The 576,716-nt window shown below is 38.3% G+C and overlaps 1 protein-coding gene and 2 long non-coding RNA genes across 4 annotated transcripts; 2 read left to right on the forward strand and 1 right to left on the reverse strand.

The window, feature by feature from the left end:
- Positions 1–35,986: 35,986 nt before the first annotated feature.
- On the forward strand, positions 35,987–275,460 carry LOC134760308 (uncharacterized). 2 transcript variants are annotated; one of them, XR_010137625.1, is made up of 5 exons: positions 35,987–36,154; positions 73,889–74,081; positions 79,486–79,580; positions 251,326–251,443; positions 275,157–275,359. It is a non-coding gene; the product is annotated as an uncharacterized LOC134760308 (long non-coding RNA). The 2 variants fall into 2 exon arrangements; XR_010137626.1 differs by lacking the exon at positions 35,987–36,154 and adding an exon at positions 43,905–46,379 and having other exon boundaries at positions 275,157–275,460.
- Positions 172,763–192,913, reverse strand: LOC100940308 (Gilles de la Tourette syndrome chromosome region, candidate 1). The gene is given in 4 exon segments (XM_063716952.1): positions 172,763–172,892; positions 184,780–184,822; positions 184,825–184,957; positions 192,809–192,913. Coding segments are annotated over 4 exon segments (411 nt in total).
- A 17,517-nt stretch (positions 275,461–292,977) lies between the features above and the next one.
- Positions 292,978–322,394, forward strand: LOC129051628 (uncharacterized). Its single transcript, XR_008516018.2, has 5 exons — positions 292,978–293,201; positions 306,629–306,788; positions 310,095–310,285; positions 320,443–320,901; positions 322,113–322,394. It is a non-coding gene; the product is annotated as an uncharacterized LOC129051628 (long non-coding RNA).
- Positions 322,395–576,716: the final 254,322 nt, after the last annotated feature.

The raw sequence follows: 576,716 nt of genomic DNA on the forward strand, positions 1-576,716 counted from the left end.
AGTCTCAGGCATTTGTCTCACCTTTAGCTGGCTTTGGTATGACTCACTGCAATTTTCTCATCAAAAAGCTAATTTTAGGAGCAAAATGTCAAGAAAAGATGAAAAAGGAGAGCCTAGTTTTACAGAGCCTGGGATTTTAAAAAAATCAGGGCTGCACTCATAAGCTACTTGTCAAATCAGTCACCCACCGAGGCCTCTATGATGCGATGGTCGGGATCCAAGGGAATAGAAAGTAAGATAGAAAGAGAAACATGTTTGTCCCATTCTCTAGTCTCAAATGTAGGAGGACGTTCTGTTCCAGATGGTCCTAAATTTTAACCTGACTTGATGATTTTTGAACAAATTCCAGTTGCGTGAGCAGATTTGACAAAATGAACAGCGAGTTGGTGGCCCCTTGGGCAGCTGCAGTTGTCTCCTTAAAAACAACAACAACGACAACAACAAAAACCAAAAAACAAAGCCATTATTCTAAGTGAAGTAACTCAGGAATGGAAAACCAAGTATGATATGTTCTCACTTATAAGAAGCGGCTAAGCTATAAGGATGCAAAGGCATAAGAACGATATAATGGATTTTGGGGACTTGTGGGGAAAGGATAGGACGGGGTGAGGGATAAAAGACTACATTTTGGGTACAGTGTACACTGCTTGGGTGACAGGTACACCAAAATCTCAGAGATCACCACTGAAAAACTTATTCACATAACCAAAAACCACCGATACCCCCCAAAACTATTGAAATTAAAATAGAAATTAGGCCGGGCGTGGTGGCACATGCTTGTAATCCCAGCACTTTGGGAGGCCGAGGCGGGCAGATCACTTGAGGTCAGGAGTTCGAGACCAGCCTGGTCAACATGGTGAAACCCCATGTCTACTAAAAATACAGAAATTAGCCAGGTGTGGTGGCACATGCCTGTAATCCCAGCTACTCGGGAGGTTGAGGCAGGAGAACCTCTTGAACCCAAGAGGCAGAGGTTGCAGTGAGCTGAGATCGTGCCACTGCACTCCAGCCTGGGTGACAGAGCGACATCTGTCTCCAAAAAATTCTTTGTAAGGGAAACCTATGAAAGGAGGGAAAAAATAGATTTTTCTAGGCTATTTCCTTTTTTTTTTTTTTTTTTTTAGAGGTAGGGTCTCACGTTGTCACCCAGGCTGGAGTGAAATGCAGTGGCACCATCAGAACTCACTGCAGACTCGACCTCCCAGGCTGAACCAGGCTCTCACCTCAGCCTTTTGAGTAGCTAGGACCACAGCCATGTGCCACCATGCACAGTTAATTTTAAAACAAATTTTTTTTGTAGAGGTGGGGTCTTACTGTGTTGCCCAGGCTGATCTCAAACTCCTGGACTCAAGTGACCTTCCTGCCCTGGACTCGCAAAAGTGCTGGGATTATAGTCGCAGCCACCGTGCCCAAGCATTTTTCCACTTTTTACTACAAGAAAAGGAGTGCCTGTTTAGTTCCCTGAGTGATTATAATGAAACTGTCAGCCAGTTCTGTGTCCATTCAACGTTCGGGTCTCCAGTGTGGGGCGGCCTCCCCACGGCTCTTTGCCTGTGCTCTGGCATCAGCAGCATTCTTTCTGGTAACATATTCTCTGGGTCCACACCAACTCCCTTCTGCTGCAATTCTGGAAAAGCCTATTTACGGAATCCATATGAAAATTACAGAACAGTTATCCCATCACCTTTCATGGTCTTGAAAAGTCAGACTTCTAATCTAGGAGCCACAGGGCCTGTCCTTTGAGTGCTTGTGTCTTTCTGGTCTTTCACCACGTTTGCTCTCCTGCCTGACTCTGTGTTGCGTCTGCCCTTGACTGTGAGCAAGGATAGGAGCTGTCCTCGACTGTTATGTATTTTTGCCACATTATTTCACGAAATGATTTTTACTTACCACTAATCTATTCTGTGGAGATGCCAGAGAATGGCAATTTTTAAAAAATCCAAACATTTAATTTTAAAAGCATTTGAGACATTTAAAATTCATTTCTTTAGCAAAGTCTTTCCCTTTGCAAAGGTGATCCCAAACCCAGGATGTGGTCAGCAGAGCTCTTACTGATTCCTTTTCCTGGAAAAGGCTCTTCTTCTCTAGGAAGTCCTGTTCATGTGTGCCTATGCGGGTGGCTGTGTTGATTTTGGGGTCGGGTGGTGTGTGGGGAGGAGACTGCCTGTGTACTTTGCCTTTCCGAGTTTCTCCAGAGCGTGTGAGACAATAATCAGACAAGGGGATTCACCATAGCTTTCGGTCCTTTAAAATTATCTATATAACAGAATACATTTATAGTCTATGAATTCATTGTTCCTTTGAGGAAAAGGGAAGCAGCCAGTCCCATGGCTTATTATTTTAGAGAATGTTTTACTGCCATGCAACAAAGCTAAAAGGAAAAGAAATTTGTCTTTTGTGAAGAGATGAAACTTATACCTTAAACACAAACACCCAACTTTGCCAGCTTTATATTCTTGATGCTCATATATTTTCTCATAGAGTTGGGGATGTTTCACTTTGAAATGGAAACTTATATAATCCCCCCTCCCAAGAATTGTTTCCCTGAACCTCATACCATGATGCATTATTTACGATATGGGTAAGAAATGAATGCCATTCATCCTGTTCAAAGAGTTCAACATGTTTTAGCATAGTGTCAACGACAGAGATACTTTTGGTGGGAGAAAATCTGAAAGCATACTGAGCTACTTTGCCAATTATTTCCCCAAACTCATTTGTTTTCCATGAATTCAAGGATATTTTGAATTAGAAATAAAATAAAACAACATACGAGTAATATACCAAATGGATTAAAAAACCAAACAAAAAGTGAGAAAGTATTTGACACCAATTTAATAGACCAAATGTGGGTTGCCTCAATATGGAAAAACTCATATAAATTGGCTAAAACTTTCCCTTAGTCTTATTGCTCTTTCTTCAATGATAAATTGCATAACTGGATCAAGCTGTGGATTCCCTCACCCCCAAATATTAGATGTTTTTGCAGATGAGCAAACTAAGACCTGGATGCCTTTTCTCACCATCACCAGATTAGTTAGTGGCCGTTTAGGGAGACCTCAGACATGTGGCTGCATAGTGTCATTGTCATCAGAGAGTTGCAACTCTCCCTGCACCCTAACGGTCCTCTCCTGCTCATGACTGAAATGCTGTTGTCCTCATCGTTCATGCCAAGCATGACTTTGTCTGGCCCCTTCTTTTCCCATGCAACTATTGGGATGCCCAACAGCATTTTAAGAGGATTTGTGTGAGGTGAGACCTCACCTCACAGTGGGTGACACCAAGAAGGCTAGAAAATATTAGAGTGCCAGCTGTGGGTAGTGGCTAGATGTAAGAAGAAGGAGAACAATTTTTAAGACTTGAGAATATAAAAATGAATTGCCGCCATTCATAACTTTGATTATAGATGGGCCTTGCACTATTGATTTCACTGACAAGTCATGTTTAAATTGTCAAAATCTCTCATGAAGGAAAAAGCGAGAGGTAATAATTATTTTTTTTGGTCTCAGAAAAGTTTAAAAATGTGACCATTTAAGGCAGATTGATTTCAATTGTTTTTCAATCCACTCTTAATTTAAAATGAAGACTCCTTCCAAGGGTGGTGTGAGAAATCCACTAAATAAATTGTAGGATCAGAGCAGCTTTCTTTTAGCGTATTATTCCTAGTTAACAAATTAGGAGATCTTGGCCATATTAACACTCAGACATTATTCTAATCAAAATGTTCAGATAGTTCTTAGACAGTACTAGGAACCTACAAATAAATAAAGAATTCTCAGCTTGTTGCCTTGGAAAATTTTATTTTAATGAACAGACACAGCTCAGAATGTCTGTTATTAGCATACAAACACTCCTAGGTTCTTTTCTTTTGAAATATGCCTTCATTTACAAAAGTTTAATGTTTTAATATGAAAATCCACATTAAATCTTCATCAGCATTAATAAATCACTAGATCTTTTAATACCAGGCAAGGCACTGAAGAAATGCAGCATATAATACTTACAAGATTTTTCTTCTTTTTGTGTGCTTTTGAAAAATTCCTATGAAAAGTATATTCAAAATAAAATGTTATACATCTGTATGACGCTTTTTAGTAACCCAAATGTTCGCATTATATTACATCACTTGGTCCTTATAACACCACCATATGTCTTGGAAGGAAAGAGGTTATATTGCTTTACAGGTGAGGACTTGGTCAAGGGTACATGAGTAGAAAGTGGAAATTCAAGGTTTTGCATGAAGGTTTTTATAGAGCCTCGTTCTGTATTCTTCCCATAACATTATGGTGATGTTTTTACACTTTTATCCATAAACTGTCTTTATTTGTTTGCAAAGTATTCATGGTGTTGGAGTGCTTGTCCCTCTTGGGGATATATGTTGTGGCTTCCTCTTGGATCTCAGACCGTGTAAGTACAAACAATACCAACCGTGCGCTGTTCTCCTGTCCCCGTCCCAGTGTTCAAGGTAGCAATCAATCACTGTGAGTTAGTAGTAATGCTGATTTTATCTGGAACATTTTTACAGTACTGTGAGCCTATGAAAAAAGTAAAATAGTAAAAAAAAAAAAAAAAAAAAAAATTAGAGACTGGTAAAGTTTCATTTTATCTGCAAGGCTGTCATAAAAAGTGTACTTTGGCTTCCGGTACTCCCTTCTCCCAGGAATGAGCAATTTACATGCATTCAGTTTTTGTGGAGGTGACCATTTTCCTTTGAAAACGACCCAGTCTATTTATTTTAGCACTTGGTTTGGGGACGGGTGTTAAATTCTGTTGCTGGCATCGCGCCAAGACAGTAGGACAGCAGAGGCCGCTGGGCTGAAGCCTGCAGGGGTGCCTCCTCTGCCGGATCTGGCCAAGCCTCCTGCCAGTCGAGGCCCTTTACCTTCCAGTCACACCAAGAACTAAAACAGGATCAGCCAAAGGTACAATGTTTTCCCAAAGCGTTAAAAATCGATGCTTGGCTTGAAATACAGTCTGGCCTTTGATATTCTGCCGTGGTGATCAGTGTTGGAGCTCAGGAAGCTGAAGTTGTACGCAGCCTGTCCGTGCAGAGCTGAGGCTGTGACGAGAGAAGCCAGCAGCGAACGGGACTGCAGGGCCACCGGAGCAGCGGGGTGGGGGTCGGGGGAGCCCTGCCGCGCCCGGCGTTTGCAGAGTCAGCTTCTGTTTGGCCTCCCTAGAGGCCATGGGGAAAGCCACTGGTTTTAGGATTGGGGAAGGAAGGCACCAGGCGCTGCGGGAGGGCGAGGGGGAGGTGGAGGCTGCCAGAGTAATGAGCGGCCAGAGCTCGTGAAGCGGGGGTGCAGCGCGGGTGCAGCGCGGGTGCAGCAGGGGTGCAGGGCGGGTGCAGCACGGGTGCAGGGCTGATGCAGGGTGGGTACAGGGCGGGTGCAGCGGGGGTGCAGCGCGGGTGCAGCGGGGGTGCAGGGCTGATGCAGGGTGGGTGCAGTGCGGGTGCAGGGCGGGTGCAGCGTGGGTGCAGGGCGGGTGCAGCGGGGGTGCAGCGCGGGTGCAGGGCTGATGCAGGGTGGGTGCAGCGGCCTGGCCACCTCCCTGCTCCCAGGGCGTCAGAGGCATTGCCTGAGTCCCTCTGGCACCAATCAGGTGTGATTTTGTTCAATAGGGGCTGCAATCGCCCCAACCTGTCCCTCCTGCCCCCGGCTCTTCCTGGAGCCCTGACCAGGGAGATCAGCAAAGTCTCCTTTTGATTTACTGCCTCTTCCCTCCGTTCTGGCATCCAGGAGGGGCGGAGTGAGCAGTGGGTGAGCTCTCAGGAGTAGGGCCTGGAGATGCAAGGAGGGCAGATGGGCCGGCGGGGGCAGCTTTCACATGAATAGATTTTCTTCGCAGCGGAGTGAGTGGCACGAATGGCAAATTGATTCTTAAAATATTTTGGGGGACTGGTATTATACCAACGTGTAGGACTGACCACAAACATCGGGTTAGTTACCAGATACTAGACATATTTAGAGGAAATTGTAACATTCCTACTTCCTGATATTACTTTTATTAGGGATGTCTTCCATAAAAAACAAACAAATAAGCATTGATTTTTCTGATTACAAAAGCAATACATGCTTATTACTGAGTACTGGAAAAACACAGATGAATATAACCAAGCAAACAAAAGTCACTCAGTAGTCCATGAAAGACAGGTAACCACTGTTAATATGTTAGAAGTATTCTCTTCTATTATTTTTGGAACACATATTTATACTTAATATAATATTTGAGATATAGCACATATTGAGATTTTAGATCTTGATTTTCATTAAACAATTTTATTAAAATATGATTTACAGGCTGGGAGCAGTAGCTCATGCCTGTAATCCAAGCACTTTGGGAGGACGAGGCAGGTGGAGCACCTGAGGTTAGGAGTTGGATACTAGCCTGGCCTAAATGGCAAAACCCCATCTCTACTAAAAATACAAAAATTAGCCGGGCACGGTGGCACACACTTGTAATCCCAGCTGCTTGGGAGGCTGAGGCAGGAGAATCAGTTGAACCCCGGAGGCAGAGGTTGCAGTGAGCTGAGATTGTGCCACTGCACTCCAGCCTGGGCAACAGAGCAAGACTCTGCCTCAAAAAAAATTTTTATATACATATATATGTACATATATATATAATTTACACACCATAATATCCACAATCATAAATGTACAATTCAATTATTTTTAGTAAGTGTTTGTTTAAACTTGTGCTGGCCATCACCACAATCCAGTTTGGGACAAGTTCCCTCCTCCAAGTGTAACCTCCTGCCCATTGCAACCACACTCAGCCCTAGATAACCACTGATGTGTTTTTAGTGTCTACAAATTTGCCTTTTTTGGACATTTTAGATAAATGTAGCTTTTGTGTCTGGCTTCATTTATTTAGCTTATGTTTTTGAGAATCATCCATGTTGTAGGTAGTTTATTTTATTTATTTTTTATTTTTTGAGACAGGGTCTCACTCTGTCGCCCAGGCTGGAGTGCAGTAGTAAGATCAGGACTCACCGCAGCCTCTACCTCCTGGGCTCGAGTGATCCTCCCACCTCAGCCTCCCAAGTAGTTGCAATTACAGGCATGCCACCATGCCTGGCTAATTTTTAAATTTTTTGTAGGGATGGGTTCCCTCTATGTTGCCCAGGCTGGTCTTGAACTCCTGGGCTCAAGCGATCCTCCCTCCTTGACCTCTCAAAGTGTTGGGATTACAGACATGAGTCACCATTCTTGGCCTCATTTTCATTGCAGAATAGTATTCCACTGTTTGGATATGACACATTTTGCTTACCCTTTCACCTGTTTTTGGTTATTATGAATACCGTTGCTATGAACATTCATGCACATGTGTTTGTATGGACACATATTTTCATTTCTATTGGGTAAAATTCTAGGAATTGAATTGCTGGGTTGTATAGTAAATTTGTTTAACTTTTTAAGAAATTGCCAGATTGTTTTCCAAAGTGACTACCCCATTTTACATTTCCATCAGCAATGTACGAAGGCTCAAGTTTCTCTATATCCTTGTCAACACTTGTTTTTTTCTATTTTTTGATAATGGCCATTCCAGCATGTGTAGTGGTTCTCAGTGGGGTTTGAATTTGCATTTCTTTAAAGAGTAAGAATATGAAGCATCTTTGTATGTGCTCATTAACCATTCAGATGTCTTGTGAAATGCCTGTTCAAATCTTTTGTCCATATAAAAATTGAATTGTTTTCTTATTATTGAATTATAATTATTTATTCTGAATGCAATTCTTATATGAGAACTATGATTGGCAATTTTTTTCCAAGTTTGTGGCTTGTTTTTTCATTTTCTTAGCACTATCTTTTGAAGTGCAAAAGTTTTTAATTTCAATGAAGCACAATTTTTTTTTTTCTGTGATGGATCATGCATTTGGTGTTATATCAGAAATTTTTGCCCAACCCAGGGTCACTATAATTTTTTATTATGTTTTATTGTAGACATTTTATAGAGTTAGATTTTATAGTAAGATGTATAAGCGATTTTGAATTATTTTTTGCATATGGTATGTTTTTGGGTCACTGTTCTTTTTTTTTTTTTTTTTTTGCATATGGCTATACAATTATCCCAGCACCATTTGTTGAAATGCCTTGGTACCTTTGTCAAAACTCAGTTGGGGGGCTGGGCATGGTGGCTCACACCTGTAATCCCAGCACTTTGGAAGGCCGAGGTGGGCAGATCACTTGAGGTCAGGAGTTCGAGACCAGCCTGGCCAATATGGTGAAACCCTGTCTCTACTAAAAACATAAAAATTAGCCGGGTGTGGTGGCACGTGCCTGTAGTCTCAGCTACTCGGAAGGCTGAGGCAGGAGAATTGCCTGAACCCAGGAAGTAGAGGTTGCAGTGAGCCGAGATGGCCCCATTGGACTCCAGCCTGGCCATTGCAGCATGACTCCATCTGAAAAAAAAAAAAATCAGCTGGGCATTAATATAAAGGCTTATTTCTAGACTCTACTGATCTATGTTCCTAGCCTTATGCCAGTACCACCCTCTGTTGTTTCTGTGAATTTAACATCATTTTGAAATGGGGTAGTACAAATCTTACAGCTTTGTTCTAACCTTTCAAAATTATTCTGGTTGTTTTAAGTCCTTTACATTAAGAAAATATACAGGATCAGCCTGTCAATTTCTACAACATAACCTGCTATAGTTTTGATAGGGATTTCATTGAATTTACTTATTTTATTGGAACCTTTTCTCATGTTTTTATAATTCCGATACTTTTAACTAGGACAGTTTTGGGACATGTATGGTGGGAAGAAGGGAGTTGGGATAAACTTTCAGTTTCCCTTTTCATCTCAGCATTCACTCAATATTTGCTCTATGATACATATGCAGAGAAGATGGGTCTTTGCAATTGAGAAACTTGCGGCTATAAATTTGTTAGTTGTTAAAATGTTACTGAGTTCTCCCTAGGAGATCCACAGGGTAACCCAGACAAGAACGAGAGGCCAAGGAAATCCTGGAGGGTGGCGATTATGCTGATGGGGCAGTTCATACCAGGAGTGACGACTCCTTATGCCACCAGCAGTGCAGGTTGGCAGGATGACCCTCAGCATGACATGGACACACGCTGCATTACTCGGCGGGCTGGGCAGGCAGCAGTTGACGTCAGGAAGGCTTCTGCCAGACGTAGGGAGGAAGAACGTCCCTGCCGTGTCCTGACAAGAAACGTGGGAGGCCACGCACAGCCAAGTGCCCATGGGGTGCTGCACACGGAGCCCAGGAATCGACACTGGCTGCTTCCGGATCACATGGTTCACAGTGGGGTTTGCAGCCCTCATTTCTGATGTTACCAGGTTAGAGGCAGTGACCTTGGGAGAGTTTACACTCAATTTAATTTTTATTGTTTCATGAAATGGAAACTGTTTTCTGCCAGTCAATGAAGCAGCGGGCCTTCTGCTGTATAATGGATGTGGATAAGCGATTGCTGTTTGTTGTCACCGTTTAACTGCAGGGCAGTCTTATTAGTGGCGATTTTGGAACTCCAGGACTTTTAGCAGCCTCAGGGCTAATTCTTAATCCAAGTCAGCATCAATGTTGTTACATGTAACAGGTTACATATAACAGGTTATGGCCACTTCAAAAGGAAGGGAAAGCTCAAAGTCTCTAAAGTTTAAAATGCACTAAAAAGCAAATGAGCTGAGAGAACTAGAGATCTGAACTAGGGGTCTGAGCCATCAGAAGTTTCGGTGGAAACATGTCTGAACAATCAGCTGAGCAATCAGATGTTCCAGGAAATAATGGCAACCCTTACCTATCAGGTAAAAGAAACATCATCTTAGAACTCAGCTGCATCACAACGGAGAAACACAATGCTTATGGCAATAATCACTAGCAGTTTAGAGATGGAAAAATGATCGAACATATTCCTTACATGTTATGAAAAAAAATCCTAAATATTCCCAATTCCCATTTACCTGTTCAAATTGAGCAGAAGTCCTGTTGAAGTTTACATGAAAGAATGGGATATAAAAGAAATTGTAGCTTGGTTTTCGAAGGCCATAGACACTTCCTCACTATACTAGTGTGGTATAATAGGAAAGTGGTTTTGCATTCTTGATCAAAGGCCAACTAAATGCAGAGACGTTGGCCTCAGAAGGGATGAGGATGAGGGTCAAAGGTTTTTGAATAGAGGAAGAAGAAAATGCACAAAATTGCTTCCTCAAAGGTGACATGTATCTTTGAAAAAATACTCTGGGTAAAGAAGTCTGGTGTGGCCCAGTGTGGTGGCTCATACCTATAATCCCAGCACTTTGGGATGCTGAGGTGGGAGGATTGCTTGAGGCCAGGAGTTTGAGAGCAGCCTGAGTAACACAGAAATATCCCATCTCTACAACAACAACAACAACAACAACAAAATTAGCTGGGTGTGATGGTGCACATCTGTAGTCCCAGCTACTCAAGAGGCTGAAGTGGGAGGGTTGCTTGAATCCAGGAGTTGGAGGCTACAGTGAGCTGTGGTCGCATTACTGCACTCCTGCTTGGCTGACAGTGTAAGACCCAGTCTCAACAATAACAAAAGAAGTCCGTGTGTGTGTGTGTGTATGAGTGTCTACAGTGTGTATGTGTGGTGTGTGTGTGTGTATGTGTGGTGTGTGTGTGTACGTGTGTATGGTGTGTGTGTGGTGTGTGTGTATGTGTGTATGTGGTGTGTGTGGGTATGTGTGGTGTGTGTGTATGTGTGTGTGTGTGGTGTGTATGTGGTGCGTGTGTGTATGTGGTGTGTGTGTATGTGTGTGTGGTGTGTGTGTGTGGTGTGTGTATGTGGTGTGTGTGGTGTGTGTATGTGGTGTGTGTGGTGTGTGTTTATGTGTGTATGTGCAGTGTGTGTGTATATGTGTGGTATGTATGTGGTGTGTGTGGTGTGTGTGGTGTGTATGTGGTGTGTGTATGTGTGTGTGTGTGTGGTGTGTGTGTGTGTGGTGTGTGTATGTGGTGTGTGTGGTGTGTGTTTATGTGTGTATGTGTGTGTGTGGTGTGTATGTGTGTGTGGTGTGTGTGTATGTGGTGTGTGTTTATGTGTGTATGTGTGGTGTGTGTGTATGTGTGTATGTGTGGAGTGTGTGTGTGGTGTGTGTGTATGTGTGTATGTGGTGTGTGTGTGGTGTGTGGCTGTGTGTGTGTGTGTGTACGTGGGGTGTGTGTGTGTGTGAGAGACGGAGAGAGTAAATGAGGAAGGGTCTCCACTTATTCTTTATGCCTTTATTCATAAGCTGAAGTTAGGCTCGGACTAATGATGATTATTATAATAGATCCCGCCATTTTTATACTGCTTTATGATTTAAAACACATATGGGTTGAGCATCCCTAATTCAAAACTCTGAAATCCGAAATGCTTCAAAATTGGAAACGTCTTGGGCCCTGACAGGATGCCACAAGTGGAAAATGCCACGATCGCTTCCTTTACTTTCCAGTGATTCAAAGGACACAAACTTTGTTTTATGAACAAAATTATTTTAAAATATTGTATAAAATTATCTTCAGCCTATGTATACAAAATGTATATGTATTTTATTTTTATACTTGGGTCCCATCCCCAAGATGTCTCATTGTGTATATACAGATATTCCAAAATCCAAAACAGTTCTCATCCCAAGCATTTCAGATAAGGGATATTCAGCCTATGGTAATGTGTGAGATCTGTGTAACTAGCTTGGGTGGCCAGGTTTGTCACTTAATTATAGGACTGACTGGAGGCCTGGAACAAGGTCCCCTATATCAGGGGTCCCCAACCCCCGGGCCACAGACCAGTACCAGTCCATGGGCCGTCGTTAGGAACAGGCTACACAGCAGGAGGCGAGCGACGGGTGGGTGAGCATTACCACCTGAGCTCCATCTCCTGTCAGATCAGCGATGGCATTAGACTCTCACAGCAGTGCAAACCCTACTGTGAACCGCACATGCGAGGGATCTAGGCTGGGTGCTCCTTATGAGAGTCTAATTAATGCTTGATGATCTGAGGTGGAACAGTTTCATTCCTAAGTCATCCCCCTCAACCCCTGTCTATGGAAAAATTGTCTTCCATAAAACTGTTCCCTGGTACCAAAAAGGTTGGGGACCACTGCCCTATATGAAATCACATTCCTTTCTGGCCCCGACCAACTCCCTCCTGCATTCCCAGTCCTTCTAACTTTGTTCTACATTTTGTTTCTTCCCTAGCACTTACCACCTTCTAGTATGCTATATGATTTATTGATGTATTATGTAGGCTGTCTGTCTCTCCCTCATAAGGATGTAAGATCCACAAGAGCAGGGGTCTTGCTTTGTTTTATTCACTGATGTATCTCAAGCACTCTGACCAGTGCTCGGCACAGGACACTCAACAGGCAATTGATTGAATGAGTAAAAACCCAACAGAAAAGAAAAGAAGGATTCTTAGCCCAGTATGGAAGTAAAGGGTTATAACTTCTTAAGATGGATGCAAGGCAGTAAAGGGAGGTGGGAGTTGTGCCAGGAGTCCACAGACGTCTGGAAAAACTGGATCTTTCCTTCATGGATCAAGAGAGAAGCATCTCTTTGAACAGTGGGTCTTAATAGTTCAACTGCTACAACATAGACTGGGACAATCCATGTGCAACTCCATAATTTGGTGAGCAGGCCTGAGCTGGGTTTTTTTTTTTGTTTTTGTTTTTTGTATGTTTTTGTTTTAAAAGAATATATAGGCGTTGGCTGGGCACAGTGGCTCACACCTGTAATCCCAGCACTTTGGGAAGCCAAGGCGGGTGGATCACAAGGTCAGGAGATCGAGACCACCCTGGCTAACATGGTGAAACCCCGTCTCTACTAAAAATACAAATAAAAATAGCCAGGCATGGTGGCAGGTGCCTATAGTCTCAGCTACTTGGGAGGCTGAGGCAGGAGAATGGTATGAATCCGGGAGGCAGAGCTTGCAGTGAGCTGAGATCGTGCCACTGCACTCCAGCCTGAGCGACAGAGCAAGACTCCATCTCAAAAAAAAAAAAAAAAAAAAAAAAAGAAAGACTATACAGCCGTTAAGGGACCGGAGGGGGAATCCAAAAAGGAGTAATCCATCTATCCTTTTACAATATATTGCCAAAACCCAATCCCAATGCTAGCTTTAAGCACAGCATTTATTCTTATTTCCAAACTACTAAATTATAACAAAGTTCATTTTGCCAGGTCTATATTTAAAATCTATAGGTTTTAAATAATTTAAGAAAAGGTAAAAAAAAGAGTGGCAAGTGTAAAGTAGATCTACATATCAAAAAGGCATGATTCTGGAAAGCCCTAATGCTATAAGTGGGCTTGTTAATAATAGATATGTGTTTTGCTTGGAAACTAAGGATCAGAGGAGGCTGGTAATTTATTCAAAGACACACAGTTACTAGTTGGTAAAACACTGAACTTCTAGTTCAAAGGTTTTTTCCAAAGAAGTGGTTTGAATCAGAGGTGCAGTCATTATTCAAATGTCATTGACTATACAAATAAAAGGGATCTTGAAGATCAACTGATGTTGTTTCCTTATTTTACAAATTAGGACACCTGATCACTGATATGGTTTGGCCATGTCCCCACCCAAATCTCACCTTGAATTCTTTTTTTTTTTTTTTTTTTAACCTTTTTCTCTTTTCTGTTTGTTCCCATAATCCTCATGTGTTGTGGGAGGGAACCAGTGGGAGGTGATTGAATCATGAGGGTAGTTACCCCCTTACTGTTCTCATGATAGTGAGTGAGTTCTCACAAGATCTGATGGTTTTATAAGGGGCTTCTCCCCCCTTTGCTTGGCACTTCTCTCTCCTGCTGGTATGTGAACAAGGACGTATTTACTTCCCATTCCGCCATGATTGTAAGTTTCCTGAGGCCTTCCCAGCCATATGGAACTGTGAGCCAATTAAACCTCTTTCCTTTATAAATTACCAAGTCTTGGGTATTTCTTCGTAGCAGCATGAGAACCAAGTAATACAGTCTCTGTATTAGTCTGGGTTCTCCAGAGAAAAAAAAGAATGCTTACGTTTTACTTCATTTTGATGGAAATAGTCATCCTTAACTTTTATATATCTAATTCCTCTAGCAGAGTATACTTAATATAATTTTTATATGAAGAAAATATACTGCAGCGTATGTAAAATTCCTGAAATCAAAACAGTTAAAGCCAGTTAAGGAAGGGCCTTCTAATCTAGCGGGCCTTAACCATGGCTGCACATTGCAATCACCAGAGAGCTGTGAACACTACTGATGCCTGGGTCTCACCTTCAGAGGGTCTGATTTAATTGGTCTGGCATGTGGCCAGGGCATAGTGAGTTTTAAATGCTCCCCAGGTGATTGTAATGTACAGCCAAGATTGAAAACCACTGTTCTAAATAGAAGGCCCAAAACAAAGATTAAGGATCGTCAATGTTAAAATGCAAAATATAATTAGGAGCAGCCCCTTGGAGAATGACTCCTTTTCTTAATTCAAGACTTTTGCTGTACACATGACTTCCATTAGTATGAGTTTTGTTAGAAATCAACCAACCAACCCAACCACAGCGAAACACCCCTATATGCAGGGAGATTCTTTCCAAAGGTATAGATGTCGGGTTGTGAGAGAGTGAGAATTTCCCCGAGGTCTGAAACTACACCTGTGTGTTTTTTTCTGCTTCTCTGGGCTGTGTCAGACACAAGCTGGAAAGATGTGTGACCATACTCCCTTTTCACTGCATGAATTGAGGGGAAAATGCACTGGGCCTCGGTGGAGAAGGAAGGAGAAGGCAGGGGGTGGCTCATCTGCTAAGGCCAAGTATTAACTGGGTGTAGATAAGAAATTAGTAGATGATGAAAGAAGAATTGGAATAGGGATGGGAGAGGGTGGCTCTTGGATCAACCCAGTGGTATAAGACATCAATGATGCTGATCTCAGATTGCAAGCCAAGCTCTTGTGGAGGTCTATGTTCAAGTGGACTGTGTGAGCCTCCAGCTTTACTACTTCTCCTTGGAAGTGGCCCGAGTTAGTTACCAGACAGGCAGGCTCCACATTAAATGGAATCCTTAGGCATGATTTGTATCCAGTTCTGACAATGGGGGTAAATAGGACAAAGGAAGGTTTCCAGGTCCTTTAAATGCGGCAACCCTCTGAGAGGTTCAGGCCTATTTTCCTTAGGTGAAGGACAAATACAACTAATTATACATCTGGTAACAAAACTTTTAGAGACTGAGTTATGCCCTCAGAGTGTTGTACATTTATGACCGTTTTCTTGAGGATGTGGAGAGGGGGAGGGTGAATGTGCTCTTCCTAATACCATGTGCATGAAAGGGCCACTGATAACTGGCATCTGCTCCCATACACATTGTTCAAGGGACTGCCTCCCTGCAAGCTCTCAAACTGGGCAGAGACATTTCATCATTCCCTGGTGATCCTAAGAAGAATGGCTCTTTGTTCTTTAATGGAGTCAGAATAAAGTAAAACGATGGAGATTCAAAGCTAAGATTTTGTAAGTATACATTAGCATGCATACTAATGATAAAGATATCTTTATTTAAAATCCATTTTGCAGGCTGAGATGTTTTCCCCAATTTCCCATAAGAATTTTTATTGAAATTTGGTCTGAATGATAAAGCAGGAAGGATTTTATTTTCTCTCCAGCTGATTCTGATGGAGGTAAAACAAAATGCCTATGCGTTTATACCTGACATAGACTGAGAATTCCCCTGAGAGTCATAGATGGTTTGCTAAACTTCGGTCCTCAGGAAATCCTAGAATGCCACTTACTCCGAAAGTTTGCTATTGATGACCACTATAATATCATAAAAGTTGGTGATAGTGAATGACTTGTCAGTTTGTCAAGAGGTCCTGCCAATGGAAGGGAAGCTGCTTCCCTTATTTAAGTTCCCACTGTAAGATACAGATGGAGTCTGGCACGGCTCCAGGTGTAATTACAAGATTTGATTCAGTTAGGGGCCTGAATGGAGGAGAAGGTCAAGCTTGCCTGCGGTCTGGAGTCAAAGTAGTGAATTCCCAGAAAGCTCAGATTCAATTATGTAGGGGAGGCCTCTGCCAGCTCCCGTTCTGTTATTGCATTTTTAAGGCTCCTGTCCACAGCAGAATGCCTGCTGGCAGTTACCGTTGATAAACTAAGTAGGAGTTTCCTGCTCCAGAGGGAGTGAAGGCACTGGCAGCCACCACTGGCAGCTGGAACTCCCACGCTACTCCACGACGCGGGAGGTTGCCTGGCAGTCAGTTTTGATGACCAGGCCTAGGAGCCACTCTCAAATCTAATTCTCCCTACTTTTGAACCGATTCAGAAGACTCGGAGACCTTGGTAAGTTTGATCTTACGATGGCAGGAGTCCTTGGGAAAATATCTTTGGCATGTAAAACACTGGCAAATAGAACAGGGAATGGTCATTTAAATGCTGGTCACATTGCACTGATACTGATTTGAAAATAAAAAGAGGATTACAGCTCTCAGGATTAGTATAGGATTAATCTAGTTCTTTCTTCAACACCAAAGACACAAATGTCCTGAAGGAAAAATTGATGCTCACTTAGAAAAATAAAGCTAATAATTCCATAGAATTATAATTCTCATAAGGAGATCATCTTTTGTGTCCCAGATGATTTAGAAGAAATGCATTCCCTGATCAGCTTATGTTCATGATTAATGTAAACGTTTTTTAAATTGCCACTAATGGCAACAAGGCAGCACTAATTTAAAGAGCACTGAATTCTGGTTGATGAGCAATATCAGAGTTAGGGAAGTAAGTTTCATGTTTACAACTCAGAGTTACCAATGAAATACTAGCTTGGAAGTGTTCCTGGTTATTAACCTTTGAAGAAAGGAAGCTCATCAACATTTTATTAAACCTATTTTCTGTAATGTGGCCATCTTATTTACTAATCATCATTCAGCTTATGCATTTTACTGCAGGCAAATGTTTAGGCGCATTTTGTGTCTATTCTCTTCTCCATCTTAACAAGCAATCATCATTGATATTTGAGATGTTAAAGTCTACAGAGAGAAAAAAACATTGTAGTCTAAAATCCCTATTAGTTTTGGAATTAGCCTCTAGATTAAAAAAAAAGATGGTATCAATTTAGAGGCTTTTTTTTTTTTTTTTGAGATGGAGTCTTACTCTGTCACCCAGGTTGGAGTGCAGTGGCATGATCTCAGCTCACTGCAACCTCGGCCTCCTAGGCTCAAGCGATCCTCCCGCCTCAGCCTCCCAAGTAGCTAGGACCACAGGTGTGTGCAACCACATCTGGCTACTTTTTCATATTTTTGGTAGAGATAGGGTTTCACTATGTTGCCTGGACTGGTCTTGAACTCCTAAGCTCAGGCGATCCACCTGCCTCGGCCTCCTGAAGTGCTGGGATTACAGGCATGAGCCACCACACCCAGCCTAGGCACCATTCTTCATTAAGATTCTAACTGCAGAAGTTCAGGAACCTGAATCTTGAAACATGTGGTCAGTAATTATGGGGGTAATAAGGAGAGGGAACACGCATGTTGGGGCAAACTGAAGAAAGCACCCCTGAGCAGAATCATATGGGACCACTGGTATCATAAACCAATGTGTAACATTTTGAACTTTGGAACCAGACAGACTTGGGTTCAAATTTTACTGCCACTGTATGTGTAGTGGCTGTGTGACCCTTAGTAAATTACTCAATCTCACTAATCCTCAGTTTCCCAATCCCTAAAATGGGGACAATGAAAGTGTCAACATTATAGGATTACTTTGAGGATTAAAGGATAATGTTCCTGGCAAACAGTATGTTCTCAATAAATGTGTGCAATTCTTGGGGGCTATTATTGGATATCAAAATGATGGGTCTGAGGAAGTAGGCATCAGGCAGAAGAATATCTATTTTTGACAAGGACTGGTTCTTACAGCCTTTGTTTCCAAGACATTTTAAGAGAGGATTCAGAAGGAACTTGCCCTAGACATATGTGGGCCTAAGTAGAATATGAGTTTTATTGACTCAAGGATAGCAGGGTGTAATTTATGGATTGAGTCAAATTTGATCGCTGGTATATTCATCAGTATATCATAAAAGAAAGTCTTGCACTGGCATGACACTCTTCCACCATTCTTTTTCTCTCCTGCATTGTTGGTGCTGACTCTCCCTTGGGTTCCAGCTATTGTAATTTAGGTTTTCTCTAGGAAGATTAAGGTTGTGCCGAGAGTTGGTGGGGGGAATGGGATGAGCATTCCTGGCAGAGAGAACAGTAAGAGCGAAAACACAGAGACATGATTTACGGAAGGTGAAAACCGCTAAGTGGTTGAATGAGATGGATAATGTGTGTCTCAGCTGATGAAGGGTGACTGAAGAAATGAATTGTATATGTTGTATACAATGCATTCTTTCTCCCCAGAATCCTTCTTGTTAGGTCCTTATTTTCAATTTTCTCAACATCAAGAATAATTTATTTGTGATGCTCAATTAACTTGCAATTGAATCCAATCAATTCATTGATTCAATTAATATTTATTGAGGTTTTACTAGGTAGATTGTATTATAAATACCTATGTATTGCAAAAATGAGTAAGATGGTAGATAATGTTATTTAATAAAGATGATAAACCATATATATAAATGATAGTGACAGACCCAATCATATTTTTACCTTCAAACAGGGATTTTAACTAGTGGGTATAAGTAGGATGGTTGCATTCCATTCAAAGAAGCAAGACTCACCAGGCAGTGATGAGTATTTAGAAAAATATTCAACATTATGACATGAATTTATACTCAGAAGCTAAACATTGTTATTACGTTTATCAAAAGGGAACATGGGTTAAAAATTGAGAAACTAACATAGTTATGGTGTGTGAAAGTTTGAAAACATTTTTGTTTTCAGTTTCATTGAATTTCCACAACACACATGGTACTTCCATTTCATAAATGAATAAGTCAAAGCCCAAATAGGTTAAGCAAGTTTTTCAAAACACAGATAATAAACGATAGGGATAGCACTTACCCCAGAGCTTCTGATGCCAAAGTGTGTGTTCCTTTTACAAAACCCATCACACAACTTCCTAAGTGGTACACATTCATATTCATGTTTGAATTGAGAGGATGTCACAAAGATCAGGGCATCTGACAGGATTCTTTACACTGTTCATAAGTATGGTCTGAGGTAATGGAAACTGAAGAGGTGATGGGAGAATTACAAGCAGAGAGCAGGACATGAAGAAATGTACAATCAGAACTATCCGGTGAGTGATGGGAGAATGTTTTAACTTGGCTGGTGTTTGTGGAGACGTAGTGAGAGGTAAGAGCAGATGGGAGCTTGTGGTCCAAGTTAATCTAGGGAAGCAGGGGCAATTTTTGAAAAGAGAATCAACAATCATCATGACATTTTAATAAGGCAAATATGGCAGTGTTGCATGGGATAGATTCCATAAGGGGGGCATTTTTGGATGACAAAATATCCCTGGAAAGTCTTAGCTAATGGTAATAGAAAAGGAGAAACATTGTGAGTATTATCCAAATGCCTACCGGGCCTGGCCTTTCCCGTGGATTGCTGAGAGGCCTCTCAAACAGGATGTTTCCACCAACCTCTCTCTTTCCCCTTGTCTTTCATAGTTTTGTTCCTCTACCTGTCTTCTCAATCTTAATAAGTTGTCGCATCATCGAAGTCACTCAAGCCAGGACACTGTTATGTTCAATTTCTGTTTTCCTGGCAGTGAGTCAGCAAACCCTGTTGTTTTCGTGTGTTAAATACATCTCATATCTATCCACCAATCTCCATCTTCTCTTTAACCACATTAGTCCAAACCTCCATCTTGCCTAAATTTTCCTACTGCTTCTGTTCCCCATCCAGCTATGATAGATATATCTGTATTATATATGTAATATATATTGGGATAGACATATATATGACAGACATATCTATATTATATATGTAATATATTCTAATATATATAAATAAATATATAAATAAAAGAACATGTTGCTCACCTGCCTAAAACAGTTTCATTATTTCCCATTCTCCTGGAAGTAAACTTCAGACTCCTCACTGTGGCCTTCAGGACCAGGAGGATGCAACCCTGAGCATCTCTTCAGCTTCCTTTCCTTTGCCTTCCTCTCTCCCAGCATTCCAGCCACTGCCTACATTCTGGGATGCACACGGTGGGCATTTCCTACTCAGAACCCTCAGAACTCTTCCTTCTCTTTGGAAACTGACAGCCTCATCCTCTTGCCCTCTTTGGAGGAGACTTCCCTGATGTGTGAGTCAGGTCTGTTTCCTTTCTGTTACTGCATCATCACTCCCAGCTCTGTTTTTTTATAGTACTTGTTTTATATTATAATATTTTTTGTTAACTAATTTACAGTTTCGTCTCAACTACCAAATTATATATCTATGACAGCAAGAACACATCTGTTTTGTTCGTTCCCTTGCACTTAGACCCAGGGCTTGGAACAGTGCGCGTTCTACAGTGTATTCAAGTATATGTCGAATGACTGAATGAATGATTTGGCAACTGATTGAATGTGGGAAGAAGGGATTCTAAGGTTAGAATTCTACGGCTAGAATTTTTAGGAGCCTTTAGGGCTCCTAAAAATGCAGCCTTCCCAGTGTTGTGCTGGTAAATTGGGTATCGCCACAGCACTCCCTCACCCCGAAAAGTCTTAATTTATAGTAATTGGGCATATTCAAGGTATAAATGACTCCACCATGGCCAATTTCAAGCTATCAATGAGATTGATGTTGCGGAACTTGACATTAGGAAGGGATGTCCACATCCGGATCTCCAGCACAGCATTTAATTTTCTCGACTTTCATGGTCTCTTGTGGACTAACAGTTATGCTGCTGGTGGTTTTAGAGGAAAATGTTTAAAAACATCCTATGAACATTTCACATATTTGTAATACACGTTTCATTACGATTTTCATAGAAATGCCATTGCATTCTTAATAATACTTTTACTCTTAAAAGCTGTGCATGAACTCTATGGATTCCATTGGTCTGTCTTATCTGACTTCCAATTTATAGGAAGTTATCTCAACCAGCATATTTTTATATTATTTGCATGGTATTATTCAGATTTGTTAAATTTGCGTGTTGAGTTGTTAGTTTTGTGTTGTATCATACTCATAATACACAAAAATGGATTAAAGGCTTAAAAGTGTTTTACTGAGGAATAAAAATAGTGAGGAAAATAGCAATGCATATATTAAAGTCAAAATAATTTCATAAATGCAAATAGTAAGTGGGTTTCTAGGTAAATATAAAATGTGAATTTATGTATGCTCATAAATGTTGACTTTTTGAGTGTGAAGATTTCGAACAAGCAGTCGAAAGGTCATGTGTGACTGCCCTAACAGTAGATTTTTTAAGATATAGAATCCATTTATCCCTGTTTATTGAGGCATGATGTCTGGGCTAGAATTCTTTCAAAGTGTGCCACCAATCCATACAAACTTTGAAGCGTTTTAAAAACAAAACCCCATAACCTTTTTTTGGTAAGCCAATTGCAGATATTTAGAATAACAAAAAATTAAATATTCTCAATTTTTAAAATGGACTTCTTTCTCCCTCAGTAGTGGTAGAGAAATGACCAGTGCTACGGAGAGATTATGGAAAGGTGAATTCCTTAAAGAAAAATGGGTGCAATTTACAAACTTGATTGACAAGATGCTTGTAAAACCGGCTATAAAAATTGATTGGTTTTCATCCAGGGAACGTGGCAATCAAGCCATTGACAAAATTCCATGATCAAACATTAGAATCAGTGTTGGAGGTTGCATAGTACCAGTGGCTGACACTGGAAAATCAAGGACTGTCCTGCACATGTGCTCACAGATATACGCTTTATGTCTGACATGAAGTGCCAAGTATAGATGAGGGGAGGGAGCTGGATAATTTTTGTTTGTTTTTTCTTTTACTGAAAATATATACAATAAAAATTTTGTTGTTTAGTTAATCATTACTTTGTGAGCTATGATGGAGCCTGGAAGAGGAGCAGTGGCACTAGTTTTTTTTTTTTTTAACTTTTATTTTTGGTTCTTGGGGACACGTAGAGGTTTGTTACATAGGTAAATTTGTGGCGTGGGGGTTGTACAGATTACTTCATCACCCAGGTATTAAGCCTAGTATCCATCAGTTATTTTTCCTGCTTCTCTCCCTCTTCCCACCCTTCACCCTCAGGTAGGCCCCAGTGTGTGTTTTTCCCTCTTTGTGTTCATGAGTTCTCATTTAGCTCTCACTTACAAGTGAGAACATGTGTTATTTGATTTTCTGTTTCTGCGTTAGCTTGCTAAAGATAATGGCCTCCAGCTCCATCCATGTTCCCTCAAAAGACATGATCTCATTCTTTCTTATGGCTTCATAGTATTCCATGGTGTATATGTGCCATATTTTCTTGTTCCAATCTGTCATTGATAGGTATTTAGATTGATTGCATGTCTTTGCTATTGTTAATAGTGCTGGAATGAATATATGCGTGGATGTATCTTTATGGCAGAATTATTTCTATTCCTTTGGGTATATACTCAGTAATGGGATTGCTGGGTTGAATGGTAGTTCTGTTTTTAGCTCTTTGAGGAATCACCACACTGCTTTCCACAATGATTGAACTAATTTACACTCTCACCAACAGTGTATAAGTGTTCCCCTTTCTCTGCAAACTTGCCAGCATCGGTTATTTTTTTTTGACTTTTTAATAGTAGCCATTCTGAGGCTGGGCATGGTGGCCCACGGCTGGAATCCCAGCACTTTGGAAGACTGAGGCAGGTGGATCGCCTGAGGTCAGGAGTTCGAGACCAGCCTGGCCAACATGCTGAAACCCTGTCTCTACTAAAAATACAAAAAATTAGCCAGGTGTGGTGGTGGGCACCTGTAATCTCAGCTACTCAGGAGGCTGAGATAGGAAAATCACTTGAACCCAGGAGGCAGAGGCTGCAGTGAGCTGAGATTGCACCACTGCACTCTAGCCTGGGCAATAAGAGTGAAACTCTGTCTCAAAACTAACAAAAAAAAAAATAATAGCCATTCTGACTAGTGTGAGATGGTATCTCATTGTGGTTTTGATGAGCATTTCTCTAATGATCAGTGACATTGAGCTGTTTTTCATATGCTTGTTGGCCACATATATGTTGATATAGTTTGGCTGTGTACCCACCCAAATCTCATCTGGAATTGTAGCTCCCATAATCCCCACATATTGTGGGAGGGGCCCAGTGTGAGATAATTGAATCATGGAGGCAGGTTTTTCCCATGCTGTTCTCGTGATAGTGCATAAGTCTCACAAGAACTGATGGTTTTATAAAAGGGCAGTTCCCTGGCACATGCTCTCTTGTTGCCTGCCATGTAAGATGTGCCTTTGCTCTACCTTCACCTTCCTCCATGATTGTGAGACCTCCTAAGCCATATCAAGATGTGAGTCTATTAAATCACTTTTTCTTTATAAATTGCCCAGTCTCAGGTATTTCTTCCAGGCAGTTTGAAAATGGACTAATATAGTAAATTTGTGCTGAGAGTGGGATACTGCTATTAAAATACCTGAAAATGTGGAAGTGATTTTGGAGCTGGGTAACAGGCAAATGTTGGAACAGTTTGGAGCTCTCAGAAGAAGACAGGAAGATGTGGGAAAGTTTGGAGCTTCCTAGAGACTTGTTGAGTGGTTTTGACCAAACAGTCCAGGCTGAAGTGGTCTCAGATGGAGATGAGGAACTTATTGGGAACTGGAGCGAAGGTGATTCTAGCTACGCTTTAGCAAAGAGACTGGTGGCATTTTGCCTCTGTCCTAGAGAACTGTAGAACTTTGAACTTGAGAGAGATGATTTAGGGTATCTGGTGGGAGAAATTTCTAAGCGGTAAAAAGTTCAAGATGAAGCAGAGCAAAAAAGTTTGAAAAATGTGCAGCCTGCTGATGCAATAGAAAAGAAAAACCCATTTTCTGGGGAGAAGTTCAAGCTGCAGCAGAAGTTTGCATAAGTAATGAGGAGTGGAATGTTATTCACCAAGACAATGGAGAAAATGTCTCCAGGGCATGCCAGAAACCTTCATGGCAGCCCCTCCCATCACAGTGGGCCTAGGAGGGAAAAATGGTTTCCTGGGCCAGGTCCAGGGCCCCCCTGCTATATGCAGCCTTGGGACTTTGTGTTCTGCATCCCATCTGCTTCATCTGTGGCTAAATGGGGTCAATGTAGAGCTTGTACTGTGGATTCAGAGGATACAAGCCCCAGGCCTTGGCAGCTTCCACGTGGTGTTGGTCCTGTGGGTGTGCAGAAGACAAGAATTAAAATGTGGGAACATCTGCCTAGATTTCAGAGGATGTACGGAAATGCCTGGATGTCTAGGCAGAGGTGTGCTGCGGGGCGGAGACCTTGTGGAGAACCTCTGCTAGTGCACTGTGGAAGGGAAATGTGGGGTGGGAGCCCCTACACAGAGTCCCAACTGGGGCACTGCCTAGTGGAGCTGTGAGACGAGGGCCACTGTTCCCCAGACCCCAGAATGGTTGATCCACTGACAGCTTGCACCATGTGCCTGGAAAAGCCACAGAAGACTCAATGACAGCCATGAAAACAGCCAGGAGTGGGCCTGTACCCTGAAAAGCCCCAGTAGCAGAGCTGCCCAAGACCATGGGGACCCACCTCTAGCATCAGTATCCCCTGGATGTGAGACATGGAGTCAAACGAGATAATTCTGGAGCTTGAAGATTTGACTGCCCTGCTGGGTTTTGGACTTGCATGGGGCCTCTAGCCCCTTCATTTTAGCCAATTTCTCCCATTTGGAGCAGGTGTATTTACCCAATGCCTGTATCCTCATTGTATATAGGAAGTAACTAACTTGCTTTTGATTTTACAGGCTCATAGTGGAAGGGACTTGCCTTGTCTCAGATAAGACTTTGGACTGTGGACTTTTGAATTAATGCTGAAATGAGTTAAGACCTTGGGGGACTGTTGGGAAGGCATGATTGGTTTTGAAATGTGAGGACATGAAATTTGGGAGGGGCCAGGGGATGAATGATATGGTTTGGTTGTGTCCCCACCCAAATATCATCTTGAATTGTAGCTCCCACAATCCCTACATGTTATGGGAGGGACCCAGAGGAAGATAATTGAATCATGTAGGGAAAAGAAAGAGAGATCAGACTGTCACTGTGCCTATGTAGAAAGGGAAGACATAAGAGACTCCATTTTGAAAAAGACCTGTACTTTAAACAATTGCTTTGCTGAGATGTTGTTAATTTGTAGCTTTTCCCCAGCCACTTTCCCCCAGCCACTTTGACCCAACCTGGAGCTCACAAAAACATGTGTTGTATAAAATCAAGGTTTAAGGGATCTAGGGCTGTGCAGGACGTGCCTTGTTAACAAAATGTTTACAAGCAGTATACTTGGTAAAAGTCATTGCCATTCTCTAGTCTCAATAAACCAGGGGCACAATGCACTGTGGAAAGCCACAGGGACCTCTGCCCTTGGAAGCAGGGTATTGTCCAAGGTTTCTCCCCATGTGATAGTCTGAAATATGGCCTCGTGGGATGAGAAAGACCTGACCGTCCCCCAGCCCGACACCCGTAAAGGTTCTGTGCTGAGGTGGATTAGTCAAAGAGGAGAGCCTCTTGCCATTGAGATGGAGGAAGGCCACTGTCTCCTGCTTGCCCCTGGGAACTGAATGTCTCGGTGTAAAACCCGATTGTACATTTGTTCTACTCTGAGATAGGAGAAAAGCTGCCCTGTGGTGGGAGGCGAGACATGTTTGCAGTAATGCTGCCTTGTTATTCTTTACTCCGCTGAGATGTTTGGGTGGAGAGAAACATAAATCTGGCCTACGTGCACGTCCAGGCATAGTACCTTCCCTTGAACTTAATTATGATATAGATTCTTTTGCTCACATGTTTTTTGTTGACCTTCTCGTTATTATCACCCTGCTCTCCTACTACATTCCTTTTTGCTGAAATAATGAAAATGATAATCAATAAAAACTGAGGGAACTCAGAGGCCGGTGCTGGTGCAGGTCCTTGGTGTGCTGAGTGCCGGTCCCCTGGGCCCACTGTTGTTTCTCTATACTTTGTCTCCGTGTCTTATTTCTTTTCTCAGTCTCTCGTCCCACCCAGCTAGAAATACCCACAGGTGTGGAGGGGCAGGCCACCCCTTCAAATCATAGGGGTGGATTTTTCCCATGCTATTCTTGTGGTAGTGAATAAGTCTCCTGAGAACTGATGATTTTATAAAAGGGCAACTCCCCTGCACACCCTCTCTTTTGCCTGCCACCATGTAAGATGTACTTTTGCTCTTCCTTCACCTTCCACCATGATTGTGAGGCCTCCCCAGCCATGTGGAACTGTGAGTCCATGTGAGTTACAGGTGCCTGTTTTTGTTTGTAAATTACCTAGTCTTGAATATTTCTTCATAGTAGTATGAAAATAGACTAATACATATATTTTCTTTTGAAAAGTGTCTGTTCATGTCCTTTTCCCACTTTTTAATGGGGTTGTTTGTTTTTTCTCATAAATTTAAGTTTCTTATAGATGCTGTTAGACCTTTGTCAGATGCTTAGTTTATAAAATATTTTTCCCATTCTGTAGATTGTCTGTTTACTCTGTTGATAGTTTCTTGTGCTGTGCAGGAGCTCTTTTGTTTAATTAGATCCCATTTGTCAATTTTTGCTTTTTTTGCAATTGCTCTTGGTGTCTTCATCATGAAATCTTTGCCCGTTCCTCTGTCTAGAATGGTATTGCCTCAGTTGCTGTCCAAGGTTTTTATAGTTTTGGGTTTTACATTTAAGCCTTTAATCTATCTTGAGTTGATTTTTGTAAATGGTGTAGGGAAGGGGTCCAGTTTCAATCTTCTGCATATCACTAGCCAATTATCTCAAAACAATTTATTGAATAGGCAGTCCTTTCCCCATAGCTTGTTTTTGTTAGCTTTGTCAAAGATCAGATGGTCATAGGTGTATGGCCTTATTTCTTGGTTCTCTATTCTGTTCCACTGGTCTGTGTGTCTGTTTTGTACCGGTACAATGCTGTTTGGGTTACTGTAGCCCTGTAGTATAGTTTGAAATTTGGTAACATTATGTCTCTAGCTTTGTTCTTTTTGCTTAGGATTGTTTTGGCTATTCTGGCTTTTAAAAAAATTCACTTTTTTTTTTTTTGAGAGGGAGTCTTGCTCTGTTGCCCAGGCTGGAGTGCAGTGGTGCAATCTCAGCTCACTGCAATCTCCCACTCCTGGGTTCAAGTAATTCCCCTGCCTCAGCCTCCCCAGTAGCTGGGACTACAGGCACATGCCACCACACATGGCTAATATTTTGTATTTTTAGTAGAGACAGGGTTCCACCATGTGGGCCAGGCTGGTCTTGAACTCCTGACCTCGGGTGATCCACCTGCCTTGGCCTTCCAAAGTGCTGGGGTTACAGGTGTGAGCCACTGCACCCATCCTCCACATGAATTTTAAAATAGTTTTTTCTAGTGCTGTGAAAAATGTTGTTGGTAGTTTGATAGGAATAGAATTGAATCTGTAAATTGCTTTGGGTAGTATGGCCATGTTAACACTGTTGATTCTTCCTATCTATGAACATGGAATGTTTTTTCATTTGTTTGTGTCATCTCTGATTTCTTTGAGCAGTGTCTTGTAGTTCTCATTGTAGAGATCTTTTACCACTCTGATAAGCTGTATTTCCTAGGTATTTTATTCTTCTTTTGGCAATTGTGAATGAGATTGTATTTCTGACTTGGCTCTCAGCTTGGCTGTTGCTGGTGTGTAGCAATGTTAGTGATTTTTGTACATTGATTTTGTATTCTGAAATTTTGCTGAAGTTGTTTATCAGCTGAAGGAGCTTTTGGGCTGAGACTATGGGGTTTTCTAGATATAGGATCATGTCATCTACAAACAGGGATAGTTTGACTTCCTGTGTTCTTATTTGGATGACCTTTATTTCTTTCTCTTGCCTGATTGTTCTGGCCAGGACTTCCAACACTATGTTGAAGAAGAGTGGTGAGAGACAGCATCCTTTTCTCGCACTGGTTTTTAAGGGGAATGCTTCCAGCTTTTGCCCATTCAGTGTAATGTTGGCTGTGGATTTGTAATAGATAGCTCTTATTATTTTGAGGTATGTTCCTTCAATACCTAGTTCATTGAGAGTTTTTAACATGAAGGTTTGTTGAATTTTATCAGAAGCCTTTTTTTTTTGCATCTATTGGGATAATCATGTGGTTTTTGTCTTTAGTTCTGTTCAGGTGATGAATCAGAGTTACTGATTTGCATATGTTGAACCAACCTCGCATCCTGGGGATTAGCCTTTTGATGTGCTGCTGGATTCAGTTTGCAAGTTTTTTTTTTTGTTGTTGAGGATTTTTGCATCAATGTTCATCAAGGATATTGGCCCAAAGTTTTTCTTTTTTTGTTGTGTCTCTGCCAGGTTTTGGTATCAGGATGATGCTGGCCTCATAGAATGAGTTGGGGAGGAATCCCTCCTCCTCAATTTTTTGGAATAGTTTATGTAGGAATGCTATTAGTTCTTCTTTGTACATCTGGTAGAATTTGGCTGTGAATTCATCTGGTCCTGGGCTGTTTTTGGTTGGTAGGCTATTTATTACTGATTTGATTTTGGAGCTTATTATTGATCTGTTCAGGGAATCAGTTTTTTCCTGGTTCAATGTTGGAAGGGTGTATGTGTCCAGGAATTTATCCATCTCTTTTAGGTTTTCTAGTTTGTATGCATAGAGGTGTCCATAGTAGATTCTTCTGGTTATTTTTATTTCTGCGGGGTCAGTGGTATCATCCCCTTTGTTATTTCTAATTGTGTTTGTTTGGATCATCTCTCTTTTCTTCTTTATTAGTCTAGCTAGTGGCCTATCTTATTAATTTTTTTCAAAACACAAACTCCTGGATTTGTTGATCTTTTGAATGGTTTTTCGTGTCTCAATTTTCTTCAGTTCAGCTCTGATTTTGGTTATTTCTTGTCTTCTGCTCACTTTGTAGTTGATTTGCTCTTGCTTTTCTAGTTGTTTCAGTTGTGATGTTAGGTTGTTAATTTGAGATCTTTCTAACTTTTTGATGTGGATGTTTTGCGCTATGAGTTTCCATCTTAACTCTGCCTTAGCTGTGTCCCAGAGATTCTCATATGTTATATCTTTGCTCTCATTAGTTTCCAAGAACTCTTGATTTCTCCTTAATTTCATTATTTATTCAAAAGTCATTCAGGAGGATGTTGTTTAATTTCCATGTAATTGATGGTTTTGAGCAATTTTTTTAGTCCTGACTTCTATTTTTATATTGCTGTGGTCTGAGAATGTGTTTGATATGATTTTGGTTCTTTTGCATTTGCTGAAGATTGTTTTATATTTGATTATGTGGTCAATATGCTGTGTGGTGATGAGAAGAATGTATATTCTGTTGTTTTTGGGTGGAAAGTTCTGTAGAGTTCTGTCAGATCAATTTGGTCCAATGTTGAGTTCAGGCTATAAATACCTTTGTTAACTTTCTGTCTTGATGTTCTAATACTGTCAATGGAGTTCTGAGGTTTCCCACTATTACTATGTGTGAGTCTATGTCTCTTTAAAGGTCTCTAAAAACTTGTTTTATGAACCTGGGTGTTCCTATGTTGGTTGCATATATATTCGTGATAGTTGGGATCTGCTTTTTTTGTGGTTTCCATTTGCTTGGTAGATTTTTTCTCCATCTCTTTATTTTGAGCCTATGGGTGTCATTATGTGTGAGATGGGTTTCTTGAAGACAGCATACCATTGGGTCTTGCTTTTATATTCAGCTTGCCACTCTGTGCCTTTTAAGGGGGGACATTTAGCCCATTTACATTGAAGGTTTGTATTGATATGAGTGTTTTTGATCCTGTCATTGTATTTTTAGCTGGTTATTATGTTGCTTTATAGTGTGACTGGTCTGTGTATTTAAGTGTGTTCTTGTATTTGTTGGTAACGGTCTTTCCTTTCTATATTTAGTTCTCCTTTAAAGATCTTTTGTAAGACAGATCTGGTGGTAACAAACTCCCTCAAAATTTGCTTATCTGAAAAGGATTTCTTCTTCACTTAGGAAGCTTAGTGTGGCTGGCTATTCTTGGTTAATTTTTTTTTCTTTAAGAATGTTGAATATAGGCCCCAGTTTCTTCTGGCTTGTAGGGTTTCAGCTGAGGGGTGGACTGTTAGCCTGATGGTGTTCCCTCCGTAGGTAATCTGTGCTTTCTCTCTAGCTGCCTCCACCATTTTTTTATTTCAACCTTGGAAAGTCTGATGATTATGTGTTTTAAGGATGATCATCTTGTGTAGAATCTTGCAGGGGTTCTCTGTATTTCCTGAATTTGACTGTTGGCCTCTCTAGCAAGACTGGGGAAGTTTTCATAGATGATATCCTGAAATATGTTTTCCAAGTTGTTTGCTTTCTCCCCTTCCTTTTCAGGGACACCAGTGGTTAGTAGATTTGCCTTCTTTATATAATTCCATATTTTTCAGAGGTTTTGTTCATTCCTTTTCATTCTAATTTCTTTATTTTCATTTGACTGTCTTATTTCAGAGATGCAGTCTTTAATTTCTGAGATTCCTTCCTCAGCTTGGTCTATTCCACTCTTGATATTTGCAATTGCATTGTGAAATTCTTGTATCATGTTTTCAGCTCTGTCAGATCCATTAGGATCTGGCTATGCCATTTTTCAGCTTCTGTATCATTTTATTGTCATACTTAGTTTCCTTGGATTGGGTTTTGCTATTCTCCTGAATCTTGATGATCTTTGTTCCTATCCATATTCTGAATTATATTTCTGTCTTTTCAGCCAACTGAGCCTGGTTAAGAACTCTTGTTGGGGCTGGGCACGGTGGCTTATGCCTGTAATCCTAGCACTTTGGGAGGCCAAGGTGGGTGGATCACAAAGTCAAAAGATTGAGACCATCCTGGCCAACATGGTGAAACCCCGTCTCTACTAAAAATACAAAAATTAGCTGTGTGTAGTGGTGCGTGCCTGTAGTCCCAGCTACTTGGGAGGCTGAGGCAGGTGAATGGCTTGAACCTGGGAGGCAGAGGTTGTAGTGAGCCAAGATCACGCCACTGCACTCCAGCCTGGTGACACAGCAAGACTCCATCTTAAAAAAAGAAAAGAAAAGAAAAAAAAGAACGCTGTTGGAGAACTACTGCATTATCTGAGTTCTTGCATTGGTTCTTTCTCATCTCTGCATGTGGGTGTTCCTTTAACTGCAGTGTATATTGAGTACAGTCAATAGACTTCTTTTCTGGATGTTTTCACAGGGATAAGGCTTTGTGCAGCATCTTTATTTGTAGCTGACTGCTTGTCTTGGGTTTCACAGCAGGGTATGTTAGTGAGGTATTTTGGGGGTTGAAGCTTTGGAGTGTGATTCAGTAGGTGGTGCTTAGGCATATTGGTCAGTTGGTAGGCTGTTGCTCAGTTGTGTGGCTTCCCTATATTTCCTTACTGTTGCAGCCACGCTCCCTCTCAATGCTCTGAAATTTTGGGCTTTTCTCTCACTTGAGTGCTGGCTGTAGATTGCAGCTTGGCACTCCTGAGCTACCCACCACAACTCTGGGGTGATCTCAGGGTTTATGTTCACTCCCCAACTTGGAGGCAGCAGAGGAAGGGACATTAGTAGTGGTTGTGTCCAAGGGTCTTTTACTTGTCTCCTGGGGACTCCACCCCAGAGAAATGCAGGTCATCAATCACTCAGTGCAATCAGTCCAGGATGGAGAGTCTGTGCTGTGGGCCCAAGCCAGGGGTTCCCTGCATGGGGACTAGTATTTTTAAGATGGCTGAAATAGGTTCAATGAACAAGGGCTTTTATATAAAAATAAAGTGATTTCACCAATAGTCAGTCTTCATTCAAAGAGAAAGGTTCATAGTCAACAACATGACTCTGGTTGTTAAAGGAAATAGTGAAAATTGTGGAGAAGATAAAATCTTAGACATAAGGTGTTTTTTATTTACAGTATTTTGAGTGAGGGAGTGGGCTATGAAACTGCATTAAAAAACACCAAAATACGTTGCTAATAGAAAAGCTGTTTGCATAAATTTACATGGAGGTAAAATCACTTCTTCATGTTGTTGATAAAACCGGTAAAGATGATTTTGTGATATGTGGTGGTTTGGGAATATATTACTATTTGGTCTAGCCTGAACCTGTCACCTACAACTGAATGATTACAGTTTTTACCATTGAGGTTGTAATATTAGGAATCATTAGAGACCAAACTCGGGCACACTGGGAGCTTAACTCTTTCCCATACTTGATGATATTCTTCACTACTCAGAAAATGAAATCAATGAGGTGTTATTGGGAATATTTATAAATCACATCCTAATGCTGCCACAGATAATGAAAGAATACTTTGCAAAGTCAAGTCAATCCAAGAGAGGATGAGGAATTTATTTTCCACGATTTCCTAAATTTACATAACTCAAACTTCCAGCTTTTGAATCTGAGAGGCCTTCCATTTAGCATCTCTCCAATCCTGTAAGTGATTTTTCATAGCAATTTCTGTACAACTTCTGCATCCATGATCATGATTAAGCTGAATGTATAGAACTAGCAGAGAGTCACCAGTCACTGACTCCCAAGAGGACCATGAATTTGTATCAGAAGGTTCTATTTACCAAAAGTAGAGTAACTAGCTGTCCTGTGAATCGGGCAGTCTACTGGACTGGATTTCATGCTTTTCAATGGCAGGAAAGAGAGATTATTTCACAATTAATGTTAGTCTTAAACATTGTTATAACTTTTCTTAAGATTGTACTAAACATGGCAGTCCCCATATGCACCAAAAACCCATTAACAGTGTGCAGATGTCTGAAGTGTGAGAAACACTGTTCACAGCTGTTATTTCCAAATGGTGAGTATGAGAGCAGGAAAACTATGGTTTATGTTACACTTTAAGCATTTCTGTTTTGTATTTGATTTGTAATGTGCACAGTATTGACTACAGTGATAAGTCTATATGCTTATGTGAATATGCATAGAATGCAAGTACATGCTTAAAAGATTTTTTATGGTAGGGACCCATAATCAAAAAGTTTGAACACTTATAGGGTTTGGAGGTGTGTCCCCACCCAAATTTCATATTGAAATGATATCCCCAAGGCTGGAGGTGGGGCCTGGTGGGAAATGATTGGATGTTTGGGGTGGATTTCACATAAATGGTTTAGCACCATCCCCTTTGTGCTGTCCTCGTGACAGGTGAATTCTCATGAGATCTGCTTGTTTAAAAGTGTGTGGCACCTCACACTCTCTGTTGCTCTTGCTCCTGCTCCCGCCATATGAGAAGTCTGCTCCCCTTTCACCTTCTGCCATGACTATAAGCATCCTGAAGCCTCCCCAGAATCTGAGCAGACGTCGACACCATGTTCAGTCGTGTCCTCTACAGCCTGCAGAACTGTGAGCCAATTAAACCTCTTTTCTTTATAAATGACCACTCTCAGGTATTTCTTTATGGCAATGCAACAATGGCCTAATACAAGACTGCTGATAAACTAATCTGAAATAATTTGTGTACAATCCTATGTCAGCACAGTTTGCTTCTTTTAAATCATTGAAAAGTGGTGCACAAACCTCATCAGTTTTTCAGCCCATCTAACTTTGAGTTTTACCTGGATAGAGACACCTTTAGATAAAACTCATGCGCTGTTGGTCATAGGCATCCACAGGTGACCAGTGCAGCTGTTCCACACCCCAGCAGTGGCCTCACGGGCCTTTCAGGGGCTTCTCTGTAAGCCATGCTGGAGAAACACTCTCCTCATTCTCAGGAGGATCCTGGGTGTTTGCTGAGTGTAGTGATCTACCTAGGAGCAATCGAGGATGTCTGACCCAGAGTCATTGTACTGCCTTTCAAGACTCCTGATCAGGTTGGCACCTCTGCTGAGAAGGCTCCACTCCCAAGGGAGTAGGGACAGGGAGGGGCGGGCAGTCTTGCCTAGAATCTAGGATCCAGTTCTCGTTCTCCAGTCACCATGAGCCCCTGCCTGGGGAGCCAAGTGCTCATCTTCTCAGTGTGAACATCCTTGCACCCTGTTTGCTGTGTCTGACAAATTAGAACCTAGACAGAGGGACTTTATTGTTAACTGCACATATGCAATTCACATTGTAGATGAAACTGCTGGAAATGTTTATTTTTTAATATAGTTTTGTGTTTAAATAGAGACAGGGTCTCAGCATGTTGCCCAGGGTTTTTTCCAGCTCCTAGCCTCAAGTCATCCTCCCATCTCAGCCTCCCAAAATACAGTTTTTCAAATTTATTTTTGAAAGAGTAATATAACGATATGGCCAAAAATGAACAAGAAGTGCCAGAGTATATTCTATACAGTGCAACTCAGTCTCCTCCCAGCTGTACTTCCCAGAGGTCATTCCACACTTTTCCGGAGTGAAGCTGTTGATAAATAAACACATATATGTTCTTTATAAACCCAAGATGAGAGTGTATGATCATCTTCATTCTGCACATCTTTCCAATAAACAATGTCTCAGCAATCTTTCTGAATTAGTATATATATAATCCTACTCTCACTGTAAATATTGGTACACTGTAAATGTTGGTGTACTATTATGCCTTTCTTTTTCTTTTTTTTTTTTTTTTTTTTGAGAGAGAGGGTCTCGCTGTGTCGCCCAGGCTAGAGTGCAGTGGCGCAATCTCAGCTCACTGCAATCTCTGCCTCCCAGGTTCAGGCAATTCTCCTGCCTGAGCCTCCCAAGTAGCTGGGATTACAGGCTCATACCATCATGCCTGGCTAATTTTTGTATTTTTAGTAGAGACAGTGTTTTGCCATGTTGGCCAGGCTGGTCTCGAACTCCTGATCTCAAGTGATCCACCTGCCTTGGCCTCCCAAAGTGCTGGGATTATAGACGTGAGCCACCATGTCCAGCTCATGATTTCTTTATTCAGCCTCCACTCATGGACATTTAGGTTGTTCCCAGATTTTTTTTTTTTGCTATTAAAAATGAGAATACTATGAATATCCTTGTACCAATGGGAATAGATGTGTAGGGAAAATGCCTAGATATGGCTGGGCGTGTGTGTAAGGTGCATTATGATAGATATTGCTGAACTGTTCTGTGTGAAAGTTGTAGAATTTTCTTGCCAACAGCATATTAGAGGGGTCATTTGCTTTAATACACAGAGTTTATAAAATATTTTTAGTTCTACCTATTTGATAGTTGTTAGATTAATTAGGTATAATAGTTGCATTTTATTATTAGTGAGGTTGACTATATTGACATGTGCTTAGACACAATCTCCTTCCTGTCTTGAAAATTGTTCACGTGTGTCGTGCTTAGACACAATCTCCTTCCTCTCTTGAAAATTGCTCATGTGTGTCGTATTAGGTTGTTAGCATTAACTTTCTTACTGGTTTGTATAAATACTTTTTACATAGTAAGGACTGTAGCCTTTCCATATGTGTTGCAGATACTTTTCCCAGTTTGTTACTTGTATTTTGACATTTAGGTAATGCTGTTTTGCAGAGTAAAGGCTTGTCATTTAATGTAGTCAAATTGCACAATTTTATCTTTATAATTACTAGGTTTTGTTTCTCACCTGAAAGGCTTCCTGGTGTATTGCTTAAATATTCATTGACAAAGATTTAGTTAATCTTTCTGTCTAAAGATGTGAATTTCAAGGATTTATTAAAATGTGAAAGATGTGAATTTCAAGGATTTATTAAAATGACTGCTTTTGTTTTACTCCGGATAAAACCGAGTCAGTTTGAACCCTACAGAGGAGCCCAGAATGATTTCTCTTTGTCTCAGAGGGCTGCCTTCCTCTCTCTGTCTCAGAGGTTTGCCTCCACCTCCCCCGAACCTTGGCCCAGAAGTTTGCCTTCTCTCTCTTCCTTTCCCCTTCGTAGTGGCCTCTAAACCCAAGAATCTGTCCTGGAACCCAAATGGAAATTCTGTGCAGAAGCTCGTCTAAGTCTTAGCAGCAACGTTGTACTCGTTTTCTTCTTTAAAATTAATGAATACACAGCCAGAGGTTTATTATGCCACATACACTGTGTTCACCACTCTTCATGATTAAAAATCTCACTTCTGGGGTCAGGACAACTTTCTAAATTCATCACCGGGAACTGCATTGCAACATTGCTGATTCTGGCCCTATGATTAATTCTACAGCTTTTGAAGAAACTCAAACTGGACAGACAGTTACTGAATTTTTGTAATGTCCGAGGCTTCCAGGAGGAGTGACACATATCTCTGCTGGATGAGCTCACAGTTCCAATGAGAAGATACAAGCTGAAAGATTGCAGCAGAACTGGTAAGTGAAAGCACGGAGAGGCTGTGGGACATGGAGGAGGGGCAGTAAGATTGAGAAAGAGGTAACAGATGGGGTGACTTTGGACCTGAAACCTGGGCAGGCATAGGAAGTTTCACTCTCTATTCCATTCTTGGCAGGGGATGTTTCTTTGTACCAGGTAGCTTTGCGCTTGTTTTGTTCCATAAAAGTAAATCTCTGTTCACTAAGGAATTATGATAGTGAATGGTGACTCTCCAGAATTATAGGGCTAATTCCAAAAGAATCTTAGTTTTATTCCCCCACATTGTAACATTAACACTCGGGAATTTTGTTTATCGCAATGTTTAATAATTTGGCCAGCAGAGGGCACTGCATACTGACAATCTCTCCACATCAGTCGCTCAAATCCTCAAGGATTCCAGAAGTGTTACGGCTTAACTCAGGGGTGTTTGCAAGTGCTTTGCTCTTCTGTTTCAGACATAAACATATGTCAGAAATTAAAAGACGGTTGTGAAGCAGGAAATTAGATTAACAGTAGCATATAATTTCCCTCTATTTGTTAATAAAGAGAAAAATATTGGTATGTACACTCATGTCTACAGAGTTTTAAATGTAGCTGTATTAATTAATGTATTAATAATATGATAACACTACTTCTTGCATAAATCAACATAACTTCTAAATTCCCTTTGAAAATATTTTTGGTTTTATATTGTGGTTTAATTCTCAATCATAAACTAAAAATTAAAAAAACCTGATGCCTAATGTTATACTTTCTTTCAAACCTTAAGATAGATATTATTGTTTGAATAGTATCAAAATATTGTGGTTCTGCACAAATGCTTTTTATAACTTCTTACGATGATATTTTAATTTATATTTCCACCTATGGATATGAGGATTCGAAAACATTTTTGACGCACAATTTTCTTCTCTTCATCTCCCCATTATAAAAATTTAAAGGTGTGTTTTAAAACCCGTTTTCTCTTGGTTAAACTTGACAATGTGGAGACCCCTATGTTAGCATGGCTGGTCCTGTGAGTTCATGCACAGCCTTTGTGTTTTTCATTTAAGGAACAAACTAAACTGGTACCATCCAATGCTACTGACTTGATTTGCCATAGCCCATCTCTATGATGTAAATATGGATTCCCTGGCATTTGCAGAGTTAAGACAGTCTCCTGGGATCAAAGCCTGCATCACATAAATATAGGAGAAAAGCTACTAAACATTTCTTACAGTACGAAAATACTCAAGAAAGTTTTTATATTAAAAATCCCTTATCCCAAAAACTGTAGTCTGTGTTCTGATGATGTATTACTAATTTATCAGATATATTTAATGACAGTTTGTAACATGTTCCTACTAAGTGAAGGAACGGTGCTCTGACAAGCATTGGGCAGAATTGAAGAGGTATGACATTCTCTGATCACTTAATCTATGTTCAATTTGACTAGCAATTTTATTTAGGTTTATTGCTTGCTATATAATACACTTAGTTGTATAAGTAAGATACAGTTTAATAGTATTTAAATATTACTTTGGAAGCTTTTAAAGGAAATAATTCTAATTCTGAATAATACCAAATAGCTCTGCAGCATGTTGGGATTTAAATATACATTAAGTCACTACTGTAGATTAAGTCATGATTTGTCTTTTAAAATTGGAAAGCGAATTAACTTTTGCCCATTGGTTCTCTTTGCAGTAAGTGACCGCCTGGGTACCTGTGGGCATCTGCATTCCACATTGTGTCTGCAGTGCCCTCTTGTGGCCATGCATTTTATGCAGATAGAGTCTTCCTCTACTACTATCTTTTGGGGCTTCTTCCATTTCGCTTTGCATTCGTGAGGCTACTGGAATAGGACTTACTTGAGCCCGGTTCATTATCTACAAGTAGGATATTGGTACCAGACAGCACTAGGGAGACTAATACAATCTTGGAGGGGGTACATTATAGCTTGATGTTCTAAAGATTAGCTTTAAGTCATTATATTTTTAGTCATTTATTTAAAGTGATTATTGCTCATAAAATATTGTTATTATCAAAGAGCCTTTCTCCATTTGTCCCAGATCAACAATGACTGGTAAGAGGTTCAGTACAGAATAGTCATCATATATCGTCCTAACCACCTGTGGCTTGATCTGTTTTACACTGGGGCATGACTGGCATTCACTCCAGTCTTCCATGGCCTAAATAAGATTAGTACTCTGAACACAGTATGAACTTCATGATTCCACCTCAGTTCCACCCAAGGCAAGGGGAATACCTCCGCCATTTCACAGACGTTTATATGGTGTCTTTTAGGGAAGAGGCAAAACACAGATTGTTATGGTTAAGACCTGAGTTCTGTAGTCAAACCTAGGCCAGCCCATAGCAAACTTTGTGAATCCAGGCAAAGAATTCAACTTTACTGAATTTCATCTGAAATTGCATCAGTATGCAATTTCATCTGCATACTGGGGAGAGTAACAGGTTGCTGTGAAGATTAAGTGCCAACAGGCCTGTGAAACATTGAACCGTCATTATTAGTTATTGGTGCTAAAATGCAATTGGTGCTAAAATGGGCCTTTCCTATACATTTTTTTTATTTTAAATTAATAGACTTTAGTTTTTAGAACCATTTTAGTTTACAGAAACATTGAACAAATAGTACAGAGATTTGTCATCCATTCTTCCTTGTACGGTTTCTTCTATTAACATCTTCCACTAATATGAGACATTTGTTATAATTCACGAACAAATATTAATACGTGGTTATTAACTAAAGTCCATCGTTTACTCTGGGTGTTGTATACTCTATGGGTTTTGTGACTAATGACATATATCCACTACTGTAATATTATACAGAATATTTTCATTGCCCTAAAAATCCTCTGTGTTCTGCCTGTTCATCCCTGCCTCTCTGCTGCTCCTGGCAGCCCCTGGTCCTTTTAATCTCTGGATAGTTTTGCCTTTTCCTGAATATTGTACAGTTGGAATCATGCAGGATAAAGGCCTTTCTGGCTGCCTCCCTTCATTTAGAAATTTGCATTTAAGTTTCCTCCATGTCTTTTCATGGCTTGATAGCTAATTTCTGTTATTTTTGAATAATATTTCATTGTCTGGCTGTACCACAGTCTGTCCACTCACCTTTTTTCCTATAGTATTTTAAGTGCTTCCTTTCCTGTGTCGCCCACTACTGTGAGCCGATGGAGGAAGAATGCTGCAGTATATCCAGTACTGTAGCCTTAGAATCTGGGACAATACTTGCTAAATAATAGCTCTTCAATAAGTATTTGTCTAAGTAAGAGAAGTTAAAAGAAAGAACTTTTGAATTGACCACAGTAGCATTTATTTTGGTAGTGGTGCTAAGGGACAGGGCTTCCAAAGGGCTGTCGAAAGTGATTCCAGTTATTAGTCTGATTTCTTCTTGGAACCTGAAGGGCTTGGTGGTCCTGGGAGTGCACTCCCTGCTGCGGAGTGTACGGTGCAGCAACACACTTCCCATGGAGCTGCACTGGGCCACGGACACGCGTCAGTGGGCATGCCAGCTGGACGTGTATTTCCAGCCGTTCTAGCAACTTCTGCTGTCAGGAGGGACCCCTGTGTTCCCCGGAAGATGGCTCAGTGGTGACTGTCACATCTCTGTCTAGACAAGAGTTAGTGTGGTCGGGGGATGTGGAGAAGAACTGGCATAGGATGTGATCAGTCGTAGTTCCCTGGGGATCCTTATAAATCCATCTGTAAACCATTGAGTGTTTATGGATAAAATCATGGCAGTAAAGTATTTATTATTTAACGACTGCTGCAGGGGAAGTTTTAGAATTTTCATTGGCAAGGTAAGGGAGTATAATTTGTGTTGTAGGTGGTGGTGAAGGCTACTCCTAAAATCAACATTATAAGCTTAAAAAAAAAGAGAAAGGAATAATAGTGTTTGGTATAAAAGTGGCCTGAAAGAAAACCATCTGAAAGGTTTTTGTTAACAGAGGAAAAATGTTTCTTCCATGGACTCATGTGTTCAGAGAAATTGTTTGTTCAATTCAAGGAGAGAAAAAGATTCAATATACAATTATTCTTACTTAATTTTTTTTTTTTTGAGACATGGTCTCACTTTGTTGCCCAGGCTGGAGTGCAGTGTCATGATCATAGCTCACTGCGGCCTTGAACTCCAGGGCTCAACTGATCCTCCTCCCTCAGCCTCCTGAGTAGCTGGGACCAAGGCATGTGCTACCATGCATGGCTAATTTTTTTATTTTTATTTTTTTGTTTTTAGAGATGGGGTTTTGCTTTGTTGCCCAAGCTGCTCTTGAATTCATGGGCTCAAGAGATCCTCCCACTTTGGCCTCCCAAAGTGCTGGGATTACAGGCGTGAGCCACCTCATCAGGCCAATTTGTTGTAAATTGAAAAACAGAGGATCAAAGATCCATTCTGTGGCAGGGCATCGTAAGGAGAGGCCTGCCCTTGAAACACCTGTCCCAGCAGCTCAGAGTTCATGTGGGAAGGGCTCAAGGCAATTTTCCATCAATCAGTTATGAACTGAGTTGTTTTAAGCACCTCCTCCTATTCGCCCTGTTGGTGAAAGAGGGTTTCCCACCCTAGGGTTATAGAGATGGCCAAACCCATGGCACCTGACACTGGACAGGTGTCCAGCAGGGGATGGGGGAGGCAGGCTTTGTAGTAACAAGAGGAGGAGGATGTGATTGGCTTGTTTGGATAACTCCATGGGCTTGCAGGAAACTGAAGCCCACTACTCAGGGATATGTGTGGTATCATGATAAGGAGTGTCCTTTAGCTGGGGGATCTTTCCCACAGGAGCCCAGTTAGGAGGGGAACTTGAGGTAAGGCCATTGAAGGCCCTCCTGGTTTCCCAGATATCAAGACAGCATACAAAACTGCATTTTAATTTTAGGCCTTACACCCATGCGTGTAGGTTAGGGATGTCAAAGGGAGAGTAGCATGTGGAGGCTAATTAATTAAAAATAATTAAATGAGCCAGGTGCGGTGGCTCACGCCTGTAATCCCAGCACTTTGGGAGGCTGAGGCGGGCGGATCACGAGGTCAGGAGATCGAGACCATTCTGACTAACACGGTGAAACCCTGTCTCTACTAAAAATACAAAAAATTAGCTGGGCATGGTGGTGTGTGCCTGTAGTCCCAGCTACTTGGGAGGCTGAGGTAGGAGAATGGTGTGAACCCGGGAGGCGGAGCTTGCAGTGAGCCGAGATCGCACCACTGCACTCCAGCCTGGGCAACAGAGCCAGACTCTCAAAAAAAAAATAATAATAATAATTAAATGGCTAGCCAAAGTAAGCAGCTTACCTTTTTGCCTCCTTATAAGACACAGCCCACATTTAAGGAACAGTTCCACTCTGCTCTCTGAGTCACTTTCTTTGAGCTTCATCACGGAGTATTCATAAGAGGCACACAGCTCACCCACCGGGGCAAATGAAGGGAAAAGTTCCAAAGAGGTGCTTCCTGCCCCATAGCAGGTAATTCCTGAGCAGTGAAGGTTTCACGTCCCAGACATGAAATTTTAAGTTTGGTTTTTTTTTTTTTTTTTTTTTTTTTTGAAATTATCAAATTTTTTAATACGGAAATAGATGGGTTTTTATGGCATTCTTTATAGTTTGGTTTTATACAAGGGTCCCAGGTACCTTCATACACCCACATATTTTTTAGCAAGCTTGTGCATGTGGGCCACAAAGCACAGAATGATTTCTTTCTGCAGACTAGATACGTAGTTTTCATTTATTTTTAATAATTTATTTTATCCTCTGGTGGGATTTTGAATATACCAGTGGATATTCTCCAAAGGCACATACACACAGTGGACATATTTGCATGATAATTGCTCAGGTAGACATGTGTGATGCTTGTACTCATTGAATATGGTGTGACTAATTTATTCTATCATGTCAAAGATCACTGTTGATATGAAGTTCTATTTACTGTCTCTGAGTGTGTTTTATACTCATGGGGTATCTGATTTTTATTTTTATTCCTGGGCATTGCTCTATTTTCTTCCAAGGGCCCACCAAATGAGATAGAGGTGAGATGTCTAGGTCTGAATTCTCAGATTTTGCTACAGAAAATTATGTATTTTCTAGATTTTCTTTCCAGAGACCCTTAAGACCAAAACTCTGGTTTCTAATTGCACTACTTGTTCTTAATGTTTGGGCACTCATTTACTACCATAAGGGTTTACTTGTTCACTGAGAATAAATAGCCAAGCCCCTGATTTGTCTCCTTCTTGCAAAGGTGGGTTAGTGAGTGGAGAGGTCCAGTACAGAACTCTAGGAGTGAAGGAGCTGGCTCACTCTTAAAATTGCAAGTGCTTTTTCCTATTTCCACTCAGTGGCTATGAGATCTGCAGCTCTCAGCCCCTGCCTGCCTGGCACCATTGTGACTCCGCCTAGCATTCCCATCCAGTGTGGGCAAGGCAAGATTTAGGCCAGTTGTTAAAATCCTGATGAGAGCTAATGCATGCCGAACAGGGATTTACATTCTAGCTTGAGAGTCATTAAAAATGAATGCTATGCTGAGCTATTTTATCTTGGCTTTTGGATTTGGAAAAGCCTCTAATAAAAGCCTTTAAGAAAGACTATGAATAACTTGAAAGTCCCTTCATATTCATAATAGATATTTTGCAGCAAAGAATTTCCAATGTCCAGTTATAATCAGTGACCAATAGTCAGCCACCAGCGTGGGAATTATTACTCTCTGTGACTTCTCAGGCATCTGCTTAACCTGGGTAGGCAGAAAATGAGAATGTTTTATGTCAGTAAATTAAATCTGTTGCAGACAGATCAGCCATTTATGGTAGATGACGAGCCTTAGTCATTGCTTACTGTCAATAATAATATTGTAAGTATGTAGTGGGGATGGTGGGGGCTGTGATGTGTGTCAGTATCTCTATAATAGACTTCTCTCCAAGATGCAACTATCCAGAGATATGTTTGGCAGATAATAGGTTCAGTTTTATGAGCTTTATTGTTATCTTGGTGATGTGCTGATACCTAAAATCTCAGCATAGGCATAGCTGTAGCAACTGGAATTGCCTGGGGTTATAGATTGCTGAATGTAATTATTCAAGCACAGTTGTGTTGACAGGTGACTTCAGAAATATAGAGATTCTAATCATGGCTCTGCAAAGTTTGGTGGAGATTGCTCCTTGAATAAATAAAATATAAAATTTATACTAATATCATGTAAATGAGCTTCTAAGAAAGAGCCCTATTAATGAGAAGAAAGCACGTTGCATTAGAGGTCAGATGTACTACTTTTAAAATATCTGAGACAGAAGAAGAAGAATTTAGCAAGCATTCATGGAGATTATTTTTCGGATGTCACTTTAGGTTACTGGCGAGCGCTGAAATAATTGAAATCCATTTCTGACTTCACAGATTTAGTAAAATTACTTAAACAACACACATGTAGACAAAAAAAGCCTCTGATTGAATATAAGCCCTATGTAAACAAAGAATGTTAGTTTAGGAGACTAGAAATTCATGTAAAAATATTCTTTTTAATCTTTGGGCTCATTAAAGGGAGCTAAATTGTGGCAAATTAACTGAATCTGGTATTTGGGGTATCCAGGCCATCTAAATCTCTCTCTCTACTCAACTGGGGCTTCCGCCTGCTGAGGAGGGGGAGTAGGGACTCAAAATATATCCAATATATTAAAATATTCATTATAATTTATATAACTTGAAATTTAGTGCTCTTCCAACAGAGTTGCTAGATTTCGCAAGTAAAATTACAGGATGCCCATTAAAATTGAATTTCAGATCAACAAAGAATATTTCTTTTCACTTTTAATAGAGTTTATCTTTTAGAGCAGTTTTGGGTTCCCTGCAAAACTGAGCAGAAAATGCAGAAGAGTTCCTATATGACTCCTGACCACCCTCCTCCCTCATATCTGCATCCCCCACCAGCAGAGTGGTACATGTGTTATAATTCATGAAACTATATTGACACATCATTATCACCCAAAGTCCACAGGCTACATTACGATTCACTCTTGGTGTTGTACTTTTGGTGTTGTATGGGTTTTGAGAAATGTATAATGATATGTGTCCACCATTATAGTATCATACAGAGTATTTTCACAGTCATAATGATCCATGAATCTCTGCTTATTCATCCCCCTCTCCCTTAAACTCCTGGCAACCACTGATCTTCTTACTGCCTCCATAGTTTTTCCTTTCCCAGAATGTTGTAAAGTTGGAATTTTACAGTATGCAGTCTTTTTAGATTGGTTACTTTCACTTAGTAATGTGCATTTAAGTTTCTTTCATATCTTTCTATGTCTTCATAGCCCATTTCTTTTTAGCCCTGAATCCTATTAATATTCCATTGTCTAGATGTACCACAGTTGACTTACTCATTCACCTGGTGAAAGACATCTTGCTTGCTTCCAAGTTTTGGAATGAAGAATAGAGCTGCTATAAACATCTGTGTGCAGATTTTGGTGTGGACGTAAGCTTTAAATTCATTTGGGCAAATGCCTAGGCGTTTGAAAGCTGGATTGTATGGTAAGAGTGTGTTCGGCTTTGTAGGAATAATTTTTTTCAGTTTAAGTATGTCCCTAGTATTGCATGACAACCCTCCCTGCCAAAGATGGAGTGGCTTCCTGCAGTGCAGTGCGTGCAGAGGTCACAACATTTCTAGTCACGGTTGTGACCAATAGGGTAAACTTTTACATTTCTATCTGCCCCTCCAGTTGGGGTAACTCACCCCTACCCACTGGCTGGATACCTTGGCAGCCAATGGGGCTAGAAGGAGCCAGAGACCCCAATCGAGGACGGCTGGGCCAAGACATATTCTTGATCCTCGTTGTGCCAGTCACCCTTAAAATCCCTGCTGGACTTGGTGCTGTGGGCTTAGAGGTGCCCTAAATTCCAGAACTGCCTCTGGGCTTCTTGCCTTCTCTCTCATTCTCCTTCTGTACCATGTTGATTTCTGGTGCCCAGGCCTTGTTCCTGCTGCTCCTGACTTTGTTCCCCTGGACTGCTGGGTTCGGATGATACCAAATATTCCTCAAGGTGGGCTGAAGCCTTCAGGATTGAGGCCCACGGTCTGGAAGGCATGAGCCCTTCTCCGTGGAGCTGTTTGAGGTTAGAAGGAAAAGCAGCCTCTCCTGTGTCAGGGCGATGGCAGTGCCGGGTGTTGCACAGGCTGGGTTCGGCATGACCACTTCCGCTTCCCTGCCAAGATCGCTGTCGCTCAGCCACTTCTTGAGGCTAGGCTCCAAAGCGGTGGCGTCAAAACTGGCTGCTCAGTGGAGGCCCCTAGGGAGCTGTGAACGCCCCCGTGGGCAGGCCTCACCAGGCTCAGTAAGTCAGGAGGCTCAAGGTCGCAGCAGGCAGGGGTATTCTGAGTCTCTGAGGGCGGAACCCCTGGTCTCCGGGGAGCTGCCTCTGGGCCCCAGCTGGGGGCACCATGGAAGGCATTTCCGCCCCGGGCACTTTGCCCAGCCGGCTGTCCCCCAAGCCGCAGCCTTCTCACTTCGGGGAGTCGAGGCCCTAGGCTGACCTCAGGTGCTAGGGTGCGTTCCTGGCCGCCGTGGGACCCATTATCTGACGCGGAGCAGCCGTGGGCGCCGTGCGTGCCGGTTCCCTGCGTGCCCGGCCCCAGAATGGACCAGGCTGGAGTGCGACGGTGATTTGAGGCAGTCACTGATTATTTCTATGCCTCCGTGGACTCTTCTTTTGGAAAATCTAAGTTCCCTAAAACTCTAACAGTTAATCTGATAAAATGGGACATAAAATACATATTTTTCCTTCCATGTGATGTGAAGAAGTTGAGCTTCAAAAAAACGGTCACAAAAACAAAGAGAGTGCCTGGCGGCCTGGACTCCGGATCCTGTGAAATAAACCCGGCCGGAGCTGCTCTTGTCTGAGGACAGGAGTCCTTGAATCACCTTATTCCTGCGAATAAAGGTGTCCCTCCCGCTGGTCAAGCTCTTGAACTGGGTGAATAAACCCAATTTTTGTAAAATCATAATGTTAATTAACTAATGGTGGAAACAAAAATTTAATCATAAGGTTTGTGAATAGGCATGGATTCCAAGCAAAGAGACTGAGATGCTTTAAAATAGATGTTTTTCACCAACCTGTCTACAAAAGAGGCTGTTTTGCCGGAGATCCTGGCACTCATTGTTGCCTGAGATTTTTCTGGGACTGTGGATAGAGCGGTCACATGCAAGCTGTGACTCTCATTGTTGTGTGCTTCCAGGGAAGACAAGCTACCTTTTGAATTAAAAGGTAAATAAGCCATTAGGTTAATGTTTATTCTTGCAATTTATGAGCAGTTTTTTTTTTCAATTCGCATATTTGTGCTCCAGTTACCTTAATTTTGTGCTTCAATTTCAGATGCAATTCTTCTATTCTTAATATATTCAGGTCTCATTTCAACCAAAATATAAGGCTTTTTAAAGCTAGAGAAATATGTGAGTGATTATGTTTGCTGATAATTAAACACCTCAGGATCACGTATAATCAAGTAAACTTTATTCATTGAGACATAAATAGATAAAATACAGAAAAACCAAGAAAATGGTTTCATGGATCTGGTTTCAATTCTGTACAACCACCATTTTGGGAGTCCTACTATGTTTCAGGCACAGGAGCTTGTTATTGGATCAACAAGAGAAATATAATGTCCTATCTATAAGGTGATGACAGAGGAAATGGATATGTTATAGATAATTTTATTAAATGGTCAAAGGCAATTTTAGATTTAGATAATATTTGGCTATAATTTTGTTATAAAATGTGCACTTAAATTTTAAGGCTTTTAAATGGTAATGATATAAATGTTGCATTGAAATTTCAGTGCTAATAATGATCACGTGATGTACTGATATGTAAGTCCAGGGAAGAAATAGCCATATAACAGAAGAAACCTCAGATGGTTCTAATCCCTGAATATAGGTTAATGTTTCATGACTTACTAATTTTATTAGTAAAACAGAAAGAATATTGTATAGCGACTTGTACTTATATGAACACAGATATATTCCAATTATTATGTAGTATTTCTTCATGGTCTAAAAAGGGAGTTATCTAAAAAAGACATTTAATATGACCATGACTTGGCATTGGAGAGTTAAAGTGGGTTTACTCTGATTTGCTTTAATAAGTGCTTTATTTTTACATTTTTATTATTAAAGATAATCTCAGAATTTTCCGGTCTTCCAAACAAGGGGAGAAATAAATTTTCAGAATTTTGAGCTAGAGAATATTTGCACTCATATTTCACCTTTGCTGTAGAATTCTAACCAGTATTTGCTGTTGCAAATAAATCTTCTAAAAAAAGAATGGCTAAAAAAATTGCTACTAGATGTGCACCAAATGTTTTTCTAACAGGCAGTTAAACTGAATTATATAAATCAAATGTAATAATGGTTTTTAAGTCACCGTTTTCTCCAGGTCCATTTCATTTTATGATTCTGTCATCAGGTTTCTTTGGTGACAGGCAGGCTTCCTCTGTCTTTTTTCTGCATTCTTGTCATTTTATGTCAGCTTTATTCTTTAATTTGAACTTGAATCATGTCATCTATTCTTTCTTTTTTCTCCTTTAGTTTTGCTTTAGTTATTTCAATTCTATACCTTACATGTTCTTTCTAAGTATTTCATACACAAATAGCTTTTATCTCAAGTACTGAGAACTCTTCTAACCTATATAGGTTTTCTTTACTTTAGGATATGATCCAAAAATATTGAGTTGAATGGACTTACTGGATTAAAAAGGCTGTGATTAAGTATGTTAATTTACATTTTGATTTGTGAAAATCAAAGATGATTAGCAGTATAAAGAACACATTTGAAATAATTTGGGCTCTTTTAGCCAGAATTAGAATAAGATTTGTGAGGAAGAAATTGAATCTGCTTTGGTTATTTAACACTTTTCTTGCCAGTGTATTTTATGTGGATACAGCCCTTAGGAACATCAGAAACATACAGTATTATCATGCTGGAGAGAGATTGTGGGAAATGCTTCTTTTGCTGTATATGTATTTGTTTAGAATTTTGATCCAAGTTCTGGAATGTTTGTTATATCTGTACATATGTTCAACTCTGTCTTGGATTTGTTACAGTGTCCAGAGAGCATATCTAAGACTTTTCCTCTGTTTTTCTGGGGAAGTAAAACATACTTTGATGATTCTGGAAACTTTATCCATATTTTGCTACACATATGTACATACACATATTTGCACAATGTAAACTCTATATTATGAAAATAACACTTACTCATTAAAAATCAAGAATACAGAAGTCCTGCTCCTTTGGGCTTTCTTTCTTAATAATTGGGTGTCTGTTCTTCCCAATTTTTTTCTATGTCTATAGCAGTGGTTCTTATACTTTAGTAAGCATCAGACTCTACTGGAGGGAGTATTAAAACAGATTGCTGGGTCCCATCCAACAGATTCTAATTTAGTGTGTCAAGGGATAACTGTATTACTAGTTTTAGTTCCTTGATTGATTACTCTTGAACTCTAAGTAATATTTTACCTTTTAATCTCTTGTTTCATTATATATAGACAATATCTCTTGATTACCTACAGTGTAATATGATGTGATATGAGTATATTAATAACATTATTCTTTCACCTCTTCCTACTTACTTTCCAAATCTTGTTTACTTGTTTGCCAACATAATCTTTGATTCCATTCTTTAACCATAATTGTCTTCTTTTCTTTGTCAAGAGTTTGATAATAACTTGGAAATGAAATAGTTTTCTTGATGTGACTGGATACTTATTGTTCTCTAGAGCACCATGTAATGCACAATGATTTTCTTTGTTTTTTTTTTTTTTTTTTTTTTTTTAACTCTGTCTTACATGGAGTTTCTATTACCTTTATTTTTTTACTTTACCCTATACCTTTACCATAGCCTCATTTTAAAATAACTCAATATAATACAACCTATTCTGTTGATATCCCCTTGCCCAACACTTATCTCTGTATCCTTTACTTTATTTTGTTATTTTATTTTATTTATCTTTCTCTGCTTTTAACTGATTGCTCTCTAGGATAGCTACACAGCTGTTATCCTGAGACTGTCCTTCTTAGCTCTTCTCAGTTGGATCATCTCTTTACTACATTCCCTAATTTCTTCTTTCTTAGTCCTTCCTCTTGCTGAATTAGTCTTTATTAACTTCCTAAGAGGGAAATCAATATGCTGAGTCATGCATATTTGAAAATGTCTTCAATCAGCCGTTATAAATGATTAAGTGGTTGGCTTATGTAGAATTTTCCATTGAGAAGATTTTCCCATGAGAAATTTGAAGACATTACTACATTGTCATCTACCTTCCAGTGTTAGTGATTCTCTTTCCTTAGCAGATTTTCTCCCATATTCTCTGGAAGCCTTAATATCTTTTCTTTATTCTCAGTGTTCTAAAAATTATCTAATTATTCTCTTTTTTTCTCTTCTCTGTTGTCTCTGTTGGGAATCTCTTAGTTTGATGGAAAACAAACTTGATTTTGTCCAATTTTATTTGATGACTATCATCTCTTCTTTATATACTGCTTTTCTGTAAGATATTCTTCATTGAATATCTTATCTTCCAAGTGACTGGCAATCATATTTTAATTCCTAAGAGTATTTTCTGATTCTCTAATTTTTTCATTTTGATAGCAAATATTATTATTTGTGGATAGACTATCTCCTTAGAGGTCTTTGAATATATCACTTAAAATTTTTTCTTTTCCTTTATTGTTTCTTTTTCCTACCCCACCCCCAACATCCGGTGTTAATTTATTTACTTTCTTAAATCTTGGGTTTTATATTGTCTTTTTAATCTTGGTCCTTATGTTGCAGGATTTCCTGAAATATCTGGTGACACTTGGTTGCACATTCATACTTAAGAATGAGGCACTAAAAACTTATGACTGAGAGCCCAGACTTCATGGATTAGTTTTTTTTTTTTTTTAATTTAACAAGGATGTATTCACAGGAATACACGCAAGTAAAGAAAAATAACAGAAAAACTAAAATGAAATGAAGCGTATACAAACCCCTTCCATTCTGTGACTTTTAACTTGTACTCTCTGCTTATATATGCAGGGTACAGGAGGCCCCCAACATGGGCCAATGAGGTGAAAGAACCCTGCATTCCATCCTCCATGGCTTAGTTCTTGATACTTTCTAAAACACCAAATTACAGATGGCTTTGCTTAGTGCTATGTCTCTTGAAATGACTCTTCTGTTTCTTCCCAATATTGTGCCCAATTTCTTTAAAAAGATCATCTTCCTTTTTTGGAGGTGGTGGCCCGGAGGTGACTTATATTGCAAAAATAGGCTGCCAGGTGTTTTGCACATAAAAGTGAGGGATGGGATGAAAAAAAATCAACATTTATAGGCTTTTTTTGTAGGGGCAGAGTGGAGTTTTGCTCTGTCGCCCAGGCTGGAGTGCAGTGGCGTGATCTTGGCTCACCGTAACCTCTGCCTCCTGGGTTCAAGTGATTCTCCTGTCTCAGCTTCCTGAATACCTGGGATTATGGGCATGCGCCACCAAGCTGGGCTAATTTTTGTATTTTTAGTAGAGACGGAGTTTCACCATGTTGGCCAGGCTGGTCTTGAACTCCTGACCTCAGGTGATCTGCTCACCTCGGCCTCCCAAAGTGCTGGGATTACAGGCAGGAACCACTGCGCCTGGCCTATAGGCTGTTTTTCTTCCCATGTCTCAGTAATACTCTCCTTGTTTGCTGGTACTTTTGAGCCTTTAATTTCTCCAAATCAGCAACTAGCTTGACTGAGACCTCCGTTCCATGTCTTTTAAGTTGTGATTTTCCTGCTGCACTTCATCTTGCATATACAATCTTATAATTGCTTTCAAAATTTCCATTCCATTAAAAATAAAATTTTTGTGGAACCTTATTCCTTTACTATTATGCTAATGAGGTCTGAGAAATGGGGGCAATAAAAACATGTTCTCAGTCTTGTGTCGAAAGTATAAAATGTCACATGTAAAGTTTATATCCAAGGTATATTACATCTTATTTTGGTGAAATTACAATTTAGAAAGGATTATGATTGGGCTGAATTTTAAAAGTAATGGGAGACTTTTGTGCATGAATCAGTGTACAGAATCAGCTGTCAATGGATCCCTGACAAAATCCTTATTTAATTTTTTGTCATTTATGGGAGACTTTTTTTTTTCCCCATGGGAGCTGTTCTAGACCAGCACTGTCCAATAGCACCTTCAGTACTTGGAAATGTTCTATTATTTGCACTATACACTATGGTATCCCTGCACCACATGTGGCTTTTGAGCACTTGAAATGTGGCTAGTGCTACTGAGGGAATGGATTTTATATTTTGTTCAATTTTAACTAAATTAATGTGAATAACCACACGTGGCTGGTAGCACCTTGCTGGACAGGCAGTTCTAGATCAATGGACTGTCATTTATCATCAGGATTTATCTATGTGGATTCTTTTCTATAGCATGAGACATCTCTTTTTTTTTTAAAAAAGTATATATATTTTTTGTAATCCCACCAAGTATTAGTTCTTTACAGGCAGGAACAGGGTATTTCCTGCTCATTCTTGCATTTTCAGTGCCTAAAACAGTGCCTGGCACGTAGTAGATGATCAAAAGCATTTGTTGGCCAAGTGAATAGAGAATAGAGAAAGCAAACAAGATTTTGAGTGTGTAGATATGAGCTTTATCAGGCCATTTCTAGGTAGAGATTTCAGGCAAGGATTGAGCTGTAAAGAATAGATGCTTCACTTTCCACTTCAAAATGTCATGTAACAAGCACTTTTATGTTATCATAAAAACACTTCTTGTGTTGCATGTGAACGATTTATTCTACTTGGATGCACATTTGCCATTTTATTTGTGCTGTTTTTTACTTAGCTAAACCCTCTGTGTTCTTTCTGATTCAGCTTAGGTGACAACAATGTCCAGGAAGAATTCTTCAGCTCTTCACTCCCACTTCACCCCACCCAGCCCCATGCTTCTCTGGACCTCATTTAGAAGCATCTTCTCTGTTGTGTTAGCTACTCTCACCTTGCATGGTGGTTTCACGTTCACATCTTCTCCATGATACTGTGAACTTTTTCGAGGCAACACCATATCTTAATTAGCTCCGGTACTTAGCATAATACCAGAGAGATGTGGACATGTGACCAGCTCTTTTCCTCATATTAATTGCTAGGCTGGACTGTTGGCTATAGTATAAATACTAATGGCCTAGAAGGTAAACACATTTAATAGTCAAAGTGTTTGTGTTTGCTCTTCTCTTATTTTAAATGTAGTTATCAGAGACTGAGAAAAAGAACTTATCTTTCTTGGTATTTAATGTATATTTGATATTATTTAGAAATATAGATAAATACCAATAATTCATAACTAATAAATTGCATTAATCTTCATCTATGTATTTACTAAAGATGATAGAGTTTTTCTCAAGATAGCCTTATTTTGTCTTTGCATTTTCTCTTTTTTGGAGGCAAGAGCAGAATGCTAAGTTGCACTTTCCATCTTGGTAGAAGGCTGTGCTTGATGATTGTGGAGCTGAGATGAAAGGCAGCTGCAGTTCTGAAGGGACTGCTGTGTTTTAGATAGGGTTAGGATAGGTGCCATCTTCTCAAGTGAGGTTTGCATATCTGTGAAGCACATTTCAGCAAAGCAAGCAAATGCTGATAAACCGTCCTCTTAGAGCAGGAAAGAGGCAAACAACTCAGTGTTTTTTTAAAAAATGAGACATGCGGAGAGACACGGTCCTGATAGCAAAAGAGCCCAGGATGTTTCATGTCTTTCTGGGAGAGAGGAGGGGAAGAAAGACACAGAAACCCAGGATCTCATCCTAACAGCTATAAGAGGATTAAATACCATGGCCTGAGGAACTGTTTCAGTGCACAGTATCCTGGAGCTGCCGAGGCCACAGGAAGGGAAACAGCTTAGAACCATTTAGGCAGAGCTTTAGGGGGCAGAAGCACAGGACTGACGGAAGGATGCATGCAGACCTGAGTTGTCTCTAGCTCAGCCCAGAACTCCGTAGATGTCAGTGCTCCTTTTTCTGGGCTGCGGGGTGATCTGGACACCACCCATGGTGGCTGTAGGTAGCCAACCCTGACAGCACATGATGATCCTCCCTGAAAGGCAGTAACCCTCAGGCTTCTTCTCCATGGGACTTGGAAAGAGATGAAAGGGCAATGCCCTGTCTGGTCCCCTTGTTGACACACTGGATTATAGCAGAAATACATAAAATTTTATACCAAGGCTCAGGTGAATTTTAGGATGATATTATAGCATGGGACAGGCGTAGGTAGACCTTTTCTGTAAAGGTGCATGTATTAGCTTGTTAGGGCCATCAGAACAAAATACCACAGGCTGCATGACTTAAACACTCACAGTTCTGCAGACTAGAAGTCCAAGATCAAGGTGCCGGCAGCATTGCATTCCTCCACAGCCTCTCTCCTTGGTTTGCAGACCGATGCCTTCTCGCTGTGTCCTCACGTGGTCTTTCCTCTGTCTGCCCACATGTGTGTTCTAATCTCCTCTTCTTATAGAGATAACAGTCATATTGGATGAGGCTACTCATGGCCTCACTTAACCTAATTATCTCTTTAAAGGCCTATCTTCAAATACAGTCACAGTCTGAGGTACTGGGGGTTAGGACTTCAACATATGAATTTTGGAGGGACACAATTCAGTCCATATTAAGATATATCCTAAATATTTTAAGCTTTTACAGCTTCTTATCTCTGTCATTTAGTGTGAAAGATGCCCAGGCAGTACATAAATGAATGAATGTGGCTGTGTTCCAATAAAACTTTATTTATGGAAACATTTAAATTTCATACAATTTTCACACATCATGAAATCTTTTTTTTCCAGCCATTTAAAAATATGAAAACCTTTCTTAGCTCATAGGCTGCCTAAAATCAGTCCGCAGACTGGATTTATCAACCCCTAGAATAGAAATGTTGCTGTAACCCTGTCCAGTGCAATGTTGTGTGTGGCAGCCAATCCTCACAGTCTCTTTCAACCTGAGTGGATTTATGTGGGTTTATGTGTTCTGACAAGTATTTCACAGTGAACTCAGCCTGCTATGGAGACGGTTTGCTCTTTGCTGGGATACCCTTGGACATAGTGAGTAAAGCCATCCATCTTCATGAGAGTATTGACGATGTCCTCCCTGCCTGGTGCCAAGGATGGAAATATATCACACACATTCTACCGGATTCTGGGTTGAATGGCCCCTAATAGGTTGCCTATTCAAACAGCTCTTTGGGATGAGGAGTCACAGGATTGCTTTCAGTTTTAACATCCCCTGCCATTTCAGACTTGAATTAATTCCAATGACATAGGGCAGTGCCTAGGGGAAGAAATCAATAGTTCCTATAAACCTTTTACAGGCATTTCATTAACCAGCACCTGTTGTGGCTCATCCAGGAGCAGGGACCTCAGGCCTTTCAAAAAGCCCTGCTGTGCCACCCAAGGAGGGCCTGCATTTTCTGTCTCCCTAGTTTGGGGTCTTTCAATTGAGCTTATGGCTGGTTCTCCAGCCCTAACAAAGAAGAGGTGATCCATCTCAGGATGAATCGTTAATTTTGGCCATGCCCCTCATTGAAGAGTGTCCACCTTCCTGGCTATGCTTTGTAGACATTGCCCTCTTTCTGGCCTGGTAACATAAGCTGAAGTTGGGTGGGGAGTGCATTCAGAGGGCCTTGGCATTGTGGCCAGGTCTGGGTTTGTGTAGAGTACCAATGTTTGTCAGCATGGCCATTTATTCCTGCTTGGTGGCACCCATTCAGCACTGGTGAGCCCATCTGTAAGCAGGTGATCTTCAGTCTAAGCCTGAGAAGGTACCTTGTCTATATACATGCTCTGAACTTCATATCAATAGCATTCTGAATCAGTTCTGGAACTTATTCTAACCAAAGAGTTTAATCAGTTTCCCTATCTCTCTTTGAATCCATTATGACCCTCACATCCTCAGAGAAGATTAAGAAGACCCCAAAAACATCTTAAGGTGAATTATCTAGTACAGATCAGCAAAAGCCAGAATAAAATGCCTGCTGAGAGCTTTGCAGCATGATCACAGTTATCACTCCACCAGTTCTTGCAGTATGCGGGAAGCCAGACCTCCATTTTTGTCCCAGAAATGTCTATATCACAGGGCATTCTGGCACAGAGTAGCTTGAGGTCCAAATCTTGAGTGATTTGGCAGGCCTAAACTTGAGTGGTTTGGTCTTATAACACTGAGTGAAACTACAAAGTGGTTTAGCTCTCTGAAATTGGTAGTAACAGTCAGAGACATGTTTAAAGTTATTTCCCCTTGCTAGGGGACCTAGAAGCCATGGATTGGGAAGGGAGAGGCAACATGGCCCTAGGGCAAGGCACTGCCTGGCTTTCCCTGCACAAAGCTGGGTGTAGACTTTGTGGAGGCATGCTCTGCAACAGGAGCTAGAGGCAGAGGTGGAGTGAGAGGATTCGCAGTGGAGTACAAGAGGCGTCCAATACAGTTATCCTGCCCTCTGTACCACTGGGATCCACTCATGTAAGCATGACACATTTCTCCTCAAAGTAGTGGCCAGCTACACTCTCCAGAAATGACTACTACTATGGGTTAGCATAGAAGAAACAGTAGTACTCCCTACTTTAGCTGCTCTTGAGACCATAATTGGGAACGCCACCCATTCTACCTTCTCTCATTATTGGTTAACATTTTAGCTGGTTGGCGCTACAGAGTTAAGGGGATTCAAGCCTTGTCCCAGCGGCTGGGGTTGGGGATGTGTTTTCTTCTTTTCTGTTGTGAGAATTGGTGGCTGCAAAGTCCTATTCACTGTTAAAAGCAGCAAGGGCAGCCCAGCCTTCTTTTTTGTCTCTTAATTCACCAACATAAGGAGATACGGTGACCAGGCGGGAGCTGTAGCTTTTGATTCTATGGAAGGTTACTGTGCCCTCTTATGTAAGTGATCATCATGCTGGGAACCAAGACCTTCAATCAAGCAAACCTTAAGGTTGCAGAGCTGGGAAGCATAAATTACCCGAGTGGGTCTGCAGGATGGGTGGGTAGAAGGATCAAACCTGCTTCACCCACTTGGTTCTCAGGGGTTTAACCACTGGGGACACAGCATCATACATCAGTATATTAGGGTTCTCCAGAAAACAGAACTGATAGGATCTATAGATATACATATATATAATATGCAAGAGGTGATTTATTATGGGATTTGGCTCATGTAAATATGAAGACCCAGAAGTCCTAAGATATGCTGTCTACAAGCTGGAGAACCAGGAAAGCCAGTGGTACAATTCAGTCGGAGTCTAAAGACCTGAGAATTGCGGCAGGGGGCGAGGGGTGGGTTGCTGGAGTAAGTCCTGCAGTTCATAGTCCTGAGAACTGGGAGTTCTAATGTCCAAGGGCAGAAGAAGACAGATGTTTCAAGAAGAGAGAGCAAATTCGCCCTCATTATTTTGTTTTGTCTGGCCCCTCAATGTATTGGATGGTACACACTCACAATGATGAGGGCAGATCTTCTTTACTCAGTTTACTGATTCGCATGTTAATCTCTTCTGGAAACACCCTGGCAGGCATACCCAGAAATAATGTTTTATCAGCTATCAGGTATCTCTTAGCCCAGGCAAGTTGTCACATAAAATTAACCATCACAGTCAGCCTTAGGTTTAGTGCAGATACTGCATCCTCCAGGACAATGCCTGTGTAGTAAACTCCCACTGGCAGACTTGCTAGATCAGAATATCCCGGGAGGACTGTGATACTCCTAACTTATTCTGAAAATTCCAAATTCACCCAAGGAGCAATAAGCTGATGCATTCAACCCACCAATACCTAACCTTGATAGTTGTTAGGGTCATGGGAAAATTGCTGCTTGTAGGAAGATGGTAGCCACTTGTCCCCTTCGTTAAGCACTACAGATCAAGTTCTTTGGTTCTTACTGTGCCTGTGGCCTTGCCTGTCTGAGGAGGGGGATTGTTTGAGCTGTCTAGAAGAGTTGAGCCTAATCTTGTAAAGGGTTGAGTTGGCTCATCCAAAACCCCACACACATTTCCCTGTGGGGCCCACGCTGCCTCTATATGGCATCCTGCCCACCACAACAGCAGAAACCCACATGTGTTGGCTGAGATGTGTCCTTGCCCTCAATGTTGAAGTTGGTGCTTTACAATCCTCCATGCCTATAGATTTCATTGGCCATACCTCAGTCTTTTATTGCCATGACTCACCTTGGCATCTGTGAACAAAACTTGATCCTGAACTTGAGACAAGGACTCTCTGGGCTTACCCTAGCCCTTAAGTGTGTATTACCTTTGTCGCTGTCTTTCCTTTTTCATATATCAGCTGCGTTTCCACTGCAAACTAGGAGGTTCTTCAGGTCATCATGAAACATGAGCTTGCTAAGCAGGAATCTCTATAGCCTATCTCTCAGCCTGGCCTGGGTCTCTGGATACATTGTTTGGTTCCTTTTTCTTCCACTTGATAAATAATTTCTACAACCTCATTATATTTTTAGGAATTTTCTAAACTCCACTGACCTTCTTCTACCCTGTCCTTTTGGGAAAGTAGTGGGAAACTTGGCATGCACTTCCTTGTCACTTTGTACATCACTAAAGAGCTACTCCATGGCAGTCATGTACAGGCCAGTGCATTTGAGACCATACACAGATGCCACCACTAGTCCTTTTGAACACAGTGGGTTCTCTGTACTTCTGTCCTTGGACCTTGACTTTCCTACTGCATCTCCTTGGGGGAGTACAGACAAAGCTGAGTTTCCTCATCCCTCGATGCAGACATTCTATGCCAGGTATACAGTCTAAGTTTGTAATAGTTAATAGAAGCCACTATTTTTTGCTGGCCACTTGTCTGATGTCATCACCTCTGTATCCCAGCACAGCTACTGGACCAGCCACACAATACCCTCACAAGAATGGCCATGGGTCTGGCTCCTCATTTGAGAACTGGCCTGACTTCTATAGACACTTCTTATCAGAGAATTAGGACCTAGATACTTATTGCCTTCTTTCCTCTCCCTGCCCATGTGCCACCTCCTTTGCAAGACTCCAAATCATGAACCCTTCCTTAGAAAAACTCTATTTTTCCACATAGGAAAGTGTCACCCTATGTTAGACTGGCACCTGGCAAATTATTTAAAACTGAAGCCAGAATCAAGAAGGAACAGTATGAGAATAACTTCTAGGTGCTAAAATGTTTTATCTCTAGCTGGGTTGCCTGGACTACATATTCTTAGGTTGCATCTGGCTTATTCATTAATTAAAACCTGATCATGTTAATGAGTGTCAGGAGTTTGGGCAGGAGAAAGACAATTAATTCTGTTTTGTCCTGGTTACATCTGATACCTGAGAGATAACTGATCCATGATTTGGAAATCACAAAAGAAACAATAATATTTAGATTTGGGAACCATCAATATGTATGTGGTAATCAATGCCATAAGGGTGGATGAAAGCACTCAAAACAGAATACAGAAAGAGTATTGGACTGCAAGCAGAACCCTGGAATGCCAACACTAAGATATGTGCAAGAAAGAACAGTCAGAAAGCAGAAAGAAATAGTTTTAGAGTTCAGAAACCTGAGAAAGGACAAATTTCAAGGGATGAAAAATAAGTAAAGCCAGGCATGGCGTGTGCCTGTTATCTCAGCTACTTGGGAGGCTGAGGCAGGAGGATCACTTGATCCCAGGAGTTTTGGGCTGTAGTGCGCTATGCTGGCTGCCCATGCTAAGTCTGGCATCAATATGGTGATTTCCTGCAAGTGGGGACCACCTGGTTGCCTCAGGAGGGGTGAACTGGCCCAGGTCAGAAATGGAGCAGGTCAAAACTCCCACGCTGAAGTGGGATTGCATCTGTGAATAGCCAGTGCACTCCAGCCTGGGCAACATCTCATCTCTTAAAAAAAATAAGTCAAATGTAGCGGGAAAGTTGCATGAGATAACAACTCAAAAGTGTTCATTTGGAGGTGACTGATGTCTGAGAGCAATTTCATGGGAATGGTAGAAATTGAAGCTAGATTTGAGAGAGTGAAGCAGTGGATGGGAGATGGGGAATGTGGGCTGATTTTTAAAATACGTTTCATTGAGAAGGGATGATAAGAGAAAGGGGAGCGGTGAAGGAGGTAATACTCAGGGGAAGAGGGCATGACAATGTGAGGTCACATTGCCATAAATGTGAGGTGTGTCATAAATGTGAGATGTTGGAAAGAGATGGAGGATAATAGAAATAACCCAGTCCAAGAGAAAAAGAAATGAGTGGGATTAAGAGGACTCATAGGTGAACTGGCTTGGACAGGAAGGGGACACTTATTTTCTGAATGGTGAAAGTAAGTATGTAGGTGTCAAGTTCACGTCTAAGCCAAATGCCCTGCTTGGGGTCAGATTCCAGCCCATGCTAAGGTCTGAAGGGAGTGGGTGGATGAGCAGATAGCTGAAAGAACACTCAGGGGGTCATAAGCAGGTGAAATGTAGTTTTATTCAGCAGCTCTCTCATCATCAGCTTACTCACACTAGCTCTTTCATACTGCCCACCTTGTCTTGGCTGTCTGCTCTGGCTCAGCGGCTGGCTCCCACACACACCGCTGCATGGCCGGCTCTCCCCTGCCTTCAGGGTCAGCAGTTTTCTTTCTCTGGGCATGAGCCGAGCTGGGCTGTGCCCTGGCTCCCCCCGTCCGCCTGCAAAATGGACAGCTTTGGCTCTCTCTCTTTCTCTGGGTACCAGCGCAAGCACATGTACAGTGTCAGCAGGGCAATTATACCTTTAACAGACAATAGTGGCTTACAGCCAAGTGGTGGCCTTCCCATGTTATGGCTACATGCCTGTGATAACAAGTGGAGTTGTACACCTGTGCTCTAAACTCCCTGAGTCACACAAAATGTAAACATCCTACCTCAGCCTATCCTTGACCAAAGTGCAGCCATGTTCCTTACAGGAGGCAAATTCATAGAGGTGTAGGGACAGCAGGAAATGGAGGTAGTTCATGTTCAAGGACCTCAGTTTTCTTACTGAAGTAGGAGCAAGGTCAAGGGGAATGATAAGGTGGGCATTGATAGGAGGCATAATCAGGAGGCTTTGGGGCTGAACCTCACCAAGAACACATACGAGGGTCATCAAGTTTTGACATGATCTTTAGGAGCCACATTGTTTACATGGTAGCATTGTCATGCACCAGCATCCAGGAGCCCAGGGTGTGAGAGCGGTGGAGGCAGATTGTAGGAATGCTAGTGTTGGGGCATTAAGAGCAACCATGACAGAAAAACAGGGTTGTGAGAGATTTGTGGGAATTGTTGAGAAGTGGCCCAGGTGCCTTATGGTCTGCACTAAATGAGGAAGTACAGGGGCCAGAAAAGGGCCAATCGTGGGAAAAAATGAAGGGGCAGAAAACGAAGGAATTAGAGTCATAGCAGGCTTAGTGGGAGGAAAGGCAGGACAACTTCTTACATCTCCTCTTAAACCTGCCCCAATCTGGCTTCCATTTCAGCTTCTGCCATGAAGCAGCTCTGGTCAAAATCATCCACCTCTCCTGTTGTTAAATCCTAAAACGCTTGCCTATGCTCAACTTACTCAACCTAGCAGCATCATTCAATACGGCTGCTCACTCCCTCCTTGTAAACACGTTCATGTTACCTCTGTAAAATCAGAGTCCACTCTTTCTTCTCTATGACTACCTGCCTGCCCCATCTTGGTCATCTTTTTGAATCTTCTTTGATACCTCTATGATCACTAGATCTTGGGATGCACCAAGGCTTAATTCTGGACTTTCTATTCCTTGACAACTGCCTTTCCCTACATTATCATTCAGAACAAGGCGTTAGGGATTCTTTGCATACTCATACCCTTACATTTTAATGCAGCACAAATTATTAATACTTCCTTGGGCTATAAATTCATGTATCCAATTGCCTACCTGACATCTCTACTTCAGTGTAGAGAAGGACCTGTCCAGAACAGAACTCCATTTCCAACCTCCATGTGTTCCTAACAGTAGTTGGGAAAAATCTTTTAAATTCTTTATTAAACAGTATAATTAGAGTTAGAGTTAACAATATGTTTGTTTTACTTTAAATCCTCCAGGTTTAGCTTATGTAGGATAAATGCCTTTTTAAAAATTGGTTCCAATTAGGTCTTAAGCACAGCTTGTGTGGGTCTCTTTAACAGCAGCTCCAGGCTCTTTTCCATCTTTCTGCACTCACTCACTCACCTCTTTCTGGAATGAAGGAGGCTAGCTAGAGAGATGAAGGAATGCCTACCCCTGGTAATCTGAATGTTTCCACTCCAACTGTCATGATATTATAGTGTATTATACTATGAGCTCTCTGCTTCTTTTGGCGTGTGTGTGTGTGTTGTGTTACTTCTGATATAAAGCACACCTGTTGCTTTCTTTTCTAATCTGGTATTTTGCATTATTATTACCTAAAATTTAGTCTCTGAATTTGGTGGGGTTATAGTCAGAGACAAGAGACTATAAGGACGATGGGATTATTTCCTGATCAGGTATACTCTTTTTTTTTAAATATTATCCTGTAAGTTCTAGGGTATATGTGCACAACGTGCAGGTTTGTTACATATGTATACATGTGCCACCCATTAACTCGTCATTTACATTAGGTATATCTCCTAATACTATCCCTCCCCCTCCCCCAACCCCACGACAGGCCCCAGTGTGTGATGTCCCCCTTACTGTGTCCAAGTGTTCTCATTGCTCAATTCTCACCTATGAGTGAGAACATGTGGTGTTTGGTTTTCTGTCCTTGCTACAGTTTGCTCAGAATGATGGTTTCCAGCTTCATCCATGTCCCTACAAAGGACATGAACTCATCGTTTTTTATGGCTGCATAGTATTCCATGGTGTATATGTGCCACATTTTCTTAATCCAGTCTGATCAGGTATCCTTAACTGACATTAAATAATTCTATGACTTCTGACTTCAGAAACACAAAACTATTAGATTCGTATGTTTACCAAATTTGCTAAGTGCCTACTAGCTACCAGGTACTAGACATGCTTGATTTTATCAAGAAATAATTAAACATATGAACTTAGATACCAAGAAAATCTAAAGTATATTTAAAAACAATTTGCTTTTTATATTTTGAGGAAATATATTAAAAAAAAAACAACTGTGGCTTCCCAAGTAAATGCCTGTGGAAAAACTAGAAATGATTTATCAGCAAGTAAGCTGGGAAACCCACAGAAAAGGGCAACTCAAAGCTATTCATGTATTTTTTTTTATTTATTATTTTTTTTTTTTATTTTTTTTATTTTTTTTTATTTTTTATTTTTTTTAATTTATGAAGTATTTATTGATGATTCTTGGGTGTTTCTCGGAGAGGGGGATATGGGAGGGTCATAGGATAATAGTGGAGAGAAGGTCAGGAGATAAACACATGAACAAAGGTCTCTGGTTTTCCTAGGCAGAGGACCCTGCGGCCTTCTGCAGTGTTTGTGCCCCTGGGTACTGGAGATTAGGGAGTGGTGATGACTCTTAAAGAGCATGCTGCCTTCAAGCATCTGTTTAACAAAGCACATCTTGCACCACCCTTAATCCATTTAACCCTGAGTTGACACAGCACATGTTTCAGAGAGCACGGGGCTGGGGGAAAGGCCATAGATCAACAGCATCCCAAGGCAGAAGAATTTCTCCTAGTCAGAACAAAATGGAATCTCCTATGCCCACCCCTTTCTACACAGACACAGCAACAATCTGATCTCTCCTTCCTTTCCCCACACTTCCCCCCCTCTTCCTTTCAACAAAACCGCCATCGTCCTCATGGCCCGCTCCCGATGGTCGCTGTCTCTTCGGAGCTGTTGGGTACACCTCCCAGACAGGGCGGCCGGGCAGAGGCGCTCCTCGCTTCCCAGACGGGGCCGCCCGGGCAGAGGCGCTCCTCACTTCCCAGACGGGGCCGCCCGGGCAGAGGCGCTCCTCGCTTCCCAGACGGGGCCGCCCGGGCAGAGGCGCTCCTCGCTTCCCAGACGGGGCCGCCCGGGCAGAGGCGCTCCTCGCTTCCCAGACGGGGCCGCCCGGGCAGAGGCGCTCCTCTCCTCCCAGACGGGGCGGCCGGGCAGAGGCGCTCCTCGCTTCCCAGACGGGGCCGCCCAGGCAGAGGCGCTCCTCGCTTCCCAGACCGGGCGGCCCAGGCAGAGGCGCTCCTCAGTTCCTCCCAGACCGGGTGGCAGCCGGGCAGAGGCGCTCCTCGCTTCCCAGACGGGGCCGCCCAGGCAGAGGCGCTCCTCGCTTCCCAGACCGGGCGGCCCGGGCAGAGGCGCTCCTCACTTCCTCCCAGACCGGGTGGCAGCCGGGCAGAGGCGCTCCTCACCTCCCAGACGGGGCGGCCGGGCAGAGGCGCTCCTCACCTCCCAGACGGGGCGGCCGGGCAGAGGCGCTCCTCACTTCCCAGAGGGGGCGGCCGGGCAGAGGCGCTCCTCACTTCCCAGACCGGGCGGCCGGGCAGAGGCGCTCCTCACTTCCCAGATGGGGCGGCCGGGCAGAGACGCTCCTCACTTCCTCCCAGACGGGGTGGCGGCCGGGCAGAGGCGCTCCTCACCTCCCAGACAGGGCGGCCGGGCAGAGGCGCTCCTCACTTCCCAGACTGGGCGGCCGGGCAGAGGCGCTCCTCACTTCCCAGACTGGGCGGCCGGGCAGAGGCGCTCCTCACTTCCCAGACTGGGCGGCCGGGCAGAGGCGCTCCTCACCTCCTAGACGGGGTGGCCAGGCAGAGGCGCTCCTCACTTCCCAGACGGTGTGGCGGCTGGGCAGAGGCGCTCCTCCCTTCCCAGATGGGGCAGCCAGGCAGAGGCGCTCCTCACTTCCTCCCAGACGGGGTGGCGGCCAGGCAGAGGCGCTCCTCACTTCCCAGAGGGGGCGGCCGGGTAGAGGTGCTCCTCATCTCCCAGACGGGGCGGCCGGGCAGAGGTGCTCCTCACTTCCCAGACGGGGCGGCTGGGCAGAGGCGCTCCTCACCTCCCAGAAGGGGCGGCTGGGCAGAGGCGCTCCTCACTTCCCATATGGGGTGGCAGCCGGGCAGAGGCGCTCCTCACTTCCCAGACAGGGTGGCGGCCAGGCAGAGGCGCTCCTCACCTCCCCGAGTATTTTTTAATGTTTAGTGATTTAGAAAATATTCAAAGTTAGGGTATACTTTTTATTAACTGATTATTTTGTATTGTTTAGTCCTCGTTTGTTTCATGTTTTCATATATTTTCTTGTATTTTTTGGTCATTGTTATCAGATGGTTAAAAAATTGCATTTTTTTCTTTTTTTCTCAGCTGGCCCTGGTTAATTGTTTAATAGAATTTAAAAGGTTACATAAAGAGGAAGTATTGGCTGGGTGCAGTGGCTCACGGCTATAATCTCAGCACTTTGGGAGGCGGAGGCAGGTGGATCACCTGAGGTCAGAAGTTCAAGACCAGCCTGGCCAGCATGGTGAAACTCCATCTCTACTAAAAATACAAAAAAATACAAAAAAAAAAAAAAAAAAAAAGCCAGGCATGGTGGCAGGCACCTGTAATCTCAGCTACTTGGGAGGCTGAAGCAGGAGAATTGCTTGAACCTGAGAGGCAGGGGTTGCAGTGAGCTGAGTTTGCGCCATTGCACTGTAGCCTGGGAAACAAGAGTGAAACTCCATTTCAAAAAAAAAAAAAAAAAAAGGAAGTATTTTCCTCTCTTATCCTGTTTGTGATCTAATATCTATGTCAGAATTTCTGTGTAAGAAAAATAAACATTTTAAAAATGAACAGATAACAGATTGGCTCATTCTTTGAATCATCATGAGAGGACAAAATTCAGAAATAAAAGACTGTGTTGACCTATTTACATATGAATAATTTGGATGAGAATGAATCAAAGGGACATCATTATCAGAACTCTCTTGGGAGTCTGCGCTGTTGATAAAATGTGTGTGAGAAAAGCCAGAATTCTGAGTGGAACTGGCTCTTTATGAAGTTTATATGTACAAGTCTTGAAAAGCTAAATTAACTAGTTTTATACTGAGTCATAAAATAAAGGTGAGGTTATTCACATTAGTAAAGTAAATTTAAACTCAACTTAAATTCTTTAAAAATATTATGAGTACATTGATACTACCAAACTGTTATGCCCTTGGGCAGGGGGCTAAAATTTTGAAGGCATCAGTACTCTCAGTATTCCTATTGTTTGAATGGTTGAAATAGCTTCTTGACATGGTAATTTTAGGTGTGTGAGACTCATTCCAGTATGAAGTGTATGAAAATGTTAGAACTATATTACTTACGATTGCCAAGATAAATTCATGTGTGGGTGATCACCTAAATGTCAGTAAAATATGCTGGCCAAGTGTAATTATTTCTACTTTGGTAGCATTTTGCTATAAAAAGTGGTCAAATAAATCACTGCCTACAGTTCTCATTGACACTTTGGGGGAAAAAAGACAAATCTCTTTATTGCTATTGATACTCTACTTCTTTGGATGAAATATTTCCAACACTACCAAGTACTCTGAGATATAAGTTCTGAGAAAACCTTATTAGTTCATTTAAAGATCAATCCATTTTTCAAATTTATAGAGTACCATACGTTTAACAATAGATTTAGAACAAAATAAATAAGCCTTAACCACCAAACAAATCTTCATATATTGTTACTTAAAATCTGAGAAATAGTTACCTCATCCTTTTATTCTACTTTCTTGTTTGGCCCACTGTCAGTGTACAGATTTAGCTATACTTCTTGAGCTGAGATTAGAATTTAAAATTTAAAATTGAACTTACAGGTATCATAAATATATTCTTATTTTTTAAAGTTAAAACTGTTCCTATGAATCTAAGTTTCCATTGACCCCAATCTCATTTCTCTTTTCTTTTCTTTCTTTCTTGTTTTTTTTTTTTTTTGAGACAGAGTCTCGCTCTGTCACCCAGGCTGGAGTGCAGTGGTGCCATCTCAGTTCACTGCAACCTCTGCCTCCCGGGTCCAAGCAATTTTCCTGCCTCAGCCTCCCGAGTAGCTGGGACTACAGACATGTGCCACCACATCTGGCTAATTTTTGTATTTTTAGTAGAGATGGGGTTTCACAATGTTGTCCAGGCTGGTCTCGAACTCCTGATCTGGTAATCCGCCTGCCTCAGCCTCCCGAAATGCTGGGATTACAGGCGTGAGCCACTGCACCTGGCCTATTTCTCGTTTCAGAGATAACCACATGCAATTTGTTGTATAAGAAATTACCACAAATTTAGCAGCTTCAAACAGCACCTACTTATGATCTCAGTGCTGGAGGTCAGACATTCTGGTGGGCCTGGCTGATTTCCCTGCTCACGGGCTCACAAGGCTGAAATTAAGGTTCTCAGCAGGGTCTGGGGTCCTCCTCCAACCTCAGAATCTTAGCAGAATTCATTTCCTTCATGTGTTTTCCATGTGGCTCCTTTCATCTTCAAGCCAGCGAGGTTCGAATCTTTCACCAGCTTTACATGTTCCCCATCTTCTGCATTTCTTCAAATTCCTCTTCTGCCCTCAGCAGGGAAAAAGCTCCGCTTTTAAAGGCTCGTATGATGACATTCGGCCTACTTGAATAATCCAGGATAATCTCACTATTTTTAAGTTGACATGTTGGTAACCTAAATGAAATCTTTTGTCATATAACTCGTGGTAGTGACACCCAGGATGAAGGCTGGAAGCCAGAAACCTGCCTACCCAACTCTGGCTGTCAGTTTGGTGCTTTTATATTTATTCATATTTTGGAGTCAAATATGCAGCTATTTTTTATGAATTGCTAATGGATACTTAACAAGAATGTTGTCTTCACTGTTTTCTGAATTTTATATATATGTTAGATGTAACTTACTAATTGTTATTTAAATTGTTTGAATGTTGACTTCCCCCATATATAGTTTATTTCTAAATTCAATACCTAATGTTATACTAATATGACATGGATATTATGAATACAGATATATCTGTCAAAATGAAATATAAAAGGAAAACATAAATCTAATAGGACTAAACATATTTTCTACATTTAGTAAAAAATAACGATGACATCTTTTCTTCTATGATGCAGAAGAATATTTTTTCTCTTTCCATCTCCCTTTCTAATAATACTTTTCTGAACTGCTTGCAGCCTTTAGGATATTCCCCTTTTCTTTTATGTGGTGGTAAAACTGAATATAGCCAAATGTAAAATTCACCCTGACTTGCAGCTCTGCTCTTCTCAAGCCCACATTACACTGGTTTCTAGTGTCAGTCCAATGGGATGACATTAACCCAGATATCCTCTCAACAAAAGTGTTTGAGCATAGAATAGTTAAGATTTTACTTACCAGCAACAGCAAGTTTTTAGACTTGTAGGCTTTGTTTTTATCTATTTGCTTTAGACTGACACTATGCATTTCCTACTACTAGTTTGTATGTGTCTCTTGTGTCTCCTGTGCTTTTTTCATTAGAGACGTTGGGGCCAAGCTGCTTGGAGCATAGGTATTCCTAAGTTGTCTTCATTGTGAATACCACCTTTAAACATTTTGAAGTACCTGTTTGTCTTTGTAATTTTTTTGATCTTTTAAGTTTTTGGTGGCCCGGTGCAGTGGCTCACACCTGTAATCCCAGCACTTTGGGAGGCTGAGGTGGGCGGATCATGAGTTCAGGAGTTTGAGACTAGCCTGGACAACATTGTGAAACCCCGTCTCTACTAAAAATGCAAAAATTAGATAGGCGTGGTGGCATGTGCCTGTAGTCCCAGCTACTCAGGAGGCTGACGCAGGAGAATCGCTTGAAAGCGGGAAGTGGAGGTTGCAGTGAGCTGAAATTGTGCCATTGCCATTGCACTCCAGCCTGGGTGACAGAGCGAGACTCTGTCTCAAAAAAAAGAGAAGTTTTTGGCTCTGATTTTCATACCATCTCTTAATAACATCATGATCTTTCTTTCTCTTTTTGTCTCCTTTCCCCTATTTCTTGCCTCTTTTTGGTTTTATTTGGGTTTCATTTCTTTTTTTTTTTTTTTTTTTGAGACAGAGTCTCGCTCTGTGGCCAGCCTGGAGTGCAGTGGCGCGATCTTGGCTCACTGCAACCTCCGTGTCCCGGGTTCAAGTGATTCTTCTGCTTCAGCCTCCCGAGTAGCTGGGACTACAGGCACCACCACCACACCCAGCTAATTTTTGTATTTTTAGTAGAGACAGGGTTTTACTATATTGGCCAAGCTGGTCTTGAACTCCTGATCCCGTGATCCTCCCGCCTCAGCTTCCCAAAGTGCTGGGATTACAGACGTGAGCCACCACGCACAGCCGGGTTTCATTTCTTACCCCTCTTTTTTATGGCCAACCTTTTCAGTTCTGTTTAGATTAAAAAAAATACATATATATATATACTGTTTTTGTTTAGTGATCAATTATTTCTTAAATTGTTGAGTTTAGCTCATTTACAGTTGCTGATATGATAGATATACTTGGTCTTAGTTCTCTTATGTTACATTCATATATTTTCTGGTTTTATACATGTTAAAAAGCATTTTACAATGAGATCTCTGCTTCCTTCTGTTTTTGGTGTGTGCGTGTGTGTGTGTGTGTGTGTGTGCGCACATGTGTGAATTGTATAGCAGTTCTGATATTATAAGATTTATATTTCTGTGGTTTCATTCTAGAGGCCATTACACTTTAAATTCCTCACAAAATGTTTGGCTATAGATTGTTCTGTTCTTTGGCAACATTTTTATTTATTTATTTTTGTTGTTACTCATCTGATAATGAGTTTTACTCTCCCCTTCTCTCTCATTTATTGCATTGTCACATTGGTTCCCTGCCCGTTCCTTTTATTTATTTTGCTTGCTTTTGAATAAGTTGGGCTTTCCTGGACCACCCAAGGAAAGCAAGTTTCCTGTGGGGTATTAGACTAGAGCAGAATTTCATTCCTGATGCTTTTCTTTTCCTCTGCGTCGGAAATTATGACTTATTTGTAGCCATATGTCACCTGGTTTTTGAAACAAAGCTGTGTCCTATGGAGCTTGTTTCAGCAGCTTAGCTTAACCAGTTTCTCACAACTGTGTCGCCAAAAAAGGGATACACCTTTTGCCCTGAACATCTGTCTTGCGTTTTTGGAAGTGTCGTGTTTCTCGTGCTCTCTGAGCTATGCTGCCCTCTGCATTGCTCTGGTTCTAGCTCAGGATTGTTTTTTCCCAGTCCTTACAAGAAGAAATGAAGATGCTTGCTGATTTATGGGCTCTGCTTATATTGGGAATTTGGGCAGGGGAAGGGAAGGCCTCTGGAAGTTTAAAAATTTTGGATATTAGTGCATTGTATGTGTTACATTTTGCAAACACTTTCTTCCAGACTAGGCTTTTCTTTTGTAGTAGAGATTAAAGTTTTTATGTAGGCAGATTTATCCATTTTTTTCCCTTTATTGCTCCTCTGCTTTGCATCTTATTTAAGAAAGGTTCCCACCTCCCTTTAAGGTTATAAACAATTCTGTTTTTTTCCACACTACCTGAATTTTGTTTTTCACATTGAGTCCTTTAGTGCATTGAGGATTGATGTCTGTTATTAATGTGATGCAGAGATCTAACCTTACTTTTTTTAAAGAAAAATTTATAGCCAATTGTTCCAACACAGCATGGGCAAATTGAATAGTATATCCTTTCCCACTGCTTTGAAATGCCACCTTTTAGTATTTTCAGCTCTAAATAACTGGGATTGTTTCTGAATACTTTGTTTTGTTTCACTGATCTATTTATCATCTCTGGAACCTTTACTCACACTGTTTAATTTCCTACAGTGCTGTATAATACCAAGCAAGCATTAATTTCTTCTTTTTCAAGATTTCTTTGCTATTCATGTTGCTTTTCTCTTTTACGTGACTTTTAGGATCAGGTTTTCAAGTTCTGTGAAGTTCTAAAAAATTAAAGTATTAATTGAACTTTCATTGAATATATAAATTAAGGAAAATTACCAGCAATACTGGCATTAAGTTTCCTTATATAAGAATGGATTTCTCTCTCCACTTAGTTTCAGGATGTTTATCTGGATCATGCACTTCTCTTGAAAGATTTATTTATAAGTGCTTTACAGTTTTTTAATAAGGCTTTTGTGAATGCAGTTTATTGTGATATTGTTCATTTGGCTGGTCTGAGTATGGAGGGAAGCTATTGGTTTTTCTCTTCGTTAATCTTATGTGCGACCATTTTATGACCTGCACCTCACTCATGCTATTCTTCACAGCTGCAGTATTTCCCTGCCACTTCGCTATAACTTCCTCATTCTTCAAGGGTTAGTTGAAAACCTAGCTGCCTTCATAAATGTCTTTCCTGAATACTCCTTTCCTTAAAAATTTTCCTTTGCTCTGAAAATAAACTTGCAGTCTATTTACACAGGTAAGGCATTTGTGCTATGTTTCCTGTTCCATCGATGTCTTATTTTCTCCCCAGATTATAAACTGCATAAGGACTATGGCGAAGTTTCAAAATTATTCTTTTAGCACAAATGACTTAATTATGAGATTGTAATTTTCAGTAAACATTTGATTTACTAACCATTCTAGTAACCACTTGATCTAGTTATTCCATAGACTGGAATTATTTTAGCATGTTAATTATCATATTAGTTAGTTCTAATAATTCTAAAAAGATTTATAAGAAACATTGGCTTTTTGACAGAATCTGCTTTTGCGGTGTTCTTTTTTTTTTTTTTTTTTTTTTTTTTTTTTTTTCTGAACCAATTGATGATGACAACTGAGAATCATTCTTCTGCTTAGAAAGTTACTTTTCCAGAAAGAATTTGAAATGAGAGCAAAAATCTGAGAAGGCCGTCTTCTAATCACACATTGCAATCCACAAAGAATGAACAAGACTCATGGACTGGAAGGTGTTCAATTTTGCATGCAGTTTCATTGGGCCTGGGTATACTATACCCTGGAGCGTTTGTCATCACAAGCAGAGGAGGTTTATGAGCCTGGGACCCAGGGGGTCAGATATGGTGTGCTGCTGCATTGCCTATTACTGTTATTTACATTCACACTGGAACTGAATTGGTTTCTTGTTTCTTTTCATTTAATAATGTTTACATTGTGGAAATAAGCCGGCAATAAAATTTCTTGGTCATTTTTAATCTAGCCAGTGAATTCTGCTTTCTCTGGAAATAGAAGTGTTGCTTGGTTGATTTTGCAGCCTTCTTTTCTCCTTCCTCCTGCCACCCCATCCCTCGCCCCAATCTTCCAATTAGGTTCTAGATGCTTATCTGTTTACCTGCGTCACCTGCACAGCCGGCTGCTTCCAGGAGCCTGGATATTTGTATTTGCCTCACTTTATATTACACTTGGGGGATTAATTACCAAGCACAAGCCTATAAAGAATCTGGAAGAATATAAAATGCTTTGGTGCAGGTTTAGTAGAAAGGAAGTTTGAATCAGCTTCCAGTCATTAAAATGGTGGGGTTAGAAATCACACTTTATATGAGACTGTAAGTGGCCTGAAGATCAGGTGTCTTTATTTTCTTGTGCAGGGATCACAAATATCTTGTTCTGGTTCAGTTTACAGGTATAAGGAATGTATAATTAAATCCTTCAAATTAGGATTCATGTGTATGTGTAAATGTATCACCTTAAAACACAATTCATGACCTAATTTTTAGAGTCCGGAACATGAACCTGTAGTCTTAGTACAAGCATGAGCTAATAGCAAACTACTGGGAGGCAGGTGTGTCAAGGACTTGATGAAGAGTCACTGAGGGCACCTGGCACATTCTTCCCGGGGCCATCAAAGATAGAGTAGACTGTCATTCATGCGGAAAGACGAAAAGAAAACAAATATCTCCTGAATGTATCTGCCAACCGTGTGTTAATGATTAGAAAACCCTCCTTTCACTTAGGTAATCTCTACAGATATACCTTCAAATAACCCCACAGTAGCTGTGGGGGTTCGTAGATAATTGAAAATTTTTGTATAACATTTTCATTTTAGAATCTGACTCTTGTTTGAGTTTTATGCCCTGATTTGAAAAGCACACAGAAGTTGGGGCCTGATATTAGCATATTCTTGAGTGCTCATTTTGGGCCTTGTAACTGAGATTTACAAATATTCCTTTTCAGCTAGGCAGCAAGGAGCATATGACGCTGGAAGTGTAGTTTTGAAAGGAAGAAGAATTCCCACACAATACGTGATGAGAGGGCTGAACAATTTCCATCTCAAGCAGGGAATTTTACATTCTAGTCAGGTGAAATGGAAACCAAAACAAATGAGGGCATGGAGCACACAGGTTAATGAATAATTCTCTTCTATCAGAACTCCTGGCACAACCCTGGTATTGAACCGCACAATACTTTGCCACGTAACTTTTCCTCTTAATTGTCATGACTTATTTTTTTTTCAAGGCTGGTTCAACCTCATGCTGCTAGTTCTAGGATACCCCTGCCTGGAGGCTGCTATCGCACTCATCTCAACCATATATATAAATATGGAGATTTATGTGGAGAAACAGTCCTTTCTCACAAATGGTGGACTAGTTAAGGTGGGGTATGGAAGAACAAAGATTTCTTTCTTTAGTTATTTTAACTTTTATTTTAGGTTCAGGGGTACATGTTGGGAAAAAGCTGAGTGTTGGGAGGGAAACTGAGGCAGGGCTTGCATAATGTCCTCTGGAATGTGTCTAGACTTGCTGGCTCCTTGCTCCTAGGTTCCTAGGTTCCTAGATTCCTATTCCCATTATCTTAAGTATCAGAACATGTTCCATATAAATGCTAAACCATCACAGCTGTAAATCATGTGCTTAATGCAACATGTCCTTTTTGACCTCCGCATTCTCACCACCTGTTTCTCTGTTGGATTATCCATAAATAGCGCGGGCTCCCAGAGCTTGCGGCCTTCGCAGCCTCCGTACACTAGCGATGGCCCCCTGGTGTCCCACCTTTTCTCTCTCACTATCTTTTTCTCAGTCCTTTGACTCTGCCAGACTTTGTCACTCCCACAACCTGGTGTTGGGTCTGATCACCACAACAGGTACATGTGAAGGTTTGTTACATAGGTAAACTTGTGTCACGGGAGTTTGTTGTACAGATTATTTAATCACCCAGACATTAAGCCTAGTACCCAATAGTTATCTTTTCTGCTCCTTTCCCTCCTCCACCCTCCACCTTTAAGTAGACTCCAGTGTCTCTTGTTTCCATCTCTGTGTTCATAAGTTCTTATCATTTAGCTCTTGTTTGTAAGTGGGAACATGCGGTATTTGGTTTTCTGTTTTTGCGTTAGTTTGCTAAGGATAATGGCCTCTAGCTCCATCCATGTTCCCACAAAAGACATGATCTTATTCTTTTTTATGGCTGCATAGTATTTCGTGGTGTATATGTACCACATTTTCTTGATCCAGTCTGTCATTGATGGGCATTTAGGGTGATTCCATGTCTTTGCTATTGTGAATAGTGCTGCAGTGAACATACATGTGCATGTGTCTTTATGGTAGAATGATTTATATTCCTCTGGGTATATACCCAGTTTTGGGATTCTCGGGTTCAGTGGTTGTTCTGCTTTTAGGTCTTTGAGGAATCACCATGCTGCTTTCCACAATGATTGAACTAGTTTACACTCCCACCAACGGTGTGTAAGTGTTACCTTTTCTCTGCAATGTCACCAGCATCTGTTATTTTTTGTCTTTTAATAGTAGCCGTTCTGACTGGCGTGAGATGGTATCTCATTATGGTTTTGATTTGCATTTCTGTAATGATCAAAGATATTGAGCTTTTCTTTATATGTTTATGAGCCACATAAATGTCTTTTGAAAAGTGTCTGTCATGTCCTTTTCCCACTTTTTAATGGAGTTGTTTTTCTCTTGTAAATTAGGAACAAATAATTCTTGTCCTAAATTGGAAACCATAAATCTGAGTATCTTCAAGCAGGAGTGAAAACATCATGGCTAAATCCTCATATCACTGATATCTGCGGGAGTTCCCAATCTGGCTGAACCACTGGAGAGAAGACGATTCCCTTGAGAAATAGCCAGCACTGTCTGCCAGTTAGATGGGGAAAGTTACAGGTACAAAATGGCTTTCCTCTTGTTCTTTAAATCAATTCTGAGCTTTGATCTAGGCCCTGCTGTCAGAGACTTTGTTAATAGCCCAAAGGAAAGCCCTATATTTGGCTAGAATAAAAATGAAGCTTCCTGGTGAGGATGGAGAGTTCTGTGTTTCCATTAAGCACCTGGTGATCTGTTCCCTTTCAACTTAGCTCTCTGACTACTATTTCTGGAAACCAGAACCATTTCAGTGGGGTTCTAAGCTGTCAGGATGGCTATACTACTTTCATCTTCCTGAACCACTTCTCTAGGTGGGAGCTGGTAGAAACCTGAGGAGAAAACCCATTCTTTCCCTGTTAGATATAAAATTCATCTACCACCTTGTACTAAATTTGACATGTAAGAGCAATAGGTGATGGTCTGATACTCAGTGAAATAAATGATGGATTACAAAGTGATGGCAGTGTCCTCTCTGCACTAGACTGTGAACACCTAGTTAATACCATGTGTTTTGACCTATGTACTCCCCAATGTCTAACACAGAGCAAGCACTCAATAAATGAGTTTATCAATACAGAAGTCCTCAGAGAAAAAAGTAAATAATTATGTTATGTACAAAGCCAGCATAGTAAGTGTGATTTTAATGGAAAAGACGTAGTACACATTTAGAAGTTTAAGCCTTACATCTCCAGTAATAATAAACTAGAAAAGAAAATGGACATTTTAGCCCTCATAGCATATATAAAAGTTAAGCTCTATTAGAGTTTTTGCAAGATAAGTGTGGTTGTACATGAAGACCACCTAAATGAGAGCAAGCAGGGATTATTTATGCAGTGCTTGCTCCAGCGGGGGAGTCAGCCACCATCACTCGCATTTGACAGAGAGTCAAAGGCAGGCAGGTGAGGGGAAAGCTTTGTAGTGTGCAAAGGAAGGCTCCAGGAATGCCCTGATTGGAGGCTGTTGGCACCAGGAAGCTGGAGGAGGGGGTATCCTATGTGATTGGTTAGGGGTGCATATTTGGCTTTCTCTGATTGTTTCTAAGTTGGATGTGGGGCCAAAAATTAGGGAAGCTGTGGCCGGGCACGGTGGTTCACACCTGTAATCCCAGCACTTTGGGAGGCTGAGGTGGGCGGATCACGAGGTCAGGAGATCGAGACCATCCTGGCTAACACAGTGAAACCCCATTTCTACCAAAAATACAAAAAATTAGCTGGCCATGGTGGTGGGCGCCTGTAGTCCCAGCTACTTGGGAAACTGAGGCAGGAGAATGGTGTGAACCTGGGAGGCGGAGCTTGCAGTGAGCCGAGTTGGTGCCACTGCACTCCAGCCTGGTCAACAGAGCAAGATTCCGTCTTAAAAAAAAAAAAAAATGAGGGAAGCTGTTAGTTATTAATGAAGGCCTGGCCCTGTGCAGCTGTTACAGGGGCTATTGTTTGGCTTCCTGGACTGGTTGCTAGAGATAGCAGTTTGACTTTCTGCAAATCTGACTTGTAAGGAGTAGGTTGACTTTCTGGGCTGGCTCCTGCCAATTGTGGGTCAGAGTTCTGTATTTATATGTGGTGTGGTCATTGTCTGTTTCTATATTCAGTCTCCCATTGTTTTGAGGATAGCAGTACTGATAGTCAAAATATTTAAAGATAGCCCAGCACGGTGGCTTACCCCTATGTATACTTTGGGAGGCCAAGGTGGGCAGATCGCTTGAGCCCAGGAGTTCAAGACCAGCCTGGGCAACACGACAAACCTTGGTCTCTACTAAAAGTGCAAAAAATTAGCCAGGCATGGAGGCACACATCTGTGGTCCTAGCTACTCAGGAGGCTGAGGTGGGAGGATTGCCTGAGCCCAGGAGGTAGAGGGTGCAGGGAGCCAAGATCATGCCACTATACTCCAGTCTGGGCAACAAAGTGAGACCCTGTCTTAAAAAAAAAAAAAAATTTAAACACTCACGGAAAACCCTTTACATTATAGGTGAAAACTTAGCCAAAGGTTTGTTAATACATAAAAAAGATTTTCTTTATGTTGACAATAGTCTGAACATTCTTGAAATGGAGTGGTTCTGACCTTAATTTGTAGGAGCTATTTAGGCCATAATTAGAAATGTTCAACTGAGAGACAATTTTCCAAAGAGACAGTGAAGGAGTCCAATTAATTTAGCTTCGCAATTGGAACAAAAGTTATTCCTGAGGACAACAGGGATGATAAATTATTTTGGAGCAAAATGTGGAGGGATGCAAGAAGTAAGGATAAAAACATCCTGGAAAAGGAAGGCAGGAGAAATGCAGGTGCCAGAGTTTACTGCAAAATGAATGGATGCCTGAAAGGTTAGGTGTGCTATCAGCTCAGACACAGAGTGGAATTAAAAAAGACCAATGGAAAATTACAGCAGCACAAGAAATAATTACAAGGAGAAGCAGTGATGAGATTAAAAAGTGTGTAACAAGAAAATAGCTTGAAGTCTGAGGCAAATCATAAAGCAGATACTTTATCAAGTAAAATGCTAAAATGATAGTATGCTTTGTAAAAATAGAGGTTTTTGATTCTAGTGGTTTGACTAAAAATTGAGTGCTTTTTATTATAAAATAGATGAGTTTTTTTTTTTTTTGGTGAGAGCTTTTAAAGAGCAAGGTGACTACAGGTTCAATAATAAACTGGCATTAAAATAATAAAGGAGGAACACAGAAAGTAAACCTGTGGCTTATGGTACTTTAAATTTTGATCCATAAAAATCAACATTATCAATTTATGCTATCGTCATTTTGTGACTCTTAGTTGCTTTTGTAAAATTTTTGGATTTAAAAAAGTTAGCTTGATAATATATTTTCATACCCAGTTTATTTAAGTACTGACTTTAAAAGAGAATATATTTATTTTTAATAAGACAGGCTATGAATAAATAACAAAATACAATATCATTTTCACTGAAAACTCATTTCTCTCCAGTATATCCAAGAGAGCAGTGCAAGGAAAAGCAAGCTCAGATATTAATTTATTCATTTTAAATTTTATAATTCTTAAAGGAAATTTGGAAAGTGCAAATAGAGAAATATTAATAATTCCATTATTCAATAAAATCTGATTTTAGAAGTTGTGTTTTAAGTTTCCTTCCAGTATTTTTTTATTAAGTATAATTATTTTTTAAATGTAGTTTTAAAATTTTATTTTCTTTACTAAGTAATTGTGACACTTATAATTTAGGAAAAAGACCTCACACAATTCACTTGCATTTCTTGCCTGGAAGGAGAAATTGGCTACCTTCACTTTGCTAAGTATTCTTTTTTTTTTTTCTTTATGTGTTTGCATGTATATTTTTTCTTTTTTTAAAAGCTTTTTATTATGCAAAATTTCAAACCCACACATGGATGGAGAGAATAATCTGATAAACTCCTGTGTTTCATCCTCTACTTCCACCACTAGACCTACTCACTGATTTGAGTTTGAATCTTGTGGTAAACTTCTGTGGGGAATAGGCATTTCTAGAGGAAATTCAATAACACGATAACAATAATAAGAAACAGCAATCATGGTGAGTTATTTTGCTTTAAATCTTGACAGAGGAGCCATTATGGAAGAAGGCATCAACCTGTCTATATTTTTAGGTTCCTTAATGTTGTTAATTCAGTCAGTTTTGGTAGTTTTAGGTGGTGATGCCCAACAGGACTTTTGTGATTAGGTGTTGTATTAGTCAGGGTTCTCCAGAGAAACAGAACCAAGAGGATACAGATATACAGATGTAGATATAGATGATATAGATAGATACAGATTGATGGATGGAGTGATAGGTAGGTAGGTAGGTAGGTAGGTAGGTAGAGAAAGAGGAGATTATGGGAATTGGTTCATGTGGTTATGGGGGCTGAGAAGTCCCATGATCTGCTGTTTGCAAGCTGGAGAACTAGGAAAATGAGTAGAGTAATTCAGTCCTAGTCCCAAGGTCTGAGAACCAGAAACTCCAGTGTCTGAGGGCAGAAGAAGATGGATGTGGCAGCTCAGGGAAAAAGAGAATCCAACCTTCCTCTGCCTTATTGTTCTATTCAGGCCCACGCTGGTTTGGATGCTGCCCACCCATACTGGCAGGGATGGATCTTTTTTACTCAGTCCGCTGATTCTAATGCTAGTCTTGTCCAGAAACTCCCTCACAGATACACCTGGAAATCATGTTTTACCAGCTATCTGGGTACCCCTTAGCTCAGTTAAATGACACATAAAATTGTGGGTGTTTTATCAAAACCCCCTCATCTCATGCATTCCTTTTAAAGTTTTTCTTTTATTCCTAACTTTAATTTTTCTGTTCTTGAGTTCTCAGTTTTGATTCTTTCTTGGTTGGAGTTGATTTTTCAGGATTTTGTGAAAGGAATGATCATTAAATACAGTGCATGTTGTCCTATTGTCTATGGTGTTTAGTATAGAAAAAAAGATACAAATAGGAAAACATTTTTTTTCTCTTTAGGTAACCTCTTTTATTTATTTTTGCCTATGCTGTGGATTTTTAAAATATCCTTGCCATTAAAATTATTGTGGTTCATTTGTTTTGTTTGAATTGGCTTGGCCTGAAGTATGGTGACCCTTTTTGAATATTCTAGTTCTTAGAAGGCTCTGGGTCATAGGACCTTCCCATTTTCTCCCTGTCTATTAACTTATTTCTTCATCACAGAGATCTTATGCCTCCCTTCCCCAACTATAATCATGGCTGCCTTTTCTTGAGCCCTTTCTAGGTGCCAGAAGCAATGCTTTCCACACGTCATGGGATTATTTTGTGTTTGTCATCTGCATTCTAGATCCATTTTTTTTTCTATAGCAGCAGCTTAGCTGTATACTATTTCCAGTATCAACTTTTTTCCTAAATTTTTAATTGTGGTAAAATATTGATAACATAAAACTTAGCATAACCATTTTTTAAAGTGTATAGTTCAGTGGCATGAAGTAAATTTAAATTGTTGTATAACCATCACCACCATCCCCATATCTCCAGAATTCTTTTCATTTTGTAAAACTGAAACTCTATACCCATTCAGCAATAACTCCTCACTTCCCCAAGCCCCTGGCATCCACCATTCTACTCTCTGACTCTATGATTTTGATGACTCTAAGTAGCTCATTTAAGTGGAATTATACTGTATTTGTCTTGTGACTGGACTATTTCACTTAGGGTAATGTCCTCAAAGGTTCATCTATATTGCAGCACATGACAGAATTTTTGTTCTTTTTAAGGCTGCATAATATTCCATTGCATGGTGATATGGTTTGGCTGTGTCCCCACCCAAATCTCATCTTGAATTGTAGTTCCCATAATCTCCACATGTTGGGGTAGGGACCTGGTGGTAGGTAATTGAATCCTGGGGGCGGTTAGCCCCATGCTGCTGTTCTCGTGATAGTGAGTGAGTTCTCATGAGATCTGGTGGTTTTATAACAGGCTTGTCTCTCTTTTGCTAGGCACTTCTTGCTGCTGCCATGTGAAGAAGGACGTGTTTCCTTCCTCTTTTACCATGATTGAAAGTTTCCTGAGGCCTCCCTACCCATGCTGAACTGTGAGTCAATTAAAACTCTTTCCTGTCTAAATTACCCAGTTTTGAGTATGTCTTTATTAGCAGCATGAGAATGAACTGATACACATGTATATTCCCCAATTTGCTTATCCATTCATCCATTGATGGACACTTGAGTAGGTTACACATTTGGACTATTGTGAATAATGTTGTGAGTATTGGGGTACAGATATCTCTTTGAGATCCTGCTTTCTGTTCTTTCATGTATAGAGGGTTGCTAGGTTATATGGTAATCCTTTTTTTAAATTTTGAAGAACCACCATAGTGTTTTCTACAGTGACTATATTGTTTTATAATCCTAGCAGCAGCGCACAAGAGTTCCAATTACTCTATATTCTCACCAAAACTTGTTATTTTCTGGGTTGTTTTTGTTTGTTTGTTTTTTGTTTTGGATCATAGCCATTTTAATGGGTGTGAGGCTTTATCTAATCGTAGTTTTGATTTGCATTTTCCCAATGATTAGTGATATTGAGAATCTTTTCACATGCTTATTGGCCATTTGTATATCTTTGGAGAAATGTCTTTTTAAGTCCTTTTCCCATTTTTCAATCAGATTGCTTTTGGTTGAGTTATAAAAATTCTCTATACTAAATATTAATCCCTTATTAGATATATGATTTCCAAATATTCTCTCCCATTCTGTGGGGTTGCTTTTTTACTCTGTTGATAGTGTCTTTTGAGTCACAAAATTTTAAACTTTCAGGAACTCCATTTTGTCTGTTTTTCTCTTTTGTTGTCTGTAGCTTTGGTATTATGTACAAGAAATCATTGCCAAATCCCAGTGCCAAATATAATGTCCTTTTCTATTTTAGAATCTATTTGCAATTCTTTCTTATTCTACCAATCTAATATCCTGTTGGCTTTTAGTTAATTATGGCCTATTGCTTAATTTTCCCCTCATGACATTTTACTCCTATTTCATAAAGAAGGTGATTTCTTGAGCATTTTTTTATTGTGTTAAAATAAACATAACAAAGCTTACCACTTTACTCAATACTAAGTAAAATAAGCCAGTCACAAAAGAACAAATATGATTCTACTTGTATGAGGTACCTATGAAATGAGAGAGTTCCCTGATTCCCCTCGCAGGATGTGTGACAGGGTGTGGCTTGCCTGCTAGGTCATCCCACAGCTCAAACCCCTACCAGGAGCATCCAGACAGGCAGGTGCAGAGGCCCAGGTGAGGGCTTTTGGGCTTCGGCCCCATGGCAGCATCTAGCGATGGGTGTCTGTGACTCCTGAAGCCCAAATGGGCGTGTGTTACCAAGCTCTTTCAGATTTGCCTTCTCTACCCAGCACTTCCCTGCCCCACTCCCGTATTACCTAGAGTAGTGAAATTCAAGGAGACAGAATGGCTGCCAAGGGTTGGGGATGAGGGAATAGGGAGTTATTGTTTCATGAGTGTAGAGTTTCAGTTGAGAAAGATGAGAAAAGTTCTAGAGATGGATAGTGTTGATGGTTGCACAACAATGTAAATGTATCTGATCTTGAGTCTTTTAAAAAATACCAACCACTTGGCGGGCGCCTGTAATCCCAGCCTCTCGGGAGGCTGAGGGAGGAGAATGGCGTGAACCCGGGAGGTGGAGCTTGCAGTGAACCGAGATCAGGCCACTGCACTCCAGCCTGGGTGACAGAGCGAGACTCCATCTCAAAAAAAAAAAAAAAAAAAAAAAAAAGGCCAATCACTTATAGATGTTTCTTCTCTTTTTGTTCTAAGTTATTTTTACATCTGTGTTCAGAATCTTTGGGATAATACCCCTTTTCTACATTTCTACATTGTTTTTTCTGTGAGCCCCACTAGTATTTCTACCTTTTTACCTTTTCATTTACTTATTCTCACATTATAAGAGATGGATGACCTATACAGACTTGGCCTTTGGGGCTTTGGCCTCATTCAATATCAGCTTGGGTGCTGCTGAATACCCTTCAATCTAGAGCTGGGTGGTAGGTTGAGATGTGTATTTCCTAGCCCAGACCCCAGAATCTAGAAGAAGTTAAATCTGATATAACTTTGATAAATAAGACAGCATGTTCTTCTAACCCCATCTCCCGTTCTCTGACACTGAACATATATATGAAGTATATATAACATATACCGAGTATTTAAAATTTTAGAATAAAAATGTGCATTACTGCGCATCTTCCTGTCTTTCACTCTCTGGTTGAATTTTCTTGCATGGGTTATGCTTTCCAAGATCAAATTTATGATTGCTAGTTCTTCTTCCTCCCTTCCTTTCTCCAATTGTCATCCCAGTGTTGCAGTTTACAGTTAGATTGCTTTATCAGAATAGAAGTATTGATGGGGAGGGAAGAACAGGACACAGACACTAGTTTTTTAAAAAAAGCAAAACCTCCACGTGTGTGTGTGTGTGTGTGTGTATTTTTAAGTTCTGAGGTACATGTGCAAGATGTGCAGGTTTGTTGCATAGGTAAATGTGTGCCATGGTGGAAAACTTCCCAATATTAAAGCAGAGGTTATATACGAAAATGTCTGGAAGAGACAGAGAGGTAACAAATATGAGTGAAATTGCCTTGGTTGAGTTTATGGGGAGCTGAGGTTCCCAAATAGAGGAACAGTTGCTGCTTAGCTCTAACCATACTTGCCAGGTGTTTTGATTTTTAAAGAGAAGGAAGAAATCTAAATTTTTGTGAAACCACCCAATTGTTTGGACACTAAATAAGACTGAAATATAAGTATAAACATACAAATTACTATGTGTACCCAACAAAATCTGGTACCTAGGCAAAAAGGACAGCTGAATTGCATATAGTTTTCAGTCATAGTATGTCTGAAGAAGGGATTATTACCTAGGGAGAGAAAGAGTATTGTCACCTACTTTGGGATGATGAGTTTTTCTTAGTGTCAGTGTAATCATCAATGCCTAAATTTGTGAGGTGTTGAATTCCAGTTCCTGCTATTTCTTGTGCTTTTAACGATAAAAACAACAGAAACATCAAACATGTCTTTTTAAACCCATGAACAATTTCCTCATTTATCTCAGAACAAGTAAATAATATAAAATACTTGATAGTAGGAAATTTAGATTTAGGTTAAGTGAGACATTCTGAAATCTTTCAATATTTTTGTCGCTTCCAATAATGGATTTCATATCTGACTCATTTTCTGGCTCTGGCTTTGTACACTTGTGAATTTTCACCTTAGTTGTGCAACTTTCTGCTTTATTAAGAAATAGTGAAGTCAAAACAAACTAGATACTGTAGCCCACTTTTATTCTATTTCCTTCTTTACATGAACAGAATAGCCAAGTTTAGAGTAAGAGATTATGTCTTGTTCCTATGTTATTTTTAAGGTGTTTCTGCTGTAAATGGAAACAATGCCTCTAAGATCCCATTCCTTGTACCACATGATGCATCCTAGTCCTCTTTACAGGAATGTGTAATAAAAACAGTTTCATTTTTTCTCAGCTCCAAGCCACACATTGCGAGATGTATTCTTCAGCACTGGCTGTTGTAACAAAATACCACACACTGAGTGGCTTAAACAACACATTTATTTTCTCCAGATTTGGAGGTAGAAGTTCAAGATTGAGGTGTTAGCAGGGCTGGTTTCTGGTGAGTGCTTTCTTCCTGGCGTGCAGAGGGCTGCCGACTTGCTATGTTCTCACGTGGCCTTTCCTCTGTGCCCAAGAGGAGAGACAGGGAGAGCTTTGGTGTTCTTTCCTCTTATTAAAAGCACACCAGTCCTATTAGATTACAGTTCCACCCTGATGACCTCATTTCACCATAATTACCTTCCTAAATGCTCTATCTCCAACTATAGTCACATTAGGGGTTAGGATTTCAACACAGGAATTTTGTGAGGGACATATTTCAGTCCATAACAGCCACCTTGTAAACAGCTCCTCTTCAGGAACCTCATTCTTTTCTCCTGTGCATCATAGAGTGAAAGGACCCTAATAATCTAATCATACAAATTGTACGCTGGAATCATATAGATGACTACATAAATAGCAGAGACACAGAAACTAGATACTCTTACGTTTTCTTTCTTTCTTTTCCTTTTTTTTTGAGACGGAGTTTTGCTCTGTCGCCCAGGCTGGAGTGCAGTGTCGCGATCTCCGCTCACGGCAAACTCCGCCTCCCAGGTTCATGCCATTCTCCTGCCTCAGCCTCCAGAGTAGCTGGGACTACAGGCGCCCGGCACCACGCCCGGCTAATTTTTTTTTTTTTTAAGTGGAGACGGGGTTTCACCGTGTTAGCCAGGATTGTCTCGATCTCCTGACCTCGTGATCTGCCCGCCTCGGTCTCCCAAAGTGCTAAGATTACAGGCGTGAGCCACTGCGCCCGGCCTCTTACATTTTCTTCATATTGATAGGGAAAGCTTTTGAGTTTACTTCATGAAAATGAAAATAATTTTAAATGGGTAAAATATTATAATTCTTTAAATATCCATGTGTGTATCGAGAAAATGTGTTTCTAGCAATCTAATTCATATTCTGAAATATAACTGCAGATTTCTTAATGTAAAAGGAATAGTATGATGTGTTTGTTTTTGAGGTTGTTACAATATAGAAAATGGCTTTTCAATTGGCAGAAAAAAAAACCACGCTAAAAAAATAAATTCGTAAAATAGTTAACATTGTACACCTTCCTATTCTAAATGGCAGAATCCTCTTCACTAGACAATAACAGAGCCTGTCACAAAGCCTTAGTACATAGTCCTCAATAACTATAATGCTTTCTTTATATGACCACAAGCAAAACTCCCTGGACAGTAACCTTTGCTCAGGTGAATGCTTTTCTCTAGGTAACTGGTTACCCAGGTTCTGCATTCTCATTTACTAAATCGTTCGTCATTTTTGCCTTTGCATGTGTTGGGCTTTGGGCTAGATACTGAGTTCTCAGACATGTAATCTCTACCAATTACAAGAGAGAAGGTATCTGATTTTATTCTGTGTGTCAGTTAATTTATCTCAAATGTTTAATTAGAGCAGCAGAAAACTAGAAACACTGAAGATTTCCCAGACTTTTTGCAGGGCTTACTCCTCCCTGCACTCAGATATCTTAAGCAACATAACCAGGAAGTCCCACTCAACCATGCAGATCTTCTATTATCTCCACGCTGCCTATGAACAGAGCAAAACGTCTGGAGGAAGGAGGAGGAATGGACTGAGCACAGGTGTCAAACACCTCGTCAATCCTCCTCATTTCTAGTCAGAACTGTTATCTTCACATTACCAATGGGACAGGGAAAGGGGTCTGCTTTCTACTCTCTGAAACAAGAATCATGGCTCAACAATATACCTGAAAATTAAGTTCTATCATGATGATTACTGATTATGCTTCCCTATACTTTCTAATCACCTTTCTTGACATCTTGGAACTTGCTTATAAGCTTATAATGGCTTATCTAGTCAATGATGTTATATGCGTTTTAGTGTACCCCTGAAAGAATGTGTGTAACTTAGTACAAAATACATATTTTTTTCCTTGTCATAGTAAATTCTTTACTGGATCTTATAGCTTATTTATTTTTTAAAAACTCCCTTGTTATACTTAATTTGGTCATATTACTTCTTCTGCTGAAACTTTATTTTAACTCAGGATTATATAGTCAAAGAATTTGAACTTTGTGGAGGTAAAATGGCACAGAGAAAGGGAGACAAGAACGAAAGCTTGGTGACAGGGCTAGCAGTGTGGTCTGAGTGAATTAGTCCCACAGGGCTGCATGTGTGTAAGATTCTGACTGACAGGGTTTCTTCACAGATGCTGCTGGTCCTTTTAAATCGTGACTTATTTTCTAAACAAGTTATTTTTTTTTCATGAAGTTCTGCTGACAAAGTTTCCATCATTTTCCAGTGAGACTAGGTGTTGTTTTTGTGACTTCTATAAAAGCAGGCATGGGGTGTTCTGAAAAAAACAAAACAAAAAACAAAAACCCCTACAATTCCATGAGAAAATGAAGGAGGCAGAAAGCTTCCTGTGTGTACATGTCCCCCCAAAAACAAAAATACAGCAAAGCAAAAAAAAAAAAAAAAAAAACCAAAACAAAAAACAAAATGAAGAAACAAACCCTTTTGCAGGTGCTTGATAAATGAAGGACTATTTCAGTGTTCTAAGTTGCAGTTGAAGTATAAGTATAATTGAGTGGTTGGGTTTGCATGTTTAAAAAGTATAATCCATTGTCTCCCCCTTTTTTGACCATTTAGGATGTTTAATATTTGAAACATAAAAATCACACTTAGGTGATTGAAATAGTGACATGAATTCTGAGTACACCTCTTTCTTTCTCAGCTTGTGGCAAGATAACTATAGGTAACATTTTCAGTGAAATGTAGGCCAAGAATGAAGGGTTTATGTGGTGGTGTAGAGGAGACGGGAGGTTCCTACTGGTTGAATAGTTCTTGTGGGACGAATGCTATGGAAATTCTGAGATGCTCAATGATATTTTTCTCCAAGGGTATAGTGTTTGGAAGCTATTTTCGTCTATTGTTTTTCTCTTTCAATTATATGCTCTGTGCAAAATTTTCATTTTTTAACAAAAGTTCTGTTTGTAGCTAAATGGCATTATGCATAATAGGAGTCAAAAGGTGACTGTATGCAAGCTATTTCTTCACAACTGATATGTCCCTGATATACAAAATGACTAATAATTGGAATCCAGGGGGTACATTTATATAGATATTTATCATGTGGAAGGTGAGGTGAAATGGTATTCTCAAAGGTGGTTGCTGTGGCTTGAATGTCTATGTCTGTCCCCAAATGCATGCACTGGAACCTCCTCATCAATGTCATAATATTAGAAGGTGAAGCCTTTGGGAGGAGATTAGGTCGTGAGGACAGGGTTGTCATGACTAGGATTAGTGCTTTTATAAAAGAGACCCCAGAAAGCTGCCTTGTCCCCTTCCATCATGTGAGGACACAGTAAGAAGGTGTCATCTGTGAAGCAAGAAATGGGCCTTCACTAGACGCTAAATCTGCCATCATCTTGATCTTGTACTTCCCACCCTTCAGAACCATGAGAAATAAAACCTCGTAGTTGACATGCAAACCAGTCTATAGTTTTTTGTTATAGCAGCTTAAATGGATTAATACAGTGTTCAACATGTAAACAATACATGGTTTCCTTCTTTCTTTTCTTTCTTTCCTTTCCTTCCTTCCTTCCTTCTTTCTCTCTTTCTCTTTTGAGACAGAGTCTCTCTCTTTTCACCCAGACTGGAGTGCACTGGCGTGATCTTGGCTCACTGTAACCTCCGCCCCCCAGGTTCAAGTGATTCTCCTGCCTCAGCCTCCCAAGTAGCTGGGATTACAGGTGCATGTCACCACGCCTGGCTAATTGTCATATTTTTAGTACAGACGGGGTCTCACCATGTTGGCCAAGCTGGTCTCGAACTCCTGACCTCAAATCATCCACCCAACTTGGCCTGCCAAAGTGCTGGGATTTCAGGCATGAGCCACCGTGCCCCACCAATTACATGGTTTCTTCAAACAACTTATTCTTTTCCTAGAAGTATAGGCTTCAATAATTTTTCTCTTGTTGTCTGACAACATTTCCGTTGTCCTGAAGCTTTCCTTTAGGATGTCAAATCAAGCTTTCACGCACTCCTATGAAATAATTGGAGGTTTGCTGAACTGGTTCTTTTTTTTTGAGACAGAGTCTAACTCAACCTGTTGTGCAGGCTGGAGTGTAGTGGTGTGATCTCTGCCCAGTATAACCTCTGCCTTCCGGGTTCAAGCAATTTTCTTGCCTCAGCCTCCTGAGTAGCTGGGATTACAGGCATGTGTCACCACGTCCAGCTAATTTTTTTGTATTTTTACTAGAGATGGGTTTCACCATGCTGGCCAGGCTGGTATCAAATTCCTTACCTCAAGTGACCTGCCTGCCTTGGCCTCTCAAAGTGCTGGGATTACAAGTTTGAGCCACCACACCCCAGCTTGAGTTGGTTCTTCTTTGGGTTAGGTATAAGACAGAGAGAGATAAAAAGTATCAAGGGGGTTGAAGTGTAGCAAAAGCCCTTCCTAATTTCAAATAGCCTGAGATATTTCATTGCCACATCAAGTAAGTGTTTAGTATGCTCCTTGTCCTCAATACTAAATCCCTCTGGTTGGAAAATCTAGAAAAATGCTGTCCTTGTGGTTCTGGCTTATGTTTCAGACAAGCTAATAGTTTCACACATTTCAATTTTCATGAAGAATAACAGGGGGTTGCCATGCATGTTTATAAATTGTTATTTGTAAACTAAAAGAAATAACAAATAGTTGTGGGTGAACAAAATAAATGTTCTGGGGCTCCAGGGTGTGGGGCTAGGACTCATTTTGGAAGCAGAGGGTTTCTAGGTAGCAAAATAAATCAGGATTCTTTTTCAAAAATTAAAATTTAATTTTTTTATTTCCATACGTTTTTGGGGAACAGGTGGTGTTTGGTTAACATGAATAAGTTCTTTAGTTGCAATTTCTGAGATTTTGGCTCATCCATCACCAAACAGTACACACTGTACCCAATTTGCAGCCTTTTATACCTCACCCCCCCTCACCCTTTCCCCCCAAGTCCTCAAAGTCTAGTGTATCATTCTTATGCCTTTGCATCCTCATAGTTTAGCTCCCACTTATGAGTGTGAAAATAGAATGTTTGGTTTTCCATTCCTGAGTTACTTCACTCAGAATAATAGTTTCCAATTCCATCCAGGTCTCTGTGAATGCCATTATTTTATTCTTTTTTATGACTGAGTAGTATTCCATGGTGTGTGTGTATATGTGTGTGTGTGTGTGTGTGTGTGATATATACATATATCACAATTTATCCACTCATTGATTGATGGGCACTTGGGCTGGTTGCATATTTTTCCAGTTACAAATTGAGCTGCTATAAACATGTGTGTACAAGTATCTTTTTCATATAATGATTTCTTTTCCCCTGGGTAGAAACCCAGTAAAGGGATTGCAGGATCAAATGGTAGTTCTACTTTTAGTTCTTTAAGGAATCTCCACACTGTTTTCCATAGTGGTTGTACTAGTTTACATTCCCACCATCAGTGTAAAAGTGCTTGGGGGATTATGGCTGCTTCTGATGTGTCATGCAGGTCACCAGGGAAGTGGGGTAAAGACAGTAGTTACAGGCTTCACTCAGCTCCCACATAGCCCAAAAGGCCAGTCTCACTCCCACTGTGCCCTACCCTAATATCACCGTTTGTTTCTAGGCAGCAGGTGAGCAGGACTGAGAATTTTGCCTAGGCTACCAGCCTCCAGTCTGTGAAAGCAAGCAGGGCTTTCAGATTTTGTGCTTCACTTCTGTGCTGTGTCTGAATTCACCACCTCCTCCAAGTTCTGTTCAGGAAACTTCCCATTTGGTTGAGATTGTTGCAAAGTTCAGCTGGAAGTTTCCTCCTCCCTGTGGTCTTTTCTCAGTTCTTCTGGCAGCCTCCCCAAGGACTTCTGTGAGACAAAGTCAGAAATGGTTTCTCTGGGGACTGAGAGAGCCCACCAGGCTCTTCCTGCTTTTTCTTCTACCCCTGTATTGCAGCTGGCTCTCTAAAATTGTCTCAGCTCCAGGCAAGGTCAAATTCTTCTCCCGTGATCTGGACCTTCAGGTTCCCTAGTGAGGGTGTGTGTTCAGGGGTGGGCAATCCCCTTTTACACTTTCACACTTTGGGCACTTGCAGTGTTTGGTCTGTCTCCCGTGGTCTGCAGGAGCAATCTGCTTTCTTCAAAGGGCCTCTGGACTTTCTCAGCTTTCCTGGTATGTTTCTGCAGTAGTTCTTAGAGCAAAAGTTCATGATGTGAGTATCCACACATTGATCTTTATGTCCAAGTGAGAGCTGCGATTTAGTCCTGCCTCCTATCTGCCATTTTCCTAACCTCTGATCTGAAATCAGAATTCTTAGCTTCTCAGTTGGAATACCTTATTCTGTCTGGGCAAGTTTAGGAGTGGCTATTTATACGACTGTACATATGCTTGTAGTAGGCTCCTAAACCTTTCCCATAGTTTTTTAAAACCTTGTAACATGTACAATCATTTACTTCTTTCACTCTGTGATTATGTATTGGGGAAAGGAGGGACGTTTGTCCTTGGGAGTGTTACTTAGACACAACTCTCGGTTTTGCAAAAGCTGGCAGGCTAGCAGCCATTTTTCTGGGATTTGGTGCAACCAACACGCCTCATGACTTTATTGGAGTGCATTTTGTGGAGACCTCTAATGTATGAAGCTGTGGTGGTGGCTGGTAGCAGGAGGGCAGGAATGGATCAGTTTACACTAGGAAATCGTATTCTTTAGAGAGTTCAGTTACCACAGCTCTTCCCAAGACCAGCTAGGAGATTTGTCGATGTGTATTATGGTAGCACTAGTTGAGGTCCAGTGACAGGAAAGGGAATGAAAGATCTTGAAACACAATTTCCTAGAGAAAAGCATGAGTCAAGGTTTGGGACTCAAACTCAAGGGATGGACCTAAGAGTTCAAAGTGTGATGTTGTTCCAATACAACTGATGCTAGAAAGTTCTCTCATTTCAGCCACCTTAGCACAGTGGCTGGACCATTAGCCGAGCATGAGAGTATGAAATAAAATAAACTGCTGTCCCAACATTGAATCTGAGTCTTCTGTTGTGGCTTGTCTTGGGACCTGGACCAAAAAAGGCATGTAGACAAGCGTCATACATGAGATGCTGTACAATCACTCACAGCACACACACTGTGGAAAAGAGAAGCAACAGCAGCAGTGAATTCATTGAGTACCTGTTTGGACACAGGACTGACTCTCATCAGATTAAGTAAGACCTTCTGCTTTTCAGGCATATTGTACGTGGGGGTATGTGCCATGCGCAGGGAGAGGGATCTCATGAGGACAATGAGACTTCCTGTTAGGCAGTGGGGATCGCGTGGCTCATCTGACATTTAAAGAGATACTTTAAACTTCTTTAGTGATATATGGCCTTCTAGTGTCATAGACTGTGATTGTTCAACAAAGAATGTTTTAAGGCAGGATATGCAATGATGTGAAAGCACAATCTTATCGACTCTTCACCATTAAAAAAAAAAATCAATATTTCCCACCACACTTATTTACTGCTAACTGAATAGTGGTACCACAGAAATACAAAGAGAAAGAAATTCTCAGCTTTTCGAGTTGCAAAGTTGACTTCCGTAGTCCATAGCAGAAGTAATTACCTTGAGAGAAAATACTTTCTGAGACCCAGATCCAGGTGGGTTTTGGAGAATGAAATAAAGTTGCAATCTACTGAATGTGGAGATACAATAGGTATAATAAAAATACTTGAAGATCCTTAAATTCCAGGAAATAAACATTAGTAAGCTAAAATTAAGGAATTTGGTCTCTTCTCTTTGCATTTATTTGCATTAATGCGTAAATGCTGAGGAGTCTCTAAAACAGTTGTAATTTCTGCTTTAGAAAGCTGTGGAATGCCCAGATGAAGAACTGAAGACTGATAAGACTGTAGATATTAGAAATCTAGTGGGATGGGATAAAAATGTGAGTATCAGAAAAGCGATATCAGAAGGGCATCAGATAAAAAAATCTGACACTTTGGGAGGCCGAGGCGGGCAGATCACGAGGTCAGGAGATTGAGACCATCCTGACCAACGTGGTGAAACCCTGTCTCTACTAAAAATACAAAAATTAACTGGGCATGGTGGCACGTGTCTGTAATCCCAGCTACTCAGGAGGCTGAGGTAGGAAAATTACTTGAACCCGGAAGGCGGAGGTTGCAGTGAGCCAAGGCACTCCAGCCTGGGCGAAAAGAGCGAAACTCAGTCTCAAAATCAATCAATCAATCTGACAGTTCCCTCTGATCTCATTCTAGCTAGTTCCTTGATTCAGTTTGTTACTACCAGCATCCAAAAAAGAATCTAAGTTCATGTGTGGAGGAAGTGAAAACGTTCACATCCTATAGACTGACAATAGCACACCAGTTATAATTGTGCTGAACTCATGGATACTACATAGATCCTCAGACATTTATGTCAGCAAATTCTAATGTAAACTGATGAATCCCAAGTGATCTTAAAACATTTCCACGTGGAATTAAGAACTCAAATTCAGGGGGACATCCATGGACTATGAAGAAGGGAGAGTGTGCTGACCAGGCAGGTGAGCAGATGAGCAGATGAGCAGAACCAACCTGGATGATCAGAGTTCACAGCCAGGTGTGATGGTTAATACTGAGTGTCAACTTGATTGGATTGAAGGATGCAGAGTATTGATCTGGAGTGTGTCTGTGAGGGTGTTGCCAAAGGAGATTAACATTTGAGTCTGTGTGCTGGGAAATGCAGACCCACCCTTAATCTGGGTGGGCACCATATAATCAGTTGATAGTGCTGCTAGAATATAAAGCAGGCAGAAAAATGTGAAAAGGCTCAACTGGCTTAGCCTCCCAGCCTACATCTTTCTCCTGTGCTGGATGCTTCCTGCCCATGAATGTTGGACTCCAAGTTTTTCAGCTTTGGGACTCGGACTGGCTTCCTTGCTCCTCAGCTTGTAGAGGGCCTATTGTGGGACCTTGTGATCGTGTGAGTTAATACTCCTTAATAAACTCCCCTTTGTATATATATCTATCCTATTAGTTCTGTCCCTCTAGAGAACCCTGACTAATATACCAGGTGAACTTTATTTTTTTATAGATTGGGTTATAAGATGTGATGATTTTCATATTAATGGGGCTTGCTAGCAGTTGTTACTCAAGGAGAATTGCTATTGTGTAGAATTCCTATTGTGTTTCCATTTATTGATATAATATTGTGAATGAATTATCTCTTTCATATTACATACCATAGAAGTTGGGATCAATTTTTACTTTCACCATTTAATTGGAGACCACAAAAATATAAGACAAAAGAACAAAGGGAACTCTAAGATCTTAACTTGGTAACAAGTTACAAGCCATCTTTGTTTCTAGGTGATGCTGGCTACTTGTAGGTGAAACCACAACCAGTTTCAATGTAACATTCATATTTCTGTTGTTTGACATTCACGGAATGATAGTAGTATTGTCAAAAGAACAATCCATCAGAGAAGCTTTGATGTGTTAGCCAAGGCCTCATCCACCAGCTTTGTGCAAAAACAAAAATGGAAGTGTGAGGATCCTCTTAAAGAAGGTGTCTCCATGAAAAAATGCTCATTACCACTGGCCTTCAGAGAAATGCAAATCAAAACCACAATGAGATACCATCTCATACCAGTTAGAATGACAATCATTAAAAAGTCAGGAAACAACAGGTGCTGGAGAGGATGTGAAATAGGAACACTTTTGCACTCTTGGTGGGACTGTAAACTAGTTCAACCATTGTGGAAGACAGTGTGGCGATTCCTCAAGGATCTAGAACTAGAAATACCACTTGACCCAGCCATCCCATTAGTGGGTATATACCCAAAGGATTATAAATCATGCTGCTATAAAGACACATGCACACGTATGTTTATTGCGGCACTATTCACAATAGCAAAGACTTGGAACCAACCCAAATGTCCATCAATGATAGACTGGATTAAGAAAATGTGGGACATATACACCATGGAATACTATGCAGCCATAAAAAAGGATGAGTTCATGTCCTTTGTAGGGACATGGATGAAGCTGGAAACCATCATTCTCAGCAAACTATCGCAAGGACAGAAAACCAAACACCGCATGTTTTCACTCATAGGTGGGAACTGAACAATGAGAACACTTGGACACTGGGTGGGGAACATCACACACTGGGGTCTGTTGTGGGGTGGGGGAAGGGGGGAGGGATAGCATTAGGAGACATACCTAATGTAAATGACGAGTTAGTGGATGCAGCACACCAACATGGCACATGTGTATATATGTAACAAACCTGCACATTGTGCACATGTACCCTAGAACTTAAAGTATAATAGAAAAATCAAAATCAAAATCAAAAACAGAAAAAAAGTATCTCCACTGCTGTATAACTGAAAGTCTCTCACTCTCAGGCTGTGATTTCTTCTTGGTTATTTCATTATATTTTGCAAAAACCTTAATAGTGAGGACTAAATAAAAGTTTATCCGTTTTGGTCCCCCATGGTGAATCTGTCTTTTGTTTGAGATTTTTTTCCTCAATTAGGCCTTTGAACATTAATATATCACAGAGCTTAAACACAGCCACGTTAGGCATTTCCATTTAACACAGAGCTTTTAGTGTGGTTCATGATGAATATTTTGCATTTTTCTTTTTTCTAAAGACCTAGGGAATTGTTATGTAAGTTGTTAGTAATGTGTCTGCAAGAACAAAGCAATATGGCTTAAACAGCTCAAAATCATGCTATGAAAGCTCCACCCTATCTAATTCATACACAATTCAGCAGCATTTTCCTCTGCTTTCCCCTGGGAAAATGTGAAATATGATGCCCTATAGGATTGTAGATTGGTAATGCTAACATTTGTTCTTCCCCAAATTTACTTGCAAGAAGTTAAGAGCGTTGGCTTAAGGGTTAGAGGATGAAAATTCTGGGCCCAATTCTGTTGTTTTTTTGCTGTGACCTCAGACAAGTCATACAACTTATTGGAAGCAACATTTTCTCTTTGAGATGGGCAAATCTCAAAGAATGTTGTCATCTACTTAACATTCTCCCAAGTCGTGAAAATCAAAGATAATATTACATGGCACTGTGTTTGAAAATAGGAATCTATGATCATTAGAGAAATGCAAATCAAAACTGCAATGACATACCATCTCACAACAGTGAGAATGGCTATTATTAAAAAGTTAAAAAATAACAGATACTGGTGAGGTTGCCGAGAAAAAGGAACACTTATACACTGTTGGTGGAAGTGTAAATTAGTTCAACCATTGTAGAAAACAGTATGGCAATTCCTCAAAGACCTAAAGATGAACTACCATTTGATCCAGCAATCCCCTTACTGAGTATCTACCCAAAGGAATATAAATAATTCTATCATAAAGACACATGCACGTGCATGTTCATTGCAGCACTATTCACAATAGCAAAGATATGGAATCACCCTAAATGCCCATCAATGATAGACTGGATCAAAAAAATGTGGTACATATACACCATGGGATACTGTGCAGCCATAAAAAAGAACGAGATCATGTCTTTTTTGGGAACATAGATGGAGCTGGAGGCTTATCCTTAGCAAACTAATGCAGGAAAAGAAAATCAAATACCACATATTCTTACTTATAAGTGGGAGTTAAATGAGAGCACATGGACACATGGAGGGGAACAACACACACTGGGGTCTGTTGAAGGGTGGAGGGAGGGAGGAGGGAGAGGACCAGGAAAAAATGACTAATGGGTACTAGGCTTAATACCTGGGTGAAGAAATAATCTGTATGATAAGCTTCTATCATACAAGTCTAGCTATGTAACAAACCTGCACTTGTACCCCTGAATTTAAAAGTTAAAAAAATAGAGAGTCTATACACAATGAAAAATTAATGAGTCAATCTAGAAAAGAGGGTGAATTGGCCGGGCGCGGTGGCTCACACCTGTAATCCCAGCACTTTGGGAGGCTGAGGCGGGTGGATCATGAGGTCAGGAGATCGAGACCATCCTGGCTAACATGGTGAAACTCCATCTCTACTAAAAATACAAAAAATTAGCTGGGCATGGTGGCGGGCGCCTGTAGTCTCAGCTACTTGGGAGGCTGAGGCAGGAGAGTGGCGTGAACCCAGGAGGCAGAGCTTGCAGTGAGCTGAGATCGCGCCACTGCACTCCAGCCTGGGTGACAAAGCCAGATTCCATCTCAAAAAAAAACAAAAACAAAAAAGAGGGTGAATTGTTCTATGTAACAAACTGAATATGTTCTGAAGTGCCCATAGAGCAATTGCCCACCTCCATCCCCAGGTTCATGCCCGTGGTTTCCACACTTCAGCCTAAATTATCCATCTCCTCCTTTAAGAGGTTGATATTCTAGTAGTGCTATAGGGAGTTATAGGGTAGTTCATAAGATACATCAGATGCAGCCTAATTGTCAGAGTAACCCAAGAGTTGTAAGTAGTTACTAACAATCGGAAGTCCATGATTTTTACATTTGTATCATTTCCTTCCTGTGGTGAATGTTTTGTTATATCTAAGGTCTGATGAGTTTTGAAGATGAGACTGATGAATTCACAGACTTCTCTGTCTGCCCTGATAGTAGAATTCTCTCAAATCTGTACATTGGAGCACCACATTGCTTTGAATTTGAGTATTTAATCTTGTAGCATTCTTTTTAATTGAAGTTTTTTTAACCTCTCAGCAAAATCTTTTAGAAATTTTTTTTCAGTAAACAAATCTTTATCTGACAAAGGAAATAGCTGGAGATGTACCTTCACAAAACCGCCGCCGACGTTCCCCTGACGTGTGCTGCCCCAGTTTTATAAATTAGAAATCTGGTCATCGCAGCTTAGTTTCTAAGCAGTGCCAGCTGTCTTCTCTTTCGAATGCTGCAAAGATGCTTTGAAGCTGCTTCTGTATTGTTGGCAACATTAGCACAGAAAGATTTGAAGACTGTAATAGCTGGAAAAGGTTACACAGCCTCACATAATTAACTATGGCAATATAAAATATTGCCTGCTCTGTTTTGTAACAAAGTAGATATTGCTTTTTTTGGGATTCGAAGGGAAACAAAGTAAAGCCGAATTGCCTTTGCTGTGAAGCTTCCAGGTTAAAAGCTGCAAATCTGTGCTGTAAAGTGTGTCTTCCCTGGCTGTGTATAGTAAATTACCATCCTATCCTGCTGTATGGACAATATGTTTCCAGCTTAATGAGTCAGATGCTTTGTGTTTCCTCCCACTACTTAGTGCAAGGCAAATGGGTGCATAAAAAGAGAACAGAATCCAGTGGACATCATCGTTTTAGTTTATTTACCTTCAAATAATTGTCAGACAAAATAATTATGTGGGTTTTTAAAAATCAAAATCCACAATGTTGTATTTATTTTCTTTGTATAAAGAAAAAATTCAAAATGAATCAGATAGATAGGAGTTGCTTTGAATTACAGCAGTAATTGTTAATCACATGCTACCTCATTCACAAGGTCTTAGCAGGTAAATTTTTAGTGAAAAAAAAGTTCTTTGTTTTGGTTACTATTGCATTATTTAAAATCAAAGGGCAAGTTAGACTTAATCTTACTTTTACTTTGTGTAATTTAAGGTTTATTTGTTTGCTGAAGTTTGATAGGCATTTAGGAAAACATCTGTGAAAAGACTGGATCCGTTCTTTCTATATTCATTACTATACCTTTAAAAATGAATGTGACAAGACACTCTTAAACAACAAAACCATTATGGAACTCCTCTGAGGAGCTGTTAATAATTCAAACATTATTGAAACAATTTTTGCAAGACAAAACCACTGTGGGGCACTTTGGAGGCAGGTATGGGGCAAAATAAAAATGTTCTTATATTGATATGTTAAACCAAGAATCACAAAATCAAATTCATTCTAAGGTAGAAGATAAACACCACTATTGGCTACTACCAGGCTTTGCAAAAGAACAATAAAAAGACTACTTCCCAGGTATTTTAGAGGTAATAGAAATAAACCTCTAAGGAGAAGGATAAAATATTTATTGAGGAGTGCTCTGTACACTCTAGAATTACACGGGGCTGGTGACAGTGATTAAATGTTCCATGGCTACATAGAGAGATGCTGAGGTTTTAATGTACAAGATATTGATGACACGATGAATCCCAACAGTTTGTTTCCTGCAGTTGCTTGCAGCATGGGGAGAAATGAAAATAACAAGTACAATTCTGTAGGCTACATTGCATGCAAAATGGAACAGGTGATGAGCTAAATGAAGGATGAATTTCCTTCTCCCATTCATAAATGTGAGAGTTGCATAATGAGTTAATCTGTCTGAAATGAGGAAGTATAATTATACCATATAATGATTAAAGATGACAATGAAATATTGTGATTTTCAGTTCAACTTTAAGACTGGCCTCTCATTTGGTTTTCATTTAATATTTCAATGTGCAATGGTACCCACTAGGATTTTCCCCACTGGCAGAATTCAAGTGTATAAATTAGAGAGGGCCCTTAATTAAATTAGAGAAAAATATGAAAAAAATTGCGTGTCTTGAAATGACTTGATGGTATTTATGATTTCAAAGTTCTTATGTAGATGGATACCATATAGACTATATTAAGTTTCAGTTATTCCCTTGATTTTCCTTATCAACTTTTACTTTCTTTATGCTTAACATCAAGCTTTAATTTTATTTATTTATTTATTTATTGAGACAGGGTGTCACTCTGTCACCCAGGCTGGAGTACAATGGCACAATCACAGCTCACTGCAGCCACGACTTCCCAGGCTCAGGTGATCCTCCCACCTCAGCCTCCTGAGTAGCTTGGACTACAGGTGTCTGCCAGCACGCCTGGCTAATTTTTGTATCTTTTGTAGAGACAAGGTTTCACCATGTTGCCCAGGCTGGTCTTGAACTGGTGGGCTCAAGCGATCTGCCTGCCTCAGCCTCCAAAAGTGCTAGGATTACAGGCATGATGGCAAGCTTTAATTTTAAATATAGTTACCCCCAAGATAAGAAGCAAATGGTTATGAAGGAAAACAGAAACACAGGATCAGCAGCAGGTGACTAGATGCAGATCAGAAATTGACTATGAGGAAAAAAGAACTGAGACAGCCTAAAAATGACTGAAACAACTTTCCTATCCATGTGGTTCCAGCTCACTCTGTCCAATATGCTCACGTTTTCATCACTTTCCCCACTGACCAGTTTTTGTAAAAGACCAGTCCCTTCACAGGAGTAAAGCGACAGCTGTCCTAGTCCTGTTTTCATTTTTTTTTTTTAGTGTTTGTAGGAAAATTAATGGAGTCAATTGTCGAAGAGAGCATCAAAGTTGACCAGAAAATAAAATAAGACCCTTGTAGAAAGTTCTTGGTCATACTGTTTCCTTTAAAAGCTGTACCTTAGTTGTTGATGAAATGAAAAAGTAAAGTGAAGTTCAAGGGTGAGAGTTTATGGTTAATGAGTTTTGGGTGGAATTTTGTCCCAAGGCATTTGTCTCCTTGCCTTCCTTTATACAAGAATATGATTAAATATTTTTAGAGATCATGGACTATATCTATTTTTATATGCAAATATTTTAAATTCAATTTGTTGTGACTTATAGTATTTGAAGTATAGTGTGGCATACATAGTATGGTATACTATACTGTATACTTGCAAGTATTCATATTATAGATGGCATGACAATATTATGCTGATTTTTAAAGGTGAGAGCAATGTGAATGCTTTCTTGTGATTACCTACTGGGAATGGTAAGCTGCCATGTGAAGAACGATGTATTAGTGATTATCTTTGTCTAGAGCTTAAAGGATTGATGTCATTGAATATATTTAAGATTTTCAAATTAAAAAATAATATCTGTCACAGATAAAAATGTTAGAGAAGGGAAAATATTTATAAACAACATTTTTATTAATAAAACTTCCAGATATCTATAAAATTAGAGATCATGTCATGGTAAGCTCCTATATCCAGTCATTCAGCTTCAATAATTATCAGCATTCCTCACCTGGGGAACTACTTTGAGGCAAATCCCAAACATGATAGCATCTCTTTTATAAATATTTCCGTGTATATCTCCAAAGGAAACCATCTTCTTAGAAAAAAATTAAGCCACTATACCATCATTATGCTTAAAACTTAGCAATGATTTCCTAATATGACAATGATTCCTTAATGTCACCAAGCATCAATGAGTGTTCAGATTATCCCAATTGCCTTTATATGTTTTTTTAGTGTTTGTTTGTTTGAATCAGGAACAAATGAGTTTACACCTAGGGAACCCATTTTTTGTAACAAAAACTCTTGTTAGAAAAGAATTTGCCTTTTGGGGCTTAGAAATCCACTTCTACAAATACATCTGATGGCTCTGCCTTATCTTTATAGATTTGGTTATCTTTCTTGAAAATGTGCACCTCTTCTTAGGTATTTTCCTCTGAAGAATTATTCAGACCAAGGAACCTTTTGGGTGTTGGCTTTCTTTTATGAATCCTACAAAAGAAATGCAACTCTCTACAGTAAAAAGTGACCCATGAGTCTGATGACATTTAATTTGAGCACTTAACGTTTACGTGGTGACCACAACTACTATGAATCTAAAGTGTATTCTTTCATCTATTTTATCTTGTCAAAAATTTCATGACTTTGACCTTTTCTTTCCCTACAATCTCTACATATATAGTAGAATTTTAAAAGTATTTTTGGCAATCAGGATTTTCTTCTGATCGTTGTGTGAAAAAGAAACATTTATGATCTTGAAAAAAGCATATGTTAACTTCCTTTGAATTCTTTAGATCAGCTAAAAGATGAATTTGCCATTTTAAGAATATGATATTGAAAAGATCTGTCTTCAAAGTGAACCCATGCAGGAATACTTTTTTATCTTAGGGAATTTATATTTTTTAAAGGAACCAGCAATCAAATTTGAAAACCAGTATGTACCCAATGGATCAGACTTTTCAAAGAATCATGTCTCAAAAAATAGAGCTTTTGATTTCTTAAAATGATCTCTGAAGTTCCATTTTGAAATACATAAATCAACAAATTGAATTTTAATGGAAAATCAAGCGTGTTTTTCTAAAGGCTCTGGAGTGAAGCTTTGAAAAATATAAAGGCAGGGAATTATCAGCTTGTTAATAACAGCATTGACTTCACTCCAACAATTTTATTTTTAGGTAAGAAAGGATATAATATCAAGGATAAATGAGGAAAGCATCTTGCTTGTTTAAAATCACAGAACTGGTACATCCCACTTTTCCCCCTCTGTGGATGTCCTTACCAGCCTCTGAACCACCTGAGTGACCACCAACCACTAAAATCTTAATTGTGTACTCATCACTTCAAAATAGTTGTAGTTGCTGTTCTATAGTTGTCATTGTATATGTATCTTTTTTACTATAAAATCATGAACTAGAAGATTAGACAACCATGCTGTATTCAATACATTCCATAAAACAATAAAAATATAATTTTATCCCATCCATTTGGCAGTATAATATTCAAAATATGAAAATACATGGATTTCATGCACATTAAATGTTTGAAAAATAATGCTGTGAGATTTATATTTATGATATTATTACCATATATGAGTAGGACCTGAAATTGAGAGGTTAGATGACTCAACCAGTGTTGCACAGTAACAGACAGAGGACTTCTCCAAGTTTGGGTATCACTGCAAATCACACATGCATTCCACTTCAATGTACCGCTTCTCATACTAATGCATATATAAGGGAAAGGACAATCAGAAAATGAAAATCATAAAATTTCAGACCAAGGAGAGCTTTCCTTTGAGTGGGAAAAATTGAAGAAGTAAGTCAATAAGAAGTCAAAATGGAGAGTAGTTGCTGAAGGGTTAAATCTCTTTTTGAGTATGATAAAGGCCTTACATTTATAATGGTCATCTGCATTTGTTTCTCCTGTGTATCTGCTCAATGGGGAAAAAAGATAACCATGTTAGCTGTTTCTTAAGTTTCCTACATAGGATAATTACAAAGAACCATATAGTCATTGAGAAAGTTATTTTTTTAGCTAAGCCAATGCCAGTGTGTCCTAATGAACAAAGGCTATTATTAAATCTTAAATTCAAATGCATGTAGGTAGTTGAGTAATATGTCACATATTATTATGCTTTAATCTTGAATGTGTATGTATTTTATTCACGAATTGGTGGAAATATTTAAGTTGTGTATGGGAAGGAATAAAAAGAGAAACACTATTGTTATATGCACATTTTGCTTCTTGAGTTTTGGGCTTTGCTTCCTCCACTCTATGGCCTGATATCTTTATTTTCTTGTTCACAGGGTAGGTTTGCTTAGGAGTGGTGTGTGTGTGTGTGTGTGTGTGTGTGTGTGTTCTTAAAAGTTCTCTGAATTTGAGGTGCTATGGAGTAATGATTCATTTAATAGAAATTGATTTCATCTGGAATTCTCCTGATAAATGTTATTGAAACAAAATAATTTTATATTCTTACTTTAATAACATGATACTGTTTGGTACAAACTTTTAAAAAATATGATCATGTGTGAAAACTCATGAGAGTTTGAATAATCACCATGAACATCTCAAGTCCTCAGTAGTTTCATATGAAGATTTCACAGTGCTGGCTTGTTAGTATTGTTCATTTCCATGGATAATTTCATCTGGTGTCCTCTGTACTGTGTAGGAGCAGCTTGTGTGTTTGCTTACTGCTCGGCCCAAGGTTTTCCTGTGGGATGGGCTCTCTTAGTGCACAGGAGTGTTTAGTGGCTGCATTGTGTGCTTGGGGTGAGAGAGGGAGATGAAGGCTTTGCCTGCATTCTGCTCTAGGAGTCTTCTGCAAGGATTCTATGCTGAAGAAGGAGGCTGTCTGAACTCAAATGAATTCTCTGAGCACACATCCAACTTATGTGTTTTTATGGGCATGAAGCTTTTCCATTCTTCAGCTATATCCCTTTATTTCATTTCATTAAAAGATTAAAAATGGGCAAAAGATCTGAATAGACATATATTGAAAGACATACCAATTGCCAATGGGTATATGAAAAAATACTCAACGTCACTAGTCATCAGGGAAGTGCAAATCAAAACCACAATGAGATACCATCTCACCTTCGTTAAAATGACTTTCATCAAAACGATAAAAAATAATGGATGCTGATGAGGATGCAGAGGAGGAGGAGCATTGTATACTCCTCGTGGGAATGTGAATTAGTACAACTACTATGGAAAACAGTATGGGGGTTCCTCCAAAAAACAAAAATAGAAATACCATATGATCCGGCATCCCCACTACTGGGTATATACCCAGAAGAAAGGAAATCAGTTTATCAAAGAGACATTTGCACTTCCATGTTTACTGTAGCACTATTCACAATAGCCAAGATTTGGAATCAGTTTAAATGTCTATCAACAGAAGGATAAAGGAAATTGGTATATATACTCAATGGCATATTATCCATCTACAAAAATAATGAAATCCTGTCATTTTCATCAACATAGAACTGGCGGTCATTATGTTAAGCGAAATAAGCCAGACACAGAAAGACAAATACTGCATATTCTCACTCATATGTGGGAGCTAAAAATGTGGATCTCATGGAGGAAGAGGGTTGACTGGTGATTACCAGAAGCTGGGAAGGGTAGGAGTAAGAGGGGATGAAGAGAGATTAGTTCATGGTTATAAAAATACAGTTAGCTAGAAGGAATAAGATGCAGAGTTCAATAGTACAATAGGGTGACTATAGTTGACAATAATGTATCATATAGTTCAAGTAGCCATAAGAGATGAATTGCAATATTCCCAATGTAGAGAACAAAAAAAATGTTTGAAGTGATGGGTATCTCAATTACCCAGATTTGATCTTTACACATTGTATGCATGTATCAAAATATCACTTGTACCCCCGAAAATACGTACAACTCTTGTATGTCAATAAAAAGTTTTAAAAATCAATTGCATTTCTCTATAATAGCAATGAACATATTAAAACCAAAATTTTAAAAAATTACAATAGCTCTAAATGAAATATTTAAGTGTGACTCTAAAAAGCATGCACAGGATTTGTATGCTGAAAACACAAAATGCTGATGAAAGAAAGTAAAGATCTAAGATACAGGGATATACTCTGTTTGTCAGTTAGAAAACTCAACCCAGTAAAGATATCTGTAAAAAGAAAGATTACTCCAGTTAGTCTGCAACTTGAAAAAAACATGTTTCTTTCATTTATGCTGCTGTATATTCACATTTTTGGATATACTTATATAATCTGCCATTATTTAGACATTTTTCTAGTACTATTTCTATATCTTACTGCTTTTTATTATCTACTTATTTCATGTGGTCCTTTAGTATTTCTTATTTTTAATTTCTTCTATTAACGTTTAGTTATTTTTTATTTCAAGCCTTTTCCACTTGTTTCTTTTAAAAGTAATATACTTGTTTTTACATTCTTCCTTTAATTTTCTAAACATTTTAGATCTTTCTTAATTTAAAGGTATTTGAATCATCCATATTTTTTGATTTTCTTCATGTTTTATGCTTAGCTTTCAAAATTTTTCATTCGTTTCTAACCTTTCCGTTTCTCTTTTGATACTTTTATGTTTTAATTAAACTCATTTTAAACAATTTTATTTATCTTTTCTTTAAAAATTACATTTAAAAAACTTTTAAGTTCACACGTGCAGGTTTGCTATACGGGTAAATTGTACGTGTACGGGGGTACACGTGCAGGTTTGCTATACGGGTAAATTGCATGTCACAGGGTTTTTGGTGTACAGATTATTTGTTCGTCCAGCTAATGAGCATAGTACACTATAGGCAGGTTTTTCACTCTTCACCTTCCTGTCACTCTCCACCAAGTAGGCCCCAGTGTCTGTTGTTCATTCCGTTGTGTCCAAATGTTCTCAATGTTTAGCTCCCACTTATGTGAGAGCAGGAGTAAAAATTACATTATTATTATTTTTTTTTGAGACGGAGTCTCGCCCTGTCGCCCAGGCTGGAGTGCAGTGGCGCGATCTCGGCTCACTGCAAGCTCCGCCTCCCGGGTTCACGCCATTCTCCTGCCTCAGCCTCCTGAGTAGCTGGGACTACAGGCGCCCACCACGCCCGGCTAATTTTTTTTTTTTTTTTGTATTTTTAGTAGAGACGGGGTTTGACAGTGTTAGCCAGGATGGTCTCGATCGCCTGACCTCGTGATCCACCCGCCTTGGCCTCCCAAAGTGCTGGGATTACAGACGTGAGCCACCGCGCCCGGCCAAAATTATATTATAGAATAGTGTTTGAGATAATGGCGGTAAAGAAGTGTAGCTGCACCAAAGCTAGTCCTTGTGAGGGTCCACATTGCTAGGTGAGAGGGTTAGGGGTGCTTTTTCCCTTTATTTGATACCAAAACCATTTATCATATTTCCTCTTGTAGGTTTTCTCTCTTTTCTAATATTAATACAGCAAATATTTCATTGGAACATTCAGACTCATATAATATTCTATTTAGGATGATTGTGAAATTTATGAATAGAACTTCTAGCACAGTGTCATTCTTTGAATTGGAGGGTGATTCTATTTCCGTGCGAAATCATGTTAAGAAGCTATATTTTATGACATAAAAAACATTAGATTTTTGGGAAAACTTTATCAACAACATTTGGAATGGCAGGAAGTACAAATAAGCAAGATCTAAATTTAACAGTAGGGTAAATCCATTTCATAAGGACTTTGAATTGAATTTGGAAAATGATCAGGGAATGCTGGATTTCTTGATAAATACCTGAGGTTCAAGGAGCCTAACCCTGTTTTTCCTCATGAACAATAATTCAGTATTTGCTAGTTTAAGTGTTCATGGTGACTTTCTAGCACATAAACACCACGAAGTATAAGAATTGACTCAATATAGAAGAATGGTGCCAGAGGGTTTGTGCAAGTTTTGTAGCAATATTTCTACATTTAGTGGTCTCTCATATGCCTACGTTGGTTTGGTCTGCATTGATTTTAGTGCATCTTAAAGAGTTTCATTTGCAGTGTGGCTTTCCTCTACCTCCTGGAGTTATACAAGGCAAACAAAAGGTGGCTTGGGCTAGAGTCATTCCTGATAGGGATTTTTAGTCATACCTGTATTGGATAGGCCCATTTTAAAGAGTAATATAGGACTTTTACCTTGATTACTAAAATAGTACAACAAAAACTCCCCTCTTGCTCCAAGAAAACCTAGCAAAAAGATATCCCCTTCATTAATTGATTGCTGGCTCTGGTCTTTCAGAGAAATCAGAGAGAGGTAGCAAAGGGTATATCTGTCCTACTAGTCTGTCTAGAATAAAAACAGAAAGCCAGTTTGGGAAGTTTACTTATGGTGATTCAGGCTGCAATGCACCTAGGGCATAAACGTTTAGCTCTTTGTTTGACTTGATAATTCCTTAAAGTTCTCCTTGCAAGTTTGCTCGACTTTGAGGGCTCAATGAAAGAAAAATGACTTCCTAGGTTGAGCTCTCCCAGTGATTGGAATTCTCACAAAATGTTAAACAGTAATATGTCTCTTGCCTTCCTGGGGCTTGTGTCTGCAGAGTATCCCCAGTAATTTCCTTCTTGTGCCTGACCTGGTGATTATTCATGAGAATTCTCACCTGCTTAAAGTTCCACTGATCTCTGCTCCAATACAATGGCTTGGTTCAGGCATGGTCTAGAATCTTTCTTACTTCAAACTGTGCTGTGGATAATCCCTTATTTTATAGTGGGAGATTTTAGCTCCTCAGATGTAAATTGAATGACTCATAGAAATGTTACACGAAAAGCCAGTGATACGGTTTGGGTTTGTGTCCCCACCCGAATCTCATCTTGAATTGTAATCCCCATAATCCCCACATGTGGTAGGGGGGATGTGGTGGGAGGTGATTGGATCACAGGGGCGGTTTCCCCCCTGCTGTTCTCGTGATAGTGAGTGACTTCTAACAAGATCTATTAGCTTTATAAAGGGCTCTTCCCTCTTTGCTTGTTGGTTCTCTTGCCTGCCACCACATAAGATGTGCCTGTGCTTCTTTTTCGCCTTCTGCCATGATTGTTAGTTTCCTGAGGCCTCCCCAGCCATGCAGAACTGTGAGTTGATTAAACCTCTTTTCTTTATAAATTACCCAGCATTGGGTATGTCTTCATAGCAATGTGGGAATGGATGAATACAGCCAGTGATGATACTGACACATCTAATAGTTTTTCCAGAGTGAGACTTTCAAGGATTAAGACTCTTTCCTAGGATATAGCTAGCTCTAGTACCCAAAGGAAAGTAAATCCAGAGAATTGGATTAAATAAAGCCAAAAAGTTGACTTCACATATCCAAAGCTTTAGACTTACGTTCGTCTCCCCCTACTCCACCCTCAATCATTAGGGAACTTAGAAGCTGTAGCAGTGGTTGGTTATTCTACTCTATCAGACATCTGGAACCCTGACCTTTTGATAAGTGCCTATTTCTTTTAGTTTTGAGAAGTTTCCCTGAAGGCTGGTTATAATCTGTATTTCCACTATAAATATTTCTCAATATTTAAATTATTTCAGACTCCTTGGATATCTGGACACATTTGGATGATATTTTAAATACTATTCATTATTGTCCAATTTAATAGGATATCTGAGTGCTAGAATTGGCAGAGGATTAAAAATGCTTCACTTTCAGTCTTTGAGCAAAGTAGAACATTGCTTCCTAAGGCAATTCTAGACCGCAAATACCAGTTGTACATTTCTGTTGCTGAGGAAAAGTTATTTTGGTTTTTTCTTGGCTGTCACATAAATCTAGGAGGAAGATGACCTTAGTTTGCCATCTAGTACCTTCCGCCCTCTCACTGTTAAACCATACAAAAAAATGAGGATCTTTCATATTTAAAGAAGCCTTCTAGAGGTTGAAGCACTAAAAATCCTTATTAGTTTGTTTCTCCTCTGGAATCCTATTAATAAGAAGATTACTAGGACCATAACATTATAAAGACCTTAAAAATGATAAGTTCTTGGAGTATAGGAAATATATATTTATAGCAGATGAGTAAAAATAATATAATTATTGTTTTAAAAAATGTTTCACTAACTTTCCTATTTAATTTCTAGGATCTCATTTAAGAAATTTAAGATATTTGTTATGAAACTTCTTTAAGAAATTAGAAAAATGGTAGGAAAAAATGATCAGTTAATGAAACTAGAACTTACAAAATTATTCTGAGAAATATCAGAGCAGTTCCCATCTGAGGTGCTATTCTCTTGATAATAATTGTCATGTAAACAGAAAATTGCATTACAAAAATGGCTTCTTGTTTTTATTATTGCCTTAAAAAGAGTAAAATCATATATGACAACTTCAAAATTATAATATGATTGCTATAGTACTTGTAGCTGTTTCTCTAATATTCTATCTTGTCAAATTAAAGTATAACAACTTAAAATGACTTAAAAGACTCTAGTGTAGGGTCCAAGCACTAATAGGAGTTCCAACAGGATAACTGGTTATTCTCTGAATGTATAAATACATATGACAAGATGCACTATACCATCGAGTTATGCAATCTGTTTTAGTATGGATTTCTTACATTTTATTTTATGCTTTTGATAAAACCAATTTCAAGAGCATATTACTAAAGCATATTGGTTTCTTCTGAATGGCAGTAAGCACAAAGATTGAATATCTTGTGTGTTTGTGTGGAGGTATATGTATGTGTATGTGGGAATATATGTATATAATTTTTATATTATGTGTATGTATTATAAAATACATAATATAGTTATATATTAGTTTTTATAAAATTTGCATGAATTTCCAAGAAATCTGAGGTGTAGTTAAAAATGAAATTAGTGGATGGCGCTTTTTGGAGTGATACATTTAGAAATGAAATGTAACATGAAATGTAAGTCTTTTAAAAAGAGTTCAGTAAGTAGTAAAAAAGGAATTGAGAATTTACTATGAAAAGTATAAGAGTTTTTGCAGTATTCAACAAACTATCATTGTTTCACTGGTTGAAAATATATGGATGAAAGCCAAAGAACTATGTAATGACATTGGGCTATTAGTTCTTGCAAATCCTATATGCTAACACCGCTTCAACAGAGTGAGCAGAAATGATCATCTGATCTGATTACAATGTCTGTTTATGTAGCATTTAGTTTCTTTTTTGTTTTTTTTAAAGGATTTCATAAATATATTATTCATGCTAAAGGAATAATAACAATACTCTGAATTTTATAGCACTTGAGACAATATTGCAGAGAAATATTACACCCGTTTTTATCTTCACCATAAAGCTTGTTGAAAAGTAGGTCAGGAATTCGTGTTTTATTTTAAAACATAATTTTAATATTTCAACAGCACATGTGCAAACATGACAGTTCATGTCATGTTTTTGCTCCCACAATGACATTGATCATACGTAACCACTGTCAACAATTTCCCTCAATCATTTCATAATATTTCTAAAATCTATATTATAGACCTCAGTGTTCATATATAGAATACATATTTGCACAAATATTTGCCTATTTTTTGATACATATAGGTTGTTTTATTTCTTTACTTCCTTTAGAACAAACCTGGATTGTGCTATGTATTTTGTACTGTAACTTGCACTTTAACGCAGCTTTTAAAGGCCATCTTTGTAAATTGGAACATACACATGTAAATTAATTTTTTAAGGTTTCACTCTTTTGCACAGATGTCTCCAATTTATTTAACTAATTGCACCCCTACTGATAGATGCTTAGATATCTCTATCTGTTTATATGTCATTTTAAAGATGTTCTAGATACATTGTGGTTTATTTATGCCAGTTGTTCCGTCAGCTAGATTCTTTTAATTATTATTATTATTATTATACTTTACGTTCTAGGGTACATGTGCACAACGTGCAGGTTTGTTACATATGTATACATGTGCCATGTTGGTGTGCTGCACTCATTAACTCGTCATTTACATTAGGTATTCCTCCTAATGTTATCTCTCCCCCATCCCCCAACCCCACGACAGTCCCTAGTGTGTGATGTTCCCCGCCGTGTGTCCAAGTGTTCTCATTGTCCAGTTCCCACCTATGAGTGAGAACATGTGGTGTTTGGTTTTGTGTCCTTGCGATAGTTTGCTCAGAATGAAGGTTTCCAGTTTCATCCATGTCCCTACAAAGGACATGAACTCATCCTTTTTTAGGGCTGCATAGTATTCCATGGTGTATATGTGCCACGTTTGCTTAATCCAGTCTATCATTGTTGGACATTTGGGTTGGTTCCAAGTCTTTGCTATTGTGAATATTGCTGCAGTAAACAGACAGTGTGGCAATTCCTCAAGGATCTAGAACTAGAAATACCATTTGACCCAGCGGTCCCATTACTGGGCATATACCCAAAGGATTATAAATCATGTTACTATAGCTAGATTCTTAGATGTGCAATTTTTAAGTCAGAATGGTTTGTACATTCAAAATTTGATAGCTGTTATAAAGCTACCTGGCCCCAAATAGAGTATTATTTTATACTGTCAAAGATGGTATATATGCATTTACACTGCTCCCTGCTACTGTTGATACTTGCTATAATGAATTTTTTAAATTCTATGCAATCTGCATTGTATTGTTTTCTGTTTGGATTTTCTCTGACTACTAGTAAGATTGAGCAGCTTTTTGAATTTTTAATAATCATTTGTATTTTCATTTTTTGATTTACCTATAAATATTCTTTATTATTTCATTGTTTATTTCCTTTGGTAATTCATAGTGGCTCTTTTGCTATTCTGAATTTTTTGTGTTTTATATATATATTATAAATATTTTCTTTTATGCTTTTGCTTGTTACTTAACTTTGCTTATGGTGCCTTTGTTATACCTGTTTTCAAATGTATGCAATCAATAATTTTTTCCCCTTTATGGCTTTACACTTTGTGCACTCATTAAAAATTATTTTTATAACACAAGATATTGAACATATTATCTATTTTCTCATGCCATTTTTATGGGTTAGCTTTTCAAACTATTCGGAATAAATTTTTGTGTTTGACATAAAGTTGTGATCTAACTTATATTTTCCCCAGTGGATAGTGAATGGTCTCAACATGATTTATTGAATTATTACCCTGTTGAGGTAAAATGAAATGCTACTTTCATCATACACTAAATTTATATTAAACCTTGGTCTTTCCTAGATTTCTAGTATGTTGCATTGATCTATTTGCTAAATTCTGCAAATCTGCATGTCATGTTTCAATAATTAAAAACAAGTTCCCACCCTACTTCCTCATCTATCGTGTTTGGCAAGCTTTGTGCATTTTATCTCCTAGATGTATTTTAGAATCAACTTGTCAATCACTCTAAAAATATGCTGTTTGGATTTTGTGTGGGACTGAATCAACACTATTGTTTAATTTTGATCATTATTACATATGTTCTGCCTACTTCTAAGAATTTGAGCCTGGCCAGGAGGAAAATTTAGTTGTTCATTGTGTTAATGTTATTAATCTATTTTCTATTTATTCATTTATTTATTTTATAGATTAAAATATTTAGAATTTAAAATTTTTTGACTTTTTTTTAATATGTTGCGTGAGGTACAGATTTTAAGTTTTTTCCCTTTACAGTGAGTACCTAATTGTTCCAGTTGCATTTATTATATAATCAATCATTTCCCTACTATTTTGAATTGCCAAATTTATCATATACTAACTTCTTGCTATGCTTGCATGTATTTCTATAATTTCTTTTCTCATCCACTAACCTATTTGTTTAAATCTATGTATATCAAATTATCGTTTGTTTTATTATCTACAAGGTTAATTCCTATGTACTCTTCTGTTTAATTTTTCTACTTTCCCACATATTTATTTTTTCAGGTAGTTGTTGTTGTTGTTGTTGTTATTATTATTATTATTATTATTTTGAGATGGAGTCTCACACTGTCTCCCAGGCTGGAGTGCAATGGAGCTATCTTGGCTCACCGCAACCTCCACCTCCCGAGTTCACGCTGTTCTCCTGCCTCAGCCTCCCTAATAGCTGGGACTACGGGAGCACACCACCACACCCTGCTAATTTTTTGTATTTTTAGTAGAGATGGGGTTTCATGATGTTGGCCAGACTGGTCTCCAACTCCTGACCTCGTGATCCACCCATCTCAGCCTCCCAAAGTGCTGGGATTACAGGTGTGAGCCACCGTGCCTGGCCTCAGGTGGTTATTATTAACAGTTCGTAAAATGTGCTTTTGTTGGCTGGGCATGGTGGCTCATGCCTGTAATCCCAGCAATTTGGGGGAGGCCAAGGTGAGCGAATCACGAAGTTAAGAGATTGAGACCATCCTGGCCAACATGATGAAACCCCATCTCTACTAAAGATACAAAAATTAGCAGGGTGTGGTGGTGTGCGCCAGTAGTCCCAGTTACTAGGGAGTCTGAGTCAGGAGAATGGCGTGAACCTGGGAGGCAGAGGTTGCAGTGAGCCAAGATAGCTCCATTGCACTCCAGCCTGGTACAGAGTGAGACTCCACCTCAAAAAAAAAAAAAAAAGTGTTTTTGTCTTCTTGTTTCCATTTGCATTAAGATTCTTGCTGAAATTGCATTACGTATGTATGTAAGTAGTGTTATATTTACTCAGGTTTTTTTTTGTTTTTTTCTTTCTTTTTTTTCTTTTTATTTATTTATTTATTTTTTTATTTATTTATTTTTATTATACTTTAGGTTTTAGGGTACATGTGCGCAATGTGCAGGTTAGTTACATATGTATACATGTGCCATGCTGGTGTGCTGCACACACTAACTCGTCATCTAGCATTAGGTATATCTCCCAGTGCTATCCCTCCCCACTCCCCCCACCCCACAACAGTCCCCAGAGTGTGATGTTCCCCTTCCTGTGTCCATATGTTCTCATTGTTCAATTCCCACCTATGAGTGAGAATATGTGGTGTTTGGTTTTTTGTTCTTGCAATAGTTTACTGAGAATGATGATTTCCAGTTTCATCCATGTCCCTACAAAGGACATGAACTCATCATTTTTTATGGCTGCACAGTATTCCATGGTGTGTATGTGCCACATTTTCTTAATCCAGTCTATCATTGTTGGACATTTTTTCTTAAAGTAATGCTAAGTGTGTGGGATATTACATAATTCACTACAACTTAAACTAGTGCTATCTTTGGTCTTCTCAGAGGACTGATAACATGGTTGAGTATAGGATTTCAGAAAGGACTGGAAAGATTGTACCACTGTTTTGTAGAGTTTCATGTGAAAACTTTTATGAATCTTTTCTTTGTTAACGTCTGTTCCTACCATTGAATGCTTGATCCTCTCTTTGTCTTTGTTATTAGACCATTTTATTAGGATTGGTCCAGGTGTTGATCTATATTTTTTTCTTGCCTCTTCTTTACTATTTTTTTCTCTACACTTGGTAAAATGTTTAAATCTGGAACATCATGCCTTTCTTTCACTGAGGGGAATCTTATTTCTTTGGTAATTGCTTCTTTGATACATGTAGGTTAAGGAGTTATTTTCTATATTAGTTTCATATAAAACTATTATTTGGATATTATATCTGTGCCAAAGCTCAATGCCTCTTATTTTTTAATCAAAAATTTTCACTTTTATGTGTTCTACGTTATATAACAGCCTTCAAGTTTATGTTCTAAATACTTAATTGAGTTTTCCTCAGTGTCCATTTCATTTTTCCACTGACTTCTACTGAATTTTTGTTTCTGAAATTCTGTTTTTTTCCAAGTTCTTTTTAAAAAAAATTTACAAATTGCTTCTCTATTGTGGCAGTCTGGTTTGATATTTAATGCAGTATCTTCTTATATGTAATGAGTTGCTCGAGTAAGATCTCTCTTGCTTTAATAAAATAATTTATTTTCTTTTTCTCTATGAAATGAATGAATTTATTTTCATTAAATCTACTTCAAAACTACTCACATGTTCCTGATTGTTCAAAGTAGTATCATTTTTTCCAAACACTTACTTTTATTGATTCCACATCTTTTTTCATTGTTCACGCTGTCCACATACACACAGATATACCAGCATTGTCAGTAGAGGTAAGTAAATGTCAGTTACCTAAGCAACTCCTCAGGTCCTGCTTGTGTCTCTCAGATGTTGAGAAGATAGGAGATATTCTGTTTCTCAAAAGGCTGATGGGCTGAGGGTCTTTAAAGTGTGCAGAGGGGCAGGTAGACTCTCTGGGCTCTTCAGTTAGTGTAAACTGTTGAACCTGTGGCAAGGGCATAGCTTCCTCTGTCAGTCTCTCTGGTGGAGATCTGAAACTTCATCAGGGCTGTGCACAGAAGGCGATGCCTCCAAGGGGACTCCGTCTCTAGCAGCCAGGCAATCAGGTTTCTCAGGCTGTCCCTTAAGTTGCATGTTTTTCTCTTAATGTTTGAGTAATTGAATCATTTTGATAGAAAATTGGAGGAGTCATGAGCGTGTCAAAACCCTGTTACAAATATTTTAGATAAACTGCATGCATATACTTCTGTTGTTGTGGATGAATGTATGGGTTAGGGGGTGAGGGGTGCATGCAGCCCATGCTGAGGAAGATTTTTACTATTATTTATCTGAAAGAGTTTCAGAAAACAAATATTTCCATTTCTAATTATGGGCAGAACGAACAGTTCAATATTACTCAATACCAAATCTTTGTTCTTGGCATACACTTTCCCACTGACCCCAAGCGGATCAATTGATTCAAATTCCTGGAGGTATGTTTTATTATGTGGCTATGAGGAGGTAATGCAACTCAAAAATTATATATTTCTTCACATATGAAGAAAAGCAAAGTTTCTTTTCCTTTTTTAAAATTGGAAGGATGATAGATGGTAATGCCTGCACTTAAAATTTTTTAAGTAAAATAATATTTCATGATATATGGAAACACCCAGAATTCTTAAGTAAGTATTGTCCAGGTAAGAATGAGACTTAAATAACAATGTAAGAATTTTAGGTTAGTCAGATGGAAAAGCTCCAGATATTTACATATTGATTAAGAAAAATTGAAATGAAGTGTAAATCATTGAATCCTTATAAAAAACAAAAACAATTACATTTATTTCTCTTATTTAGATTACATAGAATAGGGAAAAGTAGCAAATGTATAACAACAGAATCAGGATTCCAAAAGTTTACAAGCAAGAATAATGCAATGGCTGTAACTGAATGAAAATTGATTAGCACAAAAGTAAAATTCTGGCCGGGCGTGGTGGCTCACACATGTAATCCCAGCACTTTGGGAGGCTTAGGCGGGCGGATCACCTGAGGTCAGGAGTTTGCGACCAGCCTGGCCAACATAGTGAAACCCCGTCTCTACTAAAAGTACAAAAATTAGCCGGGCATGGTGGCACGTCCCTGTAATCCCAGCTACTCAGGAGGCTGAGGCAGGAGAATTGCTTGAACACGGGAAGCGGAGGTTGCAGTGAGCTGAGATCATACCACTGCACTTCAGCCTGGACAACAGAGCAAGACTCCATCTCAAAAAAGTAAAAAAAAAAGTTCTAAACAACACCACAAGTAGAAGATGAAGAAGAGATGAATGAGATTGAAGTTCACATTATTGGTTATAGATGTTTTTGGATAGTTTTGCAAGCACAGTTTTGATTTAATGGAAAGGGAGATGCTAAAACTGGATATGTATGATATGGTGGAAGACTTCTCTTTTCTATCACCTCTGAAGACTGGCTCCATGACCTTAGATTGTTAACTTAATTGTTCAGAGCTTCTGTTTCCTCAACAGCCAAATTGGGTCTCATACCACCTATTTGCAATCTTGTCATTATAAAATGAGATAAACTTCCTTTACAGCAAATCTTGAAAAGGTCATTTATATTTAGTCTCTCCATTTTTTAATTCCCACTCTGTCAGGTTTTCAGTGCTGTCCCCACCGTTGCTGTGGTGAATCCCCCCATGACCTCTGCATTGTTACATCCCATGCTAGATTCTCAGATCTTTAGCTAGGGCAGCATTTTTGACAGATGATCAGTCCTTACTCCCTGAAACATGGTCTTCATTTGGCGTCAAACACTGGTTTACATCCCAACTTTTGGGCCATTCTTTCTCAGTCTCCTTTGCTTATTTTCCCTCATTTTCCTCAATTCTAGTTGGTGGAGTTCCCAGGCTTCAGTCTTTGTAATTCTTTTCTGAGATGTTATTCTCAAGCTAATCTCATTAGTCTCATGGCTTTAAATACTGTCTATATTTCGGTGACTCTAAATTGAAATTTCAAACCTGACATCTCCCCTGAACGCCAGATTGCATATTCTACTCCCTTTGAAAAAAATTTTGTCCTTATTTTTATTTTATTTTTTTTGTAGAGACAGGGCCTTGCTATGTTGCCCAGGCTGATCTTGAATTCCTGACCTCAAGTGATCTTCCCATCTCAGCTTTCCAAAGCCCTGGGTGGAGGCCACTGTACCTGGCCTACATGTTATTTTTGATATCTGAAACTAAATTTGTTCAAAATGGAACTCTTGATAAAACCCCAGTAAGCCTGTTCCTTCCTTAATCTCCCTCACCTCAGTAAATGGCAGCCTTCCCAGTTGTTTGAGACGAATCTTTGGATTCATCCTTTACTTTTCTCTTTCCTTCAGGGACTACATTTTGTTCATCAGGAAATTCTCTTGGCTGTACTAAAAAAAATCTTACAAATCTAACTACTGCTCACTATCTCCTGTGCTAATGCTGTGGGTTTAGTCCTCCATCAAACCTTGCCTGGATTATTGAAATAGCCTCCTCACAGGTTTCCTGCTCTGACCTTTTCCTCTCTTCAGTCTGTCGTCTACACAGCAGCCAGTTGATCCTTTTAAAAGTTGTCAGCTTATGTTACTCATTTGCTCCAAGCCCCCTTCCATCTCATTCAGAATAACAATTATACTCCTTCCTGTGACTTACAAGACCTTACATATTGGCTCACCCCCCAACTCTTGCTCCAACCATTGCCTCAAACCATGTCTTCTATTCCTTCTATCCTAACATTCCACTCTGGTAACTTGGCCTTTTTGCTATTCTTCAAACATGCCAGGCCTGCTCCTATGTTTTCCTTTGCTATTCCTTATCCCTGGGGTGCCTCCACCTCTGAAATCGTCTCTAAGCTTAGTTGTTTCTTAGCTGGGATAGTATGGAGGAGATTCGAGTATCATAAGGATAGTTGAACTAGTCGGTATTTAAAGTGCCTTCTGCTGCTGAGGTTTTATCAATGAATGGAAGAAATTCACTATATACTATGTGCCATTTATTAACTTCTCACTGGGTACTGAACAGCTCATTTGTGGCAGGTCAAAATGGACACCTTTCATCTTATATATACATAGTTCTAAATCGTTTTCTTTTTATCGGTGAACAGTTTTTACTAACTTCACTTGGAACCTTACGCCCAGTACACAAAATCAATGCAAGTGGGTTAACTTAAGGCTGATGATAGGCTGATAAGCACCCACGGGCTCACACCATTATATAGAGGAGGTATTCATTCTGACCGGGGAGTACCTATGGGAACCAATTGCTAAATGCTTTGACTGGCACCTGTGAAGTTCTTTGGGTAAAGTAAGACAGGGAGGTTTCTGAAGTTTAACCACACTGATTTCCTTTTTCCATGCCTCCTTCTTGAGGAGGTTGTTGTAGTCAGTTCAGAACCTGAGTGCTTGATGAAACACAGTTGCCCAGTTACTATTCTAAGCTGTATTTTTCAAGTAAAGGTTACTTTTAGAACAACTTAGGGTGGACTGATCTTTCTTTGTATAATTGGGAATGAATTCTTAATTTTTGTCAGGAGAATGATTATATTTATCTAAAAAAGCAGGAATCAAATATTTCCTGTATGGATTTGTAATATTCAATAGAGGGGAATTTGGGAAATCAGACTGACACTCCCTCTGGGGTTTGTGAAATGGCTTTGGGACTCATTTAATTTTAGAGTAGCTGGCTTTAAGGGACCTTAAGCAATCTAGCTACTTGGGACTAGGAAATTGTTTACCTATTATTTTCATCATCAGCATCACACTATTTAAAGAGTACTGTCAGATATGTCTCAAAAGAGGACATTAATGTGGCCACAAACATATGAAAAAAAAGCTCAATATCACTGATCATTGGAGAAATGCAAATCAAAACCACAATAAGCTACCATCTCATGCCATTCAAAATAACGACTATTAAAAAGTCAAGAAACAACAGATGCTGGTGAGGTTGTGGAGAAATAGGATTGCTTTTACACTGTTGGTTAGAGTGTAGATTAGTTCAACCATTGTGGAAGACAATGTGGCAATTCCTCAAAGATTTAGAGGCAGAAATACTTTCTGACCCAGCAATCCCATTACTGTGTACACAAAGGAATATAAGTAATTATATTATAAAGATACATGTACATGTATGTTCATTGCAGCACTATTCACAATAACAAAGACTTGGAATCAACCCAAATGCCCATCAATGATAGACTGGATAAAGAAAATGTGGTACACATATACCATGGAATACTATGCAGCCATGATAAACAATGAGGATCATGTCAGTTGCAGGGACATAAATGGAACTGAGAGCCATTATACTCAGCAAACTAATGCAGGAACAGAAAACCAAACATCACATGTTCTCACTTATAAGTGGGAGCTGATTGATTAGAAGACATGAACACATGGGGGAGAACAACACACACTCAGGCCTGTAGGGAGGATGGGGGGAGGCAGAGCATCAGGAAGAATAGCTAATGGATGCTGGACTTAATACCTAGGTGATGGGTTGATCTGTGCAGCAAAACACCATGGCACACATTTACCTAAGGAACAAACCTGTACATCCTTCACATGTACCCTGGAACTTAAAAGGTGAGGAAGAAAGAAAATACTTTGGAGATTAGTGATGGGTATGTGGCTATTCATTATATTAAATACTCTTCTGTCTACACCCATATGTTTGAATTTTTTTTTTTTTTTTGAGATGGAGTCTCGCTCTGTTGCCAGGCTGGAGTGCAGTGGCGCGATCTCGGCTCACTGCAATCTCTGCCTCCCGGGTTCAAGCCATTCTCCTGCCTCAGCCTCCTGAGTAGCTGGGGTTACAGGCATACGCCACCACACCCAGCTAGTTTTTGTGTGTTTAGTAGAGACGGGGTTTCACCATGTTGGCCAGGATGGTCTTGATCTCCTGACATCATGATCTACCGGCCTTGGCCTCCCAAAGTGCTGGAATTACCGGTGTGAGCCACCACGCCCAGTGGAAATTTTTCATAATAAAAAACGTAAAGATAAATAAAGAGTAGTGTCAGAAAGAATAGCAAAAAATCGAGGCAGAAGAATTCAGAACATGATACTACCTTTGTTCAGGGGTGAGGAGGCGCAGGGGGAAAGCTGTCCAGTTACTGGTTATTTCACAACTTTGTAATTAGTGCATTTTATAAAATTTAGCTTGAAGTAGAAGAGCTGATTCATCGTAAGAATGATCATTGATCAGTGACCTTTCATTCATTTCCTCCAACTGAGCTCCAACAGTAACATTTTTTTAAAAAGGGATTTTCCAATATTTGTGACAGAAAGGTAATGATCAAGCTAAAATCTGGAGAGAATAATCACTTCTGAATGTAATGGAAAGTTCATGTCCCTGAAACTTTCCTTTGGCCTTTATCAAGCAATTGTTACCCCCATCAATATCCTGTCACTGTTAATTAGAAACTGTTTGTGCCACAGCTGATTTGTCACTCTGCAAAACTCCTATGGAGAGATGCAGGCAGTCAATGCCATGGCTCAAAAGAGAACAAAAGTCCGTTTTCAAAGGAGCCAAACACACTAAGTGGTGACCCAAGCTCTGCTCCTTCCATTATTGCTGTTAAGCCGGAAGCTAATTAAAAATCTCTGCTGGCACAAATGTGTGTTTGGTGTTCTAAAATATGTCATCTCTAAAAGACCGACTGATCGAAACTGCCGAAACAAGCTTTTGACTCTATTCTGTCTTCATACGTTCATTGATTCTGACCTTAAAAATTCCAAAGTTCTCTCCTTACTAGACCCAAATACTGTTTAAGAAATTTGCTATTTGCCTGGAAATGTTTCTGATCATACGGACAAAGCCAGGAATGTGATTATTTCGAGTTTCATTAATGACTAAAGAAAAATTGAAATAATCACCATGACTCATTCGGATATCTAATTATCTATTTTTAAATCCCATTTTTCTGGAGTCTCAGCAGAAAACTCTTTAATAGTTTTATCTTTTGAGGACGAACTGGACAGCCGTAAATGAAGTGATGATGACCAGATATTTTACAGTTTGATTTAATTATATATGATGGTGGCAGAGATGGGGAAGTTAATGAAATATATATTAAAATACAAAGTTACTTTAAAAAGTACAACACTGATATAAAAATCACAAATATGTGGCAAGTAAATTATAAGAACTAATTTAATGAATTAATTGCCATTTCCATATTTTTTCTTGCAATGGCGTGGTCAGTTCTGAGGCAAACATACAAGAATTATGTTAGCTCATACAGTGTAAACTTGTATAGTTCACAACTTGTATAGATCACAAGTGAAAACCGATATAGTTTATTGCAGCAGCAATAAAACAATTATAGTAGGTAATTATATTTGGAGATCCCTAGTATTACATAGGACACTCCTGCTCCATATAAAGTTGCTTTAAAAACTTGTTAGTGTAGCTCCCATGGAGGGCTACGTGAGCAATTAGACAACACAGGAATGGGGAAACAGTGTCTGAGGACATTTGGAAGATGGTGAGTGAGTTCTAATTATAGGATGACAAGAAAATGACTCTGCAGGCTAATTTTAAAGATGCATATGACTAATATGTAGGGGCTTGGGAAAAAATCAGGCTCTACCTTTCTATCTTATTTGCAAGAAATAAGAAATAAATGAGGGAGGTAATAAAACCATATTCAAACTGATTAAACTTATATGAGGATTAGAAATGCCTCTTCCTGAAAGAACTAAGCCCCAGTAAGTGCTGTGTTGCAAAAGGGAGCTGGGAGAATTTGTCTGTGTGTACATGGAGGATACACCACTCTGCAGTGGAGTTGTGGAAGTGCTCATTACACTTTCCCACAAGGCTGGGGACCACGAGGCAACAGGCCACAGTGGACTTCTCACATGAATAGTTTCTATCATATTTTCTCTAAGGTTATTTCATGTGAAGAGAAGAGGAACCGGATTAGACAATTAGGATGTAATTGTTTTGATTGATAAAAATTATTGCATATAAACGCCACTGTTTTTATCTTGTGTAGCTAAAGCCAATATCCTGTGTTCTGCTTCATAGTCGAGACCTCAGAAATAGTAATGAGATGACTGAACACACAGCACCATTGTACTAGATGAGATGTAAGTGTATGCCATCCTCATCACCTATGCTTGTCACTGTTTGCAAATTTCCCAGAATGTCTCTTCATCTGTCCTTCCTCTATGGGGAGGTTGCCTTACTATTAGCTTTTTCAGTATCATAATTGGATTTTTGGACAGGTTAACTTTATTAGGTTGTATTTCTGATGTTGAACTTTAGCTTTCAACCTTTCTTCAAGAAATACAGAAGTTACTAGAAAATCTGTGTAAATTTGTAAATTATTGGGTATTTTTATGCATATATGTTTTTATTGGTGACTGTGCTTATTATTTTATTAAGAAAATAAATGCAGTCAGAAGAGAATTTCCACTGTTTCTCATCATCACATTTATCCACCCGTCAGCAGTGGTACCATGCTCTTTGCCTTCCATCCTTTAACCGTGGCTATACTCTCTCTGCTTCTATCTCTGCCACTGCACCCTGGTCTCATTCCCTTCACCCCGGAACAACAGTCCAGCAACTCCCTTTCTCCCTTACATCTCTTTGCTGGCTTCTCCCCTCCTTCAGAGTAAAGGTGATATCTATACAGTGGCATTTTAGGCCCTACATCACAAGCCTGCCCCGATATTCTGTGACCTCATCCCTTAATACTCAACCCCTTCTTTGCTGTGCTCTAGGGACACCACCTCCCTGACCCCAGGCCTGCACCATTTCAGGATGCGTGCATTTGCAGCGCCCCCTGTCGGGACTGGACTGATTGCCTCCTGGATAGCTCCATGGCTTTCTCTGCCATCTTCGCCAGTCTGCTCAAATGTCACTTTTCTCACTGTGGCCTACTTCATTTCCTCCTATTGAAAATTGGCACTTCTTCCTATTACATAAAACTCTGGGTTCTCCTCTTTCCCCTTGCATGTTCAATATTAACTATGTAGATATTATTATCATCTATTATGTTAGGCATTTCCCTTATTTTGTTTCTTGTGTTCCAACCTCCATCCCTCTATCCCCGACACCCAGGTACATACACTCCCTAGAGTATGAGCCTCTGCTGGCAGGGGTCTGTCTGTTCTGTTCGTGGCTATATTACCAGTGCCTGTGACAGCATCCAACACGTGAAAGACACTCAATAAACATTGAGTAAATATCAATAGATGGATCCAGTGAATTACACATTATAAAAAATATCTGCTTTCCCCAAATGTATATTTTGCATATGGTGCACATTTTACGATTGTGTTTCACAGCTATAGATAACTCATTTCCTCTCCATTTGTTCCTCTTCTTTTAAATTTTAAGGTCGGGGTACATGTGCAGGATGCACAGGTTTGTTACACAGGTAAATAGGTGTCATGGAGGTTTGTTGTACAGATGATTTGATTTGTTGTACAGATTATTTCATCACCCGGGTATCAAGCCTAGTATCCGTTAGTTATTTTTCTTGATCTTCTCCGTCCTCCCACCTTCCACCTCCGCTACGCCCCAGTGTGTGTTGTTCCTCTCTGTGGTCCATGTGTTCTCATCATTTAACTCCCACTTAGAAGTGAGAACATGCAGTATTAGGCTTTCTGTTCCTGTGTTAGTTTGCTAAGGATATCCTCATTTGTCCTTAAAAGGCAGAATTCTAAACTCTTTAGGTAGAACAAAGGGAAAGACCTTCATATTTACTATATATTTGTTTTATATATTTATTATTTAGTATATATTTACAATTTACAAACATTGCATTTTCTTGAAACATTTCTCTTAATTTTTTAATTGTGCTAAGGAGGCTTAATATGAGATCTGCTCTCTCAGCTGGTTTTTGAGTGCACAATGCTGTATTGTTAACTACAGGCACAATGTTGCACAGGTCTCTGGAACTTATCGAAATATTTCTTAAGCATTTTAGACTTTTTAAATTCAAAATATAAATTCCTGAAAAAGCAACCACCATAAAAACACAACACAAATAAAAGAGACAAAGCAGCAGTTGAAGAGAGCTTAGTTAGTAATTCTGAGCCATTAATGAGCTGAATTAATGCTACTTTGTACCAAATTACTCCCTGCTAGCATCTTGGTGCTGAGGGAGGCACATCAACTTTCTCAAGCTGCTGTGGCTACTTTTTTCTACAATACAGTAGGAACGCTTCCAGAGAATAGCAGAGAGTAGAACTATTTATCTCAGCTACTCAGGTAAACTCAACCCAACCAGCTTTCCATGTGGCTCACTTCTTTCACCAGTGTGCTGGAGTTAATATAACCAAGATGCTGCTGCTACCCAAACACTCAAAAAAATGGCAACAGCAATAAAACCAAATACAGCGATGGGCTCTTTCCTTCTCACCTGTATAGTAGGTTTAGAAAATGTTTCTTTGATTTTAAGACATGAACAACTTCAGGTAATAATAAGAGCAAACATTTCTGTGGTTGCTATCACATGTCAAGTATTGACCTAAGGCTTTAAAAATTTGATTCCCCCAACAACCCAGTGTGTGTTTGCAGAGGGCTGCTATTATTCCCATTTTACAGAAGAAGCAAACAGGCACAGAGGGGTTAAGAGATTTTCTCTTATTCCTTCATCTATTAAGTGGAGGAGGTGAGATTTGAACTGGGGCATTCTGGCCCTGGCCCCCATGCTCTCATCCTTTACAGTACATTGCCTTTGAAGGGAAATTGCCTTCCTCTTTTTTCTCTGGCAGTGCCCTCTGCCTTTGTGCTATTCACACCTTCTGGTGAAGTATCCCTTTGAGCTTATCTCTCACAAATTGGGCCTGATGGTCTTGATCATTCTTTCTTCCTCCCCCATGTCTACATTTTTTACGCTTATCTTTTTATTTATGAATCTGGTTCTCAGCCATTACAAAAGAAAACACCAGCTAATGTGTTAGGAAGTAATACTTATTCTCTTAACCCCGCGGAAGTAGGTATTTAACAGGAGCTTTCTCAGATGATGCCTTAATTCCAAGGAGAGGCTTTGATGATTAAATATTAAATCATGAGAGTAGGACATCTGTGTCTATGTGATTTCAATGTACATTTAAGCTGATATTTAGAACACCCTGCCCTAAATAACAAGAATCAGCTCGCACAGTCCAATTAATTTTCTTAGTCACTTTTATTGTTTTGTGTCATCTTTGTTGTGGATATATAGTTTCAGTGGGGGTATCTTTTCAGATTACTCAATAATATGATTCTGATGATTGTGAATTTTGAAATCTTGGAGAAAACTTGTCAATGTTACTATTACATGACAATGTATAACAAGATTCAATATGCTTGAAAAAATGTTTGCTTTTCTTTTTTACTGAATTGAGAAATTTAGGAACTAAATTTAACCTTTTAGTTTGGTACCCTAAAATATACTGTACATATTGAAAGAAAAACAGGCTGGGCACGGTGGCTCACACCTGTAATCCTAGCACTTTGGGAGACCGGTGTGGGCAGATCATGAGGTCAAGAGATCTAGACCATCCTGGCCAACATGGTGAAACCCTGTCTTTACTAAAAGAACAAAAATTAGCTTGGCATGGTGGCACTTGCCTGTAATCCCAGCTACTTGGGAGGCTGAGGCAGTAGAATGGCTTGAACCTGGGAGGCAGAGGTTGCAGTGAGCCGAGATCATGCCACTGCACTTCAGCCTGGTGACAGAGCAAGACACTGTCTCAAAATAAGATAAAATTAAAATAAATAGAAAATAAATGAAAAATAATAGGTGTTTCTTCAGATCTAATGCATTGGTATGGAGAAGAAAAACTACAGAATTTTCTGGAATGAGCTCATTTTGCCTTTGCAATAGGTAGAACTCCTGGGGGCAGCGAGGAAACTACTAAGTTCTCAAGTTTGAAAAAATACAAAACTCTCTCTGCTAGGCCGCCAGGCAGGTGCTCAATTACTTGGTGTAGTCTCTCTGTGGTGGTTTTTTCTGTAGCTCCGCAATCTCCCAATGAGGTGGTTAACACAGAAAATTCAAAAAGAGGCACAGATCTTCATGCTAAAATTGTATTAATTTTCAATGGGTTTTTGCATAAAACTGCTCTCTACTTTAAGTGTGCTGTTGGGTGAATGTCAAAATAAATTAGAATTTTGATTGTATCAAGCACATGGATATAGTCACCCTCTTGCGACAATAAAGGAACATTTACGAACTGGAAATTGCTCTCCGTTGTTCTACCTGACCTTTTGAAGGCTCTGTTGTAATAATATGTTAAATTACAAAAACTGTGATCCTAAGTAAAAACTATAGATTTTTGCATGGATTCATCTGAACTGTAATTGATTGTCTAACATGGAAACCATGCTATGTGAATTATTTGGCACAGTGCTAATATTGGCTAATTTAGAATGTAATTATAATCAGCATGGATCCTTTCAACTGCACTTATGAACTTATCCACAGTAGGTAAGAATATAGGACTCCCCACAGGGCAGAAATCACGTGGTTCCTGGAAGATATATAGTCCAAGTTTTTAATTATATTCAGCTGGAGTTCTTTTTAATTTTATCTTAGTAAAAAGAAATGAATTTTAATATGACAAAAATGATGCTTAAGTTGTAAAGGAAGCACGTTAACCAGACTTTATAATACTTCCCACTGCGATGAGTTTTAACATTTAAAATGAGAAAAAGGCAATTCTTTACATTCAAAATTTGATCAATCCAGATGATAGCCAGAATAAAAATTAAATACCATCTTGATAGGATAAGCTTGTCTTTCAGATATATACTACACTCACCTATTCATACAGACTTTGAAGTCTCCAGAAGAATTTATTTTCTGAAGTCCTAGAAAAACGAGATGCAAACTTCCTGCCCCAAGTCGTAGAAAGAGACTCATTACTTCCCAATGTCTTCCCCAAAGAGCCAATATCGATGTTTCCTTTTCCAATAGCAGTGGCCAGAAAAAAAAGACCTGCTCTTATAGTGGTAGTTTATACCTAGATAATTATAATATGCATCTTCATAAACACACATGTATTTTATGTTTATGGCACATGAAGTATATTAATAACAGGAATTGGCTTGCTAACCCATTTGAAAAAATAAATTATTTTTAAATAGCTCTTTGCTGAAGTATAACCAGGTTTTCATAAAAATGAGAAACTTTGCTTTTCAGTGTAAAAACAGTGTTTACCAGCATGAATATTGTCACTGCAAAGGGTATAGACTAGAAAGGGTAATTTTTTATTGAAGCTTTACTATTGCCTTTGAAGCTTGTCACAAGGGGAGGTGGATTGGTGCTGACAAGTACTTACACAGGGCCTGCTGCTGATAGCCAGTCTGTGAATTTGGGGGGCGTCGTTTCTCAGAAGCCATGGGGTTAGGGATAGTTTTAGAAAGTTCTGGCACAACTTTTCCCTCATACTTTAGAATAGTGAATTTAAAACTTCAGCATGCATTAGAATACTTGGAGGGCTGGTTAATATACGGATTACCGGACCCCAACCCCAGAGTTTCTGATTTAGTTAGTCTAGGGTACAGTCTGATAAATTATTTTTTCTAAGAAGTACCCATGTGATGCTACTGCTGCATTTTGCCTGGGGACTCGACTTTGAGAACCACTTTTTTTTTTTTTTTAAGTATCACTGGGTAAGTCATATGCCCCAAACCTGAAGTATGGTACTCAGACCAGGAAGAGAAGTGGCTGCTCAGGAAAAGAGAATTACTTTTAGTGCTTATGATTTGTTAATTCAGAATCATGGCAGTAGACAGACAAGCCAGACATGCATGTAGACTATTTCTTTATCTAAATCCATGAGTGATATAGTTTGCATGTTGTCCCCTCTAAATCTCATGTAGAGGTGGGGCCTGGTAGGAGGTGATTTAATCATGGGGACATATTTCTCATGAATTGTTTGGTGCCATCCTCTTGGTGCTGTCCTTTTGATAGTGGGTTCTCATGAGATCTGGCTGTTTAAGAGTGTGTAGCATCTTTCCCCTCTCGTTCTTGCTCCCACTCTTGCCATGGGAGATGTTGGTTTCCCCTTTGCCTTCTGCTATGATTGTAAACTTCCTGAAGCTTCACCAGAAGCTGAGCAGATGCCCAGCACTATGCTTCCTGTACAGCCTACAGAAATATGAGCCAATTAAACCTCTTTTCTTTATAAATTACCCAGTCTCGGGTATTTCTTTATAACAATGCAAAAAAAGACTAACAAAATGAGTGTAACTGCTTCTGTATGTATGCTCATATATTCATGAATGTCAACAATATGGCAGAATAGGAGATTTCTACCAACATTCCCTGCATAAGCATTGATTTTGATAATTACCCATAGATGAGAGTACTTTGTGGGAGTTCAGGAGACCAGTGGAAAAGTTTCAGCACACTGTTGGACCAAAAGGGTAGAAAGAACAATTTCACTTTACCCACGTCAGCTCTCCCGTAAGGTGGCATAGCTCAGTGACAAGTAAGGCCCACAGTTTTTCCCATGGAGAACAGTGAGACTGTAGTGAGCGAGCACCTAGCTCTCTGAGCTATGTGAGATTCTGTCCAACAGGCCTACTTGCCCACTTCTTTCTCACCTCATTCAGATTACTGAGGTGATTAGCATGGCTGAGTGGTTGAGAGAGAATGGGTACAGAAAAGATAGGATGTGAACCCTGCTAACCCCTCTACAGACTCCATCAGGAGGTCAGTTGATGAGCTGCTTGGGACACCCTTGCCTGCAGAAAACCCCAACTGGACCATGGGCAACCCAAATTCTTTGGACAACTCACTCTGTCCCCACCAGTCACTGAGTGCACCTTTGAGGACTGAGAGTTCAAGTGTCTCACAAAGATAGCTGCCTCAACTCTGTAGGATAGGGAGAAGGCACACAAACTTGAGCATTATAGAACACAACCTTAGGGAAAACAGGAGGCTCTCATCATCTGACCTGGTTTTGTGGGGTTTGGAGAAGACAAGATTTCTCCCCAAGAGGGAACAAGAGGTGTGAATTGTGCACATTCATAGAAAAGGTTTAAGACAGTCTAAGAATTCCTAACTGAGCTGACTGGTGAAAGTATTCACTTTCCAAAACCAGTCAGTAAACACTAGAGAAGGTGACTGCCTCTTCAGATGCAAAGAGAGCAACACAAGACTTTAAAGAACATGAAAAATCAAAGAAACATGATACCACCAAAGAATACAATAATGATCTAGTATACAAATCCAAGGATATGCAGATTTATGAATTGCCTAAGAACTCAAAATAATCATTTTAAGGAAGCTCAGCAAACTACAAGAGAAAACAGACAAATGAATAAAATCAGAAGAAACAGTACATGAACAAAATGAGAAGTTCTATATAGAGACAGAAATCATAAAAAAGAATCATATAGAAATTCTGCAGCTGAAGGTTACAATGAAAATGAAACATGCGGTAGAGAGAATCAACAGCAGACTTGATTGAGCAGAAGAAAAAGTCTGAACTTGAAGACAGGTTATTTGAAATTATCCAGTCACAGAACATGGATGAAGCTGAAAGCCATTATCCTCAGCAAACTAATGCAGGAACTGAAAACCAAACACCACATGTTCTCACTCGTAAGTGGGAACCGAACAATGAGAACACATGGACACAGGGAATGGAGGAACAACACGCACTAGAGCCTGTCAGAGGAGAGTGATGGCGGGGAGAGCATTAGGCAAAAGAGCTAATGCATGCTGGACTTAAAACCTAGGTGACGGGTTGACAGGTGCAGCAAACCACCATGACACACGTTTACCTATGTAACAAACCTGCACATCCTGCACATGTACCCCAGAACTTAAATTATCCAGTCAATGTAGAAAAAAGAAAAAGAATGGAGAAAGTTTATGGAATTTATAGAACTCCATCAAAAGAACTAACAATCACATCGTGGACATGCCAGAGAAGAGAGAAAGTGAAAGGGGCAGAAAGCTTATTTTAAAAAAATAAATGGCTGAAAACTTCCCAAATCTGAGAAAATATATGGCTCTCAAGTACATGAAGCTCAAAATTTCCTGAACAAATTAAACCCAAAGAAGATATTACTGACACACATTATATCAAACTGTCAAAAATAAAAAAATTGTATCAAACTGTCAAGGGAACCTTCATGACGCTCTTAGTGAATTTCTCAGTGGAAACTTTGCAGGCCAGGAGAAAATAAAATGATATATTCAAAGTGCTGAAAGCCAAAAACTGCCACCCAGGAATACTTGGCAAAGCTGTCCTTCAGAAAGGAAGGAGTAATCAGGACTTTCTCAGAAAAACAAAAAGGCTGAGAGAGTTCACCACTGGAACTGCCTTGCAAGAAATGCTAAAGGGGGTTCTTCACATTGAAATGAAAGGACACTAACTTATAACATGAAAACGTGAAAGTATAAAACTCAGTGGTAAAGATAAGCACACAGTCAACTTCAGAATACTCTAATGCTGTAATGGTGGTATGTAAATCACTTATAATTTATGAATTGATACACTATTTAGAAAGATGTAAACTCTGACGTCAAAAACAAAAGGTGGAGGGGGGAATAAAAGTATAAAGGTTTTGTATGCAGTTGAAATTAGGTTGTTATAACCTCGAAATAAACTTTTATACCTGTAAGATGTTTTATATAACCTCATAGAAACCACAAAGCAAAAACCTCTAGCATATATAGGAAAGCTAAAGATATCCTAGCATGCCACTAAAAAATTATTAAATCACAAAAGAAGGCAGCAAAAAGAAGAATAAAGAACGAGAACTTACCAAGCAGTCAGAAAACAATGAACAAAATGGGAACAGTAAGTCCTTACCTATCAATAATTACTTTAGGTACAAATGGATTAAATACTCCATTCAAAAGATGTAGAGTGGCCAAATGAATTAAAGAAATAAGAGACTCACATCAACTCCAAGGCACATGTAGGCTGAAATTAAAGGAATGGAGAAAAATCCCAGACCTGATGCCTTTGCTGGTGAAGTCTACCAAACATTTGAAGATGAATTAATACCAGTCATTTCCAAACTCTTCTAAAAAATTAAGGAGGAGAGAACACTTTCAAACTCATTTTATGAAGTCAACATTATTCTGGTACCAAAGCCAGAGAAGGACACTACAAGAAAAACAAAAAACAGAAACAAAAACTACAGGCCAATATTCCTGATGAATATAGATGCAAAAGCACTCAAGAGAACATAAGCAAACTGAATTGAACAGTATATTAAAAGGATCATATGCTATAATCACATGAAATTTATACCACTTCCTTATTTTTGATTTTGTTGCCCATGCTTTTGGTGTCATTTCAAAAAAATTGTTGCCAAAATCATTGTCATGGAGCTTTTCACCTATACTTTCTTTTAGGAGTTTTACAGTTTCAGGTCTTACATTAAATTATTTCATTCATTTTATATTGTTACATGTGGTATTAATTAAGGACCAAATTTCTTCCTTTTCTTCTTTCTCCTTCCTTCATTCCTTCCTTCCTCTCCCTCTCTCTCTCTCTCTTCCTCTTTTTCTCTCTTTCTCTCTTGCCTGTGGATATCCAGCTTCCCCAGCACTATTTATTGAATAGACTATCCTTTTCTCATTATTTATGGTGCCTTTGTCAAAGATTGGTTTATCAAATACGCTTGGGCTTACTTAACGGCTGTCCATTCTGCTCTGTTGGTCTATTTGTCTGTTTTGGGGCCAGTACCATATTGTTTTGATTCCTATAGCATTGTAATATAATTTAAAATTAGTAAGTATGATGGTTTCAGCTTTCTTCTTCTTCTTCGAGATTGCTTTAGATATTTGTAGTCTTTTGTGGTTCCATATAAATTTCAGGATTTTTCTTCTATTTCTATAAAAATTGATACGGTCCAGGCACAGTGGCTTACACCTATAATCCCAGCATTTTGAGAGGCCGACGTGGGCAGATCACCTGAGGTCAGGAGTTTGAGACCAGCCTGGCCAACATGGTGAAACCCTATTTCTACTAAAAATACAAAAATTAGCTGGACATGGTGGTAGGCGCCTGTAATCCCACCTACTCGGGAGTTTGAGGCAGGAGAGTTTCTTGAACCCAGGAGGTGGAGGTTGTAGTGAGCTGAGATCATGCCACTGCTCTCCAGCCTGGGGGACAAGAGCAAAACTCTGTTTCAAAAAAAAAAAAAAAAGAAAAAAGAAGATGCAATAGGGATTTGCATTGAATCTGTAGATTGCTTTGGGTAGTATGGAGATTTTAATAATATTCTTACAAGCCATAAACATGAGATATTTTTCCCTTCATTTTTGTCTTAAATTTTATCAATATTTTATAGGTTTTAGTGTACAGATCTTTCACCAACTTACTTTAATTTATTCCCAAGTATTTTATTCTTTTTGATGATATTGTAAATGAGATTTTCTTCTTCTTCTTTCTTTGATAGTTCAATATTAGTGTATAGAAATATAACCAATTTTTATATGTTGATTGTGTGTCCTGCAACTTTACTGAATTTGTTTATCAGTTATAACTTTTTTTGGTGGTGTAAAATTTTGTATATCATGTCATCTGCAAACAGGGACAATTTTACTTCTTACTTTCTGATTTGGAAGCCTTTTTTTTCTTGTCTGCATTGTCTAAGTTTGAACATGCTGTGTTTTCATGTTTGTCTATCCTAAAATATTAAAATAATTCTCTTTAATCTTCTCTTTGACCTGATGATTGTTCAAGAGTTTTTTAGTTTCTATGTATTTGTACATTTTCTAATTTTCTTGCTGCTATTGACTAATAATTTCATTATATTTTGATAGAAAAAGATACTTCACGAGATATCAATCTTCTTATCAACTTCCTTGGTAAGACTTGAATTGTGATCTAATATGTGATGTGTCCTGGAGAATATTATGTGTGTGCTTGAGAAGAATCTGTGTTTATCTGCTTTTGGGCAGGAAATTTTGCATATGTCTGTTAGGTCTATTTGGTCTGTAATATTGTTCAAGTCCACTGTTTCTTGATTGATTTTCTCTCTGGATATTCCATTCAGTATTGAAACAGGATATTGAAATCTCCTACTATTGTATTTCTGTCATTTTTTTCTTTTTTCAGCATTCAGTATTTGCTTTATATTGTTGGTGCTTTGATGTTTACTGAATACATACTTGCAATTTTTATATTTTCTGCTTGAGTTAACCCCTTTGACATTAGATACTTAAACTTTTTGTCTCTAGAGAGAGTTTTTGACTTAAATTCTACTTTATATGATACAAATATAGCTATTTCCACATTCTTTTAGTTGCCATTTGCATGAAATATCTTTTTCAATTTCTTCACATTCAGCCTATGTATGTCCTTGGGTTTCCTGTAATCAGTACATAGTTGGATTGTGATTTTGAAATCTCTTAAGTTACTCTGTATTTTTTGATTGGTGAGCTTGACCTGTTTCCAGTTAAAGTAATTATTAATAGGGAAGAAGTTACTATTGCCATTTTGTTAAGTGTTTTCTGTTTTTCTCATAGTTCTTTTGTCTCTTGTTTCTCCCTTATTTTGTCTTCCTTTGCATTTTGTTATATTTTTGTATTGATAGGTTTTGTTTCCTTTCTCCCTCTCTCAGTCTCTCCCTCTTTTTTTGGTGGTATTTTCTTTGTGGTTACCACTGAGCTTACATAAAACACTTCGTAGCTATTTTAGTTATAATAGTCTATTTTAAGCTGATAACAATTTTAGTTGCATACGAAACTGTACATATTTACCTCTCCTCTTCTCATATTTTATGCTATTGGTGTTTAAATTTACTTCTGTATGTTCATTAACAAGGATTAGTCATAGTTATTTTTAACTCTTGTGTTTTAACTTTTGTACTTGAATTAAACATGATTCATCATGCTAACATTATAGTAATACAGTATTCTGTTTTTTTCTGTATGTTTACCCTTCCAATGAGTTTTATATTTTTATGCTCTTGTGTTTCTTTTTACCATCCTTTCATTTCAAGTTGATGAATTTCCTTTAGTATTTCTTGTACAGGAGAGATAGTGGAGATGATCAGCATCCTGAGACATTATTTGTCTGAGAAAATCTGAGAAAATCTCTCAATTTGTGATGGAAAGATTTATGAGGTATAGTATTCTTGGTAGGCAGTCTTTTTATTTTAGTACTTTGAGTATATCATCCCATTCCCTTCTGACCTGCAGAGTTTCTGATGAAAAATCTGATAATCTCATGGAGGTTCCATTGTTGGTAGCAAGTTGTTTCTTTCTTGCTGTTTTAAAAATTCTCTCCTTGTCCTTAACTTTTAACTTGCTATAATGTATCATGGTCTGGGTAACTTTGTATTCATCTTATTTAGTTTCCTTTGGACTTTTAGGATCAAGATGTTAATCTCTATTCCCATGTTTGGGAAATTTTCAACCATTATTTCTTTGAAATTTTTTTACTCATTTGTCTCTCTCTTCTTTTTCTAGAGCTCTCATAGTGTGTATATTCATTTGTTTGCTGGTGCCCCATAATTTCTTTATGGTGTTTTTGTTCTTTTAAACTTTGTTTTTTCTTCTTGCCCCTCTGACTGGATTACTTCCAATGATCTGTCTTTAAATTTACTGATTCTTTCTTCTGCCTATATAGTCATCTGTTGAACCTCTCTAATTCAATTTTTTACAGTTTTTGTATCCTTCAGTTATATGTTTTCTGTTTGGTACTTTTTTTTATTGTCTATCCCTTTGTTAAAATGATTGCTTCATTCAGATATTGCTCTCTTCACCTTGGTTAGCAAATATGTAATGATTATTTATAATGATCAGTGGGATCACATATCTCCAGTTCATTTGGGTTGGCTTCTGTAGAGTTATGTAGTTCTTTTAATTAACATATATTTACCGTTTTTTTTCACTTTTCATGACCCTCTGTGTTGGTTTTTATTAGATAAAATAGTCACTTCTCTCACAGACTGACCTCATATCAAGATGACCTTCACCTATCAGCCTTGCCAGCGATTCTGGGTGTCTCAAGTGTTTGTGCTTATTAAAAATTTCCATCTTTGTTTTTAGTGGCAGCCATGATAGTATTCCCAAGTACCATCAATGTTTTGAGATGGGTAAGATAGCAGCCCATTCCTTGAACAGCAGCCAGTAAAATTAAGGTGGTTGATATGTGGTCCAATTCTTTTTCTTCTCAGGGTAAGCTAGGAGGTGGGATTTATTGTCTGCTCACTCTGCACTGAGCTGGGGAGGTTGGGGGTACAGTGACAAGTGCCTGTTCACTTGTTCAGATTGCATGCACTTTCAAACTGTTGCTTTGCTGTCTGTCGTCCCCAGGGAGCCAGTGAATGCTGGGCTCTCTTAGCTCCCAAATACACGTGGGTTAGAGGCCAGTCCCTCAGGTAGCAACCAGAAAAGTTGTGAGGGGGCTAGATGAGAAGTCCAGCACCTTCTAGGGAGAAGCTGGAGGACTGGTTTTATCATTGGAGTGGGCTCAGTGGAGAATTCATGGGATTTTCCCATGTGACTGTACAACCTCTAAGAGAACTAGTGATTGCATGCCCTATTAGCTTCCAGCACTGCACTCAGTCAGGGGGAAGAGGCATAGGAAGTGCTCACATGGCTGTTTAAAACTGCCTTTTTGTTCTCTGTGGTCCTGGAGGAATAGTGAATGCCAGGTCCCATCAGCTTCCAGAGATGGGCAGATTGGAAGTTAGTCCCTTGGGTAGCAACTGTAAAAGGTGGGGCACTAGATGTGTGGTTCAAACTTTTTGCTTCTAAGGAAGAAACTGAGAGATGAGAATTCCCCACTAGTTGTGTGGCATTGTGGCAGGGATGGGTTTTATATGTCTTAGCCTTTCCTACTCATTTCAAAGTGTGAGTTTTCTCATTCACCCAGTGTACAGGAGGCTCTCAAGTAGTTTCTGGAGTTTTCACAGAGGGAGCTGATCCTTGCATAGCTATATGCATTTGTGGGTGGAGGAAGAGTTTTGAGCCTATATTCTATCATATTGCTGAAGTCCTACCCGCTCAATTACATTTTAACTTACCTTATTTCTTCAATAGTGGTGGCTCTACAGTTAATAGTCTGTCCTACAAAAGCCAGAGTGCTCTTTAAAACCTAAAAATTAGATTATTTCCCTTCTTTGCTCAAAATTTTTCAACAGTGTATTATAAAACCCATAGTTCTTACCTCAGCCTGTCAGATCTTACATGATTACAGGTCCTGACTATCTGGTAGACCTTATTTCTTACAGCTTTATAACTTTCTTTTTCCTTGTGTGCTTCCTTTTTCAGGTCCTTTAAGACATTACTCCTATTTCCCCATCAGAGCTGTTTCCCTTGCTATTCTTCCATACCATTTAATATGGTTCGGCTCTGTGTCTCCACCCAAATCTCATGTTGAATTATAATTCCCAACTTTGGGGGAGGGGTCTGGTGGGAGGTGATTGGATCATGCGGGCAGATTTCCTCCTTGCTGTTCTTGTGATAGTGAGTTCTCACGAGATCTGGTTGTTTAAAAGTGTATAGCACTTTCCCCTTTACTCTTTTTCTCTCTCTCCTGCTGCCATATGAAGATGTGCTTGCTTCCCATTTGCCCTTCCACCATGATTGCATATTTCCTGAAGTCTCCCAGCCATGCTTCCTCTTGTACAGCCTATGGAACTGTGAGTCAATTAAACCTCTTTTCTTCGTATATTACCCAGTCTCGGGTAGTTCTTTATGGCAGTGTGAGAATGGGCTAATACATCATTGTAGGACTTACTGCTTACTTCATTCAAGTGACGACACATAGGGATTTTCTTTAGGAATGAAATTTCTTCTCCCCCAAGTCACCGACTATCACCTTACCTGGCTTTTTCTTCATAGCATTTATTGCTGCATCATGTTCTATAATACGTTTATAATTCTATTTCTCAATTTTTTGTTTTACTATTAGACCATAATCTTTATAAGGATGAGAACTATTGTTTTTATTTTATCTTTAATATGTGGAACAGCTTGCCATATAATAAGTGCCAGATAAATAGTTGTTGGAAGAATGAATTTACTTATAAAAAACACTTGCGATACATTTCTATATTTTGTCAGTTAAAGATTTAGCTTATAATTAGTATAAAATAAGTGTTTTTGACTACTGGATAGGGACTAGTTTGAATTAGTTTACACATTTAAAAAATTAAATACATTATTTTAAATATATACAAGACTGTTTCAGTATTTTGAAATCAAGTGTGGTGTAAACAAAAAATATACCTAGTAGCTTCGGCTACATCAATATTGAGTCACAAGTGAATTAATAACAATGGTTTTGTCTTAAGCATTATTTGCTTATTACCAAGTGATACTCCCTAACTTCTTGAAAATAGCAATTGCCCTAGTATGATAATTATTTATATTTCAAATTTGCTCGAAATACTCATTAAGTTTTCAAAAATGATTAAAATTTCAATTCAGCGTTTATTAAATTTGTAAAATATTCTAACCTAGCGCAACTTAAAATTTTAAATGCTTATACCATTTATAGGTGAAATATGGTATCTGAGATTTGTGTTAAAACAGTGAAGTGGAGGAGTTGTTGAGAGTATGGATAGAATATTGGCCATGAAAAATGTTGAAGCTGGGTGATGAAAATGTTGAAATAATTGTTTGATAAAATGTTGAAGGTGGGTGATGAGTAAAAAGGGGTATATAATACCATCCTCTTTATATTTGTATTTGTTTTACATTTTTCTATAGTAAATAGTTTAGAAACAAAAATGTTTGCTGAAATTTTGTCACCAAAAACCTTCTTAAAAGAGAAATATGGTCTTGTTAGTTTTCAAAATAGCTTATGAACTTTGGGAGGTTTTATTTATTAAGTGAAGAAGTAGCAAGCAAATTTATTGCCTATTTCTTATTGGTCAATTCAAGGACCACCTTTAGAAATTCTTTGACTCATGCCCGTCATAAGCTTATTCCAACAGATTGCTTATTTCCATTTCTTTAAATACATGTATTACTGCAACTTTTATGCAATTTATTCATTTTATATCTATTTGCTTTTCTTTATTAGATATAGTCCATGGATATGTATAATTTATAATTTAAATCCTTTGAGTCTTATAGTAACCTCATGTACTAAGAGTGTTAAAAAAATTGTGCATACTGGTGATATTGGAAATATGCCTTTTAAAGGCCATTATTTTAACATTTAATAAATATGTGATTCTCATTAAATAATAAAACATTTTTTAGATTTGAAAATTAGATTATTGTGCTTGGCTGGCATATTAAAACTAACACCAAGACAGTTACCTGAGTGTTCATTAATTCTTCCCTCTTCTTCTTCTTTTTTTTTTTTTTAGAGACAGAGGCTCGCTCTGTCACCCAGGCTGGAGTGCAGTGGCATGATCTCGGCTCACTGCAAGCTCCACCTCCCAGGTTCATGCCATTCTCCTACCTCAGCCTCCTGAGTACCTGGGACTACAGGCGCCCACCACCATGCTCGGCTTATTTTTTGTATTTTTAGTAGAGACGGGTTTCACCGTGTTAGCCAGGATGGTCTCGATTTCCTGACCTCGTGATCCGCCCGCCTTGGCCTCCCAAAATGCTGGGATTACAGGCTTGAGCCATGGCACCTGGCCAATTCTTCCCTCTTCTTAAATAGCCTAAGTCCAGTCTGTCAAATGGGCGTGATGTTTGCATCTACTAAGATTTTTTTACCTAATTAGATACCAGTGGATTCTCAAAAGTGTAGTTACTGAACATTAGCATGGTAGTTAGAAAAAAATAGCCCAACTGCTATGTAATTATCTCCAAGTTGTATAGGGCATAAATATAAATTATTATATCCTTAGGGCTCAGGGGTGAGGTTTTGAATATAAATGATTTAGACTTTTAAGAGGCACTGTGCATACATGATCATAAGAACTTCTAAATATTGAATGTCAAAGTTTTGCAGAGAATGAGGATAAATGGCACTGAACGTCACTGTAGGATTCTGTATTAAATTATTGATGCAATTCAGTTGCACAGATGCAATGTATGCACTCAGTCACAGGGAGGCTTGTCCTAGCCGTGACATCTAACAGCTGGGTGACCTGGAGCAAGTTACTTAGGTTTTAATAGGCCTCAGCTTTTAGTTCATTAAATGGGACAGTGCCACCTGACTGATTGATGATAATTTATTGAACCTGAAAACACATTCATATTTCTTTATTAGTAAAATGATTTCTATGTTTGATATTATTGATACACTAATCATGAGAGTATCAAGGCATGGCAACAAATATGCCCATTTTATTATTAAAAATACAGATTCTGTAAGTTAGCAAATGCATACTAACATTTTTAATTTTTTATATTCTCTGCTTTTTTTTGTATTAGAAGAAACTCACTGACAGTAGTAAGTATAGTATTAATACTGGAGTATTAAGCTCCTACAGTACTAATAAAACCAAGATAATTCTTCTACCTGCTATTTTTTGGGACAGTTTTTTGGAATCCTGAGCCATATAAGGACAAATATTCTGACACTGCCATGCTGGAGAGACCACCTGTAGGTCCTTCGATTGATCATCCCAGTTGATCTCAGACTCCTAACTATCCTGTCCAAGGTGCATACATGTGAGTGAAGGTGCCTGGGATCCTCGGGCCTAGCCTGTGTGCCAACTGAGTACCACAAATGGACCTCAGCTGTCAGTGCCCTGTGGAGTGTAAGAACCTAGCCTGGCTCTAGTTCCTCACCCACAAGGTCAGATAAAATAAAATGAATGGATGGGTTTAAGCTGAAAAGTGATGGGGTAATTTGTTAGTTGGCAAAAGGCAAAATTGGCTGTCTAAAATCGTTTAATATGAAGACACAAAAAACTCATAAAAACAGAAAATGATGTTAATACGGAAAATACCTACAAAGATGATCTTTATGAGATCATCTTATTTAATATAACTGAACCTGAACATTAGATCAAAGAGGTAGTATTTGACAGAAAAGCAACTTACTAATTTTCTCCTCAGGAACACATTTTATTGTATTCTTGAACCTTTTGCCCCTTGCCAAAATAGTTGTAAATTCTGATTACTGTTGTTTAAACAATTATTTAGTTTCTACCTACTATATAGGGATTTATAATGCATTAGTGGATTCAAATATATGAGATGATTCTGGTGTAGAGACAAAGAGGATATTATAAATCAATGAACATGCACTAAACTCATTTATGAGTGAAGCATAGTATTTGTAAGCAAAGGAAAAGTTCATTGACTTGCGTTTGGCTCTATCAGATTTGTAAACATTAAGGATGTTTAAGGTGAGTGAAAAGTCAAACTTCAGGGCTAGAATTTCTTGTTTCTCTTAAAGCTCATATTCCAACACTGTTTGACATGTGTGCTAATGGCAACCACATTGCCTCATGTGGCTTTTGAAGTCAAAGGGGATTGTGTGCTTCAAAGATGACTACTGCTGTTTAGATCCTTTGTGGGAGGAGTTAAACGAATGGAAAAGGAATACGTGCTAAAGAGCTAACAATGTTTTTCAGAAACCGCTAACCAAATTTTGTGCATTCGTAGCAGTGTGAAAGAAACATTTCAGTTTGTAAAGGCGAGCTTGTGCTTTCAACTTAAAGTATTGCTCTGTCAGAAACATTTGCTCTTCTAAAGCTTCTATGGTATTAATGAAAACATTTGTAGTGAGACTTGATGCTTATAAAAGTGTCTCAATGAACAGGTTTAGAGATATTCTTCGTTCTACCTTAAAATTCCTCGTTGAGATTTGTTATTTTCTTTTGTTTTGTTTTTAAGCTCCTGGCTGCTAATCTTTGGGTTATTTTTCAGTTCTTCAGCATACTCATCAGAGAGTGAGTGGTCAGTGAAAATAAAAGAGGGCAAAACAGAAAACAATTAATTTACCTTTTTTGCTAAAACAGTTTTAATGGTGTATAATGCTGAACTGACAAGGGCTCTCATTACTGTTATATTTCACTTTCTGTACAGCAAGAATTGCTTAATTATATTAGTTTCCCTTTAATTTTAAGGATTTGTAAAAGAAAAGCACCTCTAATGAATACACAATTGATTATGTGATTCTTCTTTTTACAATTTGCATTTAACATAGCATCTTGATCATAATAAAGATTTAATCATATTTGCTGAATAAAATTATTAAAATCATCAATTTTAAAATATTTAGAATTACCAAAGGAGAATCAACATATGAAATATGTATACAATTTAAACGTTCATCCAGTGAAGTTATTAACACTGTGATATGGTTTGGCTCTGTTTCTCCACCCAAATCTCATCTTGAAAGGTACTACCATAATTCCCACATGCTGTGGGAGGAACCCGGTGGGAGCTAATTTGAATCATGGGGGCAGTTTCCCCCATACTGTTCTCATTATAGTGAATAAGTCTCGTGAGATCTGATGGTTTTATCAGGAATTTCTCCTTCTGCATTGTCCTCATTTTCTCTTGCCACCACCATGCAAGAAGTGCCTTTTGCCTCCAGGCATGATTCTGAGGCCTCCCCAGCCATGTGAAACTGTAAGTCCAATTAAACCTCTTTTTCTTCTCTTTTTCTTCCCAGTCTTGGGTATGTGTTTATCAGCAGCATGAGCACGGACTAATACAGTAAATCGGTAACAGTAGAGTGGGGCATTGCTGAAAAAATACCCAAAAATGTGGAAGCAACTTTGGAACTGGGTAACAGGCAGAGGTTGGAACAGTTTAGAGGGCTCAGAAGAAGACAGGAAAAATGTGGGAAAGTTTGGAACCTCCTAGAGATTTGTTGAATGGCTTTGACAAAAATGCTGATAGTGATATGAACAATAAGGTCCAGGCTGACATGGTCTCAGATGGAGATGAGAAACTTGTTGGGAACTGGAGTGAAGGTGACTCCTATTATGTTTTAGCAAAGAGACTGGTGGCATTTTGTCCCTGCCCTAGAGATTTGTGGAACTTTGAACCTGAGAAAGATGATTTAGGGAATCTGGCAGAAGAAATTTCTTTTTCTTTTTATTTTTTGAGATGAAGTCTTGCTTGGTCGCCAGACTGGAGTGCAGTGGTGCGCTCTTGGCTCACTGCAACCTCCACCTCCTGGGTTCAAGTGATTCTCCTGCCTCAGCCTCCCAAGTAGCTGGGACTACAGGCACCTGCCACCATGCCCGCTAATTTTTGTATTTTTAGTAGAGATGGGGTTTTACCATGTTGGTCAGGCTGGTCTCGAACTCCTAACTTCAGGTGATCCACCCAACTCAGCCTCCCAAAGTGCTGGGATTACAGGTATGAGCCACTGCCTGGCCAGGTGGAAGAAATTTCTAAGCAGCAAAGCATTCAAGAGGTGACTTGGGTGCTGTTAAAGCATTCTGTTTTAAAAGGGAAACAACATAAAAGTTTGGAAAATTTGCAGCCTGATGATGCAGTAGAAAAGAAAAACCCATTTTTTTGAGGAGAAATTCAAGCTGGCTGCAGAAATTTGCACAAGTAAAAAGGAGCCAAATATTAATCCCTAAGACAATGGGAAAAATGTCTCCAGGGCATGTCATAGGTCTTCATGGCAGCCCCTCCCATCACAGACCCAGAAGCCTGGGAGAAAAAAAAATGGTTTCATGGGCCGGGCCCAGGGTCCCCATGCTGTGTTTAGCCTAGGGACTTGGTGCCCTTAGTCCCAGCTGCTCCAGCTGTTGCTGAAAGGGGCCAAGGTACAGGTCAGCCCATGGGTTTATAGTGTGCGAGCCCCAAACCTTGGCAGCTTCCACATGATGTTGAGTCTGCGGGTGTGCGGAAGTCAAGAAATGAGGTTTGGGAACCTCCGCCTAGACTTCAGAAGATGAATGGAAATGTTTGGATGCCCAGGCAAAAGTTTGCTGCAGAGGCAGGGCCCTCATGGAGAACCTCTGCTAGGGCAGTGTGGAAGGGAAATGTGTGGTCAGAGCTCCCACACGGAGTCCCTAGTGGGGTGCTGCCTAGTGGAGCTGTGAGAAGAGGCCATCGTCCTCCAGACCCCAGAATGGTAGATCCACAGACAGCTTGCACCGTGTGCCTGGAAAAGCCACAGACACTCAACAACAGCCCATGAAAGCAGCCAGGAGGGGGTGCTATACCCTGCAAAGCCACAGGGGCAGAGCTGCCCAAGACTATGGGAACCTACCTCTTGCGTCGGTGTCACCTGGATGTGAGACATGGAGTCAAAGGAGATCATTTTGGAGCTTTAAAATTTGACTGCCCTGCTAGATTTTGTACTTGAATGGGCCCTGTAACCCCTTTGTTTTGCCCAATTTCTCACATTTGGAGTGGCCATATTTACCCAATACCTGTACCCCCATTGTACCTAGGAAGTAACTAGCCTGCTTTTAATTTTACAGGCTTGTAGGCAGAAGGAACTTGCCTTGTCTCAGATGAGGAGACTCTGGACTGTGGACTTTTGGTTTAATACTGAAATGAATTAAGGCTTTGGAGGACTGTGAGGAAGACTTGATTGGTTTTGAAATATGAGACATGAGATTTGGAGGGGACGGGGTGGAAGGATATGTCTTAGCTCTGTGTCCCCACCCAAATCTCATCTTGAATTGTACTCCCATAATTGCCCCATGTTGTGGGAGGAACCCGGTGGGAGATTATTTGAATCATGGAGGCGGTTTCCTCTTTACTGTTCTGATGGTAGTGAATAAGTCTCATGAGATCTGATGGTTTTATCAGGGGTTTCCACTTCTGCATCATCCTCATTTTCCCTTGCCAGTGCCATGTAAGAAGCACATTTTGCCTCCTGCCATGATTCTGAAGCCTCCCCAGCCATGTGGAACTGTAAGTCCAATTAAACCTCTTTTTTTTTTTTTTCTCAGTCTTGGTTATGTATTTATCAGCAGCATGATAATGGACTAATACACACTGTAACAAGAAGAATTTAGGTATATTAGTTGCAAATATATGAGCACAGAAATGGGAATTTCAACATTTTTGGAGATGCTAATTTAATAGAACTTTTGAAATTTCATAAGCATGCATTGTCCCTTGAAAAGCAGTAACTGCTTGACAAATGTAGATTTTTATTATTACTGACATTTTGAGAAAATATCTGCAGCTGAAGATCCTGCAATTGTGAAAAATGTCATAAGTTTTTCATACACCCAGTTCTTTTGTCACAAAGTATGATCCGATTTTCTGCTTAGAAAGTGTTTTTGGCTGAATAGGTTATAGTCTACCCTGTATGTAGGCACAGTCAAAAAATGACAGGTAGTTTTCTAACGTCTTTTTGAAAATATGTCTTTATATCAGAATATTCACAATAATGCTATAACTGTTACAATGTGGGGACAAAAGTAACTTAAATATAACTTTTCAAAAATGTTTGTCATTTATACAGCTTTTTATCTGAAAAATGACGGACAATCATATGGAAAACAAAATTAGTAGAATGCAATTTAGAGATAGATAAGAAAAAAGTTCTTTCTTCAATAAAATAATTTAATGGTATTCAGGAAAATGCAAATGTGAGAGTCTGTGCAATGTCACATAGCTCTATTCTGTCAAACTTGAAGATAAATATCTCAAATTACGATAATTGAATGTTTGAATACCCAAGTTTCACATACTCGTAAATCTTAACATTTTATACTTGGCCTTTAGGAAGTTAGTATATCCCAGCAAAAATCTTTTATTTTTATGATATATATTTATTATGCTAACATGTACATAAAACTTACCATTTTAACCATTTTTGAATGTATACTCTAGTGGCAATAAATACATTCACATTGTTGTGCAGCCATTATCACTATCTATCTCCAGAACTTGTCTTTCCAAACAGAAACTCTGTATCCATTAAACAATAACTCCCCATTCTCTTCTCCCCAGCCCCTGATAACTAACTACCAGTCTACTTTCTATCCCCATGAATTTAACTACTCTAGGTAACACATTTAAGAAGAATCCTAGAATGTTTACCCTTTTGTGATTGGCTTATTTCACTTAGCATAATGTCTTCTAAGTTATTCCATGTCGTAGCACATATCAGAATTTCCTTTCTTTTAAAAACTGAGTAATATTTTGCTGTATGGATATGCTACATTTTTTTTCTCTTTTTTAATTTTATTTTAAGTTCTGGGATACATATGCAGAATGTGCAGGTTTGTTACATAGGTATACATGTGCCATGGTGGTTTGCTGTACCTATTAACCCATCATCTAGGTTTTAGGCCCTACATGCATTAGGTATTTGTCCTAATGCTCTCCCTCCCCTTGCCTCCTACCCCTGACAGGCTCCAGTGTGTGATGTTCCCCTCCCTGTGTCCCAGCGGACATCTGATTTGCTTCCATCTTTTGGCTATTGTGAATGCTGCTGTGAACTAGCTATATAAATATCTGAGTCCTTGCTTTCAATTCTTTTGGATATTTACCCAGAAGTATAATTGTCATATCATACGGCAATTCCATATTTAATGTCTTGAGGTTCTGTCATGCTATTTTCCACAGTGGTTGCACCATTTTACCCCACTAGCAATACACAAGGGTTTAAATTTCTCCACATCTTTGCTGATACTTGTTATTTTATTTTATTTTTTGATAACAGCCATCCTAATGGGTGTGATGTGGTATTTCATTGTGGTTTTATTTGTACTTCTCTAATGATTAGCGATGTTGTCTTTTCACATGCTTATCAGCCATTTGTATATCTTCTTTGGAGAAATGTCTATTCGTGTTCTTTGCCTATTTTTTTAAAGCAGTTTGTTGTTGTTGTTGTTGTTGTTGAACTGTTAGAGTTCTTTCTTTTTTCTTTTTTAGAGATGGGGTATCACTTTATCAACCAGGCTGGAGTGCAGTGGTGCTATCATAGCTCACTGCAGCCTCAGACTCCAAGGCTCAAGTGACCTTCCAGTCTCAACCTCCAGAGTAGTTGGAATTAACAGCCTCAAGCCACTGTCCGGGGCTACTAGGAGTTTTTTATATATGTTCTGGATATTAATCTTATATTAGATATATAATTTGCAAATATTTTATCCTGTTCCTTGGGTCTTCTTTTTGTTCTTTTGATAATGTCCTTTGGTGCATAAAAAGTTTTTAATTTTGATAAACTTCAATTTATCTCTTTTTTTCTTTTGTTGTCTTTGCTTTTGGTGTTATGCTCAAGAAAGAGTTGCCAAACCCAATGTAATGAAGCTTTTCCTCTATGTTTTAAGAGTTTAATAGTTTTAGCTCTTACATTCAGGTTTTTGATCTATTTTTGAGTTCATTTTAGTATACGGTATACATGAAGAGTACAGTTTCATTCTTTTGCATGTGGATATACAGTTTTTTCAACACTATTTATAGAAAAGAATGTCCTCTTTCCATTGAATGGTCTTGGCACCCTTGTTAAAAATCCTTTGACCATAGATATGAGGATTTATTTCTGTACACTGTATGCTATTCCACTGGTCTATTTGTCCTCCATGCGCCAGTACCACACTGTTGTGATTATAGTATTTTTGTAGTAAGTTTTGAAATCATGACATATGGAACCTCAAACTTTGCTATTTTTTTTCTTTTCTTTCCCTTTTTTTACTGAGACAGGGTCTTATTCTGTTGCTTGGGCTGGAGTGCAATGATACAATCACAGCTAACAGTAGCCTTGACCTCCTGGGCTCAAGTGATCCTCTTGCCTCAGCCTCCCAAGTAGCTAGGACTACAAATGTGTGCTATCATGCTCAGCTATTTTTAAATTTTTTGTACAGATGGGGTCTCCTTATGTTGCCTAGGCTGCTGTTGAACTCCTGGGTTCAAGCAATTCTCTCGCCTCAGCCTCCCAAAGTACTGGGATTACCGGCCACTCCTGGCTGATCTTTTTCAATGTTGGTTTGACTATTCTATACCCCTTGAGAGTCCATATTAAAGGTAGATTTTTCTATTTCTGTAAAAAGATCATTTGGATTTTGAGTAAAATTCTGTTTTTAAATGAGTATTTACATATGGGATGATTTGGCAGAAAGAAGTTAAACATTTTGACTTTTATATTCTTTAATGATAGGTCATGAGATACTTCCAATCTCAACAAAACATGTTAATATCTACAATTTTCCTCATCCAGAGACAAAAAAAAAAATTTAATTCATGCTTTTGTCTCTAACTGTGCATCTAAAATGGTTCTACCCTGGGTCTGGGGAGGCAGAATAATGAGTGGTCAGAGAACTTAGAATTCTTCTGACTGCTCTTTGCACTTGTTTATTTCCATGCATCCTCCAAATTCTGGATAAACGTGGGAAACAAATGAATGTATGAATAGCCAGCAGCCCCACAGGGTCGGGGAAAACACTCAACCAGAGAGACATGAGATTCATTTACTTTTCTTTTAATATTGTTTCATTGTGTCTTCTTTAGCTGTGGAGTTAAATATGGTTTTTGTTTCAATACAGTAAGCAATGGATTTACAGGAAATCCCTGATAGAGACTCCTAAAAGTTTTCTCAAATATCCACTGTAAAGATTGAGGAGAGAGGGACTGGGGGAGTCATGAACCAGAGTCACAGGAGCCTAAGATCTGACCTCACTAGTATAGATCTCTTCTCTCCATTTCCTTTTTTTCCCTATCTCTAAACGTTTAATCTTGAATTTGTTTTGGATAATTTTTCATAATCATAAACTGTTAGCACTAAAAGGCATCTCGGTAAGTTTTTAATCTTACCTACCTTAATTATTTTAAATATAAAACAGGCACATGTTTCTCAGTATTATTTCTCTTATGTTCTGAGAGAAGAGAAACATCACAGTCCTTCATTATTTCAAATCAAATTTACAATGTTCCTTTTGTGCTGGTTCATGCTATTTGTGTTTTCTGTGTGTTAACCCTGTCTTCCTGTTTATGATACAAGGTCCCTGAGGGATGTGAGCTGTAGCCCTTCAGGACCTCAAGTCCCTTTGCACTGAGTGCTTAGTGAATCTTACTGTTCAGCTGACTCCTAAAGTAATGAAATTTAATTAATGTAAAATGAAAAAATACCCGCTGCATTAGTGGAATGTGGCTTTTAAATTGTTTTGACCTTTGGGGAAAGGACACAAAATAGAGTTTTCTTATCTTCTAATCCTGATGTAGTTGTTTTAGTCCATTCTCATACTGCTAATAAAGATATATCCAAGACAGGATAATTTATAAAAGAAAGAGATTTAATGGACTCACAGTTCCACATGGCTGGGGAGGCCTCATAATCATGGTGGAGGTGAAGGAGGAGCAAAGTCACATCTTACATAGTGGCAGGCAAAGAGAGCCTGTGTAGGGGGAACTCCCTTTATAAAATCATCAGATCTCGTGAGACTTATTCACTATCATGAGAACAGCATGGGAAAGACGTGCCCCTATGATTCAATTACCACATACTAGGTCCCTCTCACAGCACATGGGAATCATGGGAGCTACAATTCAAGATGAGATTTGGGTGGGGACACAGCCAAACCATATCAGTAGTTAACACCCATTATACTCAGAAAGACACTAGAACATTTTACTCATTACTTAGCTTTTGAATTGAAATTGTGGCACATACAGAATCATATTCTTCTTTTTTTGAGATTGTGTCTCTCTCTGTTATCCAGGCTGGAGTGCAGTGGCTTAATCATGGCTCTCTGCAGCCTTGAATTCCTGGGTTCAAGCAATCCTACCACCTCAGCACCCTGAGTAGCTAGAACTATAGGTGCGTGCCACCATGCCCAGCTTTTTTTTTTTCCTTTTTTGTAGAGATGGGGTCTAGCTATCTTGCCTAGGTTGGTCTCAAAGTCTTGGCCTCAAACAACCCTCCCACCTTGGTCTCCCAAAGTGCTGGGATTACAGGTGTGAGCTGCCATGCCTGGCCTGGAATAATTTTTTTCATGGATGTGTTGACTTTTGCAATAAAAACCATAACATATTACAATAAAAAATTAAAATCTAAATAAATATAGATATACAACATGTTACATGTTTATGAGTCAGAATCCTTCGTATAATGTTAAGATGTAAATTCTGCTTAAATTAGTCTACAGATATAATGTAATTCCAGTCAAAGTCTTAGCAGGCTTTTGTTTTTGAAGGAGAAATTGTTAAGCTGATTCTAAGACATATGAAAATGCAAAAGAGCTAGCAGAGACAAAATGATCTTGAAAAAGAATAAAGAAGAATTATAGAACTTAATTTCAAGACAGTGAGGCTAGTCAAATAGATCAATAGAACAGAATAGAGTCCAAAAACAGACTCTCACCAGTATGACCAATTACTTTTTGCAAAGTTACCAAAGGAATCCAGTGGAGATAAGAATATTTTCAATAATATTCCTAAAATAACTAGAAAACTGTATGGAAAAGAGATGACTTTTACAATATACACTTAAATTATTTGAGATTAATTTTAGACCAAATTTAAAATGTGAATCTCAAATCTTGTACGGGAAGACTTAGATCATGTAGTTATATCTTTGGGGTGCAAAAAAAGGAAAAGAAAATATATTTAACAATTGGTATATTGGACTTCATCAAAATTAAAAAGTCTTCTCATTAAAAATTATAATTAAAAAATGGACATGCAAGTTACAGACTAGGAGCAAATATTTATAATGTGTATATCTGATCAAGGAATCACGTCCAGAATGTGCAAAGAACCTCTATAGATAAAAAATAGGAGCCTAATTAAAACTTATCAGAAAACTTGAATAGTTTACAGAGAAAGTTTTATGAAAGGCCAGTAAATACATTAAAAGATGATGAATATCATTAGTCATCATTGAAATGCAAATCTGAATGAAGAGATATCTTTAAAATCTCACCAGAAATGGCTAAAATTTTCGAGACTGACAAGAATGCAAAACAATTATCTCTCTCGTAATTTGCAGATAATTGTGTAAAATGGTACTTTTGTGATATTTGACAGTTTCTTATAAAAGTGGACACTTCTCTACCCTACAAGCTAGCAATTCTACTCCCATGTATACATGTAAGGAAATTAAAACATATTATCTACAAAAAATACTGAATAAAATGTTCAGAGTAGTTGTATTCATAATAGCCAAAAAATGAAAGCAACCCAAATGTCCATCAACATGGACAAAATATTCTGGCATATATTCATGAATGAATATTCAGCAATAAAAAGCAATGAATTACTGATAAACATAAAACATGGATCAATCTCTCAAAAAGTTTTTGGACAAATTAAGCAAGGCACAGAAGTGCACAAATCATATGGTTCCATTTATAAAAAAATTATAGGACAGGCATCACTAATCTATGACAATTGACATCGCAATGGTGGCTGACTCTAACGTGTCAGTTTGACTTGAGGGGAGCACAGAGGAACAGTCTCAGATGATAAATTGTTTGATAATGATTAGAGGGTGGATTTTCCACATGCCACAATTCATCAAACTATCCTTCGGATCTGTGCATTTCACTGTATGAAAATTATACCTCAATAAAAAAATTAACCAGTTGCATCCTAAATCAGAGCAGCATATATTAGAAGTTAATTCATGCTAGGTGAAGCCAAGTAATACTGCAGGATATTAAAGACAAAGAGAAAAATCTTAAAAGAAGCCAGAGAGAAGAGACAAGTGACCTATAAAGGAAAGTGATTAGACCTCAGAGGAAATAGCAGTCAACCTAGAATATATTTCCTGGGCGCGGTGGCTCACGCCTGTAATCCCAGCACTTTGGGAGGCTGAGGCGGGCGGATCACAAGGTCAGGAGATAGAGAGTGGATCACGAGGTCAGGAGATCTAGACCATCCTGGCTAACATGGTGAAACCCCATCTCTACTAAAAATACAGAAAATTAGCCGGGCGTGGTGGTGGGCACCTGTAGTCCCAGCTACTTGGGAGGCTGAGGCAGGAGAATGGCATGAACCCGGGAGGTGGAGCTTGCAGTGAGCGGAGATCACACCACTGCACTCCAGCCTGGGCAACAGAATAAGACTCCATCTCAAAAAAAAAAAAAAAAAAAAATATATATATATATATATATACACGTGTGTGTGTGTGTGTGTGTATATATATATACACACACACATATATATACACATATATGTACATATATACGTATATATGTACATATATGTGTGTATGTGTGCATATATTATATATGTGTGTGTGTGTGTGTGTGTGTATATATATATATTTCCAGAGCAACTATGGTTCAAAATGAGGGCAAATAGAGACATTTTCCAGAAAAATTTCACAGTGGTTACTAATCAAGTACTCTCAGTGAAGAAAATTCTGAAGTCTGTAAGGAAAGAATGGTGTCTCGTCACAAGAAACTTCTTGCTGGGCTCCTTCGAAGAGTGTGGTGTAGTAAGTGGGTTATACCTGGGGTCTCTGTGTTCTCCATAGATGATGAACCTGGGGAGTCTCATCAGGTTGAATACACCTTGGAAAAGCCCAACCAGCTGCACATTGAGTTGCATCAAAGGTAGAGTGCACTGCCTTCCATCATCGACAAAGCATCCTGGAGCTGCTGCAGGAGTTGGCGTTTAGGGTCCTAAATAGCATGGCGTGCAGCCCTTGGTGCAGCAGGTTCCATGGTTGAGTGTAGTAAGGATGTGCAGGGTGAAATGGGAGGGGATTTTTAGTAGTTACATTTTCTGGAGCAGCTCTAAATCTCCTTTTTACATATGTTAGATTCTCCCCTATTTGTGGCTTTATTAGTGGCATCTGAGTTAGCCACCAACTCCTCCGATAATGCATGTGGATCTTGAAAATGAGAGCTTCATCATTAAATACTTGACATGAAAAAGTTCAATTAGATTCAGAATGCTTTCATAGTTCAAGAAATTTCCATATGACATTTGTCAATGAAAGAAATGGAAGTGCTACTAAATACTTTAAATGTAATTTTAACCATTGTATGTTTTTCAAGTTTTAGAAAAATAAATTTTTACTACCCACTTGTGTGAACAAAGTTTCTTGTCAAAGGTGACTATCAAAAATTGGAAGAGATCATTATTTAAAAGGTTTTGTTTAGGAATTGTGTATACATATTTCAAACATTAAACCTACTATTAAAGCAAAATATACATACAAAATGGTCTCAAGATTCTCATTTATATATTTGAAAAATATTTGGAAATTCTATAGTCTATAATTAATATCTTCCCTAATACTTACTTTTTCTATAATAACTATATAATATTAAGATAGTCAAACTTTTTTTCTGCCAAGCTCCATTTAGATGCCCTTGAATGCCTTTAGTTTACTGCAGTGTACCCCCCAAAATTTCATTTTTTCTCTATATACCATGATGTAAAAATGTGAGGAGACATTCATTAGAGTATATAAGTATGCAGTATATATTGTTTTGTTGTAAGTATTGTTTCCAAGTACATACTGAGACATTTAAAATTTGTCTCTGTAATGGAAAGAAAGTGGAAAAAATAAGAAACCTAAGAAAAGACATTAACAGAAAGTAGAGATACAATACTAACGAGAGTGTTAGGTAGCATAGCCCCCAAAGATGTCCAGGCCCTAATCCCTGAAACCTGTGAATATGTTACCTCCCTGCCCTAGGGACTTTGCAGAGTAATTAAGGTCACAGACCTTAAAACAGGGAGATTATCTTGAATTATCTTGGTGAACACAATCTAAGCACGTGAGCCCTTAAAAGTTGTAGATTTTCTCTGGCTGGAGTCAGAAAGATGGGGTAGTGGGAGAAGACAGACTGAAGCATGAGAAGAACTAGACCCACTCCCTCTAGGAGCAGAGACCACCCCACTACCTGGCAGCCAGCAAGAAAATGGGGAAGTCAGTCCTACAACTACAAGAAACTGAATTCTACTAACATCCTTGAATGAGCTTGGAAGTGGATTCTTTCCCCGAGAGGCTTCAGAAATGAAAGCAGCCCTGCTAACACCTTGATTTTAATATCTATTTTTCCACTGATCTCACTGATTGAGTGGGCTTCACCGATCTATTAATGTCCATAATTCTGGGTGTGCCTGGCTATTCATTCAGGTCAGTAGATATTTGTAGGCTCTCCAGCATTTATATACATGGAAGAGTTGCACTTCTGGCCCTTGTGGCCCATATTATTTCTGTAATACGACAGTTAAGATGCTGTCATATTATATTTGAGTTAGATGGGTCCTAAATCCAGTGACTGAAGTCCTTATGAGAAGGCCATATGATGACACAGAGAATAAATTTCTGTTGTTTTAAGCCACCCAGTTTCTAGTATTTTCTTATGACAGTGCTAGAAAAGTAATACAACCTGGTTCCTGGATTCAGTGGGGAAATGGAGGCAGGACTAATATGACTAAATATTAAGTGAAAAGGCACTATGATGACTCTTGTATTTCCCCTATTAGGGCCCAAGTTAGTCCCAGAATCCACAGTAGGAGCAAGGCTGAAGGCTGAGGTTAAGCAGATCTAGCTATGGGAGCTGCAGGAATTTGGAGGCAACGAATGCAGCAGGTTCAATTCTAACACTCTTGCTTGCACTCACATTGATCCACTGAGGGATAAAATGTACAAACAATTGTCATTATTTATTGGCATGCATCCACATCTCTGCTCTCAATTCCTATCCCTCATTAGGACAAGAGGCTCTCCAATATGCCTTAATAAACAGTGTCATCCCTGGAGTAGAATGTGCTTGGTACTGTGCAGAATTAACCTCAAGTAAAATAATTAAATAGCAGGCTTTCTGTTCCACAATTATATAGCTTTCCTCCTGGTCTACATTACATTGAAATACCGTAAACATCCTAAGTGTTTTAAGAATCTGCAGTTTCCTTTAAACAATTAATGATTGTGAAAATTACAGTTTGTTCTCTTTCAATTCTCCTAGGAACACCAAATGGTACTCTGAATGTCATTAATATAATATGCAAATGATCTGTTTGGCTCCTGCTTCTTCCTTTGGGATAACCTTGTCAATCAGCCTGTTTGCACTAATGAGCTATCTGATGAAAGCTAGCCCAGCTGCGGAGAAGGTCACTGAAAATCTCGACCTTCCTTTTCTTGTTTAGGCCGACATGACAATATTTGATGGAAAAGGAAAGAGCTTTGATTGACGTTTATGTAAAATCACCTGAGTGTTAGTGAAGGACTGTCAGAGATCTTATTAGGCTCTTTCTTCAAACACAAAGAGCAACTATACTTTTCAAATGAGCTCACTGTTCTATTTAAAGGTTATTATTAGATATGATTTCATATCTATATGAAGTTCTTGAAGTGGGAATGAGAAGGTATACTAGGTAATACAGTTGTGTATAACTACATGAAATTTTAGAAACATTATTGCAGCATAATATGAACATTACTATATGTATTTTTCTTGGTGATTTTCTGTTAATATCCTTGTGTTCTGAGAAACTTTCAATCTGTTTAGGTAAAAAGGACATGGTGTTTATTGTAACTGATTTGCTAAATGGAGAAGTTAGGAAAACTTTCTTCAAATATCACTCAACAATTTTAACCATACAAATGAGAACAACATAAAAATCATGGGGCATTTGGATGTTCATTTGAAATTTTTAAGGGACATTTTTTTCCCATAAGAATTATCATGGATAGAAAACTTCCTAAGAGAAGGACCTTGTTGTGAAACAGAATTAACAGTGATCTTGGGTGTCTGACATGAATAATGCACTCTAATAGTTTCTGTACATGAGTGAAAAATAAAGAGAAGACATGTTTATTTCATCTTATGTGTTGTACAGTTTGATGTGTGTGCATTTATCTAACTGATGCATTTGATTTCATGTTTTTAGCTGATCTAAAATCTAAGATGTGGGCTTGGGTTAAGAATGCTCTACAGTTGACCCTCCAGTAGGCTAAATTGATACTGGTCATCCCATCTATCTCTCAATAGATTTTTTTGATGAGTTTCAGGCAGAATCAGGGACATTGGCAACTGGTTGAAATGTAAAACTTATCTAACCTGATAACCCTGTGTATATGGATTTAGTGGAATAAAATATCCTAGTTTTCTCAAGATCAGTTTCTTTGCAAGTGAACTAATTATTTCACTCATTCCCTATGATGTGGATTCCTGTTCTCAATTTGCCCACTGGTGTTAATGCTATTACTATTCTTCTATGCTCACAATATTTCAACCTTACAATCAGTAGCAATCTGTAGCAATCTCACACATTGATTCTTAAAAGTGGGTTCCAAATCCAACATTGTCTTTCCTCTTGTTACTATGGAGAACCTAATCCAGTCTGTGCCATCTCCTACCTGGATGACTCCAAAGACTTCTTAAATTCCAGTCCTTCCTGTAAGTGCACACATCATTTTTTCCACCCATCCTGATGCCATTGTAATAATCTAAACGGTGTTTTCACCACGATTGCCCTTTCCCCAAGAGTCTTCAGAAACTCCTATTAAATAGGCTTCAATTCTGCTTAGACTTCAAGATCCCCCTGTACATTGTCTTCATGTTCTCACTTCTACTACTGTGGTGTCTTTACTTTAGTGTCTGTCTGTTCATGATGTCTCTCCAAAACCTCGTGTCCTTCTACTGTTGCTGGTCTTTGCTCCTGTGATCACCTGGGCTGGGAGATCCTCTTCATTCCTCTCCTGGAGTTCCACCTCCTCTGACAAACCCCTCCTCATGACTGGGTCCATACTGATCTCTCTTTTCTCTTTCTCTTCATACTTTCTGACTTCTTTTATTTTTATTTTTTTATTTTTTGAGACAGAGTCTCACTCTGTCGCCCAGGCTGGAATGCAGTGGTGCGATCTCAGCTCACTGCAAGTTCCACCTCCCAGGTTCACGCCATTCTCCTGCCTCAGCCTCCCGAGTAACTGGGACTACAGGCACCCACTACCACACCTGGCTAATGTTTTGTATTTTTAGTAGAGACAGGGTTTCACCATGTTAGCCAGGATGGTCTCGATCTCCTGACCTCGTGATCCACCTGCCTTGTTTTCCCAAAGTGGACTTTTTAAAATAATTATGTTACTCTACTAATTTGACATTAGAAACAAATGAGTTAACCACAATCCATGACTTATGACACCATTTCATCATTGATCCATACATGGCTTTCTTTTATTTGTATACTTGGTATTTTATTTTATTTTATTTATTTTATTTTATTGAGACAGAGTTTCGCTCTTGTTGCCTAGGCTGGAGTACAATGGTATGATCTCCGTTCACCACAACCTCTGCCTCTGCCTCCCGGGTTCAAGCAATTCTCCTACCTCAGCCTCCTGAGTAGCTGAGATTACAGGCATGCACCACCATGCCTGGCTAATTTTGTACTTTTAGTAGAGATGGGGTTTCTCCATGTTGGTCAGGGTGGTCTCGAACTCCTGACCTCAGGTGATCTGCCCGCCTCGGCCTCCCAAAGTGCTGGGATTACAGGCATGAGCTACCACACCCAGCCTGGTTATTTTAAAAATTGTAAAACAAAATTTCCATCTTATCTCTCAAAATTTTAGATCCTTATACTGACAATATAGTCTTCCATCCCTTCTTCCTACCTTTGCCGAAAGAAACCATCATTCTAAATCCTACATTTATCATTTTTTCTTCTCTTTTTGACATTTTTAATGCAGCTAAATGTTTTCCTAAAAATTATGTTTATAAATTTTAGTTATTTTTATCCTAATTGAAAGAGTTTGAGTGTTGTATGTAATTTTTGGAAAGTAATGTTACAGTTTATTGCTAAGTTTCAACCATATTGTTTCATGTTTTGGCCTGATCATTTGCGCTACTCTGTAATATTCCACAACTTATTCACCTACTTTCCCAGTTGATGAATATTTGGGTTGCTTTTGACTTTTGCTGTTGGGCATCATCCTGCTGTGACCAACCTTGTACCTGTCTCCTGTTTTCCATGTGAAAGACTTTCTCAGGTATAAAGGTAGGAGTGAATAGCTGGGTCACTGAATGGTAGGTTAAGTCAAAGTGTTTTCTAAAGTGGCTGCCAATTTGTGTTGCCAGGAGCAATACATAAGAAATCCTGGCCAGGTGCGGTGGCTCACGCCTGTAATCCCAGCATTTTGGGAGGCCAAGGTGAACAGATCACAAGGTCAAGAGATGGAGACCATGCTGGCCAACATGGCGAAACCTGTCTCTACTAAAAATCCAAAAATTAGCTGCGCGTGGTGGCACACGCCTGTATTTCCCAGCTACTCAGGAGGCTGAGGCAGGAGAATCGCTTGAACCAAGGAGGCAGAGGTTGCAGTGAGCCGAGATCGCGCCACTGCACTCCTACCTGGCTACAGAGCAAGACTCTGTCTCAAAAAAAAAAAAAAAAAAAAAAAAAAAAAAAAAAAAAAAAAATTCTGTGGGATTATATCCCCTCAAATATTTGATATTGTAAGTTTTCTTAAATTTTCCCCAATTGTACACTATTTTCATTCTGATCTTCATTTGCTTTTCTTGGATTTCCAATGATGAACATCCCTTCCTATGCTTAGTGGCCATACGTGTTTCCTTTTCCGTGAAATCTTAGTTCAAGTATTTTGTTTATTATTTGTTTCTTTTGGGTTATTTGAAATCTTCTGATTTATTCATAAGGGTAATTATGATATGAATTATTTATTCATATGTAACTATTAATTGTTCATTTTATGAATATAATATCCCAGTTTGCCACACTTTTACCTTTAAAAGTGTCTTTGGTTAAACAAAATTGCCAATTTTAATACAAGCAAATTTATTAATATTTTTCATCAATTATATGTCTTAAGAAATATTTTCCTATGAAATTATAAATATTTTCTAGTTTTTAATATGATTTAAAGTAAGAATTGTATTTGATCTTTAACTTATGAATCACCCTTTTTCCAGCTCCATTGATCGAGTAGGGCAATTCTTTCATTCAGACATACCACTTGTATCATGTTCCAAAATCCCATTTCTGTGGAACTGTTTGAGTTTTCCCCCTTTTCATTGATACATTTGTGCATCTCTGCATTACTATTACATGGCCTTATTTATTAGTTTCATAAGAAGTCCTGATAACTTGTAGGACATATACTACTCCCTGAATTTTTCAGAAGTATACTTTTTATAGTTGGCCCTTGACAGTTTCTATATGAGTATGTATATGTGTATATATATATATATATATAATGTGTGTACGTATATACACACATATACTATACACACACATACACACACATACATACACAGTCATATGCTGCTTAATGACAGAGATATGTTCTGAGCAGTGTGTCCTTAGGTGATTTCATTGTTGGGTGAACATCCTAGAGTGCCCTTAACACAAACCTAGATGGCATAGCCTGCTACAAACCTAGGCTATATGGTTTCGCTTATTGCTTCTAGGCTATACACTGTACAGCATGTTACTGTACTGAATACTGGTAGGCAATTGTAACACAGTGGTATGTATCTGACATGGTTTGGCTCTGTGTCTCCACACAAATCTCATCTGGAATTGTAATCCCCCGGTGTCAAGGGAGAGACCTGGTGGGACGTGATTGGATCATGGGGGAGGACTTGCCCCATGCTATTCTCATGACAGTGAATGAGTTCTCATGGGATCTGATGGATACCTCCCCACTTCCTCTCTTTCTCTCCTATTGCTACGTCAGACACACTTGACTTCCCCTTCACCTTCCACCATGGTGGTAAGTTTCCTGATGGCTTTCCAGCCATGTGGAACTGTGAGTAAATGAAATCTTTTTTCTTTATAAATTACCCAGTCTCAGGTAGTTCTTTATAGCAGTGTGAGAATGGACTAATATAGTATTGTGTATCTGAACGGAAAAGGTACAATTAAAAATATGGTATAAAAGATTAAAAAATGGTACACCTGTATAGGGCATTTACGATAAATGCAGGACTGGAAATTGCTCTGGGTGTCAGTGAGTGTGTAGTGAGAGAATCTAAAGGCCTAGAACATTGCTGCACACTTCTATAGGCTTTATAAACACTGTACAGTTAGACTACATTAAATTTATTTTAAAAAGAATAGTTGTTCTACAATGTTATAATGGCCACACAATCACTAGGTGATAGGAATTTTTCAGCTCTATTATTGTCTCATGGGACCCTTTTGTAAATGCAGTACAAAACTGACCTAAACATCGTTGTTAGGCACATGACTCTGTATGTGTATGTGTTTGTCTGTTTATATATTAGGATAAAATCAATATCTAGAATTTTGATTAGATTTGCTTTGACTACAATAAATAATTTGATGAGAATCAACATTTTATGCTATAATTCTAGTGATTTATATCTCTCTATTAAGATTTTTAAAAATATCTCCTTCATAAAATTATATTATTTTGCCATGTAGGCTACTTGCATATTTTTTGTTAGATTCATTCTTATATTCTCTGATACTACTGTATATGGAATACTCTATTTAATTGCATTATATCAGTAGTTTTCTTTTTTAAAAAACTTCTGTTTTAAATTCAGGAGTACACGTGCAGGTTTGTTACATAGGTTAACTTGTGTCATGGGGGTTTGTTGTACAGATTATTTCATCCCTCAGGTATTAAGCCTATTACCCACTAGCTGTTTCTCCTGATCCTTTTCCTCCTCCCACCTTCCATCCTCTGAAAGGCCCCAGTGTGTGTTGTTCCCTCCGTGTATCCATGTGTTCTCATCATTTAGCTCCCACTTAGACATGAGAATTTGCAGTATTTGGGTTTCTGTTCCTCTGTTAGTTTGCTAAGGATAATGGCCTCCAGCTCCATCCATGTCCCTGCAAAGGACATGGTCTCATTCTTTTTTATGACTGCATAGTATTCCATGTATACCAGTTGTTTTCTGCTGGTACCTGGAAATGCATCTGAGGTCTGCGTGTTCATCTTATACCAAACCATATTGCTAAATTCTTAAATTGTTTTTCTAATAATTTCTCTTGCCTTTCCTTAGGGTTTTTCATATAAAGATCATATTGTCAACAAATAATGAGTTTTATTTTGCCCTCCCAATGCTCTAGTCTCTTATTTTCTGGTCCCTTTGTTCTGGGTGTGATCGCCAATACGAAGTTGAATAGAAGTGAGGACAGTGGGTATCCTTGATTTGTACCTGATTTTAAAATAAATGCTTTAAACATTTTCTCTTTCAGTCCAAATTTTTAAAATAGGTAATCTTTGTCAGGTTAATGAATTTACTTCATGTACCCGACTTATTAAGCACTTTTTATCATAAATAGGTGTTGAATTATATCAAATGCTTTTTTGTTACCTACTGCATGTAGTATTGCTATGGAAAAATTTGAAATCAATCTTATTCTTATTCTTTTACATGTGAGATGTTCTTTTCTGTGGATTTTAGAATTTGTTTTTCTTTTATAATGTCTATAGTTTCAACTTAAAAAAAAATCCCTTCTCTTTAGCATTCTTGGTGCCCTTTCAATCTGAGGTCTTTTATTGTCCCCCTTCACCCAATTGGGGAATTTATCTTCAATATTTCTTCAAGTTTCTTCTCACCTTCATGCATATTTTTGTCTCTTTGTTGGATTCCTAAAATTTAGATATTATTTTTACTTTTCATGTCTTTTTTTATTTTATTTGAACTTTCATGTCTTTTTTATTTTCTTTGAACTTTTTATACTTTACTTCTTCCTTTTGCAAGATTTCCTAAATCTGGTTTTCCAGTTTATTAACTCATTCTTCAGCTGTATCATTTTGCTACTTATGTAATCACATATTACCTTAATAATGGTATGTATATAAAATCACTCTCAGTGTCATACAACAATAAGCATTTATTTTTCAGTCATGTTTCTGGGTCAGCTGGGTGGCACTGTTCCAGGTGCCTCTCATTTTCTTCCTGGGACTAATGGCCTACCCGAGAACATATTCTTCTCATGTTGACAGTAAAAGAGCAAGAGCATAAGCTCCACCATACAAGCATATTTTGAGCCCTGTATTGTGTCTGAAGACATTATACTAGCCAAAATAAATCTTGTGTGGAGCCCCAAGACATTGATCTTTTGTGTCTCTTACTTCAGTCATTACATTTCTCATACATAATATTTCTGCTTGGTTCTCTTTCGTCTTATTTTTCCCTTCATATTAATAATACCCTTTCGCATCCATCTAATTTGTATATTATGTTAATTTAAAGTTCACAGTTTACCTATTGTAATATTGTTGCCTGTTGCAATGTGCATTTTCAGTATGATGCTTTTTTTTTGTGGTGGTTGTGCTCTTGTCATGTTACTTTGTTTTGTGACCAAGCCCCTGTTTATGTCAGCGCCAAAGAGCTTTGGGGGCAGGGGGTTAATGAACTACAGGGTGGAGACCCCAAGGAAAACAAAGCCAGTGAATCCTTGGATTGTGATTCTCTAGCCCTGAAAGTTTAGTGGGAGAAGAGGAGGAGAGAGAAGTGACTAACCTCACCTGCTTTCCTTAGCCCTGCACTCACCCTTGACCCTTGTACTGCTCTGACTTTACTCCCGATACATATTAATGACTTAAATGACAGATGTAAGGCAGCACATCTACCCAGGTGATACTAATGAACAGGCAGAGCTGAGAACCACTGCCTTAGAGATTCTGTACAGCTTCTGCTTTGGAATTCTGCTGATCTCCCTTTTCCCTTGCTTGGGCTCTGTGAGGCTTGTGTTGTACTGGAAAGGACCTCAGGTTGCGTATCCTGTGCATTCAAGGACTTAGGGCAAGTGACTCTTAAAAATATGATTTCACTAAAAATAATTTTTCTATATCATCAATTTCTTATGCATATGTGAAGTGGCATTTCTCCCACTGGAATGATAATGAATAGTGTTGAGATATGATTCAATACAATATGCTAAATAAATAAATTTGAAAGCTGTTTAGTGTCAGCTGTAGATTTGTGTATTTAGGATTCAATGGACTTCACCTCTACCACCGGTTAAGGTCCTGCTGCCATTGCTAATGATTTACGGTGACTCATGAATGCTATAAATCAGTTTGGTCTCTAAATATAAGGAATCCAGTGAGTAGTGGAGGGAACCTTTTTATATTCTTTTTCCAGCTCCTTCATTGTAATACCAAATGTCATTGTAAAACAAATGAAATGCCATTCTAAAATATTTATTAGCTTCTTAAAGTGAAATACCAATTGTGCTGCAGAAGGAAGTTTCATAAAATCTTTTAGACACCACTAACATGATCCTGCCTTTTTGTGCTCTCTGATTATGTAAACCTGGTCTTTGCAGTAAAACATGAGAACACTAATTGCCATATTAAATACATGTATCAAAATTATGAGTAGTGTGTACAATGATAGCAGAAATACTGTGTGTTCAAGTCACAGGAAGTCCAGGCTGTGACTCGGAGCCTGCAGCCTTGTGTGGGGACAGCTTTCCCAGAACACTCTTCTGGTGACCTGGACACGTAGTATTGGTCTGAAGAGAAAGGCTCCAACACTAATCCTTGTTGGTTCTATTAACAGATAAAAAATTGAGTTGTTTAACATGAGGATTTTCTGAATTTGGCAATAGTGCATTTATATACAGAAACTTTATCCATCAATTTACTCAATACTATTAACTGAACATTAAAAAATGTGGTGAGGAGCTGGGCGCAGTGACTCACGCCTGTAATCCCAGCACTTTGGGAGGCCGAGGCAGGCAGATCACGAGGTCAGGAGATCGAGACCATCCTGGCAAACACGGTGAAACCCCGTCTCTACTAAAAATACAAAAAAAATTAGCCGGGCGTGGTGGCGGGTGCCTGTAGTCCCAGCTATTCTGCAGGCTGAGGCAGGAGAATGGCGTGAACCTGGGAGGCGGAGCTTGCAGTAAGTGGAGATTGCGCCACTGCACTCCAGCCTGGGGACAGAGTGAGACTCCGTCTCAAAAAAAAAAAAAAAAAAAAAAAAAAAATGTGGTGAGGAAACACAGACAAACATGCAAACGAAGCCCCATCCTCAAGGAGGTCATATTAACTGCCATGACTGAGAAAGGAGCTCCTTGGTAGTGAAAGATATATAGAGGATGTCCTATATCATAAAGACAGTGTGGCCTAAGTCCAGCGTGTTTTTCTGATCATATAATGCCCAATTGACATACAGTACAACTATGGCGTAGAGGAGGAAGATACTCCAAGAGTTCATTAAGCAGCCTAGCATAGGGGAGCAGGAAGTTCAGGGAAAGCAGAGATGGATTGGGAAAGGATGTGTATGTGTAATTTCCATGAAGACATTTTTTAAATGGATTTTTCTGCCAGAGTTCAATCAGAAAAATGGACATCATGTTATGCACTTCAAACGCAGGAGACTTAAGATGGGGAAGTCCCAAAAGTGTTGGATGAACCACAGATTAAAACAGGGCACTCAATGTAACCCAGAAATAAATATCAGTTCAGAGGGCAAAAGGGAAGAAAGTGGTTTTACCAGAATTCAGAAGCACGCTTGTATTGCCTGTGCCACGTGAGATACTGAGACTGACTGGCTAGTGTCGGAAGTTATAAAGTGGGGGTGTCCTGGGCCAATGCTGGATTCATGGTAAAGGGGCTGTGTGGCCGGTGATAACCATGGAGCGACTACTGCATACACTAGGATTGCAGAGAGATGCAAACACTTCAGAGACACTGTTGGAAGGAGGGGGGTGGGGAGAATGAGCATAAACAGAGGCTTCTTCCTTCCTCCCTTCAGTCTTTGAGTATTCTACTAGTTCCCAGAAATGACAAAATTCACAGCAAGCCAACAGGCAAGGGAGTCTGGGAAACGTAGTGTTCAGACTTCTAGTGCTAGTATCATAGAGCCAATTATATAAGAGGGCATATGGGTTTGAAAGCCAACAGGTACATATTGAAACAACCTACCTTTTTGGCACTAGGAATCCATACACAGCCTTCTATTCATAAGCAAATTTCCATCTTTCGCCAATTAAAAAAATAATCTTCCTAGTAAGAGGCAATTATTCTTTTTTTTTTTTTTTTTTTTTTTGAGATGGAGTCTCACTCTATTGCCCAGGCTGGAGTGCAATGGCACACTCTCGGCTCACTGCAATTTCTACCTCCCAGGTTCAAGTGATGCTCCTGCTTCAGCCTCCTGAGTAGTTGGGATTACAGGCATGCACCACCATGCCCAGCTAATTTTTTTTGTATTTTCAGTACAGACGAGGTTTCACCATGTTGGTCAGGCTGGTCTCGAACTCCTGACCTCGTGATCTGCCTGCCTTGGCCTCCCAAAGTGCTGGGATTACAGGTATGAGCCACTGTGCCTAGACTATTCTTTATACAGATGATCTAACTTCTGTCTGGACCAAAGGAGTGGATTAAATGGAGATGTAAAATTAATGATCAGTACTGCCTCTTTCAAGTCTTTTATGGTATGACTAAATTCGTAAGTTTCCCCAAGGGCATAATATTGCTTTTGTTTTACTATTTGGTAGCAATGTGGTGATATCACAGGGCCATCCACTTGGTCCTTCTTAGCTTAGGTCATGCAACCAAGGTGAGGATTCCGGCTGCTGCTAAGTGTGTATAACCCATTATACCTTCAGCAACTGTACACATTCCAGCAGGGTGGGTCTGTGGACCTATTATGAGAAAGACTTGGGCTAAAACTCCATTATTATCTAAACTGTATGTTTCCCCTCTGACAATAAACCACCATGACTTTCCCTAGAGATTAGTGTCAGTGCAGAGCAAGTGTTTAGTAAATTCCAAAATCTGGGCGATTCTGTGTACCCAGTGTATAGCTCCTCAAGAATATGACACAGGTCCTTTTGAGGAAGCTTAGACAAAGGATTGATAATGGACACCATTGACAGTGCAGCAGGATTCAAACTCAAAAGAAGTCAGCTTCCCCTCCAATAAAAGGACTCTGCCTCTGTGAGACGGTCTTGTTCTGACACTGGGTAAGAAACTGTGACCCTCTGTTGTCCTCACTCGAGTTAGTTTCTGCTCACCAGACTGGAGACTATCCAATTACACAGGCCAGGTAATAATCCAGTAGGCAGCTCATCTCTCTCTTCCCTGAGTCTATTGGGTACCACCAATGATCCCTGTGAGTTGTGAAAGAAATCAAATATGTTACCACCAAATGTACTTCTTTGACAACCTTTGAGATGGTTATTCATGGAGCCAGCAAACAGAAGTGGCTCTGCAAAGCTGTCTTTCGTGGGGAGAGTGGCATCTGTAGAGACTCTGCATTGATGCAGCCAGGTCTCCCCTCGTCCAGATCTAGGAAAGATTAACTGAATCTTTTAAAGGTCACTTTTAAAGGTCAGAAAGAAATATTTACTGTCCTTTGTCTCTGAGGGCTGCTACCTGTGAGGTTTCAGTTATGTAACAAGACCACCTTGCTAGCCAGACTTCCTCTTCTCTTTCTCCCATAACTTGTTTTGCCATGATCAAAGCCCCCATTCACTCTGTAATTTCGAGATGGTATATAAGCTTCTGTACCCTGTTAGGTGAAGGGGAGGTTTTCCCTTGGCCCCTACGGCTGAAACATTCGCACTGCCCTTCTGGCTCTATGGCCTACTACGTACCCACCTCTCAAATCTGTACTACAACTTACTATTTAGTTTTTAGCATAACATCTTCACTACTGTAGACATTCTTTGATTTTCTGACCATAAGTTGAACTGAGAGTTTAACTTCTGAGTGTATCCTTTTCTTTCTCTGTATCTCCAGTGCATTTAGAAGTAACTGCCCCACACTGTAGCCCTTTGGATCATCAGTACTAAAAGTTACAGTTAAATGAAGTGGCCACTTGCTTTCCCAAAACCTTGTCTTTAGTAGAATTTTGATCTCAAGCTACCAGAGGTGATTAAGTCGTTATAATGCCACTTCAAGTCTCAGTTTACTAGATGCCTATTTTCTGCTGCTAATAAGGAGGTCATTCTATGCAAGCTTGAACAGGTCAGCAGATCAATACTGGAATTCAGTTTCGAGTGATTGTTTCCTGAGATCACTACCGGTACTCAGTGCTATATAAGTCAGGGTCTTTTAAAGGAAATAAAAACCTAGATATTCTACAAGGAGGTTGCTTAATCAAGAGAATAGCTTAAAAAATATTGGAGGAGATGAAAAAACAAAGTGGGTAGCAAGAGCTTGGTAACAGCAGGAAGCTGTTATTGCCCACAGATCTCAGGGAGAAAAAGGGAGGAGCTGGTGTTATCAGAGTCGAACGCACACATGCTGTATGCTGCATGGGGTCCTGAATGGGTGCTGAAACTTGTAGGAAGGGGCCCCTGACCACAAGGACACCTTAGCCCGTGCTGGCACCATGGAGGAGGGGCCTCAGAGGAGTGCCAGCAACACAGCAACTTCCAGAGACCCCGCCAGAGGCACAGGCAGGCAGAGAGAAGGAAAGAGGGAGGGAGGGAGAAAGGACAAAGATATTTCTCATTTGCTAGGCTTCTGTTTTCCTGCTGCTGCCTCCTATCCAACAGGAGGCCACATCACGAGGACACAGAAGAAATACTTATGGCTTTCTGGCTTCAGCCTTACTAAGCAGAGAACGGATATGTAGAAGTGAGCTAAGAGACCAGTAAAAACTGGTACAGAGAGATTTATATTGACAAGCGAACAAACAAAAGGTATGAGCATATCTCTATTTGCCGTCATACCTGAAAATGTCCATTATTTGTGTTTTAACCCGAGAATAATTTCTTGGAGCATTTTTGGTGGAATTATAATGACATAAAGAATACAGAGGAACAATAATTCAAAGATATACATATATCAAATATATGATATCTGTATACCTATATCAAATATATCTATATAATATATAGATATATATGACAGAAATACATATATGTACAACTACAACAAGCTGTGAGAGATCATTTTCCAAACGGTCACATTTTAAATCATTTGAACGTGCATTGCCGTGGCCACAATGACTGAAGGAACAGGAAATATTCCTAAGTAGCTTTTACTCTCTTTTGACCGTTACATGTTAGCTGTCTAGAAAATGTAGAACAGTTGTCTACACTCAGACCTTATATAGCATTAAGAACCCATTCAGTCCTCCCCGGTCATCCTCTGCTGACTGGTTTTATTAGAAGCTGGATAATGATCAAGATCACAAGGAAGCCTGCAGGAGGAATAGCATGCATTTGTGCACACATAAGCATAATGACATCAGACACAGAAGGGACCTAGCAAGCCAGCGTGGACAGTTCTAAAGACCAAAGATATATACTTTTTCTTTTGTAAAAAAAATGAGAAGATCCTTCCAAGAAAGAGGTCCCCCTGAGAAAAATAATTCATAGCTTTAGAAGTGAGAAAGTCATCTATCACTGGAGCAGTGTGGAGCCCTGATGCACGAGGCAGTCATCCCAAATCGTTCCAGGGAAATCATGTACGTTGGAGATAACGTACATTGCACATTCATACAGACCTTTGCAGATTGCAGATCATTGCCACTCACATCATGTGTTTTACGGCTTACGACAATCTCATGGTGTACACATCAGCACTCCCTTTTACAAGACAGGAACTGTTAAAGAGACGACGTTCATGTCCCAGATCACAGAATGAGAGCATCGGGTATTTACACTTCGTCTTCTGACTCAGGCCCATCATGCCAGTGTCCATCTGTTCTGCTGATGGTCTCTGCATCTTTGTGCCTTCCTCTGCTGAGTCACTGCCCAGGTCAGGCTGTCTTCATGCTCTGCCATGGCTACTGCACAGCTTCCTCACTAATCTCTTCACCTTCAGCTGTGACACCTCCAGTGCTCCAGATGGGGGAAAAATGACTTGATCTTATTACTCACTTGTGTCCTGTTACCTCCAGAAAAAAGGCCCACTCCTTGGTGTGGCTGATACTGGGGTGCATGTCTGTCCCTACAGGGATTTCTAAGCTGTCTGCATTCCCTGCCCTCTAACAATATGAACGAGCCCTTCCTCCCTGCAAGTGCCACATACTCCTCCTTGCCTCCTTGTCTGGGATGCCTCTGCCCTCCACTGCCTCTCTACTGTTTGCCTGGGACATTGGGCTCATTGGATCAGGGTCCATTCAAAGGCTAGTTCCTCTTTGTAATTTCCCTGAAACTCCTATTGGGAGAGTTTGGGCACTGGTGATCAGTGCCACAGCACTTCTCAGAATGACTTGCTCTGTGTTCCTGGCACTGAATCTTGTTGAAACTCCTTAACTAACCATATGATACCAGGCAATAACAACGACAATGAGGACTGCCATTTACTGGGTGTAAATGTTATGTGCACGGTGTGTCCGAAACTGTTCTCTCTGTTTTACATGTTTCCAGCTACTTAATTCCCTCAAAGCCTCAAGAGGAAGATAATATTATTACTCTCATTATATGAGTTGTTTTGTTTAATCATCAGAACAGTCTCGCCTATGGCATAGGTACTATTATTCTCCATGTGTAACAACATAGCTGCTGAATGGTGGAGCTAGGCTTGGCACACTTCCTTTAGAATCACGGCCTGCAGATGTTCTGGTATATTTATTTTCAGGTCTCTAGCACCTACTCAGTAAATGGTTACTGATTTGAATGTAAATTAGAAGGGAATATTTATGACAAAAGTGCATATTGGGAGACTTTCTCAAGTTAAGACTGGAGAAGTAAGAAGACTCTGTGAAGACACAACATACATTCAGATCCACCCAGGATCCGTTTCAGGACATCCACACATGAAACTTTTAAATTCCTCATTGGTTATTTGTTGAACTTCTAGTTCCTGGTAATAGAAAGACAGGTTTTATAGAAAGGATCATTTGATCTCTCTCAGGAATGGAGTGGCAGCAGTTTATGCTCTATTCTCTGAAGTGCTGCCTTTAATTTATGACAGAATTAGAATGCTTTCTTGTTAAGGCAACCTCTGTGCTCAGTGTTCTTTGTAAAAGACCATATTTTGAGACTGAATTCTTGATTTCAAGGTCAGGAAGAGGAGATATGGAATGTCAGAGCATATAGTTCACATGCAAAATTTCATAGAAACTGGAATATCTCTGCCACCTATGAACCCTAGTGATTTTGATTTAGAAACAAATGCAGTGAATGCTAAGAAAAATATAGTCTAATCCCTTGTGAAATTGATATTTTGTGGCTTCTATTTTGACTAATTTTCTGGTTGTACTTTTTTCCTGGAGGGCCATAGAAAAATAACACATTTGGGAAGCTAGTCATTTGGATATGTTGTTCTGTTAAGAATGACAACCTCATTCTTTTTTTCTAGAAAATCTGTGTGGTAGAATGATAAGGATACAGTCCTAGAATTTGGTGAAGGATGAGTTGTCAAAAAGGATTTGATTTTCAAATACACAGAGGTGATGACTGAGACTAAATCAAGGATGGATTTTCTTAAAGTGTCAGAGAAGAGTGTTAGATTGATGATTGGATTGGGGGGAACATGCTCAGAGACTGGGACATGGTATAAGGTCAGTGTGTAAATGTGGAGAAAGAAAACATTTTGTTTTTGAGGCAGGAAGACTAAGTTGGTGTGTTACATATCAGCTAAGGGAAGCTCTTTGGCAAGGAGAGGGGGGTAAACAGTTTGATGTGCGAAAAATATTAAGAAGGATGAGGATCGAAAAAAACACCATTTGATTTGGTGAAAAGTTGGTCATTCCCTTATTTCCCAGGGCATTGTGGTGGGAAAGTTGCTTTCTGCTTCTCTCTAGGTAAGCACTAAGGGGCACTTATGATTTAACCTGTCTTTTCCATATATAGAAAACATACGATTCATCTAGAGAACGCAATGAATAATGAAGTAAGTAAGCTTGTGCTAATCAGTGTAGTATCATTGCACTGTTTTCATCAGGGGTTTGATGGTTTTCTCATGTAAAGAAGAGGCAAAAATGAATCAAGCTAGGAAGGTCACTTTTACACACATGTCGATAATCCCATTAAAAGAGATTGATGAGGAATAAATGTGGAGGCACTAGTTCAATTTTGTAGACAGAGAAGTCCCCAAATACCTTTCCTCATTGATTATGCTTGCAGGTAGAAGAGGCCCAAGCACACTAGTGGAGAATTTTGCCATTAAAACACACACACAAAGCTCAAAGTACTTTGTACCAAAAGCACAAGTAGCTTACATTAACAAGATCATTTGAATAAATCAGTGTTTCCAGTCTGCATCACATTGAAAACCATATTTTAGCTTCTTTAAGGGAATAATAAAAGAAGCAGCTCCTTGTGTTCCTCTCCAGAGTATTCACAGCTAATGAGCAGCTGGAGGCCTTGTTGGAAGTTAATAAACTCATCTTCAGAGGAGGCAGGCTGTGCTGCACCTTGTTGTGACTGCGCACGGGTCTGAGTCATTCATTCTATGGCCACGACTCTGGAAACTGCTTACCCTGTGGCCTTATCCATTTTGTCCAATTTCCAATTCATATCAAGTTTATTTAGCTCTCATTATCTCTCCTTGAACTAAAGTACAAACAATCTACATCTTTCCTTGTTAACATGATTATTACTAATGACAGTGAAGAATTTATCAAAATCACATTGTGGATGCTACGTGAGGCAATAAAAAGTGGAGAAAAATTTTCTTGAATGGACAGACTTGATAATCCTGTAGAACTTTTCTTTTTAAATAAATAATTGGAATACATCTGAATAGCAAATAATTGTCCTATTAAAAAGCACAGCTGGCTAGAGACAAAAAAGAAAACAATATAAGGACTCGTGGGAAAATTAACAGTGAATATTGAATTTCCTGAACTTGGTTTCTAAACCGTTTGCCATGCTGTTTTCCTTTGGTCTCCTTGTTTCCCACCTGGGGTTAGTCTTTTCACTGTGTGTAGTGGTTCTCTTTTAATCTTGCAGTTCATCAGTTCGGTGGAAATTTGAATTTTATAATTATTACCGATTGGGACAGAAATCAAAAGTAGGCCAAAAGTGAGAACATTTCTAATTTTCTCCTTGGGCTCAAGCAATTCTCCCACCTCAGCCTCACAAGTACCTGAGACTACAGGCGCGTACCACCATGCCTGGTTAATTTTAAAATGTTTTAAATAGAGATGGGGTCTTTCTATGTCGTTCAGGTTAGGGTTGACCTCCTGGCCTCAAGTGATCATCCGGATTCAGCCCACTGAGTTGCCAGGATTACAGGTGTGAGCCACTGTACTCAGCTCTCTAATTTTTTAAACTCGTTTACTTACAGTGTCTCCTTGCTCCAAGAAGAACTATATATTCTCCTGATCCCCTTTGACTGCACAAGGACCCAGTAGTAACAATTGTCACCCGGTGCTCTCCCCTTTAGCATTCTGAACTCTGAAAATTTATAAACAAGCTCCCTCCTGAAAACACCTGTCCAGTTCCTGCTTTGCTGAGTGATAGCAAGTCAATACCTTTTAAAGTGGTTCAGCATGAATAATACTAAGTCACACGTTTTAGAAAACACATTGTAGAGAATGACACCTTAAGCTCAAATAATGATTTTAGTTAAAGAAAATCCAGGCCTCTTGGCTGTGGGAATAAACTAAGTCTTAGTATTCCAAATCAGAGCACATCACTTTTACTTGCAAGTGGCTATCTCATTATGAAACCCCTTGTGGACAAATGTGGGTTTGTGTAAGATGAGTTGCTTAGCCTTTTATCTTTTTGTGACCCCTAAGTGGAATATAATAGCATTTTGGCTCCTATTACTGGCAAAATAGTCACTGTTTGCTCCAGGAAGTTGAACATTTCAATGATAAACATCCCAACAGTTGATTATAAATTGGTAGCCTGCCTGGTGTGGTTGATAGTGCCAGCTGGCTTATCTTGAGCCGATGACATTTGATTGTCTTTGCCTTCCTTTGAACAAGTTATCTCTTAGCCATCTGTCTTATAAAGTGAAAATAAATAGCTGCGATTCAATCTTGTATTGTAATGTGTTGTTTTTCTCAGCAAGTCATCATGAAACTCATGAATGATATATGGGTAAACACGGTATAAACACAGGGCATGGTGTCTGATAGGATCTTTAAGATGTTAAACTTAGAGGTGATTTATAGAGACTGAATAGTACATTGTATTAACTTTTCATTGTTCAGCACCTTAAATATCCTCTTGGCTAACAAGTGAAGTGGTTTCTGTTCATTGCACCTGAATTTTCCCCCATAGCCCCAGAGCTTGCTTTGAAGGAGAACAAGAGCCTTGTGCGGATGAAGAGAGATGAATTGAATAGTAAGGCAAGAGCAGACTGTGGGATGGGAGATTTCATCGGGTCGCTCATTTAGTTGTTCTGTACAGTTGCTCCTACAGAAGACAGAATGAAAGGGCATTCCTGTGTCAGATAACCATGCTTGAGCTTCATGTTTCAGGCAGAAAGCAATGGATATATGTCCCTGAAATCAATTCAATGTGATTATTTGCTAAGTTTTCATGAATACTAAAAAGGAAAGGTCTGCTGACATAAAAAATGCAGTGCAATGGTTCCCTCAGGGGCTGGGCACTGGTGAGGTCTGCATTATTGCTTTTTGATCTTCCATTTATCCTTTTCTGAATATGAATAAAATATACTTTGAGATTTAGTTTAGAATTAAGGAAAATTAATGATCCCCTTTGAAAATCAGTCTCTGCTATGCTATTAGTCTTTAAGAAAGTTAAGAAACCTTTCAAACTTTAAGTTAATTAGGAGTCTACCATTCCCTCTCTCTTTCTCACCTTAAATTGTATAGATTTTTCCAGGGGGAAACACTCTGATTTTCGTTGGCCATTGTTTTCAGCATGCACTCTGTAGGTGTGGCTCAGTAGGCAACTTCAGCAAAGTCTCAGGATACAAAATCAATGTACAAAAATCACAAGCATTCTTATATACCAATAACAGACAAACGAGAGCCAAATCATGAGTGAACTCCCATTCACAATTGCTTCAAAGAGAATAAAATACCTAGGAATCCAACTTACAAGGGATGTGAAGGACCTCTTCAAGGAGAACTACAAACCACTGCTCAACGAAATAAAAGAGGACACAAACAAATGGAAGAACATTCCATGCTCATGGATAGGAAGGATCAATATCGTGAAAATGGCCATACTGCCCAAGGTAATTTATAGATTCAGTGCCATCCCCATCAAGCTACCAATGACTTTCTTCACAGAATTGGAAAAAACTACTTTAAAGTTCATATGGAACCAAAAAAGAGCCCGCATTGCCAAGACAATCCTAAGCCAAAAGAACAAAGCTGGAGGCATCATGCTATCTGACTTCAAACTATACTACAAGGCTACAGTAACCAAAACACATAGTACTGGTACCAAAACAGAGATGTAGACCAATGGAACAGAACAGAGCCCTCAGAAATAATACCACACATCTACACCCATCTGATCTTTGACAAACCTGACAAAAAGAAGAAATGGGGAAAGGATCCCCTATTTAATAAATGGTGCTGAGAAAACTGGCTAGCCATATGGAGAAAGCTGAAACTGGATCCCTTCCTTACACCTTATACGAAAATTAATTCAAAATGGATTAAAGACTTAAATGTTAGACCTAAAACCATAAAAACCCTAGAAGAAAACCTAGGCAATACCATTCAGGACATAGGCATGGGCAAGGACTTCATGTCTAAAACACCAAAAGCAATGGCAACAAAAGCCAAAATTGACAAATGGGATCTAATTAAACTAAAGAGCTTCTGCACAGAAAAAGAAGCTACCATCAGAGTGAACAGGCAACCTACAGAATGGGAGAAAATTTTTGCAATCTACTCATCTGACAAAGGGCTAGTATCCAGAATCTACAATGAAAAACAAATTTACAAGAAAAAAACAACCCCATCAAAAAGTGGGTGAAGGATATGAACAGACACTTCTCAGAAGAAGACATTTATGCAGCTAAAGACACATGAAAAAATGCTCATCATCACTGGCCATCAGAGAAATGCAAATCAAAACCACAATGAAATATCATCTCACAGCAGTTAGAATGGCGATCATTAAAAAGTCAGGAAACAACAGGTGCTGGAGAGGATGTGGAGAAATAGGAACACTTTTACACTGTTGGTGGGACTGTAAACTAATTCAACCATTGTGGAAGACATTGTGGTGATTCCTCAAGGATCTAGAACTAGAAATAACATTTGACTCAGCCATCCTATTACTGGGTATATACCCAAAAGATTATAAATCATGCTGCTATAAAGGCACATGCACACGTATGTTTATTGTGGCACTATTCACAATAGCAAAGACTTGGAAGCAACCCAAGTGTCCATCAGTGATAGACTGGTTTAAGCAAGTGTGGCACATCTACACCGTGGAATACTATGCAGCCATAAAAAAGGATGAGTTCATGTCCTTTGTGGGGACATGGATGAAGTTGGCAACAATCATTCTGAGCAAACTATCGCAAGGACAAAAAACCAAACACCACATGTTCTCACTCATAGGTGGGAATTGAACAATGAGAACACTTGGACACAGTAAGGGGAACATCATACACCCCTGTTTTGGGGTGGGGGGAGTGGGGAGGGTTAGCATTAGGAGATATACCTAATGTCAAATGATGAGTTAATGGGTGCAACACAGCAACATGGCACATGTATACATATATGCAACAACCTGCACGTCGTGCACATGTACCCTAGAACTTAAAGTATAATAAAAAATAAAAATAAAAATAAAAAATAAAAAATAAAAATAAAAAGTGTGCCTCTGTCATTGACAGGAAGGCGACCAAGGATAAATCACTTAACCTCAGGTTTTTATCATTAGTAATGTGGAGATATTAATGTGTGCCTAACTTAGGTTTAAACACAACACTTTAATTTGGGTCATTGCAAGAATGAAAGGAGTATACGAAATCGCTGTAGAACACTGTAGAACACTGTGTAAAGCAGTTATTTTTATTCATTAGTCCATAATATCACTGACCATAGGGACGGTAGTGATGTCTTTCTATCCTGATTTGTCTCTCTTCATTGGTACTGACGGATGGGGCCAAGCTTGCAGTAGATGAGTTCTTCACTGTGTTTCTTACCTGGATTTTGAAGATCCTGAAATACAGAAATATTGTTTAGAAACAATGAACATTTTCTCTGGGTCTAATAATTTTTTTTTACATGAATGTACTTACATCACTGAGGGGAAGTTATTGCCAGTCCTGAACATTCTAGAAAGAAGGTCAGTAAAACTCAGTGATTAAGAAAGTTTTGAAAACCTTTCCCTATAGCCAAATTGGCTTGTCACTGCCTTCTGAAATATAACATGTGCATGTCATTTCTGCTTTTGTTCCTAAGAGTTATCATTTCTCTTTTTATTTTGTATAGAATGTCTTCCCTCTCCAGTCTTTCCTTTGTTTAGAACCCAATTAAGTGCACTTTTTCTAAAAATAGACTTTTTTTATTACTTCGGCTGTCCAGTAAACAACATTCTTAAAAAGTCTTTGGTGAATGTGTAATTTACTGATTTGTATTTTTATTTACCATAGTATGTGTATATCATTTGCCTCTTAAGGTCAGTTGTGAATTCTTTGGTGGAAGGAATATGCATTGTACTCAACTATTAGAAAATAATACTAGAATTTTATGATGACAGGATGATTAGATGAATAAGAAGGGCTACCCTATTAAGAACTGTTTGGGATCAAACAAAGTTAATTGGCCAGAAAGAGTTTAAAACATTTATTTGATGGAAAAAAGTTTTCAAAATCAATTTAAAGCTTGATGAATTTGAAATTAAGGAGGCAAAGTATTGACTTGGAAACCACTGATGCATGACCAAGACTGTTTAAAGGAAGAAGACAAAAATTTAAGTTTCATATTTAGGAAAGGAAAAATTGAGGGTAAAATTAGACCCATGAGGAGAAATCTGGTGGGTCTCTTTTAGTTGTCTTGCCTTCTATAGTCAATGCAACATAACTGTTGAGTTTTTCACATAGAAAAACCAATGTAGAACCTATATCTCTTGCAAACCACATCCTGATCTTTACAAATCAATCTTCTTCCTGTACCAAAATGTTCTCCTTTTTGATGGCAGCATTTGAAGTGATCGTGTGAGGTCCTGGGAAAGAAAGAAATGCACAATTGTTGCATTATTTTATTTCATACTTAAATAGGTAGTCATCTTCTTATTTTCTTACCTCTTCTAACCAAAGTCAAAATACACAGAAAGTTGAATACACAGTTTTTGGAAAGAACAGTTGCTATTAAGATTGGCAGCTTCTGTTCTGAATGTTCTTAACAGGACTAGTTCTTGCTTAGCATGTTCTTAGTCTTCCAAGTTTTTCAGACAATACTAAGACAATTTGCTTTTTCATGATAGAGATAAGTGTTACATAAAAATGAAGTTACTGTTATTGTCCATTCTCTGTTCTTTTAATATTATCTTACTGGTTTAGGTTGGCTTGTGATTTTCTTTCCCAATGGAATTTTCCATTAGATTGCACTTAGAAACAATGTGGGTTCTTAGACTCCAGTCAAAAATGCTCACTGTTCATGGCCACCTGTCTTCAGGCCATAAGGAAGATGCAAACTGACTGCGTAGGCCATGAAACAATGTTTAATCACATTGGCTTTTGTAGGCTCACCTTTGAAAGAATTCTTCTTGGCCAAATTTGACAATATGAAAGGATTTACTTGTAGAGTCTTCGTGGCTACTTAACTCAGATTTAGGATGCTGCATTGGCAACAACTCACTTGCATTTATAATTTAAATGTAGTGACATAGAAAGCAGACTTTCAAAGATCTGAATGTGGTTTTACAATCAAATTCTTCACCCTCATAACCTGTGTGGTATGTGATCATCCTGGCCCACCTTCACCAAGAATCCTATGAAGTCGGTTTAGCCAGAATTCCCATTACGTCTGATGTTTCCTTGCAGTAATTTTCCATCCACTGACCTCATCCTCCGCCTTGGCTATAAATCCCCACTTGTCCATGCTATATTTGAATTGAACCTGGTTTTCTTTCTCCTTTGCAATTGTTCCTGAATAGAATCTGTGTTCACAATTTTAACCTTAACCTCTGTCCAGTTCTGGTTTTCTTTGCCAGGCAGGATTTCTATTTCTAGGATCTCTACATAGTGTATAAACTTGAAACAACAATTGTGGGGTTTTTTTTTTTTGTACTTCTTCCTTTCCATCTGTGAAAAAAAATTAAGAACTTTATATCCGAATTTTCTCTGAGAATAAGTGTAATATTTACGGGGCTTGTAGTATAAGACAAAGGCATAGTAAGGAAGAGGAAAGAGAATGGTGAACAAGAATTTATATTCCAGTGGTGATTAATTTGTTGCACTTGGGATGTGTCATTATTTGCTAAGTTATGTAAGTCAAATTATTTCCTATACAATTTTTTTTATCTTTTGTAGTAAAATCTAAATATTTTAAGGTGAGAGAAGACTGAAAACTCTAAATGCCGTGGCATTAGGGGCCCAGTTTATTTTGGTTAATTTTTGCATCCTTAGCATCCAGCCCAGCAGCAGATAGATACAGAGCAGGTGATAAGCAAATATTTCTTTTTTTTCCAAATATTTATTGATTAAGCAAATGAATAAAAATGAAATGAAAATTCTATTCTACAAGTAATTTTTAAAAAAACCTGGCTAAACTGAACTCTTGAAAAGGAGGCTAATTCAAACACTTGGTCATTTCTACTATTGTTTTAAGTAGAAAAAGCACAAACAAGTATCTAACTGATCACCAAAGAAAAGAGCTAACAGCTTAAACAAACTTGCAAAGGAGTTGATACTGGCATGCGTACACAGTGACATTCCTAACACCTTGTTTGTTCCACACAATTTTATTTCACTGGTAACAGTTTACTGAAGAAACGGAGACAAACTTACATTAACAGAACGCTTCTCTGAGCTTGATGAAAGCATATTAACCAGACAGATAATAGCAACTTCTAGGAGCTTAGTTGCTTCCTAACTCCTGCATAATAGAGACCTAAAGGTGAAGGTGAGAGTTTTATTTAATTATGCTCCTTATGACTATCACAGCCCACTCAGGGATACAGAATGATCACTTCCTTCATTCTATCATTGCTTTAACTTAACAGACACCATCATTTTTCTGGCCAGTGAAAAATGTTTATTGTGTTCATCCTTTTATCTAGATTGGTGCTTCCCAGTGGAATTTTCGGTGCTGATAGCAATGTTCTACTATCTCTATTATCCAACACTGTGGCCATAAGCCACGTGTGGCTTTTGAGCCTTGGAAGTGTGGCCAGTGCAACTGAGGAACTTGATTTTTAATTTAACTAATTCGAATTTATATTTAAATAGCCATATTGGCTAGTGGCTCCCATATTGGACGGGGTAGCTTCGGACCGTAGCACCAATGTTCTGTGGTACTATCTGGCTTTGGGCCAGATAGAGTCAGGGTTTGAACCCAGTCCTGCTATAATATTTACAAGTTATGGGAATTTTGCCACATTCCAAGGGATGACTACACACACACGTACACACACACACCCATACAGCCTAAGTAGACTTACCAAGGAGTCAACGTATAAAATATGTGTCTACAATAGTTACTGATGTATATTAGGCCAACAATGATCCTCAAAGTCCCCTCACTTTCTGGATATATTATAGTAATAATTACAGTTTCTTAAGGAATTACTTTGGGCCAAGCACTCTGCTGATCACTTTCTATATTTGAAGGTTAAGCAAAGTGACCAAGCCAGCAAGTGATGAAGCCCAAGGCGGAATCCAAAACCTATATGTTTATGTATAATATATATGGGTAAAAATATAAAACATTATGTACTATAGAATAGATTTTAAACATTATAAAATATATTTTTTATAACGTTTAAATTATAATTTAATAATATATTTAAACATTATAAAATATATAATTATATATTATATATTAAAATATTTTCACGTATTATAAAATATGTTTATAATATATTTTAAATATATAATACATAATTATATATAACATACATAATAATATGTAAATTATATATATATATAACGTATTACCCCAACTTTGCCTTTTAGCTTCCTGAGTGTAGGACGAATGGCTTATCCTTCCTCCTTGGCAGAGCACTTTGAATTTGACAGGAGCTCAACATATGTGGGTTTATCATTGGCTTATTTCGTACAGAAGGCATTGATGAATAAGAAGGAAGATAGCATGTCGGGGGTGGCAATTCACTCCCTAGAGAGTATCAGTACAACAATATCTCCTTTTCCCTTGTTTCAGAAGCTCAAAGAACCCAAGAGCACTGTGTGATAGGCTGCTTTTACAGAGGAGTATAAGAAGATTAGAACCTAGACCTCAAAGTCTCCTGCAATGATTCACAGCAACTTGGCCAGAGACCAGTATGTAGATCTTATCCAAGACAAGCCTCAGGACATATTTCAGAGTATCAACTTGCAAAAAAACCCATTTCTGAGTGCTAACATAATTGTATGTTGTCTTTTGCTACATAATTTTATTCTTATTTTGTTAAAAAACAAAATATATTTTTGATTATTTTTCTTGTCACTCTTTGATTCCTGGTATAATAATAGCAGGGGCCCTGAATCACAGAATGAGGCCTAAAGACTCTGACAGTTGCAGCAGAATGGGGAAATTGGTTATGCTCAGTCAGAAGAAGCATCTCATGTGATGCTGGGAGGCAGGGGCATAGTTTCACGATCATCTCTGCCGAGGTAGGCTGGGAGCTCATGTGGACTGATTCTAGCCATTGGCTCCAGCTTAGCATGGGCTTCCTGTTAAGTAGGGACAGCAATATTGACACTAGACAATGCACAAAGTGTGAAGATAATGTAAGGCAGATAGGTCTGTTCCTTGCAGATGGTAGGTAAGTCTTTGACTCTGCACCAGGGAAGAATGAGCTTGGGTATAAGAGCTCATAACAGCTGCCACTCTGGGCCCTGGTCAGCTCTTTAGGCTCAGATAGAAGCCCCCACACATGTCTAGCTGAGTAAGAACACTCTTTGATAAGAACAATTTTAAAAGGGGCAAATAGAACCATATTAGGGTTCTATTTTTATCTTATTTCTCAATGACATGACACTGTTCTGAATGCTGGATGCTTTATTGACATGAGACTAAAAAGGGAGACTCTTCTGGTGCTGACAACAAGGTGTGACTCTCAAAAACTGGCCATTCCTCAGTAGGCATGTGGCCCTGCTCTCAAAGTTGCATCAGTAAGAACTGCTCAAGATCAATTTTTCTGAAAATCTAGTCATTATTTTTTGGCAGGCATTCTCTAAATATAATTGGCTTGTCACTAAAATCCTATGTAGCAGTTAACTCATTTAGTTACTTGGGATTACATTTTGTATTCAATTTATCTTGGAGGTACACCAAGAAGTTACCGTCATTAAAATTAGATGTCCTTTGACTGCAATCTGGAAAGAAGTTTTAAATGGTTTAAATAGGCATTTTATAACACCTGCTTTAAAAATTCTCTAGTATAAAATACTTATTTATAAGCTCTATAATGCAAAACTTTGAGACCTTTTGTTTGAGTGGATCTGATATTGCTGTTGAGATACTTGACCTTTTCTGCCAACCTTTCCTTTACCTACCTGATGGACAAGTTTCAGAGCTTTCTATTAAAGCATAAATCCATAACTTTTATTAAGGGATTAAAACCCTAGTCTTTGTTTGTGCATAAAATAAATCAATCTGTCTTTAATTAGTGCTGTAGATTATCTGCAAATGCTTTCCAAAGAGCTTTAACTCTTAGCTGGAGGATATCTTAGCTTAGATATCAGGTTAGAACATTTCTTCAAGATTACTTGAAGTGCATGTAATAATCTATTCTTCTTATTTTTCTAAAATTTAGAACTCTGGGATCAAGTTAGACCACTAGAAAACCACATATTTAGAGAATCAGACAATAGTTTTGGCCTGTTTGTTTGTTTGTTTGTTTGTTTTTGGAGACAAGAGCCTCGCTCTATCCCCCAGCTGGAGCATGGTAGCACCATCTCAGCTCACTGCAACTTCTGCCTCCCGAGTTCAAGCAATTCTCATGCCTCAGCCTCCCCAGTAGCTGGGATTACAGGTGCCCACCACCACGCCCAGCTAATTTTTGCATTTTTAGTAGAGATGGGATTTCACCATGTTGGCCAAGCTGGTGTAGAAAGCCTGACCTCTGGTGATCCACCCTCCTCGGCCTCCCCAATGTGCTGAGATTACAGGAATGAGCCACTGCACCCATCCTGTTTTGTTTTGTTTTTTAACTACATGTACATATTTTCTTCAGTGCTATGCATGTGACCATGTCAAGGGATGTTGTCAGAGAAATGCTATCAGGACATTTTTTTTGTAGGGCCGAGGTTGTGGATTTTGTGCTTCATATACACAGTGAGACTTTCATGGGGATTCCCAGCATAAATGTAGTCCTCCCTTCTCATTTGCACTTTCACATTTTGTGGTTTCAGCTTCCCAAGGCCAACTGAGGTCCAACAATATTAAGTAGAAAATTCCAGAAATAATTCATACATTTTAAAATTCCCTGTTGATTTTGGGTAGTGTGGTGAAATATGCTGTCCTGCTCCATCCCACCTGGGACATGAGTCGTCCTTTTGTTCAGTGTATCCACACTGTAGATATTACCTCCCCCTGTTAGTCACTTAGTAGCTGTCTTGTTTATTGTATTGAAAAAAAATATGGTATGTAAAGAGTTCAGTGTTATCCAAAGTTTTAGTCATTCACTGAGGGACTTGGAACATATTCCCTATGGAAAATGTGTTGCCCAATTATTTTTATGAAAGAATGCTGTGTTTCCTAATTCTTGATACCTAAGGAAAACTAAATTTTTCCTGAACATTTTTTTTCTTTTGGTCATTCATCTTTTTTAATTTTAATTTTTAATTTTTATGGGTACATAGTAGGTGTGCATATTTATGGGATACATTATATACTATATATTAATATTATGTATTAATATATTTAAACATTATATATATTTATTGACAAGGTCTCGCTCTGTCACCCAGCTGAAGTGCAGTGGTGCTATCCTGGCTCACAGCAGGATAGTGACCTTTTAGGCTCAAGGAATCCTTCTGCCCTGGCCTCTCAAGTAGCTGGGGCTACAGACACTATGGCTGGTTAATTAAAAAAAAAAAAAATTGTAGAGATAGGGATCTTGCCATGTTGCCCAGACTGGTCTCAAACTCCTAGCCTCAAGTGACCCTCCTGCCTTGGCCTCCCAAAGTGCTAGGATTACGGAAGTTAGTCACCATGCTTGGCCTACCTGAGATATTTTAATACAGTCATCCAATATATAATATTCATATCAAGGCAAATGGGGTATATATCACCGAAAGCATTTATCATGTCTCTGTGTTACAAACATTCCAATTATGCACATTTAGTTATTTAAAAATGTACAAAAAATTATTGACTATAGACCCCGTTGTGCTATCTAAGACTAGATTTTAATCATTCTATCATACTTTTGTACCCATTAACCATCCCCACTTTCCTGCTCCCATCCCCATCACCCTTCCCAGCCTCTGTTAACCATTATTCTACTTTCTATCTCCACGAGTTCAATTGTTTTAATTTTTAGCTCCCACAAATGAGTGAGAACATGCAGTTTGTCTTTCTGTGCCCAACTTATTTCATTTAACATAATGACCTCCAGTTCCATCTATGTGGTTGCAAATGACAGGATCTCATTTTTTTTAATGGCTGAATCGTATATATGTACCACATTTTCTTGATCCATTCATTCACTGATGGATACTTAGGTTGATTCCAAATGTTGGCTATTGGGAATAGTGCTGCAGTAAACATGGGAGGGAAGATATCTTTTAGATATACTGATTTCCTTTCTTTTGGGTATATACCTAGCAGTGGAATTGCTGGCCCATATAGTAGTTCTATTTGTAGTTTTTTGAGGTACTTGTACTAATTTATATTACCATCAGCAGTGTACAAGGGTTCCCTTTTCTCTACATCCTTGCCAGCATTGGTTATTTACTGTGTTTTGAATAAAAGCCATTTTAACTGGGTTGAGATGATATCCCATTTGTAGTTTTGATTTGCATTTCTCTGGTGATCAATGATTTTGAGTGCCTTTTCATATACCTGTTTTCCATTTGTATGTCTTTTGAGAAAGATGTATTCAGATATTTGGTCCATTTTTAAATTGGATTATTGAATGTTTTCCTGTTGGGTTATTTGAGCTCCTCATATATTCTGGTTATTAATTCCTTGTCAGATGAATAGTTTGCAAGTATTTTTCTCCTATACTTTGGGTTGTTTCTTCACTTTGTTGATTATTTCATTTGCTACTGTAGAAGCTTTTTAACTTGATGTGATCCTATTTGTTCATTTTTGCTTTGGTTGCTTATGCTTATGGGGTATTACTCAAGAAATCTTTGTCCAGACCAATCCTGGAGAGTTTCCCCAATGTTTTCTTGTAGTAGTTTCATAGTTTGAGGTCTTAGATTTAAGTATTTAATGGATTTTGATGTGATTTTTGTATATGGGTAGAGATAGGGATCTAGTTTCATTCTTCTGCATATGAATATCCAATTTTCCTAGCACTATTTATTGGAGAGACTCTTTCCCCAGTGTATATTCTTGGCACCCTTGCCAAAAATGAGTTCATTGTAAAGGTATGGATTTCCTGCTAGGTTCTCTATTTTGTTCCATTGATATATGTGTCTGTTTTTATACCAGTACCATGCTATTTTGGTTATCATAACTCTGTAGTATAATTTGAAGTCAGGTAATGTTATTTCTCCAGTGTTGTTCTTTTTGCTCAGGTTGGCTTTGGCTATTCTGGGTCTTCTGGGGTTCCATATAAATTTTAAGATTGTTTTCCTATTTCTGTGAAGAATATCATTGGTATTTTGATAGGAATTGCATTTGATCTGTAGGTTTTTGGGATTGTATGGATATTTTAACAATATTGATTCTTCCAATCCATGAACGTGGAATATCTTTCTATATATTTGTGTGTCCTTTTCAATTTCTTGCATTAATGTTTTATAGTTTTCATTGCAGAGATCTTTCACCTATTTGGTTAAATTTATGCCTAGGTATTTTATTTGTAGCTATCATAAATGGGATTACGTTCTTGATTTCTTTTTCATATTGTTCACTGTTGGCACAGAGAAATGTTACTGATTTTTGTATGTTGACTTCGTATACTGCAACTTTACTGAATTTGTGAATAAATTCTAATAGGTTTTTGGTGGAGTCTTTAGGTTTTTCCAAATACAAGGTTATATCATCTGCAAATAAGGATAATTTGACTTCTTCCTTTCCAGTTTGGATGCACTTTATTTCTTTCTCTTGTCTGATTACTCTAGCTAGGATTTCTAGTATTATGTTGAATAACAGTGGTGAAAGTGGGCATCCTTGTCATGTTCCAGATACTAGAGAAAAAGTTTTCAGTTTTCTCCCATCCAGTATGATACTAGCTGTGGATCTGTCATATATAACTTTTATTTTGTTGAGGTATATTTCTTCTATACACAGTTTTTTGAGGGTTTTCCATCATTAATTTTTTTAAGTCATTACTCCCCAGACTGTGTTCTGCAGTCTTTTTCTAAGCAGACTGGTAAGTGGCACATGGAAGAAGCTTTCTGGCCCCTTTATATGGTAATCATCACATTAACGGCTATGTGTGGTTGAACGGTTAAGAAGAAACAAACATTAACTTTATTTAAATCCTGAATTTGCCAATATTTCTTACATCATGTGTGTGGTATGTGGGCATTTCAATTATGATCTGGCAGAACAGCATTAAGCAGATACCAGTTTGTGAAATGCTGCTACAGTTTCATGATTTTCCTCTTTACTTTATTTTGGTTGCCAAGAGGCTCAGAAAGAAATTTGCAAAATTTTAGACTTAAATTCCCCAGCCTGTGACCTGGACAAGGTAGCCATAGACATCTTGGTAAAATTTCAAATCCCACTTCATACCACCTGCTTTGTGAATTGTGGCAGAGCTGTTTCTGCTGGGTCCCTGTCCCCACGAGAATGCAGGGCATCGTGATTCCTCTTTCTCAACCATCATGATAGCAGGCTCTGCTTAGTTTTTCTCATTTATCTTAACTACTTATCTCTTTCTATTCTGGGCATTTTACTGACCTATGTTTTATTTTCAGTTCAGTTCTTCCAATGACCTGCAGTGAATACAGGTCCATAGACTTATCAACCAATCTCATATTTACTTGTTTCTGAAGCTTTAATATCCAGTCTCTTCCAATGAGCCCTACTCAGTGGATTTTCAACATATACTTTATATTATAATATCATCTTTTTATGACTTTTATTTCTATTGTCTGATTTTCCTTCCTTCTTTTTTCTTCAAATTTCTGACTTATTTATTATCTCATTTTCTTATACTTATCTCTGAAATCTGGCTCAAGTCCTTCATGTGATGAGATGATGGCATAAATAACAAATTAAGTTTTTTTCATAATTAATTAAAAATAAATAGGTTGTTTCCTTTCTAATACCTGAAGGGATATAGTCAGATGGAAGTGGGGATGATGCCATGGCAGGGATATGAGTGGGAGTGTTGCCAGATCATTTTGGAGAATGGGAGGTGTTAGGCAGAGCTGGGTAAGCATGAGGCTCTTTGAGGTCCTGAGCAGCATGGAATAAAACAGTGTTTCCTGGTCTGACCGACCCTAGCAGAAATCTCAGCTTTGTGCCCTACCAGTTGTCCCTTCTGGGTCACAGCCATGCAAGAGAGACCTTGGCCATGCTGGTGTTGTCGTCTCAGGATAAGGTGTCAGCTCCTTCCCAAGTGTGTGATTTGGAATCCTGATGTGCAGCAGCGTGCAGGACAAAGTGCCTGCCACCACAGAGTGTGCCCCTCACTGCTCTCGGCTGCACTCACAGCACTGACTCCAGCTACTCGGCAATATTTTGGGAGAAATTACTTGTGTGCTTACTTCATTGGTCAAAATTCCTTCCAATTGAAATCGAGTGACCTACAATCATCTTTTTTTGCTTCCTGGATATTCTGGAGTGACACAGTAGAGTGCATTGATAACAACTGTTTAATTATTGAACAGGGCTCTGCCTCTGAACTGTTTGGCTAGAAGAAATACCACAGACATATTTCTGACCCTGATGCCTCCGACTTTGTTTTATGCCTTGATTTGACAACATCCATTTGTCTTTTTCAAAACTGAAGTAGAGAATTTCATAAAAATTTTATTTGTCTTGCATTGGAATGAACACACCTCATTTATTTGATTGAAGTTGTCTCCTTTTCCCAGTTTTATTCCTCCTAACATCACTACCAGTTGAATACTTCAGAAACATCTCTTTTACATAGGTTACAGCATAAAACCCTTTAATGACTCCTGTTACCTATAGGTTAAAATCTAAACACATTATTATTTTGGATTTCCAAGTCTCTAAAGTTGGGGTCCAGTTTTTATTTTTAGCCTTATTTTTGATTAGTACTCCTTTCACAAACCATTTGCTCCAATCACACTAATGTTTTTATTTGTTGCTTTAAGTTTTGCCTTGGATGTGTTCCAAAACAGGTCCTTAATGTACATAAATAATATAAATAGTAGTAGAAGTAGTGAAAATAATGGTGACCACATTGAAATATTTGAATCATGTACTTTTTTTTCCTGTCTTTCAACTATTTGTAGTTTGTCTTCTTTCTACACATTTCTTCACCTACCTTAACATCACGTCAGGGTCCTCTCAGCCCCCTTTTCTCTGTTATGCCTTCTGGACCACAGTGGCTAGAAATAAACCCTCTTTCCTGAGTTACTTTGATTCTTACTGTCCAATCATTGGTAACCACATTCTGGGCAACTTCTGCAACTAGGTACCCTTTTTTGTGTGTTTAGAAAGTTCTCAGCTTTTAGGAGTGACTTATGTACATTCTTTAATGTGAATAGCACCTATTTCAAACCTTTTGTGGGATGTGTTGATTATATATAGAAAATTAAATTCTGGTATAGCTAATACATACCTGCACACACATGCATAAATAGGAGCAATAAACCAGAGGAACAAAACACTTACATGCAAATGGCAGGTGGTAACTCCTCCCCTCCTGTCACTGAAGCCACTTGGAAGATTTCTGTGTTCTCTCTCCTCCCTCTTCCTCCTCTTATTTGCAGGTCTCCATTTTGATGAGTTTTTCTGATCTGACGAAGTAAAATGGGGACTGTGAACTGAGTTGTATTAATATAGTTCTAATTGAAAGTAGTCCAAGTTTACTGTTTAATTTATTGTGTAATATTTAGTTACAAAATTTTGTGTCGATGAATGGGCTTTTTTTTAAAAAAAAATCGTGAGATGTAAACAAAAATTTAGAGGAGATCCATACTTAATCTTGTGCTTTTTTCCAGATGTTTTGGCTCAGTCCTGCAAGCATTATATTAATGACAAGAGTAAAATCAATGGAGATAACATAGGGATGCAAACATGAGCACTTTAATCTATTAGACAACTTGATAATTCACATTCAGATTGCAAGGAAATGAAGAGAAATTTGCTGTCCTCTAATTTAATTGTTTGGCTCATTATTTTCTCGGAAAGGATGCTGTGTGATTCTTTCTGAGGTCGGCTGGGGATTTCTTGGAATGCTGTGGAGGGATACCTGCCACAGGGTGGAATGCAGACCTCCTGGGGACTGGCTGCATCAGCAAGATGCCCTCTCCCTTAGGCTGCAGCTACACCTGTGAATCATACATTTGGGAGGAATGCAGATTTTACTTGGGGATTTAACCTACTTGCAGTTCGTGGAAAATATCCAAATGGAATTACGAAAGCATCACCTAATTACAACAACACATTTATTTTCCTTGACCATCTTTGGTTTTGACTTGTTTGAATTTGTTTATTTAAAGAAGGTTGATAGGTGGCAATTTTTGTCTGCCATGTGTGGTGTATATGCATGTGATACTGACCTAGCTAAAAATATTTGCATATGCCCACAGGCCATTGATAAAATAAGAATCAGCATAGAAATGAATCAATTTATGCTTTGCGAGGATCCCATTTTTTTATATATACAGATGGGATGGTTGAATCAGGATGCATGATACTCCGGTGCATTTCTGAATTTTACTGCACCACCTGCAGCCTGTCTTTGTGCACCTGAAAATCCTTCAGAAGCAATGATCTCTGTATGTGATGTCCTGCACCCTGCTGAATTCATGCTGTGATGTTGTATGTTGTCTCAGGGGAGGAGAAAAACAAGAGGGTTTAGACACAGGCTCAATTTAGCTCTAGAATATGGGGGAAAAGACTTACAAAAATGTGCATACAATCTCTATTATTTTGTAATTGTGGAATTATTACTATTTTTCATTTAAGTCACTCATTCAGTGCACTTTATGGAAATTGCCTTAATGGGAGTGAGTGTTTGGGGTCATTGGGACTCCTGGAGCTTTTTCTTAGTTGGAGGACAACTTTTTATTAAGGTTTTAATTTTTAAATTTTATTTTATTATTTTTTAAATAAAATTTTAATTTTAATTTATTATTTTTAAATTTTATTAATCTTAATTTTCTATTAATTTTCTTATTTATTGAGGTTTTATTTTTTTTCTTCTTTTTAGACTTCATTATTGGCCTGAAAGTAATTGAGAAGCCAATTCCAGAATTCTTGAGCCAACTGTCATGGATATTATGCAAAATCAATGGATAATCTCCATACTTTTTATATGTCATAACAACCGTTTTATTAACCATTGTGGAAGATTTCAATTTTCTTTGAATCTCTGAATATGCCTATTTGAACGTTTTTTACGGAGAAGAAAACAGATTTGCAGTGTGAAATTTGGTGTAGGAAATGCTGATAATAATTAAAGAGGAGGCGGGGCATGGTGGCTCACACCTGTAATCCCAGCACGTTGGGAGGCTGAGGCAGGTGGATCACTTGAGGTCAGGAGTTGGAGACCAGCCTGGCCAACATGGCGCAACCCCATCTCTACTAAAAATACAAAAATTAGCCGGGTGTGGTGGCGTGCATCTGTAATCACAGATACTTGGGAGACCGAGGCAGAAGAATTGCTTGAACCCTGAGGTGGAGGTTGCAGTGAGCTGAGATTGCACCACTGCACTCCATCCTGGGTGACACAGTGAGACTCCCTCTCAAAAAAAAATATATATATATATAATTAAAGAGGAAATTAGGAATAAGAAAACAAGAAGGAGGTAATGATGCGTGCAGAGTAGAACATACACATGCATAAAAACACACACACACTGGGATTTTAAAAGCAGTCTTGAGAGAAGGAGGATGAACTTGACATGGCTGTGAGAGTCCCATGGGAGAGAGCCAGAGTGTTTTGCTATGCACTGGCATGAGGAGAGAGATGGAGAGATTATATGTACACTGTATACAATCAATAGGTAGGAGTTGGGAGCTCAGCCATGTGGACACACTGAATTTTCTTCCTTAGATAGGCTGTGCTAAGTGTGTTAATTTGGGTTTCTAAAGTTTTCTCTATCTTAAGTATCATGTAAACTTGGCATAATAAGGCATGATTAAACAGAGAGGCTAGAGAAAATATGCATTCCATCTTTCAAGAAGAATCCACAAACTGAACCTTGCTTCTCACACTGCTCTAGTGCTCATCCAGGCACTTGTTTCCCCTCAGAACAAGTATTTGCTGTTGGGGAGAATCTTAAAAGATGGGCTCATGTTTCCCTATGGGGGGACTTGTATTTGGGTAACACTTCCGCTTTCCTCTGCCCCTCATCCTGGACATTCCTCCAGGAGAAGGAGGCATGTCCCTTCCCTGATTGGTGAGAAGGAGGAACTGGCCATGCTTGGCTCAGTCCTGACGGCTTCCTTTTTCTTTCTCCCCCAGGGTCATCTGCCTGTCCATGGCATGCATTCTCATCTGCTCTTTGGAGCCCAAATCTTACCTTTCCTAATGGCTAGCTGTGTAATCTTGGAGAAATTTCTCAAATTTTTGGCATCTTACTTTTTTGTTTTCTAGCTTGAAAATAGATGTGATAATAGATTGCCTCCTTGGACATTGTATGCAAAAGCCTTTAATTAAAGATAAGGAAGACTTTTGTAGAGGTAAACAGATTAAGCACAGCATACACTCTCTCTCACCTCCAGAGACATATGTGTCTTGTTGAAGGGGTGATATTAAAGGATAGGGGTGTTACACATACTAAAAGCTGTCTGTACCTGATGGACACTTGATAAACCTTTGTTAGATGAAGCCCTAATTGAAAGAAGGAAGGTGTATTTTGAAATGTCTCCAGATGATTCTGCTAAATACCCCTTTTCCTCTCCTGTTACAACACACACGCGTGTTTGCACACGTATACACACACACACCACATTTGTGCATATAAGCACATCACCTATTGACAGTCATTGTGAAACCTCCCTCTTTAGAGCTGTCTTTTATTAAATTATTTATGACACATATGCTTTCTAAAGACAGCAGGCTGGTAATTTCTTTTTCCTCTTGACAAGCACTGTTAAGGATATACTTATTTTGTACTATTTTAAAAAGTAATATTTACAAACCACTAGCATTTTCTGAATTATATTCGACAGCATACACTACTTGCTTCATGATCCAAATATAGTATATTGAATAGATGGTGATGTCCTTCACAGTCACTATTGAGTCATAAGGCGCTGAAGGGAAGTCTGGCTCATGGGAAATGCTCTCTCATACAGGGAGAGCAAAGGCTGGGACATGACCTTTGATTTCTTCCTTCTGTTATAATAATAGATTTTTTAAAAATTCAAACTCAAAATCTAAGTTGTCTTTCATGTTATATTCACTAATAGTGTATATTATAGCTAGATATATGTAAATATAGGTCTTTAGAATATCTTCATCTAAAATAATTATTTGCAGACAACACATCTATCATTTAGGTTCATGTCGTAGAAACCTGGATTACGGCTTAAAAAGGTTTCTAGTCACTCATTACTAATTTTCTTTACTTATACTTGCCTTTAATTCAATTTTGAAAATACATATAATATCAGAGATTTCCTTCTTGGATGTTATATGGAATGGTGAAATAATGCCCCTTTAGTAGTTGAGAAACATGGAGAATTTAAGAGGGTTAAGCTCAAAACAATATAGGCAAGGAGTACAAAGCCTTGGTTAAAAAAACAAACATGTTATTTATATGTGGCTTATCATGAGATCATATAGTTTGATATGTGTAAAAACTAATGCTCAGATATGTGGTAAAGTAGGGAAGATAAATAAAATTTACTCAATCTGTTTCTCTTAGATGGAAAGCTAGTGCCATATATTCTTTTTTTTTTAATCTTCAGGGATAAACATAAAACATGGCCCCATAATTACCTCCATTTCTAATATGTTCTCTGTTCTGCAGGTATGATAGTAGGTGACTGGCAAGCATTGGCTAATTTGATTCACAATTTAGTGTGGCAATAATATGTTGGCTCTAATTTTTTAAATAGAAGAAAAAATAAGCATTCGATATGTAAATTGGAAAGCATTATCTCTTTAACAGAAGATTAACTTTATTAAACATTTTGCTGCACTAGGTCTATGACATTTGAGAAGAAAATTTTACAAAGATTTTGGAAATCCCCAAATCTACATATATATCTTTCCATAAAGTACACGTACAATGATTTTGAGAACAGCAAAACTCATCTGGAAGGCACATGCTGGAAGATGGGCTTGGTTCACCCCGAGTGCCCACTCATGTTCACCTACTAACATATAAACTCACAGGGGTAGGATTCCTGGTAGGACATGTGACAGATCAGAAATGTGAGAAGACAAGGGGGCTTGTGGACAGCTGAAGGGACAGATATTCAATTATAGAAGGCCCGTGTATAATCTCTTTCCACACTTGTTTGTGTGTATTTCAATAATGTTGTATATACAGATTTGTACCTGCATTTCCCTTTGTATACATTTCCCATGTCATTAGAAGAATTAAAATTCCTCTGTCATAGAGAAAAATAAAAATTATTTGTAATATTGACTAGATATTTTATGTTAAGAATTATTAATGTTTGTGTGTAATGATGTCATATTCAGAAAGTTTTTGTCTTGGATGCACACAGGCCGAGGAATTTATAGATGTAATAATATGTCAGGATTTTGCTTCAAAATACGTACTTGAGAGGGGCAAAGTAAGTAGGAGTATGAATGAAGTAAGTTTGGTACTGTGCTGATAATTGTTGAATTTAGGTGACGGAAATGATGGAATTTATTATACTGTTCTCTGTATTTTGCATATATTTAAACGTTTTCATGATTAAAAGTTAAAGTTTTTCTATAAATTTAATTTCTAATGGCTTTATGATGGTCACAATAAGGATATATTCATGTAATCATTTATATTATACAATTTGGGGACATTTTATATATTTTTTATTTTTCAAGATCATGTAAGGTATGGTTATCCACATTTCTCTGTGCATGAAATTTTACCAACATTTAAAATATTCTAGGGAGAGAATTTTGGGGGTATATTACTGCACCAGGCCAGCCTGGGATACAGGCATCACGCCTGTATCGAGACCAGCCCTGGCTAACACAGGAAAACCCTGTCTCTACTAAAAAGTACAAAAATCAGCTGGACGTGGTGGCACACGCCTGTAGTCCCAGCTACTTGGAAGGCTGAGGCATGAGAATGGCTTGAACCCAGGATGTGGAGGTTGCAGTGAGCTGAGATTGTGCCACTGCACCCCAGCCTGGGTGACAGAGTGAGAGTCTGTTTCAAAAAATAAAAAAATTTCCTGCAGCAATGAATGTAATCATTTAAAAGTGATATGCACTTTTCCAGTTGTTTCCCAAGTAGACTTAATTGTTTCCCAAATAGATTGGATATTTTTTCTAATATTATGAGAATGCCCGAGCCACCTCATGCTATTAATATTGCCCATCGTCATTTAAAAATATATCTTAAATTGATAGATCATTTCATTATGGATATTAGAAGAATAGACAATTCTTGAAATATGAGAAATTTATGCTGGTTGTAGAAAATTTGGAAAGTGCAGAAACATCCCAACAGTAAAAGAAAAACCACTGTTAAAGTGCGAATTTTTCTTTTTTTTTTTTTTAATTTATTTATTTTTGAGACAGAGTCTCGCTCTGTCGCCCAGGCTGGAGTGCAGTGGCGAGATCTCGGCTCACTGCAAGCTCCTCCTCGCGGGTTCACGCCATTCTCCTGCCTCGGCCTCCCGAGTAGCTGGGACTACAGGCACCCGCCACCATGCCTGGCTAATTTTTTGTATTGTTTTTAGTAGAGATGGGATTTCACTGTGTTAGCCAGGATGGTCTCAATCTCCCGACCTCGTGATCTGCCCGCCTTGGCCTCCCAAAATACTGGGATTACAGGCGTGAGCCACCGCACCTGGCCTGAAGTGCGAATTTTTCATAAGAATCTTTTTGCAAAATATTTTGAAATATTCTCTGCTGTTCAGTTATAATGATAGCTGGAGGCATTATACAACTTTATTTTGTAACATATTTTTTTCCAGTACAGATGTGAAAAGCTTCACATCTATTATTTAGTACTGCAATGTCAAATAAAGTTAGAGAGAAGTTTCAGAAAAAAAGATAAATTCGTAAAAGGCCATAGTCTCTGTGAGGAAAAGTGACATAGGACATTTCTCCATTGGCAGCAGTTAGGTAATGTAGGAAGAGCGTCAGAGTTTCTGAGTCAGCTTTCAGATGCATGTCCTCACTTTCTCTTCATTATACCCAAATGAAGATCTTGTTTGAATTTTTTTTATTATACTTTAAGTTTTAGGGTACATGTGCACAACGTGCAGGTTTGTTACATATGTATACATGTGCCATGTGGGTGTGCTGCACCCATTAACTTGTCATTTAACATTAGGTATATCTCCTAATGCTATCCCTCCCTCCCTCCCCCCACCCCACAACATTGCGGCACTATTCACAATAGCAAAGACTTGGAACCAACCCAAATGTCCAACAATGATAGACTGGATTAAGAAAATGTGGCACATCTACACCATGGAATACTATGCAGCCATAAAAAATGATGAGTTCATGTCCTTTGTAGGGACATGGATGAAGCTAGAAACCATCATTCTCAGCAAACTATTAAAAAAGCCAAACACCAAATGTTCTCACTCTTAGGTGGGAATTGAACAATGAGAACACATGGACACAGGAAGGGGAACATCACACATTGGGGTCTTATTTGAAATTTACAGATAGAGAAGTGAAGGCCTTGGAGATACAACGTTCTTCAGAAAGTGGTTAGAGCCTCCTAACATTGCTTCGGGGCTGCGCCCCTCCCCGCTCCTTCCTGCTTTGGCTTATTGCCAGCCTGGGTGTTCCTGGTCCCTGCAATGCTTGCACTTTCCTGAGTCTTTGCTGTGGAATCTGTTGACCCTTCTTCTTGAGAAACTGTTTTCTTCCATTTTTTTTTAAGAAAACTGTAAAGTTAATGCATACTCCTGGGAAAAAGGAATTCTAACAGAATTAAAGATTAGAATTGAAACATACTTTATACACAATGTTATATACCATTTTTTCTTAATACTGTGAACAAGTTTTCTGTGTCCTTAGAATGGTTGTAAATACCATAGTGGTTACAAGGGGTGTAGCCACATTCTAAGAGTGCATCACCATTGACTTAATGCTCCACTGTATCCTCTAATTAGGACACAGCCTTGGCTGACCCATGCTCCTGCCTAAAGGTGACCAGTCTGCCACTTAGAAGGCAAGGCTCTCCCCTTGGCTGCCACCTACAGCCAATCTAACCAGCCGTGCACCCAAGTCTCTGTTTTTTTTTTTTTTTTTTTTTAGTATTTTCCCCATTACTTCAAGGTTTGGATAAAATAATGTACTATGGTTTGCAGCCTGGCTTCCCAAACAATGAGGCTGGAAGTCACAATCTGAAACTGAGTGAATTAACCCCCTGTTCAGGGAAAATTGGGTAATGAGGAAAAAAGACCTTGAAAGAGCTAGGAAGATTCATTTCCTCTTCTCCCTTTTTCTGATGAACAAACTGTTTCAGGAAAGAGATCTTGCTTACCTCTGTAGCCTCTCTGAGAAGATGTCCCTCATGGCCACATGAGTGTTCCCAGCAAAGGACCCAACTTGGGAAGCTGTGGCCAGGATGGTATATGTCACTTTGCATTTCTTCTCATCCTTCCCTCCGTAGCTGTTTTCCTCACCTTCTTGCCATGAGTTTGCACGTCCTTAAACAAAAAGCCTTTTTAGTCATTGCCTCAGACCAGACTTTTTACGGAACCTGAGCTCAGGCAGAGACCTAGATGCAGGAGGTAAAATGTTCCAGGAAGGAGATGCAGAATGTACAAAAGCTTTGTGGAGTGAGGGAGCATGATAGGGTAAAAGCAAAGGAAGGTTGAAATGAAAAAAAAAAAAAAAAGTAAATGGCAAATGTGAAATGTGATGGAGAAAGGAAGACGAGGAGCATATGATGTAAACTAGCTGGGGACAAAACCACAGGAGGTGGTGTAGACCCCGGAAACAGTCTGGTCTTGATTCTAAGAGTAACAGCAGTCTACTGTAGGGCTTTAGGGAGGATGGCAGTGGGATGGAGATGGGGTAGTGTATTAGTCCATTTTCATACTGCTGTAAAGAACTGCCTGACACTGGGTCATCTATAAAGAAAAGAGATTTAGTTGACTCACAGTTCCGCATGGCTGGTGAGGCCTCAGGAAACTTACAATCATGTCAGAAGGGGAAGGAGGGGTGTCTTACATGGCGGCAGGCGAGAGAGAGCCTGTGAAGGAGGAACAGTCACTTATAAGCCATCAGATCTCATGAGAACTCACTCACTGTCATGAGAACAGCATGAGGGACACTGTTCCCATGATCCAGTCACCTCCTTCCCTTGCCATTTGGGGATTACAGGTCCCTTCCTTGACGCGTGGGGGTTACGGTTTGAAATGAGATTTGGGTGGGGACACAGAGCCAAACCATATCAGGGCAGTGACACTGGATTTACATTTTGAAAGGGCCACTCTGGAGATGCAGGGGAGAATAGATCATATGAAGGAGGTGTGCAGTGTGGATATTGCTTGATCAGTCAGCAAGTGATAGCATATTACTGGAGAAAGATGACCTTAGCTTGGACTACTGTGGGAATAATGGAAATAGAGAAAAATGAGAGATGTTTGGGAAGTAAAATGGATAAGATTGATAACTGTTGGACATGTAACCTGGGGCAGTGGAGGAGTCTTAGATAATTCCTAGGTCTCTATATTGAGCTATTTATTGGATGCTGGTGGCATTCACAGAGGTCAAGCATTTGTGGCTGAGGTCAAACATTTGTGATGTACCTGGTATAACTGCTCCCTGAAGTTCCCTGAAGCTGAGAGAGTGAACAGATGGTAAGGAGAGGCAAGCTGGCCTTGCCTTCCTGGATTTTATGTTTTTAATGACTGAGAGTACTCCATGGATTGGATTTAGCCTTTTGCTCAGCACAATCTGAGTAAAAGAATTCCCTGCCCTTCCCCGCCCTGCAACCCCCTTCCCCAGATCTGAAGCTGAATTATACACTAATGAGCACATGTCTGGCCCAAATTAGGTCTAGAATGCATTTGTCTAATGTAGGCCTTCTGACTAATATTCAGTCTTCCCTGAATATTAGTGGGCTATTTCTTTTTTCAAATAATTGGAGTCATGTTGTAGTTCTTCCAGGGAAATTCCAATCACCAGGGCTAGTGTCTCTGCCCTTGATCACACAGATTTATAGAAGTCATCTTCTTCATTTGTAAAACATTTGTTGTGTTTATTATGAGTGAGACACTAAGTAGGGCACAATATGAATATGACATGGGTCTTGCTCATTAATTTTCAGCAAGATAAGAGATTATATTGTCCTTCATCACATTGATTTATGGAAGAGTCCATATGCAGGACTCAAGCTCCTACCCTTTCTGCATTGCTGTCTTTGAGAGCTTGCAGTCATAGAACAGATTTTGAAAAACGGGTGGCAGTCAATTTTGACTGCCTCAGAAAATAGTACCCATAGTGTGGTTAAGAGGGTAGAGCATGGTTGGGTGCAAAAAGTTGAATATGCCTAACCATTTTCCTGTAAGTTGTATATTCCACATTTCTGAACGGGTTAGTTATACCAACTTCTAAGATGACGTTTCTGAGAATAAGTTGAGTATAAGTCACTGATTATGTTTAAAACTGAAGTGTTATCTACTCTATAGTTATAAATTTTCTCAGACTCTTGCAAATTGTTTACTAATAGCTTGCTTTTCCATGTGATTCAGATTTTGTCTTTATAGATATGTGGGTTGGAAAGTGGGATGTGGCATATCCTAATCAGATACGTATTATTAGGAGGTTATCTTAAAGCCTCATTCTCAATCACTTTTTTGTATTTTTGGTGCTGATATAATCAATAAAATTTCATATTCTAGAGAGTAAATTTGCTGAACTAGATGAACCAAGGCAGTACATTATTAATGTATTCTTTAGTATTTAGAATCTTAAACATCAGCAGGACATGGGAGGTTATTCCTGACTTGACAATTGTTTTTTAGCCTCTTCAATAGGTAGCTTTGGCTCTTGTTTTCAGTGCTTTCAGGAATGAAGGCTCATGTGGACAGTGACAGTGATATATTATTTTTTGCATGTTAATTATCAATATCTTTTATCATTTATGCTTCATTATTATTTGCAACTATTTTAATGGCCGGTCCTATACCCAGAATATCCACAGCATTCTTTAAAATTGTTTTTCTTTATTTAGCCATTACTGTTAACATTAATTATATCAGTTTTGAATGAAGGGATATGGAAATATTCTATATAACTTTTTTACAGCCTCAATATTCTTTTCTTCAAACTTTTGTGGTATAGAAGAATTTCCTTTCACCAATGGATTTTTATCCTTTGAAAATATGAAGGACTGCTGGTTTAGCAAGTCAAAATGTTACCTGGGAATGATCAATGGTTATGATTTACCATCTTGTATTACTGGTTAAAAAAATGGAAAATTTGAAAGATGCATGTATTTTTTAAATTAGTTAATTACATTTGGATAGTCTCATAATAGTGAACCATTTTGCTGGAAATGATATAGTAGTATTCATTCCCTTTATCTTAGATTGCATTTAAGTCTTTGAAGTATTGCTCCACATGTGAATTGAATTTTTTTGAGGTGAAGTTTCTTCTAAAAGTTATCTGTCTCATTTATTTGCAAAGCATTTGTTGAATGTTTATTATAAGTGAGGCACTAGGTAGGGAAAAACATGGATAAGAAGATATGAGACCTGCCCATTGGTTTATCAGCAGGATAAGTTATTGCAGACTTCCTCTTCTAGCAAATTTGGTGGATATTTACAGTGAGCGAACTTGATCACAGTAAACTGCTTTTGCAAGCCTGGTGAGAGAACTGACCCACAAATTATGTAATGTAAGGGATAGCTAAAAGCCATGATATCAATTTTAATAAGTAGTAGAAAAAGTATTAATTGTGATAACAAAGTGGTATTAGTTGTATTACAATCCATATGGACCTTGGTTTGCATGAGCCCCGTGTAAATAACTGGAATTAGAACTCTTAAACTTCTGGAATCAGAACTCTTACTGGTCTGTAAATTGGGTCAACTGGAACTCCTCCTTCAAAATCTGCTGGAAATTTTGGGGTGTGCCTTTAAGATGAAAGAAAGGGAAGATTTTTTTTAAATTGATTGTCTATGCAGCTGGTAGTTATGTGTTTTATATACATTTTCTATTTATATTGTCAGTTGGGTGACATTTTCTCCATTTCAGATGAAGAAACTGAGGGTTAGGGTGGCCAAGTACTCTTGTTATAACTTGGGCGAACTTGAAAGTGACCCATGTCGGCTGGGAGGGGTGGCAGTTCTCAGAGTCAGGGAGGTGCACTGGACAGAGAATCCTCTGTGTCCAACATTGTGTTCTACATTTTACAAGGATGAAATAAACATAAATAAAATACAATGCAGGCTAAAACTAAACTTGATACAGTTCCTTCTCAGCCTCATCTTCCACTACATTTCATATCCTCATTGAATATCATCTACTTGTCTTCTATCCTAGAAACAAGCATCATGATCACCATCATATTCAGCTACTATTTTATTTATTCAATACCCATCAGGAGACAGACATGTTATATATTGTGTCTTTTAGTATTTACAACTACTGAGCATTCTCATTTATTCCTATTTCATATTGGATGAAACTCAGGTTTAGGAAAGAAAAATCACTTGTTCAAAACCTCAGTTAGTGAGCAGAAAGATCACGACTCAGACTCAGGTGTTCCTCACCCAAAGCCCAGGCTTTGTATAGTTCAGTAACTGCTTCCTATCTGGTCAAAAATTTATGTCACTTGAGCTCCTGAATATCTTTCTGGGCTTTCTCCCCCTATTATTTTTTATTTTTTATTTTTATTTTTTGGTGGAGTATCACTCTGTTGCCCAGGCTGAAGTGCAGTAGCGCGATGTCAGCTCACTCCAACCTCCGTCTCCCGGGTTCAAGCGATTTTCCTGCCTCAGCCTCATGAGTAGCTGGGACTACAGGCATGTGCCACCATGCCTGGCTGGTTTCTGTATTTTTAGTAGAGTTGGGGTTTCACCATGTTGGCCAGGATGGTCTTGAACTTTTGACCTCAGTTGATCTGCCTGCCTCGGCCTCCCAATATGCTGGGATTACAGGCGTGAGCCACCACACCTGGCCTTCCCCCTATTTTTATTGCAGCTGCCTTGGCCTGCATTATCTGTCCCTTGGTGGAGTTATCTTTCTAACTCCGGTTCTTCCTCCGTGTATGTGGCTCACCTTTTGCCATTTCCCACTCAAAACCCTCAGATGGCATCATATTAGGGTGCATTCTGAGCTAATGATTCTTTAGCTGACAAGGAAAACACATGTCTGAATAAAGGTATAGAGTGGTTTGAGAAATTTTACTCAGTTGGATTAATTTATGTTTTATACAAGTAAAATCTTACACAATTTCATTATACAAATTAAATAAAACACTAAATGCTAAATAAAAAAAAGAAGTAATGCTTGGCAACATTTTCATGGCAAGTGGAAATATGCTGACTGTAGAATGAGAAAATATTTGATATAAACCCTACTATTACAAAGAGTGTGTCATGTTTGTTAATTATGGAGAAAGATCTTATGCATCTACAAGTTGACTGATTTAAGGCAGGCAGTTACTGTGGGCCCATTGGCTGCCCACCCAATGTTTATGCTACAGTTTTTTTTTTGAGGTGGAGTGTTGCTCTGTCACCCAGCCTGGAGTGCAGTGGTGCGATCTTGGTTCACTGCAAGCTCTGCCTCCTGGGTTCACCATTCTCCTGCCTCAGCCTCCCAAGTAGCTGGGATTACAGGCGCCCGCCACCACGCCTGGCTAATTTTTTTTTTTTTTTGTATTTTTAGTGGAGACGGGGTTTCACCGTGTTAGCCGGCATGGTCTCGATCTCCTGACCTTGTGATCCACCTGCCTCAGCCTCCCAGAGTGCTGGGATTACAGGCGTGAGCCACTGCGCCTGGCCTATGCTACAATTCTTTCTTGCTAACAAAATTCCAGTTTTGTTCATGTGGCAAAGTGCTTGAATTTGGTAGATAAATCATGGTGAGTCTCAGAGAATGCTAGTCATTCTAGTTCCCTTTGACAGTGATTGTCCTAGGGGGCCATATGACCCAGTTCTGGGCAGTGATCTATGAAGTCCTCTGGGCTTCTCCAGAAAAATATTTCTTCTTGAAAGAAATATTTTAATTCTGTAATGAGAAAATCTGTTCTTTTGACTGCCCCTTTGCTTCCTGTGTTGGGAATGATGGCTGGAGGTATGGCAGCTATCTTGTGACAATGAGGATTCAAGCCTGAGGACAAAGCCAACACTCTAAAACAGAAGTATGAAGGAGCCTAGGTTTGATGGCCTTGAACCATTGAATCAACTCTATGACTGCCAATCAAATGACTTCTTTTTAGCAAATTATAAATATTCCTTTGCACATAACCACCGTTAATCAAGTTTTTTAAAAATTATTTCTATTGAAATTTACGATTTCTCTTCTAATTGGGTACATGTAAAGCATCTTTGAACCCTGAGAGGCATATTGTATTTTATTCCATCTTCCTCAGGAGTTAGTTTTCATCCTTGGCTTTGCTAGCTAAATACCAGAAGATTGTCAACATAAAATAATTTATATTTAATTTTGGGAATTACCAATTGCTGGTTATTAATAGACTGTGGTTTTAGGTATATACGAAAAGTAAATACAAAGTTTCTTTTCCATGGATCAGAAAAGAGTGCATGTTTGGAAGAGTTCTACCTATCACTGGCAACAGCTAGCATGATTTATTTTCTGTAAGAGTGACGGGTCATTATTCCTATTTTCCTCTTTTTCTTTTATGTTGCTGATAATGGAAATATACAGTTCAAAAACTTTCAAAGCTTATATCCAGTATTGATTCACATGTATTGAAAAGAAAAGGATTGTGGTTTTGAGAATATTTTAGTCTAAAAATTCTACACAATAATATTGCATCACCCTCTTGACTACTTGAATACTATTCAAGTCATACTTGTGCAAACCCCATTTAAGGGTATAATTTGAGAACTTACACTTCTAATTACAAATAATTTGTAAATGCCATATTTCTGAGGAAACCTCATAAAAATATTTATTATAATGGCTTCCAAATTTTACCTGCAGTGGAAATTGAGAAGAAATTCCAGAATATGATTTATCTGGATATATAGTTGTGTTAGTCAGGGAGTTTTAGACTGCGGTGAGCCGTGATCACACTACTGCACTTCAGTCTGGGCAACAGAGTGAGACCCTGTCTCAAAGAAAAAAAATTCTGGATATTTTTGTAAGGTATGTTTTAGATGAGGCTAACATTTAACCAGTAGACTTTGAGTAAAGCAGATTACTCTTTATAAGTAGATAGGCCTCATATAATCAGTTAAAGGCCTGAATAGAACAAAGACTAACCTCCCTCAAAGAAAAGAGGGAATTCTGACAGCAGATGGCCTTCAGGCTCAAACTGTGCTATCAACTCTTCCTGGGCCTCCAGCTGCCAGCCTACTCTGCATATTTCAGACTTGCCAGCCTCCAAAATTGCAAGCCAGTTCCTTGAAAAAGATCAAAATTTATATATAGACATACACATGCACACAAACACAGACACACAGACATGTACACAGACATACACAGACACACAGACACACACAGACACACACATACACACACACGCTATTGGTTCTATTTCTAGTGGTTAAATGTCTGAAACTCCTGGGTTCAGGCAATCCTCCTGCCTCAGCCTCTTGAGTAGCTGGGACCACAGGCATGGACCACTACGCCCAGCTAATTTTTAAATTTTTTTGTAGAGATTGGGTCTTGCCATGTTGCATAGGCTGGTCTTGAATCCTGTGGTCAAGCAATCCTCCCACCTCAGCCTCCCAAAGTGCAGGGATTACAGGTGTGAGCTGCCTTGCTTGGCCTTGGATAATTTTTGACCAACTGTTTGGGTACCAAGGCTGAGCCAAGTTGACACATAAAATCAATCATCACAACGTCAACCACTGAATTAATAATTTAGCATATCAAAATGTACGATATGCCAGGAATGACATTATTACTCTTATGTTACTTACGGTGATAAATTTTATAGCAAAGCAATTTTTTCCCAACTACCAGTGTATGTGTAGCATATGTGGTTAAAAAAACTGTAGAAAAATATCTGAATTTTTCTCAAGTCTTGAAAATTACAATAAAGCTGATGATAGCTTTGCAGCTGAATAAAATTCTTTAATGTAATGAATTAATTTAGAAAAAAGCTGATTGGAGAATGAGCTGGTAAAATGCCAGCTATGCTGCTGGCTTTGTAATAGGGATTTCTGGTGGAAAGTCAAAGGAAGGAAACAAGTTCTTCTTTCAGGAATGTATTAGATCATTTGTTACCAAATTTTAGCTTTGAAAACCCTGTTTAGTGATCCAGGGTGAGAGTCCATTGTGAGTAATGCAGTTAATTAAAAACTGTTGATTAGTAGATTGTTCAAATTGCAATGTGAGGATCCTGAATGACAAATAGAATTTGCTTATTTTCCACAATGATGCCATTTGAATGTCTTTTAGAATTTTAAAACTTCAGATTATGAATATCGTCCCACTGGACCTGAACATTTTTAAAGTGAAGCTCTTTTTCCACTGTGTTTGGGAATTTCTTCTGAAGATGCTTTCCGTATTCTAGGGAGGGAAAAATATGAAACCAATAACTTACTCATTTTAGAATGGAGATGATGAATATATTTTGTCCCTATGTATTATAAATCAAAAAACAACTCCTTAAGAAGAATATTCTGATTTATTTAGCTATTCCCTCTAAGTAAGATAATAGTTTAACCAATGGTACTTAGAATGTTTGTACTCAGCAAGAGTCTTAGAAATAAATCATCAATGTGATTGACACACTCTTCCTTGGCTAGTTTACTGGTTCAGTGAGAATTTGGTTCTGCTTTTTTAGACAGTCAAGAAGGGCAGGCACTATTTTAAAAAAATGTAGCCCTGCTACATACTACTGTGGCTGATAGAACAATTTTCCCATGAGGAGGATTCACTGACACACAGCTCCCTACCCCCATGTTTGCTTGTGGTTGATAAGACGACATCCGCACAGCTGAGCCCTGTTCTAGGAGGAGCTATTAACACGGATTTCTGCAGAAGAAATGTTCACCCAGGCTCGTGAGGACAGAGTGTGGATTAGACTATGAGGGAACTAGGTGGCAGAACCATTCCAGGATCCTTGCTTCAGGCTCATCCACTCTATGCACTAGCTTCTTTTTCTTTTGTAAAGATCTAATGTTTATATATATATATATATATATATATATATATATATAATACACACACACAGAGACATGCACACACATATATATTTAATTTGGTGAACCACAAAGCTTGGCTCAGGGGACCTGGAATAGACTGCTTATACATTATTGAAATTAGCTCATGGAAAACACGCTGCAACCTTGTCAAATAGAAATATGCTTGCCCAGATTTGCAACCTGAAGTTGCTCTGGTTTCAGAACACCAGGGAAAATTACCAAATGCTTCAAACCTCCAAAAATGATCATTTTCAAAAGAACTTAGCAAATTTGGCAAATATATTCGAGCTTCAAATATGCTGAAACTGAAACTGATGGGAAAAAAGCCGTACAGCCTCCATATATAAGCTCCAGCCCCAGCTAACAAAATCACAACACCAAATGTCATCCCTCAGTGAAGGTCTCAAAGAGCACCCGGCTTGACAGTGGTTGAAAGGGACAAAAGCACAGTTCAGGTGGGGAAAGTGAAATCCAGAGAGTGAATCCATGAACTCGCGTGCTCTGGCCGAGAAGGAAGCTTGTGCAAAACTCTCCTCAGAGATGCCCAGTTTTTGTCATTATCCCAGAGAAGTTTAATTTTTAAAAATTAATGCTTCATTCATTTGATATAGTTAACTTCTAGAAAATCTTTTTTTAGGATTTGATTATGAGGTAAACGGTGTGCTCTGGTGGGCTTTGGGTATTGTCTTGTTATTTTAATTTGTATGTAATTGGGAAGTTGCTGTGTGTTCATTGTCCCTATGGAAATAAAGCAGTAGAAATGGTTCAATATTGCATGTCAGCTCTCTGTTCTCTCTTTCGTGATGCATAGAATAGAAAACGTGTAGCCAGCAAAAGCAGATAATATGATTGTGTGTGTGTGTGTGATTCTAAGCTACTATTCCTTTGTTTCATTTTTAGTTTGCAATATTCACATTATTTGTGCAATTTCAATTAGCCTTAAAAGAAGGCAGTAGATATTTCTGTTTATCTAAGGGGTCATGGGTTAAAAGTAATTCTAAAGTCTCATCTGACAGGCAAGCCTCTCTCAAATACACTAACTCTTCTTCACCAGTTCATTTTCCCTGAATACACATTCTCCTTGTGAGCCACACCAAAATATGAATACACCATGTTTTGTCCCATTTCTTTGTCTTTCAATACTTTATTGCATTTCTTTGGATATGCCCCCACCCTCATATTTCTTTTTTTTTTTTCTTCAAAGGGGAATTCTCCCATTTCACTATCTTCTTTTTTTTTTATCATACTTTAAGTTTTAGGGTACATGTGCACAATGTGCAGGTTAGTTACATATGTATACATGTGCCATGCTTATTTGTCTTTAAGACTGAATTCAAATAGCACCTTCTCTAAGGTGGCTTCCAAGGATGTATAAACATTTAATCTTTCCTTCATCTGTGCTAACATTACTATGTATACACAACTATTAGAATACTTGGCTTATTGTAAAGGTTTTTAAAAATACACCAAAATTAATAAAATATCTTCTTCCTATAAAAGGTGAAGTAGCATAGATAAGGGTCAAATCTCTGATCACTACTCTCCATTGTTCCATTCCACGCTCTTTGGATTAACCCCTGTTCTCAGTGTGGGAATATCCCACCAGGCCACTTTCATTTCTGTACACATATACATGGCCCCATATAAGATGGACAGTGTTATCTTTTGGATTAACCACTCTTTGGATTAACCACTGTTCTCAGTGTGGGAATATCCCACCAGCCACTTTTATTTCTATATGCATATACGTGGCCCCACATAAAATGGACAGTGTTATCTTTTGTGTGAGTTACAGAAATAACATAACGGTGCATGTGTTGTTCTACAAATTAATGATTGTGTATGTGACTTGTCTGTTAGCCTGTAGGAGAGATTCACTCACCCCATCAGATGGTGAAGAACTTTAGTTCCAAGATGATTTGTGTGTGGTCCATAAGTGTTCATATGCATGTGTGTTCACCTGTGTGCACTATATGTGTTCACATATGTGAATTAATATGTGTGTGAGTTCATGTATGTGCATTTCATTGTTTTATTCCTTATGTCTTCTCCGTCCTCACCTCCCAACAGTACCTAGCCAATGACCGTTACAGAGTCAGTATTTTAACATAAGTCTATCGTAGAGATAAGTAGTATTATATATCCATGTTGCTCCTTCGTGACTATAGAAAGACTTAATAGAATCAACCCAAAATTTAAGATTGAGATATTTAATGTGACCAATGAAGTATTTAACGTGTGTACTCTCAGGCAAATGACATATAAGTACTGGAGTCTCAGTAGGTGATCTTCCTCATATGTTAGATAGAAAGGAATTCCCACAGCGATATTTCCATCAAAATTACAACAAAAAACAATTATTTTCATTTTTTGCCAGAATAGTTTCCTAATTCAGATTATATGGTGTGACCACAAAATGATAAATCCAGTTAATATGAATGTTTTCCTTAAGATTAGAAAGATAAAAGAAATGGTCTTTTCTTTGAAGAATAGTTGGACAATTGAAAGATATTAGTGGAGAGGAGTTTATCGAGGCCAAATAAAAAACAGATTGATGACACATATTATTTTTCTTATTTTTAGAAAGCATATTGTGAATTATAGTCTAAAAATTAGCTCAAGTTGTCCTGGGGAAGATGGTAGCAGGCAACTGATCATAAATATTAACCACTTCAGGATTGTATAAATGACAGCCTTTTCTCTCAAGTGCTAGAAATGCCTCTGGCAAAGAGAAAAATAATGCCTCGGTGGCAAATTTTCTTTTAAAGAAAGGCAAAGAAAAAGCAAATTTTCCATGACTAGTCTTGTTCTTCATGTTATTTAATGCATTTCTTGGTTACTCAAATCTCAAGGACCTCCAGTTACTTCTAATCTAAATGCAAGCAGGGTTGAATAACCTCTGATTTTTCTTACTAGGGCTACCTCTCAGACCGGTGGGAAATCAAATGGCTCCTCACATATTGCTAGGGGTGTGGATTCTCTACTTGAAAAGCATATGATTTCATATCAGAAAGCATTAATTTAAATCTCAATTTTGCCACTTACTGGTTGTATGAATTTTGACAATTTATTTAACTTTTCTGCACCTCAGTTATCTCATCTGTAAAATAAGAATGATAATTTCTATGAATTCTATAACTCATCATCTTAATGCAAAGCTAGGAAAGTATAACCTGGTCTTCCCACTATGTTTACATGGTCATTACTGGCTGTGTAATGACCTTCTCCTCACACCTTTCCCAAACCTATCTGGGGAACTTTCTGACTGCTGGGTGCTCTTGGGGGGTGGTCCTGGATATTTTCCAGTGACCCCTCTATACCTACTTACCCTCTGCCCTTCTCTGCCTTGCACTGTCCCCCAGGAGTCTGACCCTTATTGGCTGCAAGGGATGCTGCCACCCTCTGGCTTCTGATAGGGCTTGGCCAGTGGGAGGCATCAGCAGGAGTTGGGAGCAAGCAAGTCAGATCTCTTATGCCACGCAGTATGGGGGCCAGTACCTGGCCACAGCTCTCCCTCAGGGGTCCAGTGATGTTCCTTCCTTTACCTATCAGGCCTCTTCCTGATGGTAGACTTTCCGCTCTTGCTTCACCAATGTTTGTTAGTTCTCTCTGCATTGTAAATTCTCCTTTTATAAAACTCTTCTGAGTTACCTGTGACTATGCTGTGTCCTTCCTGCATGAACCCTGATCCATCCGAGAGAAAGTGGGAGCAATTGAAGGAATGGCTCGGCCTCTGTCTGTCTAGACTCCACAGGCATCATAGCTACACAAAATGCATTCTGATAGCTGTTCTGAATTCTCAAATTTAGTCCACAGTATAACAGCCTAGGCCTGTAAAGGAATCTGTTTCCCAAGATCCCAGTGAAGTGGACAGATTTATTTATTTCTGAAAAGTTTCTTTTGAAGTTTATAGAGAACTTTCTCTAACACTTCATAAGCAAGGAGTCAGTTATCAGAAAGCAAAAGCAACACAAAACCAGAACTGGTAGAATAATGGATGTGGTCTGATAATTTTTGTATGTGCTGCCGAGATAGATGGTGATGTATCTGATTCAATCATTTCAATTTTCTTCTTGGATAGAAGAAATTAAGAATTAACTGAGAGCAGTTACAAGCTTAATTTTTGGCAAATAGTAATTTTTATAGCCAAATGAGACTTGCAATAACCTATACTTAAAAACAAATATACTTTAATATATTTTATTATTCTTTTTTGATAATTAGTCATATGAATTAAATTTAATCTTGAAAGAAAAATACACCAAATTAATGAAATCTGAGCAACAGAGTTTATTGTTTAACCCCAAATTTACCTCTATCTACAAATGCTTTAAAACTTAAGAATCAACTGAGAGTAGTTAAACTGAAATCATCTATATTTGGTTTCTTGATGAATCTGTTAGGTGTTTTTAGAATTTTTTTAAATGGTAAGATGAAAGTTAGCATATAGCACCTGACAATACACCAACTAATGTTTAGGGAATTGACTAGCTATCAGTGTGATATATTAAATAATTATCACTATTAACCCATCTAACACAAATTTTCACTGGACTGATTTTAATTATAGCAGAGTCAAAACTGATCCTGACTCACAGATTGTCAAAGCAAGGAGACGTTCTCCTCCCTCAAAGCAACATTGGCTACACTCACTAGCCTTCTGACTTTGGGCAAGCAACTAAAATTTTTAGGCCTCAGTTTCCTCATCTGCAAAATGGTAAAATGATAACTTGTTCTGCTGTCTTCAAAGGGTTATTTTAAACTTTAACTGAGCTAGTGCTTTGAAAGTATAGATTGTTAACCTTCTTGGCTCACTTGAGATAGTTATTTGACTTCAAAAGTTTTTTTCTAAACTGCAGCAGAGAATTTTTTCATATGTAATGAGACAAAATGAATAAAGAATAAGTGAAAAAAATAAAACTCCTGCTGATCTACTTAGTTCAGCATTTTGTTTAATGTGAAGAATGGGCCTTACTTGATGCATGGGAATATTTGACAACTCGTAGAAGAGTTGACTGCTATTTGAACAGGGTGGTTCTGTGGATTTAATTGTAGCCAAAGTACCAACACTTCCAGTTTAACAAAGGAAGATTTTCATCCTTTTCGGTACAGATGACAGATTTGTGTGATCTTCCTTTCTTAATGGAGTTGAGTGGTCACAGTATAGTGAGCAGATATCTAAATTTGTCACCTCTCTATATTTCAATGTTTTATAATGTTTAAAAATATATATTTCAAAATAGTGGTATATTCAGAAGATGATAGAGTTTTCAGTGAGACAAATGTGAGTTAGAATTTTAAACTCTGCCTTTTACCATGTTTGTGATGGGAAAAAATTGTTGCTCTTTTACAGCTTTGCTTAAAGATGTGTTTTAAGAGTTAAGTAAAATCATGTTGATAAAATACTTGGCATAGGGCCTGGCATTCATTTGCACTTCTTCAGTTCTGCAATTACCCATCTACTACAGATCTGAGACAGTGAATAAATTCATTGACAGAATTTTGACACGTACTAAGCTTTTTACCTCCAAGTTGGAATGCAGTCAAGCATCACTGTTCTATTAACTACGATTTGTAGCTCTATTGAGATATAACTGACACAAATTGTACATATTTAAGGTATACAATTTTATGTTTTAATATACATCTTCATTGTGAAATGATTACCACAGTCAAGCTAATTAAAATATCTATCGCCTCACATAGCTACCTGTTTTTTTGTGGTGAGAGCACCTGAGATTTACCCTCTTATCAAATTTCAAGTGTACAATACAGTAGCATTAACTGTGGTCACCATGTTGTCCATTAGATCTCAGAGCTTAGTTATCTTGAACAGCTGAAATTTTATACCTTTAGACCTATATATATCTCTATATCTAGATATAGAGATATATATATATATCTCTATATCTAGATATAGAGATATATATATATATCTCTATATCTAGATATAGAGATATATATATATATCTCCCACATTATCTTTATCCATTCATCTTTGATGAAAACAGGTTGGTTCTGTATCTTGGCTATTGTAAATAATGCTTCAAAGAACATGAAAGTGCAGATGTTTCTCCAATACACTGATTTTATTTCCTTTCAATATGTACTCAGAAGTGGGATTGATGGGTCAAATGGCAGTTCTACTTTTTTATTTTTTGAGGAATTACTATTTTTTTTTCATTAATGGCTGTGTCAATTTACATCCCCACCAGTAGTATATAAGGGTTCCCCATTTCTCCACATCTTCACAACACTTGGTACCTCTTGTGTTCTTGATAATAGCCATTCTAATAGTGTGAGGTAATATCTTATTGTGGTTTTGATTTGTATTTTTCTGACACTTAGTGATGTTCAGCATCTTTTCATACATATGTTAGTTTGTTGTATGTCTTCTTTTGAGAAATATGCATTCAGGCCTTTTGCCCATTTTTAAGTCAGGTTATTTATTTTTTTGCTATGGAGTTGTTTAAGTTTCTTATATATTTTGGATATTCATCTCTTATCAGATATACAGATATATAATACATATGTATATGTATGTGTATATACATATGTGTATGTGTATAGACATATATACATTATTATATACACATTATATACATAGATGGACACACAATAATTAGGAAATAATCTTATTCTGTAGGTTGCCTTTTTACTCCATTGACTTTTCATTTGCTTTGCAGAAGAATTTTAGTTTGATGCAATCACTCTTATTTATTTTTGCTTCTGTGGCCTGTGCTTTTAATCATATCTAAAAAAATATGGTCATCGAGATTTTTCCCTATGTTTTCTTCTAGTAGTTTTACAGTTTTAGGTCTTTTGTTTAAGTCTTTAGTTCATTTTCCGTATAATTTTGTATATGGTATGAGAAAAGGGTCCAATTTCATTGTTCCGTGTGTGAATATTCAGTTTTTCTGGAACCATTTATTGAAAAGACTGTTCTTCCCCGTTGTGTGTTCTTGGCACCCTTTTGAAAATCAGTTAGTTGTAAATGCATGGATTTATTTATGGGCTCTCTATTATGTTCCATTTGTTTATATGTCTGCTTTTATGCCAATACCATACTGTCTTGATTATTATAGCTTCCTAATATATTTTGAAGTAAGGTAGTATGATGTCTTCAGCCTTGTCCTTCTTTATCAAGATTTCTTTGACTATTTGGGTGTCTTTTGTGGTTCTATATACACCTTTGAATAGATTTTTTTATTTCCGAGGAAAATTCACTCGGAATTTTGCTAGGGATTTCATTAAATCTGTAGAGTTCTTTGGTTAGTATGGACTTTTAAATAATATTAATAATATTAATTTTAATAATATTAATTCTTTCAGTCCACAAACATGGGATACTTTTCCATTTCACTGTGTCTTCTGTAATTTTCTTCATCAGTATTTTCTGTTTTCCAGTGTACAAGTCTTTTAGCTGCATGGTTAAGTTTATTCCTAAGTATTTTATTGCTATTGTAGATGGAGTTATTTTAAAATTTTTCTTATCAGATAATTTTTTATCTGTTCATAAAGGTTCCACTGATTTTTTGTATGTTGATTTTGTATTCTGCAACTTTACTGAATTTATTAAGAAAATAATTTTTTGTTGTCTTTACAGACTTCAGAATTTTCTCTATACATGATCATATCATCTCATCTGTAGAGATAATTTTACTTTTTCTTTCCAATTAGTTGCCTGTTAAAATCTCCCTCCCTCCTTCCCTCCCCTCCCCTCCCCTCCCCTCCCCTCCCCTTCCCTCCCCTTCCCTCCCCTTCCCTCCCCTCCTTTCCCTTTCCCCTCCCCTTCTTTCCCTTTCCCCTCCCCTTGCCTCCCCTTCCTTCCATTTCCCCTCCCTTCCCCTTCCCCTGCCTTCCCCTCCCCTCCCCTTCCTCTCCCCCTCCCCTTCCTCTTCCCCTCCCCTTCCTCTCCCCCTCCCCTTCCTCTCCCCTTCCCCTTCCTCTTCCCCTCCCCTTCCTCTCCGCCTCCCTCCCCTCCCCTCTCCTCTCCTCCCCTCCCCTCCCCTTCCCTTCCCTTCCTCCTTATTGTTAAAAGATGAGGTCTTGCTCTGTTGCCCAGGCTGCAATGCAGTGGCACAATTATAGCTCATTTCAGACTCAAACTCCTGGGCTCAAGTGATCCTTTCACCTCAGCCTCCTGAGTAGCTGGGACTACTAATAATAGTAAATAACTTTAAATTACTAATACTAAATAATTTTAAATTATTTTCTTGTTTATTTGCTCTGGTTAATAGAAGTGGCAAAAGGGAACATACTTGTTTCACACCAAATCTTAGAGGAGAAGCTTTCAGTATTTTTCCATTGATTTCTTCAATTCCAGGATATCTGCTCAGTTTTAGTTTGTGGTTTCTGTTTCTTTATTAAGAAATATTTTGTTAATATTTGTTAACATTTTGTTCTTGTATTGCTTTGCTTACTTTATTTAGTTGTGATCTTGTAGTTCATTGAGCTTTTTTAAGCTGGTTATTTTGATTTGTCTCAGTTTGTAGGTCTCCATTTTCTTAGGGTTACTTACTGGAGCTTTACCAGTTTCCTCTGGTTGCATTATTAGTGGCAATGGTGGCCCATTGGGAGCAGCTGTTGCCATGACACCAACTGCAGTGGGGGAGGTATGGTGAGGCTGTGTGCTCCATGGAGCAGGCAGGAGCCCCACTCTCCTGGGTGCATCTGCAGCTGCCCAAGTTGCAGCTGTGGCTTGGACCTCCCTGTACACTTGGGGGCTGGGAGGAGGCAGGAGTCCCGCCCTCCCAGGTGCAGCCTCAGCTGTGGACCCAGCCATCTTTGCACTCTCAGGGTCCTGGAATGGCCCTCACTGCCCCTGCAGGCTGAGAGGTGTCTGCTCCTGCTGCTTGGCCTCTCCCGGCTCCTGACTCCTTCTCCAATCTCAGAGCAAGGTGGGGGCTGAGCCCAGGTGCTGTTGCAACTTGGCTGGGTGTGCACACACTCAGGGCAGTGCTGACGCACCAGCCCCCTGCTGTCTCAGCCCCCTCCAGACTTTGGGCACCAAGGAGCACAAGAGGAAGGCTAAGCAGGGACTGAGGGCACTTCAGTGCTGGCCTGCAGGGACCCTTTTTCATGAACAGCCTGATCTCCATGAATGGGGGCAGGAGCAGACAGGTGCCTGAGTAGAAAGGGCAAGTCCTTAGTGAAGCCTCACCTTCAAGGTGGATAGGGTCTAAAGCCTGGGGCCTGGGCTGCCAGTCCCACAGACCAGAGTGGGAACTTGTGGTGCTTTTCCTAGGCCCATCCATGGCAACCCATGGACCAATTGGTGTGCACTTCCCTGCTCTGAGGCCCATAAACACCCTGGACTCAGCCAGACTTGTGGAGATTATTGGATGACCAGATGTGGAGAGGAGCTACCCACTCCATGGTCTCCTTTCTGCTAACAGCTGAACACTCATCGAGACACCCTGCCTGCAGAGAGAAGCTACCCAATTCAGTTCTCCTCTGAGCTGCTCTGTCACTCAATAAAGCTCCCCTTCACCATGCTCACCCTCCACTTGTCTGCATACCTAATTCTTCCTGGACACAGGACAAGAACTTGGGAGCCACCACATGGCAGGTCTAAAAGAGTTGTAACACAAACTGAAACATGCCCCTTGCTCATCACGTTGTGGATGACAAGAAGGAGAGAAGAGAGAAGAGCTGTGGCCCTCTGGGGAGCCCAGGCCTAGGAACTCTCAGAGCCTGCAGTTCCTGGCATCTCCAAGCTTCCAGGTACCACTCAGTTCCCCGGTGCCACCTGTGGAAGCTGCTTGTGGTACACCTGGACCAACTGCAGCCTTGTAGGGAGCCAGCACCCATGCTGGCACCTGGAGCTGCCTACCCTGCCACAGCCAGCATTCCTGGCTGTGTGTAGTGGCTGAACCCCAAGTGAGGCTGAAGCCAAGTCCCCAGGGGCATGGGCTGCTTTTGAATCTATAGCCAGGACTACTGTCAGCAGGCCTATCACCAGGGCATGGGTCTGCCCTTTCAAAGTGGGCTTTCTTATTCTTGGGCTCCATCAGGGTTTCACAACCTCCTACCTGGATCCCAAGGCTCCCACAAAGGCACTTTTGTCCATGGGTGGCTGGAAAATTGCTGCTTCTGTAGGGGGATGATGGCTGGGGACCTCCTATTTCTTCATCTTTGTCTCTGTTAACTATTATTTAAAAATGCCAAGATGTGGGGGCTTTGTTGTCTGTATTTTTTTGCTCTCTTAATTGCTCTGAAAAGAAATAGTATGAAAATAATAAACTTCATTGGAACCAGAGCTAAGGACAGTTTGGTCTATCTCTACACAACTTGCATTGTGGAGTTCACAGCATTGTTCATAAAAATAAAAAACAAATAAGATCAAGGCTACCACTAAATTCAGCTATCACACTAAGAGCTCTTTCTATTGAGGGAAATTTTATGTAATGGAAAAGCACCTTCAGCATAGCCTTGGAGTGCGATATCTACTCCTTGCAGTAGGTGAACATCATCTTTCTCAATGAGTATTCTAGAATCACAGAATTTGAATTACACGAGAATCCTTAAAAGGCACCATGAATTTAAGGTCCTATGTGCTTTCAACTCAATTTCCAGGTAAACAATGCGCACACCCAGTGCTGTTCAGCTGAATCAGGAAGAGTGTTTAGAATCCATCTTTGAACTCAGCTTAGTCATGTGGGCTCTCTGTCCCTGCTGAGGCTTCAGCTACATTCATGATTGTGCACCCCCCAGATACCCTTTTCAGTCACCTGGTATCATTCTATTTGTTTTAAAGTGGACAGCATAGTTCTCAAAGTTAAATGACCCAACTCTATTCATTTGACTGTTCTGGGATTAGATTCTGGTCACAGCCCCTGGCTTCTAACTACTTAGGTTTTTAATGCAGACCTTGTATTAAGCTGATAGTGCAATTCCTAGAGTATTTTATAACATTTCTGTCTAAGAAGTCCATTTCCAGTGAGGTCAATGCCTTTAGTATTCATTGCTTAGCTCTAAACTTGTATGTAAATTGGAGATTAAAAAAATCCTTAATTTAAAATAGTGATCTGGAAGACTCTATGCTTCTAAAATTTGTCCATGAATCCTCCTCTTTTATAGGTCCTCCTAGCAGGTAATATAAAGTGGAAAAATATATATGTAAATTTTATACTGTGATACTCCCTGTTGCACAGTTTCTCCAATTTAAAATGACTTGATGCACGAGAGAAAGGAGAGCTAACATTTCATTTGTGCCTTTTCTCAGATGATAGAATAGATACAAAAAGATCATCATAATAACAACATCCATGAGAATGAAGTTGACTTACTTTTACAAACCTTACATAAACCTTGAATTTTCCAGGGAAACAGGGAGTCACAAAAAGGCAGTGAGGTTTTGAAGAACAAAAATCTAATGGCCTAATAAAGATATAAACAAAAATAATAAAATATTAACTTGGTTTCTTCATCTTTGAGGTAACCAAGTTGGATGTTGGGTCAGATTATACCTCTAATGTAATATAATTTTACACTTCTTTGTTCACTACCAACAATATATGCCATAAAAATGTCTAGTCGAGAGGTATCTTAAAGAACCACTGGAAACGAGACATAGAACTTTCGATTTAACCACCATGAATTCCATAAATAACTATCAAAACCTATACACAGGTGATCTCTTTAATAAATTGAGAACTGAGAATTGTTTTTGATGAAAGTTTTGTGAGTCTCTGTAGCCCCGGGGTTCTGTGCCCATGAATCGAAGGACTTTTTGACTTTACATAATGCTGGAGCAATACCTTTAGAGGAGGACAAATCCACTTAAAATAAGCTCTCTGCAAATGCCACAGCCTGCATTTTCAACCTGTGGGCTGTCACACAGACATGACTGGGCCTCGTAGTATATGCCACCAGCAAAGTGCGGCACCTGTGAGGCCCACACCTTCAGTTTATGTGAACCTGAATCAGGCATGAGCTTGCACACCCAGACGTGCAATGGAAATAGCAGCACAGCACCGCTGGGCTCTCACTAACCACGCGTATTGGAGTGACAGCTGTTACTTGTGCTTAGAGCAGATTCTCTAAGCATATGGTAACTGCGGTAAGGATAGTAATCTCTGCTCTAACAGTTGGTTTGGCATAAGGGATTATTGTTGGGAAGCATTTCTTCCTTTTTTAACTAAAAAATTGCAACTGGTATCACTATTTTTGATTTAAAGATATTTTCAGCCTCTGCCACTGTACTGTATCACACAACAATGCAGAGGTGTTCCATCAAGATTGTGCTGAACTTCATAAGAGCGATTTCATAAATATATGCACTTTTGAAAAAGGAGCCATAAAACGAAATTGTGGTTGTTCCAGAACAATCTCTGTCAAGGGTGATGTTCTCTCCCGAGCCTCTGATCACCATCCTCAATAATAACAATAAAATTGCCTGACTGTGACCTCCTAACAGACTTGTGGTTTCCTGTTACTGCTAATGTTCTGTGTGTGGAAGGCAGACACGGTTTCTCTCAGGTGCACCGTTAAATTAGGTGACAGAGTGCTACTGCGTGACTGGTAACACATTGAAGGGAAGATCAAGGAATGCTGCAAGACGGCCCAGGGAGACGTATCAGAAACGAACCTTTTCATTTTCCAAGCATGAAGCTCCTATCAGACGACTGTTGTGAATGCCCATGAAAATCATAATTTATCATTTAGGTGCTTCTGAGATAAATCTTATCACAGATTTTTCTTCATTTTCTTTCTCCTCCAACATTATGGAGATTACCAAGGACGATGTTGGGATAAGAAGATTGCTGACACCAAAGAGTGAAAATCTATGCTTTCAGGTTGTCTTCACTAAGCACAAAAGCCCTCAGAAAGAATAAATTAGGCTAACTTATTAGCCTAATTTAGCTGGAGACACATTGACAGCAAACTGAATCTTGAAGTTTCTCAGTGGAATATATGGGGTCATATATTCCAACGTGGACAGCATTGGAGATTTTAACAGGACAAAGAAAATCCTCCGATTACTTACGCTCTGTTCTACTTGATCCAATGATGTCCTCTGTACATGGTTGTGTTCCAGGACCCAGATGTAGAGGACAGGGCAGAACTGTACTCTCTGAGCTTTTTACCCTCAGTTTTCTATAAAAGCCTAGCTTTTCTACATTACCGAGCTTCATGATTTTTTTTTTAACTTCTCTTGAAATATAAATCCAATTTTCACTTAATAGGGCCTTCTACTGTTTTTTTCATTTGCATTCTCTTCCTTGAAGATTGTATTCATTTTTGTTACTGTAACTATTACATCTACATGAGTGGCTCCCAAATCCATCCCTGGGCTCACTTTCTACCCTTCCAGGCCTGTCTCCCACCAAAGCCCTTTCACCGACCTTGAGTGGTGAAAACTACCAAAAGTTTTATGTTTCTAGGCTCCATGATGCTCCTTCAGTCTTCAGCATCATTTCCTGTTTCCTTTCTTGTTAGAAATTCTGCCCATCTTTAAGCACAACAGTGTTATGGAACCTGTATCACCCAGTTCAGCTGATATTAAAATTATGTTTTAATCAGCGTTACACGGTATCTATTGCTAGTCTGAGCTAATGCAAGCCTGTATGTTGCTGGGCAGCACTGTTGAATGTCAGCTCTACATATCACACTTCTTGACATTTGTGTTTACAAGTCTGTCTCTCCCACCAGACTTGTCATGCTGAAAGTTTCCTGATGTCTAGGCCTCATTCACATGTTAAATCTTGATCATGTTCACAGTGCATAGGTACTTAAACGGCCTTTTTAATTCTAGTGAGTGAATAATATTTCTTGATTCTACTGTTTTGCTTCCATCATTTGAGCCTTATTTCACACTTAGTGTTTACATATCGTATTCCTATGTTGATTTATATTGACCCTTTTTCATATGGACTAATGTCAAATGTCTATTTTGGTAGCTTAATATTCCATATTTCAAGCTGTTATTCCCCCTTAAAAGGATAATATTGAATGATAATTACAACATCTGATCAATTTCCTATTATTCTGAAATCTGACATCCAAATTCTAGATAAAAATCTTTTACATCTCTGTGTTAAACAGAATAAGCCAAGAGTGAAACTCTGAAATATTTCTAAAACATTTTTTCTTTCTCCTTTAAAACATTTCTATATCAACCCACTGATTAAGATTTTTATGGTAGGCTGTACACCCTGCCATGTGTATATGTAACTCTATTGACTCTAGTATATATTTATCAATACAGGTTGAGTATCCCTTATGTGAAATGCTTGGGACCAGAAGTGTTTTGGATTTCAGATTCTGGAATATTTGCATATATATAATGAGGTATCTTAGGGATGGTACCCATGGCTAAGCATAAAACTCATTTATGTTTCATATATACCTTATAAACATAGTCTAAAGGTAATTTTATATAATAGTTTTATTAATTTTGTGCATAAAAATTGTGTTAAGTACTTACATGTGGAATTTTCTACTTGTGGTATCATGTCAGATTTCTAAGGCTTTGAAGTTTGAAGCATTTTGGATTTCAGATTTTCAGATTAGGGATGCTCAATCAGTATATTACAAAAAATCTTTTTCACGTGTCCTATGGGAACTGAGACACAGTATGTCTATATGTTCAAATCTTGAGCTTATAAATATAGTTATTATAAGATTATTGAAGAGAGGAGTCTGAGATAACTGGGCATGGCTGGCATGTCTTCTTCCTCGAGGCTCTGCAACCATCTGTCATTGTTTGATTCTGGAGCACATTTCCTGGGGCTTCGCATTACGGTTCTCCAAAGAAACAGAACCAGTAGGATATGCAGATCTATAAGAGGAAATTAATTACGGGACTTGGCTCATGGAATTATGGATGCCAAGAATTCCCACAACATGACGTCTGCATGAGAACTAGGAATTCTGCGGCATAATTCAGTCTGAGTCCCAAGAGCTGAGAAGGAAGGGAGCTGATGGTGTAACTCCCAGGCAGAGACCAAAACCTGAGAATGGGGGTGGGAGGGAGGTTGGTGTGTAAAGGGATGGGGGAAGGGTGTGGGGTTGTTGGTGTAATTTCAAGGCCTGAAGTCTGAAGTCCTGAAACCAAGACCTTGGAGGTTCAAGGGCGGGAGGATAGATGTTCCAGCATAAGGAGAGAGTGAATTCACACTTCTTCTGCCTTATTTTTCTATGCTGGCTTTCAGTGGATCGAATGCTGCCCACCATCTTGGTACCCAGTAGGTAGGTGTCATTCAGTCCTTTACTAGTCTACTGATTCAAATGCTAATCTCTCCCAGAAATACCCTCATGGCACACCCAGAATTCATGTTTTACCAGCTCTCAGGGCATTCCTTAGCTCAGTCCGATTGAAATATAACATTGACCATAAAGTAACAGACCCTTTAAATATAAGACCACTGGCCCCAGTTGTCACCATGATAGATACTTGAAAATATTAATTGCCCAAGCAGAGAACATGGATATCACATATAAGACTTAAGGGTTAATACTGAGAAGATAAATACAAGGAGTTGGTGAGTTGAGATTGAGCGTAGACAGCAAGTCCAGCAGGTGTAAACGAGGGCAGCTCATTCTGAGAAAGAAAGTTTCTTCATAAGTGGATCATGTGAGAAGTGATCATTGTCATCTCCTGACCATATATATGCCATGCATATCCATGACCCAACCTTTCTTTAGTGGGCAGTCCATGATTCTCCATTGTCCATTTGGACTGAAATTGAACATTTGCACATTCTTTTTTGAGACGGCCCCTCCATTAGAATCATATAGCACTTTCAATTCTTAGCCATCTTTTCTCCAAGAAATTGAAAGTGACACGTGTATAACAAATTCAACTATGGGCTTCCTGGAGTCCCTGTGCACTCACATATTCATACCTGTTCTTGCCTTCTAGGGCACCATGCCAGTTTTTCACACCTTGCACCAGAGCTTTAGATTGCAGAAGTCACCTTGTTTAGCAAGTTCTAATGCATTGCACAGAATGTTCAATTAGGCCCACTTTATTTGATTTTATTTTTAATTCTGAAAAAGAAACTTAAACATGACCCTCAAAAAAGTGCCTTAACCTTTAGAAAACATGTCTAGAAGCAGAGGAAATTAAGGCATCCACAGGATTCCCTTGAGCAACAACGGAAGCCTCAACTGTGAAAACTCTGATAGCTCTTCCTGGTTACCATGGTGAGAGAAGGCTTTCTTGTTTATAGGCCATTAACAGGATGCTCATGTTATTCAGGGTTTTATATTAATTGTTTGGTGTACCTTCCTCTCCTCCTACATAATGTAAATGTGTTGAACCAGGGCATAAACCTTACCTAAGGACTGGTGAGCTGAGCCTTTAAGATGAACAAGACTTCTCCTTCCACTTATCTAAATTCTGTGTGTACAGTAAATGTGCTATGCATCATTATTCCATCTCTAGTATATGTTTGCAAGCACCTCCAACCATTTCCAATATTTCCTTGTAAAATAATTTGTATCCTGTGGCCTGACTTGCAATACAAAACCATAGAATTAATGCTGCCTGACTGTGGAAGCTTTGTATGTGATGGATAAGGCACTTAGAGCTGATGTACCTTGCACCTTTATTTCAAAGCAATACTTCTGTTTCATAAAACACATTTACTATGCAAAACCAGTTTTTGCATCCTGATTTTTCATTGCTATTTGGGATATCCTATGAACATTAAACAATTCTTATCTTTCTTTTTTCTCAGCTGCTGAAAATTATTTCACTTTCTCTCCCTAAAGTCTACCCTAACATCTTTTGAACAAGTGCTCCCTTTTTGATATCACCTCTGTATGAGTACATGAAAAAAATCCCGATCATATCCCATAGTAATTCCTTTTCTTTAGTCTTATCATTTGTTATGTGAAAAGTAATGAGAAGCATTAATAATAAAGGCAATATTGAAATGAGCAGAACGAATTGGGCTACAATTATATTGTTACCACACAACTGTGTTTCTTCTATTTTCCCATTGAGGCACAGTAAGTGTATCTGGAAGAAAAAAAAAAAAAAGAGATAACACTTTACATAGAATTTATAGGTATTATAACCTCTGGATTCCAAAGCTGAGGATTACTTACCATATGATGATCTGCTCAATTAATAAGAAAAAGACCTAAATTCATAGCTCCTGGGAATCCCTGGGCAGTTGGGTAAGATAATTTCAGCAGAGTTTGGCTTTAATAGAAGCTATTTGTTAGTGATTAAAGGAAATTTAACTGTAAAAGCTTATCTTAAGTTATGGTTCTTAACAACTAATGACCTATTCTTCTGTAACCAAGGATAAACTACTGTTATAGGTAGAATATCTTATAATTTCAAAAGGAACTCATTAATAACCATGTACCCAGTGGATTGTGTCAGAATGCAAAGAAAAAAGAGGGTATATAAATTCTATTGATTGTTGAGACCAGTATTTATCCTCAATAATTTTCTCATTTTTCCTGTAATAATAGAACATCTGTTTCTGTTATTAAGTTTAATGTTAAATAATAGAACATTAAATAATGTTAAATTTAATAGAACATTAAATAACGGCAATGTTGATAGCTTAACATTAAACAATAATGTTTGTTAAAGCTTATGTTAATTGAATCTTAGGGTGAAATAAGATATTTATATTACAATACAGTGGAAATATATAGGCACCAAAAGGTCATCTTGGTCCTAGAGTTTCTTTTTTAAAAAAATTTTCACCATTGAACGATCCTATAGTTTCTGTAGGAATACTGTTCACTAGTATTTCAAGAAAAAAAATCAAAGCTTTATGGGGATGTTCTCGATGTTACTCAGAAATCTTAATTCCAAAAATTGAACAAGGTAACAACAAAAACAACAATAGCAACACCAGTAACAAAATAACATAAGCTAACCCAACTTATCAGAAAGAGTAGTGAGTGCATTTGTTTTCTTGAAGAAATTGAGCAAAAAGCGTTCCTCGTAGAATACAAAGTGCAGAATGATTGTTAATCTTGATAATCTGCTCAAAGGAAAGTAGTCTTTAGAGGCTAATATTTCACATTAAGGGAAAGCAGGCTGCTAGAAGCAAGGGCAGAGGAAATCCTTTAACATGATATTCAATTTGGAATACAATTTATATAAAACATCTTAAGATGCGTATGCTCTTTGAGTTACAGTGAACAAATTTTAATTGGAGATGGAGCAATTAATTATCAATAAACTCTGATACATTATCTAAGATATCAAAGAAGTAATTTAATTTAAAAATTTATTGAACACTTGGTTGAGATTTATGCAAAATGCAAAAAAGACAATGCATCTTCTCTTCTCTTAGGCAACCCACTCTCTGAAGAAAGAGACTTGCTGGAATGGCAAGTACTGCTCCTTAAGGAAACAAATGGGACTAGAGAAGAAAGTTAATTATCATTCATTTCTGTGTGAAATTGGGGTTGCTTCTACATGGAGAAACATTCAATTATATTGGGTATCATTTGGCTAAGTATGAACTGTAAGAGTCATTGATGACTTGTTAACAACAAAAAAGCATTTATTATTACTTTCCCAGTGGCCTGAGACAGAAAGTTAACTCAAACTTCCCTAAGCAAAAAGGATATGAGCATAATTGTTCTGGAAATGAAACACTGATGTGATTTTTACAGTTTGAAGTTTCAGGCAAACCAAGAGCCCCTTCCCCTTCCTCTTCTCGTTCCCCTTTGCCTCCCCTCCCCTCTCCTTGCCCTCCCCTCCCCTTTTTCCTTTCCTTCCCTTTTTCCTTTCCTTTCCTTCCCCTTTCCTTTCCTTTCCTCTTTCCTTTCCTTCTCTTTTTCCTTTCCTTTCCTTCCCCTTTCCTTTCTTTCCTTTCCTTTCCTTTCCTTTCCTTTCCTCTTTCCTTTCCTTCCCCTTTCCTTTCCTTTCCTTTCCTTCCCTTTTTCCTTTCCTTTCCTTTCCTTTCCTCTTTCCTTTCCTTCCCCTTTCCTTTCCTTTCCTTTCCTTTCCTTTCCTTTCCTCTTTCCTTTCCTTCCCCTTTCCTTTCCTTTCCTTTCCTCTTTCCTTGTCTTTCTTTTTCTTCTCCTCCTCCCACTTTCATGTGTGAAATTCTGACTTAAGGAGGTGGAGTATTTTTATTTTGCTCTCTCTTGGGTAGGGTTAGCCCTGACCAAACCTAATTGGCCGAGCAGTGTTTTTGAAGAGTGAGAGAAAGGATAGCTTCCCAAAGGAAGTGATTTAAGTAGACAGATACACGTCTACTTAAGTATACCAACATTTAATTGATTAGCTGAAAGAAAGAAACAGAAAACTTTGGTGATTTTTTTTTTTTTTTTTTTACTAAGTAGAAGATGGTATTAACAAAAAATAAAGAAAATATTTTAATTTCTTCTTCTGGGTTGAAGGTCATGAAACCAAAGAGAAAGGACAGCAAGAAAAGTGAATACCTGAACACACAGATGATTTTAAGGAATAAGATTTTATAATTTATTTATTGTAGGTCTTTGATTTCTTAAGTGTGTTTCTCATGTGCGATATGATAAAAGTATTCCATGGGCAAATAAATATGTTCAGCATTGCCTATTATATCCTTTTCTTCATGATTTTCAATATATACTTGTATACAAAAGGCTGAAGTGTTTGAAAGTAAATAAACCTATTTTACTTTGTTTAAAAATATCATTTATTCTATTTTACCACGGATTTTTAAAAACATCCCCACTATGATAATTCCAAACACTGGCTTTAGAAATGAAGAGTCCTAATCCTTATCAAGAGACCTAGAAATGGTAATTTGAACAGAAATGAGAAAGGTTAAAACTACTAGGTAAAACCAGGTGTCATGATGTACAGAAGGTATAATTTAGAAAAATTATTAGCTATCAGGAAGTGGCAATGAGGAATTGACAGGCACTTGATTATCTTTGGAAACTGTAGGATGTTTTTACATCAGCAAATAGAATATGAATAATCAAATATAGGATTGTAAATATGATCTTAAGCAGATTATTAAACATAGGATTTCTGTGTAATTATTGAAAAAAATATGACCACTCTGAAGTGTGTTGGAGTTATCCAATAGTAGTCTCTCCAAATTAAGCTTATTTCCTATATAGATCAATGAAGGGTTGTAAACAGTGTCTCTGTTTATAGTTTAGTAAGGCATGTGTTATGGACTGAATTGTGTCTGCCTCAGAAAAGATCTGTTGATGTCATAGCCTCCAGTACCTCAGAATGTGACCTTATTTGGAAACAGAGTCTTTACACAGGTAATTAAGTTAAAAGGAGGTAGTTAGGGTGGGCCGTAATCCTATGTAACTGATGGTCCTTATGAAAGGGGAAATTGGGGGCACATACAGACGTGCACAGAAGGGAAACAATGTACAGGTATAGGAAGAAGTCAGCCAAGTGACTGCACTGAAGCATCTGTATGCCGAGGAATGTCAAGGATTGCCTGCAAACACTGGAAGCTAGATGAGGCAAGGAAAGACGCTTCTCTAGAACTGTCGGAGAGGGCATGATCCTGCCAGCACCTTCATTTTGGACTTCTAACCACCGGCACTAATAAGAAAATAAATGTATGTTGATTTAAGCTGCTCAATTTTTGGTATTTTGATGCATCAGCTCTAGGAAATGAATACAGCATGCAACAAGGTCATAATAGCAAAGTCTTTCTCCCTCTTATTATGTGGCAGTCATATTTTATTTGCAGTATTCTTCCCCCTACCAACTATTTGTAGAAGGTAGTAATTAGCAATCTCAGCAACTGGAAACTTGTATTTGTTTTCTCGATGACATCCTGAGCAGTTACCAGTATCTAGTCAGCACCCAACCAACACCTCTTTGTTCCTGAGGTCATATTTTAACAAAGACAGGTCTCCTGATAGTCCTTGGCTTGTCTGATCTAATATAACAAGTGCATATCACCTTCACAAATGACCTCACACCAATGTGCTTGGATAATATACTAAGAATTCTTTTTTTTTTTTTGAGATGGAGTCTTTCCCTGTCCCAGGCTCCCAGGCTAGAGTGCAGTGGCAGGATCTCGGCTCACTGCAACCACTGCCTCCCGGGTTCAAGTGATTCTCCTGCCTCAGCCCTCCCAAATAGCTGGGATTACAGGCGCCTGCCACCACACCCGGTGAATTTTTGTATTTTTAGTAGAGATGGGTTTTCACCATGTTGGCCAGGCTGCCCTCAAACTCCTGACCTCAGGTGATCCACCTGCCTCGGCCTCCCAAAGTGCTGGGATTACAGGCATGAGCCACTGTGCTCGGCCAAGAATTCTTTAAAAAACACTTGATAGCCTGGGGATTCATCCAAAACAAATGATACTAAATTTAGTAAGGATGAATATGAAGAACTTTATCTGAGTCCTAAAAGTAAATGCTGGAAGTAACGTCTCAAATGTTTCTTTTCATTATTATTCTCTGCTGGGAAGTCGTACTTGTCTTTAAAGCCCCACAGCTTTTGGCTTCATCCTCTGTGGAGCTACCACTGACTCCGCAGGTGGACAGGGACTCTTGCTCCTGTGAGTGAGCTGGGCTTGGTGCCTAAGTACCCTGCAAAGACAATCGCACTGTGCTACCATGTGTGTCTGTCTTTTCACCACACTGCACATGTGCCTTATTTTTCTACTGTACCACATCCGGGACCATAGTGGGCACATTTTTGTACATTTTTGAAATGTTGAACTAAAATCCTTTTAGTCAAAATGGAGAGATTTTGACAGCATAGATATTGATAGTTCTGTCGAGACAAAGTGCCAAATTTGCAGCAATTCATTATTATTACCAGGTCAATTCTGTTACTCATTTTTAAATTATAAGAGAATATTATTATATTCATGCTGTGCTTCCAGAGAAAGCTCCAGAGATTTTAAGATTTGCTAAAAAGCTACAATAATCAAAAGAGAATTATCAATGTAAGATTAGACATACAAATCAATAGAACAGAATATAAAATCCAGAAATATATCCAGACACATGTAGTCAAAGTTGATTTTTGACAAAGTTCCAAGATAATTCAAATAGGAAATAGTCATTTTTACAATGGTGTAACAACTAATTATAATGGGACAAATAAAACATCAACCCTTACCTCACACCACAGGCAAGATTTGAATTCAAATACATGATAGATTGAAATATAAGAGCTAAAACTACAAACCACTGACTAGAAAAAATATATTTGTAAACTTGGTTTAGATAAAAGTTTCTTAGAATGCACACTGGTATGCTGGGCAAAATAATTTCCTCCCCTCCACAAGTTGTACACATTTTTATCCCCAGAACTTCTAAATGTGTTACCATACATGGCAAAAGGAACTTTGTAGATGTGATTACATTAAGAATTTTGAGATGGGAGACATTATTTTTGATTATCCAGATGGGCTTAATGTAATCATAGAAATCCTTAAAAGCAGGAGGACATGTGACTGAAAAAGAACAGTCAGCGAGATATCAAATTGCTGGCTTTGAAGATGGAGGAAGGGGACTGTGAACCAAGGAATGCTGTCCACTTCTGGAAGCAGAAAGAGTCCCTAGAGCCTTCAGAAAGAAACACAGTCCTGCCAACACCTTGATTTTAGAACACTGAGGCCATGCCTAATGTCTAATCTATAGGACTGTCACATGACACATTTATGCTGTTGTAAGCCACTATGTTTCTGGTCATTTGTTACCGCAGCGAAAGTAAACTAACACTATTGGTCTTTCTCAAAGTGAAAAAATGCTCTTTGGAAGACATCATTAAGGCAATGGAAAAACAAGTTACAGACTGTAAGAACATATTTGGAATACACTTACTTGATGAAGAACTTGGTTCTAAAATATAGCTATACTGTATATACCTCATTTATATATCTTTATCTATATCTATCTATGTCCATGTCCACATTTGCAATTCAATAATATGACAAACAGCATAATTGAAAATGAGCAAAAGATTTCAACAGTTCATTAAATAAGACACATAAGTGGCTAGTAAGTACATTTTACTATCATCTGGTCATTAGGGAAATGAAAATTTTACAAAAAACATGGTTTGCCACTATTCACTCACTTGAATAGCTAAAATTCTTAAACTGACAATCCAAATTGGAGGTGAGGCTATGAAGGAAATGGAACTCCCATTTCTTGTTGTTTGGAACTTTGAACACCTAGATATTCATCAAATGCCAAATAGATAAACAAATCGTGGCACATCCATACAATGGAACACTACTCAGCAATAAAAAGGAGCAAAGTACAGATAACGATATGGGAGAATCGCAAAACCTACGCTGAAGTAGCTAGACATGAAAGAGTACATCCTGTATAATTGCATCATATGAAACTGTAGAGAGGACAAATCAAATCTATAGTTACAGAAAGCAGATCAGTGTTTTCCTGGCGTCTGAAGAAGTTCTTTATTCTGATTTTGGTGGTAGTTAGACTTGAGCATACAATTTCCTGTGGTTTATAGAGATGTCTGACTTACTAATCAATTTAAATGCATCTGCGTTTTTCAGAAAACAGAAAGGAACAATAAATACACTATATAAACACTGGGGGATAATGAGTCTCTCCCTTCCTCCCTCTCTTTGACATTCTTCTTCATTTGTCCCAAATTCATCTTCTTTCTACCAAAATTCACCTAGGAAAAAAAGTTGGGTTGATTCAACAAAATTACATTGACTATGAAGAGACAATAATTTTTTGCCTTCCTTTTCTTGTTTTAAAAATAAGCTGTGATGCAGAAATCACATGATTTATTATAGATGATGGTAATCATGGGTGATATGATATCTGAAATTAACAAAGGCTGTTGCAAAAAAAAAAAAAACCTGCCTTGGTAGAAATTGATAAATTCCTTTCAATATGCTTTTTCTGCTATTCTAATTGCCCAGACCAATTCATCAATCCTAGAGGTTATATCTGAATTGATGGTAGTTATATCAGTTTAAAGCACCTAAGAAATACTAATGAGAGATTGCTAGTGAGTATCTCTTTCTTTTACCTCTCTAAAACAAAGAACATATATAGTATCTTAATTAGAAAGCAATCAGCAACTTCAAGCTTTCTGGACTTGCATTGAACCTCTATCCTTATTGCCTCTTCCCTCATTCTCAGGAGATGGCTTGGGCTTGAGAAGAGTCTGGAAATGTCAACTTCATGCCACGTAACATATGGACTGAATTGCATCTCTGCTCTTTCTTTCCTTTGTGTCTTCTGCTTCAATGTGGAAGTTGGTTCTTTCTTCTCTGTAAACCTAGTACCTCTCTCTGCCTTTCTCTCATCCTGTCCCCAGAGAGACCTTGTTTGCAATGATTAGCCCATTATTTCTTTTTTCATTATTTCACTGTCATCTTGCTCTTTCCAGTTTTTCTTTTTAAACCTGCTTAGATCTTTCCTTCCTTAGCACATCCGCCAGTGTTGTCTATACTGGTGTTTCAGGAACACTGGGGCCGTATGTGAAGACTCTTCAAAACATATTTTGTCTAGCTCTATGATTAGAAATTGAGATTCAGTAGAAATTATATAAGTATTAGTAATCTTCCTTTTATTAATATACCCAGTGATTCTAAATGCAACTGATATATTAAATCAGCTGTCACTATCTCTATTTCTCAATTCCTATTCATTCCTTAGTAAACCTGCTCACTTGAACTTCCATTTCTTTTTAGCAGTTTTCTTGAGACAATAAACAGAATTTTTTCAGTCAGTCATTATGTTGTTTGAAAAGTTAAAAAATACATTAAAATTGGAAAACTTGGTAGTATTAACATTTAGAGAAGATGAATATTCAGCAGACTTTGAAAGAGCCAAAAGTATATCTACATAAATGTTGACTAAACTTTCCGTCATTTAACTACTCTGGGAATAGAATTTTAAAAGGCTACTGGAGACTTTGAATAGTATGGCCAAGCACCTGTACATTTTGGAACTGTAGCTATTTATGCATTAAAGTCACACTGTGACAAAAACCGAAACAGGCCAGACATACAGCTGCTAGTCATAGATAGTGATTTGTAATAGTGAAAGGCAGAGCTGGTTCTTAATAGAGTGAAGTCCTCTTGCTATAGTGCTTCCAACACAGGTCAGATTTTTTGTCTGATATCTTTTCAAGCTGGGATTCCCCTAATTTTGGAAGACTTTATTTTATTCAGAGATGAATCATATGGTGTTTCTAAAAGAAATGACTTTAATAGCCAAACAAGCAGCAGGCATATATGTAACAGCTCTCTTGCCTGCATTGCTGGAGCGTGTGGTTAATTATTACCTATTCCTGGACTTCTCACAGTATCTTTGACACCTGGCTTCGAGATAGTTCGATGTAGGTGAATTCAAGGCACTTAAGTATCATGTTCTTTGATACAGTTAGCCAGGGCTTGGTTTTGAGTTATACTCTTTAATGCTAAGAATCCAGATTGCACAAATGAGAAGATTACATTCCCCTTTTTATTTTTGATCCGATATCTGGTGTGCTTCCTTCAAACTCTGACTGGCCTAATTTGTTGTCACCATTTATGTTGAATATTTCTCATGCATGCATTATCCCCTTTGGAACTTATATTTCTTTATAACTATGTTTAACAGGTATTGGTTGAGTTCTAGGATTCAGTAATGAACCAAAAGTGTCCTCATACATCCCCCGTTTGATTTGAGGGATGCTCTGGTTGTCATCATAAAAGTTTAACCTTGGTATAAAATGACATGAGACTACCAATTTAGAAACTCTGTGTTTTTGGGGTTATTGTTCCGTGACTTGGTGGTAAGTTCTATATTTCTTTTCAGTCTTATTTGTAATTGGAACTCCTCTGGAAGCGTGTGTTGGGTTTCATCTTCATGTTTAGTACTTTATTGGGAATAAACATACAGTACTTTCTGAAAGCCAGACATTGTTCTGTATCTATGTGTCTATACATGTTTATATATGTAATTTGATACGTTTAATCTTTACAACCATCAAATGGGGTGGACACTGTTGTTCTTATTTTATAGGTGAGGAAACTGAGGCACAAACAAATCAATTTACTTGGCCAAAGTCATACAGCTAGTATGTAGCAGAATGAGTGTTCAAACCCAGACTGTTTGGCTTTGGAGTGTGCTCATAACTGCTACCATTCATGTGCATTTTGTTCATGTTTTTAATACATTTTGTGCATATAGTTCTACTAATTTAATGTATAACATATAATGGGACACACAACACTATTTGTTTTGCAAAACCAACTTCACTGAAAATGAGAAACACTTTCCCTAGCAATCACTATTAATGCATGGCATTTTCACCCACAGAATCTTATATCTTTCTGTCTAAATATACTTAAATTGGGCATCATCAGACACACACGTTTGCACCTCTAGTCAAACAAAATTTTCACATCTGTTGTGAAATATTTTTTAAAGATAAAAGAAGTAATGGGCAAAGAAGAAATAAGAAGTGCCTGGGCTGAATTGTGCCTCTTTCCCACCCCCAGAAAAACCCTAACCCTCAATGTGATGGCATGTGAAGGTGGAGAAAATTGGGAGGTAATTTGAGTTAGATGAGATCATGAGTTTGGTGGCTTTATAGGAAGAACAAGAACACATACTCTCTGTCTCTCTCTCTCTCTCTCTGTCTCTCTGTCTCTCTCTCTCTCTCTCTCTCTCTGTCTCTCTCTGTCTCATTCTCTTTCCCTGTTTCTCTGCCATGTGAGGACACAGTAAGAAGCAGCATTCTATAATTCAGGAGAAGGGCCTTTATCAGGAGTGTAATCTGCCAGCATCTTAGTCTTAGGCTTCCAGCCTTCAGAACAGTGAGGAAAAAAAATGTCTGTTGTTTAAGCCACCCAGTCTAGGATAATTTATTATAGCAGCCTGAGCTAACTAAGACAAGAAGGAAGAACAATAAAGAGTGACAGAGTTCTCACCGTACCAGGTCTCAAACCTACTTCTTTCTTTTTGTTTTGTCTACAAAATGCCAAATAACTATGATTAAATCTTGAATGTCTTATATAGTTATATATACTTGCGTATATATATGTGTATATATGTGTGTGCATATATATATATACAGATATAGATATGTGTATGTGTGTATATATAACAAGTATATATGTGTATATATGTGTTATGTGTTTACACATGCACACACACATACACAGACAAGTGAATGTTTTGGTTGAACTTTGCAGTTTCATAAGAGCTATTAAATACTTCCTTTTACATTTATCGTTTTAGAATTTTTTAAGCATTTAAAAACCTTAACACCATTTGTGTGTGTGTGTGTGTGTATTTAAAGATTACTTCCCAGCTTGTTTTGCCATGGAATGATATTCTGTTGTTTCTTAACATATACATTGTGTACTTGCATCTGTTAGTGTGTTGGATTGAGGAGCAGTTATAATACAACTGGATTGTGATGTCCATAACTCCTTTAAGAACTCATACTAATGATAATAAGTAACTAACTATGATTTTATTCAGAAGCCCCTCTAAGACCGACCAACTAGAATTAAAGGATTATATGTGCATTGAGATTGGTATTTATATAGTCAAAGAAAATATTTAGATTTTTCTCATATTGATCTATCATCTAGCACTAAGTAGTGGACTTAAAACACTTTTATTCTAAAATAATTCAGTGTATAGCAAACACATAACCCAAATATCATAAAAGTCTGAAGAAATCCTAGCCACCTTTTAGTTAAAATAATCGATTGTTGATTTCTAGAAGTGTCTAGAAGTGTCAGCTTCTAGAATAACACTGTTTTGGAGAGCTGCATAACACAGCAAAAAAAAAAAAAAAAGAAAGGAATTTTGGGGACTCAGTGACATCTTGGGTAAGTGCTGGACCTGTAGATGTGGCCTATTATCACCTTAAAATTTTAATTTTTTTTTTTTTTTTGAGACAAAGTCTTGCTCTGTCACCCAGGCTGGAGTGCAGTGGCACAATCTCGGCTCACTGCAACCTCCACCTCCTGGTCCAAGCGATTCTCCTGCCTCAGCCTCCCAAGTAGCTTGGATTACAGGTGCCCACCACCACACCTGGCTAATTTTTGTATTTTTAGTAGAGATGGGGTTTCACCATATTGGCCAGGCTGGTCTTGAACCCCTGACTTTGTGATCCACCTGTCTTGGCCTCCCAAAGTGTTCGGATTACAGGCGTGAACCACTGCACCTGGCCCCTAAGATTTTAAGTGTTAATATCTCTATGCTCACCATACCAGCTGGGAGAAGAGATGAAGTCACGTGACCAAAAGAGCATCGAGCTTTTTTGCTGTGCTTCATGTGGTTTTCTACACCAAAAAATATTTCTATAATTTAAAGATGTCTTTCTAATGTTACTGAGTTACAGAGAGCAAAACACACGGACCAGACTCAATACTACCCTTAGTGGGACTAGAGTTATACTTTTAACAGATGGGAAAGATTCATCCAGAACCTGTTGTTACCAAATCATGCAATAGTATGTGTGTTTGTGAATACGTTTGTATATTTGTGTGGGTATGTGTTTAGGAATGGAGAGCCTGGGTAGAGAAACATATGGTAAATAAGAAAGTAACTTTACAAATAGAAAGCAATAGTTAGCAGGACATAGATTAATGTTATTAAAAATGTCTCTTCTAAGCTTTCAATAGAATACAATGATGATATTTACAAAAGTACTAAGGAAACACATGGAAAAGGTAGTTAAGTTTATCAATATTTGTTTGTTTTAAAAATTAACCTGAATTTTGAATGGCCTTAATCACTGGTAACTAAAGGGGAATCTGGAGTTGCCATGGCAGTGGGAATTGAAATCATTTTCTTTTCTACTGACTTTAGGCCACTGATCTGTCATCCTCTGTGTTTTCAGTAGTTCTCTTCCTAAGGCTGGTGGTTGTACATTGCCCTTCACTCACAGAGGTAGTTTTGTTTATTTCACATTTTTAATCTTTTTTTATACAGTCCTCTACATAATAATGAAAAATCTGCCTGTAAGCCTCAAAGCATTTAGACATGCTTTGAATTAAGGATCCAAAACATAGTAATAATCTATTCTCAGAAGTTCTTAATACACTCTGCAGCAGGAGGATCCTATTTTGTTATGGACAGCATGCTGGTTTTGTTTTCCAAGTGTTTTAAACTCAAAAGAAAAAAATGTTAACTTCTTAAATAAAAGTGTTCATCAATTGCTGTTCTCATTTGAATATAGTTTGTCTTAATTTAACAGACTTTATTATGATGGGTTTAGAATACTTTTTATTTAATGATTTTGTAATGTAGGATATTCAGGACACAGATGCTATATTTTCACAGCAAGGGAAAATGGTATATTATTAGCCTGTTTCTTAGTAAAGTATATTATTTTGATAATTCAGAGAAGACAGAACAATACTGGAAAATTTTCTGTAAAGCTGGTGATCTTGGTTAAAACTGTCTTTGTTGATGCTGATTATGAAGCATGGATGTAGAAAGACCAACTAGACAACAACCTTCGTATGGTTGACTTTACTCACCACCTCTAGCTGCTGGTGGCATTTTGTGTGCCCTCCCAAAGACTTCATAGTTGTGGCAAAGCAGCCTTTCCAAGCCTTACTTTTAATGGAATAACTTCCTCCCTTAGATTTGAGGCTCAGGGAAATCACAGTACATTCTGTTGGTTCATGGTGTCAGGGGCTGTGTAGAGCTGCCTATCATAATCCCTTGAAGAGCTTTGTTTTCTTGCCAGTTTCATGTCTTTGCCTCCTGGAGTCTGTGCAGCCTGCCAGGCTCCAGCATTGCAGGTGTGTTCCAAGAGGAAACGTGGCACATCTGTTCAGGTACCAGTTCACACCTTCCCCATCACTTACTTTTCATTGGGCTTCTCTGCATGGAACCTCATTGCAGCTTCAACTGCCAGATGTACGATGATGACCCATGTGCTTGGGACCCGTGTCTCCAGATGGTTCCTTCATGAGGATAACCAGATAGGCCCCATTCTCGAAATATTCAAAGCTGAAATCATCTCTACCATGACCTCCACCACACCTGCTTTTTCTTCTTTGCTCCCTATTTACCTCTTCACCCAGCCTACAAACGGTCGTCTGGAAGTCATTCTAGCTTGCTCTGTCTCAGCTCCTCCCTGCCTCGTTCTAGGCATCCTATGGGCCTTTCTATCTCAATTGGCTTAATCCAACCTTCTGTCATTTGGCATTGAAAGAGTACAATTATTTTGAGTTTGGTCTCCTTGACTTCGAGGTCATATTCCTACAATCTGTACTCTTTTCTTTTTAAAGAAAAGTGAGTGACATACACTCAGATTCTCTTGCTGGATTTTTTTTTTAATCCAAAAAGAAAATCAGAATGTGTGATTCTTTGCCTTAAGTTCGTGTAATGCCTCCTATTGACTGTAGTTTCCTCCTCTATAACATTTTCTCCCTAGCTTCCCCGAATATTGGCTGTGGACATTATATTAGGTAGTGGATGTAGGGCCTGCCAAGTAATAAAGGTGCATTTTTATCAATGTGGCGAAACTGCCAGCCCCTTTGCATGGTGCATGCTGCAGAATGTGCTGTTCAACCCTGGGTCTGCCCACACTGCTCCTGCATTTGCAACCCTTGCTCCTCTCCAGCGCCCCCCAAGGCTCAGTTTCAATATCATTCCTCTGAAATGTCTCATGACAAAAACCTCCCTCATTCCTGAAGATGAACTCCTTGAGGGCCAGGAGGCTCTCTTGTGAATTTCTGAAATAATATGTGTGAAGTGCCTAGAACTGAGCCTGGTACAAGGAAGAAACTTCTTTCATTGATGAAATGCCATATCTCTATCTCTATCTATCTCTATCTGTATCTCTATCTCTCTCTGTCTCTGTCTTTAGCTCTGTCTGTCTTTCTCTCTGTCTCTATCTATACTTATATCAAACCATCCACACCATTACTAGAAGGATCCATCTAAAATGTACTTCTCATTACAGCACTTCCCTACTTAAAATCTCTCAAGTGTCTCTTCAAAGCCTAGAGGATAAAATTTGGAGTCCTCAGTTTTTCTGGAAGGCCTGTGTGATCTGATTCTTGCTTAGCTCTCCACTCACTCCTCTATAAGGACCCTGACCCAGATATCTCAAACTTTTGGAAGCTCCCTGGATGTGCCTCTCTTTATATACCAGGCATATACTTGGGCATATGCCATTCTCAATATCTGTTCACTTTTTTCTCGTTCTACATATAATCCAGGTACCAGCTCTGAGAAGGAGGTTCTAGGCATTTAATCTGTATTATCTCATTTCATTTTCATCACTACTGGATGGGATAATTATCACTATAATTTCCAATTTCCAGTAGTTGAAGAAACTGAGGCACAAAAGTTTAAAATCGGCCTAGGGTCATATAACATTTTTTTCCCCAGATATTTAAAATTTTAAAGGCAGTGGCTGTGCCCTGTTAAAAATTAATAATTAAACTTTGTCTAACTAACATATTTGCTGGATAAATGAAAACTCTAAGCCAAATGGGTTGTCTGACAGCAGCTCCATCCTCACAATTTTGTATAAAGTCAATGAGCATTGCTGCTGTGTAAACTTTACACCTGACTTGCCAGAATGTGTCAGGGTTGCAAAGCGCCCACTGCCCTTCTTCAGTCTGTTCCCAGTGTTGTGAATCCAAAGGTAGCCTAAGCACAAAATGGTGTCGGGTTTCAGCTCTGAAATTTCCAACCATATGGGCTGCGTGTAGACTCTTCCTGGGGGGCGACTGCTTCCTGTTATCTCTTAGAGACTAGCAGCATGATTAATCCACATGATATCAGTTGAACACCAAGAAAAAAAAATGCATGGCAGAGACTTGTTAAAAGAACTGCATGCTGAGTTGAAAGATCTAAGTGCACAGCCATGCATGATACTAACTTTATTTGTATAAACTTATATTTTCGTCAGATATTTGAGACTCTGTATCGTCATCCACAAAGCGGATGTAAATTCCTTCTGCAATAGCCTCACAATTTTGTGGTGAGGTTCAGTGAGATGCACTTACAAGCTAGTCCTGGGATTTGAACATAAACATGGGTAGGAAGAAGCATCTCTAGGTGAATTCAGCAACACTTAATGTTCTAAAACTGATTCACTGAATGACGAAGTTGTCAAATGGCCCAATCACCACATTTACAAAATTTACTGACTTAACAAAAAGTTATTTATAATAGCTTTAACAAGATTGTTACACTGTTGGTGGGACTGTAAACTAGTTCAACCATTGTGGAAGTCAGTGTGGCGATTCCTCAGGGATCTAGAACTAGAAATACCATTTGACCCAGCCATCCCATTACTGGGTATATACCCAAAGGACTATAAATCATGCTGCTATAAAGACACATGCACACGTATGTTTATTGCGGCACTTTTCACAATAGCAAAGACTTGGAACCTACCCAAATGTCCAACAATGATAGACTGGATTAAGAAAATGTGGCACATATACACCATGGAATACTATGCAGCCATAAAAAATGATGAGTTCATGCCCTTTGTAGGGACATGGATGAAATTGGAAATCATCATTCTCAGTAAACTATTGCAAGGACAAAAAACCAAACACCGCATGTTCTCACTCATAGATGGGAATTGAACAATGAGAACACATGGACACAGGAAGGGGAACATCACACTCTGGGGACTGTTGTGGAGTGGGGGGAGGGGGGAGGGATAGCATTAGGAGATATACCTAATGCTAAATGACGAGTTAATGGGTGCAGCACACCAGCATGGCACATGTATACGTGTGTAACTAACCTGCACATTGTGCACATGTACCCTAAAACTTAAAGTATAATAAAAAAAAGTACCAAAATAATACACCACAAAAAAAAGATTGTTACTAACTTAAAAACAATGTTTTAACAGCTTTAATAAGAATATTCAGTTTACTAAATGCAAAATGCACTTCTCTATTCTTGGCAAATCAGTAAATTGGTGAATTCAGCAAATTAGTCCTACTGCTGAGAAAATTCTTCTAACACCAGCAGGTTTGTGAATTTAAGCTCCAGGAGGATATGGAACACGTGTATCTTGTTGAATGTTGTTTTCTTAATGCTCAGCAGTGTGCCTAAAACATAATTAATAGAATAAATCATCAAATAAATTAATAAATGGGTCTGCATATGAGATTGTGGATGACTGTTGTGCAGAAACAGACTATAAAGAGAGCATCAATTATGCCAATCTTCAGGCCTATAAAAATTTTGGTTAGTATTACCATTTTATTATATTTATAAGGTTATAATTATTTATAAGATTGCATTAAACGTACTAGAATTAGGTGAGAGATGGCTCCTTGGAAGATTATAAGAAAATGTAAACACAGGTTTCTAAGTTTAAGTAAATTTAGCAATGAATAATAGATCATTCAACAGGGGTTTCAATTCAGCACAAATATTTACCTAGAAAACTAGTAACTATTTTGAAATTAAAAAAAAAATGCCCACACACTTTCATATACATATTTAATCAGCCAGCATCATGGTTTAATCAGTAGCTGGTTGGATGTCAAAAAGAGAAAACAAATTTTATTTATGTGTTCCATAATTAGTCTCATTTTAATGTGAAGGACTGAATCGTTGATCAGACTTCTTAAAATCACCATATTCTGTGTGATTGTAATTGATGACACAATTAGCTTCATTACCAAGACAAATTGTGAGCATTCTGAATAGTGCTTTATTTTGGATAATAAAGGGTTGTTTCAACCTAAAGAAAGCACTGTAGTTGAATGATGCGATACCAAGTTGACTTGTAAGGTCTAACTTAGCCATGAAACATGAGAATGATCATTTCTTTTTTACAACCTCTAGTGAATTCAGATAGACTTTATCAAATTGCCTAGTTTACATAATGAGATATTTTACTGTGACAACTAAGAATAGATACATGGCTGTCTTCCTATTCTTAGATGCAGGACTTCATGCTTAATAAAAGCCCATCTCTTTTAATTCAGTCTGTATACTTTCCTGATTTTGATGTGTCATGAACAATTATGCATTTCTTTGAGGATAAAGATAAGCCTAAGCTATGAAAGGAAATATGTTTGGAGTATAAATGAGGTAAATATAATGATGCAAATAGAAGCTAAAGAATGAGAATTACCAAGAAAAGTAGATGTATATTCATTACCATATATGCTGTTATTTCTTATGCATATTCATCTGTTTGGATACTCTTCAATTCTTAAATGTGGATCTGGTCTCGAAGTTTTCATTTAAAATATCTTGCTCCTTGGCATTGTAGGTCCAAGGCTTGACTCCTACAGTATAATAACAGTGTTAAAATCTCACTGAAATTATGCTAACTACATGAGTTTAACCACTGTATATTTAGCACATCTTTACCACTCACTCACTGAGACTATATATAGTATATGCTATATACTGTGTATTAGATACAGTTTGAAAAAATATATAAACCTATAATATATGAATTATTATATAATTATACATTAATCCTATTATTTATTACATACTATATATACATATACAGATATGTCTATATATATATATAAACTCAATGTAATTTAAGTATAGGTTCTGTAGTTTCATTAATGAATCCTCATATTTAATAATAAAGTAAATTGCACACTCACAAAAAGAGCTTAATGTGTTGGTGAATGGGGATATCTTTGGTTCCAGGTGTTCTTTAGGTGCTTATTATTTTTAGGAAGCAGACTGCAGCTGAAATTCTCTGAATTAATTTTATTCTGACTCCTCTTCTCTCCCAGGTATAAAATGGAGAGAGCTTTTCTTGAGGTGCCAATCACTTTGTGTTGTACACATAAGGCAGAAAGGCATTTCTGTGGCTCTTAACTCACAGTCCTTTCTTGGGAGGTCTGCTTTGAAAAAAATCATTTTTTTTTTTTCAACTTTTATTTTAGATTCAGGGGGTACATGTGCAGGTTTGTTACCTGGGTATATTGCATGATGCTGAGGTTTGAGATACAAATGACCCCATCTCCCAGGTACTCAGCATAGTACCTGAGTTTTTCAACCCATGCCTTCCTTTCTCCCTCCCCATTTGTAGTCTGCAGTATCTATTATTCCCATTTTTTGTCCATGAGTACTAAATGTTTAGCTACCCCTTATATGTGAGAACATGTGCTATTTGGTTTTCTATTTCTGCATTAGTTTGCTTGGAGTGATGGCCTCCAGATGCATCCATGGTACTGCAAAGAACATGATTTCATTATTTTTTATGGCTTCATAGTATTCCATGGTGTATTATGTACCACATTTGCTTTGTCCAGTCCACCACTGATGGGCACTGATAAGGTTTGGCTGTGTCCTCACCCAAATCTCATCTTGAATTGTAGTTCCCATAATCCTCACATGTTGTGGGGGGGACCTGGTGGGATGTACTTGAATCATTGGGTAGTTTCCCCCATGCTATTCTTATGATAGTGAGCAAGTTCTCACAAGATCTTGTGGTTTTATAAGGGGCTTTCCCCTTCGCTCAGCTCTCATTCTCCTTCCTTCCACCATGTGAATAAGGACGTGTTTGCTTCCCCTTCTGCCATGATATTAAGTTTTCTGAGGCCTCTCCAGCCATTTGGAACTGTGAGTCAATTAAACTTCTTTCCTTTATAAATTACCCAGTCTCAGGTATGTCCTTATAGCAGTGTGAGAATGGACTAATACCGGCACCTAGGTTGATTCATGTCTTTGCTATTGTGAATAGTGCTGTGAAGAACATGCAAGTGCATATGTCTTTTTCGTAGAATGATTTGTTTTCTTTTTGATGTATTACCTAGTAATGGAATTGCTCAGTCAAAAGTAGTTCTGTTTGAAGTTCTTTGAGAAATTTCCAAACCACTTTCCACAGTGGCTAAACTAATTTACATTCCCACCAATAGTGTATAAGCATTCCCTTTTCTCCACAGCCTGGACAGCATCTATTGTTTGAATTTTTTTTTTTTTTTTTTTTTTTTTTTTTTTTTTTGAGACGGAGTCTTGCTCTGTCACTTAGGCTGGAGTGCAGTAATGTGATCTCAGCTCACTGCAACCTCTGCCTCTCGGGTTCAAGTGATTCTTCTGCCTCAGACTCCTGAGTAGCTGGCATTACAGGCACCTGCCACCACACCCAGCTAATTTTTGTGTTTTTAGTAGAGATAGGGTTTCACCATATTGGCCAGGCTGGTCTCGAACTCCTGACATTGTGATCCACCTGCCTCGGCCTCCCAAAGTGCTGGGATTACAGGCACGAGCCACCATGCCCAGCCTGAATTTTTAATAATAGCCATTCTGACTGGTGAGAGATGGTATCTCATTGTGGTTTGATTTGCAGTTCTCTGATAATTAGTGATGTGGAGCATTTTTTCATATGTTTGTTGGCTGCTTGTATGACTTCTTTTGAGAAGTGTCTGTTCATGTCTTTTGCTCATATTTTAATGGGGTTATTGGTTTATTGCTTGTCAAATTATTTAAGTTTCTTATAGATTCTGGATATTTGATCTTTGTGAGATGCATAGTTTGTGAATAGTTTGTGAATATTTTTTCTCATTCTGTAGATTGTCTGTTTACTTTGTTGATAGCTACTTTTGCTGTGCAGAACTCTTTAGTTTTTTTGTTTTATTTTGTTTTTTTTGTTGTTGTTGTTGTTGTTTTTAGACTGAGTCTCACTCTATCACCAGGCTGGAGTGCAGTGGCACAATCTTGGCTCACTGCAACTTTCACCTACCGGGTTGAAGCGATTCTTCTGCCTCAGCCTCCTGAGTAGTTGGGACTACAGATGCCCGCCACCAGGCCCAGCTAATTTTTGTATTTTTAGTAGAGACGGGGTTTCACCATGTTGGCCAGGATGGTCTCGAACCCCTGACCTTGTGATCTGCCCACCTCGGCCTCTCAAAGTGCTGGGATTACAGGCGTGAGCCACAGTGCCTGACCGAAGCTCTTTAGTTTTATTAGGTCTCACTCGTCAATTTTTGTTTTTGCTGCAATTGCTTTTAAAGCCTTAGTCATAAATGGAAGAATCAATTAAAAAAATTATCCACAGTAACCCTGAAGATTCTGTTGGTTTCGGGATGTGTGTACATTTTAATCTTGATGTCACATCTTAGCTCTTGGTGCAATCTTTATATGGTAATTTGACAAGGTTATTTTTTTGCCTATTTAATTTTATGTGTGGTGAACTGTGTTCTTCAAAGAAAGCAACTAATTGAATAGGTTGAGATCAGACAGACTAAAATCTTCATTTTTATTTCTAGTAGACACTAGTAGATCAGCCTTGGTATTATACAATCATGTATTGCTTAATGACAGGGATGAGTTCTGAGAAATGTTTCATAGAGAGCACTTACACAAACCTAGATGGTATAGCTTATTACACATCTAGGCTATATGATATAGCCTACTGCTCCTAGGTTACAAACCTGTACAGCATGTTACTGTACTGGATACTGTAGGCAATTGTAACACAATAGTAAATATTTGTGTATCTAAGCATATCTAAACCTAGAAAAGGAATTTTTCAGCTCTATGATAATCTTATGGGTTACTATTCTATATGCAGCCCATCATTGAGTAAAACATCGTTATGCGGCACATGACTGTATATTTATATGTATGTCTCACTTTAGCTCATTTTAGCTTCCTGAGAAAACTAAATCTGTTTTTTTAATGCCAACTTGCACATTAACCTTGAAGATGTCTTTAAGGAGTGGCAATTTTGAGTGTTAAGTTGTCAAAGTGTGGCATAATGGTTAAGAATGGCAGTTCTTAAGTACAATGCCCGAGTTCATGCTCTCCACTGACTAGCTCTGTGACCTTGGGAAAGTTCATGATTGTCTTTGTGGCTCAGTTTTCTAACCTGCAAAATAGGGATTACATCAAAATGGATTTTAAAACGTTTAGAGTCCCTGGAATATCAGTATAAGTTCAGTGTCAGCTACTACTACTGCTGCTCTAGTACTACTATAATTATGTTATTATTATTACTATCATCATCATCACCATCACCAATTGGCATAATGATTTAGCCAGAATTAATTTTGCTTTTCAAGGCTGTATTTATTACAATGCATTGCAACCCTAACAGCAAATAAGAATCAACCCAGGGAAAGCTCCAAATACACCGATAGCTGGATCCTATCCCCAGAACAATTAAAGCAGATACTCTGGAAGTGGAAAATGCATGTTGGTTTCAAATGTGCATCTAGCATGGGGAACACCTGATCCGTAGGAAACAGCCTCACAGCCCCTACTTTTAGCTTCAATATGCTTTGTTTTCCCTTTGCCTCAACAACAATTTCATAACTACACCTCTGCAGTTTTTATCTGATCTTAAAATCTTAGGTTTCAAGATACCTTTGTTTAATACTTTATCTGTTTTTCTGAAATATATACATTTAAAATCCTTTAAAAACTCAAATTTATCCCAGACCTACCTGGAGCCTAATTTGCTCCTCCACCACCTGGGTGATTCATGGTTCATGAACTAAAAACTCTTTTGCCAGCCTCTGAGTTTGTTTGCTTTTGTTCCTTCTTCTGTGTTCACACTGCCTCGTTCCACCTCTAGATCATCCCAACCTGTTTCCTTCCATACCTTACTTTTCTCCAATTTAAAAAATCACAAATGTATGACCTCCAGTCACCTACTGGGATGACAGGTTTCCAGTTGATTCTTTAGTGTTTTTTGAGGACAGATGACTTTCTTATTTTCCTAGTTGCCACTGAATATTCATTATTCGGTCTGGCTGCTGCATCCTCCTCAAAAAACACACTCCCAGAAAAAAACTACTACTCATACTCTTTCTCCTGCTGTTAAGAAAATAATAATAGCAATAATAATAATAGTAAAAATGTGAAAACTTAATATGTGCTAAGCACAATTGTACTATATTCCATGTAACCTGTCATTATAAAAAATCATTAGTACACAATATGTGTACATGTTTATGGTGTATATGTGACATTTTGATACAAGCTTGCAATGTGTAATGATCAAATCAGGGTAATTGGAATATCCATCACCTCAAACATTTATCATTTCTTTTTTTTTTATTTTAATTTTTTTCTTTTTTTTATTATTATTATACTTTAAGTTTTAGGGTACATGAGCACAATGTGCAGGTTAGTTACATACGTATACATGTGCCATGCTGGTGTGCTGCACCCATTAACTCGACATTTAGCATTAGGTATATCTCCTAATGCTATCCCTCCCCCCTCCCCCCACCCCACAACAGTCCCCAGAGTGTGATGTTCCCCTTCCTGTGTCCATGTGTTCTCATTGTTCAATTCCTATCTATGAGTGAGAACATGCGGTGTTTGGTTTTTTGTCCTTGCGATAGTTTACTGAGAATGATGATTTCCAATTTCATCCATGTCCCTACAAAGACATGAACTCATCATTTTTTATGGCTGCATAGTATTCCACGGTGTATATGTGCCACATTTTCTTAATCCAGTCTATCATTGTTGGACATTTGGGTAGGTTCCAAGTCTTTGCTATTGTGAATAGTGCCGCAATAAACATACATGTGCATGTGTTTTTATAGCAGCATGATTTATAGTCCTTTGGGTATATACCCAGTAATGGCTGGGTCAAATGGTATTCCTAGTTCTAGATCCCTGAGGAATCACCACACTGACTTCCACAATGGTTGAACTAGTTTACAGTCCCACCAACAGTGTAAAAGTGTTCCTATTTCTCCACATCCTCTCCAGCACCTGTTGTTTCCTCACTTTTTAATGACTGCCATTCTAACTGGTGTGAGATGGTATCTCATTGTGGTTTTGATTTGCATTTCTCTGATGGCCAGTGATGATGAGCATTTTTTCATGTGTCTTTTGGCTGCATAAATGTCTTCTTTTGAGAAGTGTCTGTTCATATCCTTTGCCCACTTTTTGATGGGGTTGTTTGTTTTTTTCTTGTAAATTTGTTTGAGTTCATTGTAGATTCTGGATATTAGCCCTTTGTCAGATGAGTAGGTTGCGAAAATGTTCTCCCATTTTGTAGGTTGCCTGTTCACTCTGATGGTAGTTTCTTTTGCTGTGCAGAAGCTCTTTAGTTTAATTAGATCCCATTTGTCAATTTTGGCTTTTGTTGCCATTGCTTTTGGTGTTTTAGACATGAAGTCCTTGCCCATGCCTATGTCCTGAATGGTATTGCCTAGGTTTTCTTCTAGGGTTTTTATGGTTTTAGGTCTAACATTTAAGTCTTTAATCCATCTTGAATTAATTTTTGTATAAGGTGTAAGGAAGGGATCCAGTTTCAGCTTTCTACATATGGCTAGCCAGTTTTCCCAGCACCATTTATTAAATAGGGAATCCTTTCCCCATTGCTTGTTTTTGTCAGGTTTGTCAAAGATCAGATAGTTGTAGATATGCGGCATTATTTCTGAGGGCTCTGTTCTGTTCCATTGATCTATATCTCTGTTTTGGTACCAGTACCGTGCTGTTTTGGTTACTGTAGCCTTGTAGTATAGTTTGAAGTCAGGTAGGGTGATGCCTCCAGCTTTGTTCTTCTGGCTTAGGATTGACTTGGCGATGCGGGCTCTTTTTTGGTTCCATATGAACTTTAAAGTAGTTTTTTCCAATTCTGTGAAGAAAGTCATTGGTAGCTTGATGGGGATGGCATTGAATCTGTAAATTACCTTGGGCAGTATGGCCATTTTCACGATATTGATTCTTCCTATCCATGAGCATGGGATGTTCTTCCATTTGTTTGTATCCTCTTTTATTTCATTGAGCAGTGGTTTAGCAGTTCTCCTTGAAGAGCTCCTTCACGTCCCTTGTAAGTTGGATTCCTAAGTATTTTATTCTCTTTGAAGCAATTGTGAATGGGAGTTCACTCATGATTTGGCTGTCTGTTTGTCTGTTATTGGTGTATAAGAATGCTTGTGATTTTTGCACATTGATTTTGTATCCTGAGACTTTGCTGAAGTTGCTTATGAGCTTAAGGAGATTTTGGGCTGAGATAGTGGGGTTTTCTAGATATACAATCATGTCGTCTACAAACAGGGACAATATGACTTCCTCTTTTCCTAATTGAATACCCTTTATTTCCTTCTCCTGCCTAATTGCCCTGGCCAGAACTTCCAACACTATGTTGAATAGGAGTGGTGAGAGAGGGCATCCCTGTCTTGTGCCAGTTTTCAAAGGGAATGCTTCCAGTTTTTGCCCATTCAATATGATATTGGCTGTGGGTTTGTCATAGATAGCTCTTATTATTTTGAGATACGTCACATCAGTACCTAATTTATTGAGAGTTTTTAGCATGAACGGTTGTTGAATTTCGTCAAAGGCCTTTTCTGCATCTATTGAGATAATCATGTGGTTTTTGTCTTTGGTTCTGTTTATATGCTGGATTATATTTATTGATTTGCGTATATTGAACCAGCCTTGCATCCCAGGGATGAAGCCCACTTGCTCATGGTGGATAAGCTTTTTGATGTGCTGCTGGATTTGGTTTGCCAGTATTTTATTGAGGATTTTTGCATCAATGTTTATCATTTCTTTGTGTTGGGAACATCCCAAATCTTTTCTTCTAGCTACTTTGAAAAAAAAAAAAAACCAAAATATTACTGTTAACCATATTCACCCTATTGTTCTGTGTAATACTGGAACTTTTGTTTTAGTCTAACTGTATCTTTGTACCCTTTAACCAGCTTTTCTTCATCTCCCCTTCCATTTCTCTTCCCAGCCTCTGGTAAGCATCATTCTACCCACTACCTCCATGAGTTCTGCATTTTTAACTCCCGCATATGAGTGAGAATATATGATATTTGTCTTTATCTTTCTGATCCTGGCTTATTTCACTTAACATAATCACCTCCAGTTACATCCATGTTGATGCAAATGACAGGATTTCCTTTTTTTTATGGCTGACTAGCACTCCATTGTGTATACGTGCCAAATTTTCTTTATCCATTCATCTGTTGATGGACACTTAGGTTTACTCTATATCTTGGCTATTGTGAGTAGTGCTGCCATAAATGTGGGGGTGCAGCTATCCCTTCACTAATTTACTTTCTGTTGGTGAAATACCCAGTAGTGGGATTGCTGGATCATATGATAGTTCCACTTTTAGTTCCCTGAGGAGCTCACATACTGTGTTCCAAAATGGGTTTACTAATTTACATTCTCTTCTTTGCATCCTTGCCAGCATCTGCTACTTTTTGTCTTTTTGATAATAGCCTTTCTAACTGGGGTAAGATGATGCCTTATTGTGGGTTTGATTTGCATTTCCCTGATGACTAGTGGTGTTGAGCATTTTTTAATGTCTGTTGGCCATTTGCATGGCTTCTCTGAGAAATGTCTATTTGTATTCTCTAACTTAATTTTCACTAAAAACTGTGAGATAGATACTATTATTATTCCTTTTTTCAAAGAAGGAAACCAAGGCACAGCAAGAGCTTCCTCTTCACAGTATGCATTATTATAATGGTTAGAAATAGAACTTAATCTCTGGCCACTGTTCCCTCATTCTCTGTTTTATTGGAAGGTGCCTCTTTCCCTGCCTAGATCTTAATCTGCATTCTGTTTTTTTTTTTTTTTTTTTTGAGATTGAGTCTCACTCTGTCACTCAGGCTGGAGTGCAGTGGCACAATCTCAGCTCACTGCAACCTCTGCTTCCTGGGTATAAGTGATTTTCCTGTCTCAGCCTCCTGAGTAGCTGGGATTATAGGTCTGTGCCACCATGCCTGACTAATTTTTGTATTTTTGGTAGAGATGGGGTTTTTCCATGTTGGCCAGGCTGGTCTCAAACTCCTGACCTCAGGTGATCCACCCACCTCAGCCTCCCAACGTGCTTGAATTACAGGTGTGAGCCACCACATCTGGCCTTAACCTGCATTCTTGACATCAGCTGCTCTTTCATACTCAAGGATATTGTCCCTGCTCTCATTTTCTTCTTCCTGACTCTTGACATCCTCTGTCTGCAAATCCCACTATGCTTCTTTCTCTTTAGAGCCACACTTCTGCCAAGCATGTGCCATGCTTCCTGGGCTATTTTTTCACTGAATCACTATGTAATCTGGATATTTCTTTTTTTGCCACGTCTCTACTAAAACTATTCATTCTATGTTTGCCAGTCTTTAAATTGCCATGTCTAATGGACGCCTTTCCTTCTTTCTTATTTTATCTTTCAGAGTATCTGATGCTGCTGGAATCTTCTTTCTTGTGAATTGCCTCCTCTATTGACTTACAAGTCAACACACTTCTGGTGTTGCTCCTTCATGTATATCAGCACCTTCTCTTTCACTCACGGACTTTCCTCCCGCAGCTTGCTCCTCAAGTGCTAATGTTCCCTAGAATTACTGTGTTGGTTCTTTAACTCTATATACTCTGCCTGAGAAATCTCACTCACTGATGATGGAACAGTCAATATTTAATTCAAATTTATTACTCTAGATTTATCTCACTGCTGACAACTGAATGAAGATACCCTGCAAGTACCTGTAGCCTGAGCTCCCCACATCCCATATCCTCTGCCCAATCTGTTCCAGCCTTGTGGGGAATGATGCTACTAGTCACAATATCCTACTAGTCCTACTAGTTGCCATGTCAGCAACAACTATTCTTCTGTTTTCTTTATTTCCAACCAGACTCAGTCACTAGGTTCTGTCAACTTTCTTCTTCCTGCCTATCCCATTGCCTTAACTTAGCTGAGACACATCTGATTATTATGTGATAATCTTTGCCTATCTCTATTTCCCACCACACCACCGCATGCACACCATGCCCCAGCTTAGCTCACTAACGTCCTGGTCTCAGTATCATTCCATGTAATTGCACTTCACTGTAATCTATTTTTCTGGTTACATCTACTTATCTTTTAGGATACTTCATATATCCCCTCATCCAAGAAGCTGTTCCTGATTCCTGTGAGTTGAATTAAATGCTCGTCCCTTATGTTCCATATCTTTCTGAGAATACCTTTAAAATAGAAGTTATCACTCTTATTACAAAGAAAACATTTGGTTTACTTGCCTGTTGTCCCCTCTAAACTCTATGCTTTTGGAGGGCACAGCTGTCATTGATTATTTCTGTATCTCCAGCACATCCTACAATATGCTGCCAGAGTAAATGTTGCATAAATGCTATTTGAATGATTAAATGAATTTTAAGTGATCATTTCACTAAGGGGAAAATACCAGATTAAACTCATTTTTGCTACAACTATAAAGTGTTAAGCGGCAGGCCTCAGAATACATTTTCTGAGCTAGGAAATGCCTTGTGATATTTTTAGATGTGCATCCTGCATCATGACAAGACTGATATTTTTTCTGCCTTTAAACTTGTTTTATTTCTGAGTTGGACTTTGCATACACTCAGAGTGGTGAGATTATGTGGATATGGAGGTTGGCAAAGGAATGAGAATCTCTCAAATTCCTTAATAACCTCCCTCTAGCCTCAGGATTTTTTTTCAGCCTGCCTATATGCCAGCTAATCACAGTCAATGAATCCAAGTTAGAAGACCCTTTAGAGATCATGTACTCCAACACTATTATTTCATATGTGAGGAAACTGAGTCCCACTCTATTGGCTTCCTAGGGCTGCCATAAGCAATTACCCCCATACATGATGACTTAAAACCACAGAAATTTATTCTGTCATAGTTCTCTAGGCCAGAAGTCCAAGATCAAGATGTTGTCAAGAGATCAAGATGAAGGCTGCAGGAAAGAGTTCTTCCTTGCCTCTTCCAGCTTTTCATGGCTCTGGTCTTTGCTTGGCTTAGGGCTGTACCACATCAATCTCTGCCTCTGTCTTTCCATGGCCTTCTTCCCAGTGTTTCTCTAAGATGTCTCCTCCTCTATCTTTTATAAGGACACATGTCATTGAATTTAGAACCCACCCTAAATTCAGGAAGATCTCATTAGGAGATTCTTTTTTTTTAATTAATTAATTTTTTTTAATTATTATACTTTAAGTTCTAGGGTACATGTGTACAACGTGCAGGTTCGTTACAAATGTATACATGTGCCATGTTGGTGTGCTGCACCCATTAACTCGTCATTTACATTAGGTATATCTCCTAATGCTATCCCTCCCCCCTCCCCCCACCCCACAACAGGCCCCGGGGGTGTGATGTCCCCCTTCCTGTGTCCAAGTGTTCTCATTGTTCAATTCCCACCTATGAGGGAGAACATGTGATGTTTGGTTTTTTGTCCTTGCGATAGTTTGCTGAGAATGATTCTTAACTGAGTCACATTTTCAAAAAAAAACCTTTTCCCAAATAATGTCACAATCTGAGGTGCTGTGTACACAGATCTTTTGAGGTCCACCATTTCAACCCACTACATCCACCTCTCCAAAGGCCCAGAACTAGGTAGTGGTATAGTTGCATTAGACTCAGTTTCCAGTCCCTAAGTTGAGGACAGCTGCAAATTGCCCTGCACACTGCACCGTAAGATGTGCTCTGGCAAAGGGGAGGAGTGTAGTTGATCTCATATTGGCAAGACCTCAGCTGTGATTCATTTTCTTTATTCACTAATATATGTGTTCTGAAATACACTGCTATGATCTGAATGTTGTGCCCCTGTACTCCCATTCATATGTTGAAATCTAATTACAAATGTGATGATATTAAGAGACGGAGCCTTTGGGAGGTAATTAGATTATGAAGCTGGAACCCACATGAATGGATTAGTTTCCTTGTAAAGGAGGCCTCAGAGAGCTGCCTTGTCCTTTCCAGACACTGAATTTACCTTGATCTTGGACTTCCCACCCTTTGGAGCTGTGAGAAATACATTTCTATTATTTATAAGCCACTCAGTTTATAGTAGTTCATCATAGCAGCCTAAGCAGACTGAGACACACACAAAATTGGAAAAAGAGAAGTGTGTAATGAAAATTGTTGAGATTCTGTCCTGACTGATGCTCCTAAATCCTTTCTATACTATTTGGCCCAATTATCTTTGTAGATATATTTCCCCCCAGGAAAGAATCAATAGATACTCTGCTCTGTTTCAATTTCTTCCCGTATTACTTATATGTTTTCTTTCTATCTATAAAAAAAAAAATTGGGTTTTCTGAAATATATTTTTTTATTCCTATGAGAATCAGTTTTTCTACGCCACAGACACAAATCAGAACTAATTCACAGCAAATGTGAGCATTCATAAGGAGAAGTATGTTTTATGTTTACTGCATGAAAGCATAGTGAAGGTTCAGGACATGTGTGAAGGCCCATTGTGTTGAAGTAAGGGTGTTTCTTCTATGTTCCCCCCCACTTTCCAGGTGACGAACTAAAGTTCAAATGAATCAGAAAGATAATTGAGCAAATGTGTATCTGGTCAAGGATTTGGGTCCTGATCTCTGTGTTGCCAAAGTATATACTCTTTCCTACACCTTCTTTACATGAATACATTCTTATTTGTTGTAACAACTAGACAGAAGTAGAAATAACCGTACAACAGATATACAACTGGTGGCAGCAACAATCTATCAGAATGGTCAATAATGATCATATCAGCTGTGGCACTGAGTTGCACCTGTGTACACCTTGGGTTGTAGCCTCAGGGTCAGGAAGGCAACAAAAATGGATCTAGACAGGAGCCATGACAGTCTCTGCAGTAACCAGTCTCAGCTGAGTGTTCACCAGTACATGTGTGAGGAAGGATGGAAAGTTAATCCTGCTGCACAGTTTTTTATATTGGGTTCTTTTCTATGCATTTGCTTACTTAATTGAATGTCTATTAAACAAATTGTAACCTTTCTGCAGTTCCATCAATCTTGGTTCTTCTAAATAATCATGTTCCTGGCTTTATAAATACTCAAGCCATAAGAATTTGCTACTAAAAGGGTAGCCTGAAAAGGGGAAGGCAACCAAAATAGGTGTTACTCACCTAGGGCACTGAATGCTTGATAAAGCGCAAAGTTGCAGAAGCAACTATTGTACTAAGGATTTCATTTGTACTTCCCTCTATATTATTTTAAAAAGAATCAGAAACTGTTTTGTTTATCTTGTTTGTCAAAATTACCTAAACCTTTAAATTTACAGTTTGTAAATGCTATGACAAATTCAAATATACATCTTAGTCTACTAATAATTCTTTAATGTATTTATCATAATTCTATTACAAAAAAGAAATAGGTAAAAATAACAAATACTGTAATTATGTTGAATTATTACAAAGGCAGTTATGTCCTAATACTGCTTATTTTCTTCATATCCAAATTATGTAATAAAATGGTTGATTTCTGTGTTATGAAACTGTGACCTCTTTCAGAACTGCAAACTTAACAAGTTTCCTTAAATAGCTTTGACCCTTTCAGACAGGCCCTCCAAGAGCATCTGTTGAATTAATGTTGTAGCAAATGGGAAGATAAAATGTGCTTGCGTGTGTTAATGACATGTTAATATTGTCTTCCCTGCAGAGAAATTGTAATAAGCAGTTGCACCTATTGGCTGGTGGTTGCTGGAATGCATGCTGCCTGCCCCAAGTCTGGCTGTCTTCTATTTTCATATCTGGACCTCTTTCTGTTTCCTATTGTCTGAGTCTGACCTCTGGTTTTAAAATCAATCCCTAACCACTAGCTCAATATTTCAGATCAAAGTAGCTCTGCCAATTGTTCTCTAATCTTATACTTCAGCTCTAAGTTGTCCCTTCCTTCCTTCCTTCCTTCCTTCCATCCATCCATCCATCAATACATATTAAGAGGTTACTGGGTGATACTATGGCTAGATGTTAGAGAAGCAAGACAAATAAAACTTTTCTCATGGAGTTTACAATCGAGTGGGCAAGATCAGATCAGACATGGACTGTGGAACAGTAAGGATAAAGAGTGTTAAAAATGTGGACATGCAGGATGTTGTGGGAATGCAGCACAGTAGGAGCTCGCCTTATCTGACATTTCAGGACAGCAATCTCTGGAGAAATGACATTCAAGAAACATGACGTATGTGTTGGATACAGCCAAAGTAAAGATAAGGGCTAGTGTGTTTTAGCCAGAGTAATGCATGGATAGGCACTGATATTGCCTGAGTATGTTTGACGAACAGAAAATAGACCAGCATGACTAAGAGGCAGAGACCTATGGGGCTTAGGGATAGGGGGAGTTATTGCCTGTAAAAACGGTTTAGGGCTTGGCACTAAGGAATCTTTGAATAATTTTAAGGTAAGAAGAGGCATGGTCAGTGAGGCAGTTGCTGTCTCTTTGTCCAGCTCTAAGCTCACATGCAGCTGAGATAGACTATTTCCAGGCTCACTGGCCACTTCCAATTTCAAGCACCCTCATCCCTCAGCCTTCCTACCCGAGAGTTTTCTTTTGGTGCAGGCACATCTTGCTCAGCTGTCATGCGAGCTATAGCAAGTATTAGGCATTTGAAGTCATGACCATCGGTTTTCAGCAAAAAATGAGTTAGTAGAATTTTTCTTCCTTCAGTGGGGAAATTCTGAGAAATGTTGACATGGTCCTTCAGAATGCCCTAGGGGGATTCATCTTCTGTTGCGATCAGAGTCACCTGTTTATTAGCTTCTCCATTTCTCTGGCCTACTTCCTCTACTGTTTCACTTGTGCTTCTTGGATCATATCCTAAATAAATTACCTGCACGGAAGTCCTTATCTCAGGATTTTCTATTCAAGGAACTCAAACTAAGAGGGATAATACCAGAAGTTATATTAAAAAGTATATTCTAAGAATGGGGTTCCAATTGGAGGACTCACTGGTCATATAGCAACAAAAACTATTGCTGGTGATTGCAAGTGGGGGTAGTGATAATCCCTGGAGCTTGGAGCATCATATTTACTCAGTCTCCCCTGTGGTGAATTGGGTTGAGGTAAAGATTGAAGCTGAACCATTAACTTATGCAACAACTTTTATACTTGAACACATATGGGAGCAATGCTAATTATATGGGTTGTGGAGTCGTCTGGCATTTGTTCACATCCCTAGAATCCTTGATGAAAGAAAATAACAGGCTCAGATCCATAACTATCATTCAGGGCACACTTTAAGAACTGGAAAATGTTCTGTAGCCACAGGACAGATTGTATTAAAAAAATATAACAGGAGATGAAAATGGAAAAGAAGATGGAATGCACAATCTGGTAGGTCTCTTATGCAAAAATCAGGGTCCTAATACTTCATTATTCTCAGAGTCCTAATACTTTATTATAATCTATTATTTTAAGATATTAGGGAGCTCAGTTTTGTAACAGAATCTCTCCTTAATAATATTTGGTTCTTAAGATCCTGAGACCTAGAATGGGAACTTTTGAGGGGGGATGCATGGTAATATTAAGGCCCCCAAAGTCTTATGAACTCTCTGGATAGGCACAAGTGGCTTCCTTGCCCTTGTTAAAGGTTAAATGTGCACTAGAGTAAAACTCCACAAATAATGGTGCTCCCATTCCTCAGTGAGACCATTCTATTTTTTTTTTTTTTTTTTTTTGAGACAGAGTTTTGCTCTTGTTGACCAGGCTGGGTTGCAATGGCGCAATCTCTGCTCACTGCAACCTCTGCCTCCTGGGTTCAAGCGATTCTCTTGCCTCAGCCTCCCAAGTAGCTGGGATTACAGGTGAGTGCCACCACACCTTGCTGATTTTGTATTTTTAGTAGAGATGGGGTTTTACCATGTTGGTCAGGCTGGTCTCGAACTCCTGACCTCAGGTGATCCACCTCTGCCTCCCAAAGTGCTGGGATTACAGGCATGAGCCACTGCGCCTGGCCAAGACCATTCTAACTTGTGTTCTGCATGGTTTCTCAGACAGTGCCCACTGGAACTGAGCTCCATTGCTCATTGTAGTATCCCATTCTGGGCCTGTTGCCAATTCCTGATTCATTTCCCACACCCCCTCACCTGTGCATCCTGTGATCCCTTCCCAAGCAGATTGCCTACATCCAAGTTTTTTTTTTTTTTGACAGAATCTCGCCCGGTCGTCCAGGCTGGAGTGCAATGGCATGATCTCGGCTCACTGGAGCTTCCGCCTCCCAGGTTCAAACAATTCTCCTGCCTCAGCCTCCTGAGTAGCTGGGATTATAGGTACTTGCCACTATGCCCAGCTAATTATATATATATATATATATTTTTTTTTTAAATAGTGACAGGGTTTCACCATGTTGGCCAGGCTGGTCTCGAACTCCTGACCTAGTGATCCTCCAGCCTCAGCCTCTCAAAGTGCTGGGATTACAGGTATAAGCCACCATGCTTGGCCCCGAGTTCTTTATTAGCACCTATTGTATGAGTAATCCATAAAAATACAGCAATTTTAAAGATCATTCTAGTTGCAGTATGGAAAGTCAATTGGAGGGAATCGAGAGTAAATATGGAAAGACCAATAAGGAGGATATTTAATATTCCAGGTGAAAGCAGATAGTGGTGTAGACTGGACTTGTGCCATGGTGATGGCCCAGTTCTAGAGATGGAATCAACAATAAAAAATTGGTTGTATATACAGGGGAGAGTTATTTCCATTAGTTTGCTATCTGCAGCAGTTTCCCCTTTTGCTGTCTTGGAACTTATACCTGCCACCCAACCAGCTCTTGGCACTGTCTTTTCCAACATTTTTGAAGGTTATATTAGTCCGTTTTCACACTGCTATAAAGAACTACCTGAGACTAGGTCGTTTATAAAGAAAAGAGGTTTAATTGACTCACAGTCTGTAGGCTTAACAGAAAGCATGACTGGGAGGCCTTAGGAAACTTAAAATCATGGCAGAAGGTGAAGGGGAAGTAAGCACGTCTTACCGTGGCAGAGCAGGGGAGAGAGAGAGAACGAATGGGGAACTGCCACACACTTTTAAACCATCAGATCTCAGGAGAACTCACTCACCATCATGAGAACATCATGGAGGAAACAGCCCCCATGATCCAATCACCTCCTACCAGGTCCCTCTCCTGACAATGGGGATTACAATTCAACATGAGATTTGGGCGGGGACACAGAGCCAAACCATATCAAAGGGCATCTGAGCTATGAACACACATCCATTTTTAAGATTTTAGTAATTATTTCCCGATTTCTCCTGAAATCAACTGTAATGTGTACTTGGATTACCACAGATTATCACCCATCAGATTTCATTTAGGCCCGTCTTGCCTTTTAAATCATTTTTTAATGCTTCCTGCTGGATGCATCCTCAGTTTCCTGTTTAATTCTAGTGGTTCTTTCTTGATTCTCAGTCTGGTTCTACATGGTCAGGCATCCCTAATCAGAACAAACCTCAGCTCAAAATAAATAACGGATCACCGTCAATTACATTCCTACCAGTCTCAACTACTTCTTCTATCAAGTGGCCTCAATTCATGCATCTGTTCAAGCTGATGATGTGCACTAGTCTCTGAGAATACACCATTTTTCTTAAAACAGGATGTTTCTTAGAGGTAATAATGTTATTTTTCTCGATAAATGAGACAGCTTGAATGCTTCAAAAGAATAACAGTGTAGATCTGCCTACCTCCTCTCTTAGATCCCACCTCCTTGCTGGAGTTGATAAGCCCTCTGTTTGGCTGAGAACACAATTCTCTCTCTTCAACTTTTTACAACATCATGGCAACTCTGTCCCCTTACATCTGGTGCCTAAAATGTATGGTTCTCGCTCTTTACCATATCTCAAAATATCTTCACTTAGAAGTCCCTGTGAGTGAATTTAGTAAGGAACTGACTACAAGCCAGGATCTAGGAAAATCTTGTTGAAGATCTCTGATATTTGTAAGGAACTGTGGGTTGAAGCAAGTAAGAAATACATGTGTACTGCACCCACCAACTCGTCATCTAGCATTAGGTATATCTCTCAATGCTATCCCTCCCCCCTCCCCCCACCCCACAACAGTCCCCGAAGTGTGATGTTCCCCTTCCTGTGTCCATGTGTTCTCACCAGCATGGCACATGTATACATATGTAACTTACCTGCACATTGCGCACATGTACCATAAAACCTAAAGTATAATAATAATAATAATAATAATAATAAAAGAAAAAAAAGAAATACAGGTGTAGAATGGTAAGTAGTAAAAATGATACAAATAGCAATTAAAGGAGAAATGTCCCAAGTATATAAATAAACACCTTGCACTCTACCTGTGGCAGCTGCCTGGAAATGTCCATGTCCTCTTCTTTCTGGCCACATGACTAGATGACATTTTCAATTTCCCATGAAGTTAGAAATGGCATGTGACTGATTTCTTACCAATGGAATTGTGAGTAAATGTGATATTCTCCATCTAAAATTCTGGCTAGCTCTCTTATTAGTGCCTATCCACCCTCTGTCCCCTCTGGTGAGCTGGAATGCAGACCACCGCCAAGGCCACCTTAAGGGCCACGCACTGAAGAACACTGACTCTTTGTCTCCTAGGTCACTTGGATTTGCTGACCTTGATGACCAGTAAACTGGCTCAATACTGTTCTCTGAGCAAGAAATAAACTTCTATGTTTAAGCCACAAAAGTTTTTTAAAATTGAAAAGATGAAGAGTTTATTTCAGGCTGAATATTCTAAAATATACTTTTTAGGATATATGGATTTTAACTGGGCACTCCTGAAGGATGGGGTAGGACTTGAATCAATTGAAGTAAAGGTTGACATTCAATATATGTGACAAAATAAGATAAAAATCAAAGAAGAATTTGTGCAAATAGGGGTGAAGGGGCAGGAAGCAAATAAATTTGATTAGAGTAGAAAGATCTTCAGAATGGTTCAAAGCAAGGGTGGATAATAGGATTGAGTTAGCTTGTGAAAGACATTCCATATCTGGAAAAATATTTTAATTTTATAATGTTGGCAATATGTATATTTGAAAAAATGAACAATGCTCTGACACAATAAAGTGTTATACTACGAAAATTAATCTTGCAAACATATAATAGTTTGAGGCCAAAATGAACTCTTTCTGGAAGTGTAAATAAGAGGCTCCTGAAATAATTTTATATGAATTACAAGATCAAGAATGTTAGGAAGAAAACAGAAATGGCTACTTTACCTATGGGGATAAGACTTTTGTCTTTTAATTAGTCAAATCTAATTCTAAATCTTGAGGATCGTCTTCTGTTTTGTCAGTAAAAGTTAAAAGGCAGAAGCAATCAATTTGATCTGTCTCTCAACATGGCCAAGGATTTGCCTAATTATTTATTTTATTTCATTTTTTATTATACTCTAAGTTCTGGGGTACATGTGCAGAATGTGCAGGTTTGTTAAATAGGTATACACCGTGCCATGGTGGTTTTCTGCCCCCATCAGCCTGTCATCTACATTAGGTATTTCTCCTAATGCTGTCCCTCCCCTAGCCCCTCGACCACCTGACAGGCCCCATTGTGTGATGTTCCCCTCCCTGTGTCCATGTATTCTCATTATTCAACTCCCACTTATGAGTGAAAACGTGACGTTTGCCTAATTATTTTTATGAAATTATGCACATGTATTCTTTAGAACAACTAAGGTTGCTTGACCAGCATTTATAATTTTCCTTTTACTCATAGTACTTTTAGTCTGATGGGAAAAAATAACATTCCAAGAGCAATTACTTAATTACAATGGTGTCTAAATGCTTACAGGTCAGGTTATAGGAAGGCACAACAGCATACAACTTGAGGTTTTAATGGGAAGTAAGGGACAGGATGGCATTCACAGACATTGATTCTCGGTAAGCATCATCAATTGTTTAAGTCATGAGGTCAAAAAGTGTTAGGGGTGGGAAATATCAAAGAGCTAGACATACTTAAAGGGGCAAGTGACACACTATGAAGGAAACAAACAAAAAAAATCACAGATAAATCCGGAGGAAATGAGCAATTCAATAACTACTTAGCTCATTGAACTTTCTTTAGTGTGGAGAATGAGAGTTTAATGTAAAGGGAAATAAAGTAGGATCAGAAATCATAAAACTGATTTTGAAGTACACGTATTTAAATCCATTAGAGCTTCCCTATTTCGGAAACTGATCAGACAGTGGTTAAATAAATGCGATGAATAGCACTGGTGTCCTCAGCGATGTACTTAGAACCATTTAAATGTTTGTTTTTAGGCTGCCATTATATTTATTAGGAAGAAAAACAAAACTCTTGTAGCAGACTAATGCATCTTACCTTGATTTCCTTGTAAATCTCCTCCTCTCTGTTTAGCTTAAGTCTTCATTTCCTCACTTTAATTCTCACATTACTTATAGTTGATTCTTCTTAAAATAGGTTGTTTTTTTAACATGATCATCTGGAACCAATTTAGGCAAAAAGTGTTTGTACATAAGCCCAGCTCTTTGATGTCCAAAGACTTTCAAAATGATTAATGTGGGTCAGCTAAATATTGCACTGATCAATACGAGAAGGCAGAGACAAGAAGAACAAATAAACATCCAACTCTCATTGTGAGAACACAGATTGGGGATCTGTATCTCAGTAGCTCTCCACAACCATCCACTTCCTAGGGTACTAGGCCATAGGATTCACGCTTACACATTCCCTCAGTATAAGTCTTTTCTATGCTTGTTTATTAAAAGGCAAGAAAGCCTTAGGATGTACAATTTGCCATATTTATTATTTGTTCATTATTGTTTGAATGCCTACCTTGTATTAAGTGTGAAGGTGGGTCTTGGGTAAACTTCAGTGGGAAGATAGCTATCATTTTTCTCATGGAATTTATATATAGTGAGGAAACAGATGGTAAATAAATAACAATAATAAACTGGGAAATGTGTTATAATGGGGGAATGCAGGGTGGTGTTCTGGCATGTACTAAGGCATTTTTGCTCTTCAGTGGGTTAGAGAAGTTCTTTCTGAGAACTTATGCTTCAATTGAGACTTGGAGGAACAGTTGAATTATCCAGAAGAAGGTGATGTGAAGAGGAGGATTCTTGGCAAAAAGAAAACTGTCGGCCAAGAACACGAACAGCTGAGGGAGATGGGAGGGAGTGAAAGAATTTCAGTACATTTTGAGAATAAAATACGTGTCAACGTATCCAGAAATCAATATGGAGATGAATCTGTAGGTAGAGGCCATATAGTAAACTCAAGGCCTTAAGTTGGATTTTATCTTAGTAGCAATGAAAAAATTGTTGAAGAATCTCAAGCAGGGAGTGGCGTGATGTTATAGGGTAGACAGTGGATTAATGGCAAGCAAGAAGGGAGCTTGGGAGACATGGTAGTTTTTACAATATATGAGAGAGATGGCATGTGCATGCACTAGGGATAAACAGTCTGAATGGAGAGAACTGTGCAAATCCAAGGGCTACTTAGAAGGCAGACCCATTGCATGTCTAAGAGGGTGGGAGCTTATGTGACCTCCACATATCTGGTTCAAGAAGTGGATAAATGGGATTTATTTGCTAAAACAAAGGCACTCAAGGGAATGAGAAAGTTTGAAGGGAGAAATGATTGGTTTTATCTTCAATAGATACCACCTCCAAGTGTGACTTTCCAGTATATAGTTATGTCTTCATGTCTGAAACTCAAAAGACACATCTGGACTGGTGTGTTCATGTGTATACACAGTCTATTACACATATATTTGGGAAATATCACAGACAGAAGATAATTCAAGCCTTAATAATAAATGTGATCAATGTAGTTGATTGTGCCCCACAAACAGGGTAGACAAGAATCCTAAACAATGTTTAAGTGATTGGTAGATGAAAAGAGCCTGTACAGGAGATGGAGGGAGGGGTGGCTCAGGAGGAAGGAGAAGACCAAGATATGTTGTCAGCAAAGTGAAAGGCATAGTGTTAGAAGAAGCAAGTTACCTCTAAAATGTTAGCAAAAGTGAAGACCAAAAGGGATCATTTGGACATCACATTAGCTGTTATTGATGACTTCAGGAAAAGAAATTTCAGTAGATTGATGGGAATAGACGTCAGAGTTCAGTGAGGTGTTAAGAATTAAGGAATGTCAGCACAGAAACTGGAAGTATTGAATTAATGAAAAGAAGTTTGGGACTTGGCTTTTTGAGGCAGTTCCAAGATGGCCGAATAGGGACAGATCCAGTCTACAGCTCCCAGCATGAGCGATGCAGAAGACAGGCAATTTCTGCATTTCCAACTGAGGTACTGGACTCATCTCATTGGGGCTTATCGGACGGTGGGTGCAGGACAGTGGGTGCAGCCCACTGAGCATGAGCCGAAGCAGGGTGAGGCATAGCCTCACCTGGGAAGTGCAAGGGGTCAGGGAATTACCTTTCCTAGCCAAGCGAAGCTGTGACAGATGGCATCTGGAAAATCAGGTCACTCCCACCCTAATACTGTGCTTTTCCAATGGTCTTAGCAAATGGCACACCAGGAGATTATATCCCGCGCCTGGCTCAGAGGGTCCCATGCCCACGGAGCCTCGCTCACTGCTAGCACAGCAGTCTGAGATCGAACTGCAAGGTGGCAGCAAGACTGGGGGAGGGGCACCACCATTGCTGAGCCTTGAGTAGGTAAACAAAGTGGCTGGGAAGCTCGAACTGGGTGGAGCCCACTGCAGCTCAAGGAGGCCTGCTTGCCTCTGCAGACTCCATCTCTGGGGGCAGGGCATAGCCAAACAAAAGGCAGCAGAAACCTCTGCAGACTTAAATGTCCCTATCTGACAGCATTGAAGAGAGTAGTGGTTCTCCCAGCATGGAGATTCAGATCTGAGAACGGACAGACTGCCTCTTCAAGTGGGTCCCTGACCCCCAAGTAGCCTAACTGGGAAGCACCCCCCAGTAGGGGCAGACCAACAGCTCACACAGCCAGGTACTGCTCTGAGACGAAGCTTCCAGAGGAACGATCAGGCAGCAACATCTGTTGTTCAGCAATATTTGCTGTCCTGCAGCCTCTGCTGCTGATACCCAGGCAAACAGGATCTGGAGTGGACCTCCAGCAAATGCCAACAGACCTGCAGCTGAGGGTCCTGACTGTTAGGAGGAAAACTAACAAACAGAAAGGATATCCACACCAAAACCCCATCTGTACGTCACCATCATCAAAGACCAAGGTAGATAAAACAACAAAGATGGGGAAAAAACAGCAGAAAAGCTGAAAATTCCAAAAATCAGAGCACCTCTCCCCCTCCAAAGGCACACAGCTCCTCACCAGCAACGGAACAAAGCTGGATGGAGAATGGCTTTGATAAGTTGAGAGAAGAAGGCTTCAGACTATCAAACTTCACTGAGCTAAAGGAGGAAGTTCGAACCCATCGCAAAGAAGCTAAAAACCTTGATAAAATAGTAGACGAATGGCTAGCTAGAATAACCAGTGTAGAGAAGTCCTTAAATGACCTGATGGAGCTGAAAACCATGGCACGAGAACTACATGATGAATGCACAAGCCTCAGTAGCCAATTCAATCAACTGGAAGAAAGGGTATCAGTGATTGAAGATCAAATGAATGAAATGAAGTGAGAAGAGAAGTTTGGAGAAAAAAGAGTAAAAAGAAACGAATAAACCTCCAAGAAATATGGGACTATGTGAAAAGACCAAATCTGCTTCTGATTGGTGTACCTGAAAGTGACAGGGAAAATGGAACCAAGTTGGAAAACACTCTGCAGGATATTATCCAGGAGAACTTCCGCAACCTAGCAAAGCAGGGCAACATTTAAATTCAGGAAATACAGAGAACACCACAAAGATACTCCTCGAGAAGAGCAACTCCAAGACACATAACTGTCAGATTCACCAAAGTTGAAATGAAGGAAAAAATGTTAAGGGCAGCCAGAGAGAAAGGTTGGGTTACCCACAAAGGGAAGCCCATCAGACTGACAGTGGATCTCTCGGCAGAAACTCCAAAAGCCAGAAGAGAGGGGGGCCAGTATTCGACATTGTTAAAGAAAAGAATTTTCAACCCAGAGTTTCATATCCAGCCAAACTAAGCTTCATAAGTGAAGGAGAAATAAAATCCTTTACAGACAAGCAAATGCTGAGAGATTTTGTCACCACCAGGCCTGCCCTACAAGAGCTCCTGAAGGAAGCACTACACATGGAAAGGAACAGCCAGTACCAGCCATTGCAAAAACATGCGACAATATAAAGACCATCGAGGCTAGGAAGAAACTACATCAACTAACGAGCAAAATAACTAGCTAACATCATAATGACAGGATCAAATTCACACAAAACTATATTAACCTTAAATGTAAATGGGATAAATGCTCCAATTAAAAGACATAGACTGGCAAATTGGATAAAGAATCAAGACCCGTCAGTGTGCTGTATTCAGGAGACCCATCTCACGTGCAGAGACACATATAGGCTCAAAATAAAGGGATGGAGGAAGATCTACCAAGCAAATGGAAAACAAAAAAAAGGCAGGAGTTGCAATCCTAGTCTCTGATAAAACAGACTTTAAACCAACAAAGATCAAAAGAGACAAAGAAGACCATTACATAATGGTAAAGGGATCAATTCAATAAGAAGAGCTAACTATCCTAAATATATATGCACCCAATACAGGAGCACCCAGATTCATAAAGCAAGTCCTTAGAGACCTAAAAAGAGACTTTGACTCCTACACAATAATAATGGGAGACATTAACACCCCACTGTCAACATTAGACAGATCAACGAGACAGAAAGTCAACAAGGATACCCAGGAATTGAACTCAGCTCTGCACCAAGCAGACCTAATAGACATCTACAGAACTCTCCACCCTAAATCAACAGAATATACATTCTTCTCAGCACCACATCACACTTATTCCAAAATTGACCACATAATTGGTAGTAAAGCACTCCTCAGCAAATATAAAAGAACAGAAATTATAACAAACTGTCTCTCAGACCACAGTGCAATCAAACTAGAACTCAGGATTAAGAAACTCACTCAAAACCACTCAACTACATGGAAACTGAACAACCTGCTCCTGAATGACTACTGGCTAGATAATGAAAGGAAGGCAGAAATAAAGATTTCTTTGAAACCAATGAGAACAAAGGCACAACATACCAGAATCTCTAGGACACATTTAAAGCAGTGTGTAGAGGGAAGTTTATAGCACTAAATGCCCACAAAAGAAAGCAGGAAAGATCTAAAATTGACACCCTAACATCGCAATTCAAAGAACTAGAGAAACAAGAGCAAACACATTCAAAAGCTAGCAGAAGGCAAGAAATAACTAAGATAACAGCAGAACTGAAGGAGATAGAGACACAAAAAACCCTTCAAAAAATAAATGAATCCAGGAGCTGGTTTTTTGAAAAGATCAACAAAATTGATAGACCACTAACAAGACTAATAAAGAAGAAAAGAGAGAAGAATCAAATAGACACAATAAAAAATGATAAAAGGGATATCACCACCGATCCCACAGAAATGTAAACTACCATCAGAGAATACTATAAACACCTCTTTGCAAATAAACTAGAAAATCTAGAAGAAATGGATAAATTCCTGGACAAATACACCCTCCCAAGACTAAACCAGGAAGAGGTTGAATCCCTCAGTAGACCAATAACAGGCTCTGAAATTGAGGCAATAATTAATAGCCTACCAACCAAAAAACGTCCAGGACCAGATGGATTCACAGCCGAATTCTACCAGAGGTACAAGGAGGAGCTGGTACCATTCCTTCTGAAACTATTCCAATCAACAGAAAAAGAGGGAATCCTCCCTAACTCATTTTATGAGGCCAGCATCATGCTGATAGCAAAGCCTGTCAGAGACACAACAAAAAAAGAAAATTTTAGACCAATATCCCTGATGAACATTGATGCAAAAATCCTCAATAAAATACTGGCAAACCGAATCCAGCAGCACATCAAAAAGCTTATCCACCATGATCAAGTGGGCTTCATCCCTGGGATGCAAGGCTGGTTCAATATACGCAAATCAATAAATGTAATCCAGCATATAAACAGAACCAAAGACAAAAACCACATGATTATCTCAATAGATGCAGAAAAGGCCTTTAACAAAATTCCACAGCCCTTCATGCTGAAAAACTCTCAATAAAGTAGGTATTGATGCGACGTATCTCAAAATAATACGAGCTATCTATGACAAACCCACAGCCAATGTCATACTGAATGGGCAAAACCTGGAAGCATTCTCTTTGAAAACTGGCACAAGACAGGGATGCCCTCTCTCACCACTTCTATTCAACATAGTGTTGGAAGTTCTGGCCAGGGCAGTCAGGCGGGAGAAAGAAATAAAGGGGATTCAATTAGGAAAAGAGGAAGTCAAATTGTCCCTGTTTGCAGATGACATGATTGTATATTTAGAAAACCCCATTGTCTCAGCCCAAAATCTCCTTAAGCTAATAAGCAATTTCAGCAAAGTCTCAGGATACAAAATCAATGTGCAAAAATTGCAAGCATTCTTATACACCAATAACAGACAAACAGAGAGCCAAATCATGAGTAAACTCCCATTCACAATTGCTTCAAAGAGAATAAAATGCCTAGGAATCCAACTTACAAGGGATGTGAAGGTCCTCTTCAAGGAGAACTATAAACCACTGGTCAACGAAATAAAAGAGGACACAAACAAATGGAAGAACATTCCATGCTCATGGATAGGAAGAATCAATATCGTGAAAATGGCCATCCTTCCCAAGGTAATTTATAGATTCAATGCCATCCCCATCAAGCTACCAATGACTTTCTTCACAGAATTGGAAAAAACTACTTTAAAGTTCATATGGAACCAAAAAAAGGCCGGCATTGCCAAGACAATGCTAAGCCAAAAGAACAAAGCTGGAAGCATCACACTACCTGACTTCAAACTATAGTAAAAGGCTGTAGTAACCAAAACAGCATGGTACTGGTACCAAAACAGAGATATAGACCAATGGAACAGAACAGAGCCCTCAGAAATAATACCACACATCTACACCCATCTGATCTTTGAGAAACCTGACAAAAACCAGAAATGGGGAAAGGATTCGCTATTTAATAAACGGTGCTGGTAAAACTGGCTAGCCATATGTAGAAAGCTGAAACTGGATCCCTTCCTTACACCTTATACAAAAATTAATTCAAGATGGATTAAAGACTTAAATGTTAGACCTAAAACCATAAAATCCCTAGAAGAAAACCTAGGCAATACCATTCAGGACATAGGCATGGGCAAGGACTTCATGTCTGAAACACCAAAAGCAATGGAAAGAGAAGCCAAAATGGACAAATGGGATCTAATTAAACTAAAGAGCTTCTGCACAGCAAAAGAAACTACCATCTGACTGAACAGGCAACATACAGAATGGGAGAAAATTTTTTCAATCTACTCATCTGACAAAGGGCTAATATCCAGAATCTACAAAGAACTCAAACAAATTTACAAGAGAAAGCCAAACAACCCCATCAAAAAGTGGGTGAAGAATATGAACAGACACTTCTCAAAAGAAGATATTTATGCAGGCAAGAGACACATGAAAAAATGTTCATCATCACTGGCCAGAAATGGAAATCAAATCCACAATGAGATACCATCTCACACCAGTTAGAATGGTGATCATTAAAAAGTCAGGAAACAACAGGTGCTGGAGAGGATGTGGAGAAATAGGAACATTTTTACACCGTTGGTGGGTGTGTAAATTAGTTCAACCATTGTGGAAGACAGTGTGGCAAGTCCTCAAGGATCTAGAACTAGAAATACCATTTGACCCAGCCATCCCATTACTGGGTATATACCCAAAGGATTATAAATCATATAGGCTGCTATAAAGACACATGCACATGTATGTTCATTGCAGCACTATTCACAATAGCAAAGACTTGGAACCAACCCAAATGTCCGTCAATGATAGACTGAATTAAGCAAATGTGGCACATATACACCATGGAATACTATGCAGCCATAAAAAGGATGAGTTCATGTCCTTTGTAGGGACATGGGTGAAGATGGACTATCTTCTGCAAACTATCGCAAGGACAAAAAACCCAAACACCACATGTTCTCACTCGTAGGTAGGAACTGAACAATGAGAACACTTGGGCACAGGAAGGGGAACATCACACACCAGGACCTGTCGTGGGGTGGGGGGAGGGGGGAGGGATAGCATTAGGAGATATGCCTAATGTAAATGATGAGTTAATGGGTGCAGCACACCAACATGCCACATGTATACATATGTGACAGACCTGCATATTGTGCACATGTATCCTAGAACTTAAAGTATGATAAAAAAAAAAAAAAAAGAAAACAAGTTTGAAGATACAGAAGACAGAATAGGCAATGGATGGAAAGAGCTTGAGCAACTTATCCATAGGTGAAATAAAGGGCTCTGATATTATAGGCTGGGGTCTGCAGTGCCAGGGGTGGGGTCCCCATGTCTCCCAGTCTTTGACATGGAGAACTTGAAAGTTGCCAAAATGAGGTTCGGCACGTTTGTGGATGGGGTCACGGGATATTTGGAGAGAAAAGTAGTTGGGTTTCAGACATTTCCATTTTGAGGACTCATGAATGAGATCATTGAACAAAAATGATAGCAAAAACCACTCCCAGGGGAAATGCACCATGTAGCAGGGGCCAGGGAGGGCCAAGTCTAGAGCTTCAGTTGTTAAGCATAGCTGCTGTTACCAAACACAGCATTTGACTAAGGCTGGAAACTGCTGGCACAGCTGGAGCTTGGTCATTTTCAGAAATAGCTTTGTTTGAAGCCTTAGCAAGTGAAGGTAAGCACTTTGGAAACTATAAAGTCATTTGAAAAATATCTCCCCAATCCCCTTTTCTCTTATATTCTATTCATTTTTTTCTCATATATTTTCTCTTACATTATATTTACGTAACTATCATAATTTGGAGCTATCAGAATAGCAAGAGGTATTATAAAAACACAATTAGCTTTGGGATAAAAGATTAAATATAGAGTATTTTTTTCTGTGATGTTTTAAATAATCCCCACTTTAATGTATTGAATGCCAACACCAAAGTTTATAAGCATCATAAATGATCTATTACATTAAGAATAATATGATAGGAAAAGATTTTTTTTTTTTTACTAATTTGCTGATTTTTCAGTGGTCATTAACTAACACGTACTGTATAATATAACCAATTTAGATTTTATGTAAGGATTTGTGTATATTGTTAATCATGATCCAAACTTCAGTCCTTGTGTTTCTGGGCTTTGCTGCTATTTTTTCCCTTGGAGGTAGTGAAGACAGTCAGTGTTCCCCACATGGGTTTTCCTACACGAGTGCCTGTAGCTGTCTTCGAAGCAGAGTGGTCAGTCTTTTCTCTTGCCTATTTAACACCCTTCCATTTGAGACCATGGAAAGTTTGGGAAGTTCTTTGTGTGTTAGTGATACTGTCTATATCTATATCTATATATCTATATCTGTATCTATATCCATCTATTTTATATATATATATATATATATATATAAATTTTTTTTTTTTTTGAGGCAGAGTCTCGCTCTGTCACCCAGGTTGGAGTGCAGTGGCATGATCTCGGCTCACTGCAACCTCTGCCTCCCAGGTTCAAGCGATTCTCCTGCCTTAGCCTCCTGAGTAGCTGGGATTACAGGTGCCTGCCACGATGCCCAGCTAATTTTTGTATTTTTGTAGAGGTGCGGTTTCACCATGTTGGCCAGGCTGGTCTTGAACTCCTGACCTCAAGTGATCTGCCCGCCTTGGCCTCCCAAAGTGCTGGAATTACAGGCATGAGCCACCGTGCCCGGCTGAGTGATACTATATTCTTTCCAGCAAATGATACAACACCCCTGAAAATGTCATGTGGATGAGGTTAGAAAGCCTATTGGCGGCAGGGCCAGCGCCCTGCTCTGCTAAATCCTAACCAGTTTCTGAAACTAATCCATTCTCTATTATCATTTATCTATCAAGCTTCGGCACTTTTAATGTATGCAATCATTAAAATAGCAGTCTATTGCCATGCAAGGCTAGAGAATGAAGTTCCTGAGAAGATTTTTTACCTTTACTAATAGCGCTTATTTACCTAGGTGGTGTTCCCAACAGCAGAAACATCCCCAAACAACTTTCTTGTCCTTTAGCAATGTCTGAATGTTTCAATAAAAGTGAAAGTGAAGTGGCAGAAGAGAATGACGATATTTTAAATATCTTTTCGTAGTTTGGCACATTTCCCCCGGGGCAAACTGCACCAAAAGAGACTTTATAGAAGTAGAATGAACATGATGTCCTTTGAATGCAAATTTATTAGCATTTCTCTGGGGGTCAGAAAACATACACAAAGCAGCTCTTTTGTGTTGTGGAAATTTTTACACCAGTTTTTGGTATAGAGATATGTACATGTTTTGTGTATTTCCAGAAGTAAGCTACTGGCCAGTGCTCAGGAGGCCTGGTTCTTGGTGGCATTTAAAAAAATATATTCATACGAAACTAAACAATTGATTGAACATTCAGATGTTTTACAGTTCTATAAAAAGACCCTCCATGGTAAATTTTCTGTTGTTAAAACATCACTAAAAATCATTTTACTCCTTTTAATTAAATGCATTTAGCATTGTCTGAGTAGTGCAATGATTCTGACTTGACCGGTTTCAGGTCATTCTGTCACATATGAACAGTGTTCAATAGAGCACCAGGTTCTGTTTCTTTTTGAACACATCCGAGAAACCAGGTTTATGTGGCTGCAGAGGATCTAGTTCCCATGTAGTGCCTGTAAAGGAGGTCAAGGTCCATATCTGCCCAAATGCTTTTTAACTAGTTCTGTACTTAAATAAAGCTAGGGCAGGCTTCAGCAAAAGCGGGATATTGAGAAAGTGGGACCCACTGCAGCAGCTGGGTGGTAAAGGATGGCAGTAAACACCATTTGAGAGGAGAAACCCAGGCACACCTACTGTCAGCATGCATTTAGTTTTATTGAGCACTGCTCTGATATCTTAAACCAAGAACCATGCATTTCATATATGTGTCTTCCCTTGACACCCCTTGAGAGGTAAGTAGGTAGAAATGTAGACAGTTTTGAAGGCTGGTTTCACTGGGATTGGGGTTTGGAGAGGATTGTTTAATATATGTTTATCTTTTAATATATTTTACTATATATTTTTAGTTATAAGTTAATCTTTTCAATATCTAAGGTAAAATTTACCAGGAACTAGATGAAATAAAAAGAGTAGACCTTTTAAATGGAAGAAGATCCAGGATTAGATCTGAAGTTTATTTAACATTATCAGTGGAATGCTACCGTGGATCCAAAGCGTGTGTGTTTTGCTGTATAGTCAACATGTTGGTTTTTTCTGGGAAGTCAGGATTATAATTTTTAAAAAGCATATTTAACTGTAAGCTCAGAAGTTTAAAATAAAAAGCTTTAGCATTGATAGGTAGCTACAAATTTTGGCTTACCACCATAGAACCTTATTAAATTTTCTGACAGGCCTCCTCAGAAACAGTGCTCTCAACCTTCCTCCACAAGTTATTGGCAGCAATTGGATAACTATGCTTCAGATTCCTTCTCTTGAGTTCTTGGGCAAGCATTCTGGCTTTCTTCCGATTTGATGAATATCAAAAAGGTGTTCTTGAATATTTCATCTTCTGTCTGTCATCCTTTATCTTTGACTTTTCTTGTTTTCTCCAACTTTGCATTCAGTTTGTCAGCAAATACTGGTAGCTACACCTTATAATAAATTCTGAATTCCACCACTGCTCACTACCCCTACACTCTCTTAAGTCACCATTATTTAATGAAACTACTTCCTATTTGGCCTCTCTGATTCTACTCTCAAACCCTCCCAGGTCCCACTGACAGTCTAATCTAGCTACAATAATAATAATCTTTTTATGCTCAAAATTGTTGCTTCCTTCTTTGAAACCTTCCAAGAAATTTCCATCCATAATCCTTGTTTTAGACTATTAGATGCACAAGTAGAATGTCACCTCCACAGCCAGCAGCAGAGGTGGCAATTATTTGGTTATCATTGGCTCCTCAATGCTTAGCATAAAGCCTAGGCCATAACAGGAGCTTAATAAGTCATTGTTGAATGAATGTGTGAGGAAATAAATGAATGGCTTTATATGAAGTCTAGTGGAATTCAAGGAGAGCCTTGGTAGGACTATTCCAGGCTCCTTTTTCCACAAAGGAAATTTTTCTGGATGATAAAAAAATTCCAGTTCACTGTAAAATCCAAGTAGGAATAACTTTCATCTGAATAATTTATCTATAGAAATTTAAATCTTAATCTTTCTCCCCAATGAACAATCCTGTCTTACAATTTCCTGTTGAACGCTAATCCTGAAAGAGTGACGGGAGGATATTGGGGTGAAACTGGGTTTCCAGGGTCAGGTTGAAGATGAGGGTTTTTCTGATTTGAGATTTCAAAGTGAAGAACAAAGAGAAGCTCCTTCTTCTGTCCTTGAGTTGGCCAGAGCACCTGGGCCTATACGACGAGTCAAAGGAGCGGGTGAAATGCTAAGGGCTGGGGCCTGGGGTTAGGGGAGGTACAAATTACAGAGAAAGCTGTCTTCTAAGGAAGAGCGTTGAAATATCCTGTGAGAGTGCCATGGATGGGGGTGGTGGGGGAAAGGAGCCTTTTACAGACATAGATAAGCCTTGGGTAGACACTGGTTGTGAAGGGTGCTGAGCAGTTTCTGGCTTGTGCCTAAACCAGTCAAGATGTCAAACAGTAGCATAACAAAACATGTTTTCATTAGAGATGAGGATTTAAATTAGAAAATATACCCACGTTGGTCCAAAAAAGAAAAAAAAAAAAGAAGAAAACAAGTGCTTTTCTTTTCCTTAAGTAAAACTGTACTTTTCAATGTTGTGATTTCATAGTGTCTAATAATATTACTAAATAAATGTCAGACTGTGTCTCACTCATGCCTCCAACACTGCATCTTTCATCTTTTCATAAAAGACTAACTGCTGTTAAAATTTATAGTTTCCTATAAATAGCACCCTTGGTTTCTGTGTCTATATTATACTTGGAAAAGGTCTGACTAATTTCTTCTTTTTACCAGACTGACCAGATGTTTTATGTCAAATAGACACAGTCAGATTTTTAATTACCTACTAAGTAAGGTATTTAGCAACTAGACAGTTGGTCCCAATCTATAAAATGTGATACTTGCAGAGAACAATTTCTGTTAATAACTGAGATGTCTTCCCAATTTATTTGTTCTCAGTTTATATTTTCTCAGTAGTCTTTCTTCACACTCATTGCAATTGTCAGTTATCTTATCAAATAATAATCCATATGAATTAAATATTTTTAATCATTGACTTTAAACATAGGGATAGAATAAGTGCATGGATAGTTTAATATGCATCTCTAGGCATGGATAAATTTATGAGGATAAGAAATTCAAGTTAATATTTATGTATGTTTATATTTACAAATATAAACATGTAAATGGCATGTGGATCCTAGCATTCCTCTGTCATATAACCATTCACACTGTCTTAGTTCATTTTTGGCTGCTATAATAGAATATTAGACTGGTGATTTATAAGGAACAGACATTTATTTATTTATTTATTTATTTATTTTTATTTATTTTTGAGACAGAGTCTCACTCTGTCACCCAGGCTGGAGTGCAGTGGTGTGATCTCGGCTCACTGCAGCCTCCGCCTCCCGGATTCAAGCGATTCTCCTGCCTCAGCCTCCTGAGTAGGTGGGACCACAGGTGTGCAACACCACACCTGGCTAATTTTTGTATTTTCGGTAGAGATGGGGTTTCACCATGTTGGCCAGGTTGGTCTCAATCTTCTGACCTCTTGATTTGCCCACCTCAGCCTCTCAAAGTGCTGGGATTACAGGTGTGAGCCACAGTGCCCGGCCAAGGAACAGAAATTTATTGACTCACAGTTATGGAGGCTGGGAAGCCCAAGATTGAGGGGCTGGTGTCTGGCAAAGGCCTTCTTGCTGCTTCAATTCATGGTAGAAGGTGGAAGGGCAAAGAGAGGGCAAGATAGAGAAAGTGAAGCAAACTCACCCTTCTATAGTGACCCCACTTCTGTGATCATTAATCCACTTCCATGATAATAATGACAGTGGAGCCTTCATTGCCTAACCACCTCTCACCAGGCCCCACCTCCCAACACTGCTGCATTGGGGATTATGTTTTTCAAACATGTTTTTTTGGGGGATACATTTAAACGATAGCACATACCAATCCCATGTTACACATCTCTTTTGAGGATTATGTAAAACATAATGTAGGATTCCATTTTGCCCTCTTTCTCCTCATTGTCTGCTCTACCACCCCATCCTGCTCACACTTGCTATGGTTAATTTCTTGGTACCTTCAAGGCAAAAGGTGGGTTGGGCTATTTGGAATGCAACTGTTCCATTGGCTCTACTCCATGCTGATGTGTGATGATGGAGCAGCTCGGTTCTCTGGGAAGTGGACTGGCCATGACCTTGGATGACTTGGAGGAATGGGGTGGGGCAGGCTTCGTTTTTTGGTCCTTTCAACAGTGGAGGACATCTTATTTGAATACTCAGATGCCAGAAAGAGATCTGACTCTAAAATAATATTTCTTACTCTACAGTTTTACTCAGTTGAAATTTGAATTTGGAAATAATTTGGCACTGCTACTATTGGGGAAAATTTCATTTTTCTGAAAGCATAACACATTAGTGGGAAGAACATGAATCTGCACTAAGAGAGGCCTACTGCCTGTTAGCTACACAGACACCAAGGGCCAGGTGTTTAACTTCAGGTCTCAGCCTCCTAGGGAGCAAGGGAGATGAAATGGTCTATTAGTTAGCTGTCCACTGATTCAGGGTAGTCTCCTTGTGGGCCTGGATCATGTCTTGAGCCCCCGACATGGATCTTCTAGACATAGACTTGAAAACATGGATTGGACTAAACTGAGTTATTATTATGGAGAGAGAAAACAGTATATATATAATTTCTTTAGGATTAAACTGAGTGATCTGTATAATACTGATTGTTTAAAAATCCTAAGGGAGAATATTGCTGCAACTGTGACAGCAGAAAAAAATACTTTTCAGTGTAGACACACTCAGGTAGCTGTTTATTCAAGTAAGCATACTGAGATAGTTACGTGGAACTGAGAGGCAATTTGGCATAGTTAGAAGAGTAAGTTGAAGCCACATATACCCAGTTTTGAATACCCTTCTGAATCACCATGACTGAGGGACAGTGAGTGGTTATCTGACATCTCTGAGCATTATTAGTCTTCTCATCTGCAAAATGGAGATAATAATAGATTAGATTCAATGTATGTAAGGCATTCTGCACAGCATTTGACCTCAGAAGGAAATACAAATATACGAACTATTTTAAAGCTTCATTCTATGAAAGGGTGACTAAATTTTCTTATAAAAATATTCATTGCACAAGTTTTGATTAAATGTAAATGCTTATCATATGTGTCAAGTTAAATCTTGAGCAAAAGCCAAAATAAAATCAATGACCTTCATAACTTAGAATAAATGCTTTTTGGGAGAGGTTACTTTCCTACGTTTGATGTGAGTTAAGAGAGGAAATCTTTGGGCTTGTTGCTAAAAATCTCTTTTTTTTTTCTCCATTTAAAAAAGAATTTCTGGGATTCTCATGGACTACAGTGAACTAGAAGGCCTGTTTCTGAATTCATTAAACCATGTGTGATACAGTTTTTAAAATGCTTTCTTGACCCGGTTTTGAGGCCCTGGCTAGAGGCCAGTCAATCCCTTTCCTTAGGTAGCTGATTAAGTCTACTTCCCAACCCCCTCTCCGATTGGGCTGTCAGACTCTGGGCCACCATCTACCTGCCTTAATCACCCCAGGCCTGGTACCAGACAGCTAGGTACAGCCTCTATGCCTCAGAGGCCCCTGAAATTATTCAAACCATTCAATCCTAAGCTTGCTTACCCTGCATCACCTGTTCCTTCCTACAGAAACCACAGTAAAGGTTGTCTTCCCCTCCCTCTGTTTTGTGACTGACCCTGCTGATTCTCTGTGTGTCCCCACATGCAGGTGGCATGACATTTACTCCGTCTTTTGGGAACTCTAAGTAGAATAATTTATCTTTTCAATGACAGTTGTTTCCTGATCTGTTGGCCTTAACATACCAAAAGTAATAATGAATCCATAAAACACCAACTGTAGAATGGAGATTAATAACATCTCTTGATTTTTTCATGATATTTTGATACAAAAAGATTTTTCTAATGCATGCAGATGTTGATGGTTGAATATCTAAAGGAGCACACTATACAATGTGTGCTTGTCTGCCTCCTAGAGTAAGCACTAAATCAAACTCTAGCATTTTATTTTACTTTTTATTTCATAGTGCTGAATTGAAAACCAGAGTTTACACTGAAGTAAAAATGACAACTGAAAAAGAAAAAGCAACATAATTCAGGATCCTGGAGATTCCCCAATTTCCACTCTCTGCCATTCTCTCCTTATAATAACTGTTATATCACATGAAGAGTCGTTCCAACACCACTGGAATTCTGTGCTCATCTGAAATGCCGTGTGTTTGTGGAGGGACCTAAATTATTATTTCTAGGAGATCTACAATTTTTAATCTTCTTCTCTGGCTGAGTTTAACATTTTGATGTTAATATGGTAATGAAATGAGTCGATATGTCTACATTGGATTAACAAAGAACCAATTTTGGGGTGAAAATCCTCCACAATTGGAGCCACTGACATGTTGACTTTACATTTCCACTACTAAAAAGAGTTTTCTCCAACCTCAGCTGTTGTAAGCTCTGGCATTTCCATTTTTTATTTTAAAGAATTGGAATAGGAATATTTGATTACCTAAATATTGGTATTCCTTATGATGGTGGCGGTTTTGGAGCTTGATATTTGTCTTTGAAATCAACAAGTATTTTCTTTCCCAAGGTTGTTCCTTCATTTTAAGCTATAACAATATGTTTATGTTATTATGTGTGCAAATTTATTTTTGTGTTAAAAGTATTCTAAAAAGATTAGACAATTGAAATCCTTTTGGAATTTTAACACAATTCTTATCAGAAAACTTGCATTTACTTTCCTGCAAATGAGGTTTCATCATATCAAATGTCTGCAGGATCTCTAGTTTTCTTTGCAGATAATTGGAACAGGTGGGTGTATTTATAGTTAGTTTACAACAGCACATTTTTGGTATGGTGATACTCAAGATACTACTTAACCAGTAAGAATAATGACTAACAGTGAGTATTGAGGGTCAGGTTGCTTGGGTTGTAGAGCTGGCTTTAGATCTAACTAGCTTACCTTGGGCAAGATACTAAACTGTGCTTCAATCCACTCAATAGATGTTGAAAGCATAAGATATGTTTGCCATATTTATTATGTTTCTAAGATATGATGCAGTGTCTTATAGAAAATTTAGTATGTTCTCAGTAGGGGAAAAATTATGCTAAGCTAGTACTACTTCAAATATTATGTAATTATTTATGTAATTTGCAGCCTATTAAAAATTTCTGTCACATTTTCTTTCTGATGTTTCAGTATTTGTCTTTATTGTAAAAGATAAGGCAAAGGAATTTTTATTTTTAAAGAAAAATGTCACAGCAAGATTACCTTGAAGTAAATTTATGCAGTATATGAAAATCTAAAAAATTAGATCCTATTTAGAATAAAAGCCAGTATAAATATAAAAACAATAAAAATAGTGTCACTATTCTTGAGGAAATATTCTCTGAACACTTACTGTGTACTAGGCATCACTCTCTGTACATTTTACAAATGATCTCATTTGATTATCACCCCAGCTAAACAAATGCAACTGGTATGTTAATATATTTTATAATGGTGAAAATCGAGGCCTGGAAGGGGTAGGTAGTGATGTGGTTTGGCTGTGTCCCCACCCAAATCTCATCTTGAATTTCCACGTATTGTGGGAGGGACCCTGTGGGGGGTGATTGAATTATGGGGGTGGGTCTTTTCTTCACTGTTATTGTGATGGTGAGCGGGTCTCACGAGATATGATGCCTTCAGAAATGGGAGTTCCCCTGCACAAGCTCTCTTTTTGCCTGCTGCCATCCGTGTAGGATGTGACTTACTCCTCCTTGCCTTCTACCCTGATTTTGAGGCCTCCCCAGCCATGTGGAACTGTAAGTCTGTGAAACCTCTTTCTTTTGTAAATTGCCCAGTCTCGGGTATATCTTTATCAGCAGTGTGAGAATGGACAAATATAGGTAGTTTTCCCAGGTCACACACTGAGTAAGTGATGGAGCCTTGTTTTTTTGTTTGTTTGTTTGTTTTGTTTTGTTTTGTTTGAGTAACAGGGTCTCACTCTGTCACCCAGGCTGGAGTGAGGTGATATATTCATAACTCACTGCAATCTTGACCTCTTGGGCTCAAATGATCCCCCCACTTAAGCTTCCTGAGTAGCTGAGACTACAGGCACATGCCACCACACCTAGCTAATTTTTAATTTTTGTAGAGATGGAGTCTTGCTATGTTGCCAGGCTGGTCTCAAACTCCTGGTCTCAAAAGATCCTCCCACCTCACCTTCCCAAATGCTGGAATTACAGGCATGAGCCATCTTGCCTGGCAGACACCATGTTTTGAACCCAGGCTATCTAGCTGAGCTTTAACCCACCTGATGACTAAATATCAAACATATATCAATTCAGCAAACGCTGATGACATGTTTTCCTCACGGTTCTAGAAATTTTCATTATGCCCTCAGAGACTTTAATATATGTGTTTACCCTTAAGGTTCTTAAAGACTTTAGAATTTGCCATGTAAAATGTAATATTTTATTTTATTAAATTGCTGAAATAATACACACATTTCCTTTATAAGATGTGCAGGGACCCATCTCCTCTACAGGGCTTATAGTCCAATACTAATAATAACATTAAAATATCTTGTAATTATAGTAATTATCTACCAATATCATTTTAACTTGAAATAGTAAATTCAAATAGACTAGTCTGTTACTTACATTTGGATTGCCTGCTTGGATTCTTAGTTACGAAAAGCAGAGACATAAAAGCTCTTTGTGTGGCTGTGGGAGAACAGAAGTGAAGGTGGTTTTGTTGGCACAGTACCTGTATGTTTTTATTCCGGGGACACTAAGGATAACAGAAACTAAGCACTTGAGGGGATACCAGGGGGAGAAGCACTAAAATGCATTTCTACTTGAGCTGGAAAAAGTCTTTTCCTTTTCCCTAAGAATTTTCTAGGGCAGTGCTTCTGATTTAGATATGACAAAATCCTGGGCTTGTCATCTAGTAGAAGTTTTTTCCCCCTTATTTTCTCTTTCCTATGTTTATGTGAGAATCCATGTTGATAAATATATTTTTAATCTTAGCCAGAAGCAGATTTGGCAGTAAATAATGTTAAGGTAAAAACTTTTTGGAAAATAAATCATTATTTTGATTATGCTCCAGATTTCCTGATAGGAACACAATCACTTGAAAATATTCAATATAGTAAAAGGAATACAAATTATTATTGGGAACATTTTATTAGACTCTCAATTTCCTGATTGTGTCACTGTTCTTGAGAGAATACCATACATGAAAAGAACAGTGTGATTTCAAAGATTTATCAAGACTTTTGTTCTGAGAATACTCAAACGATTTTTTCTGGTCAAGTAAATATGACATAGTTAAAAATAACTTATGGAAAATACTAATATAGGGTTTGAAATGCAAATTACACTCAAGGCCATAATCTATGGGGCTTGGTTCTACAAGAGTTATTTCGTAGGAGTTTTTATTTCCATCTATCAGGTGCTATTCCCTATATAGTTTCCACATTGCAGTCATTTCTTTATACAGCTATGACAGAACACAATGTCAGACTCAAATGATGATCTCAAAGTCCCCATGGACCACAGCCATGTATAGACAGGAAAGACATACATTTTTGTGTCACGGGGTAATGAGCATCTTTCTTTCTACCTGCAATTTGCACTTTGTTTTTTGTTTGCCTGTTGATCCCAAACAATTATTTCCACATGACATTCCCTCTCTTTCATAGGGCTCTTTATTTCACCCTCCCACCCCCGCCCAACTTGGCAGCCCAGGATGACGATGGAAATTTGAAACGAACATGAGAATAGAATTCCAGCTCGGTGACACAGAAAAATAAGGATGAAGGGAAATGATGAGCTCCGTTTTAATGTATTATTTAGAAACCTCTCACTGCTGACATGAAGCTGTTCCGAGTACCGACAAGGTGTGACAACAGGAAGTGCAATGATGGGCAGGTGGGGGATAATTGTGTTAAATACGCTTTTTTTTTTTTTTTCTCTCGTATGCCTTTGTGTACTTGCTCGGGGGTCAAAAAAGAAAAAATAAAAATAAAAACAGCCCTATCACCAGAATGACTTATAATTATTACACTGCTCCAGATCATCGTACCTTGTTGGCAGTTGGCTGTTAATTATTTGTCTGTCAGGAATCATTCGCTACATGCTTGCTGTTTCTTTCCCTTCTCTGTGTGAATGGGAGTTATATTTTATTTTATGAAGAATGTTTTTCTGTACTATAAGACAAGACACTGAAAACAAGGATGTCTGTTTATACAGCAGGCACATCTGGCTTTCACTGCCAAGATAACAAAGAACGTGGAGGGATATTTTAAAGCAAGAAGCCATCTTTGCCTATACGATATTGAAAAGATTGGGATTCATTCATTTCGACTGGAAGGATCCCAGGTAATTCCACAGTATAATTAGAGCAGTTTCATGAAAGATTCTATTGTGCCGATGAAGCCGTATCATTTATACAGAGCCTGTAAAATGTATATTTTTAATTAAACAATAGAAACAGGTTATCCCAAGGTGAAACTGCCTCCAATTTCATTATCTACATTACTTGCTTCTCATTACCCTCTTCTCCTTCATAAAAAATTACTCAGCAGCTAATTTCCTCAAGAATTTGCTCTGGGAAATTGGGGATTGCTCTTAAGTTTTAGCAGTTAAGGGTTCAAGTGCCTATTCTATTAATGCCCACATGTAGGACCTGAGGGGAAATGTGGGCTCTTCATGAATTTACATGTGCTATGTCAGGTCCATAAATGAGGCCTGAGACCATTTGAAGTGGGTGGCTAATACCACTTTGCTTTGAGGTGTGGTGAGAGAGACAGTCATCAAAGTGACAGCTTACCAGGTGTTGGCATGTGGGCTTGTGTTTAACACCAAGTAATAAAATCAGGTGCTAAAAGTGGAAATATTAAAGAAGACAGCACTTCCCCAAGTGATGGAAGAGGAATCCAGATGAGATAAGACTTCTAATAAAGGTTAACCTAACCAACTGACGAAGAAAAATTAGAATGAGAATAACCGCAAGCTAGTGCAAGGACACGATGATACTTAAATTGAGTGTTTGGTGAAGACATACATTAGGAAGAAAGAAAGTCCTTTATAAGGGCTGCCTAGGAAGCAACCTTCAGAATATTTTAATAACACCATGAAAAGATAGCTATTTTGGGATCTATCAAATCAGAAATTACAAAATAACTTATAATTGTTACTAATGATTTTATTTACTCAATGCTACTGAAATTTTATGTCACACTGAAGTGTAAAAGACAAGTATAAAGTTTGAGGCATTCCGCCTGTTCGTGCAAGATAGTAAATAAAAGGGACAACAGCTTCTCTGCATTATTTGTTCCAATTGTGTTCCCACCCAATAATAATGGATGGAAATGTTCACGTAAGAACAGTCCCATGAAATAGTGGGGGATGATGGTATGGTCACCAGAGATTCATGTAAGAGCTGCTGTTCTGTCCCTGGTTCAGGAGAAATCTGGACATTCAGAGGACATACCTGCTGGTGGTGAAGTTCTGATTAGTCAAGGGTGAGAATCACAAGCACTCATAATTCTAAGCCAGAAAGCCTTAGAAAGTTTGCTCTAGAGAATGAAGTTTACCCTCAGAGGATAGAGAATCAGTTAGGAATCTTACAACTTGTTCCCTGACCAAAGCAATTCTCAATCCCAGCTTTCCTTCCTGGAGGCCTAAAATCATTGTAGGAATCAATGCGACAGAACCATCGCAGGTACACACGTTGAGCTAGAGAATCCAAATTTTTGGGTGATAAATTGTTGGAATCAGCTTATTCATATGCCTTAAACATAGTTTCTGAAATAATTATATGAAATGATGTTAGTGGTTTTGAAACAATGGATTTCTATGCTTGTAGGAAAATATAAATTAGCATATTTATGTATGTCTTAGAAGTTTCAAAGTTTAGCTCTATTTGCTTCTCTAAGTTTTGGGACTTAATCCTTAGATAATATCTGTTTTTTTGTTTGTTGGTTGGTTTGAGAAGAAGTATTGGGTTACGACTTTTCATCCTAGTCCATTTTTCCCCTCATTTGGTGATTGTGCTAATCGTATGTGGGTGTTGGTTCAGTTGGAATTCATTTATTTATTCCTTTTTCAGACTGATATTGAATGCCACTTTCCAAATACTTGGAAATAGAGATGAGTTTAACAGAGCAGGCCTTCAGGGAGTTTGCTTTCTAGTAGAAGAAGTAATCAGAAAATAAATAAATACATAATATAAAGTTGGGTAATAATCCATGCTAGGAAGAAAAACTGGGGCATAGTGAATGACGTGGTCAGGGCAGAGGTGCTACGTTTGATACTATATTCTTGTCAAGCACTCTGACGATGTGACATTTAAATAGGAACTGAGTGAAGGGAAGAAATAAGGCTTGTAAAGATACAGAGAATGGATTTTCTTAGAAGATTATCCTTTAATGTGCTTTACTCTAAAATATCATGCCTGTACCCTATTGCTAGAGTCCTTTAGTACATTCTCATGGGTCAGTATTTTGTGATTATATTAATCACATTGGGGGCCTATATTGTTAGTTTACATTCTGTGGATAATACATTCCTTAGATGAATGCAGCTTGAGATTTCTCTCTAGTTTTGACAATAGGATATATTCTCTCCTGTTATAACACCAGTGGTTTCATTTTCTGGGAGAATGGCTCACAAAGAAAGACAGGGGAAAAGTGGCCAGCATGGTAGGGGATGTGTGGAAGGTAAAAATTCACATTCTCACATTATAAAGCTTTTAGTTTATTCCCAAATCATAATTAATCACAAAACCTGGTATGGATTGTTTGTAGAAGACAGAGTCGGTTAAAAAGGCAGAGAAACATTACTGTAGCCTTTTTTCAGACAGACAGAAATGTATGCTTTTAGTTTCAGTTTATAAGAAAACCCTAAACTAATTATCAGCCCCTTGGAAAATATTGTACTCTTGGAAACATTAGTATTTTATTGCAATTGTGTAAATTCTGTAAGAGAAAGTTCCCCGGTAGTAGCCACGATAGCCTGGCTCAGTGCTGTAGGACTTAGAGAAAAATCGACATACTTTCATGGTAACCATAAGATAATTCATACAACCAGAAAAAAAGACTTGCAGTGGCCTGCCATACTTGGGAGTTTACTCTAGAAGCCTGTTGTTGGAATTAGTTAAAAGCTTAGGGGAAACACTCTGACTCTTACTTAGTGAGAAGATGAATCCAAAAAAAAAAAAAAAAAATGGGGATCAGTTCCAAGATGGCCGAATAGGAACAGCTCCAGTCTACAGCTCCCAGCATGAGCAACGCAGAAGACAGGTGATTTCTGCATTTCCAACTGAGGTACTGGGTTCATCTCACTGGGGCTTGTTGGACAGTGGGGGCAGGACAGTGGGTGCAGCCCACCGAGTGTGAGCCGAAGCAGGGCGAGGCATCGCCTCACCCGGGAATTCCCTTTCCTAGCCAAGGGAAGCTGTGACGGACAGCACCTGGAAAATCGGGTCACTCCCACCCTAATACTGCGCTTTTCCAATGGTCTTAGCAAACGGCACACCAGGAGATTATTTCCTGCACCTGGCTCAGAGGGTCCCACGCCCACAGAGCCTCGCTCATTGCTAGCACAGCAGTCTGAGATCAAACTGTAAGGCAGCAGCAAGGCTGGGGGAGGGGCGCCCACCAATGCTGAGGCTTGAGTAGATAAACAGAGCAGCCAGGAAGCTCGAGCTGGGTGGAGCCCACCTTAGCTCAAGGAGGCCTGCCTGCCTCTGTAGACTCCACCTCTGAGGGCAAGGCATAGCCAAACAAAAGGCAGCAGAAACCTCTGCAAACTTGAATGTCCCTGTATGACAGCTTTGAAGTGAACAGTGGTTCTCCCAGCATGGAGTTTGAGATCTGAGAATGGACAGACTGCCCCCTCAAGTGGGTCCCTGACCACCAAGTAGCCTAACTGGGAGGCACCCTCCAGCAGGGGCAGATTGACACCTCACATGGCCAGGTACCCCTCTGAGATGAAGCTTCTAGAGGAACAATCAGGCGGCAACATTTGCTGTTCAGCAATATTCACTATTCGGCAGCCTCCGCTGCTGATACCCAGGCAAACAGGGTCTGGAGTGGACCTCCAGCAAATGCCAACAGACCTGCAGCTGAGGGTACTGACTGTTAGAAGGAAAACTAACAAACAGAAAGGACATCCACACCAAGACCCCATCTGTACGTCACCATCATCAAAGACCAAAGGTAGATAAAACCACAAAGTTGGGGAAAAAACAGAGCAGAAAAGCTGAAAATTCTAAAAATCAGAGGCTTCTCCCCCTCGAAAGGAACACAGCTCCTCGCCACCAATGGAACATAACTGGATGGAGAATGACTTTGATGAGTTGAGAGAAGACTTCAGACGATCAAACTTCTCCAAGCTAAAGGAGGAAGTTCGAACCCATTGCAAAGAAGCTAAAAACCTTGAAAAAAGATTAGACGAATGACTAACTAGAATAACCAGTGTAGAGAAGTCCTTAAATGACCTGATGGAGCTGAAAACCATGGCACGAGAACTATGTGATGAATGCACAAGCTTCAGTAGCTGATTTGATCAACTGGAAGAAAGGGTATCAGTGATTGAAGATCAAAGGAACGAAATGAAGCGAGAAGAGAAGTTTTGAGAAAAAAGAGGAAAAAGAAACGAACAAAGCCTCCAAGATATATGGGACTATGTGAAAAGACCAAATCTACATCTGATTGGTGTACCTGAAAGTGATGGGGAGAATGGAACCAAGTTGGAAAACACTCTGCAGGATATTATCCAGGAGAACTTCCCCAACCTAGTAAGGCAGGCCAACATTCAAATTCAGGAAATACAGAGAACGCCACGAAGATACTCCTCGAGAAGAGCAACTCCAAGACACATAGTTGTCAGATTCACCAAAGTTGAAATGAAGGAAAAAATGTTAAGGGCAGCCAGAGAGAAAGGTTGGGTTACCCACAAAGGGAAGCCCATCAGACTGACAGCGGATCTCTCAGCAGAAACTCTACAAGTCAGAAGACAGTGGGGGCCAATATTCGACATTCTTAAAAAAAAGTATTTTCAACTCAGAGTTTCATATCCAGCCAAACTAAGCTTCATAAGTGAAAGAGAAATAAAATCCTTTACAGAAAAGCAAATGCTGAGAGATTTTGTCACCACCAGGCCTGCCCTACAAGAGCTCCTGAAGGAAGCACTACACATGGAAAGGAGCAACCGGTACCAGCCACTGCAAAAACATGCCAAATTGTAAAGACCATCAAGGCTAGGAAGAAACTGCATCAACTAATGAGCAAAATAACTAGCTAACATCATAATGACAGGATCAAATTCACACATAACAATATTAACTTTAAATGTAAATGGGCTAAATGCTCCGATTAAAAGACACAGACTGGCAAATTGGATAAAGAATCAAGCCCATCAGTGTGCTGTATTCAGGAGACCCATCTCACGTGCAGAGACACACATAGGCTCAAAATAAAGGGATGGAGGAAGATCTACCAAGCAAATGGAAAACAAAAAAGGCAGGGTTTGCAATCCTAGTCTCTGATAAAACAGACTTTAAACCAACAAAGATCAAAAGAGACAAAGAAGACCATTACATAATGGTAAAGGGATCAATTCAACAAGAAGAGCTAACTATCCTAAATATGTGTGCACCCAATACAGGCACACCCAGATTCATAAAGCAAGTCCTTAGAAATCTACAAAGAGACTTAGACTCCCACACAATAATAATGGGAGACTTTAACACCCCACTGTCAACATCAGACAGATCAATGAGACAGAAAGTTAACAAGGATATCCAGGAATTGAACTCAGCTCTGCCCCAAGTGGACCTGATAGACATCTACAGAACTCTCCACCCTAAATCAACAGAATATACATTCTTCTCAGCACCACATCACACTTATTCCAAAACTGACCACATAGTTGGAAGTAAAGCACTCCTCAGCAAATATAAAAGAACAGAAATTATAACAAACTGTCTCTCAGACCACAGTGCAATCAAACTAGAACTCAGGATTAAGAAACTCACTCAAAACCACTCAACTACATGAAAACTGAACAACCTGCTCCTGAATGACTACTGGCTAGATAACGAAAGGAAGGCAGAAATAAAGATGTTCTTTGAAACCAGTGAGAACAAAGACACAACATACCAGAATCTCTGGGACACATTTAAAGCAGTGTGTAGAGGGAAATTTATAGCACTAAATGCCCACAAGAGAAAGCAGGAAAGATCTAAAATTGACACCCTAACATCACAATTAAAAGAGCTAGAGAAGCAAGAGCAAACACATTCAAAAGCTAGCAGAAGGCAAGAAATAACTAAGATCGCAGCAGAACTGAAGTAGATAGAGACACAAAAAAAACCCTTCAAAAAATAAATGAATCCAGGAGCTGGTGTTTGGAAAAGATCAACAACATTGATAGACCACTAACAAGACTAATAAAGAAGAAAAGAGAGAAGAATCAAATAGATGCAATAAAAAATGATAAAAGGGATATCACCACTGATCCCACAGAAATGTTAACTACCATCAGAGAATACTTAAACACCTCTATGCAAATAAACTAGAAAATCTAGAAGAAATGGATAAATTCCTGGACACATACACCCTCCCAAGACTAAACCAGGAAGAAGTTGAATCCCTGAATAGACCAATAACAGGCTCTGAAATTGAGGCAATAATTAGTAGCCTACCAACCAAAAAAAGTCCAGGACCAGATGGATTCACAGCCGAATTCTACCAGAGGTACAAGGAGGAGCTGGTACCATTCCTTCTGAAACTATTCCATTCAGTAGAAGAAGAGGGAATCCTCCCTAACTCATTTTATGAGGCCAGCATCATCCTGATAGCAAAGCCTGTCAGAGACACAACAAAAAAAGAGAATTTTAGACCAATATCCCTGATGAATATCGATGCAAAAATCCTCAATAAAATACTGGCAAATCAAATCCAGCAGCACATCAAAAAGCTTATCCACCATGATCAAGTGGGCTTCATCCCTGGAATGCAAGGCTGGTTCAACATACAGAAATCAATAAACGTAATCCAGCATATAAACAGAACCAAAGACAAAAACCACGATTATCTCAGTAGATGCAGAAAAGGCCTTTGAAAAATTCCACAGCCCTTCATGCTAAAAACTCTCAATAAATTAGATATTGATGGGACGTATCTCAAAATAATAAGAGCTATCTATGACAAACCCACAGCCAATATCATACTGAATGGGCAAAAACTGGAAGCATTCCCTTTGAAAACTGGCACGAGACAGGGATGCCCTCTCTCACCACTCCTATTCAACATAGTGTTGGAAGTTCTGGCCAGGGCAATCAGGCAGGAGAAAGAAATAAAGGGGATTCAATTAGGAAAAGAGGAAGTCAAATTGTCCCTGTTTGCAGATGACATGATTGTATATTTAGAAAACCCCATTGTCTCAGCCCAAAATCTCCTTAAGCTAATAAGCAATTTCGGCAAAGCCTCAGGATACAAATCAATGTGCAAAAATCACAAGAATTCTTATACACCAATAACAGACAAACAGAGAGCCAAATCATGAGTAAACTCCCATTCACAATTGCTTCAAAGAGAATAAAATGCCTAGGAATCCAACTTACAAGGGATGTGAAGGTCCTCTTCAAGGAGGACTATAAACCACTGGTCAACGAAATAAAAGAGGACACAAACAAATGGAAGAACATTCCATGCTCATGGATAGGAAGAATCAATATCATGAAAATGGCCATACTGCCCAAGGTAATTTATAGATTCAATGCCATCCCCATCAAGCTACCAATGACTTTCTTCACAGAATTGGAAAAAACTACTTTAAAGTTCATATGGAACCAAAAAAGGGCTGGCATTGCCAAGACAATCCTAAGCCAAAAGAACAAAGCTGGAAGCATCACACTACCTGACTTCAAACTATAGTAAAAGGCTGTAGTAACCAAAACAGCATGGTACTGGTACCAAAACAGAGATATAGACCAATGGAACAGAACAGAGCCCTCAGAAATAATACCACACATCTACACCCATCTGATCTTTGAGAAACCTGACAAAAACCAGAAACGGGGAAAGGATTCACTATTTAATAAATGGTGCTGGTAAAACTGGCTAGCCATATGTAGAAAGCTGAAACTGGATCCCTTCCTTACACCTTATACAAAAATTAATTCAAGATGGATTAAAGACTTAAATGTTAGACCTAAAACCATAAAATCCCTAGAAGAAAACCTAGGCAATACCATTCAGGACATAGGCATGGGCAAGGACTTCATGTCTGAACCACCAAAAGCAATGGAAAGAGAAGCCAAAATGCAGAAATGGGATTTAATTAAACTAAAGAGCTTCTGCACAGCAAAAGAAACTACCATCTGACTGAACAGGCAACATACAGAATGGGAGAAAATTTTTGCAATCTACTCATGTGACAAAGGGCTAATATCCAGAATCTGCAATGAACTCAAACAAATTTACAAGAGAAAACCAAACAACCCCATCAAAAAGTGGGTGAAGGATATGAACAGACACTTCTCAAAAGAAGACATTTATGCAGACAACAGACACATGAAAAAATGCTCATCATCACTGGCCATCAGAGAAATGCAAATCAAAACCACAATGAGATACCATCTCACACTAGTTAGAATGGCGATCATTAAAAAGTCAGGAAACAACAGGTGCTGGAGAGGATGTGGAGAAATAGGAACATTTTTACACTGTTGGTGGGTGTGTAAACTAGTTCAACCATTGTGGAAGACAGTGTGGCGATTCCTCAAGGATCTAGAACTAGAAATACCATTTGACCAAGCCATCCCATTACTGGTATATACCCAATGGATTATAAATCATGCTGCTATAAAGACACATGCACAGGTATGTTTATTGTGGCACTATTCACAACAGCAAAGACTTGGAACCAACCCAAATGTCCATCAGTGATAGATTGGATTAAGCAAATGTGGCACATATACACCATGGAATACTATGCAGCCATAAGAAAGGATGAGTTCATGTCCTTTGTAGGGACATGGATGAAGGGATAGCAAACTATCGCAAGGACAAAAAACCAAACACTGCATATTCTCACTCATAGGTGGGAATTGAACAATGAGAACACTTGCACACCGGAAGGAGTACATCACACACTGGGGCCTGTGGTGGTATGAGGGGATGGGGAGGGATAGCATTTGGAGATATACCTAATGTAAATGACGAGTTAATGGGAGCAGCACACCAACACGGCGCATGTATACATATGTAACAAACCTGCACGTTGTGCACATGTACCCTAGAACTTCAAGTATAATAGAAAAAAAAGGAAATGTGCTGTATTTTATATAGAATCCATATGTTTAAAATGATCCAGGCACAAAGACCCATGTAAGTCTCATGATCCAAAATATTTTTTAAGAGTTTTTTTTTCACTCAGTTTTTAAAATTAATTAATTAATTTACTTTTTTTAGAAACAGTGTCTCCTTATGTCATCCAGGCTGGAGTGCGGTGGTAATTCACAGGCACAAACATAGCACACCGCAGCCTTGAACTCGTGGACTCAAGCACTCCTCCCACCTCAGCCTCCCAAGTACCTGGGATTACAGGCACATACAACCATGCCCCAAAATCTTTTGTTCTTTAACCCAGGTATTGCTCGTTATTCTACACGTGTGGTAATGTATGGAGTTCAAAAAGTCACACTGATGTCGAAGTTGAGGAACTACTGATGCTTCCATTATAAGGAATTTTAACATGTACATCTGTTACCACAGTAATTCTGTCCGATTGCATATAATCACTAAAATTAAAAATGAACATATGAAAATAGAGTCCCAGTGCAGAAGCTGAACTTAATACCTTTGACATTTAAGGCAGTCACTTAATCAGATTACTCTCTCTCTGGTTATAGCCTATGGGAATTCACAGGTGTTAAATTAGCTTCAGAAGGACTCTCCTATTGTTTTTTAATGGAAAGCTAGGACACATGGAGATCTGGATGTGGAAAATAAACATAAATCACATATAAGAGATATGGAGTATAGTCTAAGCGTTAGTCTTTAGTTTTCTGGGCATGCACAAATCTGTGCCAATCGAACTATCTGGTGTGATTGCTGTTTCATTTCACAATAATAATGCAACAGTTTCAACATTTTAGCTTTAACCTTCTTCATAACTAGAGGAACTATTCAAATGCTTTTGATGTGATAGTAAAGTGATTCTGTCTTTTGAGAATGACAATCAGTGCCTTTGTGATTTCACAGTATAAACTATTTGAAAGGTAGAAATGTGGAGGTGAGTAGCCTGTGATGATATTGAATCATTTGGGTATGTTTCTGAACAGTTAGGAACAGAGAGCAAATACAAAGCCAGGCTAGAAAGAGTTCTTTTTACCCCAGGAATTTTTAGAGTTTCTTGGTGCATATGGATTTCAGAAAAAATTTTATTCGAATTTGATTTATTCTTTTGACCTTGACTGTATAGAATGAAGTATAGTTTTACAGTCACAATATAGCAGAGTTGGGGCATTAAATGTTCATGTTCACATACTGTTTACAGATACCAAATTGTATGGGTAATTTTCAGAACTCTGATGCAATAAAATCTTGATAAGCATTTCAAATCTATTGTTATTTTATAAAGCCAGAATGTCTTACCTGAAATCACAGCATAGATTTATTTTGTCAGTGGAGATGTAGGACGCAAAATAGACTGGTTTTGGTCTCATTGTTTCAAAGACTTATTTCAGCATCTGCCTATACACTCTTATTAGAAGGAGAGCTACAAATTCCGTTGGCTTTTCAGAATTAGAAGTGGCAATCATCAAGAATAACATCTTTCATGAGTGTTCCCAATGTTCTTCAACCAAGGAGTACAAAGTATGAATGAATGAATGCATGAATGAATGAATGAATGAATATCTGAATCAACTCATTTGTATAAACAAGTTTGAGGGATTGTAAGGGTGATGATGACTTAGAGAAAAACGTTGTTTATTTGTTTAGTGACCCTCAAACTTAAAAATCCCTCTCTTGAAAAATTTTAGCTAATTGCTGCAAAACTTAAAATCTTTCTTTGAAATTATTCATTTTAAATTAATTGGTTCTTCTGCTAATTAGTATTCCTCTGTACTCTGTGACTGTCGTCATCATTCTGACCTGTCACCACTTTCAATCCACAGCTTTTATGGAGAGATTCTGCTCATGGTTGGCCTTAGGAGAAACAAATCAGTCAGCTGCAGCCCTGGAACAGATAGGAAACATTGTATGTGATCGGGGAGGCTACCACCTTTGCTTCTCATTTGTAACAGCCTGAGATTTCCCCAGGAAAAGAAAGTCTGTAGCAAGTAAGCCATGAGTTGAATTCAAATTTAAGACTTCCACCTTTCTAAAGTCTTGTTCAGTTTATTAAGTGTCTTGCCTCCTGCTGCATAAGCTATAGATAGACTGTGGGTTTCCTGGGGGTGTGAAACCCAGGTTAAGCAGACATCAGAAGGGAATTCTCAAATGAATTTTCAGTTAGTGCATTGACAGTCTCCAAAATTTGAACCTTAGCAAATACAATGTTCTTTTCAATTAATGTCAAAACATCAGCTAGCCTGCAGGTCTGTTCCACTACCATGGTGTCTATATTCTGTGGTTTTCAGTTTGACCCTACTGGAGGTAAGCTTTAATTGTCAGTTTCTTTGAATATCAGTAGAATAATTTCAGGAAAATTTTTTACCTTTTTACTTGCCTCGAGGTTATTCTGATATGAAATTTTCTCTTCTTCGTTTTGTAATATGCTGCAACTGCCTCCAAGGTTGATTCAGTAAGTTATTTAGAAAATCTTTCTTGAGGAAAACATAGGTTTTATTTGCATAGTTAGGAGCTTGATGGCATAATATGCAGGTGCATTCTTTGTGAGAAAAGCAGTTGGAAATTGCTTCCTTCTGATGGTGTCTGATGTGCTTCTTAGTATGAGATAGCTTCCATAATTTAGAAAGAACTTAGTCCTACCTGTGGTAAACTGTGGATGAGGCAAGGACTCTGAGAAGTAAGATGTTTTGTTTTTGTTCATTCTGTGTTTTCAGTAATTACATGCTGTCAGCTTTATGGGATCTCAGGGCTTAACAGTGTCTAGTACATGGAAGATGGATAGTGGCATTGAATAAATGAGAACCTGGAAGAATGAATAAATGAATGAATGAAACTTCATGGTATTGTAGCTCGCAGGATTTGTAAAATGCTTATTATTTCTGAGTGCAGGATTTGGAATGACTGGGTTTCTGCGGTACTAAAATCTGTAGAGAGGAAGCACAGAGCAAAGTATGCAGAGGAGGCCTCCTCTGACATCCCATCTATTCAACTATTCATGCATGTAAATGTGACAGTAAACCTGGAAGATGCTTTTTTAAAAGAAGAGTAATAAATATAATGAAATATAAATGTACCATCACATAATATATTCAGAGATCATTTTATGTTCCTGTTTTGTACAGGTTAATTTGAATTTGGATAAGCTAATTAAATTAAAGTTTGTATTTTTGTATTTGTTAAGAATGTATTTGATGACTCACTTAAGAACAGATCTCTTATCTAGAGTAGGCACTTGTGGTGGCCATGAAAACACACTACCTTGATCTTCTGCTGCAGGGGCATAATTAACTTAGGGTGACAGGCTCATTCTGGGAAGACACAGGACTCATCCTAAGAGGGACTATGGTATGGGGACTCTCTATTGACCTGGATTAACTCCTGAATTTCTCTGCAGTCCAACCCTTCTACTACTTGATGTCCCTTTCTTCCCTATTTCCTTCTATAGGTATCAGATTTCAACTGAAGTCTGAAGACTCTTGTTGCCTTCTCTTCCTCCCTTTGTCGAAAAACCTCTTGCTCATCTAACACCATCTTGGTGTCTGCTTTCTGGAGTCAGGATCTAGTTGATGCAAATGGTACCAAGACTCATCCAGAAACCTGGCAGAAACTTGAAGATTTGGGACCTGCTGAATCACCCCTGAGCAGAAGAAGGATATAATATCCTGAGTGGCAGATGGGGCCTGGGTAATACCTGACACTTGATGGCAGTCCAATTGCAGTGGTGTCTTCCAGGTGCAGTCACTCCAGCATTTAAAAGAAATGGGTGGGGAGGATAGCAATGCTTACAAAGACAGCAGAGACAGCTCATTCAGGGTAATTTGTATTGATAGGCCCTGCAGAAGGATAATAAAGAATTGGGGACTACAAACAATTAAGTCAAGGCTAAATGTTATGGCTGGAGAGCCTGTGTGGCGCCTTACAAAGAAGCCATTTCTCCTGCAGTGGAAGGACAGACTCAGTTGAATAACAGACTACAAATTTTGTAGTTAAATTCACAGAGCTTCAGACATTTGAAACCTTAGCCAAGACAGGCCTGTAATGTGTAGGTCAGGACCGTGGTTGGGATAATGTGAGACCCTGAAATACGGAGTGAGGATGCCTGGATGGATGCCTCTGAAGATTTTAGCATCGTAGATACTATAACCTCAGAGCTTACAGAGCAGCCCATCCTTCTCTATTAACACCTATTAGAAAATGCTAGAGACCTCTCCCCTGCAAAGCAACAGCCATCTATCTCAGGAGATGCCCCTGTCTCCTCTCATGGGTACTTGTACTAACCATGCTTCTAGTTTCTGTATCAGGTAAGACCAGAAAACCCCAAGAGAGCCTAGATGCAGCATTTATCAAAGGCATTAACGGTTTGGTGGCAATAGGGTCACCAGCATCACTAAGAAGTTCAGTGGTGGGTCTCCTCAGCAGGCCAAGGCTGGCAGGAGTGATGGAAATAGAGATGGGTCATTATCTTCTGTGGGGAGAAATAGGGCACTGGAGTTAGAGAAACCAGATGGGAAATCTGTTGTGATGAGCCTTACATGGTAAATGGGGTGCTATTATTAAATTTGGTCCAGATAGAGTATTGCTGAAATTCTCAGAAAAGAAGTATGTTTGGCTTACAACCTAATAATGCCACAGCTTGATTACAACTCCCTGATGCCTTCTTTATGGACATCCCAGGCTTTGAATATGTCCATAATAGCCTCTTGACCAAAGATGGTTCAAGTATGGGGCATATACAAGAGGCTAAACCCTTAAATGTTTGAATAAATCTAGCTATGTTCTTCCTGAAACTACCCAATCCCCACTGAAAAATGGAGTCCATTGAAAGACTGTGGTCCATTATCTCTACATACCTCCAGAAAAGAGTTATTATCCCTATACTAGCCCTTGTGATCCTTCTGTTCTGTCTGTCACAAACACAAATTGGTATGACTGCCACTTTGTACAAGATTTAAGGGTCATTAACACGATTTTACTTTCCTGCTTTCCTATTATCTCCAACTCAAATACTGTCCTATCTGCAATCTCTAGAACTGCTGCTTACTTTACAGTGGTAGATCCATGCTTAGCATTCTTTAGTAATTCTTCTCTTCCAGACTCACTGTATATCTATTTACACTCACTTGGAAACAATACTCATGAACAATTATGACCAAGAATTTACAGAAACACCCTCTTACTTCTTGGAAATACTCAATGACACCTGAATGACTGGAGACATCCTATTTCCCGAGGTTGCCACTCTTATACAATATATGGATGATCTTGTTTGCTCTCTGGATTGAGAGTCCTGCAGAATTGATTTATTCCACTTGCTGACAGTGTTAGTGTACAGACACACAAAGTCTCTAGGGGTAAACTCCAATTTTGTCAGCCCCACATGTATTTTCTTGGCCATGACATCAAAAAAATTAAGAGTCTTTTCCCTCAAAGACTGCAGGTTATTCCCGACTTTCCTGGCCAATTACTGAAAGACATCTTAGAAAATGTCTTCTTCCCATACGATATTGTAGACATGGATTTCTAACTTTTCTGGACTAACTGCCCCCTCCTGTAAGCTAATGAAGGCTGACAATCCTGCATTATTGACTCACTAGAGAATGTATTTTACAACTTAAATAACTCTCCAATGATCATACATCTTTCTTTCTATTAGTACATTGAGACAAGTTTGGAGGATTCTAACTTAAGAAAATGGGCATCAGAGACTCACTGCCTATTATGTCTTCACATTGATTTCATGACAAAAATCCTGCCCTCCTTGTTTGCACACAGTGGCAGCAGTGCAAGTTCAACTGAGGCAACTGATGACTTAGTCCTAAGATTTTTGCTTAACCCTGTGGTTCCTTATATCATTGAGACCTTCCTTTGGACTGAAAACTCCTTCAATTCTTCTGTTACTAGACGGTCTTCCTTTGAAATCCTTTATTCTTGGTGGATATGTTTATTGCTTTGATTGCAGTGTTGATATCACAGGTGTATACATATGTCTGAACTCATCAAATTGTGTACACTAAATGAGTAGGTTTTTTTCTATATCAATTATACTTCAATAAAGCTGTAAAAAATCCCTTTACCTATAGACATTTCTATCCATTGTTGCGGAATCCTAAAATCTGCTATTCCTCTTCCTCTCCCACATGACTGTTATACACTTATTTGGGAGTTTTTCTTGCTATTACCTGGACACTTTGAAACCCTTTTAGACTACCTAAATTGTGAAGTATTGTGGATAAAACCTGTTTGAGAACTGAGCAAGGACGCTATTAAGCTGGGTATGCAATCAGAATACACTAACATTTGTTCAAATTCAACTCTCTTCAAGATACTAAATCTGCACAAGTTGCCAAAGTTATAGCTCTTACTAAGTCCTGCCAGTTAGCTAGAGATAAGAGAGAAATGCCTATATAGAAACATTTTTGTAGTGGTGCAAGATTTTGGTATGCTTTGGAAGAAACATTGCTTCTTAATTACAGCTGGTATATTCCAATTAAAGCAAAAACATAAAAGCAATTTTAGGAAGCAAAGGTTCATGTTGCAGTAGATTAATATACTAAACAATCTGTGTTAACACATCCAAGCTGCCAAGCAAGTCCAAAATTCAAAGCTAAAATGAATTCCTGACTATTGGCATTAGGCCTTGAGTCAGTTTCAGAATCAAACACCTGATTCTGAAATAACACACTGGAAAAATCAGATTGTTTGCTTCACCCAGAAGGCAGCTGGTGGTACCAAGACAGCTATTTAGTCTTCATTGAGATGCTGAAATAGAATCTCTCAAAAAAAAAACTGGCTGTAACCGTACAGGGAAAGGATAATTTAAAATATATCCTGAAGAAGTATTGATGGGGAAACCCCAACAAGATTGAAGAGCATGTCTTCGGTGTATCTTCCATCAAACCCCCAAATCCTGTGCAAACCTTGTCCCAAATGTGGGACAAGGACATGAGCGAAAACTTTTAGGCTATTGAGTATATCCGCAAATAGATTTCATTCAGTTGTTCCCTTGTGTGGTTATGAATATGTTCTTAATCACAGAATAGTGTGTGTTTTCTGGTTGGCTGGGATTGTTTCCTTTCCATAAAGTAACTCTTCTGACAGTAGCAAAGCAACTTTCCGACTCTGTGTTTCTCACTTGAGTAATATTCATCTATTTATCTTGTTTTGGGGTACCCATGTCACAAGACCATTAATTAAGACACTCTATGAAGCTTTGCCTGTCAACCAAAGCCTCACTGTTCCTACCACCCCCAGTCCTTAGAGAAATCAAGACCCATTAAAACGGAAACTTGCGAAACTCTCTGAGCAACTTCAGATGCTACAGCAAAAGGTTTACTCTCAGCATTCTGGCTGTTAGGCCCCTTGTAACAGGAACTCACAGATTATCCCCAAATGAGCTAGTCGCTGGATGCTCATCCATATGGGGATATCACCCTCAATTTTTGACTCTGCTCATTCACAGGCCAATATAGCCAAATACTATAGAACTTTAAGGTCAACTCATTTTCAATGAGACCTTGTGGCTTTTCCAACAGATAAGTCACAGAAAGCACTGCATGACTTTCAGCCAGGAGACCTACTGTACTGAAAATGAGAGCAACGTAAGACTATTCTTGAACTTTATTAGACGGGATTTGGAACCACAAATCGTGCAATGAAACTCCTGGGAACTACCTCTTGGATTCACATCTCTTAATTAAAAAGACAGCATATACTCATCTCCCAGATATCCATGCCCATGTAAAATCTAGCACTGGGAATCTCTTGGGATTCTCCAGAAGCTGATGCCATCGTAAAGTAGATCTCTTTCTCAAGAACATCAGATCAAAGCCTATTAATATCAGAAACAATTAATTGCCACCTCTGTCTTTACCTCTTTCATTTTTCTTTTCACGACTATCATTTTCTCTTTGTGTTGGTTTAGGAATTTTGATTGTAAAAATGAGATTCTTTAAGGTTTTTCCTCTAATCATGCCATTTTGGGTAAATCAGTATTACACAAGCCTATTAATATCAAACCTCCCTTTCCATAGACTTGGATGGGGAGGAGATCTGTTCTGTGCATCCCAGGTCAGCCTGGGTGTTGGTTAACAGACATTACTGGCTATTCTCATGTTTATGCTTGTCTCTCTAGTCATTTGCTCTGTTTTCTCCAGGGGTTTAAATGCTGCTGTGCAGCCACTCACTCAACAAATGATTGAAATATATATAACTACAAAGAAAACCATCACAAGATGCTTTGATGGCAGTCATCAACAGCCAGGCTGAGGCTGCTCTCTTGGAGTGGTGTAGATCAGGAGTTCTGAAAACAACAACAACAACAACAACGTATGGTCAACTGATGAGAGTCAGAATCTCTGTGGGCCAAGAAGTGAGACTGTGAGTGTCCTTGAATACCTAAACATTTTCTGCTTTGACACTGATGTGACTTTAGCCCCATGACCATTCCTTCTCTCTTTTCTTGGCAATCCTCACGTGAACTTAGTGCCCACTCATGTTGATAAATCTAAATTGCTCAACCAAAGGCTTCTACATCATAAGAACAATTCCCCCGTATTCTGAGACCCATCTTTGATGAACCATTCCTGAAACTAATGGAAATTTAGTGGTTCACTCTTTCTCAAGCATTATAATATCATTTTATTTCTTCACCCTCTCACACACACGTGTCCTTCCTGCCTCAGTGTCAACTAGAGTGCTCTCTCGCCTGCCTCCACTCTCCATTGTCTTTAACTCCTCCTCATTCTTCAGTCTCAGGATCTAAAAGTTCTCATCCTTAGAACAGCCACCCTGAACCCCTTTGTATGCTCTTTTCCTTATAACACATATACTAATTTGCAATGATCTTTCAGTGTGATTATTTGATGACTGTCTTTCCTCCCTAATAAACTCTACAATTCACAAGGGTGAGGACTGAATCTGGTTTGCTCCTATTTTATCCCCATAATGCTTGCATGTAGCAGCTTCTTGTAAAGTGATTGTTGAAAGGTTAAAAGAATGAAATGAACAAAATGATGTGAATTAATTCATTCATAACAGTAGTCAGGAATGATTTCATCAATGGAACTGGAAGATTTCAATGACATAAACTAAAAATGTCTGCTCGTCTCTGTAGCAGGGGTGCTTTGACTCTGGGTTTCATTTACAGCTAGTGAAACTTAGTGGGCATTTAAATCCTCTCTGAAACATTCTTTTTTAAAAGATATGTTAATATATATAATTAGATATCCATCAGATCTCATTGATCTGAGATCACACTATTTTGTTCATGAAGAAGAAGGAAGAGAAAGGAGAGGGAAGCAAGGAAGAAGTGACTTTCATAATGAGAAATACAGATAGTAGAACAAAATATACTGACTTACTTGTATTATTTTGGAAGTAATTTGACTTAGTTCACTTATGCATCTAGAGTTACCATACTACAGTCTGGCCAAGAGGATCTGAATTTTGCCTGATTATGCACGGCCTTGATTAGTGTGTGATGTGTTTTTAATGCCCTTTTAGAAAGAAAATTGTGAGCTGTCATAACATGACTCTAACTGGAAAGATAATGTCAAACCTTCTTAGAAAACACTGTAGGATATTTCAATTCTCTTAGCAAGAAAGAGCACAAATTTAATTATGGATCAAAATGCCTTCTGCATCAAGTGGAGAGAGGTGGATATTGGAAGTCCTGTGGTGCTTCTTATTTTTCAATATGACAGGAAACTAGAAACCCAAATATCCAAGTGATCCAATTTATATTTGTTCCCATGGTTTCTAATATGTAGGAATACCTCATGCAGTTCTATTTGAAAACAAAAAAGGTTAATGAATTTCTTGACAATATGCAAATATATTTGCGCCTATGTTTACGGTCTCAGAAAACACCCACAAACACACATGTACGTGACCCATGGGGTACTAGTAGTTTATTGCCAATACCACTCTTACTAACAGTGTGGTAACACATTGTCACATATTATTTGATTGTATTGTTCCTGGAGTTTCAAAGGCCTGGAAATAGAGCCTTCCATGGTATCATCACATGCTAAACCTGGAGAGGAAAACAAATATCAGGACAGCGAATCTTCTTTCTCTCCTCTTTCTGAACTCTAGCCCTGTAGACTGAAGCCTCTTCTCAGCATCACCACCATCCACTGTTTTCTTGTGGATAACCTTTAATTAATGGAAGCGATTTTCACCACACTGAACCTTTTCTATCCTGGATTACCAAGAAAAATAACATAAGCCTACTTTACTGTTAATCACATAGCAAATACATGGAGGCCATTGATAAGTGATAGCTCATGAGTCACTCAACCACTATCTGCTTCAGAAATAAGGCTAATGATATAGTCTACATTCTTCATTAGACTGAAATAACTGATATAAAACAGTTATTGGGTAATTTTTTGAGTTCAGTTAGTAAAAATTCGATCCAAAATTAACATTGTCAGCTTTACTTAGGGTTTTTTTTTTTTTTCTCATGATTCGGAATGCTTAAGAATATATATCTGAACAATATTGCATTATGAAAATATTTTTATACCCAAGTTTTTAAGTTTGAAAGGAAATTACTTATCAACTTGCTCTGATGACTATCTTTATAATAGGCACAGTAGCCTCCCAAAGATGTCCACTTAATGTCCAGAACCTGTGAATGTTACATTGCATGGAAAAAAGACTTGCAGATGCAATGAAGTTTTTAGACTTTACAATAGGGACATTATCTTGGATTATTTGAGTGGGCCTAGTCTAATCACATGAACCTGTAAAAACAGAGAAGTTGGTCTGAAGGCAGAAGGCAACTGAGGCACAAGGGAAAGAGAAGAGTTATGAGAGAGATACCTAAAGTAGATAGAGTAGGATGTGGCCCCTGCTGCTGGTTTCAAAATGGAGTGGGGAATCTGATGGAGAATGCAGGATGCCCTGAGGGGCCAGCAGCCAAACACGCCTTGTAGTTCCTAGAAGCTGAATTCGGCCAACAACCTCAGTGAGCCTCCAGAGAGAAACACAGCCCTGCCAACACCTTGATTTTGGCCTTGGGAGACTCCAGACAGAGGACTGAGCTGAGCCTCCGCTGTACCCAGATATCTTCTGCTTAACAGAAACTGAGAGGGAAAACCAAATATTGTGTTAAGTCACTGCATTTGTGGTTATTTGTTAGGGCAGCAGGAGAGAAGCCACACAATATTTCTGCCATGTTAAGATTTAATGGATTCAGTGTCTGATGAAATGTATTGATGTATAAAATATTTTATGGAAAACATCTATCCACCTATCTTCCCACTTTCTGGGGTTCATTTTCTATAAAAATGTTCCAATTTCTCAATATAAGAAATCCTTGGAACTTAAAGCTTTGAACTCTGTTGAAAATCTTGAAGAAATATATTCTGAGACAGCTTTAAACTCAGCAAAACATGTCGTTCCATCCCTTGCCTTTACTTTCATGCCTAACCAGCTAGAAAAACCCACCCTGGAAAATCGGAAGCCATAGGTAACACTGTCATGCTTCCATTCATTTAACACCTGCTGCAGAGTCCTTCATTCTTATTATCTCAGCGACAGATTTCGCCCTTGGACATTTTGTTTGGTGGAAACATAAAAAGAGGCAGGCTGTTGACAGAAGGATGATTGTTTTTCTGAGTCGCTCCTTTTAATTTAAAATGGAGCTTCAGAGAACAGGGGGATTTCTTTGCCAGATTCCCTTTCAATCCTGTAGGGCTGAGCAATACCATGGCTAAGATCGGGGTGCCTCACCCGTTCATTCCATCATCTCGTGTTGTGGTACTTGTCATCTTCAGTGCTCAATAAAGGTTTCTCAAATGAATGAATGACCCAAATAGCCATTTTATTGTAAGTTTTTGGGGCTATGTCACTGAGTGCTGAGGCTCAGTCTTCATTCAGTTTTTTTTTTTAAACTTGTGGTAGCCTTGCCTTGTGTGAGGCTCACTGTATAGTATATCTCATATAAGTTGGGCTACCATGTCTGTGCATCACAGGAGGGAAGGTGGTCCCTATTTCTTCTCTCTAGAAGCCTCCTTCTGCATTTGCTTTGCAAAAAACACAAAGGCTTCTCAAGTGTAGGATTTACCCTAAAGCTGAAGGAGCTGTGACTCTCTGGGCAGTTAGGCTGATTCAGTTATTTACTAACTCCGAGGGACTTGCAGTCAAGTTGTGCTTGGGACACCTCCTCTGAGGATGCGTCCCCAGATAAACGGTCTGATATCCATGAAACCCAGGACTTCTACCAGCCCCAAAGCCAAGCAAGGACATGCAATGCATTTCTTTGTGTAGGAATAATTTAATTTTGAAATATACATTTCATGTTAAAGTGTCTATTAAGGAAATTGATTTTTTTTTTGAAAAATTTGAGGCCAGAGTTCTAATAATCAAGGAATCATCAACTGTGAAATTTGACTTTTTAATTTCACCAGAGCAACTTTTCTCAGGGAGTGAAATGGTAGCTCCCTGAAGTGGTTTTATGAAACTGATCAGATCTATCCATCGCCACATACATATTCCTCTATTCTTTATTGATGGTTCTTTCTCATGGCCCAGAATTCTCGAGAGTATGTGTCAGAAAAGAATAATATTATCAAACTATTTTATGCCTAATGTTTTAAATTTGAAAGAAATATCACTTATCAGTTTGTTATGGATTGATAGTGTCCCCCTCAAAATTCATACATTGAATTTTTAACCCTCCCCACCCCATACCTCGCAGTATGACCTTATTTGGGAAATAGGGTAATTTCAAATGTAATTAGTTAGTTATATTAGTTAGTTAAGATGAAGTCATATTGGAGTGGGGTGGGCCCTTAATCCACCCTTAATCCTTATAAGGGTACCCTTCTAAAAGGGGACTATTTGGCTCCAGGCACACATGCAGGGAGAATGGGGTGTGAGCATGAAGATGATCATCTACAAGCCAAGGAGAGAGGCTTGGAGTAGATTCTTCTCACATAGCTCTCAGAAGTAACAAACCCTGCCAACACCATGATTTCAGACTTCTGGCCTCCAGAACTATGCAATAATACATTTCTGTTGTTCAAGCTGCCCTCTTTGTTGCACTTTATTTTGGCAACCCTAGAAAATAAATACACTTAAAAAATCACTTATCATCTTGCCCCAATAACTATATTTGTGATAGGCAGAATGACCTCCTAATAACCTCCATACCCTAACTCCCAAACCTGTGAATATACTGTCACATGGCAACAGGGACTTCGCAGGAACAATTTCAGTTATGCACCTTACAGTAAAGATCTTGTTTGGATGATCTGGGATATTTGTGTTTATACCACGAAAACAAAACCACAAAGTAAGCTTCCAGTTGTTGCGTAGGAGAACTGTGTTCCTTATGGTCATGTGAGGTGGCGATTCCAAAAAGGTCTGGGGAACTGATTAGTAGCACGTGCTTTGAAGGAAAAACTCAGTGTCTCCAAAGGCCCACATGAGAATTTTTTATCTTAGGTTACTATCATTATAAATGGATTAAATAGCAACATTATTTTTATTTGAAATTTGAAAGCATATTGAAGACAGTGAAAGATTTTTACACTGATCAACTATGGATCAGAACAAATGAGGACCTCCTCGTAGGGTTAGTTTTTTATGTTTTCAAAAGAGCCACATACGAATAGGAAAATGAGTCCACTATTGTACACAGCATTTGCTTCTTTGTAGGAAATCAAATTACACTTAGGTAGATACCTCCATTTTTTACAAAAATAAATGCTACTTTTGTTGTTTTTGTTTTTATTTACAGGCTTGTCAAAGTGGTTGCCTTTTCTTAATTCCTGTATGTTGTTTATTATTCCGCATTGATTTTTAAATGCTTTTAACATTTTATATTTTTTTGCCTTGTATTCTAAGAAGCCTAGTCATTGCCTGTTGTTTCTCTTCACTCTTTGTCAAATTGACTGTTATTTTCAAATCACTCACCCCGACACTTACAGACGACCTTTTTACATTTTCCCGATGTCTTGATGTACTTCTCCTCAACCCTAAATCTGAGACACATTTTTCAAAGCATATAGAACATCTTTATGTTTCCTAAGGAAAACTCTGTCATAGTATTGGGCTGCACACACACGCGCTTCCACGCACGTCTAGAGGTCTTTCGGCATTCTATCAGTGCCAGCGATATGGAGATTAAGTGAAGTTTCTCACATAAAGATATTCTATATGCTTTCAAAAACGTGTCTCAGATTCAGGGTTGAGGAGAAGTACATCAAGACATCGGGAAAATGTAAAAAGGTCGTCTGTAAGTGTAGGGGTGAGTGATTTGAAAATAACAGTCAATTCGACAAATACGCAATCTTTTTTAACTTACTGATTTCTGACTGATTTTTTAAAAAATCTCAAGTTGTATTTAGATAACTTCAGAGAAACTGAATTATTTTTCTAGAAACAGTTAATTCCTGTATAATTGCATTTAACTAATTCAACTGAAAGCACACATAGTTGATGGTAGGTAAATATTGGATTGCCATTACTTTCAATGGCAAAAACTGCAATTACTTTTGCACCAACTTAATACACAATATTCTTAGTTTGCAAGTTATGAATTTATATTTTTCTTCAAGCTAAAGATTGGACTTTGAAAGCTGTGGTGACATGCCCTAAGGCCCCAGCCTCCGGGTTTAGAGGCTCCTGTAAAATGAGCCGCCCACGCTGGGCGCAATCTCCTCCCCGCAGCTGCCTGCCATGTTTCACAGAGGGCCCCAAAGGTCAGCTGAGGAGGCCGCTTGCACAGGAGAGGAGGCAGCTCCCTTTGCCTGGCCCTGCGGTGGGAAATTAATATTTTTGGAGTTATATAAAGGAGGTTTTGTGGATATCCCACTGACATGAGAATTAATTCATTACTTGTGGATTGTTAACGCATGCTCAGCAAATACGTTTTTTAGATTGTTAAGAAGAGGAAAAGACATTGGCTAATTAAACTTCTCATTTACCTTTTAGATTTCAGTGTGTAACTTTCAAAAATGTGTGCTTTGGCTGAAAAGGCTTTTCTTTTAAATGAAGATTTAAAATGTAGTTTTGTGGTAAAAAAAAAAATCACTCTAAAAGCCTCATCATTTAGTACTAAAGAAGAGAATAAAGAGTAGATTTCAGTATTCCTGGGACCCTCACAAATCAAGGAGGTCGAGGAAAAGAACTGCTACAATTCCTCAGGTTTTGCTAAAAGTCTCATTTTAAATTCTAAGGTCTCATTTTACATGGGAAAGAAAAGAATATTATTCATAAGCAAAATAAAGAGAAATACTTGATATAAATTTTTAAAATCTTATTGGGGACCCACTTTATCTTTTAGCCACATCTGGGATTTGTGGCTTGAACCGTCATCTCTGTCATGTATTCCACCGACACTAGCAAGCCTCAGGCCCACAGCTAGTCTATCGATGGGAGGTCTTTGAATAAGTTAGAAAAGGCTCTCCCGCTGGGTGGATGCAACTCACAGGTACACAGCCTGGTGCTTTTGTGAGAAGAAAGCACTCCTAGAACAGCAGCCCCCAGAGGGAGCAGCTTTGCTGGCAGAAGGTCCCAGGGTACAGCCCTGCTTACCCCTTGGTGTGGTCCTTTTGTACATTGGTGCCTTTTGGGCCGTGCTTGGCTGGCCAATCATACCGTGAATTTGCATGTTGATTATACTATTTGTAGGACTGTTTTCCTATGTTGCTGTCGATCTCCTTATTTTTAAGAACAAGTATGCCATATCTGCCGCCTAAGAGCCAGCAGTCTATGCTCTTACACAGCACTCCCAGCAGAATCCTCTCTCAGGAGAAAAAGTTCAAGTGGAAACAGACCTATTTACTGATCAGCAGAGGAAATCCATGCCAGCTCTCAAGGGTCACTGGGGATATGAGGGGGACCAAGAGCATGGAAGAGAGAAATGAAGACAAATGAGCAAAGGAGCTGATGGTGAGAAGACAGAAATGCTACAGAGAATGAAATGGAGCTCAGATACATCAGACCCATGTGAAAATCCCACTGTTCACATATTCTCAGATTTAAGAAGATACTGCAATCAATGTAAAAAGAACAGAATGGCACAGGAAAATGAATAATTCAAGAAAAAGAAAGAATTCATAGAAATCAAGAAATAAATTTGAACAACTCCCCAGAACATGGAGCAACAAATTAAAAAATGAAAACATGAGACTGTTCTGAGTGCTGATGTGAAGTAGAATGGATTGCTGTGTGGGGTGCGGGGAGTTTCACCACAAGAGAAATAGTAGAGAGTGTGCATTCCCCACCCTCTCAGTGCCCCTCACCCAGGCCAGTATGAGGATGGTCAGTGCTGCAGGTGAGAGGGGCTGCCCCCTAACATGCATGGGCAGCGTCTATGTGTGTGTCAAAGGAATATCTGTGTGACTTTGTAACAGTGGAACCTCCCTGGTCTCATAAGTGGTCTTGCTGAGAAGCGGGGTGTCGGGGATGGGGAGTCCTCGGAACCCACTGGCTAGTGTTGGTCCGTTGGTTTTCCTGTTGAGCTAACTTTCCCATCCTGTCCCTGCTCCCTGCTAAGCTATCAAGGCAGAGAGCAAGTTGGCCTCCAGGGTCTTCTAGATAGAATTGCCCCAGAAACATTGATGATTTGGTGATGCAGCCTCTGACTCACAAAAAGGTCAAAGTGAAAGCAAAAAGATCATGGGCAAAAAGGACATTCTCAAAGAAATTCTAAAAATAATAATAATTTTTTAGTGCTGGAGAAAGACCAAAATCTTCATACTGAAAGACCCTGAAGAATAAAAATAAGAGTAAAAATAAACCCTTCTAACATGTTGCAAAGGAAAAAGCCAATCAGATTATCTACAAAGAAATGAGAATCAGGCTGATAGCAGATATTTTTAATCACCAAAATTCAATGCTAGAAGATAATAGAGGAATGCCTTCAAAATTCTGAAATCATTTGGAACCCAGAATTCCAACAGAGCTAAGCTGTCAATGAAGTGTGAAGTCAGAGAAAACATAATTTCGGACGTTGAGTACTCAAAATATTTATTCTCCCCATGGCTTTTCTTAGAAAGTTACTTAAATATTATAGCAAATAAGAAGTCTTGCCTGACTTCCAGGACCCAGGAAACAATGGCTCTAACCCACATGAGCTAGTGATGGAGTTTCCAGAATGGTAACTCATAGCAGTACCAGAGTTCAGATGAGAGCATGAAGACAGAGACCTCCAGGGAGGAAGGAGAGAAGACTCCACTTAATAGATGATATAACTGAGAGGACAGAGAAATTAAAGCAATATCCAGGAAAAATAATGGTAAAACCAAAGCTATAGCCCAAATACAAAGCAAACTAAGATGCGTCACAGTGAGTAATCACTGATGGAGAATAATACAGCGATAGTTCATTTTACATTTGTACTAGGAGCTACATGGATCCCAGGGTCATGTCATTGAAATGTAGAAAGGGCATACACTAAGTGACTTAAGAAGTGAATATTTAGGGAAGGAGTCTTTCTTTTTCAATTGTTTGGAATAGTTTCAGAAGAAATAGTACCAGCTCCTCTTTGTACCTCTGGTAGAATTCAGCCATAAATACATCTGGTCCTGGGCTTTTTTTAGTTGGTAGGCTATTTGTTACTGCCTCAGTTTCAGAACTTGTTATTGGTCTATTCAGGGATTCAACTTCTTCCTAGTTCAGTCTTGAGAGGGTGTATGTGTCCAGGAATTGATCCATTTCTTCTAGATTTTCCAGTTTATTTGCACAGAGGTGTTTATAGTATTCTCTGATGGTCATTTGTATTTCTGTGGGGTCAGTGGTGCTATCCTCCTTATCATTTCTCATTGTATTTATTTGAATCTTCTCTCTTTTCTTCTTTATTAGTCTAGCTAGCGGTCTATTTATTTTATTGGTTTTTTTTTCCAAAAAAAACCAGCTCCTAGATTCGTTGATTTTTTGCAGGGTTTTTCGTGTCTCTGCCTCCTTCAGTTCTGCTCTGATCTTGATTATTTTTTGTCTCCTGCTAGCTCTGGGGCTTGTTGGCTCTTGGTTCTCTGATTCTTTTAGTTCTGATGTTGGGGTGTCAATTTGGGATCTTTCTAGCTTTTTTATGTGGGCATTTAGTGCGATAAATTTTCCTCTTAACACTGCTTTAGCTGTGTCCCGGAGATTCTGGTACATTGTTCCTGGTACATTGTCCCTAACTCATTTTATGAGGCCAGCATCATCCTGATACCAAAACCTGGCAGAGACACAACAACAACAACAAAAAAGAAAATTTCATGCCAATATCTCTGAAGAACATTGATGCAAAAATCCTCAATAAAATACTGGCAAACAAAATCCAGTGGCACATCAAAAAGCTTATTCAGCACAATCAAGTCAGTTTCACCCCTGGGATGCAAGGCTGGTTCAACATACACAAATCAATAAACATAATTCATCACATACACAGAACTAAAGACAAAAACCACATGATTATCTCAATAGATGCAGAAATGACCTTCTATAAAATTCAACATCCTTTATGTTAAAAACTCTCAATAAACAAGGTATTGAAGGAACAGATCTCAAAATAATAAGAGCCATATGTGACAAACCCAAAGCCAATATCATACTGAATGGAGACAAATGAATTCATACTGAATGGGCAAAAGCTAGAAGCATTCCTCTTGAAAACTGGCACAAGACACATATGCCCTCTCTCGCCACTCTTATTCAACATAGTATTGGAAGTTCTGGCCAGGGCAATCAGGCAAGAGAAAGAAATGAAGGGTATTCAAATAGGAAGAGAGGAAGTCAAATTATCTTTGTTTGCAGATGATATGATCCCGTATCTAGAAAACCCCAAAGTCTCAGTCCAAAAGCTTCTTAAGCTGATAAGCAACTTCACCAAAATCTCAGGATACAAAATCAATGTGCAGAAATCACAAGCATTCCTTTACACCAACAACAGAGAAGCAAAGAGCCAAATCATGAACTCCCATTCACAATTGCCACAAAGAGAATAAAATACCTAGAAATATAGCTAACAGGCGAAGTGAAGGACATCTTCAAGGAGAACTACAAACCACTGTTCAAGGAAATCAGAGAGGGCACAAGCAGATGAGAAAACATTCCATCCTCATGGACAGGAAGAATTAATATCGTGAAAATGGCCGCACTGCCCAAATCAATTTATAGATTCAATACTATCTCCATTAAACCACCACTGTGTTATATATATATGTAATTATTTTATTATTATTATTATTTTTTGAGATGGAATCTCGCTCTCTTGCCCAGGCTGGAGTGCAGTGGTGCGATCTCAGCTCACTGCAACCTCTGCCTCCTGGGTTCAAGTACTTTTCATGCCTTAGTCTCCTGAGTACCTGGGATTACAGGCGTGCACCACCACATGTGGCCAATTTTTGTATTTTTAGTAGAGACAGGGCTTCACCATGTTGTCCAGGCTGGTCTCAAATGCCTGACCTCAAGTGATCCACCCACCCCTGCCTCCCAAAGTGCTGGGACTACAGGCATGTGCTACTATGTCCCATTCACATTCTTCACAGAATTAGAAAAAAAAAACTATTTGAAATTTCATATTAAACGAACAAAGAGCTCGTATAGCCAGGACAATCCTAAGCAAAAAAGAATAAATCTGGAGGGATCAGGCTACCTGACTTCAAAGTATACCACAAGGCTACAGTAACCAAAACAGCATGGTACTGGTTGGTACAAAAACAGGCACATAGACCAATGGAACAGAATGGAGAACTCAGAGATAAAACCACATATCTACAACCATCTGATCTTTGACAAACCTGACAAAAACAACCAGTGGGGAAAGGAATCCCTGTTTAACAAATGGTGCTGGGAGAACTGACTAGCCATATGCAGAAAATAGAAACTGGACCCCTTTTGTACACCTTATACAAAAATTAACTCAAGGTGGATTAAAGACTTAAATGTAAAATCTAAAACTATTAAAAACTCTAGAAAAAAATCTATGCAATACCATTCAGGACATAGGTATGGGCAAAGATTTTATGAAGAAATCACCAAAAGCAACGGCAACAAAAGCTACAATTGACAAATGGGACCTAATTAAACTAAAGAGCTTATGCACAGCAAAAGAAACTCATCAGAATAAACAGACAACCTATAGAATGGGAGAAAATTTTTGCAATGTATCCACCTGACAAAGTTCTTATATCCAGAATCTACAAGGAACTTAAGCAAATTTACAAGAAAAAAAAACAAGCCCTTTAAAAAGTGGGCAAAGAGGCCGGACGCAGTGGCTTAGGCCTGTAATCCCAGCACTTTGGGAGGGCGAGGTGAGCGATCACGAGGTCAGGAGATCGAGACTGTTCTGGCTAACACAGTGAAACCTGTCTCTACCAAAAGTACAAAAAATTAGCTGGACATGGTTGCGGGTGCTTGTAGTCCCAGCTACTCAGGAGGCTGAGGCAGGAGAATGGCGTGAACCCAGGAGGCGGAGCTTGCAGTGAGCCGAGATTGTGTCACTGCACTCCAGCCTGGGTGACAGAGCGAGACTCGGTCTCAAAAAAAAAAAAAAAAAGTGGGCAAAGGACATGAACAGACAATTTTTAAAAGAAGACATACATGCAGCCAACAAACATGAAAAAAGCTCATCATCACTGATCATTAGAGAAATGCAAGTCAAAACCACAGTGAGATACCATCTCACACCAGTCAGAATGGTGATAATTAAAAAGTCAAGAAACAACAGATACTGGTGAGGTTGCAGAGAAATAGGAACACTTTTACATTGTTGGTGGTAATGTAAATTAGTTCAACCATTGTGGAAGACAGTGTGGTGACTCCTCAAAGATTTAGAGCCGGAAATACCATTTGACCCAGCAATCCCATTACTGGGTATATACCCAAAGGAATATAAATAATACTGCTATAAACATACATGCACATGCATGTTTATTGCAGCACTATTCACAATAGCAAAGACATGGAATCAATGCAAATGCCCATCAACGATAGATCGGAAAAAGAAAATGTAGTACATATATACCATGGAATACTATGCAGCCATAAAAAGGAATGAGATTATGTCCTTTGCAGGGGGCATGGATGAAGCTGGAAGCCATTATTCTCAGCAAACTAATGCAGGAACAGAAAACAAAACACTGCATGTTCTCACTTATAAGTGGGAGCTGAACAATGAACACATGGACACGGGGAGGGGAACAACACACACTGGGGGCTGTTGGGGGAGGGTGGATGGTAGGGGAAGAGGCTTAGGAAAAAGAGCTAATTAATGCTGTGCTTTATATGCAGGCGATGGGGTTGATAGGTGCAGCAAACCACCGTGGCATACGTTTACCTATGTAACAAATCTGCACATCCTGTACATGTATCCTGGAACTTTAAAATTAAAGAAAAAAAAAACAGTAAAAGAAAAAAATAAAGAAAAGTAAATGTATGTAAAGTCCTGATAATGAAATTCTGGCTATTGGTCTTTCAGCTTTTAGGATCAACCTATAAAATGCATAGAAGATTTGGTTGTTATTACAGAACAAACTGCATGTTTTCAACTTTGAAAGTATTGAAGTTCAGTTGGGCACAGAGCATGTGTTGGGGGAGAAGCATGGAGGGTGGATAGGGTGGTAAATGTGCCGATTTTCTCACCTTGCAAAGTGAGTGTTACTGATATTGTTGATAATTGATGGTATGGGAAATATTTAGATATATTATTCGAAGCTACTCAGGCAACTAATAGAAAATGTTTATGTAATTATACAATTTTACAAAAATAGATGGTATGAATCAATATTATGAATCTTTTATAGTAGGATGTAAAAAATATTGTTAAAGTTGAGAAATGAAGATATAAATATATTTCTTAGTGTTTTGTCGCTCACTGTGAGAAGATTCGAAATGAAGATTTCAAAGAACTGGTCTCTGATGAATGGCATTGGGATGTTGAGGTCTGGAAAAAGATGGGAAAAAGGACTTCAGCTTTCATCAAGAGCCCTCCTCTAAGAAACACTTGATGTATTATTTCATGTATGTATTATTCTGATAAAACATGAAAAATCATTTGAAAATATTTAGAGTATAAATAATTCTATTAATCTGAAACAATTTTGTTGTTCTTTAGAATGTGTCTTAATATATTATTATTCAATATACTATTGTTTTACATATACAAAAACTACTGAATTATCATTGTAAAACATACAAACAATTTTGATAAAGTAAATGTTTCTCTTAACCTTCATCCAACTTTATTTGCCACTCTGGTAATATTCTGTAGTTGGTCCTATGAGACCATTATCTATACTCTTAAATTATACATATGGGTACATAGAGCAGCTTGTTTGATTTTATTTGTATATATAACTTTAACATAAATAGACCCCTCTAAATATCAATATGGAATTCTTTTTTAACTTGTTGATATATTTCAGTGACAGTTTCATTTCAGTATGCATAGATTTGCCTTATGGTACATTTCTTTTTGTGCTCTTTATTTTTTCATATTTAGGAGAAGAATTTCTAGACAATAGGATATAGGCACTTTGAACTTTATACTCTTTCATAGACTATATGAAAATGCATGTTTTCCCAAATCTTCATCTATAAAGGGTGAAATACAATGTATCACAATACTATGTCAATATATTATTGCTCTATTGTGATTTGATTTTAAATTCCTTGATTCATATTCTGTTACATTATTTGATTTACTTTTCATTTTGCTGGAGTACTTAAGTTACTTTTAAGCAAATACATGGTGATGGAATAAATGTTTTGAGTACTCAAATGTCTGAAGTCTATGACAACAAATTTTTAATTTTAGATGAAGAAATTTCAAGAAAACTGCAACTTACTAAAACTGATACAAGAAGAAAGTCTAAAATTTTTCATGTTTATGTAATTGAATCTGTTACAAATGAAAGGAAGGATTTCTTTGTATATTCTGGATAGTATTCATTTTTTATAATACATGTTTGAAATACCTTTCACCCAGTTGTCACTTGACTTTTAATACTCTGTATGGTCCTCTCTGACACATAGAAGTTTTAAAAATGTAAGTAGAATGTCCAAGATATTACTAGTGTTTCCTGATGTGCCTTGTTCATCTTACCTTTTGGGAAAACAGAAGGTTGCTTGGTTTGTTTCCTGTCAATTTAGGCCTGGCCATGTGCCTGTCTTTGCCCAGTGACATGTCACTTCCCGGGGAACTCATTTGAGTCAGTTTACAATTCTCCATGTCGTTCTTTCCCTAGAGCATTAACCAAGGTGGTGTATGTTCTAAATGGTACAGCTATTCAATAGCGGAGACATAGAAACAAATAGCAAACAAATGATAAGAATGTGGATCTAAACCCTGTTATTGATGAATTACTTAAACACATTAAAAAACAGTGGCACTGGATAAAAAAAGAAAATCTTACTATTATAATATATGCTGTTTCCTAGAGATATGTCTTAAATATCAGAAACCAGAAGGTTAAAAATAAAAGTATGGAAAAGCATGTTCAGAAAAACCTAATAAAACAAATCTACCTTGAATATGCCAATATTAGATTAAGTCTATTTTAAGGAAAGAAGCATTACTAGAGATAAAAAATTCATCATAATTAAAGGGTCAAACAACTAGGGAGACTTAACAATTCTTAATTAAAATAAAAACCTAATTGCATAGCTCAAATAATATACATATATAAAGAAAAGCACATAAAGCCAAAATTGATACAAATAAAAATATACAAATCTACACTTGTCTCAGAAAGTGATACAACAAACAGGTGCAACATTGGTAAGGACATAGAAGAGCTCAACACTTTATTTCACAGCATGATTGATATGTATAGAATACTTCACCCAGCAATTCAGTGATGTACTCCTATTAAGTACTAACAGATTATTTAACTAAATTGCTCATATTTAGGGCTACAAAGCAAGTCAACAGACTTCAAGCAATTAAAAGCTTGCAGAGTATGTCTATTGACCATAGCTCAAATAAACTAGACATAAAAACAAAAAGACAATACCCAAATGTTTTAAAATTAAACAACTGACCCTTAAATAACCCAAGAAATGGAATCTGTTATAATTGAAAAGAGAAGGAGTGTCTAGAAGTCAGTAGATTTTAATAGTTGAGGAAGCTCGAGACCTAGAAGAACAAGTGTTTCTTGCACAAATGGATGTGAATTGCACCATGGAGCAGGAGAGACTCCAGTACCACCTCTGGAACTTGAGGGCGCCGAGGTGTAAAAATGAATATCCTTTACTAGAGAGAGCAGCAGAGAACCTGTACTATCAGAGGAGAGTTCTATTTCAATTAGGAGAGAAAATTAGAGGCGCATATTGGTGAAGAAGCTTAGGATTTTTTGAAATACCTGAAATTCAGAAACATAATTATGAATAAACATATTACTAGAAAATTTCAATGCAGGTTAAAGGTAGTGACAGGCAAATGCTGTGTTTAAATAAAAAATTGATCTTATTCTTTTGATATTTATTTTGATGACTTTAAAATCGCCAGAGGATGCAACGGACATCCCTAATCATTTCCGTCCAACTTCTAGCTATTCCCAAAGCCTTATCCACCTAGAAATACAATCATTAAGGTTTACTGGGCTGAAGTGTGGGAGGGAATGTAAGTGTCTACTGTGCACATTTATGAGGTAATGAATTTGTTTAAAAGATTAAAAGTTTAAGGTTTTTTTTTTTTTTTTAGATTGTTTGAAAACATCCACTCTCCCAGTGTAAGTACCTCTGTGGATATAGCCATATCAAAATAGTTATGACAAAATTTCAGGTATTTCTATTGGAATATAGGACAGTGAACAGGGAAGAGTTATATCAGCTGGCCTACTCTATTTATTCACACTATTCATCTCCTATCATAGGGATGATGTTGGGGTATACGCCTGGGGGAAATAAAAGCAGACAGGCAACCCAGGTAACTTTGTCAGTATGCTAACCGGACTTTCTAGTAAATAGTTTAATAATATTTGCTAGAACATCCTTATCTATGGGATCTTCTTAACAAGATATCTCTGTTTAAGGATTGCCAGTATGTCACATAAACTGGGATATAAAATGGACGTGTTTCATAAATGGAACATCCTCACTGTGAGGAAATAATCTTTAAATAACTTTATTACTGTGGGCCACAGAGCACTTGTCTGATGTCAAAAAGAAAGATGTGGGAGCCATTCTCAAAACTCCAGGCCTCTATTTATTTCCATTTGAGCCTCTTGATTGCCTGTATCTTTAACATGATTAGTAAAATTAATGGGCAAGATCCTTGATTCATTTGAGTCTGAAGTGATAATGTGTTCCTTTATGTTTTCTCAGGCATCTCTGTGAGTCTGTGGTTTCAGAAAAGACTTTTTGTAAGAGCTAAGTCTAAAAGACTTAGCTCAGTTTGCTTAGTCAAGAAGGGTACAGCTGGATAAAAAGAACACGAACAACAACAACAACAAAAAGCACAAATAATGGAACAACAAAAAAACTGTGAAGGATAGTGTCATTGGGAGTGACAAGAGGTAAGTTCACAAAACAGGACAGGGCCAGATCATGCTTAGGCCAACTTGTGAGAGGTGGCCTTCCTTGGCACTCACAGCAGACACCCCCAGAATTGCAGAGAGCAGGTGGAGCCTCTGCAGATGCTATTTTGAAGGTAAGCAGAGAGACTGGCGAGGAAGCCATTCCAGCAGCTCAGTTGAGAAATGACCTGGGCTGAACCAGGATAGGGATGCAGCAGAAGGAATGCTTTTGTAAACCATTTAGGAGGGAAAACATTTAGGTCTTGCTGGTTGATTGGGCATGAGGCTTGAGACAGAGAACAGAGTCGAACTGAGGACAAACTTTCTAGCTGGAATGGCGGATGAGATGGTGAGGCTGCGGCCTGAAAGAGTTCATGCAGAAGGAGAAAGGAATTCAGGAGGCGATGATAGTAGTTCTGTTTTAAACACCTAAAGCTTGAGGTGCCTGTGGGGTATGGAGGTGGATATTTCCAAGATGTGTCTGAGCCATGAGAACCCAGAGAAGCTCACATGTAAGGTCTAGAGCAAATGTGGGCATCATATATATATAGTTTGCAGTTCAAACTCTGGGAGAGGACAAGATTGCCGGTGAACAAGGAATACAATAAAAAGACTAGAGCACTCACGGGCTAGTTTGTAATTTTTATTGAGCACGAATGTGTTTATCACTAGATTCTTCAGGACTCTGTAGTTAAATAAGATAACTGTATTGTGAGCCTTCTATTTAGAGAATATATAGGATCGATCTTCCTGGATTACTCTGAGGATCTGTATATTGATAAAATGTGATTATATAGTTTCCAGAAGAGATAATTTATATTATGTGTAATGATGATATAGCTTTGTTTGATGTCATTATTCTAATAAATAGGAAATCCAGCTTATCTGCAAATCATACTTATGCTTCTCTCTTTATCAGCATGTACTCAATAAGCACTTGGTAATTGTATGTTATATAAATGAAGCTATGCCTATGTAATGTCCGTCATGTTATTTGGAAGAGGGGCATCTGTGCTAAACAAGCTCAACACTTTTATTACCAAAAACATCAAGGAATACAAATACCATAGCTTCCTGCAAGTTGTTTATTGCCTACGAAAAGTAGCTAAAAAGTATTATATATTGCCAATTCATCATTCCATGAGATTCCTTTATTGTTAAGTTGAAGTGACTGCTGGCTTTATTAAACTCAGTGCAATATTGGATTTCATTACAAATTTTCATTTTCATAGTGATAATGTCTTCCGCAATACAACACTGTTCATTTATTACTTCATTTTCACATCTTTTTAGCTTTTGTTTTCATACAAACTCTAAAATGAATAAGCTCCGGGAAAGCCTCTTGTGACTAAAGATTTCTTATACTTCAACCTTTTGAAAATTTACATAAACATTACTTGTCACCCCATTGTGACATGGGCATATGAGATTTGATTCTCATTTTGGGAAATATTTTGTCACAACAAGAAAGGGCTTTGCTTTCTCTTCAGTTTTTGTTAGAGATGGTGAAAATCTGACCTCCAAACTATTATTCATAGTATGGAGAGAAATGAATATCAGAATTAACAAGCTCAGAATGCTGAAATCAAGCTGTTAAACATGACAGATCATTTTACTTTTAATATCCTTTTATTGTAAATTATTTTACAATACAAATTGCTTTTTTAACTTTTGTATTTCTGATAATGTTGATATTTCCTTGGCTGATAGTTAATGTTTTATGTTGTATCCTTGCTTTTTCTAGAGCTATTTGTGGTAGGTCTCAATTGCTCTCCATTATTGAGACCTTTCTCCTTGGGAATAAAATTTCTCTTCATTTAAAAATCCAGTCATTTTAATGTAGTGTTATCATGACTTCTCACTCAACAACAGCGTTTTGGATAAAATGTTAATTACACCATGAAACTTCAATCATCATCATGATGGCAACACTTGCATTTTCATTTTTAATTCCTTCAGTGAGTTAACTCTTTCTATTATGACAGCGTGATGTAATATGATGGGAATTTCAAAACAGCCCTGCCTTTGGCATAAAATAGCCCAGGGACTTTAGATCGGTCTTGCAAACTGTCTGGACCTCAGTATACTCAATGGTATAATTAAGGAGTGTAACTTCCTTCCAGGTGTAAGTTTCTTATACTAATTTTTGTGTTTGCCTTTTTTTTTTTTCTTGGTCTATTCTGCCCCTCATTTCCTCCTTCTTCCCTTCATCGTTTTCCATGGTCAAGTCTTAGAACTCACCCTAAGGCCCGCACATTTACTGCAGACATTAAGAATTAACAGCCATGGTGCAGTTTGACATAAGCATCTCAGTGGCCGCTGTGGGAATTTACAGACAGCACCGTGTGGCATGAACTGTAAAAAGAAGCGTTAAAATAGTACCTATAAAAATGTGTGCTTAAAGCCTAGAATGAAAATATTGTTTGGAACTTTCAATATTAAAATGGCTCTGGATTTGTTGTGCCTTTAAGGCTGAGTGAGTTTTGGGCAGCCCGGTTTTATATGTGATAGTGCTATTTTTGTTGGTCAACACAACGTGAAAACATCTTTTGATGAAGGTCCATGAAACTGTGGGTTGGAAGCCTTTAGGGGGGTCACCAAAAGAAATGCAGTCCTTTAAATGTCAGCAAAATGAAAGGACACTGTTACTTTCAGTTGTTTTTTATATATCTATGTGCACTTGGGGGAGATTTTCTTTTCTAAGCCCACTCATTCTTCCTTAAGATATTTCTGTAACAATAGGCAAATAATCTTGGGGTATGAGGAGCATGTTTGTAAATCTATTTGTATAATGTTGATGTACATACCAGAAATAGAAGCAAATATCAGAAAAACAAAAGCATTTAAAATATGTGCAGAGAAAAGCTCGCTGTTAATATCAGGAAAGAAATACAAAGAAGAAAATCTATACTGATAGGTCAGTGTTGGCAGGAGATAGCTGCCTGCTTATTATTTCATATTAGAAAAATTGAAATATGAAATGATTTTGGAAAACTACATTCAACTTGTAGTTTAAGAGCAGACATTTTAACCTCTTCAGCTTGTGAGGATTAAGCAGCACCAGATGCAGGGTGAAGAACTTGGTCTGAATATCTTGGTGAGAAATTTACCACACACTAGCTACAGTGATGGGTAAGAAGGTAATTCAAGTCTGAACCCAGGTTTAACTTAGGTGATCTTAATTGTTTTGTGTAACTCAAGGATTAAGGGGAGCATCAGAATGGGATCATAAGTTAAAAGCATATAAATGGGTCAAGAACTATGCAGTATAAAAATTTATCAGAATTTTGTAAGCAAATCACATTTGTAATTCTAACATTTTACATTTCTGTGCCTATTTATCTTTATACATCACTACATAATAAATAGATTCATGATAGTTTAGAAAAAGTGGTAAAATATAAATCTGAAAAAAATTAGGATTCAGAAAAATGTGAATTAGAATAGGAAGTAGAGTTGGAAGGAAATTGGAACTGAACTGTGCAAACAACATGCTTCTCATGTTTTTTATAGTTGAGGCACAAATTTGGCTTTGAATTAAATTGTAGATGTAACAAAAAAAAGAGAGTCATTCATTTACGCAGCTCTCATTATTTGAGAAGGCATACTGTGCTTGTTTGAATATGAGGTATGAGTCAATTTTCTAGCATCTCCAAAATAAAAAAAATTTCACTTGAGACGTCATAGAAGAGGTACTAAGCCATTTGAAGACAATGACCTCAAAAAAAAAAAAAAAAAAAAAAGAAAAAGAAAAAGAAAAAAACTCCACAAAATAAAAACAAACACAAAACCTCTGATTAGAAAGGGGACAGGCATCATAAGACTCTTTCTTTTGTTGCTCCTCCATAAAACCAAGGAATATAATAGTAAATTGTCATTCAAGGACAGCAAGAAAATACTGCCTAAGAACCTTTCTGATTATTTTGGTGGATACAGTGATTTAACCTAGATGATAAAAAAAATTAAGATTACATTTGAGCAACATTTCATGAAAAAAAACATACATTTCCTAACCTAATAAATATTTATTGGGCTACTACAAGGGACAGAATATCACAGCAGCACTGGCAGGGAATGTCTGTTTACCAAGACTGTTTACTTGCTTTCTCTCTTGAGGGCCTCTTTCCTAACTCCCCTCTGCTCAAACCTCCATCTGCACCACACTCATCCTTACTCTGAGGTGATGACCTTGTTTCTTTCTTCCCAGAGAAAACAGAAGCAGTCAAAAGGCATTTTCCCATTTCTTTACCCCAGCATCCATGCATGAACACCATATACACTGCCGCGCTTCCTCCTATGTTGTGCTATTGCTGAGCCAGCCTCGGCCACATACACAATTCAAGAACAGTGTTTCAACAACTGTCTCCTCAGTCTTCTGCATTATTATTATTTTTCTCTTTTCTGGATCATTCTTGTAAGAATACAGGCTTGTGGTCATTTACCCCTTAAAAGTATCTTTCCCTTAATATGAAATCTGCCTTTTATTGCCATCCTATTCTCTGCTCTATTTATAACAAGAATGCTTGAAATATTTTTTTATATTCATTTCCTCCCATTTTTGCTTATACAGGCTACAATCAAATTTTGTCTCCATCAGTCTAGCAAAACTGCTTTTGTCAAGGTTACCTTCATCCTCTATTTTGCTAAATTTAATGGCCAATTTTCAATCCCTGGATTTCCTGACCTATCTTTTGTCATGCGTAATAAGGAGAAAAACTCTATTTCTGTTCTCTCTACTCTCTACATTCTCACATTTCTGACACCAAATGGGTGGGTCTCTTCCACACCAAGCGATTCTCTGATTTTTCAAACATCAATTGGATGTGCTAAAATTTAATTCAGTTCTGACACTAACTACTCAGAGCTAACAAAAACTCCAGAGGTTAGAAGCTCAGTCCTCTGGCACATCAGACCAACCTGCTATCAATTGGGAAGTTCCTACCACCTCCTTCTTGTGTTCAAGAATTTTCTAGAACGACCCACAGAACTCATGGAAGCACGTTACTTACATTTAACAGTTTATTATAAGGATGCTACTCAGGAATAGCCAAATGGATCAGGTGCCTAGAGTAAGGTATGGGGAAGGGTGGGGAGCTACTACGTCCTCTTTGGGTGCACCATCTTTTCAGCACCTCAGTGTGTTCACCAACCTGGAAGCTCCCTGAACTTCATTGTTTAGACTTTTTATGGAGGTTCCATTACATGGGCATAGTTGGTTAAGTTATTGTTCACTGGTTAAGCCAGTTTCCAGCCCCTTTCTCCTTCCCAGAGGTCTGAGTTGGGGTGGTCTGAAGATTCCAACCCTGTAATACCTATGGTTGGTTTTCTACGACAAGCAGCTCCCCACTCTTAGGGGCTTTCCCAAAGTCACCTCATTAACATAAACTAACGTGAGGTTGAAAGGGGCTTGGTATGAGTCACAAAACACACTCCTTTCTCCTTTATTGCTCTGGAGATATTTCAGAAGCCGGGGACAAAACCAAACATTATGCTGAAGATGCCATAGGAGCATCATAGGTTCCAGGAGCTCTGGCTGGGAGCTAGGGATGAAGACCAAAATATGTATTTCTTTCTTTCTTTCTTTTTTTTTTTTTTTTTTGAGAAGGAGTCTCGCTCTGTCCCCCAGGCTGGAGTGCAGTGTCTCCGCTCACTGCAAGCTCCGCCTCCCGGGTTCACGCCATTCTCCTGCCTCAGCCTCCAGAGTAGCTGGGACCACATGCGCCCGCCACCACGCCTGGCTAATTTTTGTATTTTTAGTAGAGATGGGGTTTCACTGTGTTAGCCAGTATGGTCTCGATCTCCTGACCTCGTGATCCGCCCTCCTCGGCCTCCCAAAGTGCTGGGACTACAGGCGTGAGCCACCGCAAATATGTATTTCTTACATCACAACATCACAAGTAGTCATTCCCTCCTCCTGGTAACACGTTTGTATGACTCCTAGGACCCCATCCTCTCCCAGTTTTCCTAAAACCCCCTTGTAGCTCCTTCTCAATATCCTTTAATGTCCTTTATTATTTCCTTATCTCTCCAACCTTCCTAAAAGCTGAAATAACCCTGAGTTCACCCTTTAGTTCTATTCTCTTTTCCATCTCAATCGCTTGATGTTCTCATTTAGTCTCACGGTTTAAACATCATTTAGACCAGTGGTTATCAATTCTCACTATGTGTTCATTACTGCATGTTAACTCTCATTACATCTTAACTTGGGAGCTTCTGTAAAGACTATCAAGGACCCCATGTATTCTGATTTTATTGGTTTGCCATGGGTCCCAGGAAAGAATACATTTTAGAAGCTTTCCAGTTGATTCTGACGTACAGTCAGACTTGAGAAAGAAGCTGACATTTTAGGGGGAAGGCTAGAACTTAGTTCTGTACAAAACAAAGTCCTGTCTCTAACCTGCACATGCAACTGGTCACTTACAGGTCCTAAATATCTTTCAAATAAGTTTTAAATAAATTCATTCACTTCTATTTATGCCAATTATACCTTATTGTGCTAACTAAATAAGATTTATAAATGTAACTAAGAGATTGAATAAAATGATGAATAAGGCAATCAGCATTTTCTAGTATTTTTTGTTTATCATCCCTTGCTTTAAATTTGTTGGCCTTAAGATGTATTATTATTTTCTAATTACTGCTTATATTTTAGGGTAATCATACATTAAAAAATAGATTTTTAGAAGAACAAAGTAGGTTATAACCATGTATGTGCAATATGACTCATTGATGAGCTCTCTCTGTGTGGGGATTACCTCTAGGTACAAGGTCTGCAGGTGGTTTATTATCTTTGTACTAGTTCTGTATTTTTTTAATTAAATAGGCCTTATAATAATAAAATATTATCAATGATAATTTAGGAATATATCGTTCTTTAAAAATAAAACCTCACATTTTGGGAGGCCAAGGCGGGCGGATCACGAGGTCAGGACCATCCTGGCTAACGCGGTGAAACCCCGTCTCTACTAAAAATACAAAAAAATTAGCCAGGCGTGGTGGTGGGCGCCTGTAGTCCCAGCTACTCGGGAGGCTGAGGCAGGAGAATGGCATGAACCCGGGAGGCGGAGCTTGCAGTGAGCCGAGATTGCGCCACTGCACTCCAGCCTGGGCGACAGAGCGAGACTCTGTCTCAAAAAATAAATAAATAAATAAATAAATAAATAAATAAATAAATAAATAAATAAAATAAAACCTCACAACACATTGCTATGTATGTGTTTACACATTTGTTCAAATACGTTGCTTATTGTTTGATGCTTAGTGATAATAGTATTTGCTTAAGTGCTCTATGTGTTGCAAAATGAGACATAAAATATACGAAAATTCCATGGATTAAAACTCCAATTTAGTAACACAAATTAGAAGATACCAAGTTGTCTATGTAAAGTAGTAACATCATTTGCCTTTTTACATAATCAGACCTTCTCTGGTATAAGCGTCAAGCAACTTTATGTTAGTTTTCCTTGGCTATCATTACATATATAATAAAAGACATTTTTTCTATATAGATTAAAATCAAATCACTGATGTAATTAAACCTGAAGATTCTTTCAAAAATGCAGATGGGCTGCATTTTTCGATAGCAATCTTGACCTTATGTTAGTAACATATTCCTCCTGCTAGGCTAAACATTTTACCCAATAGTAGGGCAATTTAAGAATTAATTGATTCAGAAATCAAGATTAGGCAAGTTGTTTATTGTAACGAATCAAAGAGCATCCTTTGACGCCTGTAATCCCAGCACTTTGGGATGCCGAAGGGGGCAGATCACCTGAGGTCAGGAGTTCGAGACCAGCCTGACCAACATGGCGAAACCCCGTCCCTACTAAAATATATATATATTTAGTCCCTACTAAAATATATATATATTTAGTCCCTACTAAAATATATATATATTTAGTCCCTACTAAAATATATATATATAGCCAGGTGTAGTGGTGGACACCTGTAATCCCAACTACTCGGGAGGCTGAGACACGAGAATTGCTTGAACCCGGGAGGTGGAGATTGCAGTGAGCTGAGATCGCATCATTGCACTCCAGCCTGGCGACAGAGTGAGATTCCGTCTCAAAAAAAAAAAAAAAAAAAAAAAAAAAGGCATCCTTTTAGTGGCTCTGTCAACACAGCAATCACCATTGCTTAGAATTACGGAGTTTGTAGCACTTCGTTTGAACAAAAGAAGAAAGAATGACTAAGTCTTGTCCTTTTAATTCCAATAATACGTCTCTCCTCATAAAAATAATCTTATTTGTGTCTCTAGAATGTCCTAGTAACTAGTGTATTGCTATGACACAAAGTGCTTGAGTTAGAGGCTATTATTGTATGGGCTGTAGTTCAAAACCTTCGTTGTCAAGTGATTCACACAGAGCTTGTCACAGTACTTAAGACAGCTTCCATAAGCAGGCTGTTACCTTAGTTGGCCGATAAAAATGCAAAACAAAAAAACAAAAAACAAAACGTGGACAATGCAGGAGATACTGTGCACCTCTTACTAATTTAGGCTAATTTCCATATCCTCTGGGTGGCTTTGCCTGTTGTTTGGGATTTTCGACTCTAGATGGCGGTAAAGGGTGCACAATCACGAGCTGAGGTCAGGTTGGTTTTGAGCCAGGGCTCTCTAAGGCTGATGAGTGACAGCCTCAATTTCAGAGCTGTTTTCAATTTCATGTGTTATATAAAACAAAGGTTAATTAGTCATACTGCTCATTTTGAGAAGTAGAAATTTGCCTATTAATAGTATGCTATTCCATGCACTAAGTCGTGTGATGCCTGTTGCTTTTAGTGTTTGACAAATTAAGGAAATATCTTGAAATGCCTGGATAAGGTGGACTTGGACATAGAACCCAAGCAAGACTGCTTTTATTGTTCCCATGGCAACAACTTAAAGCCTTTTATGCTTAATATTTTCACTAATGTCTGCTTTTTGGTAGACTCTGAAGATAGTGAAGGTGTTGCTCATAAAATAGGAAGATAGCTAGTATTTTTCCTGATTATATCTTGTGATACACCCTCCATCCATATGCACTGTCAAGACCTCTTTTCCTAGGCAATATCATTTGAAAGCAGGATGATGCAACCTTAGCTTGATTATCTCTAACATTTTCTACCTTTTATATTTTTATTTCCCAATATTAAAGTGAGAATGGGAGCTTCATTTTTCCCTTCAGATTTATGCACCATCTGTATTTTAAAATAATTATGGCTGTCCCTAAAGTAGCAAGTGTTTCCTAGCTGCCCTGCTACGTCCTGTCTTCTAGCAGTTTATGACTGCTAACGTTAATCTTTTTCCTTGCCACTTCTCTCTCTTTTCCCTTTCTCCCTCCTTCCTTCGCTTCCTTTTCCCTTCTCTCCCTTCTTAGCTCTTTCTTTCCCTCTCTGCTTTCCTTCCTTCCCTTCTCTTTTTATTTTTTCCTTCCTCTTTTTCTTCCTCTCTTCCTTTTTTCTTTTGGCCTGCTAATCTCTCTGTGTCTCTTTTTCTTCTCTTTCTTTCGTCTCCTGCCCTCTCTCCCCTCCTTTCTTCCCTCCTTCCTTCTTTCCTTCTTTCTCACTTTCTTCCTTCACTCCTTTGTTCCAGTGTCTTGAAAAGAGTATAGGCTTGGAGATTGGTCTTGAGCTGAATTCTACTGAAGCCTCATATATGTTGAGTATCCTTGGAAAAGTAACCTAACTTCTTTAAATATTATTTTTCTCTTCTAAAAATGGGCTAATAACACTTTCTCCACATAGTTGATGGGAGACAAAAGAGTTAATGTGTGCTAATCACCTGGCAGATAGTATCATTAACACCTGAGGGAAGTTAATTTATCTTTACAGTAGGAGCTGAATAAATGGTATAAAATAGTATAAACTATTTTAGTATAGTTTTCTTTTCATAGAACCTATGTATGCAATTTAAATGAAATTTTACTTACAGTTCCTCAGTGAAATGAAGTTATTTCACTCTCAAATTAATTCCTGAATAATAGCGCCTTGGGTCAGAAGCTTATTGTACTCCATTGCCACAGTAGTGGGGACAGGGCTGAATTAGACATTAGGAGACCCACTTCTGGTTCTGCCATGAACCAGCTCTCCCTTTATTGAATCTTTTCTTAAGGGGAGGACCTTCGCTTTCCGATGAGATTTTAAAAGTTAATTATATTGTCTATCTTTCTTTACAGGACAACTTCTAGAATTATTGCTGCAAAGATCCAGTTATCCTCACAGGGAGTGAGTGAAAAAAAGTGGGAAGAAACTAACTTAATTCTAAGAAATGAGGAGGATTACAGATCCCAGAAGATAATCAAGTGCTTCAAGACAGTTGATTAAGCCAAATTATATGTGGTAGAGAAAGATTTGTGGAGCAGTTTCAGAATATATACACGTCTGTCTGTTGAATGTATTCCTTCCTCTTACATGGAAGCCAGGGTCATTGTATGTGATAAAGATCACTTGTAAATGAAAACTTTGGAGGTTACAGAAGAAGTAAATGTCAGAAATGAAGGAAAACAATAGCAGGTAAAGGAAAGAAAGAGAGGAATCGCAGAAATGAGAAAAACTGAAAAGGAAAGAAAGCAGAGACCACTAATTAGAAGTCGAGCATCTTGGAGGATGAAATTATGCCATATTTTTCTTCCCTTGTAAGTGGTATATGTATATGTTGGATTGAGTTTTGTCTATTTTATCTTCCTTAAGGTTTGTATGACAAGTGAGGGATCAAAACAAGGGAGAAAGGAAGGACAGGCAGTTTGAAAGATGAATAAGATTTGAAAACTCGAGGAAATTGAGGGGAGTTTTTTTGTGATGACAGGATACTATTCTAGTAAGGTTTATATTTCAAAGGAAGTTGATTAGTAGTTCCATGGTGATGAATATTGCAGTGAACATTTGCAACTGGACTGCTTGACACTCAGTCTAGAAGGGAGAAGTGGAGACCACCTTTCTTTCCAGCCCCTGGCGGCACATGGCCCGTGGACAGTGAATGAGATGCTCTGAAGGTGTAGAGGTCCCTTTAGGGTTATTAGAAACAAGTATGTTGGAGAAACAAGTCCAGTGGCTTGGAGGTGAGTGTTCAGGCAGAGCAGCTGCAGTAGGATGCCGAACAGACCATTCCTCTGTCAGGAAAAGTAGCTAAGCATCTTCTCCCTCAATTATTATTGAGCCTATTCTGCTAGGTTTTCAATTAGTTTTGGGAGGTGACCCTTTACAATAAACTCCTTTACTGCTTAAGTTAATCTGAGTCAGTATATATCCAACAAATACTCCTGGTGACTATAAATCAAATAAAATTAATTTTTCCAAAATAATTAATTTTATAACCTCAAATTTTAACATCCCTTTCTAATTTGTCAAGTCTGTGAAACATCTGACATGAGAGCAAGTGAAAATATCTCAGGTTTTATAGTCAGGACACTTAGCTCTTTAGCCACTATCTTTGTCATCTTGGGCAAATTACTTAGCCTCCGCCCTTAATGAGTTTCCGCTTCTCTCGTGTGTCATATAGCATCTTGGCTGCAGCTGAGATGTTTCTGGAGCGTACCTTTTCCTTGGGGGGTCCTTTTCCATTCATTCATATGCTGGAGGGCATATGAAGAGAACATTTCATTGGTGTGTTAGGACTGCAGGCAAGGAAAGTAAGATGGAGAGACAGCAGAGTGTCTGTCTTCTTTGGGATCTCTTCAACTGGGATAAGCTTCTGTTTCCACAGGAACAACTTAAAAAAAGTTCAGGGACTAATTCTCATGGAAAGTCTTGAGACTGAACCAGTATAGTGTTTCTAAAAGACCCCAAAAATAAAATGGAGTGAGAGCTAAAGAAAGAGTCTTATCTTCTATTTCTACATGTTGTCCAGGGTCGTTTTTGATGTCTTGAGGGGATCCTATCAGCTGGGGATACAGAGAGACTCCTACTGACTTCAGCCTTCATGCACACATATGAAAGGAGAAACCATGTAGCTGATCCAGCCTGGAGACCATTGATGATAGCCTGGATGATGGACACAGGTGAGGAGACTCCATCAAAAAACAGACAAGACTTTGTTGTAGAAAAAAACAACAAAAAAAGAGAGGCTGACATCCAATAATAAATTTGTGTTTGGAAGAATCCTAAGGTGGCCCCAAGATTCCCACCTCTAGGTGTACATATTTTGTATACTCGCTCACCCTCTTGTCTTGAGTGTAGGCAGAACTTGTGAATGTGAAGGAATGTCACTCCATGATATCTTAGGTTAGATGACAAAGGTTATCCCCTCAGGGGATCTTAATTATAGCTGCAAAATCCCCTTTGTCATGCCCTTTAAATTAATCAAAAGGGAATATAAGAGTGGTCTGCAGATAATAACTAGCAAGAAAATGAAGACTTCGGCCTTGTGGCTGCAAGGAAACAAATTCTGCCGACAAACGCGAGAAACTTTGCAGGGAATCTTTTCCTGGTCAAGCATCCAGGTGGGGACTCAGCTCAGCCAAGACCTCAGTTTCAGCCTTGTGAGAGCTTGCATGGAGAACTCAGTGACTGTCTGTAGTTTAGGAGTTAATTTTCTCATTCTGTGTATTAACTGACTGTTTGTAATTTATTGTTTCTGACTTTTTAAAAAAACTGTAAATATTCATCGACTTTCTAACGGATTGCCTTTGATTGATTGATTGGTGATGGATGCTAATGGAATCTATGACCCATCCTTTACAAATTACAGATTTCAGAAAAGGAGACAAGCCAAAAACGTTCACTTGAGAGTGTCGTTTGAAGAGGTAAGCCTCCTCAATTGACATATGAGCCTGAACATTTAGCTGCATTATTTTCTGAAGAGCCAGCAGACCATTCTGGTGACACACTCTTTGCCTTATTGTTTGCTACATAAAAACCTGAATGGAACTAAATTATAAACTAGGGCTATAGAATAAATGCAGCAATGATGGCTTGAATGGCTAAAACCTGAGATGTCACTCTCAAGGAAAGGCAGTGTTTATTCCACAGCTCAGAGTCAAAAATAGCATGAGATACTAAGAAAATGAAATAAACCCTAAATTAGTAAATTACAAGAAGTCATCCTCAAAGTCCATGTCTTGTCTGTCCTTTTGATCGTAAGGTCATTATGAGATACAAATACTAACATATTTAAGATTTAATAAAAAAGATTTTAAAATGTAGTTCTCAAGAGTGGTCAGCAATCTTAAAATTGGGGGCCTCAAATAAATCACATTCCATTGGCAAAGGATTATGCAAGATAAATTGTTGAACTTTAAAAGACTAATAAATTATATTGCAGTTAATTTTATTATTTTTTAATCAACAATGAAGTGGATGCATTACGTTTAAGTTTTTCAAGGATTTTGAATAGAAAATTATGTTTTCTGGTCAACTCCCAACACCAATATTCTGGACACGAAATTTGTTCCATATAAGAAAGTAGAAGAGATGGTTCTGCTGTGCAGACACCTTAAAAAATCCAGAAATGTGGCAGAGGTGGTGGCTACCACTTGCTCCTCTTTTCTCTATTTTCTGAGCTGGACTTTTATTGAAGGATATAGGGAAATTTAAAAAGAAAATACTGCTTCTAATCCTGCAGTCATCTTCTGCTTTGGCTCTCGAGGGTTCGTCTATTCTGGAAGCTGGAATGACAATCAGTAGTGTACTCTGAAAAATGGGAGGGGTTAATGCGGTTTTTTAAGATATGATTATGGTCTCCACTTTCCTGTCTAATTTTCTGTAGGGTAATTCAACCTGTATTTCCCCATCTCTTAATGAGAATGAATAGCTACACAGTCTGTTTCAGGGGCTTTAATTGTTTCCTAAACATTGTGGATCTTTTCTAATAGTGCTTGTGATGCTTGAGACAAAGTCCCCATTCTTGAATGGTTTCTGCCAATCTGACTTTGTGAATAAACTCTAATGACAATATTTTTGAGAAAACCATTGTAAGAATGCCATCAATGTCTTGGAAGTGAATTATAGGCTATAGGAGAGCCCTGTAGGGAGCGAGGGAGCAGGGAGCCTGCAGCAGTACTGACCAAATCTTTCATGTTCCTAACTATGATGAAACAAAGTTGTTGCTTTTTTTCTAATTGCTCTAGTTAAAAGCAGTGAACAAACTACTCAATCTTCAACCCATGACAATTTTCTTGTCTCTGTATGGAACCAGCATTCATTTCCATCATCTGGCCTAATAGTTTGAGGCATTTTCCTTAGTAACATGTCTATTCTCTCCTTTATCATTTGCCTTATGGTGATCAGAGCCTTCTACTCCAAGTAAGTGTATCTCAAGTCTTTCTGTTTTTCTTTGTATTTTCTATCTCTCTCATTCCATCCTGCAAGTTTCTATGAGCTACCAGGAATATGATTAGTGCTAATTATGAGGCACGCTAAGGGAAAAGTGGGAATAATTTAAGAGGGAGGAGTAGTTAATTAATGCAGAGAGATGTGGATAAGAGCAGAGAGAGAGAGAGAGTCATGTCAAACAGTAATATAAAAAAATCTGAGATCATAGATTAAGACCAAACAAGAGAAAAAAACATTTCCCTGGTGCCCATGACTTTAATCAGGGGGAGAAGCTTTGGAAAACTGATGGTGAAGTAGATGTCAGGTTGCTCCTTCTTGGGTTCCAGGAGCCAGGCAAGTCTTAAAAATAGCTGAACAATGATCAGGAAAGGGCAGAACTTCATTCAACCCAATTTAATAATAAGGCTGAATTTTCTCTGTATATTCTCTTTGGAATTAAAAAATAAGGCAACAAGAAAAGCTCATTTTGACTTTTTGGCAGCAGGGAAACTTAAGTTCCCTGCCTTTCTTCCTGAAGAATGAGTAAAATCAAGAACAAGATTAGTTATGGGGCCACCGTGGTGAAAGGGTTTTTGGTGTGCTGATTAAAGATATTTGTGCTGTCATTGTTCTGTCTTTCTTCTTGGTTTGGCTTTTGGGATTACCTTCTGTACTAGTTTTCTAGGATTGCCATAACAAAATTTTAGGTGGTTTAAACAACAGAAAGTCAATTTCTTACAGTCCAAGATTGGGGTCTTATGAGGCTTCTCTCCTTGGCTTGTAGATGACCATCTTCTCGTGGTGTCCTCGCATGGTAACCCCTAGATCTGCCCGTGGCCTCCGTGTTCGAGTCTTCTCTTCTTAGAAGGACGCCAGGCATATTGGATTAGGGCTCACCTAGATTATCTCATTAACTACCTGTTGAGAGTCCCTCTCTGTAAATATGTTCACATTCTGATATACAAGGCACTGAGACTTCAATGTACTGATGTTTGCAGGACACAATTCACCTCATAATACCCTGTAACCACTGATATCCAGTTCTAGCCCCTAATATCCAGCTATGGACCTCTACCCCTTCCATTAGTGTAGTAACACATCTGGGTTTACCTACAAGCTAGCAAGGTCTCTAAGTGTCTATCCCAGGAAAACCTGTAGTGGGGTGCTCAGACCATTTTAGTTCAAAGTATTGCAGCAAAATTCTATTCTTTTTGTTTGTTTGTCTGTCATTTGACTGGTGTATTCATTAGGGTTCAACTAAATTAACAAAACTAGTAATAGTGTGTGTGTGTCTGTGTGCATGTCCACATGCACACACACCTGTGCCTGTATTTATAGAATTGGTTCACAGAGTGTTAGGAATTGGTTAATTAGTTCTTCAGAATCTAACCCCACATCTGATGCTGGAGGCTTGAGTCCACAGGGCAGGAAGTCAGGAAGAGATGAGAATGAGGAGGGTGGAATCCGTGAGCACAAACTTAAATCCCCCAACAATGGACTAAAACCCATGTCCATTCCTGCTGCTTCTGACCTTGGTGAGAAGGGTACTGTATAAGTGTATCTTCATGCTGGTAATAAAGACAGACCCAAGACTGGGTAATTTATAAAGAGGAAGAGGTTTAATGGACTCACAGTTCCATGTGGTTGGGGAGGTCCCACAATCATGGTGGAAGGCGAAGGAGGAGAAAAGCCACATCTTACCTGGTGGCAGGCAAGAGAGTGTGTGCAGGAGAACTGCCCTTTATAAAATCGTCAGATCTTGTGAGACTTATACACTATCACAAGAACAGCAGGGGAAAAACCTGCTCCCATGATTCACTTACCTCACATTGGGTCCCTCCCACAACATGTGGGGATTATTACAATTCAAGGTGAGATTTGGGTAGGGACACAGAGCCAAACCATATCATTCTGCCCCTAGCCCCTCCCAAATCTCAAGTCCTCACATTTCAAAACCAATCAACTCAAAAGTCCACAGTCCAAAGTTTCATCTGAGAGAAGGCAAGTCCCTTCTGTCTCATATCCAAGTTGTGCTGATGCAAGAAGTGGGTTTCCATGGTCTTGGGCAGCTCCACCCCTGTGGCTTTGCAGGGTACAGCATCCCTCCCAGCTGCTCTCATGGGCTGGCATTGAGTATCTGCAGCTTTTCCAGGTGCACAGTGCAAGCTCTTGGTGGGTCTGCCATTCTGGGGTATGGACGATGGTGGCCCTCTTTTCACAGCTCCACTAGGCACTAGTCCCCTGTGGTGACTCGTGTGGGGGCTCCAATAAGTCTCATAAGATCACTATCATGAGAACAGCATGGGAAAAATGCACCTCCGTGATTCAATTACCTTCCACCAGGTCCCTCTCATGACATGTGGGGATTATTACAATTCGAGGTGAGATTTGGGTGGGGACACAGAGCCAAACCATATCAGGTGCCCTTTGGAAGCTGGAGCCCTTCGTCATGGAGCCGAGGCACACATGGCCCAGCTGTTGTTTTTGGACAGGTGAGATGAGTCACCAGTTGAGCAGCAGTGCACATGTGCTACACAGTGGCTGCTGCCTCCTGGCCAACCTCACAAGCTCTCAGAATCTCTCCAGTAGCCCACACTCACCAGAAATACACAAGAAAAAAAGTCCGCGGAATGTAATTCCACCTAGGTGAGTTGGCAGTCACAGGGCAGCCACAGCTTGTAAAACTTGGGAAGGTGCTGGTGGTGGTAGCGGCGACATTGGTAGTCATGGTGATGTAGGTGATAGCTAACATTTATTGAATGAATGCTTACAATGTGTTAGGCACTGGGCTAAGGTTTTTATGCGATTACTCTACTGTAGTTCATCAGTTCCTGACTACAATCCCGTGACAGAGGTTTTATTATCTCCCTCACAAATAAAGACTCAGGGGCACAAAGATGTTATAGAATTTGCCAAAATACAATGCAGCCAATAAGTGGCAAAGCCATGATTGGAAACCAGGTGGTTTCCAAACAACTCTTTTCAAAATGTCAACCCTGTGGCATAAGTTTCTTTAGACAAATGGTCAACTTTCTTCCTCGTTAAAATATCACATTTGCGTTGAAGGGAAGAGTGTGTATGTATATTTGTGTGTGTGTTTAAACATCAGCTGGGGTCAGGCACAGAGCCCAGGAGTTTGAGACCAGCCTGGGCAACATAGCAAGATCCCCATCTCTATAAAAGTAAGTAAATAAATAAATTTAAAAAATAAAGTAAATATCAGCTGGGAAGAATATCCATATAGCCATTTGTCTTCACAAAAAAAGATCAGTAAATTTGGAATATTGGAATTAGACAACCAAATTAATATATCCCAAGATAACTAGTGAACCTCTGGTGGTATAAAAGAGTTTTGTAGTCATTTGCCATTTCACTACAAACATTGTAATGATTTTAATACACTTCAAATGTGCCATTTGTAGAAAATAAACCACATCGGTGATGTCCTGCAACAATTTTGCATTTGTGCATTTCCCTGCTTTTGTCTGCTTATGAATAATACAGTGAAGAAAATTCACTTGTGTTGTTAGCTCATAGACTGAGTCTGGAATTCTCTATTTCAGCCAGAGCAGCTGTTCTATCAATGATTGTTTGCCTAATTTTCCCACAAAACATTATTTTCTATATAAGCAATAATTTAGCATTGAGACTGTATCTTCTCTGGTATTTCTTTCTTCTGTTGGCTCATAAGAATGTAGCTTTTCAATGTGCTACATTATTAAAGGGGAATCTGTAATATACCAAAATACCGTAAACCTGATGCATTAACAACATCTGTATTTTCATCTGACTCTATAACAGTTTTCCCACATCGCATATTTCTTCTAACATTGTTTTTTCAATTTTTAGGAATGCTTTCCATGTATTCTAGCAACATTTGCTGACAAAGGAATGCATTTTATTTTGCCATTATATTGTCTTTTATTATTTTTACTGCATACAAAAGAACAAGTGTTTTCCAAAATTGTGAGGTTTTCTCTTTATTTTTAAGGGAGAAACCTCTGAAGAGACTTCTAAGCATTTACCACTAGACTCAGTGAAATTTTTAAAAGTATTACATTATTATTTGCTAAAAATTGACAAGAGAGGTTTCATGTTTTTGGTGCTGAATTTTAAAATTAATTACTGATTATCATTTAATATCTAAAAATAAACAGTAGCATATTGCAAATGATAAATGGATTTTTGATAAATATTTTTGATCCAATTTTTATCAGAGCACATTATTTCACTATTATATTTAAGCTTATAAAAAGAAAGCTTTTGCTAGGACAGTGCAACTATCACATCTAATATTTTTTGCCATTAAGTTATCCTTGCATATTAATATTATTTTCAACTCTGATTTCTTTACAGACATTTTTTAAGGATCAACTATCCATTTTGTGGTTTAATTAAAAACTAGGAAGTATTATAGTCTATAACTGCGAAGTTAGGCTCATGCAAACTGTCATAGATTGTAGCTTACTGAAAGTGGACACATGGGAGAGGGTTCTACTGTAAGCCACCTTGCTGGGGAGTGAACACACTATTCTCACAATTCTGCACATTCTCTGCATGGCATGCAAACTGAAGGAGACTCCTCCATTTTCAATCCATATACTAAACATTGGTAACATTTATTTTTTTCCTATAAGTTTTGGATAAAAGAACTCCAACCAGAAGGTCTAGCATGCCCTTTTGGAGGATATTTTCAATATTAAAGCAAGACTGGAGATTAGAGTATAGGCCTAGGAGAAGGGGGCAGAGGAAGATGCTGAGCTCACCTTAGTCCTTGGCCTTTAGCCTTGCAGATGTTATTCAGTGATGCTCAGAAGATCATACAAAAGCTTTATAATAATAAACTGGAATGTGCTTTTGCCCAGCCTCCCTGTACATTTATATATCTCTATGAATTAATATGGAAGGAGATGGAGCTAAGTAGCTCAGCTGGGACAGGACATGATTCAGAAATCCAAGCACAGACATATTTGTTACTATAACTTTAATCATTTTGATTTTTAAATAAGGCGATCACTGCAAACTGCACATTTTCCTGGCAGTAAAGTAAGTTTCAATGAACTCCCTATATAGAAATACATGGCTCTGGTATATTTTCATCAACGTATATAGCTCCTGCAGTTTGACTTTATTCAGTAGTATTCCTTCATTTGTTCTATATTTCTGTAAAGAGGATAATACAATACCAACTTCAAATCATTTTAGTCGCAGCTGATAGCATTATAATATCAAAATTCCATTTCTTTTATATATTGTGTTGATTATTGACACTGAATTGGAATGACTTACTAATACATACTAAATGGAGTTTCTGGAAAAAAATTAGAGATTTAATATCTGTTTTGGAACATATTTACAGTAAAAAAAAAAAAAAGAGTCACTCTTCAATGTTCCTGCTGGTTTTTTTTGATATCCTATATAAAATATATTTTGTTACACAATTACAACATATGAAATGTGAGTTGAAAAAAGACCTTAACATTTTGACCCAGGATAGCAGATATTTGACTGACATCCAAGATTCTGTGGAATGGGATTCAGAGTTAAATATGGTGATTCAGTCATTCAACTTATTGAACAACTATTTCCCACGGTTTATCCTAAATCTCTGAGATTCATCCACAATGAAACTGTACATACTGTACAAAGAACTGTTAAGGAGAAGGCAGAGTGATCTTATATGTCAAAAAAGTCTACACTGCACAGGAAATTGCAGATATCAGTGAACACATGAGGAGTAAAAATAAAGCCATTAGTAAACGTTATAGAAGAATAACTGAGCTACGTGGTCAGATGGACAAAGAGATAACATTAATAACAGCTGCAGAAGAGACTCAAGGCAAGCTCTCAGAGTGTCCACTCTCCAGCCATTAGTCACATCACTTCTTTGGCTAAGTGTAGAGAACATGGCAGAATCATGATGCACCTTGTTGAAAATGTTGTTTCCTAAAAGGTAGAGCATTGTTTTTCAAAATACAAATATGCAATACCCAGACCAAATTCTTACAGTATATACTTTATAGTTCAGATTCTTGGGTATTGCACAGATTCAATAATTTCTATAAATGACACCAAAGTTTCTGATTTTCTAAATCAGACACCTTGGTGGTACTTCAGTGATAGTTACACACACTAAAGTTTGAAAACTGAAAGGACATGGGAGACCACGGACTACACCGTCTCCCTGAATGCAATCTAACAGAAGTGGTGAAGGAACTTTAGGAAATGTGACCATCTTACCCAAGGGTGCGCTATGGGTAAGGAAGAAAAAATTGAGAATCACCAGTCGGCTTTGCTCTTCTATATGATGGCATATTTCCAAAGCTGAAGTGAAATTTCATCTCCTTTTCAAAGAACAAGTCTTTGGAAAGGAAATAGCTTGAGAGGGTTGCGTTTCTCTTGAAAGACAACTCAATGTGCAATTATTTAACTTCCGTGTGATGAGAGGTATCTAAAGATGTCAATGTGCTTGCTTGTGCAGAGAGCTCTCTGAGGTGAGATTTCTGAAACAATGTGCATGAGATAGAGAAGAGGTTATGGACTCTCTATTCAAGGATGAATAGAAGATGCTGACACAGAAAAGGGACCGCTTTTCCCTGAACAGAAATGGGTTGAAACCTGGCACTAGTCACATTAGTTCTGTGACTGTAGATCATTCCTTACTTCTGTGAGCATCCTTCTTCTTATCTTGAAAATGGAGGTGAAATACCTGACCCATAGTTCGTTGTAGGTAATAAGTAAATAATAAATGTACAACTCTTGTGCAGATGCACAGAATGTTATTTTTTCTTAAGTCAAGTTTCTGTCTTAAATTTCTTCCCATCAAAAACTTTGGCAGAGGGAACTGGAAATTGCTGAATGAGCTGGGTCGTTTTTGAAACACGGAAAATGGAAGACATGGCAAGAAAATGCCATTCTGATTTTAAAATGGGGGCCATATCCGATTCAGAAAAGCACACATTAGTTTGCTTAACAGTGATCTTCGGCAGGATTTTATGTGTATTATTTAAAGCATGGAATGTTTGCATCTGTGCAAGACATACATTGATAATAACTAGGTCCAATGTCACATCAGGTGACCTGCATGTCTTTTCTTGACAAGATTATTAGACGTGTGGACCAGGAAATCTTATAGGGCAGAGGTATAGCAATTACAGCGAGACGTCTGATGAACTCTATGTGCCACAGTTTCTTTGTGCTAAAAAATTTAAAATGCTATAGCTATGACTGTTGGATTAGGAACTGATTGAATAATTTTTTTCATGCTATTACTTTTCCTCAGAAACCTGGTTATCACCTCTTGAAATTTGTTGATACAAAATATTAGGTTGATGAGTTTAGGTGGCTTGGATGACTTTCCTTTGCAGCTGTGTAGATCTGTTTTCCTGACAGTCTATTTCTTTCAATAGAAGGACCAAATGGATGTTTTTAAAAAGTGGTCATGGATGTGGGTTTGGAGCACAGTCAGAGTCAGTCAGGCTGTGGATCCCCAGATAAGGGAGTTTTTTTTTTTTTTTTTTTTCAAGACAGGGTCTCACTCTGTCCCTGAGGTTGGAGTGCAGTGGCGGGATCAGAGCTCACTGCAACCTCCTTCTCCCAGGCCCAAGCCATCTTCCCACTTTGGCCTAAACTTTGGGGAGAAGATTTGTTTACATTTTACTCTATCTGATACTTTGGTGTCTGTGTACTTAGTATACTGTACTTTAGCACAGTGTTTCCTCAAACATTGTTTTTTGTTCTTGATCTTCAAGAACTCAAGAAACAACTGGCAGTAGGTTGCTACCTGTACAAACCACTTTTGGAAAGAGGTCATCAGGTTTTATTCAAGAAGTTAAAGATTTTCTCCATTCTCCACATAATGTAGGAACGGGGAGAGGCCACTCTGGCCGGGGCAGCTGCCCTCAATAAAGATCTTTGGTAATTACCCTTTGTTGTTCCCGTGGTCCACAGCTGTTCCTCCTGTTTGTTGATCCTGTGCCTGAAGATTGCTCAGAGCTCTTTCGGGAAGAACATTCGTTCCTCTGCTGTCTTAGGTGAGTGTTGAGGGTTTCTCCTGTTCTGTTTTGGTTTGTTTGTTTGTTTGTTTTCCCATCAGCCTGTTTTTTATTGTCCTGGTCTGCTGTTTTTCCACTTTATGTTTTTTAGCCTTGTTATGATTCTTCTGCTTTCCTTTACATTTTCTTTTTGCTCTTTCTAATGGGAACTTTAGAGGGATGGAAAATAAACAGACACAGCAGTTGTCTTATTTGGATGGCATATTTATATAGTAATATCTTTAGGAAAAAACGAAACCAAAATAAGACAAAAAATCTCATTAGTCATGCTGATACAGGTTTGGGAAATGCTGATATAGTGTTTTAGAGTTTAGAGAAACGAAAACATTTAGCTACTGTAACATTGTCAGATAATTTGTCATTATCTCAACTTTAGAGACAAAGAAACTAAGCTTAAAATAGTTTAGTTACTTGGCTCAGCTAGTAAATAAAAGAGCTGGGATTTGACCCAATTCTGATGATTTCTAAAGGCAACAATTTATAATAGTACATGTAATAAAAATATTATAAAATATTAAATGAACTGAATATTATTTTTGAAAATGAACTAAAACTCTAAAATAACTAGAATAGTCATCGTTGTCATTGTTTTCCCATCCAGAATTTAACGTCTGCTACACAGTTGTAATTATAGTAGACGCCCATTTAAAAAAATGTAGATTTTTTTTTTTTTTTTTTTTGAGACTGAGTTTCGCTCCTGTCCCCCAGGCTGGAGTGCAATGGCGCGATCTTGGCTCACTGCAACCTCTGCCTCCCAGGTTCAAGGGATCATCCTGCTGCAGCCTCCCGAGTAGCTGTGATTACAGGTACACACCACCATGCCCAGCTAATTATTTTATTTTTAGTAGAGATGGGGTTTCACCATGTTGGCCAGGCTGCTCTTGAACTCCTGACTTCAGATGATACACCTGCTTTGGCCTCCCAAAGTGCCAGGATTACAGGTGTGAGCCATCAGGCCTAGCAAAAAAATGTAGATTTTAAACAAAAATCTAATATTAAAAATTTGCTGTTCCATCTTTATGCATTTACTTTCAGTATTACCTCAGGACAGACTCCCCACAATGAAAGTTTCAGTTCAAGGGGTATTAAACACTTTTATGTTTCCCATACATACATATTGACAAATTGACTTTCAAATATTTGTTCCAATTTACCTTAACCTCATTGCAAACACTATTTCTTTGTAGCTCTCCCATCATTATTTACCTTCATAAAATTTTTTTAATGAGCTGACTTTTTCTACTATTAGTTCATCTTAAAGTACAGAATATGGGAGATGAGGCTTAAAAATAGACAAAATGTCTTTATTGTTGTCTCTGAGTCTAATCTGAGGAAGAATGTAAAAGAGCTAGCAGAAAGATAATGTGATCATGAGCTTCTCACAAAATTATAAGCTAATTCTGGTAGGCTGAGTCCTTAATGTGTTAAATAATGCCAAGAACACCAAGCTGAGAACGTGGTTCACAACATTGTGGTTACTCATATGTAAAGGGAAAAATCAAGTGTTGCTTTCAGTTTTTAATGGCATTATTTTAAAAATATGGTTTCTGCATGTTCTCACTGATAAGCGGGAGCTAAATAATGAGAACACATGGCCGTGTAGGGAGAACAACACACACTGGGGCCTATTGGAGGGTGGAGGGTTGGAGAGGGGAGAGGATCAGGACAAATACCCAATGAGCACTAGCTTAATACCTGGGTGATGAAATAATCTATACAACAAGCCCCCATGACACGACTTTACCTGTATAACAAACCTGCGCATGCACCCCTAACATACAAGTTAAATTTAAAAAATAATAATATGTTTTCTTTTTAAGTGGATGACAAGGATATTAAATGGCCTAAGACTTTGGTATATTAAGAACAATTCTTTTTAAAAAAGATCCTTAGTTGGTAAAGAAGAAAATAAGAGAACATGTACTCTTAAAAAATAAAAAATATGTTATTCAGCTCCAAGTGATAGAACTAGAAACAACACAGTTGAAATTTAATTAATTTGAGGTCAGTATGATGAAGAACTTTCTAACAAGTCAAACCAAATAGAAGAGCGGTGAGAGCTCATGAATTTTTGGTCACTTTATTAAAAATTCTGTGGAGTTCCTGATGAAAGGTTAAATTTGGTAAACATAGTTTTCATAACCATGCTGCTCTGTGCTGTTATAACTTTTCTTAATAATATACTCAATATGTCTTAAAATTAGTCTACATTAGAATCCTATGTCTGCATGCAACATAAATAATACCTGATTTAATAAAGGTGATAATAATACTGCAAAATTGTATTTCAAGAATGTTATTGCCATTTATTTGCCTCTGACTTTAAAACTTTCATTGTATTATTAAAAGCAAAGTAATCTAAGAGATATTGGCATTAGTTTTGGATTTTCTGTAATAAAAAATAGTAAATAACATTTTTTGGAGAGGTTTATGGTATTTCTTGACTTTTTTTTGAAAGGGTCTCACTCTGTCACCAGGCTGGAGTGAAGTGGCTCAGTCTTTGCTCACTGCAACTTCTGTCTCCTGGGTTCAGGTGATCCTCCTGCCTCAGCCTCCCAGGTAGCTGGGATTACAGGTGTGCACCACCACCCCTGGCTAATTTTTATATTTTTAGTAGAGATGGGATTTCACTATGTTGGCCAGGCTTGTCTAGAACTCCTGACCTCTGGTGATCCACCTGCCTCAGCCTCCCAAAGTGCTGGGATTACAGGCAGGAGCCACCACACATGAACCAGCTTTTTCTAAAGAGCAGATATATTTACATAATTGTTTAATTGTCTCTCAATAAATGTAATATGATTTAAAGTTCTTTTTATACATTGCTTTTTTTTTTTTTTGAAACATCCTAGTAATGGATTTTTTATTCCAGGTTGCAAGAAAGTGTTCTAAAATCCCTATTTTTTTCCAGAGAAAATCATATATTTGCTTTCTTATTAGATATCAAGTCTATTTCATGGTTGATTAAAAAGTAGTAATTATTATAGATCACTCACGTCATTTATTTTGATAAATTATTTTGCTATTCACATGGCAAATTAATTGTTAAAGTAAAAATAAGAACCCGGTTAAGTGGGCATATAGTTACCTGAAACCCTGGATAGGAAAGGAGAAAGTGGGATTGATGTTTCTTTAGTAGGTAGGCCAGAGGCAAGGGGGCTGAATATTATTAATGCATGTTCTAAAATTTACTGCACTTTGAATAACTGACTTTGAAAAATGCCTCTTGAGGCTTAGAGCATATCGTGTTTTAGGCAAAAGCAGCTTTGAAGGCACAGGTGGGAAGTTCATGGTACTTATCAGTGAGAAAGCAAATTGTGTTCTAGTGGCCCCATAAATCATATAAAACAAAGTGATGAATTTATTTTTACTGTGGATCACTTTTGGGTAAGTACATGCTTCAGTTTCCCCATAATCCTTTAGGCATGCAAACTGAAAATGTCTGAACAAACGGAATGGCCCATATAAGGAAGCAGCCTACCTAATTACACAGCCATCTAACTCAGGGTCTCCAGTAAGTTCCTAACAAACTGGCTAAACAAGAATAGCACAGATGGGAACTGATTTTTGATCATGATAACAATAGTTTCCTCAAAATTTAGCTGACATACCTTTTTCCTAGAGGAAGTGTCTAATTCCCCTACACATGCCTTACAATTACCAACAACAGGATGGTGATATTTTATAATTGTCAATTCTATCCTTAGTACAATCATAATTTTATTATTTCCATGTCTCCATATTATTCAATCATGAATCCATTTTTAAAGTGATTTTACTCATAGTCTGATTTATTTTGATTTAATTATGATAGAGTTCTTAATTTGTTAAAGAATATACAGAACAACAAGCTCAGAACATGGTTCATAGTAGTTACTTATTACATAAAGAGTAACTTAGCTGCCTTTTGTTGTTTTTGAAAATTAATTGTTGAAATCTCCAAGTTCCTAAATCTTCAGTCAGCTGGAACAAAACAAAAGCTCTTCTTTCAAAAGAGTAGAGGAAAAAATGTGAATGACATAAATGTCCCTTTCCTCCCAAATCCATCCCTGATCTCATTCATGGACCAGTTAGGTTTCCTGGGACTTTCAAAGGAGATGGATTATTTCTAAAATTGATGTAGACTAGACATCCAGTTTTAAAATGGGGAGTTGAAAAAGAAATGAAAGACAACTGATTTGGTTTGGCTGTGTCCCCACCCAAATCTCATCTCAAATTATAGCTCCCATAATCCCCATGTGTTGAGGGAGGGACCCAGTGGGAGGTAACTGAATTATGGGAGTGGGTTTTCCCATGCTGTTTTGGTGATAGGGAATAAGTTTCATGAGGTCTGATGGTTTTATAAAGGGGTGTTCCCCTGCACAGGCACTCTTGCCTACCGCCATGTAAGACATGCCTCTGCTCCTCCTTCGCCTTCCACCATGATTATGAGGCCTCCCCAGTCAAGTGGAACTGTGAGTCCATTAAACCTCTTTTTCTTTATAAATTACCCAGTTTCAGGTATGTCTTTATTAGCAACGTGAGAAAGGACTAACACAATAACAAAGCAACTGCTTCTTTCTTGATTCCCAGAGCTGTTATTTCCTAGTTTCATTGGTGTATATGTTGTCTGGGTTCCTGTCAGTGCATTTCTTGTAAATGAAAGGTATACCTCTGTATGTTTGTGGCTGAGGCGGGAATGCTGTCAGGTGTTATTTATGGCCAAAAGTCTCTTCCTTTATTTTGGTAACAGCAAGAGAGACAGCTGTTTTAGAAGTTAGAGATGTAAATAACAGATCAATCCTGTAATCTTATATTTTTAAAGCATCTTGAAACAACCTTAGGACTCCATTTTGACTACTTAATTAAGGATTTTACTTGCTACACCTATTATGTTTTTCCATTTCATTAGACCCTTCTGTGGCTTTCCATCCTCCAGCAAATGATGTCCAAACACTTGAGAATGGATTAGACCAGTGGTTCTCGAGATTTAGCATGCAATGGAATCACTGGAGAACTTTGAAAATAGACTGTTGGGCTCCATGCTCAGTTTCTGATAATAGGTTTGAGATGAGGCCTGAGAATTTGCACATCTGAAAAGTTCCCAGATGGTGTCAGTGCTGCTGGTCCAGGGGCCACACTTGGAGAACCACTGGCATCAAATAGTTTCCATGATCAGGCCAAGGTTAGCTCAATGTGTGGCCACTTCCTTATGCTCAAGTGTGTTTAACATACTATCTGCAATCCCCAAATGTGAGTATTCTTTCATGCCCCTCTGGTCCACCTCCTGCCTTTAAGGAACTTTTGGCTGAAATCTTCTCTATGAAGTCTTCTCTGACCTGCCAAGGTCTCTTTTGGGCCTCTCTCTTGCTGTTTCCCCAGGCTTTTATCACAGGGTTTATTGTTAGTTGATAGTGAGTTCCTCGAAGGTCCTAATCTTATTCTGTTCATTTTTATTTAGTTCTTGCAACTGAGTTTGGGGCTTCCTTGGAAGAACAGAAGTGACTTGTTAGATTCATAAGTTTTTCCTTGATTTTATCTGCTGTGATGTAGTGGTTACAAACTAATACTTTGGAACCAAAAGGCCTGAATTTAAATCTGTTTTGTAGTTTTCTAAGTATAAGCAAGTTACTTGGTTTTTTTGAGCCTGAGTTTTCATGTCTGTGTAAGTATTATACCAATAATCTATTCCTTGTAGTTTTGTTGTGAGTATTAAATGAGTTAAAACACACAAAGATCTTAGGACTGTATGTATCTGGAAAGAATGTCAGCCATACATAAATGTGTGAAACTTCTATCTCTAAACTATAATGTCCACAAGGGCAGTGATTTATGCTTAAATAATATTTGTTAACCAATGAATGATGAGTGGTTGAGAAGGCTTGGAGATGGCCTCACTAACTTGGATCAAACTGTGAGGAAACTTTCAGTTGAAATATTGTCAGCAAAATCTCTATCAATATAATGATCTTTTTCTTGTTGACTACACAGTGCTTTCATTTGTTAAAATGGCCTTTATTTTATAGAAGTTTTATGTTTATAGAAAAATTAAGCAGAAAATACAGTTTCCTTGTTTTCCTTCCCTAGCATGTACTTTCTGCTCTTATTGACTTCTTCCATTAGTATGGTATATTTGCTATGACTGATGAACTAATATTAACACATATTATCTAAAGTCTATAGGTTATATTAAGGTTCACTCTTTGTGTTGCACTGTTCTGTGAATATTGACAAGTGTATAATATCATGTATGCACCATTCCAGTTTTATATGAAATGCTTTCACCACCTTAAAAATGCCTTTTGCTCCACCTAGTCTTCCCTTCTCACCAACCCCCCTGCCGAAACCCCGACAACCACTGATATTTTTAACTGTCTCTATAATTTTGTCTTTTCTAGAATACCATACACTTGGAATCATACAGTAGATAGCCTTTTTGAACCGGCTGCTTTTACCTAATGATGTGACCTAAGGTTCTCCCACATAGTTTCGTGGCTTCTTAGCTCATTTCCTTTTATCACTGAATAATATTCCATTGCATAGATCATATCATGATTTGCTTATTCACCTATTGAAAGTTATCTTGGTTGCTTCCAATTTTGACGATTATGAATAAAGCTGTTTTAAACATCTGTCTGAAGGCTTTAGTGTGGCTAACTCATTTGGGTAAATACTTAGGAGCACAATTACTGGATCATATGATAAACCTAAGTTTAGCTTTGTAAGGACCTGCCAAACTGTCTTCTAAAGAGGCTGTATTATTTTGGGGTCTCACCAGCAATGAGAGTTCCTGTTGCTCCACATTCTTACCAGCATTTGGTGTCAATATTTTGGATATTAGCTATTCTAATAGGCACATAGATTTACATTTTAAAACATCTCCTTCCCATAAATTTTCTCTTGATGCATTACTGGCCATGTGCTTATAAAGTGGTGGCATACTAGATGACACACCAGAATGTCTGGGGCTGAGACTTTCCTAGGTTTCCAGCTGGAAACTAAATTCAAGAGAAACATGACAATCTAACTGCATAAAGTGAGCTGTGTGGCATCGCTGACACAAAAACTACATAAAGAACACCCTGATTAATCTTGGGAATAGGGCAGCTCAGGCAGAGAACTGATCTTCGACCTAATCTCTTTTAAACTGTGTGGGGTTTCTTACTATCAATCTTCATAGCACAGCACAGGGAAAAGAGTGAGGCAGGGGACGAAGAACCTTGGGTTAATGTATGTGATTTGCCACTACTTAATCTGGTGACCTCAAGTGAGTCACTTAACCTCTAGACCCCAGAGAGAGTTGTACTATATGATTTATAAGATCCCTTTAAGCTTCACAATCCTATGATTCTAAAATCGATCCTGCTACTATGAAATTAGCACAGAACAAGGGAAAGAGAGTCCACGTGTCCCATGCTTTGAGGCAGACATTTCGTTTCATCAAGCAGGAAACCCTCTTGAGTAAGTTGTCAGTCTTTGAAGCGGCTGAGATATGTGATGAGGTGGCCTAAGGTAAAGTTCTTTGGGGGAGATGTTAAAATTTTCAAAAAGCGGGATTGTGTGTTTTGACGACCCAAACATGGGGATCATAGGAAGCAGGGCATCTTTGACTGGGTTAGGCAATTTTTGATTAGCGGCAGCCATAGCAGCAGGGATTTTGGCAGAGGAGTGAAACACACCCATGTTAAGAGCCCCAGTTTATAGCAATGCTTTGTCACACTGAGACGTTTTTCATTTTTTTTTTCATTTATAGATGAGGTTATAGGGACTGCATCACAAGCAAATTTTTAAAACCAAATGGGGTGAGAAGGAATGCAGGAAAGAACAGGAAAAAGGAAAAATGACAGAAAAAAGGCATTATCAGACAGTGTGATTATACATGCTGTGGCTGCAGCTAAGTGCTTTTTTTAGGGGCCAGCGAAACCACCTCTCTCCCTTTGAGACCAAAATGGCTGGCATGATATTGCTGGGACCAAAAAGGGATGTTTAACTTTAAGAAAATGAAAGGCATCTCTCGAATGTTTCTGTCGTGCTTATATCTCCAGTTACATTCCTACAGGACTAATTGGTCATTCTGCAAAGTCACTGGAAAGCAGGAAGCCAAATAGTTGTAAGTGAAGCTAGATGATTTTTACCAACTCCCCTGGGTTGGAGAGTTGTCCGTAATGATAATCATTGGTTTTAATAACTCTAGTTTATGGGAGTCGAGTAACAGAACACCCGCCCATCCTGTAGGCTATTTTAATCTTTCTAAAATGACCCCCCTGAGCCTTTCTCAATGTCTTCAATGCAATATCATCTCTAACTGCCTGTGCTGGTGACAGAACAAATGAGGCCCCATCACAACGGAAACAAAGCCAGGATTGGCAATCTTCCCACTGACGATCAAGACACAGAGGCAGTTGCACACTGTGTCATGACATTAAGGTGTTACGTTGCTGTAAGTGTTTCTATTAGTTGGGGGCCTAAATCCATTAAGAAATTGACCCCCTGGTCATGAATGACTCAGATACAAGAGAAGTTAATTTATTGTACATTTAAAATACTGGGAGGATTGACTAGGTCAGCAAGGTATCCCTCTTCACACAGACTTTCTGGCTTTGGTGTTGGTGGGGGTGGGAGTAGGGGATGCTACCAATTTCAGAAATGGCTTCTAAGGTCACCCTGGGGGAACAGAGAGAGAAAACAGCTGGGGCAGAGGCACGTGGGGCATTTTATGAGGCAGAGCAAAAAGTGGCTCGCATCACTTTTGTTCAGTCACATGCTCATAACCTAGAGACAAAATCTAGCCTCTACACTCATTCAGAACAACACTACATTATAGAAGACAGGATATACACTTTTGCTGGACGTTAACTGACCATAACAGTGCTGTATAGGTCAGGGTAATTATAGATTGATGACGGATGGGACATCTCTAAGACTTTTGTTCCAGAAAGAAGGTAAACGTGGAACCATGTAAAATAGTCCTGGCAAGGTGGCTGATGCCTGTAATCCCAGTATTTTGGGAAGTCAAGGCAGGAGGATCACTTGAGCCCAGGAGTTTGAAACCAGCCTTAGAAACACAGTGAGACCCTGTCTCTACTAAAAAATAAAAGAAATTTTTAAAAATAAATAGGCAAAATAGCATGGCAAAACTTTCCTTATAAGGTTTTAGAGAAGATGCTTTATTGATATGTTTCCTTCCATGGCTGATGATATGAAATGCAGGAAGCCCAGCTCTGTTCTCCCCTCTTCAGGTTCTTCCCATGGAGGACTGCATTTTACAATGAAATTGACCAGCCTCCCTGAGGCATGAGCGAGACACAGCCGAGCTGCGTCCTCTCACCCGTCCTCATCTTGGGCTTACTTTTGCTCTGATTATTTACTGACAAAAGGAGTAGCCCATTGTGCTCAGATCTGGCTCAAAGGTGTTTCCTATTTTAGACATTTTTCTTTTTCTTCTTAGCCAAATTTTGATTTAGAAATTTGTACCAACTTTAACCCTTCTTACTTGTAGGAACTCATTTTCCCAATGATTTTTATCTTCAGTGAGACGCGAGACATTGATGGTCACAGTTGGCTGATGAAAATCTCTGGCTCAGTGTTAGCGTGACTCCACATGACATTGATTAGTCTTCCAAAATGAAACCTTCACTTTCTTCTTCAGAACGCTCACTGCTTCCTTTGAAGGAGGTCATTTTTGTTAAAACAATAGCCAACAACAAGGTGTTAGGAACCAATAATACGTCCATGTTATCCTGCCCTGTTTTATAAGTTGTCCATAGACTAACTCAAAGGATCACATCCTTATACTGTTAACCAGGTGATTATCTCTGGGATTCTCTTTCTAGTTGCGGCCTTCATGGTGTGGCTAATGAATTGCATACCTTAGTATTTGCTTCTGCAAATTTGTGCAGCAGTCCACAGTTGTCGAGGAAGGAGGAAGGTGCAGCATTGAGGTCAGTCCTATTAAAAAGTGTCTTTGTCCTTGTCATGCAGCCCAGTTTTCTGGATCCTTGGGTTGCATCTATGGATAATAATCCCAGCTGCTGTGTGTTTACATTTCACGTTTTCTCAGAAACTGGAGAAAAAATGTTGGTCTTTCCTCTCCAGTTTCTCCAGGGAAAATTTTCATTTCCCCCCACTTTTCTCCTTTGTTATTTTCCTTAGTTTTCCTTCCAAGTACATATTTACTCTGCCCTTTCTCTGAATACCTGCATCTCCATTCCTTCAAGATTTACACACCATTTGTTATGTGTGATATATTCTAATCTACAAAGATGAGTGCATTACTCAGGAATTTCAAAAGTTTTGGTAAGTAGTTTGAAAGATGTATTTTGTAGCCAGGGAAAATTTTGGTTACTGTTCAGATTTTAGCATCTAAAATGATTATATTTTTTATGAGGATATCAAGGACTGTGATCCAATTTACTTTACCTCAGAAATGTGGAATACATGTTTCACCTTTATAGAAAATTCAATTGTGTTCCTAATGATAATAAAAATTTTTTCCAATGAATAGAAATTTTATTGGTGCCATACAAGTTATTCTGTCAACTGATTCATGATTTTCATGTACATTCCAAAACAGTTATTTTTTATTTTGAAGTACACATTCATATGGATGACAATATATATTTTAGGTTCTGGAGTCAGAAGACTTTATTCGGTGATTTTTTTTCAACTGTTACTAGTTGTGAATTAGAGAAAGTTTATTTAACCTGTCCTTCATTTTGCTAATCTATGCTTTGAGATGGTATCTTCCTGGAGATGTAACAAGAAGTATATGAGATAATACATACAAATATTTACAACAGTTTCTTAGTACATAGAATTTATGCTTAACATAGTATTTTATTGTTAATAATATTGTTGTATAGTATTTGATTTCAATTTCATAAGAAAACAATTTCATAAGAAAAATTTAGTCAATATATTTTAAGAAAATCTGTATTATGTCTAATAATATTCCCTAAAGAATAAGTTTGAATTTTGTGTGGAATCACTGAAACTTGTAAAATGGCTTACTTGAAAGGACAAAAGAAAAAATTACTGTTAGAAACAAAATTCTTGACATTGCCTCCAGCTCTTGAAAAACTGTTAGGGTTGGAGTATTCCATGGTAAAATACATTGCTTAAAAATTGGAAAAGAACTTGCAAATGTAGAAAGATAAAATCAAAAGGTCAGGAGTATATGTGGGAAATAAGACACAGCAAGGCAAAAACAAAAGCAACACAGGCTGGGTGTGGTGGCTCACACCTGTAACTTCAACGCTTTGGGAGGCTAAGGTGGTAGGATTGCTTTCACCCAGGGGTTCAAGACGAGCCTGGGCAGCAGAGAGAGACCCCATCTCTACCAAAAAAAAAAAAAAAAGAAAAAGTAATGCAGAAAAGTGCAAGAAGGGGCCCAGAGTTACATAGCAGTTATCAAGTCTAAAATATTGAGCACATTGTATGTGTTTTGCATTGTGCTGATACCCAAGGGAAATAGAGTATAAGCCTCTTTTTTTTTTCTATTTAAGATCAATGCAATCCAGTTGAGAAGAAAAGTAATACTCCTAAAATCACAAACAAGACACTTTAGCACCCATTTTGGGGACTGCTCTTCCTTAACTCTTGGTGTTTTCAGTTTCTTCCTTACTTAAACCCTTGCTGAAACTGACACTGCTCACCATTCTATCTTTAAATCCTGTATCTCTGGCTTCTGGATGCCATTTTGTTCCTGCCTCTTTTCTTAGCCCTTAGAATATTAATTTTCCAACTTGCCCTTTTATTTTGTATACAACACTCTAATAGATATTGACACCTGAACATCCCATAGTATCAGACAATGTGTTCAAATAGGGACCTGTCTCTCTCTGTAAACTGTCCACCTCTCTCACAGTATGACTTGTTAAGTGCCACCACCATCCATCCAGCCATCTCAGCCAGCCATGCCAAATTCTTCCATCTCCTTTAGACCTCCAGAGTCCCAACAAGTTAGCAATTAGCTTATTTTTATTTCACTTCCTAAATTTTGCTGAAATATTTTTTTCATACTTAATTACTTGTATCACTCAGGATCCAATCAGAGAGTAGAATCACTGGGAGATATATTCCCTTTCCCTCTGCACTACTCTCTCTCACTGTCCCCCATGCCTGCTTCTCCATCTCCCATTTATTAAGAAAGAGATTTGTCACAGGGATCTGCTCTTCTGTAATTGTGGGAGCTGGTTGAACAGTCTCTGTAAGGCTGTTTGTTGTCTTTGCTTCTGATGCTAGAGATGGAATCCACCATTGAGACCTCCTCTGCCGCTGCCAGCTCCAAATCTCCATCACCTCTTGCTTGCAACATTGTTTGCTTGGTCTCTTTGCTTCTGCCTTTGCCCCAGTACAGCTATTCTCACAGAGCATCCAATGATCCTTTTCTAATAGCAGTCTGATCACTTCATTTCTCTGCTCCTCAGATGTGTCCTCTTTCACTCACATTAAAAATCAAAGTACGTGCATCTAGGAGGCTCTATGGGGTGTTCTTAATCACTACATTAGGCTGCCAATATATTATGACAGCTGTGATATATTTTATGGAGAAAATTAAAACATGGTAGTGAAAACGGGGAATATGTGAGATAGTGTAGGTTGCCATTTTGGTAGAATGGCTTTGTACACAGTGGTTTTCTTGCAGAGATTCTGATGGTAAGCTTCAGAGCTCCATGAAGCCATTTCTCTCCTTTGCCTCTTTTTCTTAACATTTTAAAACATTCCACTATTATTTCATTTTGAAAACATAATTAACCTTGAGACAGATTTTCTTCTACTATTCAGATATCCATGGAGAAAGAAGTGATTTTTTTGTGAAGTCTCGTATTCACCTATTTTCTAAATGAAAATTATTATTTAAAATTATTTATGTAAATAGCAAGTTGTATTTGAGGTTATGTTTGGCTTGCATTCCATGCTTGTCAGATGGAAATAATTGCACATCATTCCTTTTAAAATGCGATAGGAATAAATGTAGTTTGTAAAGTTATAGGGATAAATTGTAATCACATTTTCCCTAAATGCTCATCTCAGGATTATTTACACACTTCGTTTCTTTAAACACACATCCTAATTCCAAAATAATTGGTTACAATGATCTTTTCTCCCTCCATATGCCTGAAAATAACGAGGTCTTCAAAGGGAAGTAACCATGTGCATAAAATGTTTATTGTCATTGTTTGTATTTTATTGTTCAGTAAATATTTGCTGCCCCCCCAAAAAAACTTCTCATTTCTATTTCTCTTTGCCTTCTCCTCAAAAATACTTACTAATATTAGGCAAACCTTCAGAAACAGAAGATTAAAAAAACACATAAATAAAATTGGGACAAATAAAAGAATTGTCATTACATTGCATTTACTTTAAGAATTCTTAACCATTTATGATTTTTAATATTTTATTTTCAATAATTTTAATATGCAGGATTTATTTCTATGAGCCTCATAAATGATCTCCAAAGGATGAAGAAATTAATAAAGAATTAAAAGTAATATATTGATAATAAAACATTTATAAGGTGAAATTGATAAGTACATCTAAAAACAGTTTTGAAATCTCATTTAAAACAGATAAGTTTTTGAGAAGACTCATAAAATACCCTGAAGATATGCAAATCAGAAAATAAGAATCCAGGTGTGGTGGCTCACGCCTGTAATCCCAGCACTTTGGGAGGCCGAGGCAGGTGGATCACCTGAGGTCAGGAGTTCGAGACCAGCCTGACCGACATAGAAAAACCCTATCTCTACTAAAAATACCAAATTAGCCAGGCGTGGTGGTGCATGCCTGTAATTCCAGCTACTCAGGAGGCTGAGGCAAGAGAATCGCTTGAACCTGGGAGGCGGAGGTTGTGGTGAGCCGAGATTGCGCCACTGCACTCCAGCCTGGGCAACAAGAGTGCAACTCTGTCTCAAAAAAAAAAAAAAAAGGAATAAGAAAGGAAGAAAAGCTACATAAAAGAAAAAGCTAAAGGTATGTAAGATATAAAATTTTATGCAAAATTTAAGGCAGATTTGAAATAAAATAGTAATAAAATACATAGTTGTGGGTCCAGATAAAAAGTAAACATGGAGCACTTTATGTACGGAAATAAATTAAAACAATGATATAAAATTATCTCCAGGAGTTTGAGACTAGCCTGACCAACATGGTGAAACCCCATCTCTACTAAATATACAAAATTAGCCGGGTGTGGTCGTGTGCTCCTGTAGTTCAAACTACTCGGAAGGCTGAGGCAGGAGAATTGCTTGAACCTGGAAGGCGGAGGTTGAAGTGAGCTGAGATCGAGCCATTGTACTCCAGCCTGGGTGACAGAGCAAGACTCCATCTCAAAAATAAATAAATAAATAAATAAATAAATAAATAAATAAATAAATGTTGAAAAAAGGCAATTAACTCAATGTTTTTATTGTGTTAGATCTTTAAGTTTTCAAAATAAACTTATTTGATTATATAATGTTCTATAGCAAACACATAATCAGGCAAACAAATATCTATTTGTTTAACCAAATGCAGACACCAGAATGAAAACAAGTATCATACTCTGAAATACATTCAATGTTTCTTATTGGAAATGTTCTTGTGAAAATATTTTTCACAATCTTTTCCTTCAAGTCGCTGAATAAATAGGATATGATAATAGAAATTTTTTTGAATACATTTTTCTGTTTCAGGTAGGTTTTATTTTTAAAAGAAAAGATGGTTTAATATTAGAAAAACTATCCCTATCATGAAATCATGTCAGAGATATGAAATGACTTCAATAAAATACAGTCAAAATGGTAATCTTTTATGGTAAGACAAAATCTAGACTTCCAGTTTTCATCAGGAGATATAAAGTTAGAAAGAGAGTTATTTCCACCCATACTACAGGAAAAAAACCGACAAACTGTATGCAAATTAATGACTTTTACTGAACTCATGAAAAAACTGGGGTCACAAAACAAATGACTTGTTCAAACTCAGGAGAGAGAAGCACCTAAACTTCCACCTTAAGAAACTAGAGATGGATTAAAGACTTAAATGTTAGACCTAAAACCATAAAAACCCTAGAAGAAAACCTAGGCATTACCATTCAGGACATAGGCACGGGCAAGGACTTCATGTCTAAAACACCAAAAGCAATGGCAACAAAAGCCAAAATTGACAAATGGGATCTAATTAAACTCAAGAGCTTCTGCACAGCAAAAGAAACTACCATCAGAGTGAACAGGCAACCTACAAAATGGGAGAAAATTTTCGCAACCTACTCATCTGACAAAGGGCTAATATCCAGAATCTACAATGAACTCCAACAAATTTACAAGAAAAAAACAAACAACCCCATCAAAAAGTGGGCGAAGGACATGAACAGACACTTCTCAAAAGAAGACATTTATGCAGCCAAAAAACACATGAAAAAATGCTCACCATCACTGGCCATCAGAGAAATGCAAATCAAAACCACAATGAGATACCATCTCACACCAGTTAGAATGGCAATCATTAAAAAGTCAGGAAACAACAGGTGCTGGAGAGGATGTGGAGAAATAGGAACACTTTTACACTGTTGGTGGGACTGTAAACTAGTTCAACCCTTGTGGAAGTCAGTGTGGTGATTCCTCAGGGATCTAGAACTAGAAATTCCATTCGACCCAGCCATCCCATTACTGGGTATATACCCAAAGGACTATAAATCATGCTGCTATAAAGACACATGCACACGTATGTTTATTGCGGTATTATTCACAATAGCAAAGACTTGGAACCAACCCAAATGTCCAACAATGATAGACTGGATTAAGAAAATGTGGCACATATACACCATGGAATACTATGCAGCCATAAAAAATGATGAGTTCACGTCCTTTGTAGGGACATGGATGAAATTTGAAATCATCATTCTCAGTAAACTATCGCAAGAACAAAAAACCAAACACCGCATACTCTCACTCATAGGTGGGAATTGAACAATGAGAACACATGGACACAGGAAGGGGAACATCACACTCGGGACTGTTGTGGGGTGGGGGGAGGGGGGAGGGATAGCATTGGGAGATATACCTAATGCTAGATGACGAGTTGGTGGGTGCAGCGCACCAGCATGGCACATGTATACATATGTAACTTACCTGCACATTGCGCACATGTACCATAAAACCTAAAGTATAATAATAATAATAATAATAATAATAAAAGAAAAAAAAATAAAAATAAAAATTTAAAAAAAAAAAAAAGAAACTAGAGAAAGAGCAAATTAAAAAGAGCAAAATAAGAAGTTAACAAGTATTTGAGAAGAAATCAGTAAATTAAAAACAGAAGTAATAGAGAACATCAACAGAACCAAAAGCTGTTTCTTTGAAAAGATTAATAAATTTGATAAACCCCTTGCCAGGCTTCCAGGGGAGGGAAAAAACTAAAAGAAGACACAAGTTGAAAATACAAAGAAGAAAAGAAGGAACATAACAACCGATCCAACAGATGTTAAAAGAATGTTAATGGAATACTGTGAACAACTCTAGATTTCATGTTTGAAACTGAGATGAAATAGACCAATTCTCTGAAAGACAAACTGCCAAAATTCAAAAAGGATTGGATAATGTGAATTATCCTATATTAATCAAATAAATTGTATTTGTTTGTACAAGCCCTCTGGAAAAGAAGCCTCTAGGCTCAGATAATTTCACTGTGAGTTCTACCAAATGTTTTAAGAAATAAATCATATTAATTATACACACTTTTCAGAAAATAGAAGAATGTCTCTCAACTACTTCTATGAGGCCAGGATTAACCTATGCCAATACCAGATAATGACAGTCCCAGAAAAGGAAACTACATTTCAGTCACTCTCACAAACCATAGACATAAATATCCTAAACAAAATATTTGAAAGTCAAATATTAAATAGATTATGCATCACAACCATATGCAATTAATCCAAGGAATGCAAGGCTGGTTCAACATTTGGAAACAAATCAATGTCATAGGCCATATGAACACTCCAAAGAGCTGATCATCACAATAGATGGAGAGAAAGAATTTGACAGTCGACATCGACTTATGATTAAAAAAAAAAAAACTGTAGGCAAACTAGATGTAGAAAGGGACTTCCTTAACCTGATAAGGGATACTACAAAAAAATTTACAGATAACATCATATGAAATGGTGAGAGACTAAATACTCTTCCTTTAAGATCAGGAACTAGGTAACAATGTTCCCTCACCACTGCTATTAAACATAGCACTGGAAGTATCCATCCTTTCAGGTCAGCTACGACTGGATCTTATCTAGAATCACACCCTCAACTGGCTTCTGACGCTTTCCTATCCTGCTTTTTCCCGTCCCTTAATGGTTTCTTCTGGAAGCACATCCTTGATCAATCACACTTGCAGAAGGTTTCTTGTCTTAGAATCTGCTTCAATACAACAGGACCTGAGACAATTTCCTTATAACAAGTTCTAATAACCATGTCATTTTACTTACCTCTTTCCCATTGTTTTGATATGTTTCCTGTGTATTTTTAAATTATATATATTTTTATGTAGATATTTTAATGAATTCTCATATGCATTATTTGTATTATATATCTCATTCCCCTACCTTGCTTGTTACTAAGCAGGACATATTTAAAGTCTACTTTTTTGGTTATTTGTACATGCTGTCTCTTCTTCGTGATACTCCATTGTGCGTTATTTGCCTTTAGTTGAATACTACAACAGATAATACTGTGGACAATCACTCATATACATCTCCTTTTGGCCCTATGTAGAATTTTCACTGTTTTATATATATATGGAATTACTTGGTCATAGTTTATTTGTACGATTAACTTGACTAAATAATGCTAGACAGTTTTCTAGAATGACTACACTGGTCTAATTTCCAAAGTCAGTGCATGAGGGTTTCTATTGCCCATATCCACACACACATATATTTTGCATTGTGAAATTTTCTAATTTGTATCAGGCTTATGGACAATTCACAATGCTGTACTCCAGCAAATTGTCACTTAAATTGTATAAAAAATTGAAATGTGTATTGAATCTTAAATTTTACCTATTTATACACTGCCTAAAAACAAAAGCAGGAACAAAAAAAAAATCACAGAATGCAACCAAACATAAACAGAGTGAAAGAAAAAGAATATCATGGAATACAGGAAGGGGTACATGGCAAAGAACACAGTGCATCGAAATTTAAAGTCTTTATACAAAGCAAGTAATTGTTGACACTGTGTGGTATGAAGTCTATTGCAGTTGTTAAGAAAGGATTTCTAAAATGGCCAAAGAATAGTAGAAAAATATCTCCAATAAAAACTCCAAATAGGCCGGCATTGGTGGCTCATGCTTGTAATCCCTGCACTTTGGAAGGCCGAGGCAGGTGGATCACGAGGTCAAGAGTTCAAGACCAGCCTGGCCAAGATGGTGAAACCTGTCTCTACTAAAAATGCAATAATTAGCCAGGCATGGTGGTGGGTGCCTGTAATCCCAGCTACTCAGGAGGCTGAGGCAGAGAATTGCTTGAACCCAGGAGGCGGAGATTGCAGTGAGCCGAGATCGCGCCACTGCACACCAGCCTGGAGACAGAGCAAGACTCCATCTCAAAAAAAAAAAAAAAAGCTCCAAATAATTCCACACAACTTTTGAGATGCTAAGTAAAAGCATGTTTCTATTTGATGAGTTGATCATGGATACTGATTAATTCTCAGCGTCGTAGAAGAATATAGGCTGAAGTAAAAGTTTTATTATATAAAGAGAATTTGAAAAAAATAGAAATCTTATATTTAATTACTGAAATCTTGACAAAAATAGAAAAATGAAGAAAAAACATTATTCTGGGAAAAAAAGGAAAGGGGAAGGAAACAATAATGTTTACATAAACAATAAATGCAAAAATTGAAAAAAATAGGTTCAAAGTTTCAGCTCTCAAAAAAATGATGGTTTAACCTCCTCATTAAAGTACAAAGATGCTCAGATACTTTTAAATGAAAACCAAAAACAAAAGCCAATATCCCACATGTTATTAATGTACCTCAACATCATATGCAAGTGCATGATAAAAGTTCTAATAACCACGTTCTTTCACTTATCTCAGAACATGGACCAAGTGGGAAATGTCCATTAGGTGTAAAAGGCACCAAAGCAAGGAGACTGTACAGAGAGAAAGATTCAGCTAAGCTAAATAAAACAATACCATGGATCAATCTCACTGATAAATATGGAGGTAAGCAGTCTAAATAATACAACAGAAAAAGCTAATTTTCCTGTATTTTATAAGAATGCACATGACCAACTGAGATTTATCCTGAGTGCAAGTATAATTCAGCATTCAGATAGCTATTAATGCAATTCATTATACTACCAGATTAAAGTAGAAGAATCATATTATCATTTCAAACATCCAAGAAAAGAATTTGGTAAACTCTACCACTGTCAAGAGCTGAGAGGTATTTGAGAGGCAGCTGAGCTGCCAGGTGGTCAATTAAAGCACAGCTAGATAGGAGGAATAAGTTCTGGTGTTCTATAGCACTGTAGGATGACTATAGTTAACCATCATATATACTTTCAGACAGCTGGAAGGACGTTGAATATTCCTGACTCAAAGAAAAAATGTTTGAGATGATGATATGCTAATTACCCTGATTGAATCACTATACATTGTACGCATCGAAGCATCACTATGTACTCCATAAATCTGTGTGCCAATTAAAACAAATTGACCAGGTTAAAAACAAAACAAAACAAAACAACAAAACAAAAAAAAAACAAAGCACAACTGAAAGTAATGGTCAAGCCCTTACTCACTCACTGCAATCGTATAAGCAAGAGGCCTGAAACAATATATTCTTGTGTTTCATTTTCACCTATGTGACTGCACCACTGTGTGAGTCAGGTGTGCCCGTGCAGATGGAGAGAGCCCCAGACAAAGGTCCCTGGCATTTTATGGACCCTGAGGCTACACAAAAGGGAGGAGAAGCACTGGGAGAGAAAAACTCCTGAGTGCTGAGTTCTGGTAGAGAAAGGTATCTTCAAGTCTCCTGGATAAGGTAGTCTCAGCAGAGGCCAGTTCTGATAAGGAGGTCTTGGGGTGGGGGTGGTGGTGGGGAGGGTGGGGTTGGGGTGGGGCTGATCCTTGACTGCAACTCCCTCTGGAAGCAGAAATGCACTGGTTGTGCATGGAGTCTCCTGTGCGGAGGGCAGCATCCCTTGTGAGATCTGCCAGGTACAGCCTTATTGCTCACGGTGGGGTCTGAAGGATCACACTTAAGATATAGGCCTAGAGATGGATTCCTCAATTATCTGTTGTAAAGTTTTTTTTTTTAAAAGACATCTGAGAATCACAAACAACAACAAAATTATTTTTAAGCTAAGAAAAAGAAAATAATTTCTTTACCTTGAAAAAATGTATGTGTCAAAATGTTTCAGCATAATATAGTCTCTGGGCATTGTTCTGGGCTGGAAGATTAACATGCTGGTGTAGCTCTCATCCAGGGAGTGCTCAGGGTTACAAGACCTGGCTGCCTGTCCTCCACTGGGGCAACTTTGAAGGGCCGTTGCAGCCCCAGAGCTCCTTGTGGGATCAGCTGAGCCCCTGTGGTGGCTGTATTCCATTTCTTTTCTCCTTGCCCAATTCTGCTGTTCTAATTTCCTATGGGTGTTGCTTCTAAAGACACACCCTGTTCACATTTCCTAAAGTTGCCAAAACAAATCTCCACAAACCAGGTAGCTAAAAAGAACAGAAATTCTTTCACAGTTTTGGAGGTGAGATGCCCAAAATTGAGGTGTCTTCAGGGCCATGAATTAAAGTGCCTGACAGCTCCAGGAGAGAGTCTATTCCAGGCCTTTCTCTTAGCTTCTGATGTTGCAGCAGTCATGGGTGTTCCTTGGTTTGTGGATGCGTCATTTCAATCTCTGCCTTGGTTGTCGTCTGGTGTTCTCCCCATGTATCTGCACGTCAACTTCTGTGCATATCTCGTCTCTTCTCTTCTTATAAGGACACTAGTCTTATTAAATTAGGGTCCACACTAATGACCTCATCTTAACTTGATTACATATGCAAAGACCCTATTTCCAAATAAGATCACATTCCCAAGTGCAGGATTAAACATATCTTTTTGGGGGCCATAATTTAACCTATAACAATCCTTTATGAACCTCCTATACACAGATCAGGCCTATGAATTGCTGCCTTTTCTCTGTGCTACAGAAACAGCTTAAGGGTTAGACTGTTCCTTCTTTCCTGATAATTTTCTGTGTATTCCTAAAGAGAAAATAGTGTTATAATAAAACATACACCTAAGCACTTGTCTACATTCTTTCTGAATAAACTTTAAAATTCCTTCTCATTTAGACTATGAACAGAGGTTATTTGGAGAACGATTACATTGATACATATAAAATTATTTTCAGTAACTCAAAATATGCAATTTAAAAAATTTTCTTGCTCATTTTACTCTGACCTTCCAATCTTCCGAAATGTTTAGGAAATTAATTTGTGGGTACATTTTTTACTTCACTACTGCTACAGTTGTGAGTTTAGAGAGTTCCAGAAAGAGTTACACAAATAAGCTAAGATATTACTAACTGCCAGCTGTAATTTTGAGCCAGACTGAGTAACATAAATACATTATTATCTTCTGTGATTTTCTTGCCAGATTGCTCAATGCCCCCACAAAGAGTAGAATTATAGCATGACACAATAACTTATGATAGCTTTTTTGTGGTATTTGGATAGCTACTGTCACCATGTAAACAGCTTGATAGCTTGACTGCCTGAGGCGCTTTCATGTTTTGGATAGATGTCAGTTTCAGGCATTTTCCTGAAATCGAAGTAAGGAACAGTAGAGAAGGAGGACCATACAAATTAAAGGGATGGAAAAGGAAGTCTACAAAATTATTTCCTTGAATATTCTCACTGCCGTTGGACAACTTAAACAGTCATATAGATGAGCCATGTTCCTTCCTCCCCGCCCCACAATGTAGATGTGTGACTCTGGGAGAGGGGCTTAAGGGTTCCGACATCAAGATGCAAAAAGTGAGTTTAAAATCCCATTTATAAATCCCCCAAAGCCTGCACAAAAATGGCATGAAGTCTAAAGAAAGGCAAGCATTTATCATCTGAAGTTATTAACACCCTCTTTTGCAAGGAGAGGTTGGTTGAATTTTTTTTCTCTTCATGAGACATTTTTTGCTGAAACTGTTAAACTGTTTACAGTAAATTGTACTCCCTCTGTGCTCAACACCTGATTTCATATATTGCCCTACACGAGATGTCATCTCCCAGGACGCCCTGGAAGAGTTGCTGGGCTCAGCTAAAACAAAACCCAGTTGCTTTGACACAAAACATCTGGTAGAGTGTTTACTTGTCCTATGGCTCTTTTAAATGAAGGTACAACATCAGCTGTTCCAGTAAAATTAGTTTCCTAAGCATAAATACCTAAATAATTTGATAACCAATTCAGCATTTTCTTAGTATTAAATAAAATATCATTGGTGTAGGCAATTAATACACTTTTAATCTAACATCAACCAGATTGTTCTTTTAAATAATTTGTTTTTATGCATATCATTTTGGAAATGACAACCTGAAAGTCAATTACACTATTTATATCTATTTGTTTAAAAAATACTTCTTGAGAGAAAAAAGATTAGTAGTGTTTGTATTTACAACTTTAATAATGAGTTTATATTAATCAACCAGTCTGTAGGTAAATAGGTAATCTAATCATCATTATCTCCTTTCTTTGCGAGCAATTTTTATTTTCTTATTGATTTCGCTGTACTTATTTCTGCGTTGGATCAATGGATGTTGAAAACAGTCTCAAAAACAGAGATGTTATCACTTTTTCTTCAACAGTTTTATCTGCTCTGGTCTAACTTGAAATAAAGTTTAAAGTTTCTACACCAAATTTATGTATCTACATATACTACTAAGTCAAAAACATATGAGACCAGAAACAGAATTTTTCTTAGCTATTCATTTTTCTTAAATCCTGTGTTCCATCAGTTTAATATTTGTTGACAGATTTTTAACTATCTTGCTCTGTTATTGCTCTAATACACTCACTCACTCAACCCTTCCTCACTTGTCTCAACTGCCACACCCTGAAGATGTCATTCTAAATTATGCTCCAACCTAAAGCAGACCCTTAACACTGTTCCATGATGTGTCATTGTCTCTCTGTCCAAATCCTTCTTTATTCTCCATAACATTCTCTTATTTATACAACAAGCCTTTTAAAAATACCCGGTCCAGGTTAGATGTGACTCTCAGGGGACTAATAGTCTAGAAGAAGAGACAGGCATCAAACACGCATGGCAGATAAATTGTTACGCTGCAGTTGTAATAAGTCATGTTGAGTAAAAGAATGACGTGCAAGTCTTCTTGCTGAAAGTGGCATTTGAGGGAACGTTGAAATGTTGAAAAGAGTTAATTAGACAAAGTCAAGGAGGTCACTTCAGAAATGAAGAACCACTTATGCCAAGCCCTTGAGGCAGAAATGCAATAACATTAAGAGACCTGTGCTGAAAGCAGGGGCCAGGTTTTCAAGACTATTATTTAGGATGAGCAAAGGGTAGTAATGTACTTCATGCTAAGAGAAATGGAGAGCTCTTAAAGGTATTAAGCAGAGAAGGAACAAGATGAAATTTGATTTTTAAAATATTCTGATTGTTAGTGGAGAAACTGGAGCAGGAGTATGAACACAGGAGCTGCGATGGTGAGAGATAGTGGTGGCTTGGATCAAGGTAGTGGCCTTGACAAAACAAGAAATGGAAGAATTGGAGAAATACTGAGTAAGTCGAGTTGAAAAGCATTTTGAGAAAGTTACTGGATATGAAGGTGTAGGTTCAGGAGTGACTGGCAGGTCTGTGCAAGGGCAAGCTGATGTCTTCTGGATGCCATTTACAGAGAGAGCAAATGCAGCATGAAGGGCAGCCTGGTGTTTGTGTCTTTCTATAGATTAGAAAAAATAATGGAGCCTAATGAGCATACTGGAAATCGAGAATCCTGGTTCAAATTTGTCATTCATCTGAGGATATGACATCACCGCACAAGCGACTTTAGAAAAGTAATCTTAAAGACTTGGGAGGTCACTCAGAACTGCGTCAGTGTTGCATCAGTGATCTATTACATCAGTGATCATAACAACTGGACACTAGTCTCATTAGCATGTATGTACTTAATAATTAAAAATCCCAGGGCATTTCCCATAGTGTTCTTCCTCCCCTTTTAAAGGTTCCCTCACTCCCTCCCACAACACCTGCTGGAGAAGCTGAAGGCAACTTCCTATGGAGATGAAGAAAAGCAGCTTTCAAGGAAACCTCCAACACGTTATCCTAGAGTCCTTCTCCATTACTGTAGAAGTTTCTATTCAATGTAACCTATTTCATAGATATAGGAACAACTGTGATATTTTCTGCGGACAGTTCCTGTGAGCCATTCAAAAAGGAAAGCAACTAAGTAGTTGTATGCACCAGTCTAAACTTGGAAGATTTATCCAGTTTAGAGATATGAGTTTACAAGATATAAACTTAGAGATATAAAATGGGAATGATTTTGTTTCTTAAAGAAAGACTTGCACAACAATTAATATGTCCCAGGCACTATGTGCTTTTACAAATAGAAATTAAACTTCAAAATAACTTCAAACACGAGTGCTATTATTATCCCCATTTTACAGGTAGGAGATACCAAGGAACAGTGGAACAGGGATACCAAATGACTTTCTTAAAGGCACATAGCTAGCAAGTGGTAGAGCTGGAATTTTGAATGTAGGCTGAATATAAAGTTCATGCCTTAATTACTGTGCTTTGCTTTCTAAGGAAAGGGTCAAGACAAAACAAACAAGAGGGTCTGGGCCACATTGGAAGCAAAGAGCAGCCCTCACCAGATAACCAAACCAGCTGGCATTTTGATCTTGGACTTCCCAGCTTCTAGAACTGTGAGAAAATAAATTTCTGTTCTTTATAAATTTACCCAGTCTGTGGTATTCTGTTATAGCATCAGAAACAGACCAAGACAGCTCTATCGTTAAAAAAAAAAAAAAAAAAAAAAGGAAGACTTCACATATGCACTAATTGGAGACTGTGGCCCTGGGAAAGCTGTTGGTGGGCTAAGTAGAAGTGGGTCATCATATATGATTGACCAAGGGGAGAATATTTGAATTTCTCTGATTGGTTCTAAGTTGGAAATATAGGCAAAAATCAGGGAGGCTGGTAGTTACTGTTCATGTCCTGACTGCTTTAGACGAACTGCTGGAGAGGTTATGGTTTGGTTTCCTCCATGGGTTGCTGCCAGTGTGTCTCAGAGTTCTATTTTTATCTATGATCTGGCCATTATCCATTTGTGTATTCAGTTCCCCATACCTGCTGTCCATCATTTTCTCACATTCTGGAAAAACACATGCCTTCACTTCTGCGATACCACAACCCTCTTGGACATACTTATGATCCTTTTTTACCTTCTCCTTCATGGGGGAATCCTTTCCCTGCCTATTAATTTAATTTTGCTGTTAGCCAAATGGCTCATTATGGCTTAGAAGCTTCTTCTCTGTACCTTCCTCTCAAATTCTTTGTATTGAATTCTGTGTCGCAGCCAGACTAGACTACAGAAAGTTTCAGCTGACTTGAAACATCTTTCTCATCCTCCATCTGAGTAACTATCTCCTCTTTATAAAAAAAAAAAAACCTATTTTAGCTGTTTAAAACCTTAGATATCACCTCCTCCACAGAGCTTTCTGCAAACCCTAAAAAAGCCTATAAGCTTTCATAGTCCCCATTCTTAGGACATTGCTTTTAAAGATATTTATCTTATTGTATTTGTCATTGTCTATTAACATATATTTCCCCCAAACTCCAAACACCTCTAGGAAACAGTTACTGGTATGATGCCCTGTACAGCAGACAGTCAAAAAGTATTTATTGCAATAATGATTTCATCTGGAACAGAATATCAGAAATTAGAACAAAGCTCCAGAAGTTTGCAGAATCCTTTGTGAGCTCCAGGAGGGTGGGAGTCAGTGCACTTCACAGAAAGCTTTCTTTTCTAAGTGTGTGGAAGCTTGTCATCAGTGTGATGGAAAATCTGATGTTTAAACCATTGAAATGGAAAGCAAATTACTTAATACTATTTTTGAAACATGCAACCAAATAAGAAGGCAGGTATGTGGTGTGCCCTGAGGCCATGTTGAGGACCAAGAAGAGCTGACAGGGCCAGAAAGGCACCTGCCCTTCTGGTTTAGGGCACCTGTCCTTCTTGGGTTTTCTAACCATAGGATCTGCCAAAATTGAAGGCTCACAATAAGCACTCTATTTACTAGGTTTACTTCATCACACTTATTACAGACAAAAAAAGTATGTATCTTTGCGAAGGGCAAGCACTACTTGTCTTCCATCTCAAAAGTTTGTTAGAAATTTTAAAATGTGTTATCTGAAAATAACTAAAAACTTTTGTCCCAGCACAGAGAATATCCTATGATTTGTTATTTTCAGTGCTTTCTAGATGATTTGAATTGCTTTAGTCCTGTGGTATGAGTCACTCTTGTCAAAAAATTACTCTTCAATTTATGTAGTTTATAGATACAAACAAAATAGGTAAGAGATCATATAGTGAGAGCACAATGAACAAGTTGCCTTTCATCATCCAGGAGCTTGGTTTTGGGAAGAGTTTTACTTCTAAGAGAAGGTAAACCTCTGAGAAGAAAAGATCCGCAACGTGAATTTCTCTTGGGCGGGTTAATCTGGGCAATGTGGTTGAGCTCCACAGTTTCACCCTGTTGTAATCAGCCCGTGAGGTGATGCCAGGAATCAGGAATGTTATTGCTTTGCAATGTGCGAGCTCTGCTTCCCTTCTGGCGGTGCTCTGGTTGGCTGTGGACTTTTCTGCTTCCCCTTTTCAAGCTGAGACTGTTCAGATATTCTAGAATGACACACACCAGACAGACAACCTGGAGTCAACTTCCTGCCCAGAACCAAAGCCACTCCCTGTCAGCTCTCCCTCTGCATCACTTTACCGTTTCTGGTCCTGGGAATTTCCTGAGTTAGTTCTCCTTGTTTTTCTAGTATTTGAGTCTTTTCAATTCCTCATGTGAAATAGGTATGGTCTTACCTTGACTTCCAGGCCCTATGGGTTTCTGAGTCCATGACTGTGGTCTAAATTGAAATCTGAGGGCTCACTTTGTCTGTTACTGACTCAGTGACTTATACTGGTTCAAAGGCCCCGAAGTGCTGTTTTCCATTAGGGTCCTGATCAACATCTCTGCCTTGACCTCGCTTTCCTGGGGTGTCCCCATTTCCATGCTTGCCTCTGCTTTACAGGCCCCATATTGCCTGCCTCCTTGGCTGGACTCTGAAATATGCAAATGCCTTGTCAGGACACACTATCAAAAGTGATTTTCCTGGATAAGAAATTTAAAAGCACAGGATGAGGACTGAGTTAACATGTTTTTTAAAATCACTTACTTATAATTTTCATCTCAATCATCTCTTTTCTAATTTTTCTATTATAACGTATTTATACATATATTTTATTAATATTTATTTTGTTCTTTTAAACATTGATAAATGTTTTGAAACAAATGCCTTGAAGGGGTTCTAATGAGTGAGTTTCTGTAATTTATAGATGATTGGCTGCCTGTCAGAGAGCAAAACATGGAGGCAGTTATTTTCTAATAACGTTCCTAAATTATCTGGTATACTTAACAGATAGCAGAATAATGTATTTCTGAGACCTTTTGAAAGCATTCCTCTCTTTTTAAATATATTGTAAGGTTAAACACAAGCAATCTTGAATTAAAAAATTACACACATACTTATTTTCATTTTCTGTTTGGTGTATTGTGATTATTAGCTTGGGACAACAAGGGCATAAACTTAAATATAATTATCGTAATGACATTGCTAAGAAAGAATATTGAAATTGTTGAATAAAAGATGACTAATTTTATATATGAAGATATTTTTAAGCAAGGGAAAAATAATAAATAGGAAATGTCTTGTACCTAAGCAACATAATTACTTTTTTTTCCCCTAAAGGATGGGTTTGCCTCTTGACATTTTAAAATTATCAGATATTTCCTTTTTCTGTATTGGATAATCCACATTGTAACACAAGCTTGGCTACTTTAACATGAGAATTGAATGACATTATTTACAAATGAATACATACTTAGAACGGTATTCGCTTAATAAGTTGTGTGCAGCAAAAGGTATAGGTAAATTACAAGTGACAAACATCCTTTATGATAATGAAGAAGACTGATGACTTTACTTCAAAAAAAGCATCTACTCATGTATGCAATTGATGGATAATAAAGACTTTCACACTAATATTTCCTGAAATGAAAATCAATATAGAAAATAATACTGATTATCCACTATAAGTTTTACCAAAAAATTGGCACAACTTTCTACTGAAATAAAATGTTAGTTTGTACTTAAAAGTTCAGATATGAAAAATCTCTACTTTCCCACTTTGGAATGAAGCATTTTGTGAGTAGCCAAAAGCTAGAACTTCAGAGCAACACCTATTAATTACATCCCCGAACCAGCTGAGTCCGTGACCCAATACCACTGGCAACCAATATGGCACATACTGAGATGCTGAACAGTCTATTGTCAGTGTAAAGCACTGAGAGGAAAGAAAGACACCGTGGCAGGGCAGAGCGCTGACCTTCTGGGGTGTATGCATGTGTGTGTCATGTTTTGAATTGACCACTGTATATTTACTTGCTTTTAGTAGACTTTATTTTTCAGAACAGTTTTAGATTTATAGAAAAGTTAAGAAGATAGTACAGAGAGTTCTCATATACTCTCCACACAGCTTCCCCTATTATTAATATATTAGAATTTTTATTTTTTGTCATTAATGAACCAATTTTGTTACATTACTATTACCTAAAATCTATACTTTATTCAGATTTTCTGTTTTACCTAGCGTACTATACAGAATATTATTTTTTAGGATACCATACAGAATAGTCTATTTTGTTTTCATGTCTCCTTAGACCCTTCTTGGCTGTGACAGTTTCACAGACTTTCCTAGCTTTTAATGACATTGACAGTTTTGAGGAGTACTGGTCTAGTGTTCTGTAGGATGCTTCTCTATTAAAATCTGTCTTTTTGGGTGTTATGATTAGACTGGGATTATGGGTTCGGGGCAGGAAGAGCCCAGAGATAAAGTATCATTTTCACTACGTCATCTCAAGGGTACGTACTCTCAACAGGGTTTATCACTGGATGTTCTTGCCCACCTGGCTGGGTAGTGTCCATCAGGATTTTTCACTGTAAAGTTAGTTACTCTCTTCCTCCCTCCTTCATTCTCTACTCTTTAGAAAGCAGTCACAATGCACAGACCACACAGAGGGGGTGGGGATTTGTGATTCTCCACTGAGGGTGCAGTATCTACATACATTATTTAAATTATTCTGCAGGAGAAATTTATTCTTTCTCTTCATTTATTTATGTAATAATTTTTATCAGTATGCCTGATAGATATTTATTTTATATTTTGTATTATGATCCAATACTACTTTATCCATTTTCTAACTCAAATTTTTCCCACTGGCCATTGGAAGCTCTTTCGTTTGGCTCCTGTCTTTGACATAACATCCGTAACTGTAGGAATTTTTTTTAGCACTTTCCTACTTTTCAGAGATACAAGGTGTTCATGCTTATCTTGTATATTTCCTGCCCAAATCCTAGAATTAGCCATTTCTCCATTGATCCCTGGGTCTTTTTCTTTCAGAATCATTCAGAAACAGTTTTTAGTTTTTTTCACATAACATATTTTCAAAATTCTAATGAACTTTTAAGATGGAAGACAGGTATTGCTTTCCTTGGTTGATACCACTATATTACTATATATAATACATTTATCTGTCTGTCTGTCTGCTGTAATATGTTTTGTGAAATAAATTTGGTAAACAGAGTGCTTATTGGGAGCTGTTAATTTTGACAGGTCCGTATGGTTAGAAAACCAGAGGGAGCGTAAGCCAGAAGAGCAGGTGCCTTGGTGGTCCTCTCAGCTCTCTTTGGTTTTCAACCTGGCCTCAGGGCACACCGTGTACCTGCCTTCTAATTTGGTTTCACATTTCAAAAACAGTATAAAGTCATTTGCTTTATATTCCAAATATTTAAATGTCAAGTTTCCATCTCATTGACGATGAGTGTCCATAAGCTTAGAAAGAAAGCTTTCTGTGAAGTGTACCTTTTCCCACTGTCTCCAGCTGACAAAGGATTCTACAAACCTCTGGAACTTTGCTTTACTTTATTGTATTCTGTTCTGGATCAAATTATTATTGCAATGAATACTTATTGGCTGTCTGCTGTGCAGAGCACTATACTGGTGACTCTTCCCAGAGGTGCTTAGAGTTTGAGGAAGAAAATATAGGTTGATAGATAATGACAAATACAATGACATAAATATTTGAAAGGCAGTGTCCTAAGAGTGGGCACTATGACAGCTCATGGGCATTTTGCAGGTTCACAGAAAGCTTTCTGGAGGAGATGATATCTAAACTGAGATTTTCAAATAAAGAGGAGGTAGCGACTTAGAGGATGAGAAAGATGTTTCAAGTCAGTTGCAGCTTTGTGTAGCTCAGTCTCGTGGAACGGAATTCAATACAAAGAATTTGAGATGAAGCTAAAGAGAAGAAGTTTCCAAGCCATGACGAGCTATTTGGCTGACAGCAAAATCAAATTAATAGTCAGAGAAAGGATTTTCCCATGGAGAAGAAGGTAAAAAGGAATCAAAAGTACACCCAGGAGGGTTGTGGCATCCTAGAAGTGAAGGAAAGGGTTTTTCCATAATATGAGAAAATGATGGACAGCAGGTATGAGAAACTGAATACACAAATGGACAATGGCCAGATCATAGATAAAAATAGAACTCTGGGTCACGCCATCAGCAACCATTGGAAGAAGCCAAACCATAATCTCTGCAGCAGTTGGGTTCAAAACAGCCAAGACATGAACATTAACTGCCAGCTTCCTTGATTTTTGCCTGTATTTCCAACTTAGAACCATTCAGAGAAATTCAATTATTCTCCCTTCATAGTTATTTGGGGTCCTTTGTGGTTCCATATAAATTCTAGGATTCTTTATTTTTCAATCAGTTAAGAAAGTCATTGGTATTTTGATATGGATTCCACTGAGTTTCTAGGATGCTTTGGGTAGTACAGCTAGTTGGTTTAACAATATTCATTCTTCCAATCCATTAAATGGGATGGCTTTCCATTTTTTTGTGTGTCCTCTTCAATTTCTTTCATCAGTGTTTTTTAATTTTCACTGTAGAGATTTTTTTAATATTTTTGATTAATTTTATTAGTTTTTTTGTAGCTATTATAAATTGGATTGCTTTCCTATTTTTTCAGTTGTATTGATATATAGAAGCACTACTAATTTTCATGTGTTAATTTTGTGTCTTGCTACTTTACTCAATTTATTTATCAGTTCTAAGAGTTTTTTTGGCATAGTCTAGGTTTGTCTATATAGAAGATCATGTCATCTGCAAACAGATCATTTGAATTCCTTCTTTCCAGTTTGAATGGCTTTTGTTTTTGTTTCTTGCCTGATAGCTCTGGCTAGGACTTCCAGTACTATGTTGAATAAGAGTGGTGAAAGTGGTCATCCTTGTGTTTTTCCCATTCTTAAAGAAAAAACTTATAGCTTTCCTGTGTTTAGCATGATGTTAGCTTTGGGTTTGTCATAGATGACCTGTATTTTGTTGAGATAGTTTCCTATCACATCTAATTTGTTGAGAGGTTTTTTTTTTTTTCTTTTTCCATCACGAAGAGATGTTGAGTTGTACTAAATGCTTTCTCTGTATCTATTGAGATGATCATTTAGTTTGTGTTCTTCACTCTGTTGACGTGATGGATCACATTTATTGAATTGTGTGTGCTGGACCATCCTTATATCCCTAAGGATGAATCCCTTGATCATGGAGTATAATCTTTTTGTTGTGCTGTTGGATTTGGTTTGCTAATATTTTGTTGACGATTTTACATATATGTTCTTCACAGATATTGGCCTTTTGTTTTTTTGGTTTTGTCCTTGTCTGGTTTTGGTAATGCTGCCCTTGTAGAACGAGTTAGGGAGAATTCCCTCTTCTTCATTATTCTGGAATAGTTTAGGAAGAAATGGTGTTAGTTCTTTATAAATTTGGGGGAATGCAGGAGTAAGGCCATCTGTTCCTCAGGGATTTTTTTTGTTCTTGTTTTTAGGAGACTTTTCCTTACTGACTCAATCTTGTTAGGTGTTATTGTTCTGTTCGAGTTTTCTATTTCTTCCTGGTTCAGTCTTAGTAGGTTGTATGTGTCCCAAAACTTACCCATTTACTCTAGGTTTTCAAATTTACCAGCGAATAGTTGTTCATTGCAGTCTCTAGTGATTCTTTATATTTCTATGGTATCAGTTTTAATGTCTCATTTTTTGTTTTGGATTTTATTCATTTGGTTCTTCTCTCTTTTTTTCTTAGTCTAGTTAATGGTTTTTTGCTTTTGTTTATCTTTTCAAACAACCAACTTTTTGTTTTGTTGATTTTCTTTTTTAAAATAAAGACAGGATCTCATTCTGTCATCCAGGCTGGAATGCAGTGGCACACTCTCAGCTCACTGCAGCCTCAACCTCCTGGGCTCAAGCGATTCTCCCACCTCAGCCTCCCAAGTAGCTGTTGAGACCAGAGGAGTGCACCACCATGCCCACCTAATTTTCTTTAAATTTTTTTAATTTTTAAATTTTTTTTCTTTTTGAGATGGAGTCTTGCTCTGTCTCCCCAGCTGGAGTGCAGTGGTATGATCTCGGCTCACTGCAACCTCTGCCTCCCAGGTTCAAGCGATTCTTGTGCCTCAACCTCCTGAGTAGCTGGGATGAGAGGTGACTGCTACCATGCCTGGGTAATTTTTGTATTTTTAGTAGAAATGGGGTTTCTCTATGTTAGCCAGGCTGGTCTCAAACTCCTGACCTGAAGTGATCTGCCCTCCGCAGCCTCCCAAATTGTTTGGCTTACAGGCATGAGCTACTGGGCCTGGCCTCGTTATCTGTTGCATTGTTTATTCAGCCTCTATTTGTTTAGTTTTCTTCCGATCTTTCTTACTTCTTTTCTTCTACTGATTTTTGGTTTGGCTCATTCTTGCTTTTCTAGTTCCCTGAGGTGCATCATTAGATTATTTATTTAAAATCTCTCTTCTTATCTGATGTAGGCATTTATTGCTCTAAACTTTCCTCTTGGTACAGCATTTGCTGTATCTTATACATTTTGGTATGTTGTATTTCTACCTTTATTTGTTTTGAGAATTTTTTTATTTTCTTCTTAGTTTCTTCATTGACCCAATGGTCATTCAAGATATGTTGTTTAATTTCCATGTATTTGTACAGTTTCCAAAGTTTCTAGTATTGATTTCTAATTTTATTTTATTGTGGTCTGAGAAGATACTTAATATGGTTTCAATTTTTAAATTTGTTGTGACTTTTTTTCTGGCCTAACATATGGTCTATCCTGGAGAACATTCCACATGCTGATGACAAGACTATATTCTGTAGCTGTTCAATGAAATTGCTTGTATCTTAATTATTTTATTTCTTTTGCTTGTTTTGAATTTATTTTGTTCTTCTCTTTGCAGGATCTTAACACTATAGCTTAGATTATTGAGCTGAGACTAATATATGCATTTATTTGTTACAAATTTTCCTCTCATAGCCTTAGCTGTGTTGCACAAATTTTGGCATGCTGCATTTTCATTTTCATTCTGTGTTTTAAAAATTTTCCTTAAGACTTTCTTTTTGATCCAAAGGTTATTTACAAGTGTGTCATTTAGTTTGCAATAATGTGAAGATTTTTTTTGTCATTGTTCTCTTGTTGAGTTCTACTTTTATTCTATTTTGGTAAAGAAAATGCTGTGTGTGATTTTAGTTCTTAAAAATTTGTTGAGGCTTGTTTTATGGCTCAAAATATGGCATATCTTGTTACATATTTTGTGGATGTATAAAGAAAGCATATATATTCTGTTGTTGAGTTAATTGTTTTACAAAAGTTGATTAGATCTTGTTGGTTGACAATGTTGTTGAGTTCTTTATCCTTCTAGATTTTCTCTTCAATTTTGTGAATGATGAGTCTTGAAGCCTTCATTATAACTGTGGGATTTGTCTGTTATTTCTCATTTCAGTTGATCAATTTTTGCTTCACATATTTTGTAGGTCTGTTGTTTACAATGTGTAAATGCATACACATTTATGACTTTTATGTTTTCTTGATGTATGGCCCTTTACCACTGTATAATGACTCTTTCTGCCTCTAGTGATCTTTCTTTCTAAAGTCTACTTTATCTGATATTAATATAGCCATTCCTGCTTTTCTTTGCTTAATGTTTGTGTTAAATATCCTTTTCCATCCTTTACATTTTAACTTGCGTTTATCATGATATTTTAAATGCAATTCTTTTTTTTTTTTTTTTTTTTTTTTGAGTCTTGCTCTGTCCCCAGGCTGGAGTGCAGTTGTGCAATCTTGGCTCACTGCAAGCTCCGCCTCCCGGGTTCATGCCATTCTCCTGCCTCGGCCTCCCGAGTAGCTGGGACCACAGGTGCCCACCACCATGCCTGGCTAATTTTTTGTATTTTTAGTAGAGACGGGGTTTCACTGTGTCTCGATGGTCTCGATCTCCTCGTGATCCACCTGCCTCAGCCTCCCAAAGTTCTGGGATTACAGGTGTGAGCCACCGCACCCAGCCATGCAATTCTTATAGACAGTTTAGAGTTGGGTAATGGTTTTTAGTCCACTATACTAATCTCCATTTTCAGTTGGTGTGTTTAGTATTCTTATATGCAATTTAAGTATTAGTGCTTTATAGTTTAACTCTACCATTTTGTTTTGTTTCTCTGCTTTTAATACTTTGTTTTATTTTTTCCTGCTCTCCTATGGCTTAACTGAACAATTTTTAGTATTTCATTTTGATTTTCGTGTGGTGTATTTGAGTGTATCTCTTTGCATAGCATTTTTAGTCATTGTTCTAGATGTTATATATACAGAACTTATCATAGTGTCTGCTGTAATTTTAGTGAGAGTGAAGTATAGAAAAGTAACTTGCCATTATGTCCTGTTATGTGCTAAACTGTGTCTCCCAACTATTCATATGTTGAGATCCTACCCTCCAGTATCTAAATGTGATTATAATTAGAGATAAGGTCACAAGAGTGGTGATTAAATTTAAATGAAGTCATTTAAGGTAGACCCTAATCCAATATGACCAGTGTCCTTATAAGAAAGGAAATTAGAACATAGACACACATAAAAGAAAGACAGTGTGAAGACATAGGGAGATGATGGCCATTGGCAAGCCCAGGAGGGAGGTCTCAAAAGAAATCAACTCAGCCAGGTGCGGTGGCTCATGCCTGTGATCCCAGCACTTTGGGAGGTTGAGGTGGGTGGATCATGAGGTCAGGAGTTCGAGACCAGCCTGACCAACATGGTGAAACCCCATCTCCATTAAAAATACAAAAATTACCCAGGAGTGGTGGCGCATGTCTGTAATCCTAGCTACTCAGGAGGTTGACACACAAGGATCACTTGAACCCGGGAAGCAAAGGTTGCAGTGAGATGAGATTGCACCACTGCATTCCAGCCTGGGTGACAGAGCGAGACTGTCTCAAAAAAAAAAAAAAAAAAGAAAAAAAGAAAGAAACTAACTCAGCTGATACCTTGATCATAGCCTCCTGGACTCAAAAAATGTGAGAAAATAAAATTCTGTTGTTTAAACCACCCAGTCTGTGGTACTTTGACTTAACTGATAGCATAAGGTACTTAAAATACTCTATTCCTGATTCATTATTTGTGTATTAAGCATAACAGCATGTTTCAGTTGCTGTTTCTCCTCATCAGTGTTGGCAGAGTTGGTGAGGGAATGCAGACTGCCAGGACAAATACAAATGTATTTATAAAACTCACATCTTTTGGATGTAGCTTTTCAGAGGTATTAATCTTATAAAAAGCTAATCAAAGAATAAAGATGAATCTTTGAGTCTAAAAAGGAATACAAAAAAATCAATATTTTATTTTCTTATTTGAAGCTTTAAGTTTCAGCATGATATAAAAGAACAAAATTACTATCACCTGAGAATCGAAAGAAAAGAAGTTGTTAAAAGTAAGCATAAATATTTGGGCTAATTTGATATTTATGTATTTATTTAGAGACAGAATCTGACTCTGTTGCCAAGGCTGGAATGTGGTGGTGCAATCAGAGCTCATTGCAGCCTTGAACTCCTGGACACAAGCTATCCCCTTGCCTCAGCCTCCCAAGTAGCTGAGACTACAGACATGCCCCACTACACCTAGCTAACTTTTTAGAAACTTTTTGTGGGGACAGGATCTTATTATGTTGCCCAGGCTGGTTTTGAACTTTTGGACTCAAGCAATCATCCTGCCTTGGCCTCCCAAAGTGTGGAGATTACAGACCTAAGCCACTGTGCCTGGCCTGTATTTGATTCGAAATTACCTTGAGTATCATTTTTCCTCAAGCAAATTTGTGCATTAATTTTGCAGCCCAATAGAGGTGAAAGAAAACTGAAAAGGTTGCAAGGTATATCTGTCATGTGAAATATGTTTGAAAATATAGTTGATTCATAAAGCGAAGTAAAAGACAATGTGGAGAAAAGTTATATATACTTACCATGTTAGTTTTCCATTGTGGCCACAACAGATTACCCAAAAGTTGTGCTTAAAACAATACCCATTAATTATACCTTCATTTCTGTGGGTCAGAAGCCTGGGCATGGTGTGGCTGAGCTGGTTCCTCAGCTTCGGGGCTCACAGTACTAAAATCACCGTGTCATCAGGGCTTAGTTCATTGTTCATGGCTTAGAAGAAGAATCTCCTTACCAGATCATTTGGATTGTTGGCTAAATTCACTTCCTTACATTCTAGGGCTGAGCTTACCACTTCCTTGCTTTTCTTTGACAGGCTGCCCACATTTCTCCCCATGCTTCTTTGGTGCCCCCTTTAGCAAGGATGAACTGAGTTCCTCGGATTGTTTGGATCTTTCCAGCATCTCCTTTTCTGCCAGAGAAAGTTCTCTGCTTTTAAGGGTTTATGATATGACATTAGGCTTGTTTGGCCATCCAGTATAACCTTCCTATCTTAAAGTCCATAATCTTAATTATAGCTGATATATATATAGAGAGAGCTATATATATATATATGCGCAATATATAAGACTATATTTGTCTTATAGTGAAACATCTTCACAGGTTCGTGGGATTAAGATGTGGACATTGTTGGGGAGCTATCCTTCCAGACATGCATTCCAAAGAGAGAGACATGTTCTAGTTCCATATTCTTTTCTTCTTCTTAATGGGAAAAAATGGAAAAGAAACCACAGTTTGCTATGTTTTTCATAAATTACTCTAATTCTTTATAGAACAGGATAATAATAAAAATTAATCCAAATACAAATGCAGTAATTGCTATAGATCTAACAATAACCATACAATGTAAGCATTAAAATGGCCTAAAAAAATGTGGTGATCAAATAGATCTGGTAAGAAATTTTAAACTCCCGAAGCTTCTTAAATCTTTATTCAATCACCAGAAGATCATGTCATCTTAACAAAGTCTCTAAACTATGCTCCTTGTTATTCGACTAGCAGAAAAAATCTCATATAAGTTTTAAAAGCCGCAGTAAACTTGTGTATGGTGTTTTCATTACATAAGACATTCATGGTATACTGTTAAGAAATATCATCTTTGCTGCACACCAGATGTAGCTAACTAGAAACAAACAAACCACAAATGGTCCTGAATAGAGCATGATTTATATTGAATTACATAATTTGTAAAGTGAATATGCTATTTTGTTGTAAAGGTAAATCCTAAATTAAATAAATGAAGTATTTATGATATTCTACATTAAAAAATCAAACTTCAAACACAATCTGTAATAGGTTGTTAAAGTAATAAAATATGTCATGTTTTATATATTATCTAATTTGATTATATAAATATTTTAAGCATACTCCATTTGAATTTATTATAAAGGACTGAAATATTTGGAAGCTTATTTTGTTATCTCTCAAACCTACAACATCTCCTAAATTGCTTCATCTTAATTAAAGTTTTAGCACACAGAAGTCGATATATTAACCCGAAGCAGAATTTCTTTTATCTTACAGTGACTGTAGTGATTAAGAAGGCCTGGCCTGGTGTGCCGACTCACGCCTATAATCCCAGCATTGTGGGAAGCCAAGGTGGGCAGGTGACTTGAGGCCAGGAGTTTGAGACCAGCCTGGCCAACATAACAAAACCTCATCTCCCCCAAAAATACAAAACTAGTCAGGCGTGGTGGTTCATGCCTGTAGTCCCAGTTACTTGGGAAGCTGAGACAGGAGAATCGCTTGAACCTGGGAGGCAGAGGTTGCAGTGAGCTGAAATCGTGCCACTCTACTCCAGCCTGGGCCACAAAGAGAGACTCTGTCTCAAAAATAATTAAATTAAATTAAATTAAAATTTTAAAAGGCCTTAACATTTCCATTACCTTGACTAAACTTTAAAGATGTTTCTTTCTGACTACAGGCACCTGATCTTCCTCTTCTTGGGACATTTATTTTAGAAAACTTGAAACTCTAAATTCTTTCCTTTAAGGAAATCCCTTTGAGATGTAATTCTTTTTAGAAGCTTGTTAATCATTTTATGACACCAGAATGTGCTTCTGAAGGACCTGGGAGCCTTCCCTGAAATGGAATCATCAAGGAAAATATGGCTTCCATCTCCCAGTCTCTGTGGGAAGGTAGGGCCCTAGCTCTAATAAGCACCAGATAGTAAACAGAGATGGCTTGACCACAGTGACCAGCCTTCACCCTAATGTCCTCCAGGACTTTCCCACAAATTCACACCAGCACTTGAAAACCTCCCAGCAGTTTCTTTCAGTGGAGTTGAACTCAGTTTCTCTCCCCTATCAAAATAACCTTGAATAAAGTTTCCCTTGCCTGTTTAACTTGCCTGGTGCAATTTTTCTTTGACAATAGAAAAAAAATTAAATTTTATTTCAACGGAAATAGAACTCCAATAATAGTATTGGGAGACAAGAAATATAACATCATAGGGGACATAATACATCCAAAAAATCATATTAGAATTCAAAGTTATGTGCTGTGGAGAAACAGAGGTTTCAAGTCTTATAAATATGTTACAGGAAAGGGGTCCTGATCCAAACCTCCAGAGAGGGTTCTTGAATCTCATGCAAGAAAGAATTCAGGGCAAGTCCACAGAGTAAAGTGAAAGCAAGTTTATTAAAAAAGTAAACAAATAAAGCAATGGCCACTCCATAGACAGAGCAGCCCTGAGGGCTGTTGGTTGCCCATTTTTGTGGTTATTTCTTGATGATATGCTAAACAAGGGATGGACTTGTTTAGCCTCCCCTTTTAAGACCATATAGGGTAACTTCCTGACATTGCCGTGGCATTTGTAAACTCTCATGGCGCTGATGGGAGTGTAGCAGTGAGGACGACAAGACGTTACTCTTGTGGCCATCTTGGTTTTGGTGGGTTTTGTCCAGCTCTTACTGCAACCTGTTTAATCAGCAAGGTCTTTATGACCTGTATCTTGTGCCGACTTTCTACCTAATCCTGTGACTTAGGATACCTTAACCATCTGGAAATGCAGCCCAGTAGCTTTTAGCCTTATTTTACCCAGCTCCTATTCAAGACGGAGTTGCTCTGGTTCACAGGCCTCTGACAAAAACATCTCTCCCCAGTTTCCCAAAGAATAGACAGAGTAAAATAATCAAACATTTTGTTGTTAAACATAACTAGTGCTTTGGCATTTCAAAAATAATGATCCTTGTTAAAAGGCAGCTTTTTAAGGTTCAAGAGAATTTAAACTATTTCTCTTACTAATAGACTTCTTTTTTTTTTTTCCAATTCCTTGGATACTCTTGGGCTATCAGTGTTACTAAGATACAGTTAAAGAAAAAGAAGAAGGGGGAAAAAAAAAGCCCGACCCTTGAAAAAGGTTAGCTTAACACTACAGAGATTCTTATACCTTGTTTCACTATAGAATTAAATTAGATTGAAATTGTTACCTTTTTTTTTTTTTTTTTCCTGAACATAGAGAAAGAATGTTAAGCTAATCCAGAATTGCTGCTCTACAGTGTTTTGCAACCTTCCCTTTGCAGCAAGGGCAAAGGTCTAGACATTGAGATTCTGATGGGAATCTGCATGACATTGTTAGCAATGGGCAAATGATCTGAAAGTCTCCACACAGCCCATACCACTCTGATTAAAGCTTGGCATTTGTTTTCCTGTTCTTTGGAGCAGACAGCATGCTGCCCAGAATTAGAAATATGAAAGACAGAGGAACTTCACACTGTGCAGAGAATGTTTCTTGCTCTCCTATTTTCATAAGGCAGATGAGTCGCCAAACTTTCTTCAAAAATAACTTGGATCACTCAAATGTAAGGATAGATTTCCTCAATATTATCTTTCCATAACATCCCACTCCATGCTCCTGAAATCCTTGTGTGGCTATCCCTTCTTAGTTCCATTTAATAAAGGAATATTTCAATTGTCTTAAAGTATTAGTGAAGAGATTTTGTTTTCTACAAAGTGTCACTCCTCTGTAACTCTTATGGTTGCTCTATGATTTGAGATGATTTGCTATTGATTAAAGACAACACAAAAAGTATTTTTATATAACTATGTGTGTACAGCACAGTACTACTATAATGATCCAATGAATTCTTCTTGCCTGCTGCTCACATAGAGTCAATTTATCAAGACAGAGGATTGTGATGGAGAAAGAGTTTAATGTACACAGAGCTGGCTAAATGGGAGACTAGAGTTTTATTATTACTCAAATCAGGCTCCTGAAAATTTGGGGACTGGGATTTTTAAGGAATCATTTGGCAGGTAGGGGGCCAGGGAGTGAAGAGTGCTGACTGGTTGGGTTGGAGATAAAATCATAGGGAGTCAAAGTGAGTTCTTCTTGCTGTCACGTGTTCCTGGGTGAAATCCCAGAACTAGTGGATTCAGATTACCAGCCTGGTTAGCACCAGCTGGTGCATCAGAATGCAAGGTCTGAAAAATATCTCAAACACCAATATTAGGTTTTATAATAGTGATGTTATCCATAGGAGCAATTGAGGAGGTTAGGGATCTTGTGGTCTCTGGCTGCATGACTCTTAAACCATAATTTCTAATCTTGTGGGTAATTTGTTAGTTTTACAAAGACTGTTTAGTCCCAGGCTAATTTGTTACTTTTACAAGGGCTGTCTGGTCCCTTTGTGTCTGGAAAGAGCTACCATCTTTGTTTCAAAGTTAAACTATAAACTAAACTTTTCCTATAGTTAGCTCAGCTTATGCCCAGGAATGAACAAGGGCAGTTTGCAGGCTAAGGCAAGATGGAGTCTGTTAGGTCATATCTTTTTCACTGTCATAATTTTCTCATTGTTATAATTTTTGCAAAGGTGTTTTCAGTAAAATTAGCATCTAGGCATCTAGAGTGGGTATATAAACATTGACAGTGCCTAACCCTGCCAGGGTCTTTTTTGTCACCTATAATATTAAGAGAATATAATGAAGTCTATTTGCTTGAGCATTCACTGCAAGATGACTGAATTCTGGGTGTTACATGAAAATTCCTCAAAATTCATCATGCTTAGATTTATAATTGTATTTTTCATATAATTAGTATCATTGACCTTGTAATGTTATTTGGTCATTGATTGATTATTAGAATAAAATAAAGTTGCTTGTATTACAAAAAATGCATCTGCTACTCATAGCTATTGCTTCAGTTTTGTCGGTAATCTCCCCAAGCCAAGCAGCTATGAAGTAGGGGAGCCAGGAGTTGAATGTTGGCATCCCAACTCCAGAGGCCCATGTACCTAACAGTGAGACTTCGTAGCCTTCTTTTAGGTTGTGTTTTGAAATACTTTCCTATTTAAAAAGGCATATTGGAATACAAGTAAATTCAAGAGATATTCTTGAATGTACTATAATTTACACTAGCATAAGTCACTTACAAGCTATAGTCTCATAATTACAGGTTCCTTACAACACACCCCTGATTCAAAAACCTGTAAGTAGGAACTGATACTCATTTATGGCAATTGTTCCCATGACTGAGCTAATTAAGGTGCTGTTTTCCAAAGGGACCCTTTGGATGCTCCCACAGCACTCTGGCATCCACTCTACTTTTCCTTCCCTGACTTTGATACTACAGCCTCCTGGCCACACATTACGAGTGCCGTCTTAGTGATTTCTGCAACCTGTTCTGTTATGCATCAATCTATTTCCTGCTGCCTCCATTATCAAAGCCCTTGACAAAGAAATACTTACCTTCCTTCTGATGATAGCACCATGGTTTTGGCTAAATGGAAGGGTATCCATTAGGATATCCGGCAAACTATCTTAGATTTTTTTTTTCTCCCTGATTTACTCCTCAATTCAGTCCCTTAAATGCCAACACTACAGCTTTGAGTCTCGGTATTAAAATCTGGCTTGGCACATGAATGACTTTGATTCTTACTTACCTAACACAGGGGAGATAAAATTGTTCTGTCCTGAAATCATTATCATATAGAGTAAAACCAATCCAACCTATGTGATTTCATATGTAGAGAATCCAAATTGTTGCTGAACTCTACTTTGCGTTTCAAGAAACCATTGATAGAATCTGAGGGTAACAAGTTTATGATTCCCTTCTAAATACTGATCCTACATCTTCCTTAAGTTCCTCACTCGAGAAAATTTTATAAACTTTATTAGTTGTCCCATCCAGTGTCTTTTAACTTGGAACCATAAAGGGTACACAGATGGGCTTCGAGTGGCCTGCAAACTTTGTGAAATTACATGCAAAATATTAATCACATATGCATATGCATGTTTTTATGGAGATGAGTTTGGTAACTTTTATCATATTCTCTGAATGATTAGTGACTACAAAATTAAGGATCATTACAACGCTTATAGAATAAATGAAGGAAATGGGCTGGACTATGAATAACACCTTATCCACATCAGCCAATAACAGGTTAAGTTAGACTGCATATGCATCCTCTAAGCTTTCAACAGGCTATAACTCTTCTACTGCCAGCAGTGCTATCAACAAAATATTCTCAAATGCACTTCCATCACAAGATAATTAGTTCCTGAATACACTACAAAGACATACTCTTTATAGCATATCTAGGCTCATAAAGAAGTGAAGTAAATGTCCCAGGGGAGAAAAGAAGCAAACGACAGAAAAGTAAACTAAGAGAATGGAAAGTAGTTAGTAAATGCTAAACTCAAGATTGTCTTTGAGACATAGATGAGTTTCAGCACCGAGATTAAAACATGAAGCTTCAGCCCACAGCAAAGTTCTGTTGGTGCTATAGATTGAATTGTGTGTCCCACCCACTCCCCAAATTCATACATTGAAGCACTGACTCTGAGTGTGACTGTATTTGGAGATAGGACCTTTAGGAAGTAATTAAGGTTAAATGAGGTCATAAGGGTGGGACCCTAACCCGATAGGATAAAGTCTCTTATGAGAAGAGCCAAGAGGGTGCGAGGGTACGGGGGGGCACCGCTCTCTCTCTCTCTCTTTGCATCTCTGTTCCTCTCTCTCTTTGCATCTGTTTCTCTCTCTCTTCCCACATTTCACTCTACCTTGTGAAGACACAGAAAGAAGGTGGCTGTGTGTTACAAGCGAAGAAGACAGCTTTCACCAAAAGCCAGCCCTACCAGACCTTCACCTCACACTCCACAGCCGCCAGAACTGTAAGAAAGTAAATTTTTGCAATTTAAGCAACCCAGTCTAATTGTTTAAGGAAGGCGAGCAGATAAATACAGTTGGTTTCTCTAGGACACCAATATTTAACCAAAATAACTGGCCAATACAGTGTCAGGTCAATCAACAATCTGGCACCACACAGAAGCAAGTACATTTTTATTTTCCAGGAGGTAAACTCCAACTTTATTCCACAGATTTCTAAGAATTAGTTTAATTAAATATGAGTTAACAGTCAAATATCACCAAAAACATAAGAAATCCAGTTACAATAAGTGAGAGTCATTAGGAAAAATAAACAGATTTAGATTCCCAAAGACTGCAGATATTAAAAGTTAGTAAATATATCATCCACATATGAAATATTTAAAGTAATAAAAGATAGCATAAAACAACAAGCAAGGAACAAAAGATTACCAAAAATTAAGAAGAACTGGAAAATAACTGAAAACAACCTTAAGAAATTAAAAAAAAATTATAGGAGGAAGTGAGGGATAGATTAGACCAAAAGACAGAGTATTAGTAAAGAAACATTTCTGAAGGAATTAGGATAAATGAAAACTGTGAGATGAAGAAAAGTGTTACTTAAAGGGACATTTTATACATTTGAATGTAAAAGAAGAAAGGCTGGAAAATCAAGGCTAACCATTTAACAGGTAAAGATTAATAGAAAATGAAAAGAAAAATAGAAGAAGTAATATAATCGCATTAAAAACAATCTGTAAATTACAGCTGGGTGTGATGGTTCACACCTGTAATCCCAGCGCTTCATGAGGCTGAGGCGGGTGGATCACAAGGTCAGGAGATTGAGACCATCCTGGCCAACCTGGTGAAACCTCGTCTCTACTAAAGATACAAAAATTAGCTGGGCGTGGTGGCGGGCACCTGTAGTCCTAGCTACCCGGGGGGCTGAGGCAGGAGAATCACTTGAACTTGGGAGGTGGAGGTTGCAGTGAGCCGAGATCATGCCACTGCACTCCAGCCTGGGTGACAGAGCAAGACTCCATCTCAAAAAAAATCAAAAACCAAACCAATCTATAAATTACATGGAATAGGCTGGGTGTGGTGGCTCACACCTGTAATCCCAGCACTTTGGGAGGGCAAGGTGAGCAGATCACTTGAGGTCAGGAATTCAAGACCAGCCCGGCCAACATGGTGAAACCTCGACTGTACTAAAGTTACAAAAAATTAGCCGGGTGTGGTGGCGCATGCCTTTAATCCCAGCTACTCAGGAGGCTGAGGCAGGAGAATCACTTGAACCCAGGAGACGGAGGTTGCAGTGAGCCGGGATTGCGCCATTTCATTCCAGCCTGGGTGACAGGGCGAGACTCTGTCTCAAAAAAAAAAAAAAAAAAAAATCTATTTTGTGAATTTCTACATCTGGCTATACTTATTCCCTTTTATTTACTTCTTTTTGTTTAATTTATGATTTATTTTTTCTATTTGTTTCTTAGTTTAAGTGCCATCACTTTTATTTTCCATTTTTATTCTTTAATTATAGAGCTTTCTACAACTATTTCTTTCTGAGCACAGTTCTTATAGAATGAATATTTGTTTATACATAGTAATTTAGGAGCAAGTTTTTAAATATCAAAATAATCTATTTGGTCACCTTTATATCACACACATGTATTTTTTGTTTGGTCAACAAGGTTATTATTATTATCTTTTATCTGAACTAAATTTACATATTTCTAATTTATTGGATTCCGCCAAAGAAATTAGACTGGAAAATGTGTACTTTGTTAAATTGTTCTTTGTAGCAAAGTATGTTAACTTTTTAAACATTTAATAGACTCATTAAAGCAGGTGCATACTTATTCACACATTTCAAGGGTCTACTTATCTATTAATTCAGGTTTGTTTATTGTACTATTCCAGATTTCTGAAGAGGTATACTAAAGTCCCCTTCTGGAGGTCTATTTTTCCTCAGTGTTCTTTGTTTAGATAAGAGTTGGTGTTTTATGTAAACAACTGCTCTCCTCTTTTGGGTATTGTAACTGCTACATTTCCTTCATTGAGGGTTCCTGTTATTTCCTCACTGTATGATGTCTCTTTATCATGTTTAGTGCTTCTGACCTTAATTTAATTTTGTTTGATTTTACTATTCTCATTTATATTTTTTCTGTTTTAATTTTCTTGATATCTATTTGTCCATCCCACTATTTAAGCCTTTATTTATTGATAGTTTCTTTTCAATGTAGTCCTTAAAAAGAGTTTCTTTCTATTTTTTTTTTTTTTTTTTTTTTTTTTTTTTTTTTTTTTTTGAGATGGAGTCTCGCTCTGTCACCCAGGCTGGAGTGCAGTGGCACGATCTTGGCTCACTGCAAGCTCTGCCTCCTGGGTTCACGCCATTCTCCTGCCTCAGCCTCCGAAGTAGCTGAGACTAGAGGTTCTCACAACTGCGCCCAGCTTTTTTTTTTTTTTTTGTATTTTTAGTAGAGACAGGGTTTCACCGTGTTAGCCAGGATGCTCTCGATTTCCTGACCTGGTAATCTGCCCGCCTCAGCCTCCCAAAGTGCTGGGATTACAGGCGTAAGCCACCGCACCCTGCCAAAAAGAGTTATTTTTTAAGCCAACATAACAATTTGCCTCTGAATAGAATTTATTTTTTTTGCTTACAATACGTATGAAGCCCAATACACTTGATTTTATTCTCTGTTCTTACCTTGTTTCTCGCTGATGCTACTTTGGGCTTCCACATCCTTTTTTGGGGGTGGGGGCAGGGCTGGTTAATATAGCTCTTTAATTTATTTTGCTACATAGATATGTGTGTATATATGTATATGTATATATAGTGTACATACACAGACATACATGTATACACATGTATGTGCAGATACGTGTATATAGTAACTTTCCAAACATTATATGCTCATTTATAACAATAAAACAATTTTTTTTTCCTTTAAAAAGGTATGCAAGAGACTTGTTTACTTACCAAGAATAATAGTTAATGGTATCAATTTGTCATCTTCATCTTTTTTTTCCCAATGAAACAGGAAAGATAAAACGTTAAGCATATGTGGTGTGTGTGTGTGTGTGTGTGTGTGTGTGCGTGTATGTGTGTGAGTATTTTGGTTGGTCAGCCATCCATCTAGATTGCCCAGAAACAGTCCCTTTTACTAAGGCGATCATCACCTTAGCAGGAAAATCGCTAATATAGGCCCCCTTTCACTCTCAGAGGTGCTGTTGTGTAGAGGATGTGTTACACAGTCATTCTTCGTGTTCATAATCAGACATAAATTTCCTTAGTATAGTGTGGAAAGAAAACAACTATGTACATGATGATGGCGTTCCCACTGTTTCCCCTCAGCCTAGAAAGGCAGTACCTTTTTAATAAGATGACTTCCTGCGTTATTTTCTCCTACTCTAGGATGACTTTGAAACACTTCTACTTCCTCCTTTTCTTTGCAGCCTAACATCTGAGGTTTTGCTTTGATATTTTAGTTCAGTTAATTCCAAAATATTCTAAAATATACTTTCCATATGTCTTTGTTCATGTTAGAAATCCTTATTTGGCATTTATATTAACTCCCAAACAGGATATCATCACCCTTTTCCCAGCCCAGGAAGGACCCCTCACTCCTTTCCTTTGTTGGTGATTCCAGGTTTCCGTTCTGAGTTTTTGATATTTGGATAGAGTCTTTCTCAGGTATTTTCTCAGTTGGAGTTTCACGTGTGACAGAAGCACCAACTCTCCCCTATGTTCATACGGCCTTCACCCTGCTACAGATAAATTATAATGCACAGGGCCTTGCTGGTGCAGCTTGCTTGGTGCCTGCTCCACGTTCACCTGCCTTCTTCTGGCACAATCTCTTCCTTTAAGCTCCTGTCCACAGTCTTCAGCTTCTTGTTTTCTGTCTCTAACGGTTGAGCTCCTGTGAGTAGCTATTTTCTCTTTGCTGCCTACTGAAGCCAAGTGGCTGGATACAAAGGTGGGGTCTCATGAATGGACCCGCCACTAGTGTTGCACTTGTCAGGGTTTCAGTTCCCTGCCAGGGCACCAGGAGGCTATCACCGAACTGCCCAAGAGGGAGAAAGGACACTATCCAACTGCTCATGCCTGCTTAACTCAGCCAGGGCCAGGACTAAAACACGAATAACCTTTCTCTCCATCTATTTTTAGGTACACATGAATGTGTGTTGTGAGTTGCACTCAGACAACCATTACCTCATTGGAGACAGATTCCTGGCCCTTTCCCTTCTCCACTAAAATATAATTTAGAAGGGGAAACAGGTTTTGTCTGGTTCGTTCACTGCATTATCCTTGCACTGAGAAGAGTACCTGGAGTAAGTTAATGAATGAATGGATGCACTTTAGAAGTAACATTAAACAATATGCTGGCCCGAGTTTTGAAAAGTGATTTCTCATGGTAGCTTTCCAAACATTGTATGCTCATTTATAACAATAAGGCAATTTTTTTTCTTGTTTAAAAAGGTGTGCAAAAAACTTATTTACTAACCAGGAATAACACTTAACAGTACCAATTTGTCATTTTCATCTTTTTTTTTTCCAGTGAAGGAGGAACGATAAAGCAAGCATATGTGTATAGTAAGAGGCTGAAACCTATCAAGAGAAATTTTACTAAGAGCCTTTCAGAAAAGCGATTCCCCTCCAAGATATGCAGATGTACTGCTGAAGACTATGTTCCCAGGGGAGAAAGGTGTCTTTCCTTGGTGTGAATTTATGGCTGCAAAGTTTGGCTTGTTCCTGTGCGGATGTTTGTGATGTGACTTACAGGATATCAGCAGTCAAGGGACTGAAGTCACATTGTCATTTAACTGCAGAAGCGAAGTTAAATTGTCATCTTCTTATAAGGCTGTAAGAAGGTCTAAATGAGGATGGACCCAGACTGGACAAATGATATCTACATGTGGTGATATTAAACACGACACTGTGAGGACTTGGAGCAATGCTGACACTCAAAGGCATTTCCTTCCTTTTATTATTAAATTTAGAATGGGAAAATAGAAGACAACACTTAATAGAAGCCCTGTTAACCGTAGGCTTCTGAATGAATGTTGTCCATTGTGTTCTGAACAACTATTCTAAAAGTAGGCCCATATATGAAGGTCTGCAAATGGAGGACAAAAGAATCAACTTCTATTATTAATCTCTGTGGGGCAATATATATCTTGAATTTTAAGAAATGAGGTCTTGGACTCAAGCATTAGGCTGACATTATAATGCAACTCGTTTCTCCCTCTGGGTTCACCTTCTCTCTGATCTTATTCTCAGGGAGTCTGGATGTGCTCCAGTTTTTGTCCAATGGGGAAAAAGTGTATTGTCCTGTATACAAGTGGGTTGGGTGCTAGACAACAGTAACTGCAGCTCCTCATAAGGATTTACTTTGCACCTGAGTTCACATGCATCCATCAGGTAATGTAGCCTTCTTATTTCACTGCTGTTTATAACTTGCATTCTCATATCATCGCACTTTTAGCAAAGTTGCATAACACATTAAAACCTGATCTCAGCTGTGCTCTGGGGAATGAATGAGAAGGCATGGATGCAGAGAAGACAATCATATTCTCCTGATTTTTCTCTCAGCTCTCTGGCAGTTCCTTCTGCATCCTCTTTACCGGGTCCTTGTCATCTCCCTGGCTTTACACAAGTTAAGCTCATAAACTTCTCATTTTATCTGCATTCCCTTCCTTTCTTGGTAATCTCACAGAGTCTCATGCCTTTAAATACAGTCTTCTCAATTTCTATGGATGATAAGTCCAATCTTAAAACTGCAGCAAAAATATTGAAATCAAACATACTCTTTCCCCCCTTTCAAGTTATTTATCTGATCTATCGGTAAATTCCATTGGTTTTTACCTTCAAAGTATATTATATTATTATGCAGTTACTCCTCACTACCTTCACTGTTATCAATGGAGTTTATGTAACCATCTTCTCTTCCTTTATTAGTCCAGTAGTTTCTCTGTTTTGCCTTTGTTCTCTTCTTTATATTCTCACAGAGAAGCTAGATTGATCTTCTTAAGGCAAAACAACACATATATCACTTCTCTGATGAAAATGGCTCCATCTCATCTAGATAAAAGCCAAAGTCCCCCATGGCTGGCAAAGCCTTGTGTAATCTGGATCCCGATTTATCTGACCTCATCTTTCTCTACTCATTCCCAGCTCATTTTGCTCCAACCACACACACTTCTTTGCTATTCCTTGAACATAACACATGTGCTTTGGACACAGAGCCTTTGTACACAGGTTTTCCATCCAGCTACCAAGATACTTTACGAGCCTCACTCCCCATCTTTCTAAAGGATTTTACTTAAATCTCATCTCTGTTTGGTTCTCCTCAATCACCTTATTTGAATTTGCAACTTCTCTTAATCCCAACCCCCCAATTACCTTTCCTTCTTTTAAATTTTCTCTTTATTACTTGTTGCTGGGTAAGATGATACCTGTTTTACTTAGTTTTTAAATTTATTTATTGTCATCTCCCACACCTTCTCCAATGTCAACAGAATGTGAACTCCAGAAAATAATGCATGTATTTCTGTTTTATTCTCTGTTGCAGCCCCAGGGCTTGGAACAGTACAAGTACCATAGTAGGAGATGAATAAATATTTGCAAATTTAATAAATGAATGAGTGAGTGAAACAATCAGCCAACTGACCAATCAATCAATTTCCTCTCAGATTATGATGTTGGCCAGATGAGCCCTCTGGTGAGAATTCTGGTTTGAGAATTAATAGACCTGTAAGGTAAATAGTCTAAGTCAAATGATAAGAAAATAGCAAGAGCAAAGTAATGAAAATGGATGCCATGTGACAAACCCCTAGGGACTCCAGAAATAATGACGTCAAAGATGAATCCTCAAAAGAGAGCTGAAGCCCCTGTAAGTACAGGTGGTACTCATAAGATAGCGAAATTTCATTTGCACATTAATATGACATCCTTTGTAAACATAGGATGGTGAAAACTGTGGTCACTTAGTGCTTAGTTTTATATTTGTGTGCATGTTTAAGTATATTTGTATATGCCAAAATATGAGTGTACATGTGTATTTGTTGAATGTTAAAACGTTAACAGTGATCATATGCCATATCTGGGGGTGCAATTATGAGCATATTTTAATTTTTTTAGTTTAAATTTTTGCTATAGCTTGCATAATTTACTTTTGATGATTCAGCATGCACAGTGTGAAATTATGTGTTTTTTACCCATGTTTTAATCAGGAAATTAGGGTGTTTGGATTTAGGATGGTTCTAATCAGGAGGAACATAACTTCTGAAGGGGCCATTCTGAGTAGTTTATTTGATGTAATTCCATCCACCATCCCACTTTCTAATTAGCATGACAAATGTCAAAACAGGATTTTTGTTGTTGAAATGATGAGTTATTACTTAGCATGATGAATTTTATAAACGGGCTGTTTTGGTGACATTAAGAACATTTTACATACAGAGTTAGGTAAAAAATATTTTGTAGGCAATTCCACCTATGCATGGATGGAAACTAAAGTTTCTATGTCCAACCTGTACGAGTAATGCTACAGGCTGAATCCCTAAATGGTCCCGAAGCCAGCCAAGTAATCTTGGGGATTCTGACTGCTTGATCCCACCCAGCCTTTAAGGCACACACATCTTTTCTCTGGATTTGGGTATTTTCCCTAACTGAACAATTAATGTGATCTAGTGACCAGAAAAGTTAAAAAGATAAAAACCTGGAACTTTCTCCAGTTTACAGAATGGGCTATAAGACCACCTTTTATGCCAAATTGGTAATAAATACTTAGTTAGCAAATCCCTTTTTGACTGGCAGAATTGTGTTTCTGTGTGGCATTGCTTATAATTTGGTAGGTAGAGGAGTAGCTAGCATTCCTCCATTGAAGACTTCTTCAGCAAGTAGCAACCTCTACCCAAAGGAATCTAAGTCAGTCCTGGCTTAAGGCTGATTGTAACAAACACCATGTTTAGAAAGGAAGTGATACATAAAATTCTCATGCTAGCCATTCACTCTCAACATAAAATAAAATTAACTTGCTGCAAGAAATTATTTAGGTAGCTTTTGAAAGATATCCATAGTACAGGTGAGGGAGGAGGACTTTGAGTGGCTTTTCTTTGCCCATACTGATGCCATTGTAGCACATCAATTCTTCTGCATGATTTGGAGATCAAAGCATATGAGAAGTGTAAAAAGAACGCATTTAATTAAAGATATTAAAAATCATGTTATGTCTTAAATTCAATTTCTTATGTGCTATTTCTCAGAGAACATTATATCATTTGCCTTTAATTTCAGCCGAAAACCTAATGCAAAATATAACCCGCAATTACTGTGTATCTATTTATCCGAAGACAGATATGGAACTGTTTCTGCTCTGAAGCTTTCTCATTGTGCTTTGATTTGTATCCCTCTTTAACACATCATGAAACTGGAAACATGAGTACTGTGAGCTGCATCTTTTATTAGTTAGGCTCTGGATCAGTCCCTTCAATAGAAGTAAAATGGTAATCTATATCCACTCTAACTTCAGAAGAATTGAATATTAGCTCCAATGTTTCCTTTTGCATTCAGCAAATACTTTATTTATTCTTTTGTCTACTTTATATATTGATCATCACTTTTTTATGTAAATGAATGTTTCTATGTCCTCATTCTTCTTTTATTGCCTCTCTCGGGTAATTTGATGTGATAGGTACTTGATTAAAATCATGTTTCTACCCATATTATTTACATCTCATCATTCATAAGTATAGTTTATGTGGTGGAAGGAAATTATTTCCTTTGATGACAACCATATATAAAATTAATACTACTTTACCTTTTGAAGAATAATGCAATGCATTATCTAATAATTGAATTAAGTGAACAAAACAATTCTAAACATATTGGTTTATATTTTTATTGAGTATAATTGAAAACTAAATATTATATATAAGGTGTACAACATGACAATTTGATATTCATATTTAAGATGAAATGATTATCACAATAATTAATAAACACATCCATCACCTCACATAGTTACTATTTTTTCATGATGAGAACATACAGTCAGCAAATTTCAGGTACACAATTGAGTATTATTAACTGTAGTCACCATGTTGTACACTCGAGCCCCAAAATTCAACCAGTTTCATTCATAACTAAGTTGGAAGACTTGTCAATAAAGGTACTTTTGAAATGTGAAATGTGACATCATCTTTATAACATCCTTTATATGGAAAGCACTTAAAAACTAACAGGGTATGTGCTCACCTTTTTTACAGAAGACATTGTCACTTTACAATTGGTACTTGTCTCTTCAGATTTTGTCATGTTTATCGAATGATCCAAGGTTTTCAGCCTCTTCTAAGTCTCAAGACTTACACCAAGGCCACAGCTCCTACCCAGCCTCCGCTGGTTCCAATGTCACCACAATGAAGGGTAGCTGGACCATGTTTAGGTACCCTGCTGAGATCCTATCTCACTATTAAAGTTTTATGCATTTTGCATTATTTACTTTTCTGCTTGAATTCTACATTCTTATCAAGAATTCTATGGCCTCTGAAATTTGAGATTTGTATTAGATAATATTTAGGTGCCATTCAAACACTGGTATCCATTCATTCCTTGCTTATCACACATTTATTAAATATAGATTATGTGCATGCTTCACACCATGATGAGCACCAAGGATTCACAAAGACATTTTCCACAATTGTATTTTAAAGGTTTCCAAACTGTTTGGGAAGATAGGACATATAAGAAAAATTGATAACAGTTTACATTATCATGCAATATCACTGAAGCGAGTGGGGCAGATTATCTGTTTTATAGCTTTCACTTATCTTCAGATATGGGGATTACCTGAGAAGATTTTAGAAAGGAAGGAAGTTTCATTTGAACCATAAAGAAACCATATATACTTACCATAAATAAGACTTAAAGTTGTCATGGGGATCTTGAAAACTAAGGATTTGGCTTAATGTGTATACCCTGTAAGTGATACTTTTTAGTGATTATGCTAGGTATTAAAATATTATAACACAAATATAAATGGTGTCAGTGTTTTACCACATTGAGTGAAGCTTAGAAACCTTATTTTCATTTAGGTCCCTGTAGGTAAGGGTAAAGGTCCCCCCTTTTAAACATCATCAGTACCAGATAGTGTTATAATTTTTGTTGCTAACATCACAACTCATTTAGAAAGCTCATAAGGAGGATCATCTATTGTATTTACATATATTTCTCCTATTTCTGTTGTTTTTTGCTTAACAAATGACATGGTTTGGCTGTGTCCCTACCCTAATCTCATCTTGAATTGTATTAAATAGTTCCCTTAATCACCACGTGTCATGGGAGGGACCCAGTGGGAGGTAATTGAATCACGGGGGCAGTTCCTCCCATGCTGTTCTAGTGATGGTGAATGAGTTCTCATGAGATCTGGTGGTTTTATAAGGGGCTCTCCTCTTCTCTTGACACTCATTTCTCTCTCTCTCGCCACCATGTGAAAAAGGACATTTTTGCTTCCCATTTTGCATGATTGTAAGTTTCCTGAGGCATCCCCAGCCCTGTGGAACTGTGAGTCAAGTAAACCTCTTTCCTTTATAAATTACCCAGTCTTAGGTATTTCTTCATAGCAACATGAGAACAGACTAATACAGTAAATTGGTACCACAGAGAGTGGGGTGCTGCTGTAATGTTACCCAAAAATGTGAAAGCAACTTTGGAACTGGGTATTACGCAGAGGTTGAACAGCTGGGAGGGCTCAGAAGAAGACAGGAAAGTGTGGGAAAGTTTGGAACTTCCCAGAAGGCGGGAAGTTCTCAGAAGATGGGAATATGTGGTAAAGTTTAGAACTTCCTAGAGACTTGTTGAATGGCTTTGACCAAAATGCTGATAGTGATATGGACAATGAACTCCAGGCTGACATGGTCTCAGAAGGAGATGAGGAAGTGGTTGGGAACTGGAACAAATGTGACTCTTGTTATCCTTTAGCAAAGAGACTGGCAGCATTTTTCCCCTGCCCTAGAGATCTGTGGAACTTTGAACTTGAGAGAGATGATTTAGGGTATCTGGTGAAAGAAATTTCTAAACAGCAAAGCGTTCGAGAGGTGACAGAGGGTAAAAGTTTGGAAAGTTTGTAGCCTGACCGTGTAATAGAAAAAAAAAAAAAAACATTTTCTGGGGAGAAATTCAAGCCTGCTGCATAAATTTGCATAAGTAACGAGGAGCAGAATGTTAATCACCAAGACAATGGGGAAAATGTCTCCAGGCCGTGTCTGAGATCTTAATGGCAACCCCTCCCATCATAGACCCAGAGGTCTAGGAGGGAAAAATGGTTTTGTGGGTCAGGTTCAGTACCTCCCTGCTCTGTGCAGCCTTGGGACTTGGTGCCCTGCATCCTCACCACTCCAGCTGTGGCTAAGAGGGGCCAAGTTGCAGCTCAGGCTGTTGCTTCAGAGGATGCAAGCCCTAAGCCTTGGTGACTTACACATGATGCTGGGACTGTGGGTAAACAGAAGTCAAGAATTGAGGTTTGGGAACCTCCACCTAGATTTCAGAGGATGTATGGAAACACCTGTATGTCCAGGCAGAAGTTTGATTCAGTGGTGGGACCCTCATAGGGAACCTCTGCTAGGGTAATGCAGAAAGGAAATGTGGGCTTGGAACCCACACACAGAATCCCCTCTGGGGCACTGCCCAGTGTAGCTGTGAGAAAAGAGCCACCATCCTCCAGACCCCAGAATGGTAGATCCACCAACATCTTGCACTGTACACCTGGAAAAACCACAGACACTCAATGCCAGCCTGTGAAAATAGTTGGGTGGGAGGGGCCTGTACCCTGCAAAGCCACATGAGCAGAGCTTCCCAAGTCTGTGGGAGCCCACCTTTTGCATCGGTGTGACCTGGATATGAGACATGGAGTCAATGGAGACCATTTTGGAGCTTTAAGATTTAATTACTGCCTGGTTAGATTTCGGACTTTCACGGGACCTGTAGATTCTTTGTTTTGGCTCATAGGCAGAAGGGACTTGCCTTGTCTCAGATGAGACTTTGGACTTGGACTTTTGGGTTCATGCTGCAATGAGTTAAGAGTTTGGGGGACTGTTGGAAGAGCATGATTGTGTTTTTGAAATGTGAGGACATGAGATTTGGGAGGGGCAAGGAGTGAAGTGATATGGTTTTACTATGTCCCCACTCAAGTCTCATCTTGAATTGTAGTTCCCATAATTTCCATTTGTTGTGAGAGGGACCCAGTGAGAGGTAATTGAATCATGGATGTGGTTCCCCCCATGCAATTCTTATGATAGTGAATGAGTTATCACAAGATCTGATTTTTTTTCTTTTTTTGAGATGGAGTCTCACTCTGTCTCCCAGGCTGGAGTGCAGTGACATGATCTCGGCTCACTGCAACCTCTGCTTCCTGGATTCAAGTGATTCTCCTGCCTCAGCCTCCCAAGTAGCTGGGACTACAGGCCCCCCCACCAGCATGCCTGGCTAATTTTTGCATTTTTAGTAGAGATGGGGTTTCACCATATTGGCTAGGCTGGTTTCAATCTCCTGACCTTGTGATCTGCCCACCTTGGCCTCTCAAAATCTGACGGTTTTATAAGGGGCTTTCCCCTTGGTTCAGTACTCGTTTCTCTCTCCTATCACCATGTGAAGAAGGATGTGTTTGCTTTCCCTTCTGCCATGATTGTATGTTTCCTGAGGCCTCGCCAGCCCTTTGGAACTGTGAGTCAATTAAACCTCTTTCCTTTATAAGTTACCCAGTCTTGGGAAGTTCTTTATAGCAGCATGAGAATGGATTAATACACCAAAGCTCCAAGTTTCTTTGTTTTATCACATCTTTTCTTTTCATAGAAAGTCCTTTAGCCATTCTTTAATGGTAGGTCTATTAGCCTTTTGTTTTGTTTTTGTTTTCTTTCTTCAGAGAAAATGTTTGTTTCCCTTCATTCAATTGGATAGTTTCACTGGGTATAGAATTTGTAGTTGACAGGTCTTTTGGCACTTGGAAATTGTTTTGCCACATTATCTGCTGCATGGTTTCAGATAATTTCTGCTGTTATTCAAATTTGTGTTTCTCTATAGGTAATGTGTACTTCCCTTTGGCTGCTTTCCAGATGTTTTCTTTATCATTTGTTTTTAGATGTTCACTTATAATGAATCTTGACATGGATTTCTTTGGGTTTATTCTATAGAGAGTTTGATTAGCTTCTTGAATATGTCTGTGTATGACTTTTGCTAAATTTGGGAAGTTTCCAGACTTATTTGTTTGAATACTCTAAGCCCACTCACTTTATCCTCTGCTGCTGAGAATCTAATGTATGTATGTGGACTTTTTGTTATTGTCCCACCTGAGGCTCTGTTAATTTTTTTTCTACTCTATTTGCTCTATTGTTCAGACTGAGTGAAGTCTATTGATTTGTCCTCAAGTTCAATGATTATATTCTCTGTTATTTCTATTCTGCTATTTCAGCCTATTCATTAAGTTTGCAGTTTTAAAAATTTCTATTATTATTTTTTTCAGTTCTACAATTTCGATTTTATTCTTTTTTTATAACTTCAATTTCTTTGCTAAAATTTTCTACTTTGAAAATTTGTTTCAAAAGAATTTGTGATTACTTGCTGAATTATATTTGGGATGATTTCTTTATAATCCTCAATAGACAATTTGAACATCTGATTAACCTTGGTGTTTATATCAGTTTATTATCATTTAAAATTTATCTTGTAATTCTCCTGGTTCCTAGTATAATAGGTGATTTTCATATGTATTCTGGAAATTTTGGCTCTTATAATCTGGATTCTATCTATCTATTTATCTGTCTGTCTATCTGTCTGTCTATCTATCTATCTATCTATCTATCTATTTTCTTAGCAGTCATTCACTTGTTTAGGTTTAGCACACAGGCCCTGGCCTTTTTTTTGTTGGCTGTAGTCCTAATGGCAATTAATTTTCAGAGTCTTTGTCATGTTATTTTGATCGCTTGCTTTATCTTGTGCCACAGGGGCTACCACTGGCCCATGCTAGTGATGCTTGAGGTGGCAGCCAAAATAGGTTTTCTCAATCTGGGATGCCTGTTGCCTTTAAGTGGGGGAAAGGAGTCTCTGGCCCACAGGGAAAAATCGTGTTTCCCAGGACAGGTGCTTTTTGACTAGAAGGACCCTTCTGCCCGTGGAGTATCAAGTAAGCTTCCCAGGCATGGATTTGTCATTAAAGAATTCCCCTTGCTGGTGACCCTGGATTCCCTGTGTCTCTTGGCATGGGAAGGGAGTCTTAGGCCTAGTGGAGAAAAGGGAAGGAGAGCATTGTCTTAGGTGAGTATTGATCCCTTTTGCCAGAGGAATTGGGTTTGTCTGGTATTGTTGGAAAGATTCTGACTCAATCCTAAGGAAGGATGAGCACACCTGGGCTGCCTTCTGCTGTTAGGTTGAGGTTCTGTGACTTGGGTCTCTTTATTCTGTTGGGTGGGACAACATAAATTGCCCTGCAGCTATATTGTTTCTCCATTCCTGAGTTTCTAACTAGTTTGCCTTTGTCTTTCCACCTTTTTTTAGTTCTGTTTTTGCTGTCTTGTGCATTATTTCAGGGTTTATTTTTTGTGCTTAGTGGAGAAGAGCAGGGAGAGACAAGTTTACATTACCTTGTACAGGTCAGAGGTTCTCCTTGCTCAAATGTGGACTTCTAAAAACAAATCCTTTTAAGAAAGAAATGCAAGGCTTAACCAATGTGCTGAGAAAGACAATTTTAGTGAGGCAATTGGTGTTTCTCTCATGCTTCCTCCTTTCAGGATTTTTTAGGCTCTTTCTTGCTCTTCTTTCTCATTTTCGCCCTCTCTTGTCTGTTTTCATTCCCTCTTAGATTCAACACCAAGTGTGAAAGTTTTGCAAGGCCAAAAATAAGTGGTATCTTTAGAAGAAAATTTTCATCATTCCTTTTCATTATTGCTCTTGCTGTTTTACATTATTTTCTTTCTCAGGTAATTGTAATTTCTGAATGTTATAAGTTTTCCATTCTACTGTCCAGAATTCAGAATCTGGGAATAGTATAATGAGTTAGTTATTGACATACATAATTTTTGGCATTGTTATTCACAACCTATAACTATATAGATCCAGGAACTTTCAGTGTATTTGGAGTTATTTTTTAATGTCCTAATTGCTGTCCTTTGAAAACAGCAATAAATATCATAGTATTAAAAATGGTAAAGTATGAATATGAAAACTTTCATACTTTATTGAAATATGAAAATGAAATATGAAAAATTTATTGTAAAAATTATTGGTATTCTCTATGATAGAAATTGAAAGTAAAATAACTGATTTTTATCACATTTTATTACAATTGAATTTTAAACTAATTAAAATTAGACAAACTCTTCAAACTCATATGTTTTCAGGACTCAGCTAAATTTGTAGACTCTTATTTCAGGATTAAAGATTGGTCAGGTTAAATTTCACATATTCCCACCTTAAGCAGTGTGATTATTGGTCATTCTTTAAGGCCCTGGGAATCAAAGGTGTAGAAATATAACTTGGAAGTTATTTATATATTGCCTATTAGTTATGAATAACATGAGTCAACATCTATTTAGCTACATTTCCATGTTCTTTATTTAGCATCTGATATGGTTTAGCTCTGTGTCCCCACCCAAATCACATATGTAGCTCCCATAATTCCCATGTATTGTGGGAGGGACCCATTGAGAGACGATTGAATTATGGGGGTGGGTCTTTCCTGTACTGCTTTCGTGATAGTGAATAGGTCTCATGGGATCTGACGGTTTTAAAAATGGGAGTTGCCCTGCACAAGCTCTTTTTTTGCTTGCTGCCATCCATGTAAGATGTAACTTGAGCTCGCCTTCTGCCATGATTGTGAGACCTCCCCAGCCATGTGGAACTGTAAGTCCAATAAACCTCTTTCTTTTGTAAATTGCCCAGTCTTCAGTATGTCTTTATCAGCAGTGTGAAAACAAACTAATACAGTAAATTGGTACTAATAGTGGGGTGCTACTGAAAAGATACCCAAAAATGTGGAAGTGATATTAAAACTGGGTAACAGGCAGAGGTTGGAATAGTTTGGAGGGCTCAGGAGAAGACAGGAAAATGTGGGAAAGTTTGGAACTTCCTAGAGACTTGTTGAATGGCTTTAACAAAAATGCTGATAGTGATATGGACAATAAGGTCCAGGCTGAGGTGGTCTCAGATGGAGATGAGGAACATGAGAACTGGAGTGAAGGTGACTTGTTATGTTTTAGCAAAGAGACTGGTGGCATTTTGCCCCTGCCCCAGAGATTTGTGAAACTTTGATCTTGAGAGAGATGATTTAGGGTATCTGGTGGAAGAAATTTCTAAGCAGCAAAGCATTCAAGAGGTGATGTGGGTGCTGTTAAAGGCATTTAGTTTTATAACGGAAGCAGAGCATAAACGATTGAAAAGTTTGCAGCCTGACAATGCATTCTAAATCCCATTTTCTGAGGAGAAATTCAAGCTGGCTGCAAAATTTGCATAAGTAACAAGGAGCTGAATGTTAATCCCCCAAGGCAATGGGGAAAATGTCTCCAGGGCATGTCAGAGGTCTTCACAGCAGCCTCTCCCATAATAGTCCCAGAGTCCTAGGAGAAAACGTTTTAATGGGCCGGGCCTAGGGTTCCCATGTTGTGTGGAGCCTAGGGACTTGTGCTTTGCATCCCAGCCACTCCAGCTGTGGCTGAAAGGGGCCAACGTAGAGCTTTGGCCATGGCTGCAGAGGTTGCAAACACCAAGCCTTGACAGCTTCCGCGTGGTGTTGAGCCTGCCAGTACACAAAGGTGAATTGGGATTTGGGAGCCTCCACCTAAATTTCAGAAGTTGTATGGGAATGCCTGGATGCCCAGGCAGAAGTTTGCTGCAGGGGTGGGGCCCTGATTGGAGAACCTCTGCTAGGGCTATGTGGATGGGAAATGTGGGGCCAGAGCCCCCACACAGAGTTCCTACTGGAGCACTGCCTAGTGGAGCTGTGAGAAGACGGCCAATTCCTCCAGACCCCAGAATGGTAGATCCACTGGCAGCTCACACCATGCACCTGGAAAAGCCACAGACACTCAATGCCAGCCCATGAAGGCAGCCAGGAGGGAGGCTGTACCCTGCAAAACCATGGTGATGAAGCTCCCAAGACCATGGAAACTCACCTCTTGAATCAGCATGACCTGGATGTGAGACATGGAGCCAATGGAGATAATTTTGGAGTTTTATTATTTGACTGCCCTGTTGGATTTTAGACTGGCATGGGGGCTGTAGCCCCTGTGTTTTGGCCTATTTTCCCATTTGGAATGACTGTATTTACCCAATGCTTCTATCCCCATTGTATCTAGGAAGTAACTAACTTGCTTTTGATTGTACAGGCTCATAGGTGGAAGAGACTTGCCTTGTCTTGATGAGACTTTGGACTGTGGACTTTTGAGTTAATGCTGAAATGAGTTGAGACTTTGGGGGACTGTTGAGAAGGCATGATTGGTTTTAAAATGTGAAGATATGAGATTTGGCAGGGGCCAAGTGTGGAATGATATGGTTTGGCTCTGTGTTCCTACCCAAATCTCATCTTTTAGCTCCCATAATTCCCACATGCTGTGGGAGGGATCCAATAAGAGATGATTGAATTATAAGGTTCTTTCCTGTGCTGTTCTTGTGATAGTGAATGGGTCTCACGAGATCTGATGGTTTTAAAAACAGAAGTTGCCCTGCACAAGCTCTTTATTTTCCTTGCTGCCATCTACATAGGATGTAACTTTCTCCTCCTTGCCTTCTGCCATGATTGTGAGGCCTCGCCAGCCATGTGGAACTGTAAGTCCTGTAAATGTTTTTTTTTTTTTTTTTTTTTTTTTTGTAAATTGCCCAGTCTTGGGTATGTCTTTATCAACAATGTAAAAAACTAATACAGCATCATAATAAACATCACATGTCAAATTGATGTATATACTGCACTGGTCATGGTTAAAATGGATTTATTTTTTTCAATTTGAGGGATTGTCAAATTTTATTTTCTTCAAAGTTTGAAGTGTTTTATTTTAGTTTTTATAGTTATCCAAAAAATAGTCTAAACTTGACTTAATTTGGAATTATTATCTATATGTGTTTTACGTTTAGAATTTTTAGATTATTGTAACACGTAAGGAAAATACAAGCCTGACTCAGACCAAAGAATTAGGGCCTATGGTTCTTCTATAATATTTAAATTTTTACATATTCCAAATTAAAATCAACACTATACATGGAGTGTGTGTTATTGTATTGATTTGTAATTTCAACTTTTATTTAGATTTTGAGGGTACATGTGGATGTTTGTTACTTGATTATATTGTGTGTTGCTGAAGTTTGGGATATGAATGATCCCATTAACTATGTAGTGAGCATAGTATTCAAGAGTTAGTTTTTCAGCCCTTGCTCCTCTCCTAACTGTAGTAGTTCCCAGTGTCTATTGTTGCCACCTTTATGTCCATGAGTACCCAATATCTAGGAGTGTGGAACAATTTTCCATTTGTTTGTGTCATCTCTGATTTCATTCACCAGTGGTTTGTAACTCTCACTGTAGAGATTTTTCACCTTCTTGGTTGGATATATTCCTAAGTTGTGTGTGTGTGTGTGTGTGTGTGTGTGTAGCTATCATAAATGGGATTGTGTTCTTGGCTTGGCTCTTAACTTGAAGGTTTTGGTGTATAGAAATGCTACGGAATTTGTACATTTATTTTGTAACCTGAAACCTTACCAAAGATGTTTGTCAGTTCTGGGAGCCTTTTGGCAGACTCTTTTAAGATTTTCTAGGTATAGAATAATATTGTCGGCAAAGAGAGATGGCTTGACTTCTTCATTTCCTATTCATATGCCTTTTATTTCTTTCTTTTGCCTGATTGCTTTGGCTAGGACCTCCCATTTGGGATTTTTAATGCAATCACCCTGCTATCCATTTGAAGTGGTGTGAGTTGGAAGAATTATAGAATTCTTCACTGTGGGGTGGGTGTTCTAATTCTTGACTAAGCCTCAGGAGGCGTATTTATTTTTCCTGGAGAAAGGATGACAGATTCTGTAATCGTAGTATAATATTTCTGTGTGAGTTCCTAATTATTTAATGCCAGTTCTAGAGCAAAGACCACTTCTGGCTAGTGCTCTCAGTTGGGAATCAGGAGTAGTTGCCCTAACCCTCAGGATCTCTAATATGCAAGGGCTCTCTAATGCTAGAAAGAATGATGTTAAAGCCTCAATTAATAATTTAAAATATTATCTTTTTGTAAAGACTTTCACAAAGGAAATGTTTTACCTTGAAAATTGTCTCCTATGACTGAATTGATTTTGCCAGTTTGTTATAGATTGTCCATCTACAATGACTATAACTCTCAAAATTCCTTATTGTGGGACTAGAATGTGTATAATTATAACTGGGGAAAATGTCCTCTGGTTTCTTTTCCTGCCATGTTCCTCCCCATTTTTAATCTTTCCTCATCATTGTCATTGTAATTATCATCATCATTCTCTTCATCAAACTACAATTTATTGATAAATTATTATGTGTCAGGCACTGTTTAATAGTATGTAAGAGTAGATGCCCATTGGTGGAAAATATACATTTTTGACATGTACTATAAAAGTTTATCTGGAGATATTTTTAGGAATATGTTAAAATATTAGCCTCAAAAATTACCTTGATTGAGAATAAAGTAGAATTTTACTAGATACTCTATTATGCTTTTCTAGCTTTATAATTCTCACTAACTTGATATTATAATTTGGAGATTTAAAGATAGTAATCAATTGATAAATTCATAAAAAATAAATAAATTACATATATACTACCACCATCTGACTCTCCATTAAGTGAATTGCATGAATTATATCAGCTAAACTTTTAAACAAATCTATAAAGTTCCAATTATCTCTGTTGTTCAAAGGCAGATACATGATTCTTAGAGAATTTAAATAATTTTTTTTCTGGTTACATAGCTAGTATGTGGCGAAGCTGGAATTGAAATTCATGTCTGTGGAAGAGAAGTTTAGCAGATGTAGAGTCTGGTTTATTTTAGTTAATTTTTAGTTATTGCTATAGAAATTAATTTGAGTCTGAATATTAATGGTCAATAATATTGGCCCCTCTGTTGAGGTCATTTGATTCTTTTTTAATGATTACACCAAGGTAGTATACTTTTCAGAGGAAGAGCAGAGAGGTAAAGTGCCATTCTCATCAGATCACATCAAAAGCATATATGATCAATATGATATACTATGTATTTATGAATATTTATTTTATGCTTGTGTTATAATAATACTTTATTTTGTTGCTCATATTGTTTCAGCTTTGGTCTTTGCAAGCTCTTTCAGTTGGCTCCTGTGTTCCTTTCACATACCCTATCACTGTGGGCTTTGTTTGAGTCCTTTCTTCTTTCTGCCATTATAAGAGGCTACACACTCATCTTTTACATTTTCTGCCCTGATCTTGGAATCAACAATTTCTTCAAAGAGCCTAGTTTCTTTTACTGGAGAATAGTGTTAGAAACAAATATTTGTGCCCTAGGTATGCTAGTTAATACTGGGTATTGTTGCTTCTAGGTCCTCTCAGCTGAGAAAGCAAGGAGATATATGTGTTTATAGTAACTCATGAATATATACGTATCTATAGATATTTCTCAACTTAATTATTTGTGTCTATATTGTGTCCTAAATAGGAGTGTATACCTAAGCCTTCAAATCTAATCCATTACTATATGAATAATTTTAACTTCCTTTCTTCTTTATCTGTGACCCCTGACTCCAACAGTGAGAAATTGAACCATCCATTTATGTATTTTTTTCAATTTCAGTATATAGTCATTCCTCAGTATTTGTGGAGATTCATTCCAGGACCTCCCACAGACAGGAAAGTCTGCTGATGCTCAAGTCCCTGCTATAAAATGGCGTAATATTTGCATATAACCTGTATACATCCTCCCATATATTTAACTCATCTCTAGTTTACTTATAATGACTAATATAATGTAGATGCTATGCAAATAGTTTTTATACTGTATCATTTAGGGAATAATTATGAGAAAAAGTCTATACATGTTCAATACAGGTATAGTCTTATTCAAATATTTTTGATCTGCAGTTAGTTCAACTTATGAATGCAGAACCCACAGGTAAAAAGGACCAACTGTATTTACATTGTGGTTTTAGAACTGTTAAACCAGATCCTTCTTGAAAACAACTTTATCAAGTAGAATATAGTGCTTATGTATAATTTCTTTTGCCTTTAGTCTTACAGACTCATTTCCAAAGTTACTTAGGTCAGTATCTTTTTCCTTGACTGCCTTCAGTAAGACTGCGAACTGAAGGGGGTCATGGAAAAAGGTGTTGACCTAAGTGAAAAGGTTGTGATTTTTGAAAACACATTTACATTGTTTTGTCACATTCTTTATTCCATTCTGGAATATCCCAACTTCCTAATATTAAAAAAGTATACATTAAGGTTTATTCTTTGTGCTGTAAAGTTCTGCGGATTTTAATGAAAACTTAATGTCCTATATTCAATATGAAAATATATTCTGCTGCATTATCAACATGGGCTGGGCATGGTGGCTCACGCCTGCAATCCCAGCACTTTGGCAGGCTGAGGCAGGTGGATCACCTGAGGTCAGGGGTTTGAGACCATCCTGGCTAACATGGTGAAACCCTGTCTCTACTAAAAATACAAAAAATAGCTGGGCATGATGGTGCACGCCTGTAATCTTAGCTACTCAGGAGGCTGAAGCATGATAATCACTTGAACCTAGGAGGCGGAGGTTGCAGTGAGCTGAGATCACTCCACTGCACTTCAGCCCAGACAACAGAGAGAGACTCTGTCTCTCTCTCTGTCCATATATATATATGTATATATATATATATACAATTTCATCCCTCCAAACACCTGGAAACCTCTAATCTTTGTTTATATCTACAGTTTGGCATTGACTAGAAAGAACATCATACAATTGTATTCATATAGTATGTAACTTTCTCATGGCTTGATGGCTTATTTTTTAAATTTCTGAAGAATAATCCACTGCATGGATATAATATCATGGGTTTATTTTTTTACCTATTTAAGGTCATCTTGGTTGACGGCAGTTTTATGAATAGGCTGCTATAAACATTCTCATGCAGACTTTTATGTGGATATTAGTTTTAAAATCATTTGGATAGGCCAGGTGCGGTGGCTCACACCTGTAATCCCAGCACTTTGGGAGGCCGAGGCAGGCAGATCACAAGGTCAGGAGATCGAGACCATCCTGGCTAACACAGTGAAACCCGGTCTCTACTAAAAATACAAAAAATTAGCTGGGTGTGGTGGCGGGCACCTATAGTCCCAGCTACTCGGGAGGCTGAGGCAGGAGAATGGCGTGAACCCGGATGGCGGAGCTTGCAGTGAGCTGAGCTCATGCCATTGCACTCCAGCCTGGGTGACAAGAGTGAAACTGCATCTCAAAAAAAAAAAAAAAAATCATTTGGATAAATTCCCAGGCGAGCAATTGCTGGTTTCTTTGGTAAAACTATGTTTAGTTTTGTAAGTCTTTCAAAGTGCGGTGCCAGTGTGCATTCACATCAGCAGTATCTCGGAGTACCTGTCTCTTTGCATCCTTGCCAGCAATTTGGTATTGTCAGTTTTTTTGGATTTTATCCATTCTAATAGGTATGTAGTTTTATCTCATTGATGTTTTAACTTGAAATTTCCTACTGGCAAATGATGTTGAGCCCCTTATTAGATGCTATATATCTTCTTTGGTCTGTTCAGAGATGCCAATTTTTAAAAACAGATTATTTTCTTATTGTTGAGTTGTATCTTTTAAAGCAACATTTTTAGCTTTTAAGGTTGAAATTATTTCAGGCTTACATGAAATTTCAAAATGACAGCTCAATTACCCTGATTTGATTATTATTGTATGCCTGTATCAAAGCATCGCATGCACCCCATAAATATACATACACTTGTTTTGCACCCGTGATTTTAGAAAACCCAAAAGAGTATAAAGATTTGTGATGTAAATTTTGTCCAGATGCACAAAACATTAACATATTACAAAACATCATTGGATAAAATGCTATTAGCCGAGCTATAGAACTTATTCAAATTTTGTCCACTGTCAGTAATGATCTTTTTCTGGTCCAGGATCAAAACTAGGGTTGTATGTTGCATTTAGTTTTTATGGCTTCTTGGTGTTCTTTAATCTGGAACAATTCCTCACCCTTTGTCTTTTAAGTCCTTGGGAGTTTTGAAGGGTGCTGGCCCAGTTATTTGATAGAATGCTCATGATTTTTGTTTGTTTGATGTTTTCCTATGATTAAATTCATATCATACATTTTGACAAGAATATCACAAAGTGATGATATATCCCTTTCGATGCATTATATCAGGAGACATATGACATTGATTTGTCCAATTAATAGTGGTACTAACTTTGATCACTTGGTTAAGTTGTTATCTGCCTAGTCTACTCTAAATTTACCTTCTCTCTTTGTAATTATTAAGTGTCTCTTATATGGAGTTTCTTTGGGATCATGTAACTATCTTATTTCTCATCAGATTAGCTTAGTAACTGACTTCAGTATTACTAATTATTCTTGTCTGAAACAATCATTACTGTGACTGTTGCCAAATGGTGAATTTTCCATTTTTATCATTCCTTTTATATTTGCTAATTAGATTTTTCTTACACAACAGACCTGTCTTTTCTCCTCCATTTGTTGATTACTTATTATTTATTTACATTAGTATGCTCTCCTGGATTCTTTTCTATACTATAAGATATTATTCATTACTATTATTGTTTTGCCCAAATTGACACAGATTGAAAGTTCTTTCAAGTAAGCTGCTTTGCCCTTTTTGCATACCCTAAGGTTGCCATAGTTTGGCTAATAGAAATCAGACAATACATTCTACTATAAAAGGAAACATAGACAAAATAAGTAACCTTTATATAATTTAAATTTTATGTATTCATGTGATTACATGTCATTGTGCATATGTAGTAGTCTCCCCCAGGGACTTAAAACAGGGTATATATCAAGAACCCTAGTGAATTCCTGAAATTTTAGATAGTGCAAACTCAAGCACTGTAATATCACAACCAAGATGGCTACTAAGTGATGAAGGGGAGGGTAGTGTACACAGTGTGAGTATACTGGACAAAGGGATAATTCCCTTCCTGAGTGGGACAGAGCAGGACCAGAGGACGATGGCACAACATTTCATCACACTACTCAGAATGGCATGCAATTTAAAACTTAGGAATTGTTTATTTCTAGAATTTTCCGTGTAGTATTTTTGGATTGCAGTTGACCACAGGTAACTGAAACCATTGAAAGAGAAACTGTGGATTGAGGAAGGGGACTACTATAAACACTTATTAATTAATGTTGTTGTTTAAAAAGAACTTGACATCGAATTAAAGTATTTTGAGAGTGAATGATGATTGACTTTCTAGAATTTCTTTAATCGCACAGCCTCCACAGTGTAATATTTTCCTCCAGAAATAAACAAACAAAAAAACCCATATTCTTCAGCAAGTAGTGAAACTGTACAAAGTTTCTGTTCAAGATTAGGCCAATTGATTTACTTATTCAACACATAGTAATTGAGAACACAAAGTCTGAGTGTTTTATCCTGAATAATGACACATGACTGATAGTACCATTTAGCTTTTCATCCTACACATGGTGGGGGTAGCCATCACCTCTGCAGCAAAAAAAATGAACTCCATTTCTGCTTTAGAACATTCTCTTTGTATAATCTATCCTTCTTGTCTTTGGCCAGTACCTTCAGTGGTTCATAGACATCATCATCAAAAATCAGTTCTCTCTTCTATTGCTGACTTTACAAGTAATATCAAGCATAGAATATTATGGCACAATACAACAAAAGTGTATCTCATTAAACAGGATTTTGTCGATTATTTTAATATTGGATATAAAAGTTTTGTACTTCCCAACAATCTTTATGCAATAATAAAGTCCAAAGAAAAACCCAATGAGGAAATAAAAAGATAGGCACCAGTTCTCAGATGTCAAACTTAGGAAGCAGTGAACCAATAGATCATAAGATCCTACTCCTGAAACAGTAAACTTGGGAGATGAGAGCCACTGAGAATCAGGCCCTGGTTTCAGACGATCAAGAGAAATATAAACACCATAAAAACAATTATTCACCATTAAGGTGTGTATCTTGATTGCTTAGATAATGCTTGATCCTTACCTCCTTCAAATGAGCAACTGAGGTGGGGGCTGAGCACTGGCTAAATCAAGCCATGGGTAGCAGTGGCCACCCCACCACATGCACTCAGCATTTGTTATAGCCATATAAAGAGAAAAGTATTGGACCATGAAATATTTTAGCCTTGGTGAATGAATGGAGACACATGTTTATTATAACTCTCTTCATTTTTATCTTACAGTTTCATTATAGGCTTTTTTTGTTGTTGTTTAAACAGCCTAAATATTAACAATGTTTGCATAATTTGATTACTATTTAGTTTAGGGTGATAGGTTTGAGTTTTCAATTGTGGTAATAACTTACTAGTTTGGCCCCAACTGAAACAACTATCTGCAATGAAATTCCATATCTCTTGAGACAGTAGTGCTAATATGCAAAACCTTATACCGAGCAGGGGAATGTCCCAGAGCTGGTCATAAGCAGAATATTCTTTTAAACTTCATGTACTTTTTCTTTGCACTCTTCCTAGTTGGGACCTAAAATTCTTGCCCTTATTTTAAATGTATTTGTCTTAGATTTTTTTTTTTAACTTTCTCTGATGCTAGAGACTTAGAGCATTCAGATAACAGAGTCATGTGAGCACCATGTGGTAACATCCTATATGTCCTCTAGTCTTCCTTTCCTGATCATATGGGAACTGAACCCCAAGAAAGCTTATCTTTTATCCCTAATCTTGTCTCTATAGGATTTTCCAATAAACCTTAAAAAATATCATTACAAATAAAGGTTTCTAATGTCAATGCTGTTTTTTTGACAATAGAACAGAATATGAATATTTATTGATGCATAAATTAATTCTATATAATTCATATTTGTTACAAGATTTCAACATGTCAGAGGTAGACTATACTACCTCATACTTAAGAAATTATGGCAGGGGAAGCTCCTCACTCTCTATAATTGCCAGGTACTTTTTATGCATTATCTTGTTAATACAAAGAATATTCATTCAACATACTGACTTTTGGCCTGGCTCTATGCATTGGGTGCTGGGGTGAAGCCAGATAAAAAGGAACATGTCCATTGCCCTTGTGAGACTCAAGATGTGGCAGGATAAATGTCCATTTGTTAAGTAAACACCAAAATATATAGGCAATTGTGAATTGTGTAAAATGCCACGGAAGTGTCAAGTTTGAGTGAAGACTTCCCACAGGAAGGAACAGTCGACTTAAGAACTGAAGAAAGTTCAGGACATAAATGAGCTGTCAATGGGAAAGTTTCCCATCTGCCCCAGGATAGGAAAGAATATGGCTGAGTTTGAGAAATTCAAGGATGGTTCATGTGGTTGCAGCATACAATCAGGAGGAAAGTTAAGGCTGACCTGTAAGCTAAGGCTCTATAAGAGCATGTGGTAAGTCATGTTACAGCTGTTGGTCTTTGCCCAAGAGCAATAAAGATAAATTGCAGAATTTAAAGTTAGAGGGAGGTGATATGTGATCCTATTCACATTCTAAAAAGAGCCCTCTAGCTACAGTGTAGAAAAGAGCATGCACGGAAAGTAAAGGGGATGCAACCTGCTAAAATTCAGAGAGATGAGAAGCAAGGCAGCAGTGAAGGTACAGGAAGCAGGGACTGGTCTATCTGGAGTGAAAGCCTGTGCTCATAAATAGTACACCTCAGAAATCCTGGCTTCTATTCTGAAGATTGTGTGCATTTAGTGCTTAATTAAAGGGCAGTTGGAATTTCTGGTACTCCTTTTAAAAAGCAACAACTAAGAGGTAAAAGTGGAGTATTCCATATTTTTCAGGCTATTGACTGAATTTTTCTGGTCCACCTTGACTGTGAAACTGCCTTTGCAAAAATTGTAACAGTGAGAGAAATTTAACCTGACTCCATCTTACTTCTAAACTCACAAACTACCTACCTTTGTTAACTTTAAAACAAAATAATAACAGTCTCTTCCCAAAACTAACCCCTCCTTGCTCAGGAACCAAAACCACCTTTGTAAAACTAATGAAATCCCACAAGATTAATATTATGAGAGGGTTCTAAATTCTGCTAAGGTGTAGGTGTAGTTGAACAGTAACCAACCATTGTTCCCCAGCTTGCCTTTCTTTTTTTTTTTTTTGAGACACAGTCTCGCTCTGTCGCCCAGGCTGGAGTGCAGTGGTGCGATCTCCGCTCACTGCAAGCTCCACCTCCCGGGTTCATGCCATTCTCTTGCCTCAGCCTCTCGAGTAGCTGGGACTACAGGTGCCCGCCACCACACCCGGCTAATTTTTTTGTATTTTTAGTAGAGATGGAGTTTCACAGTGTTCGCCAGGATGGTCTCAATCTCCTGACCTTGTGATCCACCTGCCTCGGCCTCCCAAAGTGCTGGGATTACAGGCGTGAGCCACTGTGCCTGGCCCTGAGCTTGCCTTTCTATAATAATTTACTGCTCCAGAGGTCACAAGATTTGTAACTATCCCCAATGTCCCTAGATAACATCCCTATTGTCAAAACTTAAGACTGGTCTTTGAGCTATTTTTCAGACTTTTGCATTCTCATGACCAATTGACTCCACTCAGACCCCTGACTAATACCAAGGATCGAATTCAATTGGTCCTGGTCCTGTGAACCCTATTCAGAGCTGACACAGTGCAAGAAGACAGCTTTAATGCCTGTGCTTTTATCCCCAACCCAAACAATCATCATTCTCAATTCCCTAGCCCCCTGCCCCCCAAATTATTATTGAAAAAGCCTACCCTTCCCATTTTCAGGGAGGCTGATTTGAGTACTTACTTCTATCTTTCTGCCTGGCTAGTACTGCAATTAATAAACTTTTTCTCTACTGCAATACTGTTGTCTCGGTGAATTGGTTTTATCTGTGTAGCAGGCCAGACAAACCCACCAGGCAATTACAAATACATATTGCAATCAGCTGGAGAGCTTTCCAGTTTCCTGACCCTGGGCTCTACACCCTAGAAGTCAATGGGTTTGTGATACAGAGAAGATATTCCTATTGTATAAAGTGCCCAGCAGATTCCATTGTACAGTCACAGTTGACAACCACTGTTCTAGTCCCTTAAATTTCTTCTATGTAACTGAGCACATGGGCCAATCCTTAAATTATATCTTAAGATGAATGTGAAATTTTCCTAAAGATGAAACTTCTATATTAAAAAATATTTGGTGTCAGCTGGGCATGGTGGTGCATGCTTGTAATCCCATCACTTTGGGAGGACGGTGCAGGTGGATTATTTGAGGTCAGGAGTTTGAGACCAGCCTGGAAAACATGGCAAAACCCCATCTCTACCAAAATTACAAAAATTAGCCAGGTGTGATGGCACATGCCTGTAATGCCAGCTACTCAGGAGGCTGAGGCATGAGAATCACTTGAACTCAGGAGGGTGAGGTTGCAGTGAGCCGAGATCGCATCACTACACTCCAGCCTAGGTGATAGAGTGAGACTCTGGCTTAAAAAAATACATATATATATGTCTGACATATATATGACACATATATGTCTGACATATATGTGACACATATACATATATGTGTATATGTATACACATATATATATAGTCTTTCAAACTGTGTAGATTTCTGTATGAAAAAATATAGGGAGATTAGCACACACAGAAATGTGGGAAGATGACTTAATCTAAATATTCCCCAGTTTATTTGACATCTCCTTTTGGTGGTCATGAAAATATTCTTTTACAGCACTGTGAGACACAATAAAGAAATGAGGTGTCTGTGCTTGGCATGAGAGTTGTTCCAGTTATTTTCCCTTTTCCTAAACCAGATTTCTCAGGAGAGCTCCTCTTGAAGCAATCAACACAAGTATTCACAGCCCATCTCTTTCAGAGAAATAATTATGTATCATTGTAAGTTCTGTAGCCATCTTTCCTTCATTTTGGTGCTCTAAACTCTGGTGCAAAATGTCCTTTTCTCAGTGAGATGGAAAAGAACATGCTATCCAGTTTCCTTTCTGCTGCAGGGCTACTAATGAGAAAATATTATGTCTGTCTTTGGCAAGTACATACCCTAGGAGAAATCTAAAGAGTTATTTCAACTAGCATCTCATTATGAATGAAAACCTTTATCATTTCAACTTATTGAAAATATTTGTTTTTTTTGTTGTTGTTGTTTGAAAGTTCAAGTTTTTCGTGTGTGATCTTTGGTTCCAAGAATAATCCTTTGGACTTTAGCAACCATCAGTGTCTTCTTTAGATAAAATATATTTTATGTTTGATCTGATGGACAGAGATAGTTGCTATCATTCTTTACATGGAAAAAAATAAAAATTTTTTTGAAGGCCATAGCTATTTCAGGGGCCTAGTTTCTTAAATTGTTTTTTACCACCTAGTTTCTTTAAAAGGTTACTTTTACCAAGGTTTATTACAATTTATACAATATTTTGTTGCAAATCATTTTATGATATCAAAATTCAGTGGGAAAATAATTGCATTTATTGTTTCAGACCAAGAGGGTCATATTTGTCTCTCTGAAATCTTATGAATTAGGAGATACTTAGCTAGTTATCCCTGTCACATTTATTCTCTTGTGTATCCTGTATATATATTCTTTTTCACTTGGCTCTTTCTAATAATGCAAACTCTCCTTTCCTACACCAGGATGACAAATTTTATGTATCAACTTGGTGAGACTACAGTCCCGAGCTAATCAGTGAAACAGTGAACTAGGTGTTTCCATGAAGGTACTCGGTAGATGCAATTAAAGTCCCAAATCAGTTGACTTTGACTAAGGGAGATTACCCTAAATAATTGGAGTGTGCCTGATTTAGTCAGTTGAAAGGGCTTTAGGGTCGAACTGAGGATTATCTGAGGAAAGAGAAATTCTGCCTTTGGATAGAAGCTCCACCCTCATGCCCAAGAGCTCCAGCCAGCCTTTCCTGATGGCCTGCTCTGTATTTTTTGGACTTGCCTTCCCAGCTACCACAGTCTTATAAGCTAATTCCTTAAAATATGTATCTTAGCACACATCTCCTTCTGGCTGTCTTCTCTGGTGAAGCTTGCCTGATCATAAATGCCTTCTAATTTTTTAGGTCCTCAGTGTGCTCCTCTCTTGAAGCCTGCTCTGGAGCAGTGCTTCCCAAACAGTCATTTACAGAGAAGCATCTGAGGATCTTGAAAAACACAGATTCTGTTTAGTCTGGGGTTTGGCCTGAATATCTGCATTGCCAATAGTCTCCTAGCTTGTAGACTGGTAGCCTTTGCTTGCAAAATGCCTGGTAGTAAATATTTTAGGATTTGTGGACCACATGTTTTCTGTTACCACTGTTCTTCTCTGCTATTGCAGTGCAGAAACAGCCATAGACGACATGAAAACATATTAGTTATAATCATTTATGGATGTGGTTTGTTTCAGTATAACTTTACTTACAAATAGGTGACAGTCCATGGTGGCTGAAGATTGCTGACATCTGTCCTAAATTCTGCCAATATCACTGGTTCAGAGACTGCACTGTGAGCAGCAAGATTGTAGAGCAGAAGTTCAGAGTAGCAATGTATACAATTTGATGAAGTCTCTGAGTTATAGTCCAGTGGTGTACTGGAGCCTTGTTATACCAGCCTATGTGAGTCCATTGTAAAATATTCAGAAATGTTGAGCCAGTTATTAAGCTGCTGTTACATTGAAATTGGCTCTGATGGAAATATTTATACCATGGAAATGGCCAATGCTACAAATAAAGAATTTTAGTTTTCTCCTCCAGCATGGGATTGCAGCAGTATACACTGGAGTTAACTCCGTCAGGGTTATTTACAAGGTAAAAGTTATCCTGGCTTAAAAAATTATGGAAATATATGCATGTAAAATGTGAAATAAGTTATTTTAGCTGATATCCATAAACATATTTTTGACTTTTGAAATTTGACTTTTGGATAGCGTCTTTTGTCAAATACAAGAGATGAGGTTCATCTGATTCCTTTACCTGGCTGTGGAAAAATAAAAGCTGATTCAAGAATATAGATGATTTTTTGGCAATTATTTTTCTCTAAGTGTGACAAAGCTTCAGCCAATTTTAAGCACAGATGGTTGGCTAAGGAATTGAAGGTTGTCCTGCTCATGTCTCTCACATGCCATCATTCTTTTTGTGTGTACCAGCTATGCTCAGTGTGAGGCTGCACAATACCAAAATCACATAACGTTGAGAATTATAGGATTTATTTTCAGTGTCAGTTGACAATATCTGTTTTCTTGCTGGGATTTGAAAGAGGTGTTTTTTTTGTTGTTGTTGTTAGATATTCATGTCATCCCTGATGGAAGTATTAACTAAATTTGTAAGCATGTAATATTAAAAGTGTCCTTGTGAAGTATCTGCTTATCTTTTCATTTTATAAATAAGTCCCTGGGCCTGAGGTGAAATTAATGCTATAGACTGAATGTTTATATTTCATCAATATTCAGATCTTGAATTCCTATCTCCCAGAGTGACGGAATTAGGAGGTGGGAATTTTGGGAGGTGATTAGGTCATGAAGGTGGAGCCCTAGTGAATGGGATAAGTGCCCTTACAAGGAATGGAAGAATCTGGAGTTCCCCTTTCCACTACATGAGGACACATCAAGAAGATGGCTCTCATTAGACACAGAATGTGCTGTTGTCTTGATCTTGGACTTCGCAGCCTCCAGAACAGTGAGAAATAAGTTTGTGTTGTTTTAGAGCCACCTAGCCAATGTTACAGCAATGCAAATGGACTAAGACAATGAGTAATTAAAACCAGTTAACAGCAGGGCTGGGCATAGAACTCAGACTTGCTGATTTCCTAGATGGTGCATATTCCATTATATACTAGTCTTGTTCAAAGTTTTTTAGTTACTGCTGTGCACCAGGCTGTGTGCTAGACTCTGAGCATATAAAGTTGAGTGAAAGATATCTCCTATTCTTTTAAGCAGATTACAGTCTCCTTTTGTTAAGTAATTCCAGTGCACTACAAGTTTTAGTGTAGTGGAAAAAAGGATCTGCAGGGGTGTGGAAGATGCAATAAAGAACTCTACAAAAACAAGTTGAAAAAAACTTCTAAGTGAAGAAACACTAGTTCTGTTTCTTAAAATGTGTGTTTATTGAAGAGTTAAATGAATACAGGCATAAGGAGTAATTGAGTGAGATAAAATGCTTAGCTTCATGTCTTACAATAATGGCATTTATACAGGTCAGTTACCCTTGCCTTACTATGCATGTTATTATCTCCAGTAAACGAAGGGGTTTCTGCAGAGATGTTTGTTTAGGGTGATAAGAAAGGCAGTCCTCAAGGTCTGTACGTTCCCAATAAAAACAACACACTTCCAGAGACAAGTGATTCAGCCTAAGGAGGTGTATTCATTAAATAACCTCTTAAGAAGTCTAAATCCTGCACCCTAGTCTGTGAAAAAGAAAGGAAGTCTGGATTATAATCTTTTAAAAAGTCAGGAAACAACAGGTGCTGGAGAGGATGTGGAGAAATAGGAACACTTTTACACTGTTGGTGGGACTGTAAACTAGTTCAACCATTGTGGAAGTCAGTGTGGCCATTCCTCAGGGATCTAGAACTAGAAATACCATTTGACCCAGCCATCCCATTACTGGGTATATACCCAAAGGATTATAAATCATGCTGCTATAAAGACACATGCACACGTATGTTTATAGTGGCACTATTCACAATAGCAAAGACTTGGAACCAACCTAAATGTCCAACAATGGTAGACTGGATTAAGAAAATGTGGCACATATACACCATGGAATACTATGCAGCCATAAAAAATGATGAGTTCACGTCCTTTGTAGGGACATGGATAAAACTGGAAACCATCATTCTCAGCAAACTATCGCAAGGACACAAAACCAAACACCGCATGTTCTCACTCATAGGTGGGAATTGAACAATGAGAACACATGGACACAGGAAGGGGAACATCACACTCTGGGGACTGTTGTGGGGTGGGGGGAGTGGGGAGGGATAGCATTAGGAGATATACCTAATGCTAAATGACGAGTTAATGGGTGCGGTGCACCAACATGGCACATGTACACATATGTAACTAACCTGCACGTTGTGCACATGTACCCTAAAATTTAAAGTATAATAATAAAATTTTTAAAAAATCTTTTATATATATATTTATTATACTGTAAGTTCTAGGGTACATCTGCACAACATGCAGGTTGGCTACATATGTATACACGTGCCATGTAGGTGTGCTGCACCCATTAACTCGTCATTTACATTAGGTATATCTCCTAATGCTATCCCTCCCCCCTCCCCCCACCCCACAACAGTCCCCAGAGTGTGATGTTCCCCTTCCTGTGTCCAAGTGTTCTCATTGTTCAATTCCCACCTATGAGTGAGAAGCTGGAAACCATCATTCTCAGCAAACTATCGCATGGATTATAATCTTTATAAGGCTTTCATGGCACTTCTGATGATTAATATTGAGTGTCAACTTGATTGGATTGAAGGACGCAGAATATTGCTCCTGGGTGTGTCTGTGAGGGTGTTGCCAAAGGAGATTAACATGTGAGTCAGTGGACTGGGAGAGGCGGACCCACTCTCAGTCTGGGTGGACACCATGTAATCAGCTGACAGCATGGCTAGAATAAAGCAGGCAGAAGAAAGTGGAATGAGGAGACTCACTGAGTCTTCCAGTCTTCATCTTTCTCCTGTGCTGGATGTTTCCTGCCCTCGAATATCAAACTCCAGGTTCTTCAGCTTTTGGACACTTGGACTTATACCAGTGATTTTCCAATGGCTCTCGGTCCTTTGGCCACAGACTGACGGCTGCACTGTCAGCTTCTCTACTTTTGAGGTTTGGGGACTCGGACTGGCTTCCTGGCTCCTCACCTTGCAGACGGGCCTCTTGTGGGACTTCACGTTGTGATCGTGTGAGTCAATTCTCCTAATAAACTCCCCTTCATAATACATCTGTCCATTAGTTCTGTCCCTTTAGAGAACCCTGATGAATACAGCACTCAACTCTTTGTTGTTAATTTGTGAATCTCCCTTCAATAGAACCCTGATTTACATTCAGAAGTACGCTGCAGCCAGCTTGCGGTGACTCCTCTCCTCCTGAGAGGAAGCTGGGCACACCTCTTCCAAGCTCCACCTTCGATGAGGTCAGGTCAGCAGCCTGCAATTAGCCATAGTCAGTGTTTAGATCATGAAAATCAGCAAATGGCATAGATCAGGGACATGATTTTTTAAAGAGAGCTTATCTGCCGGTACCTTGTTGTACATTTTTCAGTTTCTACCAGCTTCTGATGACAGCATGGAAGAAGTGATTGGACTGAAGGCAATGTCAGAACAATGCGGTAGAGACAGGCAGAAATAACCAGCTGTAGCTGGTTGGTGGTCATGATGGTGATGATAATGGCAAGAGAGTGGCTCTTTATGCCTTAGGGTGGGGCAGGAGTCACCTGCATCTCACTATTATCCTCCATGAAAACTGGCGCTGATGTGCGTGCCCTCATGTATATGAAGAGAGACCCATTCAACACATCAATTGTCCTTGGAGGCGCTAATCTATTATCCAGATTTCTTCACAGGTTAAGACAGGTTCTCTGGTGTGTTCTCTCCCAGTTTGAAGGAAACCCTGGGGCTTCAGAGAAACTCTGAAGTTTGTCTTAGTGTTGGCCTGAACTTTCTGCACAAGTAGGCAGTGACTTCTAACTGAATTTAATTTTGCTTTATTACTTTATTTTTAATAATGATAGATCGCATATTTAAAGTGAGGACAAATTTGGCTTACATCTCTGCACTGAAGTGTTGGTTGTTAATTTTCAAAGGTTTTTTTTTTTTATGGATTTCTTCTCGTTATCTGGTTATATCCAGATGTTTCCCACCCCGTCTTTTACACGCTTTTTTTCTCCCTCTGTCTTTGGAAATTACTCTTTTGGTTAGTTTGTTACAGTAAGGACAATTTTGCCTCCAGGCGAAATCAATAATGGTTGACCAAAAGGTCTTTTGCTGGCTAGAGAGATTTTGTGCATTAATATTTTGGCATGTCTCTTTTCCTAACTTAATTCTTGTTTTCTATTTTGCTTTAGGGACTACAACAATGTTGTCTAGAAGATATTAAGATCTAACTGGACAAGCTTCTATTTTCTTTCCTTTCATGTTGTCAGACACTGCGGGCAGTGAATGTTTAACAGTAATGGGAGCCCGGAGTTCTAACAGTTCTTCCATCTTTTGTACCTCTCCTTAGGGCTCAAAGATATAAACTCACTGCCTCCAATGGCCCTTAGGCTGAAGTCTATATTTTGTTAACATACTTCAAAAACGACAGTAAAATTGATTGTGAGCAGATTTGATTTTCAGTACTATAGTTTTATACAAATTACTTAAAGCGGATTTGTGTTTTGGTCACTTAATTAAGCATCTCATACTCATTTCATTTTTATTTTAGCTCAAGTCAGAAGTGCCCAAAGCTAATTTTCTTAGCTATGTTGATGCCGTGGCTGCACATTCTCCATCCTGGATAATTATTTTCCTTACTAGCTTGTGACCTTGTAACACAGGTAATATGAAATGAAGCCCTTTGAAAACCAATTTCCAAATACAGGTCTTTGCTCAGTGTGATTTTGGTGTATTTATAAAAATAAATTTATTAAAGCTATAAAATTGTTCATACAAATTTCACTTTTAATATTAAATTCTCTAGGACAAATATGCACAGATAGATACCTGAAAAGAACTGAAACAATATTCACATTAAATTATTAAAAAGTAAGACAATAAAATATCATCATCGTATTCTTTAATTTTCATTATAATTAGCAATTTTAAACACGCAAAATAAATTTTCCTAACATAGATAAAAAATTTGAAATAATCTCTCGCTAGCAAATTACTAATTCAAATTTTATCTATTAGGGGAGTCCTACTAAAAATGACTTTTACTATTAGTCCCTTTGTATTTTATATCTTGTACATAGAAAATATATTTATAATATATTAATGTAGAAAAGTCTCAATATTAATCTATCATCATTTTATTTATTTCAAATGCACAACTGGTTGCAATTAAAACTACAGTGAAAAATTATTTTCTTTCAAGTGCCATTTTACAGGAAAAAAGGTGAAAACATTGATGCACAGAGAATCAAAGTAAATTAATCTGATAATATAAGTGAATTGAACAAGCTGTGCAATATAAATATTTTAATCACTTCTTGATCCAGAAGTGCCACATCTACTAAATGAGCAATTATGGTCTACCTCTTAGGAGTCGACTCTAATTACGAAGCAGTGGGATATTACTACATGTCGATACATGTAAATATCAAACATCAGGCCCTTGAATTTCTATAATTTTTAAAAATATAATTTATGTTTGCTTCTTATAAATACTTTTGGTTTAAACTATATATGTCCAAGAGTGGAGTATTAGTTGTCTTTTAAGCACTTTATGTTATAAAATACTATTTATTGATTCTAAAAACAGGTATCTTAAAACTAGTCAATGAAAATACATAAACATTCAGAAAACTAGCAACTTAGTTTTCTCCATATACTATGCCAGAGTTTTTCTGTCCTGAAGCAAGAAGACCAGATATTTCACTAACGGCCTTTGGGAGCCATATTTATTAAGAAGTTAAAATGAGACAGACACTGGGCTCTGGTAAGTGCTTGTGTTCTTTCAGACCTAAGCCTAGGGAGGCTTAATTATGGAACTTGGCTCTTTCCATTAGGATGTATTTCAATCCTGTGATTGAATTCTAATACATGACAGAGCTCCTCTATTAACAGGATCGCAGGGGGAAGGAGCCATCTCTCAGGATGCAACCTTGTGTATGTATATGGAACATAATATTTGATAGAATTTGGAGGTGCATGGTAAATAGAATTCTAAGATGGTCCCCAAATTCCCAACCACTATTGTTCACACATCTTCATCCAGTTATTCAATCAAATACAAATCTAGGTGTTGCTGTTCAGAGATTTTGCAGATGAAACTAAATTACTCTATCAGTTAACATTAAGACAAGAAGATCACACAGCTGGGCCTGACCTAATCACACAAGACCTTTGAAATCAGACAGCTTCCTCTGGCCAGTCAGAGAGATGTAATCAGAGGTTGCAAGCACAAGAAGTATTTGACACACTGTTGCTGGCTTGTAGATGGAAAGGACTACAGTAGCAGGGAGTAGGGGCAGCATCTGAGAGCTGAAAGCAACCTCCAAATATAACTGCAAGAAGCGGAGTTGTTTTTTTGTTTTTTGAGACAGGGTCTAACTCTGTCACCCATGTTGGAGTGCAGTGGTGTGATCTTGGCTCACTGCAACATCCGCTCCCTGGGCTCAAGCAATCCTCCTGTCTTAGTCCCCAAGTAGCTGGGACTACAAGCGTGAGCCACCACGCCCAGGTAATTTTTGTAGTTTTGTTAGAGACGGGGTTTCACCATGTTGCCCAGGATGGTCTCAAACTCCTGAACTCAAGCAATCCACCCGCCTCGACCTCCCAAAGTGCTGGGATTACAGGCATGAGCCACCATGCCAGGCCCCGGAACTGAATTCTGCATATAAAAACAATGAGTTTGGAGCAGATTATTCCTTACAGCCTCCACGAGAGAACTCAGTCTCACTAATACCTTTATTTCTGCTTTGTGAATGCCAGTCATGCTATTCTGGACTTCTGACTTATAGAGTCATGAGCTCATAAATTGGTATTTTCAGCTGCTAAGTTTATGGAAATTGTTATGCTGCAATAGAAAATGAACATAACAGGCAAAGGCTGCATTAACTCTCCCACCTGAAACAAATCTTTGTGGGCGTTTCTGACAAAATTAGGAAGAATCTAAACAGATATATGATGATGTCACAAAGCTTAAAATATTCCTCAAATTTCATAATACATTTCTGTCTAAAAAGTGAGTTCAAGCCTTTTATTTAATTCACAGAATCCCTCCTGTACTTACATCCTAGCATGTGAGGTCCTATATTTCCTATACAGCACTGGCTATTAAGTGTGTATTTGTGGACACAAGTATGAATGGATGCACAATTGGACAGAGAAAAAAATTTTGTCCAATATTCAAAATATTTTTCTTTATTCAATATCAGTAAAACTGATATTTATATGTAAAAGTATTTTCATCAAAATCAATGCTCCTATAAGAAAAATATTTCCTATAAGAAATATATTATGATCTTTTGATTACAATTCATTTTCTTATAAGGAAAATGTTTCCTATAAGAACAAAATTTTTATCGAATATTCAAAATATTTTCCTCTATCCAATATCAGTAAAACTGACACTTACATGTGAAAATATTTTGATCACAATCAATGTTCCTATAAGAAAAATAATATTTTCTTAAAAGCATACTTTATTATTATGCCAAATTTCCGACTTGATTCCTCACATCTTCTGACCCTCTGATACGGTTAGGCTTCGTGTCCCCACCCAAATCTCATCTTGAATTGTAATCCCCATGTGTCAAAGGAGGGAAGTGATTGAATTATGGGGGAGGTTTCTCCCATGTTATTCTCATGATAGTGGGTGAATTTTCACAAAATCTGATGGTTTTATAAATGTTAGTTTTTCCTGTGTTCACACACATGCTCTTCTGTCTCCTGCCACCTTGTGAAGAAGAATGTGTTTGCTTCCCCTTCCACCATGATTGTAAGTTTTCTCAGGCTTCCCCAGCCATGCAGAACTGTGAGCCAGTTAAACCTCTTTACTTTGTAAGTTACCCAGTCACAATATTTCTTTATAGCAGTGTGAAAACAGACTAATACAATGAATTGATACTAGGAGTGGGGTACTGCTGTAAAGATACCTCAAAATGTGGATGCAACTTTGGAACTGGGTAATGGGAAGAGGTTGAAACAGTTGGAGAGCTCAGAAGAAGAAAAGAAGATGTGGGAAAGTTTGGAACTTCCTAGAGACTTGTTGAATGGCTTTGATCAACATGCTGATAGTGATATGGACAATGAAATCCAGGCTGAGGTGGTCTCAGATGGAGATGAGGGAACTGGAATACAGTTTATTCTTGCTATGCTTTAGCAAAGAGACTGGCAACATTTTGTCCCTGCCCTAGAGGTCTGTGTAACTTTGAACTTGGGAGAGACAATTTGGGGTATCCAGTGGAAAAATTTCTAAGCAGCAAAGCTGTTCAAGAGGTGACAGCATAAAAAGAGGTAAAAGTTTGGAAAATTTTCAGCCTGATCACGCAATAGAAAAGAAAAACCCATTTTCTGAGGAGAAATTCAAGGGGGCTGCAGAAATTTGTATAACTGACAAGGAGCCAAATGTTAATCGCCAAGACAGTGGGTGAAATGTCTCCAGGGCATGTCAGAGACATTGATGGCAGCCCCTCCCATCATGGGCCCAGAGGTCTAGGAGGGAAATACGGTTTTGTGGGCCTGGCCCAGGGCCCCCCTGCTCTGTGCAGCCTCCGTACTTGGTGCTCTGCGTCCTCACTGCTCCAGCTGTGGCTAAAAGGGGCCAAGGTACAGCTCAGTCTGTTGCTTCAAAGATTTTTAGCCCCAAGCCTTGGCAGCTTCCTCGTGGTATTGGTCCTGTGGGTGCACAGAAGATAAGAATTGAGGTTTGGGGGCCTCCGCCTGCATTTCAGAGGATGTATGGAAACGCTTGGTTGTCCAGGCAGAGGTGTGCTGCAGGGACAGAGTCCCCATGGAGAAGCTCTGCTAGGGCAGTGTGGAAGGGAAATGTGAGGTTGGAGCCCACACACAGAGTTCCCAGTGGGACACCTCCTAGTGGAGCTGTGAGAAGAAGCCCACCATTCTCCAGACCCCCCAAATGATAGACCCACCAACAGCCTGCACTGTAGTCACTGCCTGCCAGGTATGAAAGCAGCCGGAGTGGGGGAGGGGGTGATGTACCCTGAGAAGCCACAGGAGCAGAGCTGTCCAAGGCCATGGGAGCCCACCTCTTGCATTGGCATGACCTGGATGTGAGCCATTGAGTCAAAGAGCTTTAAGATTTGATGGCTCTCCCACTGGATTTCAGGCTTGCATGGGGCCTGTAGCCCCTGTGTTTGGCCAATTTCTCCCATTTGGAATGGGAATATTTATCCAACGTCTGTACCTTCATTGTGTTAACAATGAAAGTGATCAAGTTACCCAAATTACCAGCAGCCTATCTTTATGGGTTTGTAGGAACTTCAGCCTTTGCCTCCTCAGAAGAAAGAATTTGACGGTGGGGCATAAAGCAGAAAAAGAGACCGAGGCAAGTTCTAGAGCAGAAATGGAAGTTTATTTAAAAAGGACTTAGAATAGAAAAGAAAAAAAGTGCTCTTGGAAGAGACTCAAGAGGGCACGTGAAGATTAAAGAGAGAAGGTCAAGTGCCCCATTTAACCATGATCCTAGGACTTCTATAAGCTCGCCTCTTTCCCATGATTCTTCCCTTACGGTGGGCTGCCTGCATGTGTAGAGCCCTCCTTACCTTTGGGAAGTGAGTACACTCATTGTGTTTAGGGAGTAATATGCGTGTTCATCTGAGGCTTTCTTCCTTTTTCTGGTGAGTGTACCCGGAAGATCATACTTTGCCATTTTTGTCTCTTAATATGCATGCATAGGAAGATGTTATTCTGTGGGGTCTGCATTCAGTTAATACTTTTGATGTTAACAGGTGTGGACCATCAGAAGATTGACTCTCCCTGGCTGCCAAATTATCATTTTTAGGGAAGTAAATTGATAACTGCCAAACTGTCACCTGACCGGTCTAGTGGGTAGGGGGAGAGCCCTCTTCTGCCCCATTCATGCCTGTAACAATTGTATCTTGGAAGTAACTAACTTGCTTTTGATTTTACAGCTTCCTAGGCAGAAGAGGCTTGCCTTATCTCAGATGAGACTTTGGACTTGGTCTTTTGGGTTAATGCTGGAATCAATTAAGACTTTGGGGGAGTGTTGGGAAGGCATGATTCATTTTGAAATGTGAAAGGGATGTGAGATTTGGGAGGGGCCAGGGCAGAATGATATGGTTGCCTTTGTGTCCCCACCCAAATCTCATCTCGAATTGTAATCCACACATGTCAAGAGAGGGAAGTGATTAGAGTATGGGGACAGTTTCCCCCATGCTATTCTCATAATAGTGAGTGAATTCTCGTGAGATTTGATGGTTTTATAAATGGTAGTTTTTTCTGTGCCCACACGCATGTTCTTCTCTCTCATGCCACCTTGTGAAGAAGGATGTGTTTGCCTACCCCTCCTGCCATAATTGTAAGTTGTCTGAGGACTCCCCAGCCATGCAGAACTGTGAGTCAATTAAGCTCTTTCCTTTGTAATTTACCTGGTCTCGGATTTCACATTGATAGCAATGTGAAAATGGACTAATACACCCTCCATTTATGTAAAACCTATGACTCAGAATTAACTAAAAGTTTTTGACCATGAACCTAGATACACTTTATGATGGTGCTTATTCTTTATATGTAAATGTGAAATTTTAAGGAAATTGCCAAGAGAATCACAAACACCCCCTTTTTAAAAAAAAAAAAAAAAGCTAAGAGAACTTCCTGTCATGTTTCAACTTCTATGTTATTTATCATGTGTCAAGAACTCTATGTGCTCCCCTAACTAGTAAGTCTAGTTGGACTCAATGCCAATTTTCTGTCCATGGAGGAAATTGCCACGAATTTCCTTCTGAGTTTCCATTGTAGGACTAAAGAACAGAACATTCATGCATGCTGTGTGCATTATCCAGCTTTGCTTTTTCTCTTACTTTCTCATTGTTTTGATATTTTAGTTATTGTCTGTGCTTTACATAGTTCAAAGTGCTCCTGTGTCTATTATAAACAAATTTAAAAGTAGTCTAAAATTATTATCCCTATATTAGAAGTAAGAAAATAGAATATGTTCAGTGACCTAGCCAAATATTATAGAGATGGCAACTAAGTCCAAATCCAGGTTATCTTAAGAGTGCAAAATGATGACTTAATATCATAATTAAAATATTTTTATAATGTATAAGAAATACCACTTCATAGTTTGAAGAATGGTATTTGAAACTAATTTTATCATGTGGTCTTTGTCAAGAGAGCTTCTTAGGTCAAGGAAAAGCCATAGATCCAGTTACTTACCAAGTTCAGAATTTTCTTTGAGACAAAATAGAAATTCACAACCATTAAAAAATAGAAGGAAATTTGAAACTGTTACTATAGAAATATGCAGGGTAACAATAAAGCCTGAATAAGTGAGTTTCTAGCATCCATGAGGGTCCCCCTGTGGTATAATGGCATATACTTATAATGGACCCAATCATTTAAATTCATGCTTCCTTCTAGAAATAAAGGAAAAATTTAGTATCATTTACTTAGAACTGGAGAATAATAGAGTGACAATTATGGAAGCCACCATGGTTAAGAAATTCCAAGGTACAGGAACTATGTATCAAAATGATGCATCATGCTGAAACTAAGAATAAAGTCTCAGATGTAATTTATGAATGCTAGCATTATAAAGTAGATAATTAATGTGTTCATTGAGAACGATGGAGCAGAGAGATGAAAGAAAGGAAGCTATGATCAAAAAGGGAATATCAGAATTGGGGATACAAATGCGATTTGGTTTTGAGGAATGATGAAGTTCAGATCATAACTGGGATGGATGGAAATAGACTAATTGACTTTGAGAAGGTAAAAGATATTGTAGAAAAGGATTGTTAAACATGGAGAATGACTTCAGGAGCTAGGAAGAGAGCATAACATTAAACCAGCTTCTCAAGTCACTGGGAAGATGGGAAGTGAAAGGATGGGGAAGGAAGAAAAGAGAAGAAATTATGTAAATAAGTTGCATACATTCGATGGATGAGTTAAATTGAAATGTGATAGAAATCCACAGCATCTTTGTAGTCTTTGATAGTGAAATTAATCTTTTCAAGTCCTGCAAAAATGTGATATTGCCCTTGGTTTACTATCCTAGCCTGGAAAGGAAATTTTAGGGACTTTCAACTGGCTCTTCCTATTACAGCCTTCATCTCATAAGCCATCAGTATAGAAATTTTGTCAGTTTCTGAGTGTTGCAGTATTCTTTATAAATTCAGGAACTCGAGATATAGCCACAAGAGTAATTTGCAGCTCTGCTGCACCCAGTATGAATAGGGCAGGGACAAAAGCTCCACTTATTACCTGACATCCACACACCTCCACTTTGAATAAACTACAGTGGTGTTTTTGGTCCCTGTCTATTAACAGTACCTCAGAACTAATTTCTGTTAAGCCCTCAAATTTGAATAACATTTTTTTCTCAGTGCCTCTGTTACCATCACATGTAACTTGCAAATCTCTTGGGGAAAATATTGGAGGAATATTTAGGGTATATTTGTGTCCGTATTGCAATGTCTTTTCCAAGGGAGTGATACTTTCCATGAAATCACCTGTTATCTTCCTTAGAAAGGTAAGAGGTTATGAGTGTCTGCATTGGTAACTCAAGTCAGGTTTTTCCTCGTCAGGTCTAAACTTTTATCTATGATGTACATAATATTATATTCTAGTAAGTTGCCTGTTATGGATCAAATTGTGTCCTTTCAAAATATATATAGAAACCCCTCATACTTCAGAATGCAAACTTATTTGGTAATAGGGTTTGATACAGTTTGGCTGTGTCCCCACCCAAAACTCATCTTGAATTGTAGCTCCCATAATTCCCATATGTTGTGGAAGGAACCTGGTGGGAGATAATTGAATCATGGGGGCGGTTTCCCCATACTGTTCTAGTAATAGTGAGTAAGTCTTGTGAGATCTGGTGGTTTTATAAAGGGGAATTTCACTGCACAAATTCTCTCTTTCTTGTCTGCCACCATGTAGACATGCCTTTTGCCCTCCACAATGATTGTGAGGCCTCCCCAGCCACGTGGAACTGTGAGTCCATCAAACCTCTTTTTCTTTATAAATTACCCAATCTTGGGTATGTCTTTATCAGCAGCATAAAAATGGACTAATACAGGGTTTTTGCAATTGTATAATAGGTTAAGATGAGGTCATACTGGAGTAGAATAGGTCTCTAATTCAACATCACTGTGTCAAGAGACACTGAGACAGATTACCATGTAACAATGAAGACAGAGGCTGCAGTGATGCAAGTACCAGGCAAGGAATGCCTAGGATGGCCAGCAGCACCAGAAAGAGGGAGAAAGGCATAGACCAGACCCTCCCCTTGAACCATCGGAGAGTGCATGGCCCTGTAGACACCTTGACTTCATGCTTCTGGCCTCTTGAACTGTGGAGAAGACACTCCTGGCCTATTACTACCCAGCTCATGGTACTTTGTTATAGCAGCCCTAGGAAACCAGTGCAGTGTCTATATATTGCATTCTGAGTAATCAGTCATTGACAAAGATTGCTATTGTGATCCCTGCTCATTCTTTTCTGTCATTTAAGCACAGTGATAATGCCTAATGGAAGTCCAGAATTCTATGAGCCTTACTAAAATCAGGCATTGGATTAGAGCAGGATGGGTTTAAAGCAGAAAGACGGCTGGGGCATGGTGGCTCATCCCTGCAATCTCGGCACTTTGGGAGGCCGAGTTAAGAGGATCACTTAAGCTCTTTGAGATCAGCCTGGGCGATATAGTGAGACCTCATCTCTACTATGAGGTTGGTGCAAAAGTAATTGTGGCTTTTGCCATTAAAAGTAATGCTGGTTTGTACCAGGTACGGTTTAGAGAAAATACTCTAAAGAGCACTCTAGAGAAAATACTCCATTTATTTCTTTTTAAATAAGAATAGTTTAATAAAACTTATTAAACTATTCTTGAGAATAGTTTAATAAAACTTAAAATAGTTTTAAGTGAGAATAGTTTAATAAAACTTAAAAGTGTAATCTGTGTTAATTTGATGTTAAAGACCCCTTTAGTATTTACTTTGACTCAAACAGATGATCTTCTAATATTCTGATGGATGTTTCATTTGTCTAATTTATACAGAGAATATAGAACCAGATCTTTTCATAATATTTTTGCTGTTGAAAAAAGTTTAGCATGTGAAGGATTCATTCTAGGAACTCAAAGTTTCCAAGAATTTGTCCATATCTGACTGTCTCAGCAGCTACATATATTACCTGTGATTTCTTCTAGGTTTGTGGAATTGATTGACATTTGCCACTTGTCTGTATATTTATACCCTTTAAACCATCCACTGCCATACCTTGTTTCCTAAAAGAAGGGAAGAAAATCCTGCCAAATCCACACTCTGTAACTCATTGTGTCTCTAATTTCAAATCTTCATGTTCTTTCTTAGCTCAGTGAGCTCACCTGGGTAATGTAGAGAACAGAAGGCCCAGGTTTACTTCTGTCTCTTTCAACCCAGATGAGAGTGAGCCATGGTGTGATATTTCTCCTCTCTTTTGTACCCTCCTCTGTTAGCTTTCTAGAGCCTCCTGCTAGGTATCTCCTAGGAGAAGGAGCCCTTAAATCCAGAATGGAGAGAAGATTATGGAAGATATGAAGAGGAATAGGAATGGAAATGTTTACAATATTTTTTCCTTCCTGACAACATTTTGACCCCCTGTTCCCCATCTTCACGTCTGGGAAAGGTGTGTACTCTATGTGTTGTGTTTGTGTTGCTTGCCTGAGCTAGTCCTTTCAATGCAGTTGGAACGAAGGAAAAAAGAGATGTGGTCAACACCCCACCCTGCCCCCAATTGAACTCATATTATGTTTAAACTCACTATCAAAAAATTGCAACTTGAATCATGTATTCCACAAAAATTTATTCAGCGTACATTATATGTTCACCTCAAGGAGCTTCTATCTAGTAGGATAATCAGGATTAAACAAAGGAATATGTAAACACACATACAATACACATTCTAGAAGTGGTATAAATGGAACATATGTCAGCTGCCAAGTGCATAGCTCCAATTAAATGTCCAATAATAACTTTTAACTTAATATGCATAATGGTGTATTTGTTTCATTTTTCACAAAGCTCATTTCTTTTTTTGTTAATGCTACCATCATGCATGTATGAGATCTGGAAGCCTGGAAAACACATACTCTTTCATCTCTCTAACTTTCATATCAAATTAGTCACTGTTAAATCAATTTTAGCCCAAAAGCTGCCTCCTTACATATTTTAAGTTCGGCCTAAAGGTTTTTCTGTACGTTGCGAACTATAACAAGGGACGGTGTACAGATAGTTGGCTATCCTCATGCCAATCACTGAGTTTTGGCAAATCCAACATAGCCAACTGTTTGAACTGTGTTCAAATAAGGCAAACACCAACTTGTAGTAATTGGCTGTTTCTGTACCTCACTTCTGTTTTCTGTACGTCACTTTCCTTTTTCTGTCCATAAATCTTCTTCCACCACGTGGCTGCACTGGAGTCTCTCAGCCTATTCTGGTTTGGAAGACTGCCTGATTCGCAAATTGTTCTCTGCTCAATTAAAGTCGTTTACATTTAATTCAGCTGAACCTTTTATTTTATCATCACTAACGTCTTTTTCCTTAAGTATGTCTCAAATTTGCTTTCATCTTCATGTTCCCATTTTTACTTCCGTAGGTTAAAATCTGTCACTGCTACCTTTGTATTTTAACTGGTGTCCCCATCTCCAAGCCTACTTTCCTTTAATTTTATCTTTCCCCTTTTTGTTAGAGTGATCTTTCTGACATATGAAATGACCACGATGGGCCCTGACTCAAAGTAATCCCATGCTTATGGCATTGATTCACAAAGTGTATCATGTGGAACCACTAGCAGAGATTTTATACATGTGCATAAGTATGTGGATATATTTCACAATGGAATAACTTGGTGAAATGCTGAGCTATGCAAAGCTAAACTTTGTGATCATGGGGCTTCTCAGCACTTTTCGTGGATATTGTGACTCCCCAAGCAGACATAGTATGTAGCACTTATTGAATTAATTGATTAAATGTTTAAGCTTCTATTGGGACTCTGTTTCAATAAACAGTTCAGAAAATATTGGCCATTTTACAAAGTTTAAACTTTTGAGCACAGTTTATAAGCTCTCTAGGATTTGACCGTTGCTTATATCTTTAGTCTTTTTTTTGCCATTTTTTAATTTACCACCCATACTTCAACAATCTCAGACTATTTTTCCTTATACAAATGAACAATGCTGTTCCATATGTTCATAGGGGTCCTTCTGTTGAGGCTGCCTATCTCTTCTTGAAGGCCAAGTTTAACCATTCACTTTTTAAAATGTCTTCTCTGAATTATTAGCCATGCCTTCCCAAGAAGAATTGGTCAGGGTATTATTTTCATAACATACACTTTGCTTTTATAAACCATGAAAACCCATACTACAAGTGTTTGCCTGTCTTTCCTTCCAATAAGATTCTCTTAATGACAGGGGTTATACTCTTGGCACCTTACATATACCTAATATATAGTGAATTATTCAAAAATATTTCTCAGCTCAGTGGATATTCTTCCACATCAACAATGTGTAAAGCTTAGGGGGACTTACGGAAAAAAAAAAAAAGATACCCATCTAGCCAGCTAAATATACCCATTCAGTCAACACATCGAGATCCTTTTATTCTAAGCACACTGCTAGGCACTGGGGACACAGTGATAATTCAGCAGTCATGGCTACTGCACTCATGGAATTTAAATCTAGAATAGAAAAAAATCATTAAACATGTAACAATGACTCTGACAGAGAGATATAAAGCACTGTGGGAATATAAGAACTGACCTAATTTTGTGAAAGCAATGGACGCATGTCAATGAAGAGATGTTACATATCTTTGGTTATCCTTACATTAATATCACAATATCCTTACTATAATTGGACATGGAACCAAGTCAACAAATAACAACATGGCTCTCCAACAATTGTGACTGTCAATGGAAACGAGCTATGTGCATCTGGCAACACCCAGTGGGGTTTACTGCCACCCATAATGGAGACATGATCAGCAACATTATCTTCAAAATAAGGAATCTGGTTATACTGCAATGAAAAATATGTGACCAATTCAAAGTGATTTCTTTATTCACTCAGTCCCACCAAACAGTCTAGCATCAGCATCATAAAACTGACTAGGGTAGGCTGGGGAAACCACCCCCATAATCCAATCATTTCCCTCCCTCAACACATGGGGATTACAATTCAAGGTGAGATTTGGGTGGGGACACAAAGCCTAACCATATAAGAGGGCCAGAAGATGTGAGGAATCAAGTGTGAAATTTGGCATAATAATAACAAAGTTTTTAAGAAAATATTATTTTTCTTATAGGAACATTGACCGTGATCAAAATATTTTCACATATAAAGGCAATTTTACTAAGATTGGATGGAGGAAAATATTTTGAATATTGGATATAAATATTTTTCTTATAGAAAATATTTTTCTTTTTTTTTCACATGTATATTTGCAAATGTATTTATGTGAAACAGCGACACAAATTACAATTAATTGTAAATACGGTTGTAAATATATACAAGTCCCGGTCAAAATGACCCCTCTTCTTTATTTTTTCAATTCCCATTCCTACCAGCAACATTCTTTTTCCTCAGTCCATTAGTCTCAACTAGAAAATTGATTTGATCAAATAATACACTTTAAAGTGTTGTAGGCTGACAATACCTGTTGTTGCTATTAATGAGTGTTTTTTTGTGTGTGAGCGCCCAGGATCTCTTCCTTCTTTTGGGAATCTTTTCTATTTTATTATTATTCTTCTTCTTATTATTATTATACTTTAGGTTTTATGGTACATCTGCGCAATGTGCAGGTAAGTTACATATGTATACATGTGCCATGCTGGTACGCTGCACCCACTAACTCGTCATCTAGCATTAGGTATATCTCTCAATGTTATCCCTCACCCCTCGCCCCACCCCACAACAGTCCCCGAAGTGTGATGTTCCCCTTCCTGTGTCCATATGTTCTCATTGTTCAATTCCCACCTATGAGCGAGAATATGAGGTGTTTGGTTTTTTGTTCTTGCGATAGTTTACTGAGAATGATGATTTCCAATTTCATCCATGTCCCTACAAAGGACATGAACTCATCATTTTTTATGGCTGCATAGTATTCCATGGTATATATGTGCCACAATTTCTTAATCCAGTCTATCATTGTTGGACATTTGAGTTGGTTCCAAGTCTTTGCTATTGTGAATAATGCCGCAATAAACATACGTGTGCATGTGTCTTTATAGCAGCATGATTTATAGTCCTTTGGGTATATACCCAGTAATGGGATGGCTGGGTCGAATGGAATTTCTAGTTCTAGATCCCTGAGGAATCACCACACTGACTTCCACAATGGTTGAACTAGTTTACAGTCCCACCAACAGTGTAAAAGTGTTCCTATTTCTCCACATCCTCTCCAGCACCTGTTGTTTCCTCACTTTTTAATGATTGCCATTCTAACTGGTGTGAGACGGTATCTCATTGTGGTTTTGATTTGCATTTCTCTGATGGCCAGTGATGGTGAGCATTTTTTCATGTGTTTTTTGGCTGCATAAATGTCTTCTTTTGAGAAGTGTCTGTTCATGTCCTTTGCCCACTTTTTGATGGGGTTGTTTGGTTTTTTCTTGTAAATTTGTTGGAGTTCATTGTAGATTCTGGATATTAGCCCTTTGTCAGATGAGCAGGTTGCGAAAATGTTCTCCCATTTTGTAGGTTGCCTGTTCACTCTGATGGTAGTTTCTTTTGCTGTGCAGAAGCTCTTTAGTTTAATTAGATCCCATTTGTCAATTTTGGCTTTTCTTGTCATTGCTTTTGGTGTTTTAGACATGAAGTCCTTGCCCATGCCTATGTCCTGAATGGTAATGCCTAGGTTTTCTTCTAGGGTTTTTATGGTTTTAGATCTAACATTTAAGTCTTTAATCCATCTTGAATTGATTTTTGTATAAGGTGTAAGGAAGGGATCCAGTTTCAGCTTTCTACATATGGCTAGCCAGTTTTCCCAGCACCATTTATTAAATAGGGAATCCTTTCCCCATTTCTTGTTTTTCTCAGGTTTGTCAAAGATCAGATAGTTGTAGATATGTGGCATTATTTCTGATGGCTCTGTTCTGTTCCATTGATCTGTATCTCTGTTTTGGTACCAGTACCATGCTGTTTTGGTTACTGTAACCTTGTAGTATAGTTTGAAGTCAGGTAGCATGATGCCTCCAGCTTTGTTCTTTTGGCTTAGGATTGACTTGGCGATGTGGGCTCTTTTTTGGTTCCATATGAACTTTAAAGTAGTTTTTTCCAATTCTGTGAAGAAAGTCATTGGTAGCTTGATGGGGATGGCATTGAATCTATAAATTACCTTGGGAAGGATGGCCATTTTCACGATATTGATTCTTCCTACCCATGAGCATGGAATGCTCTTCCATTTGTTTGTATCCTCTTTTATTTCCTTGAGCAGTGGTTTGTAGTTCTCCTTGAAGAGGTCCTTCGCATCCCTTGTAAGTTGGATTCCTAGGTATTTTATTCTCTTTGAAGCAATTGTGAATGGGAGTTCACTCATGATTTGGCTCTCTGTTTGTCTGTTATTGATGTATAAGAATGCTTGTGATTTTTGTACATTGATTTTGTATCCTGAGACTTTGCTGAAGTTGCTTATCAGCTAAAGGAGATTTTGGGCTGAGACAATGGGGTTTTCTAGATATACAATCATGTCATCTGCAAACAGGGACAATTTGACTTCCTCTTTTCCTAATTGAATACCCTTGATTTCCTTCTCCTGCCTAATTGCCCTGGCCAGAACTTCCAGCACTATGTTGAATAGAAGTGGTGAGAGAGGGCATCCCTGTCTTGTGCCAGTTTTCAAAGGGAATGCTTCCAGTTTTTGCCCATTCAGTATGATATTGGCTGTGGGTTTGTCATAGATAGCTCTTATTATTTTGAGCTACGTCCCATCAATACCTAATTTATTGAGAATTTTTAGCATGAAGCGTTGTTGAATTTTGTCAAAGGCCTTTTCTTCATCTATTGAGATAATCATGTGGTTTTTGTCTTTGGTTCTGTTTATATGCTGGATTACATTTATTGATTTGCGTATATTGAACCAGCCTTGCATCCCAGGGATGAAGCCCACTTGATCATGGTGGATAAGCTTTTTGATGTGCTGCTGGATTCTGTTTGCCAGTATTTTATTGAGGATTTTTGCATCAATGTTCATCAAGGATATTGGTCTAAAATTCTCTTTTTTGGTTGTGTCTCTGCCCGGCTTTGGTATCAGGATGATGCTGGCCTCATAAAATGAGTTAGGGAGGATTCCCTCTTTTTCTATTGATTGGAATAGTTTCAGAAGGAATGGTACCAGTTCCTCCTTGTACCCCTGGTAGAATTTGGCTGTGAACCCATCTGGTCCTGGACTTTTTTTGGTTGGTAAGCTATTGAATATTGCCACAATTTCAGCTCCTGTTATTGGTCTATTCAGAGATTCAACTTCTTCCTGATTTAGTCTTGGGAGGGTGTATGTGTTGAGGAATTTATCCATTTCTTCTAGATTTTCTAGTTTATTTGCGTAGAGGTGTTTGTAGTATTCTCTGATGGTAGTTTGTATTTCTGTGGGATCGGTGGTGATATCCCCTTTATCATTTTTTATTGCATCTATTTGATTCTTCTCTCTTTTTTTCTTTATTAATCTTGCTAGCAGTCTATCAATTTTGTTGATCCTTTCAAAAAACCAGCTCCTGGATTCATTAATTTTTTGAAGGGTTTTTTGTGTCTCTATTTCCTTCAGTTCTGCTCTGATTTTAGTTATTTCTTGCCTTCTGCTAGCTTTTGAATGTGTTTGCTCTTGTTTTTCTAGTTCTTTTAATTGTGATGTTAGGGTGTCAATTTTGGATCTTTCCTGCTTTCTCTTGTGGGCATTTAGTGCTATAAATTTCCCTCTACACACTGCTTTGAATGCATCCCAGAGATTCTGGTATGTTGTGTCTTGGTTCTCATTGGTTTCAAAGAACATCTTTATTTCTGCCTTCATTTCGTTATGTACCCAGTAGTCATTCAGAAGCAGTTTCTGCTTCTGTTCAGTTTCCATGTAGTTGAGCGGTTTTGAGTGAGATTCTTAATCCTGAGTTCTAGTTTGATTGCACTGTGATCTGAGAGATAGTTTGTTATAATTTCTGTTCTGTTGCATTTATTGAGGAGAGCTTTACTTCCAAGTATGTGGTCAATTTTGGAATAGGTGTGGTGTGGTGCTGAAAAAAATGTATATTCTGTTGATTTGGGATGGAGAGTTCTGTAGATGTCTATTAGGTCCACTTGGTGCAGAGCTGAGTTCAATTCCTGGGTATCCTTGTTGACTTTCTCTCTCGTTGATCTGTCTAATGTTGACAGTGGGGTGTTAAAGTCTCCCATTATTAATGTGTGGGAGTCTAAGTCTCTTTGTAGGTCACTCAGGACTTGCTTTATGAATCTGGGTGCTCCTGTATTGGGTGCATATATATTTAGGATAGTTAGCTCTTCTTGTTGAATTAATCCCTTTACCATTATGTAATGGCCTTCTTTGTCTCTTTTGATCTTTGTTGGTTTAAAGTCTGTTTTATCAGAGACTAGGATTGCAACCCCTCCCTTTTTTTGTTTTCCATTTGCTTGGTAGATCTTCCTCCATCCTTTTATTTTGAGCCTATGTGTGTCTCTGCACGTGAGATGGGTTTCCTGAATACAGCACACTGATGGGTCTTGAGTCTTTATCCAATTTGCCAGTCTGTGTCTTTGAATTGGATCATTTAGTCCATTTACATTTAAAGTTAATATTGTTATGTGTGAATTTGATCCTGTCATTATGATGTTAGCTGGTTATTTTGATTGTTAGTTGATGCAGTCTCTTCCTAGTGTCGATGGTCTTTACATTTTGGCATGATTTTGCAGCGGCTGGTACCAGTTGTGCCTTTCCATGTTTAGCGCTTCCTTCAGGAGCTCTTTTAGGGCAGGCCTGGTGGTGACAAAATCTCTCAGCATTTGCTTGTCTGTAAAGTATTTTATTTCTCCTTCACTTATGAAGCTTAGTTTGGCTGGATATGAAATTCTGGGTTGAAAATTCTTTTCTTTAAGAATGTTGAATATTGGCCCCCACTCTCTTCTGGCTTGTAGGGTTTCTGCCAAGACATCCGCTGTTAGTCTGATGGGCTTCCCTTTGATGGTAACCTGACCTTTCTCTTTGGCTGCCCTTAACATTTTTTCCTTCATTTCAACTTTGGTGAATCTGACAATTATGTGTCTTGGAGTTGCTCTTCTCGAGGAGTATCTTTGTGGCGTTCTCTGTATTTCCTGAATCTGAATGTTGGCCTGCCTTGCTAGATTGGGGAAGTTCTCCTGGATGATATCCTGCAGAGTGTTTTCCAGCTTGTTTCCATTCTCCCCGTCACTTTCAGGTACACCAATCAGATGTAGATTTGGTCTTTTCACATAGTCCCACATTTCTTGGAGGCTTTGCTCGTTTCTTTTTACTCTTTTTTCTCTAAACTTCCCTTCTCGCTTCATTTCATTCATTTCATCTTCCAGGGCTGATACCCTTTCTTCCATTTGATCGCAGCGGCTCCTGAGGCTTCTGCATTCTTCACATAGTTCTCGAGCCTTGGTTTTCAGCTCCATCAGCTCCTTTAAGCACTTCTCTGTATTGGTTATTGTAGTTATACATTCTTCTAAATTTTTTTCAAAGTTTTCAACTTCTTTGCCGTTGGTTTGAATATCCTCCTGTAGCTCGGAGTAATTTGATCGTCTGAAGCCTTCTTCTCTCAGCTCGTCAAAGTCATTCTCCGTCCAGCTTTGTTCCATTGCTGGTGAGGAACTGCGTTCCTTTGGAGGAGGAGAGGTACTCTGCTTTTTAGAGTTTCCAGTTTTTCTGCTCTGTTTTTTCCCCATCTTTGTGGTTTTATCTACTTTTGGTCTTTGATGATGGTGATGTACAGATGGGTTTTTGGTGTGGATGTCCTTTCTGTTAGTGTTCCTTCTAACAGACAGGACCCTCAGCTGCAGGTCTGTTGGAGTACCTAGCCGGCCATGTGAGGTGTCAGTCTGCCCCTGCTGGGGTGCCTCCCAGTTAGGCTGCTCAGGGGTCAGGGGTCAGGGACCCACTTGAGGAGGCAGTGTGCCCTTCTCAGATCTCCAGCTGCGTGCTGGGAGAACCACTGCTCTCCTCAAAGCTGTCAGACAGGGACATTTAAGTCTGCAGAGGTTACTGCTGTCTTTTTGTTTGTCTGTGCCCTGCCCCCAGAGGTGGAGCCTACAGAAGCAGGCAGGCCTCCTTGAGCTGTGGTGGGCTCCACCCAGTTCGAGCTTCCCGGCTGCTTTGTTTACCTAAGCGAGCCTGGGCAATGGCGGGCGCCCCTCCCCCAGCCTCGCTGCCACCTTGCTGTTTGATCTCAGACTGCTGTGCTAGCAATCAGCGAGACTCCATGGGCGTAGGACCCTCTAAGCCAGGTGCGGGCTATAATCTCCTGGGGCACCGTTTCCTAAGCCCGTCGGAAAAGCACAGTATTCGGGTGGGAGTGGCCCGATTTTCCAGGTGCCGTCTGTCACCCCTGGAAGGGGAACTCCCTGACCCCTTGCACTTCCCGAGTGAGGCAATGCCTCGCCCCTGCTTCGGCTGGTGCACGGTGCACTCACCCGCTGACCTGCACCCACTGTCTGGCACTCCCTAGTGAGATGAACACGGTACCTCAGATGGAAATGCAGAAATCACCCGTCTTCTGCGTCGCTCGCGCTGGGAGCTGTAGACCGGAGCTGTTCCTATTCTGCCATCTTGGCTCCTCCCAGAAAATATTTTTCTTATAGGAACATTCTGATCAAAATATTTTTACTTAGAAATATCAGTTTTACTGATATTGGATAGAGGAAAATATTTTGAATCATGGAGAAAAATATTTTTCGTCCATCCAATTGCGTATCCATTAATTCTTGTGTCCATGGATACACACTTAACAGCCAGTGCTATATCGGGAATATAGGACCCCTCATGCTAAGATATAAGTACAGGTGGGGTTCTATGAATTTTAAAAAAAGTCTTGGACTCACGTTTTAGACTGAAATGTATTATGAAATTTGAGGAATATTTTAAGCTTTGTGACATCATTGTATACCTGTTTAGATTCTTCCTAATTTTGTCAGAAATGCCCACAAAGATTTGTTTCAGGTGGGAGAGTTAACATAGGCTTTGCCCATTATATTCATTTTTTTGTTACAGTATAACAATTACCACAAACTTAGCAGCTTAAAATACCAATATATGAGTTCACAGCTCTATAAGTCAGAAGTCCAGAATAGCATGACTGTCATTCACAAGGCAGAAATAAAGGTATTGGTGAGAGTAATTTCTCACCTGGAGGCTGTAAGAAACAATCTGCTCCAAACCCGTTGTTTGTATATGCAGAATTGAGTTTCTGGCCTGGGCAGGGTGGCTCATGCCTGTAATCCCAGCACTTTGGGAGGACGAGATGGGCAGATTGTTTAAGCCCAGGAGTTTGAGACCAGCCTGGCAAACATGGCAAAAACTCATCTCTACTAAAAATACAAAAATTAGCTGGATGTGGTGGTGCATGCCTGTAGTCCCAGCTACTCCAGAGGCTGAGGCGGGAGGATTGCTGGAACCCGGGAGGCGGAGGTTGCCATGAGCCGAGATCGCACCACTCCACTTCAGCCTGGGTGACACGGCGAGACCCTGTTACACACAATAAAATAAAAATACAATAAGATAGAAAAAATAAAACTGACCAGGCTTGGACTTAAAGGGGACAACCAGAAAAATGAAGGTTTCTTAAGCTATTTATTCCTTATTATATAAAACCCTGCTAAAGGTAAATGCTGTGATTAAATACTCACTCCCTTTCCCAATTTCTTAGCTTAACATGAACATTGTAATTCATAAAGAGGACATTTAATATGTTCTTTCATTGTAAATGCCTGTGGCATTTCACTATGGATAACCAACTTTTCTAGCTGAAATTGTTAAATTCAGGTTGGGAATTGCCTGGTCATTGCTGCATTTTGCATGGCTGAAGTCTCATTTTGCGTTTTTCTCTTTTGCTAGGATTATTTTATTTAGAACCTCCTTAAAAATCACCCCTTAGATTTCCCAACAGAATATATGTTATAGGCAGCAAAACACTTTACCAACATGAATAATTCTTCTTTCTCTATAAATTGTGTATTAAATTTATGGATTATCTGTGACCCAAATATCTTCCCCTAGGCTATCCTACTAGTTCTTACTGAGTGCCAGCTGGGAGGAGGGAAAAAAGGTACAGGGTAGTGAAGGGAGCCTACATGAGGAGAATAGCCAACAAAGAGATTGATTGGGTATATTGCCTCTTTCTGCAAAACCAATTTTAGGTCCTCTTTCGGTGGTTGTGTGTGTGCATATGCTGGTATGCATAAATTGAGAGAAGCAATATGATGTTTAAAATCAAAAGCTCCAGACACAGACTGCCCTGTTGAGTCCTGGTTCCATCACATCAAGGTCTTGATCTTGACATGTTATTTAACCAGTCACTTCACTAATTACCTCTTCTCTAAAGAACATGGTAGAAGGTCCTCCCTCATACCATTGTTCGGATAATTACATGTTTATAAATACATGATGTATAGCAAAATGACTGTTACATAGGAAAATGTTTCAATAAACATCAACTAATATGTAAGTGTCCTCTCCTCCTTTTAGTTCAGGTAATCAAAAAATAATAATAATTGACTGTGTCTTATTTCTGACTAGTTAAATAAGAAATAAAATAAGAATAAACATTTTCTTTATAGCCTTGTTACATTCATTCAATTCTTCATCTGGTGACAATTTTAGAACTGGTTTTAGAAAAAAAAAAAAGCAGTCACTTATGAATCAATGCTATCCAAATAATCTAAGTGACTAGGTGTGCAATTCCAACTTTGTCTGATCACACCACTTACCAATAACTGAATCTGTAGAAGCAGTATCTGTCAGGTAGAAGGGATAAAAATAGTACAAGAAATCCTCATTTACTTTCACATTGGCGGAGTAGTTCTCACAAGACACCTGAAGAAAAAACATGACCAGTTATGTATTGCCAGGGGAGGAATTTCTCTGTGGTATCCTTGGAAGAGGTTCACGTTTGGATGTGTGTGCCACCTGTCCTTGGTTTCAGAGCTGTGAATGTCCAAACTTCAAATGATTTTCTCCTTTATTACCAGAACTTTAACTTCTGTGCTGTGAATGTCCCATACCAAGGCTGAGCCAGCTGCATTCTCATATGGAAAAGCATACTCAACAGAGAGATGACTTCTTTCACCTTTTAATCAAACCACCTGTGGGAATTTGGAGGAATTTTTATGTTTAAATTCTTATACAAGTATAAATCTAAAACCCTCTTTAAATCTTTGCTTACAAAACTTGGAGGCTTTCATACTGTTTAACTTAATTCTACTTTATGTTGTAAATTTTACCATTTATTTTCTATGAGAGTATGATCTAGAGCTATGCTGTCTTATACTCTAGACACTAGTCGTGTGGCTATTTATATTTAAATATAAATCAATTAATTATAATAAAATACAATTCCAAATTCAGTTTCTTAGTCATAGTAACCGTATTTCAAGCACTTAACCACATGTGGATAATGGCTACCATATTGGACATCACAGATAGAACATTTCCATTACTGTAGAAAGTGCTACTAGCCCATGATGAAATTCTAGAGCTTTTGGACTTGAAATCGGGAACCATATTTTATACTTCTTTTAAATGTAATCCTACCACAAAGACACTTTTAAATATAATCCTATCACAAAAACAATATGTAATATTCATCAAGACATTTGTTGGTTGAATGATGTCTTGCAGAATTTCTCCTTTTCACCAGATCTTGCTCAACTTTCACAAAACCAAACCTCAGTGTGGCCCATTACCTGAAGTTTTGGTCATTACTATCCTTCCAAAGAATTATCTCTATGCTCTTTTCCTAGATAAACTCTGGCTTTGTCCCATAGATGCCACAGATCTCCCTGTAATCCTTTTTTAGCCACCACCTCCTCCTCTTTCTTTTCTTTGCATTCTTCAGGTTCCTCACTGAATACAGTGCTTGTTTTAGGGTTGAGAACAATTAGAATGAACTCTAGGGGTTTCATTTGAGGTGCTTTTCCTTCAAGACCTGCACATGATATGATAACGAGGTTTGGGATGCTACAGACTTTTTGCTACCATGTGGAATCTAATGTCAACCTGCAAAGGCTAGCAAAAGAGAACTTAGAGAAATCCAACTTTTTTTTTTGAATTTATTATTATTTTTTTAGATGGAGTCTTGCTCTGTCGCCCAGGCTGGAGTGCAGTGGCGTGATCTTGGCTCACTGCAACCTCCATCTCCTGGGTTCAAGCGATTCTCCTGCCTCAGCCTCCCGAGTAGCTGGGATTACAGGCATGCATCACCATGCCCAGCTAATTTTTGTATTTTTAGTAGAGACGGGGTTTTGCCATGTTGGCCAGGCTGGTCTTGAACTCCTGATCTCAAGTGATCCTCCCACCTTGGCCTCCCAAAGTCCTGGGATTACAGGCGTGAGTCACCACGAGAAATCCAACTTGTATATGACTTGAGCCCTTAAATCTCTGAAGCCAGCACTATCACAGTTTTTCAAATTCATGAGTCAATACATTCTGTAGATTTCATAGGTTGTTCTATTACTTAAAATAAAAATATCCTAAATTATACACTGTCTCTGTTCACTCATCTCTTGGAGACAATTTCACAATCTCTCTCTTTACTCCAACTACTACCATAATTATAGGAGATTTTAGGAAATAGTGGCTGGAACTTTCTATTCTTTAAAAGTTTTCTAATAACCTCAGAAATGGTAAATATTAAAAGTTCATTGTATTAACACAACCACCCTAACATTCCAGGGCTCTGTATAATATTTGACATGAGTGATTTTTCCACTTAGTGACTATCAATATCTCCAAGCCGTATCTTTGTCTCTCCTTTGGTTTATCCATGAAAATTCATGATTCTATTTTTTTAATGATACGCACTATATTTTTTCAATTGTCTTGGCAACCACTTTTCACTGAATAGTCTAGTTAAATCATAACTTTGGAGAAATGAAATAATTTCCTTTCTTTACTCTGACAGTTCAGGCCCTTTGTGGTTGAATTCTGTTCAGCTAAAACACATGACCCTACAGATGAGGGTCTTGCCTTAGATCGGTCCTCAGTTAAACCTTGAAAAGTTTTACCTCTTATTTGCACAAGCAACTATCTCAAATTTTCGCCCTGCTCTTCAAAACCCAAACTCAATCCCTGCCCCTTCATTCTCAGCAGATTATCTTTTTACTACTTCAGTGAGAATATTGGGGCCTTCAGTAATAATCCTGCTTCTTTCCCACCCCTACATTTAATTTAATTTCCATGAGATCATCTTTACCTTCATTATGTCATGACCAGAGTGTGAGCTGTGTCATCCTATTTAAAACCCACCTCCAACTTTCTCCACAAAAATACTCTATTATTCATCCCCTCTCTCATATATATTTAACTTTTTCCTTTCCACTCAGTATCCCCCCTTAGGCTGCACACATGGTTGGTCCTTTGCCTGAAAAGAAAAGTCCATAGTCAGGAATGAGGGATGAGATTGAAGAAGGAGACGGGGAGTCAGATCACTCAAGACATTCTATATGATATTTGGGAGCTTATACTGTTTGGGGGGATGAAAAACCACTGCAAGGATTCAAGCAGGGACAGACATGGCCATATTTCACATTAGCATTCTAGATGATTACTCTAGCTTTTCTGTGGGTGATGGATTGTAAAGGTGTAAATAGTATACCAAAAGCATATTTTGTAATAGACTAGGTGTTGTTGAATGTTACTAGGTTTTCCTAAAAACCATTGCTTATGGACAAGCAAATATTCATCTTTGGCTTAAATAAGCTTTTAAGTCTTAATCTTTCATCAACTCAGCCTCTTTAGTCAGAATATTCTTTATTTCCAAACAGTTGTAAGCAGGTGGCTCATTTAACTTTCTATTTGTTCATCAGGTGATAAGTTCATGTTTATGTTCTGGTATAGTACCTGGGTGGTAAGAAGATGTTTCTACACAAGTATCTGCTTCTCATTCCTGCCCCAGGAGTTCCAGTACACTGTCCAGTCTAGCGCTAAATCCTTATGGGGATGCTGTGAGACACTAAGGATTCCTTGCTCATGTAGTCATTTAACTAAAGGTATGCTGTAGTTGCCTCCTTTCACCCCATGGTTGGGGGAGGCATTCCAGCCCTGGGTTTATGTGGATGCCTAAGCACAAGACATCCAACACTGGGCAGCTGGGACTGATGAGAGTGCATGAGTCCCATATACTTAGAGCCTAGGGAAAAAGAGACTGCATGCATGCAGGACCACACAGAAGCTGCGCTTGGGAAAGCAATGAACAACCAGAGGCTGCAGGAGGGAGGCCTTGTAGTATCAAGAGCATGAGGCGACCCTGGTTCCCATGGGAGGATGAGGCTGGCTTGTTTGAATAACTCTATGGACTATCAGGAACAGAGGCCTGCTATTCAGACTTTTTTGTTGTTGTTTTTGAGACGGAGTTTCGCTCTTTTGCCCAGGCTGCAGTGAAGTGGCACGATCTCTGCTCACTGCAACCTCTGCACCCCAGGTTCAAGAGATTCTCCTGCCTCAGCCTCCTGAGTAGCTAGGATTACAGGCATGCGCCACCACACCCGGCTAATTTTTGTATTTTTAGTAGAGACAGGGTTTTGCCATGTTGGCTAGACTGGTCTCGATCTCCTGACCTCAGGTGATCCACCTGCCTTGGCCTCCCAAAGTGCTGGGATTACATGTGTGAGCCACTGTGCCCGGCCTACTCAGACGTTTATACAATTTTTTGTTACTAGCTTAAGTAGGACATCTCTGAACAAACATCAACCTGACACTCTATCTGCTGTCGGTAACAAGAGAATGAATTCATTTAATAGTTACTTATTCGATTATAAATATTAGAATTAAGATTACTGTAATGCTACTTTTCAGGGATAAATTGAAATGTATTCATATAAATCTAAATTTATCCAGTGCGTATTTTCCATAAGTATTATTCGCTTTATCAGGAGCTATAAAATATTCTTTATAATTATATCATCTAAACTTTACAGAGTTTGTAATTTTGTTAAAGAAAGTCAATTCTTTCCTCAGATATTTAGGTGTGAGGCAGATTTTTGAATTTCCTACAATAATATCTGATATGGGATCTTTCTTCTTTTTATGTATCAATTTTAATATATTTTCTTGAAGAAGCAATATTTTTGAGAGGCACATTTTTTCTTATAAAATACAGAGGAATGACAGATAATGCTGTTTGTGACTATAGGATTTTCAGGTTTATCAATTCCAGTTGTCTATATTTGGGTGTCTGAGAATATTGAATTGGTAAACTGACTGCATTACCTGCTGAGCATCTGGTTTAAAAAGTATACATGGAGAAGTATGTGACATTAGCTGTACCCCCTGTTATTGGTTGAATTTTGTATCCCACAAAACATGTTGAAATCATAGTCCCCGCTAGCTGTGAATTTGATCTTACTTGGTTGAAATTCAGATGTAAGTTAAGATTAGATTATATTGGAGTAGCGTAGGTCCTTAATCCAACATGACGGGCATCCTTATAAGAAGAGCATAAAAGACACAGACACACACACACTTGTACACACACATATGCACGCACACACAATGTCATGTGATGACAGAAGCAGGGATTGATGTGTCTACAAGCTGAGGGATGCTAAGGATGATTGACAACACCAGGAGCCAAGTGAAAAACATGGACCCAGTTCTCTCCTAGAGCCTTCAGAGAGAGCACGGCCTTGCCTACAGGCTCATTTTGGAATTCTAACCTCCAGAACTTCAAGAGAATAAATTTCTGTTGCTTTAAGCCATCCAGTTTGTAGTGCTTTGTTATGGCAGCCCCAGGAAAAAAACTGAGACACTCTCCTAAGAATTAAGTTATCTTACATATACAAGCTTCCACACAGACGTTCACAAAATTTTAGAACTTAAGTCTTGGAAATGATGCTGAACTACTTTCACATAAGGAGATCCAGGGTTCTTACAGACTTTCCCAAAATATATGACCATTCAGTGTCAGGATCCTAGCGTAAGAACTCCAGTTTCCTGACTGCTTGCCAAATGCTCTTCCATCTCCCGTTCACATTAAGAGTTCACTGCATGTATTGCCCATCTACCTCCTTGAAAAGCACAGCATGGGCCTTAACAGAAACACATCTGTAGGGGAGAGATTCTAGTAGCCCTAGCGGAAATCCTCAGGGGATCTTTTCCAGGATTGAGAAACAACCGGAGGATTGCAAGTAGGCCTGAGAGGACAACTGTCTTGAAGTTAAATATTGCCTTATAAGTCCTAAGTGGCTGGTTGAACAAATGAAAATGTGATTTATTTATGATGGAAGAGAAGCAAAAGGTTTGGATGTTTACAGTGAGCTCACAATTAACACAATAAATTGGTCCTTAGTATTCAGAACAAATATGTTATTTGACCTGAATGCAATCTCACTATAGAATGGTTGACCTGTTCTTTCTTTCAGTTTTATGCTGTGTCTTCTGTGATACAATATCAATGTGCCACGCAAGGACAAAGAGTGTGCAGACTCACTTTGCATGGGACTTTGCACAAGGATACTAACGTCACAAGATAGATTTGGATGATGACAGCTAGACACCAGATTGAGCAAGAGAAAAACAAATATCAAAGCCTAATGGTATATTTGATTGTAAATATACCCATGAAACACACAATGTAGAAAAATAAGCAGTATAACCAGAAAGTCCTGATTAAGGTTAATAGTGTGTATGTGTGTGTGTGTGTGTGTGTGTGTGTATGTCTCTGAAACAGATAAAAAGGTACTAGAAAATAATTTGTTTATCCTTAGAAGGGAAAACCTACTTAAATCATGGCACATCCCTAGGAGGGATGAGGGTGTGGTTGGGGGAGGTGGATGTAGGGTACTCTGGAGATATTCAAGGTAGCTACTTTTCTTCCGATACTAGAAGGTCTAAGTTTTTCAGGAAAAAGAGCATGGTTGGATCTTTTAAAACTTTTAAAATCTGTATAAACTTTATATATGTATATATATTGATATATATAACTTTATATATATACACACACACACACACGTACATACATTTAAAAGCAAGCAGATTCTGCTCCAATTTATGTGTATATATTTTAGCCATTACATCAAATTCCTATATATATGTATATATATACACACATACACTTATATATATATTTATATATATATGTATACACACACACACATATATATTTATATATAACTTTATATATATATGTATACATACATTTAAAAGCAAGTAGCTTCTGCTCCAATTTAGTTATTTATTTTTTAGCATTACATCCAGTTCCTTGTTTTATAGCAATTGCATTTATGTGGTAAAAATTTAGGAAGTCCCTCCTCTTTACCTGTCCCCCAGACAGATGGTGTGCTTGCTCTGAAGGCCACCACTGCTACAAACAATAGATCATGAATATCATTTATATACACATGGAATTGTAGCATATAATACATATTGCTCTGTGCATTACTTTATTTATTTACTTATTTATTTTTGGCTGCCCATATATCTTGGTGATGTTCCATACACCATAATTAGAGCTACCTGATCATTTTTAATGAAGATATGATTTCCTATTGTATGGAGGACCTATAATTTATGTAACCAGTCCTCTACTGTGCTTTTCAGTTATTTATAATTATTTGATGATAAATAAACCTGTAATAAATGTTCGGAAAAGTAAATTCATGACTGGATTTCTTGAGTCCTTGTGTTTCAGGCATGTGTCTAGTAATTACTTAAAGCTGTACTTTTTCATTATTTAAGCCAACCACACATTCTGACTGTTGGACCATACATTCTGATGAAAGGACGACACACTTAATAATAGTACATATAATAATATGTAGGAATTAATGTGTGCAATGGCAAAAACTAAAAGTAGAGCCCAGAAGAGGGGCTGGAAGTATGTGGAATGCTTGGAATACTAACTAGTGTGGTCATTGGCAACACCCTTGAGGTGGAGGTATTTTAGCACAAGCTTGAATTTAATTGGGCAGTGCAGCACAGAGGGCCCCTGGAAGAAGTTTTCAGGCAGTAGAACAACCTGAAACAAAGGTCCCAGACAAGAGAACACCTGGAATGTTTCAGAAACAGCTGGCCTAAGGGGAGCAAGTAAGCAAGGGGCAGAACGGCAGATGAGCACCAACAGTTAACAGGGTCACCTCACGGAGGATCCTGTGAGCTACCAAGAAGATGGGGGATATGATCTGTGCAAATAGGTGTGGAGGATTCTGTACAAAAGAGTTACAGTAGCTGCACTTTTAAAGGGGACAGTCTGAGTGCCATGTTGATAGAGGCTTTCTAGGGAATGAGCAGAAGCAGCGAGGCTTCTGCAACCATCCAAGTCATCTAGCAGGGCAATGACGGCAGCGCAGATGTCTAATACAGGTTCTGTTTAACAGTGTGCTGACAGTCCCAGGAAGGACAAGAAAGTGAGGAAAAGGGAAAGGCATACTTATTTGAAAGAAACAGCAATGCTACCTATTCAGGAACACACCTTTCTATTATACATTGAAGCCCTTTCATTCAAAATGGACTGAGTTCATATGTGTTCTGTGCACAGGGTAGTCAGATAGAAGGAGGCAGGGGGGGAATAGAGAGAGAAAGAGAGTACAACAAAGACAAAGAAATATGACAGATCCGAAACAAAACCCTGGATTTGCCTCCCAAATTTGCAATGACCCTGCTTCTCCTTCTTTGTTGAGAATGCCACCATACTTCCAAATCCTTCTTATTACCATTGACTTTTCTCTTTCTCCCAAACAAAACATCCAATCCATTAACAAATCTTTCGACTCTAACCTTTAAAATACCCCCAGAATCTGACCACTTGGCATACATTCTGCTTTCTGTATATTTGAATTTGTATTTTTCTTTACTTCGTGATAGCTTCCATCCCTTATCTCTCCTAAAAATTCCTTCGCTGTCTCTTTTATGACTCCTATTAGATACATGCTAGACCTTTTTCTATCCTCAAGTCCCTCAACCACAATCATATTTTTATATCTTTATTTTTCTACACGACATCTAATAACTTTTACAATTCTATTGTTCATTCAATAATGATCTTTTCAGGTGTGCCTTAACTGGTGTGTAACATACCTATGAAATTTTTGGTTTCAATTATACAGACATATACACATATATATTCAATTATATATATATTTCAAGAACACATATACACATACCTATTTAATGCATCTTTTGGTTCTTCAAATGTCTCTGGCTTTTTTGATGTTTGGTTGCTCAATTAATTTTATAGTTTCGTTGTTTGTGCCTTTCAATACTTTATTTACAATAATGCCTTACTCTGATAACTCTAAAGTGTAACATTTTTAGGCATCTAAATCTGTTATTGTTTTCGGTGTTGTTTTTCTAATATTTACTATCTTGTTTAATCAGTGCTTTGATAATACCTTTAGAGTGAGGTCACACTAAGATGGATTTCACCTGTGGAAGACCAGCATCTACTGATTGAGGATAATCACATCTGAAGAGGATTGGGTTTTCTTTTCTCTCTTTTTAATGAGTATCAGGTGATGTTACCAAGCTGAAGTAAGTTCATTTGAATTTCACCTGTGGATTTTTTGACTGCGGGAAGGTGTTCTTTACATTTGAATCACAGAACCAAAGGTTATGGGCCTATGGTTACGAATCATTAAGGAACACTACAATTATTGGTGCTCTTGGTATTCTTATTGCTACATCATCATTATTCCTATGGTTATTATTATTATTATTTCTCCAGAGCAGAGTCTGAGACAGCTTTATTTGTGGGTTTCATCACATGGAGACAAATTACTACCCAGTCACTTTTCTGCTGAGTGTTGTTCTTGAATTTCTTACCTTTATGCTGGTGCGCATGTCAGCCAGCTTCCTCCCTCTCTTATGGGAATGATAGCTGTCCACACCTCTCCCCTCCTAGTCTCCTCTTCTCCCTACTCTCCTTTTTCCAGTATTGGCATTTCCGTGAAGGAAGAACAGCTTTATTCCAACTTCAAGTTAATATGCTTATACTTCCTTTCACTTTCCTATCCCTTCAAAGTCATTTGCAACTTTCTTTTGAACTAAAAAGTGTGTGTAAGTACATATTTTTTGCAAATTTCTGACATCTGATCTGTGGCAACAGAAAGCTTTAAAGAATATCTAGTCCACTATAGTCCTGAGAAGCACTCAAATGATTTTTCTGCATCTATTGAAATTCTTCAATCTCAGTGTGAGAGTTTTTAATTTAAAAAAATGTCAGGATTGACTCCTTCTTATCAATATTTCTAAATTTAACTTTATTATGGTAAGAGCATGTGGTCTGGGTCATTGATTTTGGGGAATTTAAATGGAATCCTTTTTTGATCTAATAGGTATTATATTCCTTCTTTAAGATTAAATGAGACTGCCTTTGTGGGTCAAATATGTAGTCAACCTTTGTGTTTCCTGTGTGCTTGAAATTAAATTACATGTGCTGTACATGTGATTATATAAATTGCTCTTCCTGAATCTAGATATGCCACTCAAATGTGCTTTCCCTTTGCGTCACTCACATCTGTAGCATCTTTACTAATTCAGTGTCCATTTTAATTGTGTGATTGAAGGGTACTATAATATATTCTGAAATTCATGATTTACTTTTTATTAGACTATTTGCCATTTTCATACACCAGTAGTCTTCCTAGTCTCTAAATCTTCTTGACTTTTGAGTGCTGTCTTATGACAGACATTATTTGCCTTATTACCCTCCATTTTACTGTGAAATTTCAGATTTCAGAATCCTAAATTTTGCATGATGCTACCCATGGGAAAGCCAACATTTTCTAGTATTGATTGCATTAATCTATGACCATATGACTAAGTTTTAGCCAGTGAGTTATAAGCAGAAGGAGCGAGTGAATTGTCTTGGAGATCTCCTAAAAAGAGATGGTCTGCTATTCTTCATCTAGTTACCTAGAATCATCATAGAATGCCTGGAGTTCCAACCATTGTCTCGTATCAAAACACAAAACTGAGAAAGTTGAAACAGAAATTGAAGTGTTCTGGATTTTAGATGTCATAGCAGCCCTGTTATGTAAGATAGAAATAAATTTCTATCTCTTTTAAGATTACTCAACTTGGAAGCTTCCTGTTTCATAAAATAAAACCTATCCTAGTTAATAACAACCACAGGCCACCAACCTCAACACCAACACATTTTTAAATCCCATTGACTAAACTAAAGGTTTAAAGGAGAAAACTTTCTATGTCTGTAAAATGGTTTATATATTTTTTCTTTATTTTGATTTATGGCTTCGATAAAGATGGAGTCCTATATTTAAATTTTTTTTTATAACTTGAAAGAATTTCTCCTTTGTTTTCCAGTATGGAGTTATTTGGAAGTTTGGGATATTGAGAATCTTTTTATCCCCTTTTCTGGAGTTATTTCAGGTCTTCTTTTTATCTCCATGATTCTGAAAATTGTTGACCATGCACTTGTCAAAGAAAAATTGCACCAGACAATTTAAACAGCCAAGGAAGACTTTATTAAGAACTACTGCAAGTTGAGAGATTGAACTCAGTTCCACTAAAACAAAAGGCAGGAGAGTTTGTAAGTGCTGCTGGAGGACGATGAGGTGGAAGTTGGTGGATGTGATTAGACCACCTGTGTTGGCTAATTTGTGGTCTCAATTAGGGTCTTACCTCTTAATTACCCTCTCACAGAGACTGGGAGGCAGGGGTGTGTAAAGAGCACCCTTGACATAACTAACTTCCTTTCAGAAAGAGACCCTCTTTTATATTTCACAGGACAGTTTGCTAATAGGATAAGAGATTTTGCTTAATAAACAAATAATAATAATAATAAAAAGACTAACTCTAATTAGATAAGGAGACAAACAAGCACACTCTTCCACTATCAGTTCTCACCTGAGGACTCGGACTATAAAAGAGCAGGCTTTCAGTAGCTCAAAACAGTGTCTTAACTGACACTGTCTTGCAGTCGCCCGTGATAAAAACTTGGCATCTGCCACCGAAGGCTCTGCCTCATCAAAGAATCTTCCTTGCAAGATCGAGGGGCCACCAGGCCCAGACCAGAACTCCTTTTGTCATCCTTCACTCCCCCGGACTGGTTTGTTAACACTTTCTTCTATTACGTTTTCCTGCTGAATGGTAAATGTCACTTTGTTTGTTCTGGAACGTTGAATCTATAACATTTATATATTGGCTAAGTGTACCATGATGTATGGTTGGCAATATTGACTGCCTTGTGGAGTGGCTTGAGCCTGTGTGCATATGGTCTGTCTACCCAGTGAATGAGTGAACAGAAAGTGCTAAGGAAAATTACCCACTTGGGAACTCCATGTAGCTCTTGGCTTTAGTGATGGAAACAGCATCAATAAAAGCCCCACTTTGTGGAAAGACACAAGCATGCGTGGACCTGGTTATCTCTAACCTTGCACCACTTGTGACAGGTACTATCTCTGTGAATGATTATATTTCAAATGGATGGCTCCCAGATACTTGAGAAAAACATTCACGGGTTGTGATATTCTCAGGAGGCTGAGAGAAGATTTACCTCTCAAAGGAGAATAGAAAAGAGTTATAATTACAAGTGTCTAAGCAAACGCGCTTAGAAAACGGAAGTCAGGATAGCCTAAAGTTTAGTCAACTGAGAGGAATGTCAAGGACGTATATCTTGGTCACACTTTTGTATTTACTGTTTCTTTGTTCATTAATTTGGACCCTTTGTGTGACTTTTTAATCTAGAAACTTCTATACATAAGCTCTGGGGAATTTTTGTGGTACAATTTATTTTATGCCCATTGCTCCTATCTTTCTTCTTTTTATTCCCCATGAAGCTTTCATTAATTAAATGTTAAACTGGTTTATGTATTTTGACTTTCATATTTTCTATTTCTGAGATTTCATTCTACTTTCTGGAAGAAATTTTTAATACGCTCTTCCAAACCTTTTAAATTTTAATAATCATATTTTATTTTCTAAGTAATATTATCCTCTCATTCATTAATATAAACATAAACCTTGTTTTCTGGCTGTGATGTAATGGTACGTGTTTCTGAGAAATCTAATTGGAGATATTTTGTATTTGTTAAAGACTTTCATCAGTATTTTCAGAGGTCATTTTTGTTGTTGTTGAGGTCTTGTGTTCCTTACTTGTTTCTTTATATTTCAAACAGATGCATAGACAAGCTCACTGGGAACCATGAGTATGTGGGGGTTGCGGGAAGGGCTGGGTGAATTTTCTCTATTTTAGGGTAATCAGGTACAAACCCAGCTATCACTGTAGAAAATCTCAAAAATGTCTGACACTTTTTTTTCCTAATATCTTTCAAACTTCTAAAGAATCTTTTATTTTATTTTATTTTTAAACTTGAAATTAGAAACCTGCCTTCTCTTTCCTGTATGTTGGTATGCCAATACGATGTTAGAGGTTATTAAAAGTCATGCATAGGACTTTCAATTTATCCCCTTGTTTTCAGTCCACATCATTACCCCCATTCTCTGGCATTTTCAAGCCAAAGATTTCATCATTTCAAGCTCTCTTTATTTCCCTTTCAACAGCATATTCCTATGCAAGCACTTCTGCCCATGTTACCTCCCCTCCACCATGTTTCCCTCAGTTCTTCATTAATTTTTTTCTTCACTTACAACTCTTTACACTGTGCCTCATCATTGCTTTTTATTCTTTTATATTTATCCCTTAGTGGAGTTTTAGGAAAATTAGTTGAGAGTCAGATGATCATCGTGCTACGATTATCCAGAACTCAGCTCTCCCCACTCCCACGCGCTTTAGTGTTGAGAAGAAAAAAAAAATAGCCCTAGATAGTTTGAATTCATAGGAAGAAATAATTAACATTGCTTCCAAATGCTGAGAGCCAGATTCCAAAATCACTTCTAATATTGTTCTCCTAAGTGTGCTGGCTCTTTCAGGGCTGGTTGTGTATGGATCTTCAAGAGCAGAACAAGGCGATCCTGGACTTAGATAGCATTGGGTCAGAGGATATTCTTCCTTGAAGATTCAGAGGGCTGCAGCGGGTGCCCCTGTAGACGAGCATCCTCTCCCTGCTGTGCTTTGAGAAACAGCTGCCAACTATGACTCAGCAAGAAGCAGCAGCATTACATAGATGTCAGATTTTGTTTACTTTTGACTGAAAAGATTGCCAAAACATAGTCTAAATCAGGACTCCACGTTGAAATTAAAATGAATCAACCTCTACCCCAATTATATGCTTAAAAAATAAACTCAGCGTAACACCAAATAATTGATTTTATATTATTTGTGGGGAAGAAGAAAGGTGAGTGATATTTGGGAAAAGTAGGGTTTTTATTTCTACCTTTCCACAATCCTGCTTAAGGAAAAGCCCAGCTTTGATTTTCAATTACATTTGTGATTCTCTGCATTTAATAATGCTGGCCTTTCTTTATCCTTAATGTATGCTAATGCTTTAACTCATGTAAATGCATGATTTGTTTCCAATCACAAAATTTCCCTATGGCTTATCAAGGGTAGGGTTATCTTAGCAAAAGCATAGCATACGGTGCATAAACAGCACTCATATATAAATGTAGCATTCACAAGAGATTAACACAATTTTCCTTTTTCAAGTGATTAATATTTACCCTGGCAGCTGTAGCATTTTAGCCTTCCATTAGCTGACAGATGTGAATAAGGGCTGTATCTTGCCTCCACCAAGCTGCTATATCTCAATAGGTGTTCACAGCTTAGGGACTATGAAATGTGCTCCAGGAATATTTAGAACTCTCTTAAGAATTTCTTGTGGCTTCAATGGATTTGTTTTCACAAATATATTAAATTGAATATTTTATTTCTTCAGGGCAAAAAGTTAACTGGCTTGAAACTCACAGGTGCAGAACAATAAAGAAAATTCCAGCTTAAATCTGGGCATTCAAATATTGAGTCCTTGGCTTGTTACAACTGTCTCATAGCACAGAGCATCATGAGAAGTTTTAAAGGAAAGAATGATTTATAGCTTTGAATCTGGGAAAGAATATGGAAAAGAAAACATGTTGATATTTGAAGGATAATTATAAATGTATTCAATTTTAGGTTTTATCTTGGGGAGTCAGATGAGTCATGAGGCATTTTTACTATCAATGGCTAATATCACATATGCTTTTGAATAGAAAATGAATTATGAGTTTGCCATCTCCCCATTTTATGTGTAAGTTTACTTTTATATAAGTTTTGTGTTATAATGGTGGCTTGTGAAATTATGGAAAATGCTTAGGTTTGTTAAAATGCTAATTTGAATGAATATTTTTTATGTTACATCTAAAATAGTAGAAAAAATAGAAGTACAAAGTATAAAATCTATGCTGTCACAATGTATATACAGTTTCAAAGTTATGTATGTATACACATATGTATATAAAAATATACACACGTGCTTATATATATCTCTACATGTATCCACACATGTAAAATATGTAAATTATATTTCAGTGTTATGGATTATGTATATATTAATTCTTACAACATATATCTATTAGAAACTTTTGGCAAACACATGTATTTCTGTGTATATATACACATTTGAATTTATACACAGTAGGAATTTAACTAATGCACATATATCATTAATAATTCTTAGTCATATTTTTCCAAGCATTTGTTGAATAAATATTTGATCAGAATGTTAAATGCTTAAGATCTAGTAACATGGGGCACGTAAACAACCAAATGAGAAATAGCCCCCACTAATAGTGTTCAAACTCTGACTAGGAAACAAAAACATATAAATTATTGAATAACAATATCAAAATAAATTACAGTTCTATACATAATTATAAAAACTGTTATAAGGTCAGTACATATTGTCAACTGTTATGTTTCCAAAAATCACCAGAAAAAGTGATCAAGCAAAGGTGGGTTGTTAGACTGAATACAGTGAGGAACCATTACCTCTGCAGAATTTACCAGTGTCTTATGAGGGAAAGTAATAGGAGGATATTAACTGGATCTTAGAGCTTGAATAGATTGATTGCAAGACAAATCTTTCAAGACAGAAGGAAGGGAGGGAATGGGCAGAATTTAACACAGAATAGCTTCAGATTGGTGGGCACAGTGAAGCAAAGTTTTAAAACAAGTATAGATGAGCAAACTGTTAAGTAAACTATTTTATCTTGCAAATGATATTATTTCTCAGGAGCAAATATTTCCTGGAGCAAACAGCTGAATTACTTCTGCTCATTCTCAGTACTGTTTTAAAGAAAGCAGTATCCTGGCTGGGCACGGTGGCTCACGCCTGTAATACCAACACTTTGGGAGACTGAGGTGGGAGAATCACCTGAGGTCAGGAGTTCGAGACCAGCTTGGCCAACATGGTGAAACCCCATCTCTAGTAAAAATACAAAAATTAGCCAGGCATGGTGGCAGGTGCCTGTAATCCCAGCTACTTGGGAGGCTGAGGCAGGAGAATCACTCGAACCTGGGAGGCCGACGTTGCTGTGTGCAAGATCGTGCTACTGTACTCCAGCCTGGATGACAAGACTGAGATTTCCCCTAGCAACAACCACAAAAAGGCAATATTCTAAGTAGACATGAAAAGTTCTTAGGATTCCAAAATTATTTAACAAAGGAGCAGTTGAAGTTTGTTGGTTTCAATTTTCATTCCCCTACTTTTATATTTTTCAGTCTAAGCTGAAGGATAGAATATTATTTTTAGGGGATATGATCAATGTGGATCTGTATCACTACTCAGTGTGTCATGATTACACACACAGTTTTTATAATAGTTGTTTAAATCTTTACAAGCTTGCTTGCTGCTCTTTCTCCCCACCCATCTCTCTCTCTTTCTTTCAGTGGAATATCTCACATTTGATCATTTGATGGTACAGTGACTAGAAAGCAGTATTTAAGACGAGAGAGACCAGCCCTGCAACATAATATTAAGAGAAAGATTTGATCACCAGTTTAAGTCTAGGTCTATTTCAGGAACCAAAAATGCCCTAGGTAAGCCAAATGAACAGATTTTATGACAGCCCCCAGAGTTTACAGAGCCAGATAGGGAGTCAAATTTACCTAATTTCATGATTGCTTAGTTCCCTGATATTTTTAATAAAATGAAAGATTCCCACAAATGTATGTATCAATGAGAAGACAACAGTCCTTTAAAAAAATATATTTTCCACCTAAAGAGGCCAGCATTGTGTCTAAAACCACTTAATTTTCAAACATCAACTGTCTAATTTCAGTACCTCTAAGACTAGGACTTCTATGGTCTTAAGGTCATTTCTGTCTTCCTTGTCAATCTCTGAACTGTCACATGTAACATTTTTTCCATTTTTCCACGTCTTTTATTATTTATTTATTTATTTTATTATACTCTAAGTTCTGGGGTACATCTGCGGAATGTACAGGTTTGTTACATAGGTATACACGTGCCATGGTGGTTTGCTACACCCATCAACCCATCATCTACATTAGGTATTTCTCCTAATGCTATCCCTCACCTAGGACCCCACCTCCTGACAGGCCCCAGTGTGTGATGTTCCCCTCCCTGTGTCCATGTGTTGTCGTTGTTCAACTCCCACTTATGAGTGAGAACATGTGGTGTTTGGTTTTCTGTTCTTGTGTTAGTTTGCTGAGAATTATGGTCTCCAGCTTCATCCATGTCTCTGCAAAGGATGGGAACTCATCCTTTTTTATGGCTGCATAGTATTCCATGGTATATATGTGCCACATTTTCTTTATCCAGTCTATCATTGATGGGCATCTGGGTTGGTTCCAAGTTTTTGCTATTGTGAACAGTACCTCAATAAACATACATGTGCATGTGTCTTTATAGTAGAATGATTTATAATCCTTTGGGTATATACCCAGTAATGGGACTGCTGGGTCAAATGGTATTTCTAGTTCTAGATCCTTGAGGAATCGCCACACTGCCTTCCACAATGGATGAACTATTTTACACTCCTACCAACAGTGTAAAAGCATTCCTATTTCTCCATAGCCTTGCCAGAATCTGTTGTTTCTTGGCTTTTCAATAATAACCATTCTGACTGGCATGAGATGGTATCTCATTGTGGTTTTGATTTGCATTTCTCTAATGATCAGTGATATTGAGCTTTCTTTCATATGTTTATTGGAAGCATAAATGTCTTGTTTTGAGAAGTGTCTGTTTATATCCTTTGCCCATTTTTTGATGGGTTTTTTTTTTTCTTGCACATTTGTTTAACTTCTTTGTAGATTCTGGATATTACACCTTTGTCAGATGGGTAGATTCCAACAATTTTCTCCCATTCTGTAGGTTGGCTGTTCACTCTGATGATAATTTCTTTTGTTGTGCAGAAGCTCTTTAGTTTAATTAGATCCCATTTGTCTATTTTGGCTTTTGTTGCCATTGCTTTTGGTGTTTTGGTCATGAAGTCTTTGCCCATGCCTATGTTCTGAATGGTATTGCCTAGGGATTTTCTTCTAGGGATTTTATGGTTTTAGATCTTATGTTTAAGTCTTTAATCCATCTAGAGTTAACTTTTTTATAAGGTGTAAGGAAGGGATCCAGTTTCAGCTTTCTGCATATGTCTAGCCAGTTTTCCTAACACCATTTAATAAATAGGGAATCCTTTTCCCATTGCTTGTTTTTGTCAGGTTTGTCAAAGGTCAGATGGTTGTAGATGTGTTATTTCTGAGGCCTCTGTTCTGTTCCATTGGTCTATATACCTGTTTTGGTACCAGTACCATGCTGTTTTGGTTACTGTAGCCTTGTAGTATAATTTGAAGTCAGGTAGCATGATGCCTCCAGCTTTGTTCTTTTTGCTTTGGATTGTTTTGGCTATGCGTGCTCTTCTTTGGTTCCATATGAAATTTAAAGTAGTTTTTTCTAATTCTGTGAAGAAAATCAACAGTAGCTTGATGTTAACAGCATTGAATCCTTAAATTACTTTGGGCAGTGTGGCCATTTTCACAATGTTGATTCTTTCTATCCATGAGCATGAAATGTTTTTCCATTTGTTTCTGTCCTGTCTTATTTCCTTGAGCAGTGGTCTGTAGTTCTCTTTGAAGAGATCCTTCACATCCCTCGTAAGTTGTATTCCTAGGTATTTTATTCTCTTTGTAGCAGTTGTGAATAGGAGTTCACTCATGATTTGGCTCTCCGTTTGTCTGTTATTGGTGTATAGGAATGCTTGTGATTTTTGCATATTGATTTTATATCCTGAGAATTGGCTGAAGTTGCTTATCAGCTTAAGGAGATTTTGGCCTGAGATGTTGGGGTTTTCTAAATACACAGTCATGTCATCTGCAAACAGAGACAATTTGACTTCCTTTTTTCCTAATTGAATCCCCTTTATTTCTTTCTCTTGCCTGATTGACCTGGCCAGAACTTCCAACAATATGTTGAATAGGAGTGGGGAAGAGAGGGCATCCTTGTCTTGTGCCGGTTTTCAAAGGGAATGCTTCCAGTTTTTGCCTATTCAGTATGATATTGGCTGTGTGTTTGTCATAAATAGCTCATAGTTTTTTGAAGTACATTCCATCAATACCTAGTTTTTTGAGAATTTTTAGCATGAAGTGCTGTTCAATTTTGTCAAAGGCCTTTTCTGCATCTATTGAAATAATCATGTGGTTTTTGTCATTGGTTCTGTTTATGTGATGGATTATGTTTATTGGTTGGTAGGCTATTAATTACTGCCTCAATTTCAGATCTTGTTATTGGTCTATTCAGGGATTTCACTTCTTTATGGCTTAGAATTGGGAGGGTGTATGTGTCCAGGAATTTATCGATTTCTTCTAGATTTTCTAATTTATCTGTGTAGATGTGTTTAAAGTATTTTCTGATGGTAGTTTATATTTCTGTTGGTGGTGATATTCCCTTTATCATTTCTTATTGCATCAATTTGACTCCTCTCTCTTCTTTGTTAGTCTGGCTAGTGGTCTATAAACCAGCTCCTGGATTCATTGATTTTTTTGAAGGATTTTTCATGTCTCTATCTCCTTCAGTTCTGCTCTGATCTTAGTCATTTCTTGTCTTGCAATAGCTTTTCAATTTGTTTGCTCTTGCTTTTCAAGTTCTTCTAATTGTGATGTTAGTGTGTTGATTTTAGATCTTCCCCAATTTCTCTTGTGGGCATTTAGTGCTATAAATATCTCTCTACACATGGCTTTAAACATGTCCCAGAGATTCTGGTTCATTGTGTCTTTGTTCTCATTGTTTTCAAAGAACATCTTTATTTCTGCTTTAATTTTGTTATTTACCCAGTAGTCATTCAGGAGCAGGTTGTTCAGTTTCCATGTAGTTGTGTGGTTTTCAGTGAGTTTCTTAATCCTGAGTTCTAATTTGATTGCAATGTGGCCTGAGAGACTATTTGTTATAATTTCCATTTTTTGCATTTACTGAGGAATGTTTTACTTCCAATTATGTGGTCAATTTTAGAATAAGTGTGATGAGGTGCTGAGAAAAATATGTATTCTATTGATTTGGGGTGGAGAGTTCTGTAGATGTCTATTAGGTCCATTTGGTCCAGAGCTGAGTTCAAGTCCTGGATATCCTTAGTAATTTTCTCTCTGGTTGATCTGTCTAATATTGACAGTGGGGTGTTGAAGTCTCCCATTATTATTGTGTGGAAGTCTAAGTCTCTTTATAGATCTCCAAGAACTTGCTTTATGAAGAACTTGCTTTATGAATCTAGGTGCTCCTGTATTGGGTGCATATATATTTAGGAGAGTTAGCTCTTCTTGTTGCATTGATCCCTGTACCATTGTGTAATGCCCTTCTTTGTCTTTTTTGATCTTTGTTGGCTTAAAGTCTGTTTTATCAGAGACTGGGATTGCAAACACTGCTTTTTTCTTGCTTTCCATTTGCTTGGTAAATATTCCTCCATCCCTTTATTTTGAGCCTATGTGTGTCTTTGCATGTGAGATGGGTCTTCTGAATATAGCACACCAATGGGTCTTGACTCTTTATCCAATTTGTCAGTCTGTGTCTTTTAAATGGGGCATGTAGCCCATTTACATTTAGTATAATATTGTTATGTGTGAATTTGATCTTGTCATTATGATGCTAACTGGTTATTTTGCCTATTAGTTGATACAGTTTCTTCATAGTGTCTATGGTCTTTACAATTTGGTATGTTTTTGCAGTGGCTGGTGCTGGTTTGTTCCTTTCTATGTTTAATGCTTCCTTCAGGAGCTCTTATAAGGCAGGCCTGGTGGTGTCAAAATCTCTCAGAATTTGCTTGTCTGAAAAAGATTTTATTTCTCCTTCACTTATGAAGCTTAGTTTGGCTGGATAGGAAATTCTGGGTTGAAAATTGTTTTCTTCAAGAATGTTGAATATTGGACCCCACTCTCTTCTGTCTTGTAGGGTTTCTGCCAAGAGAACCGCTGTTAGTCTGATGGGCTTCCCTTTGTGGGTAACCCGACCTTTCTCTGTGGCTGCCCTTCACATTTTTTCCTTCATTTCTACCTCGGTGAATCTGACGATTATGTGTCTTGGGGTTGCTCTTCTTGAGGAGTATCTTTGTGGTGTTCTCTGTATTTCCTGAATTTGAATGTTGGCCTGTCTTTCTAGGTTGGGGAAGTTCTCCTGAATAACACCCTGAAGGGTGTTTTCCAACTTGGTTCCATTCTCCCTATCACTTTTAGGTACACCAGTCAAATACAGATTTGGTCTTTTCACATAGTCCCATATTTCTAGGAGGCTTTGTTCATTTCTTTTCACTTCTTTTTCTCTAATCTTGTCTTCATGCTTTATTTAAGTTGATCTTCAATCTCTGATATCCTTTCTTCCCCTTGATCGATTTGGCTATTGATACTTGTGTATGCTTCATGAAGTTCTCAAGCTGTGTTTTTCAGTGCCATTAGGTCATTTATGTTCTTTTCTAAACTGGTTATTCTAGTTCTTTTTTCAAGGTTCTTAGCTTTCTTGCATTAGGTTAGAACATGCTCCTTTAGCTAGGAGGAGTTTGTTATTAACCACCTTCTGAAGCCTACTTCTGTCAATTTGTCAAACTCATTCTCCATCCAGTTTTGTTCCCTTGCTGGCGAGGAGTTGTGATCCTTTGGCAGAGAAGAGGGGTTCTGGTTTTTTGAATTTTCAGGCTTTTTGTGCTGGTTTCTCCCCATCTTCGTGGATTTATCTACCTTTGGTCTTTGATGTTGGTGACCTTCGGATGGGGATATCTGAGTGGATGTCCATTTTGTTGATGTTGATACTGTTCCTTTCTGTTTGTTAATTTTCCTTCTAACAGTCAGGCCCCTCTGCTGCAGGTCTGCTGGAGATTGCTGGAGGTCCACTCCAGACCCTGTTAGCCTGGGTATCACCAGTGGAGGCTTCAGAACAGCAAAGATTGCTGCCTGTTTCTTCCTCTGGAAGCTTCGTCCTAGAGGGGCACCTACTAGATGCCAGCCAGAGCTCTCTTATGTGAGGTTTCTGTCAGCCCCTACTGGGAGGTGTCTCCCAGTCAGGGTACTTGGGGGTCAGGGACCCACTTGAAGAGGCAGTCTGTCCCTTATCAGAGCTCTAATGCTGTGCTGGGAGGTCCACTGCTTTCCTCAGAGCTACCAGGCAGGGATGTTTAGGTCTGCTGAAGCTGCACACACAGCTGCTCCTTCCCCCAGGTGCTCTGTCTCAGGGAGATGGGGGTTTTATGTATAAGTCCCTGAATGTGGCTGCTGCCTTTCTTCAGAGATGCCCTGCCCAGAGAGGAGGAATCTAGAGAGGCAACGTGGCCACAGTGGCCTTGCTGAGTTACAGTGGGCTTTGCCCAGTTTGAACTTCCCAGTGGCTTTGTTTACACTGTGAGGGTAAAACTGCCTACTCAAGCCTCAGCAATGGCAGATGCCCCTCCCCACACGAAGCTCAAGCATCCCAGGTTGACCTCAGACTGCTGTGCTGGCAGCAAGGATTTCAAGCCAGTGGATCTTAGCTCATTGAGCTCATTGGGCATGGGACTAGCTGAGCCAGACTACTTGGCACCTTAGCTTCGGCCCTCTTTCCATAGGAGAGAACAGGTCTGTCTCGCTGGCATTCCAGGCACCACTAGGGTATGAAAAATAAACTCCTGCAGCTAGCTCAGTGTCTGCCCAAACGGCTGCCCAGTTTTGTGCTTGAAACCCATGGCCCTGGTGTCGTAGGCATCGGAGGGAATCACCCAGTCTGCCAGTTGCAAAGACCGTGGGAAAAGTGCAGTACCTGGGCCGGAGTGCACCATTCCTCCTGGTACAGTCTCTCACAGCTTCCTCTGACCCCTTGTGCTTCCTGGGTGAGGCGACGCCCCACCCTGATTCAGCTTGCCCTCCGTGGACTGCACACACTATCCAACCAGTCCTAGTGAGATGAACCAGGTACCACAGTTGGAAATGCAGAAATCACCCACCTTCTGTGTCGACCTCGCTGGGAGCTGCAGACCAGAGCTGTTCCTGTTAGGCCGTCTTCTCCACATGTCTTTTAAAGCCTGAAAAAAAGACGCTTAGGTATAGAGGGAACTAGTCAAGATCTTCCTTTGCGTGCATGAATGTATGCTTTGTATTAATTAAAGGTTCAGCATTTCCTCTTTTTGGATTATGAAAGGAAAAACTGATGGACCAAATGAACCCTGAGTGAAATCAGAAATATTCTGAAGACAGTTTTTATTTTTTCAAAATAATAATATTCCTGCTTAGTTTAAATATAGTAACCAAAATGTTTTTGTACTACAAATGCATTATCAGTTTTTCAGAGCTATCCAATAATTGTGTGTGTGTGTGTGTGTGTGTGTACACCAAACTACCCTATATGATTTTTGTATAGTTTAGAGACGTTTTGCTACCACTCACCAAGAGTAGTCCTGAAATCTATTGATGAAATTTATAAAATAGAGATCATCAGGTAATTCTTTAGCAAAAATGTGTAGATTGAGTAGTGTTCCTAATGGCACTGAGTAGTGTTCCTATATTTTATGGTTTACAAAAGTAAGATCATGGCCCTACGATATGTAGTTTCTGTGTTTTAAAGCTCTATTTCTGTGTAGGTTTACATTTAAAAATCTGGTTCCTACAAAAAGTGTTGTTTTTATGGAAACAGCAACATCTCTGTCTAGAAAGAATGTGACAGGTGGTTTTAAATTACTGGATGACAACAGTCTTGGGTTGATTGCTTCCTAAAAAGTTGCTCATTGAATGAGTCTAATTATGCAAGAAATCAACTTTACAAGGAACTGGTATCAAAGAAAGCTGGGTGCACTCGAAGGAAAGTGATACCAGCTCAACAGTTGTTTGATTTATGTTTTAGCTGCCTAGTCATTAGCATATAAGCTAATACCAAGGAGACACTGAAGAAGGAAGACGAAAAATACTAAAGGAAAAAAATGTTTAACAGTTGTTTGATTTATGTTTTAGCTGCCTAGTCATTAGCATATAAGCTAATACCAAGGAGACACTGAAGAAGGAAGATGAAAAATACTAAAGGAAAAAAATGTTTAAATTTATCATAAGTGTCTAAGATAATGAAGTATTATAAACTAGCAAAGATGAATAAAGATGTTGGGCAGAGAAAAATAAAAACTTTAAGATTACAGTGTGATAATGAAAGGTTTCAGTTTTCTGAATCTTGTGATTTTTCCATGGAAGATGTCTACTTCATGCAGTCAGAAGGTCTTCCTTAGAAGCTGTCTTCTCCAAAATCATTTGTTTCTGGAAAATTTCTAGAAATCTTCGCTTTCAGGTCCCCAGTCTGAACAGTTTTCGAGTAATTCAAGGACGGTTTGTGTCTCTTTAATGAGAGATGTATATTTAAATGTCTAAGAGATTAATGTTACAATGTTAAACAAGTTAACAGCTCTTTTACTTAGGTTTTTTTCATCAAGGCCTATGATTAGTGTGTAGGGTGAACCAAAGGTTTTGAAGCAAATACTGGTAAACAAGCAGTTAGTCTTGATAAATAGCAATTGTAATTGGCTCACATTCTCTTTTCCAATACCAAGTATTTCCTGGAAGAAGAAAACCTCCATATTTGTGCTTGTTCCATATTGCTTAATGTAGGCAAGGAAAGAATCCCTGCTTTCAATTTTGTTTGTTTTATAAAAGACATTCTTTAGTATTTGAGAAGAATGGGACTCTCAAAGCATCTTAATAGTTCATATTAGTCACAATGATTTAAGATAAATTAAAATTGGGTATTAGGATTTGCAAATCATTTGATTTTTATGTGAAAACTTATTTAAGATTATTTTATATTAATGAATTAAACCTGCAATTTTTAAGTACACTACTTGCTGGAGGGTATAGTCACAGCCCTCCTTCACATCTAGCTTCACATTAGACTGTTTAATTGACTTATTGTAGGCTAGTTTTGTACATTTAGAGTTCAGTGTACATCAACAGTCTCAGAACTGAGTTATTACTCAATGAATATGACACAGTTACATGGGCATTGGTATTTATAAGGCATCAATTTCAAGAGCTTAGAACTCTGTCTATATTTATTATCTAAACTGATCTTCCTGAAACAGTCCCTTGGCTAAGCAATCACATTAGTTTTAATTTTTCACTCTCATTTTGCAATTTCTCTTCTCCCAGTATACAAAACAATGCCATGCTTCTAGCATATCCTGTATTTCTCTATGGTGCCTTACCTTAACAGCACTGAAGAAATTAAAGTGGAACATGTTGTTCTTGATATTGAGGGGAATGAATTTAATGACTGTATATAAAGTAATTACACTGATCAGTTCTAAAAAATTATTTTCAATAGAATTTCACAAACACCAAAAAGAAATTTCTACATTTTTGATGATGAATTGCCATGTATATTTTGACATTTAACTCAGAGGGAATTAAATGTATTGCATATTTTTCTTGTAATAAAAGCCCTTTAGTTCCCATCTAATTTCTATAAACATGGCGTCTTCTTTGTAAGTCTTACATCTATCAACAATTAGAGTAGAATTAATGCTTCAATGTCTCTAATATTCACGAATGGGGTCCTGAAATGTTTTTAAAAAAATACCAAGTAAGGAAAATATTGAAAGACTTTCACCATCTATTAAGAGATATCATTCTAATAAAATTTTAATTTTTGTTTAATAGCTATCATACTTACTTTGTTATAATAAATTACAAATTTTTTATTTGTAATGCAATAAATAATTTTATGCAGAAAAATTAGTTACACAGAATTCTGGATCTTCTTACAGAGATACTATTTGCTAAAAAAAGCATAAGACATAGATATATATGTTAAACTTCTAAATTTACATATCTTAAATTCTATTTTATAATTGAAATTTTCAAGAGTAAGTAGTAGAGAATTAAGAGTTTAAGGAGAAAAATATGGCGAGGCACGGTGGCTCACACCTGTAATCCCAGTGTTTTGAGAGGCTGAGGTGGGTAGATCACTTGAGGTCGGGAGTTCAAGACTAGCCTGGGCAATGTGGTAAAACTTCATCTCTACAGAAAAAAAGAAGCCAGGCGTAGGGGTGCACACCCATAGTCCTAGCTACTCAGGAGGCTGAGGCAAGAGAATCGCTTGAACCCAGGAGGCAGAGGTTCCAGTGAGCCAAGATCATGTCACAGCACTCCAGCCTGGGCAACAGAGTAAGACTCTGTCTCAAAAAATAAATAAAGAAAGAAATAAATAATAGTTTAAGGATAAAAATAAAGATAAATGATATATAATTTCGAATTATTTTAAAAACAATTTGAAAAATTATGTATGTTTGTATATGGACAATGGTGACTATTTAGATCTCCATTGGATATGTATAAAATGAGAATTTTTAATTTTTGATTTAAAAGTTTAATAGTAGAAATAAAATTGAAATTCTATTCATTTCAACTGCTTAAATTCGGAATAAAAATTTTAAAGACCATAAAAATGTGTAAAGGAGAACATTGTAATAAAAATTATTTTCAATAATGTGTAAAGAAAAAGGTTTGTAAACAATTCACATAAATAATTGAAGGCAGGGGTGGGGCCAATATGGCCAACTAGAAGTGGCAGTCGGGGTCTCCCATCAAAAAGAACCAAAACAGCATGCTAATTCTGCACCATCAATCGAGGTATCCAGGTTCTATCATCACACTGACTATGTGGCTGGCGTGACCCACAGAGAGGAAGGAAGACCAGTTCAGCCCAGGAAACTGTGCTTTTTCCATGACACTGTGCAACCCAAAAATCAGAAGATCCCACTCATGAGCCCACGCCACCTGGGCCTAGGGTCGCAACCAATAAGCTTCAGAGATTCTCAACAGTCATTCAGCTAGCATATGCCAAAGCCTGCTGAGTTCCTGGGGGGAGGCGGCGGTCATCACCACAGCTGCAGCTGCCTGCTGTCTGAGCCATCTGAGCTTGTTATGGGAGGGACAGCAGCCAATACTGGGACTGATAGCTGCCTAACACACTAAGATCCCAGGGTGGGGGAAGGGTGGCAGCCATCACCATAGCTCCAGGCTGCGCTTCTCTCCCTGCTGGAACAAGGGATGGCTTGGTCCCAAGAGGTATTCCCCACAGTCCATCACACTGGCTGTGGCAGACTGCAGCCAGAGTGTCTCTTCAGGTCTGACCCTGCCCCATCCCTCCTCACCAGGCTGGACCTCCCTGCAGGAACTCCAACAACTCCAGCCAGGGGCTCAAAGACAGAACTCTGATCTCCCTGGGCCTGAGCCCCTAGTGGGAGGGGCTAAGTGCAAGCCAGCAGACTTAGTCTTTCCTCCTGCTAGTTCTGAGGAATCTGGGCAGCCCAGTTGAGTGGGTTTTCCTTCAGCACAGCATAGCCCCTCCACCAAGGGACAGCCAAAGTGCTTTGTTAAACAGGTTCTGCATCCTGTGCCACCCAACCGGGTAAAACCCTTCAACAGGGATTATCAGACACCCTACACAGGAGCACTCCCACTGGCATCAGGTCAGTGCTCCTCGAGTGAGAGATCCCAGAGGAAGGAGCAGGCACCCATCTTTGTTGTTTTCGAGCCTCCTCAAGTGACATCTCCAGATGCGACAGTGAACCAGATGAATAGAACTTGAAGTGAACCCCCAGCAAACAGCAGCAGCCCTACAGAAGAGGAACCTGACTATTGAGGGAAAAACAAACAGACAGAAAGCAACAACAACAGCATGAACAAAAAATGTTCCCACAAAAACCTCAGCAGCCTCAAAGATTGAAAACTAGACAAACTCATGACGATTAGAAAGAATTAACAAAACAACACTGAAACCCCAAAAAACCAGAGTGCCTCTTCTTCTGCAAATGATTGCAACACCTCTCCAGCAAGGGTGCAGAACTGGATGGAGGATGAGATGGACAAATTGACAGAAGTAAGCTTCAGAAGGTGAGTAAGAAGAAACTCCACTCAGGTAAAGAAGCATCCTCTGACCTAATGCAAAGAAGCTAAGAACTTTGATAAAAGGTTACAGTAGCTGCTAACTGGAATAACCAGTTTACAGAGGCACATAAATGACCTGATGGAGCTGAAAAACACAGCACAAGAACTTTGTGAAGCATACATAATTATCAATAGCCAAATCGACCAAGCAGAAGAAAGAATATCAGAGATTGAAGACTATCTTGCTGAAATAAGACAGGCATACAAGATTAGAGAAAGAAGAATGAAAAGCAACAAACCAAACCTCCAAGAAATACAGGAGCATGTAAAAATGCTGAACCTACAATTGATTGCAGTATCTGAAAGAAATGAGGAGAATGGAACCAAGTTGGAAAACACACTTCAGGATATTATCCAGGAGAACTTCCCCAACCTAGCAAGAGAAGCCAACATTCAAACTCAGGAAATACAGAGAACACCACTAAGATACTCCAAGAGAAGATCAGCCCCAAGACACATAATCATCAGATTCTCCAAGTTCAAAATGAAGGAAAAAATGTTGAAGGCAGCCAGAGAGAAGGGCCCAGTCACCTACAAAGGGAAGCCCATCAGACTAACAGTGGATTCCTCAGCAGAAACTCTACAAGCCGGAAGATAGTGGAGCCAATATTCAACATTCTTAAAGAAAAGAATTTTCAACCCAGAATTGTATATCTGGTCAAACTAAGTTTCATAAGCAAAGGAGAAATAAAATCTTTTTCAGACAAGCAAATGCTGAGAGATTTCATCACCACCAGGCCTGCCTTGCAAGAGCTTCTGAAGGAAGTAGTAAATATGGAAAGGAACAACAAGTGTCAGCCACTGCAAAAGCATACCAAATTGTGAAGACCATTGACACTATGAAGAAATTATATCAACTAATGGGCAAAATAACCAGCTAGCATAATGATGACAGGATCAAACTTACACATAACAATATTAACCTTAAATGTAAATGGACTATATGCCCCAATTAAAAGACACAGACTGGCAGATTGGTTAAAGAGTCAAGACCCATTGGTGTTCTGTATTCAAGAGACCCATCTCACATGCAGACACATATAGTCTCAAAATAAAGGAATATTTACCAAGAAAATAGAAAGCAAAAAATAAGCAGGGGTTGCAACCCTAGTCTCGGACAAAACAGACTTTAAACCAACAAAGACCAAAGAAGGGAATTACATAATGGTAAGGGGATCAATGCAACAAGAAGAGCTGACTATCCTAAATATATATGCACCCAATACAGGAGCACCCACATTCATAGAACAAGTTCTTAAAGACCCACAAAGAGACTTAGACTCCCACACAAAATTAGTGGAAGACTTTAACACCCCACTGTCAATATTAGATAGATCAACATGACAGAAAATTAACAAGGATATTCAGGACTTGAACTTGGCTCTGGACCAAGTTGACCTAATAGACATCTATGGAACTCTCCACCCCAGATCAATAGACTATACATTCCTCTCAGTGCCACATGACACTTATTCTAAAATTGACCACATAATTGGAAGCAAAAAACTCCTCAGCAAAAGCAAAAGCACTGAAATTAAAACAAAAACAGTCTCTCACACCACAGTTCAATCAAATTAGAACTCAGGATTAAGAAACTCACTCAAAACAACACAACTACATGGAAACTGAACAACCTAATCCTGAATGACTCCTCGGTAAATAGTTAAAGCAGAAATCAAGAAGTTCTTTGAAACCAGTAAGAAAAAAGAGACAATGTACCAGAATCTCTAGGACACAGCTAAAGGTGTGTTGAGGGAAATTGATAGCACTAAATGACCACGTTGGAAAGCTAGAAAGATCTTAAATCAACACCCTAACATCACAATTAAAAGAACCAGAGGGCCGAGTGTGGTGGCTCACACCTGTAATCCTAGCACTTTGGAAGCCTGAGGCAGGTGGATCACCCGAGATCAGGAGTTCAAGACCAGCCTGGCCAACATGATGAAACCCTGTCTCTACTAAAAATACATAACAATTAGCTGGGCATGGTGGCATATGCCTGTAATCCCAGTTACTTGGGAGGCCAAGGCAGGAGAATTGCCTGAACTTGGGAAGCGGAGGTTGCAGTGAGCCGAGATTGCACCACTGCACTCCAGCCTGGGTGACAGAGCAAGACTCCATCTCGGGAAAAAAAAAAAAGAACCAGAGAAAAAAGAGCAAACAAATCCAAAGCTAAGGAGAAGAAAAGAAATAACTAAGATCAGAGCAGAACTGAAAGAATAGAGACACAAAAAAAAATCTACAAAAAATCAACAAATCCAGGACGTGTTTTTTTTTAAATTAACAAAATAGATAGACCACTAGCTAGACTAATAAAGAAGAAAAGAGAGAATAATCAAATAGACACAATACAAAATGATAAAGTGGATATCACCACTGACCCCACAGAAATACAAACTACCATCAGAGAATACTATAAACACCTGTAAGCAAATAAACTAGACAATCTAGAAGAAATGAATAAATTCCTGGACACATACACCTTCCAAAGACTATACCAGGAAGAAGTTGAATCCTTGAATAGACATATAACAAGTTCTGAAATTGAGGCAGTAATTAAGAGCCTGCCAACCAAAAAAAAAAGCCAAGGACCAGACAGATTCACAGCTGAATTCTACCAGAAGTACAAATAGGAGCTGCTACTGTTCTTTCTGAAACTATTGCAAACCATTGAAAGGAAAGACTCCCTAACTCATTTTATGAGGCCAGCATCATCCTGATACCAAAGCCTGGCAGAGACACAACAAAAACAGAAAACTTCAGGCCAATATCCCTGATGAACATTGATGTGAAAATCATCAATAAAATACTGGCAGCACATCAAAAAGCTTATCCACCACGATCAATTCAGCTTGATCACTGGGATGCAAGGCTGGTTCAACACATGCAAATCAATAAATGTAATCCATCACATAAACAGAACCAGTGACAAAAACCACATGATTATCTCAGTAGATGCAGAAATGTCCTTTGATAAAATTCAACATCCCTTCATGTTAAAAACTCTGAATAAACTAGGTATTGATGGAACATATCTCAAAATAATAACAGATATTTATAACAAACACACAGCCAATATCATACTGAATGGGCAAAAACTGGAAGCATTCCCTTTGAAAACCAGCACAAGACAAGAATGCCCTCTCTCCCCACTGCTACCCAACATAGTATTGGAAGTTCTGGCTAGGGCAATCAGGTAAGAGAAAGAAACTAAGGGTATTCAAATAGGAAGAGAGGAAGTCAAATTGTCTCTGTTTGCAGATGACATGATTCTATATTTAGAAAACCCCGTCTCAGCCCAAAAACTCCTTAAGCTGATAAACAACCTCAGTAAAGTCTCAGGACACAAAATGAATGTGCAAAAATCTCAAGCATTTCTATATACCAACAATAGACAAGCAGAGAGCCAGATCATGAATGAACTCCCATTCACAATTGCTACAAAGAGAATAAAGCACCTAGGAATACAGCTAATGAGGGACGTGAAGGACCTCTTCAAGGAGAACTACAAACCACTGCTCAAGAAAATAAGACAGGGCAGAAACAAATGGAAAAACATTCCATCCTCATGTATTGGAAGAACCAATATCGTGAAAATGGCCATACTGCCTAAAGTAACTTATAGATTTTATAGATTCAATGGTATTTCTATCAAACTACCATTGACATTCTTCACAGAATTAGAAAAAACTACTTTAACTTTCATTTGGAACCAAAAATGAGCCTAGATAGCCAAGACAACCCTAAGCAAAAAGAACAAAGCTGGACGCATCACACCACCTGACTTCAAACTATGCTACAGCTACAGTAACCAAAACAGCAAGCTATTGGTGCCAGAACAGACATATAGACCAATGGAACAGAACAGAGGCCTCAGAAATAATACCACACATCTAAACCCATCTGATTTTCAACAAACCTGACAAAAACAATCAATGGGGAAAGGATTCCCTATTTAATAAATGGTGCTGGGAAAACTGGCTAGCCATATGCAGAAAACTGAAACTGGACCCCTTCCTTACACCTTATACAAAAATTAAGTCAAGATGGATTAAAGACTTAAATATAAAGCCCCAAACCATAAAAACCCTGGAAGAAAACCTAGGCAATGCCATTCAGGTATATAGGCATGGGCAAAGGTTTCACAACAAAAATGCCAAAGAAATTGCAACAAAAGCTAAAATTGACAAATGGGATCTAATTAAACTAAAGAGCTTCTGCACACTACTGCATAAATAAGTAACCTTATTGTGTAAATATACCACTGATTATTCTTTTGTACTGCCACTAAATCAACTGTTTATTGTATTTATTATGTCTCTGAAGTATTGTTTTGGCCCCTGTAACTATGTTCTATACATGATAAAAATTAAATGATAACTTATTCAATACTGAAATTTTCCCCGAAATGGTTTCTTTATTTATACATTTTGAATATTTACTGTCATGGAAAATTATATTTCAAAGATAAAGGGAAGAGTGAAAGGACTTCTGATTGTGATGGTGTGAATAAGCAGGTGAATCTTCACTCCTCCCAAAACACGTGTTTAGATGGGTAAAATTCTGACAGCAACCATGGCAGCACTTTTGAAATCAGCAATGGCAAGCAATATCCTGAGGTGTTTATTCATGAAAAGGGAGAACAGCTGATCTTGACTGAGGCTCGCCCACCCTCCCTCACCTCACCTAAGGCCACCGTAACTTGGTCCCATAGTAGTTTCACCACAAGTTCGCTGCAAAAATCATCAGATTGCTGACATGAGAAAGAGAAGGCTTGATTTGGTGCAGAAAATGAAGATGCAGTTTTGCTAGCCTAAAGATGCAGTCTTGGTAGGGGCAAGTGTTGAATTAATAAATACTTACATACAGAAAATTCTCGCATAATATAAACTCTTCCCAATGTTGAGGTATGATGCTTAATTAAGTTACAGAATGTTTTTGTTAACATTATCTTCTTTGTTTATTCTTATCCCTACAATGTAGTCTGTAGTATTCCAGCCCAGAAAGAAAAGCGATGATTTGCTTAAGTGAGAAGAGCAATACTTAGGACAGGGATAGAATATCCTGTCAATTTTGAGAAGAGTTCTCAGAATCCACCTGAGACAAGGTCCTCTGTTTCCAGAATGACATAGAAATGAGGGAGTACAAATGTGATCTTGTGTATTAAAGTACATTAAAAAATCTGATTGATGGTAGATCTTCAGTGAATTTTGCTCTGTTTTTCTCCCTTTTCCCAGTTTGACATATGGGCGATATTATTATCCCTTTAAAACAAGTGACTGTAATGTCTGGAAACATTTTTGGCAAATTATGAACTTGGTTCTCTGATGTATACAAACCACTGTATATTTAAAATCTACTACTGATACAGAGAAATATCCTCAGTCAAAACAAAGAAGTTAAGCAGGGCCCAGCCCTGCAGAACCTGGCTTTTAAACTTTCAATCTCCTCCCCGCGCCTTTTTTTTTTTTTAACATTTTTAATATCTTTTCTGAATTCGAATAATCTCAGACAACCCCATATCCACATATAAGTATACAATTTATTATAAAGCCAAAAATATTGCATAGAATCCATATTCTACAACTTCAGCTATTTTTAAGTTTTTGTGCCAATTTCACCTCTAGTGTTGTCCAGTGATGAATGTTCTAATTTGTAATGAAATAGAGAAAACCTTAATAAATAATTTGTAGAAGATTATGTATTTTTCCTTATTCGTATATTTCTATTTAAGGTTGGTGTACAAAAAGCTTCAAAGTAGGCAATTTCAGGCATAGTGCTAATGAAGAAGGAAAAAATACACAGATGATGTTGTAGTCTAAATGTTACTACCTAACTTGAGAATATTTGATCCAAGTAACACAAGCCACAGGCCGTATAATTTAACTGAGATTTCTCATGGCATTCTGCTCTTCAGACTTTTTTCCCTAATAGATAGTATGTTATAATTCAGTAAGGAAGCATATTGCAGAGGGGCAGATACCAAAAAGTACTGAAGCCAAATTTGCATAGGACAGCGTTATTTTAGTTTTGATAAAGTTGGCTCTTAATATTTAACTGAAAGTTACATCAAATGATTTTAACAATCTCAACTTATGGAAGCCTTCTGTCCTTATAAAACCAGGAGAAAGCCTTTGATGATTTAATATTTTGCATTTTAGAAATGTGAAACAACCAGTCATTGTAGATGGTTGGAAGGAATAAAACAGTTAGAAAAATACTATGTTCAGAATTCTTAGGCTTTACGTAAGACTATGTGAAAAGGTAAAATTGCCTCTGGCTGCATTCCCTAGGAAGAATGTGGAATGCATGAAAAGTGCTTTATAGTCATGAATTAATTGGCAGTAACTTCTCTAAATAATTCTTTTTGATATTATTCTCATTCTATAAATAAAACGTTGTCCCAGAGAGAGAAAGAATTCTGTCTTGGCCCAATAGTAGATCAGTAGGAGGATCTTAATAGGATGCTTAGAGAGGTTAAGTGGGCTGAACCTTTCAGACCAGAAATGAAGACCGGGACATTTGTGAACGTTATACTTTGTGGTTGAGACTAACTTACAATTGAATGGTTTTAAAAGTCATTTCTAGAATATACTGTTATAGCATCTTTATCTACCTGTTTGTTTGATAGCAAAGCTACCAGTGATTGTGCTATGGTTGTATTAATGTCAAATAACTTATTAGGCTTTTGCTAAAGAATTTTATTTGAAATTTTCAAGTTGTTTGGAGTTCAATACAGACTAAAAATAATTTTATTCATTCTGTACTTTTTTCTTTATATTTTAATATTTTCTACCTTTTTCCTATATTTCCAACATAATAGGATTTTATAGTTTATTTAATGAACTCGAATTGCTGATCAGTTTACAAGTACTCTCTGTGTAGATTAAGATGAAAAGTTTGATGTTGAATATAAATGGATCAAATATATGGAATAAACCTTACCACATTTACTTTTAGTTAAAGAAAATATAAACAAGAGATTATTCTCAGAAAGAACTATTTTCTAATTAATATCCTGCAATGTTACTTGAGCCATCTATAAAAATGGATATAATGGTACCGTAACCTGACATCTGTTTCAAAGAAAAAAATTTGAAAGCACATAGAAAGAGCTGGGAAAAAATCCTGGCTTGAATAATGTGTTACCCAAAGTGTTATTCATTAACATTACTTGAGGGTTAGTAGGTTTGTCAGCCACTTTATTACAAGTAATAAACCGATTCCCATTTTAACTTATTAGAAAAATATATTTGCATTTCGGCATTTTGGTGAAAAAATAATATACTCTAGCCCTGTTCATTTTATTTATATTGTCATTAACAACTCAATGAAATATAGCCTTTTAGCATCATGTATTGAAATTCATACATATTTTTATGTTTTATGTTCATACGTTTAAGCAAATATTAATGTTCACTAAATTGAAACTGAGAGATGCATCGTTTGAAACCCATGAATATGCATGGACTTTCCTGATTTATTCTTTGGGTTTTAATATAATATTTGAGAAAACAATCAAATTTCATTCTTCTAAATATTTATACTTGAATTATAGTGTAAAGTGGAAAGAAAGTTGCTTATATTGCTTATACTGAGATGTGTGAGCTTATAAAAAATAAAAGGCAAACTTGATCTAAGGGTATCATATTATGACTACATATGTTGATTTTAATAATTTCTTTCAGGGTCTTTTTGTTCTAAATTAAGAATGGCACACATTTTGGTCCAGTTCTGTGATATTGCTGTTGATGAAGGGCAATGAAATGAATTCGAGCAGGAACTTCTGCTTTTATGCCTTTATTAGATGATTAAGGAATTGATTACCCTTCCTATAGAATGAGTTTATGCCTTCTTACTATGAGGCATATATTAGAAAAAAAGCAGAAATAGCTATTTTTCCCCCAAGATGATCTTAACGTAGAAACAAGAAGTTAGGCGATGTTTCATATATAATTCCCACCAGAAGCCGGAAACTGAATAGAGGCATATTATTAGTCAGACTGTATAAATGTAATGCAGGGTAGTTCATCATCACATGAATTCGAATGTAGTGAAGGGTTATCTGTGCCTTTCTCCACCTCCTCCTAAATATGTAAGTATATGCAATAAAACCCCCTTTGCATAATTAATTGTCATGTGATGTCCTTCAAGAAAGTAATTCACAACTGGATGAAATTTCTTTCTTTTTTTTTTCTTTCTTTTTTGAGACAGAGTCTCGCTCTGTTGCCAGGCTGGATGGAGTACAGTGGTGCAATCTCGGCTCACTGCAACCTCCAACTCCTGGGTTCAAGTGATTCTCCTGCCTCATCCTCCCGAGTAGCTGGGACTACAGGTGCATCATGCCACCACGCCCAGCTAATTTTTCTTTTTCTTTTTTTTTTTTTTTTTTTGAGACGGAGTCTCGTTCTGTGGCCCAGGCTGGAGTGCAGTGGCGCGATCTCGGCTCACTGCAAGCTCTGCCTCCCAGGTTCACGCCATTCTCCTGCCTCAGCCTCCTGAGTAGCTGGGACTACAGGCGCCCACCACTATGCCCGGCTAATTTTTTTTTTTTTATACTTTAAGTTTTAGGGTATATGTGCACAATGTGCAGGTTAGTTACATATGTGTACATGTGTATTTTTAGTAGAGATGGGGTTTCACCGTGTTAGCAAGGATGGTCTCGATCTCCTGACCTCGTGATCGCCCATCTTGGCCTCCCAAAGTGCTGGGATTACAGGCGTGAGCCACCGCGCCCGGCCCTAATTTTTCTATTTTTAGTAGAGATGGGGTTTCACCATGTTGGATAGAATTGTCTCGCTCTCTTGACCATGTGATCCGCCCATCTCGGCCTCCCAAAGTGCTGGGATTACAGGCGTGAGCCACTGCACCTGGCCGAAAACGTTTTTTGAATTCTGTGTGGAAGGTCTCAAAGTTACATATTTAAATTTAATGAATGTGCTTTAGTGTTTTCTGCAAATTGTATCCAAGATTTTTAAAATTATTATTCCTGGTGAATTTATACAACTGGAGGAGTACATGTAATTAATGAACAAAATAGACTTACAAAATTAAAAGAAAATAATTTTCTGAAACTTTATTGTTACAGGGTAAATCAGGTAAATAATCTCTTGTTCGTTCTGAGTTTGACGGCTTAAATAGTGTGGCATCGTAGAAGCAGGCAGAACTTTCACAGTCATCTAAGCACACTATTATTTTGTGGTGAAAGATCTGAAGCTCAACATGTATAGGCATCGAGTTGAGGCCATCCATGTGGGGAAGCACAGCCGGCACTAGGTCCTCTCCCCAGATGCTCACTTCTCCACAGTTCACACCAGCTTGCACGCTTACATTAGGAAAGTATGTTTCAAATTTAAACCACGCTTTATTTTATTATTTCCAATAATATAGTGCAAAAAGCCAGGTATCTTCTCCGTTTGATATGACTATGTGATAAAACTGAGAATTAATATTGTATTTATCTTCTCTCTTTAGCCTGTAATAAAGTGGATATTGCACATACCCTGAACCAGATTTGTTTTGGGATAGAAAATGGAATCAAATTGGGGGTCATCCTTAATAGCTCGTATAATATAGTTTGACATTTGAATACGGCAGGTAGGAAATTAAGCACAAAGTCCTTTCTGTGATGGCATTCTGATAATTTAAATAACAGACATCACCTAAACTATTATCTTGAAGGCTGTGGCATTTCAAATCATTTTAAATTCTCTGAAGAATTTGGAAAGATGGGTATTTGTTTATTTGTAAACATTACAGTGAAAGGTTGTATAGCATTTCATTTAGCTCTGTGTTAGCTATGAATTTAAAAAATCACAGAAATATGAAGAGCCTCTTTGAAAGTTTTCTTGGGTTAAACATCAACACCAAATGAGCTATTAAATGTTATTTCATTGATTAATTCAGATTAGACTAATCTTTCTGTAGAATGCCTCATCTACCTTTTTATATTGCTAGTTCAAGCGTATTCTGTCAGTATACAAAAGATTGGTAAGAAGATAAATCACTTTAGAATGAATTCAGTCTGTCCCCTGAGAAATGTAAAGTTAAATAAGTGAAGAACACATATACAGGCAGTCCTTGACTATGGTTAGATCTACAAGGTTTTAACTTTATGATTGTGTGAAAGTGATATGCATTCAGTAGAAACAGTACTTTGATTTCTGAATTTTGACTCAATCTTTTTCTGGGCCAGGGATATGCAATACTTTCTTGTGGTTGCTGGACAGTGGCAGGGAGCCGCAGCTCTCACTCAGCCATGAGATCATATCACCAGGGGAGGCAAGCCAGGCTCTTCAGTGGCCTGTGTTGCCAGATGATTTTGCCCAACTGTAGGTGAAGGGAAGTGTTCTGAGCACACTTGAGGGAGGCAAGGCTAAGTTATGATGTCGGGTAGGTTGGGTGGATGAAATGCATTTTCCACTAGTGATATTTCCAACTTGCAAGTCGAGGGGCAGAGAGCAAATGCATTTGCCTTAATTTTTAAGCCTGAAATCCTTCAATTTTCTTAGTTATTTTCTATGCACATTCATTGAATCTACTTTGCTTCAAGCAGATGCATTTTCTTGGGACCACTAGGTGGCATCATATCTGTTTTTAAGGTTTTTAGTATACCAGTGACTTTCACACATTTCTATTCTTGAAGACTTTACCAAGAGTTCAGATGACAAGACAACTCTAGGGGAGGGAGGAGCTGGGGTATAATTAGAAAGTACAGTCTAGATCCTGAAAAAAAAAAAAAGGGAAATACTGATAGTATAAAGAAAGTTTTGGTATTTTATATCTGTTCCTTTAGTAAAATATCAATGCCTTATTCCATATTGTGGTATAATATGAAAGAAATCTTTATGTAAATAAGTTAAATTATTTTAATCTCTTCCTTAAAAGAAAAAACACAAGCTAACCATATGAATTTTTCTTGGAAAAAAATCTTTTTACAGTGTCACTGGTATTTATATTTTTAGCATTTGTTAAATACTTCCTATTAGAAGACGGGTGTACATTGAAGTTCATATAAAATTGAAAGAAAAAAGTTATCACCTTTTATTTCAGTGGAGTTTATAATTCCTTGAAGGAATAATATTTAATGGATAAATATACTATGCACCTCAAATAGTCATATATTTTAATAAAAAATAGTATATATAATATAGGTCTTGGCAAAATGAGTTTTGTTTCAACAAGACAAAATACATGGAAAGTCACATTACATTTTGTACAGATCCACCATGTTCCCACAATGTAGGGTGAAAATGCATGAGATATTGGGACAAGACCTTTCAGATGTTTCTCCCTCACTCCTGCCAGAATGCTAGGTCTCCCCTAGTCCTTCAGGAGGTCCTGCTAGTGCACTGTGCGGAGGGGATAGGAGTAGAAGGGGTGGACTTCCTAGATAGGGAGGAGCACTCCATTCCTGGTTCTCCTACCTATTGAGACCTTAGAAAATTACATAACTTCTTACATAGAATTTAAGTATCTTCACTTGTAAAATATGACAAAATAATACTAATCTCACTGTGTTATAAAAGTAAAAGTGGTATTAGTAAGGATTTGGGCAGAATAAAAGATATAAAAGGTGGTCCGTTCATATTGGAGAATTACAGCAGAGTTTAATAAGGGGACTGAACAGGCAGAGTGTAAGGAAACCACAGGGGATAGTGCAGTATCCCAGAACAAGTATGGCGGGGCTGTACCACCTAGATGGAGCCACCTGCAGGTGTTCTGTCTTGGTTGAGGGAAACAGCTAATCTGAGACAACCAGGAAAGGAACCAGGGAAATATATCCACTGACCTTTATTTCCTCTCTTTTGTCTTCTGTTGAGGTTATCCACTGATGGACCCCTAAGGCAGTGGGTTCCAGGAAACTCTGATATAGTCCTACAGATTACTCTTCAAGGACACATTATAGTCTCTAGAAGGTCAAAACAGACCTGGTGATCAAAAAACATGTCCATCTCACTGGTGCCAGAGATATCCTTCTAATGTACAATTGGACCATCCCAGCACCCTGCTTCCAATTCTTCTTTATTTTATCCTGGTAGCTCACAGAAAAAAACCATAATGCTTAATTTAGAACAAGACCATTTGTTATCAAGCCACTGACTCCTTCAAGTTCTCTCTCCTCCAGCTATGGGGAAGTCTCCTTGATACCTCAAGGTGCCATGTCATGTCATGCATTTTCACCAACCATGCTTTGTCTATGCTGCTCCTCTTCCTAGAATGCATTTTTCCTGTTTCCTATTCAACTAACTCCTGCTTATCTTTCAAAACTGAATTCACCAAGAAGAAATTCTCATATTAAAAGTTGGATTTATATGCTCTTTTTCAGTGCACCTATAATATGCTCTTTTTCAGTGCACCTATAATACACTCTGTTTGCATCTATCACAACATTAATTATATCATATTGCAGTCATAGGTGACTTCTTACTAGACTTGGATTTCTCCAAGGAGAAGACAGTGTTTTATTTTACTCTGTATCCTTAGCAACTTGAAAAAAACATATATATCTCATATGAACTCAATGGTTATTGAATGAATAAATGAACGTGTAAAAGGCCTAGTTCAGTGCTTTCCATAGTAGGTACATCATGTGCTCATGTGATATAAGCTGGAATCCAGTAGGGGTGATAAAAAGGAAAATGCCTCAAGAACTCATGAATCCTTTCAAACTGAGATACCCCCTAAAAGTCAGACTACAAGTAGGCTGGAATTTGCTTTCCATTCTCTCTTCCCAGTCTACCTTAGACTTGCAAAAAATTGGCATGTAATTGAAAACTATTTCAGAACATCTGTCTCAAGATGTGAAGATGCCACGAAGCTCCTAAAGTTTATAAGCCTCTGCAGACAGATAGTAATAACGGCTTATGGAGAAATCTGCGAAAATCATCTATTAGGGCTCTACGGTATTTCATTAATTTACACTGTCAAGAGAATTACATTGCTCAACCTTCATAATAAAGGAATTATAGAAATTTCAAGCAATAGTAAACTCATAACCCCAAATCTCCTCAATATAGTAATTATGAATTCTTCCAAACTAATTAAACACTAAATATTCCAACCCAAACATACTTGTGTGTGTGTGAAATTTTTGCACCAGATATATTTAGTGGAATGGATATAAATATGTGTGTGTGATGAGGTGTGAGTGTGTATATATACACACAAATACATATAGCCTTTTTTTTTTTTCAAAATTGGTAATGGAGCTCAAATAAAATGCAATTGTATTTCCAAGCCAAAATGAGTATAGAAACATGAGAATCAGCTAATGGACTGGTATAACTTGCCATTTAAACCCAAACTGTTTCCTATTAACAACAGGAAAATTTTTAATATATATTTAGTTTTATTTCACAAAATTTTTACATCTATATCTAATTAGCATAGTTCTGCACATTACATAACATTTGGAGGACTTGCATATAAAAAGATGACTTAGGAAAATTCCAAAAGATGATTGAAACTACAGAAATTTTGATATGTGCAAGAAATTATCCATAGTATTTGTGCTAGGCTGAATAATGTCCCTCACTCCGCCACAATGATGTCTATGTCCTAATTCCTAAATCGTGTGAATATTACTTTACATGGAAAAAGAGAATTTGCAGATGAAATTTAGGATCTTGAGATGAAGAAATTATAGTGAATTATCTACATCAACTCAATGTAATCACAGTGATCCTTATAAGAGGGAGGAAGGAGAATCAGACTCCAAGAGAGAAGGTGCAAGAATGGACCAGAGGCCAGAGAAGAGAGAAGATGCTGCTCAGCTGGCTTTGAAGATGTCAGAGGGGCCCTGAGCCATGGATCACAGGTGGCATCTAGAAGGTAGAAAGGGCATGAAGACAGTTTCTCCCATAAAGTTTCCAGAAAGAACCAGCCCAGATGACCCTTTCATTTTAGTTCAGTGAAACTCATTTTGAACTTCCACCCTCCAGACTGTAAGAGAATAAATTCATGTTGTTTTAAGCTACTAAATTTGTGGCAATTTGTTATAGCAGCAATAGAAAACTAATAAAATTTCCAAAGGCTTGGTTACAGAATTAGAATACATTGTATATCCCTTATAGCATTTATTATACTTTGTTTTCAGTCTCTTTCCTCTAATTAGATCATAATAGTCTTGAGGCCAGGAATTGCCTTATTTGTCTTTGTATCCAATGCTCTTGTTACTTAGAAGAGCTCAAGATATCTTGTCGAACTAATGCCTGGATTCACTGAATGAGCTGAATCAGTGCATTGCTGCTACGTGTTTTGAATTTCTTAGAGCAGGGGTCCCCAGCCCCCAGGTCACTGACAGGTACCAGTCCATTGCCTGTTAAGAACCGGGCCTCACAGCAAGAGGTGAGCGGCAGGCAAGCCAGAAAAGCTTCATCTGTACTTACAGCTGCTCCTGATCCCTCACATTACTGCCTGAGCTCTGCCTTCTGTCAGATCAGCAGGCGACATTAGATTCTCCTAGGAGCACTGATGTGGTTTGGCTCATCAAACCGTATCTCACCAAAGATCTGACCTGGAATTGTAATCCACAGGTGTCGGGGGAGTGGCCTGCTGGGAGGGGATTAGGTGATTGAATCATTTGGGAGGACTTCCTCCTTGCTGTTCTCCTAACAGTGAGTGAGTTCCCATGAGATCTGGTTGTTTGAGAGTGTGTGGCACTTTCCCCCTTTGTTCTCTCTCCTGACCCCATGTGAAGAAGGTCCTTGCTTCCCCTTCACCTTCTACCATGATTCCTGAGGCCTCCCAGTCATGCTTCCTGTTAATCCTACGGAACTGTGAGTCAAACCTCTTTTCTTCATAAATTACCCAGTCTCAGGTAGTTCTTTATAGCAGTGTGAGAACGGACTAATACAAGGGCCAACCCTGTTGTGGACTGTGTATGTGAGGGATCTAGGTTGCTTACAGCTTATAAGAAACCAGTGTCTGACGATTTGTCACTGTCTCCCATCACCCCCAAATGGGACCGTCTAGTTCAGGAAAACAAGCTCGAGGCTTCCACTGATTCTACAGTATGGTGAGTTGTATAATTGTTTCATTATTTATTACAGTGTAATAATAATAGAAATAAAGTGCACAATCAAAACATCCTCCTTCCACCCGTTGCCCCCCATTTGTGGAAAAACTGTCTTCCACGAAACTGTTCTCTGGTGCCAAAAAGGCTGGGGACCACTGTCTTAGAAACATGAAAGCAATGTCTATGTGATAGGGCTTCTAATTACTTGTGTCCCAACTTGATGTTACCAGGGGACTAAGGAAAAACATATTCAGTGAAAATAAATACATGTTAAGCAGGAATATGAGCAGATTCATAGTTGTGTTCTTCTGTGTTTTATGCCTTTTTTAAAGAGCAAATATTTGGAATTTGGCAAAATGAAAATTTATCTGGGAACTAAATTTGATTATTATCTGTAATTACTGTAATTTTGGAATCATGTATTTGAAAATGATGTGATGTCTGACAGCTCAGCTTCTCATTCCATGTTACAGTCTCTCCAACATCATGCTTGGTAGTAGTGTGATTTAATCACCAAAATATTTGGAAATGCAGATAAGGTTGCCTCAGACCAAGTCCTTTAATATTGGATCTTGATCCTTACTTTCCAGTTGTATAGGGTTATGAGGAATGATGTGATCTGTAATATCCACTCCATTTCCCAAATCCCAGACTTTATATAAGCAATGACAAAATCATTCCTAAGTGGGAAAGGTTGAAAGAGTAATTTGGCAAATGACACAGTTACTCTAGGTTGTGTTTATTGTAGTATAATATTTCAGTGATATGTTTAAATGGAAGGCAGAATACCTGAGGTAAATTTTTCAATTATAATAATAACAACAATATTGATGATGGTTTTTTTGTAAAGGTGTAATGTTTCTATTGTACTCTTTTAGTACACAAAATGTTATCAGGTGTTGTTTTTATTGTTGCTGGTTTAAAAAGTAAAAACTTTCCATACTCAAGGTGCAAAAAAATCACCTCAGAAGGTGACATTTCACTAAGGACTCTACTAAGAAATTGACAAAGATGGATGTGGTACCTTTATTGATGGCCCCTGAGAAACATGGTACTTTCAAAATGACATTATAGCTACACACAAAAAAAGCTGTGTTTGCTTTTGTTTACAGGAAAGAATGTTACATACCTTAATTACATAGTGCATATTTTATCTTAGTTTATAAATTCTCACTTGTCTTCTATTTAAACATAGAGAGTTAATTATGCTATTTACTAAGATCTAATAACTTCAACATTATGACTTAATATTATGCAACACCTTACCTGAGAGAATCTCAATGAAACTTACAGATGCTTTACTAATGAAATCTTGCCACTCCCTTGTGGATGGGGTTCAGTTTCAAGGCTTTGTGTTTATAAAATGTGTAGAGAGATGTGAGTAAACTATGTATGGAAGTGTCAAGCCAAGAAATCCAAAATTTCAAATACAATTCAATCTCTATTGCTAATATATTGACACTTACTTAATGTGAAATATTTTTCTTGTAGGAAACAATTACAATCTCAGGGCTTTTCTATTCCCATAAAGAGAACTGATCATTAAATAACTGAAATTCTGTTGTGCTTCCTTGAGGGCAGATTCAGTTTGCCATCTTCAGATGTGTCATCTCACTTTATTTTCCCCAATGCTCATTTTGAAACCAAGGGTGGCTTCAGGGCTCTTGAGTCTCTCAGAGCTTCATTCTGGACCAAGTTCTCTGGGAAATAAGTAAAATCGATACTTTTCTGCTTAATCTTCCCCTACATAGGCGATATAAGCCTAGTAACTGATTTCAAAGGTTTTCCTCAACTATAAATTTCAATCAGGTTCAGAAGCTCATGGTTTTGGACCCCTTTATGAAGTACTTAACAGCCTAAATAAAGAGTCTTTATAAAGCATGGGTAATAGATGATAGTCATCTAGCAAAGTTGGGGTTAATAATCCTAGTGGTTCATAAAATAGGAAATTTTCATGAAAAGAAGCTACAGTCATTTTAAGATAGAAAATGAAGTGATCTGTGTATTCTTCAAATCAAAATTATTTTGGATTATGTTTCATACCCAAACATATGTATATCAAGTGATATTGACTTGATTTTCATTCTGAACAAAAGGTTACACGGGAATATGCCCCTGTTTTATTCTACTTTTAATGGAGGGTCTCCTCCTACTTTAGCTTTGAGCTTAATATTTATTTATCTATGATACCAAAATTATTTTTTAAAATAAGTAATTAAAAGACATATATAAAATAGATTATTAATCATTTTTTCTATACCAAATAAAAGGCAACACAAATTACATAAGAGAAGCAATTATTTCAAAATATTTGATACATAACTTTTCTTTCTCACTCATTAAAATCATATTAGAAAGTTTCTATGCACAGCTAGTTGGATTCAAGTACCTCCTCTATTGCATTGGCATTGCTTTGTGGTGGGCAGAAATCAATTCTTATATGCTTGCTACTTGACTTTCACTCTAGAAAACTGTTTCTTATATTAGGTTTTGATACCGTTTGACTGAGAAGCCCATGAACCTTTAGACTTAATAGTGCAAGTTGTATTAAATTGGATATAAATCCTGATGGCTGGTAGAGAGAAGATTTGGTGTTCTGCAGCAAAAAAGAATTAAGTCTAACAATTCCATCATTACTTCAGAAGAAATTCTTTTCAAGTGAAATAATGAAAAAGAAGTCATTCTATTATTGCAAGACTTAGAAATGGCTTTTAAGACTGTTTATCTAGTCTGTCTATGTCTTGCTTCATTTTTTTCCTAAAGAGACTGAAGCGATTTATGGAAACAGACAGACATCTGTAACTTGATAAACCTCTGTATTGTTAACCTTGATCTTGAAGAAATTAAAGCCTGAACCAGTAGTTTGCAAAGGGAAACTTCTGCCTTTTGTGTTTGTGGTGGTTATATTGATTGTACACATTTCACTTTTTATAAACCTTATTTTATTTTTTACTTGAATCTGTGAAAGAGGCAAAGCTAGAATAGTGAAGGCAGACGGTTAATCATTACTGCTGACACCAAGCTTTTACATTTCAGTCTTATCAAATGGAATACGGACGAAAACCAAACCAAACCAAAACACAATATTCTCCTCTCTGTGGAGTATCAACGCATTAATCACATCTGGATGAGAAACACTGCTTGGATCAATAAGGCATTTTCCCACATTTCCATCCTGGCCACAAAGACTCCAATTTCCACTTTAGCTATTAATTGATTCAAATTATCTGAAATTGTACTGTATTATAAGGAAGTCACCCCATTAATCCTGTCTTTCCTTTCTAACTCTCAAATGTTCTTGGTAACTTCTATTCATCAAGACAAATTTATGATTATGTTCATATTTTCCTTCTCTTTTATCTCACCTTTAAAATAGCATCTATCCCTTTCATGATTATTTAAAGTATTTGCAATCGAGTCTTTAGCATGTGAGAAAATTGTTTTTCAACCTTTCAGTAGGAATTATATTCAAGACATTACTTGATTTTTTTCTTGTTATATTTTTAGATGCCCAATTATGCACTATTTGTCCCACTCTTTTGCCTATGTCCCTGGTAGAATAAGTCTCTATAACCAAGCATTTAGATGCAATGAATTTTATTCTTCACCTACAACCTTCAGCTTCGTCTTCACCAACTCCCTTGAGGACTCTCAGCATACCTGACCTTTGGCATGGACCTTTACATTGAAAAATATAAAATGCCAATGCTCTGTTTTAGATATGTGAGCTGGGAGTGTTCATAGTTAGGCCACAGCAACCAATATCTTCTTCATTTCCTGGTAGTGTTCATGGACATTTGCATTTGTCTATGGGATTGAAGGATACTCTGGGTTCTTTGCTCATCTTTGCATTTCACCAGTGCCTAGCCCATTCCTGTGGTAATAGATGCGATATTGATTTAAAAAAAAATAAATTGAAAGAGCTGTATGTGTGTGGGGTGGGGGGGCATCTTTTTCCATCCTCAACACTTACAGATAACATGATGAAATTATACCTTACTGGCCATTTTGAGTTGTACATTGTGAAGTGTGAGCTGGAAATCTGTGTATGTTAGTATTTCATTTTGCAGTTCTAAGTTACATGGTGAATTTAGAAGGAAATCACATCACTGCATACCCACCTACAATGGTAGTTATTAAGAATATACAGTACTAAAAATTCACTCTAGGAAACAGAAGAATGGGTCATAAATATTGTATGTGTGCATTTTTATGTGTTAATGTGACCTCGAGAGAATTGTTTCCCATACTTTCATTTTCCTGCCTAAATCTAAACTTCTTTGACCTTCTTGCATCTGGCGTTAGAGACTGGACACTGTAAGTTTGATGATGGTGAATGACCTTAATTCTGCCAGTGTTGGATGACCCCTTGACTCAGTGGCAGATCAGTTGTCCATCATATTACACACGTTGTTTGGATTCCTTTGTCCTTTAGATTTTATGATGACGTATCTGATATCTATAGTTTGCCATGCGTCGTTGATTTTACGTGGGTACCTTCTGGGTTGTCTCCTTGAACGTACTTTAAGATTTCTTAACTCCTCCAGTCATCTCTGAGCCCCAAATAAACCCTTATCAGTATGTGTATTTTTGGCAGGGGCAAAATTACTTAAAGCAAATGCTCTTTTTTCAATAAAATATTTGACTTATATTTTTGATAAATATAATTTCTTTTTAAATTTGTGAAATGTACCTTTAGGAGGTCACACAATTTTTAACTGCAAAATCTTCTGATTTATCTTCAACTTGATGAAATACTGGCTGAAAAACATTGGCAAAAATCTTCAATTTATTTTGAATCCACAGGATAATATCAAAAAATAAGTACTTGCCAATTCCACTAAATTAATATATTTAAGTATTTTATTTGATATCTTGGAATTTTTACTAATTAGCACAAGGCTTGGCATAGTAAATGGTATTAAATGTGAGCATGATAGACTATTTATATTTTACTATATTTCTTCCTCTAATGAGGTAATATCTTTTGACTCTGAAAAGACAGAATTAGTTTAGACTATTCCTCTTTGGTCCTGTTTTATACCAAATAAACAAATTAATAAATGTTTAAAATTATAAGACTTCAAAGAAAGGTGTTTTTATTTTGCAAGGAAATATGGTTATTCACATAGCAAACTAACATCACTAGGTAGACTTTTACACGCAACTGCAGGGAATGATTATTATTGTTTTGAATAAGTATTTCTAGAAACATTTTAATAATTTAAAATTTTCTAAATTATTATTTAGAAACTCATTCTTATGACAACAGAACAAGTCAGTGTACTTATTATTTTAGTGAATAAAAAGTCATTATTCTCCATTACTATTCATTCTTTATATGCTTACAAAATGTGGTGGAGAGGATAGGAGGTAGAACAAGATGGCTGAATAGAAGCCTCCACCAGTCATCCTCCCTGCAGGAACACCAAATTGAACCACTATCCACAGAAAAAAGCACTGTCATAAGAACCAAAAATCAGGTAAGCAATCACAGTATCTGGTTTCAACTTTCTATCACTGAAAGAGGCACTGAAGAGGGTAGGAAAGACAGTTGAATTGTCAGTGCCACCCCTCCCCATGCCCCAGTGGCAGCAGCTTGGGGCAGAGAAGGAATCTGTGCACTTAGCAGGGGGACAGAGCGGAGTGATTGTGGGACTTTGCATTGGAATTCAGTGCTGCCCTGTCACAGTGCAACACCAGGCAGAGCTCAGCTAGTGCCCATGGAGAGAGCAGCCCAAGGCAGAGGAGAATGATGCATCCCAGAGATTACAACCTGAGTTCCAGCAAGCCTTACAGGTGCAGGCCACAGTGCTCTGGACCCTAAGTAAACTTGAAAGGCGGTCTAGGACACAGAGACTGCAATTCCTGGGCCAGTCCTGGTGCTGTGCTTGGCTAACACCCAGTGGACTTAGCGGGGACACAACACAGTGAGACACCAGCTTGCATTGCCAAGGCAGGGCTGTGTCACTCCTTCCCCAACCCCAGGCAGTACAGCTTGCAGCTTCAAGAGAGAATCCTTTCCTTTGCTTGAAGAGAGACAGGAAGGTGAAGAGGGCTTTGTCTTGTATCTTGTATCCCAGCTTAGCCACAGTAGTATGGGATTCCAGGCGGAGTCCTGAGGCCTCCATTTCAAGCCTTAGATGCTGGACAACATTTCTAGACATATCATAGACCATAAGGGAACCCATTGGCTTGAAGGAAAAGACCCAGTCCTGAAAGGATTCATCACTTGCTGACTAAAGAACGAGCCCTTGCATAATCATCAATGGTAGCCAGGCAGTACTCAACACAGGCCTTGGGTGAGACTTAGAGCATTGCTGGCTTCAGATGTGACCCAGCACATCCTCAGCTGTGGTGCCTGTGGGGAAAGACCCCTTCTGGTTGAGGAAAAGAGTAAAGGGGACTTTGTTTTGCACCCTAGGCCACAGTGTGATAGAGCACCAAGCAGGCTCCTGGGGTCTCTTACTCCTGGACTTAGCTCCTGGATGGCATTCCTAGACCTGCCCTGGGCCAGAGGAGAGCCCATTTCTTTTAAGAGAGAGAATCAGGACTGGCAGAATTCACCACAAGCTGACTGATGAGACTTTGGGAATTAAGTGAATATTGATAGTAGCCAGGCAGTATTTGCTGCAGGCCTGGGTGGTGCTGGCCACAGGGAGAAACTCCTCTGCTTGTTCAAAGGAAACAGAAGAGTGGGAAGGGCTTCATCTTGTGGATTGGGTCCAAGATCGGCTGCAGCAGAATAGAGTACCAGACTGGTTCCTAAGTTTTCTGAATCTAGGCCCTGGCTCTCAGGTGGGACCTCTGGACCCACCTGGAACCAGGGAAATCTTGTCATCCTGAAGGGAAGGACACAAGACTGGCCAGCGTCACCACATGCTGATTTTACAACACTTGGGTCTTGCATGAACATGGGTGGTTTTCAGGCAGGCTTTGGGTGAGGCCCAGTGCTGTGCTGGCTTCAGGCCGGGCCCAGCACAGTCCCACTGGTGGTGGCCACAGTGGTGCTTGTGTCACCCCTTCCCCAGCTCCAGGCAGCTCAGCACACAAAGAGAGATTCCCATTTATTTGGGAAAAGAAAGGGAAGAGAACAAGAGTCTCTGCCTGATAATCTAGAGAATTGTTCTGGATTTTATCCAAGACCACCAAGGTGGTACTTCTATAAGCCTACAAGGGCCGCAGTGATATTGGGCTTGGAGTGTCCCTTAATGCAGATATGGCTACAGTGACCAATGAATTATATCACAACATTCAAGTCCCTTTGAATACCTGGAAAGCCTTACCAAGAAGGATGGGTACAAACAAGCTCAGACTGCAAAGACTACAATAAATATCTAACTCTTCAATGCTCAAACACTGATGAACATCCACAAGCATCAAGACCATCCAGCAAAACATGACCTCACAAAATGAACTAAATAAGACACCAGGGACCAATCATGGAGAGACAGAGACATGTATCCCTTCAGACAGAATTCAAAATAGCTGTTTTGAGAAAACTCAATGAAATTCAATATAACACAGAGAAGAAATTCAGAATCCTATCAGAGAAATCTAAACAAGAGACTGAAATAATTAACAAGAATCAAGTAGAAATTCTGAAGTTGAAAAATGCATTTGACACACTGAAGAATGCATCAGAGTCTTTTAATAGTAAAATTGATCAAGCAGAATAAAGAATAAGCTGAAGACAAGCTATTTGAAAACACACATTCAGAGGAGACAAAAGAAAAAAGAATGAAGCAGACTGAAGCATACCTACATGACCTAAAAAATAGCCTCAAAAGGGCCAATCTAAGTTATTGGTCTTAAAGAGGTGGTAAAGAGAGAGAGGGGTATAAGTTTCATTCAAAGGGATAATAACAAATAACTTCACAAGCCTAGAGAAAAATATCAACATTCTAATACTAGGAGGTTATAGAAAGCCAGCACATTTAACCTGGATGAGACTGCTGCAAGACATTTAATAATCAAATACCCAAAGGTCAAGGGAAAGAAAGGATCCTAAAAGCAGCAAAACAAAAGAAACAAATAACATAATGGAGCTCCAATATGTCTAGCAGCAGACTTCTTAATGAAAACTTTACAGGACAGGAGAGAATGGCATGACGTGTTTAAAGTGCTGAAGGAAAGAAACCTTATATTCTAGAATAGCATATTCAATGAAAATATTCTTTAAATATGAAGTAGAAATAAAGACTTCCTCAGACAAACAAAAGCTGAGGGATTTCATCAACACCATACTTCTACTACAAGAAATGCTAAAAAGGAGTTCCCCAGTTCTAAAGAAAAGGACGTTATTGGGCAATAAGAAATCATGTAAAGGTACAAAACTCATTGGTAATAGTAAATAAATAGAAAATAAATAGAAAAACACAGAATATTATAACACAGTAATTGTGCTGTCCCATATCTTGAGTAGAAAGACTAAAAGATGAGCTGATTGAAACTAATAACTACAAAAACTTTTAAAGAAATAGTACAATAACATATAAATAACAAAGTTATTTTAACAAGTTAAATAACAAAGTTATTTTAACAAAGTTAAAACGCAGAATGATAAAGTTAAAGGGTAGAGTTTTGGAAGTTGTCTCTTTGCTTGTTTGTAAGTTTTTGTTTATATATTCAGTGTTAAGTTTTCATCAGTTTAAAATAACAGGATATAAGATATTATTTGCAGGGCTCATGGTAACCTCAAATAAAAAGACATACAACAGATACACAAAAAATAAAAAGCAAGAAATTAAAACATATCACCAGAGAAAAATCACCTTCACTAAAAGGAAGACAGAAAGGAAGAAAAGAAGTAAGAGAAGACCACAAAACAATCAGAAAAACAAATAAAAACATGCAGGAGTAAGTCCTTACTTACTAATAATAACGTTAAATGTAAATGGACTAAACTTTCCAATCAAAAGGCATGGAGTGGCTGAATGGATTAAAAAAACAAGACCCAATGATATGTTGCCTTTAAGAAACACACTACATGTATAACTACACATACACACTGAAAATAAAGAGATGGAAAAAGATATTCCATACAAATGAAAAACAAAAAAAGAGCAATAGTTGCTATACTTATATCAGGCAAAATAGATTTTGACTATTATACTATAGAGACAACTACAAGACAAACCAAACTATATTATAGTTGTCTATAATGTATAGCAACTACATTATTATATAATAGTATAACATATAATATATGGAGAGGACACTATATTACTGTAGTCATCTATTATAGACCAAAATTGTAAAAAGAGACAAGGTAATTGTATAAAGGGATCAATTCAGCAAGAAGAAGTAACAATTGTAAATATATGCAACTCAACACAGGAGTACCTAGATATATAAAGCAAATATTATTAGAACTAAAGAGAGAGATAGACCCCAATATAATAATTACTGGAGACTTCAACACCCCACTTTCAGCATTGTACAGATCTTCCAGACAGAAAATCAACAAAGAAATATTGGACTTAATCTGCACTATAGACAAAATGTACCTAATAAATATTTACAGAACATTTTATCCAATGGCTGCAGAATAATATTATTCTCCTTTGCACACAGATCATTCTCAAGGATAGACCATATTTTAGGCCACAAAACCAGTTTTTAAAAATTCAAAAAAAAAAAGAAATTATATCAAGTATCTCTTCTGATCAAAATTGAATGAAAATAGAAATCAGTAACAAGAGGTATTTTGGAAACTATACAAACACATGGAAATTAAACAGTATGCTCCTGAATGACTACTGGGTCAATGATAAAATTAAGAAGGAAATGGAAACATTTCTTGAAACAAATGATAATGAAAATACAACATACAAAAACCAATGTGATACACTGAATGCAGTACTAAGAGAAATGTTTATCATTTTGTGCCTAAATCAAAAAGTAGAGAAACTTCAAATAAACAACCTAATGATGCATCTTAAAGAACTAGAAAAGCAAGAGCAAACCCAAGCCAAAATTAGTAGAAAAAATAAAGATCAGAAAAGAAATAAATGAAATTAAAATGAAGAAAACAATTTAAAAGATCAATGAAATAAAAAGTTATTTTTTTAAAAAAGATAAACAAAATCAACAAACTTATAGCCAGGCAAACAAACAAAAAGAGAGAATATCCAAATAAATAAAATAAGAAATGAAAAAGGAAACATTACAACCAATACAATAGAAATTCAAAGGATCATTAGGGGCTACTATGAAAAACTATATGCCAATTAATTGAAAAATCTAGAAGAAATGAATAAATTCCTAGACACATTCAACCTATCAAGATTGAACCTTGAAGAAATTCAAAACCTGAACAGTCCAATAACTAGTAATGAGGTCAATGCTGTAATAAAGAATCTCCTAGAAAAGAAAAGCGTAAGACCTGATGTTTACTGCTGAATTTTACCAAACGTTTAAAAAAGAATTAGTATCAATCCTACTCAAACTATTCCAAAAATAGAGGAAGAAGGAATACTTCCAAACTCATTCTACAAGGCCAGTATTACCCTGATACCAAAATCACACAAAGAAACATCAAAAAATAACCACAAAAACTACAGGCCAATATCCCTGATGGACACTGATGCAAAAATCCTTAACAAAATATTAGCAATATGGATGAATCTGAAGGCCATTATCATAAGCATTTGCTTATTATTGTAAGCAAATTATCAAAGGAAGAGAAAATCAAATATCACATGTTCTCACTTACAAGTAGGAGCTAAACACTGAGTACACATGGAGAAAAAGAATGGAAGAATAGATGCTGAGGCCTATTTGAGAGTAGAGGGTAGGAGGAGGGTGAGGATAAAAAAACTACTTATTGGGTACTATGCTCACTACCTGGGTGATGAAATAATTTGTACACAAAACCCCAGCAACATGAAATTTACCCATGTAACAAGCATGAACATGTACCTCCTGAACCCAAAATAAAACGTTGAAGAAAAAAATACTAGTGAATCAAATTTAACAACACATTACAAAGATCATTCATTATCACTAAGTGGAATTTATCCCTAGGAGGCAAGAATGGTCCAACATATGCAGACCACTCAATGTGATGCATCATATCAACAGAATAAAGGAAGAAAACCACAGAATCATTTCAATTTATGCTGTAATAGCATTTGGTAAAATTCAACATCCCTTCATGGTAAAAACTGTCAAAAAACAGTACAGAAGGAACATACCTCAACACAATAAAAGCCGTACATGACAACCACACAGCTAGTGTCATACTGAATGGGGAAAAATTGAAAGTCTTTCTTCTAAGATCTAGAACATGACAAGGATGCCAACTTTCACGACTGTTGTTCAGAATAGCCTTGGAAGTCCTAGTTTGAGCAACCAGACAAGAGAAAGAGGTTTAAAGACTCCACCAAAAAGGTAGTAGCACTGATAAACAAATTCAATGAAGATGCAAGATATGAAATCAACATAGAACAATCAGTAGCATTTCTACATGCCAATGGCAAATAATCTGAAACCAAGAAAGTAATACCATTTCAATAGGTACAAATAAAATAATATACTTAGGATTTAACTTGACCAAAGAAGTTAAAGATATCTACAATACAAACTAGAAAACATTGATGAAAGAAATTGAAGAGAACACCCCCCAAAATGGAAAGATATTCCATTTTCATGGATTGGAAGAAACATTGAATTTAATCTGCACTGTAGGCCAAATGGACTTAATAGAGAAGAATCAATATTGTTAAAGTGTCCATATTACCCAAAGCAATTTATAGATTCAGCACAATCCCTATCAAAATACCACTGACGTTATTCACATAAATAGAAGAAACAATCCTAAAATTGGTATTTTCTGCATTATGTGTCCAAGGAATATCTTTGTGAGATATTATATCAAGATGTTCAGGGTACTTAATTCTTTAAACAGTAAGCAATTGTCTATGAAATGACATTTCATTTTATTTTTTAAATCTAAACATCCCTTTTATGACCTGTAATGTGCCTGATAATTTGACTAGTATTCAGTTGTAATTTTTTTGCCTTAATTAAGAATTCACAATTATACTATAAAGAGAAAAAGACATGTTATGAATGAAACTACTAAAAAACTAATTATTTATATTAGGCATAGATAATAAATTAATTATAAACATAGTTGAGATTCATAAAGCTGTGTTAGGCATACACACTTTGTATGTAAATAGTATATAAGATATAAACAGAATTCATAAAATGTGTACATTGGTGATTAAGTTCCTTACCTATGAGACATATTAGACAAGAAATAAAATAAGATTCTATATATTGAATATAAATAGAAGGAAATGGAAAGGCCCAGAGGAAGTTAATATTCAAAACACACAAATTCTTTAAACAGTAAGCAATTTTCTATGAAATGCAATTGATGCACCTGAAGTACTCAGTATTCATGACATCTTAAAGTGGCCACCCTCTGTTAACAACCATTATGATTCCATCTTACCTCCACCAGTCTTCTGTCCAAGAAACTTATATAAAATGCATAGCTCCTCTTCAAGGTAAATGTGAGAAGAGATTCAGATTAGTACTACAAATTAATGATGTTTTCATTGGGTAAGATAATTCTGTGTAATATCGAGAACTTTACAATACTTCTTCCACATATTATAATTTTCTTTGCTAGGCACTTTTCTTTCTTGACACCTTAAATTGTTGCATTCATAGAATATATAATTCTCTGTACTTTTTCATCTTTTTCTACCGTTACGTTCTAGGGAATGCCATCTTTCATATCTATGAATCTCAAATCTCCATCTCTAGTCCCAATCTTGCCCTTGAGGTCCAGAGTCATGCATTCAACTGCTTCTGCATTTATTTGTCTGCATGCTCCTCAGGAATCTCTATTCTAGATGCCCAAACTCAATATGTCATTTGCTTGTTCCCCAGCCTCCTATATTCCCTCCTTATTCATCCTCCAAAGTTACTTCTCTCCTATATTACTTTCTTCTGTGGAAGGTGCTGAAGTTAAGAACCAATGAGGAACCACAGATTTCTCTTTTCCTTTTCTAGAATGCCAAACTAAATATTACATCCTGTAAATTTCACTCCATAACTGTTTCTCAAAATTTCCCTCATGCTATGTGCCTATTTGCCTTAAATCACTATTTCAATATCCTTAATCTGGAATGTTTTATGAGTTTTCTAATTGATACCTTTCCCTTTCATAGTTTTTTCTTCCAAAAGCTATAATCTACACTGTTGCCAGTGTGATTTTTCTAAAATAAAAGTTTGATATTGTACTTTCTGCCCCACATTGAGCTTGTAGCTCTCTGCCCTACTGAAAACTCCCTAAGGATTCACATTACTAACAATATGAAAGCCGAGTTTCTTAGTATAAATAATAAGGCTCCCCATTACCTAGTCCCTACTTTTTGCTGCAAATTTTTGTCTTTTTTTCTCCTTGCCCTGCAACATCAAGCAACACTGAAAGACTTGAAGTTCCTTGAACACTGTATGTGTATTCATCTATTGATGCTGTTCTCTTTGATAGAATCCCTTATCCCCCTTCCCTCCCATCTGCCTGGTAAATTTGATTGGCTTTAAGTCCTCTCCAAAGCTTCCATTGTATGTCCTGATAATTAATAATCTTCTATTCATGTTGCCTATACACTTTTATCATTTAACTTTTCACCTTGTATTGTATTCCTTTTCCTTGTAATTATAATGTTATAATTATCTGTTCACTTAGTTGATTGTGAGGTGCTGACAGTAAGGACTGTGTTTTCTTCATTTTAATATACTGAGTACCAAGAATAACATAGCATCTCAGCAAATATGTGTTAAACATTTGAGCTGATGATGGTCTCTGGAGAAAAAAAGAGACATTAACAAATTTAACTAACAGAAGAGCCATATTTTCCAGGTCTGAAAGGAATCATGCACCTTATTCTGTGCAAAATCTTTCCTGAGATGTTCTTAAAGATTATTTTAAGCTATTTTTATTAATTATGGTAAAAAGTAACATGAAGTTTACCATCTCGACCAGTCTAAATGTACAACTCAGTAGTGTTAAGAATATTCACATTGTTGTGAAATGTGTATCCAGGAAGTTTTCATCTTGCAAAACTCAAACTCAGTACCTATTAAACAACTCCTCTATTACCACAACAAGGATGAACATATGCCATGTAAAATAAGCTAGTCACAAAAAAAAAATTCTGGATGGTTCCACTTATATGAGGTGGAAACAGGAAAATTCATAGAAATAGAAAGTAGAATGGTGATTACCAGGCTCTGCGAGTAGGGATAACAGAGGAGTTGCCATATGTTGCCAGAATTCATCCTTGTAGCATGTGACAGGATTTCTGTCTTATTTAAAGCTGAATAATATTTTTTCATATGTATATACCATTTATATTTTGATAGATGTTTGTGTTGCTGATACCATTTGGCTATTATGAATAGTGCAAGTATGGACATGGGTGTGCAAAAAAATCTCTATTTAAAACCCGGCATTCAATTATTTTAGATATAAGCCCAAAAATGAGATTGCTTGATCATTTGGTAATTTTATTTTTAACTTTTTGAGGAATCTCAATATGGTTTTCTATACCAATTTTGCCATTTTATAATCCCACCAATAGTGTACAAAAGTTCCAATTTCTTCATATCTTCACCTGTTTTTTTTAATAGTAGCTATCCTGATGGATGTAAGGTGTTATAGTTTTGATTTGCATTCCTATGATGATTAGTGACACTGAGCATCTTTTCATATCCTTGTTGACCATTTGTGTATTGTCCTTGGAGAAACGTCTATTCAAGTCTGTTGCCTGCTTTCTAATTGGGTTGATTTTTTTGTGTGGATGAGTTGTAGGAATTTTTTATATATTCAGTATATTAACACCTTATCAGATATATAATTTGCAAATATTTTCTTCATTCCATAGATTGCCTTACCACTTAAAGATAATTTTAACACTATTCACAGCAAATTTTGTAAAGTTCATAAAAATGTATGCACTGTGTGCATTTGAGTAGATGAGACTTTGGAAGGAAAGTGAGCCGTTAGACATATTTGGGAGTTACTGCATCATACTGCATTTCATCAGATGTTATAAGTTTGGCTCCTATCACTTTTATTGAAGGTTTTTAAAAAATTCCTGCTCACTGTACTGCTTAGATGAAGTAGATGGCAGTGCAACTTGGGTTTGGATATTTAAAAAATTGTATGGAAGTGAATAAGAAAGGAAGAAGCACACCTAAAATGGAAGCTTGAGATGTTGACATCCATGGCATTTGTGGGCTACACAGGAGCTGAGGCTCTTCAGGCTGGGTAGAATGGGGAAAATTATTTCAATGCCCCATATAGAAATGATTTTTCAAATCCCATCAAGGTAGTTGGTGCTATTCCTAATGGAAAGTATCTTCACTCTGGTTTCTGCAGTGTAATCTGATTTCCTTAGCTGAACTAACTTCTCTATTTTCCTTTGTTCCTCACCCCTCTTTTTGTGGGTGGGACAGGGAGCCTTTTTCTTAAATCTTCTTGTGTCCATCATGGTGTTCTGAGCTAGCTTCTCCCTGATTTGTCTTCGCCTTAAGCATTTTATTCTAGCTCTAATAAACCAGTGTTTCTGTCCAGTATCCTATTTGACTCCTGGCTCAGGTTCTGGAACTAGGAACCTTTCTGTCTTACTCTCTTTAAATGAATTCTCAAATTTAGAATTGTATTTCTTCCCAACTTCTGCCACGTACTGCTCAGTGTTCATCTGTAGAGAAAGGGTGCCTGACAGAGCAAGTGTGTCCCTTCTATCATCTTCCCACTTGCCTAAGGATTCCCACATGTGGCCATCAGAATTCAGCCAGAAAAACACAAGCTGATGTATGTAGTCCAGCAATAAAGGGTTTAATAAAGGAACAGGGGTATTATGGTTTGGCTCTGTGTTTCCACCCAAATCTCATCTCAAATTGTAATCCCCACGTGTTGGGGGAGGAGCCTGCTGGGGGGTGATTGAATCACAGGGGCGGACATACCCCTTGCTGTTCTCGTGATAGTGAGTGAGTTCTCATGGGATCTGATTGTTTGAAAGTGTGTGGCGCTTCCTCCTTTGTTTGCTCACCCTCCTGCTGCCATGTAAGATGGTGCCTTGCTTCCCCTTTTGCTTTCCGCCATGATTGCAAGTTTCCTGAGGCCTCCCCAGCCATGCAGAACTGTAAGTCAATTAAACCTCTTTTCTTTATAAATTACCCAGTCTCATGTAGTTATTTGTAGCAGCGTGAAAACAGACTAACGCAAGCAGTTTACACAAATGTAGCAAAAACTGGAAAAGCAAAGTTTTAGGAAGCTGCCAGTGAAGTTCAGGAAAGACTTCAGCCAGAAGCTCAGAAGCAGGTTGTTCTCAAGTAGTTTCTAAGAAATGATGGCAGTTCTAAAGAACCTCTGGGACTCTACGAGCAGCTCTCTCACTCTAACGGTAAAGCCTGTGCTTCACAGGAGCTCACTGTGACATTTCGTGTCTGTCTACACATCTGCCTGCAACCCCCAAAGAGAATACTGGCTTCGCCATCTTTTCTGCATTCCAAATCTCATGCAAGAGTTTCTTATTGGCAAACTCTAAGTAAGTCCTATCTAGGCAAGTGAATTTTGGAAATGTATTTGCAATTCCTTAGGAAGACAGTTCATTGGGATGAGAACTACAACCCTTTAGAAGCATCTGGTAGCAATCGTGAGTTGCCAGCAGGCGACCTAGTCTATCATTCCGCCTTTGCTCTCTCACACTTCTGGATTTTTTAAAACATTTTACCTGAGCTGTGGTGGCACACATAATTTTTTATAGATCATCATTTTATTTGAGTTCAAATCTATGGCGGGGGGGGGGCACAGAAAAATTAAACAATGAAAAGGAAAGAATTTTTTAAATCCCAAGCAAAAGTCTTTGCTGTTTTCAGCACCTCTAGGTGGTAATCCACAACGTGAGGACCAGAATAACTGAGGGTAGATTTAAGAAATTGCTATTGTGAATAATGCCGCAATAAACATACGTGTGCATGTGTCTTTATAGCAGCATGATTTATAGTCCTTTGGGTATATACCCAGTAATGGGATGGCTGGGTCGAATGGAATTCCATGGAATACTATGCAGCCATAAAAAATGATGAGTTCACGTCCTTTGTAGGGACATGGATGAAATTGGAAATCATCATTCTCAGTAAACTATCGCAAGAACAAAAAACCAAACACCGCATATTCTCACTCATAGGTGGGAATTGAACAATGAGAACACATGGACACAGGAAGGGGAACATCACACTCTGGGGACTGTTGTGGGGTGGGGGGAGGGGGGAGGGATAGCATTGGGAGATATACCTAATGCGAGATGACGAGTTGGTGGGTGCAGCGCACCAGCATGGCACATGTATACATATGTAACTTACCTGCACATTGCGCACATGTACCATAAAACCTAAAGTATAATAATAATAATAATAATAATAATAATAAAATAAAATAAATAAATAAATAAATAAATAAATAAATAAAAATAAAATAAAAAAAAGAAATTGGGTATAGGCATCTGGAATGGGGTTATAGACAGTGAAGAAGATACCGAAATGTATCAATAGCGCTGGGAGCACATATATCCAGCTTTAATGTTTTGCATTAATTTTACCTTAAAGTATTTCCATCCAACCCTTTATCTGAACATAGTGGCATTTATCATATAATTTCTAGTGATATTAGTTTATATTGGGTGTGTGTGTGTTCTGGCTCTCTAACAAGACAGGAAACTCCTTGATATTAGGGTCCGTATTTTGCCTCTTTCTGAATTATTCTCACCTAGCAGAGTAACTTGGCCCTAGTAGGCACTCAGTAAGTGTTTGTTGTTTGATTGATAATCCTGTATTTCTTTAGTGTTTAGACTTCCCCACTGAATGTGTGTGTGTGTTAGGACCCACTGGAGTGTCACACTGAGAAAAATGAATATCATAAAACAGTCCAAAATAGCAATGTAGCTGAATTGACAGTGAATGCCTTGAAAAATGTGCCATAAATTTCCACTCAAAGAACATATATCATCAAGTGCGGTGTGTGCTTTTGTGAAATATTAAAAGTAAAAAGCAGTCTTTTTAAAATGCTCTTACATTTCTGCATTTTCAGGAATACACAGGCAATAGTACCCAGAAAATATGTTGAACCTAAGACAATGAAATTGGATTTTAAAAGCTCCACTTCTAACAACAACAATAATAGCAAATTGAGCAATAATCAAAAGAAAAAGAAGTGATGGAATTTCAGATATCCTGACACTTGCTGATTTAGGGAAGGTAAAGTCTCTGCTGCTACAACATAACAAAAACACATAATGGCTTGAGTAAGGTGGCAGCCTAGAGGTGCCCGGCCCAGACAGACACAGATGTTTTTGTCTCATCAAGTGATTCACGAAGCCAGGTTCTTCTTATCTTGTTGCTCTGCCATCCCGAGGGTGCATGGTTGAAGCTGCTTTGCTGCTTTATATGGATTCCTACCTAAGGAAACTGGAAAGCAAGGTGAGCAATTTCTTTTCTTTTTTTTTTTTTTTTTTTTTTTTTGAGGCAGAGTCTCGCTCTGTCACCCAGGCTGGAGTACAGTGGCATGATTTCGGCTCACTGCAAGCTCTGCCTCCCGGGTTCATGCCATTCTCCTGCCTCAGCCTCCCAAGTAACTGGGACTACAGGCGCCCATCATCATGCCTGGCTAGTTTTTTTGTATTTTTTTTAGTAGAGACGGGGTTTCACCATGTTAGCCAGGGTGGTATCGATCTCCTGACCTCGTGATCCACCCGCCTCGGCCTCCCAAAGTGCTGGGATTACAGGCGTGAGCCACCGCGCCTGGCCAAGGTGAGCAATTTCTTATGAAGCAGATGGATATAGTAGTTGCATGCCTTATGTCCAATTACACTCTATTTGTGAGTACTTAGATATTTTTATTGTGTATGAAATAGGGTAGAGATAATGTGAGTATCTAGAAAACGTTTTCTTCTATCTTTTGTCTCATAATTCCTTGAATATATTAAACATTACTTTTGAATTCAATGTCTGCTTTATCCATTACCTAGATTCCATAGATAGTACATTGTGATCTGAACGTCTCACATTTCCTGTATCTACAAAAGAAAGCCCACAAATATACTTTAAACCATATGCTTCTATTTGTTTATTCTTTGAAAACAAATACTTTTTATAATTGCATAGTCTACTCTTTTGGCTATTTCATCTTTTTTTTTTTCTTTCGGTTTTCAGCAAGGTCTGTCTCTGTCACCCAGGCTGGAACGCAGTGGCACAGTCTCAGCCCACTGCAACCTTCACGTCCCAGGCTTGAGCCATCCTTCCATGTCTGCCTCCTGAGTAGCGGGGACTACAGGTGTGTGCCACCATGCCTGGTTAATTTTTTGTATTTTTTGTAGAGACGGGATCTCACTTTTTTGCCCAGGCTGGTCTTGAGCTCCTGAGCTCAAGCAGTCTGCCTGTCTCAACCCACCAAAGCGCTGGGATTACAAGCATGAGCCACTGTGACCAGCTTGTTTCATCTTTAAAATTTATTTGATTATGTGTTTTAAAATGAGAAAGAACATTTTTATTCATAGAAAGTATGTATAAGGATATTAGATTTGCTATCACTAGTACTAAATAATGGTCAAATATACGGATTATTTCTCCTTTAGATTATTGATAATGTAATCATATTGTTTATGTGCAGAAGGGAATAACAATATTTAACTGTTTAGTTGACATATTTATTAAACATGCCCTTAATTCTGGTATCTAAAATATTTTAAATAATTGAATATGGCTTTTTTTCTGTTGAATAAATGTGAATTTGTAACTATAAGTGATGTAAAAAGTATGAAATTCAATTTATTTTGTATGTTAAAAATATTTGCTGAGGTAATTCATCACATCTCACATAGATAATAGCAGTGAAAATCTGAGTATTTAAAAATAAATATTTAAAAGTGTAGTGGACTTTTCATGGACTCTGAGAAGGTTGGTGATGAGTCTGAAGGAAATCTAGGATAAACACCGTATTGAGGCAGGGCAGGCAAGCCCCAGAACTGGGGTTTAGTCTGAGAAGTTCTTGGCATCGCCCAAGAAAAAAATTCCAGAGCAGCCGGTGGTGGTAGATAGCACCTTTGATTGAAGCGGCCATGCACAGCAGCAGAGGGACTGCTCCTAGCAGAGCAAGGTGACCCTGTAAGCAGTGTGCCCACAGTAGCAGCCCACAGCAGTTCTGCACTCATACCCACCTTTAATGATTTGCAAATTAAAGGACAAGTTATGCAGAAACTTCTAGAAGTAGGGTGGTAATTTCTGGATTATCGGGTTGTTGCCATAGAAAGGGCGGCAACTTCTGGGTGTTGCCGTGGCAATGGTAAACTGACGTGACAGTGGAGGGCATGCCTTACAGAGAGGTGCTTTCGCCTCCCTGTTTCTGTTGCAGCTAGTCCTCAATCTGGTCTGGTGTTCAAGCCCTGCCTGCAGAGTCAAATCCAGCCTCCTACTTCATCATGGCAAACACCCTAAGTAACTAAAGAGGCGAAAATAAGAGAAAGCCTTGGTCTTCCAGTATAAAACTGCTGCTTAATTGTGCATTTTTGTTGTTGTTGCTGCAGGTTAAACGTAAAGACTAATGAAAAATGTTAAAGGAAGACACGTTTTGGCTCTCAGTAGGAAAGTTTACCACCACTCGCAGCACTACTTGCCTTCTGTGGTCATGAACAATAGGGCAAAGGCTGAGCGTTGCTTGGCCAGCAGCACTGTGGAGAGGACCCTTGTTTGGGAAGTAACGTTAGGTGACCCCTGGTATGTCTTCTAATAGTCAGATTCTGGATAACCAAGCATAATTGGACTTCTTCTGAGTTTCTCTATTCTCTCAGGTGAGGTTATGTGGCCAAGAAGCAAAATCGAGTAGCTTGTGAATAGTTACTATAGAAAAAAGTAAACTTGGGTGAAGACGTGCCGCTCCTGTAGGAGGCCTCATCCTCTGTTGTTTTTGACAAAGACAGGCTGAGGTAAAATTAACCAGCAACAGTCAGGACTTGAGAAAATTTCTGCAGCATCTGAAGGAAGACTCAAGTAGAGCCCTTAGTGTAGCCAATGATTTGATCAATGTCTAAACTGAAGATGACTCTTTAATTCATGAAGCTCATGGTCTGTTTGATAAAACCTGCCTGGAAACAGACTCTTATATTCTAGGAAAAATAAGGACATTCTTAAACAATTTTGTATTGTCAATATTTAGGGTAGTTTTGATCTCCATGGAAGACGCAGAGTCCAAGCTATGAAATGGCACACATTGAGAATATAATTCTTTTATTTAGATTATACAACTTTCTTCAAATGTATTGTTTCTTTAAAACATGTTATTTTAGACTGTGTAATTTACAGAGTTTAGATTACAGGAGACAAAGCACTTTAGTATTAAATATGATGTTTACAAATGAATTAGACCTTGTCTTTAGCATGCCTCATTGAGTTCGTGACTTCATGTATATAATAAAGATGCATATGTTTTAAAAGAGCCAGTTTTCACTAGTGCTTGACTATCTGGCCTTATGATTTATTGAGTAATAGGGCCATTTTTTTTCATGTGGCTCAGAAGTGAATTAGCAGAATTAAATATTTTAGTTACATCCTATTCCATACAATACTAGATATGACATTTATTTAAGTGAATGTGTTTAGAGATCAAATCTGTATTTTCTTTTTTTTATTTTACTTTAAATTCTGAGATACATGTACAGAACATGCAGGTTTGTTACATAGGTATACATGTGCCATGGTGGTTTACTGCACCTATCAACCCGTCATCTAGGTTTTAAGCCCCACATGTATTAGGTATTTGTCCTAATGCTCTCCCTCCCCTTACCCCCCAATTCCCCTACAGGCCCTGGTGTGTGATGTTCCCCTCCCTGTGTCCATGCGTTCTCATTGTTCAACTCCCACTTATGAGTAAGAGCATGTGGTGTTTGGTTTTCTGTTCTTGTGTTAGTTTGCTGAGAATGATGGCTTCCAGCTTCATCTATGTCCCTGCAAAGGACATGAACTCATTCTTTTTCTATTGCTGCATAGTATTCCGTGGTGTATATGTGCCACATTTTCTTTATCCAGTCTATCACGGATGGGCATTCGGATTGGTTCCAAGTCTTTGCTATTGTAAACAGTGCTTCAATAAATATACCTATTGATATCCTGTTTCTGCAGGCCTATTTCAGATTATTCCTGTTCCACTCAATGGCAAGAAAAACTGTTGAGTGCTATCAATATACGCAGTTTTGTTGATTGTTAACATAAAACAACAACATAATTTTGCTCTTGTAGGAGATACTGATCATGTCTGCTGCATATCACTATGGGTCTCACCATTTTTGTGCATGATGCATATGGCCCTATTTCCTTCAGCCTGAGGGTTTCTCTTTTCTTTTTTTGCACCCTGAGCTTATTACATTTCTCAACACAACAACCAGAAGCACCTGACATATTATAATATTCCAGGAGCAATTCTCAAACCATGACTAGGGGAAGTTGGTATATAAATACTTCAACACTTTCTCCCTGATGGCGATAATTCTGAGGCCACTGTTTATTATACATAGTCTCCCTGATTTCCAGAAAGATTCATTTCTAGTTACCTACACTGGCATATGGCTTGATAACTCAGGCTTAAAAAAATTTTCTTCTATTCCTTTTCTCACTTTCTTACTTCCCTACTGGTAAGTTTTGACATCACCTCCCCCCAACTCCTTCCACTTGAATCCTCATCTCACGATGTTTCCTGAAGGAAATACAAACTAAGACTCCCAGTAGGTAGAATGAAAAGAAAAGAAAGTTCCATGTTGGGAGACAATTCTCTATTATTTTCTCACATTTTAGTAGGTCTAATGAGTACACACATTAACTGACTTTGTTCCAGACTATTCAATTATACTTCTCCAGGAAACATCCATAGATAATATGTCTAGTGTCCTCTTCTGGAGTAGAGGGAAGTTTCTTTTACTGTCCAGTATGACAAAAATATTATCTTTCTCTGAGGCAAAATTTGGATGTGCTCACTGCCCATTAGAAAATATTCAGCTTTCTGGCAGAGTGCAGTGGCTCACCCCTGTAATCCCAGCACTTTGGGAGGCCGAGGCAGGTGGATCATTTGAGGTCAGGAGTCCAAGACCAGCCTGGCCAACATGGTGAAACCACGTCTCTACTAAAAATACAAAAATTAGCCGGGCATGGTGGCACATGCCTATGGTTCCAACTACTCAGGAGGTTGAGGCACAAGAATTGCTTGAACCTGGGAGGCAGAGGTTGAAGTGAGCCTAGATTATACTACTGCACTCCAGCCTGGGTGACAAAGCAAGATGCCATCTCAAAAAAAAAAAAAAAAAAAAAAGGGAAAGAGAAAGAAAGACAGAAAACAGTCAGGATTCTAAACTCAGGGCTCCTCTTCTGTGATTCAGTTTACTTTGTGTGCAGGCATCACCTCTTTGCATTTCCTGAAGAAATTGAGCCTTGGAATAGCAACCCAGATACTGATAATCTGGCTACTCTTACCACTGTGAGTAATAAAGTTCTTTGTCTTTGATGCAGGAGTCTTGTGTCTTTTGCCAGCATCTACAAAACTGTTAGCTAACTTGTGGGCTTGTAAATAGGTGAATTTTTCAGACCCTCCATAGTTTTGACACAACTATACATGTGACAGAATCAAAATATATGATCGGCATTCTGTCAGGAATCAAAGAAAGTGCTTTACAGCTCTGAGTAGAGAGAGGTAAATTCTGGTAGGCATGGAAGAAGTCAAGGTTACTAAGACTTCATGATAGGATATTTGAAGTAGACTTTGAAGAGTAGGTTAGAAAGGTGTAAGATTAGTATTAGTTATTAGAGACCACGTGAGTAAATACAAATGGACAGGACATTTAGGCAACATGGTAGAAGCAAGAAATCAAGTCAGAAAAATCATTTCACTCTAGATTATTAATGTAGGGGTTCATATACTTTATTGAAAAGGTTGAATTGCATAAATCATTTCTTGAGCCCAGCAATTTGATGGGGGATATCATGTCTCCCTTGAACTTCAAAAACATTTACGCTTAATGTTCTTAAATATACTGTGTATTACCCAAGAGCTAGATAGTCTTTCTGTCATTAGAATTGTAATGCCATAAAACTGGTCACTTATTTACCATGACATGGATATGTTTGTGTGGCCATGCAATTATGTGAAGTTATCACCCAACATGAATTTAAAAATATTATTCTTAGTCTAAAAGAAAAGTGAACTAAATTATAATTTCATTTGAAAGCATTATACATTAATTGCTCATCCAAATTTCATTATTTGTAATTAATTGTTACTATATTAAGTATTTTATTTTTAATCCAGAAGAATTTTAACCAATATGTTTATATTTTAAATCTCCTTTTGTGTACTCCTTCGACATTTAATTGCCTATTAAAAAGAGTACAATAAAATCTTTAAGTAAGGCATTAATTCCTAAGAATCTAGTGGTATAAATTGTCTTTAGAGTAGTTTGTGAATAAAAGCTTATACAGTTCTACATGCTTATATAACATTATTTTTAAGAGGTGGTCTCAGGAAAACCATTCTGATATTTTATCACTTTATAAAGGAGAAGAAAAGGTGGTTCCCTGGCACATGTATACCTATGTAACAAACCTGCTTGTTCTGCACATGCATCCCAGAACTTAAAGTAAAATAAAAAAAAAAAGATAAAACAATTAAGCTAAACAAATGCCAAAAAGAAAAGAAAAGGTGGTTATCCGGCTGTTTATTTCCTAAGATTTTGCAGAAATTTATTAACATTTATCATCAACTTTAAATCATTTATGTTTTAAAAGTCACTTATTTATTTATCTAGTCTACTGAAAATATTACATATCACCCATATGCAGAGCAACGTAGCAGATAGTGAGTAGAAAAATAATGTTTATAGAAAAACATTGTATAAAACGGGTCGATAAACTACACTTCACCAGCCAAATCCAGCCTGCTACCTTTTTTTTTTTTTTTGAGACAGAGTCTCACTCTGTTGCCCAGGCTGGACTGCAGTGGCACAATCTTGGTCACTGCGACCTCCGCCTCCTGAGTTCAAGTGATTTCCTGCCTCGGCCTTCTGAGTAGCTGGGATTACAGGCATACACCACCGCATCGGCCTAATTTTTGTATTTTCTTTTTTTGTAGAGATGGTGGAGATGGGGTTTTACCATATTGGCCAGGCTGGTCTCGAACTTCCGACCTCAAGTAATCTGCCTGCCTCGGACTCCCAAAGTGCTAGGATTACAGGCATGAGCCACCACGCCTGGCCCCTATTTTTGTAAATACAATTTTATTGGAACACAGCCACCCTCATTCACTTACATGTTGTCTATGCTACTTTACCATTGTAATGACAGAATAAAGTAGTTGCAACTGAGACTATAAGGCCCACAAGAACTGAATTATTTATTATTTGACTCTTCACAAAAAAGTTCACTAATCCTTGATATAGACTGTTACTTTGGTAGCAAAAATATAAACGCCTAGTAGAGATCTTGTCCGTATGGTATTTAATAAGATTGTCAGACAAGAGAAAAATACTTTCTTAATTTTGGGTATTAAAAAATTGTTTTAAAATAGCTGAAAACATTACAAAGGGAATAAAAAAAAAGCAGCAGGTGATGAAAATGTAAACTTTACAGTCCTGAGCAGGTGTTAAAGTCATTTCTTGTTAGTGCTTCACCCTCCCTGCTTCCTATTCAGTGGCAATAATCCAACCAGGTGATTTTCGGTTGTGTTGCGTCTAACATCTGGTGAATTCCCAGGAGGATCATAATAGAGCGATCAGCTATACTTGGTCCACTGTCCAGGAGCAGCAAGTAATAGAAAGCTTCTGATTTCACCGGAAAATTCGTAACTACATTGGATTGCTATAAAATTTAAAATAAATCCTTTCTTTATATTACTATTTTTACTTATAATTTACATTTCAATTACCTTCACCTAGTTCTTTCCTAGCATTAAAAAAGTCTGCAATTCATCGATGATTCCCACCAAGACATCAAAAATCCTATGGGCTTATGTATCATTCCCTGCTGAATTTCAACTTGAAGATACAAGCCAAGCAATACAATGCTGTCAGTTGAGGATTGCATCTGAATCAGGTGCAGCTCTTACAGCAAATGATTCCAGATCTAGATTCCTGGTAACCTGCACTGACTAGGCAGCCACAAACTCAGTATAAGATTAGCAGAAACAGGAGATGTGCCTGCTTCCAGAAATACTTTCCTCTGATTCTCTTCCTGCAGTTCGTGCAAGATTCACATTGCTGAGTTCATCCAATAAATCCCAAGTGAGCGTGAACATGATAACTGGCAGTGATAGCAAATTAAACCTAAATAAACCATGAACATTTTGGCTAAATCAATTAATCAGATGAACTAGCAGAGACCGGAGGTGAAAGATAAATTTTAATGATAAAAAGGTGATAAAACCTCTGCATTACAGTACTGTGGGGAGATTCAACCTATGTTTGGTGTCACCTAAAGGAGCTATTAAAAACAGAATGCCCTCTTAGGGCATCAAAGACTTGGACTGGAGTCTAGCGGCATTGGCAATGAGAAGAAAACAAGTATGTGAGAGAAAAAAAAAAAGAGCTTTATTTTGCTGGTTAATTCATAAACAATACTGAAGAGTGACTTCAGCATGGGTGCAGACACTGTATTAGGCTGGCAGCAACTGATGCGTGAACAATGGGTCTCTGGGAATTGAAATGGCCATGTTATCTTATAATTCTCAGATGTTTCAAACACTTGCATCTATGCATCTGTGAGTTGTTGACTGCTTATTGTGTTAGCTCTTTCTGCAGGTGCACTGCACTATGTCTAATTATTATTATTTTGTTGTTGTTGTTTTAAGACGGAGTCTCGCTCTCTCACCCAGGCCGGAGTGCAATGGCATGATCTCGGCTCACTGCAACCTCTGCCTCCCAGGTTCAAGTGGTTCTCCTGCCTCAGCCTCCTGAGTAGCTGGGATTACAGGTGCATGCCACCGCGCCTGGCTAATTTTTGTTTTTTTAGTAGAGACGGGGTTTCACCATGTTGGTCAGGCTGGCCTCGAACTCCTGACCTCATGATCCACCCACCTCAGCCTCCTAAAGTGCTAGGATTACAGGTGTGAGCCACCACACATAGCCTATCTAGTTTTAATGAAAAGATAACTTCGTCTTTTATATTCAGTATATTTAAGAACCAGCCACTGGAAGGTGGCCACTCCCAATGATTTATGGTACCTAATACCTAGTGTGAAAGACTTTTATACTTTTAGACTGTGTTAGACCATGGAACAATTTCCTCTATCTTTATCTGGGTATTGGGTCTAACAGCATCAACCCACCAAAGGTATGTGAAACAGATATTGTTGGCTGTGATGAACCATGTTATTAATTTCAAGTTCTAATGTTGATTGATGAACATCTTCAGTCTGCAAAAGTTGAAAATACAATAGAGTCATTAGTTTAGTTACTTTTTAATAGAGAATCAACCATTTGCAATAGTCTAAGTAAATACTCTCCACCACTATCACCACAAATATGCCTTGTTGCTTTCTGTATGAAATTTCTATTTATTATTTCCATTTAACATGTGAAAGTAAATTTCTGGTATTTTTTGTTATTTGCTTATTTAAAAGAATTAAAACATAAATCTATTTTTCTCTTTAGACATTTTCTGTTTGAAATATAGAATTCCCTTAAATTCAAGTAATCTATTTGAAGATACTTGTTTCTACTACATTCCTATAACTTTGGCTCCAACGTGGCCTTGTAGGAAACAAAAAAGAAAAATCATTTCCTATATGCTATCTTCTATTTATCATTTTAAGTTACATAGGTCCTTCCTGGCTTTGAGAATGTAATGAAAAATTTTACAACTCTGAATAAATGTCACCCTCTGGCTAGGACTGACAAGGGGAAAAATTGTGGAATATACTTCAGATTTATTTACTGTAGGGGTATGGACAGGCTTATTTAGCATCTTTTTTTTAATGAAATGGGCTTATGAATATGTTGAGACTCAATGATCATTTGTCTAATTCTTTGAATCTTCTATCCCATTGATTCAGTGCAAGTAAGAGTAATGATAGTGCTGTGAAAACATAAAAATTATTATTGCTAAATAAAATAACATTGTATAGTATCCAGAAAGTGTTACTACATAGATGTCAAGAAAATGTGGCACATCTACACCATGGAATACTATGCAGCCATAAGAAATGATGAGTTCATGTCCTTTGTAGGGACATGGATGAAATTGGAAATCATCATTCTCAGTAAACTATCGCAAGAACAAAAAACCAAACACCGCATATTCTCACTCATAGGTGGGAATTGAACAATGAGAACACATGGACACAGGAAGGGGAACATCACACTTCAGGGACTGTTGTGGGTTGGGGGGAGGGGGGAGGGATAACATTGGGAGATATACCTAATGCTAGATGACGAGTTGGTGGGTGCAGTGCACCAGCATGGCACATGTATACATATGTAACTTACTGCACATTGGGCACATGTACCATAAAACCTAAAGTATAATAATAATAATAATAATAATAATTACAATAAAAGAAAAAATAAAAAATAAAAAGTAAAAAAAAAAAAAAAAAAAAAAAGAATTTGATATAAAACTACTCCCCATCTACTTGCAGGCCAAATGAAACAAATATTTCATTTTTTGTTTCCCCGGCCTCATAGATCTTACTGTCTGAGGGTGGGAAGGGGTGGGCACAAGTGTCAATAAATGCAAATATCCAATGTCACACAAGTGCTTTGAAAAAAAGTACAGCAGATCACAAAAGAGAATAAAAAATGGGTGAGCGTAAAAAAAAAAAAAAAAAAAAAAAAAAAAAAGAAGTAACTTGCTTCATTGAACATATTTTAATTTATTAAGAAACAGCACATTATATTTCTGTAGATTTCAAACTATGTCGGGTCTTTTTTCCTACCTTCCTTATACTCTTTTCTTGCTCTGATACATCAGGAAAACTGTGTAAATCAAAACAAAGGAATAGTGCTGGATCACCTTCATTTACCATTCTTAATTTTACATTCTGTGTGATAAAGCACATTTACCTTTGCTATTGGACTCTCGGTGTTGCATTTATGGATGATGTGATCAGTTCTCTTCCTTTATGTTCTAGCAATGACCATGGGTTAATCTCACATCCCTGCGAGTAGGGCAGAGTCTCCCTGACTATAATCCTGGAGTCAGGATTTGAAAAAGAGTGAGATCCTCACTCAGGGAAGCAGAATCCTGAAGGAGATGGGAGGAGTTCCTGCCACTCTCCAGTGAGAAGCATTGCTGTCGAGATGATGGCTACAGCAATGGTTCTAGCATTACAGAGTCAGGATGGAAACTTGAAGGATGAATAAGATACTGGAATTTGGTCTGAAACCTTTGAATGCGAGCCATGTTTAGTTTTATGTTACTCTTGACCTTTATTTACATAGTAAATTCTTGTTGAATTTGGCTTAATATTTCAGATTTGTTTCATCTGAGATAATATGTAGCATCAAGAAAAGGCTCCTGGGTCATAGTTTTTAAGTACGTGGTGTTAGCAGCCATGAAAAGCGAACTCTCGGGGATGGTGACATTCAAGAGAAGAGTCATGGCTTTGGAGAAATCTCATTTCTCCCATTTAGATTCATTTGTAACTGTTAATCTTAATAAATCCAGTTCTATTTTTATTGCAGAAGTGTTTTTTCCCTTTTTTTTCTTAAAACCCAATCCAGAATCTCAGATATTTGTAAAAGAGGTATATCCTATAGAACCATAGAAACATGCCCTTGTTCAGTATAGGTTTAAGAAAAATTGTATCAGGAATTGGGAATACAAAATCCAAATCATGTGGCTTTTACCGTAAGGAGATGTGGTAGATTGACACGGCTGAAAATCGTTCACCACTCCTCCCATTGAGAGGTGGAGTCTGTTTTCCTACCTCTGGACTTAGGGCCAGCCTTGGGACTTGCTTTGATCAATAGTAGATAGCAAAAGCAACATAGGAGTTCTGGGTCTGGGCCTGGGCCTCAAGAGCCTTCAGCTTTTATCCCACTCTTTTATTTCTTTATTTTTGAGATGGAGTCTCGCTTTGTCACCCAGGCTGGAGTGCAGTGTCGCGATCCTGGCTCACTGCAACCTCCAGCTCCTGGGTTCAAATGATCCTCCTGCTTCAGCCTCCTGAGTATCTGGGACTGCAGGCCAGCCTGTGCCACCATGCCCGGCTAATTTTTGTATTTTTAGTGAAGATGGGGTTTTGCCATTTTGGCCAGGCTGGTCTCGAACTCCTGACCTCAGGTGATCTGCCTGCCTTGGCCTTTCAAAGTGCTGAGATTACAAGTGTGAGCCACTGCACACGGCCTATCTCACTCTTTTAGATTCTACTATGTTTGTGTCCACAACATAGATTAGAGTGCCTACCACAGAGTGGATCCTTGTTAGGTAGATATAGAATGACTGCACAAAGAAGGAATGAGAGGCCCTGCTATGACTTTGTGACAATAGAATACCTAGATTCTTTTCTGTCTCAGCTCATTGTCTACTCTGATCTTAATTTTCACTCCAGCGATTTCTGTGAATCCTTTAAAAAGTGTGTGCACTCCTCTGTGTATGTGTATGCACAAGTGCATACGTGCAACAGGTACTGCAATTTGGTTTGCTGAGAAAATAACTGGAACATTATAATGAAACATAAGTATTGCAGTTTTATGTAGGGCAAAAGGCAATTTGGAAGCTTTCAATGATACATTTCTAATAAAAGGCACTGTGATCATTTCTACAACATGACGACACTTTCTGTATAGGCCTTTTACTTTGACCTAAGTGTTCATCACATCTGATAAAAGGCAATAAAAGAGCAGACTTTGAAATAATCCCAGCTAAGAGATGTTAAGAGATGAATAGTGGGCCATGTCCCGAATGTGAGGTTAATTGCTCAAATGCAAAACATCCTGGGGGAAAATGCGCTCAGAGGTATGATCTTTCAACCCTGGAGTGTTAAAATCCCAGTTCTTGTCATCAGATATTCTAATTACATGTTCTGTGTGAGAACTTCTTTATTGTGAAGAATTTGAAATCCTCTAATTAGCTAGGATTTAAAAAGCAAACAGAAAATTGAAATGCCAAAGGTCAATACAAATAAAAGCAAGACTGCACTAAGCTTGGAATAAAAAGGAAGCAGGAATCAGAGGGAAACAGAGTATGCAAAAAGAGCTAATTAGCAAAGTCCAGTCTTTAAAATAACTAAGATAGCAATTATAAATAATGATATAATGAATAGAGCATCACAATTATGATGGGTTAAAAAAGGATAACTTTGTATATAAGCAAACAGTCTCAACGCACTCAAAAATCTTGCATTATAAATAAATTACAAAGCTGAATCACTGCATTTTACCCATAAACACAATCTTTGTATTAAAATAGTTTAATTTTTAAAAACATACTTACTGTTTATTTGTGAGTTTTGTAACATGGTATAGTAAATTATTTTTATGATGGAAAATCTTATAAATTCTAAATCATTATTACCCTGTATCAGTTTTTCAAATTGTCAGGCAGGGTTCCTATCCCATCCTTTCCCAGTTCACTTCCTCTCTTTCTTCTCACCATACACATCTACTTAGTTTCTATCATAAATATGAATTCTCATCCTACATTACAGTTTTTTAAGAACAAAACCAGAAAATGTTGAAATTTGTGTAATAGCTTCCTAACTAGCCTCCTTATACTCAAACCTGCTCTCCTGCAACCAGTGTTTTAATGAAAATCCTATCAGATCACTACTTCACACAAAATCCTTTAGAAGTTCCGCAACTATCTTTGGCATAAATACCAATGATCTTATCATGCCATCTTTGGTTACCAGTCTAGTCTAGCCCCCATCACTCATGGCTGATGCTATTTCATTAGGTTTCTAAGTTGGCATCCAGGTTTCTCAATTGCTCTGCAGTGTCAATGGTCCACACGGTAGCCACTGTGATTCTCTGGTAAAAGCCTCCAGAGGTTTCTTATCTCTCTATGACTCATGACTTCACCTCCTACTACTCTATCCTTGTTCCAGCCACAGCTTCCTCCCACTTCCCCTAAAATGCCCAGCTCTCAGGCCTAAGGTCTTTTGTACTGATCAATTATCTGCCTTGAAACAGTTTTCCACAAGCATCCTCATGACTTCGTTCTTCACTTTGTTTTCCTTTCTGCTTAAATATCTCATTATGTACAAGGACTTTACTCTCTGTCTTATATAAAATAACAGTATCTCTCATCTCAATCTGGTACTCCCTCTATCCTTACCTGCTTTATTTTTCTCTCATGCATTTATTCTAACCAACCAAATAGTTTTTACACACATAGTGTTTGTATGTGTGTACATGATTCTATTTCTGCCCCTTCCATAAGAGCAGAAACATTTTCTTCCTGGTAAGTAGTTGGTGCTCAATAGATATTTTAGTAAAATGAAGACACTACAAAGTATGGTTCCTCTTTTCCCTTCTGACTTACTTACACTTAACATTTATTTACATGTGCCTAAAACTAGTTTTTCTGAGTTTTCTGAGTACCATAAAAATTCACAGCACTCTTGCATCTAGAACAAGCATGACATCTATTGTAAGTCCCACATGGGCCAGGGCCATTGCAGCCACATCCCACAATCTGTCACCAGTGCTTATCATGAAACCTGGAATGTTTGAGGTCCTCAGTATTTCTTGATGAACAGACTGTATTTTGCTGAAAATATTGTTGAATAATTTATGATACATTGTTATATAAAATGAGTTAACCCATGAGTTTTGGAGTAGGTTCCATATTCTCTCTAGTCTCCACATATTTCTGAGGTATCCAAACTTGATTGTGGACTTTTCAATCCCCTAGAACATATTTGCATAATAAAATGAATGGTAGAACATCTCTTTGTCTTCACAGGACATAAAAAATACTATTGAATGACATATCTCAAAACAGTGTAGAACATGCATCATTCATTCATTCAATAAATTTCAATTGAGTGCCTTTTATGTGCCAGGCAATATTCTAGTCTCAGAAACAATAGTGAGTAAAACAGACAAATCCTTGTTCTTGTGAAGTTTATATTCTGGAATAGGGAAGTAAAAATAAAGAGCTAGCTATTGTTCATATGGATAAGTCTATAAAGAAGAAGAAAGCAAGACTGGGGGATAGACAGTGGGATCAGGGAGGATGTAGTGGAAGACATTATTGTACATGCTCTAACAACAGTGGACTGTGTTCAAATTTTAAGGCATTGTTTTGATCAGGTAAAAGGTAAGATTATGTAGACAAGCTGGGGAGTACTCCCCTCCTTAAAGAGTCCAAAGGGTTGATTCGTACATGAATCATTTTCACAACAAACATCTGAAAATATATTTGCTGTATACTTTTAAGTGTTAATGGGTTATGCTAAATTTCCTACATATCAGGGCACAATAAGAAGTTCTGCATTTTAGATCATGAAGAGCCAAACCCATCTGTGTGAGTCAGGGTTCTTCAGCAAACAGAACCAACAGGATATTTGCAGACACTTTAAGGGGAATTTAATATGGGGAATGGCTCATGTGAGTATGGAAGCTGAAAAGTCCCACGATATGCCATTTGAAAACTGAAGAACCAGGAAATCTGGTATAATTCAGTCTGAGTCTAAAGGCCAGATGACCAGGGGCTAGGGAGTGGTCACTGGTATAAGTCCTGAAGTCTGAAGGCCTGAGGACCAAGAGCAACCATGTCCTAGGGCAGGAAAAGATGAATGTCCCAGCTCAAGCAGAGGCAGCAAATTTGCCTCATTTTTTCCTAGAATGGGAGAAACATATTTGTAAACTATTCATGTGACAAGAGATTAATAACCAGAATATATAGGTCACTCCAACAATTCAATAGGAAAACAAACAAACAAGCAAACATTAAACACCCCACAAATAATCCAATTAAAAACTGGGCAAAATATCTCAATAGACATTTCTCGATAGAAGACAAACAAATGGCTAACAGGTATATGAGGAAATACTCAACATCACTAATCACTGGGGAAATGCAAATGAAAACCATCATGAGATATCATCCTACTCTGGTTAAATAGCTATTTAAAAAAGACAAAAAATAAGTGCTAGCAAAGATGCAGAGAAAGGAGGAAACTGTACACTGTTGGTGGGAATATAAAGTAGTACAGCTACTATGGAAAATAGTATGGAAGTTTCTCAAAAAACTGAAAATAGAACTATCATATGATCCAGCAATTCCACTGCTGCATATATATAAAAGGCCATTTTCATGCTGCTGATAAAGACATACACAAGACTGGGAAGAAACAGAGATTTAATGGAGTTACACTTCCACATGGTGGGGAGGCCTCATAATCATGGCAGAAGGCAAGGAAGAGCAAGTCATGTCTTACATGGACGGCAGCAGAAAAAGAGAGAGCTTGTGCAGAAAAATTTCAATTTTTAAAACCATCAGATCTCATGAGACCCATTCACTATCATGAGAATATCACAGGAAAGACCCACCCCATGATTCAATAATCTCCCACCAGGTCCATCCCATAACATGTGAGAATTATGGGAGCTACAAGATAAGATTTGGGTGGGGACACATAAGCAAACCACGTCATTCCACCCGGGGCCCCTCCCAAATCTCATATATTCAGATTTCAAAACCAAACATGCCTTCCCAACAGTCCTCCAAAGTCTCAACTCATTTCAGCATTAACTCAAAAGTCTACCATCCAAAGTCTTATCTGGGACAAGGCAAGTCCCTTCTGCCTTTGAGCCTTAAAATCAAAAGCAAGTTAGTTATTTCCTAGACACAATGGGGGTACAGGCATTGGGTAAATAAGCCATTCCAACTGGAAGAAATTGGTCAAAATAAAGGGGCTACAGGCCCCATGCAAATCTGAAATCCAGCAAGGCAGTCAAATCTTAAATCTCCAAAATGATCTCCTTTGACTGCATGTCTCACATCCAGGTCATGCTGATGTAAGAGGTGGGTTCCCATGGTCTTGGGCAGCTCTGATCCTGTGGCTTTGCAGGGTACAGCCTCCCTCCCTCCTGGCTGCCTTCATGGGCTGGCGGTGAGTAACTGTGACTTTTCCATGCACATAAAGCAAACTGTCAGTGGATCTACCATTCTGGTGTCTGAAAGATGGCAGCCTCCTTCTCATAGCTCCACTAAGCAGTGCCCCAGTAGGGACTCTGTTTGGGATCTACACCCCCACATTTCCCTTCTGCACTGCCCTAGCAGAGGTTCTCCATAAGGGCTCTAGCCCTGCAGCAGACTTCTGCCTGGACACATCGAGGCATTTCCATACATCCTCTGAAATCTAGGTGGAGGTTCCCAAACTTCAATTCTTGGCTTTTGTGTATCTGCAAGCTCAACACCACATGGAAGCTGCCGAGGCTTGGGGCTTGTGCCCTCTGAGACCATGGCCTAAGCTGTATCTTGGCCCCATTTAGTCATAGCTGGAGTGGCTGGGGCACAGGGCACACAGCACCAGGATCCTGGGCCCATCCCACACAACCATTTATTCTTCCTGGGCCACTGGGTCCAGGAAGATGGGAGGGGCTGCTGTGAAGACCTCCGACATGCCCTGGAGACATTTTCCCCATTGTCTTGGGGACTAACATTTGGCTTCTCATTAGTTATACAAATTTCTGCAGCTGGCTTGAATTTCTGCCCAGAAAATGGGATTTTCTTTTCCATCACATTGTCAGGCTGCAAATTTATCTAACTTTCATGCTCTCTTTGCCTTTTAAAGCTGGGGTGACCCAAGTCACCTCTTGAATGCTTTGCTGTTTAGAAATTGCTTCTGCCACATACTGTAAATCATCTCTCTCAAGTTCAAAGTTCCACGAATCTCTAGGGCAAGGGCAAAATGCCACCAGGTTCTTTAATAAAACATAACAAGAGTCACTTTTTCTCCAGTTTCCAACAGGTTCCTCATCTCCATCTGAGACCACCTCAGGCTGGATTTCATTGTCCATATCATTATCAGCATTTTGGTCAAAGCCACTCAACAAGTCTCTAGGGAATTCCCAACTTTTCCACATTTTCCTGTATTCTTCTGAGCCCTCTAAACTTTTTCAACCTCTGCCCATTACACAGTTCCAAAGTCACTTCCACATTTTTGGGTATCTTTTCATCAACACCCCACTCTAGTGATACCAGTTTACTGTATTAGTCCATTTTCACTCTGCTGACAAAGACATACCCAAGAATGGGAAGAAAAAGAGGTTTAATGGACTTACAGTTTCACATGGCTGGGGAGGCCTCACAATCAGAAGGCAAGCAGGAGCAAGTCTTATCTTATATGGATGGGGCAGACAAAGAGAGAGCTTGTGCAGACAAACTCCCATTTTTAAAACCATGAGATCTCATGAGACCTATTCACTATCACGAGAACAGCATGGGAAAAGACCCATCCCATGATTCAGTCATCTCCCACTGGGTCCTTCCCACAACATGTAGGAATTATGGGAACCACAAGATGAGATTTGGGTGGGTATCCAGAGCCAAACCATATCATCTAAAGTATATATATACATATACATATCCTAAAGAAAGGAAATATTTATATCCTAAAGAAAGGAAATATTTATATCAAAGAGATATCTTGCCTCTAATGTTTATTGCAGCATTATTCACAATAGCCATAATATAGAATAAACCTAAGTCTCCATCAAAAGATGAATGGATAAAGAAATTGGGTATAAATACACAATGGAATATTATTCAGCCAGTTTTCTTTTGATTAGTGTTATCATGGTGAGTCTTCTACATCTCCATATTTTTAACCTACTGGAGTCTTTACATAAAGTGGGCTTCTTGCAGACAACGTATAGTTGGGTCTTTTTTTAAATTTATTTGAATTGGTATAAATTCTGTCTTTTAATACATGTGTGGTATTTAGACGATATACATTTAAAAAGATTATTGATACCCTTAGTTTAATATCTACCATATTTGTAAATGTTTTCCATTTATCTATTATTTGCTTCATGTTTCTCTAAAGCCCCATTTTTCTGCCTTATCTGGTTTTAATTGAACACATACAATTTCATTTTATCTGCTCTCTCATATTTCAATTACATTTATTTAAAAAAAAAGTTTTAGTGATTGCCTTAGAATTTACAATACACATTTTGAACTAATCTAAGACCACCTTCAAATATGTTACTTCATATATAGTGGAAGAATCTTGGAACCTTCTTAGTTCCTCCCTCTTAGTACTTGTGACATTTCCTTCGAGTCTACTGATGCCTATCAAAGGCATTCTTCATCTTTGTTATGGTGCTTTAACTTCTAGCATTTCCTTTGAATATTTTCATAGAATTCTCATCTCTCTGTATTTTTTACCCATCCATTGTTGCTTGTATAGTTTCTCTAGTAGAGCCTTTTACATATTACTTATATGTCATTTCCTGATAATTTCAACATGTGTGTAATATATCAGTCTGGTTTTAATGATTGCTTTGCCTGCTCAGACTGTCTTTTCTCTTGTCTTGTGGCATGGCCTGCAATTTTTTGTTGAAAGCTGGACATTTTGTATTGGGTAATATAAATTTGGGGGAATAGGCCTTTAGTGTGAGAATTTATGTTGATATGTCTGGGAGTTGGGCTGCATTTAATGTTTGCCATACTTGAAGATGACAGAGCCTTCAAATTCTTCTAATGTCCTTGTTTTTGTCTCCTCCTTGACTGTAAGCTTCCTAAGTACTCTTTTTTAGAAAGAGTCAGTGTGGTGAAGCTCTTCATCTATAACTCATTGTTATTATACCTTCATTGGTATGGTGGTTATGTGTAAAAGAAAAAGAATGTTCTAAATTCTCCCAGTTAATTCTCAATCTCTTAGTAGTCCTATGTCTTCTGGTTTGCAACCTTAATAAGTGACCCTCTGGTGCTATAGCTCTTTGTCCTGCTGCCCACTACTCCTTTTCCTGGCTGCAGCATTCCTAAGATATTTTCTTGAAGCCTGACCCCCTGTTGACCATATTTTATTCTCTTTGAGTTAGAAAAGAAGCTCGAGGTGGCTGAAGTGGGAGGAATGTCCTTCCACCCGCTGGATAAGGCTCTAGGAAAGTCCTTTTCCTAGAAATTAGGACTATCTTATGGAGAAGCCCCTAGATGTATTTAACCATGATTGCTTTTGTTAAACCTCATCCTATCAGAGCCATAAGGGGATCCATCTTGGGTCTTTACCATGAGAACCCGGAAAAGAGCCCATAAAAATCTGGGGGTCCTCCCTAAGATTAGAGAGCCCAGGAGTTTCTTTTTTCTTTTTTTTTTTTTTTTTTTTTTCGAGATGGAGTCTCACTCTGTCCCCCAGGTTGGAGTGCAGTGGCGCAATCTCAGCTCACTGCAACCTCCCTCTCCCAGGTTCTAGCGATTCTCCTGCCTCAGCCTCCCTGGGAGCTGGGATTACAGGCGCCCACCATCACACCCGGCTAATTTTTTGCATTTTTAGTAGAGACAGGGTTTCACTATGTTGGCTACCAGGCTGGTCTTGAACCCCCAACCTCATGATCCACCCACCTTGGCCTCCTAAAGTGTTGGGATTATAGGCGTGAGCCACACACTGAGCCTAGGAATTTCTTACTTCCATGCTAGTTCATACTCAGCTTCCAGTAACTGCCAAAATCATTATTTAATTATTCCTACTGGTTTAGAGTTCCAGTGGCTTCAAGGTCAGGCATGTAGCTGCGTGTTTCTGAATGTGCCTTTCTCTCCAAATTTTATGGAAGCAGATAACCTGCAACCTCAATTCTCTGAGAGACCAACAAATTTTGATTTTAGGTTGCTCAGCATTTTCTTATTGAAGGACAGAAGACAGGGCTTCCAAGCATGTTAAATTTTGGACCTGAAACCATAAACACAAATGTGTCTTTTAACCTAGCTAAAGATGAATTTCCAACAACCTTATTATCTGTCCATAAGTATGTAGAAATTAGAAGAAAAAATGTGATCACAATAAATTGATACAGTAAAGATTAAGATAAGGCAACAATTGAGCATGCATTGGAAGGAAGTCAAGGAGGAAACCATATGGATATTTCAGGAAAAACATTCCAATCAAAGAAAACCTGAGGCGGTCATATGCCTTGGTGTATTTGAAAGGCCGAAAGGAAGACAGTGTTTGCATGGAGGGGGATGAGGTATGAGATAGCAGAGAAATATCTGATAGGCCATGTGGAGGACTTTGGATGTACTGAGAATGAAATCGACAACTCTTTGAATATTTTATGCAGAAGAGTGACATTATTTGATTAAGATTTTAGAAGAATGATTCTTAATATTGTATAAAGAATAACTATAGGGAGATTAGTTAAAAGGCTAGTTCAGGCAGAATGCTCTAGTAGTTGAGGTAGGGTTAAAAAGAGACCAGATTCTGGATAGGTTATGAGTGTAGAGTAGAGACTTTAAAAAAAAAAATGGATTAGATTAGGTTGTGAGAGAAAAAGCAGAGTCAAGAATGATTCCAAGGTGTTTGGTCTGAACAGCTAGAAAAAAAATTGTGTCGGCATTTATTGAGGGCAGTGCACCTTCAAAGGGAAAATCAAAAGTTCCAATTTAAACTACTTAATTTGATGTACCTATCAGAAAACCATGTACTAAAATTTTATATGTGAAGTGGGCATGTTATGTGTAATTAAAATTCAGATACAATATTATGGTGAAAGATATAAAATTTGGTTTCATCGGGGGGAGGGTAGATAAACAGGTCTGAGGTTTTAACATCAGGAATCCCAGCATTCAGGGTGCAGCAGACAAAGGTACCCTAGTGAAGAGGAGTTTGGAGGAGCAGCCCATGATGTAGGGGGAGAAAAAGAGACTCAGCTAAAAATCCTAATGATGTATTTCATGAATAAAGTAGTGATTGGCTGGGTCACAGATGCTGAAAGGTTAAGTTAGATTATCATAGACATCAGCATACCAGAAGTCACTGGTGATACTGACATAAGCAATGTCTGTGAAGTGGTGCAGACCAAGCCTGGCTGCACTGGGCTCCAGAGATAAATTGTTGGTGAAGAGAGGATGACAGTGAGGGCACATAACTCCCAGGAGCAATGATCTAAAGAGGAGCCAAAATAGAGAAGTGGCTGGAGGAGGCTGTGATGCCAAAAGAAGAAAATTTTAAAGATAGTATCTGTTGTACCCTGTCTAAATCATAATAAAAATTGCCAATAGACAGATTAATTGATGGTGCCAGAAAGAGAAAGAGAATTATAGGAGTAATGACCTTGAGGAGATGAGAGGGGCTGAGATCAGAGCTCCCATGCAGAGGGGTGGCCTGACAGAAACACAGGCAAATCTTTTACATTGTAAAAAGAGGGGTGGGGAATTGTGTAGGTGCATCTGTAACTGTATTTGTATGTCTGCTGTTAAGTATATCTGTTGTTGGGAGTTTCTAGGTTCTCTTTTGATTGATTCTTTTCTCTTCTGATAGAAAATCAAACTCAATGTAAGTAGAAGAAAAATAAGGAAGGAAAGAAAAATATAATAGTAAAAGAAAAATAAATAATAGAAAACAAAGTTAAAAATTATTTATCTAAAAAGATAATGAAAATAATATACTACTGTAATATTAATCAATAAAAAATGGTTTTCTAGCATCAGGGGGAAGGAGATATTGCTACATATCTTAAAGGAAAATAAGGGGATTTTATGTTTTTTCTCATATACTATTCAAAAGTGGCTCAAGAGGACGTACAAAAATTTGAGTGCATATGTGTATTTTTTATATATATATATATATATATATACACACAGACACATATCTATGCATATAAATATCAGGAAATATATATAATACATATATTTCCTCAGAATTTATATATACTCAGACATATAAAATCTAAGTGTGTATATACATATGTAATATATAATAAGCTACACAGTTTTGAAGAATAGCATAAACAAATTTTTCATACCAGATACTGAATTAATAAATAGTGGTAACAATTAAAGTATGGTACTAGTAGAGTATATGCAAACAAATGATTTAAAATAAAAAACCCAGTAATATACATGGTCACTTAAGTGACAAAAGTGGCAATAAAACTGGTAGGAAAGAATAAACTATTGAATAAATATTGTTGGGACAACTGGTTATTCATATTTAAAGAATAAAGATACAACAACTTTATAACATGTACAAAAATTAACTCCAGGGTGTAAAAAAGTATTAATTATGATAGCAACAATTTAAAATATTTAGGAAAAATATGAGATAACACACAAAAAAACAAAATATTTGATTACATTAAATTTGTCCTTTAAAAGTTAACATAATGAAAACACCAGTTATATATCCTTCTTAAGAAGAGATCTAATATCTATAAATCATTCCACAATGCAAAATGAACCAAAAATATGAGCTGATAGGCAACTAACAGAAGTGGAGTCTCTAATGGGGTGTGTATGTGTGTGTTTGTGTGTGTGTGTTTGTCTGTGAGAGAGAAAGAGAGAGAGAAAGAAAAAAGTGCTTAACATCACTAGTAAGTAGGTTTATGTACATTAAGGCATTAACTTAATAACATTTGACTCAGTATCATGTTGGTCATTATAAGGAAGAAAAACAACTCAAACACTGACGATGAAATGAAGTCCATACTCTGCAAGAATAAATGACAATATCTAGAAAAGTTGAAGATCTTACCTCCCTTAAAATTCAGTAATCAGAGTATGTAAAAAATGTTAATTGCAGCATTGTTTGCCTATGAAAAGAAAAAGAAATACCTTACATGGCAGTCAACAGAAAAATGAATAAATTATACTGTATTATATATGAAATTTCTATCCATTGTTAAAATTGGACAAAATACAACTACTTGTGTCATAATAGCCAAATTTCAAAGACATAAAGTGCATTAATAAAAGAATGTGTAAAATGATTGAATAGTATGAAACATGTTTAAAGCCATGCAAAATATTCGTGGTTTTGTATATATACAGTAAAATTATTTTTGAAAATATTTATTTCGGTAACAAACTTCAAATTTGGAGAAAGCAGAAAAAATAACATTTTAAAATTTTGTTTCCTCTGTAATATTTACCTAAGTTGTTTGTGGAATATATATTTTAAAACTATTATTTTTATATAATCTATATTTTTGAATACCTGAAATACAGACACAAATCTGCTTATATTGTTTTACTTTTGTGTTCTGTTTAGAAAAAAGAAATGCTGTAAGAAATTATTTTTTAGTGTATTTGTGTTTTCCACTGACACACTTTCATGACTATGACAGTATTAAAGCTGATAATCTACGCTGTTCATTATAACAAACTTTATTTAGCTTCTTTATTGGATTACTATGAATGCATACTTATTTCTGTAAATACCTTTTATATTTGTTTTCTCTGTGTCTATAAAATAATTTATGCTGAAACTGATAGTAAAGGGATGCGTGAGATGGCAAAAACCAGTTATTTTAGAATTCACTATATCATTTCTTAGGGATTCTAGTCTGTTGATTTTCCCTCTGTTTTGTTGGTTATAATTATGTAAAACACATTAAAAGAATGTTTGACAACTGGTGCCTTTCATAGCGGGTGAGGTAGAAGTTAGTATTTTCAGATGAGCAGAGAATGCACCTGTTTTTGTTCACCACAATGTCTGTAATACTACAGTGTCTGGCATATAGTAAAGATCCCAATAAATGCTGATTGAATTAAAACACAGCCCAAAAACAAAGAACAAAAACAGAAGTGCAGAAATTTCAAAAACAAAAGGAAATTGCATAAATATTACTAAAATAAGTAAATCTAATAATAATGTATTTAATTTTATAGCTTCTTATGGCTTTCATATTTTTAAATATAGATTTCATATGAAATACCACTAATATTTAAGATGGAAGATTAGTGTCCCATGGAAAGACATAGAAATAGTTCACCCAGAGAAACAAGTGACTTTTTCAAGGTAGATACCAACTAAGAGGTAGAGGTGAGATTTGCATCCATGCCTTGATTCTTAATCAATAGCCATATCTTCTTATCAAAGTTAGTTTTGGAGATAAAAACAACCTTTGAGTATGTCTGTTCCAACCACCTCATTGGGAAATAGGAGATATGTGATCTAGAGATTAATCTTCTCAATGTTGTATAGCTTGGGGATGTGAGATTTGGGACCAGATTCACAGTCCTTGGGTTGTTGTCATTTTAATTCTCCAAAAATATTCACAGAGAAAGTATTAAAGATATGTCACATAAACAAATATAAATATTTGTGTACTCAGAATATTTTCTGATTTTGCATCTATATAATTAAGTTGTTCTGGAATTTTAAATATATCTTAAACATACAATTACATGAAGACTTAATTAAATCATCAATACCAATTTATAACTAAATTATATCAAATGTGAACTTAAATGTGGTCAATTCCGAAAATAAGATGAATTTAGTATTCGAAAATATTGACATTTTAGGCAGATTTCTGGAAGGGACAGACTTCAGTATAAAAATATGAATGTATATAGATCTAAAATTCTTTTTGGTTTTGAATTCATATAAAATCAAATGCCTCATTGTGGGTAACTTATTTTTATGTTCACCATGGAATAATGATAATAAAATTACCATTTATATTTACTTAATATGGAATTTTTAAAGAAAAAATTTTTTAATATAGCTCTGTGCAGTAGCTATTTTGTCAGTTGAAGAAACCGAATCCAAAAATTATACATGAAACTTAGAGCTTGGTTCTCCTGTCTCCCAGTCTAATAGTTTGTAACTATGCTAAAAGACATCATTTCCTCATGTTAACTCCTAAACATATGGCAATACGTGGACATAAACAAGAACATCATCAGTTGATAAAGTACTTGAAGCTAAATTTAGCAATTAACACATTCAATATTTTCCATGTACTATCACTGATCTAAGAATTTTACATTGATTATTTTATTCAATTATCAAAGCAACTTGAATAGTTAATGATGACTATTATCCAACTTATGTAAGAAAAAAATGAGAGTTAGCGAGGTTGTTACTTGCAAAATGTTGAATACTCAGAAAGTAATAGAGCCGAGATTTGAATGCAGAGGTAGTTTAGCTCTTGCACTCATGCTGTAGACTTCTGCCTATAATAAAGAAGTGAGGAAAAAAATGTAGGTGGAAGAGTTCAGAAAGGATGGATTGTACTTTGTTGATTTTATAGTCAAAAAGCCTGACAAAGTTTAAGGATATATAATATACCAGAATATATGCATTACAAATTCAATCCTTTTATACTTGTTTTATGCTGTGAGTATATACTTATCCTCTGGCTCACATCGAGCAATTTATTACATGCGCTCCATTGCTCACAAAGATAATAAACTTAGAAGAGAATAGGCTTTCAATAAAATTAGTGAGGGAGGTTCCTCTCCATAACATAGCATCTTGGCTCAAAAAATCTGGAGCCAAATAGCCTAGATTCAGATCCTAGCTCAAAACAATTACTAACTGTGTTACCTTGGTTAAATTTCTTAAGCGCTTGGAGCCTCAGTTTTTTCTTCTGAAAAATGGGGATAAAAACACTTTCTGTCTCGTAGGATTGTAGCAAAGATTAAATGAGTTACCTTAGGGCAGTGTTAAGTCCACAGTAAAAAACCATTAAAATTGCTAGAGGTCTTTAAAAAGTACTTGCATTAGTTAGCTTAGGTTGCAATAACAAAATAGTATAGACCAAATGGTTTGAACAAGAATTTATTTCTCACAGTTCTGGAGGGTGGAAAGTCCAAGATCATGTTATGGTGTTGGGCAATTAAGTTCCTGGTGAGGGCTCTCTTTCTGGTTTGCAGATGGTCACCTTCTGGCTGTGTCCTCATATGGCAGAGAGTGAGTGAGTGAGAGAGAGAGAGATAGAGAGAGCAAAAGAGAGAGAGACAGAGGGGGTGAGAGAGAGAGAGAGAAAGAGAGAGAGAGGGAGAAGGTCTCTGGTGTCTCTTCTTATAAGGACACTAACCCCCAAATAAGGGCCCCATCCTCATGACTTCATCTAACCTAATTAGCTCCCAAAGGCCCCATCTTTAAACTCCATGGTATTAGGGGCTAGTGCTTCCACATATGAATTTTAGGAGAACAGAATTCTGTTAATAGCACTATTATTTATTACTTATGTGCCAGGCACTTGACAAATATCATCTAATTTTATCGTCACATTAATCATGTGATGTTGGGCATTATTATTCCTGTTTTATACAGGAGGAACTTGGGCCAAGGTAGTCTGAAGGGATAGGGCCTGGTCACTATATCCTCCTCACTGAGGAAGCCCAGTGATGTAGTGTACTTTGGCGTCATTACCCACTGTTGTTTCCTTAAAACCATGTATATATCCCTCTATTAACAGCCTCTCAAATTACAACATGGAATTGTCCTACTTTCCTGTTTGGATTCTGACTGATACAGTAATTGGGGGAAGAACAAGCCAGGAAACTTACCCTCAAAGTGGGATTCTGGGACTGGGTGCCTCACATGTTTGAAGAGCTAGCAGACAGCCTCCCTACTGGAAGGAGACAGGGCCAGCATTATACAATGCATCTGGTGGCATCTCCATTTCCCAGATTCTCATCTGTGCTGGCACAGGACAATGTGCAGGTGCAGCTGGAGGGTCGGATATCAAGACAGCTAATGGCAGTGACACTTAGTCACTATGGTGACTATACGATGGGAAAGACAGTAGAGTTATCTGACTTCTAATGGAGCCAGACAGCAGACAGGAAACAGAGGACATAAAAGCTGTTTGTGTCTAATAGAGAAAGCGAGAGGATAATCGGAAACTCATGTTGCTGACTTTGACGAAGTCCCTCATCTCCGATATCTGCAAGATATACATGCCTAAGGATCAAACCAAGAACCTGAGTATAAGGGTGGAAGAGTCAATTAAATGGTCAAACCCCACACTTGCAGGGAGAAATGGGATGCTAATATCTGCCAAGAAGACAGACAGACAGTAACTGAGGACTGGTCCTCCAAACCCTCTGAATCTCCCTTGGTGAGAGGCAGATCCTCCATACCCTGTCTGGGAAACCAGCTTCCTCTACATAAAGTGGACTCAATAAATGTACCTGGGTCAGATTCCGTATATGGGGTGCCTGGTATATTGACTCCTCTTCTACTACCTGTCATTGCCACCAGGTTCATAGCTAGAATTATATCCCAATGCATAAATAATAGACAGTATAAGGCCTGCGCCAAGAAGAGAACACATGAAACAGGAAAAGATATGTATTGCCATTCTGCATTGCCATGATTACTCTTCACCGTCTAGTTTAAAGATAGTAACTGAGAATGGCACATGGATTCTCTGACCTCTGGAATATAAGCTATCATGAAGGAAAATAAGAAGTTCTGGAATGTGTGTTCATGCTCCATCAAGGCAACAAGCCCAAAGCAATAGCATGTCTCTGAGGGAAATGACGAAATTAGTGTCAATTTCAAAGGCTTCACAGATGCAGGGTTGCACTTCCTACCACGTCCCAATTTAAACTGCTTCTTTGGTTATGGCAAAAGCCAGATGGATCAGAAAGAAGGACAGGAAATTATTGCAACTTAATCAGATGGTGTTATCAATTTTAGCTGGATTTCTGGATGTGTTGTCTCTATTCTCACAAATCAGGACAGCCTCCGGCACCTGTTATTCTGCTCTTGATCTAACAGATGCTCTTCCTCCATTGTTTTCAGTAAAGAAAGCAGAAAGCAATTTGCTTCTAAAAGAGAGAGGAGTATACCTTAACTGCACAGCCTCAGAGCTGGGTCAGTCCTTCTGGCCCAGTCATAATAAAGTCCAGAAATATCTAGATTGTTTTGAAATACCACTGAACAGTAAACTTAAAAAAATTCATTAAGCTAATTGGACCAGTAAGTAGGAAATAGCAAGTGTGGTAGATGGTTTAGAAAGACACATGCCAGGGTCTACGAGATAAATCCTGCAAAGTGTCAGGGATTTGCCTCATTGGTAAAGTTTCTAGGAGTTTACTGGTTTTAGACACATCAGGTATCTTTTCAAGGCAAGAGACAAATCGCCAAGGTACTTTCACACCCAGCAGGCCATATCTACCAGATAACCCAGTAGGTTGAGTGGGAAAGGGTTCCATAGTCTGAAGAATATAGCTGTCCTGATAATTGGGCCAGATGACATCACACACTTACTTAATGCTATTGGCACTGAATATGGCAGAGATGCAGTATAGAACACCTGTCATACCCCAGTCGTCCCAATAGAAGGATAAGAAGAACATCTTGACTTGCTACTGAGCATTGGTAGAGCTTCAGCAGTTGACCATGGGATACCAAGAAACTGTGCCACTTTATGACAATTCAGGTCACAGATGCCAAGACAGGGTTTAAAATGCAGACTTATTGGGAGAAATACTTGTAAGGGATAGGGAATAGGGGGAAGCTGTGAGTCGGAGTAACTGGCAAGAGCATTCATTCAGATCACAATAAAGATGTGATAAGTGAAAAGAGAGAGGGGAGGCAGGAGCATTGAATAGAATAGTCCCAGATTGCAGTGCAATTCTGAGAAAGTTTTTTTCCCAGGCTGTTGGGAGGCCCAGAGCAAAAATTCACTATTAGTGTCCAGCACTGAGCAGAAATGACTCAACTCTAGTATTCCTGCTGTGCCCAGGCATCCACTAGGAGCAGCCCAGAGTCAGCAGGGCCTTGATGTTGATGCTGAAGCACATCCTAAAGTGTAGCAAGAAGGGCTATCAGTTGACTGCATACCTCACATCAGCATCTGGCGGAGATCTGAGGGCACACCACCCCCACCCACAGTTCCTTTCATGAATTGATGTTTATATTGTTTCTCAAAACATGCAGCTTCCATTATAACCTGGAAATGGTGAACATGAGATGCGTTCCTAATAGGTCTGGAAGGCTCAAGTAAACTTTAAGAGCAGGTGGCTCAGATATTCATGGTAATTAATCACCCTGTTTCGGCTTTGAGAGGGTTCCTATAAGCTGATAATGGTCGACTAAAGACATTTCATGGTAAACTGGTGCCAGTTAAAACTGAGAGGCTGTAGAATTGTGGCCTCACTCAGATTGGTGCTATAAGACATTGATGAAGAGAATGCCACGGGCAGAAGTTCGGGTAGTGTATCAGCCCACTTTATGTGGAAAGAGAAACAGCCTGAGGCATGTGTTTACATTGATCTGTGGGCAGGAGTTAATTGTTTGGCTGGCTGGACAAAGACTTGGAAAGAATAAGATTTAAAAGCTAGTGACAAAGACATCTAAGATAAAGATGAAAGGGGAATAGAGTATAAAAATATTTGCAACCCACACAAGATGCCTACCTGAGGACATTGACCCTTAAAAAAAGAAGAAATAAAGATGCCACTATTAGGTGGACAAAATGACTTACTAGTGCATGTGAATCAACTTCTCTGCCTGATCATCCAGGTATTTCTCAACAGGACCTTACACAAAATGGTCGTGTTATCAGAGACGGTGATTTTGCATTGGCTGAGCAGTGCTACATTTTTTAAATCAAAATTTTATGGCAACTGCTGCTTCTGTGTTTTCTACCTACTGAAGAAAAAGTCTAACCTGAGTCTCTCCGTGAGAGGACCAATCATTTGGAGGAGAGCTTCTTTACTTTGATGCCCATTGTGGCAGGCAGCCTCCAAAAAATGGCTCCTATGATCTTGCCTCTTGGAATTCATGACTTGTGTAATCTCTTCTTGAGAGTGTGCTGGGCATAGTGAATTGCTTCTAACTAATGGATTTACATGGCCAACTTCCACAGTAGATATGTATGGCATAATGATGAGATTAGGTTGTGGAAACACTCAGAATTCTCTTTTTTTTCTCTCTCTCTCTCTCTCTGCCCTTTCTCTGGGGGAAGGAATTTGGAATCTACTACCTCATGAATAGCCATATTCAGAACTCAGATGTGGAGAAACAGACATATCCCATCAATAGGCAGCTAGGACCTGCGTCCTACCAACAGCTACAAGCTTGAGCTTGGAAGAAGACTATCCTTTGACTGAGCCTAGAGATGATGCTTGACTGCAGCCTTGTGAGAAGCCCTGAGTCAGAGGTCAGCCAGTTACCTGAAACTGTCATTCTTAACACACAAAAACTGTAAGATAAGATAAATGTTTGAAACTGAAGCTGCTAAGTCTTGTATTTCAGTACATAGAAATGGATAACATACAGATTTTGGTACTGAAAGTGTGGTGCTGCAATAGAGAATACCTAAATACACAGGAGTGGCTTTGCAACTTGGCAGTGGACAGAGGCTGGAAGGATTTAGAGAGGAGTGTTAGTGAAGGTCTTAGTTGCTTTGAGCTTGTGAGTAGATCTCCTAAGATCTGCCAACAGCTTTATTGATGATCCAAGAAGTGGATCCTCACCTTGAGTCTTGTTGACTGCAGCCCTGGCCAACCCCTGGTTGTAGCCTCCCCAGCCATGTGGAACTGTGAGTCAATTAAACTTTTTTATTTATAAATTACCCAGTCTTAAGTAGTTCCTTATTGCAGTGTGAAAATGGAATAACACAGAATATTGGTACTGGAGTTTGGGGCACTGCTATAAAGATGCCTGAAATTGTGGAAGTGACTTCAAAACTGGGTAATGGGCAGAGGTTGGAACAGTTTGGAGGGCTCAAAAGAAGACAGGAAGATGTGGGAAAGTTCAGAACTTCTTAGAGACTTGTTGAATGGTTTTGACCAAAATGCTGATAGTGATATGGACAATGAAGTCCAGGTTGAGGTGGTCTCAGATGTAAATGAGGAACTTACTGGGAACTAGAGTAAAAGTCACTCTTGCTGTGCTTTAGAGACAAGACTGGTGACATTTTGCCCCTGCCCTAGAGAATTGTGGAACTTCGAACTTGAGAGAGATGATTTAGAGTATCTGGCAGAAGAAATTTCTAAGCAGCAAAGCATTCAAGATTTGACCTGGCTTTTTCTAAAAGCATACAGTCATATGTGTTCACTAAGAGGTAATATGAAATGTTTAAAAAGGAAGCAGAGAATAAAAGTACGGAAATTTTATAGCCTGACCATGTGGTAGAAAAGAAAAACTCATTTTCTGGGGAGAAATTCAAGCCACCAGCTGCAGAGATTTGCATAAGTAAAGGAAAGCTGAATGTTAATAGACAAGACAATGGGGAAAGTGTCTCCAGGACATTTCAGAGATCTTCATGGCAGCCCCTCCCATAACAGGCCTGGAGGCCTAGGAGGGAAAAATGGTTTCGTGGACCAGGCCCAGGACCCCATTCTGTGCAGCCTTACAACATGGTGCCGCTTCAGCTCCGCCATGGCTAAAAGGGGCCAACATAAAACTTGGCCATTGTTTCCTAGGATGCAAGCCCCAACCCTTGGTGGCTTCCACATGATGTTGGGCCTGTGGGCACACAAAAGACAAGAGTTGAGGTTTGGGAGGCTCTGCCTAGATTTCAGAGGATGCATGGAAATGCCTGGATGTCCAGGCAAAAGTTCAGTGTGGAGTCCTCATGGAGACCCTATACTAGGGCAATGCAGAGGGAAATGTAGGATTGGAGTCTCACCACAGAGTCCCCACTGCGGCACTACCTAGTGGAGCTATGAGGAGAGGGACACCATCCTCCAGACCCCAGAGTGTAGATCCACTGACAGTTTGCACTGTGTACCTGGAGAAGCCGAAGGCACACAATGCCAGCCTATGAAAGCAGCTCTGAGGGGTGCACCCTGCAAAGCCACAGGGCCAGAGCTGCCCAAGACCTTAAGAGCCCACCCCTTGCATCAGTGTGCCTTGGATATGAGATCTGGAGTCAAAGGAGATTTATTTTGGGGCTTTAAGATTTAATGACTGCCCTGCTGGGTTTCAGACTTGCATGGAGCTTGTAGCCCCTTTGTTTTGTCCAATTTCTCCATTTTGGAGCAGGAACATTTACCCAATGCCTGTACTCCCACTGTATCATGGAATTAACTAACTTGTTTTTATTTTACAGGCTCATAGACAGAAGAGACTTACCTTGTCTCACATGAGAACTTGGACTTAGACTTTTGCATTAATGCTGGAATGAGTTAAGTCTTTGGGGGACTATTGATAGGGGAATTGCATTTATTAATGTAAGAAGACATGACATTTGAGAGGGGCCAGAGCAGAATGATGTGGTTTGGCTCTGTGTTCTCACCCAAATCTCATGTCAAATTTTAATCTCCGTGTGTCAAGGAAGGGAGCTGGTGGAAGGTGATTGGATCATGGGGGCGGTTTCCCCCATGCTATTCTCATGATAGTGAGTGAATTTTCCTGAGATCTGATGGTTTAAAAGTGTAGCACTTCCACCTTCACGCTCTCTTTCTCCTGCTGTCATGTAAGACATGCTTTGCTTCCTCTTTGCCTTCTGCCATGATTGTAAGTTTCCTGAGGCCTACCCAGCCATGCAGAACTGTGAGTCAATTAAACTTCTTTTCTTTATAAATTACCCAGGCTCAGGTAGCTCTTTATAGCAGTGTGAAAATGGGATACCAACCACCATGGTATCCTGCAATGTTGCTTCAAACAGAGGCTATGTTTTGTGTTATCAGGTTTATAACCACTGAACTCACTGGAATCTCCATGTTCCCAGGAGCAGCTCACCTGACCAAATGTGGCTCAGTTTGAATGTCAGCTTGGAGACAAAACTGTGTGATGTTGGAATACTGGTTCTATTGAGCTCGTTATGTGCTTGAACACCACCAGTGATATTTGGGTTTTTCTTTGTCATAACCATAGCACACAGATCAAATGAAAGTTGAAACTTCTCCCTGGCCATTTTGGGCTCTTCATATGGCTGACACATTAGAAAAGAAGATCATTCTATTGCCTGGGAGAGCTAATCTTAATTATTTGGGAGAAATTGGGTTGCTGCTATAGAGGAGGGAAAAAGAGGGTTATGTGTAGATTCTAGTTGGGATTCAATTTGGCACTTTTCGATAACCCCTTGGCTAAAGGTCCAGGTCAGGCAACAGATTTAGAAATTTAACTACAGCATATTGCTTTGTAACTTAAATTTGCCAAAATGGCCAGTTAAGAGTAATTTAAAGAACAATTCAGACATCCCATGCTGGATTGGAGGGCAGGGTCCAGCATATTTTTCCTAGGAATGCACTATATTTTGGCTTACTTAAGGACAATCCCACATGTTCCCTTCTAAGGCTCATTCCTTAGAGTCACTGGATTCAAAGCTCTGATGAGTCTTCTTGAGGTTGGAAGCATCAGACAAAGTCACCAAAGTTCCTTACTTCAGAAATAACTAACACTTTGCTGTAGTTTCACTAAAACCTGAAAATTCTGAAAAGATAGTTGCTCACAACTTTTGCCAGCAAAGTCATTCCACTAGAGCTTTGTCCCTTGCTGGTATGGGGCCTTCCCAAAGCTGTATTGGTTTTCAAAGCAAGGACAGATGGCCATTGTGTTGGTGCATTTTGACTGCTATTACAAAATACCAGAGACTGGGTAATTTACAATGCACAGAAATTCATTTCTTATGGTTCTGGAGGCTGGGAAGTCAAAGATCAACGGAACAACAGGAATGGTATCTAGTGAGGGCTGCTTTCTGCTTCCAAGTTGATGCCTTTTTGCTGCATCCTCTGGAGGGGAGAAATGCTGTGTTCTCACATGACTTCTGTCTTCACATGGAAGAAGGGACAGAAGGGCAAGAGAGCACTCCCATCAACCTTCAGCCCTTTCACAAGGGTGCTAATCCTGTTCATGAGGTCAGAGCCCTCAGTGTCTTATTCACCTTCCCAAGGCCAGGCCTCTTAAAACTGTTGCATTGGGGATTAAGTTTCAACGTGAATTTTAGAGGGAACACCACTATTGAAACCATAGCAATCATTCCATTAGTTCCCCCAGCCCCCCACCATGCTTCTTCAGTCTATGTGTGGGAGGGCAGTGGTGCAAGCCCACCATTGCAGCAACAGAATGGAAACAGGTTTCAGTGTTTGCTACTCCAAATCCCACCCACCACCATGCTCCTTCACTTGCTCAATTCATTATGGGGCAGACAAACACTTTGAACCCATGGTTTCCTTCCTCATGGTGATTTTATCATGCTGATCCCATTTCTTCTCAGCCACAGGGTCCATTTTGAAAGGTTTCAGTGACTTTGTATTTCACAAGTAAGGGATTCAAATTTTCTCTTCCCTTTGAGCCTGGGGTTTCTTATTCAAATATGCCTGCCCACTCCTATGTGAACTTCCTCATCTTATGCCAATATCTTCTTCCTTAAAAGAAGACACACTATTCTGAAGTCACAGACCATACTTCCCCAGATAATTCTGTTTTATTTGTCTTTTTAATATTGATTTTTAAGGATAAAAGTATTGACATTTTTTACTATGCATTTTTTATTAGGAAATGCAGTATTATTCTCTAAGTAGGATTCTTTGATGCAGTGTTTGTGAAAGACAGATGGGGATCTAGCAAATTGCTCATTATAATCCGCGAAGCAGTGGCTATGGAGCTGTAAAGACAAAATAATACCCATTAATATTAGTAGAAATAGATTACAATTGACTAATATTGATCAAACATATTTAATATACTATTAGCATCTGCAGAGTGATGCACTTATATATTAAAATGCCATTGATCAAGGTGATAATTAGGTGTTGAAAAATTTAAGCATATTTTATTGTCAAAACGAAACAGTGATTTCATTAATGTTATAAGCTCTTAATTGTAGTGCCAGTGTTCTCTTTATGGAATCTTTATTAGTAAGGATAATTTGCCAATAACATGGCTTCCTACACATATCAGTCAGCAGTACCACTATTTTATAGATGTGAGCCTTTACAGAGATTAGTGAATAAATTTATACTAAGTCAAAAGGTACTTTTGGTATCAAACTCTTTTAGCACTGGGCTTGTGCTCATGGGGTGGTATGATAGCACACAGCTGGTTTTTGTTGTTTGGCTACCTGCTTTGAATAGTGGAAAGTGACAGCAAAGAACAGAGAATGAGCAATGGCTTCCACTTAAAGACCTTCCTACGAACTACCTTTAAGTGTTGGTATTAGCTAATGGTCAATAATTAATAATAAAAGCAAAAGTGTTTGCTCTAGAATCTTCTTAGTTGCTATTAGAGAAAAACAATGTGCTACTTGTGCTCTGTCCTAGATGGGAGAGGCATTCTTTAGAAAACAATTAAAATAAAATGCAAAAAAGCCTGAAGACTAGACTAAGTCTAGATGATGTGAGAGAGTGGTTACTTACTTTTGTTGTGGAATGCAGAGAATAAGATGAGTCAATGCTATAAGATTGCTAGTCAAATTACTTACAGATTGAATTTCTAAATATGCCTCAATGCTGAGAGTCAAACTGCAGTGTATCTCCCTTTCCATTTACATTAGTAGTTCTCTTATTGGTCTGTTTTAAGTCTGATAACATCAGCCCTGGCTTGTAATCTTATTTCACTTTTGCCGTTCAGCCTCAACAATAGCTATTGGTTAAATTTCTTTAAGAATATTTTATATGTTGGCTTTTATTGAAAAATTCTAATTGATGATTAATATTATAAAATATTGAAATATGTGTGTATGTTTACAAAGCCTTTATAATATTTTTTAAAGCAAGCTTGTCCAACCTGCAGCCCACACACCACATACAACTCAGGAGGGCTTTGAATGCTGCCCACCACAAATCTGTAAACTTTCTTAAAACCTGAGATTTTTTTTGGTGAGTTTTTTTTAAAGATCATCAACTATCATTAGTGTATTTTGTGTGTGGCCCAAGACAATTCTTCTTCTTTAAGTGTGGCCCAGGGAAGCCAAAAGACGGAACACTCTCGTCTTAAAGCCTTGGTCTTATAATTTTAAAAACCTTAATAGTAATGGTTTGATATTTCTTAAATTATCCCCAATGAGAAACTTTGACAATGTTTATAAAATGTATTTTCAGATCATATGTGTGGGTGTCTCTGTGTATTTCAAACCATATATTTATATATTTTAAAATACATATATGTGTATGTGTATAGATAGATATAGATAATATAGATATAGAAAGTAAGTTTAGACATTATTTTTATGATCCCTATTGGGGGCAAAAACAGATTTGGGGAGAGTGAGATTTATCCAAATTTAGTATTGCAAGAGTCAACCTCAAGCCTTTGGTATGCATGGAGGTACTCATTCAGAGATCTAAATCATCTGTTATTATGAAACTCGTTTCTTATCTTTTTCAAGAAGAACTGGGAGAAAATTTATTTGGAAATAGTATAATTTGTAACAACAAAACATTTTGGAAGAAGATACTATAACTTTCACAAGAAGTGATTTGACCTTAGGAGAGAAGCTGAGTAACTTTTTAATGTAGATGGGACAATTAACTTTTCTTTGCATTCTACTTGGTCAACTGAGTGACCATCACAAACCAGCTTGTAACACATGGTGCAAAATTTTTTTTCACTTGTATTATCTAATTCCCTGCCTTTCTTTATGAATTGCAACTGGCTAAGAACTAGTTTATAACAACTAGCTAAGAAAAACTAGCTAAGGAAAAAATAAGCAATGATGCAATCAAGTATAGATTAATGCAATCAATTGCTACTTTCTCTGAATTTAAAAACAGAGCCACAGATAGTGTAATGGGACACAGAAAGCAACGTATGACTTCCACTTTTTCATTGGATTGAATGAGTACAAAGAAAATTTTGTATGCTTTGAATTTATATAATTTTATATGTGAGATATATCTAAAGAAAAAATGCTTCATTTTTCAAAATATGTTGAGTATTCTATTAAGCAAGGCTGTAAAATTTAAGAAAATTATCCAAATGTTACTATGCTTATGAATATTTATATCCACAACCTCTCATAAGTACTTGGTTATTCTTAATCTTTTTATCTGGAGGCTTTGATATTATACAGCAATAAAATATTGTATGCACCTGGAAATTATAATAATAATAGTCTTCAGTGCAAGCATTCATGAGACTTATATTTTGAGTAAATTACACTAACTTATAGAAACAAAGTTACAGAGATATATAAATTATTCAAATGTTAATTAAATTTTTCTTAGTTTATCATATCTCTTTGGAAATGGAAGCAATTTTTATCGTTATTCTCTTTACCTCACATACTAATTTGGACATGGGCCATATGAATCAGTTAACTATGAAACTGTTTTATTTAAAGAAAGCTAAATATGAATTATTTTGGAAAATAAAGAACTTTATTTTAAATGTGAAAAATTAGATCTAAATATATTAATTAAAACCCTTTGAAATTTAAAGTATTAGATTTCTTAAAATAGAGAGTTCTTTATTTTTAATTTAACAATTGCTTATCTAAAATGAAGTTCATATGTGTGATAAATTTCAGAAATTATTGTGATTCAGTAATTAGCTATTTGTAAACACAGTTCTGGAACTGTAGATGGTATTAATAGAAACTTATTTTTTAAGTATGTAATTTTGCTGTGATACAACACAATGGGCTTATATATAAACCTCAGATAACCTCATTTATTTATGATAATGATGCAGCATTGCATAATATCTTTCCAATGAAAAATTTTCAGCTGAACTTGCCAGATGTACTTTAAAAGCATGTACATATAGTCAGTAGACTCAAAACCTATTCCTATGATACATAAAATAAACATATTTAAGATTATGGACCCTAAACTTCTTACAGTGAAATTTGAATATTATAAAAAAGGCATACACTTCTGATATGAAGATTTATCTTCATTTTTCCCTTTAGACCTAACTTTCAAAATATGTAGCTGTACCTGAAGTGTAAAGGTTATGCTTATTCCAGGGTTCTTACATTCAGGAAATTTATAAAGTGTTAAGAGCACTAGATATTAGCAGGACTGTGTTGCCATAGCAACCTGTATCCATGAACAAACTCTCTAAATATCTAACCTAAAATACATCGATTAGGTCAGTGCTATGAGATGTGAAACAAAGCCAAAATTATTCATACAGAATTCCAGAAAGTAGTCATTGGTTGTAGATACATATTTTTGTCCCTCTTATTTAGAACTTGAATTACTTGATACTCAATTAAATCAGATGACTTGTTAATCACTTTAACAAATGCTTACTGATATGGTTTGGCTGTGTCCTCACCCAAACCTAATCTTGAATTGTAATTTCCATAATCCCCATGTGTGGTGGGAAGGACCCTGTGGGAGGTAATTGAATCATGGAGGCCATTTCCCCCATGCTATTTTCATGATAGTAAGTTCTCATGAGATCTGATGGTTTTCTAAGGGGCTTCTCCCTTCACTTGACATTCATTTCTCTCTCCTTCCACTATTTGAACAAGGACTTGTTTGCTTCCCTTTCTGCCAAGATTGTAAGTTTCCTGAGACCTCCTGAGAAAAGGGGAACTGTGAGCCAATTAAACCTCTTTTCTATATAAATTACCCAGTCTTGAGCAATTCTTTATAGCAGCATGAGGATGGACTAATACAGTAAATTGGTACTGCAGAGAATGGGGTGCTGCTATAAGGATACCCAAAAATGTGGAAGCAACTTTGGAAGAGGGTAACAGGTAGAGGCTGGAACAGTTTGGAAGGCTCAGAAGAAGGAAAATAATGTGGAAAAGTTTGGAACATCCTAAAGACTTGGAAGGTCCAGAAGACAGGAAGATGTGGGAAAGTTTGGAACTACCTAGAGACTTGCTGAATGGCTTTGACCAAAATGTTGATAATGATATGGACAATGAAGTCCAGGATGAGGTGGTCTCAGATGAAGAGGAAAAACTTGTTGGGAACTGGAGTAAGAGTCACTCTTGCTAAGCTTTAGCAAAGAGATTGGTGGCTTTTTGCCCCAGCCCTCCCTAGAGATCTGGGGAACTTTGAACTTGAGAGAGATGATTTAGGGTATCTGGCAGAAATTTCTAAGCAGCAAAGCATTCAAGAGGTGACAGTGCATGAAAGTTTGAAGAAGTTGCAGCCTTACAATGTGATGGAAAAGAAAATCCTATTTTCTGAGGAGAAATTCAAGCTGGCTGCAAAAATTTGCATAAGTAAGGAGGAGCCAAATGTTAATCCCTAAAACAATGGAGAAAATATCTCCAGGGTATGTCAGAGGTCTTCATGACAGCCTCTCCCATCACAGACATGGAGGCCTAGGAAGAAAAAATGGTTTTGTGGACTGGGCCCAGGGTCCCCATGCTGTATGCAGTCTAGGAACTTGATGCCCTGTGCCCCAGCCACTACAGCCATGACTAAATAGAGCCAAGGTACAGCTTAGAGAATGCAAGCCACAAGCCTTGGCAGCTTCCATGTGGTGTTGAGTGTGCAGGTGCACAGAAGTCAAGAATTGAGTTTTGGGAACCTCCACCTAGATTTCAGAGGATGTATAGAAATGCCTGTATGTCCAGGCAGAAGTTTGCTGCAGGGGCAGGGCCCTTATGGAGAACCTCTGCTAGCGCAGTGCAGAAGGGAAATGTGAGGTCGGAGCTCCCACAAAAAGTCCCCACTAGGGCACTGCCTAGTAGAGCTGTGAGAAGAGGGTCAATGTTCTCCAGACCCTAGAGTGGTAGATCCACTGACAGCTTGCTTTTCTTCGCATGCCTGGAAAAGCCACAGACACTCAATGCCCACTAGTGAAAGTAGCCAGGAGGGAGGCTGTACCCTGCAAAGTCACAGGAGTAGAGCTGCCCAAAGCCATGGGAGCCCACCTCTTGCATCAGCACACCATGGATGTGAGATATGGAGTCACAGGAGATCATTTTGGAAATTTACATTTTAATGACTGCCCTATTAGATTTTGGACTTGCACGGGTTCTTTAGCTCGTTTGTTTTGGCCAATTTCTCCCATTCGGAATGCCTGTATCTCTATTGTATCTATTGTATCTAGGAAGTTACTAACTTGCTTTTGATTTTACAGGCTCATAGGTGAAAGGGTGCTTTGTCTCAGATGAGACTTTGGACTTGGGCTTTTGAGTTGATCCTGAAATGAGTTAAGACTTTGGGGTACTGTTGGAAGGGCATGATTGTGTTTTGAAATGTGAAGACATGAGATTTTGAAGGGGCGCCAGGGACGGAATTTGTGGTTTGGCTGTGTTCCCACTTAAATCTTATCTTGAATTGTAGTTCCCATAATCCCCATGTGTTGTGAGAAGGACACAGGAAAAGGAAATTGAATCACAGAGGTGGTTTTCCCCATGGTATTCTGGTGATAGTAAATTTTCATTAGATCTGACGTTTTTATAAGGGGCTTCCCCTTAGCTCAGTTCTCTTTCTTCCCTCTCTCCTGGTGCCATGTGAAGAAGGATGTGTTTGCTTCCCCTTCGGCCATGATTGTAAGTTTTTGAGGCCCCCCCACCCAGCCATGCTGAACTGTGAGTCAATTAAATCTCTTTCCTTCATAAATTGCCCAGTCTCAAGTATGTCTTTATCAGCAGCATGAGAACAGACTAATACACTTCCAAAGCATCTACCTTGCATTAACTTATTCATTCGGGATTGGGGGACAGAACTACAACGAGATTTCTGGATCTTCTAATCCAGTTAAAGAATCAGCTACACATCTGGGCTACTGTAACCTAAATCAGAATGTAATGGCTGCCAACCCTTTTGTACTGTGTGCTCACATAGAACGATGTGTATCAGAGCCTGGTGAACAGGCTCCACCGAGATGATGACAGACACTTCTAAGACAAAGACCAATGCAAACAGAGGCCAATATTTGCAATGAATAGGTACCAGGTTTATTGGAAATGAAGAGAAGGAATGGGGTAGGTAGGAAAAGGAGATAAGATTAAAGGCACTGCATAATGCTGGATGGTAGAATTTCTTAAATGTCATGCTAAAAAGTTTTGAGCTTTTGTCATGGAGCATTTAAAAGTGGAAAGATAATAGTAAAAAAAAAAAAAAAAAAAAAACTTGAAAATCCTCCACTATTCAATGAAAGACCATTGGTTACAAGTAGGAAGGTTTATTAATGAGCAGACAAAAGTTTGAGGTTGGTCTGGAGTACTCAGGGATAGGAGGAAGGAATTGAAAGGAGATTTTAGAATGTGGATGTGGATGAATAAAGAGCAGGGAACTGAGGACGTTGCTGACAAATTGATCTATCTGGTTTGGTTTTCAGATCTTCTATATTGAAAAACGTTGGAATACTACTTGGGAGCTAGAAGTTAGTGAATTTGGCGTGGAAAAGTTTGGGATTGATAATTTGGAAACATTGCCTTGTGGTAGACATGAGAAATATCTGTCTGGATCCTAGGAGAAAGAGGATGCTGCTCTGGGAGTCTCTGTGTTAAGGTGATGTGTAAAAAGGTGGGAGTGAAGCCAGACAAGAAGCTGTACCCATGTGGCCATCTACATCCCAGGCAGGGTGGGGGAAAGGATTCTGATTAGGGGATTGAGTGTCAGTAATTACTCTATATCCACAGCCTTTAGGCCATGAAACAGATTTTTTTTATATGCCTGTAATCTTATCTGTTTGACATGAAGATTGATGATAAGATTTACAATATTAACTGTACTAACAAATAATGTTACATGGGCACTAGCAAAGGGAATTTCTTAGATTAAAAAATGAATTCAATAATTAAGATTTACTGTTTAGCATTTTATGTTGTTGAACACTGAAGTAAAAAAAAATTTGTTTATATTTTCTTCCAAGTAAGTGATGGTGCTGCTCAATTTTTAAGTGCAATTTGGTAAAATAAAGCACTTAATTTATATTCTCACCAGGTAAGTGTTCTGAGTTTTCTAGATATACAAACATTATCGATAAATATACCCACTCTACTTCAAATGCAATGATAATATGGTGTGCTGGGTTTCACTCACAGATTGACTAATTATTATAATTAATTGAGCACTAATTATTGTACTCAATAGAGGACTGGTGTTAACGTACATTTGATTTGTTTAGTTTTTAATACCAGAGATGGATATTTATAGAATCCATTTCTGTTAATAATCCTGCCTTTAACCTTAATGTATTTTATTAATCTTTGGTTCTAGAAGCATAATCCCATCTCCATTTGCATTCAACACTATATGCTATGTAACTATACATGACTTCATCCACTCATATTCATGTGTGCTTAGGAAATCTGGCATGGTTTTTTTTTTATTTTTAGTCTTAAGAGGAATACGTTGCTTTATTTTACAAAACATACTGGTTGATACAGTAACTTGTCTGAACCTGATTTGTTTTTGTTTAATATAGCTGGTCTTAGAAATTTAGTATAAGATGGTTTTGCTAAATAAGCAATTTGACTGTAGCAATGGACTAATGAGATAATTGAGGATAGGTGTAATAAGCAGGGGATCCCAGAAGGAAGCGTCATTGAAGGTGGCTTCTTAAGAGTCTTGCACAGGGAGGCAAAGTTACTGTAGATTTCGCTCATGTGGAGTAAGGATTACCTCAGTTTTGAAAATCTCTTCTTTGCACGTTCAGCAGAGGTGTATATATTTCTTTTGGTAAACCTACCGCCTGCTTTCCTATGTCTGACTGCATGGCTGCCCACACACCCAAGCACAAGTAATGGAAACAAAATAATCTCAAAATATTTATGTTGCAAGATTCAATTGGGGGAATTCTAATTTCAAAAAGTATTACTCAACAAGTCCAGGGTCCAAGCAAATCTGAGATCCACTCCTACATAAACACATAACATGTAACACATGAACACACACACACACACACACACACACAACCTCCAAAAATATCCATGTGATTTTCTAAATATAATTTCTCTTACAAGGCATACTTCCTTAATGAGTTAAGAAAAATAATTGAGAGTCAAGTAACTGAAGAAATTCAGTTACCTCAGGGCTCAGGCATCCCAGGTGCTCTGAGGCTGGCTGAATAACAAATGGCTGCCGACCTCCTCGGAGGTGAGAGGATTTATTTCAGGCTGAAAGTAGCCTGAATCCTATGGAAGGAATTAGGATTGGAATGTTAAGAAACTGGAGTGAATTTTTTAAATCCTGAAATGTTTCTAAAAACGTGATTTTCTGACCCCTAGTTCTGGAAAAACTACCTAGTTTTCTGCCTTGGTCTTCTGCCACTGTGAATTGTTAGCCACAGAAGCCACATCCAGCCAGAGAAGGTGCTGGATATTCCTGCATAGCCTGAACACACTCCCCAGGAGCCTAGAACCCTTGCCTACCATTGCAGTGGATTCCTCAAGGGACTGGGAAGGAAGGTATCATGTCCTCTCTCTGCTTTGGGAAGCAGCCTTGGGGAAAGGGCCCTGGCAGAGAGGTCCTCAGATGTCTGTGTAGATGACAGGGCAGGGTTAGGTTTTGAGCAGGGCAGTGACAATGGTGGTGCTTATAAGCTTTTGGGCAATAACTAACCTATACCAACATATATTAACATCTATCAAATAAATTAGAGATTCATTTGCTAATCATAGGAAACATATCAAGACCAGACTCTTTCTTTTAAATGAGTAAAAGTCACATGCAGATTATGTAGGTTCACAAGGAGTTGGCAAAATAAAAGCAAGCTTGAATCTGACTACACATCTCCCGTAGCCCCAAGAAATACAATGAGCCCTCAAAGGCAGGCAACAGCCATGTTTCTTTTCAGCCTAGGTGGCACAAGCTGAATGTGAATGGGGGTGTGGATGGGTCCAGTGGCCTTTTCTTGGCAACCTGTGGGAAGAAGAGCACTCTTTCTGGCTGGGCCCAGTAGAGACTCACCACTTACCCAAATTCCTCAGGCTACCATGAAAGGATGGCCAACAAGCCCTCTCTTTTGGACCAGCTGGACATTGTTCTGACTTAACAGTAGTGACCAGGCTTTCATAGGCTGGGTTCCCCAGACGCAAGTAACATACTTCTCCTTTAAACATGCATTGCTGGAATCCACCTTTATACTTTAAATGGAGAATTGGCGCCTCATTTCTAGTAGCTGTGTTATAATCAAGCTGCATAGCCAGCTTTATGTTTGAAGTCTTATTTAATTATCCGTCTCAAAACCAAAGAAAGCATAACAAAGTAGTATGTGATTAGGCAGGCCAGGTCTCAGGAGGGGATCCTGGAAACACCTAGCAAGAGCCCAACCTTGGTGATGTAACTGCTGTGTAGGAGAGGGTGGGGTGTCTTACTTTGCTTAGGCTGCTATAACAAAATACCATGAACTGGGTGTCTTAAACAACAGACATTTATTTTCTCACAGCTCAAGAGGCTGGAAGTGCAAGATCAGAGTGGCACTATGGTTGGGTTCAGGTGGGAGCTCTCCTCCTGGTATGCAGACAGCTGCCTTCTCCCTGTGGATTCACATGGCCTTTCTTCCCTGTGTATGAGAACAGAGAGGGAGGGAGGGAGGGAGAGATGGGGAGGGAAGGAGAGAGGGAAAGGGAGGGAGGGAGGGAAGGATGGAGAGAAACAGAGAGAGAGAGAGAGAGAGAGAGACAGAGATTGAGATCTTCCTCTTCTTATAAGGCCACCAGCCATCAGATTAGGACCTCACCCTTATGAACCTCATCTAACCTTAATTACCTCCTAAAAGCCCTATCTGCAAATATAGTCATACTGGAGGGTCAGACGTCAACATATAAATTTTGGGTGGAAGACACAATTAAGTCCATAGCAATGGGGAAGCTATGTTTCAATTTATTGTGATTTAGAAAGGTAAAAACACTTTTTAAAGTACCAGTTTTCAATTTATTGTGTTTTAGAAAGGTAAAAACACTTTTTAAAATACCAGTTTCATAACCTTAACTTACCATTGAATATTATATTAAATCTAATTAGAATCATAAAGTTTTCAGTCCCTATAAATATTATTTCTACACAAGTACATCTTGAAAAGATGCTAACTCTTTTAAAAGTTATTCACATTTTACATCAGCAGAAAATGACAGTATTTTCTCTTTAAAAAATATTTTTAAGGCAACCACAAAATGCATGTGTAGTTGCAACTAAATAGGATGACTGGTGTATGGAAAGACTGATTTCACAGTTGATTCCATGCAGCCTCATACAGAGTTTTTATTCTGTCACTACCCATTACAAATATGAGAAGTACAGAAGGTAAAAGATAAGTAAATGCGGTTTATTCTGGATTTTTAACCAATAAAATTTTTTACTACATACAGAGGGAGAAAGCTCTTTAGCATCTTACATACGGGAGTGTCAATAATCCTCATGCAGTCTAGATGACATATTTTAGACTGCTGTTATCAAATTGAGTGATTTAGGATAAAGTCTGGACAAGCCATAGTGGTGTTTTTTGAAGCTGGTCTTACTCTCTTACAATCTGTTCCTCATCAACTAAGGCTTAAAAAATCCTTTTGATGTATTAAAAATTCTTACCTTCCCTACCAATAGGAGTTTGGGAATATGTGATAATCAAAGTAGGATGCAGATGTAAAACTACCCTCATGCTATTTTTATCCAAATAGAAAATGGCAAGTTACCATTACTAATATCCTGTTTCTTTTTCTTCGTGTTGACTCAGGAGAGTTAAATGTGCTGTAAATCAGGAGACTGACGTAGACTGTCAATCTTTCCTCTGAGTCACATTTTGTCAGCCACCATTTGCATTCATCAAAAAGGGTCTTGATGCTAAGAGCAGAGATCCCATCTTGAATTCTGCAAAGAGCAATGTAAACATAAATTTAAAATGTAGAGTCATGATTTTAAAATGGTCAGCATGTGCTGCCACAGAGAAGAAAATTGCTCTTCAAAATGGTAAAATATAGATATTATTGACATATCTGTCTCCATCAGCATTTATTGGAGAACAGAAAAAAGATTTCAAATAGCTGTAGCCGAGATATTATGTGAACAAAAGTTAAGGTGCAGGAAAAGAACAAAACAAAATCTATTGTCATCTAACTCCCTATCCTTTCTAGCATCTGAGAAATACATTTCCCCTAGTACAATAAATTGCTTCAAAATGGCTGAAGTAACTTTGCTTATTAGGCACTTTTGGGAGCCTTACATTATAACTTAGCCAATTTACAATTATTCTGAGGCTAATGGTTTTCCAGATATAATTACCATTCACGACTGCTCTTTGCTTTTTCCTTTCCTTTTTTTCTGTTCTGCATTTTGTTCATTCTTTTTACCTTTCTACCAGGTGCTCTGTGGGAAGGGAGAGAGGCAAAGAAAGCAGACCCCAACATCTAGCAAAGAATCTTTCATGTAATAACTCTTAGTAAAGTTGCTGTCATGAAAAGAGAGCCCCTCAGTGGTAGCTGTTGGACTTGGTCAGGAAGATATTTTACATTACTGACAAAAATGAGATTTTAAACATATATTTAAATAAAATAATCATTGTGCTTATCATTTTATAAACCTGTGTTGTCTGATGCAGTAGCCAATAGCCACATTGGCTATTTTAATTTTAATTTATGTTAAATCAAATAAACATGTCAATTTTGAGCCTCACCAGCCACGTTTGAATTGCAGAATAATATTTAATGCTTCTAAATTGTATTTCTAAATATTTACATATTTGAAAAATACTCATAAAATATCCTGTCAGTCATATTATTATAGAATATTTTCATCATCACACGAAGTTCTATTGGACAGTACTAAATAGATTAAAAGTTGATCTGTGTATACAAAGTTCTTACGAGTATTTCTGGTGTAAATCTATACATAAAATGTCCACAGGTGACTGAAAGAAAACATGGAGAGTGGTATAATACCAACATTTGTTTTTAAAGCTTTTATAATTTTTTGTTGCCCTATGTCACAAGAAAAATCACAAAATTTTTAAAACAAATTGTATCATCAGTGTGAAGGGGTTATAACAAGGTGTCACTCACCCAAAGTCACTGAAACTGAGGTAGGAGGCAGGACTTGACTCCAGAGGTGGGACTCAGACACCAGACCAGATTGAGGAGTACCTAAAACAGGGCCAGGTGGAAGCAGCTTTCCAATCAGACACACCTAACAGTGTGCCATGTCAATTTATCATTGCCATGGCAACACCTGGGAGTTACTACCCCTTTCCTTAGTGATGACGCAATGAACCAAAAGCTACCCTTCCCTAGAAATTTCTGCATAAACCACCGCTTAATCTGCATGCAATTAAAAGTGGGTATAATTATGACTGCAAAACTGCCCTGAGCTGCTACTCTCTGCCCATGGGGTAGCCCTCCTCTGTGGGAACAGTCACAGAGTTGTAACACTGCCTCTTTAATAAAGCTGTTTTCTTCTACCTCTGGTTTACTCTTGAATTCCCTCCTGGGCAAGTCCAAGAACGCCTGTAGACCAAGCCTCACTTTGGGGCTTGCCTGCCCTGAATCAAAACTGTAACAGGGCAGCTCATACCTGAGCCGCTACGTTAAAATTAAGAACACAATGTTGTGTTTCTTCGGAAGAAATGCAGTGGGAGTTTCCATGAAAATGTCAGAGTCCAGCTCATATAGTTACCCTGGATGATGGTGCACCCATCCTTCTTTCTCTCACCACTGAAGATGGCTAAGCCAGGATTCTGCAGCCCAACCCCAAAAGACTCACACCGTTCCTCTCTAGAAAGGAGGAACTCAGCTCCCTGCGCTGTTCTGGCCATGACTCCTGATGGACCCAAAATGCTGCTTTGTCTGTTTCAATAGGAATTGTAATGCTATGGTTATGCGCCACGGGTGGAGAACTATGTCCCTGTTTTGTTAAAGTCAACAGGAAACATTACTGTATCTTAAGAGAGGATGTAGTTGTGTGCCAAGGCTGCAGAGCTATGTCTCTCTTTGGACGGTCAACAGAAAACATTATTGAACTCTAAGAGAGGATATAGAAAGTACTGTAGCATGGCTTCTTGAGACCCTGAGTGTTCCAGCAGGTAGTGAACAAGAGTTTCTTTCATGTAAGTGATGTGGTTTGGCTCTGTGTCCCCACCCAAATCTCATGTCAAATTGTATCCCCAGTGTTGGAGGAGAGGCCTGGTGGGAGATGATTGAACCATGGGGGTGGAATTCACCCTTGCTGTTCTCATGATAGAGTTCTTTTGAGATCTGGTTTTTTGAAAGTGTGTAGCACCTCCCCCTTCTTTCTCTCTTCCTCGCTCTGGCCATGTGAAGAGGAGCCATGCTTCCTATTCACCTCTTGCCATGATTCTAAGTTTCCTGAGACCTCCCCAGCCATGTGGAACTGTGAATCAATTAAACTTCTTTTCCTCATCAATTACCCAATCTCAGGTAGTTTCTTATAGCAATGTGAGAAGGAACTTGTCAATGAAAAGCGTCAAACTCTGTAAAATATTTTAAGAGATTTATTCTGAGCCAAATATGAGTGACCATGGCCCATGAAACAGACCTCAGGAGATCCTGAGATTGTGTGTCCAAGATGGTTGGGGCACAGTTTGGTTTTATACATTTTAGGAATGCATGAGACATCAATGAAATACATTTAGGAAATACATTGGTTTGGTCCAGGAAGGTGGGACAACTCAAAGTGGGGGCTTCCAGGCTATAGGTAAATTTAACATTTGCTGGTTGACAATTGATTGAGTTTATCTAAAGACCTGGGATCATAGAAAGGAAATGTTCAGGTTAAGATAAAGGATTGTGGAGACCAAAGTTCTTTTGAAGTCTTAGAGTGGCTGTCCTTAGAGAAAACAGATGACAAATATTTCCTATTCATATTTTTAAAGGGTGCTAGACTTTTAGTTAATCTCTTTAGGATTGGGAGGGCCTGGAAGAAAAAGATCTAGCTATGTTAATAGAGATTCCTTACAGATGCAAATTTTCCCCCACAAAGGACCGCTTTGCAGGGACCTTTCAAGATATGGTAAAGAAACATATTTTGGGGTAAAATATTTTTATTTTCTTCCTTGTCTTGTAATGTTATGCCAGAGCCAGGTTGGAAAGTAAGTCAGAATATATAGGGTTAAAGAAAACCTGTCTGATGAGAATTTATGATTTGTGGGGCATGATTCCCCAGACCCCTTAGATAGGAATTTGGGTAAGATAAAAAGATCAGAGTTTAGTCCTCAAACTAATACAATAAGTTTCTACTTTCTCTCCAAGTATATCCTGTTTCTGAGTGGCAGGTGAAAGTTGTGTTTCCCTTCAACCATAGCACCTGGCCCAGAACAAGCCTTACCTGCTATCCACTGGTCTCTGGGTCTCTCTTTTTGTGCCAATCTCCATCCCTCTCCTTAAATTCTTCCTCAGGATTCCCCTGGGTTACCCTGAAATCTGAATTCAGTTTACCCTTCCAAACCAAGAAATGCTGTTTATATCTGTGCTGTGATTACAAACAAGGTTCAAGTTTCTGCCTTCCACCCTCAAACATAAAGAAGGCTCACAGTATTCACCTGTGACCATGGACCTGCTCCAGCTGAGGAAGCCAAGAGATTTGCTTCTTTTCCCCTCCCTCTCTCCCTCCTTCCTTCCTTCTTTCCCTCCCTCCCTCCCTCCCGTTCTCCCTCCCTCCTTCCCTTCCTTCCTTCCTTCCTTCCCTCCCTCCCTCCCCTCCTCCTTCCTTTCCTGCTTTCTAAAATCATAATGTGTAACTTTTCCATGAAGGGAGCAGGAATTCATTCAATCCTAATCAATCATCTCTTCCAGGCCATGTGCTTTTTTCCCTTGATTTTCAGTTTTGGAAGAACTATTTATGTGTAAATAGCATCCTTTCTATTTGAATCTTCCATAATTAACCATCTTTTGTTAACTGTTCCAATAGACAACTAATTTATCTGAAAATAAATTATTAAATTACATTGTATTCCAGCTTTAAAACAAGCATTGCAAATACTTTCAAATTAGATAATTTCTTTCGATATTAGGAGCTAAATATAATCGAAACTGCCCACCAGACTTAAACTATTCAGAAATGCACTAAAAGAAAACCAAAGATAGATTATAATAACTTGAGGCTCTTGAAAAATATTTGTCATTGGTAGAATATCAAATGAAACATTCTGAAAAAACATACTGAGAAACTGGAAATGTTTTGCATGTCTCTTAGAAACACATGCCAATGTAAGCCATGAAGCAGATATCTTTTTTATCTTCTTTTACTTAAACATACAGCTGATGTTGAAAAATTAAACATTTTATGTTTTTATTTTAATTTTTATCTCATATCATCTAAATCAGTCATATATTTATAACAAGCCAAAATGCTTTTCAGTATTTTCGTGTTACCATAACCACATGAATTATGAATTTGTCTTTGGAAAGATGTCTTTCTTTCCCTTAGGGTGAGTTTTATTCGACCATTAGAAACAGATGAGTTCCATTTAAATGGTAAAGTTTCTCTAAAAGTAAAGACAAAGTTACAGAATTCTTTCCATTGTTTATTTCCTTAATTTCTTAAAAAAAAATGTTGGTAAGTTATAAAAAAGAAAACCAAGAGATTATTTTAAAAATGTTTAAAAATCATATAGCTCTCAGCATTATAATATCTTATTAGGAAATATTTCCCTTCTTCTTATTAGCAAAAACATATATTTTTTAAATTCCCTATTGTTCCACCACTCCAACATACCAACTGTCTTCACTATATATTTTTAAAATTTTAATTAATATGCCTATATATATTCTAATCAACTATTTTTAGAATAGTTTTAGATTTTACAGAAAATTTGAGAAGATGGTAAAGAGGGTTATCATACACCTCTCACCCTGTTTCCATATTATTAACATCTTACATTAGTATGGTATATTTGTTATGGCTAGTAAACTAATAGTCATATATTATTATTAACTAAAAGTCCACAGTTTATTAAGATTGTCTTTCTTTTTGCCTAATGTTCTTTTTCTGTCCCAGGAGCCCATCCTGGGTACCACATAACATTTACTTATGCCTCCCTTGGCCCCTCTTGATTGTGATATTTTTTCAGACTCATCCTCTTTATGATGACCTTGACAGTTTTGAGAAATGGCGGTCAGATATTTTTAGAATGCCCCACCATTGGAATGTGCCTGATGCTTTTTCTTACGATAAGCCTGGGGTTGTAAGTTATGGGAAGGAAGGCTACAGAAGTAAAGTACCATTTTCATCAAATTATATGAAGGATGTGTACTATCAACAAGAATTATGACTGTTGACATTAACCTTGATCATCTAGTTAAGGGCATGTTTGTCCTATTTCTCCATGTTTTTTGCCTCCTTTCCCTTACTGTACTCGTCAGAAGAAAGTCACTAAATGCAGCCAGCATTTAAGGACTGGGGATTGATACTTCCTGTCCTGGATGGCAGAGTATCTACATAAATTGTTTGGAATTATTCTGCATGGGATATTTGCTAATTCTTTCCCATTGGTAGTTTACTCAGTAATGTATGCATATCATTATGGACTCATGAATATTTTCTTTGTCCTTTGGGTTACAATTCAGTGCTACTTTGCTTATTTTGGTGCCCAAAGTGTCTCAGGTTAGGCTACTGGGAACTCTTTCAGTAGGCTTCTGGTTCCTTTGACATACCCCTATAAGTGTATATGTTATTTTTCTTTTGAGCCCTTCCTTACCTTCTGGCACTATAAGGTACTCTAAGTTCATCTCGTGTATTTCTTGTCTCTGTCCTGGAATCAGATAACTCTTCAAGGATCCCTGATTTATTTTACTGAAAAATGGGATCCTAGAAGCTAATATTTGGGAAATTGGTGTGCTTGTGACTACTGGTTATCATTATTTATAGGGCCACCTAGATGACAGAGCAAGTAACTAAATGTGTGTATAATAAACCAAATATATACATATACATCTCTAAAAATATCTTTATATGTAACCATCTATATCTATATTAAGCTAAACATGAGTACATATGAATGTATCCAACTGTAATCAATTACTACCTGGAATATTCTACCCTCCTCCACTACCTCTTTGTAAATTCCCATTCCAGCAGTGAGAAATCTGTCTCCCATCATCCACTGCCTGTACATTTAATTGTTCAATTCCAGTCTATATGTGTAGCAGTACCAACATTTTGAACCTGAACCCCTGTTGCCTATATATTTTTGCATGATAAGAACAATAGGGTACATGTAGTTTTGCATCCTGGCTTTTTAATCAAAGATTGACCCTAAAGTTAAGCTAAGGATCCCCAGAAATCTTTGGGTAAGTGAGTCTTATTCCTCTTCTGCAGTTCTGGGCTCAGGAATGTGTTGGACAAAGACTTGGATGACTGGAGAGGCTGAGAGTGTTGAACGAGAAGTTTAATTACATCTGAGTGAACTTCACATCCTGTAGTTCCAACATCATGCTGTGCATTGTGTAATTCTGAAGCGGATGTGGTGTATCTAGCCCAGGTCAGGGGATCTCAAAAAATATCTAGGTTAGGGATCATGTAGAGCTTCTCTGTTCTGAGAGATAAGGCCTTCAGAATTTCTGATGCAATGTTCTCAGTCTGGATTTTATCATCCATTTTGTGAGCCACTGGTGAGGTTTTGGGGGCCGGGAAGTTTATATCACCCTATAAGACTATTGTTGATCTCTCTGCTAGGTGTCCTGAGCCCAGAACTGCAGAAGAGAATAAGACTCACTTACCCAAAGATTTCTGGGGATCCTTAGCTTAACTTTAGGGTGAATCTTTGATTAAAAAGCCAGGATGCAAAACTACATGTACCCTATTGTTCTTATCATGCAAAAATATATAGGCAACAGGGGTTCAGGTTCTTTCTGTATTATCTGGATAGATAAGCAAACTTTGTTTAGTTTACATAATATTGTCCATGTCTGGTCTTTCTGCCTCTGTTGACACCTGTCAATACTGGTATTCATGGTATAGATATAGTTATGTCACTATAGGATGGGACAATAAAAAATTGAAGTATGATGTTCTCTTACATGTGTGCATTATAAGTCATTTAACATTTTCTCTATTTTTGATTACTTAGATATTTTTCTATTCTGAAAAAAATTATCATGCTTAAAATTGGCCCCTTGTTGGCCTTCTTACCAAATGTCATATGATTCTCTCATCAGCAGCATCACTGACCAGATTTTAAAGAGACTATCCCTGAAAGAAAAATGCTCCATTTACAAAGCCTGAGACTAATCATCCCCATCACAGGAACATTATGACCTTCCCTCTTCTTTATGTTCTTATTTTTTGTGTACACAATTGTTTCTACTCTCAGAAGTTTTTACTGTCCTCTGACGACAGAAATAATGTCTTATTCAAGTTTATCAAGCCTGTGTTCTCCCATGACTTTGCAAAATGCTTCCTGTATGGTAGGTACTCAATAATTGTTTATTAAATGGAATATTAAAGGTAATCAGAGCAATGCTATTGTCCTAATAACCTCAAATAGTCCCATATCCGACCTTTCTCCCCGAGAAGCTTTTCAGGACTTCTCCAGTCCACATGGCTCTCTCTCTTTCCAACACTCTGTCAGCATTTTACAGCTATGCTTTATAAATGCTATCTAATACTTCATGAGTATTAGATTTTCAGCTTATCCAGGGCACAGCCTCTGCCACCTTTTTCCCCTTTGGAGTCCTTATAACTGTCTGCCATGGCGCTCTCCTTATAGTGTAAGTCAATAGAACTTATAGGTTGCTTATTAACCTGGACTCCAGCAGATTTTTACTGAGTCAAAATGACAATCAAAATGTTCATGTTGAACAAATGAAAAATATGTCTAATAGGTGAGAAAAAAATCAGATAAAGTATACTCAAGTTGACTGTTGCTCATTATTTTGGCCATTTACTTGTAAGCCTTTGGGGGAAATCATTAACAATTTCAACAATGTGAGGTGTATTATTTTGTTTGTTTCAAGAATAAGCAAAGCAAAAGCTTTTTTTTTTTTAAACAACAACCAAAAGAAAACCCCATATGGATTGACACAGAAAGTTCTCTGATATTACAAAGTACTAGAAAAATATATTGGAAACCTTCAGCTACAGCAAGCAACAATTTATAAGTGCCATTTCTTTCATCTATTTGACAGACTATCTCAAGAGACACAGTTATTTAGTCAGCCAGTTTAGAAAGTTCTTAAAAGTATGGCAGCCATCCTGCTTACTTTAAATTTATTTTTATACAGTCTGAAACCAGACATTGCTATATACTTTGATATATAGGAAATAATTTATTTATAATGAGCGATTTATTGTCGTCTTCACCTTAATCATTTTGAAGAAGATTAAGATTAAATTATTCCAAATCATTTTAAGGGTCTAGCCAAATGGCAACATTTGCATTCCAATTAGTCCTGAGGTGTACAAAGAGTTTTTGAGGGGACGAAAAATGTACAGTATTGTGCGTGAAGCCAAGTTTATTATTATGGTTCTTTTGTAAAGAGTATTTGCTTGAAAGAAGCATAAACCCAATCAAGCTAAGTCAAATAAAGAGGAGTTAATGAAATGAGAGACGCACATCATAGCCCAGCATCCTGAGATCCAGAACTGGAGACAAAGTGGCACTGGGGATTCTTAGCTACTTCCAGTAACAGTTTCTCTTTTAATTCAAACTTGTTTGATTGCAAGGAGCAGAAATCTCCTGAAACCTGTGTAAAAAGGAGGGCTTCTTTTATTTATTTTTTTAATCAATACACATTTCTTAGTTTATCAGATTTTTATGATTTTTAATACCTCTGCTGATAACTTCTGAATTCATTACTTTATTGGCCAGTCTTTCTCCTTTCTCTGATCACCTTTTTTTTCTTTTTTTCAGATGGAGTTTCACTCTTGTTGCCCAGGTTGGAGGGCAGTGGCACAATTTCGGCTCACTGCAACCTCCGCCTCCTGGGTTCAAGTGATTCTCCTGCCTCAGCCTTCCAAGTACCTGGGATTACAGGCACGTGCCACCATGCCTGGCTAATTTTTGTATTTTTAGTAGAGATTGGGTTTCGTCATGTTGGTCAGGCTGGTCTCAAACTCCTGACCTGAGGTGATCCACCCACCTTGGCTTCCCACACTGGTGGGATTACAGGCATGAGCCAATGGGCCCAGCCTCTCTTATCACTTTTTATAAAATTGCAATCAAATCCAATTGCTAGTTCTTCTTATTCCCCTGACCCCACTTTTCTTTGCACCATTTAATATATTTATATTTCTTTTTTTACTCATTTATTTTCTACTTCCTCTCTCTTTCCCATTAGAATATATGGCCTGAGGGCTCATATTTTGTTTTGTTCATTGCTCTATTTCTAGCATATAGAATAGTGCGTGATATAAAGTAGAAGCTCAGTATTATTTCATTCATTCAATGAATACATGAATCAAAACCTAAAAAGTTGTATCATAATAGCAAAGCATAGAATATTTAGCTGGTTTGCCTTAGAACTGTGTTAAAGGATAAACTTAGGCACATTGAAATTCTAAAGAGTTTACTTGAACAGATGGGGACTCATGAATCTAGCAGTACCAGACCACATGTGGTTCAGGGCTTCACCAAAGGGCATTAGGGGAAGACTTTTTAAATAAGGTGAACACAGAGATAAGGCAAGGAAAATATTTGATTGGTTAAAGTGAAGCAGTAGCCTTTTTTTGGGTTGTTCCAGTGGAAGGTCCCTAGTTAGAGGTTAGTTGGTGATTTCTGACGGGTTGTTTTGTTTTACTATTTATACTGAGTTGGGTTTCTGTTTGCTTGTATAAGAACGCAGGGCTCTGGAGATACTTCAACCAATCATGAATAGACTCCCAATTAATTATTTGAACAATTGGAAGTTTATGACAGCCCTTGACAGCAGTAGCTTAGCTTAAGCATACCCTGAAAATGACCCTATGGTCTAAGAAGAATATGTGTTTGGAGTCCCAAGCCAAGGAATCCTGGAGTGGCCAACCCTGAGATTCATTCCTTATCTATGAAGGACATCTGACCCTCTGACCCATCCCTTGGAATGCAGGTTATATAGGGAATTAAGGCCCTTTGTTTTGGATTAGATAGAGGGTGCTAGGTGGGGCTTGCTAGGTGGAGGTGGCTAAATAAAAATGCTATACAAACTGCATGCTTTTTACAAACAGGAGTGGTTCTCCTGTCCAGTCCACTGCCATGGGGCCATCCCTGTATATAAGTCCCCCAACAAGCCCTATGCCTCATTTGCTGTCTTTGGGTCTTCTTTGGCTTGTTGGACCCAGTGCTATCCCTTCTGAAGTGAACCAGCCTCCGGCATCACATCCCCTCCCCATGCCCCACCACTGCAGACTCCTGAATCTTTCAATCAGGTTAGTCTAGAAACAGATCTTGGTAAATTCTCACTGGAGAATGGATTGGCTTCTCTCTGATCATGATTCCAAACCTTAGCTAATCCATTGTATCCAGGGTCTGTTGATGTACATCTAATGGCACAGGTGCATCCTTTCAGCAGCTATGCTGCGTGAGGCAATGGCTAAAGAAGGGAGTTTGAGCCTGAGTTACATTTCTTTTTTTTTTAATATATATATTTTTATTATACTTTAAGTTCTAGGGTACATGTGCACAACGTGCAGGTTTGTTACATACGTATACATGTGCCACGTTGGTGTCCTGCACCCATTAACTCGTCATTTACATTAGGTGTATCTCCTAATGCTATCCCTCCCCCCTCCCCCCACCCCACAACAGGCCCCGGTGTGTGATGTTCTTAACTGTTTCAAAACTATTGGTATTATTTTCCTTTCTATTCTACAGAGAATCCCATCTTTTACTCATTCATTTTGAAATATTGTTTAGACTTCAGCTATGAGCAGCCATTACTGTAGCTGCTGGTGACACAGCCAAAAATGACAACATCTCTGCCTTCTTTTCTGGGAATGTTCCATAGCACCCTATGATTTCCACCTCTCACAATATTTCTTAAGCACAATCTTTTTAGACGTTTTAACAATAATTACTTGCCTCCCTTTATGAGGTACTTTCTCATTTGAAAGAGATGGAGTAGCAGTCATCTGAGCAGTTTTCTGTCTGGACAGATCTTTATGACACATTTCCTGATTTGATTAGCATGTGAAGGCAAAACTTTGGCAAGGTTAATGAGTTGCTCCAAGATATCAAGATGGAAAATAAGTTATATTTAATCCTTGACTACTTACTGTCTAATCAAAAACTTATCCATATCATGCAAATCTGGCATAAAAACGATTTCAGGCCTGAAGACTTGAAAGACCACACCTCATGCTTTTACAAAGGGCACACAGTGTTGGTTATTCGAATTTAAATCACTGTCTGAATCTCCTACTGACATTCTTTGCTTACTTGTTCTACTTTTGACTTCCTAAGGCCCCAGGTATCTGGTGATTACCATTATTCTAAAATCACTTTAATTTTACTTTTTAAAATTCCCTATTCATCCCTTGCTGCTATTAATTAATACCAGAGGACCACTTATTTTTGTTGCTGCAGGAAAGGTATTTTCCTCAGTATGGACATCTTTATTAGTAGGTTTCTAAATAATGACTTGGTTATTGTGAATATTAATTTTAGATATTTGGTGTATATGTGCATATTTGTGTGTCTATAAGAGTTTATGTAGCCATAAAGTGGGATGCTCAAATTAAATTGTGATGAACTATAGTGAGTACAGAAAGTAAAGGGTAGAGTTAAATTCCAAGAAAATTTATCCAGGTTAAGAATTTCTAGAATTTTATTGTATCTTGAAATTATTTTCTTTTTTTGCTTATTGTTTAGTTGGAAATATTTCAAATGAGAAAAACTACCATGTACCAATGTAATCAGATATAACAATTATTAACATTTTGTTATATCTGTAACACATCTTTATGTTAGATACTATTTAAAAGTTCCCTGTGAAGATGAATGACACATTTTCCATTTTGTTTTTTATTTTTGCATTAAAATTTATTTACTTTGATACTACTGTTATTAAGCCATTTTTCTTGGTAATTGTTTATATGATACATAGTTTCTATACTTTTCTCTCAAACTTTGCCATTATCTTTTAGATATATTTCTAGTTAAGTGTATATAGCTGAGTTTATAATATCTATTTTGAGAATCTCTGCCTCTCATACCATTTGACCCAGTCATCCCATTACTGGGTATATACCCAAAGGACTATAAATCATGCTGCTATAAAGACACATGTACACGTATGTTTATTGCGGCACTATTCACAAGAGCAAATACTTGGAACCAACCCAAATGTCCTACAATGATAGACTGGATTAAGAAAATGTGGCATATATACACCATAGAATACTATGCAGCCATAAAAAATGATGAGTTCATGTCCTTTGTAGGGACATGGATGAAATTGGAAATCATCATTCTCAGTAAACTATCGCAAGGACAAAAAACCAAACACCACATGTTCTCACTCATAGATGGGAATTGAACAATGAGAACACATGGACACAGGAAGGGGAACATCACACTCTGAGGACTGTTGTGGGGTGGGGGGAGGGGGGAGGGATAGCATTAGGAGATACACCTAATGCTAACTGACGAGTTAATGGGTGCAGCACACCAGCATGGCACATGTATACATATGTAACTAACCTGCACATTGTGCACATGTACCCTAAAACTTAACGTACAATAATAATAAAAAAATTAAAAAAATAATAGTTATGAAGGGTACTGTAAAGGAAAATAAAGCAGAATAAAAATGGGTTTAAAAAAGGTCGTTACATATTTAAACTTATATCTACTATCTTAATTTATGTTCCCCAGTATCCATTCTTTTTCGTTTGTTTATTTCTATTTGAAATTGAGGTATAATTCACATGCAGTATAATTTACCCTTTTTGGTGTGCAGTTCTATGAATTTTGACAAATACACAAAGGCCTATAATCACCAAGACAATAAAGATATAGAGCAGTTCTGTTATAGGTAGTTAGACAGGCATGAGTGGGGCAGGAGGGGGTTCTTCCACCACCCAGTAAGAACGTTGGGTGATGGTTCCGCATTTATCACATTGCCTCTCTAAAAGTGATAAATCGGCAGCCAGTGCCAGGGAGAGGCCATTTCCTGATGGTCCACACCTGTTGCACTAAAGTGTTAACTGAATGCAGGCACCAGGGAGATGCAATTTGCCAGACATGTGCATTAAGAGACAAAATGGGGGAGTATGACTTTCCAGGGGCACTCCACTGGAAAAGGGAAGAAAGCCTCAGATGGGCATGTGTACAACTTCTTAAACGCACTGTGCATACTTACCTCCCAAGGGTAAGGAGGACACAGCACATGTGGGCAGCTCATCCTAAGGGAAGAATCATGGGAAAGGGGCCAGCCTATAAAGTCCTAGGACCAAGGCTCAATACCACACTTGCCCTTCAGGTTGCCTGCTTGGGTCTCTTTCAAGCATACTTTGTGTTCTAAAGCCTTTTTAAATAAATTTCCACTCCTGCTCTGAATCTTGCCTTGGTCTCTTTTTCTGCCTTATGCCCCTCAGTCAAATGCTTTCTTCTGAGGAAGCGAGAATGGAGGTTGCTGCAGATGCATACAAATTCACCACTGTTAACTTGGATAACTTTCACCGGTGATAGTTCCACACCCTCCAAAGTTCTCTTGCTACCTTTTGTAGTAATCTCTACACATTCCACCTCCACCCTTACATCAACTGTTCTCTTTTCTGTCCCTAGAGTTTTGTCTTTCCCCAAGTATCACATAAATATAATCATACAGTATAAAGTGTTTGAGTTGTCCACTTAGCATGATTAATCTGAGATTTATTTCTGCTGTTGTAATATCACCAGTTTATTCCTTTATATTCTTTACTAGTGTTCCATTGCAGTGGTATATTGTGATATATTTATCCATTCACTAGTTAAAGGATATTTGGGTTGCTCCCAGTTTCCGATGATTATAAAAAAAATACTGTAAACTTTTATGTTCATGTTTGTAGCAATGTAAGTTTTTGACTTGAGCAAATACCTAGGACTGGAACTGCTGAGCCTTGTGATAAATGAATGGCAATCTGTATAAGAAACTGCCAAACTGTCTTCCAAAGCATCTGTTCCATTTTGCATTTGCACCAGCAGTCTGTGAACGTTTCAGTTGTTCTGCATCCTGGCTACAGTCTGTTATTGTTGGTTTCTGTAACTTTTTAAAAATTTTAGGTATTATAAAAGATATGTAGAAGTATGTCATGGTGGTTCCAATTTGCATTTGCCTAATGGCTATGCAAAAATCTTTTTATGTGCTTGTCATCTGTATTTCTGCTTGGTGAAATGTTTGTTCAAAATGTTTGCCCAACTTTTTAATTATTCTTTTTCTTGATTATTACTTACAAATAATAAAAGATTCACAGGAAGTTGAAGAGATGATACAGAAGTTCTCTGTACTCTGTCCAGTTTTCTCCATTGGTTTAGTAACTATAGTACAATATTAAAACCAGTAAATTTACATTAAAGTGTGTGTATAGTTCTATGTAATTTTATCTCATGTGTAGATCTGTGTAATTACCACAGTACTCAATAGCTGTTAAATTGATTTTCTCCCTTGGGTTTCTGCTTGCAATTTCACAGCTTTCTGGTTTTTTTGTTTTTTTGTTTTTGTTTTTTTTTTGAGATGGAGGCTTACTCTGTCACCCAGGCTGGAGTGCAGTGATGTGTTCTCAGCTCACTGCAGCCTCTGTCTCCCGGGTTCAAGTGATTCTCCTGCCTCACCCCCATGAGTAGCTAGGATTACAGGCATGTGCCACCGTGCAAGGGTAATTTTTCTATTTTTATTGGAGACGGGGTTTCACCATGTTGGCCAGGCTGGTCTCGAACTCCTGAGCTCAGGTGATCAGCCTGCCTCGGCCTCCAAAGTGATGGGATTATAGGTGTGACAGCACCTGGCCTAAATTCACTGCTTTCTGATCTTCTCTGTTTTCTTCCTTCCACTTGCTTTGGGTTTATTTTGTTTTTCTTTTCCTAGTACTGAGAAATTAGATTATCAATTTGATATATTTTTTTCTTTCTAATGTAAGCATTTTCATGTTATTAATTTTCCTCCCAATACCACTTTAGCTGTATCTCATAACTTGACGTGTTAAATTTTCAATTTGACATGTTGGATTTTTATTTCCATTTAGTCATTGTATTTTTAAATTTCCATTGAGACTAATTCTTTGACCCATGGATCAGTTAGAGGTGTATTTCTTAGTTTTCAAGGGTTTGAATTTTCTTTTTTTGCTACATTTCTGTTATTGATCTCTAGTTTAATTTTATTGTGGTCAGTCAATGATGGGGTACATAGATGATGACTGTTTCATAAGATTGTAATACCATATCTTTACTATACCTTTTCTATGTTCGAATATAAAAATACTTACCATTGTGTTACAGTCGCTGACAGTATTCAGTGTAGAAACAATAGGCTAAACCATGTAGCCTTGGTGTGTAGTAGGCTATACCATCTATGTTTGTGTAAATACACTTTTTGGTGTTTATACAATGAAAACATTTCTTAATGATGCATTTCCCAGAATGTGTCCTTGTCAGTAAGTAATGCACAACTCAATTTCAATTATTTTAAATTTATTGAGGTTTGTTTTATGACCCTGTAAATAGTCTATCCTGATGACTTCTCCATGTACATTTGAAAAAATGTATATGTGCTGTTGTTGGTGAGGGCCAATCCTTTGATGGTTTTGTTGAATTCTTCTGTATCTTCATTCTGATCAATTTTTGCTTCCTATGTTTTGTACTTCTGTTTGGTGCATACATATTTAGAACTAATATATGCTTGTGGATTGATTTTCTAAATCATTTTGTAATACCCCATTTGTCTCTATTAATATTCAATTTCTTAGTATTTTATTTAAGGTTTCTGCATCTATATCCATAAGGGATATGATTAATTAATTATCTGTAAATGCCTAAGTCTAGTTTCAGTATCAGAATAATACTCTCTCCATGAAATAGGCCTTCCTCTTATGTTGAAGAGCGTAAGTAGAATTGCTATTATTTATTAACTGACTTAATTCACCCATAATGTCATCTAGGCCTGGAATTTTCTTTGTAGAAAGCTTCACTACAAATTCAGTTTCTTTAGTAGACATAGGGCTATGTGGCTTACATATTTCTTTTTGAGAGAGATTTGGCCATTTTTGTTAGTCAATGATCTTTTCAATTTCATCTAAATTGTCTAATTATAGGCATAGACTTTATAATATTTTCTTATTGTACTTTTAATGTCTGTAGGATCTATAGTGATGTCTCTTTTATTCCTGATGTTGGCAATTTGTGTTTTTGTTTTTGTTTTTCCTGTTGGTCTATCTAGCTAGAGATTTGTCAGTGTAAGTAATCAGTTCAAATAACTTCCTTTTGATTTTGTTGATAAGCTCCATTAGATTTCTGATCGCAATTACATTGTATTTTTTTATTTTTCTATTTTCTATCTTGCTGTGAGTTTAAGTTGTCATTCTTTTTCTACTGTCTTGAGACCAAGATTAAAAGTATTGTCTTGAGAGGCTTCTTCTTTGATAATATAAGCATGTAATGCTATAATCTTCCCTTTAAGCATTGCTTTATTTGCATTTTACAAATTTTGATATGTTGTGTTTTAACTTTCATTTCATTTAAAATATTTTCATTTCCATTTCCTTTTAATAATATATAATTTAAAATGTTGTGTTTAAATTCAAAATCTGATCTTGATGTAGCTTAAGTGATTAATAACTGTACTTTAGCAATGGAAGATATTCCAGTCAGTTTGATCTCACTAATTCTCATTCTGATCCTAAAAATGATGGAATTGCCCCTGACTTTCTTCTTGCAAGCAAAGGTGAAGTTTGTATAACCACTAATACTTCTGGCTGCACTTTTATTATTACCCTGTGTCAAGAGAGAAGGGTCAATATAGAAACTTAAGAAAACTACCTGGATTTCTAAGATGGTTTATGGGATTGTTCAGCTGTTTTGTCATGGTTTCTCGGGTGCATAGTTGAAATTAATGTCGCAAATTAGCTTTACTAAAGAATCACTAGCTGCTTAAAATAGTTTTGTAGTACTTCACATAAAAAAATGATGATAGCTTTGACTAGGATATTGGCAATAAAGGTAAATTTCTCTTATAAAAATATTTTGCAAATAAAATTGACAAAAAAAATTGTCATGGAATTGATATGCACATGAGGGAGTTAAACCTTTTACGTGTGGTCCAAGTATTCTGCCTCATGCCAAAAAAGATGTTTTTGTCCAGACAGAGGTTCCAACTAGGCAATCAAAATTAGTGTGAGGAAGTCAGGAAGTCAGATGATCATTGCTTTGGTCTTGAACATTCCTAGTTTGAGTGGGTCTCATAACATTGAAAATCATGGGGCCCAAGAAAGTCTGATACCAAGCTCAATATCAAAGAGGCAGGAAATTATACTCTTAAAACTGGAGTAAATATAATCAATCAATGATTTAATCTACTCAAGTACAATAAGATCTTATGTAGGCAGTCAAATATATAGGTTTCACCTTAAAGAAGAAATATATTTGTATTTCTCTGTGTATGATTCATGTTGGATGGTATTTCCTAAAGTGGATAGAATAGAATGAGAAGAAAAGAACTTGAGGAATTCTCACCTCTATTAAACAAGTAGATGATGGTGACCTACAAATGAACAGAGCAATTGTGGGCAGAAATGTTGGACAAAACTAGGAATATATATATCACCAAAGCCAAGGGAAGGAAGTGTTTCAACCAGGAAGTGGAGATCAAGATAAAAACCAAGAGTTCTGATTGTTATTGAGCCTGTGAATACAATGAAGTCTAAAATTAACTATTTCATTCTATGGCTTATATGTAAAAATATCTCCTAACATCCAGCATTTTCTTCACTGTAAATATAACTTTTTGGCTTAGGATATTCACTGCCTTTTTTTTTTTTCAAGTAACGCTACATATTTTCTATAATTGCTATGCTGAATTTTTGTAAATTTGGTGTTTTTATCTGATGGCTAGATAAGGAAGGCAGATAATTTCAAAAGTCATCTATAAATAAAGATGAAAGGCCTGTTCATATAATTTAGAGATATTTATAATGCTTACTGGCAGGTGCTATGAAAGATGCCAAGAATTCACTAGAAAGATATATAAGAAGTTTGAAATTGTTTTTATGATGCTGAAAAGAGGCTGAAATTTTAAAATATTGAAAATATGTTCGAATAATGAATCATAAATACTATCTTTCAATATTCTGGAATAAGATTCTTCAAAACTACTTGGATTGAAACACCATTATGCACTGTGATGGTTTAAATGTTTTTCCTCTTCAACACTCATATTGAAATTTAATTGCCATTGTAAAAATATTGGGAAGCCTATTTTTTTTTGTTTTTTATTTTTTTATTTTTTGAGACAGCGTCTCACTCTGTCTCCCAGGCCAGAATGCAGTGGCACAATCTCAGCTCACTGCAACCTCTGCCTTACAGGTTTAAGCAATTCTCCTGCCTCAGCCTCCTGAGTAGCTGGGATTACAGGCATGCACCACCATGCCTGGCTAATTTTTGTATTTTTAGTAGAGATGGGGTTTCACCATGTTGGCCAGGCTGGACTTGAACTCCTGACCTCAGGCGATTTGCCCACCTCAGCCTCCCAAAGTGCTCGTATTACAGGCATGAGCAACAGTGCCCGGATCTTTTGCCTGTCTCTAACTGTGCCTTGAGACTCACCCATGTAGATGAGACTATGGACAATAGACTTTTGAGCTGATTCTGGAAGGAGTTAAGACTTTTTGGTCTTTTGGGATGGAATGGGTATATTTTGTGAGATGGACATGGGTTATGGTGGGCTGGAGGCAGGATACCATGATTTGAATATTTACTCCAAAACTCATGTTGAAATTTAATTGCCATTGTAACAGTATTAAGAGGCTTAGCCTTAAGTGATGAGGAAGTCTTTATTCTTATGGGGATGCTTGGTGCCATTATGATAGGGCAAGTTTGGCTCACTCTTGCTCTTGCTTGCCCTCTCGCCTCTGCTATGTATTGACACAGCAAGAAGTCCCTCGCCAGATGCCGGCAGCATGATATTAGACTTCTCAGCCTCCAGAACTGTGAACCAATAAATTTCTGTTTATTATAAGTTACCCAGTGTCAGGTATTCTGCTATAGCAGCACAGAACTAACTAAGACATGGGCTTATATTAAATTTTCATGTATTTCTTTGAATTGAAATTTCATAAGCCCATGGTCTGAAAGGTCTCTTGCAACAGCACTTATTTCAGGCTAACTCTGAAGCCTTTGCATGATTAGAAAGAAAATACTTGGGCTAATCTCAGTGTTTCTCCATTCATATTCTCTAGTTCTTGTTAGTAATTGATGAATCACTTATCCACTATAATTAGACCAGAAGTTGGCTTTATATGAAAGAAGAAGAAATTTGCTGATCTTTGAGTTTGCCACTGATATTTCAATAGCTGAATACTATGTTCACTTATGGACTAAATCTACCCATTAATTAACTTGGTTTTACACCATTGAAACCATAACTTCTAAGACCAATGTAGAATCAGACTTTTCCAAGAGAACATATACGGCCAAGAACTACTAACCTCTGAGTAAGTGAAATTGAGGACATTCATGCAGAGTTGTGTAATTATGTACTGCACAAGGCACCACATCTAAGTGTGAGTCATTCACATCGTAGACATCATAGATGTGTGTATTCATTAGGAAAAATTTCCTGGAACATGGCAGTAAAGTATCATTTTAAGAAAATCAATACATTATACAAATTTTCGTATAAGTGGAAGAGAAGTATCTGGAGATAGGGATGCTTTTTAGTAATTTTTACAAATGTACTATATGAGCCCCTGGTAACCCTGAGTACCTTCAAATGAGTCAGTAGCGCATGATGTCCATCTCAGTCATAAAGGTTTATTTCATAAGAAAGCATGGCCTACTTAGCAATAGAATTCTCTCCAAAAGTCACTCTTATGCTAATCCTGAAAAATACAATTCAACTATGACTATAAAAAAGACTCCGGAAAAAAAAATACCTATATTGTCACAACCCTAAGCATACCCTTTTTAGTTGCTAATCATTGGAAGAACAATTATACCACATACTTAAATTTAAAAATGAGAAACTCAGAGCAATTTAAATGGCAAGCTTCTAGTTCTACAAAAATTATAAAACTATAAAATTGACTGACCTAAACTAAATGACTCAGTAGAGTGGCTGAGGAAAGGACAGTAGGAAAAAAAGTTCCCTGAACACCCTCTGATGTTTCTTTCTTGGTTGCACGCTAGTAGTCAGATGCTAGATCAATATTAGCCATTTAGCAGTGTCTTAAGAGATGTGGCTTAGGTGACTGATACTGTACACAACTCACAGCTTATATTTACCTTCACCTGTTGTATTTTATCATTTGGGATGATAGTAGTAGAGTTGTTGTTTAATTAGAGATGCTAGGAATTATTACATAAATTACAAGACATCGAAATAAAAACATATTATAAAAAACATATCAGACATTTAAGTTCAGAGTTGGTAATTGGCAACTTAAGGCATATTTGAAAGCCAGAGAACCTCTACGGCAACTGTAATGTATACAATTTTCTCCTGCAATTGCAGGGTGAACTGTGCTAAAAAAAAACAGGCCAGGATCATATTTTAATACTGGCCCAGTGACAAAAGAAGCTTTATTTGAAAATTTTCATGTTTTCTTTGTCCAACTCATGGTTCTCCTAGGGAAAATGGAACCCTGAGACATAGGATTGGAATATTTGGGTTAAAAAAAAAACTAAAAAATATTGACTCCAAAATACTTTAAGTTCTTCTGGGTAGCAAAAGTGGCTCCTATGTTTTGCCTGGAGATTGTCTTCTCACCTGAAGCAATGTCTAACAAGAGGATGCTTGCTTTCCTTAGGAACTATTCTCACCTCCCTTCAATGTGTTTAGGTCTCATTACAGCCTAAATAGAGAAATTCAAGCTCTATACACCAAAAGGGTTTCAGGTCTGGCTAATATTTACTGGCAAAAACTAGAGAAACACATTTGGGAGTGAATCAAGAGAGTTAGGCTGAAGGGAGGGATTAATATAAGGCTAAATAGATGTGTTAGTTTACTATAGGCACTGTAACAAACTAACTTAATAACAGTGCTTTAAAATAACATAGATGTGCCATCTTAGTATCCTGTAGGTCAAATGTCTAAAATGCATCAGCAAGGCTGTGTTCACTCTGGAGGCCCTGGGAAAGAAAGGATTTCCTTGCTTTTCCAGCTTTTAGAGGGTACCCACATTCCTTGGTTTGTTCTTCCTTCCTTGAATCATTCCAACCTCTCCTTCAGTTGTCCTATCTTCTATTCTGACCCTGACACTCCTGCCTCCCTCTGACCCTGTGATAACATTAGACCTAATTGGGTAATATCCCCATCTCAAGCTCCTCAACATAAACCCATCTAAAATGCCCCCTATCCATGTAAGTTAACATGTTTGTTCACAAGCCACAAGAATTAGGACATGGACACATTTAGGGAGCTATTATTATGCTTACCACAATCGGAGGGAATTATTAACATAGGAGAGAATTATTAACATAAACTCTCCCATGTTTTAGAATTCGATCTTTTGCAAGGATACTTGGAACTCATTCTAATGATGTTCTGGGATAGCCCTGAAATATAGTCATAACTGTTTCTACAGTAAACAAAGTAAGGATGCCAGAACATCCTGGCATAGTATTAAAGGCAAGTGAACTCAAGTGGTTACATATGTCAATATGGATATCTTAATGGCAGTCAGATAAACTATTGCTTGACTGTGCTCTACAGGAGGGTCCAGAGAACATTTTCTTCACTAATGTGCTAAGAAAGCCATTGATGATGTGGACACCTGCATTTCTGAGAATCTCAGTAATGGCTTTCCTTTGTAGGTCTGTGTTTTCAGTGGAAGAAACTGCTGTGCGACTGAGTTTTCTATTATCAGCAGGAATGCTTGGATCCCTAAATGGCAGAGGCCAAGTATCAGTACTTAAACATGAAAGGTAGGATGGTCATTACTGCCACTATAGGAGTCAAGGCTACAGTGACATTCAATATGCTACAACTGTCAATAATATTTGGTAGTAGCTAACAGGCCATGGCATTCCTAGAAGACAACTAGACAGCTGTTTAGGGTATTGATCAAATTATATAATCAGAGAAATGTTGAGAGCTAAGTAGCAGAAGACTGACATCGAATTCCAGAATGGAAAATCAGGATTCCTAACTTAGGTCCCAGATTGCTACCAGTTCACAGATCCAGAGACTACTGTTTGGAATGAGTTTGGGTTGCCTTGAGGAAGGACCCTGAAAATCCTCCACAATTTCATATACTAAATGTTATTCTCACCTCTCCTAGGAGTCCTGCAGCAAACCATAGGTTAACAGTACAATAGAGAAAAGTAAATACTCAGAATTTTCAGGGACTGTTAGGTATAAGGTATTATGACACTGATAGCAGGAGACACAAAATGGCACTATGGTTTTAAGTTAGAGCGGGCATGAGAGGCCAAGTAATGTTGTGGGACTTTCCCTTAGTTTAGCAAAAGATGAGGTCCTTGTCACATAGCTACAAAAATTTAGGCTTGCAGATGATTTGAAGGGTGAGAAAGGCTCGGTTTTACTGGATGAAAAGGAAAATAAGGGGAAACAGGGACTGTCTGCATAGCCAGAGTTCCCCTAGTGTGCTTCCCTCCTTGCAGCTTGAATTCCAGGTCCCACCCAGGAAGAGGAGGGCCAGGCTCCTCCCCACTGCAAACGGGCAAACTTCTGTGGCTCTGCCCCAGTGTGGGCTCCTCGCAGTGCATAGACCAGTTAGAGTTCTGCCAGGGAGCCCTTTCCACCTGGCTGTCTCAGTAATAAATGGAGTTTTGGTCTGAGTCAGTTGGTTAAACAGATCCCTGGACCGACACCGTAATTATTTCTCTGTTTCCTGGATATGTAATGGCATAGACGCCTTTAGCAGTGGGTAGAACATTCACATTGCTTCCCTAACCTACAGAGTAAAGGTCATTGTGGCAGGAGGAGCCAAATGGAAGCTTTGAATATGTTTATTATTTTCATCATCAAGGTTTTAAACTGAAAGGGAGGAAAAAAATTATTTTCCTTCTACCCTTCTAAGTCTTTGGCTGGGACCCCTCTAATAAAAGACAGATTAGCTACAGAAAAACAAACAAGTTTATTAACATATTTATCTCATATGTACATGGGAAACACCCAGGAAAATTAGTAACTTGAAGAGGTGGCTCAGGGCTCTGACTTACACAGCATCTTTAACAAAGAACAATACATTTGTAGAAAATGACAGGACAAAGAAAAGTGAATTTAGGCTTCCAAGAGTGGCAAACTGTGAGAAGGGAAATATATGAGAGGGAACTAATGGAATAAGCTTTGCTTGCAGATTTCTCTAGTACCATATTGAAGCCGCCTTTGCAAAATTTCACTGACTGAGACAGTGAAAGAGATCTAACTTAAATGACTCCATCTTGCTTCTAACCTCCATGTTGTCTTTGTTCATTCCTGGGCGTAGGCTGAACTAACTTTGGGAGTAGTTTGTAGTTTATACTTTAAACAAAGACGGTAACAGCCCTTTCCCAAAGCAGACCTCCTTTTTGCCTGGGGACTAGACTAACACAGGATCAGAAATTATGTTTTAGGAGTCATGTAGCTGGAGGCTACAAGATTCTGATCCTCCCTAAACTGCTCCTAAGATCAGTGCTTGAGATATTTTACAGACCCTGCACTTGATAGATCAGCTGGCACCACCCAGGTTATCTGATCTCGTGGCCCCCACCAAGGAACTGACAAGAAGACAGCTTGACTCCCGATGATTTCATCCCTGACCAATCAGCACTCCTGGCTCATTGGCTCCCCCTACCTCCACCCACCAAGTTATCCTTAAAAACTCTGCTCCCTGGCTGGGCGCGGTGGCTCACGCCTGTAATCCCAGCACCTTGGGAGGCTGAGGCAGGTGGATCACGAGGTCAGGAGATGGAGACCATCCTGGCTAACACGGTGAAACCCCATCTCTACTAAAAATACAAAAAAAAAAAAAAAAGCTGGGCGTGGTGGCGGGCACCTGTAGTCCCAGCTACTGGGGAGGCTAAGGCAGGAGAATGGCATGAACCCGGGAGGCGGAGCTTGCAGTGAGCCGAGATCGCGCCACTGCACTCCAGCTTGGGTGACAGAGCAAGACTCTGTCTCAAAAAAAAAAAAAAAAAACTCTGCTCCCCAAATGCTTGGGGAGACTGATTTGGGTAATAATAAAACTCGGGTCTCCCGTGCAGCCAGCTCTGAATGATTTACTCTTTCTCTATTGCAATTCCTCTGTCTTGATGAATCGGCTCTGTCTAGGCAACAGGCAAGGTGAACCCACTGGGCAGTTATAATATCTCTGGACTGATAAGAGTCCGGAGTCTTCTCTATTAAGAGATAATTTATATCCTCCCTTTAGGCATAAAAGGGGGAGGATAGAGAAAGCGTTTCCTGCATTTGCAGCATCTTAATTGCTTTTAGCTCAAAATAATTTTTATGTCAAAGAGGCATACGTTGGGGTGACACATTCTGGTTTCCTTCAATACCATAAGTAATTATTTATTCAGGTAAGAATTAAAGAGATGAAAACCACCATCAAAAATGCAGAGGAAGTCATCCTTATTCATCTGGCCTTTGCGAAAACAGATGGTTCTAGGTGGATGATGGTGCCCTACCATAAATTTAAACTGTGTGTCGGGGTCTAGGATTTTACCCTTCTTACAAGCTAGTATGAGCCTGTTAATATTTAATTAATGCTAACAGAAAACATGAAACTCCTCGGTCAGAGACAAAATACCGTTTTATTAATGACACAGAAAGCTGCAGGGACATTATGTCGGGCTGGTTTCCCCTGCTTCCAAGTCCTCAGGAGCAATGCAGAGTGGCTTAGGTGAATGTTGTGCATGCAGTGAATTTGCATTGCTGTGGAGAAGCACAGAGTTGGGGAGATGTAATGTCCAGAGGGAGAAATTATCTCTTCCCTCAAAGTTACTTATTGGAAATTGTGCCCTGACAAATGGCCCAGGAAAGTATGTCTGGTGAGGACCTTGCATTCTTAGCATATCCAGAAAGAACATTCAGGGACACTTAGTTCCAATGGCAGATTGCCTCTCTTAACATAGTGGAAGCTCCAATCACAGACACCGTGTCAGATGTAATCTTTTCAACAGAACATATCAACACAGCCTCTGGCACTTAGTATGCAGCCTTTTATCTGGCAACTGCTTTTTTCTCCATAACCATCATCAGGGAGGATTAAGAACAGTTTGCATTTAAATGGCAAGAAGAGCCGCACGCATTCACTTCTTGCCTCAGGGCTATGCTACTTCCGCTGTCTTTCATAATATAGTATATAGAGACCTCAGTAATGTTGATAGTCTAAAGAAAATCATGCTGGTCCACCTAATTCATGACATTGTGCTAATTAAACCTGGTTACTAGAAAATTACAAGTTTCCTAAATGTTCCATCAAGGTACATGTATACCACGAAATGGATGATAAACTCCATGAACATTCAGGAGAAGGCCATACCAGTAGAAGGTATCAGTCATGCAGGGATATCTCCCTATAAGGTAAAGAGAAAGTTGCCATACTTTGCAACTATTACCATTAGGATACAAGAGATAAGTGGTTAATTTCAGAGGCCACATTTACCTCCCTTAAAAATAGTTATAACAGAGAGACCATTGCAGCTTTTAACACGCTGCATCTTTTTTCCCTGTTCCCAGCCCTTCCTCTGGTTAAAAGAAAAACCTGAAACAATTTAAATTTAACAGAGTTTAATTGGTAAAAGAACAATTTGTGAATTGGGCAGCCCCTGAAACAGAACAGATTTGTTACCGGAAAGTGGTTCCAGATCCAGACCCCAGGACAGGATTCTTGGTTTTTGCACATAAAAGAATTCAAGGAGAATCCATAAAGTGGAAGCAGTTTATTAAGAAAGTAAAGGAATAAAAGAATGGCTATTCCATTGGTCATTCTTGTGGGCTGCTCAGCTGATTATACTTATCGTTATTTCTTGATTATATGCTAAACAGGGGTGGATTTTTCATGAGTTTTCTGGGAAAGAGGTGGGCAATTACCGGAACTGAGGGTTTCTCCACCTTTTAGACCATATAGGGTAACTTCCTGACGTTACCATGGCATTTGTAAACTGTCTCTTGTGCTAGTGGGAGTGTCTTTTAGCATGCTAATACATTACAATTAGCATATAATGAGCAGTGAAGATGACCAGAGGTCACTTTAGTGGCCATCTTGGTTTTGGTGGATTTCGTTGGCTTCTTCACTGCAACCTGTTTTATCAGCAAGGTCTTTGTGACATGTACCTTGTGCTGACTTCCTATCTCATCCCGTGTCTAAGAACACCTAGCCACCTGGGAATGCAGCCCAGTGGGTCTGAGCCTTACTTCACCCAGTCCCATTTAAGAGAGAGATGCTCTGGTTCAAACGCCTCTGACAGGCTAAGAGAGTCTCCAGGGCTACCACCTGGTTTAAGAAGGTTTATGGACAGAAGGAAAGGAAGAAAAAAGAAAGTGCCCTACAGAAAACAGAAATGAGGTACAAAAACAGTGGATTGGTGACAGCTTGGAATTTGCCTTACTTGAACCTGGTTTGAACAGTTGGCTGCCTTTGATTGGCTGAAACTCAGTGATAGGCACAAGGGTAGGTTACAGTCGGTTCACACCTCCAGTTAGGTTACAGTTCACAATGTACCTTTAAGACATCTCAAGAGGCAGCTTTAGGCTAAACTTAACATTTTTTCCCTTCACTCTCACTTTCCTCCTCTGCAGCTCTTTTGTTTGTTCATTTTTTCCTGAGCCCCAATCCATTTTGGATTTTGGGCTAGTAATGGACAAAGCCAGGGTTTGGCGAGTCAGTAGGACTCAGAGAGCACAGATGACTTGAGAAACCTACAGGTCTTCCCCTGGCGGTCCAGACTGGATATCATAAGATTCCAGGGTTATCAGCCAAAGCGGGCTCATATGACCCTGGGGTCACATGCCAGACTTGGATAGGTACAAAAGCAGGACCGGATTCCAGGAGAACCACGCAACCGGAAGCAGACCAGCCTGCTGGTGCCCGCTCCTGCAAGGCCCTGCAGACTCACATGACGGCGAGGGGCGGAGCAGTGCTGCTCATGTCGGCCCTCCTGGCCAAGAAGAGACTCCTTGGGCCTGCGAGGCAGCTGCGGGCCGTCTCAGTCCCTGGGATGCAGCTTAGCTGCCTAGCTGCCTGCTGGGTCCACGGGCTCCTCCTCAGGACTCCTGCGTTTTCCCCTGGCCCTGGCTTCCGCAGTGCTTCCCGCGTTGCCCCAGGCCCCAGACCGCATCCCGTTTCTGGTGGAAATGGCAGCAGGACTGCTGCAGAACTTGGCAGTGGCCCCAATGAACTCAGACGAACAGGAGCTCTAAGAACGAGATTTGCCATCTGCTGCAGACGTGCTAAATAGCAGCTCTCATGGTAAAGGGAACACTTCTGACCCTGGCCTGATGATTGCCTTTGTCACGAGAAGTGTAAGTTACTGTGTCCAACTGCTGAATTTTATTTGAAACTTATCAGACGCACTTATTTTCTCCAGTGCCAGCGCCAAGGAATCAAGAATCCATAGCTGTCAGCAAAGCAAACAGATAAAAATACAGTTGGGTTAATGGCAACCGGGTCTACATGAATAAGTAATTATGCTCTGTGATGTCACCATCCCAGGCATACCTTTCTTTTCTTTTTCCTTTTTATTTTTTTTTTGAGACAAGTTCTTGCTTTGACACCCAGGCTGGAGTGCAGTGGCGTGATCATGGCTCACTGCACCCTCCGCCTCCCCAGTTCAAGTCACCCTCCCACCTCAGCCTCCCGAGTAGCTCCGACTACAGATGGATGCCACTATTGTGTCCGGAATTGGTGGGCTCCTGGTCTCACTGACTTCAAGAATGAAGCCGCGGACCCTCGCAGTGAGTGTTACAGTTCTTAAAGGCAGCGTGTCCAGAGTCTGTTCCTTCTGATGTTCGGATGTGTTCGGAGTTTCTTCCTTCTGGAGGGTTCGTGGTCTCGCTGGCTCAGGAGTGAAGCTGCAGACCTTCGCAGTGAGTGTTACAGCTCTTAAGGTGGCACGTTGTTCTTTCCTCCCGGTGGGTTCATGGTCTTGCTGGCTTCAGGAGTGAAGCTGCAGACTTTCGCGGTGAGTGTTACAGCTCATAAAGGCACTATGGACCCAAAGAGTGAGCAGTAGCAAGATTTGTTGCAAAGAGCGAAAGAACAAAGCTTCCACAGTGTGGAAAGGGACCCCAGCAGTTGCCACTGCTGGCTCAGGCAGCCTGCTTTTATTGTCTTATCTGGCCCCACCCACATCCTGCTAATTGGTCCATTTTACAGAGAGCCAATTGGTCTGTTTTACAGAGAGCTGATTGGTCCGTTTTGACAGGGCGCTGATTGGTGCGTTTACAGTCCCTGAGCTAGACACAAAAGATCTCCCTGTCCCCACTAGGTTAGCTAGATACAGAGTGTCGATTGGTGTATTTACAAACACTGAGCTAGACACAGAGTGCTGATTGGTGCATTTACAAACCTTGAGCTAGATACAGAGTGCTGATTGGTGCATTCACAATACCTTAGCTAGACATAAAGATTCTCCAAGTCCCCACCAGATTAGGTAGATACAGAGTGCCGATTGGTGCATCCACAAACCCAGAGCTAGACACACGGTTCTGATTGGTGTGTTTACAAACCTTGAGCTAGATACAGAGTGCTGATTGGTGTATTCACAATCCCTTAGCTAGACATAAAGATTCTCCAAGTCCCCACCAGATTAGCTAGATACAGAGTGCCAATTAGTGCATCCACAAATCCTGAGCTAGACACAGGGTGCTGATTGGTGTGTTCACAAACCTTGAGCTAGACACAGAGTGCTGATTGGTGCATTCACAATCCCTTAGCTAGACACAAAAGTTCTCCAAGTCCCCAGTAGACTTAGGAGTCCAGCTGGCCTCACCCAGTGGCTCAGGCATGGCGGGCTGCAGGTCCCAAGCCCTGCCCTGCGGGGAGGCAGCTACTAAGGCCTGGTGAGAAATCCAGTGCAGCACCGGTGGGCTGGCACTGCTGGGGGACCCAGCGCACCCTCCACAGCTGTCGGCCCGGGTGCTAAGCCCCTCACTGCCTGGGGCCAGCGGGCCTGCCGGCTGGTCCCAGTGTGGGGCCCACCAAGCCCACACCCACTTGGAACTTTAGCTGGCCTACAAGTGCCTGGCGCAGCCCAGGTTCCCTCTGGTGCCTCTCCCTCCACACCTCCCCACAGGCTGAGGGAGCCAGCTACAGCCTCAGCCATCCCAGGAAGGGGCTCCCACAGTGCAGCAGCGGGCTGAAGGGCTCCTCAAGCGTGGCCAGAGTGGGCGCCAAGGCCGAGGAGGTGCCAAGAGTGAGCGAGGGCTGCGAGGGCTGCCAGCGCACTGTCACCTCTCACTATGGCTGCTAATTTTTAAAATTTTTGTAGAGAAGGGGGGGTCTCATCATGTTGCTCAGGCTGGGCTAGAACTCCTAGCCTCTGGAAGTGCTGGGATTACAGGCGTGAGCCACTGTGCGGGCCTAAGCATAACTTTCAAATAATAACTCCAGCAAGAGAGAGACATGCAGTAAGCATGGTGAAACAAGCACCTCAGTTTAAATCCCCCAAATCCTTCACTATGTCCAGTGCCAGAGAGCCTTTCTATAGGAATATAATGTGAGCAGCTTCAGTGGGGCATGTCTGCTGACCAGCCTGGGGTTAGAGCTGAGCACTACCTATGAATGAGTGGCAACTTGACTGTAACAAGAGATTCAATATCAGCCACTATCAATGAGAGTTGTAACTCAGCTGGTGATTCTGGAACTGTGTCACTCTTCTAGTCTTCCATTTTGAATGAATGCAAGGTCTACCTCGTTTTTCATACAAGGAATTCTGCTGAATTCAACTCTTCCCAATGCCAGAGACCCCAATTTAAAGCTGTGACTCGCTGAGAGCACTTTAAGTCGCTACTGGAAATTCTTATAGAGTGAGGAAGATATTCAATTGACAAAGGCATTTTCAGTCACCATATTTTGTGGATCCAGGCTTTCAAGTGTGGAGGTGAAAATTTTGGATATGTGGAAGAATATCAGCTGGATGAAAATAATATGCTGGTCTACATCACAGTTTGCAGGCCCTGGCAAGACTGGACCTGTCGTCCAGATGGTTTACCTCATGGTCAGGAAGAAGAGTCATGCTGGCCCTCAGATGGTTTAACACCCCCACTGTGGGCCATCCTTACAGATCCAAAGCAGTGGCAAGAGTTCCACATTCGCTTCTCTGAGGTTAAATTGGTGTTGATAGGGAAGCACGCTTTCTCTTAAACTGTTTTTCAAATCTTTATCTAACATGAATGAAGTTCATCTTGCAACATTTGTAGTGCACAAAAGAGTAGCTATGGGAATGACCTGTGTTACTTTTGCTAACTGGGTTAAATATTTTGCTAGCTGGTTAAACATTAATATTTACCAACATGGAACTCTAAGGGAGGATAAGTAAGAGTGCTTTTCTCAATTGGCACTGGCTCCACTGTAATTAGACTTTTCGAGATTTTTGTGTTTGGTTTCTTTATTCTTTACTCAGGTTTAAACCTTAGGAAGGGAAATCTTTGGTCTTAATACTTGTAAGTGATGAAGATTAGTTAAATGTTATGTTGACATGTTTAAGAAATTTAAGATAATAGAGAAACAGTCTGACCCAAGAAAATGAAAATATGAAATGTTTAAATTAAGCTTTGAAAACCAGGTCAGGCCTGGCCCACATGGAAGGAACAGTTAAGCATTTTAGCATTACAAAGCTAATTGGGCATATCCTTTGATATTTTTGATGCTCTACCATTTAAGAGCTGGTACTTTATGAAATATAAAAATGGGTGGTATTTTTATTTCTTTTGTAAAGTGATTTTTCAGTGTTCTGTTTGAAGTTTAGGGTGATCCTATTTCTATATAATACAATAATAGATTTCACTCTATTGATCTATCTACTTACAGCTTGGTTGGGGTTGTACATTCTAAGGATCAGTTCACATCTGATACATTGCCTGTAACAATGCTAATACAAAGTCTCTTTGCTAAAAAATTACTTCTGTGATACTTTTGTTGGATTAATAGATGCATTCAAGTTTTACATGAGGCCTAGAGCAAGAGAGAGTACTATAGCAAGTTCAAGCTATGGTTCAAGATGCTCAGAGAATAGATTGTGATCTAAGAGATTGGATTGGGCTGGGCCTGATGGCTCAGCCTGTAATCACAGCCCTTTGGGAGGCTGAGGCAGATGGATCACTTGAGGTTCAGGAGTTTGAGACCAGCCTGACCAACATGGTGAAACCCGTTTCTACTAAAAATACAAAAACAATTGCTGGGCATGGTGGCGTGCCTGTAATCCCACCTATTGGGAGGCTGAGGCAGGAGAATTGCTTGAACTCAAGAGGTAGAGGTTGCCATGAGCCCAGATCGTGCCATTACACTCCAGCCTGGGCGACAGAGCAAGACTCAGTCTCAAAAAAAACAAGATTGGATTGTGCTGAAGATAAGTGTCATACCTGTAAATGTGAGTGACAGCACAGACCTCTAGAGTTCTCAAGCAGAGCCATACCCTCCATGGTACAAAGTAACTTTCCATTTGGAAAACATCTCTTAATGTGCTACTAGTCATTGATAGAACCTGACAACTGACAATGGGACATGGGGCAGAGCCTGTGCAATCAAAATTTTGTGGCATGAGCTGGATATTATTAGATCCACTAATTCTTAAGGACAGGTGATAGTTGAACAATCCATTAGGTGAAGGACGTGAGTATTTGGAACTAGCTTGAATTGTTTCAGGAGGAGTAAGTAAATTACATGAAGAAGTGACTTAGACTCCCATGTAACCACCTTGTGGTTCAGTTCATACCTGGGGCTTGCTGAGATTCCTCATGACCAAATGATTGAGGAGGAGACTTGGTTCTTATTTACAAATGAATCTGTATGGGATATTAGAGCTAGCTAGCCAGAAATAAACTGCCAGCATATCACACTCCCAAAGTAAGGCTGAAAGGTCAGTGGTGAACGGAAATCCTCTCTGTGGGTGAAGGTTGGTCTTCCAGGTTATATGGAAGAAAGGCAGCCTTAGGTAAATACACTTCAAATGCGAAATGGCTTGGTGAGTTGTTTTGAAGCCTAAAGAAACAAACCTGAAAAATCTGTCAGTAGCAGAGATTGATGCTGAGCCCCCCATATATCACTGTTGCTCAGTCTAGAGTTTAGTTACTTGGCTAAGGTTGGTTTCTTAGTTTTCACAAATGCAATGTGATAGATACTAGTAACTAAAATTGGGTGAAGGTCATATAGGAACTCTCTGTACTATCGTTGTAACTTGTCTGTAAATCTAATATTCCAAAATAAATAGTTTATTACAAAAGAGTCAATGGCATGAGTAAAATGAGAATAAACCTCATTTAGTGAAAATATCTGTTCTTTTTAAGATAAGTATGATTCAAGTACCGAGAAGGCCCATTGGGAATCTTCCTTCTACTTTTTCATCTTTTAAAAATTTCTCTTTGGTTAGCCAAGCACTGTTTAACTAAGAATTGTCATGATTTAAATATATCAGTCCATACATTTAGATATCCAAACATTTTTTCTTGATATTAGGTTCTATTCTAAAAAATAATATTTTCATCAAAATGTGCATCAAAACAACCTAGTTAAATAGATCTGAATATTTCTGAGAGAAGAGTAGAAATAAGCTCAATATAGCATTGATTTCACTATGCAATATTGAGCATATTATCCTCAAATGTATATTTTTATGCTGTCAATGAGATGAAATAAATGTATATTTTTATGCTGTCAATGAAAAGAAATAAATGTATATTTTTATGCTGTCAATGAAATGAAACAAAAACAAAACAAAATAATACACTCATTATTTTTGGCACACAGTCCTCCTCTACAGCTTTCTTTCTGACAGTCAAATGCAGCAAAGAAGAACTGACTAAACCTGAGTAAATTCTGATTATATTGTGTGGGTGAGGGAAAAAATTCTAGAGCTGGGAAACTTGGATTCTGTGTTTTGAATAAATCACAAAACCTTGTTTAATATGGGTGTCTTCATAATATAGTACCTATCTCATAAGCTTTATGACCAGGACTAAAAGTTAATGCATAAATTATTTGTAACGGTGCCTAACATCTAAGAGAGTGCCCTAGAAATATAATTTAATGTTTTTGGAAATCCATTGTAACCAAATCCACTATTACTTAGGGTCTGTCAATTCCGTCTATACAAAGACCACCAAGAACATACCTGTACCTGAAGAAGTTGGGTTTATTGTTTATTGCAGAGAGAGAAGATGCATTCCATGGGGTCAGGCAACAGTTTTCAAATCTAATACTCTTTTCACAGCATCTTGCTGACTAGATGGTATTTAGAAGTGCATGCTTCAGTTGCACCATGATGTTTAAAGAACTCTTCAAGCTGCCACCTGAAAACTGTCCTTGGAATCAGATGTAGAGTTGAGTCTGTTACACACCTGAAGTAGGATGTGTGTGTTAAAATCATGAGTATGGGACAGACGTGATCCTGCTTAACTGGTAGATACAGAAATCTTAGAGTTTCAGCGTATGAACTCTTGTAGATACAAGCAACTCTGAACATCAGAGCAAAAACACGAATTCTGCCCTGCCCCAAGAAGGGTGGTAAATGATATGTCTATAGTGCTTCTTTGCTTAAGAATTGAAAAGCTGTATTTGTTATTTACAGGACGTAATGAATGACAGTTGGGAAACTTCTCTTTTAACCCTTTAAGTCTGTTGCATACAAGTCAGCCCTACTGATAACTTCTATTTTCCGTTTCCTTGTCCCTCACTTTCTCTTTGAGAGTCATTTTCTAATCATCACTCCCATTGTTGTTAGGTGGCTATTAATTTTCCAGTGATGACAATCTTTAAACAGTAATTTACTTTCCCCAGGCTTTAGGTCATTCTGGAGCTATGTCCACCTATGTGAGCCCAGTACGTATTTCACGTGCCAGAGCTCTAAGTAAACTCTAAATAACACAATATATGATGAGTGAAAATGTGCTCACAAGTAGCCTCACTCAGTGAATATGTAAGTACTAAAAGGGACTTTCTGGAGGCTTTGGCTTAAAACAGTGACTGAAGGGAATTTCAGACAGAATAGGAAACAATGGGCTATTTTGAAACAGATATGATCTTGTGCTCCCTCATGGATTCTCACATCCTCCAACTGCTGATAAGATTGTGATTAAATATTTTCTGTCAAGAATTGCTGGAGAAAATTGCTGAACCATAACTATACTCCCAAGGCTATGAGGAACAAGCAGCCACCCTGCTGATGTGAATCTGCTTCTGTCTTTACGACATACATCTAATTCTATCTCGAAAGATTTGCTTGAATTGTCTTTTCATCCATTTCTTGATCCCTCTTAATTTTTCTCTCTAAATTACATCTTCATACATGTTTTCTTTCTGAAGAATAAAACATTCCCTTATTTCAAGTAGTAAAACCAGTGGAAAAATCTCTCCTTCTATAACTTTTCACACTTGTAACTATTTTGTCATTCTCTCTAGAAAAACAAAATAGTCTTCTTAGTATTTTTTCTTTATACTCTTGTAGTAATTTTACAAAGTTAGGACTCTGAAAATGATTATGAAAAATGCCTATCTCTGCCTTGGGGCATATGACTGATGGTGAATATTTACCATAAAACCAGTGGTTTTAATTTATCCACCAGTAACTTCATCTTTAATAAGATGAAATTGGAAATGCCCTCATTGTGTGGTGACAGTTTTGCTTCGGTTGCTATGAGCTGGTATAAGTAATTGAAGAGACTTAGAAAGGCAGTTATTTTCTATGTTCATTGGGAAAAAGAATATCTAGTAAATGTGGTTTTTCTAATGGCAGCATGATCTCCCAGAAGTAATACTGGAGAAATGCAAAAAGCCAGAGAGAAATTCTGATTTTAGGAAGCAGCCATAATAGTGTGAGAAATCCCTGGGGAGATTAAAGACTATCTTAAGCTGGCATATGAAGGGTAGGGTAGTCTGTGGGTGACTGCAGCCAGGGAAGAGGACAGGTTAAGATGACAGTAAGGGCTTTGAATGGATAACTTTTTTTTTTTGTAAACTTAAGGTATAAATTACCCCCATTGCCTTTTCTCATCAGTTGTGCCTCACACGATAACCGGTGTCCTGATTTTTATCACCATAGATGAGTTTGACCTATTCTTAAATTTAATATACACAGAATTATAAAGTATATATCTTTCTCTGCCCAGTTTCTTTTACACAGCATGTCTGTGAGATTCATCCATGTTGTCAAATGTACCTGAGTTTATTCCATTTTATTGCTAGATCATGTTCCATTATATGAATAGAGCACAACATTTTTTTTCCCTTTCTCTGGATGGACATTTGAGTTATGTCTTGTTTTAGGCTATTATGGATAAACCATGCATGGATATTCTTTTGTGATGCTTTTTGTGGATATAAGCTTTTACTTACAAAGGAAACTGTTTGGAGTGGAAATTCTGGGTCATAGTATGGGGCACAATGTATTAAATTTTATAAGAAACTTTCAAAGAGTTTCCCAACACAGTTGTACCATTGTTAACATTTATCAGCAATGTATGAGAGTTCCAATTGCTCTACGTTCTTTTCAAGATTTGTTATTGATAGTCTTTTTAAACTGAAACAGTATACTGAGGGTGAGGCAATATCTTCTGGTTTTTCATTTTCGATTCTCTGATAACTGGATTTTGAGTAGTATCACATGTGCTTATTGGTCATTTATAGAAATTCTTGTTTTTTTTTTTTGGAATTGCTAACATCTTTTGCCCACTTAAAAAAATTGAGTTGTCTGTCTTTTTATTTTCGATTTAAGCCAAGTTTTTAATATTTGTTACTATATGCAAATCCTTTTTCAAATATATTTATTGCAAATATTTTCTGCCCATCTGCTGGTTTGCCTTTTCATTTTCTCAACAGAGTTTGGGCAAACAAAAGTTTTTAATTTTGTTGAAGTTCAGTTTATCCATGTTTTCTTTAATGGTCAGTGCTTTTTGTGTCCTATCTAAAATATTTTCTTAAACTTAAAATATTTTCTTCTACATTTTCTTCTAGATGATTTGGAGTTTTCTTTTTGATGCTTAGGTATACAATGCAACTCAAATTAATTCTTTACTGGTGTGATATATAGCACATTTTTGACACTTTTTTTAAATATAGATATC

Source organism: Pongo abelii, chromosome 17 (genome assembly GCF_028885655.2).
Source record: "Pongo abelii isolate AG06213 chromosome 17, NHGRI_mPonAbe1-v2.0_pri, whole genome shotgun sequence".
Taxonomy (NCBI): domain Eukaryota; kingdom Metazoa; phylum Chordata; class Mammalia; order Primates; family Hominidae; genus Pongo; species Pongo abelii.